The sequence below is a fragment of the Schistocerca gregaria genome, chromosome 5 (assembly GCF_023897955.1).
Source record: "Schistocerca gregaria isolate iqSchGreg1 chromosome 5, iqSchGreg1.2, whole genome shotgun sequence".
NCBI classification, from domain to species: Eukaryota; Metazoa; Arthropoda; class Insecta; order Orthoptera; family Acrididae; genus Schistocerca; species Schistocerca gregaria.
Window position 1 is genome coordinate 375,360,240 of NC_064924.1, and position 512,674 is coordinate 375,872,913.

The following is a 512,674-nucleotide window of genomic DNA, read 5'->3' on the forward strand; positions in this document are numbered from 1 at the left end:
TAGGTAGGAATGATCATCAAAATAAAATAAGAGAAATCAGAGCTCGAACAGAAAGGTTTAGGTGTTCGTTTTTCCCGCTCGCTGTTCGGGAGTGGAATAGTAGAGAGATAGTATGATTGTGGTTCGATGAACCCTCTGCCAAGCACTTAAATGTGAATTGCAGAGTAGTCATGTAGATGTAGATGTAGATGCATAAAGATGGCGAGTAATCCCCCTTACCTGCTTCTGAGCTCTTCACATGTTTCACCAACACTTAGAATATTGGTTTTGTGACCACAGACACATTTATATGTACAGTAAGAACTCTTTGTCACTATGACAATAAAGGCAGTTCAGCTTCAATGAACAATTCAGTCATAATTTAAAGAAAATTGTATTAGCAGTCAGGTGTGACAATGGTGCAGATTAAGCCAGTTACTTCCCCTCTGCAGGTCCTGGGGGTTAGAATAGGTCCGAGGTATTCCTGCCTGTTGTAAGAGGCCCTGTTGTTCCTGCACAACCTACTTCTGGAGCAACACTCCCCCCCCCCCCCCCCCTGTCCCCCCACTCATCGGGGACATCAGTCCCCTCTTCTCAGCCGGAGAACCGTAAGTCTTCTTTGGCTCCTCTTGCTAGGAAGGAATTCTTTTGGTCACTCCCTTCACAGGTTCCTACCAGTGGCAAAGATGACATCTGCAAGTGGGTGAAGCAATCATAGGTTGCTGGTCGTAGGGCTTCACGGTCCCCCTCAGTCCCTGAGACTGAATCAGTGAAGCCTTCCCAGCCGAAAAAACCGAAGGAGCAGCAAGAGAAACCTAAAAAGAAAAAGACCCCCAAGAACCAAGGCACTGCAGTGGCACCCACACCAACATTACCTACAAGCTCTGTGTCTGAGACTGAGATGGAAATTCTGCTGTCTGCTGGTGACGTAGATCTCACTGTGTCCTCAGACACAATGGATGTCGATCGCACAGTTACTCATCTGGTGGCAGCAGGTGAGCCTGAGGCATAGACTGCCTCGTTGAGTGTTTCCTGCCCTTCCAGTATCACAATGACGTAATACTCCAGTGGAATTGTGGCGGTTTTTTCCACCACCCCCTGAGCTGCTGCAACTGTTAAGCTTTACAAGTGCTTTCCGCATTGCCCTCCAGGAAACCTGTTTCCTGCAATGCGGAACCCTACCCTCCGTGGCTGTAAGGGATGTTGCAGGAATCGTAGCGACCATAATAGTGTCAGTTGGAGTTTGTGTCTATGTCCTGAACTCAGTATGTAGTGAACCTGTGCCCCTTCAAACCCCTCTTGAAGTTGTGGTAGTCAGCACAAGGATGATGCAGGAAATAACTGTCTGCAACGTATATCTTCCTTCAAATGGTGCAGTAACCCTGAATGTATTGGCTGTGGTGATTGATCAACTGCCTAAACCTTTCCTACTTTTGGGAGATTTTAATGTGCATAACCCCTTGTGGGGTGGCACCATGCTTGCAGGCCGAGGTATGGAAGTCGAAAATTTACTGTCACAACTCGACCTCAGCCTCTTAAATATAGGTGCCCCCACACATTTCAGTGTGGCGCATGGCACATACTCAACCATTGATCTCTTGGTTTTCAGTCCAGGCCTTCTCCCATCTGTCCACTGGAAAACACATGATGACCAGTGTGATAGTGACCACTTCCCCATCTCCCTGTCACTTCTCTGGTGTCATGCTAATGGATGCCTACCCAGATGGGCTTTAAACAAGCCAGACTGGGAACCCTGCACCTCTGCTGTCACCACTGAATTTCCCCCACACTGTGCCATTTATGTTGTCATTGAGCAGGTCACTACAACGATCATTTCTTCGGTGGAAAATGCGATCACTTGTTCTTTAGGGTGCCCGCCCCCCAGCGAAAGACAGTCACTTGGTAGTCGCTGAGGCAATTAAAGAGCGTTGGCAAGCTCTACAGCGACATAAGCAGCACCCCTCCCTAGAGCACCTAATAGCTTTTAAGCAGCTCTGTGCCCACATTTGCCAGGTTATAAAATGACAGAAACAGGAGTGTTCAGAGAGGTACATGTTGACCATTGGGTGCCATACGTCACCTTCCCAAGTATGGATGAAGATCGTATGTCTTTTTGGGTACCAGATTCCAACAGGTGTCCCTGACATTAACACCAATGACATGTTATCTACCGACACAAATGCAATTGTCGAGCACTTTGCTGAGCACTATGCTTGAGCCTCTGCATCGAAGAACTACTCCCCAGCCTTTCGCATCCTCAAATGGCACATGGAAAGGAAAGTCCTCTTGTTCACTACGCACCACAGTGAACCCTATAACACCCCATTTACAGAGTGGGAGCTTCTCAGTGTCCTTGGACACTGCCCCAACATAGCTCCTGGGCCGGATTGGATCCACTGTCAGATAATTAAAGGTATGTTGTCTGACTACAAGTGACATCTCCTTGCCATCTTCAACTGGATCTGGTGCAATGACATATTTCCTTCACAATGGTGGGAGGGCACCATCATACTGGTGCTCAAACCTGGTCAAAACTCGCTTGATTTTGATAGCTACTGGCCCATCAGCTTCACCAACTTTCTTTGTAAGCTGCTGGAACGTGTGGTGTGTTGGTGGTTGGGTTGGGTCCTGGAGTCGTGGCCTACTGGCTCCATGTCAGGGCAGCTTCTGCTAGGGCCCCTCTACCACTGATAATCTTGTGTCCCTCAAGTCTGCCATCCAACCAGCCTTTTCCAGATGCCAACATATGGTTGCCGTCTTTTTTGACTTACGTAAAACATACGACATGACCTGGCAACATCATATCCCTACCACATTGTATGAGTGGGGTCTCCAGGGCCCGCTCCCGAGTTTTATCCTAAACTTCTTGTGGATCTGCACTTTCCAAGTCCAGGTCAGAGCCTTCCATAGTTCCCCCAATATTAAGGAAAACTGCATTCCGCAGGGCTCCATATTGAGTGTTTCTCTATTTTTTGTGGCTATTAACTGTAGCGGCAACTGTAGAGCTGTCCGTCTCACCTTCTCTGTATGCAGACAACTTCTGCATTTCATACTGCTCCTCCAATACTGGTGTTGCTGAGCAGTGCCTACAGGGAACCATCCACAAGGTGCAGTCATGGGCTGTAGCCCACCACTTCCACTTTTCATCTGCGAAGTCGTGGTTGTGCATTTCTGTCGGTGTCACACCTTTCATCCAGAACCAGAACTTTACCTTAATGATGATCCACTCACTATAGGGGAGACATATCGATTCTTAAGATTGGTTTTCGACACCTGGTTGACTGACTACCTCTCCTTCGTCAGCTTAAGCGGAAGTGCTGTCAGCACCTCAATGCCCTCCGCCATGTGAGCAACACCAACTAGGGTGCAGACTGCTTTATGCTGTTGCAGCTCTACAGAGCCCTTGTTCAATCACGCCTTGCCTATGGGAGTGTGGTTTACAGTTTGGCAGTGACCTCAGTGTTGTATTTACTCAACCCAGTGCACCACTGTGGCGTTCGCCTAGTGACGGGAGCTTTTAGAACGAGTCCAGTGACCAGTGTCCTGGTCGAGGTCAGAGTCCCTTAATTGAAGGTTACAAGTGCACAACTGCTCGTCAGTTATGTTGCACATGTTCGTAGTTCTGCACATCCAAATTACCATCTCCTTTTCCCAACCACGGAAGTTCATCTCCTGTATCGGCGGCCCAGGCCAGGGCTTACGATTGTGGTTTGCTTGCAGTTACCATCTCTCATCGAGGTCCATTCATGTACACCTCCATGGTGTACACCTAGGTCTTCTGGACCTTTTGCATGGCCCTAAGGACTCTGTTAACCCTGTGTCTCTCTGCTACCACTTCTTCTTGATTCTCGACATGCACTGGGGCCATGAAGAGGTTTACACCAATGGCTCAATGGTTGATGGTCACGTAGGCCTTCCGCATGTTCATGGAGGACATATTGAACAGCACTCCTTGCCAGATGGCTGCAGTGTTTTCACTGCAGAGCTGGCAACCATATCTCGTGTTCTTGAGCACATCTGCTCATGCCCTGGCGAGTCATTTCTCCCGTGTACTGACTCCTTGAGCAGCCTACAAGCTATCGACCAGTGCTACCCTCACTATCCTTTGGTAATGTCCATTCAGGAGTACATCTATGCCCTGGAATGGTCCCGTTGTTCAGTGGTGTTTGTGTGGACCCCAGGACACATCGGAATCCCAGGCAATGAACTTACCGACAGGCTGGCCAAACAGGCTACGCAGAAACAACTTCTGGAGATGGACATCTCTGAAACTGTTCTGTCTTATGTCACAGGGTTTTTCAGCTTTGGGAGATGGAATGGCATAACAATATGCACAACAAACTGCGTGTGATTCAGGAAACTACGAATGTGTGGAAGCCTTCTATGTGGTCCTTTTGCAGGGAATCAGTTGTCCTCTGCTGGCTCCGCATTGGCCATACGTGGCTAATGCGTGGTTACCTCCTCCATCGCAAGGACCCACCTCGGTGTTGCTGTGGCTCACAAATGACAGTTGTCCACTTCTTGCTGGAGTGCCCACTTTTAGCCACTTTGCGGACTTTTAACCTTCCCAGCATCGTACCAATAGTGTTGGGTGACAATACTTCAACAGCTACTTTAGTTTTATGTTTTATTCACAAGGGTGGATTTTATCATTTAATCTAAGTTTTAGCACATGTCCTCCACCCTAGTGCTTTTACTGTGGAGGTTTTAATGTGTTGCAGAGTGGCTGGCTTTTCCTTTTCATTCTCATGGTCAGCCAGCCATGGTAATCTGCTCTCTTGTTTTGATCTATTCTACATGTTTCTTGCGTCTTTCTCTGGTTTTCTTGTCTGATTTTGTCCATTTTAGTGTTTGTTAACCTTCTGTCATTCTTGTGATTTGCTCCATTCTTCTAGCTGTTTTTTGTATGTCTCGATTATTTTACTCCTACCCTTGTGGAATTATTTTAATTGGAACAAGGGACCGATGACCTAGCTGTGCCCCCCCCCCCTTTCCCTCTTTTAAACCAACCAACCAACTAACCAGTTACTTCACGGGGCTTGAACGGGATACCAAATTTATTGGCTTTTATGGTTGTTAATGGTGAATGTACAAACTAGACCATGTTTGAATGTGGCATGCACCGTATAGACTTTAAATTGCTTCATAAATGAAATGTTCCAGTTGGTTGGCAGATGACAGATGATTGTCAAGGACTCTTGTAACTGATCACATGATATGCACTCCCCATCCCACAAACACAATCAAGCAAATGGGTGCCCTTGGTGGAGATCCTAGGCTTTCTAGCAATTTGAAAATGTTCTGTGTACAGCTTTTATAATTGTGAAACCTAGTGCAGAGAATGTGTATGGACTTTCCACTCCAGTTACAAAGCAAGGTTCTTCTGTCTTGACCTGTTTGTCACATTGTAATTACAGGGTTGGTAGAAAATTACTCTAATTATAACAGTTAATAAAGGAAAAACTAAAAATGTTAAAAAACATGCATTTATTACCTCAATAAAATGCAGTTGGAAGTTCAGTTTTATTAAGTTTTGAACATCAAATGCTGCAAGTGATGTCCAGTGTCAATATACAGCTGCAGCTGGCTTCTAAAGTTCAGCATCACCTTCTGGAGCATATTTTGTGGAATAATGCCTATTTCAAGGCATCATTGAAGAGTCATTGAACAACGTTTATAAACTTAAGTTTTGAGATAACTTCAAAGAAAGAAGTCACATGGACTTAAGTCAGGTGAGGGCGCAGGTCATGGAATGTCACCATATTGTGAGATCAGACAAAAAAATTTTCCTTAAAACACTCATCGGATGTGTAGCAGTGTGGGCCATGGCACCATCCTGCTGAAACCAGATGAGCCTCATATGCATTTGTTGATGTGATTCAAAAAAGTTTTGGATCATGTTCAAATACCGTTCACTATTAATGGTAACGGTATGGTTGTTCTCCAACAAAAAAAAAGGGGGGTGGGAGTGGTTTAATGATTTCCTTGGCACTGATTGTGCACCAAACTGTGGAGAGGTCTCTCATGAATTTCCCCGGGATTCACACAGTTCCAATAATGAATATCCTGTTTATTAAAACATCCAGAAATGTGCATGTGAACTTCATAACTGAAGAAAATGTGCACTTCTTGAGGGACTTTTTCAATCAAGTCTTCACAGGTTTGTCATTGATTTTGCTGGTCCTATTGTGACAGTTATAGAGCACTCACCATTTTATACAGATGTAATTGAATGTCTTTGTGGAAAGTTGGATGCACAGTATGACTATACAGTGCTAGCAATAGCACATGAACAGTCCTCTTTGCTCTCTATATTTTTTAATACTGCCACACTGATGAAAGTTCTCTACCCACAAAAGAACAGATTTATGATCGGGAAGACTGTTTCAAGGGGGGATTTGACAATGAGTAATCATAGTTATGCTGTACTGCAATTATAGATCGGTTTTTGGAAAAATTGGTTTCCACAGCAAAAGCACATTGTTTGTTCAACAGTGCCATATTTACAACTAACAGCAGTACCAACATAAACGTCCACTACTGCTGTGACATTGGAGTCCATTCCCACTATTCCCTTGCCCTGGCACACACAGAGAGCTATGGCAGAAGACATGGTGAACTAGGGATGACTGCCATCGATGCTTTGTGTTTGTCATCAGTTACTAAAAATGACTAGTCATTTAACCAAGGACAATATCATTTAGTTGGAGAACTGTGTACTAGAATGCAAGAAGCACTAACCCACAGATTGCTAAAAATGAGTTATTGAAATATTTAGATACTATTGTGCTATATTTATTATCCCAAAAAATATCAAAAATTATCCACTTATACTGTCAATATGCAAAAGAAATATGTTGGAATGTTTCTGAATCACAGTTTTGCAATGTGAAGGGAAACGAAGCCAAGTTGTACCATTATGTCAGCTTGGTTTATCCAATAGTGCACCCACTTGCAGGTCACGTGTTTGTGTTGACAACATGGCTGATAGCGAAAATTATTATGTGCCTAGCAGTTCTGAGAAATAATAGAAAAGTGCAAGAAATGAAGATAGCTACTCATAGAAGGAAAAGAAATGCAAAAAGTATAAAGAAACTTGGGGCTAGACTAACAAGGAGAGGTCCTCAGTTGGGGGATTGAGGTTTTTGAAGCCATTTATACAGTGATGATTTAGCTTATGGTCCTAGGTATCATAAATTGCAGCAATTCACCCTGGTGGGTTCTCATATCTGGGTAAACAAGGAAAAAAAATTTTTTTTTTGCTATTTCACATGCTCTACTGTAACTGGTTGTGTAGCATAATCATTGAGGTACAGTCCTGACATGCGAAAGCTTGTGGGTTCATTAATTGGTTTAAATGTAACTTTTCAATTTGTATTCCTGTTATCCTTTTTCTACATGGAATCTTTTTTCCTGTGATTTTAATATTTCATGTATTAATTGTGATTTAATTTCTTCCATTTTATCATCCAATGTTTTCATCCTTGTTATTGCATTATTTATTTCTGTTCTTCATTTTGCTTTGATTTAATTTTACTTACAATCCCTTCTTTTGTTTAAATCTTCGTTTGCATTATTTTGTCCACAATGCACTAATAAGTTATGTTTTAAATATTTGTCTGATATTTACCAGAAAAAAATACATCTTGAATAGAAAAACACTTTTTTGACACCATTGAGCAGAAACTATAGATAATTATTTCATCTTAAATTTTTCATTTGGTTCACCTTGCCAGGTCATTATTTCTTATCCATATATTTACAGTAGATAACTTTCATTTAGCTCATCCTGTCAGGATATTTAGTTTCTCACCACATTTTTAAAATAGTGTATCAGTCTTAGCCATCTCCACAGTGACTAGTCCTCGATGAAGATTGTGGTCTGCTTACAATTTTGGCTGGCGATGTAACGTCTTGCGCCATAACGCCCATCGCAGCAGTAAGCTAAATAAATTTTGCGGCAGTTTCTAACATTCTTCATGGTTTTGCCGAAAACTAAATTATTCATTAATTTATAAAAATCTTTTTGAAAACCACACATCACGAGAGCCCTCTCTTCATTGTTTACCTCAATGCTCTCCTTCAGTCAGCAATGCTGCTTGAATCAGATGCCGCAGTTGATTCTACCAAGCTCCGTCCCTAACTTGGGATATTCATGCAAGGTTTCTGTAGTGCATAATATTTTGGTGCTTATTCCCAAGTGTTCTCAACAGCTTAGGCATGTAAACATTTCGTGCAACTAGGCACTCTTAACACAGCGGCAAGTCAATGTGCGCCTCATGAAAACAGATGGGATATCCCAGTTCTTCCTAAAGACATATCTCTCGCCAGCATTCCTTCAATCTGATGAGTTCCTCTTCAGTTAGCCATCAAAACTGTCCAAATGGTAGAGTTTGTTGCATGGCACACCTGTAGAGGTTGTTTACACACAGGTAGAGAGTGTAACTTAAATGATCAGATGACATTCACTTTTCCTCACTCATTTACATTTCATTTTCCTTGATGTACCTGTGTGTGCACTGGCAAAACCTTTATGAATCTCATATTACAAGAGGAGCAGCATGTTAACACCAGTCAACAGTCTGATTCACACACATGTTCTTCTTAACATTATGTACGACTAAAGTTCTGGTGCTGTGGAATAGCATTGAGGATCCAGAGAGTGTGTTCCCAGGCATATACTCTGGAATTTCTTGAAAATGTCCATAAGTTGGTGTACATCTGTGTTCATGTGTAATCTAGTGCATTTTTTTTTAAATCAGGTATCCTGAAACCCTGCCAAACATTAACTGCATTCTTATACTCTGTATCTTTCATGGCAGTGTCTTTGCATTCACTGGAGAAGGCAGTGCCTTTACATTCACTGGAGAAGGCAGTCTCGGACAATGTGGTTTATTGGAATCTTTCCATAAAATCCTAATACTCATATGGAAAGACCCACTTCTTCATCACAAGCTGAAAATTTACATCATTGGGATATATGGCTCTGGTGATATGCATATCATCCTGCCACATCATCTCGGCACATTTCTGAATAGATGTATGTGTGAATCAAAGTGAATCCAGGAAGAGTGGATGTGTGGGAGTCTTTTGGAAAATGAAATGTACCTCTCAATGGCTCAATGGTGCCAGGAATGACACTGACTTTACAATCCTTCAAAAGGAAATCACACAAGTGGCCACTGAGAGAATGTTTGTGTCTATTAAATTGGGGATGTAGGGGAGGATAGCAATCTGCGCAATTGAGGAATCCATTTGTGCAGTGTATGTGATTAGACAATAGCTGGAGAACAGGTATAGAGAGAGCCCACTTCGGCATGCTGGTCCTGGGGATGAGTGGACGGCTGTTTAGATGGACAGATATGTGCTTTTGACATGCCACCGGCGGCACTCGGACACTCGCTTTGTAAGGTGCTATGGGATTAGTTGGAGCATTTAGTACTTGTTTTGGTGGTTATTGGATTAGGAACTGTAATATTGAAGGTCATGTCCTTAGCGGGAACGCTGTGTAATTGAGTAAGAGTGTTTACGTATTTGAAGATATGTTTCGTGATTGGTGATGTTAAGTTGATGGCGCAATTTAGCTACCACTATAAAAAAACAGCTGTCTGCTGCTGAAAGAAAGAAAAAAAGAAAGAAAGAAAGGGGTTACCTCACCTCCCAGACCTGATGGATGAGTTATTAGATAAGAGCAAGTGGTAGTTGTTGAATGATGCTGTGTGTTCGGATATTGGAGTCTCTAAATGGCAGTGCGAGATTTTTTTATGTAGAAATTTATGCACTCTATATAGTGATATTTGACCGCTAGTGACAAGAGTTAAGAGCAGAAAAATAGGTTCAAATCGAGCTCTGGCAGAATGTTGCAGCAATAGTAATAATATTTAATTCAAGTTAGAGGTGGTAAATATGGACCAGGCTTGGAATATTTGTGTGAGTGTCATATGTGCTTGATGCTCTGTATAAAAGTTTGACTCTTTAATTGCGTTTGGTATTTCAGGGTGTGTGTAAAATTAATTTTATTCTTGAAAGTGCAAGTAATATGAGTTGATTGGTGTTTAGACAGAGGCTAATTCGAAAAGAGGGGGTGAGAATGGTAAATTTATGGATGGACATGGTTTGTGGGGTGATATATGATCCTCAAGATAGGGTTGAGGACATTTGCCTGTGTTGATGGTGGGATGGGTGTGTGGTTAGGTGCGGTGGGAGGAGTAAATTAGATCTTATTTTTTTAAAAAAATATTGTAAAGTAAGAATAATATTGAGAAGGTTTTAAATGGCTGGTCACGCGACGAGACAAGAGCAGGGATATGTAGTTATGTTTAGTTAAATGGCTGTGTACTGTCATGTCAAGAGCAATGTGCAACGTGCTACTGTGTCATAGGAGGTAGAGACATGTGCTGCTGCTATGGTGTGTCTAGCATATGGAAGCTGGACTTTGGAATTATGCTACGATGATATAAAGTTGATTTTCACCCACGTTCGGTGGTTGCGGCTCGGGGTTGTGTTGGATCACGGTCCTGGACGGATGTCTGTGTGTGTGCTTTGACAGCTGATGAGTGCGTCGACCATGCCAACTCACGCTTGTGGAAGCCGAGCAGGAGCTGTGCGGAGTATGAAATCAGACGGATGCTTGACTTCACGATTCTGTGAACAGGGTGCGGAGGAGGGTACCTGCGAATGTCTGCTGAGTTACTTTGCGAGCGGATCTGCAGGCTCTGCTATGCGTTACTTACATAGTTTACGAGTACTGAGCATATCTACACATCAGTGTGAAGAATTTTTTAATAGCAGTTTGCTATTGTTTGTACTGAAATTATGATTGGGTGCGAGTCTGCGGGCTGTGCAACATGGCCCGGGGCACATCTGGGTGGGTGTTTTGTGATAGTGTGATAGATATACTGTATAGTTAAATAAATTTCTTGAAAAAATAGTGTGTTCTCAATCATTACATTCCCCTGCAGCGCAGATCAGAGTGATTGGTTTTCTGTCACCATCTCGGTTGCATGCAAGTAGTAAATGTTTTCGCAGCAGCATTAATCGTGTGTGTCAACAAGCTGTGGGCTATTCTGACAATAGACGTGATGTACACTGTGCTGTGCTTTATTTGGAGAGTTTAAGAGTACAGAGCTCATCTGCAGATATTGTGTACTGCATTATTTAAGAGCAGTTTGTTATTGTGTGGTGAAATTAGGAGTTGTTTACGTGTTTGTGGCCTATGTCAGATGACCACAGTCGGATCAGTGCGGTTGTTTTGTGACAAATATACTCCATGACTAAACAAAAGGGCTTGAAATAAATAGTGCAGCCCTTCCTTACTTCCCCGAACAGCACAGCGCAGTCTGAGCAGTTTTTGCTCAACAACGGCAATCTGGTCAGACTGTGAGTGAGTCGACAAATAACTGGACAAATTTATCTGTAGAGGAGTTACAGTTCTGGATTGGAATGAATATCTTGATGGGTGTGGTTATGTTGCCAAGTGTAGTGCACTACTGGAGTTTAGAACCTGCCCTATTCAGCCTTACATATCGAAACCTATGAGATGCAAAAGTTTCAAAAAGATATGTCCCAAAGAAATAAAGTACACTCCTTCCATCAGCCTATGCACTGAAATTATTTCCGAAAATTAGGAGTAGTTTGGCTATTTGGACATAAATGTTTTGCATTATTTATGAACGGTTCGCATATCTGTAGGCTGTGCCATGGGTTATTTTTAACTGTTTACAATTAGCAAGCGTGTGTCTAGAGCATTATAAAGGTGTTATGTAGGAGTGGTTTGCAGGTCTGTATGGTGTGGAACATGTTGATGTGATATATATACTCCATTCCTAAATAAAGTAAATTCGTTCCTCCATCCATGGCCCCAGTGCAGGGTGAGTCCTTTTACCCGAAATGCACAGGAAGAGGTTGAGTCCTGGTGGCTTAGTTTAGTGGTGATGAGCTTCGTTTGCAACAATTTTCTTAGGTTGGTGACGGAAGTGCAGGTGACCTTTCTTTACTGCCAGAATTCAAACTCGGCGCTGGTTGCTAGGAAGAGGTGGCGGTTTGGTCCTCGAAAAGTAGTTGAAATTATGTAGTTGAATACGTTTGCATACGTATATGAAATTGTAAATTGAGTTATTTAATATGATCAAAATTGAAATGGAATGAAGTACTTAGGTAATTGATAGGTTAGATGGGCGATGTGGGAGTTAGCATATTTACAGAAGACTATGTCCATCGCTTGTATGGAGGGTGTGTGATGTAAGCGGCGCAGCGAGTGTCCAGTTATAATGCGCGCGCGAGAGAGAGAGTCAGTTAGCGAGCATTCTCGTGGCAACCAAATGTGCTGTTATACAGTCATGGCGGATTCCACTGTCAAGCAAACTCTGGCGCAAAACGTATCCTATGTCTGGAACATGGTCGACAGGTTCCATCCTGTCCAGCGTTAAGCGCTCCGCAAAAACATGTTTACATAGGACTCCGCGGCACTGGCGGGGGAGCGCACACCGGCCCGGCGACCGCACCCCAGCCTCCCGGGAGCAGCCGCGGGTTAACGGTGATCAGGGCAGCCGCCTCTACAGGTGGCGATATGAACTAAGTCAGTCGGAGCATGGACCTCGTGCCAAGTGCACAGGTTGTTACCGCGATCTCGAGGATGTATAGTAAGTCAGTTGGGGTGCACCTGGATGAACGTAATACCTGAAATAAAGAGTCATTTTCCCACCTTGTGACTTAGCTTAGTACAAGTGACGCGATTTTAATAATGTAGCGGTGGAAGCATAAGTGAAAACGAAAATTCAAACTTCGTGGACTTAGGTTAGCGGATGTGGCCCAATTGGCCGATTTTCGGGCCATCTTTAATCACGCAATGGCGGTGGAGATATGAAATCACCCAATTGGGCATGTAAATGAGATAAATAATAATAATTATAAATAATTATGTGTGTCTGGGTGCTGATTTAGAAATACATGGCCAGATTCGACTGTCCATCAAAGCAGGTTGCAACTGGCCTATTGAGGGGTGTGACGTCAGGGCAGATTCCACTTGTGAGCAAACAACTTTGGCGACAAACGTGTGGCGGGGCGTTGCTTGTCCTACAAAACCACGTCGTGGATCGTGAACCTACCGACCGATGTTGACGCCGGCTGAGTGGCGCCTGTGACGTCAGTAGCGATTTGCTCGCTGGACCGGGGGCGCGCGTGGGCTGCCGCTGACCGGTGGGGCCGGGTGGTAGGTCCCTCTGCTGGCGACAGTGTGAACTAAACCATTTGGGCTCTGGAATTCGTGGTGTGACCATCCCGAAGATGTGTACTAAGTCAGTTGGAGCAGACTAGCAAGACCATAATACTTGAAATAAAGAGTCCTTTTCGCAATTTGTGACTGATGTTAGTACAAGTGGCGCGATTTTAATAATTTAGCAGTGAAAACATAAGTGACCACGAAAATGCAAATTTGGTGGATGTGGTCCAATTGGCTTTCTTCCCACCATCTTAAATGACGTCACAACGACGTCCTCGGATGGCTGAGATACGAACTAACACATAGTTGGACTCCAGACCTCATAGCGAACACAGTGGATGCTGCTGCAATCTCGAAGATGTGTACTAAGTATGTTGGAGAACAAGTGATCACCGTACTGTTTGAAATAAAGTCTTCAGTCCATTTCCCACCAATTCACAGGAGGTGACTTAGATTAGTGGAAGTGCAGTTTATTATTATTGTTATTACTATTATTATTATTTGACGCGATTATGATAGCTTACGAGTGAAACAGTAAGTGACCGTGAAAAAGTTCAAACTTAGTAGGATGAGGTGGCCTATTTCGTATGTGTGACTGATTATCGTGTTGGAATTTGAACTTGTGAGCGATTTTTTGTTATGGTTGTAACAGAAATGGCTTTCTTGCCGCCAGAATCAGGCGTATTGAATAAATAATAATAAATGATGGAACTTGGCGTGTTTTTCTGTTAGTGGAGGTAGACCAACAACAACAATAATAATAATAATAATAATAATAATAATAATAAATGATGATGATAATGTGAAGCCCGCCATTATCTTGTTGGAATTCAAATTTACCGCCATTTTTTCTCGAGGCTTAGATTACTAGATGTAACCCAATTGGTCTATTTTACCGCCAACATTCAAAATTCCCGTCATTTTTTATGGAGGTTAGTGGACATAGCACAACTGGGCTATTTTCCCGCCAAAAGCCGCCATATTGGATGACATAATGCACTGTTTCCAAGTCTACATGCCACCATTTTGGCTGACGTCATCGCCGCACTCTTGAATATATTTGGCAACAAGGGAAATTGGGGTGGCACTATCTTAGTCCCACTACTCAGGAGCAATGTCTTTTAGTCGTATACGCCTGCTTCAAGTGCCCCCTAGATTCTATTGCCTCCCATACTACCTTCGGAGAAAGGCAAGTACCATATGTGGCAGTGTATCAAGTTGTATGCTGGTATGACTTCAGTCACAACCGATTCAAATCATACATAAGGGATAATCCAGCGAGATTATGCTCGCTGAGCTCAAAAAACTTGCTTGGGTAACTGATGGGATTTGTTGCAACAAAATTCCCAAGACTGACTCTCAGGAAAACGATGTCTTGTGCGAGCAGGCAGTTGATTGTCATATTTGTGAGCATCGTTTGGGTAGAGACATGGAAATTTCATGTAATGAACACTGTAATCTAATAGTGAAACGCTGTGGTGCAGCTCATAATTTATGCAATTCAAAGTACCAACGGCCACGGCATGTACCTATATCTTGCCCGCCTGGCTAGCCGCCCGATCTCAAGCGCTGTTTCCTGAGAGGGAAGGTGTGTTGATCCCTGGCACAATGTGCCGGTTGGCCTGTGGATGGTTTTTAAAGCGGTTTTCCATGTACCCCAGCGAATGCAGGCTGGTTCCCCTTATTCTGCCTCAGTTACACTACTTCGACAATTGCTTCACAAACATTGTCTCCACATACGCGTACACCATAATTCCATGATTACTCTACCACACACTGAGCAAGGTGGCGCAGTGGTTAGCACACTGGACTCGCATTCGGGAGGACGGCGGTTCAATCCCGTCTACAGCCATCCTGATTTAGGTTTTCCATGATTTCCCTATATCGTTTCAGGCAAATGCCGGGATGGTTCCTTTGAAAGGGCACGGCCAATTTCCTTCCCTAACCTGAGCTTGCGCTCCGTCTCTAATGACCCCGTTGTCGACGGGACGTTAAATACTAACCACCACCACCACCACCACCACCACCACCACCACCACCACCACCACCACCACCACCACCACCACCACTACTCTACCACACAAATTATTTGGGGTACACTTGTCTGGTATGAGACCCTCCCGGCAGGGGGGGAGGGGGGGTGGGTTCCACTGGGAGCCGAACCGCATAATAAGCCTGGGTTCAGTGTGGGGTGGGTGGACTGCTGTGTCCTGTTGTGGGGTTGTGAACCAATGAGGGCTACTCTGGGATGAAGACACTCTGTTGTTTCTATGTCCCCAGTTTAACACAAAAAAAAAAACATTTTCTCGTTGTACACTTGCATGATTTCCTTTTGAAGGATTGTAAAGTCAGTGTCATTCCTGACACCATTGAGCCATTGAGAAATACATATCATTTTCCAAGAGAATCCCACACATCCATTTCCTGGATGCACACATACATCTCTCCAGAAACGTGATGAGATGATGTGACAGGATGATATGCATATCACCAGAGCCATATATCCCAATGATGTAAATTTTCAGATTGTGACGAAGAAGTGGGTCTTTCCATATGAGTATTAGGATTTTATGGAAAGATTCCAATAAACCACATTGTCCGAGACTGCCTTCTCCAGTGAATGTAAAGGCACTGCCATAAGAGATACAGAGTATAAGAATGCAGTGAATGTTTGGCAGGGTTTCAGGATACCTGATTTAAAAGAATGCACTAGATTACACATGAACACAGATGTACACCAACTTATTGACATTTTCGAGAAATTCCAGGGTATATGCCTGGGAACACACTCTCTGGATCCTCAATGCTATTCCACAGCACCAGAACTTTAGTCGTACGTAATGTTAAGAAGAACATGTGTGTGAATCAGACTGTTGACTGATGTTAACATGCTGCTCCTCTTGTAATATGAGATTCATAAAGGTTTTGCCAGTGCACACACAGGTACATCAAGGAAAATGAAATGTAAATGAGTGAGGAAAAGTGAATGTCATCTGATCATTTAAGTTACACTCTCTACCTGTGTGTAAACAACCTCTACAGGTGTGCCATGCAACAAACTCTACCATTTGGACAGTTTTGATGGCTAACTGAAGAGGAACTCATCAGATTGAAGGAATGCTGGCGAGAGATATGTCTTTAGGAAGAACTGGGATATCCCATCTGTTTTCATGAGGCGCACATTGACTTGCCGCTGTGTTAAGAGTGCCTAGTTGCACGAAATGTTTACATGCCTAAGCTGTTGAGAACACTTGGGAATAAGCACCAAAATATTATGCACTACAGAAACCTTGCATGAATATCCCAAGTTAGGGACGGAGCTTGGTAGAATCAACTGCGGCATCTGATTCAAGCAGCATTGCTGACTGAAGGAGAGCATTGAGGTAAACAATGAAGAGAGGGCTCTCGTGATGTGTGGTTTTCAAAAAGATTTTTATAAATTAATGAATAATTTAGTTTTCGGCAAAACCATGAAGAATGTTAGAAACTGCCGCAAAATTTATTTAGCTTACTGCTGCGATGGGCGTTATGGCGCAAGACGTTACATCGCCAGCCAAAATTGTAAGCAGACCACAATCTTCATCGAGGACTAGTCACTGTGGAGATGGCTAAGACTGATACACTATTTTAAAAATGTGGTGAGAAACTAAATATCCTGACAGGGTGAGCTAAATGAAAGTTATCTACTGAAAATAGATGGATAAGAAATAATGACCTGGCAAGGTGAACCAAATGAAAAAATCTATTATGTGGGGGACTATGTATCCTGCTGTTGATTCTACTAATGACTCAATGCAACGGTCGCTGGATGCCTGAGCATCAATGATTTGTACAAAATAGAGGAATATATCCTGTGATTAGAAACTGTCTGATATTTAGAAGATTATTTGCAGCACCGAATTGTTATAAGGAACAACGACCCTCACATAGAAGTACGGCTAGTGGTCTTGGTTAATGTTTTCAAGTGAATGGGATTAACTAACTACCGAATTTATATCAAGAGGAATCTGATTACTGCGTATCTATTCTACATAAATCCTCACACATGGAAAAAGCTAAACATGGTGAATATCTTCATTAAAACAACAACAAATACATGAAGGATTAAGTTAGCTCAGTTAATAGTACTACTTGTATAATGGGTCCGCGGGGTTCTGGGAAACACTGTCTAAAAGTGGCGTTGCTTCCAGAGACAGCGACTGAATCGACTTTAAATTATGTGGCAGAAATAATTACGTTACCTACCGCATTGAGGAGAGGTTAGACATGCACCAGAATAAGTGCGCAGGGCGATTTAATGAGCAAATTGTGGTAACCGAAGATTCAGTGTAACAAACGTTGAATCCATAATCATGAAAGAACTGAAATTAAAAACATTAAAAATCGTGAATACGGCTGCGAAACGACGTTAACTTGATCACAAGGTTCCTAAACTACACACAATGCCAATCTCATTTAAACACTCATCATTCTGTCTGCCGCCTCGCATCTCAAAGAAACACCATCTGCTCTCCATCGATTTGTGAACCAGAAAGCCGCTAGTCTCTACCAACCTCCAATGCTCTCTGTTCCGATCTCTGAAACCGAATATTCTCCCTGCTGCTCTCCCAAACCAAATTCCCTACACACTTTTTGTCTCTCCAACACTGACATCTCACCAAAAATTATTCTCCCAAAAATCCGCGTCGGCCCATCAAATCTCATTCTTATTTGATGACCTAGTGGAATAGAGAAAGTTTTTCACATGACTCCCCTCCTCCCGCCTTAACTCCTTGTAGGGCAGGCAAAACCGTAACTAACCACATACGTAGACGGTTTCAATGGGCAGTGGTCACTGTTGCTAAGCACATAGTATTTTCTCCCTTTACCGCTCAGGGGTCAGTAGCCTCTCTGCCAACCACGTAATTGTTGCCTAAAATGCCGCTAGATGGCAGTGGAGGTCTTCCGCGCGAATTTTTGCCGCGTATTCAGAACAATAGTAGATACTTCTTCATTGTTAGCACTGTTCTTGGAAGCGGTGTGCAGTATTCTCTGTAGCTCTTCTTTACACGACTATTTTTGGTAACTAATTGCTTATATTCTTGTGTTGAACATATATAAGTCTACGTGTAATGTAACTTTAAATTGAAACACAATTTTCCATGTTTTACAGACAAATTTCTGAGTGGTTAGTGCTGCTAACCACCGCCCTTCTGCCCCACCCAGTATATTTTCTTCGTCTCCATCGAATATGTCTAGCCGAAAAAGGAATAACTGAGGACGAGTGTTACCGAATTTTATTTGAAGAAATATCTTCTAGTGACAGCAGTGTTGGCAGTGATGGAAATGACCCCACATTCACGACAAGCTGTGCAAGTTCTAGTCTTGTGTGCAGTTGTGTGGTTCTAAATTTAACCAGTTGTGTTCACGGAAAGATTCACATTATTTTAATGGACATTTACTTTACATCATATGGTCTGTTCAAGGACCTAAAATCCAATTCTGTGTACGCTTGTGGAACAATAAATTCCTGAAGGAAAAATATACCAAAACTCAAGGAGGAAAAGGAATTGGAAAGAGGGGAAATCGATTACAAAATAAGCAATGATGGCATATTAATCTATAGATGGAAAGGTAGCAGAGCAGTCAACTTGATTTCAACATGTCATTCACCATCAGATGTGTTCACAGTAACTCGAAAAATGAAAGATGGAACAATAACCAATATCACTTATTCAATTGTATTGAAAGACTACAATTCCAGTATGAACTATGTGGATAATTTTGATCGACTAAAGTTAGACTATGCAATTGACAGAAAAAGGAAGATATGGTGGATGAGATTGTTTCTTCACTTTTTGGACTGCAGTGTGACAAACGCATTCATTATGAACAAAGAAATCGAAATGGAGCAATTCTCCAGTAAAGACTTCCGTCGAGAGGTGTACAAAATCTTGTTGGCTCCAAAAATAGTTTCAGTGGCAGCTAACTTTGCTTATGTATCCCAAAGTAGTATAGCAACCCAGATCAAATCACACAAACCATACGTAGAGGAAAGTATTCGCCACGAAAGCAGTAAACAACAACCAATTCACTCATCATATAGAAGATGTGCAATTTGCAGTTCAAAGAAAATGCCAGTGCGAACAGTGTGGATGTGTTGTGTGTGCAAAGTACCTTTGTATCTGAGAGCAGGCAAGAAGTGTTTCAAGAGATACCAAGAAAATTAAAAACTAGTTATTTCAAAGTTCAACCACCAAATATCGAATTTGTACACTGTAATGGAGTGGTGGTTACCTGTAGTGACCACATTTAATGTTAATGTTTTGTTGTTGTTTAAGTGAATTTTTACAAACTCAGTGTATAAAACATGTCAAGACAATAAAACAAATGTGTTACAAGTAAAAGAAATTTGAAATTAGCAAATAATTTTTCTTGCCCCACTAGGGTAAATTTTAGTGGTATTTACCTGCCCCTCAAAGAGTTAAGAGTCTCAGAAAGCTCCGTGCTACAAGGGGCGTTTGAAAAGTCCGTGCAAAGTCCGAGAGATGGCACCACCAGCGCATATAGAGGCCATGTTTAGTTAGTAGCATCTTTGGAAAAAATGCACACGAAGTTTCAGCCATATTGGTCTATTTATTTTTGTTTGGCATTCGTGTGAATCAAGGAAGTCGAGTGATCGTCAAAAAAAAGGGACTAAGGAGAATTTCGTGTGGTGATTAAACATTACTTTATGAAAGGCAAAACGCCTCAGGAGGCTAAAGAGAAGCTTGATACACATTACAGTGACTCTGCACCTTCGATTAGAACAGTTTATAAGTGGTTTCAAAATTTCTGAGTGGCCATATGGGCACAAGTGAGGCTGAACGTTCTGGACGCCCTGTGGAGGTTACGACCTCAGAAATCATTGATAAAATCCATGATATGGTGATGGATGACAGAAGAGTTAAGTTGCGTGAGATTGCTAGTGTTGTGGGCATCTCGAATGAATGGGTACATAATATTTTGCATAAACATTTGGACATAGGAATGCTATCCACAAGATGGGTTCCGAGATTGCTCACGCTTGACCAAAAACGGAATCGTGTGAAGTATTGCAAGGATGGTTGTTGGCAGCTGTTCAGAAAGAATCCGCAGGATTTTAAGCGTCGTTTCGTCACTGAGGATGAAACATGGATGCATTACTACCCTCCTGAGACCAAGCAACAATGGGTTACCAAGGGAGAATCTGCACCAAAAAGAAGGCGGAAACCAGTCCTTTGGCCGGATATGTTATGGCGATTGTCCTTTGGAATTCACAAGGGATAATCCTCTCAACTATCTGGAAAAAGGGTAAAACTATTACAGGTGCATATGATTCAGCGTTACTGGACCGTTTGAAAAACCGAGCTGCAAGAAAAACGCCGGGGATTGGACCGCAAAAAAGTTCTTTTCCATCACAACAGTGCACCAGCACACACCTCAGCAGCTGCGATCGCAAAATGAATGAAAATAGGATTCCAACTCGTTTCACATCCCCCTTATTCCCCAGACTTGGTTCCCTCAGACTACTATTTATTCACCAGTTTGAAGAAATGGCTGGCGGGACAAAGATTTTATTCAAATGAGGAGGTGATTGCAGCAACTAATAGCTATTTTGCATTCTTGGACAATTCCTATTGTCTGGAAGGGATCAACAAATTAGAACAGTGTTGGACGAAATGTATAAGTCTAAAAGGAGACTATGTCGAAAAATTAAAAAGGTTTACCCCAAACACATAAATAGTTTTTATTTTTGCACCGACATTTCAAAAGACCCTCGCATATTAGCGGCCAATGAGAGCTCTAGTCTTGGAGTTAACCCATGAGATACGGACAAATGTTTGTTTCTTCCTCTAGCATTCTGAATATTTTCGAAAGAGTCTTAACTCTTTCCATGCGTCTGGTAAACACTTTTGGCATCAGTGGGCCTATGCCTGTTAGGGGCTTAGCTTCATCATCAATTAGTGGACATTCAAATCTCAGGTGGCACTGGTATGTCAGTTGTGGACGTCATCCCCTTCAATCTTTAAGCTGTCTTTTCGAGACGGGTACCAGGGCGTCTGCAAGAGGCGTGTCTCCACTGTTAATAAGTGAAGCGTCTTCCCTGGTGCCTACCGCTTTGAATGAACCATGACCGGCTCTTGATAACTATTGATGCTTGCATTATTTCAAAAGATGCTAAAATCGTGACTCATCGGATTACACCACTCACCTTCAATTAGCTACTGGTTGAGTGTTACCTGTATTCGTTGAAACCGATTCATGTCGTTTCTGAAACCGTCTCTCATTGGGAAAGTGTGACAATCACCTCTGGTCCATGTCGATTAACATCTTTTGTTTTGGACCCTGGTTCTTGCACCACGTTACCTGGCTGCTAGTCATACACCACTCCTTGCTGATGTGCTGGACAGTCTGTATTGATGCACCAACGATGGCCACTTCACTCATAGTGTGGTCGTGGGGATGTCCAAACTTGATGGTTTTTTCCTGACGTTTTGTCACGTGTATACCGACCAGTTTTACTGCGCTGAATCCATATAACCAACTGACACTCACACATCACCTCGTTTTATGACTTACGTCCGTGGTAGAGGGTCACACAACCGCTTGGACCATGTCCTACACCATCTACAGCGTTCCAAAGTAAAAAATGTGCTCTTTGAAGGGGTGACTGATACTTTCTCCTTACTATACTGTGTTCGAGATTGTTTTTGGGTGACTATTTATCAGCAACACGCAGAGGTGCATAACAAAGTCACCACATTGCACAAGGAACACATGCGTAATATTACACTTTATTCCACCACTCAGTATACTCTACCAGAGAAAAAACACCACCCTCAACGACAAGGCTATTTTACTGACAAATTAGGTGACAGGTAGTTCATCATCGGAGGAGTATATACAAACCAATTCAGGCCACATGAAACACACATGTCGCAGTAAAGTGTGTCCAACAGTTGCATCAGTACATAGAGTATCTTCCGCTGGCAGCAACACAGGCGTGTATTTTCTCATGAAAACGATCATAAATGTGCCAAATAGCATCCTGCAATAGACTGTATTAAGCATCTTGCGCCTTTTGTTGTAATTCGGATATGGTTCTTGCAGGACATGGAGAACGAGAAAGTTCCCATATGTGCTCATTCAGCGAGAAATTTGGGGATCTTGCTGGCCAGAGCATTTATGTACACTACGAAGAGCATGTTGCGACGCAGCAGCCGTATGCGAACGTGCACTGTCCTATTGAAAGAGCACACCACCTTCCCGTCGAAGAATTGGCAGGAGCATGGGAGTACCAGTCTGTGCAGTATAGCGGGCTCTGTTTGCTCTACCCTGCGGCAACACCATATGTGAGATGTAACTAATGGCTCCCCACACTACGACATTTGGGATGGGACCTGTGTGTCGTGGATGAATGCACTCTGAAACAGGCAGCTCATCAAGTCGACTCCATACATGTGTACGTCCACCACTCTCATCACTAAAGACAGCAGAGCGCAATTCCACTCCCCTGTCAAGTCTTTCACGGCACCGCATTTGCTTGGCAGTGTCGTAAGGTCAGTGGTAGCCTGGCCAGAGGCACATCTGATCTTAATCATGCTATGTTCCCAGTGGCCCCTGGTGACACAACATGTGCTCGGACTTTGTACCTGGATAATATTCGGTCGGCCACTGTTGCGCGCACATTGCTTCGATCTTGACGCGTGTCTGTACTGCACGGACGTCCAGAATCTGGTCTACAGGTGTAGCAATGTTCCACAGACCGCTATTGAAAGCATTGGCATACCAATGATAGATTGTGCCCAACATGAGCAGCAACCCGTCGATACATCCACCCAGTTTCTCACTGCCCCACTGCTCAGATGGCTGAAGCTATGTAACAGAAGTACTTACTCATCGTTGTGCCATGGTTATAGCTTAGAATGAATATTGCAAAAACTGTTCACCTCTAACCTCAGCACAGTTACTCCTGCGGAGTCAAAACAGAGGGTGTACTGACAGTCTCCTGAGGGCCGTCTGAGGGTCGATGACCGTGACAAATGAATCACTGACACTAAAACCCCTCAGTATGCACGTCACTGAACTCAGTCCTTGACGGAGTTGAATTTTTTTCTGGCTGTGTATAATGATGGAAATGATGTTATTCACGTTTACATTTTAGATTTATTTGTGGTAGCAATTTCTTTAGATTGTATAAGGAAAGTTCACGAAAATGCATTTTCTGATGACATTAACGGATTTACAACGAATAAGAGTCCTGTTTTTATTGAAGACAGGTGGACACATTATGGGAACGAAATCGTAAGAATAAGTCAAGTTTTCATCTGCTGTAAAAGGGAACTCAGAGTTCACTGACATGAGATAATTTCAGTTAAACTTGGTACATAACACCTCTTGAAGCGTTACTTGAAGAAAGTCACCTCTTTCAAACATAAAAAATATTTCGAAGTGATTTTCTTGAATGAATGTACCCTCTTTTCTGAAGGAAATGTTTAATGTTGACTATGAAAAATGTAATGAAACGTGTACGAACTTTGAATTCAGATCAACGATACCAGAGAAATCGTCGTTTTGGCAGGTTGCATTATCGGAAGATAAGGAAAGTATAGGGGGTTCATTTTCTCTGGACGTTCATACCATTTCAGATACTACCTTTTGGATCAGACGCTAGTTCTGGTGTATTTATTCCACCCCTTCACACAGTTTTAGGCCCTGATTCTGTAGACAAAGTCGCAGTACAAGTTTATGATTTATTGATTGCTGCGTCTATATCGGAACAGCGTATTTTATTGTTGAAGAGAGTACTTATGAAATTTTCGAAATCAGATGTCACTGCTAACCTTGACAAATCAATATTTGCCAAGGAAGAAATAAAATTCTTAGAGAATGTGATGTCTTGTTCTGCTATTGCACCTGATCCAGACAAAATATGTTCCGTAAAAACTTTCCCCCTTCTACCACAAGAAAAGGATTTTTCGGCCTTGCATCATTTTTCAGGAAACTTGTTTCTAACCCTGCTGAGCAGTCAGGGACTATCAGATTTGTCGATGAAAACTGCCCCATGGTCATGTTCACAAAATGTCAGGAAGCTTTTGATAACATAAAGAAATCATTAGTAACTTCCAACGTTCTTCACCATTGCCGAGTGAGGTGGCGCAGTGGTTAGAACACTGTAGTCGGCTTCGGGAGGACGACAGTTCAATCCCGCGTCTGGCCATTCTGATATAGGTTTTCCGTGGATTCCCTACAATGCTTCAGCCAAATGCTCCTTCCCCATCCTTCCCTAATCTGAGCTTGTGCTCTGTCTCTAACGACCTCGTTGTCGACGGGACATTAAACACTGCCTCCTCCTCTTCCACTTCTCCATCCAGATATGAGTAAGGACTTTTGTACTGTGTCAGATGCATCCTGTTCAGGAGTCGGTTCATGTCTCTTTCAAGTAATAGAGAATGTTAGTAGAGAAAGATATATTGAGTGAAGAAGTATTTTCCTGAAATAAAGAAATCCGTCAAAGACAATTTATTTTGTAAATCTTGTATAAGTATATATGTTTGAATTAGTCTTTTTAATGTGGTAATGATTAATATTATTTAATGTAACATTCATGAAATTATACGGTAGGACAAGGTTGACAAAATATGACACATCAGCTGAAAGCTGAAAAATCTAATATTTAACTCTACGTTTTAATATATTATATGTTTACAAGAAGAATTACTAGTGATGTCAAGAAGTTGACTGAAAAAAGGAATACGAAACATATAAGTGTGGAGAAAATACGCTACTCGACCTTATCAAAAGCAGTATTATAGAGAAAATATTTATTTATGTCGTAAATAGTAACCTAGATTTTTAGTTTTTCTTACAAGACAAAAGAAGTTTCACAAAATCGAAGGGTTGGAACGTGTAACATGTCAAATGTTGACAATTTTCGTATTGTGCAAAGACGTAGTGGTATGCACTTTCCAAAATTAGTAGTCTTCTGGACGACAATGCATCGATTTATTTCTAGCTTTATGGTTTGGTCCGAGTAACTAACAAAAGCAAACTAATATTTAGCTTAGAGAAATATGATATTAAGTTTGCCAATTTTACTAATACGAGTTAGACATAAGACTGACTTGTTCCTTTTACTACAATTTCCTTGCGGTTATTTCTGTGTGCATGTGTATTCATGGTATCATAGACAAATGAGAGTCAAGCGTCACTTAAGCGAAGGTTGAGATCGTGATGGATACAACTTTTCATTTCTATTCAAGGCCGTTTGCGTCATTCGCTTTTGCTGACGTTTTGACATTTAGATTTTTGCATTTATTTCTGGTAGGGACCTTGTATGACGCTACTGGTGAATTTGCAGAACCTGGTGTCCTAACCTTTTCCATAAAAGTAATTCTAGGTCGCGCCAAGACTAGAGCGTCTGACTGAAATGTTCCACACTTAGTTCCCACATAGGAACACCGCCATCACTTTGTGTCAGAGGAAAGTAGTCTGTGAATAACACGTTTCGCCATTGTCGAAGTTGCCAGTTGACATGTACGGTAGAAAGGAAACTGACTTGCAGGATGTTGTCAAGCGCGAAACTCGAACAGGACGTCTTGGCCGCGAAGTCCTTTCTCGTAACCTGTCCATTACAGTCTTATTGGACACAGCGTCTTCAGTGGCGCTTCTGAGATCGTCTTACAGTGTTCTGGCGGTATGTGTGCGGTGCCGCAACGCAGAGGTAGCCAGTCATCGGTCTTCACGTGGGGTTGTAATGCATCGGCGACCTTGTCCAACTCGCTTTGTATACTGACCTGTCTCTCGGAGTCCACAACCTGTGGATGACACAGAAGAGGCATGAGCACCTATAGCATCATGACAGGAAGTCCATCCTTTTTGGAGCAAAAAGGCCGCTCTTGCAACTTACACTGCATTAGGATGTCGCATTATACGTACTTGATTGAATACAAAGTCCACAAGTGACAACTGCCATCTGTGTACATTATTAGAAAACACTAGGACACCGGTACACCGGTAACCATTTCCTTTTGAGGTGTCATCTAAAACTGTCGTGCATTACGCAGCTCATAGATGGCGGATGATTTGAACTGTTGAGGACACTGAAAGCGAAGATCTCAAGCCACGCAATAAAACCACAGGTACCGCCTGTATCAAAATAGATTTAACGTAAACATAAATAATTCTTGTTGCAATGACGGGAATGTTTCCCCAAGAGGCCAAAAATCTCAACGTGACTGCCAGTCTACACTATGTGATCAAAAGTATCCAGTCACCCCCAAAAAATACGTTTTTCATGTTAAGTACATTGTGTTGCCACCTACTGCCAGGTACTCCATATCAGTAGGTGAGATTTCCACACTCCTAAACTTCCCTAGGTCCACTGTTTCTGAAGTGATAGTGAAGTGGAAACGTGAAGGGATACGTACAGCACAAAAGCGTACAGGCCGACCTCGTTTGTTGACTGACAGAGACCACTGACAGTTGAAGAGGGTCGCAATGTTGAAACGTCCCCTTAGAAAAATTATACATAACTGTGCTTAAACTGACACACAATATTTTCTCTAGCGCAACGCAATCTGACTTTTAATAATCCCTACAAAAGAATGGCCCTGACTAACATTAACCTATACCTTTCACAAATCACTTACCTCACCAAAAATCTTCGTTACTCGAACTACTGCAATTCAGCGAGCGCCACTACTGCCAACTAAATAAAAGATTCAAACTACTGAAGGCACTAACTACTGATAGGCATAGTTAGCAAATGAAAGATTTTGATAAAGAACAAACAATGTATTTACCTTAGTAGTCATAATATATATAGCAGTTCATGACATCCAGTCTTACAAATTTCAAAACTCCGCCATCTCTCTTCCCGCGTCCACCACTGCTGGCGGCTCACCTCCAACTGCGCAACGCTACGCGCTGTTAACATCCAGCTGCCCAACACTACAATGGCAGACAACAATGCAAACCAGCCACAGACTGCACACAGCACAGCCAGTGATTTTCCTACAGAGCGCTACGTGGCGTTACCAATAAAAAAACCTAAACAGCCTACTTACAATGTTTAATAGACAGACATCTATCCAGACCATCATACAGTAATTACAAGTGGCATCAGGATCCACTGCAAAGTCTATGACAGTTAGGCGGAAGGTGAGAAAACTTGGATTTCATGGCCGAGCGGCCGCTCATACGCCACACATCACGCCGGTAAATGCCAAATGACGCCTCTCTTTGTGTAAGGGTCGTAAAAATTGGACGATTGAACGGTGGAAAAACCTTGTATGGAGTGACGAATCACGCTACATATTGTGGCGGTCCGATAGCAGGGTGTGGGTATGGCGAATGAACGTCATCTGCCAGCGTGTGTAGTGCCAACAGTAAAATTCGTAGGCGGTGGTGTTATGGTGTGGTTTTCATGGAGGGGACTTGCACTCGTTGTTTTGCATGGCACTATCACAGCACAGGCCTAAATTGATGTTTTGAGCACCTTCTTGCTTCCCACTGTTGACGATCAATTCGGGGATGGCGACTGCATCTTTCAACACCTGTTCATAGAGGACGGCGGGTAGTGGAGTGGTTACACGACAATAACATCCCTGTAATGGAGTGGCCTGCACGGAGTCCTCACCTGAATCCTGTAGAACACCTTTGGGATGTTTTGGAACGTCGACTTCGTGCAGGGCCTCACCGACCGACATCGATACCTCTCCTCAATGTAGCACTCCGTGAAGAATGCGCTGTCGTTCCCAAAGAAACCTTCCAGCACCTGACTGAATTTATGCCTGCGAGAGTGGAAGCTGTCATCAAGGCTAAGTGTGGGCCAATACCATACTGAATTTCAGCGTTGCCGATGTAGGGCGCCACGAACTTGTAAGTCATTTTTAGCCAGGTGTCCGGATACTTTTGATAACATAGTATATGTCAAAAAGTAAACAAAACTTTCACACTGGAAGTTTTTCCTTATAAAACATTGTGTAAAATATATATACTTATCTTGTGGTTTTATGGACTACTTCATGTTTGTTTCTTGCTACTAAATATCTTTTTCAGTGATGGTGAGCAGCTTAGAAAAATACTGCTCTTTCATTCGAATGAAACTACGAAAAGATTGTCCATCGTGATATCTATATGACAAAATAGATTGACGGCAAAAAAAAGAAAAATGGCACCACCGCGTTGTGCGACACAAGCGAAAGTTGGTAGACTTTTTTATACATCTGGAAGAGGATGTTTATCAAATGTCGCACCAGTCACTTAACAGTGGCGCTCGTAGCGCCACGATGGTTTGTTAAATAAGCTTTACTGCCGCCGTCGGAGGTTCGAGTCCTCCCTCTGGCATGTGTGTGTGTGTATGTGTGTGTTGTCCTTAGCGTTAGTTTAAGTTAGATTAAGTAATGTGTAAGTTTAGGGACCGATGACCTCAGCAGTTTGGTTCCATAAGACCTTACCATAAATTTAAGATTTGCTTTAAATGCACGTTGAAACGGTCGTGGGTGTTAATTGCCTTTGAGTTTGGACGCGATGAGTTGATGTTAGCTACAAACGCCATTACGGTGACAAAGACACCATTATCAACATATCACTGAGTTTGAATGAGGTCGTATAATAGGGCTACGAGAAGTTTTGCAGAAAAACTTGGCAAGCAGGTAGCCACTGTACATGTACTGTACTGTACTGTGAATGTACGGTCGCAAGAAGACAGGTCTCTGGAGAGCCACCTAGCATTACTGAAGGGAAGATCACTGTGTTAGGTGTATGATTTTGGCACATCGTACTGTATCTGCAGCAACAACTGGAGCAGCAGTTGGCACCACAGTGACACAACGAACTTACAAATCTGTTACTTCAAGCACAGCTCCAAGCCAGACGCCCTGCAGCGTACATTCTACTGGCCCCAAACCACCGCGATTTAAGACTTCAGTGGTGTCGAGCGAGAGCTCATCGGAGGATAGGTTAGAGGTCTGTCGAGTTTTCTGATGAAAGCTGGTTCTACTACGGTGCCAGTGATGGCAGTTTGTTGGTTCGAAAGAGGCCAGTCGAGGGCCTGCAAGCAACCTGTCTACATGCTAGACGCAATGGACGTACACTTGCAATTATTGTCCGGAGTGCGATTCCGTACGGCAGCAGGAGCACACATGTTGTTATCCCACACACACTGACTGCAAAATTGTACGTCAGCCTGGTGATTCGATCTGTCGTGCTGCCATTCATGAACATCATTCAAGAGCCTGTTTCCCAAAAGGATAACGCTCGCACACATGCCGCTTGTAACCCAACATGCTCCACAAAGTGTCGACATGATGCCTTGGCCTGCTCGATCACCAGATCTGTCTTCAGTCGAGCACATGTGGGAAAGCATCAGACGACAACTCCGGCGTCATCCACAAACAGCATGAACCGTCCCTCTATTGACCGATCAGGTGCAACAGATATGGACCTGCATCCCACAAACTGAGACCCGGCACCTGTACAACACAATGCATGCACATTTGCGTGCTTGCATTCAACATTCCGGCGTGTACACCGGTTATTATTAAGAGCATTTCACATTTGCAATGGCTTTGGTCGCGCTTACATTAACGTGTGCATTGCAATGTTAATCATTTAAATACACTCCTGGAAATGGAAAAAAGAACACATTGACACCGGTGTGTCAGACCCACCATACTTGCTCCGGACACTGCGAGAGGGCTGTACAAGCAATGGTCACACGCACGGCACAGCGGACACACCAGGAACCGCGGTGTTGGCCGTCGAATGGCGCTAGCTGCGCAGCATTTGTGCACCGCCGCCGTCAGTGTCAGCCAGTTTGCCGTGGCATACGGAGCTCCATCGCAGTCTTTAACACTGGTAGCATGCCGCGACAGCGTGGACGTGAACCGTATGTGCAGTTGACGGACTTTGAGCGAGGGCGTATAGTGGGCATGCGGGAGGCCGGGTGGACGTACCGCCGAATTGCAAAACACGTGGGGCGTGAGGTCTCCACGGTACATCGATGTTGTCGCCAGTGGTCGGCAGAAGGTGCACGTGCCCGTCGACCTGGGACCGGACCGCAGCGACGCACGGATGCACGCCAAGACCATAGGATCCTACGCAGTGCCGTAGGGGACCGCACCGCCACTTCCCAGCAAATTAGGGACACTGTTGCTCCTGGGGTATCGGCGAGGACCATTCGCAACCGTCTCCATGAAGCTGGGCTACGGTCCCGCACACCGTTAGGCCGTCTTCCGCTCACGCACCAACATCGTGCAGCCCGCCTCCAGTGGTGTCGCGACAGGCGTGAATGGAGGGACGAATGGAGACGTGTCGTCTTCAGCGATGAGAGTCGCTTCTGCCTTGGTGCCAATGATGGTCGTATGCGTGTTTGGCGCCGTGCAGGTGAGCGCCACAATCAGGACTGCATACTACCGAGGCACACAGGGCCAACACCCGGCATCATGGTGTGGGGAGCGATCTCCTACACTGGCCGTACACCTCTGGTGATCGTCGAGGTGACACTGAATAGTGCACGGTACATCCAAACCGTCATCGAACCCATCGTTCTACCATTCCTAGACCGGCAAGGGAACTTGCTGTTCCAACAGGACAATGCACGTCCGCATGTATCCCGTGCTACCCAACGTGCTCTAGAAAGTGTAAGTCAACTACCCTGGCCAGCAAGATCTCCGGATCTGTCCCCCATTGAGCATGTTTGGGACTGGATGAAGCGTCGTCTCACGCGGTCTGCACGTCCAGCACGAACGCTGGTCCAACTGAGGCGCCAGGTGGAAATGGCATGGCAAGCCGTTCCACAGGACTACATCCAGCATCTCTACGATCGTCTCCATGGGAGAATAGCAGCCTGCATTGCTGCGAAAGGTGGATATACACTGTACAAGTGCCGACATTGTGCATGCCCTGTTGCCTGTGTATATGTGCCTGTGGTTCTGTCAGTGTGATCATGTGATGTATCTGACCCCAGGAATGTGTCAATAAAGTTTCCCCTTCCTGGGACAATGAATTCACGGTGTTCTTATTTCAATTTCCAGGAGTGTATATTACCTAGACAAACGTATTCCCGAAATTTTATTACTCTGTATTAATTATTATTTGGTGTGGTGTTTTTTTCCGTCAGTTTATGTTACTTCAGAGTGAGGATAATCAATACAATGTGTAGATCCGCAACTGAGATTGGACAGTCTACTTTGACTATACTTAATTTAAAACCGAAAATGAGGTAGAGATGCAATTGAGTTAGCACAGCTTCATGCAGTCTTCATCTAACAGCAATACGCCCGCTCGGTTGACCGTGCGGTCTAACACGCGGCTTTCTGGGCGGGAAGGAGCGCTTGGTTCCCGGCACGAATCCGTCCGGCGGATTTGTGTCGAGGTCCAGTGAACCGGCCAGTCTTTGGACGGTTTTAAGGCGGTTTTCCATCTGCATCGGCGAATGTAGGCTGATTCCCCTCATTCCGCCTCAGTTACACTATGTCGGCGATTGCTGCACAAACAAGTTCTCCACGTACGTGTACACCACCGTTACTCTACCATGAAAACATAGGGGTTAGACTCGTCTGGTGTGAGACGTTCCCTGGGGGGTCCACCGGGGGCCGAACCGCACAATAACCCTGGGTTTGGTGTGGGGCGGCGAAGTGGTGAGGTAGACTGCGCTAGTCGTCGTGGGGTTGTGGACCACTGCAGGAGCGGCGGGGACGGAGCCTTTCCGTCGTTTCTAGGTCCCCAGTTAACAATATGTTGTGTACATAGTTCCGCGTAGTCAGCGCGTTCACAACTTTTCCAACAGAGCGCGCCCCACTAAGCACAACAGCGCAGGCGCAGCACTCGTCCGTCTCCGCACTACGAGATGGCGCTGTCTTAGAGATGGACCAAATTCTGCTTCCGCCGATCCGCGTATTAATATGTAACGCGCAGTGATACATGAACGCGCGAGGTATTATAACGAGTGTACAGACCTCCGATTAGTCAGTCTGCATTCGTCTGCACCAGTCTATAGTCAAGTTTCAGTCTGCGCCTAATAAGATTATCATATTCCTGTACATAGCCATGAAGAGAAATGTATAGACGCTTTGTCAAGTATCAGAGATATGTGAGAATAAGATTAACGTAGCAAGACCAAAGGAACTTCAGATTGTCAATTGTAAATAGCATGCAGAATCAAGTTAAGTAGTTTTTAGGCTTGTTGTTATTTTAATAAATGTGCGTGAAAATTAATCAAGTTCTGTTTAAAGTTGGTCACCGACAATCTGCTACTCTAAGCGTGCAAATGGCATTCCTATCGTCTGACCTAACGGCAGAAGATAAAACACGCCACAATAAGACCACGAGACATATTGCTGACACTCGCCTACTTCGTTAGAGCGACAAGTCAAATAATCTGATGGTGTGTGTACCGAAGGTCTTACAGTACGCACACCACACAATACAATACAATACCAGCAATATACTGCATCGAAAAGTTCATAATCATCTTCGCGATTTTCTCTGCTCTCCTTCGACAATCGCTGGAAGAGATACTGGAGCTATTTTACCCGCGGTAAAGAAACTAATTAGCGAGCCAAATGCAGCCGAGAACTGCTGCTGTAGAGCGCTGCTGTCACAGATCACGACGAGGAACATATTCTGTGAGACGTAGCAAGTCGTTTCCGAGTGTCCAATAACCACAATGGACGCCACGTCGTCCAGTGGGAGGACGGCTCCAGGCTTCGATGCCTACGTCAGGCTCTGACGCCTTCTCCGTCCGCCGCTGGAGCGTCCAGACGAAGCGCCGACCTGACCACCAACTCGCGGCGTGGCGTGGCGCTGGCGGCGCATGCGCAGGGCGCGTGTCCGCGCCGCCCCGGCCCGAAGGCCGGCATCAATTATGCAAAGGGCGGCGTCCACGCAGTCCCTAGTCCAGTTAGCGCGCTCCCTCGGCCAGGGCAGTCACTCAGCGGCCGGCGTCAGCGATCCAGCACTCAGTCTGCGCTACGAGATCCCCTGCCGGCAAGTTCAGCGTAGGTGCCGGGGGAGGTGGAATGTCGGCTCGGCTCCTGCAGCAGGTGCTACGTCGGCCGCCAGCATGAAGACGCGGGCGCCCTGAAGGCTGGCGCCTTGGCACCGGCTCTTCTGCTGGAGGCGTGCATGGCGTCATGGGCATCTGCCTCGACACAGGTGAGCGTCTGCCTAATAGAGGCCTGGTCGTCACACTGCGGCCCCAATCATGTGTTCGGGAGGCCCACGGTTCTTTGCCGTATTTTACGATAATATTCATTCTAGCAAGTGACAGCGAATCCAGGAAGTCACTTAATGTTAGGAGCTTCTTAAGAGTATTTTTCTTGCTTGCATGGAGACCGTACGAACTTCCCCTCGCCGATTTGTTTCGTATTTTCGAGAAAAACGAGTCTGAACAATTTACCCGCGCTTTTATGCTTCGTACAGTCGCTAGCAATCAAGGATTCCGCAACCAAGAGAATAAGAGCTAATTTCATAAGCGCGAGGCCTGCGGATCTAAACTCGCATTTGGTACTTCATTTCATCCCCACCTAATTCTGGCAAGAGATATGCGTACTGCGCCGCGAAATTGTGTGATGCCCGAGCACCGCTTACGAATGTAGCCCAAGTTTGTTTTACCACAGACACATTGATAAAACCGTGCACATGGAAAGATTCGGCGTTCGTTACAAGTGCCGTGTGATGCAATAATAATAGTTCCCCTTGTTTCTGTGATGAGTGTCATCCTGATTCATACAGCGCTCCGTAAGTAACACATTATACTTGTAGATAAAATACTATAAATAAAATGACTATACCGATTTAATTGAAAGTTCTTTGCATCTATTTTCCAATATTATTACTGAAAGTTATCTTATTAATAATAATAATAATATGATTGTTGTTATTCATTAAAAGTTTTTGTTTGTGGCAGTGTAAGCTATCTGTAACCTTACGCAAACTTTCAACATTGAATTTCGTAAATTTGAAGGTAAGAATTCGTCTGCGAGAATGTGTTGAAAAATTGGACTGCGAGAAAGTAAATTGAAAGTGCCCATCTGGTTTCCTGTCTGTTTAAACATTCGTAATTGACTAGGGGCAAGAATATTGTCTGAGTTCAACACTATGAATCACTAAACTTTTAAACTGATAAACTGGCCCTGGAAAAACTCGTTGTTCCCTATTTTAATTTTTTTAATTTTGGCTCATCTGTTCTCCAGTGGAAACGCCGTGGCACTGCTCATATTTTGACATGGAGTTTGGATGCGACAATGACTTGGGATAAATTATAACATCAAACGTAATTAGTTTTCTGAAAAATTATCTCTTTCTTTGCTTCGCAAACATTAATACACAAAAAATTACATTTCTTGAGTGGACAGACGTAAGTAGTGGTTCAGATGACTCTGAGCACTATGGGACTTAACATCGGAGGTCGCCAGTCCCCTAGTACTTAGAACTACTTAAACCTAACTAGCCTAAGGACAACACACACATCCATGCCCGAGGTAGGATTCGAACCTTCGACCGTAGCAGTCGCGCGGTTCCGGACTGAAGCGCCTAGAACCGCTCGACCACCGCGAGACGTAAGTAGTCTTTAACATCAAGCGAGGCTGCAACTCGTAGAAACGACATTAAATATTCAACAGTTATTCCTACCCCCAAATTCAGATTGAAAATTATGCATGACTGTTTATCTTTCCCTATATACAAGTCGCTGGATCTCTGAAAGAAGAATGCGTAACTACAAGCTGCCGCAATAAAGTACAAGATCTTAAATCTATTACCTTAAATTAAGTCCTCTTCTATTACTCATCAAAATAATCGTAATGAAATATTCGTCTCAAAATGCTTCACTCTCTTTCTTCACTTCAAATCATTAATCAGTAAATCAACACGCTCCACTTCCTCAGAATATAACTGCAACCGTACCACTCGGCCTGTGCTGTACTACTACTTATGACACACCACTGACACTACTGTCTCTCCTCATTTCATGTTTAACAGTACGCATCATCTCCAGCGCATGTTGCAAAGCATAGATGGTCCAAGGATGCCTCCAAGCGGCACAGCATCTCTGATGGCACTGCGCGCTTGTAATTTCAAACAGTACAATAGCGTTGCGGGTTTATGGCATCCAAATACTAGAGAAATGGCCAGAAACTATGTACAGTCCCTATCACTATGGGAACTATTTTCTCCTTTTTCAGGGTAAAGATCATGAAAATAAAAAATGGATCGTTCAATAATGAGTTTACACAGCCATAATATCTACGTGAGAAGCAAAAAAAAAAAAAAAAAAAAAGTGCAGGAAGGAATATTCGAGACCGGGACTTCGTACTCCTGTGACTAACCACTAAACAAGATCGGCTGCGGAGTCTTTGAGTACTAGCGACCATAAAAATAGAAAAATACGCGTAAATCTTTTAGCTCTGTTCTCCAGAAATTGGTTAAGAGTTGTGTCTTCCTCTTTGCATTCTCTGCCTCGGGATGACTGGGTCTTGTGTGATGTTCTTAGGTTAGTTCGATTTAAGTAGGGGACTGATGACCATAGATGTTAAGTCCCATAGTACTCAGAGCCATTTCAACCATTTGAAATCCTCCTGTTTGTATTATCGAGTGATTTCCTGTCAGGAAGATCGCAGTTCGTAGCAATAGACGGCAAATCATCGAGTAAAACTGAAGTGATATCAGGTGTTCCCCAGGGAAGCGTCCTGGGACCTCTGCTGTTCCTGATCTATATAAATGACCTGGGTGACAACCTGAGCAGTTCTCTTAGGTTGTTCGCAGATGATGCTGTAATTTACAGTCTAGTAAGGTCATCAGAAGACCAGTATCAGTTGCAAAGCGATTTAGAAAATATTGCTGTATGGTGTGGCAGGTGGCAGTTGACGCTAAATAACGAAAAGTGTGAGGTGATCCACATGAGTTCCAAAAGAAATCCGTTGGAATTCGATTACTCGATATATAGTACAATTCTCAAGGCTGTCAATTCAACTAAGTACCTGGGTGTAAAAATTACGAACAACTTCAGTTGGAAAGACCACAAAGGTAATACTGTGGGGACGGCGAGCCAAAGGTTGCGTTTCATAGGCAGGACACTTAGAAGATGCAACAAGTCCACTAAAGAGATAGCTTACACTACACTCGTTCGTCCTCTGTTAGAATATTGCTGCGCAGTGTGGGATCCTTGCCAGGTGGGATTGACGGAGGGCATCGAAAGGGTGCAAAAAATTACAGCTCGTTTTGTATTATCACGTAATAGGGGAGAGAGTGTGGCAGATATGATACGCGAGTTGGGATGGAAGTCATTAAAGCAAAGACGTTTTTCGTCGCGGCGAGATCTATTTACGAAATTTCAGTCACCAACTTTCTCTTCCGAGTGCGAAAATGTTTTGTTGATCCCAACATACATAGGGAGGAATGATCATCAAAATAAAGTAAGAGAAATCAGAGCTTGAACAGAAAGGTTTAGGAGTTCGTTTTTCCCGCGCGCTGTTCTGGAGTGGAATGGTAGGGAGGTAGTATGATTGTGGTTCGATGAACCCTCTGCCAAGCACTTGAATATGAATTGCAGAGTAATCATGTAGATGTAGATGTAGATGTAGTCGTGCTCTACAAGTCTTGTCAATTTGAATTAAATCGGCGAGGGAAAGTTTACGCGGTCCCCTTCTCAGTATAAAATAAAAAAAAGACAGAGTAATATTTTAAGATGCCCTTAATTTTAACTGACGTTGGTGAATTCGGCCGTGAGCTGAGCAGTTTCGCGCTAATGTTAGGTGCAGAGTGGAATGTAGTGTGGCCACTACGGGGTTAATAGAAGTGAGAGGGGGAGTTTTCTATTGCTTGTCTTCCAATGATAAGCCACGAGCGTGCGCCACTAGCACCGATCAGCTGCTATGGTATAAATGTCAGCGGAAGTAATATGAATTCATGAGTGTGTGCATTATAGAGACGGTCGGCTTCAAATGTGGTACACGTTCGTAGCAAGTAATATGAAACCAAATTAAGGCTGTTGTAGTACAATGCAATGAGCAAGAGAAATGTGACAATAAAATTTGCCATCGTGTCTCCTTTTGCAATGATTTATTAATTAACATACTAATTTATGTATGTTACCAATTAATAGCAAGATCGGTAAGGGAAGGTGTGGTAAAGCGGTCAGGACGGAAAATTGAACGTTGTATATTTTTTGTCATGAACAGCGCTGCTGCCTGGCGAGAAGTGGTCAGACTAGTTCTTATACTACATCGATATTGTTATTAGTGACGTCGACTGAGGAACTTTTTCCGTTTGCTTAAAAAAAAAATTTCCCATGTCTCTGGTGTAAGATACGTCATTTATGTTATTCTTGTTACCCCACTTGTATGAGAGTAATAATTTTTAGAGCCTCAATGTTCAAAAACGTCCTTCGGCCTACAAATGTGCCGGCCGGTGTGGCCGTGCGGCTCTAGGCGCTTCAGCCTGGAACCGCGTGACCGCTACGGTCGCAGGTTCGAATCCTGCCTCGGGCATGGATGTGTGTGATGTCCTTAGGTTAGTTAGGTTTAAGTAGTTCTAAGTTCTAGGGGACTGACGACCACAGATGTTAAGTGCCATAGTGCTCAGAGCCATTTGAACCATTTTTGAACCTACAAATGTAATTCATCGTTATGTGTTTCAGTCTGGTAGATTCTTCTGTGGATCACTAATGCCGACATGGCGTCCGATCGGGAAAAGTGACTACATTACTCACCGAGAAAACTGGCCAAGGTGTTCACCAAAAATATGAATTAGTTACTTCCAAAAAACACTCATAATACAACAGATAAAACTTACTTCTAAACCCTTTTATATACATAGCTATCATCTAAGATTCTTTCCCTTTGTGACAATTTTGCATTAATGAAGTTATATTACGTATAACCGTTCCTCGTCTGATATATTTGGCCCAATAAAAAAGTCCTATTGAAAACCGTCTGCTCCAGGTGCTTGGCATTGTTTGAAATACTATGGCGTGAAGATGCCTGGAAAACGTGCCCAGAAATTAGAAAAACGGGCATGGGATCTTGTTGCGATGGCACTAGCCACAGTAGTCGCTTCAGTACGGAAAGCTGGTCACTACATAATCATAAAAAAATGCTTGTAGTTAGAATGTATTCATTTTCCTTTTGCTTTAAAATGTTGGCTGTGATAGCTTACAATATGTAGATTCAAAATTTGTAAGTGGTAAGCTTCTATCAGTAACAACGATTTGGTGAAAACTGAATTTCCCCAGGGCTGGCCAACCTCTCCTCTTTCCGTTCTATGCGGACCGAGTTGTTGCCCTATGTTGCCAATATTGGCTCGTGAGCAACGACTACTGATCTACACTTAAGGTTTGCAGGTGAAAAAATGTGACCAAACAGCTACGACGATACAGGCAAAAAGTGTATCAATAACAAATTCTAAAATCTATTATGAAATGCTTATATTAATCTCAAGTCACAAACAAATCACTGAACATACAGCTCTAGTTCAGTCACTCATTCAGAAAACTGTTGAAACAGATAACATTCAACATTTCAGTGCCAATATTTTTATTTATTTTTTAGTGATACTATAACAGGAAATATAAACAGGCAAAAGAATGAAATTTGCACCGACCACCCCTTCTTTTGCGTCTCTCCTGCACCTGAGAGGTGGCTCCACAATAGTGACATGGGACACTTCCACGTTGCTCCATTTACAGCTAAAGTCTAATAACTACTAAGCTGAAACATTTTATTTTGCTACCAGTTACCAAGGGCGACCGTAGCTAGTAGCATGGGGGAGGGGGGGGGGGGGGGCGAGGGACCGTGGCATTCTACTAGCTATCAAGGAAAGGAAAAAATTTAGTATATTCAGGTCTTTTATTTCGAGAAACGAATTAAAAGTTAGTATGACACAGGTTTTTAACATGGTCGGATTTGAAAAAAAATTTAATGACTGTTTGCAAGTCGCCATTCGTGTTCCAAAAATACGTCCTACCCTCCAAATTATCGTAAGGGCGCCCTTGCCATTTACGATCACAAACGACCATCTCCAGGCACAGAATTCTTCACCTTAGCATCGCTTTGCGAAAACAATGATGACGTTGGAAATGAAAGTTATGTAGCGAATCATTTACTTTAAGGTCAAGATTTTATCCTCGAAAATAATATTTGTAATCAAACACTAGTTGCAATTAAGTCGTGACTGTGATTAATTTCTTCCTCATTACATAAGACAATTCTCAAACCAAATGTTTCTATAATCGCTAATGAACATTTTTCATCAGAGAAAGAGGATGAAAATTTACACATAGTACGGATTCGTAGCACTCAGTTCTTGTGAAACACAACACGAAGTAATGATTGCTGTCGACAGAGGATCTCAAGATGGTTCCATGCCGGCCGAAGTGGCTTTGCTGTTCTAGGCGCTACAGTCTGGAGCCGAGCGACCGCTACGGTCGCAGGTTCGAATCCTGCCCCGGGCATGGATGTGTGTGATGTCCTTAGGTTAGTTAGGTTTAATTAGCTCCACGTTCTAGGCGACTGATGACCTCAGAAGTTAAGTCGCATAGTGCTCAGAGCCATTTGAACAATTTCATGGTTCCATATTTCTCGATTTCCAGAAGGCTCTTGACATCGGTCCTCACAAGATACTTCTAATCAAATTGTCTGTGAAGTACCGTCTCTCTTGTGTGACTGAATTCGTGATTTCCTTTCAGAAAGATCACAGTTCGCAGTAACTGACAAGAAGTCATCGTTCTCCAGGCAAGCGTTATAGGCTCTCTGTTGCTTCTAATGTATTTACACGATTTTTGAGAAAATCTGAACAATCTTTTTAGGCTGTTTGCAGATGATGCTGTCGTTTACCATCTAGTAAAGTCATCAGAAGCTCAGTACGAAGTACAAAATCATTTTGATAATATATCTTATAGCATGAAAAGTGGCAACTGACCCTGAACAATTAGCAGTGTGATATCTTCCACACGAATACTAAAACAAATCCGTTAAATTTCGGTTATGCGAAAAATCATAGAAATTTAAAGGTTGTCGGTACAATTAAATGTATAGATTTTGTAATTATGTACAACTTGAATTGGAACTATCAACCAGAAAATGTTGGGGGGGGGGGGGCGGAGACGAAACTAAAGGATTGTAATTAACTGTAACATTTTGGTTGCATTACAAAAGTATAGATATTAATCAGTCAACCTGCATTTTTTTTTGTCAGATCACATACAAGATGCAACAAATTTACTAAAGAGATGCGTACACTACGATTGTCCGTCCTCTGCTGGAGTTTTGCTGCGCGGCATAGCATCCTTATTAGGTAGGGTTGATGGAGCACATCGCAAAAGTTTAAAGAAGTGCAGCCTGTTTTGTATTATTGAGAAATAACGGATACATCACGTGTTCCACCAGAGTACCAGGATTCTTAAAGCGTGCCGCCAGAGGAAAAGTTTGGGGACCCCTGATCAAGACGAAATAATTTTTTTTTCTTTGGGGTAGATTTGTACCAGGTGAGACACTTAATAAAGAGAGGCCACTCAAAATAAACTTCGAACGAGTAAATACATCGAGACTCTGTTTCCGCTAAGTTGCAGCGAACAGTGTGGCACAGTTTCTGACTCATGCAAGTAATTTTCATCATTTATAGCCCCCGAATTATGCACCAACTACATTCTTTCTTTCATGGTAATGAATCATTTTTTCGTGGCACAGGAAATAACCTATAAAAGGACTCCAAAGGGGTAACATTTGTGGAACTTGAACTTATAGTAACAAGAGAATGACGCCGCAAACTAGTGTCTCGCCGTCAGTAGAAATTATCCCCGAAGACATCTACCCTGATGCACCACAATTAAGCAAATACTTTAACTCCGATACGGTTCATGTATTTATTGCTATGGCTTTAGTATGGAGTGATCAAAGTGTTGACCTTGAGCACTGACCCACGCTGTAAAGCATTTCCAGAGAGATAATGCTGCACTTCGGATATCATCCGGGCTTATCGCAGCACAGGCCCATGTTACAGACCACTTAATATTCACGAAAGTCGTAAGCTTTTCCATGTAGACTTGTTTTAATTTACCGCGTGGATAAAAGTGCAGAGCTTTTAAGTCTGGCGAACGTGTGTTTCCCGAACGATTGACACAACTATCTCCAAGTATTTTGTTAACAAGGTCCATAATTATCTGTGCGGAATGGGAGGGACATTCATTTTGCTACTTAATGTCCAGTGGGATTTCTTCCAGTGATTCCGATAGCATATCTTCTTATGGTAGATAGAGTTCCATAAATACACTCCTGGAAATTGAAATAAGAACACCGTGAATTCATTGTCCGAGGAAGGGGAAACTTTATTGACACATTCCTGGGGTCAGATACATCACATGATCACACTGACAGAACCACAGGCACATAGACACAGGCAACAGAGCATGCACAATGTCGGCACTAGTACAGTGTATATCCACCTTTTGCAGCAATGCAGGCTGCTATTCTCCCATGGAGACGATCGTAGAGATGCTGGATGTAGTCCTGTGGAACGGCTTACCATGCCATTTCCACCTGGCGCCTCAGTTGGACCAGCGTTCGTGCTGGACGTGCAGACCGCGTGAGACGACGCTTCATCCAATCCCAAACATGCTCAATGGGGGACAGATCCGGAGATCTTGCTGGCCAGAGTAGTTGACTTACACTTTCTAGAGCACGTTGGGTGGCACGGGATACATGCGGACGTGCATTGTCCTGTTGGAACAGCAAGTTCCCTTGCCGGTCTAGGAATGGTAGAACGATGGGTCCGATGACGGTTTGGATGTACCATGCACTATTCAGTGTCCCCTCGACGATCACCAGAGGTGTACGGCCAGTGTAGGAGATCGCTTCCCACACCATGATGCCGGGTGTTGGCCCTGAGTGCCTCGGTAGTATGCAGTCCTGATTGTGGCGCTCACCTGCACGACGCCAAACACGCATACGACCATCATTGGCACCAAGGCAGAAGCGACTGTCATCGCTGAAGATGACACGTCTCCATTCGTCCCTCCATTCACGCCTGTCGCGACACCACTGGAGGCGGGCTGCACAATGTTGGGGCGTGAGCGGAAGACGGCCTAACGGTGTGCGGGACCGTAGCCCAGCTTCATGGAGACGGTTGCGAATGGTCCTCGCCGATACCTCAGGAGCAACAGTGTCCCTAATTTGCTGGGAAGTGGCGGTGCGGTCCCCTACGGCACTGCGTAGGATCCTACGGTCTTGGCGTGCATCCGTGCGTCGCTGCGGTCCGGTCCCAGGTCGACGGGCACGTGCACCTTCCGCCGACCACTGGCGACAACATCGATGTACTGTGGAGACCTCACGCCCCACGTGTTGAGCAATTAGACGGTACGTCCATCCGGTCTCCCGCATGCCCACTATACGCCCTCGCTCAAAGTCCGTCAACTGCACATACGGTTCACGTCCACGCTGTCGCGGCATGCTACCAGTGTTAAAGACTGCGATGGAGCTCCGTATGCCGCGGCAAACTGGCTGACACTGACGGCGGCGGTGCACAAATGCTGCGCAGCTGGCGCCATTCGACGGCTAACACCGTGGTTCCTGGTGTGTCCGCTGTGCCGTGCGTGTGATCATTGCTTGTACAGCCCTCTCGCAGTGTCCGGAGCAAGTATGGTGGGTCTGACACACCGGTGCCAATGTGTTCTTTTTTTCCATTTCCAGGAGTGTAGTTCGAAAGTCGTTCTGTAAACCCCCTGCCAAGCACTAAGATGTGTATTGCAGAGCAGCGACATAGATCTAGAGGAGGAGACAGTAATATAAACTACTTTGTTCAAATCAGTTCCAAAATGCTATCGGACCACGCACCTCAAGTTCTAAGAAATCTGACACAATCGTCCTGGAGAGTACTCCGGGTGGAAAATTGGCTTTAATTCCTGCTCTATTACCAGGGAGTCGCAGACGGCAGTGCGTGCTCGAGTCGGCCTATGACGTCCACAAATGGTTCAAATGGCTCTAAGCACTATGGGGCTTAACATCTGAGGTCACCAGTCCCGTAGATTTAGAACTACTTAAAACTAACTAACGTAAGGACATCACACACATCCATGCCCGAGGCAGGATTCGAACCTGCGACCGTAGCAGAAGCGCGGTTCCGGACTGAAGTGCCTAGAACCGCTCGGTCACAGCGGCCGGCTTGACGTCCATAATCACGAAGCACAGCCGACACTGTAAACACCTCTAAGACGATATGGTTGTTGTTCCCTTTGAATACTCAGCCATGTAGTCTGTACCCATTAAGAATTGAAAGTTGAATGGAGTGCTAATACGTTCGTTAATGTATAGCCTTTCACAACATGAGGTTTATATCAGTAATTAACCTAAGCATTCTATTGTGTATATACAGGAGTTACTGCACGCACTGCAACAGGTCATATCTGAAACTGTGAGCTACATGGGCAGAAGGGCGATTTTTCAGAAATAGTTCCACTTTATTTAGATACACACTCGACTATGTAAAAATAATTACACTTACCTGACATTATCAACAGGAGAGCGAATTCTGAATCTGAATAATGTAATTTTCTTTCTAGAGAATTCCATTCCTCCAGATCGAAATATCAGTAAATAAACTTCTCTAGTGAGAAGATTACATTGCTCAGAAATGATTACAGTTACAGTAAACAGTTAATCACAGCAACGAGACCATTATTGAATACGTAAATTCTCAATGTTTTTCGTCCTAGTCCGGAAATACAGTTTAGGAATACAGAACGTTTTTGAAGAACGTACGTTTCCTCTATGAAAATCAAGATAGACTTCAAAGACAAGAAATCCTTCGAAATTCATCTCGATCTGTTTGTCAATGATATTCAGAGTTTTCTCGAGTTGATGCCGTGTTCCTTGACTTTCGGAAGACTTTTGATATAATCCCAAACTGTTGTTTGATGAACAAAATACGAATCTATATAGTATCCGACCAGACTTTTTTTTTTTAAATTCCGGTCTTCCCTGGAGGTAGAGCTCAACGCGTTGCTTTTAACTGGAAGAAATCTGCAGATGTAAAGCTAATTTCGGAAATATCCCAAGAGAGTGTTACAGCGCCGTTGTTGTTTATCAAGCTTGTAAAAGATGTAGTGGACGCCGTGAAAAGCGCCACGAGGGTTATCACGGACGATGCTGTTGTCTGAAGGAGGAATGCAACTCCAGAAGGCTGTAACAGAATAACAGAAAATTCTACAGAGGATAGACGATTCGTGTAGCGACTGATGATTGGACCTAAACATAAATAAATGTAGCATATTGCGGATAAATAAACTAAGAAAATAATATTTGTAACCGAGCCACAAGATCATTTCTACCACTACATCATTTCTATCATTAATTTCTGTCTCATAAAGGACAATCCCCACCCCAAATGTTCCTATATTCAATAATGTACAGTGCTTGCCGGAAAAAAGATGAAATTGTACCAAGGAATCATTACCATGACGTATTTTTTCAATCTATTGCAGAATGCTATCGAACAAGTCATATTGCGTTCTAAGAAATCTGTTAGCTAGAGATCACTGCATACAGTAACCACGGTAAAATACCTAGGAGTAGCCATCCGGCTCGAGCTGAAGTGGAGTGACCACGAAAAGTAAATTGCAGGAAAAGCAATGACGGGTTGCGATCCATTGGTAGGATGTTAAGGAAATGTAATTCATCCACAAAAGTCAGGGCTTACTAAACACTTGTGACACCTATACTTGCTGATTAGTTTGGGAGCCTTACTAAGTAGGATTACTGGAAGAGACAGAGAAGATGCAACAGAGAACAGTACGTTTCGTCCAGGGGTTCGGTTAGTACGCGCAAGAGCGATTCAGGGAAGCTCAACAAATTTCGATGTCAGACGCCAAAAGAGAGGCATTGTGCATCACAGAGAATTTCCCTGTTGAAATTTCGAGGAACGTATTTTTCAAGAAGATCCGGGCAACATATTACTTCCCCCACATACGAGGTGCATTCAAGTTCTAAGGCCTCCGATTTTTTTTTCTCCGGACTGGAAAGAGATAGAAACATGCGCATTGTTTTAAAATGAGGCCGCGTTAATTGTCAATACGTCCCAGAGATGGCAGCACCGTACGGCAGATGGAATTTTACCACCAGCGGCGAGAATGAGAACTGTTTTAAATACTTAAAATGGCGACGATTTGCTTACTTGAACAGCGTGCAATCATTCGTTTTCTGAATTTGCGTGGTGTGGAACCAATTGAAATTCATCGACAGTTGAAGGAGACATGTGGTGATGGAGTTATGGATGTGTCGAAAGTGCGTTCGTGGGTTCGACAGTTTGATGAAGGCAGAACATCGTGTGACAACAAACCGAAACAACCTCGGGCTCGCACAAGCCGGTCTGACAACATGATCGGGAAAGTGGAGAGAATTGTTTGGGGGGGATCGCCGAATGACTGTTGAACAGATCGCCTCCAGAGTTGGCATTTCTGTGGGTTCTGTGCACACAATCCCGCATGACGACCTGAAAATGCGAAAAGTGTCATCCAGGTGGGTGTCACGAATGTTGACGGACGACCACACGGCTGCCCGTGTGGCATGTTGCCAAGCAATGTTGACGCGCAACGACAGCATGAATGGGACTTTCTTTTCGTCGGTTGTGACAATGGATGAGACGTGGATGCCATTTTTCAATCCAGAAACAAAGCGCCAGTCAGCTCAATGGAAGCACACAGATTCACCGCCACCAAAAAACTTTCGGGTAACCGCCAGTGCCGAAAAAATGATGGTGTCCATGTTCTGGGACAGCGAGGGCGTAATCCTTACCCATTGCGTTCCAAAGGGCACTATGGATTAACAGGTGCATCCTACGAAAATGTTTTGAAGAACAAATTCCTTCCTGCACTGCAACAAAAACGCCCGGAAAGGGCTGCGCGTGTGCTGTTTCACCAAGACAACGCACCCGCACATCGAGCTAACGTTACGCAAGTTTCTTCATGATAACAACTCTAAAGTGATTCCTCATGGTCCCTTCTCACCTGACCTGGCTCCTAGTGACTTTTGGCTTTTTCCAACAATGAAAGACACTCTGTGACCGCACATTCACGAGTCGTGCTGCTATTGCGTCAGCGATTTTTCAGTGGTCAAAACAGACTCCTAAAGAAGCCTCCGCCGCTACCATGGAATCATGGTATCAGCGTTGTGAAAAATGTGTACGTCTGCAGGGCGATTACTTCGAGAAATAACGCCAATTTCATCGATTTCGGGTGAGTAGTTAATTAGAAAACAAATCGGAGGCCTTAGAACTTGAATGCACCTCGTACTTCTCCCGAAATGATTACGACGAGAAAATCTCACAAATTAGAGCTCATACTAAATTTTACCGGTAGTCATTCCTTCCATCCGTCCTTTGCAGGGCGGACATAGAAGAGAGAGAGAGAGAGAGAGAGATAGTGATGCCAGAAGTACCCTCCACCGTACACCGTAAGGGCTTTGCGGAATATAGGTGTAGATGAAGCTTCAGAGGCCTTCTGTCAGTTAAGCACCATTCAATTTGTCAATATTACTCAAGTTCATTAATAATACAGGTAAAACTATCGTTAACGATTCATGATCACGAACACATTACCATTATAAGCGATAGTACTCTCGAAAAGTTAAAGAATCCACCACGCTTTTATAAAGCACTCTTACGCTTTGTCATAGTATTTAACAGACATCGCAACGTAGCTTAGCGTTGCGACCTCCATCCACACAATGTGTTTTGCATTTGTATCCGGCACTGCCTCGCCGCAGACCAAAACCAGTGCTACAAACTCATTTTCGACCACGTCCTTACACGACATGTGAAAAGTCCCTACGTTCATCTTGGAAGTCACTGCGAATGCAAAAGATTCTAGACTGACAAAAATAAAATAAAAAAGTTAATCACGCATTGAGTAGTAGTACTTCTTCTTTCTTAACAAATTTGTGCGCTGAATTGACACTGTTTTCAAACAAAATATTCATATTGTTATTTGGGAAGCTTGCTGCTGTTAGTGTTTTGGGCAGTTTTAGAATGGGCGAAAATGCTTTTATGAGTTAATCTATATGACCTGTTGTTGACAAGGATAGTGAGTGTTCAGCAAATGATTATGCCAGACTTATTGCATCAGCTGTGATGTTCTCTTCGAGCTTAAGGCTTGCGGTGCTTGTAGTTCGTTGATGCACCTACGATGAAAGCACTGATAGTTTATTGAATTGTGACACTAGACGTCTGTGCGAATCGCGATTTGTGTGTTTCGATAGTTTGCTTCTTCCAGCACACAAACTAATATCACATGCCTTGGAACGAGCACGATAACTTTTCTTGGTATCTGCAGTTAACCACCCTTTAAACTGTTTTCCTCTTGCCACACTTGCCTATATTTCAGATTTTGGCTTTTACTGTCCCTGTTTTTTAACACTCTTTTCTTTTTCGGTGCTGAAGCCATAATATAAAAAAAATTCTAATGCATAACCCCCACCCACCCCTCGTCCCCGCGCCCAAGAAAAGACACTTTAGAAGCTTATTTTAAACTACAGGAACTGAACGGATCTATGAGAGCTGTTTGTCCTTTATTTTCAACATGTGAACACACAACAAAGAAACATAATCGCCGCCGCGGAAGTTAACCCTCGAGCGAGGGTGCTTATGTAACAAGAGCGCTAGTCACAAGTAACACTGTTTTGTACGGTTCGACTATTGTTGTACAATTGCGAGTCCGTGCCTATTCCTTTATTAATTTTTCAGGTAGCGCATTAATAAGTTGTGTTGTCATACGTCAAAATGAGTAGCTTTTATATAAATTAAACTGCAAGTTAGGTGAGAAAAAATTTACGATCCCTGAAAGAAAATGACCCTGTTTCCGAGCTAGCACTGCAATCTCACAATGAGGCTGTTATCTACGATATAGTTAGTGTCCAAACAAGCGGTAGCCGGGTCTGATGCAATTGTACTGTTGAATGCTTCGAATGGATAATTCTTGTGGGGTAAAACTTTTATGCGTCAACGGTGACATGATGAAAGGTTTATTTTATAGCGATTTAGCGCAAATGATTTAAGTTTATATTATTGCTGTTTAATTAACCTTCGATTAATTTGTGATTTTGCTCATGCAATGTTGCCTTGGTAATATAAAGATAGCTACTCTTTACGTGTGTACAAAGCGCTCTGTACGCCCGATCGAGGCGAATGGAACTGTGGAAGTAACAATGGTGCAGAGATTATAATAGACGCTCTAACAGTTGCCTGCTGGCTGCTGGGCCCCTGGTTTCCGTCGTCGCATGTCGGCCCCTTTCGGAGAATGTTTCGTTAATTGTTTTCAGTTCACTAAAGTTGCTAGCGTCAGTATTTCTTCTAATCACTGCTACAAATAAGTACTATATTTGAAAATGATTGTCTCGCAATGCGCATTTCCAAATTTGTTGCTTCTGTTTGAAATTTGTACCTTAAGAGGCATCGTGCGCTATGCGACAAACACTCAGTATTTCCCCTATGGCGTACCCTCTCCAGGCAGCGATTAAAATAGTTTCCTTCTGCTCCTCGTTTCGTCCTGAGGCCCCTATACGTCAACTTTTCGTACGCATTGGTGACAGACGTATGCAATGCCTAACGTTTATACAATTTGGCAATTTTTTTAGTAATTTTTATTTCATGAAGAAAAGGTCGCTACTCCCTAATGTTCCGCAAAATTGTATTTATTTTCTCACGAGCCGCCTTTCGGCTCCTCAGGCCATCTTTAGGTGGCAGCTGCATCTCGCAAACACAGATAAATATGATGTGCGACTTCCACAGATATTATTTGTACAGAAAATACGTAAGTGACAAAGTGTTTACATAGGATACATAAGAATAACATAACAATAATTACGGTCGGCAACTTTTGTTAATCAATAGAACGAAAAACAAGTCGAAGTTGCAACTTGGACTGGTTTTTCGTTCTATTAAATGTTATACATATAACAAATATTATATGTATGTCCACATAAAAACTTTCTTTGTGTGCCTGAGCCGGACCCATCACGGACGAATGATCAGAAGCCAGTCATTTACACCACTGCGCATTGTCAGAATGGACATCTGACAGTGAAATCGAAGTCAGTCATGTAGAACGGAATACACCTTGAACTATAACTCCAAAATTACGAGGGAAGGTCGGAAAGTAGCGCACAATAAATGTATAACGAAATAGTTTAATAGGTAACAAAACAAAACAAAAAATCACAAATGATCTTACATCTGTTACCTAATTTTCTACATAGTCACCAACGTTCTCAACACATTTCTCTTATCGTGGTACCAGTTTCAATAACCTCTGTTCGTAGAAGTCCTTTTGGTTGGCATATAGCCATATGTGGACTGCTGATTTCACTTTCCATGTCATAAAACCTAGGCTGGTCAAGAATTCTTCAAGGGACCAAACAGATGAAATTCCGACGGTGCAAGGTCCGGACTGTGTGGTGAATGCTGGAGCACCTCTCGCCCAGAATTGGCGATTTTCTCATGAACAGGAGCAGCAACATGCTGTCGAGCATTATCATGAAGAGGTTTGACACCGTCAGCATTAATGTTGCGGTGCTTGTCACGAAGGGCGCTATACAAGTTTAATGTAGACTGCAGCATTCACAATGGGCCCGTGTTCTACGAAGTCCACCAATAACACACCGTGCATATCCTAGAACACTGTCACAATCACTTTCCTAGCTAACTGAGATATTTTGAATCTTTTTCGTACTGGGGGACCACCTTGTTTTCACTCAGTATAATCCTTTCGGGCGTGTAGTGGTACGCCCACGAATCATCACCAGGGACAATTCCTTTCAGAAGGTCACGATCTTCTGCTGCGTAAAGGGAAAAGTGATCCAAGATTGTCATCACTCACTAGCTCTTGCGGTTGTCTGTCAGGTTCTTAGCGAACACTAACTTAACAAAACTTCAGCGTCTTATGCACCATATCGTACATTTCAATATAGAAAATTGCTACGGTCCATTCAGTCGTCCGCATACATGCCACGCATGTGCCTCTGAATTTCACTCGGTTTATGCTCTTTGGCCCACAAATATCGAAATACACTTCGCTGTTTTTCACAAGTTGACGACAGAAACATACGCGCCGTGTTTGTATCGTAGTTCAGACTTCTCCCACTAGAGCTGTCATGAAAACAAAATACCCTCTATAGCGCAAACGTCAACCTACATCGTCGTGACATTTAAACATTCTGTCTGCAGTACTAGAGGAGAAAAAAATCATTGTGGGTTACTTTCCGATCCTACCTCGCAACTATGTCAACCAAAATTAAGTTATCGCACTTTTTCGCTTTCCGAGCAGAGCTGAACGTGCGGTGCCGAGAGAGGAGCACCATAACCGCCGTGGGAAGAGCAACAAGTGGCGAGTAGAGTTCTTGCAGTAATTTTTACTAAGACTGTTGATATTTTAAAAAAAGATATCGGGAATCCGATGTATCAATATTAAAAAATATCATTATCGACGCTCGATACATCAAAATAATTATCGATGTGTGGGCGGAGAAAATATAGATGTACTCAAAAAAAAGGACAAGTTCGGCTGCACTACGTACGACTGCCAGTTTTAGAGCTGTATATTTAAGTATTAGCAGCTTGCGTACCCTCCTTGTATTGAGTGAGTATGTATTAAATCAGGGACCTAGATACGAAGAAGAGGCTTCGTCCCGCCGTAGTCCTCAGTGCCCCCTCCTTACCCCCCCCCCCCCCCCCCCCCTCCCCCCACTCCCGGGAACCAGCTCGAATTCGGCGGGGTAGATGGATGGGAGACCGCCTTAAAAATCATCCACAGGCTGGCCGGCACACCGGATCTCGACACTGATCCGTCAGGCGGTTTCGTACCGAGGACCGGCACGCCTTCCTGCTCAGGAAGTGCGCGAATAGACGGGCGGGAGTTTATCCCCCTTAGAGAAAGAATTGAAAGGAAAACGATGCTCCTTCAACTGCAGGTAAAAAGCAAAATAAAAGGTGTCCGGTGGGTCCGTCGTTCGGTTTCGTTACTTAGCGGATTTGTCTGGAAAACTTCATGTCGACTTCCCTGCTTCTTTCATTTACACCAAAGTCAGCGACCTGGCAGCTGTAGTGTCAAAATTGCGTGGCGAAGTTGAACGTTGCAGTTCCTGTTGGTAGCGCCGAGCGGCGATTACGTCATTTCCCCTCACACGTTTGCGCCCACTGCAATGACCAGTCTTGTCATTTAGATATTTATTCATCAGTATGAGCAACTGTTTTTGAAGAATTCCGATGTGAAGAAATAGCACACTAGTTGTGTTAAAATTGTTTTTTTTTCACATCGGATATCAAGATATCGGACTTCCACTTTGTGGCATCTATAGTTGTTTTACACAGCCAGAGAGAAAGACAGGATGTGATGAAAGTTCAGAAAGTGGAAATTCCTTCACCTAGTGGAAGTAAAATTATGTTCTACTACTATTTCAAAAGAACAGCTTCACAAAATGCTTCAAATGGCTCTGAGCACTATGGGACTTAACTTCTGAGGTCATCAGTCCCCTAGAACGTAAAACTACTTAAACCTAACTAACCTAAGGACATCACACACATGCATGCCCAAGGCAGGATTCGCTCCTGTGACCGTAGCGGTCGCGCGGTTCGAGACTGTAGCACCTAGAACCGCTCGGCCACTCCGGCCTGCACAGCTCCACATATTTATCGAAAATTGGCGAAAAAAATTTAATATAAAATAAAAATATTGCGCTCGATACTGCTATTTCGAAATCGACATATCGTTGAAAAAATATCTCCAGTATGTGTCAATACTTTTGGGAAGAAGTATCGCTATTTTATCAACAGCCCTCCTTTTGACACTTGGTACCGAATGCTTGTTCTGGGTGTAGATGACGTGTGGGAGGAAGAGGTTTTCGTGAAAACGCATATGTACATCATCTTTCTTCACATATGCTTAGGGTTACCATACGTCCCGGTATATCGAGACCGTCACCATTATGAATCTTCTTGTTCCGACATCCCGATAAGATCCAATTTTTTCCCGATTTTGGAAAACACTTTTTCGAGCTTGGCTCAAGCACTGACGTAACGCCATCTGTTAGCGTAACATGTAAATGCAGACTCCGTTTTTTTACGTCAACAAGTTCATGTTGACAGATTCGTCTCACAGATGGCGTTGCATGTTATGTATCTTGTATCGACGATGCAAGCACCACCTAGATCTAGCGCAACCATTTCACACAATACCAGGCTTCTCCAGCAGTTCGGGGATGCAACTATTTAAGCAGCACCACGGACAGTTTCCATTTGAATAGCCATCTGATAAGACGAGTCTTTCTAAACGTGATACGAACATTAAGTGCATGTTAGTAATGTTTTTTATTGGAACAAGATGAAGTGTTTCAAAAATTTAGTGATTTTTGAAGTGTTTACTGGGGCTATTTGGGCATCAAGTGTGTAGTGACGTGTGCTTCGATGACTAAAGTGTTATTGTCGGCTGTTTGTATTAAATATATGTATTACATTAAATAATTTTTTAAAATCGTTGCTACACCCCCATCTCAGAGTGTCCCACCGCGGTGCCAGCTAGATATATCAGCCCTAAATTTGCTACATATTCATAGCACACCACAAAGGCAAAGAAACAAACGCACATCTGTCCAGTGTGCACTGATCTACTGTTCGCTAGAGGGCTGAAGAATGGTACATCGCATACGTTGTCTGAAGTTGCCAAAAGCCGAAACATTCCGAATTACGCTAGCAAGTTCCGAGCAGAACTATGGATTTCAGAGAACAAGAAACAGAGGCAGTGCGCACAACTATCGGTTTGCACAGGCGGGTGACGACTGACAATGTATTTCGCCGTTAGATAAAACCAATATACGTCTAATCTACAACAATATTTTATTAAGCAAATGAAATAAAAATGACGTAGATAAATTACTCAAAACTAAAATCAATGACGCCTGCTCGAGCATTTCTTCCACGGCTAGATGAACATTGAAAAATGATTAGGTCGAATGCAGGTGTAGGAGTGAACAGAAGTGCTGTGAAGCCCAAAAGAAGTTCAGTATCACAATAAAAGTATGCGTGAGGACGCATGGAAAATTATTAGTAAGGAAATGCAGATGCCAAAGGAAACTGGGTATTTTTTGTCTTTACGACTGGTTCGATTATTCGGTTCGAAATCACGTTATGACATTCCTGTAAAGTTATGACGGAATCTTGCACTGTCTCTAATGGCGTATTACGCATCAATCTGTTTCCACTTTGCAGTACGTAAACGGAAACGGCTGTAGTCGGCTATCGAGAAGGCGTGCTTCGCAAAAAGTTGCGACTACTATTTATGGTTGCTGAATAAAGCAATTTTCAAACCACTGTAATTTCCTGTAGCAAAAATTAACAGTTAAATCGTAAATAAATCTGTTGAAACGCAAACAATGTGACAAACGACGAAACTGGACAACATTACGTGCAGTATAGTATAGTTGCTTCGGCTCCAGAAAAAAATTTGATAGGTTTTTGTTTCGTATGATCTTAATATTAAATGTATTGACTACGGCTTCAACATCGTGAAAGAAAAGGTATTGAGAGGAAACTTAAAATAAGTTACAGACAAGACACAAAAAAAATTAATTTTGAGGAGCGTGGCAAGAAGAGGAGCAATGTAAATGGTGTTAATGACAGACCCAAAGAAACGAGTCAGTTGTCAGTTGATGGTTGGAGGTTGAAACCAAAGTTTTCAGGTATTCTGCGTATCCAGCTACTGATGCGATATACATAGGGATCGTGTCAACCTCTTCAGCATCAATTACAGGCCGAAGGTGGCGCATTCAAGCACCGAAACTGGTTTCAACAGAAATAAAGTCATAAGGACGGCTGTAGGCGCTTCATTTTCTCACCAAAGAAAAGGGGCTGGTGGGGGAAGGATAACACGTATTTTCCCACGTGTAAACGCCCCGTAATCACAATCATTCAAACGACAATGGCACGTGACGGGCAGCGCATATTTTGTTTGATCTGTATTTATTAATTATAGTGTGTTTTTCTCAGCTATACTGCTATAAGGTGTCAAGGTTGCTGTGTAGGAACTGTTAGGCCCTCATAACAATAGCATTTTTCTTTGTTTCTTTATCATAAATTTTTACTCCTCTGTAGAGGCTTAGTAATTTGGCGACCAATTCCAGCGCGGCGTTTGCCGTCTGCTTCACGATACCGTAGATAATTTGCAGTGCGACACCAGATTTTATGAATGATTTCTATTTCCAACTTATCCTTTTGGAACTATATTAAAATTTAAGATGTTTGACGCCCCAGAAGCCTGCCGCCCTCGGTGGAAGTATAGTTAACTCCCCAGCCCCCCCCCCCCCCCCTCTAGAGCCGGCTCTGAAAAGCCATTAACTAAGCAATAAAGTGTATATAATCAAAAATGTTCTTATCTTTTGTAGTCATTCAGCACGATTCCAGTGTTGAAATTCGATTATATACACTGAAACGGCAAAGAAAGTGGTATAGGCAAGCGAATTCAAATACAGAGATACGTAAACAGGCAGAATACGGCGCTGCGATCGGCAATGTCTGTAAAAGACAACAAGTGTCTGGCGTAGTTATTAGATCGGTTAGTGCTGTTACAATGGTCGGTTATCAAGATTTCACTGGTGTTTCGGTGGTGTTGCAGTCGGCGCACGAGCGATGGGACACAGCACTCCGGGGTAGCGATGAAGTGGGAATTTTCCAGTACGACCATCTAACGATTGTAGAGTGTATATCAGGAATCTGATAAAACTTCAAATCACCGACATCGCTGCGGCGGGTATCAGATGCGCAAACTGCTGCAAATTTCAATGTTGGTCCATCAGCAAGTATCAGCGTGCGAACCATTCACCTAAACATCATCGAAATGGGCTTTCGGAGCTGAAGGACCACTCGTGTACCCTTGATGACCGTACAACACAAAGCTTTACGCCGCGCCTGGGCCCATCAACACAGACATTGGACTGTTGATGACCGGTAACATGTTGCCTGGTCGGACGAGTCTCTTTTCAAATTGAATCCAGCGGATGGACGTGTACGGGTATGGAGACAACCTCATGAATCCATGGACCCTGCATGTCTGTAGGGGACTGTTGAAACTGGTGGACGTTCTCTAATAATGTGGGGCCTGTGCAGTTGGAGTGATATGGGACACCTGACACGTCTAGATACGACTCTGACAGGCGACGCGGATGTCAGCATTCTGTGTCATCACCTGCATCCGTTCATGACCATTGTGCATTCCGACTGACTCGGGCAATTCCAGCAGCACAGAATTGCTACACAGAGGCTCCAGGAACACTCTTCAGAATTCAAAAACTTCCCTGACCACCAGACTCCCCAGATATGAACATTACTGATCATATCTGAGAGCCTTGCAACGTGCTCTTCAGAAGAGATCTCCACCCGTCGTCCTCTTACGGATTTATGGCCAGCCCTGCAGGATTTATGGTGTCAGTTCCCTCCAGCACTACTTCAGACATTAGTCGAGACCATGACATGTCGTGTTGCTACACCTTTGTGTGTTAGCGGGGACCCTACACGATATTAGGCAGGTGTACCAGTTTCTTTGCCTCTTTAGCGTAATTCGTTCGCAGATTCTTGACATGCAAATTTAAGTTTGATTTCTGATCTCTTATACTGCAAAAATAATTTTGATCCAATATATTTCTGTCAAACAGAGTCCTTTTACTCTTGGAAATCAAACACCTTATTTGTTACACAAGAATCAGTCTGTTTTCCAGACTACATCCTCACGCTACGAATTCTAACTCACAACTGACGTAATAAAGCTTACCTCTGCCAAAGGCAGCAATAAAGTAAAACATAATGAAAAATAATAGATACAGCTCAAGTTATCTACTAAATACATTATGAATTCAACATAATAACTGGTAATACTCAAATTAAATATTTTATTTTAAAAAAACGAATTAGTTAATTCACGTTTCGATTTTTTAAATGAAAAATAGAACAATTACTATTCGATTGGAATTTATGATATTACCAAACCTACTTGGATTGACAGAACGACACCCAACACGAGATACGCAATAGCTCGCCTCTACAAAATATAATGAACTAACGGATACGGCCTCGAAAGCTTCTCAAAAATAATAATTGAAAAGATTTCAGATTGTTGTTCCACGTTTTGACGACTGCAATGCCCTGACAGGTACCCCTGATAACATTATTTTAAAAAATGTTCAAATGTGTGTGAAATCTTATGGGACTTAACCTGCTAAGGTCATCAGTCCCTAAGCTTACACACTACTTAACCTAAATTATCCTAAGGACAAACACACACACCCATGCCCGAGGAAGGACTCGAACCTCCGTCGGGATCAGCCGCACAGGATAACTTTATAAGACTCTGTGTATGACCTCTCTGTAAGTAGCACGTAGTCGCTGTCCTGGGTGTATCCCATTCACAATCGCCGAGATGCTCCTACAACAGACCAGTATTTCAGCAAGTCGATTACAGTTGCTGCTGATTCAGTGGTTTCCTGCGCCGTATGCGATCCCACTCCCTCCATAGCACGCATTTTAGACCACATGATATTGATGCCGTAGGGGAGCTGTAGCAACCTAGAAAATAAGTAAGTCACTTGTGTCAGTCCTTACCTGTATGTCAGTATTAACACCGATAACTAAAAATACGGATGTTTTTTTATTAGAATCTTAGACGATATGAGAATGAAACTGAATTTTAAAAGAGAGTCTTCAGCACGAAGGATAAATACAGGTACACTGAGGTGACAGAAATCATGGGAGGCCTCCTAATATCCTGCGTTTCAGTGCCGCATTCCCCTGTACACACACCACAGAATCGCGCGAAAAAGAAGGGATGAAAAAGCATAACTACGCTTTTTTTATTTTGGATCACTTTCAAATTTCGTCGAATTATTTTGAATGGTCCCTAACGGTTCCACTCTTTACCCAAAAGTAGAACTTGCGGTCACGCTTCACTCCAAAGGGGCAAGACCACGTTCAGTGATTTTGCAGCCCCATCATGTCCTTAGAAAAGCATTGAATCTTCCGGGGATTATTAGCAGTGGCAAAATTTGGGAACAACACCGTCCTACTGTACATTGCACTGAAAACTGTCATTTTCGAGCGCGACATGTGTGTAAACGAACAGCCCTAAGAAAAAGGTGGTTCCATTTACACCTTTCATGCCACCTCGTGAGGCCTTTCTAGTCCATTCTGAGCGGTGGTGTGACTGAAAAGCTTTTTCCGGCCACTTGTAAGAAACCCGCGTGATTTCAACGTTAGGCGTCTCTGTTCTGACCTCCATAGCAGAGGCTTCAAAAGAAGAGGTGAAATGTGGGTGAGAGGGGTTATCGTGACACGAACCAGGTGGCGTAGGCCGGAATCGTGCTGAAATTTGGTGCCAATGTGGCGCCATGAACCCACCTTACAGCTAACTGAACATCTGAGCTCTGGCCTTTTTCCGCATGTTTCAACACCTTGCTGTTTGGAACGTCGCCGAGCCAGAGGGTGACGTCGAAGGGTGCTACGCTTTTGCACCGTTACAAGGTTGTAGCGACCTTTAAGCCACATTTCAACCTTTTTCATCGCTGTGGGAGGGAATTAAGGGGTTTCAAAACAGTGACGCTTCAATTACGTTGCACAGTGTACATCTTATTGTTAGTAGAATCATGTTACGTGCAACAAATAGGAAAGGAACATTCTAAAATGTGTTTTCCATTTAAAATTCATCTGTAGCGTGTTAACTGCATTGTATCGTGACCTGGGGTAGTTTCACGTTACGATAAAGAGTAAATATTTAAGATACTCGTGTGCATATATTTCATTGCTCCACAGTCTTTTTATCAGACTTGGCAGAACTTTTTGTTCTACATCTACAACTATACTCTGCAAACCTCTGTGAAGTGCACGGCAGAAAGTAATTCTCATTAGAACAGGACAAGGGAGATGCGACCACATCTTGAAGAAGTGGGGCTATCGTAAAAGTGCTGCAAATGGATGTTAAGGGGAGGAGCAGACAATAAAACGTCTTGTAGAGACTTCCCACTCCACGTTTTTAAATATGGGCTGAAAGACTTGCACGAATTGTCAATAAGTACTGCGGTCTGGTTGTCAAATTTGAGCACAGACCTGTAAACACATTGTATATGTTCATCAGGGTGTTTCAGAATTACACCGACGTACTTCGAGCGGATGTAGAAGATATCTTGAGGAATAAAACGAGGATAGTAACCTGTGTCCAGAAATGTCATCCAACGACACTAAAGCAACGAATTTATAGGCGCCGGAACCTGTGTATGTATGTATATACAGGGTGATTCCGTGATGATGATCTTAATTTGAGGTAAGGAACCCTGCTCTGGAAATGAACGAGTAGAAAGCTATAAGCGAAAATGGTTCTGATACCTATGACAGCGGAAGGCATGTGCCGGTACTATTGATGCCACGAATGTGGGAAAGTAACTTTCAGAGGTGGTAGTATGGGCCAAAAAAAAAGTCTAGTAAGCATGGGCTCTAAAATAGTTATTTTACGAGCTATGAGCACTTGCTCGATAGAGGAGATGGGTTTCACAGTAGAGAAGATGAACAAGTGGTCAAAGCTCCTCAGGTAGGGATTTTAGAGCGCTTGTTACTGGACATTTTTTGTTTTTTTTGGACCGTACTTCCACCTCTAAAGTTGCCTACCCTACAATCTTAGCAACAACAGTGACGGTAAATGTACTCGTATTCCACTGTCAGAGGTATTAGAATTATTGTCGCTTACAACTTGCGACTAGTTCACTTCTGGACCAGGGTAGATAACATCAAATTAATTCATTTATCCTTCTTCACTATCCTTGAAAGCTTGTAACATCATCACAGTATAAACTAGACACTTGCCTAATATCGTATAGCGCCCCCGTGAACATCCAGAACCGCCGCAGCATGGTGTGCCATGCACACGACTAATATCTGAAGTAGTGCCGGAGGAAACTAACTTAAGGACATCACACACATCCATGGCCGAGGCAGGATTCGAACCTTCGACCGTAGCAGTCGCGCGGTTCCAGACTGAAACGTCTAGAACCGCTCGGACACTGCGGCCGGCACTTTCTACGTCCCCTCGATCTTATTTGGTGTAATTTTGAAGCACTCTGTGTATAAATTAAGCAATGGTATGTGGTAATGATCAAATTAGTAATAACAATCATAATTTCGGTTAAATTTTGGGTGGAGGTTCGGTGTCAAAAGAATATAGCACCAGACAGCAATTTGCTACTACATCCGCATACACTGTATTTGCTGTTATAGAGTTGTAATAATAGGTCTATTATTTTATTAAAAGTAAAACAAAAATACCGAAATTCTTACAGCGGCGTGTTTACAGTAAACGAGTTTTCTGAAAAATGAATGAGTTTTTTATGATAGATAACTTTAATTTGCAGTAAACAAACGAACTCAGAAACTGTATGCTTAACTTTGATTTGATTAACTTGTAATTTATTAAAACAATAACATATGGACACTGTAGAGCAGGGCCGGCCAGAAATTCTGCACGCGTGCGGTGCTCCTGCACATGTGTAACTTCCGGGTCACAGCGTGCACGCCGCGGCCGTGAGCGTTCACGTAGTGCATGTTTCTAAGCTTTATCCGCTTGCTGGGATACTCTGTACCGGCCCATTCTAGTGCTCTTTGCACAGCTTGCAAGCAAACCATGGGAAGGTATTTCGAGTATTAAACATTTAAAATACTGTCACAGTCTACTCATTGAGACGTCTACTTTTACGTTAACAGTTTAACCCAGTAAGACAAGTAATACAGTTAACAACCGTGGGTTTTTATTAAGGCAGCTTGACTGACGGCACGTAAATACGCATAATGTTTTTGATCTAGTATTTAAGAAAGAGAGCACTTAGCGACTTCCAACAAACCTGATTCATGATTTCAAATAATATTAAACTAATGCAAGGTTTCCTATAACTAATTCTCGGTGTCCTCAGTTACACTCACAAACTAAGAGTTCAAGAAGTATCAGTTACTTTGACGTACAGTAAAATCGAGTTGATGTGTCTCATCCATCGTCTTAAGGACATTTAATTTTGCATGCCGTTTTTCACTGTTGAGTACACTACACTCGTCTTTGTGATATGTATTGTAGTGTCTTTCAATTGAAAACTTACGCTGTTCGCCTTTTATTCGGCGGCACAGCAAACCCCGAGTTTTCGCGAACGGCTACAAAAAAGAATTGCAGTTCCCAGTCATTTTTAAACGACTGAGAACATAGATCTCCCGTCCTTTGCTTTTTCACAGTACCTGCCATTTCTCAGTACTTCTCTGTTACCAGGGGTAAACGAGACTGGGTATGTTGCGCTCTTGCTTGTATCACATAAACAGGGAAGTGGAGCCGCCGCCGTTATTTAAGACACATGTCTAATAACAGGTGTCGCTGTCGCACACGTGCGCAGCACTTCCGCACGTCTGCACACTGTGTAGCGTTTGGCCGGCCCTGCTACAGAGTCTTGTACTGTAAGCAAGCAAGGGATAGGATGTAGTTATGGGTGGCCAGTATCCTCCTTCTACCACACAAATGCACGCTTGGATTAATGCAGTTCTTTATTTACATGCACTGGATTCTTAACTTTAATAGAGTCCATGATTCAGATGGTTGAAATGGCTCTGAGCACTATGGGACTTAACAGCTGAGGTCATCAGTCCCCTAGAACTTAGAACTACGTAAACCTAGCTAACCTAAGGACATCACACACATCCATGCCCGAGGCAGAATTCGAACCTGAGGCTGCAGCGGTGTGGTCACTATGTACTGTCGTAGCCCGTGATGTGATCTGATCCCACACTGCAACAATTGACAAGTGCCAAACTGGTGTGTGAGTGAGTGAGGCAGTGCAGCCCTCCAGTCAGCGGCGACGGCCTAAATACTTGCTACTGAGAGGGCGTTGGTGGCCTGTTGCTTGTCGCTGTCTCTCTGGCCTCTCTCGTGATAGGAGCGCTTGATCCCCCCCCCCCCTCCTTTCGCCCCTGAAATGCCGCACTGTTGTTGTAGGGAAGTTGCGAACAACAACGAGGAGGGAGGCATGACGCTGGATGTAGAGATGAGCCGGGTGTCATGATCTTGGAGGACGGCATACTCCTGACCATCTCCGCGGCTTGTGAGGCGACTGGGACATCCTCCGGAAAACTGCTGCCAGGGCACACGTCGAGGCCTGATGGCGTGTCTTGGGGCGATGACGGGTCCAGATCCATAATGTCGGAGTGCGGGGACATTGGGGGCGAGGGCGCATTGTCCAACGGCTCCTCCTGGGGTGCCCTGGTGGCACCAGTGGGCGGCTGCGAAGGTCGCACAGTCCCATGAGATGGCGAATCTGGGGGAAGAAAAGCAGCAGAATTACGGGAATGACATGTACGAATTTGCTTTTGGTGGCGGCGCTGCAAACCATCGGAACATGCAATCAAGTTCCTGGACCACGCCTCTTTTCCCAGCGTCCACGGTTGCCATAAACCCCGAAAAGAAAAAGATCGCGCGGCACAAAGCGATACTTGCGGACCATTGGTGGTGTCAGACGCTGTGGTGAGTTTAGGAAGTGGAGCAGCGTCCGATGGCGGCGGCCATCCAGAAGTTCCGCCGGTGATGGTCCGTCTCGTGGGTGGGAGCGATATGAGGCGAGAAAGAGTTGCAGCGTCTGTTGCCGTGTGTGGGTGTTGCGAAGCTTGGCCATCTATTGTTTGAAAGTGCGTGTGAAGTGTTCTGCTTCTCCGTTGAACTGGGGATGAAACGGAGCAATTGTTGGATGACGAATGCCATTTCGTTCACAAAACTGTACAAAATCATGTGAAGTGAATTGTGGTCCGTTGTCCGACACAAGTACTTCTGGCAAACCTTCTATGTAAAATATGCAGGACAACTCTTGAATACCGAGAGAGGTGGAGCAGTGGTTAGCACACTGGACTCGCATTCGGTAGGACGACATTTCAGTCCCGCGTCCAGCCATCCTGATTTAGGTTTACCGTGATTTCCCTAAATCGCTTCAGGCAAATGCCGGGATGGTTCCTTTGAAAGGACAAGGCTGACTTCCTACCCCATGCTCCCCTAATCCGATGAGATGGATGACCTTGCTGTTTGGTCTCTTCCCCCAAATCAACCCAACGCTTGAATGGTATTACTTTACGTAGTGTGACTAAATACCATCACTATTTGGATGGTCGGAAGTTCTTTTTAGTGACCAGTGACAAGTATTTGCAGTCCTTGTTTCATCCGTCAAAGCCGGTTCCTACACGCTCTGCAAATGGGAACTTGCTAAAAGAGTCTACCACTATGAGCCAACGAGTGTTCCAAAATGATCCTACAAAGACTCTGTGCACTCGTTGCCATGGCGATTGAGTCTTAGGCCAAGCTGTGAAATGTCTATGGCTGAGTGTATTGGTTTTCCGCGCATGCGCGTCACTGTGATGTAATCTGTTCAATATGGGCTTCCATGCCCTGCCAAGTACAGTGTAGTCGCGCTAACTGTTTTGTGCGAACAATTCCCCAATGTCGTTGGTGGAGCAATCGCAACGCATCCTTTGGCAACACTTTGGGAATAAGCAATCGTGACTGTCCACTGTCATTTTGAATTAGAATTACACCCTCTTGAACTGAAAGGTTATGCGGACGTGCGAAATATCAGTGCAGTACTGAGTTCTGGATACCGTTCAGTGAGGCCAAGACATGCGAATGTAATGCAACTAAATCTGGGTCTGCTTCCGTGGCCTTTGCAATTTTTTTGTAGTGCAAGGGAAAAGATTCCAGCAATTGAGTCTTGCGCATCGATTTGGCAAAAAGATACAGCAGATGCATCAAAATCAGAGTCTGGGCCAATCGGAAGGCGAGATAGGGCGTCGACATTGCCATGCTTTGCCGTAGGTCTGTACACAATTTCATAATGATACTGCGAAAGCAACAAAGCCCATCGTTGCAATTTTTGAGCAATACGTGTGGGAACAGGTTTCGACGGATGAAACAAGGACTGCGAAGTCTTATGGCTGGTCACTAAAAAGAACTTGCGACCATACAAATAGTGACGGAATTTCGTCACACCATACACAATAGCGAGAGCCTCTTTTTCAATTTCTGTATAACTGCACTGAGTTTGAGTGAGCAACTTTGAGGCAAAAGCAATAGGTCTGTCTTGTGCACCAATTTTGTGAGAAAGCACAGCGGCGATTCCGTAGGAAGAAGTGTCGACTTGCAACACTAGTGGCTTGGCAGGGTCATGACTGCAGTTCAGACACACTGTGAGGAACATGCAAGTCGCAGATTGCAAGCAAATGGGATTGGAGGAGGTGCACACCCTGGCTGTTAATCACATGACCTAGGCACTGTAGTTCAGTTTGAAAAAAGTCACACTTTTCGTGACGACACTTGGGTCCTACTTCTGACAACACTCGGAAAAAGAATATGCAAGTTGACAATGTGTTCCTCTGGTGTATGACCTGAGACGACAATATCGTCAAGTTAGTTTGAACAAATTGGTACTTTTGCCGTCAGCTGTTCTAAGTAACGTTGAAAAATGGCGGATGCGGAAGCACTGCCGAAGGGCAAACGCAAATACTTGGATTGGGCTATGTGTGTATATACAAGAAACATTTTCTGTGGTTCTTCATCCAAAAGAATTTGCAAGAAGGCGTTACACAAATCTACCTTTGAAAAGTAATGTCCTGCACCAATCCTGTCCATGAGTTCCTTAGGCCGAGATAACGGATAAGTGTCAACTACTGTCTGTGGGTTGACTGTAGACTTGAAGCCAATACAAATGCGAATGCGACCAGAAGGCTTAGGCAACAAAACGAGAGCACTTTCCCATTGACTAGCTTAAGTGGGAGCAATTACACCACTATCTTGCGATTCTTTCAATTCACTGGCTGCTTTGCCTCTTAAAGCAATTAGAACGGGGCGGGTCCGGAAAAACTTAGTCTGTGCGTTGTCTTTCAGTGTAACACGCGCTACGAAGTTATTAGCTTTTCCCATTCCTTTTGAAAATAGTTCAGTAAATCTTTAAGCAAGCTTAGCTACATTGTCTTCTGGTGCCAGAGCAGACACTGAAACTACATTGTTTTGGATGCTAATTCCAAACAAATCAAAGGCATCTAAACCGAATATATTGTTACTGTCTCTTGATTTCAACACAGTAAAATTCGCTGTCCTAGTGTGAGATTCGTGTCAGACAAACTACATTGTCCAATTACTGGAATTTCCTGTCCGTTGTAAGCAGTGATGTGCTTGCTAGATTTAGAAAGGCGTGGTGAGCCTAACTGTTCGTACGTGACACGATTAAGCAAAGTTATTGAGGTACCTGTGTCTAACTGAAAATTCATACGATGGCCAGTAATTCGTAATGAGACAAATAGTTTGTTAGAATCTCGTTGCACAGCACTAGGGCGAGAAGGATGCACAACCTTAATATTACTTTTGTCACAGTCTGTTGTACGTTTTGAGAACGTAGCGTCCACTGCATGTGCACCACCTGTTATTTCTGGGAGCGGGCAAAATTGGCGTTTTGTGCCGTTGCAAATGAACTGATAGGACATGGCCTTTATTTCCACATGTGTAACACGTTGCGTTACGTGATACTGTTTTTTATGGCAAACAAAACATCTAGAGCAAGACTTCACTACATTCACAGGCCTGTTTACATGTCTACGTGGCTGTCCGCGTGGCTCTGTTCGCGCTCGTTGTTGCGGCTGCTTGGGGTGCTCGCGAGAAGGAACGACTCGACCCGACAAATCGGGGCCTGGTCAAGGTTATCGGCCGCTATGGCACCGGAATCATATTGCCCTAAGATCCGCAACACTTGGAGAAGCGAGGGATCAGAGTACTTTAAGATTTTTTCTCGTATTCTACTATCTGGGACATTGAATGTCTTTGCATCACGGATTATTAGATTACTGTGTAAAGTTGCCACAACTACACTTAAATTTACAATTCCTAGTCATTCCCGTTAATTCTGTGTACCTCTGGCGGTACGTCTGATCCAGCTTTTTCTTCAAGGGAAAGAACTCATATCTAGCTGCAGCTACTTGGACTTGCTGGTCATAATATTGAGTTAATGCAGTGATTGCTTGGTTGTAGCTGAATTCGTTGGGAGACGCACAACAGCGCAGGTGCAGCACTCATCCGTCTTCACACTACGAGATGGCGCTGCCATAGAGACGGACGAAATTCTGCTTCCGCCGATCTGTGTATTAATATGTGACAGAGCCAATGAGATTGCTGCTAACGTAGAACCTTTTCTCCTCGCGGATGACACTCACGCAGTGATATCTGAACGCACGAGGTATTATAACGAGTGTACAGACCTCCGATTAGTCAGTCTGCACCAGTCTGAATTAGTCTGTACCTAATAAGATTACCATATTCCTGTACATAGCCATGAAGATAAACGTATAGACACTTTGTCAAGTATCAGAGATATGTGAGAATAAGATTAACGTACCAAGACCAAAATAACTTCAGATTGTCAGTTTTAAATAGCATCCAGAACCAAGTTACGTAATGTTTATGCTTGTTGTTATTTTAATAAATGTGTGTGAAAATTAATTAAGTTCTGTTTAAAGTTGGTCAGCGTCAGCTACTCTAAGCGTGCAAGTGGCATTTCTATTGTCTGACCTAACGGCAGAAGATAAACACGCCACGATAAGACCACAAGACATATTGCTGACACTCGTCTACTTCGTTAGAGCGACAAGTCAAATAATCTGATGGTGTGTGTACCGAAGGTCTTACAGTACGCACACCACATAACCTGAACACTGGGGACCCCGCAATCCAAAGGATGTATTGTAACCTTACAGGACCTTGAACATGATGAACTTGACAATGAGCTTGGAATTGAGTCAGGTATTCAATCCATTCCTCTTCTGTGTCCTTAAATTACCTGAACGGTGGTTGGCAGCACTTGTTGAGCTGGTTGGTTGGTCGGTTGTGGTTGTACGGCCGACGCAGTTTGTGCAGCCAGTAGTTGTAGTACCATCGCCAGTAAGGCAGCAGTTTGTTGGCTCTGAAACTGAAGAACTTGTGTTAGATCCATCACATTGGCCGTCTGCGGCTGAGGCGCGTAGGCAAGGGGTGAATTGGACAGTGTAGCCACAGCTTACACGAATACGTCATATTAAAAAGCAAGCAAAGCCCCTGAAAAGAGAAATTTGATTAGTTCTGCTGGAATACATGCAAGAACACGACTGCAAATTTTCAAATAGAAACGCTTGAACATGGTAAGTCCTGCAAGCTAAAACACAAGAGGAGCGAGCAAAATCTTCGGTCAACTTGATTGTCTTCGATCGCCACTGCATTATCCCATCCTCATCGACACTGTTGAGTCTTGAACCATAAGGAAGCAAGAGACAGGATGTTGTTATGGATGGCCAGTATCTTCTTTCTACAACACAAATGCACACGTGGATTAATACGGTTCGCTGTTTACGTGAACCGGATACTTAAGCTTAATAGGGTCCATGCTTTGTGGTACAAGCTTTTCAGTAATAGTCCGCTTGCAGACGATATCGGTAATCTTGGTATTAAAAACTTTAGTCTCGCTGCTAGTCCCGATTCGGTCGCTATGTACTGTCGTAGCCTGCAACTGTCAGACGGCAAACTGGAGGGTGTGTGAGTCAGTGTCGCCCTTCGGCCAGCGGCCGCGGCCTAAATACATACTGACGATAGGGCGTTGGCAGCGTGTTCCTTGTCAGTGTGTCTTTGGCCTCTCTTGTGATAGACATGCTTGATTCAGCGCCTACTATTGATAAAAAAAAGTTCAAATGTATGTGAAATGTTATGGGACTTAAATGCTAAGGTCATCAGTCCCTAAACTTGCACACTACTTAACCTAGAGTATCCTAAGGACAGACAGACACACCCATGCCCGAGGGAGGATTCGTACCTCTGCCGGGACCAGCCGCACAATCCACGACTGCAGCGCCTAAGACCGCTCGGCTAATCCCGCGTGGCTACTATCGATCTTCGTGCTACATCTTTGCTGACTGGTGTGCTGCCGACGGATTACACAAACACAGACACCACAACTGAGGAGCCCTGTGTTCCAGCTCACAATTTCCATTCATCATATCATGAATTTAGGTAACAGGTGAGCCACATCCAGCCCGTGATTGGTTATAGTGCGCACAAAATGTCTTGGCCTCAAATTTGCAGTCGTTTGGGGAAGCGTGGGGATAGAAGCAATGGTGAGGGGTCGTTCAGAGCGCTGTAGCGGAGCAGTCGACCGCTGGAGGGGAAAATGCCATTCTAAACTGAAGCCTATGCTCACATTTTTGTAAATATTAAGTGGGGCCCCTCTATGCCCCCACTGGCACGGTGACCGTTCAAAAAGGTCTGCTGTCAGCTCTACTTTCGTTAGTATCTAAAAAGAATTCCGCTGAAAATGCAGTAATTCATTTTCGCCTGACTGTTAACCATTTGTAACTTTCAGAAAAGCGTCATGAGTGGCGAATTTTGAGTAAAACCTACACGTACCTTTGGTTTTCTATGTCAGAATTTTCTTATTTTGCCAAAACATGTTGTGCAGACACAACTGCGAGAGTGCTGAAACAGTGGTTTAATAAGTTTATTAAGTGAGCAACCGAGGAAAAGTAAAGTCAGTACCACATGAAAAAGCACGTCCTAGGTACAAAATAAACATGTTATATCTTTACTTACGTTGTTCCAAAACCGATAGCATTTCTCGTTTAAACAGCTATAAATGGCTCTTAAGAATAACATCCTTTCGCCGAAAATATCTGTAATTATTGGAATAACACTCTGGCTTTATCAGATCAATTTTCTCGAGATTGCTGACAGAATTTGGAGGAGAGAGACAGCGAAGCGTTCGAATTGCACTCCTTCCATGACGTATTTTCGGATCTTCGTCATTCTGTTGTTTGCATTATTTTAGTTTGGCTTGTGTGTAATACAACCGATATATGCTAAATTCAAGCGATTTCGACTTTTAAACTTTTTAAAATGAACAAAGAAATGATGGTTTAATTTATTTGGTGGTATATAAACAACTCATACCTATGTTAGCCATCGAAAGTATTTTTCGATCAATATTTAAAAAATACTTGCTAATAGTGTTTGTGGATATTAACACTAGATTTCTTTAAAAAATTACAATGATCTGCCTGTGACCAAAACTTGCGAAGTTTTTCCCCTTTTTTGATAACTGGAATTGCCTGTCTTACCTCGTATTTTATTTTTCTATTCTTTCTCCTATCCACAGTAGTTAAAAAAAAAAAAAGCTCAAATGTGTGTGAATTCCTAAGGGACCAAACTGCTAAGGTCATCGGTCCGTAGACTTACACACTACTTAAACTAACTTAACGCTAAGGACAACACTCACACCCATGCCCGAGGGAGGACTCGAACCTCCGGCAGGAGGGGCCAAACAATTAGCTACGTGGCGCCTCTAACCGCGCGACCACTCCGCGCGCGCTACGGTCGCAGGTTCGAATCCTGCCTCGGGCATGGATTTGTGTGATGTCCATAGGTTAGTTAGGTTTAAGTAGTTCTGAGTTCTAGGGGACTTATGACCTCAGATGTTAAGTTCCATAGTGCTCAGAGCCATTTGAACCATTTGAACTCCGCGCGGCCGCAGTAGTAAATAATCCTTGTCCATTGTGGACGTATTGCAACACTGCAACCGTTGAAACTGAAGGTTGTTTAGCTGCAGCCTGTTGGTTTTATAGGCGCTTATTTTTCCATGAAGACATTTCGAGATACCTTACATCTGTCTTTAGATGTTTACATTTATTTGTCTCGTGAACATTGTTTCTTTGTACAAAGCGTTGCAGAATTTTGGAACGGAAGTTTTTAAGATAGCTGTTTTAAAACATCGTAAGTAAAGAAGCAATGATCACGATTTCCAGTTTTTTATTCCTATTATTTACTATTATGAACGTATAACTCAATTAAAAATTGAAAAATTTTGATTCCCTCACTTTCAGGATACACGGAATAAAACCAATAAATCAATTAAGCAAATAAAAGAAAGCTTTTCTCGAAAAGTGATAAGTTGCTCACTGTTACAAAAAATCACTAGTATTCTATTGATCCTAATTATTTGAAACTCGGCTCAAATAAACACACATCAAAAAAAGTTTTGCATCACTTAAGTTCCCAGAACTCCTGAAAACAGACGTTGACTGTGGATACTGTATCACAGACACAATCCTTTTGAGTGTTCAGAGGTGTGACTAAACCCGCCCAAAGATGTAAACAACCAAGCATGAGCAGCACTTTTAGACGGAGGGGGACCGACAGCCAGTCATCCCACCAGGAAGGAGGTACACGGCTCGTGTTGTGTGTAGTTCAACCATGTCTACACAGTCAATGCCGCGGTTTGATCATGTCGGCATTGTTACTTTGTGCCAGGAAGGGCTCTCAACAAGGGAAGTGTCCAGAGGTCTTGGAGTGAACCAAACCGATGTTGTTCGAACACGGAGGAGATACGGAGAGACAGAAACTGTCTATGACATGCCTCGCTAAGGCCGCCCAAGGGTTACTACTGCAGTGGATGGCCGCTACTTACGGATTATGGCTCGGAGGAACCCTGACAGAAACGCCACCACGTTGAATAATGCTTTTCGTGCAGCCAAGGACATTATGTTACGACTCAAACTGTGCACAACAGAATGCATGATGCGCAACTTCACTCCCGTCGTCCATTCTTGCAACTACGACACCATGCAGCGCAGTACAGATGGGCCCAATACACGCCGAATGGACCGCTCAGGATTGGCATCACGTTCTCTTCACCGATGAGTGTCGCATGTGCCTTCAATCAGACAATCGTCGGAGACGTGTTGGAGGCAATCCGGTCAGGCTGAACGCCTTACGAACACTGTCCAGCGAGTGCACCAAAGTGGAGGTTTCCTGCTGTTTTGGGGTGGGATTATGTGGGGCCGACGTACGCCGTTGGAGGTTATGGAAGCTGCTGTAACTGCTGTACGATACGAGAATGCCATCCTCCGACCGATAGTGCAACCTTATCGGCAGCATACTGGCGAGGTATTCGTCTTCAAGGTCTCGCTGTATGGTGATACAGTATGCAATGTGTGGTTTTCATGAGCAGAAAAAAGGGCGGAAATGATGTTTATGTCGATCTCTATTCCAATTTTCTGAACAGGTTCCGGAACCGTCGGAACCGAGGTGATTCAAAACGTTTTTTGATGTGTGTGTAATGTTGTAATCGGGGATTATATAACTAATAACACGAATATTCGGAGTAAAGGGTGAAAACTGAGACTGAACAGCTCTCTTTTCCATGCTAAATTGTCCGTTTCCGAGGGCTACGAGCAGAGGCGAGTTTTCTAGACAAAGGCATCAGATCAGCTGCTTTTTATTTTTATTGTGACTATGAATAGTCTGTCAAATTTTAAGTTTTTGCCTTATATTACGTCAGAAGTTTACTGTGGCTTCACCCGTTTTTCATCTTTTAAAAGCAAAAGTGGCGTTGAACTTCAATGATACCGCACTTGGTAAAATACTTCCACACTAGGGATGATGTCATTCTGTTATACAACCGATGTTCGACGACAACAATGAGAAACTACCATAAGGCCAGACGAGCCACGTCTTGCATATTGCATGTACACGAGTACCATCCAATAGACCAAGCCACATGGTAACAGATACGTTATTGTCTCAGCAATTCTGTAGCAATCCTTATGCCGTGTGCTTGTTACTCTTTTCTGTCTTTATTGTCGTTAATTTACACTGATCGCTTTTCCGATTTTCTTTTGTAACGCAATATTTCAAAGCAGTGGGAGTTCTACAAATGACAGTTACTCGTTTTTTAGGAAAGATTTATTTAAAAATGAAAAATTTTAGCACTGTTGCTATGGCTAACCGATATTTCGGCTTTTTACCTAGTTATTATATCTACATCTACGTGATTACTCTGCTATTCACAATAAAGTGCCTGGCAGAGAGTTCAATGAACCACCTTCATGCTCTCTCTCTACCGTTCCACTCTCGAACGGCACGCGGGAAAAACGAGCACTTAAATTTTTCTGTGCGAGCCCTGATTTCTCATATTTTATCGTGACGATCATTTCTCCCTATGTAGTTGGGTGCCAACAGAATGTTTTCGCAATCGGAGGAGAAAACTGATGATTGAAATTTCATGAGAAGTTCCCGTCGCAACGAAAAACGCCTTTGTTTTAATGATTGCCACTCCATTTCACGTATCATGTCTGTGACACTATCTCCCCTATTTCGCAATAATACAAAACGAGCTGCCCCTCTTTGTGCTTTATCAATGTCATCCGTCAGTCCCACCTGATGCATATCCCACACCGCACAGCAGTACTCCAGAATAGGGCGAACAAGCGGAGTGTAAGCAGTCTCTTTGGTAGACCTGATGCACCTTCTAAGTGTTCTGCCAATGAATCGCAGTTTTTGTTTTGCTCTACTCATAATATTATCTATGTGATTGCTCCAATTTAGGTTATTTGTAATTGTAATCCCTAAATATTTAGTTGAATTTACAGCCCTCAGATTTGTGTGACTTATCGCGTAATCGAAATTTAGTTGATTTCTTTTAGTACTCATGTGAATAACTTCGCACTTTTCTTTATTCAGGGTCAATTGCCACTTTTAGCACCATACAGATATGTTATCTAAATCATTTTGCAAGTCGTTTTGATCATCTGATGACTTTACAAGATGGCAAATGACAGCATTATCTGCAAAAAATCTAGGACAGCTTCTCAGATTGTCTCTTACGTCGTTAATATAGATCAGGAATAATAGAGCGCCTATAACACTTCCTTGGGGAACGCCGGATATTACTTCTGTTTTACTCGATGACTTTCCGTCTATTACTACGAACTGTGACCTTTCTGACAGGAAAAAACACCTGTTGTAACTAAGACCACGCAAATACCGGAAAATACCGGTTGTATGAACTAAAATACCGGTATCGGTTTTAACCGGCCCGTTTTTGCCATCCCTACGTCACAGGCGCTACGGTTTTGACTTTATTCATTAAGAGCTCTGCAGTCACGTCACGCGACGAACTGGCCGGAAGTATGTGGATCAGGCCCGTATATCACCAAAGATTGCCCATGCCTGATCTAGGTCATAATCTCTACGTAGAATTTATACAGCACAGATTGACCTTGGATAGTCGACTGCAAAGCACGTGGAAAGTTGCTAATGCGCAGTTTCCTCTGCGCCCCTACAGCTATCGTTATAGAGAACCTTGCACGCAATTTCACTACTTACGTCCTGTAGTAGTTAGCACGTGTCTGATTTATCCAAAGTTTTATTTACAAGGCGCTCGAAAGCACGCGGGAATTATGCTAATATAAGTAATTAATACATTTGCTTTTATTTATGCATAGTGCCTCAATTTCCTGTGACTTACCGTTGCGACTGAATTACTGACATGAGTGACACACACAGTTGGAAAAAAAAAAAAAAAAAACATGAAATCTATATCGCATATACCATGACTGGTATATCTGAAATATTAGCATTTCATAATAGAGCCACGAAATTTCTTTAAAAAAGTACCTCAATCTGTCAAGCTTAAAAAAGGAATCTCAGAAAGACAGAATTGCAGAGACATGTGACGTGTTCCTACTTTCTAATCCACTCGATACCAGTCCACATTTTATGGTATCGACAGCTTTTAGCAGCTGTTATAATAAACGGTAAATCGTGTCGCTTGTTGTTTGACAGGAATAAATTTCCCAAAAGTGTGACGGCATATGAACCCCCTCCCCGCTCCAACCATTTGTGCCGCTGACGACAAAGGGAGAGTGAATACAACGAAAGGCTTAAAAGCTGACAAAAGGTCGCATTTTCGGAGAATTTCCGCTTATCGTGGCTGAAAGCGATGTTCTAATGCGTACTAGGCTGGCGCTGTCTTCTTGCATATTTATTGGGGCGTCTTTTTGTGTGTGTGGCTGACGTGATAGCGTTATACTATTTGCAAATGGTCCACTAGCCAGATTACTTCAAATAGTCTACATTCTCAACACCGAGTTCTTCGTCTGGAAGCTGCAGATTGCAAACTCACTGGCCTTTCAGTACAACAAGCTGCAGCAGTGTTTAAAATAAGTAGTATGGCCCTGCTAAATCTCTTCAGGCAAAGATAGGGTCGTTTCCCAAGGCAAGAGAGAGACATACGCATTCACGCCTTGTTTTGTTTGCGAAGGTAAGTATTTTTAAATTTTCGTAGATCTTGATGGCTCATTTTCGTGTTTGGTTTTTTAGTACATCTCTGCACTTTTCAGTTGAGAAACTCAAAAATATAATTTTGAACAAATTTTACTGCCCTCAAGGAACTTACTCCTCTGGTAGTTAAACCGTATACCTCGTAGACAACTCCAGTGTCAGTCTGTGGTAGCTCCATCTATAACTCTGGGTAAAATGTGCAGTCCACATACGAGTGTATACTCTGCGAATCACTATCACATGAGTAGCAGAGATTACTTAGCATTTAAAATACCGCTGTAACTGACTGTAATTAACTCTGTGTCAACCCAATGAAAATTTATTACGGAAGTCTAAAGAAATTATCACTGTGAAATCTCAAAATCTGAGTCTTAATAATCAGTTTGGAAAGTCAAAAGAATTCAGTCTTAGAAAAGTCCTACGCATAAAGCCTGAGACTAATTATGATGAGCATAGAGATGTTTTCTCCCTGTATTAACAGCACACGTAAATTTAAATCATCACCACCATCATATTTCTTTCAAGGGTTAGGCTGTTGACTGTTCCGAACTCATAAAAAAGATCACTCCCATATTTTTGTAGATCTTTCAATACCTCTTTTCCCATTCGGCTTGTAGTTCAGGATCTTCTGAGGAATTCTGTGACCTGGCATTCTCATGAGGTGCTATTTCCAATCTTTACGATATATTTGACTTTCTTCATTCATGCTGAATATATTTAATTTTGTTCTAAGATCTTCGTTCTAACCATATCTCTTCTTGGGCAGCCCTTCGTCATTCTTAGGAACCTCATCTGTGCTGTTTGAATTTTATTTTCTAGTTTTTCTCTTGAGTTACTACAGCTTTCGCTTTCGTAGGATAACACAGGAACTGCCTTTACTTTATAGAATTTCATGATGGTTTCCTTTTGTACTTTATGGCCCAATGTTCTGCTAACGGTACCACAGACAGCGTGGAATTTATGTATTTTATATTCAATACCGGGTTCAAAATCTAAACTGACAGCAAAGCCCAAATAAGAGATTTGAGACACTTGTTCTTAAACATAGGCATCATTATGTCCAGATCATGAATCCAGCAGAAGTAATGAATTATTTTCTGCAGCTGGTAGGAATACGTCTCGAAGAAAATGTTGCAAATTATTCTTTCCCATTTTTCAATGTTTTGATACGTCGATTACTAGTTTTTTGCAACTGAACAATCCATTTTTTTATTTTTGGTCGTAATTTGTCTTGCGTGTCTTGAAGACAGATGTACAGTTGCGGAAACAGTAAACCACTCATACTTACCACTGGCATTATCGTATATGAATGTGTCATTGCATTCATTGATTGGGCAACCGACTCCGTCGTTTTTTCACCCCAGAAAGATAAAGTGCGGTGCGCACGCACTTCTTTCACTGAACCTGACTGATCATCGTTGTAAACAGCAGTTGCGGGAATAACAGCAAGTTTCGTCTTTACATCAGCTACGAATTGCTCTATAGCATTGCCTGTCAGTGGCAGCTGCTCTAACGTTTACGTGATGTGAACTTGGTAATTTTCGCTTCCTATTCAGTACGATTTCTTGAGCCTGCGTAGTCACGTCGACGAAGTCTGGAAATTAGCAATGTTTATGTCAGATGCAATTCGGAGGGCCCAGTATTGTAGATCTCCATCCGTAACGGTGCATAGTCTCTCAGGAGCAGTTCTAAATCTTTCGAACAGTTTTTCATTCAGATGGTTTCGGGTTTCCGTTTGGCGCATATTTCTTACTTCATTTAATTCATTCTACCATTTGTGCAGTTCACGCTCCGAATTTACCGAACGAAAGCGCCTTTTCACACTGCGTGTAACTTCAAGCGTTTTTTCCCTCCTTCGTTTAACCAATATTTAACTGCCTTTTCTTTGTCGCTGAAAGCTGTTGCAGTACGTGTTTTTTTAGGGTTGGGAGGTATTCTTGTTCAGAACTGCTACTGGCACAACTGACGTCGACCGAACCAAAATTCATGGAATCGTCACAGTTATTTCCTATTTCAAACAATATGTCGATATTATTGGAATGAATGTCAAGAAAATCAACTAACAAATGACACATATGTATGTCCTCAGGAGAAGTAGACGATTTCGGCTGGAAACCACGTTCTTCATATTTCAACGTTGCTAAATTGGGAACGTTAATTGGATTCCACATTACTGTGGAACTGGAAGAATAAGAATGCCTTACGAAAGCACAATAAATATTAATTCAGCTTTATCTGTATTGCCAATACTTACCAATACTGCAAAAAGCTCCTGATAATTTGTAATAGATGTTACTTGAGTGGGTAATTCGAGAGAATAGTAACTGTGTACTGTAATGTCACAGAAACTATCAACGAACGGTAACCTGAAACGTTATTTACAGATTACGATAGTGTTGTGTCGTGTTTCGTGTTTACAAATGTACCGGCGACGTCGACTGTGTGTGTGTGTGTGTGTGTGTATGTGTGTGTGTGTGCAAGCGTGCGGCGTGCGCGCGCACCTAGTTGAGCATGCTACAGCGGCAGTCGGGTTGTATATTTCTACCGCCGCATGGCAGAATTTGGCAATTTTCAACTTTTTTTTACGTACTGTGCCTGTTAGCAGCTAAAATTTTTACAGTGCATTTCTTTCGTTGTCTTCTTCCTGTGTAAAAAATTGTATGGTTGGTTTCGACATGTCATATTGGACCATTCCCTTGTGAGAGCCATTCCACATTACATTACTTATTGTTAAGAAAAGAAACTTACAGCTACTTGAGGAGCGCAAGCACGACAAAGCCACATGTACATATGTGAGACGAGAAAACCGTAAATAGTCAAGGGAGAAATGTTATGTTATTTGTTGGAGAAATCTTTTCTTTGCTTTTATTTTCTTTATTTTAAACTGACGGTTATATATTGCTGCGAAGTAAATTTCATTACCAAATGTTGAGAAGCTACCTTCACAGCAGAAGCAACTTTCTATACTATTCCTTACGTTTATTTGTTGTGAATAGCATTCTTGCGCAACATTCAAGCCGGCCGCTTTGGCCGAGCGGTTCTAGGCTCTTCAGCCCGGAACCGCGCTGCTGCTACGGTCGCAGGCTCGAATCCTGCATCGGGCATGTGTGTGTGTGATGTCCTTAGGTTAGTTAGGTTTACGTAGTTCTAAGTTCTAGGGGACTGATGACCTCAGATTTTAAGTCCCATAGTACTCAGAGCCATTTGTACCATTTAACATGGGAAACTCTTGACCGCAGCCCCCTCAGGTTTAGTGGTAAGAGGGCCCAGTGGATAGCCCGCAAAAACTGAGCACAGATTTCAAAGAAACTTGTTCTACTTACTCAGTTACAGGGTGAGCCTATATCATCTAATGTGAATTTCACAAAGAACTGTGTTTTTCATTGTACACTGGACGAACTTCAGATAGCTGAATTTGAGCGTTTCTGGCAAAATACGGATTTCTGCTGATGCGAAGACGAATGCTGTAGGGCGTTTCAAATTTAATCTAATTAAGCAAGTTGGCCTCTGAGGCAACAAATAGTTCAGCAGTTGCTAGGTTCATTAACGATGGACTTAAGGTAGTATGGCCAGATAGCGTAACAGAATATGCTGTAATTTACCGTCTAGTAAGGTCATCCGAAGACCAGTATCAGTTGCAAAGCGACTTAGAAAAGATTGCTGTATGGTATGGCAGGTGGCAGTTGACGCTAAATAACGAAACGTGTCAGGTGATCCACATGAGTTTCAAAAGAAATCTGTTGGAATTCGATTACTCGATAAATAGTAAAATTCTCAAGGCTGTCACTTCAACTAAGTACCTAGGTGTTAAAATTACGAACAACTTCAGTTGGAAAGACCACATAGATAATATTGTGGGGAAGGCGAGCCAAAGGTTGCGTTTCATTGGCAGGACACTTAGAAGATGCAACAAGTCCACTAAAGAGACATCTTACACTACACTCGTTCGTCCTCTGTTAGAATATTGCTGCGCGGTGTGGGATCCTTACCAGGTGGGATTGACGGAGGACATCGAAAGGGTGCAAAAAAGGGCAGCTCGTTTTGTATTATCGCGTTATAGGGGAGAGAGTGTGGCAGATATGACACACGAGTTGGGATGGAAGTCATTAAAGCAAAGACGTTTTTCGTCGCGGCGAGATCTATTTACGAAATTTCAGTCACCAACTTTCTCTTCCGAATGCGAAAATATTTTGTTGATCATCAAAATAAAATAAGAGAAATCAGAGCTCGAACAGAAAGGTTTAGGTGTTCGTTTAACCCGCGCGCTGTTCGGGAATGGAATAGTAGAGTGCTAGTATGATTGTGGTTCGATGAACCCTCTGCCAAGCACTTAAATGTGAATTGCAGAGTAATCATGTACATGTAGAAGACAGGGTCGTACTGATGTACACGGATGCAGCTCCATACATCTGGGAAATTGATTAAGGTAGTTTAACCAAATTTAGTGCACTCTTAGTGCGTCCAACATGTAGAACTCATGCGATGCAACGAGTGACAGAGGCACTTACGACATCAGTTACGAGACGTAAATACACTGATATCAGCAACGAAGAAGGTTTTCTTGTTTCTTGAAATCTCCTCATCACGTACAATGCTACAAGCAGCAGATACCTCATGTATCTTTGGTTCCGCATCTAGTGATAACAAGGTGTGCTTGAAGTTGTGGTTTTCTACAGTAAGCACTTGCTGTGAAGCGACTGATGGAAAACTTTCCTTCTGATACTGCAGTGTCTGTGAATGAATCCTCGTCAGCATTTAACAGTTCCGAAGCGTTCAATTCAGTTTCATACATCTGCAAGTCACTTTAGTTGGCTTAGACTGTATCAAGAAACTGGAGACTTCAAGAATGCCTTTCCAGGAGGCTGTGGGACTAATGGAAGATGCAGTTCAGTAGGTCAATGCTGTACCGTGAAAAAGGGGGTGGTGTAGTTTCCAGTAAATTGCGATCTGTGCTGAATAAGAACCCTATACGCTCAAATCTTCTGATCTTGTCTCGCTTATTTAATGGTGAAATTGTAGAAACTACTGAGAATATTATTCCTAGCACAATCTCTCTGTATAAATATGTATGGTGGACGATCTTTCTCTGTTTATAAAAACATACTCGTATTGTCAGAAAGAAGACTATGCTTGGCAAAAGAAAATTTGGAAAAGTATATTATAATTAACTTTGCAACCCGTGTCAGTGTAACGTAAGTGCTTGAATAGGAGACGCTTGTACTTTCTATCAGAGGTGAAATGATTAAGAATTAACTTATCGCTTAGATAGGAACATCGTTTTACAGTGTGTTTAGAGGAAAATCCGCCTGGGAGGCGAATAGGAAATTTGAACATCCGCCTGTGGAGTGAATATCGCTTTTTTTCTGACATATATTATGCCGCTGTTGAATAATGGGATTCAACTGAAAATTTAAAATGAACGGGGGAATGTTGAAATTCGAAGATTTTTAATTTTTTATTCAGTTTCAGAAAGAAAATTCTTCACTTTAGACAAATTTTTGTCACCCTTGTACAATACTTTAGTTATATAGAAATAACGAACAGTCACTTCGGTAATCGTGAGATGAACTAACAGAGGGATGTGGAAAACGTGGTAAATCTGGAGAGTCGCATTCCGCGTTTATCGCAACCAGCACATTATTATTAGAATTGACATTGCCCCCTTTTTGACTTGGGTGATGGCAATCGGCTTTCATAGTAATACTTGCGTTTCTTCATGCAAAATATTCTGATCCAGTTAATTTTCGGATACGCCTGAGCCTGTGCCGTCTTCTACCGTTGACAGATCGTTTTCGTCAGGAACATATGAATCACGAGAGCTAACTTCAGAGCACATCTCCTGCATCATTTGCATAATTCGTCCGCCTCTGCAAGACACATTTGCAGGTATTTTTTCAGCCATTGCACTCTAAAAAGACAGCATGAGCCAAGAAACCAATATATGCTAGGACTTACTTGCTGAATGTAATTAAAGAAACGAGTAGCTACCTATCTTCAAAAACTAGGAAATAACAAAGAAACAATGGTGAAATGAATGTGTCATAATAAATCAAATCAAAACTGATACTGTATGAAGTTCACCCTATGTACAGAAAATACATTGTACTAGTGAAATTGTAATTTATAAAGAAGGAGAAACTCAAAAAACAATCTGAAAATACGCTTAAAAAGAGTAGTTGTTAGTTGTGATTTAACGAACAAAGTTACTCACTGCAAATCGCTCGAAGCAAACTCAGTAAAACATAAATTAAGATGGATGTAGTCAGGTAACTAAAAATGTCGTGTAAAGGAATTTAAACAGTAAGTTGGGCTATACGCCTGTAAGGCACAATAGTACGTGTTCAGCAACGTCAATCTATTAGGAGGGTGAACATTTACCCTTAGCTTGAATATCTGCTTGTAACGCGACGCGGGCCTGGAATGGAAGCAAGTTTTGTTGGGTAAACCGGCAAGACGAGGTACATGACTTTCGCTGTAATACGACTAAATACCAGATGAGATTCTTGTAGCCAGCCAGAACAGTAGGGCGGTTTTTAGTGCCTCTCAGATGGAAAGGCTTGTCAGACGGAGGTTCCCTTCTAAGCGTTATGTTTTCTAGCAAAAAAATAATATTTTGGATTTTACATATAATTGCTTCATTACATATTTAGTTAGATAATCCACCAATTTTGGTTACATACTTATGTACGTATTACTTCATTTGAAGTTACATAAAATCCTGGCTGTAATTATAGCCTTGGCGACCAGAGTGAAGAAAATAGAACAAGCCTCCGCCATGTTTTCGGAATTCACAAGAAGGGGTCGTGGCAAGTGACAGCGCCTGAGGAAATTACGAAATTGTAGCTGTTAGCCTTTATTAACAAGAAATTATCTCTAAGTATATCACACTAACACTTCGTAAAACAGTCTCATGACAGTGTCAGTAGTTTTCATTTGCATACTGTAACCTCAAATTGTCACTAACAGAGCGTTTACAAGTGAAAAATACGGCCCGTAAAATTTAGTTTAGGATCCATATTCACCTGTCTTAGTAAACCATTTTCAACAGAAAACTTTCGAAGAATACCAATCATTTCAGAGACGAAAGTTCTACTGAAAGATTACATTAATTTCGATTGTATGTATTATTCATTTCCCATTCAAAGAAAAAAATGTGTTACACTAAGGAAGGAGACACCACCCCACCAAGCAGGTATGTTACAATGTAAGCCACGTAGACAGTCGAATATGCAATGGAGTTTTTGGCTGCTCGTACGTTTATTAAAATAATAGCCAACACCCTATCTTTCTTACGAATCAGATTTCTCTGCTTAGATATAGGGCCAAATTTTTCAAAGTTATGTAGTAGACCCTCTTTCCATTTTTCGTAGTTTATTTTGATATACAGGGTGATTTCTTCCACCGTATACAAACCCTAGCGACTGATCGATGAGAGGATATAGAACAAAAAAGATCTAATGAACTTATGTCCGGAAATACATTGTTTCCACGCTAGAGACCATATATTCAATCATACATTGTTACAGAGACTGAGGTCTAATACGCCCTGTACTATCTACATCTACATCTCCATGACTACTCTGCAATTCACATTTAAGTGCTAGGCAGAGGGTTCATCGAACCACAATCATACTATCTCTCTACTATTCCACTCCCGAACAGCGAGCGGGAAAAACGAACACCTAAACCTTTCTGTTAGAGCTCTGATTTCTCTTATTTTATTTTGATGATCATTCCTACCTATGTAGGTTGGGCTCAACAAAATATTTTCGCATTCGGAAGAGAAAGTTGGTGACTGAAATTTCGTAAAAAGGTCTCGCCGCGACGAAAAACATCTATGCTGTAATGACTTCCATCCCAACTCGTGTATCATATCTGCCACACTCTCTCCCCTATAACTCGATAATACAAAACGAGCTGCCCTTCTTTGCACCCTCTCGATGTCCTCCGTCAATCGCACCTGGTAAGGATCCCACACCGCGCAGCTATATTCTAACAGAGGACGAACGAGTGTAGTGTAAGCTGTCTCTTTAGTGGACTTGTTGCATCTTCTAAGTGTCCTGCCAATGAAACGCAACCTTTGGCTCGCCTTCCCGACAATATTATCTATGTGGTCCTTCCAACTGAAGTTGTTCGTAATTTTAACACCCAGGTACTTAGTTGAATTGACAGCCTTGAGAATTGTACTATTTATCGAGTAATCGAATTCCAACGGATTTCTTTTGGAACTCATGTGGATCATCTCACACTTTTCGTTATTTAGCGTCAACTGCCACCTGACACGCCATACAGCAATCTTTTCTAAATCGCTTTGCAGCTGATACTGGTCTTCGGATGACCTTACTAGACGGTAAATTACAGCATCATCTGCGAACAGTCTAAGAGAACTGCTCAGATTGTCACCCTGGTCATTTATATAGATCAGGAACAGTAGAGGTCCCAGGACGCTTCCCTGGGGAACACCTGACATCACTTCAGTTTTACTCGATGATTTGCCGCCTATTACTACGAACTGCGACCTTCCTGACAGGAAGTCACGAATCCAGTCGCACAACTGAGACGATACCCCATAGCTCCGCAGCTTGATTAGAAGTCGCTTGTGAGGAACGGTGTCAAAAGCTTTCCGGAAATCTAGAAATACGGAATCAACTTGAGATCCCCTGTCGATAGCGGCCATTACTTCGTGCGAATAAAGAGCTAGCTGCGTTGCACAAGAGCGATGTTTTCTGAAGCCATGCTGATTACGTGTCAATAGATCGTTCCCTTCGAGGTGATTCATGATGTTTGAATACAGTATATGCTCCAAAACCCTACTGCAAACCGACGTCAATGATATAGGTCTGTAGTTAAATGGATTACTCCTACTACCCTTCTTGAACACTGGTGCGACCTGCGCAATTTTCCAATCTGCAGGTACAGATCTATCGGTGAGCGAGCGGTTGTATATGAGTGCTAAGTAGGGAGCTATAATATCAGCGTAATCTGAAAGGAACCTAATCGGTATACAATCTGGACCTGAAGACTTCCCCGTATCAAGCGATTTGAGTTGCTTCGCAACCCCTAAGGTATCTACTTCTAAGAAACTCATGCTAGCAGATGTTCGTGTTTCAAATTCTGGAATATTCCATTCGTCTTCCCTGGTGAAGGAATTTCGGAAAACTGCGTTCAATAGCTCCGCTTTAGCGGCACAATCGTCGATAACAGTACCATCGGCACTGCGCAGCGAAGGTATTGACTGCGTCTTGCCGCTTGTGTACTTTACATACGACCAGAATTTCTTCGGATTTTCTACCAAATTTCGAGCCAATGTTTCGTTGTGGAACCTATAAAAGGCATCTCGCATCGAAGTCCGTGCCAAATTTCGCGCGTCTGTAAATTTTAGCCCATCTTCAGGATTTCGCGTTCTTCTGAACTTCGCATGCTTTTTCCGTTGCCTCTGCAACAGCGTTCGGACCTTTTTTGTGTACCACGGGGGATCCGTTCCATCTCTTACCAATTTATGAGGTATGAATATCTCAATTGCTGTTGCTACTATATCTTTGAATTTGAGCCACATCTCGTCTACATTCGCATAGTCAGTTCGGAAGGAATGGAAATTGTCTTTTAGGAAGGCTTCTAGTGGCACTTTATCCGCTTTTTTAAATAAAATTATTTTGCGTTTGTTTCTGATGGTTTTGGAAGAAATGGTATTGAGCCTAGCTACAATGACCTTGTGATCACTAATTCCTGTATCAGTCATGATGCTCTCTATCAGCTCTGGATTGTTTGTGGCCAAGAGGTCAAGTGTGTTTTCTCAACCATTTACAATTCGCGTGGGTTCGTGGACTAACTGCTCGAAATAATTTTCGGAGAATGCATTTAGGACAATCTCGGAAGACGCTTTCTGCCTACCACCGATTTTGAACAAGTATTTTTGCCAAAATACCGAGGGTAGGTTGAAGTCCCCACCAACTATAACCGTATGAGTGCTGTATTTATTTGTTACGAGACTCAAGCTTTCTCTGAACTGTTCCGCAACTGTATCATCGGAGTCTGGGGGTCGGTAGAAGGAGCCAATTATTAACTTAATTCGGCTGTTAAGTATAACCTCCACCCACACCAATTCGCACGGAGTATCTACTTCAACTTCACTACAAGATAAACCACTACTGACAGACACAAACACTCCACCACCAATTCTGCCTAATCTATCTTTCCTGAACACCGTCTGAGACTTCGTAAAAATTTCTGCAGAACTTATTTCAGGCTTTAGCCAGCTTTCTGTACCTATAACGATATCAGCTTCTGTGCTTTCTATTAGGGCTTGAAGCTCAGGGACTTTTCCAGCGCAACTACAACAATTTACAACTAAAATTCCGACTGTTCCTTGATCCAAGCACGTCCTGTAATTGCCAAGCACCCTTTGACATTGCAGCCCATCCCGCACTTTCCCGAGGCCTTCTAACCTAAAAAACCGCCCAGTCCACGCCACACAGCCTCCGCTACCCGTGTAGCCGCCAGCTGAGTGTAGTGAACCCCTGACCTATTCAGCGGAACCCGAAACCCCACCACCCTATGGCGCAAGTCTAGGAATCTGCAGCCAATACGGTCGCAAAACCGTCTGAGCCTCTGATTCAGGCCCTCCACCCGGCTCTGCACCAAAGGTCCGCAGTCGGTTCTGTCAACGATGCTGCAGATGGTGAGCTCTGCCTTCATCTCGTAAGCAAGACCGGCAGCCTTCACCCAATCAGATAGCCGCTGGAATCCAGAGAGAATTTCCTCAGATCCAAAGCGACACACGTCATTAGTGCCGACATGTGCCACCACCTGCAGCTGGCTGCACCCTGTGCTCTTCATGGCATCCGGAAGGACCCTTTCCACATCAGGAATGACTCCTCCCGGAATGCACACGGAGTGCACACTGGATTTCTTCCCCTCCTTAGCCGCCGTATCCCTAAGGGGCCCCATTACGCGTCTAACATTGGAGCTCCCAACTACCAGTAAGCCCACCCTCTGCGATTGCCCGGACCTTGAAGGCTGAGAATGATCCTCTGAAACAGGGCAGGCGGCTGCATCTGGCTCAGCCAGAGACAGTGCCTGAAACCGGTTTGTCAGACGCACCGGGGAGGCTTTCTGATCAGCCTCTGGGGACGCCTTTCGCTGCCTGCCACGCCTTGGCACGACCTCCCAATCAACCACAGGCGAGGGCTCAGCCCCACTGCGGGCAGCAACCGGGGCAACCACAGCGGCGGACCGATCTGGGGACAGACGGGACGAGGTTGACATCCCCGTGATACCCGAGTCCGGCTCCCCACAGTGGTGCCCATTGGCAACAGCCTCAAGCTGCGCGACGGAAGTCAGCGCCGATTGCAGCTGTGAGCGAAGGGATGCCAAATCAGCCCTCATCCGAACACAGCAATCGCAGTCCCTGTCCATTCTAATCGATGTTTAACAACAGTTACCGAAACACGAGTCCGTGCCTAGATAACGCAAGCGGAACACGCAAAGAAGCTATGCAGCCGCAGTTACAGTATGTGTTGAAAATGGTTTGCATTTGACTCAACACATGCGCGTACGCGCCGTAGCATTTTGTGTCTCAGACGTTCACATCAGCCAGGCTGCATCCGAATAGTATCAAAGGCAGCATTAATACACTGCTCCGGTGTCTCTTATCTGGAATGGGCTCTGCATACACGATACTCTTGAGATGGCTCCATAACCAGAAATCGCACGGGTTGAGATCCGGTGTACTGTAGAGGAAGACAGAGATTGGAATGCATCGAGCAAATAATTGAGGACGTAGGTTGCAAGTGCTATTTTGAGATGAAATGGTTGTCACAAGAGAGGAATTCGCGGTGGGCCGCATGAAACCAGTCAGATTACTGGCGACTCAAGAAACGTTACTTGATTGACGGTTTTCCTCGTAATGTGCTATCAAAGTATCTTAGAACAGATTAGACGTACCTGTTGTTCCATAGATGCATAGAACTTGTTAAGTAACAAGAATAGATACAGAGGTTTTTTTAAAGAAATGAAGTTACGCTTGTGTAGCTGTCACGGATCCGAAGGGAAACGGTCCTCGTGGACATATTTTCATTTAAGAGGTAATAACAAGCTTTTCACAAAACATGTAAATTTACAAAAAAATGAGGTGCATATTTCAATTCTTATTCTATTGTAGTCACACATCACAAAACGGGAAGTCAGTTTAAAACACCACATTACTGCACTGAAGATGTGCAGAAATCAGATTTCGCGTGAAGTTCAAGTTACTTGATGTTATTACAGATGAATACATCTGAATCGGCTCTACTAAGAGAATCTTCAGTGGAGTAAAAAGGGCTGGCCACCAAAAAATCTTCTAGGTTCGTATGAAACTGAACTTTATTAGTAGTTAAATTTTTTATGGCTGCTGGCAAGTTATTGAAAATGTGTGTTCCTGTAAATGACTTTAAATCTTTGTAAAGTGTATTCTTATTTCTGGTATTGATTCTGTAAACTGAGCTGTTGATTTGAGCCTGCCGCTGTGACCGAGCGGTTCTAGGCGCTTCAGTCCGGAACCGCGCTGCTACTACGGTCGCAGGTTCGAATCCTACCTCGGACATGAGTGTGGATGACGTCCTTAGGTTAGTTAGGTTTAAGTTGTTCTAGGTCTAGGGTACTGATGATCTCCTTTGTTAAGTCCCATAGTGCTCAGAGCCATTTGAACCTTTTTTTTGTTGATTTGAATAAGAGAGATATTGTTCATGACAAATTTCGCTAACGAATAAGCGCATTTGGAAGCAGTAGGTAGTGTTCACAGTTCCCTGAACAGACAACTGCAGGACGTTATTGAGTTCATCCCTCAAGTAACACGTATTACACACTTTTGAAGTTGGAGAACATTACCTTGACTTTACGAGTTAACCGAAAGATGATACCATGTGACATTATGGAAAGGAAATTTGCGAAAACATGCTAATTTTCTTTAATTTTTATGTCATCTTCATCTGACACCATCCGAATTGCAAATAAAGATTTGTCTAACCGCTTCAATAGTTCCGGGTTATGCTGCCCCCAAATAAATTTATTATGAAGCTGGAAGTCCAAGAAATTAACAAGTTGTCAACTGCGTATATTGTGTCTTTTCAAAATTTAATGACAAAGAATCCGCTAGGAACCATTTATTCATGTCCATGAAAATTTCATTATCCGACCTTTCTAAAACTATATTATATTTACTGTTTTATGCATCGTTGGTATCATTTGAAAACAAAACTAAGTAGGTTGCAATGAGGATCACAACGTAGTCATTTTCCATTTTTTTTTTTTTTGACGTTCATCAGCGATCGTCTCGCTTCTCTACAAAATAAAGTGTGTATCTTGAACATGATTTAAACCTGTTTTTGTTGTAGAGCTTCTAAAGAACACTGGTTAGTTAGCGTGATCAATGGCGAAGTTCCCTTCATTCTGACTGTTTCCGGTGTCGTGAGCATAGTTTACCGCTTTTCCGCATTGTACGCTTGGGCGTTGGTGTAAATAATGTACGCCAGCGGAAATTGCTATGAGGTAATCAGCCTGTCTAGCTACCCGATCTACTCTTTCTACCTTTAAATGCCAGGGTGAAACTTCCACCTTGCTGACGTTCCACAGATGAGCGGTACCAGTAATACCGTTATTCTTAACCTTGACTTGTGGTTAACCGGACCGTATGTTGCACGATTGTCTATATATGCGGTATAAGAAATTATGTTATATTCTTAATGACTGAATAAGATACACTATTAGACAAAAAAAGTCGCACCACGAAATAATTAACCGAAAGGGAAGGAAATCGGTAGATGTGATGTACACTTCAGAGAAACCAATGATTACAGTTTGAGAATATCTTTGGGCTCTAAGGGTGCCTTCGATGACAACCAGAGGGGTCCTGCTATGAAAACAAATGGCGCCCCAGCCCATTATTCCGGTTTGTCGGGTCATGTCAGATCGGTATCCCACCGTTGTCCGAGGCCTCTCGAGACACATCTTCGCTGGACATTGAAGACAATTCTACTCCAGTCAATGAGATTCCAGGCCGAAGATGTGTCTGGAGGCGGCCTGGACAGTGGTGGGATACCAATATGACGATCGTTCGTCATATGGCCCAACAATCAGTAGAGATGGTCTCAGGTGCCATTTCTTTTCATAGAAAGACGTTTTGGTAGTCATCTGTGGCACCCTTGCAGCACAGCGGTACCGGGACATATTCAACGCCCAGTTTTGGGCGTAAGCCATCCTGGGTTTACATTTCAGCAACAAAATGCCCGTCCACACCCGCCGAAAGTTTTTGCTGCTTGTTGTATTCGTGTTTTTCAAACCCTACTTTGGCCAGCAAGGTCGCAGGATTTCTCACCAAATCAGAACCTTTAGAGCAAGTCGGCAGAGCACTCCAATCAGCTCGGGAGTTTGATGATCTGACGCTCCAGTTGGACATAATTTGGCACGATATCCTTCAGGAGGACATCCAACAACTCCATCAATCAATGCCAAGCCGAAAAACTACTTCCATAAGCACCAGAGATAGACCAGCGCATTATTGACCTGCTCATTTTGTGGCTCTTTTCCTCTTGAGTAACTGATCCATTATTTCTGAATTTATAATCATTTGTTTGCCCGTGCATGTACATCACATCTCAAATCTACCGATTTCTGTCCCATTCGCGGAATCCTTCGAGGTTTTTTCTTTTTTTATTCGTCTTATAGTGTAACATATGATATCGTCCGCAGGTGGGCACTGAGATGAACTCGAACGCGGATTTCCAGTTTTACGCAAGCAACCGCCTTAACGGTTTCACCTATCCGATCACGCTTTCCGTCCGACACCAATCCAGTTTGATGCAGCGAGCAATGAGCATGGTGGACATTGGGTGCCACGTAAGTAGTATGCGACAAGTTGGAAATATGGGTCGGACGGAAAGCGTGCTCAGATAGCCGACAGGCTAAGGCGGCCGCTCGCGTGAAATCTGTGTTCGAGTCCCGGTCTGGCAAGAGTTTTCACTTGTCGCCATCGAATTCATATCAACACCCACTTGCTGCTGATGTCATAATTTATTTCATTTCATCATTAAGAATATGACTAAATTTCTGATACCGCCTAAATAGACATTCGGGCTACATATGAGACGTTTACATAGTAGTCTCGGTTAAGAATAACGATATTACTAACACCACTCAAGCCCGCCCGGTTAGACTGCACGACTTTCAGGGCGGGAAGGAGCGCCTGGTTCCCGGCACGAATCCGCCCGGCGGATTTGTGTCGAGGTCCGGTGAACTGGCCAGTCTGTGGATGGTTTTTAGGCGGTTTTCCATCTGCCTCGGCGAATGCGGGCTGATTCCCCTTATTCCGCCTTAGTTACACTAGGCCGCCGATTGCTGCGCAAACAAGCTCTCCACGTACGCGTACACCACCATTACCATGCACGCATACGGGTTACACTCGTCTGGTGTGAGACGTTCCCTGGGGGGGTCCACCGGGGCCGAATCGCACAATAACCCTGCGTTCGGTGTGGGGCGGCGGAGGCGTGAAGTGGACTGCGGTAGCCGTCGTGGGGTTGTGGACCACTGCGGCTGCGGCGGGGACGGAGCCTCTCCGTCGTTTCTAGGTCCCCGGTTAACATACAATACAATACAACACCACTCAACTGTCGAATATCAGCAGGAAGTTTTCACGGAATCATGAAAGGTAGAAAAGTCGATCGGCTAGTTATATAGGTTGATTGCCTCATAGTAGTTTCCGTTGCTGTGCACTGTAAGTACGAACGCCTAAGTACACAACACGGAAGTAAGACAAACTATCTATGCTCACGACACCAGAAATAGTCAAATTTATCCAACAGGCTTTCGCGACAACTATGCTGTCTTTCTTCCAAGGATTCCCAGCTAAAGGAAGGAGGAGGGAAGATTGAGTTTAACATCCCGTCGACATGGAGGTCATTGGGAACGGAGTACAAGCTCGGATTGTGATACGAATGAGGAAGGAAATAGGCCGTGCCCTTTCGAGGAAACCATGCTGGTATTTGTCTGAAGCGATTTAGGTAAATGGCGGAAAATCTAATTCTGGAAGGCCAGACGCTGGTTTAAACCGTCGTCCTCCCGCATGTGAGTTCAGTGTGCAAACCACTGCATCACCTGGCTAGGTGATTCCCATTTAAGTGCCCAAAACATTTCTATTACACTTTTGTATGGGCTGCGGCATATCTGTGTTTTGCAATTTGGGCGGAAGTACAACAAAACCAATTACTTATTCTTAGTGTAACATATGGTTTTATTTAATCACTGCCTCTACCGGCTAATGGTCTTTATTTTGTTAAAGAAATCCCCACCTGGGAGCGTGTAGCAATGTTGTCTGTCAAGCAGTGTAAATGGCACTAAGTTCATGCACAAAAGAGATCTTATACAATTTACCGCTAATGTTATTCGAGGTGGCAAAATTTTTCTTTAAGCAAAATGAACAGATTTTACACACAATACCACACGCGCACAATACTAATGTATTCTTTCCTGTCAATAATATTTCATAAAAGATCTTACGAAATGATCAGACTTCATACATTAGCAGAGAACAATTTTTGTCATGTAAGATGCTGTTTGCACTATATTTAAAGATTATTCCTAATTTAAGTGGTGTTTATTACCTCTGAATGGTTTCTGGGCCACCAATAGACAATTATTCACGCAATAACTAACCATCAAGATTTATGTCTGTTTAAAAATTTAATTTAAAACTGCCGCTGCAATTTTCTCTAAGATGGCGGCTAACATAAGACAATCACTCATCTGGTTCAGGCACTGTTTTGCTATTAACAAATAATATTTATTAAATCTTTTCTATATCTTTACTATATGCATTTCACCAGTAAACCGCTTTGTAGATCAATAGCGCTAATGGCTGCGTTCCATTGTAGCTGAACGGAAAACTTAACATTTATATAGGACGAGAATCACATTAAAATAAAAATTCAAACACAGATATTGATTTCAATGACACAGAAATTCTATTTTTTTAGATATTACTTAACGACATAATACTGTTTTTACAGGCCTCAGTACTACAAGACATCAATCACGTCCGATCAGTACAACAGCTTGAACGAGGATGATTGTAGAAGGATCATAAATAACAAAAGGTGGAGATTTTCATTATCTTTTTCCATAGGTATTGTCTGATATACAGGTTTTTACAGAATATTAATTATGTCATTAACAATAATAATTTATTACTTTACTAACAATGCAGTCCTTTTTCTTAGTATCACGAGAATGTTCACTCAGATTCCACGCACAATAATGTAAATAATTTTCTGAATAAATATTTGCGTGGATGTTACAGGGCTAAACTATGACACAAGGTCTATCAACTTCCTAGACTATCTTTGACGTTCCGACTACTTCATTCTAGAAGATCAGTTTAATATAGGAAGATTGTTAATTGAGCAGAAACAGCTACAGCAACACATTTACTTTCACATAAAGGCGACCGAGAGTATTAATAAACTACTGAGGGCAAAAGTGGAAACGAAACTATATATATTCAATGAAATGGATTTCGTATCCAATCAATAAAGAACAGGTAACCCAGCTTTCACATTCCAGAATGAGATTTTCACTCTGCAGCGGAGTGTACGCTGATATGAAACTTCCTGGCAGATTAAAACTGTGTGCCGGACCGAGACTCGAACTCCGGCCCTTTGCCTTACGCGGTCAAGTGCTCTACCAACTGACCTACCCAAGCACGACTCACGGCACGTTCTCACAGCTTTACTTCTGCCAGTACCTCTTCTCCTACCTTCGCAACTTAACAGAAGCTCTCCTGCGAATATCAGCGCACACTCCGTTGCAGAGTGAAAATCTCGTTCTGGAAACATCCCTCAGGCTGTGGCTAAGCTATGTCTCCGCAATATCCTTTATTTCAGGAGTGCTAGTTCTGCAAGGTTTCGCAGGAGAGCTTCCGTTAAGTTTGGAAGGTAGGAGACGAGATACTGGCAGAAGTGAAGCTGTGAGGACGGGGCTTGGGTAGCTCAGTTGGTAGAGCACTTGCCCGCGAAGGGCAAAGGTCCCGAGTTCGAGTCTCGGTCGGGCACACAGTTTTAATCTGCCACGAAGTTTCATATAAGCTTTCGCATTCTTTACGAACTCTGCCCCAGCAATTGAAATAGTACTATATTTAAGTGATTGAGCACCCCTCAGCAATGTATAACTCTCTTACTAAATTTAATTTAGTTTGCTTTTACCTAAATAACAGAAAAACTGTCTCTATGTTTCCACATATAACTCTCTTACTAAATGTAGTTTAGTTTCTAAATAAAGTGTACTATGGGAGGGTAGTCCTGTTAATAGGAAAAGCTAATCAGTAGAGTTACCCTTTTTACAGGAATTGACAGTGTGTTGTGTCTAATGGATAAGTAAATCAGACTATTCAATTCTTTTCCTAAGATCTTACCCAGCGGTTACAAAGAAACGCAGTATGAATAGTGTTATTTTGAAGCTAGGACAACTCAGTTTCAAGCTCATGTAATGGTTTAAAATATGTACTAACAGTCGCCAGCCTATCCAGGTAATGAAACAGTGAAGTATTGGAAAAGCAGAAGTATGATTTATGCCTACTTTCTTGCTTCTGTTTAAGTTGCTTCTTCAAATAAATATCACTTCACGTAAACGATGTTGGTGAAGACACTGGTAATTTCTCTGTCCAGGAACTGGGTGTTGTGTTGCCTTCATCATCATCATCTCATCCAACGTGGTGGCAACATGAAGGGCATCCGGCCACCCCTAAAATGAACTATACCAAATGTGACCATAACCACGATGACCCTGCGACAATGCTGGACAAAGGCACAAGAAAAAAGAAGAAGATACAGAAAATATAGTATCAATATGCGAACATTTTAAAGCCAAAAATAATTTAAAAAATTAGATGAACCACAAACAGATAGTGTTATAAGTGGGCGATTTCCACTTAGTTACTCCTACAGTCACTCCATCACATTATTTTAATGTCGTACCATTTCGTCGATCGGATGGCTGTTCGCTGGTGGAGCGTGCTCTAGTTCTCCGTTGAACCCGAGCAATCTTTTGTTCTTTCTCAGTCCGTATACACATCAGGCCACTGATACTCTCCGTGTGTTTCATTCAATTTTGTTTCTCATGTCTCGATCCTTCTTTTGTACAGTCGTGTCCTTACCTCCAGTAAACCCTCCCGATAGGCTGCTTAGTAACTTGCAACGACAATATTCTTCGATTGCCGAAGATGTTCTCCTTCTTCGCAAAGTTTTGAAGATACCTGTCTTCCGTCGCGCCTTGCGAGCCATATGTGCCAACCTCTTCAGCTCAGGGCAGCACGTTCTCTGTTTCTTAGACTCATTCCAGTCTCTGTCGTCCTCTAGTTTTATCTCCTACAGTCCCCTCTAGTACCATGTAAGTTAGTTCCTTATGTCTCAACACGTGCACTATATCCGTCTCTTTTTCTTGTCGATGTTCTCGACATGTTCCTCCCCTTGACGATTCTGCAGAGAACCTTATTTCTTATCTTGTCAGTGCACCTAACTTCCAACATCCATCTTTAGCACTACTTCTCTTCCAGCATTCTCTTCGCTTCCAGTATTCCCGCAGTCCATGATTCACAACCATACATTGCTATTCTCCAAAGGTACATTCTCAGAAATTTCTCTGCTACGGTCGCAGGTTCGAATCCTGCCTCGGGCATGGCTGTGTGTGATGTCCTTAGGTTAGTTAGGTTTAAGTAGTTCTTAGTTCTAGGGGACTGATGACCACAGCAGTTGAGTCCCATAGTGCTCAGAGCCATTTGAACCATTTTGAATCAGAAATTTCTTCCTGTATTTAGTGACTGTGTTTGACAATGGTAGGTTTCTTTTGGCCAGAAATGCACTCCTTGTCTGTGGTTATCTGCTTTTTAGGTCAACCTAGCTTCGTCCGTCATTACCTATTTTGCGTCCAAGTTAACAGAATTTCTTAACTTTGTCTATTTCGTAACAACCAAGTTTGATGTTAAGTTTCTCGCTAATCCCGCTTCTGATACTCCTTGTTAGTCTCGTCCTTTTTTGGTTAGCTGTCAATGCGTAGAGTGTGCTCACTAGACCGTTCATTCCGTTCAACATAGGCCTTCTTCCTCACTTTGACAAATGCAATGTCATTGACTTACTCTCGATCAGAATATCAACCCCACTCTGCCTACTGCCGGTGAAATTCACTTTCCGCCGCTGCCTTGTTATATACACTGAAAACTGGTACACCTGCCTAATATCGTTTTGCATCCCCGTGAGCTCACTGATGTGCCGCAACACGACGTCGCAAGGACTCGACTAATACCTGGAGTTGTGCTGGTAGGAAATGACACCAAGAATCCTGGAGAGCTGTCCATAAATCCGTAAGAGTACTAGAGGGTGGAGATCACGTTGCAAGACATGCCAGATACGCTCAATAATGTTCATGTCTAGAGAGTTTGGCGGCTAGCAGAAGTGTTTAAACTCAGTAAAATGTTTCCGGAGCCAATCTGTAGCATTTCTGGACATGTGGGATGTCGTATTGTCCGGCTGGAATTGGCCAAGTCCGTCGGAATGCCTAATGGACATGAGTGGATGCAGGTGATTAGAGGGCATGCTTACCTACGTGTCGCCGGTCAGAGTCGTATGTAGACGTATCAGGTGTCACAGATCACTCCAACTGTACACGCCTCACACCATTACAGAGCCACCACCAGTTTGAACAGTACGCTGCTGACATGGATACATGGATTCATGAGGTTATCACCGTACCCGTAGACGTCCATCCGCTCGAAACAATTTGAAACGAGACTCGTCCGACCAGACAACATGTTTCCAGTCATTAACAGTCCAGTATCGGTGTTGATGGGCCCAGGCGAGGCGCAAAGCTTTATGTTGTGCAATCATCAAGGATACAAGAGTGAGCCTTTGGTTCCTAAAGGCCATATCGATGATGTTTCGTCGAATGGGTCGCACGCTGACGCTTTGTTTATGGCTCAGCATTAAAATCTGCAGCAATTTGCGGAAGGCTTGCACTTCTGTCATGCTGAACGATTCTCTTCAGTCGTCATTGGTCCCGTTCTTTCAGGATCTTTCTCCAACAGCACTGATGACGGAGATTTGATGTTTTACCGGATTCCTGATATTCACAGTACACTTGTGAAATGATCGTACGGGAAAATCCCACTTCATCACTACCTCGGAGATGCTGTATCCCATCGATCGTGTGCCGACTATAAGACCACTTTCAAACTCACTTAAATCTTGATAACCTGCCAATGTAGCAGCAGTAACCGATGAAACAACTGCACCAGACACTTGTTGTCTTGTACAAGCGTTGCCGACCGCAGCGTCGTATTCTACCTGTTAATATATCTTTGTATGTGAATACGCACGCCTATACTAGTTTCTTTGGCGCTTGAGTGTATTACTTCCTGGCTATCGGTTAAACAATACTTGAGCCTCCCAACTCGTAAAGCTGCTACCCAAACTCAGCTATAGCCTCAGCAAAGACTCCCAGCCCAGCTTATCCGTGACTATGTGACGATGCTCTTGAGGCCGGTGTTACCTACAAGAAGTACCCATTCTAATTCGTTGCCAGTTTTCACCGTTCGGAAAGAATATTAGAGTTTCACGTCCCGTCGACAGGGTGGTCGTTAGAGACGGAAAACAAACTGGGATAAGGAAAGGATGGGAAAGGAAATCGGTCGTGCCCTTTGAATGCAACATAGTGGCATTTGCCTTGAGTGAATTAGAGAAGTCACGAAAAATCTAAATCTGGACGGCCGGACGGGATTTGAACCGTCGTCCTCCCGAATGCGAGTCCTGTGAGCTAACCATTGCGCCACCTGTCGCAGTCGATTTGACTGTCTGTCTTTTCTTCGATGACTGTGACATCTGAAACATGTAATACCTCTAACTTTACTAGTACATTTTAATGTAAATGGAATAAACAACGCATAGAATTGTTTATTATAATTTCGAGTGTTAAATTTTTTTCTCTTATTTTCACATCTTCTGAACTTCGTATTTGTGTTTGGAACGTGTCGTTACTGATCTAAAAAGGTGCGAGAGCGGGAATTGAACCGAGATTTCCTCCTTTTTCCCAAGCTTTCGCTTTGGCACTTTTTTATAATTATTTTACCGAATGTCCACAACAGCAACAAATGTTTCTGGCGTGTATTGATGCAGTAACTGTTTACGAATTAGGCAACACTTTCCCAGATTAAGACCGAATCATACAGGTTTGCTCCTTTTTACAACTCTTCTGCCATGTATTTACTATGACCAGATTTACTACGTACACAAAATCAAGTATGCAAGAGAATAAGACTCAGGAATTGCCACACTATAAGCAAGAATTGTATTTTGAGTGTATCGTATATGTTTGCTCTCTATTGACATGGTTGTTTCTCGGTGACCCCTGTCTCCCATGCTGATCAAGATACCCAGAGTTTATGATTGTCTCCATAGCATCTCGTAAACTACAAGAACTCCGAAAATAACTTGTGAAATCATACTGGTCAGCAAGAGGTCGTTCCTGCCGCTACACACAATCTTTTACACACATTATGCCTTACCTGCTGATATTGAGAAACGACAAGTTACACGCAGGATGATTCTTTACTAAGGAATGTATCCTATTTAACTCAATGTAATCTCTTACGGCTAGAAAGTAAAAGATAATGAAACCGCCAGAAGGGGACAAAGCGTTGAATACAATTGCCTTGTCGCAGAAAGTGCAGGTCGGAGGTTTTCTAACTCTGTAAAGCAAGGTGGGCGGCGATCTATGACACATCTGGTGGCAGAATGCAATGCTGGTTCAGGCACAAGTGGTTCGGAGCACACCGTACACAGCACATTGTTGAACATGGGGCTCCGCAGCAGACAATCGCTACAAGTTCACATGTTGACGTAGCGGCATCGTCATACCTCAGTGGGTACGGGATCATCGATATTGTACCACTATGAACATCAACAAAAACAAAACGAGGATAATGGAATGTAGTCGGGTGATGCTGAAGGAATTAGATTAGGAAATGAGATACTTAAAGTAGTAAAGGAGTTTTGCTATTTGGGGAGCAAAATAACTGATGATGGTCGAAGTAGAGAGGATATAAAATGTAGACTGGCAATGGCAAGGAAAGCGTTTCTGAAGAAGAGAAATTTGTTAACATCGAGTATAGATTTAAGTGTGAGGAAGTCATTTCTGAAAGTATTTGTATGGAGTGTAGCCATGTATGGAAGTGAAACATGGACGATAAATAGATTGGACAAGAAGAGAATAGAAGCTTTCGAAATGTGGTGCTACAGAAGAATGCTGAAGATTAAATGGGTAGATCACATAACTAATGAGGAAGTATTGAATCGGATTGGGGAGAAGAGAAGTTTGTGGCACAACTTGACCAGAAGAAGGGATCGGTTAGTAGGACATGTCCTGAGGCATCAAGGGATCACCAATTTAGTATTGGAGGGCAGCGTAGAGGGTAAAAATCGTAGAGGGACACCAAGAGATGACTACACTAAGCAGATTCAGAAGGTCGTGGGTTGCAGTGGGTACTGGGAGATGAAGAAGCTTGCACAGGATAGAGTAGCATGGAGAGCTGCATCAAACCAGTCTCAGGACTGAAGACCACAACAACAACATCAGTGAAAACGTGTAACCAGGCCATCTTAATCACGTATCTTGCCGATGGCCATGGCCAAATACCTCGCCATCCAGGGGAATTACTGCACAAAACATGCTTCGCGTCACTGATTCAGGCCAGTTTGTATTGTGCTGTTGGGGACATTCCACTTGGATACGTCTGATAGGATCACACGGGGCGGTATCAGGCGGCAGCTACACGCCCACAGACCGGTGGGCAGCAGTTTACAGGAACTGTGTGAGCCGTGCGTAGCCTCTGGATACCTCCCAAGGGCTTGTGTGATCCTCACCTTGCAAACTCGCTGCTATGCTGCTTTCTGAAGGTGGACCAAAACGCTGTTAAGCAGGTGATGATGATGATGTTTGTTTTGTGGGGCTCTCAACTGCGTGGTCATCAGCGCCTGTAGAAAGTCCCAATTTTTTCACAGTCCGATCTAACCACTGTCACAAATGATGATGATGATGATGAAGTGATGAACTACACAAACACCTAGTCCACGGGCAGAGAAAAACTTCAACACGGGCGAGAATCGAACCAGGCAACCCGTGATCCAGGCCGGCCGCGGTCTGGAACCGGCCCGGTCTGGAACCGCGCGGCCGCTACGGTCGCAGGTTCGAATCCTCCCTCGGGCATGGATGTGTGTGACGTCCTGAGGTTAGTTAGGTTTAAGTAGTTCTACGTTCTAGGGGACTGATGACCACAGATGTTAAGTTCCATAGTGCTCAGAGCCATTTGAACCATTTGAACCTGTGATCCAGGGGCAGCAACGCTAGCCGCTAGATCACCCCGGACGTTAAGCAAGTGAACATAGTGCTTTGGCTCATCAGTGTATATCACATACATATGTGGAAGAGGTATATCTAACAAAATAAATAATAAAATTTCTCATACTATAAGATAAAATTTTTTAAAAGATAAACATGCTGAATATAAGGTGCAATCAAATAAAAACGAGACGAATGGAAGAAGTAAGAAAACTGTTTATTATTTCAAAAGTAATCACCATAACGTTAAAACATAAATGTTCCAGGGGAAAACGGTCACAATGCCCATATAGTACTAGGGACAGAAAGTTGGCTGAAACCAGACGTAAACAGTAATGAAATCCTAAACTCAGATTGAAACGTATGCCGCAGAGACAGGCTGGACAGTGAAGGGGGAGGCGTGTTGATAGCGATAAGAAGTGCAATAGTATCGAAGGAAATTGACGGAGATCCGAAATGTGAAATAATTTGGGTGAAGGTCACGGTTAAAGCAGGCTCAGACATGGTAATTGGATGTGTCTATAGGCCCCCTGGCTCAGCAGCTGTTGTGGCTGAGCACCTGAAGGATAATTTGGATAATATTTCGAGTAGATTTTCCCACCATGATATAGTTCTGGGTGGAGATTTTAATTTGCCGGATATAGACTGGGAGACTCAAATGTTCATAACGTGTGGCAGGGTCAAAGAATCCAGTGAAATTTTTTTAAGTGCTTTATCTGAAAACTACCTTGAGCAGTTAAACAGAGAACCGACTCGTGGCGATAACATATTAGACCTTCTGGTGACAAACAGACCCGAACTATTTGAAACAGTTAACGCAGAACAGGGAATAAGCGATCATAAAGCGGTTACTGCATCGAAGATTTCAGCCGTGAATAGAAATATTAAAAAAGGTAGGAAGGTATTTCTGTTTAGCAAAAGTGACAAAAAGCAGATTTCAGAATACTTGACAGCTCAACAGAAAAGTTTTGTCTCAAGTACAGATAGTGTTGAGGGTCAGAGGACAAAGTTGAAAACCATCGTACAATATGCGTTAGATGAGTAAGTGCCAAGCAAGATCGTACGAGATGGAAAAGAGCCACCGTGGTACGACAACCGAGTTAGAAAACTACTGCGGAAGCAAAGGGAACTTCACAGCAAACATAAACAGAGCTAAAGCCTTCGAAAGTGAAGTTCTATGTACTGACTTTGCAGAAAATCCTAGGAAATTTTGGTCTTATGTCAAAGCGGTAGGTGGATCAAAACAAAATATCCAGACACTCTGTGACCAAAATGGTACTGAAGCAGAGGATGACAGACTAAAGGCCGAAATACTAAATGTCTTTTTCCAAAGCTGTTTCACAGAGGAAGACTGCACTGTAGTTCTTTCTCTAGGCTGTCGCACAGGTGACAAAATGGAAGACATCGAAATAGACGACAGAGGGGTAGAGAAACAATTAAAATCGCTCAAAAGAGGAAAGGCCGCTGGAGCTGATGGGATACCAGTTCGATTTTAAACAGAGTACGCGAAGGAACTTGCCCCCCTTCATGCAGCGGTGTACAGTAGGTCTCTAGAAGAGAGTAGCGTTCCAAAGGATTGGAAAAGGCACAGGTCATCCCAGTTTTCAAGAAGGGACGTCGAACAGATGTGCAGAACTATAGACCTACGTCGATCAGTTGTAGAATTTTGGAACACGTATTATGTTCGACTATAATGACTTTTCTGGAGACTAGAAATCTACTCTGTAGGAATCAGCATGGGTTTCGAAAAAGACGGTCGTGTGAAACCCAGCTCGCGCTATTCGTCCACGAGACTCAGAGGGCTATAGACACGGGTTCACAGGTAGATGTCGTGTTTCTTGACTTCCGCAAGGCGTTCGATACAGTTCCCCACAGTCGTTTAATGAACAAAGTAAGAGCATATGGACTATCAGACCAGTTGTGTGATTGGATTGAAGAGTTACTAGACAACAGAACGCAGCATGTCATTCTCAGTGGAGAGAAGTCTTCCGACGTAAGAGTGATTTCAGGTGTGCCGCAGGGGAGTGTCATGGGACCGTTGCCATTCACAATATACATAAATGACCTTGTGAATGACATCGGAAGTTCACTGAGGCTTTTTGCAGATGATGCTGTGGTGTATCGACAGGTTGTAACAATGGAAAATTGTACTGAAATGCAGGAGGATCTGCAGCGAATTGACGCATGGTGAAGGGAATGGCAATTGAATCTCAATGTAGACAAGTGTAATGTGCTGCGAATACATAGAAATATAGAACAGTTATCATTTAGCTACAAAACAGAAGGTCAGAAACTGGAAGCAGTTAATTCCATAAATTATCTGGGAGTACGCATTAGGAGATCACTCCTAATGCGTACTCCCAGATAATTTATGGAAAGATCATATAAAGTTGATCATATAAAGTTGATCGTCGGTAAAGCAGATGCCAGACTGTGATTCATTGGAAGAATCCTAAGGAAATGCAATCCGAAAACAAAGGAAGTAGGTTACATTACGCTTGTTCGCCCACTGCTTGAATACTGCTCAGCAGTGTGGGATCCGTACCATATAGGGTTGATAGAAGAGATAGAGAAGATCCAACGGAGAGCAGGGCGCTTCGTTACAGGATCATTTAGTAATCGCGAAAGCGTTGCGGGGATGATAGATATACTCCAGTGGAAGACTCTGCAGGAGAGACACTCAGTAGCTCGGTACGGGCTTTTGTCAAAGTTTCGAGAACATACCTTCACCGAGGTGTCAAGCAGTATATTGCTCCCTCCTACGTATATCTCGCGAAGAGACCATCAGGATAAAATCAGAGAGATTAGAGCCCACACATAAGCATACCGACAATCCTTCTTTCTACGAACAATACGAGACTGGAATAGAAGGGAGAACCGATAGAGTTACCACCGTCAGGTGGCTTGCGGAGTATGGATGTAGATGTAGATGTAGACATTTATCTCACTGTGAGACAAGACGGTCAGTGTCTTCACTGAAAAACGTTTGCGGTTGTCTAGGAACCATGATTTTACCCAGCCACATGTCTCTTCATCCGAAGCAAATCGACGGCCAGGACGTGTAAGGACTTTCCAGCGGAACTTTTGCAGGGTGGTTCACACAATAACCACGCCAGTTCTGGGGAAGTCAGGAGGACATATTTCTTTGACTGCAAGAGTCCGCTGCTCATTGACTTTCTGGAACACAGCGCCACAGTTAACGCACAATGGTTCGTGGACACTTTTCAAGAAATGAAGCACGCTATCGGGTCCAAACGCCCAGGAATATTGACGGACGGTGTTATTCTGTTGCAGGGTAATATCTGCTCACATTTTTCGACCAGGCTCTAGAAGTTTCGCTGAGAAGCCCTTACACATCCTCTATAGAGTCCTGGCCTCTCCCAATGTGATTACCATGTTTTTGGAGCCGTGAAGAAAGACATTCATGGTCGATTTGCTTCGGACGAAGAGATGTACACCTAGGTGAAGGCATTGATCGTCTCGTCTCGCAGCAGGACAAACGTATAAAGACTTGTGGCGATTATTTTTAAAATAATAAAGAGCTACTTTACTTTCTTATTCTGGCTCATTTTGATTTAATCGCTTCTTGTATCTGATTGGTGCAACGAATGACAGATTTGCAGTCGATCGATGTCACTGTGACGTAACCTGCAGGAAGATACTAGGCTGAACAATGAAATATACACCGCCTGACAAAAAAAAAAAAAAAATGATGGGCCCAAAAGACATGTGCGTACGTCAGTGAAACTTTGTACATTGAGATACTATCGGCGGGTTTGGAAATGATGAGTGTTGCAATTCTCTGTGAAAGGCAGAACGATCAGCTAAGTGCATTTGTGGTTTTCGTATCTAGCTTTGCTACCAAGTCTGGTAGGCTATATAAGCGCTGTGAACAGACTCAAATGTTGCGTCATCACTGTGAAATACACGGAGAGGTGGCGTACTAGTGTGAGGCAGCACTGTCAGCACCTGGAAGAGTGTGGGGCATTCGGATGAGACAATGGCCCGATGAACGTGTGTGCAGGCATAATCGTCTTCAAGCTTTTGTTCGATCACGTCTGACCACCACAGCGGAGGATGGCCGTATTATTTAACAAACATGTCGTGACTCCTTAACAACTACTCCTGCCACAATAGGACAAGTAGAGGACATCCTGCACCAATCTGTATCATCTCGCACCATTGGTCGGAGACAAGCAGCCGCCGGAGTAGGGAATTACGGTCATATGTGTACACTGCCGTTAACACCACAACACAAACGGCATTTTTTTTGAATTGGTGCCCAGAGTGGGAAGAATGGGCTGTTGATGAATGGCATCACATTGTGATCAGTGATGAATCGCGGTTGTGCACTACTCCGTATGGCCATCGTCGGTGAGTATAGTAGCGAGTTGGCAAGAGGTATCATTCTTCGAATCTACAGCTGTATTACATCTGGCGTCATGGTGTGGGGTTCCACCGGGCGCCACTTCAGGTAGCGGCTGGTGGAGACTGAGGGAACTCTGACGTCAGAACTGTATGTTAGAGGCATCCCGCGTCCTCATGTTATCTCTCTTGACACTGTCCTGGTGTCCTGGTGTCATTTTTCAACAGAACAGTGATTTCCCCCCTATGCGATTGTCTCTACGAACAGTCCGAGTGATGTTGAGGTACTCCCGTGGCCAACGAGATCCCCAGATATCTCCCCGACAAAACGTCTGGAACCAACTGGTACGTGAACTCTGCCCTAGTTCCAATATCCGCGATGCCAAGGGAGCGTATGACCCTGGTTGTTTTTGCGCCGTACAACAAAACAAGCGATGTGAAGGACCAGTTACAATAGTTGTGGGCCACATTGTCTGAGGGGAGGACACAACGGCTTTATGACACTCTTCCTCACTGACTAAATGCATGCTTATAGGTCGGATGAAGTGCAATGTTATACTGATAAATCTGTTCGTGCTCTCAAGTCCGTTGTAAATTTGACTCTACATGGCAATCACTGAAGTGAATCACATAACGTCTCAGCTCTTGTTACCTCCTCCAGTTCTGGATGCTTCCCGAATCAGTCAAAGTAAATAGGTATGTTATGTATAAAAAAGGTGCTAATAAATGTGCCGCCCAACCACCACCTCGGAAGTCGTCGTATATTCCGAGAAAAGCGCCAAATACGTGGCACGAGTGATCATTGCCAAAATCATAGCCTCTCGTTTCATTCCCAGGTCGCCCCCTAGCTACCTCTGAAATTTCGGCATATTCCGGAAAAAGAGACAAACGAGTGGCACTGTGATGGATGTAGAACCACAGCGTACTCCGTAAAATTGCCATACATTTGGGACAGTAACGAATCCTTGCTCATTCCATTCCCTTCAAGCTTCAGACTGTCTATAAACTCTAAATCAACTATCGGTTGATCCGTACTGATCGAACTTACAGAAAACAAGTCAGACATTCACTTTCCAAGAACGTACAAAAAGCCTCAAAAGTTACCATCAAGTATACATCATCGTCTTGTCTTTGGAAAGGGGATAAATAGTACGATAATTACAATTGCATGAAATCTACAAAGGCTTAAATAAAATTAAATCCGACTAATACCCAGTCTAAGGCTGAAAAGAAAAAAATAAGTAGATGGAAACAAAATAAACATGACTGTTTTAATTTGCGTTCCACCACTGTTCGTTTTCGAAAATCCGCTCTTTGTGAAGTAAAAGCGCATCGTAAATTGATAAGCTGATTAGATCGTACATAATCCGTACCCAGTGAACGTGCCAACTTTCCTTCCATCCAGACGAATACCAGGGTTTAGCCGGGTACAGTGACTAATCATTCATTTAGTAACATAAATAATTCTAACAGAGAATTGTGGGATACTCAAGGAGGGGCAGTCGCACTGGATGCAGCTTCAGCGAACAAAACGATTGCAGTTGCAGTGGCAGCCCCCATCGGAAGGGACAGCTTCATCACATATAATTTCGAGCATCGAAAAACATTGACAGCGCTCAGCGGATAACAAGTATTAATACAAGCAGTTTAAACAGTTCCGTCTCTTATTTAAACAAGCATGATATTTATTTAGAAGCATTCTCTTAGGTAAAATTATACCACCATTTTTTTATATTTGCTTGATTCTTGTAGAATGCGTTTGTGTGAAGAGTTAGAATCAGATGTGAAGTGCAGTTGCTACATATAATATGAGAGCTGGTTATAAGTTAACGATAATAACGTAGCAAGCAACTATAAACTCGTTGATGACACGTGGTATTACATTTTAGCCAGCAGAAGCTATTTCATATTATTAAAATTTACATGTGTGAATGTTGTGTATTTGGATGGATTTTTGCATGCGAATTCCATTCTATGACAGAGTAAAGGTTACCAGTGGGAAGACTGTAGTATCAGCTTTAAAGAACTAGCAATGGTAGTAGTTGACTTTGTTAATGGGCAACACGAAATTAATAACGGATGTTCGTAACAATGATCACACAGTAAAATTTACTCAGTTCCCGGCAACTGAAATAACAGGTAAAGCGCCGTAAAAACATTTGAAAAGAAAAACTTGGCAAAACATCAACGCAAGCGTCGTCCGCCATCTTGTCAAATTTTCCGTCAATCACAATTTCTCTCAATTACGTTCTATGTCTGACAAAAGTGTCAGACTCCACCATACACTGTGAAGTATTAGGCAAGCACAGTAAAGTTTGACAAATTATTTGACCGTGTAGGAGATCACAGTTACCACTGAAATAACAGGTTTTCGGTTATACCGGTTCTTTTCAGCTCCAATTAACCCTGACTGTTAAAACCGTTCAGAACAACCGGATTCTGAAATATTTTCGGTTTTCTGCTGCTGTTACTTCCTGTAATAAAAGTAGACTTTGAATAAAGATTGAAAAATTCTAATGAAGGTGAAGAATAGGAGATTTTGATCGATATGAGGTTGTGCCCGAAATCGTTCTGTTTATCGCCAGCAAAGATTGCGCGGCGATGACGGGAGCGGAAGGTTACAATTTTGTAGCTTCACTGCATCGTCACTTTGTGATGAGAACCGTTTTTCATCCTGAAGCAACCGCAAAATGAAGGGCTGCGTTTTAACCCCAATTTTGCAGCGCTTCAATCAAATTATAGATTTATCAATCAAATGGAGCGTCTTCTCCAAGGAACATTGCGAACTTCCTCTCCTTACATGATGTCAAAAGTCTGTCGACCCTCCTGCAGTTTTTAATCTTTTAAAGCAAATGGAGCATTGAACTTAATTCCTACCGCACTTCATTAAATACTTCCAAACTAGGAATGATATCATTCTACAATACAAATGATGTTAGAGGACGACACACTGCAGACCACATCGGAGCATCTTTTGTCCACTGGACGTATGGACGTATAAGGATACCGTCTAATAGGCGACGCCGCAAGAAAAAAGTTAAATTACTGCCTGTGCATTGCTGTATCCATTCCAGTTGTACTGTTGCTTCTGGGTGGACTTGGGTTTAAAAAAATGTAAATTAAATATTACGACAAATTTTATAAATAATCGACAAGTACGCCAAAGAAGAAGAGATAGAACTACAATGGACATTTTATTCCATGGACTCTAGCGTTTCTATGCATGAGCTATCTTTCCTTTGTCATTCGCTTATCTTATCTGCTTGGATTCGGACCTAAGAGGACGTTCTTGTGTAAAGCTCATCTTGCTGTACCAGCTGATAATTTAAGCTGAATTTAAAACCCAAAAAAATATAATTGTTATTTTGTCTTCAAAAGAATTTGTGTATGTGGTCAATCTATTGTAAATCTGATACCTTTATTGTCTTTAGTAGATATGGGCCTTAACAAAGAATTTTCATTGTTAGGCGCCATCGTAGAAAAATCTTAAAAATTTCTTTTAGCTCATCTACGAGACGTGCCGTCGGTTAGGACAATTAACTTTATTCCAGATCCCACGAGACCGGAGGCAGCTACTAATAATTTAACAATTTTACTTACAGATTTTCTTTATATAACGAGATAACATCCCAGACAGAAGAGGTCTGGTCACAGGATTCCAGGATTTCATTTGTAGACGCTAATCTTGTTATCTTATACTGGGGAATCGAGACGAAACCACGATGTTTCGACAATTACGTAACTACCCTGAAAACTGAGCTAGTTTACTGAGTGCTTATACTCGTCGGGCTAAATTAAACAACGTATTATACTGTTAATAATATTCCTTTTATGCTGAGACATTGCATTAATGTGAATATCTTATTTGTGTAAGTCACGGCTCATATTTTATTTTATTACTTTACACTAATAGTCACAAAACAAATATAAAATTTATATTTTATTACATTACACATTCCTACGTCATTTGTTTGTTGCTAATTTTTAGCTGTAGGCGTGGTTATGAAAATAATGTTGATCGTTTTTCCGAATTCCTGTAATAAACCAATATTTCAAAGCTATGGAAATGGTATGAGTAAACAGTACTCGTTTTTTTAAAAAAATGCTTTTATTTAAACAATAAAAATTTTAGGACTGCTGCTGTGGCATGTTGATATGACGGTTATTTACCGAGTTATTAGTCAAAAATGAAGAAAAAAGGTGTGTTGTAACCGAGACCAAACAAATCCCGAGAAATACTATTTATTTTGTAAGGTGGCTATAATTTCGCACCTTACAAGCACTCATCCACGTTCTTTGCCGCGATCTGCAATGATATTAGGTATTATTTGATAGGTAGTACGTCGTATATATGAATATTTAAAGGAGACTGACATTGTCATGTACGTCTGTAAACAATTGTTAACGCTTACTGCATGAAAGGTGACGGAGTGTCTTTATTAATATTCTAGTAGAGGTTGGAACAACAGTGGAAATGAAACGGCAGACGAAACTCAAGTCCTGGGTAGAAGGCCCACACAGGTGTATTGGTCCTGCTTAAACACAGGAAGTAGGAAAATGAACGTCGTAGCACCTAAGCGCTGGGGCACAATAGAGTCGCGACCGGCCAGAGTGTAGCCGAATCGGAAGAATTATACTTCGGAAACTACGGAAATCTTGGAGGCAGGCGAGAGGAATGAAGAAGCGGCACCTCGGAAAGCATGCAAGCTGGGTTATTTCCAAAGATTTTTCTTAGAAGCGTACCATTGTACAAGTATAGGTTTTTCCTCACTAACTTTTCGCGCTGGATGACAAAAGACTAAAATATGGTTGGTCGGCGTTCGGAAGAATCTGCAGAGAGGGAAAATATTCCTTGGTTTCGGTAAGATGATTCGTTTTCGGAATTACGGTGGTGGGGAGCTGAGCCTTGCTGGGAGGCCAGCGGTGGAGAAAAAAATGGCTCTGAGCTCTATGGGACTTAATATCTGAGGTCATCAGTCCCCTAGAACTTAGAACTACTTAAACCTAACTAACCTAAGGACATCTCACACATCCATGCCCGAGGCAGGATTCAAACCTGCGACCGTAGCGGTCGCGTGGTTCCAGACTGAAGCGCCTAGAACTGCTCGGCAGCCAGTGGTGGAGAGACGAGATCTTCCGTTGTGAACGCCCATGTGTGACTGCAGCTCGACATCAGCTTTGTTGGTACAGACGGACTTACTGTCTTTGCTCTCAGGAGAGATAGAACTGTTAGGCACTGTACTGTTGCGAACCTATACGATTCTGGATTTCACCTCCGGGTTGGAAGTCGTCGTTGGGTACGCAGTGATCAGTATTTGAGAGCACTTCCTCTGCCTATACTTACATTGAGACGTTATCTGAACTCCGTCCTTGTGGCTGGGAGTTCGCGTTTGTCGTCTGTAGAACACAGATAGGAGAAGACAGTATTAGAGTATATTAGTCAGATGACCGTCTTCTGCAGTCCTAGTGTCTGAAAGAATTTATTTGTGGCTAGAGTTCTTCCATCGTCGCAGACGAGTACGAGAACCATCACTTCGACGCACCGGATGCAGTACATACCGTGATATCTCAAATTGCCTCGGCTTATTAGGGACATAAAAGCTTAACATCTGTGATCACGTGAGTTTATTCCCACTGAGGTTCCAGACCACCGTAGATCATCTTTCAAGTTGTGTTTTCCAGTGTTTGGTATGTGGATGATGTCATTCATTTCGCGTTATTGATATTAAATCGCGCAGTCACAATAAGGGGCAGAGATGGGCACTTGATTAGTAATTTTACTTAGGAAATATAAACTTTGTAATATAAAGGTTTTTTCTACAATAAATGTATAAGCAGGAACAACGTTTATCATTCATTTATGTTTAGAGTGTAATTTATAGAATTAAGAGATCCTAAGATCAGCTTCAGGGGGTAGTCAGACAGGGCCAAATCTTCATTTTAGCGTTTATTATCTTCCGTTGCCCACATTCATTTTACATCCGCCTGGAGTAGCATCTTGTAGTTTAAAACTAAAACATCGTTTTCGGTTTTTAACCGGTCGGTTTTTCCCAACCCTAGTATAAGGGCCTTTTGACATGGGTAAGCGCAGTGGGAGCAGGCTAACTACAGATGATAGTAGGCGACGTTACCACGGAATGGCCCGCGGTTTGAGGCGCCATGTCACGGAGGTTTGAGTCCGCCCTCGGACATGGGTGTGTGTATTGTTCTTAGGATACGTTAGTTTAAAGACTGTGTATGTCTAGGGACCGATAAACTCAGCAGTCGGGTCCCTTAGGAATTCAAAATTACACTACTGGCCATTAAAATTGCTACACCACGAAGATGACGTGCTACAGACGCGAAATTTAACCGACAGGAATAAGATGCTGTGATATGCAAATGATCAGCTTTTCAGAGCATTCACACAACGCTGGCGCCGATGGCGACACCTACAACTTGCTGACATGGGGAAATGTTCAAATGTGTGTGAAATCTTATGGGACTTAACTGGTAAGGTCATCAGTCCCTAAGCTTACACACTACTTAACCTAAATAATCCTAAGGACAAACACACACACCCATGCCTGAGGGAGGACTCGAACCTCCGCCGGGACCAGCCGCACAGTCCATGACTTCAGCGACTTTGCCCGCTCGGCTAATCCCGCGCGGCTGACATGGGGAAAGTTTCCAACCGATTTCTCATACACAAACAGCAGTTGACCGGCGTTACCTGGTGAAACGTTGTTGTGATGCCTCGTGTAAGGAGGACAAATGCGTATCATCACGTTTCCGACTTTGATAAAGGTCGGAATGTAGCCTATCGCGATTACTGTTTATCGTATAGCGACATTGCTGCTCGCGTTGGTCGAGATCCAATGAGTGTTAGCGGAATATTGAATGGGTGGGTTGAGGAGGCTAATACGGAACGCTGTGCTGGATCCCAATGGCCTCGTATCAGTAGCAGTCGAGATTAAGGGCCTTTCTGGATACAGAAAATGTTCGACTGCTGCCCTAGCCAGCACATTCTCCAGATCTGACACCGATTGAAAACGTCTGGTCAATGGTGACTGAGCAACTGGCTCGTTACAATACTCCAGTCACTACTCTTGATGAACTGTGGTATCGTGTTTAAGCTGCATGGGCAGCTGTACCTGCACACGCCATCCAAGCTCCGTTTGACTGAATGCCCAGGCGTATCAAGACCGTTATTACAGCCAGAGGTGGTTGTTCTGGGTAGTGATTTATCAGGATTTATGCACCCAAACTGCGTGAAAATGTAATCACATGTCAGTTCTAGTATATATGTTCAATGAGTACCCGTTTATCATCTGCTTTTCTTCTTGGTGTAGCAATTTTAATGGCTAGTAGTATATGAACATTTTTGAACGACGTTACCGTTCACTCAACGCCAAATTTCCATTCAGAGAATGCTTGAAGATGATACAGGGTGCTGCTTCGTTCCGTCTACGGTCGGCCTGAAAAGCCGCTGTGACGTCCGGTGTGACCTAGATTTAACTCGGAAACTGTTTTGTTTCCTCCGCGGTGAGTGGAGCCGCAGCCTACGGCAAGAAAAAAGGAATTAAAGTGAGATAGTGTTAATACTTTCGTCCTTCTTTACCTCCTCTGCATTACTGCAGATGACGTGTCACTAAGAACATTTTCACTGTGCATGCAGTACACGTGAGGTGCCTAGTTGTTTCCACTGCCCTGTGTGGAATACATAAGTTCTTGTACACTTCACTAACCTGCTGTCTTCATGATGATGATGTCCCCAGCGCGAAAAACAGCACGCTGGTCGTGGATTCTTTTTCTTGAGGCTGAAATTAACTTCGCAAGGAACTGCTGCTACGAATAAACTGTAACTCATTTGGGAAGCCACTCGCGTTTTTATTGATATAGACACGACAATCTATTCTTGATCACAACGTATTGAACATATCTGTCCACAGTCATTATATCTGGCTAAAATAACATGAAATACATCCTGCCACAGACAACATGTCTGCCTACTGGAACCGTCAGAACTGGAGAATAAAATTACGTGAATCAAATACTACTATTACAGACAACATGTCTGTACCTACCGATGGACGGAACTTTAGTAAATAATATTGCATGAAACAAATACTGCTATAACAGACAATATGTCTGTCTGACAAACTGCCTGTTGGCTTCTGTCTCGGGTTCTTCGCCCGACGTTCATCTGATGATTTTTCTGACGTTTCGCCAGAATTATATTAGAAGTGTAACAGAGCCCAACACTCGGCGAAGTAAGGAACCAGAAAAAGAAATGACGGGTACGGCCTTTCTGCCATACATTCCCAGAGTGACGGACAGAATCGGCCGTATATTGCGCAAACATGGCGTAAAGACGATTTTCAAACCGACAAGGAAGATCAAAGAGTGTCTTAGATCGGCGAAGGAGAAAAGAGACCCACTTGCAATGTCTGGAATATAAGGTATACCATGCACATGCGGAAAAGTTTATGTCGGAATGACTGGACGATCCATTAACACCAGGATCAAAGAGCATAAGCGACATTGCAGGTTGGGGCAGGTGGAGAAATCGGCCGTGGCAGAGCACGCACTGAATGAGACCGACCACGTAATAAAATTCGCCGATACGGAAGTTCTGGCTGTAGAGAAGCACTATCACACGCGCTTTTTCAGAGAAGCTGTATAAATACAAAAACACGCGAACAGTTTGAACAAGAAAGAGGAAAGCCTTAAGGTAAACGGATCCTGGCTTCCCGTACTCCAGCGAACTACCGTCACAGGTAGCAAGAGGAGAACCGCACCAGAAATGACCGCGGAGAAGCCCTCGGACGTTGCCGCGCCAGGGACATATAGTCTGCGCCCGCGAGCTCGGCTCCAGTTCACCACCGGCAATAGAGGGTGAAGCTTTGACAATGCCAGCCACTTGTGCTGGCGAAACGTCAGAAAAATCATCAGATGAACGTCGGCCGAAGAACCCGAGACAGGAGCCAATAGACAGTTTGTCAACAAGTGGCCACGAAAGCCTTAACAATTTTGTAATATGTCTGTCTACTGGAACTCCCAGAACTGGAGAGCCGGACTGCCCGAGACACTTCGCGCGCCAAGCCAGCAAGGCGTGATCTGAGTGCCATCGAAGTGCATCGGCAGTAATATCGTCAGTCTTTTGTTTTAGTAATACTTTGATTTTAATAATTTTGAAATGACTGACAGATAGCTGGCTGTTGAGAGATGTTTATTTAAATAAATGAAGTAATTTGGATGACAGGTTTAATTAATAATAGCGGCTAAAGTTTAACGTTTTGGGTGCCCTACCGCCGAACACAGCAGCCAATCACAGAGCAGCAGCATCATGCAGGCGGTCTTTCTCACGGGAATGGTACCGAATCTAACATCTGTCACCGGTAGCTCATCCCACATTGCGCCATCTCTATGCATCTTGTATCTCCACTGTCCTGGGAGTAGCTTCCTGGAGCCTAATGTGATGGCTGAATAAGCACAGCAGGCAATAAGCACAGCAGTCAATCACAGAGCAGCAGCATGATGCAGGTGGTCGTTCTCACGGGAATGGTACCGAATCTACGAGGTGCATTCAAGTACTAAGGCCTCCGACTTTTTTTTCTCAGAACTGGAAAGAGATAGAAACATGTGCATTGTTTTAAAATGAGGCCGCGTTCATTGTCAATACGTCCCAGAGATGGTAGCACCGTACGGCAGATGGAATTTTACCGCCAGCGGCGAAAATGAGAACTGTTTCAAATACTTAAAATGGCGACGTTTTCATTACTTGAACAGCGTGCAATCATTCGTTTTCTGAATTTGCGTGGCGTGAAACCAATTGAAATTCATCGACAGTTGAAGGAGACGTGGAAAGTGCGTTCGTGGGTGCGACAGTTTAGTGAAGGCAGAACATCGTGTGACAACAAACCGAAACAACCTCGGGCTCGCACAAGCCGGTCTGACGACATGAACGAGAAAGTGGAGAGAATTGTTTTGTGGGATCGCCGAATAACTATTGAACAGATCGCCTCCAGAGTTGTGATTTCCGTGGGTTCTGTGCACACAATCCTGCATGACGACCTGAAAATGCGGAAAGTGTCATCCAGGTGGGTGCCACGAATGCTGACGGACGACCACATGGCTGCCTGTGTGGCATGTTGCCAAGCAATGTTGACGGGCAACGACAGCATGAGTGGGACTTTCTTTTCGTCGGTTGTGACAATGGATCAGAAGTGGATGCCATTTTTCGATCCAGAAACAAAGCGCCAGTCAGCTCAATGGAAGCACACAGATTCACCGCCACCAAGAAAATTTCGGGTAACCGCCAGTGCTGAAAAAATAATGGTGTCCATGTTCTGGGACAGCGAGGACGTAATGCTTACCCATTGCGTTCCAAAGGGCACTACGGAGTAACAGGTGCATCCTACGAAAATGTTTTGAAGAACAAATTCCTTCCTGCACTGCAACAAAAACGCCCGGGAAGGGCTGTGCGTGTGCTGTTTCACCAAGACAACGCACCCGCACATCGAGCGAACGTTACGCAACAGTTTCTTGAAGTGATTCCTCATGGTCCCTTCTCAATTGACCTGGCTGCTAGTGACTTTTGGCTTTTTCCAACAATGAAAGACACTCTCTGTGACCGCACATTCACCAGCCGTGCTGCTATTGCCTCAGCGACTTTGCAGTGGTCAACACAGACTCCTAAAGAGGCCTTCGCCGCTGCCATGGAATCAGGGCGTTAGCGTTGTGAAAAATGTGTACGTCTGCAGGGTGATTACGTCGAGAAGTAACGCCAGTTTCATCGATGTCGGGTGAGTAGTTAATTAGAAAAAAAATTCGGAGGCCTTAGAACTTGAATGCAGCTCGTAACATCTGTCACCGGTAGCTCATCCCACATTGCGCCATCTCTATGCTTCTTGCATCTCCACTGTCCTGGGAGTAGCTTCCTGGGGCCTAATGTGATGGCTGAATAGGCCAGAAATATTAGAAGCGGCAGTGGCAGAGAGCGGCTACAGCCCCGGCGCCCCGGGCGTGTTGCAGAGCAGCAACGGAGCTCGTCGGCGCGGCAGGCGGAGGAGAGCGGGCGTGGTCCTCGGGAGGCGTGGACGTACGACGGCCCGCCTCGCACCCCGGAGCCCGAGGGGCGCGCCTCGCCGCTGCACAACGGCGCGCACGTCAAGTTTGAGGTGCCCAAGGTGCCCGTCATATTCGTCCTCGGTGAGTCCGCCTCTCTCACCTACTTCTACCTCTTTTAGAATTACCCTCTACTGTACTCGCAGGAGCAGGGGAAGGTCGAGCAGTATCGGACCCGTAATCTTTTACGAAATTCCAGTACATGGCCTGACAAATAATATGAAGCACCGTTTTTGGATGTCAGTGCACCTTACAGACGTTCATACCGGCAGCTGGGATGTACACTCATGCTCATAAATTGCAGAATGTAGTGCCACACAACGTAGCACTACACAAAACTGGCGCTAATAGCGTAGGTAGACAGAGAATACACACCACACGAATCTTTAAGTCCACGATATTGGTGATAAGTTGAGAAATCCGTCCCGAAATACACGTGCTACAAAACGCCACTAGTTCCGGCACATGTACCCCGACATCAATATGGGCTACGATCACCATGCACACGTACACAGGTGTACGTAGCAGTTACTTCTGTAAAATATCTCGGAGTATGCGTCCGGAACGATTTGAAGTCGAATGATCATATAAAATTAGTTGTTGGTAAGGCGGGTACCAGGTTGAGATCCATTGTGAGAGTCCTTAGAAAATGTAGTCCATCAACAAAGGACGTGGCTTGCAAAACACTCATTCGACCTATACTTGAGTATTGCTCATCGGCGTGGGATCCGTACCAGATCGGGTTGACGGAGGAGATAGAGAAGATCCAAAGAAGAGCGGCGCGTTTCGTCACACGGTTATTTGGTAACCGTGGGAACAGGAAAGGGAGGTAAAGACAGTGACACGTAAAGTGCCCTCCGCCACACACCGTTGTGTGGCTTGCGGAGTATAAATGTAGATGTAGATGTACACAGGCCGCACAATGGGTGAAATGTCCCCTTAGAAAAATTAAGGAATTGCTATGCTGGAAAACTCCTTACGTTATTTGATTTTCAAACAGCTGAGCAAAACTCAACGTACTCAGACATTACTCCCTGTACTTATTCTGATCAACACTAAACTGACACACAATATTTTTAGCGCAACGCAATCTGACTTTCAATAGTCCCTACAAAAGAATGGCCCTCACTAACAATAACCTATACCTTTCATGAATCACTTACAAAAATCTTCGTTATCGAACTACTGCAATACAGCGAGCGCCACTATTGCCAGCTAAATAAAAGATTCTAACTACTGAAGGCAATAACTACTGATAGGCATAGTCAGCAAATCAAAGATTTTGATAGAGAACAAACAATGTATTTACCTTAATAACGTTCAAAAGTCATAATATATATATAATCAGTTCATGACATCCAGTCTTATAAATTTACTCTTTCTGATGGGCACACGTCCAGATCGTCAGCTATCAAAATTCTGCCATCTCTCTCCCCACATCCACCACTGCTGGCGGCTCACCTCCAACTGCGGAGCGCTACGCGATGTTCACATCCAACTGCCCCACACTACAATAGCGAATATTCCAACAATGCTAACCAGCCACAGACTGCACACAGCACAGTCAGTGATTTTCATACGGAGCGCTGTTTGGCGTTACCAACATAAAAACCTAAACAGCCTACTTACACGGGTTGGCATACTCTGGATCAGGTGGTCGAGCAGCTGTTGGGGTATAGCCTCCCATTCTTGCACTAGTGCCTGTCACAGCTCCTGAAGTGTCCTAGAGGTTTGAAGACGTGCAGCGATACGTCGACCGAGAGCATCCCAGACGTGCTCGATGTGATTTAGGTCTGGAGAACAGGCAGACCACTCCATTCGCCTGATATCTTCTGTTTCAAGGTACTCCTCTACGATTGCAGCTCGATGGGGCTGTGCGTTATCATCCATCAGGAGGAAGGTGGGACCCACTGCACCCCTGAAAAGGCGGACACACTGGTGCAAAATGACGTCTCGGTACACCTGACCTGTTACAGTTCCTCTGTCAAAGACATGCAGGGGTGTATGTGCACCAATCATAACCCTACCCCACACTGTCAAACCACGACCTCCAAACTGTCCCTTTCAAGGACATTAAGGAGTTGGTATCTGGTTCCTAGTTCATACCAGATGAAGCCCCAGCCAGAATCACTGTTCAGACCATACCTGGACTCGTCCGTGAACATAACCTGGGACCACTGTTCCAATGACCATGTATTGTGTTCTTGACACCAGACTTTTCGGGCTCTTCTGTGACCAGGGGTCAGCGGAATGCACCTTGCAGGTCTCCGGGCGAATAAACCACGTCTGTTCAGTCATCTGTAGACTGTGTATCTGGAGACAACAGTTCCAGTGGCTGCGGTAAGGTCCCGAGCAAGGCTACCTGCAGTACTCCATGGCCGTCTGTGGGCACTGGTGGTGAGATATCGGTCTTCTCGTGGTGTTGTACACTGTGGACGCCCCGTACTGAAGCCCCTGGACACGTTTCCTGTCTACTGGAATCGTTGCCTTGATCTTGAGATCACACTTTCTGGCACACAGAGGGCCCGTGCTACGACCTGCTGTGTCTAACCAGCCTCCATTCATCCTAGTATTCTACCCCTCATAACATGAATATGTGTACTTTGAGCCATTTTCAACATACAGTCACCATTAGCACGTCTGAAAACGTCTACACACTTACTCGCTGCACCGTACTCTGACATGCACCAACACACCTCTGCGTATGTGGACTGATGCCAGCGCCACCGTGCGACGACCGCAGGTCAAATGCACCACATGGTCATACGCCGAGGTGATTTAAACCCGCAAACCGCCCACCAGAGCGTTGTTTCACCATGTGTCACCATTATCCTTAATTTATGAGCATGAGTGTAGTTTGCCTACTTGTTCCTTGCTGGTACCTGTTGTCCGCTGCAAACTCGCGAATTGAGCTGCCCTCAGACGTGCGTCCTCACGTCCTTACATAAAATCGTAGTTAATTTACCCGTTTTCGTTGTTGTGTCATTCAAGCGATACTTGGTTTTCAGTAGCTCTGCAAGTTTGTTCGCTTGATTTAAGAACTCGTCTTACTGAAAGGACAAACTTCAAACATTATCGTACAGTATTGTTTTCTGAATGTCCTCGGAAATAAATTTGTTGCTTTCTAAAACAGTTTTCACTTCCACCTTTTTGTATTTCCCGTAAAGCTTTGTCTGCCGTTTTACGGATTTTTTGGAACCAAATATTCCTCACTCGCTTCTCTGATTGTCATTGCGAGAAGTTCGACTTTTTCATACCGTTTCCTTCATGTTATTTTCATCCAATTTATGTTCTGTTCCAAGCTTCACTGTTGAAGAAATAAAGCATCAAAATTAAGTTTTTATACTGTCTGTTTTTCCCGGTACGGCCTGAAATTTCTTTGTCAGACGCACTATGATTGGCATTCTGACTGTTATTTCTTGGCCTACATATTGTTGCAGCCTACAGTACAGAAAATAATATTAGTTGTGCATCATCATATTTTAATATCAGTAGTATCTAAAAGCATAATAAAATGTTGTATTACTTAGTTGTAAACAAAACACAACACTCCGTAGCTCATACACAGATTAACTCACTTGGCGCAGATAACTTGCTTCCCCTCCGAAACGCACTGTTATTTTGAGTCAAGTTCATCATTAGTTCACACTGCAGTGTGCGATAGGTGCCGTTACTAACATTGTACTCTCCCTAGAAATATTTTCAATGAAATTGAAGGGCGCAGACTTTGATCTCACATAAACGTGGATACAGATAGAAAGGAAAATACTTAATAATATTGCATTTGCCTAGCAATCATTCTGGTGCAAGGCACAGAATCTACATAACGCATGAAAAAATAAAAATATAAACTGAGTAGGCTTTCACTTGTCATAAGGCAATGGAACTGTACAAACCAATTACTAATTTTCTTTTAAATACCTTGTCTCCCAACAGACAATTCAGCGTAACTGTCTGGTCAATGCCAAGATTGCATTATGCGTTACTGAAATGCGCTGCGGTGGAAGCAAAGCATGGAACACTTACTTCCACAACGTAGTCGTCGGTTTGTTGTATATCAGAACCTCTTGGTGGAATGAACACTGCGAATTAGCTCTGTAACTCCCACACTGATCTGCACTCGGTGTAGTGACATAGTACTAATTTCATTTTGGAGTGCATCTGTTTACAGTATTCAGGATTTGTAAAAATTTATTGGAAGCAACTCATAATGTGAAAAATGAATGAATAAATGAATAGGAAGGAAATTAATCATGTATTTATAAAAAATAATTACTGTTATATTTAGCCTCAACTGGTTTGATAAAAGTTGAGTGACGTACTTAACATGGCTTTAATTTTTGAAAATTGTGAAAGTCTATCACGTAATAAACTATATGCGCTACAAAATCGTTCGCAAAATAGAGCAAATGAATTTGTTTTTGGATGTAGACGAGATGTGGCTCAAATTCAAAGATATAGTAGCAACAGCAATTGAGAGATTCATACCTCATAAATTGGTAAGAGATGGAACTGATCCCCCGTGGTACACAAAAAAGGTCCGAACGCTGTTGCAGAGGCAACGGAAAAAGCATGCGAAGTTCAGAAGTACGAGAAATCCCGAAGATTGGATAAAATTTACAGACGCGCGAAATTTGGCACGTACTTCGATGCGAGATGCCTTTAATAGGTTCCACAACGAAACATTCTCTCGAAATTTGGTAGAAAATCCGAAGAAATTCTGGTCGTATGTAAAGTACACAAGCGGCAAGACGCAGTCAATACCTTCACTGCGCAGTGCCGATGGTACTGTTATCGACGACTGTGCCGCTAAAGCGGAGTTATTGAACGCAGTTTTCCGAAATTCCTTCACCAGGGAAGACGAATGGAATATTCCAGAATTTGAAACACGAACATCTGCTAGCATGAGTCTCTTAGAAGTAGATACCTTAGGGGTTGCGAAGCAACTCAAATCGCTTGATGCGGGCAAGTCTTCAGGTCCAGATTGTATACTGATTAGGTTCCTTTCAGATTACGCTGATACAATAGCTCACTACTTAGAGTACTCATATATAATCGCTCGCTCACCGATAGATCTGTACCTACAGATTGGAAAATTGCGCAGGTCGCACCAGTATTCAAGAAGGGTAGTAGGAGTAATCCATTTAACTACAGACCTATATCATTGACGTCGGTTTGCAGTAGGGTTTTGGAGCATATACTGCATTCAAACATTATGAATCACCTCGAAGGGAACGATCTATTGACATGTAATCAGCATGGCTTCAGAAAACATCGCTCTTGCGCAACGCAGCTAGCTCTTTATTCGCACGAAGTAATGGCCGCTATCAAGTTGATTCCGAAATTCTAGATTTCCGGAAAGCTTTTGACACCGTTCCTCAAAAGCGACTTCTAATCAAGCTGCGGGCCTATGGGGTATCGTCTCAGTTGTGCGGCTGGATTTATAATTTCCTGCCAGGAAGGTCGCAGTTCGAAGTAATAGACGGCAAATCATCGAGTAAAACTGAAGTGATATCAGGTGTTCCCCAGGGAAGCGTCCTGGGACCTCTACTGTTCCTGATCTATATAAATGACCTGGGTGACAATCTGAGCAGTTCTCTTAGGTTGTTCACAGATGATGCTGTAATTTACCGTCTAGTAAGGTCATCCGAAGACCAGTATCAGTTGCAAAGCGCTTTAGAAAAGATTGCTGTATGGTGTGGCAGGTGGCAGTTGACGCTAAATAACGAAAAGTGTGAGGTGATCCACATGAGTTCCAAAAGAAATCCGTTGGAATTCGATTACTCGATATATAGTACAATTCTCAAGGCAGTCAAATCAACTACGTACCTGGGTGTAAAAATTACGAACAACTTCAGTTGGTAAGACCACAAAGGTAATATTGTGGGGAAGGCGAGCCAAACGTTGCGTTTCATAGGCAGGACACTTAGAAGATGCAACAAGTCCACTAAAGAGACAACTTACACTACACTTGTTCGTCCTCTGTTAGAATATTGCTGCGCGGTGTGGGATCCTTACCAGGTGGGATTGATGGAGGACATCGAAAGGGTGCAGAAAAGGGCAGCTCGTTTTGTATTATCACGTAATAGGGGAGAGAGTGTGGCAGATATGATACGCGAGTTGGGATGGAAGTCATTACAGCAAAGACGTTTTTCGTCGCGGCGAGACCTTTTTACGAAATTTCAGTCACCAACTTTCTCTTCCGAATGCGAAAATATTTTGTTGAGCCCAACCTACATAGGTAGGAATGATCATCAAAATAAAATAAGAGAAATCAGAGCTCGAACAGAAAGGTTTAGGTGTTCGTTTTTCCCGCGCGCTGTTCGGGAGTGGAATAGTAGAGAGATAGTATGATTGTGGTTCGATGAACTCTCTGTCAAGCACTTAAATGTGAATTGCAGAGTAGTCATGTAGATGTAGATGTAGATGTAGGTACCCACTTTAAGAAAACACAATTTTGTGTTTTTACCCAAATATGTTTCGCTGAATATGCAGCACCACCAGTGATTTTCTTTCTATCAAACAACAAGTAAAATGGCCTTCACTATATGTACTTCGAGCTTTTAAGAAATTATTCACAAATAAAAAACAGACTAGATTTTTATATGTGTCTTGTTACTATATACTGTGGTTTCTATGGTTTCTGTGTTTAGCGTTCATTAGTTATTGTTTTACAGTTTGTCATCTACAGCCAGAGAGAACTTAATGAAAAAATTATTTGTATCAGAATTTACGGCTGGTATTTTCCATCCCGCAGCTTATATGTGGCTTCTTGCTATGTTAAAAGGTGATTCTGAAGTTGCAATACAAAACACTTCATTAACTGCTCAAATTCGCAACGGCGTTTGTCCCAAATACAACTTAACGAACGTTCGAGATCACTTGAAATAACAAACACACAGTTTAATGGCGTGGTTCCAGGTCTGCGGAAAGCGTCGTTCTGCATGGGTGTAGGGCGGCGTCTGTGAGGGATCGCGCTGTGTGGAGTAGCATGAGCAGGACAACAGTTCGAAGTAGAGCGGACGCCCTGGCTCGTCTCGGGATTTCCCTTCGATGGACTATGAGGGTAGCGGGCCCCTGGCTCGCAACTGCGAGAGCAAATGAACCGTAACTGAACTGGAAATGGAACTGCCTGCTGGAGGCTGCGCCTAGTCTTACGTGCCTAACAGGTGGAAGTACGTTTGTGTCCACATGATGTGGATAGTGCAATATTTTCGTAAATATCGGTGCCGAAAATTGACGTTGTACGACTAGATGTATTTCAGTATCATCTTCACGAGAAGCAATTTCTCGTTGGTTGTCAGTCAAATATGAACAAGTTTAAAGGCGCTTGATAAAGTTTTTAAATTGCGTATAGAAATAGAAGTCGCATAATATTTGCTGTAATAATAAAAATTAGCAAATAACCAAACAACATCAATAAAAGTTCATGTAAATACACTTGTCTTCATCATATTACATTTCAAATGTAACATGTACGAAATAATATGACAAGTTTTGGAAAAAAAAAATAAATAAAAAAGGGGGAGGACTCGATCCAGTGATCCACCGCTTACGGAGACGGAACGCTAAGCACGTGCCCGCCGCAATCGTGCTCAGGGTAGCAACGCACCGGCACATCATTGAAACGTAAAACTTCTCTAGCAATACTCTCGAAGTCACGTGAGTAGAAGCCACACTAATTGAAAATAATGTTGTCCTAATGGACTACTGAAAGTATACGAAGTTTGAGGTAAATCAGTGCTCCAAACATCGTGGCCTCCCCTTGTCAGATAAATAATAAAGATGTTGGAGTATTTTGTGTATAAAAGTCGGCTTTGTAGACATAACGAGGTCACGAGTGGAAAGGTTCCCTCGTTGCATTTGTCGGTCAGCCAAACGCCACACAGGACTGTTACGCCCTCCTTTCCCCCGTGTTGATATCCCGCATGTTGTATAGGCGCAGTAGAGTCATACATGCGAGCAGAAATCCTCGACAATCGTTCTTGGCTTCGACGTTCCTATTGTAAAGGCCACGATTTCTTCAGCGGACAGACAGGAACAAACATCATTTGCGCGTCTCCTGCGTCGGCGATGGCCGTGCTTATCTCCCCTTCTTTCTTGTAGAGTGACATACTTTCTATGTAACTATTCTTTCAAGAGCAATTTTCCCCGATACAAGATAAGATATTTTTTACATGTAACTATCAATATTTAATAAGTATATGGCATCAATTTGACTTTTACGTTGTCTTGCGACAGATATAAAATATATGTTACTCTCACCAGATGGAAAATATGAAATGTTGTAAGTCACTTTTAAAACATTATTTTGTAGTTTAAAGCTATTATTTTCGTCATGCGCTGTACAGTATCACGTGAATACGTAGATAAACAATTCCTTACTTACGTTGTATGACACTGTTAAATATTTTTTATTACCTGCGTCGTGAGGGTAATCTTCCAATACATGTAAGTCTCTGCATATTTATTGGCAGTAAAACAGTATTTGAACCGACATGTAGCCAATATGTAACCAACTCAATCCTTGCATGATTTTTTAAGACGGAGTTGTAGCCGTTATTTATTTTTTATTTTACTGACATACGCGACGTCTTTTTATGACATCACCTTGTGGGATTTCGTCAGAATGTTTACATCTCTGAACTTCCAGCAACGCTGGCCGAACTGTGACGGAGTAACACCAGAGCCGTCGAGAACATTGCACCAGGTCATTGGCTTCTTACTGACGTACCGAAGATTTCTACAATCTTGAGACAAATGGTTGTTTCGTATCAGACGTTTCTGACAATGATATGTGGGGTTGGGATCAAGATGGTTCACCATTGTTTACAACGATGAAAGGTGGCGTCATTGGTGAAGAGTTGATCAAATGAATGATAATTCAGAGAATATACGGGACTGTAACGCAGTTGTTGGAGACGTGGAAGACTTATCGAATCTGGGTGTCAGGAATGCACCTGCTCGATTTCCTCTAGAGTGATACGACAGCTAAATCGCTGGAACATATCGGATTACGACGGAGAGGTTGGTGTTCCCACAACGTGTTTTCACTATGCAGCGGAATGATTTGAAACTTTTTGGCGGATTAAAACTGAGTGCTTGACCGAGACTCGTACCCAAAATGTTTATCCTTAACGAGAAATGCTTTACCGATCCAGTCACGACTGACGACTCACCCTCTAAGCTCTACTTCCACCAATACTTTGGCCGAGCGGTTCTAGGCGCTTCAGTGTGGAAACGCGCGACCGTTATAGTCACAGGTTCGCACCCTGCCTCGGACATGGGGGTGTGTGCTGTTCCCATAGAGCTCAAAGCCATTTTTTCCAGCAATACTTCTTCCTACTTTTAGAAATTCTCCTGCGTACATTGCAGGACTAGTACTAATGGAAGAGAGGAAAGCACGCAGAAATCGCTTGACGAATGTTTCCTAAAAGAATTTTCACTTTGCACCGGAGTATTCGTTGGTTTGAAGTTTTCTGGCTCATTGATATTCTATGCAGACTGAGACTCGAATAAGAAGCCTCTGCCCTTCGCGGCAAATGCGCTACCGTGTGGTCTGTCCAGCCACGATTAACAACAGTCCCTCAGAGCTGTACTTCCGTCAGTACCAGCGTATTAGTTTTTAGAAACCAGGAGAGAAATACTGAGGGGAATAAAGCTGTGAAGGCAGATCGCGATTCTTGCCTGAATAGCTCAGCCGACAGACCATTTGCCCAAGAAAGGCAAAAGTTCTGGTTTAGAGACACTGTCCAGCAAACAGTTTTAATCTACTGGCAAGCTGATGTTGTCTGAGACGTGACAGGAGATATAAAGCGTGGCGACCGAAGATTAGAGTAGGCACAGGCAGTTTAGCCGGGGAACAGAAGTGGAAATTAGGCTGTGAGGATCTGATGATTAGATAATCCTTACAGGATATGAGTAAGGGTATACAGGGTTTGTATAAAAAGTAATAAGATTGATTTTTTGCTGACACGAGTGTACTTTGAAGCGCTCGCTCCCTTGGGGGGGGGGGGGGGGGTGTTATTGGTTGTGGGGGGTGTCTGGCCGAAATCGCGCTGCGTGCCAGTCCCTGCGGGCTCTTGTCTTGACAGAATCGTGCGTTTACTGGACACGTCGCAAAGTCGTCGGTCGAGGCGCACCATGCAGGAAACGATCGAGCAACGTCACGCCATCGCGTTTTGTGTGAGACTAGGAAAATCGGGTACCAAAACGTTAGATACGTGTCGGCAAGCCTACGGCAATGATTGCCTGTCATAGGCCCAGGTTTTCAGGTGGGTGAAGAGCCTTAAAGAGGGCCGGGGCAGTGTTGAGGACGAGCAAAACTGACGAAAACATCGACAGTGTGCGCGTTTTATTGAACACCGACCGTCGGATGAGTGTCAAGATGATAGCGGATGGCCTCAGACTTGAAAAAATGACAGTGTACAGCATCATCACTAAAGAATTGTCGGCGAGGAAGATCTGTGTCAAAATGGCCCTGAAGATCTTGTCTGACGTTCACAAGCAAGCACGCGTGGACGCCTGCCAAGACAATTTCCAGAGCCTTGAAGCTGATCTGGAGTTTTTAGATAACGCTATCACCGGAGACGAAACCTGGATGTATCAGTACGACCCAGAGACAAAGCGCATGAGTGCCGAATGACACATGGCAGCATGCGCACGTCCAAAAAACGGCTCGCATGAGCAGATCGAACGTGAAAGCCATGCTGACTATTTTTCTACGACAGGGGCGTGGTTCATCATGACTTTGTGCCTCAAGGCCAAACTGTCAGCGGTGCTTTTTATTGTGAAGTGCTCAAGAGACTGAAAGCCAGGGTCCATCGCGTGAGGCCAGCTATCACCGATGACCGGAAGCTGCATCATGACAACACGCTGAGTCACACCTACTTCATGGTGGCCAGCTACCTGGCCAAGAAAGGAATTCCAATGATTCCGCAGCCCCCCTACAGTTCCAATCTGGTCCTGACAGACTTTTTTTATTCCCTAAACTAAAAAATTCCGTGAAAGGACACCGTCATGGGACTCTGGAAGAGGTCCAAGCCGCCACGACGACAGATGTTGAGCTCATCCCAGACTCAGCGTTTGTGGCAGCATTTGAAGCGTGGAAATCTCGGATGCAGTGGGTTGTTGACTCTCAGGATCATACACTGATGAATACTAAGTGGTTGTAGGTATATCTACAGTAAATTTTGATTCACAAGCTCAGTCGTGTTACATTTTATACAAACCCTGTATTTAGGTGAGGGAGAATATTGGCTTCAGGGTTAGATGAATCGTCAGTGCCAAATAATTTGTTGCGATTTCTTTTGGATGGATATTGTGAGGAAGATGACATGTTAGTAAGATGTGGTTTAGTGCAGCAGGGTTTCTTAGCTGGACCTGAGTCAGTTGATGGTGGCAGATTAGGCTAATGCGGATGTAACGGCTGATCCTGGTGAGGCTGCTGCATATGCGTCTACTGCAGCTGTGGTTGGCGCAGTTGCGAGTGATGACAATGAGGCCGTTGTTTTGTTATGAGGTGATTGTACGAGGATCATTCAATAAGTAACGCAACGAATTTTTTTCTCGGCTAATTTCGATTGAAAAAATGCAGAAGTTGTTGTGTAGCATCGTGGAATATTCCAGCTTTAGTTCCTATTTGTAGCCTTAAAAATGGCGTCTATAACGAGGTGCCTTCCAAAAGACAACAGTTATTGAATTTACTTTGGCAGAGATCCAGAACATTGTAGATGTTCGTAGGCGCTTGCAGAATATCTACGGAGGTCTGGCAGAAACAAAAGCACAGTCAGTCGTTGAGCGAGGCGTCTGTCATCATCGCAACAAGGTCGCGCATATCTGTTCGGTCTTCCACGTGCTCGACGGTTGTATACAGCTGTGGATACTGCAGTGGTGCCAGTGATAGAGGTGTTTTTATAATCGTAAATATTACGGTAATAACTGGCCATGTTAGTACAGAACCCGCTGTGAAGCAATTTTGGCGAATCAAACGTAGTAATCGGATGCTTGCAACAGGCTGCTTCTACAGATCCTCTGCCTCAGAAACAGTAGTGGCGGAACATTCCAGGAAAAATCTGGAGAAGATGGGACAAAAATTTCTTGGTCATGGAGTACTATTAGGGGAGATTTTAATTTACCATCTCTAGAGAGACTCAAGTGATTAGGGTGGGTTGTAGCAACAGGGAATTATGAGAATTTGTTCTACATCCTTTATAAGAAAATTATCTTGATCAGTTAGAGAACCGACTTGTGAGGGGAAACATCTTAGATTTCCTGGTTGCAAACAGGTCGGAACTTCTCTACTCAGTGTAGACCAGCGAATCAGTGATCCTAAGGACGCTATAGCAACACTATAATTGTAAATACCAGTAGAAATATAGAAAGATATTTAGGATTACTAAGTGTTATAAGTGACAGATTTCATGATACCTGAAAATCCACTACCAAACATTCCTCTCTGAAGCTGAAAATGTTGAGTATAAATGGTCAAAGTTCAAGAATATTATACAACAGACCTTAGATTACATTGTGCCGAGAAAAGTTGTGAGGGACGGGAAAAACCATCCATGGTTAAGCAACCGCGTTAGAAAGCTTCACTGCAGATTTAAGCATACGCATAGACTTGTCGACATCCAAAACCTAAAGAAGCTAAAATTAGCCTAAAGGGAACCATGCGTGAAGCGTTCGAGCTAGAAAGTAAAATTCTATCTTTTGATTGGATGGAAAATTCCGAGAATTTTGGTCTTATGTTAAATCGGTAAACGGACCAAAGCCACTCAGAGACCTTAATGGCAACAAAGTGGAGGTTGGCAGAGATAAGGCAGAATTTTTCCAATTTTTTTTCTCTGAGAAGCGACGTACTGAGTTTCCTCCTACAAGTCGTCAGAACTCCTAAATGATACATACACACACTAAGGTGGCTTACGGAGTGTAGCTGTAGGTGTAGAAATATACGCAAATCAAAACAGAACTTTTTGTAGTCACTCAGTATTTTGCTTTAATTCTTCACAGTACACTCTAATGCATCGAAAATGTTCCTGTAAACAGTTCTCCAATCAATAAACGTTATTATCTTCAACTAGCAATCAGCCTGATAACCCAGGCATCTTCTCCTTGCGAAAGTTTAGGCGACTGTAATTTTTATTTGAAGGAAAGGAAATTTTGCAATATGAATAATTGTGCAACAGGATGGCATTTAAATAGTGAGGTTTGCAGAAGACACAGTCTTTTTGTTTGAATGTAAACAATACCCAAATAACTGTTAAACGCAATCGATGGATTGTGAGATTGTCTGGACCTTGTATCTGCACAGTGAGTGGACTAATGTGTGCAAACTTAGCTTACCACTTAGCTTGCAAATGGACAAAATATCTGAACTGTCTTCTCAAGCCCAGGGTGTTAAATGGACATTCTATATGAATATGGACCTGGCCCTGTAAGTCAGCTAATACAACGTGCAGATCGTAACAAAAATCATTAGAAATGTTGCTGTCACTTAACTAGAATCCATGAATTAATAAAAGTGGAAGTATGGGGTCTATTCTAGAAAGACAAATCAGCTATTCCATTTTTTATTCTATATATAATCTATCAACTGTGCTTGCAGGGGTCAAGTGATACACAACAATCATGTTTAATTACCTTCAACACTCAATAACAAAATATTTAAGTCTTGGACACATTAAAATAGTTCAAATGGCTCTGAGCACTATGGGACTTAACAGCTGAGGTCATCAGTCCCTTAGAACTTAGAACTAGTGAAACCTAACTAACCTAAGGACATCACACACATCCATGCCTGAGGCAGGATTCGAACCTGCAACCGTAGAAGTCGCGTGGTTCCAGACTGAAGTGCCTGGAACCGCTCGGCCACACCGACCGGCCTTGGACATATTGAATTGACTATTATTACAATCGTTATCTCTATATATGAAAAACGTTTTATCACAGGAAATAATGATTAAAATCTTGATTAGCTCATTTACATCTATGATGTCATAGATGGTCAATGCACTGAGATAGTGGAGAATAAATTTACTTTCTGGATCAATGAAAAGAATCTCATGTACCCATTGTGACAGTAGGTTAGTATCCTAGCTTTTCATATTCAATGGTCAAAGCGTACGCAAGTTGGAGTGAACAAAATCTCGACTCAACATTTACTGTGGCCTAATGAGCGATGGTACTTTACCAAGCAGTATCTGCAACAGCGGTGTCTCCGTGCTGGATCTGAAATGCTAATTCCCTACTCTGGCCTTTCCTGCGTTCCGTAGAACGTTAATCTCTCCCTACTCGAAATAATGGCTACTGCACACATGCTAAGGGTTGGAGTGATGTACACAATTTCTTTACCCACAAAAATTCCTGCAGGAATAATTAACTACATCTTTGCTATCTGTCACCACGATATGTGAAGGGTATCATCCACACTTCCGAAAGCAAAGCTCTGAACGCTCTCGCTATTTTCCACAAACTTGTGTGGTCCGCCGTGAGACAAGAGAGATATCTAGAAATTTTAGTTCTCAAAATGCTTTTATATAATGGGGATCTCCCCACCGTGTCACGTCTGCGTCGCCCAGTATGGCTTCAGCCAATCACCGTCTCTCTAGAGGTGAATTTTATTTTTATTTCCGGTTCGCAGCCTAGACCTGTTATAGCCATCCAGCCACTTACCCTCACTCCCAGCCATATTTACGTTAAATGGAATAATGGATTGTTCTGGCCTTACACCTTTCTGTGCTGAGGCTCGCCGTTCTCTTGTTAAGTGAGGTTTTCTGATGCCATTAACCACCTGCTCGGTTCGTCTCCAAAATACGTTTCACTTTAACTTATTTATTCATGCTCCTGTTCACATAGGTAGATATTGTTTTGTTAGTTTTCGGTACATGAGATTATTGCAGGTGCCTTTTGTTGATATAATATAATTATTATTTTCTGAGGATCTCATACTGTATCGTACTGTTGTTATAGATCAAGCTCATGTAAGATCCAAAAAATCTGGACGCCTTACAGACCCGTCTATGCAGAATCATACAAAATCCTTCTTAAAACGTCTACGAAATCCGACTTAGCAGAATTTGCATTGTACTCTCCCATGAGATAAACCAGTTGCCTTTGGCTTCTTTGTATACGCTTGATGTCAGTAGTTCCTCGAAATTGACGTGGAGCTCATACTGTTAGCAGTATTCCAGTACATACAGTGGAAATGTTTGACTAGAAATGCCCTTCCAGGAAAAGCATCATTTTCCTGAAGAAGCGAAGTCTTTCACTTGGTTTACCTACAATTGAATGTATGGGATAGTCCCATTTCAGATCACCATGTAGTTTTACCTCCAGTGACTGTAAGGGATGACCAGGAGTGGTCAATGCGACTGACTGCCATGCGAAGGACCTGTGTCCAATTCTGGTACTGCGAGAGACTTTTCCTTGGTGGGAGGACTGGAACGGGGTTCTCTCAACCTTCGAATGCCAATTTAGGTGCTACTTGACCCTGTAGCATCGTCTCCCTGTCACGAAAACTGACAATGGACGGGGGAGCGGCGTGCTGACGCTGCGTTGCTCCATGTCGCAGCTAATGACGCCGTAGTCTCAGACTGCAGGTGTGCCCTGTTGTTGTGAAGTCCTCGAAGTGCACACTTCAAAAACGAAGTCATGGAATCCAAATATTGGTGGCTCCAGTTATGCAAATATCCACATATCTGACTGTCTGTGGTAGTCGTCTAAATAAATAACTTCTCAAAATATATTGCTGTTTAGCAATTTTCCTTGGTAAATGTTGGACTGGCCACTGCCCACATCCACGACGGATCAACAGAGACAGTTATGTTAGTTTTATTAGTTTCGTATTATTCACCTATACACTAATGAGAAAGTGAAAATCAAAACTGGTAAACCAAAAAGTGATGGCTTCTGTATACATTTATGTAAGGCCTTTTTGGAAAATAGTGCATGGAGTTAAACCGTTCACTGGAATCAGTATCAGACAGCCCCTGGAGAAGATTGCGAGTCACGCAGTTGAAATATCGTGCAGGAAAGACGCGAATAACCGGCAGAAACCCGATTAATCAACATGACAACGCCTCGCCAGGAAAGCTTGAAGAATTACGTTTATTTTAGGCTTGATGATAGTAAAAGTTAGTTGTAAAAGCAAAGCCATTTAGTCACTAAATGCTCTCATTATGAAAGACTGGATGAGTATACACTACTGGCCATTAAAATTGCTACACCACGAAGATGACGTGCTATAGACGCGAAATTTAACCGACAGGAAGAAGATGCTGTGCTATGCAAATGATTTGCTTTTCAGAGCATTCACACAAGGTTGGCGCCGGTGGCGGCACCTACAACTTGCTGAGATGAGGAAAGTTTCCAACCGATTTCTCATACACAAACAGCAGTTGACCGGCGTTGCCTGATGAAACGTTGTTGTGATGCCTCGTGTAGGGAGGAGAAATGCGTACCATCACGTTTCCGACTTTGATAAAGGTCGGATCGTAGCCTATCGCGATTGCGGTTTATCGTATCGCTGCTTGCGTTGGTGGAGATCCAATGACTGTTAGCAGAATATGGAATCGGTGGGTTCAGGGGGGTAATACGTAACGCCGTGCTGGATCCTAACGGCCTCGTATCACTAGCAGTCGAGATGACAAGCATCTTATCCGCATGGCTGTTACGGATTGTGCAGCCACGTCTCGGTCCCTCAGTTAAGAGATGGGGACGTTTACAAGACAACAACCATCTGCACGAACAGTTCGACGACGTCTGCAGCAATATGGAACATCAGCTCGAAGACCACGCTGCATCACAGACAGAAGCGCCTTAGATGGTGTACTCAACGACGAACCTGGGTGCACGAATGGCAAAATGTCATTTTTTCGGATGAATCCAGGTTCTGTTTACAGCATCATGATGGTCGCATCCGTGTTTGGCGACATCACGATGAACGCACATTGGAAGCGTGTATTCATCATCGCCATACAGGCGTATCACCCGGCGTGATGGTATGGGGTGCCATTGGTTACACGTCTCGGTCACCTCTTGTTCGCATTGACGGCACTTTGATCTGTGGACGTTACATTTCAGATGTGTTACGACCCGTGGCTCTACCCATCATTCGATCCCTGCGAAACCATACATTTCAGCAGGATAATGCACGACCACATGGTTTAGGTCCTGTATGGGCTTTCACGGATGCAAAAAATGTTCAGCTGTTGCCCTGGCCAGCACATTCTCCAGATCTCTCACCAATTGAAAACGGCTGGTCAATGGTAGCCGAGCAACTGGCTGGTCACAATACGCCAGTCACTACTCTTGATGAACTGTGATATCGTGTTGAAACTGCATGGGCAGCTGTACCTGTACACGCCATCCAAGCTCTGTTTGACTCAATGCCCAGGTGGATCAAGGCCGTTATTACGGCCAGAGGTGGTTGTTCTGGATACTGATTTCTCAGGATCTATGCACCCAAATTGCGTGAAAATTTAATCACATGTTAGTTCTAGTATAACAAATTTGTCCAATGAATACCCGTTTATCACCTGCATTTCTTTTTGGTGTAGCAATTTTAATGGCCAGTAGTGTAGTTAGGGTAACATTGGTCGGCTGCGTCTTTGTTCTAAGTAACATGAATGGTGTTCTTAGCTATATCGTGGTTACTGAATTAGAAAATGAAATCCGCTTCTACCTGTTGGGCTCAGTTTTCATGTACGGCGCCCTACCTTAAAAGAAAAAAAAAAAAGCATTTAAAATGCTGTGTATCTGTTGCTTTGGTATTGCTTAATTAATTTGCTTTTACTTATTTTTTCGGGTGTAATTGTTGGAAAACCATTGATATATATGCAAGGAATTCCATACATGATCCTCAGTTCCGGCATTCACTGCCAGGACACGGAGGAGGCCGATGAGTCACGCTCACGCTGCGTCGTGTCGCGTTCGATCGCTGTGTCACGTTGTGTAGTGAAAGAACGCTGCTCCTGTGAAATTCGTTGCTGTTTGTTCGTGAACGTTTGTGTTTTGTGTGATTTCAGAGGAAAAAATGCTTCATACGTATACAAATAACCGAAATTATTTTTTTATATCTGTGGTAAGTTAACTCTGTAATAGCAAGGACAAAAACTTCAAAAACTTAATCTTCTTGAAAAAAAATGTTATGTGCTTTATTTTGGATGCAAGGTTGGCGACTAAGACAAAGAATGCCCTCCCCCCTCCCCCATATACACTATTCGACGTGTGTTGCACTCCTGACGGGCTGGTTAAGAATAACACGACTGACCTTTGGTTATCCCATGATTTGGATTTTTGGATTGTTTGGGGGAGGAGACCAGACTGCGAGGTCATCGGTCTCATCGGATTAGGGAAGGATGGGGAACCATCCCGGCGTTTACCTGGAGTGATTTAGGGAAATTTCGGAAAACCTAAATCAGGATGGCTGGACACGGGATTGAACTGTCGTCCTCTCGAATACGAGTCCATTGTGCTACCCACTGCACCACCTCGTTCGGTATGATTTAGAGGGAACCAGCGGATCACAAAGCAGACTGTTATTTCTGTGTGCCAAAAGTACCTGGAATCACCTCTAAAACAAGGAAAACTGTGAAATTTTTGCTAATTTATCATGTGCTTCAACACCTACAAGTCAAAGTGAAAAACTGACAGCATCAGTGCATTCCGAGAATGTGACGGTGAGTGAAGATGAATATGGAGACGAACGTCTAGAAGAAAGCGAAGGGTATACGGATGCCGACCCAACTTCACGCCCCTTATGAATCAAATGAACCACTTTCTTTTCTCCAGGAGATCTCAACGATTTTATTCGTCATTTAAATTTGTCGAAGCAACAGGTTGAGGTTCTAGTTTCACGATTGAAAGAAAGTGATCTTCTTCTTCCTGATACGAAAATGAGTGTTTATCGCGAACAACAAGCTATTTTATGAATATTTCTCCAAGGAAGGCGACTTGGGTTTTTGTAATGGCATCCAATCCGTTATGGACTCTTGGCCATGATTTCAGGTAAGCCATTGACGCTTGTTCATAGATTCTAGCAAACTTAGTCTGAAAGCGGCACTTCTTCACGATGAGTACAAATTTCCTTCCTTTCATGTTGCTCATGCAGGTAACATGAAGGAGACATACAAGAACTTTCCACTGCTGTTCACACATAGCCAACATGAGAAATACAAATGGTATATATGTGGGGAGGTTACTGCAATTCTCCTCGGTTTGCAGTCGGGTACACAAAGTACTGCTGCTTTGTGGTGGAGTAGGACAGCAGAGACAGGAAATTCCTCTATTCTAGGAAAAAATGGCCTGCTAGGAAAGAAGGTCAAAATCAGAGGCTCCGCCGGCTGGTGTGGCCGTGCGGTTCTAGGCGCTAAAGTCTGGAGCCGAGCGGCCGCTACGGTCGCAGGTTCGAATCCTGCCTCGGGCATGGATGTGTGTGATGTCCTTAGGTTAGTTAGGTTTAATTAGTTCTAAGTTCTAGGCTACTAATGACCTCAGAAGTTAAGTCGTATAGTGCTCAGAGCCATTTGAACCATTTGAACCAGAGGCTCAGACGACTCTGCCACACTATCGCATGCAAATTTCTCGACCTCTGTTACAGGGTGCAGAACTGTAGGGTTCCCCTTAATAGACCAGGCGTGCACTACACACAGGAAACGGCTACTAGGGTAGCGGAGTACGTGTGGCGTGCACATGGGACTTTTTTATGTTAGGTAACTCCTCCCTTGGGAGTAAAGGCTATTTTGACTGTTAAATCAGCCACAGTGACCTCAGAGAATCTTGTTCCTCGCAGTACAGAGATAGAAAAGATTAATATGATTTTAGTAAACTGCAGATGCATCCAAAGAAAGGTTCCAGTAATAGTATCGCTTACTGAAGGTTATAATGCACAGATAGTATTAGGAACAGAAAGCTGGTTGAAACCAGACGTCAATGGCAACGAAATCCTAAGTTCAGTTTAGAATGTTTATCGTAGGAATAGGTTAGTCCCCAATGGTGGCGGCATGTCTATTGCAGTAAAAAATTCGATAAAATCTAGCGAGGTTATCACGGATTCCGAATGTGAATTAATCTGGGTGAAATTGAGTGTCAAGGAACGGTAAAAAATGGTGATGGGATGCTTTTATAGACCACCTGGGTCAGCATCTGTAGTTGTAGGACGCTTCTGACAGAACTTGCAGAATATCATTAGTAATTATCCTGATCATGAAGGTGTAATAGGGGGTGACTTCAACTTGCCAGGTATAGATTGGAAGTGTTACGCCATCAAAACTGGTGCCAGAGACAGGGAATCGTGTGACATTGTTCTGGATGTCTTGTCCGAAAATTACCTTGAGCTGACAGTTAGAGATGGTGACACCGGTTCCCGTCAGATCACCGCAATTAAGCGCTGTCGGTCTTGGATTTGTGACCACCCGGTCTGCCGAGCGCTGTTGGTAAGTGGGGTGCACTCAGCCCTTGTGAGGCAAACCGAGGAGCTACTTGATTGAGAAGTAGCAGCTCCGGTCTCATAAACTTACTTACGGCCGGGAGAGCGGTGTGCTGACCACATGCCCCTCTCATATCCGCATCCAATGACGCCTGTGGGCTGAGGATGACACGGCGGCCGATAGGGACCATTGGGCCTTCATGGCCTGTTCGGACGGAGTTTAGTTTAGTTTAGATAGTTAGAGAACCTACACGTGAGGGTAACATCTTAGACCTCCTGGCACCAAACAGACCTGAACTTATCGAATCAGTTGACGTAGAGGAAGGTATCAGTGATCATAAGGCTGTGACAGCATCTACGACGACGGGTCCTACAACAAATCTGAAGAAAGGTAGTAAGATCTATTTGCTCAGCAGTGGTGACAGGATACCAACTTCAGAATATCTCAGCAGTCAGCATCAAATATTCGGTGGCGAGGACGAAGATTTAGAGAACAAATGGAAAAAAAATTCAAAGGCTTCGTTCAATATGCCCAAGACAATTATGTTCCGAGTAAGGTTTTAAGGGATGGGAAAGATCCACCACGGTTTAATAGTTGTGTTAGAAAAGCGCCGCGTAAACAAAGAGCACTTCATCTCAGATTCAAAAGTAAAAACCTAGCTGACAAACAAAAATTGAAGAAGCGAAAATGAGCGTGAGGGGAACAATGAGAGAAGTTTTCAAGGATTTTGAAAGTAAGACCTTGTCAACCGACCTGAGTAAAAACCCTAAGAGATTTTGGTTGTATGTAAAATCAGTAAGTGGGTCAAAATCATCTATTCATTCTCTCGTCAACCATACCGGCACCAAACGGATGATAACAGGGAGAAAGAAGAAATACTGAATTCGGTCTTCCGAAGTTGTCTCATCCCGGAAGATCGTAACACTGTCCCTTCTTTCAATCGTCGTACGAACATCGAAATGGCAGATACTGAGATAACCGATCGCGGAACTGAGAAGCAGCTAAAATCGCTTAGTACTGGAAAGGCTTCAAGACCGGATGAGATATCTATCAAGTTCTATGAAGACTATGCGAAAGAACTTGTTCCTATTCTGGCAGTAATTTATCGTTGATCGCTTGAGCAACGAAACGTACCTAACGACTGGAAAAAAAGCGCAGGTCATTCCCATTTTTAAGGAAGGCCGTAAGACAGATCTACACAATTATAAACCTACATCGTTGACGTCAATCTGTTGTAGAATTGTGGAACATGTTTTATGCCCAAGAATTATGACGTTTTTGGAAAATGAACAACTCCTTTATAAAATTCAGCATGGATTCTGCAAACAGAGATCCTGCGAAACTCAGCTCGCTCTGTTCGTCCATGAGATCCACAGCGCAGTGAACAACGGTGCTCAGGTTGATGCCGTGTTCCTTGATTTCAGTAACGCATTTGACACCGTCCCACATTGCCGTCTAATGAACAAAAAAATACGAGCTTATCTAGTATCGAAGTAGACTTGCGACTGGATTCAATACTTTCTCGCAATTAGAACTAAACACGTCCCTCTTAACGGAACTAAATCGAGAGATGTAAAGGTAATATCTGGAGTACCACAGGGGAGTGTGATAGGACCGTTGCTGTTTATATTATGTATAAATGATCTAGCAGAAAGCGTCGGGTGCTCTTTAAGGCTATTCGTAGATGATGCAGTTGTCTATACTAAAGTAGCAACGCCAGAAGATAGTAAGAATTTTCAGAACGATATGCAGAGAATTGATGAATGGTGTATATTCTGAGAGTTGATACTGAACGTAAATAAATGTAACATATTGCGCGTATATAGGAAAATAAATCCACTACTGTACAGCTACACTATTGAAGACAAACAGCTGGAGACAGCGTCTGCAGTAAAATATCTACCGGTAACCATCCAGAGCGACCTTAAGTGGAATGATCACATAAAACAGATAGTGGGAAAAGCAGATACCAGACTGAAATTCATCGAAAGAAACTTAAGGAAATGTAACTCATCCACGAAAGAAGTCGCTAATAAGGCGCTTGTTCGCCCGATTCTGGAGTATTGTTCATCTATCTGGGGTCCCTATCAGGTAGGACTGATAGAGGAGATAGAAAAGATGCAACGTAGAGCGGCGCGTTTTGTCACGGGATCGTTTAGCTGGCGAGAGAGCGTTACGGAGATGCTAAACAAACTCCACTGTCACACGTTAAAAGAGAGGCGTCCTGCATCACGGAGGGATTTACTATTGAAATTTCGGGCCAACGTTTTTGAGGAGGAGTTGGATGGCATGTTACTTCCTCCCTTATCCATCTCGCGTATTGATCGCGAGGAGAAAATTCGAGAAATTAGAGCCAATACAAAAGCTTACCGACAATAATTCTTCCTACGCACTATTCGCGAGTGGAACAGGGTTGGATCGATCAGGTAGTGGTACCGAAAGTACCCTCCGTCACACACCATTAGGTTTTCGGAGTATGATGTAGGTGTAGATGTCGTAAAGACTCCTCTTGTTGGCGCGAAAAAAGGGTATCTAGGTCCACTGCATATTAAATTGGGTCTCATGAAAACTTTGTGAAAGCTATATAGAAAGAACACCACATGGATTCAAGTATTTTTGACAATAGAACATCTGTAGTGCCACACACAAGGGAATTAGTGGCTGATGAACATTTCCATGATTTGTTGAGCGACGTTGAAAAAAAATGGCATGGCTGCCTTTCATACGTGTTTGTAAACACTTTTTTACACAACCATAAGGCACAAAACTATAGGTATATTGTACAAGAACTAGCGAGATCAAACCACCATACGGGACATACCATGTCACTTTAGATACATTTCTTGAACGGCCATTTGGACTTTTCCCGGATAACCTCGGTGCCGTTAGTGACGAACAAGCAGAACGCTCCCACCAGAACATTTCTCAAATGGAAGAGCGTTATTAAGGCAACTGGAGTGCTGCATTGTGGCCGACCATTGTTCGACCTTACGAAGAGATGTGCCTGAGGCAAAATATCGCAGGAAATCTGGACAAAAACATTGTTAGGTATGTTTCACTTTTATTTACTCTTACGTTTTTCATTTTTTGAATAACTGCTGAGACAGGTTTTTCTCGCCTTTTGCGAGAAACATGTAAGGCTATGATACATAAGCATGTACAGAAACCAGTATTACATGGAAACTGAGGCCAGCACAGAAAGTTTGAAATTAGATCTGCATTCAGGAATGAACTGTCTTCCAGAAACGGCGTGTTTTGTTTTCGTAACAGAATTTTTTGTAGACCAGTGTAATTTGTGTCCCCTTCTTAAGAAAACTATTTTTCAAATGGTTCAAATGGCTCTGAGCACTATGGGACTTAACATCTGAGGTCATCAGTCCTCTAGAACTTAGAAATACTTAAAACTAACTAACCTAAGGACATCACACACATCCATGCCCAAGGCAGGATTCGAAACTTATTTTCCACATATGTCAATGTTTATAATTCTTAAAATTCTTAAAATTCCCACACTCCACCATATTTATGGCATCATGGTTCAGGGCCATTGGTGACGACTTACGTGCACGTATCAAGCAAGGTCACTGATGACGGCATACATTCGACGTAAATGACCTCACATTATGTCACCAGGGGTATGTGGCTTGTGAAGCCACAAATGTAAACAAATGAAAACTTTGGGCTAGGTGCAGCAACAATTGGTAGCCCTACTGAAACTGGAACTTGGCGATTGTTTGATCCGTTTAGTATATGTACTGGCCACAAATTTTATAGGTCGTAATTGCCTCTAATTCAGTAGTTTGATACTTAGGCACAAATGAAGCCGTTTGTGCTTAAAAAACGGATCTTTGGGCATCCATACACCAAACAGGAGCGAGAGAAGTGATCCTGACCGTTAGAGGAAGACAATGTTAGTTTGCCAACGTAAGTGTGTGCAAACTAGCAGTGTTAGGTTGGTTCTGAAAAGTAGAACCTTCTTCGTACTCGACTGTTTTCTGCATAACCCGGGGAGTTAAGTTAACCCCCACAGTAAGACCTCTGACTCAATTCGTACGCGACTTCTTCTATAATTTAGACGCGATTCTATAACTGGCGCAGGCAGGCTCCAGACCACACTGTCGCTTCACTAAAGTGCCACGTGGAGTGCTACAGGCACCAGAAGGACGGCCTAGTACTACCAGTTAGTCAGAAACTCAATAGATGGTTTTGTTGCCTACTAGTTGCGGCAACCTGACAATTACGATGGCCACCCGTAATTGCAATCGCAGCCGGACTAACGACGTTTCCATGCTGCCATTAATGTAGTCTATCTCGTTCTACTGCCGTAAGCAGTGCAATTTTGTCTCCATTCATCAAGCGTTGTTTTCCCGTCCTCTAATTGTCGTCTTCGATCCAAGCAGTTTAGCCAACGATTTCAGCGCCTTTTTACCTTGCGTCAGCCTGTAACTGGGGTCTTTCATTTCCAAATTACACCCATTTATAATAGTCTGTTGTCGACTATTACTTCAGTTGAGTTGTGCTACCCTCTTCCGTTCTTAATACATCATCGCGCCAGATCTGCTCCCCAAAGCTCGTGTAGACAAGGTGGAATCAGCCTGCAGTAAGAAATTTGGATGCTTTAGATTCGATCAAGATAAAGAAGAAGGTGATGGGATTTGTAACTAACCCACATAGTTGCAAACGCGGTTCTGCCTTTTTACAGGTTTTATCTCGAAGCACGTTTAATGGAAACTTTCGTTGATTCATGGCTATGAGAACTTTTTTCTTGTTTCGAGGTAAGGAATCAGCCGCTGCCAAATTAAATTTGAGGCATTAGCTCTCATCACGGACAGAAATATTTCTGCTACACTCTCAATAAGCATATTTTTAGATTTAACTAGCCTAGTACCTTTCTGTATATTGCGCTTCTGAAACTATTTACTTTAGCCTGTAGAATGAAGTCTCCTGAAAAACTGGTTCACACTGAGATGACAAAGTCAAGGGATAGCGATATACACACATAGAAACGGAGTATAAAAGGACAGTGCATTGGCGGAACTGTCCTTTGTACTCAGGTGATTCTCGTGAGATTGTCTCCGAAGTGATTGTGGCCGCAGGACGGGAATTAGCAAGCTTTGAAAGCTGAGTGATAGTTGGAGCTAGACGCATGGGATATTCCATTTCTGAAATCATTAGGAAATTCAATATTTCCAGATCCACAGTGTCAAGTGCGTTCCGACAATACCAAATTAAATTTCAGGCATTACGTCTCACCACGGACAACGTAGTGGCCGACGGCCTTCACTTAACGACCGAGATCAGCTGCGTTTGCTTACAGTTGTCAGTGCTAACAGACAAGCAACACTGCGTCATATAAACGCAAAAATATATGTGGGAAGTACGAGGAACGTATCGTTTAGGACAGTGCGGCGAAATTTTGTGTTAATGGGCTATGGCTGCAGAAGATCGCCGCGAGTGCTTTTTCTAACAGCAGGATACGCCTGCAGCGTCTCTCCTGGGCTCGTGACCATGTCGGTTGGACCGTAGACGACTGGAAAACCCTGGATTAGGCAAATGAGGCCCTACTTCAGTTGGTAAGAGCTGATGGTAGGGTTCGAGTGTGGTGCAAACCCCAGGAAGCCATGGACCCAAGTTGTTTTCAAGGCACTGTGCAAGCTGGTGGTGGCTCCATAATGGTGTGGCCTGTGTTTACCTGGAACGGAATTGGTCTTCTCGTCCAGCTGAACCGATCATTGACTGGAATTAGTTATGTTCGGCTACATGGAGACGATTTGCGGCCATTCATGGACTTTATGTTTTCAAACAAATTTTTGTGGATGACATTGCGCCACGTCACCGGGCCACAGTTGTTTGGTATTGGTTTGAAGAACATTCTGGACAATTCGAGCGATAAATCCAACTGAATATTTCTGAGAAGTCAATTCGTGCACAAAATCCTGCCTCGGCAACATGTTCGCAGTTATGGCCGGCTGTAGAGGCAGCATGGCTCAATATTTCTGTAGCTGACTTCCAACGACATTTTGAATATCTGCTACATTGAGTTGCCGCACTACGCCGGACAAAGTAAGGTCCGACTCGATATTAGAAGGTGTCCCATGACTTTTGTCACAGCCACAGCGAAGGGAAGCACCTGTTGTGTAGAATTTTCAACGAGATGAGGCCAGTTGATTATCCTCGGGTATTCGGTCACTGCTTTCGCAGTAGAGACCTGCAATTAATCACTTCCTTATCGCTGGTTGGAGCGGCTCCTGTTGCACGCGCCAGCTGGTGTTGCGAACGGTCGATGCAGGAAGTCCCTGGCGCTGCTGCCGCGATAACGACTGCGGGCAGGCCGCGTCGGCGATGAGATCTCTACTGGCGGCCACTTCTTTCCCAAACAAGGAACGTCGTGAGGGCACAGTCGTTGTTAGTTCGGCAGCAAGCGTATTTCTGCGCGAAAGAAACGAGGTGCGGTGCTTCTATTTTTGAAACACTTCTAGTCGTCAGAATACGCTCTTAGAAGGTCGTTAGTATTTTTAAACTGTTTGTCGAGGCTGTAAGAGAAATGGACTTGGACATTCGGTTACATGGCGCCAGCCATGGATGTCCGCAGAAATTTTCCCAAGAGGGGGCAGGATTCAAAACTTGCCAGTCTCGATACTGATTTGGTGAGTCGTGCGCCAAGAACTGTATTTGACAAATATGACAAGAAATAAACAAAAGTCATTGTAGCTCAAAATACTGATAGGTATCTACTTAGCGTTTTTAAAGTATTAGGTTGGTGCTTAATGGGAGGTTTACTATCTTTTGCTTCAAAAAATCGATTTTTTAAATTGAATTTTTGGATTGATGAAAGTCTTTAGAATCTACCACTGAAACTGTTTTTCCGATTACGGAACACAAATGTTTGTTATTTGCGGTTGAACAGAAAAATACACCTGCCTGAAAGCGGCCTTTTTCACGCATCAGTTTTTGTCTTTCGGAGGACGAGTTATTGTACCGGTGCTTGGGAGGAAACACACAAAATTCAAATAAAAGTTTGAACGCGTGTGTTTGGAAGTTAGCCCCCATGTATTTTCATTCTGGTGCGAAGACTGGAGATTGCGACTTTCCTCGCAGTGAGCAGCTTCTACGATGGGTATTCAGCAGTTATGAAGACCATGACAACGATGGACGTCACCCGGAGACTCTGTTCGACGCAGTTCGCCAAGCATTCGGACGACCACCGGATCCAAGCGGCCGAAAGCCGCTTGTCGCTGGCCGTACGAGCGGCTCTCGAGCAGCGCAGGATGGCCCAGATCGAGCAGAACGCCCTCTGTGAGGAAGAGGAAGGACTAATTTATGGACCCGGAATAGCAGATCGAACGCACGTTGCGTAATATTAAATTTATATGTAGTCAAAACTTCAAACGTGTTTTTCTCGAAATGACCTTTTTTTTATTACGCGGTATGGTAACTTCAGATCTACTGAACCGATTTGTTTCCGACGAAGCCAACTAAATTATCTAGGAGCTGTACCACTTGGCCGACGAAGTAGAAAAATCGATGAAAAAATCCTATTTTTTTCAAATGGCCGCCATTTTGTTTTATGTAGTCCAAATAACTTAAGCGAGGTACAACTCCTAAAGAATCTTATATACTTCGCTAACGTTAACTCAGTTTTAATTTCAGACGAGCCGGCTGACCTGTGACATACCGCGTGCGGAGGTCTACATCGAAATTTTGTTTCGTTTCGACGGCACTTCCGCCTTTACTCTTCGACATTTCAAGTCGAAAGAATTCCAGTTTGTAGAGAAAATATCAATAAACATTTTGACCAAATTTGGCATTGATGTCTATAACACATCCCGAAAAAAATTCTTAAAGAACATGCTTTTTTCGGGCCAAAGATCTTCCCTTAAGTTCGTAGCAATTTACAAAAACTTTAATGAACACAACACAGATACATACCAGAGACTTTCGTCATGAATAATGTCTTGTCCTTCACTAAGTACAGCCGGTCGGTGTGACCGAGCGGTTCCAGGCGCTTCAGTCTGGAACCGCGGGACCGCTACGGTCGCAGGTTCGAATCCTGCCCCGGGCATGGATGTTTGTGATGTCCTTAAGTTAGTTAGGTTTAAGTAGTTCTAATTTCTAGGGGACTGATGACCTCAGATGTTAAGTCCCATAGTGCTCAGAGCCATTTGAACCATTGAACCACTAAGTACACCAGTATGCCAACTGGAATAACTTTTCGATCTCGCGGTTGTAGAAATAAAGTGGATTTTTGGCGAAGAACGCGTCAAGCCATTTTTGGAGTGTATTTGCATCCGGTAAGCAAGTTCCTTGATGGTTGCCGGACAGAGAGCGGAAAATGTGGAAATCTAAGGGTGCAAGGTCAGGAGAACAAGGTGGTGCGGAATGAAATCCCAACCCAACTCCTGTGAAGGTTGTTTTGTCAGTCTAGCAGAATCCGGGCAGGCGTTACCTTGGAGTTATATCACTTCAAGCGGTATTCCTGCTCGTTGTTCTAGGATTTTGTAACACGTCTCAATTGTTGACAATAAACGTCAGCAGTGATGGTTACTCCTCAGGGAATCAATTCGTAGTGGTGCACTGTTCGACCAGACGCGTAACATCACCTTTTGTGGGTGCGACCAGGCCTTTGTACGGGGACTTGCTGCTTTGTTCGAGTTGAACCATTCCTCTGTTTTCCTTATGTTAGCGTAAAGACACAAGTTCTCGTCACAAATAACGATAAAGGATAGGAATCGTCGGTATCGTTCACGAACCAATTGATGATGAGCAAGCAGAGATGCACATGTGGTCACCCGGTGTTTTTTTTTTAAATTTTGGCTTAGAGCATGCGGTACCCATACACTCGATCTTTGAAGTTGCCCCGCTGCATGAAAATGTCGCACGACGGTGGGATGGTCACTTTTCATCGCATTTGCCAGTTATCGAGTACAATGAAATGGATCATTGTGGATTAATGCTTTTAAACTATCTTCATCAAAGCCCGAACGTCTTGTTTGACGTGGAGAGTCACCAACGACAAAACGAGAAAACCATTTTCTTGCCGTGCTCTGACCAGTGACATTATCCTCATACACGTCGCAAATGTTTCTGGCTGTATCCGCTATTGTCGCCCCTCCACTGAACTCCAACAGAAGAATATGTTCCGATTTCTCGACTTAGCACTCCATTTTCTACTGTCCACAGCTTCACTCAGCATCTCCAATTGACAAAATCACAACATGTAAACTAAAACAGCAACAGTGTACTACACATAAAAAGTGACAGTCGATAAATGAAACCATAGCAACAGTATAAGCAACATGCAGAACAAAAACGCTACGAACTTGTGCACCAACCTAATGGAGTATGTTGGTACCCAAATAGAACCATATTTCAGTAGTATTATTAAAGTACATTTTTCTGCGTTATTAGGAATATGAATGCAAAGTACATTTTTCTGCGTTATTAGGAATATGGATGCGAATTTTTTCATTATAACATCTGAAATTACATTCCCAATGAGTTACGAAATAAAGCTAAAACATTAATAAAATAATTAATTCACTCTCCCATAATGTTAAGTTACAACTGAAAATTAAATATCTGAAACAGGAAAAAACCACGATGATTGACAAAACCTTGCTGAATATCGACAAAAAGGCAGAATTAATAGCACCCGAGGTAATTAAACAGGACAAACTTTTATGAAGTCTTATTCAATTTCGATGCCATCTACAACACCTTGTACGCTTATAAAACTTTACAGGTGGCCACATTTAATGGATTTACTACATTATTCTTATGAGAGTATTGATTGGCGTAGACGAAGCTCAACAAAGGTATAGTGTAGAGTAGGGCCAATGTACGACTACATGAATGTGGCAAAACCACCCAGAACCATCCCAATGTGCCCCGTCAAAACTACTTTTAACAGAACCACACCAAAGAAATCCTTGTCTCTTCACTTTACGACATTATTGTTTAGCTTGCCAAATGGAATGCAAAATTCGTATTTCTGTGATAGCATGTGGTGCTCTGTTGCACCCACAGATTGTAAGAAGTTTCCAGTACTGGAAAGCGTATTTTTCCGACCTCGAAATTTCACACAGTCCTCCCTTTATCTAGCGCAGAAAATAGGGTTTTCTTTTTTCGACTGATGTAATTGAAAACAAGTATAGACGTACACACCTACAGTACACTGGGTGGTTATAATTAAAGTGGAGCTACTCAGATATGTCTATTGTAGGCTGTACTCATCTAATGGCGGGGAAACTTGGTAGATATTGTAATGCGAGACCAATTTATACTGGAAAAAAATTAGTTCAAAGTTTATCAGCCTGGTTCAAATCTGGCGCTGTGGATGCAAGAGAGACGCATAGAAATGTTTCCACATGTAACGGATTAGGAACGGCACGTGAACGGAAAAGGTCAAACAAGTGAGAAAGGCAAATTGTTAATAATGTAATTAACTCCCTCTTACACATTTAGTTCCATATGAGCAATGGAGAAGTCGACGAGATGCTGCATCCGTAAAACGATGTGATGAACAGTTGCTCGCTTCAGTTCCGGCAGATTGTGAGCAACATACTCCTGTATACTGGACTTCAGACCAAGCGTGTCCCTGGCAAACGCGCTTTTTAGGTATCCTACAACAAAAAGCCACGTGGATTCAGATTAGGCTATCTTGCAGACCATGCATCTCGGAAACCTATAAAGATGGCACGTTCTTGGAAGGTTACATTAAAAATATCGATCACTGGGCGAGCGACATGACGTGTTAACCCATCCTACATGAAAAAAATGGTTTCCACACAGTTGCACTCTTCCAAAGCGGGAATCACACGTTATAAAAGAGTCTCGATAACGCGCAGAAATTGCAGTAAACCGGACAGGCTCCGTGGATGTGTTCTCTTTAGACAATAACGAACCGAGAATAAACGTGCTTGTGAATCCACGCCACACCGTCACATAGGGCGAGTGCTGTGGCTGTTCGTGCACAATGTGCGGTTTAAAAGTACCACATATTCGTCTGCTCTGTACATTCATTGCACCCTGTAGTGTAAAATGTGCACGTCACTGCATAGTCTACTAAGTGTACAAATGTCATCAACTTCGATTCGTGCCAGGAACCACCCCCACCTCCCACTCCCGCCCTCCACTGTTATGCCGGAGCCAAGGTAGCCCCTGAGGGCCGGCAAACCATATTACACCACAGAGGGTGGGATTGTGTATATCCAAGGCGTACCAAAAGCACCATGGTAAACACCCGCTGTTTACATACAAGGTAATGGAAACAGACATTCCGAGCACTACTTCCTGCCCGAGAGCTCGAGCCACGGCTTGCAGGAAGTATCACTACGCCAAAACCTGATTGGCTGGAGACAGTGCAGTTCACTTCGGATGCCGACTTAGTGGACTTCGACCGTTGAAGATTACGTCTTCGTCTCTGAATTGGACTTTGACTAGTGCGTGTGTATGTTACCACGAACCTTTGTGGTAATTTAGAAGTGAACATTTGTTTGCCTCAGTTAGGAGACTTTTACTGGCATCGTTATTGTTACCTTAATTTTTGTTGTTCATTCGTCTACCTTGTAAACGTATATAAATATACATAAATAAAAGTTGTGTTTGTGAAAAATAGCGAACTGTCAGTCACTACATCCGCCACCTTGTGAACGCCTATGGCGACAGCTCATCCCCGATCTGCGGGGACGGCGCTGGGTCGCTTCAAGTGTCTCTCCCGGCTGCTGAACCGACCGTTAACTTGAATCTAAATCTGCATAAATAATCCTCAAGCCACTGCACGGTGCGTGGCGGAGAGTACCCTGCACCACTACTAATTACTTTGTTTCCTGTGCCACCCGCAGACAGAGAGACGGAAAAACGACTACTATATACCTCCGTATGAGCCCTAATTTCTCGTATCTTATATTCGTGATCCTTACGCGAAATATATGTCGGGAGCTGTAAGACGTTCTATAGTCACCTTCATACGCCGGTTCTACAAATTTTCTCAATGGTGTTCCACGAAGAGAACGTCGCCCTCCCTCCAGGGGTTCCCATTTGAGTTCGCGAAGCATCTTCGTAACAATCATCTTGGTATTGAAGCTCTTTTTTCCGTGTTTGCTTTAACAATATATATGTTTTTGGATAGGGTCCGCCTTTAGCAAAACACAGTTTTGTTTTTTAACCCAAACATGTTTCACTGCAGTTGCAGCATCCTCAGTGGGCTTTTATTTTCCATCTGTTAAAGATAAAGAACGTTCTTTGTTGTTTTGTACACATGTAGCTATTAGTTTTTTTTATAAAAAATGTAATTATAGATATTTGAAAAAACACATAAATTATGAAAATCCATACCTTTTTACCACATGGTGTGGTTTTTCTGACGTCTTGTGTTTCTACAATGACCGACAGTTTGTCATCTGCAACCACTTATACCTTAAAGTAGATAAATTGTTTAAGCCAAAATTACGATTTGAAGAACTATGTTATTATTATGCCTGAAATTATTTAATTCTATGTGTTTGTGTGTGTGTGTGTGTGAGTGTCTATTTACATGGTGTTTCACTTACTCTTTTTTCGTCTTCATCTCTGTCAAACACTGAATATTGAGTTGCCACTGCCACTGTCACTGTCACTCACTGTTTCACTGTTTATCAGCTATAAAAACAAAACATGGCTGGCAGTGGAACAGCTGGAGGTGTAAAAACAAGATGGCTGACAGTGGAACAGTTGAAGGTGTTCCTGGCGGCTGTTTTGAACCTTTCAGAGGTGACTGAGATATTTTTACTTTATTATTATTTTTTTTAGTGTGTGTTTGTGTGTGTGTGTGTGTGTGTGTGTGTGTGTGTGTGTGTGTGTGTGTGTAAAACGGGGAGACAGAGAGAGAAAGAGAGGGAGAGAGAAAGGGAGGGAGAGAGAGATTTTAGGTGTCAGGATCTTTTTTTTTTTTTTTTTGGTGGTTGGGGGAGGGGGGTTAAGATCTCTATAGGTTGGTTTTGTCTGTTAATTCTTTGAGGGCAGAGAACAGAGTGCCATTGCAGAGAGCTGTGTATTCATTTATTATTTGTTTTCCTTCTACTATGGCTTTTTGTATCTGGTAATTTTCTTCGATTATCAGTTTCTGTGAGGGGCTGTTGCTGCATTTGAGAATTTTCAAATCCGTGTTGATGTTTGTTGGGCTATGTTTCTTGTCCATGAGGTGTTCAGCAAATGTGGAATGACAGCTGTTACTTTTTAATGCTCTTTTGTGTTCAGTATATCTGGTATTAAAGTTTCTGGTTGTCTGTCCTATATAAACAATACCGGATAATATATTGGTACCGTTATGTAGATGACATCATATGCCTTATAGATGAAACACCAAGTCGCATCCAACAACTCCACAGTGATATAAACAAAGTACACCCAAAAATAAAATTCACCATAGAAACAGAACATGACAAAAGGCTAAACTTCCTTGACCTCACAATATACAGACACAACAATCAACACCAATTCTCCATATTCAGGAAAGCGAGCACCACTAGCACAACCATTCACAAAGACTCTAATCATCCGATTACACACAAACTAGCCAGCTTCCAATACATGCTACACAGACTAAACAAAACCCCACTCACTGATAACAACTACAAGAATGAATTGCAGACAATCAGACAAATAGCAGTGGAGAATGGATATGACACAAACACTATAGATAAACTAAACCACAAAATTAAAGCAAAACTAAAAAGGACACCCAACATACAAAGTCAAAAACAAAAGCCTCAACCTACAAACACACATGAACAGGAAACACCCACAATGACAAACAGATGGTTCACTCTCACCTATAACAACAAAACAGTACACAGAATAGGCAACATACTCAAAAAACAAGGGATAAAAATAGCCTACAGGACAGACAACTCAACACAGAAAAAACTAAGGACAACCAACACAAGCACAGACAAACACAACACATCTGGTATTTACCAATTAACATGCCAGGATTGCAAAGCAGTTTATATAGGACAGACAACCAGAAACTTTAATACCAGATATACTGAACACAAAAGAGCATTAAAAAGTAACAGCTGTCATTCCACATTTGCTGAACACCTCATGGACAAGAAACATAGCCCAACAAACATCAACACGGATTTGAAAATTCTCAAATGCAGCAACAGCCCCTCACAGAAACTGATAATCGAAGAAAATTACCAGATACAAAAAGCCATAGTAGAAGGCAAACAAATAATAAATGAATACACAGCTCTCTGCAATGGCACTCTGTTCTCTGCCCTCAAAGAATTAACAGACAAAACCAACCTATAGAGATCTTAACCCCCCTCCCCCAACCACCAAAAAAAAAAAAAAAAAAAAGATCCTGACACCTAAAATCTCTCTCTCCCTCCCTTTCTCTCTCCCTCTCTTTCTCTCTCTGTCTCCCCCTTTTACACACACACACACACACACACACACACACACACACACACACACACAAACACACACTAAAAAAAAAATAATAAAAAAGTAAAAATATCTCAGTCACCTCTGAAAGGTTCAAAACAGCCGCCAGGAACACCTTCAACTGTTCCACTGTCAGCCATCTTGTTTTTACACCTCCAGCTGTTCCACTGCCAGCCATGTTTTGTTTTTATAGCTGATAAACAGTGAAACAGTGAGTGACAGTGACAGTGGCAGTGGCAACTCAATATTCAGTGTTTGACAGAGATGAAGACGAAAAAAGAGTAAGTGAAACACCATGTAAATAGACACTCACACACACACACACAAACACATAGAATTAAATAATTTCAGGCATAATAATAACATAGTTCTTCAAATCGTAATTTTGGCTTAAACAATTTATCTACTTTAAGGTATAAGTGGCTGCAGATGACAAACTGTCGGTCATTGTAGAAACACAAGACGTCAGAAAAACCACACCATGTGGTAAAAAGGTATGGATTTTCATAATTTATGTGTTTTTTCAAATATCTATAATTACATTTTTTATAAAAAAAACTAATAGCTACATGTGTACAAAACAACAAAGAACGTTCTTTATCTTTAACAGATGGAAAATAAAAGCCCACTGAGGACGCTGCAACTGCAGTGAAACATATTTGGGTTAAAAAACAAAACTGTGTTTTGCTATAGGCGGACCCTATCCAAAAACATATATATCTCCGTAACACTTTAGTAGCCAGTATCTGAGTTACTTCAATGACCTCCTTTAATACGATCTGGTGCGGATCCAAAACACTTGAGCAGACTCAAGAATAGGTCGTACTAGCATCCTATATGCGGTTTTCTTTTCCGATGGTCCACACTTTCCTCAAATTCTTCCAATAAAACGAAGTCGACCTTCCGCCTTCCCTACCAGAATCCTCACCTGCACGTTGCATTTTATATCGCTTTGCGTCTTTACGCCCAGACACTTAAACGACGTGACTGTGTCTAGCAGGTTACTATTTATGCTATATCCAAACATTATGGGCTTGGTTATGCTACTCACCCGCATTTACTTACAGTTTTCTACATTCATCACACCAACTAGAAATTTTGTCTAAGTCATCTTGTGTCATCCTACAGTCACTTAACTTCGACACCTTGCCGTGTACCACAGCATCATCAGCAAAGAACTATATTTTGCTGCCCGCCCTGCCCGCCAGATCGTTTATGTATAAAAAAAAAAAAATGACAGCGGTCCTGTCACACAACCCTGGGGCCTCCCGGCGTTACCCTTGTCTCTGATGAATACTCACCGTCGAGGACAACATACTAGGTTCTGTTACTTAAGAAGTCTGATCCACTCTCACATATCTGGGAACCTATTCGGTATGCTCATATCTTAGTTAACAATCTGCAATGGGGCACCGTGTCAAATGCTTTTCGGAAGTATAGAAATATGGGACCTGCCTGTTGCCCTTCATCCACAGTTCCCATTTTGTCACGAGCGATGCTTTCTGAAACCGTGCTGTTTCGTGCACGTAAGCTTTTCGGTCTCTAGGAAATGTATTATATTCGAAATCGGAATATGTTCTAGAATTCTGCAGCAACTGATGTTAAATATATTTGTCTGTAATTCTGGGGGTCCGTTATTTTATCCTTCTTATATACAGGAGACACCTGCACTTTTTTCCAGTCGCTTGAGACTTTGCGCTGGGGAGAGATTAGCAATGAGCGCTAGCTAAGCAACAGGCCAAACCGAATTGGGACTCCATCTGGACCTGGAGGCAACTCTTTTAGTTGTTTCTTTACCCCAGGGGTGTTTATTACTATGTCGGGCGCACGGGATTCTGTGCGATGGCCAAACGTCGGTATTTTTGTACGATTCTCCTGCATTACATCCTCTCCTCAGCGTCATCCGTTCAAATAACTGTTCCTACCGGTACTGGAATACATAACCCCCGTAAATCTTGGGGTTAATGTTAACACAACTGTCGTTTCTTTCCCTCCTCTCAAATAAGCAGCTTCTTACCTCCAGAGAAATTCTCCTGTCACCATGAAAGTTCTAGCGTCGGATTTCTCGTACTGCAGGTGTTTGACCCGAAAGCTGCCCAATGCATATAGTGCGACAGGCTAGAAAAAGTTAGGAAAATATTTAACCTAATTTATCTATACGGTATTCTTAAGCAAAATGAAAGTTGAAGCAAACTTTCTAGGTGCTTCAGTCTGGAACCGCGCGATCGTTACGGTTGCTGGTTCGAATCCTGCCTCGGGCGTGGATGTGTGTGTTGTCCTTAGGTTAGTTAGGTTTAAGTAGTTCTAAGTTCTAGGGGACTGATGACCTCAGATGTTAAGACCCATAGTGCTCACAGTCATTTGAACCATTTGAATCAAACTTTTCATTGTGGAAGTCACTAATATGCATTGCCAAATTATCATTCGAAATAGCCCTGTTACCCAGGTACCTCTCCTGGCTCCTGAACTGAGATGAAACTGAAAAGTCGGTCACATACGAGTGAGACTCGTACACCGAGGGTTTCGTGCATATTTCGTTATGGATATAGACAGTTCATCTGTTCAAGGAATCTCGAATCTCGATGACATTTGCCTGTTATCGGGACTGATACTGGTAATATATCGATCACAAGGATTCCAAGACTTTCGAGAATCTTTTAATTTCAAGTTTGACTTCGGATTACAAATGACAAATGAAATTTTTTTGTATGACATTTTTACAAATTCACAATTTTCGGGTTCTTTTTTCTTTATTTGTACACTGAAACCTTGTTTCTACCAAAATTTCTTGTTTCTAGACCAACGGAAAGCACCCTATGGGTTTTGATAAGAGAGTTTGCGAGTATCAAAGTATGTGACATAAATGGACACACCTTTTCATTACATTGACATAGAAACTTCAATTTTTTACACTATTAGGGGATTACAGATCTTAGTATGTGACAAATTTCGACTTTATACATCTACCAGTTCCTTAGACGAAGCGTTTTTAAAAGTTAGACAGACAGACAGTCCGACCGCCCCATAAGGGTTCAGTTTTTACCGACTGAGTTACGGAGACGTACAAGGTATTAAAGAGATAGACAAGTTAGCTTACTTCGTCCTGTAGCATGTTAAAACGGAGCGACAAGAAGGCAGCAGATAAAGTAACTACCATGTTTGCATGGTAAACAAGGAAAATTGTACATATTCCAAATGCTCTCGAGGGAAAACCTTACAGAGAGAGAAAAGGTGTTTTTATTTAGCCATGACAGCTCTAGAGATTAATTGCGAGGGACGCATGGACCGTAGCGCTTTCCATCTTGTCGGTAACAGGTATGTGGGCAGGTCGTAGTGTAGAGCCCAGGCGTTCGTGACCTCGTCTCTGGCGTCCGCGAATAAACTGGGACCATACTCCTGGATTTGAAATCGGAGATCACTTGTTTTTTCTTTGCTGTTCTCAATCTCCGCTCCTCTGTTATGCACGAGTGTCCGGACAATAGCCGATGCCGCTGGCAGCCTTTACATACGGCCACAATGTCTTGAGGATTTGCGAGAGATATTTCAGTAAAATACCGCTACGAGTGTGAAGACTTTACGAATTACCCTTACGCCAGGCAAACGCGTTTCATTCGGCGTTTCTCTATCTACAGTCTTATGCTTTGTTGTACAGCTGTCGTGAGCAGTCGCTGCTTCTTTAAAAGTTTCTTCAGAGACAGTATACTGCAGAGAGTCCCTCCAATCACGAACTGTTGTACGAGGTGCATAAACTATCAGTGCGGGGTCAACCAATTTTTTAAAATTAGAGCTACAGTCGTTTTAAGTACTCCAGTCCAGAGCAAAATATTTCAGTTTCTCCATGGAGGTATGACCCTAGTGTTTCTGCTCCTAGTTTGCTGAAGATATAAATCTTTTTACTAATCCTAGCTGGTCTTTGCACTGCAGTAATCTATCTTGCTGTAACTGGCTCATGATCACTGGTACCAGATGCAAGGACATGCTCAAAGAGGCCTGGTCTATTTTCTGCCACGAGATCTAAAATATTTATACCATCAGTTAGCCTCTGAACTACTTGTTCTAAGTAGCAGTGGGAGAAAGCACTTGCAATCATTTTGCGGGATGTCACGTCACGTGCACGAAGTGCAAAACCGTAATTACCCCAATCGATTCTTGATTGGTACTGCGTCTTGCTCAAACATTCTCACTTTCTGTTTCAATTTCTATCTCGATAGTTTTCAGTTTCTTATCTTTCGTAATAAATACACCGCGCCCAATTCACGTTAGTCTGTTCTTTCGATATTACAGATCGATTTATATCGAAACTATTTATGTAGTCGTCCAATGTTAAACCGCACTGTGTACATACCCTCAGATATTTAATGGATGATATTGATTCCAGTGATTGGGTAAATTATATGAGTCCATGGTGTCTGTTCCTTCGGACATGTCCGAAAGCATAGACACCATGCGAAATCTGCAGCTGGTTTCCTGTGGCCCGTCACGAATTCCTTTCCTGTGTCAGCCTTTTGATCTCAGAGTAGCACTTACAACCTACACCCTCAATTATTTGCTAGATGTTTTACAATCTGTGTTCTCCTGTATAGTTTTTACTCTGTACAGCTGTCTCTCGTACCTTAGAAGTTATTCCCTGACGCCTTAATACCTTTTATTATGCTGACCCTTCTTCTAGTCAGTGTATTGCACATGTTCCTTTCGTTGTCAATTTTATGGAGAAACTCTGTTCTTTTATTGTTCCCTCATGGTTCTTGTACGTTTATATATCACTTTGTCTTTCCATACAGATTACTGCTATTTTTCTCAGAATTTAGTGTATCTTGCACCATTTTACGTTCTCGAACGCTTTTTTCCAGGTCGACGAATCCTATGACTGCGTCTTGATTTTTATCCAATCTTGCTTCCATTATCAAGCGCAACGTCTGAATTGCTTCTGGTGCCTTTTACTTTCCTACAGCCAAACTGATCGTCATCCAGCAAATCGCCAATTTTCTTTTCCATTCTTTGTATATTATTCTATTTGATTTTAAGTCTTCGAATGCTCATTTAAATTCTCATTCCAGTACCGTATCACCTATCTCTTCCCTATCGATTCCTGTTTCTTCTTCTGTCACATCATCGCATAAATCCTCCCCCTCGCAAAGGCCTTCAGTGTACTCTTTCCACCTGTCCATTTTCTCCTCTGCATTCAACGGTGGAATTCCCCATGCAATCTCGCTGTTGGGACTGTAAGGTGGGGCTACTGGTAACTTGTCTAGTTGAGCCACGCCGTTCCATTCTTCAGTGTTCTAAAAATGGTTCGAATGGCTCTGAGCACTATGGGACTTAACATCTGAGGTCATCAGTCCCCTAGAACTTAGAACTACTTAAAACTAACTAACCTAAGGACATCACACACATCCATGCCCGAGGCAGGATTCGAACCTGCGACCGTAGCGGTCGCGCGGTTCCAGACTGACGCGCCTAGAACCGCTCGGCCACACAGGCCGAACTTCAGTGATCTAAATAACTATATAACAAAACCACAGGAAGAATGATTATCCTGTGACCTATAGCCTTATCAAAGTAATTTTATGTGTAAAACTTTCCTCTATGCCATGAAATCGAATGATTGATAACTGTAATGGTAAATACGCATCTGATAGCTCCTATTTTGAATTACGATGGGACACATACCAAAGTTCATTCTAGATAACTTTCGACTTTTGTTTTTCGTGTTGCTGAGCAGCCAATACGTCCGTCTGCCACATAAAATGGCCGGGTAAGATCTCCGACAATGTCGAAAGATTTTTTCTTTTCTGGAGGAGTGGAGAAGTCTACACTTTGTTATGTGAGAACATATGCCGAATTGCTTCAAGGAGAAGTTACGACACAGATTTCATAAATTGAGAGAGTGCTTTACGCTTAACTACTGCCTGCCAATGAAGCTTGAAGTAGTTTTCAGTCGTCGTCGCTCTGTACCTTGGCTGTTGCGGAGACAATTTTTTGTCATTTGTCACATATAACCATTATCAATTATCACTGAGCTATCAATACATTATTCCAGGCAACATTTAACATTATGGTCTGGAGAGTACAGTATCAAAGATGGCACGTCTCAGCCATATACCACCCGCTACGTTGTCGTCTTCCTAAGGGGCAGTGAAATGGACGGCCTCCAAATAACATGTCTGGGACCAAGTACTGCTTGGTGGGAAGTTAATATTTCAAACTCAAATTCCTTTTTCCGACGAGCAAGCTGTATTTCTCAGCGCAGCGCATAAGATGCGATAAAATTGCCAGTGGACTGTTGCATTATTGGTGAGCAGAGAACGAAATGGCAGTCACTCGATCTGATGCGACGTTTGCTATCTGACAACCCGTCATATCCTGCCTACAGGAAGGCTACCCCTGTCTCCGAGGACCGTTACGTCACCGCGAGTCACGCCATGTCATGTCACGTTCGACAGTGCCTCCTCAGCTGTAGGAAGTGGAAACGTGCAACTGATTCTCAAAGCAGGTTGAGAACTGATGAAAAATTCAGCGGAATCACTTTTCATCGTGGACAGCGCCTGAAGATCTTGTCAGGCGCTTTGTGGTGGAAGATATCCTTGTATTGATCGAGGCGCTCTTCCGATAACTTCTGACAAATAAACTATGACAATAATTCGTCAAGATTTCTGCATTTTTCGGTGAGTGACGGTATCTGATGCTATATATATATATATATATATATATATATATATATATATATATATATATATATATATATATATATATATTACTGTGAAAGTCACTCAAGGAAGATTGCAGCTTAAAGCTTCACGTATGTCAAGCAAAATCTGACAAGAAAGGGAAAGTAAACCTGATGTACAGCAGTGAGTTACCTCAAGTAATTTAGGAGATTGACAGAAATCTAAATATTCATCTAGAAATTTTAACCCGTTGCTTTCGATTATCAGTCCTTATTTAACCTCTGCACTACGTCACTTTCTTACTACAGAGATACAAGTGCATTTGTGAGACTGAACTGAAAGTGAAAAGGAAGAATCGACCTCAACGTCTTCAGAAAGAGTATGCAACGAAGAAGTTAATTAAGACAGAGCAGTGAAAGTAGTTTCTGTACGGCTAGAAAAGTTAATTTGTAGGTGGGCAAGCGGTACAGCAAATGGGTTGCGGCACTTATTCCAGGCGTGAAATTTTTATTTCAACGAAACAGGTACCGCCTCGGTGGTCAATTTCTCTGAGAGTAACCATGGCCCCAGCTTAGAAAAATAATTCGGCAATCATTAGAAATAGATGTACCCAGTGGTGACAGCGATCTCTGCGCAGCATGCGTAAAGCAAAGTATAGGGCTATAGATAGAGAGATGATGAATGAAATGCGTTTGGATGTCGAAGGGGCACTGCGTGAGGCCTTCAACGGTTACCAGAACACACTATTATCGAAACACAGGTTATATAGGATGATTTTTTCCACCTTGTACGAAATCTTAGGGGTTAATCGAAGAGAAGATACGGAACAGAAAAGGACTAATGAACTTATGTCCGCATATGTATGGTTTCAATGCTAGAGGCCATTTATTCAATCATATATTGTTACAGAGACTGCGGTCTAATACGCCCTGTGCCACGCAGTCACAATTACAGTATGTGTTGAAAATGGTTTCCATGTGCCTCAACGCATGCGTGTACGAGCCGTAGCATGTTCTGTCAAACACGTTCAAGCCAAGCTGCATCCGAACAGAGTCAAAGGCAGCATGAATACGCTGCTCCAGTGTCTCCACATCTGGAATGAGCTCTGCATACACAATACTTTTGAGATGGCTCCATAACTAGATATTGCACGGGATGAGATGCAGCGAACGAGCAGGCCATGCAACTGGACTCACTCGTCCGATCCATCGACCAGAAAAGACACGACTGAGATGCGTCCGGACGTTAAAGACGAAGTGGGCTGGAGCACCGTCATGTAGCAGTCATATAACCCTTCGAATAATGAACTGTACTTCTTCCAGCAGGGGAGGCAGAGTCACCAGCAAGAAACGCCGATAGTTGCGCCTGTTAGACGGCGTGAAGGAAGACTGGTCTCAAAATAAAGTCGGCAATTATTCCGGCCCACACATTCCGGTTACGCCGATCCTGATGATTTGCTATTGTCTTACCATGGAGGTTCTTCATGTCATCCCACAGATGACTGTAATGAAAGTTGAAGATACCACTCCTCTTAAAGGTGGCCTCATCAGTGAATACGATGGAAGACGCAAATCGTGTTATAGTGGTTGCCTGGTGAAGAAACCAGCGACAAAACTGCTCCCGATGTGGAAAGTCTGACACGAGTAACCCCTGCACACGCTGTAAGTGATAAGGGTAGTAACAGTCGTCATGGAGAATGTTCCAAACTGCTGTGTAGCTTACCCTGCACTGGCGGACCAACTACCTGGTACTGACACGGCGTTCGCCTTCCAGAGTGTCGATCACACTTTCCTCCAAGTCTGGTGTTCGAATATTGCGGGTACGTTCTTCATGATTTCCTGCTTCCTGTAATGACCCTGTCTCAGACAAACGGTGAAGTAGCAAACATCGAATGCTGTAGTGGTTGTCAGTGGAGGTAGGTCTGATACAACCTTGCTGCCCGCCACCCGTTGCCATTTGCCTTTCCGGAAGTAAATACCACGTCAGCAAGCTCTCGATTCGAATACGAACCCGTGGTGTACAACAATGTATCACATCTACTACAAGATGAGTCGGCAAGGGAAGTGAATCGGACCCAACATTACCAACTACTATTGCAGGAGAGGGCGCTAGGGCATGACGTACGAGGAACAGTACCACCCTCTAGGAGGAAACCATGGATACTGTAACGGTGGCTGCATGGTACAGCGCGTATTAGACCGCTGTCCTTGTAACAAAGTATGATTGAATAAATTATCTCTAGCACGGAAACCGTGCATTTCGTGCCATAAGTCCATTAGACCTTTTTTTTCCGTATCCTCTCATCGATCAATCCATAGAGTTTGTACACGGTGGACAAAATTCACACTGTAAAAGCCAAAGAAATTCTGGTCCCTTGTAAAGCTTGTCAGTGACATCAAGGTTGGTGTGCAGGCGCTCATGCAGGGCCGAAGAAATGAAATTGAGAGTGGTAAAGCAAAAGCAGGAACGCTGCATTCTCTATTCAAATGTTTCTTTACGTAGGAAATTCAAGTTAAATTCTCACAACTGTAAAGATAAGTGATTGAGAATCTACGGGACTACCTCGAACAGGCTGCACACACCATGGATCCTGAACCAAAAAATCTAGCGCAGATGGCCAGGGCACTGGGGCCGTCATGGCTTCAAATCCCTGTCATCAACTTCCATCACCTCAGTGACACGAACCTCCACGTCTCGCAGCGGTTGACACTGCAGAAGGTGGTTATTCAGGCCTTCAACAGGTGCTCACGTTAATATGACTGGACAGTGTACAGATAACAGTGCACTGTACGCGGATATCTTTTTAGGGTCAGTGGCGTCGCGAAGCAGCTGAAATCGCTAAAATTTAAATAGGTCCAGGGCCCGATGGAATCCCTGTTGGATTCCGTACATAATCTGTGGCTGCGTTAGCCTCTCTTTTAACCATAGTACACTACTGGCCATTAAAATTGCTACGCCAAGAAGAAATAAACGGGTATTCATTGGACACATATTTTATACTGGAACTGACATTTTCACGCAATTTGGGTGCATAGATCCTGAGAAATCAGTACCCAGAACAACCACCTCTGGCCGTAATAACGGACTTGATACACCTGGGCATTGAGTCAAACAGGGCTTGGATGGCGCGTACAGGTACAGCTGCCCATGCAGCTTCAACACGATACCACAGTTCATCAAGAATAGTGACTGGCGTATTGTCACGAGCCAGTTGCTCGGTCACCATTGACCAGACGTTTTCGGTTGGTGAGAGATCTGAAGAATGTGCTGGCCAGGGCAGCAGTTGAACATTTTATGTATCCAGAAAGGCCCGTACAGGACCTGCAACATGCGGTCATGCATTATCTTGCTGAAATGTAGGGTTTCGAATGAAGGGTAGAGCCACGAGTCGTAACACATCTAAAATGTAGCGTCCACTGTTCAAAGTGCCGTCAATGCGAACAAGAGGTGACTGAGATGTGTACCCAATGGCGCCCCATACCATCACGCCGGGTGATACGCCATTATGGCTATGACGAATACACGCTTCCAATGTTCGTTCACCGCTATGTCGCCACACACGGATGGGACCATCATGATGCTGTAAACAAAACCTGGATTCATCTGAAAAAATGACGTTTTGACATTCATTCACCCAGGTTCGCCCCTGAGGACACAATCGCAGGCGCTCCTGTCTGTGATGCAGCGTCAAGGATAACCGCAGCCATGGTCTCCGAGCTGATAGTCCATGCTGCTGCAAACGTCGTCGTACTGTTCGTGGAGATGGTTGTTCTTGCAAACGTCCCCATCTGTTCACTCAGGGATCGAGACGTGGTTGCACGATCCGTTACAACCATGCGGATAAGATGCCTGTCATCTCGATAGCTAGTGATACGGGGCCGTTGGGATCCAGCACGGCGTTCCGTATTACCCTCCTGAACCCACCGATTCCATATTCTGCTATCAGTCATTGGATCTCGACCAACGAGAGCAGCAATGTCGCGATACGATAAACCGCAATCGCGATAGGCTACAATCCGACCTTTATCAAAGTCGGAAACGTGATGGTACGCATTTCTCCTCCTTGCACGAGGCATCACAACAACGTTTCACCAGGCAACGCCGGTCAACTGCTGTTTGTGTATGAGAAATCGGTTGGAAACTTTCCTCATGTCAGAACGTTGTAGGTGTAGCCACCGGCTCCAACCTTGTGTGAATGCTCTGAAAAGCTAATCATTTGCATATCACAGCATCTTTTTCCTGTCGGTTAAATTTCGCGTCTGTAGTACGTCATATTCGTGGTTTAGCAATTTTAATGGCCAGTAGTGTATTTCGTCGAACCATCGATCAACAGACTTTGTTCGGCCGCGGTGTCCGAGCGGTTCTAGGCGCTTCAGTCCGGAGCCACGCGGCTGCTACGGTCGCATGTTCGAATCCTGCCTCGGGCATGGATGTGTGTGATGTCCTTAGGTTATTTAGGTTTTAGTAGTTCTAAGTCTAAGGGACTGATGACCTCAGATGTTAATTCCCATAGTGCTCAGAGAAATTTGAACCATTTGAACAAACTGTGACGAGTAGTTGGATGATGCCAACAGCATTGCCGCAGTGGTAACACCGGTTCGCGTCAGATCACCGAAGTGAAGCGTTGTTGGGCTGGGCTAGCACTTGGATGGGTGACCATCCGGTCTGCCGAGCGCTGTTGGCAAACGGGGTGCACTCAGCCCGTGTGAGGCAAACTGAGGAGCTACCTGATTGAGAACTAATGGCTCCGGTCTTCTAATCTGACATACGGCTGGGAGAGCGGTGTGTTGACCACATGCCCCTCCATATCCGCATCCAGTGACGCCTGTGGCTGACGGTGACACGGCGGCCGGTCGGTACCGTTGGGCCTTCTAAGGCCTGTTCGGATGACAGTACCGATCACACCAGTGTACAAGAAGAACAGCATAAATGATCCACGAAACTTCTGTACAATATCCTTGACATTCATCTCTTGTATAATCTTAGAACATATTCTGATCTCAAATATAATGTATCTCGAATAGAATGACCTCCATGCCAGTCATAAAGAATTTCGGAAATATGATCAATCGAATTCCAACTTATGCTACTCTTTGTTTTCATAACATGAAATCGTCAGGGAGTTAGATCTATGTTTTATTTCCTAACTTCCGAAAAGCTTTTGATTTTATCACAGCAACGCATGTTATCGAATCGACGTTAGAGTAGCGTATCAGCTTAAGATTTGTGACTGCATTGAAGACTGCTTCGCATAGAACACGCTGTATGTTACTTCGGATGGAAGCAACTTCGGGTGTGCTCCGGGAAAGTCTTTTGAGACCTTTGTAGCTCATGTTGGGTATTAATAACTAACATACAATGTTCATAGAAACCTCAGACTTTTCGCATATGCAGGTGGTATCCATAATGATAGCTTGTCTTTAAAAATACTGCACAGATATTGTCAGACCTTGATAAGACTTCATAGTGGTGCAAAGTTCGCTAACTTATTAGAATTGGAGACAGGAGACGAGATACAGGCGAAAATAAATCGTGAGTCCTGCGTGGATAGACCAGCCGGTAGAGCACCTACCCGCGAAAGGTAAGGTCATAGTTTCGAGTCCCTGTCTGTCACACAGTTTTATACTGTCAGGAAGTTTGAGAACTTGCTTTAAATTTTCAGAAATGTAAAAACTGTGCAATTGACAAAGCGTATAAATGTAGTATTGTATGACTTCAATATCAGTGAGCTGCATCTGGAATCGATTAGCTCATACAAATAGCCTTGAGTAACAATTTTCGGGGATATTAAAAGGACTGATTTCAGCTGCAGTTATAGCAGGTGACATTATTCGGTCATAAGTGGGAAATGGGAAAGTGCAACCAGTTTACGAAGGAAATTACAAAACACTCGTGTGATCTGTCCTAGGATATTGCTCACGTTTGTGGGACCCGTACCAAATAGTCCTAACAGGGAATATTTTACGTATACAAAGAAGAGCAGCACGCATGGTCACAGGTTCGTTTGACCCGTTGAGGAGCCAATCACGAGAGCTCTGCTTGGCAGTGCTTACTCCCCAATAGTCAAGTCCGGCCGTGTTGCCTTTCAGTAGTAGCACATTTCTCGGTTACTTTTGGGAATAATTTTAACGCCAACGTTAACATACCCTGTATCACTTTCGGATGTCTTTACGAAGGAATGTCATTGTTGTGGTCTTTAGCCTGAAGACTGCTTCTATAAAACTCTCTTCGCTAGTCTATTCCTGTTCAAGCCTCATTATTTCCTAACAACTACTGCAGCCTACATCCACGACAACGTTATTACTATATTCAAATGGTTCAAATGGTTCTGAGCACTAAGGGACTTAACATCTAAGGTCATCAGTCCCCTAGAACTTAGAACTACTTAAACCTAACCAACCTAAGGACATCACACACATCCATGCCCGAGGCAGGATTCGAACCTGCAACCGTAGAAGTCGCGCGGTTCCGGACTGAAGCGCCTAGAACCGCTTAGCCACCGTGGCCGGGCCTATATTCATCTTGCGATCTCCCTCTACAGTTTTTACTGTCACCCTTCCCTCCAATACTAAGTCGACGATTCCTTAATCTCTCATAATGTGTCCTGTCAACTTATCTCTTCATTTAGTCGAGTTGTGCTACAAATTTCTTTTCTCTCCAATTCGATTCAGGCCCTCCTTATTGTTTAAGCGATCAACCAATCTAATCTTGATAATTCTTCTGTATCACCACATTTGAAAGGTTTTGTTCTCTTTTTGTCTGAACTGCTTATCGTTCACGTTTCAGTTCCGCACAACACTACACTCAAGACAAATATCTTCAGAAAACATTTCCTAACAAAGTTGTCTTCGATTTTCACAAATTTCTATTTTTGCGAAATGCTTATCTCGCTATTGTCAGTTTCCAATTTATATCTTCGCTATTTCGGCAATCCTGAATTGTTTTGTTGCCCGTATAGCAAAACTCATGTACTACTTTTAGTGTTCCATCTCCTAGTATAATTTTCACCGCATCTCACCATTTAATCTGATGACATTCCGTTACTCTTATTTTACTTTTGCTGACAGTCATTTTATAAAATCCTTTCAAGACGCTATCCATTCCGTTGAACTGCCTTCTCCAAATCGTTTGCTGTCTTTGACAGACTTACAATGCCACATACAAACTTCAGAAATTTTATTTTAATTCTTTATTTTTGAAAATATTGCTGTAGAAATTATTTACAATTAATTATGAAACACTCTAGATCGTAAAGCACGTGTATTGAACAGTGACCGGTTTCGATCATCAGATGATTATCTCCAGTCCTTGTACCATACTGACGGACAATGGGTGTGAATGGAGCAGGAACAGCTGAATCACGACGCTACTGCACACCCATCGTCCATCAATATAGTTGAAGATCTGAAGGTGATCATGTGATGATCGAAACCGGTTACCGTTTAATAAACGTGCCTTGCGATCTAGGCTGTTTTATGATTAATTTCAAATCATAATTCCTTCTTTAAGTTTTTCTTTGGTTTCCTACACAGCTTACTCAGTATACAATTGCACAACATCTGGAATAGGCTACAACCATGTCCCATTTCTATCTCTACAGATGGTTCTCTCTCATATCCTTCGATTCTTACAGCTCTAGTCAGATTTGTGCACAAGCTTCACTCCCTGATGCGTTCAGAATTTCAAAGAATATATGCCAGTCAACATTTTCGAAAGCTTCTTCCAAATATATAAAAGCTATAAACGTAGATTTGCATTTCCTTAACCTATTTTCCAAGCTAAGTCGTGCGGTCGTTTTTGACCGAAGTGCTCCAGATTTTTCCGGAACCCAAACTGATTTTTCTCGAGGTTGGCCTTTACCAGTTTCTCCATTCTTCTCTAAATAATTCATGTCAATATTTTGCAACCATGACTTATTGAACGGACATTATTCACAGCTGTCAGCACCTGCTCTATTTGGAGTTGGACTTGTTGCTTAGGTATGATTTTAATAAGTTAGCCACTCCATGGGAAATGATCATCGCAAACTGGGAAGATGAACTTAATACATTCACACCCGCACACCATGAGCATAAAAATAAAACGTTGTCCTGGCTACAGTGAGCTCTATTGATTAACAGTTACACCATCAGCCAAATATATGAGGAGCATTCAACACATTTTTCTCGGCCAGTTTTGGTTGAAAAAATGCGGAATTTGCTGTGGGATGCCGACCAGTGTGGCCGAGCGGTTCTAGGCGCTTCAGTCTGGAATCGCGCGACCGCTACGGTCGCAGGTTCGAATCCTGCCTCGGGCATGGATGTGTGTGATGTCGTTAGGTTAGTTAGGCTTAAGTAGTTCTAAGTTCTAGGGGACTAATAACCTCAGATGTTGAGTCCCATAGTGCTCAGAGCCACTTTTTTTGTTGTGGGACATCGTAGAATATTCCCACTTCACCCCCCCTCCCCCAATTCCCATTTCACCCCCCCCCCCCCCCAATAGTTTCATAAGGTTCCGACAGCTGGCGGCTCTAGACGTAGCCTTCAAAATGGCATCTGTAACGGAGGTGCATTCCAAGCAAAGAGCTGTCATTGAGGTTTTTTTTTTTTTGCGCAAAACCAGAGCTTCACAGGTATTCATAGGCGTCTGCAGAATATCTACGGAGAACCGGGAGTGAACAAAAGCACGGTGAGTCGTTGGACGAGACGTCTGTCATCATTGTAGCTAGGCTCAATACCATTTCCTCCCAATCCATCAGAAACAAACGCAAAATAATTTTATTTAAAAAAGGGGATAAAGTGCCACTAGAAGCCTTCCTAAAAGATAATTTCCATTCCTTCCGAACTGACTATGCGAATGTAGACGAGATGTGGCTCAAATTCAAAGATATAGTAGCAACAGCAATTGAGATATTCATACTCATAAACTGGTAAGAGATGGAACGGATCCCCCGTGGTACACAAAAAAGGTCCGAACGCTGTTGCAGAGGCAACGGAAAAAGCATGCGAAGTTCAGAAGAAAGCGAAATCCCGAAGATGGGCTAAAATTTACAGACGCGCGAAATTTGGCACGTACTTCGATGCGAGATGCCTTTAAAAGGTTCCACAACGAAACATTGTCTCGAAATTTGGTAGAAAATCCGAAGAAATTCTGGTCGTATGTAAAGTACACAAGCGGCAAGACGCAGTCAATACCTTCACTGCGCAGTGCCGATGGTACTGTTATCGACGACTGTGCCGCTAAAGCGGAGTTATTGAACGCAGTTTTCCGAAATTCCTTCACCAGGGAAGACGAATGGAATATTCCAGAATTTGAAACACGAACATCTGCTAGCATGAGTCTCTTAGAAGTAGATACCTTAGGGGTTGCGAAGCAACTGAAATCGCTTGATACGGGCAAGTTTTAGGTCCAGATTGTATACCGATTAGGTTCCTTTCAGATTACGCTGATACTATAGCTCCCTACTTAGCACTCATATACAACCGCTCACTCACCGATAGATCTGTACCTACAGATTGGAAAATTGCTCAGGTCGCACCAGTATTCAAGAAGGGTAGTAGGAGTAATCCATTTAACTACAGACCTATATCATTGACGTCGGTTTGCAGTAGGGTTTTGGAGCATATACTGTATTCAAACATTATGAATCACCTCGAAGGGAACGATCTATTGACACATAATCAGCATGGCTTCAGAAAACATCGCTCTTGTGCAACGCAGCTAGCTCTTTATTCGCACGAAGTAATGGCCGCTATCGACAGGGGATCTCAAGTTGATTCCGTATTTCTAGATTTCCGGAAAGCTTTTGACACCGTTCCTCACAAGCGACTTCTAATCAAGCTGCGGAGCTATGGGGTATCGTCTCAGTTGTGCGACTGGATTCGTGATTTCCTGTCAGGAAGGTCGCAGTTCGTAGTAATAGACGGCAAATCATCGAGTAAAACTGAAGTGATATCAGGTGTTCCCCAGGGAAGCGTCCTGGGACCTCTACTGTTCCTGATCTATATAAATGACCTGGGTGACAATCTGAGCAGTTCTCTTAGGTTGTTCGCAGATGATGCTGTAATTTACCTTATAGTAAGGTCATCCGAAGACCAGTATCAGTTGCAAAGCGATTTAGAAAAGATTGCTGTATGGTGTGTCAGGTGGTAGTTGACGCTAAATAACGAAAAGTGTGAGATGATCCACATGAGTTCCAAAAGAAATCCGTTGGAATTCGATTACTCGATAAATAGTACAATTCTCAAGGCTGTCAATTCAACTAAGTACCTGGGTGTTAAAATTACGAACAACTTCAGTTGGAAGGACCACATAGATAATATTGTCGGGAAGGCGAGCCAAAGGTTGCGTTTCACATGCAGGACACTTAGAAGATGCAACAAGTCCACTAAAGAGACAGCTTACACTACACTCGTTCGTCCTCTGTTAGAATATTTCTGCGCGATGTGGGATCCTTACCAGGTGGGATTGACGGAGGACATAGAAAGGGTGCAAAAAAGGGCAGCTCGTTTTGTATTATCACGTTATAGGGGAGAGAGTGTGGCAGATATGATACACGAGTTGGGATGGAAGTCATTACAGCATAGACGTTTTTCGTCGCGGCGAGACCTTCTTACGAAATTTCAGTTACCAACTTTCTCTTCCGAATGCGAAAATATTTTGTTGAGCCCAACCTATATAGGTAGGAATGATCATCAAAATAAAATAAGAGAAAGCAGAGCTCGAACAGAAAGGCTTAGGTGTTCGTTTTTCCCGCTCGCTGTTCGGGAGTGGAATAGTAGAGAGATAGTATGATTGTGGTTCGATGAACCCTCTGCCAAGCACTTAAATGTGAATTGCAGAGTAGTCATGTAGATGTAGATGTAGATCGCAACAAGGTTGCGCAAACTGTCCGATCTCCAGCGTACCGGCCAGCCGCACACACCTGTGACTCCTGCAATGTCAGAACGTTCGGACACTCATTCGAAGTGATCTATCCATCATAAAGAAACACCTCGCTGCAGCAACACCTGTCTTCCGAAGTCTACCAGTAGAGTGGTACCATGCGGGCACACAGGCCCTCGCAGTAAGAAGGCGTAACATCGTCGCATTGAACGGAGATTTTGTTGAGTAAATGGGATTTTGTTGCTAAAAGAGTGGGGAATAATATGGTATAGTGGAATATTGAATAAAACCTACCTGCTTTGATAAAAAAGAGTATTGCATTACTTAGTGGTCACCCTCGTATTTTCCCTCTGTCTGTCTGTCTGTCTGTCTGTCTCTCTCTCTCTCATTTCTCTCTCTCTCTCTCTCTCTCTCTCTCTCTCTGCGCAGAACACGCGCCTCACCCGCCTTCATAGCTGAATTGATCTCTGGTATTTGATGAGCATCTCCGAGATTACTGAATTAGCCGTAGACAATACGAGCTACTCTTCTTTCTCCCTTCTTTATTAATCCTATCTGATAATAGTGCCTAATTGACTAACAATAAAAACTTCCAAATGTCTTGACCACACTTTTTATTATTTCCAAAATCACCTTATGCGTTATTTTCAAAGGCCCCCAGCAATGGAGTGTGAAGCTTTTCCAGCCGCAGGTTCTAGCAAAACATCAGAGAAATCGGCAAACAAAGGTCAGCCGAAGAACATAAGACAGAAGCCAACAGGCAACATGTCAACAAGCGGCCACTTAAATCTCAATAAGTTTGTTCATTTAAAATCATTCGGTAATTATCTAGTTGATGACGAAGTAATTGCATTCAGGCTAACAACTAAAGATTAAGAGCTATGACCGTCTAGTTCTTACCAATACCATATCCTGTACTCCACTTGAAGCGTTTGAAATTAAAATTATTACTAGACAATAGTTTCAACCCAATAATACTTCGCACTCCCGCTCGTCAGTTCCTTTACAAACTTAGAGAGACCTTCATTACGGCCTGCCGCACACACCTGTGACTCCTGCAGTGCTGGAACGTGCGGACACTCTTATTCGAGGTGATCGACCCATCACAAAGCAACACCTCGCTGCACAACTGCACGTCTCTGTTCGTTGTGCTGACACACTCGTCCACCATTTGGGGCACTCGAAGGTGTGTGCCCGATGGGTTCTTCGCAGCCTAATTGAAGACCATAAAGAACAATAAAGGACTATCTGTGTGGAACTGCTTACGTGTTACGAGGCTGATCATAAATTTTTTTTGTCGAACATCGCCACAGTCGACGACACATGGGTTCATCAATTTGAACCAGCAACAAAACAGAAATCCATGGAGTGATACCACAACACCTCTCACCGAGTGAGGTGGCGCAGTGGTTAGACACTGGACTCGCATTCGGGAGGACGACGGTTCAATCCCGCTCCCGCCATCTTGATTTAAGTTTTCCGCGATTTCCCTAAATCGCTCCAGGCAAATGCCGGGATGGTTCCTTTCCAAGAGCACGGGCGACTTCCATCCCCGTCCTTCTCTAATCCGATGAGATCTATGACCCCGCTGTCTGGTCTCCTTCCCCAACCAACCCAACCCCCACAACACCTCTTGTCCGAAGAAAAAGTTCAAAGTCACACCCTAAGCCGGTACATCTCGCAAGCCATTTTGTTATTATTATTGTTATTGCGTAAGAGCCGTTTAGGACTAAGCAAACTACTTAGAGATGGGCATTTGCCTTCCTTTGTGTCCACATTCTTACAGTCTCTTCCTTGGTCTTGTTTTCTCTCTTCAGGTTACGTTGTTCCAGTCGTTTTCTTTGGTTCTCTTCTTGGTCAGTGTAGTATTTGCTATTTTGGATCAGAAAATTTCACGGATTTGGACAACTTACGGAGTAGTTTATGCTGATTTCAGATCAGTTTTCATCTCGCCAACCCATTTCATCTTATGCATTTTAGCTTTGCTCCTATTGTCAAAAATCAAATATTTTTTGTAAGTCTGTATCGGTTCATTCTTTTAATATGTCCATAGAATCATAACCTGCGTTACGTCAATAAGGATATTCGTGCAAATTATTGTTTGATTTCCCAACTGCTTCTGAGTCAGTAATCTCCGTCTACAAATTTTGGATCTAGAATTTTTTTGCGATTTAAATATTTTCAGTGTCTGTTTTCTTGTTCAAAATAAGTCTTTCTGTTCCGTTGAGGAGTTCTGATTAAATTTAAATAGTTTCAGTGTCTGTTTTCTTGCTCAAAATAAGTGTTTCTGACCCACTGAAGAATTTTGGTTAAATTACTGCATTGCAATGTCTTAGTTTTATGTGCTTGGAGATACATTTCCCGTTGTAGATATTCTAGATAAGCCGGCATGCAGTTTTCGTCTTTTGCCATCGAATTTCGTTTGCTTTTGTTTCGATTCCATTTTTCTGCATGGTTTCAACAAGATATTTAAATTGGAGAACTTCTTAAATTTTGTCGTATTTCGCCTCTATGAATTTTGGAGCTACTTCATTGCAGGTTATGTACTCTGTCCGTTGAAAAAAAAAATGGAGTCATACCTTTTTTGCAGTTTCACTCAAGAGTTCAATTCGTTACTGGTCTGACGATATGCCACAAGTTAATATTGATAAATCATCCACAAATGCTAGGAAATCTATATATAATTTGCCTCTCCCTAAAGTGATTGGTTGGTCGATTTTGAAGAATGATTTCTGTTGGCGCCATTCTTGTATCACTTTATCAAGGGTATATTAGGAAAGTGATCGACACAGCCAATTTCCTTTTTTCACTCCCGTTTTGATTTCCATATGAACTGAGAATTAAGATGGTTCAAATGGCTCTAACCACTATGGGACTTAACATCTGAGTTCATCAATCCCCTAGACTTAGAACTACTTAAACCTAACATAAGGACATCACTCACATCCATGCCCGAGGCGGGATTCGTACCTGCGTTCGTAGCAGCAGCGCGGTTCCGGACTGAAGCGCCTAGAACTGCTCGGCCACAACGGCCGGCAACTGAGAATTCCCACGCAAATTAAATCTTGGACATTGTATCTGTCAGTGTCTGTTTTAAAATTGCAAATGTTTTCAGATCTAGACCTTATTATTATTATTACTTTTGGAAGAGTGATTCGCGGTCAACTGAATTGTAGGGTTTTTTGAGTTCTGCAAATGAGCAGAGTAAATTTTTGTTACTAAGTCTCTGATGTCAAAGCATTAGCTTTAGGTACAAGATTTGATCTGATCACGAACTGCCTGGTCTGAATCCTACCTAATACCCCGCAGTTCCTGGTTCAAATTGTTTCTGTGCTCTATCGAGAACACACAGAGATAGAATTTTTTTATGCAGCTGATATCAGTGAAATCCCTCTGTATTATTTACATCTTTTCTATCTTCTTTCCTGGTTAGCGGGTGATTTAACGTATTTTTCCAATCATGTGGAATGTGTTCTGTTTGCCAAATGCCATGCACAATTTTGATGATTTCTTTTATGATGTTAGAGCCTACTCATTTGAGGATTTCTGCTACGACTCCACTTCTACCCTAGCTCCATTGTTTTTGAGTCTTTGATGTCTAAAATTACAGGAAGTTCCTAATTCGAGTTCGGCCGCGGTTGCCAGCCGGTGTGGCGGAGCGGTTCGAGGCGCTTCAGTCTGGAACCGCGCGACCGCTACGGTCGCAGTTTCGAATCCTGCCTGGGGCATGGATTTGTGTGATGTCCTTAGGTTAGTTAGGTTTAAGTAGTTTTAAGTTCTATGGGACTGATGACCTCAGATGTTAAGTCCCATAGTGCTCAGAGCCATTTGAACCATTTGAACCATTTGCGGCCGCGGTGGCCGAGCGGTTCTAGGCGCTTCAGTCCGGAACCGCGCCACCGCTACAGTCGGAGGTTCGAATCCTGCCTCGGGCATGGATGTGTGTGATATCCTTAGGTTAGTTAGGTTTAAGTAGTTTTACGTTCTAGGGTCTGATGACTTCAGATGTTAGCCATGTGAACCATCCTAACTCGAGATATCTGAACTAATTCTCATCCAAAACCACTACCTAAGTCCTCACGGAAGTGGCACATCAGACTCTCCAGAGCTCAGCAACCCATCTGTGACAGCTAACCCTGTGAAAAGACCGTTTTGTCTTGCGTCCGTGCCCAGAGATCGAAAAACCTGAAGTGGGCGAACTGACCAACCAGTAAGACAAGTTTTTTTCGTGGTGCCAGGCGCCTCCTCCAATCAGAAAACTGGAGAGAAAACACTTACTCCCTGGTGATCAAAGTTTCCCATCGGTTTAACGTCTAAAGTACGAACAAACGTGTCCCTTCCGCGTGTGTTTGACGGAAGCTATCGTTAGGTCGCACAGATAACATTCCACCCGAGTGGCATCTCAAGCCAGTTTAGAAAATTAAACTCAGCTGCCTTCATCAGGCCTCTGGGGCAATGCTGAACTAAGTTGCATGGTTTTACAATTAGTCCCACATTCATTCAGTCCAGCGATCATCCATGTTTAGGAAAGTTGGTTACAGGTAGATGGTGTGCTGAATATATATTTGTAATAAAAACTCAAAATAAAACACGTTTTCGGTTCCAAGCATGATCTTCCTTATTAACATGCAAAAGTTTTGAGAAAACACAAGCAAAGAAAAGACACTCTGCAGAACTTGAGACAATCGCAAAATTTCCCACTAAAGGTGGTATGACTACCGGCTTTTAAGAGACATTCTAATCAACTTTCAAAATGGGAGGGCTAAGGTCAGAGAGGATTTGTGAGTGCATTTATACAGGGTGTTACAAAAAGGTACGGCCAAACTTTCAGGAAACGTTCCTCACACACAAAGAAAGAAAATATGTCATGTGGACATGTGTCCGGAAACGCTTACTTTCCATGTTAGAGCTCATTTTATTACTTCTCTTCAAATCACATTTATCATGAAATGGAAACACACAGCAACAGAACGTACCAGCGTGACTTTAAACACTTTGTTACAGGAAATGTTCAAAATGTCATCCGTTAGCGATGATGCATGCATCCACCCTCCGTCGCATGGAATCCCTGATGCGCTGATGCAGCCCTGGAGAATGGCGCATTGTATCACAGCCGTCCACAATACAAGCACGAAGAGTCTCTACATTTGGTACCGGGGTTGCGTAGACAAGAGCTTTCAAATGTCCCCATAAATGAAAGTCAAGAGGGTTGAGGTAAGGAGAGCGTGGAAGCCATGGAATTGGTCCGCCTCTACCAATCCATCGGTCACCGAATCTGTTGTTGAGAAGCGTACGAACACTTCGACTGAAATGTGCAGGAGCTCCATCGTGCATGAACCACATGTTGTGTCGTACTTGTAGAGGCACATGTTCGAGCAGCACAGGTAGAGTATCCAGAATGAAATCATGATAACGTGCTCCATTGAGCGTAGGTGGACGACGAAACTAAAATGAGGTCTAACATGGAAATTAAGCGTTTCCGAACACATGCCCACATAACATCTTTTCTTTATTTGTGTGTGACGAATGTTTCCTGAAAGTTTGATCATACCTTTTTGTAACACCCTGTATATACGAGGGGCGTTCAAGAAATAATGCAACATATTTTTTTCTCAGCAGTTTCGGTTGAAAAAATTCGGAATTTGTTGTGAAGCACCGTGGAATATTCTGGCTTCATCCGGTATAGTTTCTCGTAGTTCCGATAGATGGCCGCGCTACATGTAGCCTTCAAAATGGCGTTTGTAACGAAGGTGCTTTCTAACCAGAGTGCTGTCACTGAGTTTTGGCGGAAAAGCAGAGCGTCGTTGATATTTATAGGCGCTTGCAGCATGACTATAGAGATCTGGCGGTAAACAAAAACACGGCGCGTCATTGGGCAAGGCGTCTGTCATTATCGCAACAAGGTCCCGCATACCTGTCCGATTTCCCGTGTGTCAGCAGGCCTCACACAGCCTTCAATGCTGGAATGTGAGAACACACTAATTCGATGTGATCGAGGGTTCACAATAGAACACCTCGCTACTCCACTACTCAGCTGGATGTCAGGTCGTGATGTCCTCCATCATGGTGCAATGATCAGCTCTACTCCGCTACTCAGCTGGATGTCAGGTTGTGATGTCCTCCATCATGGTGCAATGATCAGCTCTGAAGTGTATTGTGTTACCCTCAGGGAATCGAAGAGACGACTTCATTGTGTTCGTTGCCACAAAAATACAGAGGAACTTCTCCCTCTCCATGACGTCGCAAGGCCTCACACGAGGCTGCGCACTCGACAGGAACTCACAGAACTTCATTCGACTGTTCTTCCTCATCCGCCCTACAGCACAGCCCGAATCTCACACGTTCCGACTTCCATATGTTTGACCCAAGGAAAAGTTGCAGTCCGCGGGAAGCAGTGGTTGGGTTCAAAAATGGCTCTAAGCACTATGGGACTTAACATCTGTGGTCATCAGTCCCCTACACTTAGAACTACTTAACTAACCTAACGACATCACACACATCCATGCCCGAGGCAGGATTCGAACCTGCGACTCTAGCAACAGCGCGGTTTCCGGACTTAAGCGCCTAGAACCGCTCGCCACATCGAGTGCTTGGGTGATGGTGAGGTTATCGATTTAGCAAGACGTTGGCTCTGACGTCGACTAGTGGAACGGTACGATGCGGGCATACAGGCCATTCCAGTAAGGTCGTGTAAGGTCGTCGAAATGAACGGAGACTGTGTTGAAAAATATGATTTTTTTGTCCAAAAGAGAAGAAAATAATGTGATTTGTTGGAATCCAGGATCAAACCATCCTGCTTTCAGAAAAAAATGTGTTGCATTACTTATTGAACGCCACTCGTAAATACAAGGGCTATTCGGAAAATAAGTTCCGATCGCTCGCGAAATGGAAACCACTGTGAATATCCAGTGAAGTTTTGCACAGATGTGTTGCGTAGTGTTTGTAGTATGTCCATGGATCGTGGCAAGTAGCTCTTTTCAAGTCTGAGCGCACAGTGAGCACGTAAAGATTCCTAGAAAATAGTGTCTCCCGCCAAGTATGAGGGCGTGGTGAGAGATTTCGCCTGATGTCGTGTAGCTAACGTAACATAGCTGCCACGTGTTTCGTTCTTCGTATTTATTCTCGGCCGCACTCTGCAGGGGCAGTGAATATGCTCCTGCGGCGTTTTCGATGGAAAGTGTTTGGTCACCCCCAACACGACCCGTAATTGTCAGGTCCTGAGTTTCATCTCTACTCCCATGAACCACTTGCTATGAAGACATCATTTGGACATATTAACGAACTGTAGACGTAGAGAATTTGCGGAAAGTACTGGCAGCTGTCTTCTTTGACGAGGGTATTGGATAGTTGGTACAATGCTACGACAAATGTCTAACTGGGAGCAGCGACTTTTTGTAAGATGTAGCTAACTATTGCCACTAAAACTGCTTTTATTTTCACTGATGTTTTCATTTCGTGACAGATCGGAACTTACCTTCAGAATAGCCCTCGTACATGGTCGGAGATGGCGTGAGAGTACATTACTGCTCTACGTCTGCTGTAGTCATCGTTACCTTTGGTGTGTGTGTGTGTGGGGGGGGGGGGGGGGGGTTGAAAATAGTCTGTCTAGAACTTAAGGGCGATCATTCACTATTCCACAATTGGTTATTTTATAGTGTAAAATATAGAAGCGTCTGTTCTATCATCGGTGAGTGCTGGCGGCAGGGCACTGAACTACAGACAGAGACGCAGCGGTTCTTCTGGGTTCTTGATGCTCTCTTTTGTCACCCTTTGCCGTCCACCTCGCAGCGGCATCGCACGCAGTAATACTTCCAGCCCCGCGACAGGCTGCGTGCTGAGTATCTGCCGCCACAGATCGCCTGGACTCATTTACATAGCCACCTGACCGGCGCGAGCTGCCACGTCCCGCCTGCTTTGTGCGCCGTGGCAGCCGTCAACTGTAGCAGCGCATGCTCGCTGGGGGTTCGCGATTGTAGGCGACTAGCGGCTGCTGGAGATTGAAAGCAAAGGTCACCGCGAATTAGTACGAAGGGGCTTACACGAACAGCAGACGTGAATCTGCATCTGTAATTGCTACTGCGAAGTGGACGCAAACATCAGCGACAGGTTTATCGCACAACTGCCCTGTCATATTTCTGGTTACTAAATGAAGATGGACTTAATCGCGGACTGAAGACTTCATTCGTTAAAATCCGAATCGGTTACTCTTTGATCCAATTCTCTCTTCTTGATTCATTCAGTTTTCGCATCAGATAATTAAGTCAAGTAGCTTAACAGAGGAAAGACGACTGAGATATTATACGATTCTACGAGGGTCACTCCAAAAGAAATGCACTCTATTTTTGTAAAAATGTAGTTTTCATACTGCATGTGTGAAAGTTTTACAGTGTGTGGATACATCCTTCCTGCTTGTTTTCAAACTTAGTTGAACCCGTTCCCGTGAGTGGCGCCGTCACAGCATGTCTTCAAGATGGCTGCTACACTTGACGTTCGTCAGAAGCAGCTGACATAGAATTCCTGTGCTGTGAAAACGAGACAGTGGGAAACATCCTCAAGAGGTTGAAAAAGGTGTATGGAGATGCTGCTGTCGATCACAGTACAGTTAGTCGGTGGGGAAGCAGGTTACGTGATGAAAGCGGGCACGGCAATATTGAGGATTGTCTTCGCAGCGGCAGGCCTCGTACTGCACACACTCCAGACAATGTGCAGAAAGTTAACGAATTGGTGACTGCTGACAGACGCAATATAATAAACGAACTGTCACGCTTCGTTGGGATAGGGGAAGGAAGTGTTTGCAGAATACTGAAAGTATTGGCGTTAAGAAATGTTTGTGCTAGGTGGGTTCCCAGGATGTTGACAGTAGCTCACAAAGAAACAAGAAAAACGGTATACAGCGAAGTTCTGGAACAGTACGAGAATGATGGGGATGAATTGTGACAGGTGATGAAACATGGCTCCATCATTTTTTACCACAGACGAAGAGGCAATCAATGGAGTGGCATCACACAAATTTACACAAGAAAAAAAATCAAAACCACACCTTCTGCTGGATAAGTTATGGATACGGTGTTTTTCGATTCCGAAGGACTCTTGCTTGTGGACATCATGCCAAGTGGAACCACCATAAATTCTGATGCATATGTGACGACACTGAAGAAAATTCAAGCTCGACTGAGTAGTGTTCGATCACATCGGCAAAAGCAGGATGTTTTGCTGTTAGACAACAATGCAAGACCACAAGCTAGTCAAAAAGCCATGGAAGCGATCACAACACTCGGATGGACAACACTGAAACACTGGCCTTACAGTCCTGACCTGGTTCCATGTGACTATCATCTCTTTGGGAAACTGAAAGACTCTTCGTGGAACAAGGTTTGAAGATGATGACTCCCTCGTGCACGCTGCCAAACAGTGGCTCCAACAGGTCGGTCCAGAATTTTACCGTGCGGGTGCACAGGTGCTGGTTCCAAGATGGCGTAAGGCAGTTGGGCTGGCTGGAAAGTATGTGAAGAAATGAAAATATTATTCCTAAAATACATATGTACACGCTATAAAACTTTCAAGCATGTAGAATAAAAGATGGATTTAAAAAGTAGTGTGCATTTGGAGTGACCCTCGTAAATAGTCTGTGGGAACGAACTTACTTGCTCCACTTGGAGCAGTTCCCAGAACACCGAACCGACTACATAAAATTGTACGTTATTCTCATTTTCAAAAAGGGTTTTCGAACGTACACTGATTCTGTGTGCCATAGGTTCGACATGTACTTGATAGGTTTTCAGAGGTTTGTGGCACTAGATGCCTGCGAACAGGTCACACACTTCCCGTAATTTACGGGCAATTTATTTGTGGGCATGGAGTTGGCGCCCAATAGCGCCCAAGTTGGGTTTCATCGGACTCAAATAAGTCGAACTTGATGGCCAAGATGTCAACGTGAGTTCACTATCATGCTCCTCGAACCATTGCAGTACGATTCTGCCCTTGTGACGCTCACAGTTATCCTGCTTTGAGATGCCGTCTCTGTTGGGAAAGATGTCAAGCGTAAGGGGTTACAGGTGGTCCCTAAGGACATTTTCATGATGTCTTCGATTCCACCGTAGGCCTCATGGGAGCTCAGGTGAATATCCTCTACAACATAATACTGCTCCAACCGGCCGGAATCCGTGGCGCGCTGCATGTTTTGAAGAGCCGTTCACCTGGGTGACAGCGTATCTAGACACGACCATCGACCTTGTCTGACAAGAATCGGGATTCATGTGACCAGGAGATACGATTCCATTGGTCCGCGGCCCAATCCTGATGAACCCGTGCCGTCTCTGTAATCATAACCGACGATTTTGTTGGGTCACCGTGGGAACACGTAGATGTCCTCCGTTACGGGACACCATGTTCAACACAATACGCTGAACAGTGTGCTCCAGAACACTTCTGCCAGCACCAGCACTATTAGAGAGCGGGCAAGCCTCCGATCCCTATGTTTTGTGATGAGGTATGGACGTCCAACTTTTGTCTCGTCCTCTTCGTTTCAGCATTCTTCAGCCACTTCCCGTAGCTGTTCACGACAGTAGCACGCGAGCAGCCGACCAGCCTGACTGTTTCAGAGACGCACGATCCCAGACACTGGGCCACAACAATCGGCTTTGTCAGAATGTCGGCGGATTTCTGCATTTGCTCTACGTATCGTCGCTAGAATGATTCCCCATTTGTCTCTGATCGCCCATATACTTCTCTTGGCACGTCACGTACCCTCATCGCCACCGGGTAGCATACGAACTCGCGGTGGGCAGCGGTCACATTGTTTTGGCTCATCAGTGCATGCAATTTAATTATAGGACTGTATAGCTGACATCCACCTATTATAGAATTACGGAAAACGTTTTATGCACATGTGTTACGACATTTTTGGAAGACGATAGCCTAACCCTAGGAATCAGCATGGACTCCCCACACAACGCTCTAATGGATTTCGACTCGCTTTCTTTCTGTATGAGAACCAGAGGACAGTAGATCAATGGCATCCAGGCTGATTCTGTATTCCTTGACGTGCGAAAGGCGTTCGATATAGTTTCGCACTGTCGCCAACGAACAAAATAAGAGCTAGGAAATATCGATCGAGGTTTATGACTAGATTTGGGAGTTTCTAGCAGATATTAACCAATATGTCGTTCTTATCGGGACAAAACCGTTAAATGCAGTAAGATTAAGAGGGGAAAACAATAGTGATTGCTAATTTAACAATACTTCCAGTATTTGGTCTTTACTATGCGGCTGGTCCCGGCGGAGTCTCGAGTCCTCCCTCGGGCATGTGTTTGTGTGTGTGTGTGTGTGTGTGTGTGTGTGTGTGTGTGTGTGTGTGTTTGTCCTTAGGATAATTTAGGTTAAGTAGTATGTAAGCTTAGGCACTAATGACCTTAGCAGTTAAGTCCCATAAGATTTCACATACATTTGAACATTTGGTCTTTTATCGTGGGAACTACCAAAGCAAAATTTGAAAAGTTTGTTGCGTGCTTCTTGGGTCTTATCCCATTACTGACCGTTAGATAGCAAAATAATCTGTTAAATTTGATCAATGAACGGACAGTTTGTGGACAAACAGGGAGCTATTGTCTATTATTATGCTTCGAAATCTGAAATAGTAATGTCAAGTCCACATGAAAGAACATAAAGAATAACGTAGAATAACGTGGAATGTATTTCTGTGACTGAAGTTCGTCTCACCACTATTACAGTTATTTGAATTGGTATAACCAAGTTTTGGATGGTCAACAATGCTAGAAATCCTAGTTTGCTGTTGAACGTTCTTGGGATTTTTCTCGTTTGGCACATTGTTGCTCCTTAGATTCGTAGCGTAAGTGCCACTTTTTACAACGACTTTATAAGGAAGATGTAGTAAACGTTCGAAATAGCCAAGCCATGCATGGCACGTTACACCATCGAATTTCAAAATATTCTCTTTTGTATAACTGTAAAAACCTTTAGACGTACTGTCATCTAGATAAAAACGCTGCGCTGATGTAGTGAGTTATACATTTTTGGCCTTTGCCTGGAGCGATTTAGGGAAATCACGGAAAACCTAAATCATGATGGCCGGAGACGGGATTGAGCCGTCGTCCTCCCGAATGCGAGTCCAGTGTCTAACCACTGCGCCACCTCGCTCGGTGAATCGAGCTGCCGTCCTCCTGTTTACAAGCCCGGTGTTGTTACCACTGAACCACCTCACTCCATTATCATCATTGTTAACGTAGTAATATACAAATAAAAGTTTTACCGTCTAAAAACATCTTGTACGACCCAAGTGACATTATTTGTTTTCAAATGCATTTGATTTTTTACAGTTTTTTGTGCATTTTACGCGTAAATTATAGTTTGATCGGACGACTAACTCTTGGTGAGGAAAGACTAGAATTTTACCAAACGTCGGTTGTATTTCCTTTTTTTGAATCTCTTTCTGAACAGTGTAAATGCACGATAGAAGTACCAAATATGATTCATAGGTAAATTATTGCTTCTGAATATAGGGCTAAGGTCTCTCCACATCCCGACTGAAGGATAAGATTCATTTCACACAAAGTATGGAACGAATGGGATTGTAAAACTTTTTTCTGTGGTTTGGATAAATTTCCGGTTGTTTTATTTCATGGATGACCTATTGTACCGCCACTAAAGTTTAACTTATTCCTTAATTGAAAGTGCTCTGTCAACCTAGTATAGTTTACTCGTGCGCCCTTTCAGTTGCTTGCTGCTATTTCGCTACCTTTGCTGGAATACTTGGGATTACATCTGCGATTACTTTTGCAACACCCAATTCGCAGCAGCTCGTTACCTCATCTCTGCTCCATATGCCAGTTCTTCCGTATATGTTGCTTCCAAATTTGTTTTACTTTCCTGTATTTAGAGTATTCACTTCTAGAATGGGGGTCCGATTTAGGGCAACCAATTGATTCAGTCTTAATTTTTCCTCAAAAATCATTTCCTTGAAACTACTTGCCACATTTCTTTAGTTCTTTACAGTATTTTTGGAAATGTTTACTTGTGTCTGAAGTCATGAAATTTGCACAATTATGCATCTAAAAATGTCAATTTTTCAGAATGACTTACCCTGTGTTACTTTTTGCAACTTCAGGGATTACTTCTCTTCGCATATAAAATACAGGGTGAGCACAAGGTCATGCCCTGGTTATAAAAATTTATAAAAGTTGACCGTTTGACATAATAGGTTACATTTGATGCCGTTACATAGGTTAGTGTTACTAGTTTTTTTAAGACCACGTTAGTAAACCTCAACGTGGGCTCACTTGGTAGCTCGGAGAATGTCGAGGCGGTATTCCAGTTCCCACCAGGTGTTTCGTAAAATGTGATCAGTCACACTACCCACAGCAGCGTGTATCCTAGCCTTCAGTTCGTCGACGTCAGCAACTGGTGTGACGAAGACTCTGTCCTTAATATAGCCCCAGAAAAAAAGTCAAGGGGCGTAATGTCTGGAGAGCGGGTTGGCCAGGGTGTTGGACCCTTCCTTCCAGTCCACCGATCCGGACATTACTCCTCTCTCCAGACATCACGCCCCTTGACTTTTTTGTGGGGCTATATCAAGGACAGAGTCTTCGTCACACCAGTTGCTGACGTCGACGAACTAAAGGCTAGGATACACGCTGCTGTGGGTACTGTGACAGAACACATGTTACGAAACATCTGATGGGAACTGGAATACCGCCTCGATATTCTCCGAGCTACAAAGTGAGCACACGTTGAGGTTTACTAACATAAGTGGTCTTAAAAAATTGTTGTTATTGTTGAGGTCTTCAGTCCTGAGACTGTTTCATGCAGCTCTCCATGCTACTCTATCCTGTGCAAGCTTCTTCATCTCCCAGTACCTACTGCAACCTACGTCCTTCTCAATCTGCTTAGTGTATTCATCTCTTGGTCTCCCTCTACGATTTTTACCCTCCACGCTGCTCTCCAATGCTAAATTGGTGATCCCCTGATGCCTCAGAACATGTCCTACCAACCGATCACTTCTTCTGGTCAAGTTGTGCCACAAACTTCTCTTCTCCCCGATCCTATTCAGTGCTTCCTCATTAGTTATGTGGTCCACCCATCCAATCTTCAGCATTGTTCTGTAGCACCACATTTCGAAAGCTTCTATTCTCTTCTTGTCCAAACTATTTATCGTCCATGTTTCACTTCCATACATGGCTACACTCCATACAAATACTTTCAGAAATGACTTCCTGACACTTAAATCTATACTCGATGTTAACAAATTTCTCTTCTTCAGAAACGCTTTCCTTGCCATTGCCAGTCTACATTATATGTCCTCTCTACTTCGACCATTATCAGTTACTTTGCTCCCCAAATAGCAAAATTCCTTTACTACTTTAAGTGTCTCATTTCCTAATCTAATTCCCTCAGCATCATTCGACTTAATTCGACTACATTCCATTATCCTCGTTTTGCTTTTGTTGATGTTCATCTTATATCCTCCTTTCAAGACACTGTCCATTCTGTTCAACTGCTCTTCCAAGTCCTTTGCTGTCTCTGGCACAATTACAATGTAATCGGCCAACCTCAAAATTTTTATTTCTTCTCATGTATTTTAATTCCAACACCGAACTTTTCTTTTGTTTCCTTTACTGCCTGCTCAATATACAGATTGAATAACATCGGGGATAGGCTGCAACGCTGTCTCACTCCCTTCCCAACCACTGCTTCCCTTTCATGTCCCTCGACTCTTATAACTGCCATCTGGTTTCTGTACAAATTGTAAACAGCCTTTCGCTCCCTGTATTTTACCCCTGCCACCTTCAGAATTTGAAAGAGAGTATTCCAGTCAACGTTGTCAAAAGCTTTCTATAAGTATACAAATGCTAGAAACGTAGGTTTGCTCTTCCTTAATCTAGCTTCTAAGATAAGTCATAGGGTCAGTATTGCCTCACGTGTGAAACGTCCCCTTAGAAAAATTTAAACAGAACTGTGCTTAAACCGACACACAATATTTTTAGCGCAACGCAATCTGACTTCCAAAAATCCCTACGAAAGAATGCCCCTGACTATCATTAACCTATACGTTTCACAAATCACTTACCTCACAAAAATCTTCGTTACTCAAGCTACTGCAGTACCGCGAGGGCCACTGCTGCCAGCTAAATAAAAGATTCAAACTACTGAAGTCACTAACTACTGATAGGCATAGTTAGCAAATTAAAGATTTTAATAGAGAACACACAATGTATTTACCTTAACAGTCATAATATATATATCAGTTCGTGACACCAATTCTTACAAATTTCAAAACTCCGCCGTCTCTCTCCCCACGTCCACCACTGCTGGCGGCTCACCTCCAACTGCGCAACGCTACGCGCTGTTAGCATCCAGCTGCCGCTGCCCAACACTACAATGGCAGACAACAATGCAAACCAGCCACATACTGCACACGGCACAGCCAGTGATTTTTCATACAGAGCGTTACGTGGTGTTGGCGTTACCAATAAAAATACTTAAACAACCTACTTACACGTGTTCCAACATTTCTACGGAATCCAAACTGATCTTCCTCGAGGTCGGCTTCTGTAAAGAATTCGCGTTAGTATTTTGCAGCTGTGACTCATTAAACTGAAGTCTGAGGGAATTTCGCCTGTCTCATACATCTTGCTCACCAGATGGTAGAGTTTTGTCAGGACTGGCTCTCACAAGGCTGTCAGTAGTTCCAATGGAATGTTGTCCAGGGGCCTTGTTTCGACTCAGGTCTTTCAGTGCTCTGTCAAACTCTTCACGCAGTATCGTATCTCCCATTTTATCTTCATCTACATCCTCTTCCATTTCCATAATATTGTCCCCAAGTACATCGCCCTTGTATAGTCCTTCTATATACTCCTTCCACCTTTCTGCTTTCCCTTCTTTGCTTAGAACTGGGTTTCCATCTGAGCTCTTGATGTTCATACAAGTGGTTCTCTTATCTCCAAAGGTCTCTTTAATTTTCCTGTAGGCAGTATCTATCTTACCCCTAGTGAGATAAGCCTCTACATCCTTACATTTGTCCTCTAGCCATCCCTGCTTAGCCATTTTGCACTTCCTGTCGATCTCATTTTTGAGACGTTTGTATTCCTTTTTGCCTGCTTCATTTACTGCATTTTTATATTTTCTCCTTTCATTAATTGAATTCAATATTTCTTCTGTTACCCAAGGATTTCTACTAGCCCTCGTCTTTTTACCTACTTGATCCTCTGCTGCCTTCACTACTTCATCCCTCAAAGCTACCCATTCTTCTTCTACTGTATTTCTTTCCCTCATTCCTGTCAATTGATCTCCCTGAAACTCTGTACGACCTGTGGTTCTTTCAGTTTACCCAGGCCCCATCTCCTTAAATTCCCAGCTTTTTGCAGTTTCTTCAGTTTTAATCTACAGGTCATATCCAATAGATTGTGTCAGAGACCACATTTGCCCCTGGAAATGTCTTACAATTTAAAACCTGGTTCGTAAATCTTTGTGTTACCATTATATAATCTATCTGAAACCTGTCAGTGTCTCCAGGCTACTTCCATGTATACAGCCTTCTTTTATGATTCTTGAACCAAATGTTAGCTATGATTAAGTTGTGCTCTGTGCAGAATTCTACCAGGCGGCTTCCTCTTTCATTTCTTTGCCCCAGTCCATATTCACCTACTACGTTTCCTTCTCTCCCTTTTCCTACTACCGAATTCCAGTCACCCATGACTATTAAGTTTTCGTAACCCTTCACTATCTGAATAATTTCTTTTATTTGATCATACATTTCATCAATTTCTTCGTCATCTGCAGAGCTAGTTGGCATATAAACTTGTACTACTGTAGTAGGTGTGGGCTTCGTATCTATCTTGGCCACAATAATGCGTTCACTATGGTGTTTGTAGTAGCTTACCCGCATTCCTATTTTCCTATTCATTATTAAACCTACTCCTGCATTACCCCTATTTGATTTTGTGTTTATATCCTGTAGTCACCTGACCAGAGGTCTTGTTCCTCCTGCCACCGAACTTCACTAATTCCCACTATATCTAACATTCACCTATCCATTTCCATTTTTAAATTTTCTAATCTACCTGCCCGATTAAGGGATCTGACATTCCACGCTCCGATTCGTAGAACGCCAGTTTTCTTTCTCCTGATAACGACATCCTCTTGAGTAGTCCCCGCCCTTAGATCGGAATGGGGAACTATTTTACCTCCGGAATATTTTACCCAAGAGGACGCCATCATCATTTAATCATACAGTAAAGCTGCATGCCCTCGGGAAAAATTATGGCTGTAGTTTCCCCTTGCTTTCAGCCTTTCGGAGGACCAGCACAGCAAGGCCGTTTTGGTTATTGTTACAAGGCCAGATCAGTCAATCATCCAGACTGTTGCCCTTGCAACTACTGAAAAGGCTGCTGCCCCTCTTCAGGAACCACACGTTTGTCCGGCCTCTCAACAGATACCCCTCCGTTGTGGTTGCACCTACGGTACGGCTATCTGTATCGCTGAGGCACGCAACCCTCCCCACCAACGGCAAGGTCCATGGTTGATGGGAAGGGCCTTAAGAAACAAAACAAAAAAAAAACAAAGAAAAACTAGTAACACTAATCTATGAAACGGAATCAAATGTAAATTATTATGTCAAACGGTTATTCTGTAATAAATTGTTATAATCAGGACAGGACTTTCTGCTCACCTTGTATATCTACATCTACATCTATTCGCCGTAAGCTACGTATTTGTTTGCTGCTGCTGTTAAAGGCCTTGAGGGATTGATCCAGTACTGTCACCTTTATGATAGATTTTTGCTGTTCTGTTCCTGAAGAAACATGCCTATGGTGCACCATACCTCAAGTAGTTTCCACTTCGCACCTTATTTGAGATGTAGCGGTGAATTTGTTAAACATACGTTTGAAATCACGGAAGCCAATACGGAGCAACAGCTACGAGGCCGTGAAAAGTAACGTCTCTGAATTTTTACGGGAAGATGCATAATGCTTTTTAAATAAAATATAAGTGAACAATCGAACACACTGCAAGGGTTCAGTTCCCCAAGAGCAGATTGGATTAAACTCAATCACATCCGAAACGGCCACACAAGACGATGTGTAAACAGGGACTTGCGAACAGTGCAAGTTGTGATGTGGATCCCCTGAGCAGAATCTAAATCGTATGATAAAGGTTCACCTTGCAAGAAAATGTGATAGATAAGCTGAGAACTTTACAGAAGTCACTTCTCACGTTATCGGGACATCGGTGTATAGTCAATCGTTAGTCCCGCGAGGCACTTGTTTTAATGCTGTGTGTTGCTTATGTGATACCTACGACATCCATAGCTTTCTTAAATGTTTCAGACATTTGTATTCTTGTTTTTTATTGTTTTTTACGGGGTGTTCAAAAAGTCTCTCAGCAGTTCCGTAAGATTGTTAGCCGCACGTGCCATATGATTGAACGCCTGTCTGGGTTTTCAACGGAGCAATAAACGCATAACGACACTGCAGTGATACTCTGTACCCATTCATAGGAGAACTTGTGTTAAGTGAAATACTGAACGGTTATTTTCAACATGATGGTGCAACCGCGCATACAGCTCGCGTTTCAATGCCACTGCTTGCTGATGTTTTTGGTGATCGCATAATTTCACAGGGATTTTGGCCTCCACGATGGCATGACCTAACACCATCTGAGTTTTTCTTCTGGAGTGCAGCGAAAGCAACTGTCTATAAAAACTGTCCAAAATCCATCGGTGAAATGAAAACTGCAATATCCTCTTTCACTACTTCTGTTACAGAAGAAATGTGACAGCTTGTGTTTGGAAACATGATTAGACGAACTCAATTGTGTATTAAACAACAGGGGAACACTTTGAACATTTAATGTGAAAATTTGTAGTAACTTGTATTTCACAGAGTTTCACTGCGGCATATTCACTGCGGCATACGGCCATACGGCACTGCGGAGAGACTTTTCGAACACCCCGTATTTCGTATGTGCTGATGCTATGTGCCACAATATAAATAAATAAACCGTAAGGTGTGTGGCGGACGGTACTAGCGGTACCACAATTTGTTCCCCCTGTAATTGTTCCGGTTGCAAATGGCGGGTAGGAAGAATGGTTCTCGGTAAACCTCTCTAATTGTTCCAGTTTCTCGGATTTGTTCATTGTCATTTCGCGAGACGCGTGTGGGAGAAAGTAAAATAATACCTGATTCTTCCCGGGACGAACTCTCTCGGAATTCCAGTGGCAAACCTCTTCATGATGCTCAACATCTCTCTTGCACTGGCTGCCACTGGAGTTTGTTGAGGTTCTCCGTAATGCTCTCCCATCGACTAAACGACTCCGTGACTGAAGGCAATGGTTTTCGTTGGACCTTCGGCCTCTTCTACTAATCCTACTTGCTAACGATCTCAGACTGATGAACATTCCACTTTAGGTCGCTCTGGTTGGTTACTCCTAGATGATTTGGGGTGGTTACTGTTTCTAGCGATCTGTCGCCAAATCTTTATTTCGCACTGAAATAAAGAAAACAGAAACGGTTAAGATTAATATTCCTGAATTATGAAGTAATTTTGTTACGTACATTTATTATTGTTGGTGTTGTGGTCTTCAGTCCAGAGACTGGTTTGATGCAGCTCTCCATGCTACTCTATCCTGTGCAAGCTTCTTCATCTTCCAGTACCTACTGCAACCTGCATCCTTCTGAATCTGTTTAGTGTATTCATCTCTTGGTCTCCCTCTACGATTTTTTCCCTCCACGCTGCCCTCCAATACTAAATTGGTGATCCCTTGATGCCTCAGAATATGCCCTACCAACCGATCCCTTCTAGTCAATTTGTGCCACAGATTTCTCTCTCTCCAATTCTATTCAATACATCCTCATTAGTTATGTGATCTACCCATCTGATCTTCAGCATTCTTCTGTAGCACCACATTTCGGAAGCTTCTATCCTATTCTTGCACAAACTATTTATCGTCCATGTTGCTACACTTTCCTTGCCATTACCAGTCTACATTTTATATCTTTTCTGCTTCGACCATCATCAGTTATTTTTCTCCCCAAATAGCAAAACTCCTTTACCACTTTAAGTGTCTCATTTTCTAATCTAATATTCTCAGCATCACCCGATTTAATTCCACTACATTCCATTATCCTCGTTTTGCTTTTGTTAATGTTCATCTTATATTCTTCTTTCAAGACACTGTCCATTCCGTTCAACAGCTCTTCCAAGTCCTCTGCTGTCTCTGATAGAATTATAATGTAATCTTCGAACCTCAAAATTTTTATTTCTTCTCATGGATTTTAATTCCAACACCGAACTTTTTCTTTGTTTCCTTTACTGCCTGCTCAATATACAGATTGAATAACATGGGGGGATAGGCTGCAACGCAGTCTCACTCCCTTCCCAACCACTGCTTCCCTTTCATGCTCCTCGACTCTTATAACTGCCATCTGGCTCCTGTACAAATTGTAAATAGCCTTTCGCTCCCTGTATTTTACCCCTGCCACCTTCAGAATTTAAAAGAGAGTATTCCAGTCAACATTGTCAACAGCTTTTTCTAATTCAACAAATGCCAGAAACGTAGGTTAGCCTTTCTTTGATCTATTTTCTAAGATAAGTTGTAGGATCAGTATTGCCTCACGTGTTCCAACATTTCTACGGAATTTGTCAAAAATGATTTGTCCTTATTAGTCAAGTTTCAGATCTGTGTTAAATTTTATGTTTTGAACAGCAATCTGTCAGACAGCTGCATCTACTTTAGCAGCCGAAAATTATCGTGCATCTTATCTTTTACTCTTCGTACACTGACGGAAAAAAATCGCAATGCTAATAAATAAATACATTTTTCCAGAAAACACACGTAACTGATTAGCATTGTACCATCACAAGATAATGTAACCGCGAGATAAGCCATTGCAAATGTAACTTGTTGCTACATTAATAAGCCGAGTAACCTTCAGAAAATTGAATGCAAACGTGTATGCATTGTGTTGTACAGGTGCCGGCTGTCTGTTTGTGGGATGGAGCTCCATGCTTGTTGCACTTGTCCGTCAATGCAAGGATGGTTAAAGCTGTTCGTCGATGACGCTAGAACTGTCGTCCTGTGATGTCTCATATGTGCTCGGTTGGAGACAGATCTGGTGATGAAGCACGCCAAGGCAACGTATCGACATTCTGCAGAGCATGTTGGGTTACAACAGCGGTTCGTGTGCAAACATTATCCTGTTAGAAAACACCCACTGGAATGCTGTTCATAAATAGCATCAAAACGGGTTCAGTCGCCAGATTGACGAATATATTAATAGCCAGGAGGTGAGGGATAACCAAGAGAGAGCTCGTGCTGTCATACGAAGTCGCATCCCAGACCATGACTGGACGTGTAGGTACAGTGTCCTTGCACACAGACAGGTTGGTTGCAGGTCCTCAACTGGTCTCCTCCTGTTTTTATGTACGTAATGATTGAATCTAAATATTACGAATAAACTTTGTGTGTATAATAACAGTCAACTTAAAGCAATTAAAATAATATTTTTGGGTTTGTGACCGCATTCGGACTTGTTGTAAGTGACCTTCTTCAGGGCCTTCTTCACCCTGAAGAAGGTCACTCGCAACAGTGACCGAAACGTCGGTAGTTTTACATATTGACAATGTGGTCATAAACCAAGAAAAATTTTATTGACTGTGACAATTGCCGCGGAAGCCCACGTTTCGATTTTAACAACTTAAATGTTCATGCATCAACTTGCTGACAAGAATAATTTACAGAAGACTAGAAACGACAATTGAGAATCTGTTAGGCGAGCATCTGTTGAACGCTACGACAGATAAATGTGCGAGACAGGTAGTTCTGACTATGCGATTGACGATGGAAACAAGACTTAATGAAAAATTAAGACACTTTCGTAGGATTTATTGACGTGGAAACAGCTTTCGACAGTGCAAAATGATGCAAGATGTTCGAAACTCCGTGAAATATACGAGTAACCTATAGGGAAAGACAGGTAATGTACAATATGTTCAAGAACCAGGAAGGAACAGTAAGTATGAAAGACAAAGAACGAAGTGCTCGGATTAAAAAAGATGTAAGATAGAGATTTGGTCTTCCGCCCCCACCGTTCATTCTGTACATCGAAGAAGTAATGATGGAAATAAAATAAAGATTCAAGGATGTAAATCAAACTCAGGGTGAAAGCATAACAATGAATAGGTTCGCTGATAACATTCCTGTTGTCAGTGAAGTTGAAGGAGAGTTACTGGACATGTAGAGTGCAATGAACTGCCTAATGACTGCAAACTGCAGATCGGGAGTAAACTGAAAAAAGATGAAAACAATGAGGAGTAGCAGAAGCGAAATTAGCGCCATACTTAACATCAAACGTGGGGACAACGAGGTAAACAAAGTTAAGGTACTCTGCTACATTGGAAACAAAGTAGCCCATAACAGGCGAAATAAGGAAGTCGTAAAAAAGCACTCCAGAAAAGGCAAAGAGAGCATTCCTAGCCAAAAGAAGTCTACTAGTCTCAAATATCAGAGTACTTTTATCAAATATCCACTTTAATCTGAGGGAGAAGTTTCTGAGAATGTATATTTCGAGCATACTTCGTGTGACTGAAATCTAGTGGCTTCTTGTGGGAAAACCGCAAAAGAGACTCGAAGCGTATGAGATGTGCTGCTATAGAAGGAGTTTCAAAATTAGATACCCTGCAGATTTGGCGAAGAAAGGAACACATGGAAAACTGGAAAGAACAAGGGACAAGGTGATAGGACATAGATTAAGATATCAGTGAATATCTTCCATGGTACTACAGGAAGCTGTAGAGGATAAAAACTGTGGGGGAAGACAGAAATTTGAATCCATCCGACGAATAACTGAGCACATAAGGTTCAGTGCTACTCTGAGATGAACTAGTTGGTACGAAAGAGGAATTCGTGCCGTGTCGCATCGAACCATTCAGACGATTGATGACAAAAAAAGTAATTCGTTTTTAGATTTCCATTAGACTTTTGCTACAGCTTACAAAAGGTCACCAAGACAAACCGTGCCCTTCTCTACACTGTTAAAATAGGATTCGGGTAATCAATTCAATTTTCTGATTTACTGTTCTTCTATTGAGACCTGAAGTAATGACAACTAGTTGAGTTTGTGATGCATATAATACAGGGATAAACACCATTCTGAAAGTTCAACTACTGCCAACGGAAAGAAGAGTCTGGAAACCCAAATACGAATGATAGTTGACACAGAATGCTGTGTGTCTCCTCTAACAATGTGCAAATGTATCGTTCGCCTCGCATTGTTCGTGCGTGTCGCTTCAGGTAAGGCAGTATGTCCGGCTCTTTGTGTTTGACTGACATCGATTCAGCCGGCTCTAAACAGCAGAGTGAAGGACAGCTCGTGACCTGCCACAGTTATCGACGATCCGATGGTCAGCACAGCAAGAGCGAACGCACCTGCAACGACTCACATGCACGTCCTCGGGACCAGGCACTAGCGGGTGCGTGAGTCACGTGACCACCTCTCGCGGGAAGCATGGTGCGTCATTAGCACACGTAGTGACCCAGTTATTCTCTGGCGAAACCCCCACACAAATTGTTAGCTCTGTCCCCTTTTTGATAACGAGTGGATCCTGCATCACCTCTTATGTACCAGTGATACCAGACAACAGGGCTGTGATAAAGTATGAGTTGGCGTTCTTGCAGCATGGTCAGCCACGCTGTGTGCAGTATGCCCAGAGTTATTCAGTAGGCAGCTGATAAGAGTGCCTGCTTGGATTGAGGCGGGTAAGAAGTCCTTCCCCTCGCTCTTTCCCGCCCATCTTGTGCCCACGATCCGTGTTGTTGACTAGTTAAAAAGTACTGACCTACCAGTAGGCTCCGTTGTCAGCCTAGTTGTATATCGTTGTACACCGTTTATGGTTTTCCTACTTCTTTAATTTTCTTATACATTCGCTGATTCAAAGTATCCCGACATTCCTATTTAGTGCGGAAGTGACCGCTAGATGTCACGAGAGGCAAACCCGCCAGTGGCAGCTATTGAGGAGCAGTAGGTAAATTGGCACTACACCAATATTTTTATCTTGCCATACTTTAAAAAAGTGTATTAATCTTAAAAGTGTATTCTGGCTTTTAATCCACGTGTATTTCCATATTTTGTACTGTGCGGAGCACATTTACAGCAGCAAGTGCGTGTTTCTGATCAGAGGAAGTGAAGAAGCCTTTGTGTCTCGCAGTTCAACCTCATGGTCGGATCCACAGGCCTAGCATAACTATGTGGTTGTTATAGCAATGGTGTCGTCACCAAAACCTGTTGGTCAGAATAACCGAAGAGGCCTCCTGGCAAGTCTTTCGCCGCCTGCCACACCTCGACCATGTCAAGTTCATTGTGGGCAGTACGAATTTTCTAAGTGTACTTCCCATAAATTGCAATCTTTCGTTTGCTTCGCTCACAACATTATCTATGCGACCATTACAGTTTAAGTTATTTGTAACTGTAATCTTAATTGTGTAGTTGAGTTTACAGCCTATAGATTTGAGTGATTTTTGGTGTGACTGAAATCTAGTGGCTTCCTTTCAGTCCTTATGTGGATGACTTCACACTTTTAATTATTTAAAGTCAGTTGCCACTTTTTGCACCATACAGATATCCTAAATCATTTTGAAATTCGTTTTGACCATCTGATGTTTTTACAAGACGGTAAATAACATCATCATCTGGAAATAACATGAGCGGACTGCTCAGATTGTCTCCTAAATCGTTTATGTAGATGAGGAACAGCAGAGGACCCATAACACTACCTTGGGGAATGCCAGATGTAGCTTCTATTATACTCGATGACTTTCTGTGGCATTTCTGACAGGAAATCACAAATACAGTCACACAATTGAGACGATACTCCATAGGTACGCAACTTAATTAGAAATTGCTTGCGAGGAACGGTATCGAAATCTTCTGGAGCTCAAATCAAAATCAAATTTTCATCAGACCTAATCACAGTCAGCATACATTTCAGCATATTTTTCGAAAACCAGTACTGTAACCTAAGAAATGCTAATCAAAGAGTAAAATATAGAATCTTTGTTTACAAAATACACTCCTGGAAATTGAAATAAGAACACCGTGAATTCATTGTCCCAGGAAGGGGAAACTTTATTGACACATTCCTGGGGTCAGATACATCACATGATCACACTGACAGAACCACAGGCACATAGACACAGGCAACAGAGCATGCACAATGTCGGCACTAGTACAGTGTATATAAACCTTTCGCAGCAATGTAGGCTGCTATTCTCCCATGGAGACGATCGTAGAGATGCTGGATGTAGTCCTGTGGAACGGCTTGCCATGCCATTTCCACCTGACGCCTCAGTTGGACCAGCGTTGGTCCTGGACGTGCAGACCGCGTGAGACGACGCTTCATCCAGTCCCAAACATGCTCAATGGGGGACAGATCCGGAGATCTTGCTGGCCAGGGTAGTTGACTTACACCTTCTAGAGCACGTTGGGTGGCAAGGGATACATGCGGACGTGCATTGTCCTGTTGGAACAGCAAGTTCCCTTGCCGGTCTAGGAATGGTAGAACGATGGGTTCTATGACGGTTTGGATGTACCGTGCACTATTCAGTGTCCCCTCGACGATCACCAGAGGTGTACGGCCAGTGTAGGAGAACGCTCCCCACACCATGATGCCGGGTGTTGGCCCTGTGTGCCTCGGTCGTATGCAGTCCTGATTGTGGCGCTCACCTGCACGGCGCCAAACACGCATACGACCATCATTGGCACCAAGGCAGAAGCGACTCTCATCGCTGAAGACGACACGTCTCCATTCGTCCCTCCATTCACGCCTGTCGCGACACCACTGGAGGCGGGCTGCACGATGTTGGTGCGTGAGCGGAAGACGGTCTAACGGTGTGCGGGACCGTAGCCCAGCTTCATGGAGACGGTTACGAATGGTCCTCGCTGATACCCCAGGAGCAACAGTGTCCCTAATTTGCTGGGAAGTGGCGGTGCGGTCCCCTACGGCACTGCTTAGGATCCTACGGTCTTGGCGTGCATCCGTGCGTCGCTGCGGTCCAGTCCCAGGTCGACGGGCACGTGCACCTTCCGCCGACCACTGGCGACAACATCGATGTACTGTGGAGACCTCACGCCCCACGTGTTGAGCAATTCGGCGGTACGTCCACCCGGCCTCCAGCATGCCCACTATACGCCCTCGCTCAAAGTCCGTCAACTGCACATACGGTTCACGTCCACGCTGTCGCGGCATGCTACCAGTGTTAAAGACTGCGATGGAGCTCCGTATGCCACGGCAAACTGGCTGACACTGACGGCGGCGGTGCACAAATGCTGCGCAGCTAGCGCCATTCGTCGGCCAACACCGCGGTTCCTGGTGTGTCCGCTGTGCCGTGCGTGTGATCTTTGCTTGTACAGCCCTCTCGCAGTGTCCGGAGCAAGTATGGTGGGTCTGACACACCGGTGTCAATGTGTTCTTTTTTCCATTTCCAGGAGTGTAACATAATTTAATGCTATGGAAAGAAGAAAAAATCGATAATATCATATTAGGCTTTAAAAAGTAGTGAGAAACTATGTAACAAAACAATGATAAACGCTTATTAATTGCAGATGACTTACTGAAAGGCAATAATTGTAGCTGTGCTGCAAACGCCAGATAGGCTTGTGAACACCAGTATGTAATAGTAAAGTATATATTTAATCTTCATGTTAGTATTTATGCAATACTTATCTAATGTAAATATTATTATCTCAAAAAGCTGATAATTTCATAACCGATAAATTCGTAGTATGTTTTTCAACAGATAATAAATAAAACCCACTGAAGATGGAGAATCTTCTCGAAACACGCATGGGAGTAAAATAAGAAACATCAGGCAGAACCACATTTCCGTCTGACTTATTAGGAAAAAAGTGCGGACACGGGAAGAACTTCGCCGGCCGATGTAGCCACGCGGTTCTAGGCGCTACAGTCTGGAACGGCACGGCCGCTACATCCTGCCTCCGGCATGGATGTGTGTGTTGTCCTTAGGTTAGTTAGGTTTAAGTAGTTCTAAGCTCTAGGGGACTGATGAACTCAGAAATTAAGTTCCATAGTGCTCAGAGCCATTTGAACCATTTGAAGGAAAGACCTTCTACCACAAAATGATTACAATAAAGAGCTGGTTGTGTATCACAAAAACGACATTTTCTGTATTCATGTTGGCTATTTGTCAATAAATCATTTTCTACGAGGTTAGTCATAATGTTCGAACACACTATATGTTTCAAAGTCTTACTGCAAATCGGCATTAGTGATAAGGATCTGTAATTTAGCGGAAATTTCATTTTTCATATCTTCGGTACTGGTGTGACTTTTGCAACTTTCCAGTCTTTGGGTACGGTTCTTTCTACGAGCGAGCGGTTATGTATAATCACTAAGTATGAAGCTATTGCATCAGCATACTCTGAAAGGAATCTCACTTGTACACAATCTGGATTGGAGGCCTTGCCTGTCTTAAGTATTTTAAGCTGCTTCGCTACGAAGAGGATATCTTGTTCCAAGTTACTCATGTTGGCAGCTGTTCTTGATTCGAATAATGGAATATTTACTTCGTCGTATTTTGAGAAGGAATTTCGGAAAACCGTTTTTACGAACTCTGCTTTAGTGGCACCGTCATCAATAACATCGCCAGTGTCACCGCACAGTGAAGGTATAGATTGCGTCCTGCCACTGGTGTACTTTACATACAACCAGAATCTCTTTGGGTTTTCTGATAGATTTCGAGACAGAATTTCGTAGTGAAAACTGTTAAAAGCATTTCACATTGAAGTTCACACTAAATTTTGTGCTTCTGTAAAACTTCGCCAATCTCGGGGATTTTGCGTTCCTTTAAATGTGACATAGTTTTTTCGTTGCCTCTGCAACAGTGTTCTGACAAGTTTGATGTACCATGGGAAATCAAAACCATCTCTTAATAATTTATTTGGTATATATCTCTCAGCTACAGTCGATACTATTTCTTTGATTTTAAACACATCTGGTCTCCGCTTTCATGGTCAGATTGGAAGGAGTGGAGACTGTCTTTTAGGACGGCATCAAGTGAATTTTTATCTGCTTTTTTAAAAAATACATGTATTTTGCGTTTATTTTTGGTATGGTTGGATGTTATGTTATTCAGTCTATCTGCAACAACCGTGTGGTCACTGATCCTTGTATCTGTCATGAACCCCCCTATTAGGTCGCGGTTGGTGTTGCTAAGAGGTCAAGTATGTTTTCGTAACCATTTAAAGGAAAAGCAGAAGTGCTTAACTTCTGTTTCAGATTTCCCGTTACAAAGGAAAACACAGGAGTATTGTCCCAATTTACTCGTAATTCTTGCACTAGTGAAAAGTTGACTGAAACAGATATTAGTATCAATGGCGTTGAGAAAGAGCTGAAATCATGAAAACTGAACAAATTGCCAGGGCAGATGGAAAGTCTGTCAGATTCATACTGAATTTATGGCTGAGGCAGCCGTTCTTTTAATTGTAATGTCTCGTAGATCCCTCGAACAAAAAACTGTGCCCAGTAGGTGGAAGAAAGCACATGTCACACCCGTCTACAAGAAGGGAACAGAAGTGAGCCACAAAACCACCGTCCAGTATCTTATACATCCATTTCTTGTAGGATCTTGGAACATATTCTGCGCTGAAAGCTAATTGGGTATTTCGAACATATAGACTTCCTCCATGCCAACCAACATAGATTCCGACAACATCGGTCATGTGAAATCCAGCTGGCAATGGTCTCACGTGAAATACTGAAAGCCATGGGTCAAGACAGCCAGTTCGATGCAGTATTTCTCGATCTCCGAAAACCATATGATTCAGTAACCCATCTACGCTTATTATCAAAGTACGATCGTGTGGGGTATATGCGAAATTTGTGTCTGGATTTTCGTAGGGAGGGTGCAGCAAGTTATCTAGAATGGAGTGTGCACCAGGGAAGTGTGTTAGCGCCCTTTCTGTTTTTTTCGTGTGCTAATGACCTAGCAGACAATTTTAATAGGAAACCCATAATTTTGACAGATTATGTAGTTATCTGTAATGAAGTACTGTCTGAAAGAAGCTGTAAAAGTATACAGTTAGACCTTGATAAGATTTCAAAGTGCTGCAATGATTTCGTTAAATGTTCAGTAATTTTAACTTGGACACTTCACAAACAGAAAAAAAGTTGTATCCTATGAATATAACATCAGTGAATCACAGCTGGAATCGATGAACTCAGACAAGTACCTGAAGGTTAACACTTAATAGTGACCTGAGAAGGAATGACCACATAAGCTTGGTTGTGGGTAAAGCTGGTATCAGACTTCAGTTTATTGTTAGAACGCTAAGGAAATGCTAAGGAAATTGCTTACAAATCACTAGTGTGACCCACCCTACAATATTGCTCAAATGTGTGGGACCCGTACCAGATAGGACTAACAGAGGATATTGTATGTATGCAGAGAAGGGCAGCGCGAATGTTCACAGGTTTGTTTGATCTGCAGGAAAGAGTAACAGAGATGCTGAAGAAAACGAATTGGTAGACACTTGAATATAGACCCAAACTGTCCCGAGAAAGCGTACTTACAAAGTTTCGAGAACTGGCTTTAAATGATGATTCTGAGAACATACTAAAACTACTATGTACCACTCCCACAGGGAGTGCGCACGGAGACATTTAAGCGATCTGAAATGAAAATTAAAACACCTACAGCCGTCGCTCTTGTAAGTAATTTATTTACGCAGCCAATTTCAGTGTTTCATTACACCATTTTTAAGCTCCTTGGCCAAAGTAAAGAGGGGGAGTCCAATTTCCTGTGCAGTCATAAGAGATGCCAATATTAAGTAACCGGTAAGCCAGTATTAAGTAACCGGTGTCATCAGATCCCTGGTTTACACGACACTATCCCTTCACTCATTTACCGACGAGTGTCTGGACAACGTTCAGTTCATTCAGTTGACTGTCATCTTTGTACGTTCTATTCTAAGTGTTGTACTCGCAATCGTCGGTTGGTGAGGCAAAGGGGTACTGTCGTGTAAACCAGAGATCTACGGATACCGGTTACTTTAAAATGGCTCCTCTTATGATTGTACCCGACATTGGATTCCTCCCAATTTACGTTTGTCAAGAGGCCTGAGGACACAGTAATGGAACACCGAAATTGGTTGCGTAAATAAATTAAGTGCAAATGAGACGGCAGCAAGTATCTTAATTTCATTGTAACCACGAATTATAAGGATGGACACTTAAAGACCTAAGCAATAACTCTTCCTGCTATTCGCAAGTGAATGGAACGGAATAGCCCTAATAACTAGTACAATGGGACGTAATTTATGAAGTGCACTCCGCAGTCATTTGTGGAGTGTGGAAGCACACATGTGATCAAAAGTAATTTATTTACATCCACAAAAACATACGTTTTTCATATTAGATGCATTGTGCTGTCACCTACTGCCAGGTACTCCATATCAGCTACCTCAGTAATCATTAAACATCGTGAGAGAGCAGAATGGGGCGCTCCGCGTAACTCACCGACTTCGAACGTGGTCAGGTGATTGGGTGTCACTTGCGTCATAAGTCTGTACGCGCGATTTCCACGTTCCTGAACACTCCTAGGTCCACTGATGTGATAGTGAAGTGGAAACGTGAAGGGACACGTATAGCACAAAAGCGAACAGGCCGACCTCGTCTGTTGACTGGCAGAGACCGCCGACAGTTGAAGAGGGTCGTAATGTGTAATAGCAGACATCTATCCACACCATCACACAGGCATTCCAAACTGCATCACGATCCACTGCAAGTACTATCACAGTTAGGAAGGAAGTAAGGAAACGGGGATTTCAAGTTGGAGCGGCTGCTCATAAGCCACAAATCACGCAGGTAAATGTCAAAAGACCTCTCACTTGGTGTAAGGAGCGTAAACATTGGACGATTGAACAGTGGAAAAACGTATGGAGTGACGAATCACGGTACACAATGTGGCGATCCGATGGCTGGGTGTGGGTACGGCGAATGCCCGATGAACGTCTCTGCCAGCGTGTGTAGTGCCAGCAGTAAAATTCGGAGGCGGTGGTGTTATGGTGAGGTCGGGTTTTTCATGGAGGGAGCTTGCACCCCTTGTTTTTTTTTGCTTGGCACTATCATAGCACAGGCCTACATTGCTTCTTGCTTCTCACTGTTGAACAGCAATTCGGGGATGGCGATTGCATCTTTCAGCTCAGTCGAGCACCTGCTCATAAAGCACGGCCTGCGGTGGATTGGTTACACGACAATAACATCCTGTAATGGACTAGCCTGCACAGAGTCCTGACCCGAATCCTATAGAACACCTATGGGATGTTTTGGAACGCCGACATCGTGGCAGGCCTCACCGACCGATATCGATACCTCTCCTCAGTGCAGCACTCCTTGAAGAATGGGCTGTCATTTCTCAAGAAACTTTCCAGCACCTGACTGAACATATGCCTGCGAGAGTGGAAGCTGTCGTCAAGGGTAAGGGTGGGCCAACGCCATATTGAATTGCAGCATTACCGATGGAGAGCGCCCCGAACTCTTAAGTTATTTTCAGCCAGATGTCCCTATAGTTTTGATCACACATTGTAGATGTTGACGTACATCTTCATGACGTGTGTGATGTGGACACTCCCGTCACTGAAAGTAACAGCTGTGTTCACGGGGCTGCACGAATTATTTGGTTGTGTGACGAAAACCAAGTAACCTATGGCACCTCGGCTGACTCGGTTAATTACGTAATTTTAATCCCTTAGAAAATACCTGCGCCAGTTTGGAACAGCAGGTGAAACTTAGCAATCAGCATCCCCGCAATTTGGTAGCTGTATGGGCTCTAATCGTGAGTGAGCTGATGTATCTTACTTAGCGAATTAATGCCATTATCAAGGCTACACGTTTTAGCGTGATTTCTCCTGAAGTTGACAAATTTTTGTGCTGCGTTATTACATATTTAAAAGATTCAACGATTTGCTACGTCGTGAAACCAGAATCCCTGTCGAGCTGCTCCAGCAAGCGGTAGGGAATACGATACAGCTCGTTTAGTGAACGCGTGACGTGTCTTTTTGCTGCGTAATATACCCTGGTAACGGGAAAATCTATACAAGGCGCTCGATAAATACGCGACCTGTTTGTTCGCCAAGTAATATATCCAGGCAACGGCAAAATGTGTACATGCGTGACAGAAACGCGTGCCGTATGTTGGATACATGTAACACGGAGTCGTCCGATACTTTTTTGATCGCTAATTACGCTTTTTACGTATTGGAGCCTATCCAAATCCCTTGCGTCTAATTGGTGTGTAGTAAGTATAATTGTGGATGAATTCTGGCCTACGGTTACTGTTTAACTCTTTGTTTCCCTCTCTTGCGCGTCCATTTGATTAGGAGATTTAATATAGCGCAGTGGAAGTCAGCACTAAAATACAAGCCATTCAGATGCAATGTCTGTATCAGTCTTGTATCGCTCACGGCCACAGTCGTTAGTTGTGTTAGTTTTCCCTTTGCTTCAACTCTAAAAGTATTATCTTACGGATATATTAAACGAAGTAATACTACATAATGTCTGTAGCGGAATGAAATTCTTAAGCGACATGTATGAAGAAATGGCAACATGTTCTTTCATCTGGAAGCTTCGGAGTACCTGCTATAGTTTTGACTGACTTAATTGTTGCTTTTTTATGAAACATCGTGACAGTACGATCATTCAACAGAATCTATAACACATTATACTCGTTCTAGTGTTAGACTGTTAAAGGCGCAGGTGGAAATGGACAAACAATTAAAACAAGCAGTATTAATTGTTGTTACAGCCTGTGGTTTCAGTAGTGAAATTCCGTGCATTTCCAGAGCTCTGGCGTTGCTCTGAAAACCAGTGTCAAATTTGTGGAGTGAATCACTCGCTGTGCGGTGCAGGTGATGAAAGTGCTGTTTTGGAACTTCTTGACTGTTTTAAAATTTCTCACATTTAACATAATTAGAGACAATTTGCAGCGTGCTGTCTGTGAGGTCCTGCGCAGTTTCATTGTCGTACTTACGTTTCTCGACGTGCAGATTCGTCAGTGGTATACACCACCCAGCGACTTATTTGTTATTGATACTGAAAAACGATACTGATACGCTAAAATTATTAATCCTTACGAAAAAGTATCGGCAATAGTATAATCCGAAATTAATGAAAGTGTATACGTACTATGATAAATATAACAGCTCATTTTGTTGTTACTTTATTGATAAATCCAAGACTCACTCCTGCCTCATCGTAGTCCATTATGGTGTGAAAAATGTACATTGTTCAATGTAGCGAAATATGTGAATTGAGGCTGAAACAGACAATGGGTTTCTCCTCGAATCAATTGAAGCCGGAGCCGTCAGTTCATAGTTTTTTAGAGGAGAGTTGTTTGACAAATCGTCATTTTTATCCATGGAGCAACTGCCTAAATTACGCCTGTTCGCCTTTTTTTTCGTATGTTAAACTATCACAAGGGTATTGTTGTCCTATAGGTTTACAATTCTTCTAAATTGCCGACTAATTTGACAGTAAATTTTCTTCAACATTTTGTGTTAAAGTACGCAAATGCGCCAGCATTTAACCTGGATGTTGTTCCGTGGAATCTTCGTGATGGAAAATAGTTGTATCGCCATTATATGGTTGGAAAGACTGAGATGGTGATGTGACTCATGAAAACCGGACATGCGACAGTGATCAGATTTTAATTCCAAAAAGCTCTTTATTGTTTCAAGGAGTGAGGGCATGCGACATCCTATTGTTGGACCTTCCTCTGGATTGGACTAAGAAACGTCACACAAGATATGTGACTGACTCGAAGACATACGAGCTTGAAGAACTTAGTTCGATATACGAGGGTTGGAACTTTAATAATGGCAACTATTTATTTACAGCTCGTACAAAATATATACGTATTTCAAAGTTTTACTGACTTTCAGAGTAGTCACCAGCATTGTGCAGAACCCGTTGCCAGCGATGTGGAAATCGCAGGATACTCTTAGCAGTGCCAGTTGTGTTGACAGTTCGAGCGGCGAATTTGTAGCAGTTCTGAAGCGAATGCCGTGAAGTGTTTCCTTCAGTGTAGAAATCGAGTTGAACTTACGACGGCTTAAGGCAGGGGAGTGCAGTAGATGGTATAGCACTTAGCAGCCCCATCAGTCAAACAAATCAGTAACAGCTTGCACTGTACGTGCTTGAGCACTGTCCTGCAAAATGATGGTCAGGTCCTGCAGAAAGTGTCATCACTTCTGTCTCTAAGCTGGTCGTAGATTGTGTTCAAAAAATGAACAGCATAGAGGCAGAAGTGATGACACTCTCTGCAGGACCTGACCATCATTTTTCAGGACAATGCTCAAGGACGTACAGTGCAAGCAGTTACTGATTTGTTTGACTGATGGGGCTGCTAAGTACTATACCATCTACTGCACTCCCCTGACTTAAGCCGTCGTAAGTTCAACTCGATTTCTAAACTGAAGGAAACACTTCACGGCATTCGATTCGGAACTGCTACAAATTCGTCAGGGAATATACCGCGCCGCCCGATCTGTCAACACAACTGGCACTGCTAAGAGTATCCTACGACTACCACATCGCTGGCAGCCTGTTATGCACAATGCTTTTGGCTACTTTCAAGGTGAGTAAAACTTTGAAACAAGTATCTTTTTTTTGTACGAGCTTTAAATAAATAGTTGCCACTATTTAAGTTCCAACCCTCGTATAAGTTATTGCGGTGCCTCTGTTGTTCTGGAAATGCTGTTCAAAGTATCGTCGGACATGTACACAGATCAGAAGGAACAGGCACTGCGCGACTAAAGCCGTTTTGAAGTACATGAAATGTATTCGTAGTTGCGAATATGGAAAGCATCAGCTGTGTAATGCAAATGACGACAATGAAATTTTTTGCCGAATCGGGACTCTAACGCGGGTTTCCTGCCTATCGCGAGCGGTTGCCTTACCATTGTGCTATCTGATCACGACTCACGGCCACATACATTCTTCCATATGTCGTGAACCATGTATCAATAACCTGCACTCGTACATTCATTAGGTATATTCCCGTACAAGGGAGGCATTTTAATTGAAAGTCGCTTGCCCGGAGAAGGCGGATAAATACAATATCGCAGTGTCTTTATTGGTCAGAAACACGATTCAAAGCGCCCTCTGATGTAGACGCAAGTCCGTAGGAACGGGCAATTGCGATGACTACAGGCGTCGTGGAATACATGAAATGTCGTCGCAGTTCCGGATGTGGACAACCATTTCGTAAGAGCTGTAATCGCCACAGTTCCTGTTCCTTCGGACACACACTCATGTCCGACGGAACTTTACGTCGTATTTCTGAACAACACAGGCAATGCAGTATCGTATTTATCCGCCTACAGTGGGCAAGCGGCTGTCAATTGAAATGTCTCTCCGCCGCCCGTGATGGCCGAGCGGTTCTACGAGCTACAGTCTGGAACCGCACGACCGCTACGGTCGCGGGTTCGAATGCTGCCTCGGGCATGGGTGTGTGTGACATCCTTAGGTTCGTTACGTTTAAGTAGTTCTAAGTTCTGGGCGACTGATGACCTCAGGTGTGAAGTCCCATAGTGCTCAGAGCCATTTGAGCCAAAATGTCCTGTACGGGAACATACATAATAGATGTACGAGTATAGATTGGTGACACATGGTTGACGACATATCGGAGTTTGCGTGTGGTAGTGAGTCGTGCTCGGATAGCCTAACTGTAAGGCGACCGCTCGCGAGGAGCGGGAAATCCGGATTTGACGCCCGGACCGGCATAAATTTTCATTGTCGTCTTTCCATTATACAGTTGGTGGTTGTCCATATTGGCAACTGCGAATACATTTCATGTATTAGTTCGACGTATTTGACGACAAATCTTCAAAAGAAGAAATGTAACGTAGGGTGCAGTCTAAGAGTGCAACACAACCAGTAACGTTCTCATCTTGTTAGTGGTTCATTAGGGGTTCATTACTATTCGCTAGTGCACTTGAGCAGATGTAATTTCGATGGATTGCTCACGCGCTGCCTGTGATATGGAATATCTATGCTTCAATAGAATCGCAGGTCAGAGCAGTGTTTAGTAGCTCGCAGAGAGCAGTCGTGTTTAGTAGCTCGCACAGAGCACTTGAGCTACGGAGTTCGGACAAGGCAGTGCAGCGGTTGACTTGGTTGGGCCGGTCGTGCAGAACGATGGCGGTGTCTCAGCGATGTGCTATAAGATAAAAGAAAAAAAAATATTGTTCTTTGTTGCCGCGCGCATATGTTAATTGCCATAACTGATTTAACCACAATTGTAATATTAAAGTCCCATGTAACTCCTTGCAGAAATGTTTCAATAATAACTTTTGTTCTGAAGAAAACTATAACCAGTCGTTTATCTGAGTTTAAACATTTTACGAATTTTTCGTATGCATACTCATGTTGATTAAGCAAAGAAAATCAGTTTTTTTCCTACAAATGAAACTATAGTGGCCAGCATTGCACTGGGCTGTGCCAAAAAAAATTCTTACAGGAGGAGATATATAGATAACGTTATCCGGCGACATCATTGTGCGGTAAGAACTTTTCAGTTTATTCAGGATGATTTCACAGGGACATGACGCAGCGCTGCTGACGTCAAAACTTATTAACCTCGACATGCAGTCAATCTTTAATGGAAGGTCACATTAAAACCTGAAATCTTGTTATTGGAAAGAAATTTTTCTATTAGGAACTTAAACGATAATTTTCTGTTGGGAGGTTACGCTTAATGTGAATATTATAATTACTTTTCTGTTGGGAGGTTACAAACTAACGTACACTCCTGGAAATTGAAATAAGAACACCGTGAATTCATTGTCCCAGGAAGGGGAAACTTTATTGACACATTCCTGGGGTCAGATACATCACATGATCACACTCACAGAACCACAGGCACATAGACACAGGCAACAGAGCATGCACAATGTCGTCACTAGTACAGAGTATATCCACCTTTCGCAGCAATGCAGGCTGCTATTCTCCCATGGAGACGATCGTAGAGATGCTGTATGTAGTCCTGTGGAACGGCTTGCCATGCCATTTCCACCTGGCGCCTCAGTTGGACCAGCGTTCGTGCTGGACGTGCAGACCGCGTGAGACGACGCTTCATCCAGTACCAAACATGCTCAATGGGGGACCGATCCGGAGATCTTGCTGGCCAGGGTAGTTGACTTACACCTACTAGAGCACGTTGGGTGGCACGGGATACATGCAGACGTGCATTGTCCTGTTGGAACAGCAAGTTCCCTTGCCGGTCTAGGAATGGTAGAACGATGGGTTCGATGACGGTTTGGATGTACCGTGCACTATTCAGTGTCCCCTCGACGATCACCAGAGGTGTACGACCAGTGTAGGAGATCGCTCCCCACACCATGATGCCGGGTGTTGGCCCTGTGTGCCTCAGTCGTATGCAGTCCTGATTGTGGCGCTGACCTGCACGGCGCCAAACACGCATACGACCATCATTGGCACCAAGGCAGAAGCGACTGTCATCGCTGAAGACGACACGTCTCCATTCGTCCCTCCATTCACGCCTGTCGCGACACCACTGGAGGCGGGCTGCACGATGTTGGGGCGTGAGCGGAAGACGGCCTAACGGTGTGCGGGACCGTAGCCCAGCTTCATGTAGACGGTTGCGAATGGTCCTCGCCAATACCCCAGGAGCAACAGTGTCCCTAATTTGCTGGGAAGTGGCGGTGCGGTCCCCTACGGCACTGCGTAGGATCCTACGGTCTTGGCGTGCATCCGTGCGTCGCTGCGGTCCGGTCCCAGGTCGACGGGCACGTGCACCTTCCGCCGACCACTGGCGACAACATTGATGTACTGTGGAGACCTCACGCTCCACGTGTTGAGCAATTCGGCGGTACGTCCACCCGGCCTCCCGCATGCCCACTATACGCCCTCGCTCAAAGTCCGTCAACTGCACATACGGTTCACGTCCACGCTGTCGCGGCATGCTACCAGTGTTAAAGACTGCGATGGAGCTCCGTATGCCACGGCAAACTGGCTGACACTGACGGCGGCGGTGCACAAATGCTGCGCAGCTAGCGCCATTCGACGGCCAACACCCCGGTTCCTGGTGTGTCCGCTGTGCCGTGCGTGTGATCATTGCTTGTACAGCCCTCTCGCAGTGTCCGGAGCAAGTATGGTGGGTCTGACACACCGGTGTCAATGTGTTCTTTTTTTCCATTTCCAGGAGTGTAGAACGAGTCGACCAGCTACCCAAATGGAGAAACGCAATGAGGCTCCTTTTAACCTCTGTCAGGTGCTGATAACAATGTCTCACATGTTATATTTCCTACCAGTCCTGTAAATAACACTAACGATGAACACAACTGAAGTACTCTGATGCCCTTCTACCTGTCGCAGAGAGATGCTGTTGTGATCATACGCATACCCGCGGATAGAGTATATGTGTACCAAATTACACAGACCTCCGATATTGTCTTATTTCACTGCGACAGTACAGAACAGGTGATTTGTCTACTTATTCTAACGCGCTTGCAACTAGTTTAACTACGTGACGGCGCGTATTACGAATCGAAACTTGGAAATGTGCTCCATAGGCAGAAATGTGTCATTTTTCTATACGTCTCGTTCTTCTCGCGCAGATTATATACATAGCCTCGGGGTCGACTTCAGTCCGCCACGAGCGTGGGAGGATTCCACTTTGACAATGGCATCAAATCGCGCTGGCGAAACGTCAGAAAGACTGTCAAGTAAACGTAGGCAGACAAACCGGAGTCAGAAGCCAAAAGGCAACATTGGTTTTAACTGAATTTTCCGAAGCTAAATTAACATTCTAAAAACAGCGAAAGGGAGAGAAGTGTTATACTCAGCAACTAGCTGAGTATGGTGTACTACTTGAAACGTTACTTGCTTCCACAGGAGTTGACGATAAACGCTCGTGCAGAGTGTGTAATGCAGTGAAGAAGAAGTGTTATTTGCATACAGATGAACAATCGGTATGTTAGATTTAAATTTACTATCATTTTATTTATTTCAAAGCGCTCAGGGTCATAGAGCCTGTTATCAGATGCTGGTGAAGTAGCGCTCGACTCGACTCGAATACTAGTACTGAATGTGCTTTTATCACTATTAAAGGCTGGAAAAAAATCACAAGAGGTTTTCCGGAGTTCAGTTTCCAACTTCTCAATCACCGAGGTGAAGCTATAATTATCATACGTGATTCACATTCAAAAAGAGTGGAGCTCAAATCTCCGTCCGGCAATCATGCAATCATGATCTGTGCTTTCAGCTCTTTCTGAAAATCGATTAAGGTCGCTTCTGTGCTTGTTCCTCCGAGATGGTCAGTGCCTTCTCCTTCACCTGTTTATTGGAAAATGTGCTTCGTCTCTAACGACCTCATCGTCGACGGGACGTTGGAGCCTAAATCTTATTGGTCTTTTTTTACTTCTGCTGACTTCTACGCATTGTTTCATGGAACGAAAGTATGTATCAATTTTCTACATCTAGATCTACATCTAGATCTACGAGGGTCAGTCAATTACTATCCGCAGTTTAGTTATATTTTTGTTTATTTTGGTAGTACTGTCGTTTTACGTTGATGACGCGTGCTTTGTTTATTTCTTTGCAATTTTCAAGCTGCTAGGATAGTTTCGTTATCGCTTCCGTGCTGTCAATCGTGGCTGCTCCGCTATGTATTTGCACCAAAGAAGAACAACGTTCAGTGATCTTTTTTGTGCTCTGAAGGCGTGTCAGGGGCCGAAATTCATCGAAGACTTTCGGTACAGTACGGCAACAGTATTTTGCCACAACGGAGTGCCTACGAATGGATTGAAAAATTCCGAAATGGTCGCACAAGTGTTACGCACGATGAAGGAGCCGGACGACAGTTTACCGCCACAAATGAAGAAACCATTGAGCGTTCACGTGAAATGATTCTCTTAGACAGACGATTGACTATTGACGAAGTGGCACATCGTCTGCAAATTAGTCACAGTTCTGCCTACGAAATCATCCGCAGCAGGCTTGGGTTTCATAAAGTTTGTGCAAGATGGGTCGCAAAACAACTCACGCAGTTGCATAAACAAATGCGCTTGGACTGCAAAAACATTTGGGTCGCTATGGTAACGAAGGGGACATTATTGGTGACGAAACATGGATCTATCATTACGAGTAGGAGAGTAAACGGCAGTGTATGGAATGGAAACATCCAAATTCCTCGTGCAAGAAAAAGTTCCAGACCCAACCGTGCGCAGGAAAACTGATGCTTACGGGTTTTTGGGACGCACAAGCCCCAGTACTGAAACATTATGGGGAGAGGGGCACAACAATAAACAGTGTACATTACAGTGAGATGCTTACTGCCACGCTAAAGCCTGCAATTCGTAGCAAACGGCGAGGATTGCTGTCAAAAGGTGTTGTGTTGTTGCACGACAACTCCCGTCCGCATACTGCTGCCCACACTGCTGAAACGCTCCAAAACTCAAATTTGAAGTACTGGATCATCCTCCATGTTGTCCCGATCTTGTCCCTTCTGATTATCACTTGTTTGGTTCACTCAAACAGGCATTAAGGGGCCGTCGATTTGCCTCGGACGAAGCAGTGAAAGAAGCGGTGCATTCCTGGCTCGCAGCTCAGCCGAGAACCTTCTTTAATGAGGGCATCAGGGAGCTTGTACAACGATGGACCAAATGCGTTGAAACGCAGGAGACGATGTCAAAAATGATGTTCTTGTAAGTTTCCTATTTGATTACAATAAAATGTTATAACTACTCTGCGGATAATAATTGAATTACCCTCGTATAATCACAAGCTATACAGCATTGAGTAAAGATGGTTACAGTACTTGTATGCCACTATTGTTTCTTCACTCGTACTTTCCAGGAATAAGCACGAGGATAACGAGTGTTCAAATGGCTCTGAGCACTATGGGACTTAACATCTATGGTCATCAGTCCACTAGAACGTAGAACTACTTAAACCTAACTAACCTAAGGACATCACACACATTCATGCCCGAGGCAGGATTCGAACCTGCGACCGTAGCAGTCGCGCGGTTCCGGACTGAGCGCCTAGAACCGCTCGGCCACAGCGGCTGAGTGTTCCTAAGCTTCCACAATGAAAACGAATTTCTCTGATGTCCTAGTCGATTCACGAGAAATGTGTGGAGAACGTAATACATTAATGGTAAACAGTAAAAGACATAGATATTTGCAGGATATTTGTCTGTCGGAATAGTGGCGCACAGTATATATACAATAGTATCGGATCCAGTATACTAATGAATACAATCAAATGCTATCACATTTGGTGTTAGGAGTACATTATACAACAAGACGTCAAGGACTCAGGTGGTAGAGGCTGGAACTCCGTATAAACGCAGTCGGTTCTGTGCGGTGTTAGTGTGTGTTTACGTGTCTTTCCTGCTGATACGAAAGAGACACTATTAATGACAGTCGTATTGTGCATATTAACCACGATTGTAACACAGCCACGCGGAAAACGGTTCTCATGTGATGAAATCCCAAAAATTTGTACGTAGAAGGAAATGGAGCTCTAATAGTCAAATCGCGAGAAGTTGAACGCTTCAAGTACAGTGATTTCTATTTTCGTTAGATTCGGCTGTACAGAACGGAAAATAGGGGCAAAGTAGAGAATTATCTCAGTCATCGAAACGGTTACTTTTGCGCAAAGCAATGGTCACAAACCGCTATGCTTCTCGGCTTGTTGCTGATTTACTGTTGCTGATAACTACCAGATGTGTACGACAAATTTTGACAAATGAAAACATCATGCATTCAAGAAACCAGTCCGCAAAATTGCGCTAAGACCCAAACATAAATATACTAGATCGGAATTTGCTGAGAAACATATGTCATGCACTTGAGAATGGGATAAAGCGATCTTCAGTGATGAGAAGTTTAATTTAGATGGTCCGGATGGACTTCAATACGACTGGCATTTTCTGAAAACAGAGCAGCAGGTAAGAATGAGCAGAAACCTTGTTGCTAGAAGGGTGATGATTTGGGCAGCATTCTACAGTAAATCACGCATTCACTGCCGGCCGCGGTGGTCACGTGGTTCTAGGCGCTTCAGTCTGGAACCGCCCGACCGCTACGGTCGCAGGTCCGAATCCTGCCTCGGGCATGGATGTGTGTGATGTCCTTAGGTTAGTTAGGTTTAAGTAGTTGTAAGTTCTAGGGGACTGATGACCTCAGATGTTAAGTCCCATAGTGCTTAGAGCCAATTGAACGCATTTTCTCGGGTGAACACTAGAATGAGCTCTGTTATGTACACTGAGATGTTAGAACAGAGACAGATTGGATTAGAATGTATGAGGACCTAGGGGACGCATCTGTGCAGGTTACTGAAAGAGAGAGAGAGAGAGAGAGAGAGAGAGAGAGAGAGAGAAATTGTTTGGTTAGAGACATTCATGTTCAAACGTTGTACTCATCCGCAGTAGAGACGTTTAAAGTATTCAGTTGTCTGGCGGGCTGGGCGACTTTAAGGTACATGCGATCACCAATTGTTCACGGCTTCTCATTGTCCCAGTAAAGGAGTATGGAAAGTACAGAGTCCTTGAGAATGATCTTTACAGCTTTGATGACATGTACGAGGATTTCAGAAATGGAGAGAAATAGAAACGTGCGGTTTGCGGCATAATGTTCATACACACCCAAGTTTCTTGTGACCCCTTGACATATTTCAGCGTGTTAAGGTGAGCGTATTTTCTACACCAAAATTCGGGCCACATTATACGATTCTGATATTGCAAAAGAAAATCATAATAAAATGTATTTAATGTAAACTATCGCTTCACTTTATTGCAAAAAGTACATTAATTTATGTCTTATTAGTACTTTTTAAGATGGAGTGCGAGCAGATATGCAGTATTTATATGTACTGCAAATTTCCTTCGGCATGTACATATTCTTCAACAGCGTATAAAAATATTCATGTGAAGTTTCATCATAATTCACTCTCGTCACTAACATTGGCTTTGTCGTTTCTACAAGAAACTTTGTTTTCTCACTGCTCCACACATTACTCATTTGGGAAAATACCTTTCAGTACCAGCATACCGATACAGGAGAAATGAACATCTGATCGTTTCATAATTGTTAAATTAGGAACAAATAGGTGTCCCAAAGTACTTTTGAAAAAATTTGAGACAGAGCTAGAAAAATTGCGATTGTCAGTCCATGTTCAGCCTAACGTGTCGTCGTTGACGTGTGCTTCTGCTGCTGCTGCTGTGATGCGAGCTCACAGTTCCTGCATGTTGCGCCCAAAGAAAAAAAAAAGTGGGGTTCCGCAGGAGTTGGGTATTAGATCTGTGGTGTGTACCAACCATGCCGCAAACTGCACCTTCTGCCTATTCCCATTTCTAAAACATACGGGATCAAAGCTGTAAAGAACATTTTGGAACGTCCTGTATGGGTACAGGAGAGCGTCTAAACGCGCTGCCGCTGGGTTTTTTAATATATGAAAACGAAGAAACTACCTATGGGTCGGTCCTCAAGTAATGAATTTTAACTAAGATTTATTACAGTTTATGTATTTACCGTCAATAGAATTTTCCCAGACGCTGAAAACTTGGACGTACTACAGACCTGGTCAGCTTAATGGTGCCGTTAAGGACATATAAAGAAAAAAAGGAACCTTGCCTCGTTTTAGCTACAATTTGCATTCCGTTTTATAGAAAATGTGTAATGATGTCCACAAATAAAAAATCATTTGAATCTAGCCCATAAACACTTATTCAGCAATTTATTAGTGTCGAAGGTAAATATTTTGTACATAAAATTATGTCACAGGCCACATGCGTACAAATTACACCCATGGGCACAACGCTGTTTGCGTACCACAGTCTATAAACAGTAGCTTGTGTAGTATTATACGGGTATGAATAAGCACTACCCAGATTCATAAATTAGTACGTCAATTTCACAGTTAAGCTTATCTCAATGGGGCATTGTAAACAGTCTGTAGCAGTGTAACCACTTTCACACCCTTCTAGCATCCTGGGAGCAACAATTGTACTTCGCCTGCCCTCTACGAGGGGCGTTTGAAAAGTCCGTGCAAAAATAAAAACTACTTACGTGTTTGGAGTAAACCTTTCTTATTTTTCAGCAGAGTCTCCTTTTAGACTTATACACTTCGTCCAACGCTGTTCTAATTGGTTGATCCCTTCCGAAAAATAGGAATTGTCCAAGTCTGCAAAATAGCTATTACTTGTTGCAATCACCTCCTCGTTTGAATAAGATCTTCGTCCCACCAGTCATTTGTTCAAATTGGGGAACAAATAGTAGTCCAAGGGAACCAAGTCTGTAGAATAGGGTGGATGTGAAACGAGTTGGAATCCTATTTGCATTAATTTTGCGACCACAACTGCTAATGTGTGTGCTGGTGCAGTGTCGTGATGGAAAAGGACTTTTTTGCGGTCCAATAGCTGGCGTTTTTCTTGCAGCTCGGTTTTCAAACGGTCCAATAACGATGAATAATATGCACCTGTAATAGTTTTACGCTTTTCCAGATAGTCGATGAGGATTATCCCTTGCGAATCTCAAAAGACTGTCGCCATAACCTTTCCGGCCGAAGGAATGGTCTTCGCCTGTTTTGGTGCACATTCTCCCATGGCAACCCATCGTTTAGATTGTTCTTTGGTCTCAGGAGTATAGTAATGTATCCATGTTTCATTCACAGTGACGAAACGATGCTTAACGTCCTGCGGATTCTTCCTGAACAGCTGCAAACTATCCTTGGAACACTTCACACGATTCCGTTTATGGTCGAGCGTGAGCAATCGCGGAACCCATCTTGCGGATAGCTTTCTCATGTCCAAATCTTTATGCAAAATATTTTGTATCCGTTTATTCGAGATGCCTACAGCACTAGCAACCTCATGCACCTTAACTCTTCTGTCATCTATCACCATATAATGGATTATATCAATGATTTCTGGAGTCGTAACCTCTACAGGGCGTCCAGAACGTTCAGCATCACTTGTGCCCATAAGGCCACTCTGAAAATTTTGAAACCACTTACAAACTGTTCTAATCGAAGGTGCAGAGTCACCGTAATGTTTATCAAGCTTCTATTTAGTCTCCTGAGGCGTTTTCCCTCTCAAACAGTAATTTTAATCACTACACGAAATTCTGTTTAGTCCATTTTTTGACAATCACTCGACTTCCTTGATTCACACGAACGGCAAACACAAAGAAATCGACCAATATGGCTGAAACTTGGTGTTTGTTCTTTCCAAAGATGCTACGAACTAAACATATCTCGATACATGCCTGTGGTGCCATCTCTCTGACTTTGCACGGACTTTTAAAACGCCCCTCGTAGTGCATTCAATTCTTGGCGGAAACAAAAGATCGTTTTGGTGCTGTTAAATCATTATTGTTGCCTGCGCCTGTCGTCAGTAATACTGTTGTTGCGACGTTTGCTGTAGCTTTTAGTTCAGTTATTCGTCCGTGTTTATTGATAGTATGTTCACGTTGTAGTGAATGAGCTTTGTGTTTGCTGTCTGGACCAAACTGCCGAAACGCTGAGATTCTTGGGAATTTTACACAAACACTGAAAGGGACATTTCGATCTGTACGATCTATAAAAAGGAAATACATTTTCACGGTTCATCCAGTAATCTAATGGATCACTTAAAAAGGAAGTACCATCAGTTCTCAAGCATTGCGACTCTTGGTAATTTGTCAGGAGATACAACAGGCAGTCAACCAGCCCCATTCGCTGCTGGCACCATGCCTCCCTCTTCTATCTCTGGCTCCACGATGTGCGCCGCCAGTTCCTCTGTTGGCACTGAGTTATAAACCAACCCTCTATCGTCCAAACACTGTAGCCCCAAGAGCACCGAGGAAAATACCAAGGCAGGTAACGAGTTTTAGAGCCGTCAAGGTAAACGAACTATTTAGTAGCAAAATTAAAGAGATTCAGAACCATCTCGTTGATACTATAGCAGAGTATTACCTTCAATTTTTGTTGTTGTTGTTGATAATACCAAATTTATGGAACTAATTAAGACACTAAAAAGCAGCTTTTTTTTCTTCCAGGAAGACCCTGACAAAAAGACTGTTAAACGATCATTGTTTCGAAAAAAAGATGGATATTGGCAATATATAGGCTCAAACCAAATATGTCGCACAGACTACGGAAATGTGGACCAGAATAAATACAGATGGGTTTTTGACAGTGACAGCACACCTTGTTGAGCAGCACAAGGTGCAATCTGCTGTTCTAGCCACTGTGCACATCGCTGATCGGCACGGTTCTGGAAACATTACCGAAAGCATTAAAAAAATTGTATACGAATGGGGAATAGGTGACAGTGTTTTCTCTTGTTACTAATACCGCTAGGGTTAAGGTGGATGTAGCAAGGAAAAATGAATGTTGTTCATTTGCGATGCGCTGTTCACACAGTTTATTTAGTGGTGTCGGATGCGTTCAACCATCCTGAATTACCAACACTAAGCTCCTTGAGACAGAAATGTCGCAAAATCATCGGGTTTTTCAAAAGTAGTACAGTAGCCACTGCGGAACTTGGTGACTGACAAGTTCGGCTGAAACTGACAGTTCGGCTGAACAAAAAACAGGTAAAACTGAAACAGGAACTGCCCAGCAGATGGAACTCTACGTGTCATATTATGCAGTGTGCAGTGCTGGCCAAAGACGCCCTCAAAATGACCTTCCCATATGTCAACTGTGAAGTTTTGTCGGCAAATGAGTGGAGCATGTGGGAGGACTGCCCTCATCTACTGGAGCCTCTGTTCGAGTTAACAGGAGAACTGTCTGAGGAACAGTTCACAATAGCTCCACTGTAGTTCCGTTAGTTCAAGGACAGAGACAAACCCATCGACTAATGTAGGTACCGCTTTGAGAAAATAATCTACTGGAGGCAGTGTTGAAATGGATGACGCTTTATGTAGAAGACAGCACCGGAATTCGTCAAAAAGCTGCTGTTTTGGATCCTCGGTTCAAAAACTGTGGTTTTACAGCAGCTGAAAGTGCTGAAAACGTTGTGAGTGAGCTGATAGTGGAGCTTAGCCAAACTACAGTTGATAGTTTGGTGACTCAAGTACAAGATCGTGAAACACATGTTAAAAAGACTATAGTGAAACCAAAAATGAATCAGCATCAGCGGAACGTACAAATGTGCAGGAGGACATGTGGCTCTACTTGTCAAAACAGCTTCTAGAAATAAATGATGAACCTGATCCACTAAGGTTTGGAAGAAACACCATGGATCCTAGCCATCGTTGTAAGAAAAATGTTCAAATGTGTGTGAAATCTTATGGGACTTAACTGCCAAGGTCATCAGTCCCTAAGCTTACACACTACTTAACCTAAATTATCCTAAGGACAAACACACACCCATTCCCGAGGGAGGACTCGAACCTCCGCCGGGACCAGCCGCACAGTCCCTGACTGCTGCGCCTTGGACCGCTCGGCTAATCCCGCGCGGCCCCATCGTTGTATGGCGCTACCTGAAGGTATTTGGGCATGCTGGCCATTTAGACCTCCTCAGAGCGAGTTTTTTCGAAGACCGTACACGTTTGCACAGAAAAGAGGAACCGACTGAAATCGAAGAACATGGACAAGATGGTGTCTTTAAATGATAATCTAAAGTACGTTGTTAAATAAACAATCTGCTGCACCACCATCTGACAGCTATGGTTTGGTTAAAATTGTTAAGATTTCTATTGTACCTGAAATGTATTTAAATAATATGTTACGCTTTCAGTAAAAATCAATGCACGCTTATGCTTTTTGTGTTTTATGAAATCAACCAGAAATACATAAAAATCCGATGTTGCAAAATTATAACCTTCCCCTAAGGCGGGAATTGTGCTCATAGTAACACTGAGCAAGTATGCTCACAGCTGATTAGAACAAGGGTACAAGATTTTATAATGTAGCTGAATTGAGTAATTTTAAGGTATTATTTTTAAAATCTTTCTGTTCGCTGTGTGCCATACTTGGGAACGTGAGATCCATCTCAGTTTGATTACCGTCACTTCGAGTCGGTTTTACCAGCCATTCTAAGTGTGGTTTTCAATTAAGTTTCTCCGTACTCGTCTAGGCGAATGCTGGGCTGGTTAACCATTTCAGCCTCATTTACACAAACGCTTACAACACGAAAAACATATCTACATACTAACACTATTAGACTACGCAACCACATTTCAGCACACATAAGACTGTCGGGTTACCTACCTGGTTTGCATCGTCAAGATTAGTGTGTTTCGATTGTTGAAAGAAGTTGCAAAGCTTGAAATGTATAACTTTTTTGTACCGTTTAAATGGAAACAAATAATATTGCAAGTGTTTCTAATGTACCAATAAGCTTGATGAAAACAAAGGAGCCTTAGCTATTATATAAATAGAAGTTCATATGAATCAGAGTTATACATCTGAATGGGACAAATCATGTGACTGAGTAAGACTTGATCCTCAAGATAAGTTGAAAGCTATATACAGTATCTGCAAGGATGATTCATATTATGATCCTATATTAATTAAAAAAATTCAAAGGAAACTAACAAATGATGAAAAATATTTTTGCGAGAAAATGCTTCCTACAAGTGCCATAGATGCTTAAAATGCAACCGATCGAGTCACCAATAAAAAAAAGTATCGTGTGAGGTTAATGTTCAGGTCACCTCGACACTTACAGGAACAGGAATTGTCGATGGTGGGTGCTAACCGGCGGGAAGAGAGAGTGAGATAGAGCTTCAATAAATTCAAATTAAAAATAATGAAGCAATAGCTTTTTAATATAACACGTTTTTAAAACGAACGAAAGCGTATTACATAATTTCTGCTAGCCCAATACATATTCCTAACACCATACAGGTAGTCCTGAAAAAAATGTGCTTGTGAATTTTAACAACTATGACAATACTTGCAAAATTTTAAAAGAAAAAGGTGGGACGCATGCGATAAGTAATTGGTGCATGAATAGTTCACCTAAGTCGCAAACTGCGTTATTGCACTTTAAATGATATGAAATGTGTGATTTTTCTCAGCGACAGCTACTCTCTACACTTCTTACTGTTAACTATTGCTTGCCCCCACGTTTTACGTTTTCAGCTTTACGTGTATTGCCATAGCTACCAAAAATTCTCAAGTACAAATTTTTAGAACTCTCTGTATGGCATTGGAAATATTTATGGGGATAGGAGAGATTATTAAGTACTTTTAGTCCATTTAAAAACGTATTATATGAAAGAGGTTTTACTTAAACAGTTATTTACTATTTTTTAGTCTTGTGTTCGTGTGGAATTTTCCAGCTGATTTTAAACGTTTTGATGAGATTACAAGAGAGGCTTGTGGTTAATTTCAGGTTTATTTCTGTTTCTCTTCAATCAATATGTTTCTCCCTCCTAGGTATATCTCGCGAAAAGGTCACGAATCTAAAAATCAGAGAGAATGACGTGGAAGATTAACAGCAATCGTTCGTAACTGCGAAATATTCCCGACTGGAACAGGGAAATTGTGAAAAAGCAGTGGTACAGTAAGTACTTTTCGCCACCCACCAGACAAGAAAGAGAATTAATACGCACTGTCATGCAAGACTTTGTCTTATGGAGGAGTTAGTTCAAAAACCAATTACCAAATTCGTACCGAACAGATAGACAGACCGGAAAACATAGTTCCCTCCGCCACACAGCTGGCTAGAAAGGTAGTTAATACTGCAGTGTCATCCATTTTTAAGCTATGTTGAAAGTTTCAAGTCTCTGGCCTAACTGGAAGTATGTTCAAAATAAACTGCAAAATTTGGACCAAACAAACAGACAAGAAACCGACCTAATTAAAGTGTTCAAAAGTGATGGTTCATTTATCATACACAACTTTATACTGCAGCAATGGATATTAAACTTTTAAAACCGTCCAAAAATTGATGTTTGATGTCAGAAGTATGACAATGCATATTTAAGTGCTTAAATACAGGCATTTTGAAAATATTTTCGGAACTACACTACTTATTCTCATCTCCTTGAAAAGATAGTTTGCCTCTAAAAACGTTTTGAACCGTAGTAATGGTTCATTTATAACCGAAAAGGCTGAAAAAGTATGTAAATAAAATCACTCAAACCCGGTGTTTGAGTGAAACCATTTGTATAACAGCCACAACTCTGTCAGTATCTGCTTTCAGTATTTACCTGTGGCGACGGTCCACCTACAGGAGCCGGAAGACTTTACTCAGTAGCACCATTTCTCTGAAAAGCACGGGAAAAAGGCTCTTTCATTAGTGTATACGACAAACTGTGGACAATGTTCCGCCATCCAGGGACACCAGTGCAGTCCTGAAGAAGATCCCATCATGGGGATCGAAACGTCGAGGAATGAAGAAGTTTTAACAGGAATGTGACGCAGCCTGAGGACCCATAAGATTATATCATCAACGTATCTTATTACTGATGTCATTGTCACCAGCTCCTGGTCCTGTGGTTAGCTTTGCTGTCTCTCGAGCGCGAGGTTCTGCGTTTGATTCCCGGCCTGCTCTGGGTTTTTCTTCCCTCTGGAATGTGTGTGTGTGTTCAACATTATTTCTTCACAATCGACGCCCAACTAGCCGAAATGAAGTCTCATAAATATACCTGCAGCAGGTAGCCGAACATCCTGGTACGACTACTTGTCAATAATGCCATACGCACGTTTCATTCCAATGACATCATTTCAACCTGAATTTTTATCTTACTCCCGGCCCTTTCTTTTATTTCCGTCATTGAGCCTTAGATGAATAGACTGAACAGTAGGGGCGACAGAGTACATCTCTGTCTTATATCTTTTCTAATCCGAGCACTTCGTTCCTGGTGTTCCGTTCTTCAAAATGGGTCAACTGGCTCTGAGCACTATGGGACTCAACATCTGTGGTCATAAGTCCCCTAGAACTTAGAACTACTTAAACCTAAATAACATAAGGACATTACACACATCCATGCCCGAGGCAGGATTTGAACCAGCGACCGTAGCAGTCGCGCGGTTCCGGACTGAGCGCCTAGAACCGCGAGACCACCGCGACCGGCTGTTCCGTTCTTACTTCCCTCTGTTGGGGCTTATAATGTTGTATATTACTCGTCTTCTCCTATAGTATTTACCGATTTTCCTGAGAAATCTTGCACCATTTCACACTATCGAATGCATTTCATACTTCGTCAAAGTCTTTGAACATGTCATTATTTTTCTGAAGTCTTGCTTCCAGTATCAAGACCAACGTCAGCACTGCCACTCTGGTGATTTTACCTCTCCTAAAACCAAAATGATCATCATCTGACAAGTCTTCAAAATCTGTTTCTCATTCTTCCATTCATTTGCAGGTATACACTGAGGTGACAAAGTCATGGGTTAGGGATATGCACATATGCAGATGGCGATAGTACAGCGTACACAAGGTATAAAAGGGCAATACATTGTCGGAGCTGTCATTTGTACGCAGATGATTCCTGTAAAAAGGTTTCCTACTTGATTATGGCCGCACGACGGGAATCAACAGACTCTGAACGCGGAATGATTGTTGGAACTAGATGCATGGAACGTTCTGTTTCGGGAGTCGTTAGGGAATTCTGTATTCCCAGATTCATTGTGTCAAGGGTGTGCCGAGTATACCGAATTTCAGACATTGCCTCTCACCACGAACAACGCAGTGGCCGATGACCTTCACTTAACGACCGTGAGCAGCGGCGTGTATGCGGAGTTGTCAGTGCTAACAGACAAGCAACACTGCATGAAATAACAGTATAAATCAATGTGGAACGCACGACCAACGTATCTGTTAGGACAGTGCCGCCAAGTCTGACGTTAATGGGCTATGGCAGCAGGAGATAGCCGCGAGTGCCTTTGCTAACAGTACGACATCGCCTGCAGCACCTCTCCTGCGCTCGACACCATATCCTTTGGACACTAGACGACTTGAAAACTGTACCCTGGTTAGAAGATTTCCAACTTCAATTGGTAAGAGCTGATGGCAAGGTTCGAGTGTGGCACAGAACCGCGAAGCCGTGGCCCGAAGTTGTCAACAAGCCACGGTGCAAGCTGATGGTGTCTCTGTAACCGTGTGGAATGTGTTTACAGGGAATGGACCGGGTCCACTGGTCCAACTGCAACAATCATTGACTGTAAATTGTTATATTCGGCTACTTGGAGACTGTTTGGAGTCATTCATGGACTTTATTGTTCCCAGACAACAATGGAATTTTTATGGATGGCAGTGCACCATATTACGGGGCCACAGTTGTTCACGATTGCCAACAAGCACAATGTCCTTGATTTATTTATTTATTTATTGTTCCGTGGGACCACATTGAGGAGAAGTCTCCATGGCCATGGAACGAGTCAATACGTAAAATTATAACACGATTGTAGAAACAGATAAAATGAAATATAAGAAATATATTCAGTTGTAGATTGTACAAACAGATAAAATGAAATATAAGAAACATATTCAGGCGACAAGTCGTTAGTTTAAATAAAGAAAATCAAGAATGTAACACTGGAATTTGCTTAATTTTTTAGCACTTCCAAGAGCTCCTCGATAGAATAGAAGGAGTGAGCCATGAGGAAACTCTTTAGTTTAGACTTAAAAGTGTTTGGGCTACTGCTAAGATTTTTGAGTTGTTGTGGTAGCTTATTGAAAATGGATGCAGCAAAATACTGCACTCCTTTCTGCACAAGAGTCAAGGAAGTGCATTCCACATGCAGATTTGATTTCTGCATAGTATTAACTAAGTGAAAGCTGCTAACTCTTGGGAATAAGCTAATATTGCTAACAACAAACGACATTAAAGAAAATATATACTGTGAGGGCAATGTCAAAATTTCCAGACTATTGGATAGGGGTCAACAAGAGGTTTTCGAACTTACACCACACATAGCTCGAACAGCCCGTTTTTGAGCCAAAAATACCCTTTTTGAATCAGAAGAATTACCCCAAAAAATAATACCATATGACATAAGCGTATGAAAATATGCGAAGTAGACTACTTTTCGTGTTGAAATGTCACTTATTTCAGATACTGTTCTAATGGTAAATAAAGCGGCATTTAGTTTCTGAACAAGATCCTGAACATGGGCTTTCCACAACAGCTTACTATCTATCCGAACGCCTAGGAACTTGAACTGTTACGTCTCGCTTATAATATGCCCATTCTGTTTGATTAAAATGTCAGTTCTTGTTGAATTGTGAGTTAGAAACTGTAAAAACTGAGTCTTACTGTGATTTAGCATCAAATTATTTTCCACAAGCCACGAACTTATTTCATGAACTACATTATTTGATAATGTTTCAATATTACACACAAGATCCTTCACTACCAACCTGGTGTCATCAGCAAACAGAAATATGTTTGAATCACCTGTAATACTGGAAGGCATATCATTTATATAAATAAGAAACAGCAGTGGCCCCAGCACCGACCCTTGGCAAACTCCCCACTTAACAGTGCCCCATTGGGACGGAACATCACTAGCACTCTCAATATTGCGGAGAATTACCTTCTGCTTTCTGTTCCTAAAGTAAGAGGCGAACCAATTGTAAGCTACTCCCCTTACTCCATAATGGTCCAACTTCTGCAGTAATATTTTGTGGTCAACACAGTCAAAAGCCTTCGTTAGACCAAAGAAAACACCTGACGTTCGCAACATTTTATTTAATCCGTCCAAAACCTCACAGATAAAAGAGAATATAGCATTTTCAGTTGTTAAGCCATTTCTAAAACCAAACTTTACATTTGACAGCAAATTATGTGAATTTAAATGCTCCAGTAACCTTGTATATACAAAATTCTCGATAACTTTAGCAAACACCGATGGCATAGAAATGGGTCTATAATTGTCAATATTATCCCTGTCTCCCTTTCTGTAAAGTGGCTTCACTACCGAGTACTTTAATCGGTCAGGAAACCGACCACTCCTAAAGGAAAAGTTAGAGATATGGCTAAGTACTGGGCTAACATACATGGAACAATACTTCAGTATTCTGCTAGATACCCCGTCATATCCATGAGAGTTCTTGGTCTTTAGTGATTTAATTATTAACTCAATCTCCTCCTTGTCAGTATCATGGAGGAGCATTTCAGGTAACAGTCTCGGAACACTTTTTTCTACGAGCGCTATATGATTCTCTGTTGGGACTAGGTTTCTATTTAGTTCACCTGCTATATTCAGAAAGTGATAATTAGATACTGTACATATATGCGACTTATCAGTAACACGAACATTCCGACTACGCACTGATTCTACATCCTCTACCTGTCTCTGCAGACCAGCCACTTCCTTTACGACTGACCATATGGTTTTAATTTTATCCTGAGACTTAGCTATTCTATCTGCATACCACATACTTTTTGCCTTTCTAGTAACTTTTTTAAGCACCTTACAATACTGTTTGTAACGGGCTGCTGCATTTAGATTGTGACTGTTTCTAACGTTTTGATATAATTGCCACTTTGTTCTACAAGATATTCTTATCCCTCTAGTCAGCCACCCAGGCTGCCTGTCTGTGCTAGTACCCTGTTTTGAACGTTCTAACGGAAAGCAATTTTCAAAGAGCATGAGAAAAGTCTTGAGAAAAGCATTATATTTATCGTCTACTGTATCAGCGCTATACACATCTTGCCACTCTTGTTCCTTGAAGAGGTTTACAAATTGTCTCTACAGCAACTGAATCTGCTTTCCTAAACAGCTGATGACTATATTTAACACGTGATGCAGCACAAAAATCTTTTATAGTTAAAATTTGTGCATCATGATCTGAAAGGCAATTCACCTTTTTGCTAATAGAATGCCCTTTTAGTAATGAGGAATGAACAAAAATATTGTCTATGGTTGTTCTACTGTTCCCTTGCACTCTCGTTGGAAAACATACGGTTTGCATAAGATTATATGAATTAAGGAGTTCTACCAGCATCCTTTTCCTTGCACAATCACTTATACGATTAATATTAAAGTCACCACATATAACTAACTTTTTGTATTTCCTATGAAGTGAACCAAGAACCTCCTCTAGCTTTAGCAAAAATGTTGTGAACTCAGAGTCTGGGGATCTATAAATAACAACAGTAAGAAGTTTAGCTCCACTAAATTTAACCACACCTGCACAACATTCAATCACCTTTTCAGTGCAGTACTTTGATGCATCAATTGACTCAAATGGGATACCGTTTTTCACATACATGGCTACTCCCCCACACCGCAAAGAGCTCCTAGAAAAGCTGCCAGCCAACCTGTAGCCTGGTAAAGGAAGCCTCTGAATTATCTCCTTATTTAAGAAGTGTTCAGATACACCAATAATTTCAGAGTCAACATCTATAAGCAGTTCACCGACTTTATCTCTAATACCCTGTATATTTTGATGAAATATACTAATTCCCTCATTAATCGGATACCTAAGCTTTGTCGAAAGTGGTTTCTTTGTTAGAGAGACTTCCCTTAAGCAGGAATACGTATCAGCTGACTTCAATCTAAAAAAGGTACAGCTCTAAGACTCACAACTACCGGAATTTTCCCATGAGTGATCCCACCACCCCCACCTATGCTGTCACCTATAAGCTTTGCCAACCTCCCCTTTCCATACCTGTTGAGGTGCAGGCCATATTTGTGTGAGTTTTCTGTTGATGTGTATAAATGTGGCTGTAATGTGTTTCTTGTTCTGTATGCAATGTATAATTGTTTTTCTTGCCTATGATGACTTTTCTGGAAAACTAACAACTCGTATGTTGGAACCAACATGGTTTCCAAAGCACTGATCGTGTGAAACCCAGCTTTCTCTGTTCGTTAAGAGATGCAGAAGGCAACAGATAATGGAGTTCAGGTTTGTCCCTTGTTTCTTGACTTCCAGAAAGCGAAGATTCCTGATATTATTATTGAATCAAGAGGGTACTTCGCCTGTTACACTGCAGAAACAGGATCCACTTGTTGGCACAGAGTAGTTTTAACTAGCTGAAGAAACTGCTAACCAACTTTCAGAACTTAGAAAATTACTGACGAATACGAATTAAAAAAATGAGAAATATTTCCTGATAAACAACTTAGCGAGAAATACTGAAGATTGTGTCCACTGCGTCCTTGATTTTGTCGCTTCTGTGTGAACACTGGGTTTGCAGCAGAGGTCATTACGCACAATATAATGGCCATCCGTTTCAAAGGTACTCTCTACATGCTGTAGTTGCAGTGAGGTGCACTTAACTATTATACGACGCTCGCACTTCGCTAGCAACGTGGTAATGAACAAGTAGTCAAAGTACCTTCCCATTTGCGAGACAATAATATAATACGACTCGAGCTTTGACTTTTTCGAAGGACTGTGCAAGTACACAGCAAGAGCGCTTATTTTAGTAATACGTATAAACTGTTGGCCATTAAAATCGCACTCCATGAAGGCAACATACAATAGGCGTCAAATTGACATGAAACATACTAATGTTTGGTTAAGCAATTTCAACTTAATCGCACAAAGTAGTAGGAATAACGTTGTCTAAGTTATGTAAATAAGGAAACATCATTATGTAAATAATGGTCTCATATCAGGCACAACTAGTGCCATTGCTTGGCGCTTGCAATCAGCTGTTCATATCGACGTTAGATTAGTGGGCGGCCCGCTGTCGCAGGCATCACGCTGCATGGAACAGTTATTGTTTACTATTGTGCGATATGCCTGTTCACCGCAAGCTTATCCACAACGGGTTTTTTCCATTATTTGGTGAGTGTGACTGTCTAACAACTCCCGGTTAGGTTCTTTGAGTCCACAGGTACAGAAAGTCCGTTCTAGTAGCTATCTGTTTTAGAAGGAATTGTTATAAAAAATTATTCACTTTTTCAGGCTTCCCATTTCTCATTTGACTAGTGCAGCTTACGCTGTTTAAGGCAAGTTCTTTTCGTAAGGTACTTAAGGGGAATTTGTATACCATCGTGGTCAAAACTTTGTGTGTAGTTCCTACATGATTGTTAATTTAGAGAAATACTAAAGATGCACCACTAGCGCGAAACTCCTTTTCGTATGAAAATTAGATATCTGTTGCTGAACCGGGCCGAAAATGGAGTGAAGAAACCTGTTTGAAAGATTATGCAGATGGTTTGTCATTCAGTAATGTTGTTTGCGAGGAAGAGTGACATATGCCAACGTATACAGGAATTCAACATTGGCTGTGTAGTGACTGCGGTTTATTGTTACGTGGTATTATTGTTCGCGTTGGTCGGCATACCACCACTGTCATGCCAAGTGGTATCGGTGGGCTCAGGGCGAGCCATACGCAATGCAGCATCACGATGGTCCGAGGGGACTAGCGCATCAGAGGGCAGACGTATTGGTTGCCTCTCCATGTTCGGTCTCACGGCCACATCTGGAAACAGGCTGGTTTCGGCAGGAAAAGTATTCATACGGATTCTGTGACGACGTCTGGAGCACTACTGACTGCAGTCACGGTGACTGTTACATGAATGATTGGGATGTAAGGGACGGAAACGAAACGGGTTGGGGTTGGTAAAGAGTTAGGAAGGAAACAATTCCAGCTGCTATGTTTCACCTGATTTCATGCAACCCCACATAGTGTACCTGTCATGCATTTCCTTCTTCATGACAGTTCTCGGCTGCACTTTGCAGGGGCAATGAGGACGTCGCTGCAGCGTTTTCGACGGAAAATGTTTGATCACTCGCCATAGAGTCAGGACGTGGCTCCGTTTGATGTTCGTTTTCTTTCAGATGAACCGCTGGCTATGAAGACAAACCCTCTGGCACAGACAATGAACTGCAGATCAGCGTAGAGAAGTGGTGAAAAGCACAGGCGGCTGTTGTTGCGTTGTTTTTGGGGGAGGAGACCAGACAGCGAGGTCATCGGTCTCATCGGATCAGGGAAGGACGGGGAAGGAAGTCGGCCGTGCCCTTTCAAAGGAACCATCCCGGCGTTTGCCTGGAGTGATTTAGGGAAATCATGGAAAACCTAAATCAGGATGGAACGAAGCGGGATTGAATCGCTCTCCTCCCGAATGCGAGTCCACAGGCGGCTGCCTCCTATGACGAGAGTATTCGGAAGTTGCTACAACGCTACGATAGATGTCTAAGACGGGGCGGCGATTATGAAGAGAAGTAGCTGGAAGGCGTAGCGAACTTTTGCAAATAAAACGTTTTTGATTTTCACAGTGGTTTCAGTTTCTCAACTGATCGGACATTACTTTCTGAATAGCCTCCGTATACCTGTTATCCTAGCTGTTTGACTTGATGCTCAAAGACATGGGGCAGCCATGTCTACTAAATTTCTCTCCCTGCATACCCTGAATCACATACAAATTTACTAAGTTAAATCTGGTTGTTTACTATTCTTCCTAATGTTGCAATTTCATTAGCAGCAGTGTACTTTACCAAACACGGTGAAGACTTTTTCGCTCTATTGCATATAATGAAGAATTTCTTTCGAAATTATCTTTTTACATCTATATCACTACTCCGCAATCCACTTCTGGTCCTCTTTCCCTGCTCCATTTGCGAATAGCGCGTGGTAAGAATGACTGCCGGTAAATCTCTGTATTAGCCCTAATTTCTCGGTTTGTTTCGTTGTGGTAAATTCACTAGACGTATGCGGGAGGAAGCAATATATTATCCCACTCTTCCCGGAACGTACTCTCCGAATTTCGATAGGAAACCTCTTCGTGATGTACAACGCCTCTCTTGTCGCGTCTGCGACTCGGCTTTTTTAAGCAGCTCTTTACAATAGCTATGCGTTGAACACAGAAATTGAATTACTGTTTGGCAAGAAGTTAATGCTAATTAATATTAATTGCCATAGCATTTGTCTTCCAAAAATAATATAAGCTACATTTGTCACGATATAGAACTTACATCAAATAACGGTGACGATAAATTAACAGTTGCTAGGCCAGTGATAGTATACACGGAAAACCGATCTCAGAGTTAACTCATATGATTTCAGGAAAAGAGCCAGCCTTAAAAACATTATCCTCATTATCCTATTTGACTGCAGATACAATTTTTCGGACTAGGTTTTCTGTTTTGTAGCCGCCACTGGCACATTAGCGTAGTACGTAAAATGCATAAAAGAAAATTAACACGTTCAGTTTTCAATGTTATTCACAGTACTATGACAGTAAAAATGCAAAAGAAACAAGACTGACATTAAATTGGTATAGAAGTCACATAAATGATCAGCGCTCATAGGCGTTCTACATAATGTCTGTCAGAAATATTATACTAACTTCAGGGGCGATTTCTTCATGTTAAAAAACAATAATTAAAGTCCCTGTACATATATCCCAAAATCCGCCTGTTTCGTGATATCAGTGAAAGAACATTTAGAAATTATTCGTCTCATCAACGCACAACAAAGTTTAAAAATGTCCTCTGCCCGCTTCTGAACTCATACACTCGTCATATCGTGAACTTCCTCATATTTTCAGTACCCAGGACGCTGTTCAGGTGTTTTTCAGGCTTCCAAGGGACACTGACGTTGTATTAGAAACGTCTGCTACGCGAAACAAATTGTCGAAGTGGACTCACCGAATATTAGCGAAAGTTATGAGGCCCGAGGGACTTAAACGCCATGAAAATGATTGTACCCACCTCATTTCTCTCATGTGGTTACCTTGTTGCATATGAAGGATATGAAAAAGAAGAAAATGTTCTGCTTACTTGTCGCATCAAACCTGGGTGAAACGTCGATCTTTCGACGAAATCCTCCATCGTCTTCGTCAGGAACAGCTGAATGTCGTGGCTGTTGTCGTGGTGACCATTTATAGCTCACAGACGGCTTGCGATCACTCAAAGTACGCCTTCATTATGTCAAGCTTTGTCCATGTCTGCACCGGTAGGGCCGGCGCTGTCGTAGGTACATAGACAATCCAACGCGTTACTCGCGCGTGTTCTGAAAGCTATAGTCGCTGAAGTTGTTCTCTCACATTCTAATTTCTGTTGGTTCTTTAATAACAGAATCTCAGTATGTAGAAGCTTGGGGCAAAATTTTCGTTTCATCAGACATTCTTCTGAGTTTCTTTGTGAGATTGTGATCAGCAACTGCTGATTTTTCAAGTTTTCTATTTTTAATTTACCTCTAGCATACTGCACAGCGGTCAGTAACGGTACGGATAGACTGACCAGTGTAGCTACTTCAAACCTCACAAGGAGCCTTGCAAATTTCTGGGCCTCTGAGAGCTACACTGTCGTTAAGCGGGCGCACCATCTCCTGTATCTCTGTGTGCGGTTGGAAAATAGGTCTACATGCCTCTTCTTCTCAGGATCATGCCTATTTTGCTAGATGTCGACAAGGGATCTCAGATCGATTCCATATTCTTAGACTTCCCGAAGGCTTTTGATACCGTTCCTCACAAGCGACGCTTGATCAAATTGCGTGCATATGGAGTATCGTCTCAGATGTGTGATTGGATTCGTGATTACCTCTCATAGAGGTCACATTTCGCAGTGATAGACGGTAAATCATTGAGTAGAACAAAAGTGATATCTGGCGTTCCGCAAGGTAGTGTCATGGGCCCTCTGCTGTTCCTGATTTACATAAATGAACTAGGTGATAATCTGAGCAGCCCCCTTAGATTGTTTACAGATGACGCTGTAATTTACCGTCTAGTAAAATCATCAGACGATCAATTCCAATTACAAAATGATCTAGAGAGAATTTCTGTATGGTGCGAAAAGTGGCAATTGGCACTAAACAAAAAGAAAAGTGCGAGGTCATCCACATGGGTACTAAAAGAAAGACGATAAATTTAGGGTATACGATAAATCGCACATATCTAAGGGCTGTCAATTTGACTAAATGCCTATACATTACAATTACGAGCAACTTAAATTGGAAAGACCACATAGATAATATTGTGGGGAAGGCGAAACAAAGACTGCGCTTTGTTGGCAGAACACTTAGAAGATGCGACAAAAACCGCTAGAGAGAGAGCCTACATTGCACTTGTCCGTCCTCTGCTGGAATATTTCTGCGCGGTATGGGATCCTTACCAGGTAGGATTGACGGAGGACATCGAAAAAGTGCAAAGAAGGGCAGCTCGTTTCGTGTTATCGCGCAATAGGGATGAGAGTGTCACTGCTATGATATGCGAGTTGGGGTGGCAGTCACTGAACCAAAGGCGGTTTTCTTTGAGGCGAGATCTATTTACGAAATTTCAATCACCAACTTTCTCTTCCGAATGCAAAAAATATTTTGTTGACACCCCCCTACGTAGGGTGAAATTGTAATCATCATAAAATAAGGGAAATCAGAGGTCGAACGGAAAGATTTAGGTGTTCCTTTTTCCCACGCTCCATGGTGAGAAGTAGTACAAAAATGGTTCGATGAACCCTTTGCCAGCTACTTAAGTGTGAATTGCAGAGTACCCGTGTAGATGTAGATGTAGTATCGCAGAAAGGAAGAAGTACAAGCGGCAGATCATCACGTGACTGTTCAACATTTCGCCGGCCAGAGTGGCCGAGCGGTTCTAGGAGCTACAGTCTGGAACCGCGCGACCGCTACGGTCGCAGGCTCGAATCCTGCCTTGGGCATGGATTTGTGTGATGTCCTTAGGTTAGTTAGGTTTAAGTAGATCTAAGTTCTAGGGGACTGATGACCTCAGAAGTTAAGTCGCATAGTGCTCAGAGCAATTTCTTTTGTTCAGCATTTCGAGTTTTCGTTTCTTGGAGATGGCCAATTTTATATCTTGAACACCATAGCCATTCTTTGTGGAACATGTTTTGTACATGATTAATTTCGGGATCTGGGTAGTCTTTGCCATAAAGTGTTGTATCTCAATGTATGAACGTTTTTAAAACAGTCCTCTTCTGGACAGAGTACGCTGAGACAATACAAAGAAATGAACTGAACTGTTTACGTTCCTAAGAGAGCCCTGGCATCATTGCAGCCACGCACACAATCTTTGGCAGCATGACGTAATCATGACGTACGCCGACCAATCACAAGCCTTCTACATACTATCAATGTTCAACACAGCATCAACCACGAAGGCCAGTTGTTCGTGACGAAGACGACGAAGGATTTCGCCAAAAGCTCGAGGCTTTGACCAGGTGTGATGTGGCAAGTAAACTGAGAATGTTTTATACGGGGATGTCATCGCAAGAAAAGTGAGTCTCATGTGACTGACATGTGATGCAGCTCCATCATGCATAAATTATAATCTTACACATATTTGCAGGGTCGCATCCCGTAACAAGTTTAGAAGAGTGTTTTCATACAGTACTTGGAGATCAGACGCACGGCGTGCTGAAAGAACATACTGACCTACCAGACAGCCACCTGCCATAACAGTGCATACATTGACCTTACACGGCTGTCTAATGTCTAATGTGAATTGTACCATAAAACCCAGCGTCCTTCCACAGATATTAAGTGTATAGTTTTGCTATGTCATCTCCCACAAATATCGACTCGTCTGTAGAAAAAGCAGAATGTACAAACAACATTTTTCAGTTTGTAAAATGGACCATCAGCACTTCTTTCCCGGTCCGTTTAGCAAGCATAGGACACTAGACACGGCGAAAATAGAGTGGAAATATGAACTGCTTGTGAAGTATTCCCCAGTGTGCCAGCAAGAGGCGTATTAATGCTACCTAGCCTCACTAAGCCAGCCTGCAGAATGCTTCCATTATGATCAGGTGTTAGAGCAAATCTGTGCCTTCCTTGATCTACCATTTCCCATGCTATGGGTCCTGTCAGCAATGCGACGATAACAATAGCGTAGACTGGATGACTTGGCTCTCTTAACGATCAGTTCTATTCGTGCGGCCGCATTACTGTTACAAAGATGAAACGACCAAATTATAAATAAATCATAAACATTTATCTGTCCCTAAAATCTGTGAAACCATCTGTCACGAAATATCGAATCCTGCTCTCATGTTCTTCGGTTGACGGCTTTACAAGTGTTCTCAGCTTAGACCATGTCTCTGCTTCGATTCGAAAATCGGTAGAAAGCTAGCAGTGATTTATTTATCCGGTCACTTACATACCTAAACAGTCAGACCGTGGAAACTATACGGGCTGAAATAGAATCCGGGGGCCTTTGATCTCTGAACGTCAAAGCGACAGTAACTACGCACAGTCACGAAATTTACAGAACGGGCTGGTCTCTTGTTTTCCTCTTCGATTGAATACGGAATTGCGGGTGATGCAGGAGAAAGGACCAGTTCCGAAGGTCAGTGACAAAGGAGACACATAGCGAAGGTGTGGGCAGAAACTGATAACGCAATTCTACAAATTTCAAAAAGGTCAGCGTTGTTGGCGGAATAGAATACAATTTTTTTTATAAAACACCAAAAAACTGCTATACAACTTTATTTATCTGCAGAGGTTCCGACTATTTCGTCATCACAAGTTTAAACTGGTATGTCCCACACGTAAAATACTTGAAAATGTGTTATAAATGTTGTCAATGCAGCATAATATATTTTAAGATACTGGACATGCGGTACACATCATTTTATACTTTAATGTCTGCCACATGGCAGCGAAAGAGCCGGAACTACATGCAGCAAAATAAAATTGTGTAGTGGCTTTTTGGTGGTACATATAATAACCTTTATGAAATACGTGGAAGAACATGGTTTCTTTATGTTTAATGCTTTAGAGAACCTGAAAATGAAGCTTAAATTTATTGATTGAATATTTAGGGTATAAATCTTACAAGAAAACCTAAAAATAACGAATACTTTAAGTGGGTCTCTCTCTGGCCCGTCTATGGTACTATGTTCATTTTCACCGTCCAAAAAGTATCGCTTAATACGGCAACCCTCCGTTCTCTCACGTTCAGTTGCTCTAGATTTTAAATATCCTTGTGCAAACGCTTACCACGTTAAGACAAAAATTGTAAATGGTCAGCACGTAATCATATTTATGTGTGAATGCGAAATAACTCGTCCGTATCATTACGATTATCGTACAAAAGATTCATGGAACATAAAACTAACTAACAAACAAAATAATTACTTAACCAAGCACTCACAACAGCATCACAGTTTAGCAGGATTAAATCCAGGTGTGATTAGAAGCAGAGCATTTATAGTGGGATCTATTGTGTTTTTTTCCTACATCTCGACTCCTTTATTTATAGACAGAACCTTACAGAATTAACCGTCGTTAGTATAATCGAGTGGCTGCCTCAAAATTATCGACAGTTTCGATGGCATACTATTACTTTTTCGTTTATCCATATATTGGGGAAGGACGAACACACAATACGGGATAAATGTAGTGTACCCTTTTTTTTATCTTGGACCCTTATCTTACAGCCAAAAGCCAAGAAATGGCGCGTGCCATTTTTAATAGAAGGCATTAACTGAACACTTTCTGAAAGCAAATGTCTACTCACCGAAAATTTAGCGGAAGTTATCAGCAGCATTAAGACTTTTTTGCGAAGCGTAAAAGCATCACTGCTTTATCACAACAGTTCTTAAAAACGGAAACCTTTAGCTCAAAATCACTAATCACTTGCTTGAACACGTGTAGAGGATGTAACCGATCTAGTCATGGTGCTATGCTGTGAGGTTTCGTGAAGCCCGATATTTAGTGAAATAAAAGTAGGCCTAATTATAGGCAATGATTGTGAATCGAAAATTTGACCTAATGTGCAAATTTTAGTGTCGGTTTGGAATTCAGTGGTGCCAAGTTAACTATGTGTAACTTATTTCATGACATAACCTGTTGTGTGTTGAACATCGTTATCGTTCAAATTCCATGTAAGTTTTAACAACTACAAAAAACAGAAGAAAGTATTGAGACATCTTCCTAAAGCAGTTTCAAAGCACACTGGGGAAGCTTAACAGTATTCCGCTCAAATGAGTCCCTTCTACATCTTGGCAGCCAAAAAGTTAATGAAGGGGACAATGGAACATCGTGTTTATATCTTTTAGAAAGATTCGACTTAGATATCAATTTAATTCTGTATTTTGCTATGTTCAGCAGTATTCTGTATAATGAAATAATTTCTCCGTGTTCTTTGACCACACATTGAGGTTCTAATTAAAAAGCAGTCACTAGGTACATTGGCAGAGAATGAGAAAAGAAGAAGTTTCCTTGAACCTTCTATGGTGTAACTCTGTTTTCTATATGACTGAATTGAAATTTAGTATCTTAGCTTGGTTTTTTAGGTGGAAGAACAGTGATCGATAATTTCGAGGAGTGAAATTTGTTGGTCTCACTTTTTTTAAATGCTTTTTAATGCTTACTGTCTCTGACGTTAGTACGAGTATGTGAAAAATTCGCAAGCCTCTCTGCGTTACGGACTTACAACACGTTTACAACAAGCGTGATTCAACTGACCAGGCAACACGTTACCATTGATCCATGGTCCAAAGTAAAAGATCCCGTGCACACGATGTCGTTGGGTCAACACAGAACCATGTAGGGGTCGTCTGCTCCGAAGCCCCACGTTCAGCAGTGTGCAATGTGTAGTACACTGTGTGCTCCGAAACACTTGTACATACACCAGCATTGTACCCTTTCGTCAGGGCTGACACAGATCGCCGACTATCGTGCTTTACAGAGCGTGCAGCCCTTCCTTCCATGTTCTGTTACAAGATGTGGGCGTTCTACACCTTGTCACATACTCGTGATTACACCGTTTTTCAAGCACGTCCCATAGATTCTCAGGACAGTAGTACGCCATTTCCGAGATGCTAGGTCCGAGACGCTAGGCTGTGACAAAGTGCCGTTTGTCAAAGCAGCTTACGCCAGTGGGTTTCCTCATTTGCGTCCCGCGTCGTTGCTACAATGGTTCCGTATTAGTCTCTGATCCAGTTTCAAGAGGTGTGGGAAAAGTAACTGACAACACTGCGAGCGATCTGGCAACTCTGTGTTGTTCGTTAGAGCTGTGTGTTCATCCCCACCAGATTCTCAGTCCGAGTTTCAGGTATGTATAGCGATCACAAGATTTTTTAGAGCGCCATCAGTAAGTTGTGGTTTTCCTGTGTGGTACCAAAACGGAACTGGGGAATTTAGAGCAACGTTATGCAACCACGTTTTGTGTAAAATTTGGGGAATCCGTGAGTGTGACCTTTGAAAAGCTGAAACTAGCCTGTGGGGAACATTCCTTATCAAAGGTACAACTTTTTCGGTGGCACAAATCAATTTGGGAAGGCCGAAAACTTGTTGAAGATGAACCTTGCTCAGGGAGGCCTTCAACTTCAAAATCCGATGAAAATGTCGAACCTGTGCATGCTCTTGTGAGTAAGGACGGTGCGTGACCTGTTAAACTCTCACTGTACATCAAAGTTTGAACAAACGTTTGCACATGCGAACGTTTTGTGCCGAAATGGTGCCGAAAAACCTTACAAGTGAGTAGAAGGACTCTCGAAGAAACGTGTGCGTCGATGTTCTTGAGAGGATTGCCAGTAAACACGAATGGTTCAGTCATGTGATCACAAGTGATGAGTTCTAGATTTTTGAGTATGATCCTGAGACGGCAAAGCGGCAAAGTTAGGGACTGCACACTGAGACATCTCTTTGACCGAAAGAACCTCGAATAAGAAATGCTGATTTACTGTTTCGGCAGTTCCTCCAGGACAAACTGTGAACCAAGTGATTTACAAAGATGTCCTAGAAAGGCTCAGGAAGAGAGAGACCGGACATTGCGTAATTACAACGCCCCATTTCTCATGGCCACTTCCATCATGAAATTTTTGACATCAAGAGGCATTCACGTTGTTCTACAGCCCTTATATGCACCTGATCTCAGTCCTTGTGAATTTCATCTTTTCCAGAAACTGAAAAAAGTCTTAAAAGGACGTAATTTTGCGACTCTGAAGAACATTCAGAAGAATGTAACAGACATGTTAAAGGCAGCTGAATCCTTTCGGCGCTGCTGCCAAGACTCAAAACAACGACAGGAACCGAAAGGAACTGCTTTGAAGGGGACCATAATCTTGTTCATAAACAATAAAAAGTTTGGTAGATAAAAAATCAGTCTCATTACTTTTCTCACACACCTCGCTTGCACTTTCTCTACAGAGTAACGAGCCCACCACGCGTCATTCAATCTCAGTCTCGTGACCAATCGAGCTGGCGAACACTGGAATCACATTTGGGAGGATGTCGGTTCATGTCCACTTCCGACCACCCTGTTTTAGGTTTTCCGTTATTTCCCGAAATTGCTCCAGGCAAATGCCGGGATGGTACCTTTGATGGGGCACGCCCAGTTTCTTCTCTTTCCTTGAAACTGTCCGATGTTGTTTTCCATCTCTATGTGTAGGTTAGGTAAGCTCAACAGCGAGGTTATCAGCGCTACATCTCTAATGACCTCGATATCGACAAGACATTAAACCCAAATATTCTTCCCTACATTCATTCAATCTTGCGATGGTCATCGGTCATAATTTTTGGCTCTTCAGTGTACTTCAGCAGACATTTATTCACTCTCCAATGAACATGAAGCAGACGTGCAGTGCAAAGCGATCCACTTTTCCCATTTGTTACAATGGAAAGAAATATGCAGGTTTCACGGTTCTCTTTCAGTCAGCCTCTTATGCATAGCCTCTTGACAACTGTCAAAGTTATTATAAAATAAAATTTCATAATTGTAAAAGTTCAGAAATAACTGCTCCGGTTATAGTTAAATAACTACAGTAGTTCCATCAACGTCAAAGGAGCAAACTTATGCAATAGTGACAGCACCTAAGCGACATCATACGGCCATCAGAACCTCGTGATGTAACCTGACGATGGCCATAACATCGAAATAGGCCTATTGTAATAGAAAATGTAATCGAACAAAGCAGCGTCTTGGTCTCATAGCATTACACATAATGTCCTTATGTGACGCATACCACTCAGAGGAACCACATGTTCACAGACTTGTTAAATGGCTAAGCAGTTGTTCACATTTAATATCTTTTACTTATTTAACATCTACCTATTCAGCGCTCAGTTAAAATAGGCGAGATATGAAACAATTTTAAGCTGGGCAATTACTTAACTCATTAAAGAAAACATTACCAATTTTGCACAATTGTCTAGCAAATTAATGAACTTAATTGAGTTCCCTTTGCTGAAACATCCTTGCAGTAGAAAACTGTACGAACATTTCACTCGCACATAAATGAATGCACCACAAACTCTTAGCTGCAACATACTACTTAAAAAAGTAATTCACAGAAATGACGCAGGTGCCAGTAACATTTAATATAATTTAAATGTATATGGATCGGTGTGGCCTGTATTGACCTCTATACTTGCCAGTTTCAAATTTATTGTAACAAACCGATAATACCGATTTAAAGTACCCGTTAAATATGTTTAACGGGCATAGGTGGGCTGCAATCAGGGGTCAGAATATCTACGCGAGGAAAGGGCGGTAATGACAGTTGCCGCCCGGCTGGATATTTACTGTACAGATGACCTTTAAAAATCACTAAAAATGCAATAGAGTCTACAAATAACTAGGCGATGAACCGTAATATGAGAACACAAACGAAAGAGGGCTTAGACAGAGAGCACATGAAAACATTGCATGCGCACAAATGGCCTGCTTGCACTTATTATGTAACTCAACATGAGAAAGCGTATCCGGAGGCTCGCTGCTTAATCAGAGTACAGTCATCTTTCAATCTGCAATTCAGTATTTAGCAGCACATGTTACAATTCCCATGTGGTATACTGCTATTAACAGAGACAGAAGCCTACCATTCTACGAGCTTTCAGTCACTGCCCGCAAACACGGATATACTTCTTCCTAACTTCTGCTGCTAAGCGGATCCATTACACTCCGTTGCTCACATTACGACTGACACTTCAACCACCAAAGTCACAGCAATCACAGGCGGCTCCCCTAGCTGACCGCCAATAACCGGATGGGAGAGGGTCGAACCCAGATTTTGCACACAGCGTGCTTTTGACGAATACCATGAAGGAATGTCTCGAATTTTTCTTTCATAACTGTCACACAGCTATCACTGACAGTCAGTGTATTCCTTGGACGCTTGCCTTAAGGTGACTTTTGATTTAACACGGGATATTAGTCCATAGCATGCCGATGGAATATGTCTGGCGATAACGTTCCTTCCGTTGCCTGTCAGATGCCTGCTTTGGAAACTTTTTCATTAACAGTATGAACCGATTATCTCCGTGTAGACAGTAACTACATACACACACACACACACACACACACACACACACACACACACACACACACAGACTGATCGGAATTTTATTACGCCTTAGTGCCATTATCAGTTCATTTCTGGCGCTAGCATGCCTATTTCAGTTGCCAAGAGTGATGTGACGCAGGTTAGCTGGGGAGGGGAGTGGTAAGGTACTGGTTAGTGGTCGATAAATAGCAACTGCATAGTATAAACAATATTTATTAAACAATAAAAAATTTCTCTTATCAAGACAATCACACTAACCCGTGGATTCAATTCTAAATTACAATAGGGGCAGACCATTGACCTTGAAGTCCATCAAAGACTACAATACATGAATATTCCAAAGTTCAGACTCGACGTGTGTCATGTTAAATAAAACGGGAAATTTACCCCAACATCATAAGAAGCTAGAATTTAACGAAACGTGACGTATGTCACCATGGAGAAAGACACGACTGTGCTTAGACTGAATCAAAGATATAATATATATTGCTTAGACCTGATACTAGAAAAAAACAGAAAATTACTAAACATAATGAAAATATATAAAACAGCTTAAACCTGACGTCTGTCATTTTTAATTAAACATAAGTCAACTTGACAGAATCCAAAGATATAACATAGCGTAGACGTCATGTCATCTCAAGATTTAGTAGACACAATTCCCTTCATTAAAACAATCCCAAATTATACACTAGCTGGACGCAAGGTGCGGCAGCCTTAAAGGAAGCAACTATTCTGTTCCTTAAACAATTTACATCCGTACCAGGTGTGGAAAATCGTAACACAGACAGTGCTTCAATACAATGGAATAAGAAATGTTTAACAGCCAAGGCTAGCTATGAAACACGCGGAATCCAAAGTCGCGCCAAGTATAACCGTGCAATACAAGACAAACATAACAGTAATCTATGAAAATAGTATGAGACAGGCGAAATACCTTCAGACTTCAAGAAGAATATAATAATTCCAATTCCAAAGAAAGCAAGTGTTGACAGATGTGAATATTACCGAACTATCAGTTTAATAAGTCACAGCTGCAATTTAATAACGCGAATTCTTTACAGACGAATGGAAAAAACTGGTTGAAGCCGACCTCGGGGAAGATCAGTTTGGATTCCATAGAAATATTGGAACAAGTGAGGCAATACTGACCCTCCGACTTACCTTAGAAGATAGATTCAGGAAAGGCAAACCTACGTTTCTAGTATTTAAAGAAAGCTTTTGACAGTGTTGACTGGAATACTCTCTTTCAAATTCTGAAGATGGCAGGGGTAATATACAGGGCGCGAAAGGCTATTTACAATTTGTACAGAAACCAGATAACAGTTATTTATAACAGTTATTTATAATTGTTATCGGGTTTCTGTACAAAATGTAAATAGCCTTTCTCGCCCTGTATATTACCCCTGCCACCTTCAGAATTTGAAAGAGAGCATTCCAGTCAACACTGTAAAAAGCTTTCTTTAAATACTTGAAACGTAGGTTTGCCTTTCCTGAACCTATCTTCTAAGGTAAGTCGGAGGGCATGAAAGGGAAGCAGTGGTTGGGAAGGGAATGAGGCAGGGTTGTAGCCTATCCCAGATGTTATTCAATCTGTATATTGAGCAAACAGTAAAGGAAACAAAAGAAAAATTCGGAGTGGGTATTAAAATCCATGGAGAAGAAATAAAAACTTTGAGGTTCACCGATGACATCATAATTCTGTCAGAACAGCAAACGACTTGGAAGAGCAGTTGAAAGAAATGGACAGTGTCTTGAAAGGAGGATATAAGATGAACATCAACAAAAGCAAAACGAGGATAATGGAATGTAGTCGAATTAAATCCGGTGATGCTGAGGGTATTACATTAGGAAATGAGACACTTAAAGTAGTAAAGGAGTTTTGCTATTTGGGGAGCCAAATAACTGATGATGGTCGACGTAGAGAGGATATAGACTGGCAATGGCAAGGAAAGTGTTTCTGAAGAAGAGAAATTTGTAAACTTCGAGTATAGATTTAAGTGTCAGGAAGTCGTTTCTGAAAGTATGTGTGTGGAGTGTAGCCATGTATGGAAGTGAAACATGGACGATAAATAGTTTGGACAAGAAGAGAAAAGAGGCTTTCAAAATGTGGTGCTACAGAGGAATGCTGAATATTAGATAGGTAGATCACATAACTAATGAAGAGGTACTGAATAGAATGGGGCAGAAGAGAAATTGCACAACTTGACTAGAACACGGGATCGGTTGGTAGGACATGTTCTGAGGCATCAAAGAATTACCAGTTTGTATTGGAGGGCAGCGTGGAGGATAAAAATCGTAGATGGAGACCAAGAGATGAATGCACTAAGCAGATTCAGAAGGATGTAGGTTGAAGTAGGTACTGGGAGATGAAGAAGCTTGCACAGGATAGAGTAGCATGAAGAGCTGCATCAAACCAGTCTCTGGACTGAAGACCACAACAACAACAACAACAACGTGAAAATTTTACAGTAACCACCACTCCGCTCTGGAGCCCTAACAGTAGAGGCTTAATATCAATTACTTCAGTGGTGTAAACAAAAGACCGGTAACAGATTATGATTAAGGTGTAGCTTTAAAACTGTGGCGATAACAACGCTTACTGTTGAGGTTATATTTTAGTTAGTCTTAAAACAAGTACTAAAATCTCAAGATAATTGTATTCAAAGTAATGATATTAGTCACTGGGTGAACTAGACACGACCCACAACAAGCACTTTAATTATAGTCATCAATACCAGCGACGAGACAACACGTCGCTGTACAATGCAGAATAATTCACTGTACACAAATGTAAACTGTGTAAGGAGGCTCTTTAGGTTTTTACATTGGTAACGCCACGTAGCGCTCTGTATGAAAATCACTGACTGTGCTGTGTGCAGTCTGTGGCTGATTGGCATTGTTGGAATATTCCTATTGTAGTGTCGGGCAGTTGGATGTGAACAGCGCGTAGCGTTGAGCAGTTGTAGGTGAGCCGCCAGCAGTGGTGGATGTGGGGACAGAGTTTTGAGAGCGGACGACCTGGGTGTGTGTCCGTCAGAAAGAGGAAATTTGTAAGAGTGGGGCAGGTTTTCGTCGTCTGATGTTACTCTTGCACGATGCACCAATGTTTGTAATACTGTGCGCTTCTGTGCTGGATGATGATGGCTGGTGGCGTGCAGGTACAAGTATGTGTGGATGGGTTTTCTGTAGACGCTGTGGCCGAGGCACCCATTTCGTTTACGGTGGACAAGGACGTCGAGGAACTGAGCCACCTACGCAAGGTTTTGAGGAATAACGGCAACAGCGCCCATCAAGTGAAAGAAGTGATTTCTGGGAAATATCAGAATAAGACCATCGAGGAAGAGCAGGAAACGAAACTTGCTTTGCTGCCATTCTGTGGCTCTGTGTCGGGCAAGATACGCCGCCTGTAGAAAAGACACAAGATCAAATCCATCTTCAGGCCTCCGACGAAAATCCGTCAATTACTGAGACCAGTGAAAGATGCAGTAGGTCTCAGAACACCTGGAGTTTACGAAATACCTTGTGAGTGTGGCCAGAAGTACATCGGACAAACAGTGCGCCCTGTAGAACAACGCAGGAAAGAACATGAGAGGTATTATCGCCTATGCTATCCAGAGAAATCTGCGTCAGCTGAGCATGCGTTAGAAAACGGTCACCACATAAAATTTGACAATACGTCTGTCATGGCTCGCAGTATCGGCTTCTGGGACAGTTTAATAAAGGAAGCTATTGAAATAAAAATTACCGCAAACACCCTGAATAAGGGCGGTGGCTTGCTGCACATCGCTGCGTGGAATCCAGCGATCGCGCGGCTGAAGAGGGCACATCGAACGCCGACTCAAAACATGTCACAGGCACCAGTGACGTCACAGCCGGCAGCTAGCGTATGTAAGGACGGACCAACGACCCACTGGCAGTCATAACACTTGACAATGGCCAAGGAGTGCTCGGACGAAAGCTCGTGTAGTTTTAAGCAATTGACGCGTTTTGAAACCCGAGAACATTTTATTCAATGCTATCGCCGCGAGACTCCGCATTCAAGCTTTGTGTTTGTCAATAAAGTAACTGTCATTAAGAAATATTGCCCTTTTATTAATGGTTCAAGCTTATTACCGGATTCAGGCATTGTGATTTACATTTACTGTTGTTTTCTCAAATCGTTTCTGACGAATGTCCAAATGCCTTCCAACATTAATATATACCCATCTCATTTCCCAATCTCAGTTCAATATTAGCAATTTCAAATTAACATTTAGACAGAAACATTATATGGTCTTTTGTGTACATAGGTCCAAAGACGCAGCGAATTTCTTCAAGGACGCCATTTTACTGTATATCCTTTTATCTTTGAAGTGAACATGCTTTTGCTATTAGCTAATTTTTCCCCCCTTGGGCATTTTCAAGTTACCTTTATGACAATGAAAAACTGTAGCCACGTAGTATCTTATTTTCCGCACGTTTGTGTGGCTGTGTCCTTAAACAGGTTTCTTGCAGGGCGACGGCTATTGAACTATACGAAAAAAATCGTAATTTAGTTACAAACTACGGAGTGCACACACTTTATTTAACATGTAAACGTCATTACAGATATCTGGACTTAGGTTATGACTTGTTCGATATGCCTGCCGTCAGAGGCAATAATGTGGCTAGTCGAAGAGCGAAATTCTGCATGACCCGCTGAAGTGTCGGAACATAGGTGCTGTCGACGACCTCCTGAATGGCTGTTCTCAGCTCAGCAGGGATTCTGGGGTTATTGCTGTACATCTTGTCTTTAATATAGCTCCACAAAAACGAGTCGTTTGTGTTCAGATCTGGAGAATATGGCGGCCAATCAGGCCCATGCCAGTGGCCTCTGAGTACTCAAGAGCTAGAATGCGGTACGCAAAGTGCTCCTCCAGGACATCAAACACTCTCTTGGTTCTATGGGGTCTAATTCCGTCTTGCATGAACCACATGTTGTCGAAATCAGGGTCACTTTGGATAATGGGGCTGAAACCATCTTACAAAACCTTCACATGCTGTTCGGTAGTCACCGTGCCGTCAAGGAATATCGCACCGATTATTCCGTGACTGGACACTGCACACCACACACTGAGCCGTTGAGGGTGAAGAGACTTCTCGACCGTGAAATGCGGATTACCAGTCCCCCAAATGCGTCAATTTTGCCTATTGACGAGCCCATACTAATGAAAGTGGGCTAAACAAACCATGCGCACACCAATTCTTGTCATTTCCCGCGACCAACCTTGCAGGTTGAACGTCCAAATGCAAACCGTTCAGAAGTTATGATGATTTTATTTCGTATTGTTGAATAATTATCATACTGTATGATCACAGTGACCCCTTGGTACACGTCTGTCATCTTTCATTAGTAATCAAAACATCATGTGTCCCGGTTTTGAACCCAGTCACTACCTAAATTCTGAATAAAAATCATCAGCAGTAGTAGCCAAAGTCTTCCGGCATAAGTACTCATCCTTGCTCTGCCAACGGCCTTGTAAATGAGGGCGGAGGAACGAGCCGAATTTTGTTCAAAGGTGTGTGAAATCTTATGGGACTAACTCCTAAGGTCATCAGTCCCTAAGCTTATACACTACTTAACCTAAATTATCCTAAGGACAAACATACACACCCGTGCCCGACGGAGGACTCTAACCTCCGCCGGGACCAGCCGCACAGAATTTTTTTCTTGGGATGGAAACCAAAAAGGCGAAGAATCAGCAATGATCAACGTCATGAGGATGCAGAAAGCAATGGAAACCAATGCATAATACATGCCGACGTCGCAACTAGAAGATGGGCGTAGGAAGTATGTGAGGATACTGAACCGGTAATTCAGTATTTAAAGGGAGATCTAATAATCACGAGGAATTGGGACGCGGTTGCTGGAGAAGAAATAGAAGAAAGGATTGCGGGAAAATACGGGCTACGCAGTAGGAATGAGAGAGGAGGACACCTAAATGAGCTCTGAAATAAATTTCAGATGTCAATAGCGAATATTGTGTTCACGAATAACAAGAGGAGGAGTTATACTTGGAAAAGACCCGGAGAAACGGGAAGTTCCAAACGGATTACTTCACTGTCAGACAGGTTCCGAAATCGGTTGCTGGATTCTACGGCGTACCCAGGAGCGGATATAGACTCAGATCATAATTTAGTAGTGATGAAGAGTAGAATGAAGTTTAAGAGAATCGAAGGGAAGAATCAGTGTGGAAGGAGGTGAGTCTGTGAAGTACTCATGAATGAGGGGGCGCGTTCGTGGTTCACTAAGGATGTTGATACTGAGATGAAGAATATCAAAGTAGGCAGGTCAGTTCAAGGGGAATGGACGTCTCCGGAAACGGCAGTCAGGTATGTTGGACAGTCAAACGTACTTTAGGTACGAGGAAGGAAACTATGAAGAAACCACACATAACAAAAGAAATACTTCAATTGATGGCGAAAGCCGGAAATACGAAGATGTTCAGGAAAAGATAAGAATACAGCAATATAAATCCGTGCTGGGAGGCGTAATGGCTGCAGGAACAATGTAAAGAAATAGGAAAAGAAATACCCGTCGGAAGGACTGATCCAGCATACAGAAAAGTCGAAGCAATCTTCGGTGACGTTAAAAGCAAGGCGGGGAATATTAAGAGTGCATTGGAAATTACTCTGTTAAACATAGTGGAAAGAGCGCGTACGTTGGACGAATGCACTGGAGGCCTGTATGAGGGAGAGAACTTATAACTTGATGGAAGAAGAAACAAGAAACTGTGGTCGATAAGAAAGACGTAGGGGATCCAGTATTAGTCAGAATTTAAAAGAAGTCTGGGAGATATGAGATCATATAAAGCAGAAGGGATAGATAACATTCCATAGGAATTTCTAAAATCACGACTATTCAAGCTGGTGTGGAGCACCTATGAGACTGGCGAAGTACCATCAGAATTTCGGAAAAATTACATCAATTCAGTTCCGAAGAGATACTTGCGAAAGCTTTTGCACAATCAGTGTAACAGCTCATTCATCCAAGCTGCTGACAAGAATAATATACGGAAATATGGAAAACAATACTGAGGATTCGTAAGATAGCGATCAGTTTGGCTTTAGGAAAGGTAAAGGAACCAAAGAGGCAGTCCTGACGTTCCGCTTAATAATGGAAGCAAGAGTGAAGAGAAATCCGGATACACTCATAGGATTTGTTGAACCAGGAAAAGCATTCGGCAATGTGAAATGGTGCAAGGTGATGGAAGTTCTGATAAAAATAGGAGTAAGCTACGGGGAAAGACGGGTGCTGTATGAGACGTACAAAAACCAAGAGGGAACGATAAGATTCGAAGACCAAGAACGAAGTGTCCGGATTAAAAAGGGTGTCAGACAGAGATGCATCTTTCGCCCCTACTGTTCAATCTATACATAGAAGAAGCAGGCAATAAAAGAAAGGTTGACTAGTGGGATTAAAAATCAGCGTGAAAGAATGTCAATAAGATTTGATGATGTCATTACTGTCCTCAGTGAAAATGAAGAAGAATTGCAGGCTTTATAGAATAGAATGAACAATCTAATGAGCACAGAATATGAGTTGATAGTAAACCGGGAAAAGACGAAAGTAATGAGAAGCAGCAGAAATGTGAATAGCGAGAAACGTCACATCAAAACTGGTGCTGACGAAGTAGGTGAAGTAAGGAATATTGTGCTGTCTTGTAAGCATAATAAACTATGACGGCCGAAGCAAGGAGGATACAAAAACGCACTAGCACAGGCAAAGAGTGTATTCCAGGCCGAGAGGAACCTACCGGTATCAAACACAGACCTTAATTTGAGGAAGAAAGTTCCGAGAATGTACGTCTGGAGCACAGCATTGTACTATAGTGAATTATGGACAATCAGAAAACATTAACTGGAGAGAATCGAAGTCTTTCAGATATGGTGTTGCAGAAGTGTGTTGAAAATCAGGTGAATTATACTGTAAGAAATGAGAAGGTTCTTGACAGAATCGGCGAAGAAAGAACATATAGGAACACTGACAAGGTGGAGGAACAGGGTGATAGGATGTATTAAGGCATCATAGAATAAATTCCACGGTACTAGAGAAGCTGTGGAGGGTAACATCTATAGTGTGATACAGAGATTGTAATACATTCAGCAAATACTTGAGGGCATAGGTTATACGTTCTACTCTGAGATGAAAAGCTGACAACAGGATAGAAATTAGTGGCTGGCCGTGTCAAACCAGTCAGAAAACTGACGACTCAGGGAAGGCAAAAAAAAAAAAAAAAAAAAAAAAAAAAAAAAAATAGTGGTTCATGCATAACTGTTACATTTGTGAATTCCACATGTGAAATGAGAAAATACAACCCTGATATGAGTTTTGTTACTATGCCATCTCACACCACATAAAAATACTTCAGTTCCACATCTGAAATAAAACTACAGATGACGTGGCAAGATCTTACAATCAATTAAAGTGCACCTTCTCGTAACAAGACGTCTCCTTGCTACAAGCTTATGCGGTTTCTGTGTACCAATGCGTACAGCTTTAATTAATTCACGATTATACATCCATGATACAAACCTTAAGTTCACAAAATCGGAACGAGTGGCTTAAAGGGAGGGAGCAAACTTGATAGCGGAAGAATAATACAATAAAGTCTGCAAGTCGTCGTAAAGCCGTTATCAGCACAGCAATGAATGGTCTATAATCCTCGGTCGAATCCAGCAGGAGGCCGGCCACTTTCCATTAGCGCATCACGAGGATGATGTAAAGGTCTTCCCTCTGCAAACGATATGTCTATGCAGCCCCAGGTCGCTGCTTATAAAGGCATTTCGGCCGCTAGATGGCAGCCCAGATGAATCGTTAGAAGCGCCGCCAAACCTGAATTGCGTTGCACCGCAACCTCTTGGACTCGATAACGTTATATCGTCTCTGGTGGATCGACGTCGTTATCGAGACGAGGTACGAGTGGCGTATCAGAATGTGATGCTATTAGTGAACTGGAGTTGGTTTGTAATAAAAGACAGAGCGAAGTCAGTGGGACCCGTACTAGCGCTCTCTTTTCTACAAGTGTTGTAGCAGTACACCAGTTGCACTAATATCCTCTGTTATCTGCTTAATAATTTATAATTGACAGTTAAGGGAGCCTCATAATCTTCTGATGAGTCAAAGAAAATGTGATTAAGTAACAAATATTAATTTAAAACGTGCGGATGGCTGCTTTAGGAGGAATATCCGAATGAATATCATGAGCACACACATGCTAACGCGATCTTCGATGGGCAAAGAGCGATTTCTTAGAATCTTGGGTCTGTTCCTAATCCTCTTCTGACTCCTTTTCTAAAACACACACACACACACACACACACACACACACACACACACACACACACACATGCACGCACGCACGCACGCAAGCAACACTAAACATCTACAAGACACTTCACTCATTTGGTGCTTTGATTTGTGACGCGCTTCATCGTTGCTGACGATGTGTGTACAGTGAGTGTATCATGTGTTGTGGTGTTGCAGGCGGCCCTGGCAGCGGTAAGGTGACGCACTGTGACACGCTGATGCAGGAGAAGCGCGGCATCACTCACATCAACATGACGGACCTGCTGCAGCAGTACGCCATTGGTAACGGTGAGACGCACGCGGCCTAGCTCTACACTACTGCAACGTCCCCTCCCCCTGCACCGTGTCCGTGTTACAGACCTGCCACAGCAGCACGCCATTGGTAACGGTGAGACGCACGCGGCCTAGCTCTACTCTACTGTAACGTCCCCTCCCCCTGCACCGTGTCCGTGTTACAGACCTGCCACAGCAGCACGCCATCGGTAACGGTGAGACGCACGCGGCCTAGCTCTACTCTACTGTAACGTCCCCTCCCCCTGCACCGTGTCCGTGTTACAGACCTGCCACAGCAGCACGCCATTGGTAACGGTGAGACACACGCGGCCTAGCTCTACTCTACTGTAACGTCCCCTCCCCCTGCACCGTGTCCGTGTTACAGACCTGCCACAGCAGCACGCCATTGGTAACGGTGAGACGCACGCGGCCTAGCTCTACACTACTGTAACGTCCCCTCCCCCTGCACCGTGTCCGTGTTACAGACCTGCCACAGCAGCACGTCATTGGTAACGGTGAGACACACGCGGCCTAGCTCTACTCTACTGTAACGTCCCCTCCCCCTGCACTGTGTCCGTGTTACAGACCTGCCACAGCAGCACGCCATCGGTAACGGTGAGACGCACGCGGCCTAGCTCTACTCTACTGTAACGTCCCCTCCCCCTGCACCGTGTCCGTGTTACAGACCTGCCACAGCAGCACGCCATCGGTAACGGTGAGACGCACGCGGCCTAGCTCTACTCTACTGTAACGTCCCCTCCCCCTGCACCGTGTCCGTGTTACAGACCTGCCACAGCAGCACGCCATTGATAAAGGTGAGACACCTGTTGCTTAGCCCTACTCTATTGCACGTCTCCCTCTGTAACGCCCTCTACACTGGTTACGGATGTATTACTGGTGTATTTCAATGAGAGTAGTGAGACATATTTGCCCTAGTCCTACTATACAACGTCCGTGCTCTGTAACATGCCTTGCCTGTGTTACAGACTTACCACAAGTGTAAGACCATGATTACAGGATTACGTGCCTTAGCCCTACCACACTACATCCCTGTCTCTCTAGCGTCGCTTGCAATATGTTACAGACATGCTACAGCTGTACGCCATCGGTAATGGTGAGACACACGCAGCCTGTCCGTATTATAATTCTGCCACGTCTCTGTAGTGCTCTCTGTACTGGTTACGGACCTATTACAGAACTATGACATCGGTTATAGGGAGACACACGCAGGCTAGCCTTACTCTACTACACCCCTACTTCTATAACAACCCCTGCACTGTTACGGACATGCTGCAGCATATACCGTTGGAAACGGTGTGACGTACGTGACATAGTACTGTTCTACGCTATATCGCTATAACTTCCCGAACATCACGTTACAAGCCTGTTACAGCCATACTCAGTTGGTAACGACGAAATGCACATGGCTTAGGCATAATCTACTGATGCTTTGTTTCCCTAGCATCCACTGCGCTGTGTTACGGAACTAGTATAGCAGGTTGGTATGGTAACTGTAAGACACACGTATCCTAGGCCTCCTACAGAGCACCCATCTCTTTGCAACGTCCGCTGCACTGTGGTATAGACCTGCTACAGCACTGGTAATGATGAGACACATATACATTAGCCATAATGTACTGCACCTCTGTGTCTGTAACATTGCCTGAAGTGTGTTACAGACCTGATACTGCAGTAGGCCATTGTTAACGGTGCGACGCACATGGCCTACTCCCATTGTGCTGTACTCTTGCCTCTGTAAAGTCCTCAGCAATGCGTTATGTTGCAGCCGTAAGATGTGACATAACCCTACTCCATTTTCCCTGTCTCTGTAATGTCCTCTCATTGTGTTACATATCTAATACAGCAATACGTCACTGCTAATGGTAAGACTGCACCCTGCCTGTGTTGCGTGTCCTGCGCTTTTTATGGTCCTGCCACAGCAGCACGCCACTGGTATCAGTGAGAGACACACAGCTAAGCCCTATCAACTACACCTCTGTCTCTAAAACTTACCCATACTGTGTTGCGGGCTCAAAAACTGATGTAACACAGCGAAGGATGGATTCTACAAAGTGTTGGGGTCGTTCTGGGGAGATAATATTGCCTAAATTTTTCAGTGTTATCTACAATTGTTCTTGTGCAGTTGAGGCTGAGCTTATCAAGCATGTATAGGTATTGTCACCATCTAATAAATGCTTGACTGGGTTAAGATCGAGTGACATGCGAGATCAAACTGTAGTCGTGAATTTACATGAGTGTTCGTGAAAAGACGTGTGTACTGCAGCAACATGTCACATTATTCTATTGAAACATGGCCTCTCCATAGGGGAACTCTAATGCTAGAAAAGGATGCAGGTAGTCTGGAAGGATGTTCACATCTGTGAATGGTCCTTCCAGCGAGACATTGGGGCCTTATTATGACCGTGTTAACACAGCCCAGTCCCTAAATGAGCCATCTTCTAAGTGGGTGTATCTTGTTGGCATACAGAATCTATATGCCACACTCTTACATACTTATCAGCTCGATACAATTGAAAATGTTTTAAATCGAACTATGTTACACAGCGCCCCCAACCATGATCCAGTGAAGATGTTCGCGGGACATGCCATACGTTGAGTTATGCGTCGAGGTCTCAACGAGTCGGGTGTTGACTACAGAAGCATATGTGGTGCATTTGTCTCCGTACAGTCCTGCTAGAAATGAGTTCCTCACGCACCACATTAAAATCGATGGCGATGTGACTCAAAATGAAACAATGCCTGCCCCGTGTAGCTCTGTGGAATCGACGTGACTTCTGTTCTCCTGTACGGTATTTCATAAGTGTGGAAACATTTATTCTGCAGTAATGGAGCTGGGTTCTAGACACAGTTGACCTCGGAAATCGGAATGCCTGTGTAATCTTCAATATGCTATGACTCATATCACTTGCCTCGATCGTCCTTCTACGTAATCAGTTATTTCGCGACATGCTGCCATTTTCTATAAGTTGACAACAGTTGTTCTTCTGCTTCCCCTTTATTGGTTCAGCATACCGTTGTCCATATGCAGCAAGAAAGAAGTGAGGAGTTTATTTCGTGTTCTGTAGTCTGAAAGGATTGAAGCCGCGGAGATAATGCGCGGAAAGCAGCTGCAATATGGTGACACCTGTCTCAATGAGCGAAAAAAATTACGAGCCGGAAGATTGCTTTAAAAGTTTATCTGTATCTTTGGTGAGGAACTTTCAGGTTGGCCATTCACTCTGAAAACGGACAGGAAGATCGATACGGCTGAGCAAATGATTTGCAGTGATGAGAACGCCAGAAATGATGATTTTACGCACTAGATGAACATCATCTATGGTTCAGTATTTGCAATCGTCCATGGATCTCTAAACTATCGCAAAGTTTGTGCTCGTTTGGTACCACGTCAACTGACAGCCGCAAACAGTAACGTCTGGAAATGTCGAAATCGCATTTAGGGGATTTCTAAGAGGAATATTAGGACTTTCTCAGCTGCATAGTAATTGTTGATGAGACGTAGGTCCATCACTTCGAATCACAAAGTAAGCGGCGGAATACTCGGAATACCATGAGGAAACAACAATCCTCGCCTACAGCAGCAAAGTTCAAAAGCCAAGCTTCTGCAAGAGAGTTGACGTGAGGAGAGTTTTGAGACATGAAATATCCGTTATTGATTTATTACCCTCCTAAATGTCAAATAATGAAGAGTGATAGCTACTGCGAAGCACTGCGAGATATGAAGCCCATGATCAAAATGAAGAGGGGAGATGTGATTCTACTTAATGAGAAGCTCGCTCTTATGCAGATGGGAATGGAATCCAGTACATTCAGAATCGAGGTTCTGAGCTGCCTGAGCACTCAGCGTATAGTTCTGAACGACCATAACTAATTTTCGCCGTTTCGATCTGGTGAAAAACAACAGCTTAATGAATCGAAATTGTGATCGGATGACGAAGTTGTGGCGGCGCTGCACGCCAGAAAGCTTGTTGCAGGACAGAATTAATTTGTGCTCGTTAGGAACTACGCCGAATGATGGCCAAACACAAAGGACACCCTTTGGAGAAGTCGAAATCACATTCAGGGCGTCTCTCTATCCTTGAGAAATATGCAAGGTGTACCAGTTGTTGCGACAACTTTCGAGGGATTGCAGAAGGTATCTGGAGGAACAAATCGAAGATAGGAGCCCGTGTCCGGTAACGTCATCTAACAACGCTACAGGCGCCGACCGCTGCTCACTAGGCAACCCCTTCGGCAGGCTGACGGACAACAGGAAGGATTTCTCGCAAGCTTGTTTGTTTTTCAGGGATCGTGAGTGATTGTCACGATCGCCAGTGGAAAAAATGGGGCTAGCTGCTGTGTAGAGGGGCCTAGTCTCTTTGAATGCAATGCTCTATTGCCTCGGTGGATTTCGGACATGGGTTACCATCTGCAGTTTGTCTTCCTCCTAGAACCCTTTAAAATATCCAGTAGATTTCGATATACAGGAGAAAAATGAACTGTAAATAGAAATCTGTATCCAAAAGCATCATCTATTAACGCAACAGAGCGTCGCATTCCTAGGCGTCAATGCCTGTCTAAAAACTAAACTCCTTCCGAACAGGACATGAAGGCCCAAAGGTACCGACTAGCGGCCATGTCATCCTCAGCCCACAGGCGTCACTGGATGCGGATATAGAGGGGCATGTGGTCAGCACACCGCGCTCCCGGCCATATGTCAGTTTCCGAGACCAGAGCCGCTACTTCTCAGTCAAGTAGCTCCTGAGTTTGCCTCACAAGGACTGAGCGCACCCCGCTTGCCAACAGCGCTCGGCAGACCGGATGGTCACCCATCCAAGAACCCAGCCCGAACCCAGCCCGACAGCATTTAACTTCTGTGATCTGACGGAACCAGTGTTACCACTGCGGCAAGGTCATTGGCACAATGCCTGTCTACGCAGCAGGTAGCTCCATCTTTGCCACTGGCGATCGTGGCAATCAGTCGCGATCACTGAATAACAAACAACAAAGAGATACATTCCGCCTACGGTCCATGAGCGTACAAAGTCACACTCGCTGTCTAAGGAGTGGCCTAGCGACAGGGGCGACCGGACCCGGGTTCCTGTCCTTGATTTGTTCCTCAAGACACCCCCTACAACCCCTCAAACTGTGTCGCAACATTTCTGGGCCACTCTGTGTAGCTCAATTGGTGGAGCAACTACACAGATTTTGAAGGAAACTATATAGAGAAATGATGTTATTTGCAACGTACTTTTCCCAATGAATAGTTTCTTTTTAAAAATCCTGTGATCTACAGCGATAACTAAGCAATTTTACAATTACATTATGGACTGGTCATTAAACGTAAATACAATCTAAATCACTAGATCCTTGTATACGAAAATAAAGTCCTTAGCAAAGTAAACGAAGCAGAAGTGACTGACACTTGAAGTTCCAGAAGCTCACTGTCTACTAAAGGATGCAATCAAATACACATGATGTTCAAAAATATTCAAATGTGTGTGAATTCCTAAGGGACCAAACTGATGATGTAATCGGTCCTTAAACTTACACACTACTTAAACTAACTTAACGCTAAGGACAACACTCACACCCATGCCCGAGGGAGGACTCGAACCTGCGGCGGGAGGGGCCGCACAATTAGTGACGTGGCGAGATGCACTTGATCTGACGCGAACAAGTTCCACCAGCGCTCCTTATGACCTAGGCCACTGCACTCCGGATACACAGAGAAATGTTTACGTATGATAACCTGTGGTGCAGCGCTGCTGATGAGGTCCTCCTGTGGAAGTAGAGCAGGGCGAGACGACGTGTTCGGCAGAGCCCAACAGAACGGGATCATATCGTAAACAGAGCGCAGCAGTTGTGACAGTGAGAAGCAGCTGCCACAGCGCAGCGTAGCTGACTAAATGGCTCCCCGAACAGAACCCACTTTCGCTGGCTTTACGGCCGTTTATATTGCATGTTTTGTACTTTTCAGCCGACCGATTTACGTGGCAGCAGTCACGTGGTCCTTCACGCCACTTGTGGCGGAGCTTCTAAACCTACAATATCCAAGATCCCTGCAATCGTTGTGCCTTTGTGCCTCGATGGCGAAGAAAAAGATCAAGAGGTGCATAGAGGTTCAAGGAGATTATATAGATAAATCATGTTACTTGCAATGTTGCTTTCCTAACTGAAAGTTTCTTTTAAAGAAATTGACTTTACTTTTCGACTGTCTCCGTTTCATGTCCGACTTTTTGAACTGCCATGGTCACTGTGTAAGTTGTAGATAACACTATGCTCCGTGTGTTTTATGCCTGCTACCTTCGCATTTTCAGTGAGCATATGCCAGTAAAATCTGTCAAAGCGACTGCCAATATATTCGCATCAACCACGAAGGTTAGAATATAGGGAGACGCCCATACGCCAAAATAGTGAAGCCTGCTTGGTGAGTCTTGGTAAAGTGTTCGTACTGTAGTGCTGCCCTTCGATATCATTTAAAACAGGAGTAAAACGTTGGCCTGTGTTGCCGCGATGTACACCATGTACGACGAGTTAGAATTAGCGTTCAAGAAATAAGCTTGCAAATGTCTCATGGTGAGTATTCATCCACGGAAGTATCTCAGAACTGACTGTCAAGTCAACGCAAACGCATTAAAGGTAAAAAGGGAAGTTAAACACAAGGAGAACAGTCTTCTAAGACTCCCCAAAATGGTTGACATGCTTCACCGGCGTCTGTACTAGGTGTAGATAACACCATTCCCCCTTTACTTTAACAAAAATGGCTCTGAGCACTATGGGACTAAACATTTGAGGTCATCAGTCCCCTAGAACTTAGAACTACTTAAACCTAACTAACCTAAGAACATCACACACATCAATGCCCGCGGCAGGATTCGAACCTGCGACCGTAGCGGTCGCGCGGTTCCACACTGTAGCGCCTAGAACCGCTCGGGCACTCCGGCCGGCCTTGGCATCTCTAAGTGGACATCAAGAACTTGTCCTCTCTGGAATCAGTAAGGTCCGGAATGATGACATGATGGTAGCTCAACACAGCCAACAAGATGATGCACTGGTTGGTCAGATCAATTCTAGAGACATTACTGATTATAGGCAAAAGAAAAGACCATTATAATTAGATATAGGTTAGTCAGAAGATAAGCTCATCTGGTGTTTTTACCAAAGACATCATATTATTCTGATCACAGTAGTTTGAGGTTTGTAGCGAATATTAAATAAACTTAAATTTTTTTAGTTGCCCAATTTTCAGATTTTTGAGATGGAAAGTAGATTCATGCTTGGGCAAGGTGACTAACGCAGTGCAGCCCATTACGGAAAAAAGACAGGGCAGTAGCGATAGGAGACCCAAAGTGAACATCAGTTGCGAACTTTACATCGCATTCTATAGTCTGTGAATGCATATACCACTCATAATTGTTTGTTTACGTCCTCTGAAGATGATTAAAATACTCATGTCAGGACGGAAAAAATTTGAATTATTTTAACGAACTAATGGTGCTTTACAACCAATGAGTACATTCAGTGTATGAAGACATACAGACCATAAACATGCTTGTATCCACGGTTGAAAGGGACTGGTGTACAGGTAAGATGGTGTTTCTGGCAGAGGTGAACAGCGCAGAAGAGGATTATAATTAAGTTATGACAGTGAGCAGTGACGAGTATAAAGAATTCCCTGAAATAATACGCAATGGAAACTCAAGAAGTAAAGGCAAGTTTTTAAGAACAAACTTTTTATTGGTAAGTAACATTGCAAATAACGTGATTTCTCTACACAGTTTTCTTTAGTTTCTGCGTACAGTCTGTTAAGTAAGAGCATGCTCAGCATTACACACAGATGGCAAAATATACCGCAGTAGGTCTTTCACAGCCCACTGGAGGGTACATTCGTTCTTCATGCAATGTCCATAAAGCATTAGTTTACTTTGACTTCTTAACTGATATTTGCACGTGTTTACCGACAATTTAAACACACAGATGATGTTACAATTTTATAAAAGATGTGTGACGCTGACTGCCAAATGTTGGTTTATCGACAAAAGTGAATACTGGTTACTGTACGAGGACAATTATCGGAAACCGCAGAAGGGTTTGCAGCGACAGAAGAAAGGAGAAAGATGTGCAGATACTGGACTAGCCCCAAAGTCGCCTGACGCTAATTCTGTTGTAAATGTATGTTCTTATATCGAAAAGAAGCTGCTCAACTGTATGTGCACTTCATCTAAGTGAGACTTTTTTGTTTCAATCGGACACTACGTAAACATGGTTTAATCTAAGGACGTGGCAGAGTGTCAAAGAGACATTCGTGTTTGGCCGTGCCCTTGACCATGAAGTGTGTGAAGCTGCTGGATTTGCTGTTAACTTCGATGTCGACGAAAACGCTATCGAAATAGAAAAAAAAAAGATTTGCTGGTGTTTCGCGTTGGACTATATACAAGCAATGGTGTAAGAAACGCTTCGACAGAACTGTGGGCGGAAGAAGTCCTGAACGAGAGCGACAGGAGATGCGTTTCACGGCTTGTGAATCAAAATAGTTTTCAAACGTGACAGAAACTGCCGCAGGCAGTGAATGAATGTCCATCGCAATATTTTAGCGAAAGCACGTTGCGTCGAAAACTGCATGTAACCCATATTTGGAGTTTGTAACCTCGCAAGATGCCGTTGCTTACGCAGGCACATAAAGACGACAACAACAAAGTTTATCGGGTTGGGAGACTGTGAGACAGGTTTTCAGAACACTCCCCCATCCTACTACATCTCGACTAGCCTGCAAAATCACATCACCGCATAGAAAATCTGTGGGTAAAACGCTGACACCAACATCCCAGGAATTTGGTGAACTTGACCGATCAGTTCCTCAGAGAGTGGCTGAAACTGGATGCGACGTACCTGTACAATCTTGTGGGCTCACTTTCTTCCCGAATCCAGGCGGCTGTCAATCACGGGGACTGAATTACACGGTATTAATTGATGCTTTGTAATGATTTCTCCAGCGGCAACTAATTTTTTGTCCGGTGAGCTTATATAAATGGCTGTATACATTGTTTTTGTATTAAGCTGCAACATCACCCGAGCGAGGTAGCGCAGCGGTTAGCACACTGTACTCGTATTCGGGAGGACGACTGTTCAAACCCACGTCCGGTCATCATGATATAGGTTATCCGTGATTTTCCTAAAACGCTTCGGGCAAATGTCGTGATAGTTCCTTTGAAAGGGAACGGTCAACTTCCTTCTCTAATCCGATAGGACCGATGACCTCGTTGTTTGGTCACCTCCCCTGAGTCAAACAACCAGCCAACCAATATCATGACATATGTAATACCCTTGTAAGAACGACCCATTGCTAGATAAAACCATTACTGCTACTACTACCTCTTTTAAAGTACCTCGGTACAAGAAAGGCAACTGGATCTGATGAGGTTCCTGAGTGATAGTACATAGATTGTGCGGAAGAACTTGCTCCCATTCTGTCAGCAGTTTGTAGTAGGTCACCACAGCAATAAAGCGTCCCAAGGGACTGGAAAAGTCACAAATTATTCCAGTTTTCAAGAAGGGTCGCGGACAGACGTGCATAGTTGTAGATCTACCCCTTCAGTCCACTTAGTTTCTAACTGGACGGAGAAAAAAAAAATAGAGAAAATTGAAGAGGTGATTTTAATGGCTTAGATGTTCTAGATAGTCTTCATTTACTGGAGTGAAATACATAGAACGGCCAAATAACCATCTGAAACTGTCACAAAAATCCTTCTTTGAGATGTTCAACTCGTGCGTTACATTCGCACATTCTTCGGTCTCGGCGAACCATCAGTGGCCCATTCTGCACTTTGTGGCCTTGTGGTTGTTTAGTATTGATAACGCCAAGTCTTATCACTCGTTATGACATTTTTCAGAGAAACATTATCCGCGTTTTTTCATTTCAATCAAGTCGCTCCAGGCATCCCTGCATCGTGTTTTTTGTGCAGGAATCAATGTATGCCGAACGAACTTGGCACACACTTCTCTCTTCTTCAAAACATTTAGGGGAATATTGGAGACTTTATTTAGAAAAGTTAATTTCATTGCTCGACTGACTCACTACAACCCACGTGCATTTTTTAACACTGCCTGCATATAAGTCAATGCTGTTGTTCACAGTTGTTAGTTCAAACTGCCAACGTAGTTACTGCACTGACATCGCTCATACGCCTGGACTACAATCAGTGTCGGAGCTTTTTGGACAGATGCTGTATACCTTTGACATTAGTCTGATGTAGAACTATGGAAAACGTTTCATTCTCACGGGGTATGACGTCTTTGAAGACCGAAAATCTCTGCAGTTAGAATCAATACAGATTCCACAAACGGCGATCTTGTGAATTCAGAGCGCTCTTTTTGGGATGAGGTCCAGAGGGCAGTACTTTATGCACAACATAACTTGGCTCTCTTCAGGGAGTAAAGTTGCAGATAGAAGTTTCCTGCCCGTTGCCAATATTATCTGCAGAAGAATACAACACGATTAACATTGCAGTAAGTACCGTGAATGCGATGCCGATTACGCTGCGAGAAAAACGGAACTTGATTCCTCTGCTACACCTCTCGTCACTCCTGCCCCCCTTCCCCTCCACTCCCTCACAACAGCCAGTAAGCTAGGCGCAGATCGCGTGCTTTCTCTCGCAGCATGGTCTGCAAAAGCGACAAGTTATGAGGTACGTTAGACAAAGTTGTATGTCGCGCTTCCGCCTTCCGGATGGCGTTCGACACAGTTTCTCAATGTAATGTTCGACACAGTTCCTCAGTATTACCCAGCGAACAAAAAAACAAAAAATGTCTTATATAACACTGGATGGATATTATGAATTGCTTCTGGAATTACTAGCACTCAACACAGCGTTTCTAACGAGGTGAAATCATCAAGTGTAAGAATAACGCTAGGGAGAAGATATCGTTACTGCTCACGATGTATACTGACTGATTATATTAAAACTGTAGCTACTCACAAAGGTTCAGTGTGGGCTATAATTCTCGTGTGGAAGCGAAACTTGGTAGATATTCTAACGTGTTAAGGTACAACCGACTGATACTAGAAAAAAAATGGGTTCCAGTTTTGACCACTAGGTGCCAGCCTGGCGCTGTGAATGGAAGAAAGACGTATATAAATGTTTTCATTTGTAATGGAGTAGCAACGAGTTGTGCATAGAAGAGGTAAGACAATGTTGATTTTATTGTTGACTACCACTTATACAAGTTGTTCAATGTGAGCATCGGAGACAACGATGAGATGCTGAATCTGTAAAACGACGTGATCACCAGCTGCTCACAGGAGTTCCAGGGGAGCTGAGCAACGTGTTGCTCTGTACGGGCCTTCAGATCAGGTGAGCTAGCAGGCCAAGCACCTGGAAATTCTTTGGAGATTATGTGTTCCTGGAAGGTTAAGTTAAGCAGATCTTTCACTGAGCGAGCGGCATGAGGTATTGCCACATCTTGCATGAAAACAGTGGTTTCTACGCTGTTGCGTCCTTCCAAAACAGGTATCACATGTACAAGGAGGTTCGACAGCTTGCAGACATTGTGGTAGACCTGACCGGCCCTCTGGGTGTATTCTCTACAAAGAAGGAAGAACCGAGAGTAAAAGTGCTTGTGAATCCACACAACTCCTTGTGCAAAACACGCTGTTTAACAGTAGCCTAAAATTCCGTAGTTTTCTATATTCACTGCACCTTGTAGTGTAAAATGTGTCCCGTCACCCCATAGAATATTGCCCGATCACATGACATCAAATTTTAGCCATGCCACAAACTGAAGAGAAAATTCAGAACGTTGCTACGGATCATGAGATTTCAGTTGCTGCACCGTCTGGATCTTCTACTGGTACCAGTGTAAAATAGACGACAAAACTTCCCGTAGTGCTGACCATGGGGTGGACAATTCTCGTGACATTATACGAGCACTAGCAATAGCCTGGTCACTTGCTCTGTAGTCACTTACAGCGACAGCAGTTTCGTGCACCGGGATAGGATGCCTTCCTCTTCAAGGTGTAGTAATGTTTTCATTTGTAATGGATTCACAAGCACTTTTACTCACCCTATTTAGTGACATCTCTCAGTCCAGTCAGTCGCAGATAATGTCTCAATGTTGCACTGTAATTGCTGCCTTTCACATAAGACAGTTTTACTAACAACGCACCGCTCTCTTCTCGAAAGCCACACTTTTCATTCACTTTATGGTTTGTCAAATGGCAGTGTGGAAGTCACATCGTCATACAAACAGAGTAGAGCGCCAGATTTGCACCTGGTGCTCACAGCGGCGGTTTTCCAGCGTGAACCGGTTCCTCATTAACGTTTAGTGGTTCAAATGGCTCTGAGCACTATGGTGCTTAACATCTGTGATCATCAGTGCCCTAGAACTTAGAACTACTTAAACCTAACTACCCTAAGGACATCACACACATCCATGCCCGAGGCAGGATTCGAACCTGCGCCCGTAGCGGTCACGCGGTTCCAGACTGTAGCGCCTAAGGCCACAACGGCAGGCTCATTAACGTTTAGCATGTCTAGCAAGTTTCGCTGTCATGAGATACTTACAATCCACACAAAGCCTTCGTGAATAGCTGCACTTTAATTATAACCACCCGGTACATAAATGTCCGAATCATACTTTCGACGCCTGCTTGCACAGCTCACTGTATGCGGAACACAACATATTCTCGCTATATGTGTCTGGTAAGGACGTGTGTGTTTACACCAATGAGTGACACGAAACTAAGAGTACGTAAAGTAGCTGGCTGCCTATCGCGTAGTAAGCGGCAACAAGGCCGTTCTGTTGCCAGGTCGCCAGAGCAGAGTCGATTTCCCAATAAACTCGCTTCATCAAGGGACACTGAACTGTAGCTTGCCTTCCTTGTCGTTAGTGCTTTAGTACTCGAAACTTTCTAGTAAACGACATGCCACGTTAATTAATTAAATTGTTCCTACTTCCTTGCAAAAACACAAATCTTATTTTATTAGTCAAGCATGTTTCTCCACAGTTGTAGCATTTTCAGTGGGTTTTTCTCACATAGCTCCTTTTATTATATAATGTGTACCATTTGGCTATCGAATGAAGTCCGTCACAAGTCTATTTTAATACGGTATGTCGTCTGCTACAAGAAATGTTAAAGCAATGTCTTTAGTAAATTTTTTGCGTAGAATAAGCTATATTCTAGAAAATGAAATAATAATAAAAATAAATAGTAAATATCAATCCGGACGTTGCCTCAACATCTTTCAGTTGTAGACGACATGATGTATTAATGTAGACTTGTGACGTCTTTTGTTTGACAGCCACAGCGCACATATACTGTAACAAAAGAAACTATAGAAGGAATACCCTCTGATGATGTCACAACTATTGCGAAACCAGTTTAACTGGTGAAACAAATCTGTGTTTTGGAAAGAAGGCAGACTACGGAAATATATGTAAACCACATGTTGAGAAATCGGGATCGTATGGTGGATGTGTATTAGCTTCCCAGCGAAACTTCTGCAGCGTAGTCGAAACTGCTTTGCCAGCAGTTGTACGGGCCATGCGATCTTTATATTTTTGGAAACCTTACGAAAGACATTCGTGGTCGTTAGATTAGCTTCGGACGAAGAAGTGCTTGATTGGGTACAATCTTGGTTCACCTGAAGGGATTGATCGTCTTGTCTTACAGTGGGAAAAATGTATTAACAGTTGTAGTGATTACATTTGTATTAATAAAAAGTTTATTTACTTTATTCCAGTTGTCTCGTTTTCAGTTGACTGCCCCTTATATTTTCTGCTAGCACGGGAACTAAGATTAAATTCCATTATGGCAGAGGTAAAATGTGTTAAAGAGATCGTGTCTTGTTGACAGATGAAACTGGATACAAAGGAAAGTGCAAAATATTTTATGTAAACAGCCCTGCACGGCTTCAAGGTATTTGTTGAGTGCATAAAATCGTGCCATTTGTACAAAGTCATTTTTATTTCATTAGTATTTAAATACACTACATTGCAAGATAGTGCACATTGACAAGACGAATACGCTGCTCGGTACAGCAATCTCCATCTTTAAAAATATCCTCGTGGTAGAGTTCAGGTCGGAATCCTATGCCGAAGAAATTATTAGCCAGTTGCTAAGAAAAGCATCATGAATCACTTGCCCCTGATTGCCGCTGTGGTCGAGCGGTTCTAGGCGCTTCAGTCCGGGTCGACGCAGCTGCTACGGTCACAGGTTCGAATCCTGCCTCGGGCATGGATGTGTGTGATGTCCTTGGGTTAGTTAGATTTAAGTAGTTCTCAGTTCTAGGGGACTGATGACATCGAATTTTAAGTCCCATAGTGCTCAGCGCCATTTTTTTCTTGATAGTCGTCACTGCACACTGCTATAGCTTAATCATGATCCTCTACTGCCCTGTTCACCTCGGCCAGAAACACCATCTTACCTGCACACCAGTCACTCTCAAACGTGGATCCACAAATGTTTGTGTACTCATTTCCTGAAAAGCACCGTTAGTGCGTTAAAATAATTCAAGTTTTCCCTGTCCTGAGATGAGTATCTTTATCACCTTCAGAGGACGTAAACAAACAATTATGAGTGGTCTGTGTATTCACAGGCTATGGAAGGCGATATACAGTTCGCAAGTAATGTTCACTTTGGGTCTCCTATCGTTACTGCCCTGTCTTTTTTCCGTAATGCGCTGCACTGCATTAGTCACCTTGCCCAAGCATGAATCTACTTTCCATCTCAAAAATCTGAAAACTGGGCAACTAAAAAAATTTTAGTTTATTTAATATTCGCTACAAACCTCAAACTACTGTGATCAGAATAATATGATGTCTTTGGTAAAAACACCAGATGAGCTTATCTTCTGACTAACCTATATCTAATTATAATGGTCTTTTGTTTTACCTATGATCAATAATATCTCTAGAATAGATCTGACCAATCAATGCATCTGCGATTGTTGTTGGTTGTATTGATATACCATCATGTCATCATGCCGGACCTTACCGATTCCAGAGAGGACAAGATCTTGATGCCCACTTAGAGGTGCCAAGGTGTTAAAATAAAGGGGGGATGGTGGGATGGTGTTATCTATACCAAGTACAGACGCCAGTGAAGCTTGTCCGCCATCTTGGGGAGCCTTAGAAGACTGTTCCCCCTTTAAAGTCTCGTGTTAAACTTACCCTTTTACCTTGTGATGTGTGTGATGTCCTTGTGTTAGTTAGATTTAAGTAGTTATAAGTTATAGGGGACTGATGATCTCAGATGTTAAGTCCCATAGTGCTTAGAGCCATTTGAACCATTTCTTTGCTGCTGATGGTTGTTAGAGACCAGAAAAGTTGTTAATTAGAGGGGACCGATCTGATGAATATGTAGTGTGAGGAAGCGGTTCCCAACCGAGGTCAACAATCGTATCTGTGATGATTCTGGCCGTACACGGGCGTGCATGATCGTGGGTTTGCAACATAGGTTTTCCCAGTGTTTCGCTTTCGATAGCAACAGCGTGTCGTCTTAGCCGTCAAATATCCGCAGCATTTAAACGTTTCATGGCAGCAGTCCATGATTAAGAATGACTGGTTCCAACAAAGGCACAACACAAATATTTGAGAGCGTGCACTGTCCTTTGCACGGGGTGTTGCTTTTTCCGATTGACTGAGCCACTCTGCCGTCTGCTTCAAGTTCACATACAGGCTCCATTTCTCGCCACCTTAACAATGTTCCTAAGGAATGACTAGTGTCTACGGCAAGCCAAAAGGGTCTTTTACAAGCGTTCTGCTTTGTCGGAGAAGACCAGTTTCACAACGATTGTCTGCACCCCGTGTCTACACTATTTAGTTCACATTTACACCTTACAGCCACAATGCAGCTTTCGCACAGTTCTGAATAAGTAGTTCGAGAGTGCAGAATTTTTTATAGCCATGTTGAATTTAATTAAATTTGCTTGTAAAATAGTTATTATGTCTGGGGCTGTTACTTCGGAAATTATAGAAAGAAAAAGAAGAGTACTGACAATATGGACAAAAGCGTTAGTTCTAAAACATGTAACGCTTTCACATTTTAATATTGAGAATTAGAACCAGTTTAACTGCGTAGGACGAGGACGCATTCTTTGTGTCGTTGCAGTATATCACATCGTGGTCAGGCACATTGCGAAAAGCTTGTAACGATTTGTAGGATAATTTGTGCTGAAAAATAATTAAGAAACAAATTCGATACGTTGCGCCGTTTCCGATTTACTTCGCACTGAAGTTAGGCAATTAGGCCGTTGCACGAGCAAATTCCAGCTGCCCGCCAGGTACAATTAGCGTCAGTTGTTCTCATAGCGTTGATGATAGCGCAAGAGAGTTCTCGCCGGCCGCTGTGGCCGAGTGGTTCTGACGCTTCAGTCTGGAACCGCGCGACCGCTTTGGTCGCAGGTTCGAATCCCGCCTCGGGCATGGATGTGTGATGTCCTTAGGTTCGTTAGCTTTAAGTAGTTGTAAGTTCTAGGAGACTGATGACCTCAGATGTTAAGTCCCATAGTGCTCAGAGCCATTTGAACCATTTTAGAGAGAATGCTCAGCCCGTAGCTCGATCTTTACTACCGTCCCACGTCCAATTTTTGTATCGCTCTCTTGTTCAGTTTAAGGAAACCGAACGAACAAAACGTTTGGCGACTCCGTCTGTGGTGAGCCGCTTGAATTTGACGCACGAAGCCGTCTGATTGTCTAACTTCAGTACTAATTAGCACGGAAACGGCGCAAAGTATCGAATTTTTTTATTAACAATTATTTCTCGCCACAACCTATCCTCCAACACCCTTACAAGCTTTCAACCTTTTTCTGATCGCACTGGACTCGCATTCGTGAGGTGGACGGTTCAAACCCGCGTCCGGCCATCCTGATTCAAGTTTTCCGTGATTTCCATCAATCGCTTCAGGCAAATGCCGGGATGGTCCCTTGGAAAGGGCAAGGCCGACTTCCTTCTCCATTCTTCCATAATCCGATGGGACTGATCGCCTCTCTGTTTGGTTCCTTCCCCCGAACCAACCAACCAATCATCTGACCGCACTGTATAACCTTTGTGTCCAACCCTGCGAGCTGCATGCATTCCAAAGCAAGTATCAATGCGAGCCAAGAAGTAAGAGTCTGTCACAGGATCTGTAAAAAAAAAAAAAAAAAAAAAAAAAAATCGTTGCTATAAAGTTAGGCGGCCAGGGTGGCCGAGCGGTTCTAGGCGCCACAGTCTGGAACCGCGGGACCGCTACGTTCGCAGGTTCGAATCCTGCCTCGGGCATGGATGTGTGTGACGTCCTTAAGTTATTTAGGCTTAAGTAGTTCTAAGTTCTAGGGGACTAATGACCACAGCAGTTGAGTCCCATAGTGCTCAGAGCCATTTTTTCCCATAGTGCTCAGAGCCATTTGAATCATTTGATATAAAGGTGTGATAAAATGAATTTTTTAATTGGAACTCTTAGGACATCTCCACCATAACTGCGTCCGGCCCTTTCTCTCCTTCTGTCTCTCTCTCTCCCGGTGTGTGGCTCTGTTCTCTTTGTGTTTTAGTGTTAAGTATATTATGTATGGTCCAAAAATACTCGTCTTCCTCCAGTGTGGCCCAGGGAAGCTAAAAGGTTGGACACAACTGCTGTAAAGAGAAATAACACTGCAATGAGCAAATCTTTAACTGTTTACAAAAGACTTGTAATGACAATGAGGTACTTGACAACTGGTACAAGCTACACTGATCCGATCTTCTCTACTGTTTTATCAGCTTAATCATTGAGCCACGTCATTCCGAAAACATATCGGGCCTTAAAATTACGTTGTACTTAAGCACGGCGTCCGGTTTGCAAGTCTGGTATGTGTCAGTTCATGCGCCACCAGACTTGGCATCATTGATTTTCTTCAGATCGTTATTAATTTACTTTTTTTACAGAACGTGCTAAAAATTTATATATTTATGAGCCTTTTCCCCAGTTCTAGGTGCATAATTGATGTGAGACAGTTGCTTTTAATAATGAAAGCTTTTATGTCGAATGATGTCCCTCTTTTAATTTAGTCTTCGCTTCGACCGTCGTATCTAGTTTTACAGCACAAACAATAGCATTTCAAGCTCCTTCCATCTATTATTCAGTAATGAGAATGGTTGCCGTATTCCTTGTGCTTTCCTTAAATTACTTAAGGCAAAAGCTTGGGCGATATAATTTAAAACTACACGACCAGTTTCCGCGACTAGTAGCATAACCTGAAAAAAATGACAATGATTTTAAGAGCTACCCGTAAATTCAAACGTATTTTATTGAAACTTCCCGAACACAATGCTTGAGGCAAAGGTAGTTCAACAGCTTGCCAAGCAAATAGATTCACTGAAAGTGTTTATCCCTCCGAAACTGAGCTCTTCATAAAGGAAAACAACGCAACTCTTCCTTTCATTTACTTGAGTCAAGTCGCCTTCAAGCCGACGCCTTCATTTGCTAAATGAGTACTTACCTTAATAGGTTTTCTGGTGTCCTTGTTGTGTGTTCTTTGCGCGTACTGTAAACCACTCACAGAGACCTGCATGCTCCAGTAATTAGAGCCCCATAAAAATTAATTAAAATTATTCTGTGTTAATATCTCGTCAATGTATACAATACTTGAAATGCTAAAACAATCAACACACGTATTCAGCACACCGCTATCAAAAATGTGGGTTTTGTATTTCTTGCAGATCAAGTAAAATATTTTAGCCAGATGACATTAGACGAATGTCGGGCCAGTTGATGTAGTGGCAAAGCGCTTGCCTGGAAACCTCGAGGTTGCAGGGTCGAATCTCGGCAACACTGTAAAAATTTTGTGTGCACGGGCATGGGCCTTCACCTCTCCACGATGTGAAGAGTCGCCACAAACAGCTCTTGCCTTGAATTCCACGTTCAACTGTAGGTCCCCTTTCCCCCGTTGGATAACTATGGTAGACTAGCGAAACGCAAGTAGACGAAATGGCGTCCAATTGAAAACCTTCCGCTCGCCCATTGCGCCACACAAAATAATGATAATAACAATAATAATAACAATGATAATAATAGTAATTATTGTTATTATTATTATACAGATATTAAGTTAAATACTTTCTTTTCTCCAGAACTTACAGTTTACTGTGTATTTCGATGCAGAGAGCACAAACGCCTCTGATCATTTTACCGTGTCGACACGTGAGAAGAAAAGTCCCCAGTGCGGAGGTTCATGTGAGTTAATTGCATCAAACTAGCGTCAAATTTCACCAAACTTCTTGCCCAACGTCACCGTGGACGTGTCACACGGTGGGAAGGGCGTGACGCCAACATTTCGCACCTTTTTTGACGTCTGGACTCTGCTGTGGAGGTCAGAATCACGACACCCAGTGTTGAAACCACGCGGTGTTCTTATGGTTGGCCGAGGAAAACGTAACAGACGCAACGCCTCTCAGAATCGACACGAAAAGGCCTCAGGAGGTGCCATAAATGGCGTCAATGTAAGCACCCCTTCCCCTGGAGTGTTGATTCCTACACATATCGCGGTCGAAAATAACAATTCGTAGTTCGACGAGCAACAGGAAGAAGCTCTTGACAACCACTGACACTGCTGACACTTCGGGCGTTTCATCCCTTCTCTGAGGACATTGTTGGGTTACACCCCCACTGAAGGCGGTCGCACCCGTTTAGACTGCAGCGCGGTCGGAATTTTTATTCTCGTGTACAAGTTGGGACCAGTAGGGACCGTTCAAAACCGTAGAACGAAATCTGAATGTGATCCGAAGCAGCAAAGCATACTTATGGTTTTTTAACCCTCTTATTTTGCGCACTGCTGTAGCGTGAAGAAAACGGCAAAGCGTGACTTTAAGACCCCTCAGTTCGGCAACAACCTCGGTGCCACCCATGCAACTTTGTTGAGAACGTTAAAAATGTACCTGTCAGCAATTCTGGCGCCAGTTCAGGCTCCGCGCTTCTATTACGTCTGACGGTAAGCAAATCCTTAGATATCCCTTGGGTACGTTTTCCCTGCCTTCAAGCGCTAGAACAGCCACCGGGATAAATTAGTGTCAAAGTTCCCGACGGGTACATTTGTAACGTGCGCAGCTAAGTTGGGTCGGTGGCACAAAGAGTGTTGCCCAACTGTGGCGGGGGTGAGGGGTCTCAGAGGGACGATTTTCGTTTTTATTCTCGTACATACTTACGTTTCATTTCCGCGGGGGAATCAAAGCCCCAGGGAAATGGGTGGTTTCATTGGCGCCCTTTATGCCACTCCCTGAGGCTTTTCGTTTGAAATGCTTTCCTCGGCTAACCACAATAAAACCCTGTTTCAAAGCTGGCAGTCGCGGTTCTGACTTCCATCGCAGACGTCAAAAAAAGGGGTGAAATGCTGATAAGAGGAACTGTGACGACCTTCCCATCGTGTGACATGTCCACGGTAGCGTTGGGCAGAAGTTTGGTGAAATTTGATGCCGATTTGACATAATTAACCCACCTTAACCTCACATAAACTTCCGCAGTGTGACCGTTTCTTCTCATACGTCGACACCTTGGTGTTTGAGGCGTGGTCAAATCCGAGGGTGACGTCGCAGGGTGCCACGCTTTTGTACCACTAGAGAGGGGTTGTTGGCACCTCTGAACTAAATTTCAAACTTACGCGTCGCAATGAGAGGCAATAAGAGGTTTCGAAAAAGGTATCCTTTAATTTTGTTGTGACGTGTAGTAGCTCAAACAACCTTCTGGTGGGGCTAGAAAGGTGGGCATCGGCCCACGGATCTCCGTTGCGAATCATTGTCCTGAAGACACAGACATCAGTGGAGAAACTTGCCATGAAGACACCTGCAGCTGTTACTGCCAGTGCAGCCCGGGGACGGAGTGAACTAGCGCGGCAAACGTTCCTGGTTGCTGTTATGGCCATGCCAACTGCTGGAAGGCCTGTGATAACCTGCCCCAGCTGCTATTGACGACGCGAGTACAAATATCCGGCAGTAGACTGGGTGTGGCCGGCAGCATCTTCCAGTGGCGGACGGCCAGTGGCTCGATGGCTAGGAGGGCCTCTCTTCAACCCTCAACCAATCAGTATTGTGGCTGGACTCCCCAGCAGGCGGTTCTGTCAGGAAGAAAGTGGAGCGGTAGCGACCTCACGGTGAAAGCCGGTACTGCGATGGACACGAACCCAGTGACTCACCGATTCGAACCCATGACCAGCCTAGCTGGACGGCCAGTATTTATACACGCCAAGGCGGGTTTGCAGAGGTGATGCTGCCACAAATGTCATGTACGACGCGTGTTTCTTTCAGTAAGTGGTTTGACACTGACAGACGGCCGATGATGCCCAGTGGGTGCTGTAGCGTAATGCTGCGCCAGCATATTGCGGCAAGTGGCATTTCTTTGTAATACATCCTTCTTGCCTAGGCTGGCGCAATTACACCTATCTCAAAGATTTCAAACTTCACAGAAGCTGTCTTGAATTTTTCCAGATTCACATTTTATATTGCATGTGCAGATGTCAGTAGCACTCAATAAGCCCAGGCAGTACTGCAGAACGCATTGCAGGGAGTAATACTTCAGTTCCTGCGCTTGCTGAAGCAGCTGCTGGACCACCTGGCTTTGCCAGTAGGCGGTGGGGTGACGTACTGTGGCTAGCTGTGAGAAAGACAGCTACATCGGCGCGCGATACACAGGGAAACCACAGTCATTCTGGCGCAAACGAGTGGTCTTTTTAAATAAATGTTTATTAACAAAAGCCACTTTTTCTACTATATATACTGGGAGAAGCCTTCGGGTCATAAGCACTTTCTTACAACAGTACTGCAATGCAAGAAAGCAGTCGTTTCAGTAAACAGATGAACAATGTTTGAGGTAACGAAGTTGCACGAACAGCTACGATATTCCACGATTATAAGTACGAGATCCAGACTGTACGCTATAGTCACGAGTTGCCGAAAGGAACCTTCCGAACTAGTCCTGCCTGTTGTGTTTTCGTAAATAAACACATCATAAGGGCAGCCACGAAACATTGTTTCCAGTAATATAGCTTGCCGCATAATCGCTTAGAAATTACAGGATATTATAGAATTGCTTTTTCCAGAGTATCCGATAGCGCTAGTACTGATTTTGCGAGGGACATCAACTACGAGAGCTCTATAGTAAAATAGGTAGGAGGAAATCATAGGCGACGATTCACTAAGATAATTCAAGGACGCGTTGTCTAAATTTCAGATGGAGATGCACGACCACTGATGCTGTACGCCTCTTATGCCATCTTCTACGGACTCACTAACTAAACTGAGACACTTCAGGAAGTTTAGTAAAGCGGGGACATCTTACAGACTATAATCCGTGAAATATACGATGTCATGCATAAACGGCTAAGCCACAGACTTGGGGATTATTTGTAGAATGGATCTTAACAATCTGCAACAGTGTGTGTGCACACTCCACTTCAGAGGGAAAGACTCATTCTAGTTCTATGGTACTTAACCTTAGGTGGATGTTTGAATTTGAACCCTGTATGCTCTTACAGTTGCTTGCAGTGTGTTAGTTTATAAAGTTAGCTTTCTACTATCCTCATGTCAACTGTAATGACCAATAATAATGATTTTGCCCAGTCATTTGAATTCTGATTTACACCGTTGTTCCCCGTTGACTGCGCAGACATGAAGGACTTCGGCCACCTGTCGAGCAAGACGGTGACGGAGGTGCTGATGCTGGAGATGAAGATGGCGCCCGCCGCCAAGACTTACCTGGTGTCCGGATACCCCAGGAGCATGCGCGACGTCGTCGAGTACACCGAGAAGGTAAGACCGCAGCTCGTGCCTTTACTGGTCATGTTTCTACCAGCCCTGGATGCTCGAGGGCTGTGTGCTTCTCTGTGGGTACACAAAGCTATCAGCACTATTGTGGTGAAGCTAGCAATGTAGATTACGGACCGGTGGTGAATTACAGATACAAAACAGCTCACTTAATTAGTTAACGTGATAGGACTGAAATAAGTGCACTTAGACTGTTAAGCTTCTACAGTCATTGCTCTGTCAACAGGACTCAATCACAGACAAGAAATATCGAAATATACAAGAAAATGAAGGCGAGAGAGAGCGAGAGAGAGAGAGAGAGAGAGAGAGAGAGAGAGAGAGAGAGAGAGAGAGAGGGAGAGAGAGAGAGAGAGAGAGAGAGAGAGAGAGAATCTGTCAAGTGGTGATACGATGGCAGCAGAACGTTTAAATGCATGGTTTAGTTACGGTCTTGCTTTCGAGCTGTCATCGTAATATTTATTAATCGAGCTGCCGCCAACAGCAAGAAGGAACGTGCTTAAACAATTTTCTCATCTTCCTTAAACTTCAGAGGCTTCACTACTGAGGAACACTATTACTACATGGTATCCAAACGTTAGTCTATGTGGTCTGGAGGCTAACTGCACAAAAGTATCCGCACATCCCTATATAATGCGCAATTGGTCACTAGATGTCACGAGAGGCACACCCGCCAGTATAAAAGGATGATGGTACCATCTTGTTGTTAGTAGAGAAGCAATAACAACAGAGTGGGTCAGCCAGGAGGTCTCAGTCAAACGTGGACTAGTCATTGAATGTCACTTGAGTAACAATGCCGTCAGGGACATTTCTACCCTTCTGAAACTGCGCACATCGACTGTTGATGTGTTTATGAAGTGGAAACACGAAACCACCCACAGCTAAAATAAGATGAGGCACACCGCATGTGCTGATGGACAGGGCAGTCGAACTATTTGGAGCTTGTTGTAAAAAGTAGTTTGAAATAAGTGAAAGGAATGACTCATGCTACCAGCTGCCCAGCTATGACAGTCACTGTAGGAAATTCAAAACAATAGAGTACAACGGTAGAGCAGTCCCTCATAAGCCACATATTTTTGTACTCGATGCTAAATGACGCGTGAGGTGGTGTAGAGTGCGAAACGAGAGATTTGGAATTGTGAATCACGATCTCCCCTGTGGCAATGCGATGGAAAGGTTTGGGTCAGACGAGTATCTGGAGCACGTTACCTGTCATCATGTTTAGTGCCAGCAGTGAAGTACGGAGGCAGTACTGTTACGGCATGAGAGTTTTTCTCGGTGTTCACAAAACCATCAATGCGGAAGGATGTGAACACTTTTTACAGCATCGTGTACTGCTTACAGCAGAGGTGCTTACAGCATACGAACAGTTCTGAGACGATGTTTGGTTGTATCAGCATGACAATGCACCCTGTCATAAAATAGAATCTGTGAAGAAATAGTTTGTGGACAACAACATTCCTGAAATGGACTGGCCTGCCCAGTCCTGACCCGAACCCTATGGAACACCTGCATTCAACATCACTATTTTCTCTTGTTTCGACTGTTGAGGAAGAATGGGCTGCCATTCATTCACAGACAATCAGGCACCTCAGTGAGTGTGTCTCCGACAGAGTTCAAGCCTTCATAAAGGCCAGAATGCTCACATTGTTCAAGATCCAACAAAGATGATTGAGGGATTCCAATTTCCGCCCTGACACACATCAGGATGGGCCAAGGGAGATGTGATCAAACGTTGAAGAAATTGGTTTACTGTACATCTGCTGAGGTGGCTCCGGAATGGAGGAGCAAATACATTGTTAGATATGCGCGCAAATGGATAAACATCTGAACTGTCTTCTCAAGCCCATGGTGTTAAACAGATATTCTATATAAATATGAATCTGGTTCTGTAAGGCAGCTAATATTAGGTGTGGATCGTAAAAAATTAATTAGAAATGCTGCTGTCTTGTAACTAGAATTAATAAAAGTGGAAGTTTCGATCTATTCTTGAAAGACAAAACAGCTGTTCCCTTTTTCATTCTACATATAATTTATCAACTGTGCTTTCAGCCGTCAAGTGATACATAAGAATCATATTTAATTACTTTCAACACTCAGTAACAAAATATTTAACTCTTGGACAATGACTTGGCAATTATTAAATCGTTATCTCTACAAATGAAAATGTTATCACAGGCAAGAATGATCAAAAATCTTCATTTCTTAAATTTACTTCTACCATATCATAGCTGGTCAATGCACTGAGTTGGTGGAGAATAAATTTACCTTTTAAAACCAATGAAAAAACTCTCATGTACTAAATGTGAGGGTAAGATAGTATCCTAGCTTTTGATATTCAATGGTCAAAGCGTAAGCAGGTGGGAGTGGCCAAAATCTCGACTGTACATTTACTGTGGCCTAATGCGCGATGATGCTTCACCAATCGGGATCTGCAACGGCATTGTCTCCATGCTGGATCTGAAACGCTAATTCCCTACTCTGGCCTTGATTTCCCTAGTCGAAATAATGGCTATTGCACACTCGCTAAGCGTTGGAGCGACTTGCACGATTTCATTCCCCACAAAAATTCCTGCAGGAATAATTAACTACCTCTTTGCTATCTGTCGCCACGATATATGAAGCATATTGTCCACACTTTGCGGATGCAAAGCTCTCAACATCCTCTCTATTTTCCGCACACTTGTGCGGTCCGCCGCGAGACGAGAGAGATCTAGAAATTTTTAGTTCTCAAAATGCTTTTATATAATGGAGATCTCCTCACCATGTCACGTTTGCGCCGCCCAGTATGGCTTCAGCCAACCACCGCCACATTAGAGGGGAATTTTTATTTTTCTTGACAGGTCGCCGCTAGCCCTGTTAAAGCCGTGCACCCACTTACCTCGTTCCCTTCCATATTTACGTTATAAGGAATAACGTATTGCTCCTGCGTTATCCATTTCTGCGCTGATGATCAGCATTCTCTTGTTAAGTGTGGTTGTCCAATGCCATTAACCACCTGCTCGGTTCGTCTCCAAAATGCGTTTCACTTTAACTTATTTACGCATGCCCCTGTCCTTATATTGGTAGATATTGTTTTGTTAGTTTTCGGTACATTAGATTACTGCAATTACTTTTTATTGATAATATTGTTTTCTGAGGATCTCATACTGTACCATACTGTCGTTATGGACTGAGCTCGTGTAAGGTCCATAAAATCCGGACACCTTACAAGATCACATTATTAAGGAGTGTCCACTTCGAGCATCTGATGGTGATCTGAGGACTCTATATGAAGTGACTACGAGTGTTCTGGATTGGTTGCAAGTGTGGGTCTTTAATGTCCACTAAAAGGTGTCCGCATAAATTTGATCAGATGCTGTAATGCGGAAACGCGTAATGGCCTTTCCAAAGCATTCCAAATAGTGAGGCCCACTGCTCACCTTCAGTGCGATTTAAAACCTCTACTTCCAAAGAAAACAGTCAGTAGACCGAAGTTACATTAATTTTTATGGCTACCCTAACTGTGTCTCATGCAGTACTTCTGGAAGGAATATTCTGTGACGTTAAGTTGCCAAACACTGGCGTTTCCTAATGACCAACTCCACATTTGAGGTTTATATCTGCTCTTGAGTTCATTCAAGTTTATATAAAGGTTTGTTTTTAACCGAAATCGCCATCTTAGAGATAATTATTAACTTTTTAATGCAAGTACTTATCTACTTTTGTATCATTATTATCTATTTAGAATCTCTCTTTGGCCCTCGTTTCTGACGTAAGACTGATACGCAAATTTTCATACTCATTAATTACTGAAGTTTCTGAATAAGTACTTAGAATTAAGTGTTTCGGTTGTTGAGCTAAGTAATTAGTAAATTTTCTCAATTTATACCATCCCTTGAGAGTGTGGCATTACATCTGCCAGGTCAACGTCGAGCTCTATGCATCCACCCTTCTTTAAAGTTAAGAAACAATATTAAATGTAGTTTTTGTCGCTTCTATAAAAATAGATTTTTCGTGTGGAAATAAATCTTGCAAAATTAGAGTACAATTCATTGCAAATACTTAAATCAACCACATCGTTATCATAATACGTATTACATATGAGCATCGTAACTTAAATAGTGGCAACTATTTACTCACAACCGATACAAAAGAGTTACATGTATGCACCTGTTACTGTCCTTCGAAGTAGTCACCAGCGTTGTGTAGAACCTGTTGCCAGCGATGTGGAAGGCGTAATATCCCTTTAGCAGAGCCTGTTCTGTTGATGGCGCGAGTAGAGCGGTCTACTGCCTGTCGAATCTCTGGAACAGTTCTGAAGCGAATACCACGAAACGGTTCCTTCATCTTCAGAACCAAACCAAGTCACAAGGACATAAGTCTGGGGAGTATGGTGGATGGTACAGTACTTCCCAGTCCCATCGACCGAACAGAGCAGCCACAGCGTGAGCTGTATGCGCCCGCGTATTGTGCAAAATGATGGGTGGTTTGCGCAGAAAGTGTAGCCGCTTCTTTAGCAAATCTCGTCGCAGGTGATGCTCCAAAAACGAACAGTAACACTGTGCATTGACGGTCTGCAATGGAGGAACGTAATGCGTTAGGATAACACCATCACAGTCGTACACGAGAATCACCATAACTGTTACCATACTGGGGCTCTGACGCACTTTCGACTTTCGCGGCGATCCATAATGACGCCATTCCTTGGATTGGCATTTCAGTTTTAGCTCGTACGATGTGGCCCATGTCTCATCAAGTGTTACGATACGGCGTAAGAAACCCTCTCCTTCACGTCCATGCACTAGAAGTGTGTCTGAGCAGCGTCGGAACGTATACATTTCTGCATTTCCGTCATGTCATGCGGAATCCATCCTGATGCAATTTTTCGCATGCCCAGGCGACCCTTCAGGATGCGAAGTACAGTCGTGTGCGCTAATCCATTTTCGATCCATTTTCTTGGGCGAGCTCATGAATCGTATGGCGTCGATCACTGTCCACTAACGCGGCAACATGCACTTCTTCAGAGCCGCTAGGACGACCTGCCCGATGCATGTCTGCCACAGTTTGCCGACCTTCGTTGAAGGCTTTTACCCAATGTGCCACTGTTCTGTACGCCAATGCCGATTTCCCGCACGCCTCTTCAAGACCTTGATGACACTGTCGTGCTGTACGACCTCTGGCACATTCAATCTTGATCCAACTCCGTTCTTTCTGTTTCGAAAACATAGTGACACCGTTACGTTAGACCGCTCGCTCACACGTGACTGTGTTTCCCTCGATTGTGCGCTCGCCGGTGACGCGGGACAGACGAGTCCATTTGCTCGGAGGTAAGGTAGGTATGTCAACAACGTGTGCTATCAACGACAGTAGTAGATTCCATTGCATAGTGTCTCCACAGCAGTGTTGCCACTATTTCAGTTCGAACCTACGTGTATGGCTATATTCAGTATCACTTGCTTCTAATTTTAAGCTTTTGGGTGATAGGCTGTACATACTATAACAAACAAATTTGGAATTCATAAGAAGGTATCAGTGAATTGATTTATAGTGCAAATATTACCTTTCTCTTTGGCTCCCTAAAGTCATCTTTAGTGCATTTTCCTCCTTTTATAATCATCTGCATTCAAATGCTTTGACGTTCCTGGGCTCCTGTATTTCCCAGTATTAATTAAATATAGCATCTTGTGCTTGCTCGTCATTTATGTTAGACCAAAGATAAAATACTTTGTCAAAATTTTGTTATATTGACTTCGCAGCACTTTGATTTCTTCTGTAAGCTGAGATTACAGCGTGTAACTTTTTTTTGTTATAAAGGGGCCCCTCTTCTCCACTCGTAGCTCTACCTTGCGCTCTCCAAACGTGGCGAGCTTCAACGCTTTAGTTAAATTTAAACGTAATGGTTGTGTCAAAACAAAAGGTGATTCATAATTTTCTCATCTTTACAGCAATAAAGAACGTAATCAGTAAATAAATGGCATTAAATCAAATAGTAAATCTTTCTCAGTGTCCACATAATGTGACGAGAATTCCTGTTTGAGACCTGAAACGTTTATGGTGTATAGCAAGAACAAATAGTGTATTTCTTCATAATGAAAATTAATTTACGAATATCTTGACGTAAAGTTCTTGTTAAAGCAAAATATCGGAACGAAGCACAAACACAATTGGCAGCAGATGGTCGAGTTGACAGCCCGTCTTAAGAGTTTTGAAGCCTGCGTCGTTACTTGGCTGTCAGATGGAAAAATGAAATATTCACTGGTCGCTGTAAAAAAGTAATAATCATTATCTAAGCATTTCGTTGAAACCGTTCTTCTGTGGAAAACAAATTAGTCGTCTTCTGAATCAAATCTTCAGACGAAAAAGTTAAATTAAAAAAAAAAGTAAACTGGCATCAGATATTCTCGCTGATACCCAAAGTAAATGTTCACCTCCAGAGTTTACATCCTGTTTGGGACTAAAATGTATCTTAAATAAAGGAAATTTAAATATAGATGGGTAACGAACGTTTTAATTCTACCCTTCCCGAATTTGAATGAGTCGCGCGGTTTTTGTAGCTATTTGTCTATTCGTAATTCTTGCTGCAAGCCACTAATACCAGTACTTTATTACATAAGTATTTTCAACGTTAATGGTCCACGTACAACACTGTGTAGGCAAAAATTGCATAATTTGAGAAGCAAGGGAACCGAAACGTTAGCAAGAAGATATGCCACAAGAAGAGTAGCGTGGCACGAATCCCGACCTCCGAGAATCATCTCGCCTTCAAGCAACTACGCTACGGAGTTAGTCGGCGAGAAACGCAAAACTAGGTCACGCCCACTCGTTAACTGAGGATAGTCACTGGCATTCTGTCTTGTGGAAAAATCTACGAGGCCAGGAATAGGCAAACCTCAATCTGCAACTCATCCTGTTGAGGACGTAAATGAGTATTTCGCCACGCCTTCATATCTGCTTTACCAAAGCACAAGGACGAAAACCATCGAATACCTTTCAGTGTCTGTGGTCGGTACAAACGAAATTTTTTTCTGTAGCCGGTAAGTCTTAACACAGTCAGGAAGTCAGTTACGGGAATTCGTTCTGCAGCTGCAGGACACGACAATATGATGACACAAATGTTCAGTTTCCATGTCGAGCCGTTACTGTCTATTATAATGTATGTTTTTAACTATTCTTTGACCTCCAGCTTGTTCCTATTGGCCAGCGAAAAGGGACTCTACCCATAAAAGAATCTGTCAAAGAGCCTGCTGACTACAGGTCCATTTGTACTTTACCAGCATTATTCAAGACTTTAGAGTACATATTTTGCGATCAGCTTACCGGTTACGCAACAGCAAATAACTTTTCGGATGAATACCAATGTGGTTGCCGAAAAAATCACAGCCTGACGATTTCTCTTATAAAAGTGACTGACGAACTGAAACAAGCTATGGGCCAACAAGAGGCGATTATTATATGCTTTACGGATTTCAGCAAAGCTTTCGATACTGTCGACTTTGATATTCTTCATGAGAAACTCAAAAGTCAGAAATTTTCCTCAGCTACTATACAATGGTACCACTCATATCTTAACAGTAAGTAATGATAGGAGCAAAGAAGTCACAATGGAAGAATGGAGAATCACGTGCCCCACAAGAATCAGTATTGGGGCCCCTACTTTTGTCATTGTATGTTAACGATGTATCGATTATTATCGCCCATTGCAAACATCATTCATACGCTGGTGACCTTCACTTATACTTAAGTGGAAGCCCAACAAATCTGCACAGGCATCCATAACGTAAATGCTGACTTATTTGCTTTATCAGAATGGGCACAGAATATAGACTTGAAACTTAACCCAGCTGAAACGATAGCAACCTTCGTCGCTCACAAAAGACTTATTACAACTCAATTCGGAGAATCTCTCCCAACCTTAATCCTATACAGCACAGAAATGGCCTTTCCTACTTCAGCAAAGAATTTGGGGATTAATCTGGACCATCGTATAGAATGGGCTGAACACACAACTGCAGTCTGTATCACTTCATTTGCTGCAGAAGTATAAAAGAGTATTACCTCTCGAGCTTAAAAAGAAGCCTGTAGAGTCATTATTATTCCCTATCCTTGATTATGGTGATCTCATAAATAAGAGAGCTGACATCCGCTTTGATTGGCGATGAATGCTTGTGTGCGATACATTTGTGGTATGCATTATTTAGACCGTACCACTCCTGCCTTCGAACATTTATCATGGCTACGTGCCGATAAACACAATGTTTATCATTCCCTGTGTTTGTTGTATCGTCTTCGCGATCACTACACTCCTTCCTATTCATCTTCAACCAGTACGCTTCTATCTGCATACATAACAGAAATACTCGGTCTTAACAAATTAAAATCCTCCCTGTACCACTACACAACACTGTCATGTTCTCTAAATCATTTCCTGTGTCCAGAATCCGACTATGGAACCATCTTCCTCAAAGTATTAAAGAAATTAAAATGATTTCAAACTTCAAGAGACGGCTAATGGCTCACCTTCTCTCACAACAGCTGTCTCTTCTTGCAGCTCATCCTCATCAACCCTCCGCCTCCCATCACATTTCCCTTTCGTTCTCTACAGAGTTCTCTATTGAAATTCTCTTCCTTCCTAGCAGCCACTGTCACTTTCATTTCAGTCCTTTCCTCTTTCATTGGCTCTTCGCTTCCTCTGACACTAAACAAGACTTGAAAAGTAATCAACATCATGAATAAAGTCTCCATTATTTTATCGTTATTATTATTATTATTATTATTATTATTATTGATAATTATTATTTTTAATATCAGTGCAAATTATTATTATTGTGCTTGTTATGCAATATTTTTCTATGTTGTTCCTGGTCAGATGTAAGAAAGGGCCTAAAAGTCCTAATCTCGTCAGGCTAAATAAGCAATAATTAAATAAATAAGTAAGTAAATAAAATCGTAGAGGCTTATCTAATTGTGACAATGGGCGAAAACAATGTCTTGCATCTGTGAGTGGATGATTCTGGAACGTCTCGTTCCCTACAGCCTTCTTGTGTTAATAAAAACTCATTTTTGCAATATTTTTTTTTCCTAGCCAGTATTAGCAGAAAGCCCGTGTTCCGCGACATCTAATGAACGGAAGTCCGTATTCAGCGGCATCTAATTAATACTAATAAAATATATATCTGACAGCTTTTGTCTATTCATATTTTAACATTATTACAACAGTAATTGATTGAAAATTGCTCGCTGCTGCAGATCAGTCGTAAGCATTGCCACAGATACTATTCTGTGAACTTAATACAAGCTTATAAAAGAAGATGTGGTATTCAGCTATCTTGTTTTTTAAGTTTTTTGTCAAACATGCAACGATAAGTATACCTTTTTGGATAATTGTCAAACGGAGAAAAGAGTGACAATCGTATTTTCGAGACATAGAAGCGTTTTGATACAGGAGTTTCGTCGTAGCTATATGACGCAAGTGAAATATTGATTCGCCACCATCCGGGAAAGTTATCGTTGCTCATGATGTTTCGAGGTGTATCTTCACTCATCCTGCTTCGTGTGCGTGTCTCGTGTTTGCCCTAGTCTTAAACTTGCATGATCGATATCTGCTCGGTGGTACAGTTTCCGTTAGTCGATAGCGGCAGTTAGCAAGGATCCCAACGCTTCCGCTAGGCAGGTAGCGTTCACAAAAAACGCCGATGCCCGTGGCCATTAGCGACATACTGATGAATCAACTACTCATCACCGTAGATTTGTATCTAGGTTTTACGAATTGAGGAAAATGTATGTGTGCTGCTGAAAAAAAGTCAGTTCATGTTTTCCACTGCAATCGCTGGTGAATTCTTAGCAGATAGCATTCCTTATTCCACAGCATTCAAGATAACGTTACCGAAATTTGTGGCTCTCTTAGTTCAATATTACCTGTATAAGAATGTAAAAAGTATCAATTGCCACATTAAAATTTCGTAGATGAAATAATTTTAGTGCTACTAACACAATGAGAAAAATGTTGCAACTAAATCTTTTGTTAAAGAGCATTAAAAACGAAAATTCAAATGTCAGTAACTAGAGATTCACTTTCCTTCAGGAAAAGATCAGCTTGTACAGAATTTTGGGAACTTCAAGGTTATGAGACAATTTCGTAAAAATGTACACTTTATTTCTTTTACAGTACAGAAACAGTTCGAATGTAGTTAATGAAAGTATAGAATAAATTTCTTTATTTCCGTCTATGATCACAAAATGTTAGGTCCACACACTATAGCTAGCAATGACCATCTTCAAACTACTGAAGCCGGTAGTCGAAGGACCTAACATTTTGAGACAGAACCTAACATTTTGGGATCATATACGGAAATAGAGAAATTTATTCTACATTTTCTGGATCACTGTTCGATTCGAGACCATCTCGCAGCTTGTGAAAGTTAATGTAAGTTGTAACACATGTAACACTGAATAATTATATCACACAGAGTGTAGTTAAAAGGAACAGACAGTCTCAGTGTTGTTACTTTACGTGTTAGACGAGAAAAGGGAATGAATCGTTAGTAGCTAAATTCAGCTCCAGTATGTAATACAGCACTCGACTATAAGTGCTGAAAATGAAATCAGATGGACCTGTTCCTATTACCAACAATGACCTAATTCTCGGTGAACATTGATGTCAAGTCTTGCGTTTCGGTGATTTTTTACGTTAATTAACATCATATAATTTATATAATTTCAATTTAGATTAATTAGATCACTGCTTAATAACTTTGGCGTAGCTAACGGAGGGAATGAGCCTTTAAACTAGTGCATGTTGAAGAAGTGCGTGATGACTACTTAGACAAGGTGTTTTAAGAGAGAAATAGAAAGATAATAATTCTCTCTTAAAACACCTTGTCTAAGTAGTCATCACACACTTCTTCAACAAGCACTAGTTTAAAGGCTCATTCCTCCGTTAGCTATGCCCAAGTTATTAAGCAGTGATCTAATTAATCTAAATAACGGTTCCACTAACTAGAAACAAAACACACCATGTATTCTACGGAGATACTAAGCTTAATTGCAATTTGCCAACCTAATTGTATCTATCTGGCAAATCCATCCCGTGCAAAATTTCGTACAAATACTTAGGAGATATTGCGTTTAACATTTGCCAAAAAATGACTTCAGAACCTTTGTTTGGCGCCATACTACAACAAGTGAATTTTAAGTTTGCTCTAGTTCTTCCTTTGGGCTCACATGAACAATTTAATTTGTGGGACAGTGGGCAGTAAAAGGCCGAAGACATCCGAATTTGACAACAGAAAGGGGATTACATATAATCATGTTGTGTGTTTTAATGTTTTATAACAGTTCTGATGTTGTAGAACTGTTGAGGCCCTAGCGAGAGACACATCTAAATGATTTAGGGAACGTTTGAGCATTGACCTCAAAATTATTTCCTATAGAAGAATGTGATATAATTTTATTTCGACAAGAAATTTGTTGGACACTGCATGGGGAGCCATCGGATATGACTTAAGGTCACGCCAGGTGGTTCAAATGGCTCTGAGCACTATGGGGCTTAACATCTGCGGTCATCAGCCCCCTAGAACTTAGAACTACTTAAACCTACCTAACCTGAGGACATCACACACATCCATGCCCGAGGCAAGATTCGAACCTGCGACCGTAGCGGTCACGCGGTTCCAGACTGAAACGCCTAGAACCGCTTAGCCACACCGGCCGGCCCAGCTGGTGATTCAGGGAATACTGACGGCACAACAGAATGTCACCAACATCCCGCGCCCTCATGTGTTAGCTCTCATGCTGCACTGTCGTGGTGCATTTTGCAATAGGAAAATATTCATCCACATATGACACTTGTCTCTATGAACTATCTGCGCGATCTTGAGGTACTACTGTGACCTGCAAGATCCTCACACCTGTAGGCAAGAGAATATCTGTGGGACCAGCTAAGACGCTAAATGCGTCCTAGTGCCAGCATCCTGAACATCAAGGACCAGTTGCAACATTTTTGGAACACCTCGCCCCAACCGAATCAGTGCATGTATCCATACCAAAAGGTGCGCCTATTAATGCCAAATTCTTTTTAAATTTGAGTAGATTTTCTAATCACTGAAATAACATCACATATCTCTCAACCCCTGGACCTTCATGCTGTATCCTCCTTCCCTTCTGGGAGCTTCAATTTTTTTGTCATTCATTGTCTCTTGTGTTAGTCACCCTGACAGAACTAGGCATCTCTCACTCGAAGTCTTTGCATAACGCTAAATTAAAAAAATTTGACTCAGTGCTAATTCTAAATCTGGTATGCACGTCATGGTGTGATACGAGACGACGGAGAAATTGTCAATCAGTAGTCTATCCCAAGGTCAGTGACATTCCCCTTATCTAACTACTTTTACATTACAGTTTTACACTGAAATCGCTGTGTAATCGCTCATGCTACTAGATTCAAACGAAGCAGTCGATGTGAATGACTGCGATTTTCTTTCTGCGAGAAGCATAACACATTTTTTGCATAATGGTTCCTGTGCAGACGTTACTGCTTAACGTATAGACCACGATAATTGAATGGCAAACCAAAGTGAGAAATTCGCTTCTGTTTCCTTTCCCTTAATCAACTGACCAACGCTACTCCGTGAGGTTGGCCGAGGCAGTGCTTTCTCGGATGGTCGGTTTCCTGGCGACTCCAGTAAACAGCTGTCGAAGTAAGCGGCGGCGAGTGAATGGGCCACAGACCTGCATTATTCAGCGGCTTCCGGCCGCGCGAACCTCCCACTGCGCCACCTCCACCCCTCACTCCGCACCCCTAACCCTACGCGCCCAGACAAATCGCAGCCAGTCGGTGGAGAGGGAACCAGGGCATTGCACAAGGGAAGCAATTTACATCTTTTCTCTGCACTATACCCCAATACACTACGAGCTTTATTTCTGTTAATCGCCACCGCTATTTTACGTATAATGTGTTAAAGTACAGGGCGCTTCATAAAAATTCACCGATGTCACAAGACTTTATCTTCCACATAAATAAAGAAAGAAACGTGTTGTTCATTTCAGCTCATGGATGGAAACTAAATGTTTATTTTGGGACCAAGTTATAAGTTTCCCGTTCGTATGGGTGGGGATCTTCGTGGCACGCCCACTCTCTACGTCATTACGTGGAGTCGAGATGGACATAACACGATAACAAAAGGCGTTGCGCTCTCGATTTATGCAAGTGAAAATCAAATGCATCTGAGCGACAAGATTTTCGTTTCGTCGAATGTGCGGCACTGTACTTCCTAAAGCGCAAAACACTCGACTATGGCAGGAGAAGTTTCAAGACCCTAACTGTTTATGTCTAGGGAAACCGACAGGTTATTCCCCAGTGCTCATCCAATACATAGAAGACATTCAACGTAATTTTACACTTAGACCACAAAACCCTATGCTTCGGGCCATTGGAGAGTTAGCATTTCTTCAATTGTCTGTTTCGCGTACGTTTGTATTTCAAACCATACATGTTTCATTTTAGATTAGGCTTTACCGTGACTGTTGCCATTAAAATAAACCACTAGTTTACTGTTACCAGTCACCGTTTTATTTATTTTCACGACGCGTTTCAAAGGTTTAAACCTCCATCATCGGGTAGATTTACATTAGTTAGTATGACATTTGTGTGTGTGTTGTGTTAGGATTTTTTGGAGAAACTTGTGGCACTGTCTAGTGGAGAAACAAGACATTATTTCAGAACATGGTTTTGGGTTTCTTCTGACAAAAATTAAACTGATATCTAACGGTAAACATAGAATAAGTAAAATAGAATAAGTAAAATGGAATAAAATATACAAACACCAAATAAAACAACCTGAATCCATCTTAAATGACAAAAATGACACTATTAGAATAGTATCATCTCTGTTTTCAGTAACTGCCTACATCATTAAAATACACACACACACACACACACACACACACACATACACACACACACACACACACACACACACACACACACACACCTTTAATATTTGCCATAAATATTGACAGCCGCCAAGAGTACAAGAGATTGATCTCATTTACAGATAATTCATCACACCAACAGCTTGTACCCTTTGTCAGCTTGAAACTATAGGTACATCAACTACTGGCAGAAATTGTATATCTATCTGCATATTTTAAAGCATTAACCAATGTATTACCCCAACCTTTAGGCAGCTAATGTATGTAACTTGTAATCGTAAGACCCCTTGCCATGTATAGTTTGCTCTTATACAATCGCTCTTTCCACCCTCTCTCTCTCTCTCTCTCTCTCTCTCTCTCTCTCACACACACACACACACACACACACACACACACACACAAACACACACACACACACACACTTCCTCTCCCTCTTTCTCTCCTTCTGCCTCCAACCTGCCACATCTGTCTATTAATCCCAATCAAATATTGTCGTTTATGTATAATTTTACTGCTGTAGCCAATATGATTAGTTTACTCAGATTCTGTAACATTTCGCCTGACTGTCATCAACAAGTATGAAGTTTAAGCCATTTTAATATTTCACCTGATTTTATAAACGAGTATGAAGTTTAGTCTGTTTTAACTTGTCAAAATCGGATTTATGTGCCACCTGAAATACACACATGTATTCGACACCTCAAAACAAATCCTTTAAATAACTATTCTGTAATAATGTTGTTACAATGCATATTCTCTGTACTTTGCGATTATGTCTTCTCTTCTGCTACACGAACCTTGCACCCAACAGATTCCAGACGCCATATTTGTTTACAAGTATGACCGTATACATGTGATGTGTTACAACAGCGAAAGGAACCTCTGACCACTGGAGGTATTCTACTTTACTTATTCTATGTTTACCGTTAGATATCAGTTTAATTTTTGTCAGAAGAAACCCAAAACCATGTTCTGAAATAGTGTCTTGTTTCTCCACTAGACAGTGCCACAAGTTCCTCCAAAAAATCCTAACACAACACACACACAAATGTCATACTAACTAATATAAATCCACCCGATGATGGAGGTCTAAACCTTTGAAACGCGTCGTGGAAGTAAATAAGACGGTGACTGGTATCAGTAAATTTGTGGTTTCATTTAATACAATATTCAGTTACTACACGCCGTTCATAACTGTTATGAAGAACAACGTGTAGAGTTTTGTGTACACGTTCTGGACGGGGAAATGGTAGGTAATTTCTTTTCACATCTATTGCTCAGCGGTAAGTCTGCTTTCCATTTAAATGAAAAATCGCGAGAATATGGGAAACACAGCGACCGTATGCAATGGCCGAGCACGGAGATCCTCACCTAAGCCTCATGTGTCTAGTGCCGTTTCTCGACGGAAGATTTATGTTATGTATGTTCTGTTTTGCGGAAAGGAATCACCTACCTGGATAAGTTGGCATGCTGGCTCTTTCCACAATTGCGAGAACATTCCGGAAATCTCGTTTCTCAATAGGACGGAGTACCACCGCAGTGACACCTCATGAAAGAGCATTCTTTAACTTTGAGCTGCCACGAAGTGAAGTATATTGCGCTGCACCATTGGCTTCCAAAGAGCATCTGATCTGACGGTACGTGATTTCCTTTTTCTGTGGGGCTTTGTGAAAGACTGCACCTGCGTGCCTTCCTTTTTGTTGAACTGGGATGCCCCATGTCAGGGACGAGTTAGACGCGACACATCGCGTCTGGACGTTTTTAAGCTGGAGGGTACACTGAATATTTGTGAAGCATAAACAAAAACTTCGATGCTAAACGAAAACAATACACCAACGTTGTAGGTGAATGCATAAAACTGTATTTCTTTTGAAAATAAAAATTTCTTCGCCCTATTCGCAAATTACAATTCACCCCAAATTTTTGCTTTCTTTAAGGTCTTTTGAAATCGGATGTATATTTTCGAAACACTCAGTACTTATCAAATTTAGCCCGCCCAGTTGGCTGTGCGGTCTAACGCACGGCTTTCCGGACTGGGAAGGAGCGCCTGGTCCCCGGCACGAATCTGCCCGGCGGACATGTGTCGAAGTTCGGTGAGCCGACCAGCCTGTGAATGGTTTTTAGGCGGTCTTCCATCTGCCTCGTCGAATGCGGGCTGGTTCCCCTTATTCCGCCTCAGCTACACTATGTCGGCGATTGCTGCGCAAACAAGTTCTCCACGTACATGTACGCCGTCGTAACTCTACTACGCAAACATAGGGTTCACACTCGTTTGGTGTGAGAGGTTCCCTGGGTGAGTCCACCTGGGGCCGAACCGTAGAATAACCCTGAAAGAGTGGTTCAGTGTGCGGCGGCGGAGGGGTGAAATGGACTGCGGTAGTCGTCGTGGGGTTGTGGACCATTGCTGCTGCGGCAGGGACGGAGCCTCTCCTTCGTTTCTAGACCCGCGATTAACCTACAATACAATATAGTACAAAACCTGTCAAATTTGATAGCAACATATTTATTACCGTCTACGTGAGTCTGTAAGTAGGCTGTTTAGGTTTTTTTATTGGTAACGCCGCCTACACGTAGCGCTCTGTATAAAAATCACTGGCTGTGCCGTGTGCAGTCTGTGGCTGGTTTGCATTGTTGTCTGCCATTGTAGTGTTGGGCAGCGGCAGCTGGATGCTAACAGCGCGTAACGTTGCGCAGTTGGAGGTGAGCCGCCAGCAGTGGTGGACGTGGGGAGAGAGATGGCGGAGTTTTGAAATTTGTAAGAATTGGTGTCATGAACTGATATATATATATATATATATATATATATATATATATATATATATATATATATATATATATATAGGTAAATACATTGTTTGTTCTCTATTAAAATTTTTCATTTGCTAACTGTGCCTATCAGTAGTTGGTGCCTTCCGTAGTTTGAATCTTTTATTTAGCTGGCAGTAGTGGTGCTCGCTGTATTGCAGTAGTTCGAGTAACGAAGATTTTTGTGAGGTAAGTGATTTGTGAAAGGTATAGGTTAATGTTAGTCAGGGCCATTCTTTTGTAGGGATTATTGAAAGTCAGATTGCGTTGCGCTAAAAATATTTAAGCACAGTCTTGTACAATTTTTCTAAGGGGACGTTTCAAGTCTACTCCAAACAGGTTTTGGGTGAACTACGGCTGCGCATCCCAACAGCACTGAAAGCAGATACATTCTTGAAAAAGAGCTGTTGCGAATTTGACTAAGGTCTCTATGTCCGTCGTACATCCGACGGAGGACACACTGTACATTTGAGAAAGATAAATGAAAACATTGATTCTAAACGTGATTGTTAAAAGGGCCTCCTCGTTTTAAGTGTAGTCATACAAAAATACGTAAAGTAGAACTATTCTTTTGGAAAATACTCCACGTTTACATTTTCTTTCATGTGAACATGCAGCCTTGTGAAGTCAGATGATTCTTTCTGAAGTACTCTATATTTTACGTCTACCTACAAAATAGACTACCTATTTAAAGTGAGGGACTGTTCCGGAGGTTATTTTTTGGGAATTGTCAGACATTGCGCTAGCGTTAGCAAAGTACAAATAAATATTAGAAAATTGTAGACCTGGACATGAGAAAGACTCGTGAATGAAGAGTGGCTTCTAAGCGCGAGCACGGCAGTGCAGCCGCTCCTGCACCGTTCCGTGCCGAACGACACGTGGCCCTTGCCCCGCGCCGTAACGTGCGACGTCACTGCTATTCAGGGATCGCCCTTTGCGCGGCGGCTCACGTACCTCGCAGCCTCGTTACAGGGTTGACGTTTCGCCCACATAACGATGAACGCTGGTGCAGCCTCATGTCTCGTTATCGTACGTCGTGTCGTAAGCTACAACAACGACTGACATCTATTCACTAGTCATGTATTGTAGATTAACGACGACGGCAGTTAACAGGTAACTCTAGAGCGTAAGCATATAAAAAAAGTAATATAACAAAAATGAATGAAATTGTTCCGTTGAGTTAATAATAATCACCGCCATTGTATCTGCATTGTGCTTTGGAATCTATCTCGCTTTCTCGTTGATCCCTCCACTTCACTGGAGAGCGTAAGACTCTTTGCTATTCGTCGGTTGGTGTAGTCTACCTGTGTCGACTGCCAAAGACAAGAACTTCTGGGTTGTTTGGCTGCATCATGTTCTTCTTCGATAGTGACGTTTCGACCCATCTGCTGGGGTCTTCTTCAGGACCCTGTTGGTGAATCCGGTTGGATAAACACTCGAGTTTGAAGAGGGACAGCAGCGCAAGCCTGTAGACTTGTAGGTGTCGATTTTTTGGTGGCAGTGTACTATTACAGAGCGTTACCAGTTCAGATCCGGTTCAACTGTCTCGGTGGACAAGTGACAGGAAACTCAAAGCAACGGCTGAATAACAGCCGAACATAGCACTTTGAAGGTGTGGCGGTGGAACTTAAAGTTCCGTGCCACCCTCCGACAGTGGAAGCACGGAGGAGGGGTGCAGTAATGCGCTAACTCTATGGTGAAGGAAAAAAATTGCCTTGGCGAGAACTGCTAGTGAATGTACGAAACGGAGAGAAAAACGTGGTCTTATTGAGCCTATCGTCAGTCACAGCTCGAATCCGAGTCCTCCAGCGCCGTGGACCTGTGGTGCCGATGATGAAATCTTCTCTGGCTTCCATCCGGGTAGCTGCGTCGAAAATCCGCGACGTTTCGATGAGTGCCATTCTCTTCATCTTCTGGCGATGATGAGAATGACACATCGAAACGTCGCGGATTTTCGACGCAGCTACCCAGATGGAAGCCTTAGAAGTTTTCATTAGCAGTATACACCGTGAAAGACAACATTCACATTGTGGTGCCGATGTTTTGTAGTCCAGCGACCGCCCACGGAGGGCGTCCACTTTACTGTATAGTTGACGAGCCTTACCTCGAATTGTTGTCTTGAAAAGGGCCGTATTTGTCTCCTCATGCAGAGTGACAATCCAGGTGCGTGGAAGGGCGTAAAGATTCCACCTGAGAACTTTACCCTATAGGCGGTGGAGCGTCAGCATCCGGGACTTACTAATCGTGTCCCACGCAGAAGAACCATATGTTAGTGAGGGTAGGACAACGCAGTGATACAGCCGGAGCTTGGTATCTAAATTCTGCTCTCGGCTGGAGAAGAGCGGGTACAAGGCCTTTGTCAACTTTAACCCTTTATGGGTGATGTATTCTGCGAGGCGGTGGAAGAAAAGTTTCTTATCCAGGTGTCGACCGTCCTTTGTTCAGTTACGTATGGAAAGAACCTAAAGGAATAGCGAGCTCGTACACAGTCGGTAGTCGTGTGACAAGCCTGAAGAAAAGATTGAGTTTTAAGTTCAATAAATAATGCAACACGTTTCCTTCTCAGCCAGTTTCAGTAGACAAACAGCAGAATTTGTTGTGGAACATCGTGGAATATTCCTGTTTCGACCCTCTAGTTTCGTTGAAGTTCTGATAGGTGGCGGCGCTATGCTTAGCATTCAAAATGGCGTCCGTAACGGAGGTGCGTTCCAAGCCCAGAGCTGTAATCGAGCTTCTGTTGGCGGAAAATCAGAGCGTCGCAGATATTCACAAGTGCATGCAGAACGTCTATGGAGACCTCACAATGAACGAAAGCACGATGAGCCGTTGGGCGAGGCCTCTGTCCTCGTCGCCCGAGATGCTGCGTCGGCCGCACTCAACTGTGACTCTCGCAACACTACTCTCAGGAAATCGAAGAAAAGTCTTCAGCGTGTTCGTCGCCACAAAAATGCAAACGAACTTCTCCTTCTCCATGACAACGGAAGGCATCACATAAGTCTGCGCATCCGCGACGAGCTCTCCAATTTTTTTTTGGATTGTTCTTCCCCATCCATCCTAAAGCCAGACTCCAGCACTTTCCGACTTCCATCTCTTTGGCCCAATAAGGATGCACTCCGCGAGAAGCGATACGTGGATGATGGGAAGGTTACTGATGCAGCAAGACGTGGACTCCGACGCCGACCAGTAGACTGGTACCAAGCGGGCGTACAGGCCTTCCTAGTGGGTTGGCGTAAAAGCGTCGCATTGAGCGGAGATTATGTTGAAAAATAGGGATTTGTAGCCAGAAGTGTGGGGAATTATATGGTCTATTGAAATCCTGAAAAAAAACCAACCTGCTTTCAGGAAAAAATGCGTTGCTCTTCCCCATCCATCCTCTCCGAGCAGCACAAGCTCCTAAGGAGTGCTCTGTATGCATGATTGTAATACTCTCAGCAACTACATATTTACACACTTCTTTCTTTTCACGTTAAACAATGATTAACGAACTAGATATTAGTTCAGCTCAGTGGCATACTATTTTAAATGAGTATTTACTGGGTATGAATTAGTGGTCAGCTTGGCTTCTGCTTTAAAATAGCTTCATTTGACTGAAATAACATTTATCTTCCTCTTTTAACATTGTAATCAACAAGCAGCTAAATTTGTAACTTGGTAGCTGTAGTCTTCTGATTATTTGGGTTCTGTTGTAACCGGACATAAGTAACTGCCGTAACGTGTTCAATAATTAATTTTTATCACCTGTAGTTACACATATTTTAATGCAGATTTGTTCGTGATGAAGCGATCAGCCTCGGTCTCCATAGCTTCGTCACAAAAAAGTACAGACCTACACAGAGCACTGGAGGAGCGTAATTCAAGTTCCCGTGCGAACATACACACTCATTTTTCTAAATGTCATCCGGCATAAACGATGTTTTTCGAAAGCCTACACCTCTGTTAAGTAAAGTACTGTAATAGTAACGTATTTTTCACCAGTAGCACAACGTGTTTCGGTAATGTATTCCCAATTTCAAATGAAAGGATGTTTTGGTTCACATAAGTATAGCACTTAATATCTGTTATGAGTCTATTTCTGTGCAGTGATCTTTTTATGGTCTTCAGGCATTGTGTCTCCTTTAGTACTCAGAAATTCGTTATTTTGTTGTGGTTTTCTCAAATTCCTCGGGATGGACTTGGAACGCTGTTTGATTCGTCTATAATGTCCTCGGAAATACGCTGCTAGTAGAAAAGAGAGGATTGTCGCATATACAGACAGGAAATATTGTAATTTTATGTTCCACTTGCACTGTGTATTTATGTTGCGTACCGAAAAGTAGCAGCTGCTGCATAATATTATAATTCTACTTTCAACTGTTCTTTTCTGCTTATGATGAATGTATGACATTACCTTTATGGTAATTGGAATACAGTAATTTTCCGTAAGCCATTGCAAGACGTTTGTCAACATTACAATTTTTATTTGATATATGTACCAAGAACGGTACATAATCGTGGATGCTAAATAAATTAGATTGATCTTTTACCGAGGCATTGCGGAGCTATTTCTTTTTGTTGAATTTCTAGTAGAAGATTTTGCACTGTCATTACGATTACGTTTAGGATCTTTTACAATTGTTCCACTGATATTAAGCTCAAAGCCATATCCAGCTATACCCTTACCAGGAACCCTACCAATTTCTTTAGTCATTTTAAGTCAACGTTAGCGACTTACATGTAGCAATAGTATTTTTCTCGTCGAATTTATATTCAAAGGAAACTGATCCACGTCAATTTCATTTAGTGTAGTAACTATAATACGCGCTGATTCACTTATGTCTGTTACTTGTAGCTGGGGGCTTTCATCTTCAGCGGTATCAAAAATGGTTCAAATGGCTCTGAGCACTATGGTCATCTATGGTCATCAGTCCCACATTCAACAAACTTAGAACTTAGAAATTGACGTGGATCAGTTTCCTTTGAATATAAATTCGACGAGTAGTTTACTAACTGTGTCATTCACAGACGACATCCGCACTACGTGGCGGAAGCATAACAGAATTATGCTTGTAAAACTGCATCTACGTTAAGCAAGACGCGAAACAAATGAGAAATAAATAGCAACATATTTCGTAGCTATCCAGTTACAGAGAGCATCGATTATCTGAACAGCGATTACCTGAAACAACAGCTGATGTTTCGCTGGGCAGGTAGGATCGTGCCGTAGTGACTTTTGCAGTAGCGGGTAAACAATAACGTCTTGTTCTTAATGTTTTCAGTAAACCTAAAATAATAAACCAGTTGACATGTGCTATTGGGTCCGGATTAGCTCGGAAATATGGCGTGGGAAATGCAAAAATATCGGACGTTAACACTTCAGAGTGCTAACATCGAAGATAAAGTAATATTACAGGTATGGCAATCTAAGTGTTAAAAAAAACAGTGCTGCCATTACAAACTATATGAGTCTACTTCCCCGTAAAGATGGAAGCTCGCACAGAAAAACGATAAAAATGGCAGTAAACCACCAGGTAGCTACTGAGCAAGGCTTCTTCCTGCAGATGAATTGCTGCATCTGAAGGGCCACCAATCAAACGATTTCTGTCCGAACTTGCAGAACCGATTAACGAATCTTCAGCATTTGGAACATGGGATCAGGAAAATATCCAAGACTGTCTCGAAAGCCATGTTGATAATCCCGGCTATGATGTACTGACGCACAATGTAATAACTACAAGTGCCATCAGCTACCAAGATCTCTGTGACGATGAACAGGAATATAGCGACGACAACGGTGCTAAAAAAGGGACCATCCAGTGAGAAATTTTTGACTACCTTGAAGCGGTCATGATGTGGTAAGAACAAGAAAAAATGTGGTGCTACCAATTACTGTCTGGAATAAAAACAAGTCTCAACTCTGAAGGGAAAAGAGAGATTTGGGCTTATTTTCCTGCTTTAATGGTCTTTTTCAACTTTTCAATCTAAGCTACACTCCTGGAAATGGAAAAAAGAACACATTGACACCGGTGTGTCAGACCCACCAGATTTTTTTTTTTCCTATAGGATGGGGCCCCTCCACGCCCGCACCAACGTGGTGACCAAACCAAAAGTTCTACTGTCACCTCCGTATAACATGTTAGTTTTTAGAATCAAGAGTCACAGGATGCAGGCTGTGATGTTATCCATGCGTCTGGGTAAGATTACTCATTTACATGGTCCATCAGGAGATAGAAGTGGTCGAAAGCGATTGAAGGGTAGCGGTTTTTAAGGGCAGAGGGAAAAAAGTGCCAAGGCAAGCGCCAAGGGAAAAAAAACCTCTGCGATAGTAGGACGGGTAGTAAGGGCAGTAGCGGATTACTAGCTGCGACAGCGCATGCAAGGTGTGGTTATGTTAGTGCGAGGTATCGTGCATCGTTACCGTTGTCGTTGCTGGCGTTCGTTCCAGGATCTGCTGCTGCTGCGTCCCTGAAACATGACATTGTCATCATATATTAGTGGGCGATCGGTCATAGATCAGCTCACAGTGTGGGGGGTGTGTGTGGCTGATTTGCGTGCTGTGTGCAGTACGGTTTCCCTGCGGTTGCCGGTATTTCGGCGGGTTAATCATCTGGGGTTGCCAGTAGTAGCTGAGTTGCAGGGGCTCGCCAGTACTGTCATGTTAGCGTGCTATGGACCATAGATGTTTAGTTTCGTGCTAATAGTGTTTTTGGTCTATTATGTTTCCATCTATGGTTGTGGTCGTAGTTACCCAGAGAAAGAATAAACGGGTTACGCGACTGTCTCGTGTTCCTGTATAGTCGTGTGGAGAGTTTTTGGAATACCTGCAGGATAGTATCTAGCCGATATTCCCGGTGAAGGTCCACGGTGCGCGTGTAGCGCGGAGCGTTGCTTATGATTCTGAGTACTTTGTTCTGTATGAGCCCACACGTGTGGGCGCAGCGTATCCCCAGACGGGAGCAGCATACGTCATCAGAGGTCTGATAAGTGTGGTGTACATGGACCTGAACACCCTCCTATTCAGTGTGCTACGCCTGTTAAGCATAGGGTAGAGTTGTTTGAGCCTCGCGTTTGCTTTGTTGGTCACGTGTTGGATGTGGTCCCCCCAGAGTAGTTTCCGGTCCAGCCAGACACCGAGGTATTTGACCTTCTCTCGGAAACGTATTGGGCGTGCGTGTAGTGTTATTTGATTGCAGTGTTGATGTTTGCGCAGTTGTTTCGGTCTTCTGGTGAACAGAACGGCTTCGCACTTGTCGACGTTTACTCTGACACGCCACTTCACCAACCAGGGCTCTGCCGTTCTGAGTGCGGTCTGTAGTCGTGAGTTAATGTTAGACGGCTTCCAATCTTGCGCTAGGATGGCAGTGTCATCCGCGTAGATTGCCATCGTCGTGTTATGTGTATCTGGGAGGTCGTTAATGTAGAGGTTAAACAGTAAGGGCCCTAGGATGCTTCCTTGGGGTACCCCTGCCTGTATACCGTGTCGTGTTGATTGTTTGCCCTGCACGTCAGTGTTGAAACTCCTGTCCGTGAGATAGACCCACCAGAGGGGGCTGTGCAAGCAATGATCACACGCACGGCACAGCGGACACACCAGGAACCGCGGTGTTGGCCGTCGAATGGCGCTAGCAGCGCAGCATTTGTGCACCGCCGCCGTCAGTGTCAGCGAGTTTGCCGTGGCATACGGAGCTCCATCGCAGTCTTTAACACTGGTAGCATGCCGCGACAGCGTGGACGTAAACCGTATGTGCAGTTGACGGACTTTGAGCGAGGGCATATAGTGGGCATGCGGGAGGCCGGATGGACGTACCGCCGAATTGCTCAACACGTGGGGCGTGACGTCTCCACAGTACATCGATGTTGTCGCCAGTGGTCGGCGGAAGGTGCACGTGCCCGTCGACCTGGGACCGGACCGCAGCGACGCACGGATGCACGCCAAGACCATAGGATCCTACGCAGTGCCGTAGGGGACCGCACTGACACTTCCCAGCAAATTAGGGACACTGTTGCTCCTGGGGTATCGGTGAGGACCATTCGCAACCGTCTCCATGAAACTGGGCTACGGTCCCGCACACCGTTAGGCCGTCTTCCGCTCACGCCCCAACATCGTGCAGCCCGCCTCCAGTGGTGTCGCGACAGGCGTGAATGGAGGGACGAATGGAGACGTGTCGTCTTCAGCGATGAGAGTCGCTTCTGCCTTGGTGCCAATGATGGTCGTATGAGTGTTTGGCACCGTGCAGGTGAGCGCCACAATCAGGACTGCATACGACCGAGGCACACAGGGCCAACACCCGGCATCATGGTGTGGGGAGCGATCTCCTACACTGGCCGTACACCTCTGGTGATCGTCGAGGGGACACTGAATAGTGCACGGTACATCCAAACTGTCATCGAACCCATCGTTCTACCATTCCTAGACCGGCAATGGAACTTGTGTTCCAACAGGACAATGCACGTCCGCATGTATCCCGTGCCACCCAACGCGCTCTAGAAGGTGTAAGTCAACTATCCTGGCCAGCAAGATCTCCGGATCTGTCCCCCATTGAGCATCTTTGGGACTGGATGAAGCATCGTCTCACGCGGTCTGCACGTCCAGCACGAACGCTGGTCCAACTGAGGCGCCAGGTGGAAATGGCATGGCAAGCCGTTCCACAGGACTACATCCAGCATCTCTACGATCGTCTCCATGGGAGAATAGCAGCCTGCATTGCTGCGAAAGGTGGATATACAATGTACTAGTGCCGACAATGTGCATGCTCTGTTGCCTGTGTCTATGTGCCTGTGGTTCTGTCTGTGTGATCATGTGATGTATCTGACCCCAGGAATGTATCAATAAAGTTTCCCCTTCCTGGGACAATGAATTCACGGTATTCTTATTTCAATTTCCAAGAGTGTATATAGTCAACACTCCATATTGTTTGTAAGAGGTATATTACAGAAAATATATTTATGGTGGTGTGTTTATTCAGCGTTTTATCTTCATATGACCACCATCGCAATATTTTTCCGTAAATTGTCTATTTACGGTATCCAAAAAATCATTTATCCAAACATCTTCTCGTTTACAGTTATTTAAGATAATAGACGGTCCATTGTAAACAAAAAACTCTCAGTAAAACAGATGAACAGCAGTACCATAAAAAAAGGGAAGCGTTCTAAGAAGCTACAGACTCGCCACAGTGTACACAGATAGCTGACGAACAAACACAAGTAGTTTCCTATACGTCCTTGCCATGGGAATATGGAGGGCGTTTCTTATTTTTCACAATGCAAGGTCAATAAATTCTAGTAATGTTTGCAATACCGCGCTAAGCATGGCAAATTTCTGCACATATGCAAAAGTAATTTCCTATAAGCCATTCACGACAATACATAACTGAACTGCTGGATAATTAATAGTCGAGTACAATATATACTCTCCGTTTGCGATGCAATTAGCAGGGATAGCAACTGTTGATCAAGACAGCAACTCCTTAGCATGGTTTTACACTCTGCATAAAAATATCCTCTTCCGTATTCATGAAATCTGCATTGGGAGCAGAATATATGCCTTAGCGTGAGGGCGAGACTAGCCATGACAGGGATGTTTATCTGCAAGTGTTTCGTGTCGAGAGCGGATTTTGTTTTGGTTACACGCTATATTTTTTATCTTTGCCGCAGCGCTGCCCTATCTGCAAGAACAGCTGAACCAAAGACATTCGATAGTCCATGCAGTGCAGTAGGGTATGATAAATACACTAAAAAGTATGCATACAATATTCGTTAATCTCTTTGCTGAAATACTGCAAGACATAGCTGAATCTATAAAGACTAAATACCTTCGGATTATTAGAAACCATAAGTTCGTTTCACTGAAATAACGAATAACATTTTCAGTTACGTTACACGTTAAAAAAATTCCGGTTTCGTCTGATTTTTCGGAAGCGTCTTTGTGTTTAAGACTGTACGTCACTGTCATACGGTTCTGACAACGTTGCATTTATTATCTTTTACTGTTCTTTCCTCAGACATCGGAAGTTCACTGAGGCTTTTTGCGGATGATGCTGTAGTATATCGAGAGGTTGTAACAATGTAAAATTGTACTGAAATGCAGGAGGATCTGCAGCGAATTGACGCATGGTGCAGGGAATGGCAATTGAATCTCAATGTAGACAAGTATAATGTGCTGCGAATAAATAGAAAGAAAGATCCCTTATCATTTAGCTACAATATAGCAGGTCAGCAACTGGAAGCAGTTAATTCCATAAATTATCTGGGAGTACGCATTAGGGGTGATTTAAAATGGAATGATCATATAAAGTTGGTCGTCGGTAAAGCAGATGCCAGACTGAGATTCATTGGACGAATCCTAAGGAAATGCAATCCGAAAACAAATGAAGTAGGTTACAGTACACTTGTTCGTCCACTGCTTGAATACTGCTCACCAGTTTGGGATCCTGTACCAGATAGGGTTGATAGATGAGATAGAGAAGATCCAACGGAGAGCAGCGTGCTTCGTTACAGGATCATTTAGTAATCGCGAAAGTGTTACGGAGATTGTAGATATACTCCAGTGGAAGACTCTGGAGGAGAGACGCTCAGTAGCTCGGTTCGGGTTTTGTTGAAGTTTTGAGAACATACCTTCACCGAGGAATCAAGCAGTATACTGCTCCCTCCTACGTATATCTCGCGAACAGACCGTGATGATAAAATCAGAGAGATTAGAGCCCACACAGAGGCATACCGGCAATCTTTCTTTCCACGAACAATACGAGACTGGAATAGAAGGGAGAACCTATAGAGGTACTTAAGGTACCCTCCGCCACTCACTGTCAGGTGGCTTGCGGAGTATGGATGTAGATGTAGATGTTGATAGTCGAACATCTTCCGTAACGAAGTAACTCTGGTCTTGCGTTTTCTTGTTGAAAGCCAATGTCACGGAGACATCGAAGACAAGAGGCAGCCTCTGGCCATAACACTTCCGAAATGTAATGGCCACTGTCCACATTACCAGCGACGTACATTAGAGGTGATCGTATTGTGGGCCCCTTGTCAGCATGCCTTACTCCTCTTTCGTGTCAAGGCAAGCCGCAGTAATGTTGGTCATGCTGACAGTCTTTGTTACTCTAGACACTACACACTGTCACTCTGTCCATGTGAATGGCTTGCTGCTAACAAGTCCATTCCAGACTTACACGATATAAGCATACGACCCTGCACAGCTGAACGAACAATATGCAGGGGTTAGACAAAAATATGGAAACACCGCGAGAAAAGCATGCTTGAACATAAATGCTGGTACTACCAGCCTGCAGGTTGCGCGCTATTCTATTGGACCACGACAGGCACCTGTGCGATGTCCTCAATACGTTGCAAGTGTCTGTCGCGATCATAAGTGTTCTGTGTAGCTGTGAGTGCATTATTTCGGCGCGTGGGGAAATTCGAACACTGGAAAATTATTGGGTACCTAATGGTGCGTTCTTCCTTAACCGATGCAGTTGAAGAGTTTGGTGTTTCAAGAGACATAACACCGTAGATTTATGCCATGTACAGGGAAAGCCGAAAAACATCATCCGCTAATTGACAACGCTGACAAAAGTGTCTGTTGAGTGGTCGTGAAAGACGATAATTGAAAACTGTGAAGGAAAATAAGGGGACAATAGCTCCAGAAGTTACTGCAGACCTGAATGTCGCATTCACGAACCCTGTCAGCGCCAAAACAACACGAAGAGAGCTTCATAAGTAGGGAACTGCAGGGAAAGGTGGAACTCAAAAACCACTGATCATTTATACAGGGCAACGTATAGCTGAAACCATAAAACCTGGACCAACGGAGGAGATTCATTTGGTCGAATGAGTCTTGTGGCACACTGTTTCCACCTTGTGGCCGAGTTTACGTCCCAAGAGTGAAACGTGGCGGGGGTTTGGTGATGATTTGGACAATCAGATTGTGGTGTCCCATCGGCCCCATGGTTACTCTGCAAGCGCATTACAGCCAGGAATATGTGGTCATTTTAGCTGATCAGGTCCATCCAATGGTACTATGATTGTTGCCCAGGGATAATGCATTCTTCCAAGACGAGGCACCTGGCCCCACAGATCGCTTCGTCTAGGACTGGTTTTGTGAGCACGAGGATGAATTATTGCGTCTCTCCTAGCCACTAAAGTCACCAGACCTCAGTATTATTGAGTCTTTGTGGTCTGCTTGGAGAGAAGTGTGCGTAATAGCTGTTCATCTATGTCATCGTTACTGTACTCGGCGCTAATTTTCAGGAATAATGATACATGATTGTCATGAAAACCATACAGGACCTGTATGTATCCACTTCGAGACAATTTGGAAGATGTTTTGAATACCAGAACTTTTCCTACACCATATTAGGCATGGTAATGTTTTCTGTTTTTTATGTTTCCATATATTTGTGCAACCCCTGTAATCCCCACTGTACCATTTATTACGGATTCTCCCTGTTTCGTTCGTGTATGGAACGTGAGAAGAATGATTGTTTCACCCCCTGTGTGCGAGCAGTGAGTAGTCTGATCTTCGCATACCTATAGGGTCGATACTTAGTGGGTTGTAGTATATTACTAGACTCTTTACTTTAAGTTGGTTCTTGAAACGTTGTGAGCTGGCTTATATCTTCAAGGGACTGCAACTTAAGTTTTTCAGCACCTTCTTGTATGCGTTCAATTTATACTCCCATTCCTTTTTGATACAGGCCCTAGACAGTTGAGCAATATTCTGGGATGGATCACATAAATGTTTTATAAGAAATCTCTTTATTGCTCCTCCCAATATCCTATTAGTGAAGTACCTGTACTGCTTTTTTGTCAGCACTTCGTTATAGATTACTGTATCGCCTACGAAAAGTCTGAAATTACTATTAACATGGGCTGAAAGGTCAATAAATATAGAACCTGAGCAATAATGGTCACGACGAACTTCTCTAGGGCACATCTGAACTGTCTTCTGTTTCTGTCGTTGTATAACAACAGGGTAATAGTAGATCAGTATTTAAATAATGTAAATGACCGAGTAATCAAATGTTGACCTAGCCTTGCTATAACGCAATGAATGCCAACCGGTTTCCTGTACTGTATTAAGCATAGCATTGTGTTGTTTTCCGTGTTTCAAAATTTTTCTCAGTCCCTATTCTGTCGACTTGGGCTCTAGGTGCACAAAGCAGCTAGGATCATGCATAGCGTTAAATTGATCCTCCAGAGCGCATCGATTCCATGTCCGCATGAATGTTGTAGGATTCCGACAAACGAGAGATGCAATTTCACATAATGATAAACCGCAGTCTCAATAAGCCACACTTCTACCATTGTTGAATTCCAACACGTTCTGGTATATATTTCTCGTTTTTTATATGAGGCATAACGTGACCTTTTCACATACAGCCATCATTCAAATTCGATTTTTGAATTAGAATCTAGAATACGTTGCCCCTAACTGTTGCAATTTTAATGGCAGATAATAGACTAGAAGACAGTGATATTCATGGAGGAATAATGGCAGGTAGATGCAGTGTGGGAATAACTGACAAAAAATCTGGTATCAGGTCATCATGTGCCCTGAGGAACGCCCAAAGCTGATGTGTCCGCTTGATAGAGGTTGGGGAAAGTGAGGAGGAGGAGGTTTATAAAATAAAAAACCAGCACTACGACACTGTCGGCAAGACCTCTTAGAAATAATGCTGTTGACATTAGGCAAATAGATCGAAGCAATAAACACGCCTTCAAATACCGGTACAAGGAAAATACACACATCAAAAAAAGTTTTGCATCACCCCGGTTCCTAGAACTCCTGAAGACAGACATTGACTGTGGATATTGTATCACACACAGTCCCTTTGACTGTTCAGAGATGTCACTAAACCCGCCCAAAGATGTAAACAACCACGCATGAGCAGCGCCAATTAGACGGGGATCAGACAGCTGATCAGTTCCAGTCATTCCACCAGGAAGGAGGTAACGCCTCGTGTTGTCTGTAGTTCAGCCATGCCTAGACGGTCAATACCTCGGTTCGATCGCGTCCGCATTGTTACTTTGTGCCAACAAGGGCTCTCAACAAGCGAAATGTCCAGGCGTCTCGGAGTGATCATGGAGATACAGAGAAACGGAACTGTAGATGACATGCCTCGCTCAGGCCGCCCAGGGGCTACCTACAGATAATGGCTCTGGGGAAGCCTGACAGCAACGCCACCATGTTGAATAATGCTTTTCGTGCAGCCACTGGAGGTCGTGTTACAACTCAAATTGTTTGCAATAGGCTGCATGATGCGCAACTTCACTCCCGACGTCCATGCCGACCATTGCAACCACGACACGGCCCAACAACATGCCGAATGGACCGCTCAGGATTGGCATCACGTTCTCTTCACCGATGAGTGTCGCATATGCCTTCAACAATGCAATCGTCGGAGAGGCAACCCGGTCAAGCTGAACGCCTTAGACACACTGTCCAGCAAGTGCAGCGAGGTGGAGGTTCCCTGCTGTTTTCAGGTGGCATTATGTGGGGCCGACGTACGCCGCTGGTGGTCATGGAAGGCTCTGTAACGGCTGTACGATATGCGAATGCCATCCTACGACCGATAGGGCAACCATATCGGCAGCATATTGGCGAGGCATTCGTCTTCATGGACGACAATTTGTACCCCCATCGTGCACATCTTGTGAATGACTTCCTTCAGGATAAAGATATCGCTCGACTAGAGTGGCCAGCATGTTCTCCAGACATGACCCGTATCGAACATGCCTGGGATAGACTGAAAAGGGCTGTTTATGAACGACGTGACCCACCAACCACTCTGAGGGATCTACGCCGAATGGTCGTTGAGGAGTGGGACAATGTGGACCAACAGTGCCTTGATGAACTTGTGGATAGTATGCCACAACGAATAGAGACATGCATTACTGCAAGAGGGGGTGCTACTGTGTATTAGAGGAACAGGTGTGTACAGCAATCTGGGCCACCACCACCGAAGGTCTCCCTGTATGGTGGTACAACATGCAATGTGTGGTTTTCATGAGCAATGAAAAGAGCAGAAATGATGTTTATGTTGATCTCTATTCCAATTTTCTGTACAGGTTCCGGAAATCTTGGAACCGAGGTGATGCAAAACCTTTTTTGATGTATGTATGTCTGCCATCTGAAAAATACAGGGATAAAAGGGGGAAGCGGAGAATGCATCCATAGCCGTGCATTCAGTTACAGGGCTATAAAAAGTAAGAGAGCATCTTCTTGCATATCTGTTATTCTGGAAGTCTCGGTTGGCAGTCAAATGACCAGACTCCCGCATCTTTGGAAGAGCTGAATTTTGCTTGATTGAAAGAACAAAGCAAATTTTGCGTCTTTTTTATGCAATAACCACCCTGAATATTGTCATCTGACACGCGAATGCTTGTTCTATGGCGCTCCATAAGGCATGAATAGCCAAACAATAAAATGATATTATGACGTATCAACGCTGGTGATAGATCTTGCTCAATATTGTTACAGTGACAGTGAGATTAAGTATGCTGATTCCATTTTTCTACCTTGAAGGTATCGCTATTCATTTAATACAAAGAACAGACAATGCTTCGACATCCAAGCTACCTTCAGATATTTCTACGGTAGGTAAGAAGAAAAAGAACTTCCGCGTGGTCGTCAGTCACATGACAAGCATGTCAGCAGGGTCTGAGGTTTCAGTATCAGCGCCTGCGCTCTATACACTCCCGCAGCGCAAGCTCAGTGTACCTGCTTGGCGCACATAGTGGATTTCTACACTGTACCAGTTTCTTTCAGCGGACGGTAGTTGGAGGAGGATGAGGTTCCACAGAATAAATTACATAATATCCTCCGACAATATTTTTACCTCCAAACACTAATCATTCATACATTTGTAACACTTATCGTGGTCGCAGAATTGCTTCTTTTTCATCTTCTTCCCAACAAACATCAGGCCAGCCTGATCTTTTCCGACTTCATAGGATTTTTCCCATGACTTCATTGGTCTTCTCACACTTACTCTTCTGACTGGGTTTCATCTGCTTGTTACTAGTCGTAGGCTTATACTTTCAAGATAGTCTTTCGATTGTTTTATGTTGTTGTGCTTTATCATCCTGGCTATATATTTCCAATCTTCATTCCTAAATCGATCTGGTTTAAAAAATCTATTTACAAACCCCAGAAATTTCACTTCCGCTGCCTGAACGCAAGTTTTATCTCTCATTATCCATGAATCACTTTCATAAAGCAGCTTGGGGTCAGCCATTACATTATAGAACTTGAGCTTGGTGTTCTTTAGAGATTAGTTTTTTGATGTTCTTCTTACGACACCACATATCGTTTGGATCTTATGTAATTTAATATCTATATCTCTGTTTTCATCAAAAGATATATTATATCCAACGTAGCTTAAGTTAGACACTTATTTAATTAGCTTTTATTTATCGTTAATTTGGCTCTTAGGGGATTTCTTCGTATGAAAGATACAATACGTCTTACCTATTTATTGTGCCTTTGGTGCTATATTGCACATCTTAATTGGCCTAAGACAGAAACTGGCTAGTAATTTAATTTATGTGAATAGTGTACTACAGGAACAAAACTGACAGCCTAAGGTAGTTAAAATGTCTCCATCGTTAAGACGATATACCCGTAGTATATGTCTATATACACTGTCGAGCACCTTTTCAAAAGAACGAACGAGATACATACTGACGCGCCAAAACATTATGACTATCTACGTAATAGATTGTTTGTTCGTCACCGGAACGAAATACATCACTGATTCTTCGTATCAGTTATCCTGAAGTTTGTCGTTAGTTTGTGCAGGTATATGGCATTAGATGTCTACGCAAAGAACATGTAATTCACGTAAATAACTGACCGCTGATTTTCGTACGCAGTGATGGCGCCCGATAGCGACCCAGATGGATCCCATACAATTTACATCAGTCGAAACTGGTCGCCGAGACATCAACGTGAGTTCACAATAATCCTCCTGAAACCATTGCACCGCGGTTCTGGCTCCGAGCCACGGACAAATATAGAGCTCAAAGATGACATCGCCTTCGGGGAAGACATCAAGAATGAAGGGATGCAGGTGGTTTGCAGCTTTTAGCGTTTCTTCGATGCAAGCGCAGGAGAATGTCTCCATACCATAATACTGCACCCACCAGCCTGTGTCCTTGGCGCGCTGCACGTTTACAGCCGCCGTTCACGCCGACGACGGCGCTCGTGGGGGCGACCACCGACCTAGTCTAGCAAAAATGTGATTTACTCGAAGAGCCGACGCGTTTCCATTGATCGACTGTCGAATGCGATGGTCCTTTGCCGTGTGAACACGCAGGGACGGTCTGCTGTGGAGCTCCATGTTCAACATGGTGTGCTCCGAAACACTTGTACGTGCACCAGCATTGTACTCTTTCGGCATAGGTGCAACAGTACAACATACGTCCTACTTTACACAGCTCACAGGCGTCCGAATCCAACGTTCTGCGAAGAGTCGAGGACGTCCAATTATTTAGCGTTTATCACTGTCCTACTATCTCTTTCCGTAGCTCCTTACGGCAGTAGCACGTGAACATTCGACCAGCTTCGCCGTTTTCGAGATAGTCGTTGAGAGGCCCTGTGTAATAATAATCTGCGCTTTGTTAAAATCGCTTTTCTCAATGTATTTCCCCATTTGCGGCCCATTTCACCTCTAGGGAGATCCCACGTTCGTGTCTGCTCTACTTTTGTTGCTGCATCACGTACCTGCAACGCCACCAGGCGGCATCCATTGTCGCGGAGGGCAGTGATAATAATGTTTTGGCTCGTCAATGTATGTCGGAATGTTTTATTCCAACACTTCTCCAATATTCTGTTTATTGTTTGTACATTATCTGAGCAAGCTCTTTCTTTCCTAAACCCATTTCGAACTTCAGGAACTAGGCCTTTGCTATTCGTTGCAAACGAGCATTAAGTATCTTAGCTTATATTTTGTATCCTGTGTTAAATGATACCTGTTCCTCTGTAATTTTTTGCGGTGGATCTATCTTCTTTCTTGAAGATTGATACTATATTTGCTACTTTCCACTGCTCCGGTACCCTGTTTCCAAACCAGCACATATTCATCAAATGCAGAAATCGATATTTGAGTAGCATTCTTCCGTATTTTAGTAGTTCCGTATTAATTCCTTCTAAAGGGGGTCTTTCTGTTTTATTGTTTTCCTTAATGCTTCTTAAACTCCTCTGTAGTTATGTTTCATAGGTCTGTTTTCGATCATCTTATCTTCTTCTATACCCTGAGTTTCACTGCACCAAGTATTTTTATTGTGTTTCACCCAGTGCTGAATTTGTACTATAACCCTATTCACAATATCTCTCTTCGTCTTATTCAGGTTACCCACCAATGTACTAGAGAAGTCCATACGTACAAGCACCTAATTCGTTATTTGGGTGACAAACCTATTCCACCTTTTCCTATGAACATTTCTTGTTATTCCTCTTGCTTTGTTTCGTTGTTACCTTTATTTTTTGCTTGTTCTTCTGAGGCAATTTCTGTTAAATTCGAAAAGGCTTTTTGTTTTTCCCTTAATGCTTCTTTTTATTCTGTATTCCATATTCTTAAGCCTGTCTCATTGTTATTTGTTCTACTTTTGCCCAATACTTCTGTAGCTGTTCTTATAAGGCACTGTTTGATGTTTTTCCATTCTATATCTATGTCTTCTACTGTTGGCGTTTCTAATCTTTAATTAGCCAGTTGTCTTTGATAAAGATGTCTTATACCATAATGCTGTAGTAGTCATGTCTTAAACTTCTCATTATCTTTCTCACATTTTTCCTCTATATTTTGTTTCTCTTTCACCTTACCCAAAGAATCATTCTACTAACAAGCAGAGAATGGCCAGAGTTAAATATTATATTAGTAATCTTGGTCCTCTCCAATTATATTTGTGTATCACTCTCTTTTTTTTAGGGAAAAATGTATTTGTGATCTCTAAATCTTGTCCCTTCTCCATATTTTTCTACCACATTTTCAATTTCCATATCCCTATTCTTGCATTCTTGTACCAGAATTAAATGTTCTGTTTTATTCGTTTGGTCTATTTAGGCCTGCAGTGTATGGTAGAACTCCTCTGTGTCTTCTTCACTTTCTTTATCCGGGACATATAGTCCAATCGACTACTTCTATATAAAATATTAACAAGCTTGCACACTATTTCAACAAAGACAGACTATTATCATCGACACTCCTGAATTCTCGTTTTCTAAAGGTCGTCTCTCTTAAGAGTCGTCAGGCACATTTTCTCATGTCTTATGGCAAATGTTTGCAATTTGCTTTTTGTAATATGTAGCGAGTGTCAGCCCAAACAAATACTGCTCCTCAAGTCTTTCATGCGACGCTTTCCGTCAACAGCGGGCGTTGCATTAAAGAGATGGTGAGCAGTATTTGGGCCGACTCCAGCTACACATTGCATAAACCAAGTTGCAGATATTTGCTTAAACTCCAGAGAAAATGCGCCTGACTCGTGGGAAAGATTTTCTGTATTTTATTAAAAATGTTTCATTCGGAAAAGGAACACTGTGTATAATTCTGAGATAAGTCTGATGTGTTGTGTTAGCTACGTCTACTAGATGATAACTAGAAATGATAGTTCACACTACTGTCCACGTCGTCATTTCAAAAACACAGAAAAGTGCCTGGACCAAGTTAAATTGTTTGGTGCGTATTGAGTGCCTATCATATAGTTTGTATTGGTTTGGACAGCGGATTTACAAACAGAGGGATATGTAGTACAGTAAGCTGCAGCAAGAACAACACGTATAATTTCACTCAGTGATAAAGAGTAAGTGTCTCCAAGAGCTTATTAATCCCAGGAGGATAAAAATATTAATTTCAAGAGAATAAAAAAGTATAGTTAGTTTATTAGTCAAGAAGCCAAGCAATCTACAACCAGCCTCCAAAAAAAAAAAAAAAAAAAAAAAAAAAAGCAAAATATTATGTGGCAGCATAAGACAATGCACGAACTTGAAGTCTGGTATGATATCTGGAACTAGCCAACCAATCCACTGGTCATATACATCTTTTTATCAGAAGAACAACAAAAAGTTTTTTATTGTGGTAGATTTGCTATGTGGCATTATTTGTTGTTTTTTCTGTCTAAAATTGAATATTTTTGTCGCCCCTTGTGGCCTTGGCATCCGCTTCCTATTTGTATTCTTTTTACCACTGTGATAACGAATTTCCGTGACTTCTACTATATAAGAGTCTATGCTCTTTTTACCACGCCTCTTAAACAGGTTTCAATTTTCTGCTCCAACACGTTTGGTTCTGCTGTACTTCAGAGTAACGGTATGCCCGGACTGAGATTCGGTTATCTTTGACAGGCGAGGTACTTAGTTAAAGTCTGTGAGGGGGACCATCCCGAAAGATAGATTAAAATATATTTTTCAGTCTGTATTAGAAAATTTCAATTGTTAGGGAGCATTTGGAGTATTTTCATCACTGATTTAAATAAACTTTTTAGAAGTGTTAATATCGTGAGACATTTTTCAAACAGGTATTTGCTAGTCTTAAGGCTGCGCCTTAAAATGACGATTTACTCCATTTAGTAGTGGTTTATGAGGCGTAAGTAACAATGTATCTGAACCTTCACTCTCGAATCACCGTCTTTGTATTTATGCTTTGATAGTCAGTAATCGACGTCTGACTTTGCTTTGATAGTGTCAAAGACATTCTGTTGTTTCTGGCACTGGCTATTATATCCACTGTAGCAAAGGCATGCTAAGTTTGGAAATGTTTCCCTAAGTACACTAGAAAAGCGCAATAGGTCACTAGCTAGTGATGGTTTCATGAACGATTATACGAAATAAGAGCGCGAAACATGTGGCCTTACTTTCAGTTGCTGACTCCTTTCTTGCTTGTTAACGGGTTTTCATTGTGAAAGTGCCTTATCTAGAGGTTTTTTGTGCATTCTGACGTATTTCGCAACGTGTCCGTTAAACATAATTCCCAAAAATATATATTTATATATTTTCAGGCATAATGGAAGGGGATAAAATGTTGGTAGGACTCTCTGGCACTCGAGAATTTGACCACACTCGTAACTATTTCACCACCTTCCCCAGTATGGAAATCACGAATCTCGACTGAGCTTGAATGACGACTTGTAAATGCATTCAGACCTAGTAATTGATGTTATAAACGGAACGTCTGTGCGTCACCTTTAGACGTTGCGAGCGGTCAACACCTGTCTGCTGTAAGGTCAATGCTGACGCCGAGGTGGCCGTATGTTCCGTTGAAAAACAGCTGCATTATTCTCCGCTGACTGAGGGAAATTTGTGAAAAATGGAAAATCACACGGAAAAAACGTTGAAGTTTAGTAGTTATATATATATATTTTTGTCTTTAAGCATACACAACTGTACAAGAAGTTCGTAGGTGCTGCACAGGGACTGCACAGAATATCCATGTCCAGCGGGACGTAAAATTCTACCAGTGCTACCAAAGGAGAGGGAAAATGTAAAGTTCTGCGTCACGGGAATCTATCATCACAGGTTCGACGCCTCTAGGACTGTCACCGAGGGACTGTGAAAAAAATGTGGGGTTTTATAAACTAGCATCCGTCGTCCACACCTTCCCTTGATATGGGGACAAACGGCTAATGTCATGTGATTACCAAGAGCAGCATGAAATTACCCGAAGCGTGCTCGTCTCCCTAAATATGTCGCCGCGAGGGAGGGTTCCTTGCCATTTTTTGTATAAATAGTATTAATACCTGCCACCTGTACCGCATTTGGCGGGAGTTGGGCTGAATGTTGTTACTTGTCCTTTGCCGGAGCGGGTTAGTACCAAGCCTAGAAGACTGCCTGTTTGTGAGTCCTTACGAGGGGAGTGGATTCAACAGGCCAGATACATCTGTGTCAAAGGACACCTTGATGTCAATATTACATCCCTCGAATGGCGGTCTTCTTCATTGAATGAAGGAGTCTTTCCCAGCACTGTCAAATACGGAAGTCATTTCTGTTGCATCCTATATGAAAGAAATCCCATTATTGGTTGCGGCGCTAGAGCCCCGGATACCAGCATGATGCTACACTTTTTTTTAATCACTGGGAATTACAATGTCATGGCGGATAGTTTTTGTTAAAAACCATTCAAAATGAAAGATAGCACAAAATATTTTTTATTCAAGACAACCGGTTTCAACAGTCTTAGCTGTCATCTTCAGGTCTTAAATATGTTTGGTAGTAAAACATGTTCATTTTATGCTGAACATCATGTACAAATGAGCATGTTTTGCTATTAAAAATGTTTAAGACCTCAACATGACAGCAAAGACTGTTGAAACCGGTTGTCTTGAATAAAAAACATTTTTTGCGATCTTAGCTTTTGAATGGTTTTTAACATTAAAACAGATCGCCCTTATAGCTCTCATAATGAGCAAATTCAACGGACAATTTTTGATGGGTATCCAGTCCAGTACTATAAATTTTAGGTGGAAGCCTGAAAGAGAAACCGAAGGAACAGATATCGATGCTTGTTGCTTACCTGCCGGTAGTTCTACTAATGATCAAAGTATAAAGCAATTCACTCATTGATCACTCCACATCTGAGTACTCTAGTGGTCGGAATTTTCTTCGGTTTCCGTAATGCCTTACGTAACGATATAAATGTTACAAAATGTAGTATCAGCAACTCGCTGACATCACTCGTCGGAGAATACTATGTTCCTGCAATGCCGCATAATTACTTAACGGTCTCTAGAATTAACAAAAAACCTTGTGAAAATGAGTATTGAATGTGTTCATTATTCGTAATAATTATCTTTCAAAGTATCAAACGAAAAGAGCAAAATTATTCGAGAACTGATAGAACACGATGTTCTGAATAGGTTAAATGTGGATATAGTGCTTTCTTTATATACACTGAAGTGATTAGAGTCGTAGGAGGCCTCCTAATATCGTGTCGGACCTCCTTTTGCCCGTCGAATGCAGCGCCTCGACGTGACAAATCTGAAGCGCTCAATTACACAAGTTTACGTATGCAATGAAGGGAATGTAGAAAACTACGAACGCCGTCTGCTGGACGAAAACTATGAAAACAAGTACTCCAAACTGGCATTTCACGTGAGTCATAGCCCAATGCAAATCTGTAATGCAATCATCTGTGTGACATGCTTATAATTATGTATTATTTATGTTTTAGGACAACTAATCAGTAAAAAATGCGCTACATGTTGTAATGAAAGCATGAAAGCCGTCTGACGATGAATTGTAATGATTCGGAACCGGTAACGATACCTTTTGAATAAAGGAACTTAAAATAAATTTGTGGCTAGTTGCTGTCTCAACACCACCAATATTTGGCAGGTAAATAATGTTGTTGTTGTTGTGGTCTTCAGTCCTGAGACTGGTTTGATGCAGCTCTCCATGCTACTCTATTCTGTGCAAGCTTCTTCATCTCCCAATGCTTACTGCAGCCTACATCCTTCTGAATCTGTTTAGTGTATTCATCTCTTGGTCTCCCTCTACGATTTATACCCTCCACGCTGCCCTTCAATACTAAATTGGTGATCCCTTGATGCCTCAGAACATGTTCTACCAACCGATCCCTTCTTCTGGTCAAGTTGTGCCACAAACTTCTCTTCTCCCCAATCCTATTCAATACTTCCTCATTAGTTACGTGATCTACCCATCTAATCTTCAGCATTCTTCTGTAGCACCACATTTCAAAGGCTTATATTCTCTTCTTGTCCAAACTATTTATCATCCATGTTTCACTTCCATACATGGTTACACTCCATACAAATACTTTCAGTAACGACTTCCTGACATTTAAATCTATACTCGATGTTAACAAACTTTTCTTCTTTAGAAACGCTTTCCTTGCTATTGTCAGTCTATATTTTTATCCTCTCTACTTCGACCATCATCAGTTACTTACTCGATGTTAACAAACTTTTCTTCTTTAGAAACGCTTTCCTTGCTATTGTCAGTCTATATTTTTATCCTCTCTACTTCGACCATCATCAGTTACTTTGCTCCCCAAATAGCAAAACTCCTTTACTACTTTAAGTGTCTCATTTCCTAATCTAATTCCATCAGCATCGCCCGACTTAATTCAACTACATTCCATTATCCTTGTTTTGCTTTTGTTGATGTTCATCTTATATCTTCCCTTCAAGACACTGTTCATTCCGTTCAACTGCTTTTACAAGTCGTTTGCCGTCTCTGATAGAATTACATTGTCATCGGCGAACCTCAAAGTTTTTATTTCTTCTCCATGGATTTTAATACCTATTCCGAATTTTTCTTTTGTTTTCTTTACTGCTTCCTCAATATACAGATTGAATAACATCGGGGAGAGGTTACAACCCTGTCTCATCCCTTCCCAACCACTACTTCCCTTTCATGTCCCTCGACTCTTATAACTGCCATATGGTTTCTGTAGAAATTGTAAATAGCCTTTCGCGCCCTGTATTTTACCCCTGCCACCTTCAGAATTTGAAAGAGATTATACCAGTCAACATTGTCAGAAGCTTTCTCCAAGTCTACAAATACTAGAAGCGTAGGTTTGCCTTTCCTTAATCTAGCTTCTAAGATAGGGTCAGTATTGCCTCACATGTTCCCATATTTCTACGGAATCCAAACTGATCTTCCCCGATGTCGGCTTGTACCAGATTTTCCATTCGTCTGTACAGAATTCGCTTTAGTATTTTGCAGCCGTGAGTTATTAAACTGATAGTTCTGTAAATAATAGCTATCTTATACGCCCGCCTAATCCGAATCAACGTGGAGGGAAAAAGGAGGATTTCCTTTGATGGCCTACTGTACTCGTTGAAAAGTACAGTTAAGATAAAAAAGCACAATACTGAAGAAAGCGTTAAAGGAGCGTCTGTGACGACTGTTGTTTCCGACATAACGGGACATTCCAAACAAAGGCTATAAAAGAAAAACCAGTATGCTTTTCGTTGGAATGTGCTTTGAAAAGAGACGATGGACTGACTATACACAGGTGGGGTGCCGCGGCGACAGGTTAGGAGTGCGGAGAGTGGCGGACGGAGACTTATCGATAGTCGATAGTCATAACAAATAACCTCGTCATGGAAACAACGGCGGGTCGCGCTACAGCGCGCTGGAGGGCTCTAATTACTGCGTGGCGTGCGGCCTGCACTCATTTCCCGGTAATACTATTAGCTCTGAAACATTCACGCTGACCACCGGCTGACGCCTGCCGCTGGGTTGGGGCGGCATCGGAATTCACCCTTAGCCCCATACTTGTGTCCTGGAGGGCAGTTAGTGGTAACCAACCACCGCGGTGTCCTACTTATACACTAGCCGTGTGACCGAGATTGCTAAATTATATGAATACGGAGCCAATCGATCTAGATAGCTGTGGTGACACCGTTTTTCCTATCAATTATGGGTGGACAGGTAACGATGTACAGACCACGATCACTGGAGTACGAGCTGAATTAGATATCATTGTTACTCGCAGTTTCTCATGCGCCAAGCTGTTTCCATGGTTAATCGCTCTGAGATGTTGGGCCGCACACGTTCTGTGGTATCTCTTACGTAGTAGCTGTGAACAACCCAGGCGCACGTATGTGGTGCGCTGATACCAGAAATGTGCTGCAGAGGTAAACAGACGACAATCTTCAAAACCAAGGTGAGAAATTTTGCCGATAGGAATTAGCAGAAACCGGGGATGATGTTAGCTCCGACAATCGGCAGGTAGGACCGGCCCGAACCTCAGGACTGATGGGATCGGTTCGGGAGTGGAGGGAAATAGTTTGTTCCTTCTCCGTTTCACCAGATATAATGTGCCGTCATCCCCAGTTTTAACGAAGCATAGATGTCTAAGATTTTAATAATAATTATACACTGAACAGCCGGCCGCGGTGGTCTCGCGGTTCTAGGCGCGCAGTCCGGAACCGTGCGACTGCTACGGTCGCAGGTTCGAATCCTGCCTCGGGCATGGATGTGTGTGATGTCCTTAGGTTAGTAAGGTTTAAGTAGTTCTAAGTTCTAGGGGACTGATGACCACAGCAGTTGAGTCCCATAGTGCTCAGAGCCATTTGAACCATATACACTGAACAGCGAAAACATTATGATCACTGGCCACTGTACGTGACCCTGTAACAAAAGTATGTAAGCGGAGCAGACATGACAGGGGATCAGCCTATTGAAAATATGGGATGCAAATGGGGAAATCAATTGAAATAAGCGACTACTGACAAAGGGCAGGTTATTATTACGCAGAGCCTGTGAACGAGTATCTCGAAAATGGTGAAGCTGGCCGAATGTTCACGAGGTACTGTCTTGAGCATCTACGGAAAGAGGTAGGACAGTGAAACTACTACTAGGCGCTAAACGGTTGGAGTCCAAGAATCTTCAGAGAACGAGGGGCTCGGAGGCTTCACTGATCTGTAAAATAGTTGCAAAAAAAGAAAAGCTGAAAGAAAGAAAGAAAGAAAAGTGCTTCCGCATGACTTTACTCTGCATGCTAAAGTGGTACAGCAGAATACCGTTTATTTGCTTTCTATGCGTGGACGTATTTAATTTATTTAATTGATTCAAAAAATGGTTCAAATGGCTCTGAGCACTATGGGACTGAACATCTGAGGTCATCAGTCCCCTAGAACTTCGAACTACGTAAACCTAACTAACCTAAGGACATCACACACATTCATGCCCGAGGCAGGATTCGAACCTGAGACCGTAGCGGTCGCGCGGTTCCAGACTGAAGCGCCTAGAACCGCTCGGCCACACCAGCCGGCTAATTGAATCGAAATACAAACTGGTTCATAGATGTGGAATCACATTTCTAAAACAAAAGCAAGAGGATAAACAGAAATTTAAAGTCAAGTTGTACAAGCTGGGAGAGAGGAAAAAACTGTGAGGCTATACTACCAACGTGTCATCATTTTGGTGGAAACCGCCATTTTGGCTACAACTTCTATAGTTCCGATGAAAAGAGATCCATGTGATTTATCAAACCGAAAATGACACGAGGAAAAAAATGGTGTTTTTCGTTTGAGCGTAGCTTTATTTATCCTCGAATTATGTCATAGTTCGTACAGAAAGAGCCAAATGCCAGTGATAAAACATAAAGACTACAAGATGTGCTTGACGTGTTGTCCGGAATGTTGTAAGGTTATTGGTAACCGCTTCAACCGTCACTCATGGACGTTAACCAATGTTGATACCGGAATCCGTGGATGAGAGTCAACAATCCGCTCCCTGAGGCGTGCAACGTTTGTGATCTTCACCGCATACTCAGTTGCCTTCACGAGTTCCCACAGATAGCAATCTAATGTACTTGAATCATAGGAATGAGGCGGCCACACCATATCTCTACGACCCGTCCATCTCCGAGGAATCTAGGTACCGTATACACGTCGTCAGCTATCGCGTAGTGAGATGGTGAGCCATCGTGTTGGAAATAGGAAATGTCCCGTTTTAAGACAACGATGACAGCAGTACGTCTTAGTCTAACAATGTAGATAACGGGCTGATTTTTCTGTACCCTGAATGAAGAAGGATTCGTCATAACAAGAGCCCCATATTCAACACCAAACCGTGACTTTCGATGCAACAACAGCCCTCAGTGGATCCATTCAATGAGTGTTAATATCCGTGTTTATTCACCTCTCGGTTCACATAGAAGAAAGCTACATCCGTAAATAATGCGTCATAAGGGGAAGGTCGGTTCTCGTCCAGCTTGCACATCGACCATTCTGCAAAGCGAACTCTACGATCTAGGTGGTCCTCGCTGCAGCATTCCATTTTGTAGGGGCGTCATCCGTGTGTAACAAAAATCCTCCTTAATGATGTATGGTTGAACCTAGTTTCCTGCAAGATCCGTCGATCTTTGCTGGTCAAGTTACAGTGTTAGGTGGAGATTTTAACGCACCAGCAATAAGCTGGTAGGCTCAAGTGATTAGGACGGGTAGGAGAGAGAGAGAGAGAGAGAATCAAATGAAACTGTTTTAAGCTCTTTATCCGAAAATTACCTTGAGAATTTAATCAGAGAACCGGCTTGTGAAGATAGTATCTCAGACCTGGTTGTGATAAACAGACCCGAATTTTTCGATTCAGTTAGCTTAGAATAAGGAATCAGTGATCATGAGGCCATTACGGCATCACTGAATACCGCTGTAAATGGAGGTAGGAACATCTCTGTTTAGAAGAGCGACAAGAGACAAATTTCAGACTACCTGACGGCTCAACTCGAAAATTTCATCTCCAGCACTGACAACGTTGAGCATCAACGGACGAAGATCAGTAGCCTCGGACAATACTCCTCTATCAAGTATGAGCCGATTAAAATTGTGAGGGTCAGGAAAGATCCACCGTGGTTCGACAACCCTGTTAAGATGTTACGAAAGCAGAGATAGCTTTATTGCAAATTTAAACGTAGCCAAAGCCTCACAGACCAACAGGAACTTCGAGAAGCCAACATTAGCGTAAGGAGGGCTGTTCGTGACCGGTCCGTAAAATTCAAACCTAAAATTCTATCTATCGGACTGACAGATAATCTAAAGAGTTTTTGTTTGATGTTAAATCAGTAAACGATCGAAGCCATCTGTTCAGACAATTGTCACCATAATGGTACTGAAACACAGAAGAGGCCAAAATACTATACGTCTTTTTCCATAACTGTTTCACAGAGGATGATCTCACCGCACTTCCTCTTTTAAACCATCTCGCGAACGAGAAAATGACAGGCATCAAAATAAGTGACAATGAGATTGTAAAGCAACAGAAATCTCTCAACAGAGGAAAGGTTATTGAACCTGAAAGGATATCAGTTCGATTCTACACAGAGTGTGCGAAAGAACGTGCCTCTTTTCTAGCAGCAGTGTATCGTAGTTTTGCAGAGGAGCGAAGCATTCCTAATGATTGGAAAAACGCACAGGGCACTCCCGTTTTAACCCTTTGTTGCCTGACGGTACTTAAAAGTACCAGTAAGTTTTGACTCTCATTATTTTCTCGTGGTACAGTTTCGTGATCTGAGAGCCTGTCGGTACGTAACAGTAGCTCTGCTCTACTGTTTCATAGATGTTATTGTGCAATACATAGACCTCTCTGGCGGTCAGAGCTTGAATTTGTTTTCCGCGCACTGCTGTGAAAACAGAACATTGTATGTGCTTGTTTCCATGGTGTTACCTGAATTTGTGCGCAATTTATTGAAACTTCCGTTGAGTTTTCCATTGTACGTACTTACCTTCTTTGTTTTTTTATAACAGTTTGAAGCATTACGCTACAAGTGAATGAGATAAAGTGGAAAATATAAGGCTGACTTATTAGTACCGTCAGGTCATGCGTACACTTTATTGTAGCAACAATGCGTTACCTCTCACTAGTTGTTCTGTCCACTTTTTCTCACACAGAAATCCGTAAATACATTTGCCTGTGGAACAATTAGAACAAACAGGAAAGGGTGCCAGGGAATTTACGTAAAGAAAAATGTCTAAATCAAATCACAGAGAGTCATCTTTAGACCTAACAGTATTTCAATGGAAGGAAATAAAGTAGTGTATTTTGCGTCAAACTTCCATGCACTGAACAGAGCGTAGTGACAAGAAAACAGAAAGATGGAACTAGTATGACTATACTATGTCCAGTTGTTGTATGTGATTGCAATAAAAACATGGGTGGTGTGGATCATGCACACAGATTACGTTCAACTTACGGTCTTGACAAGCGATCAAGGAAATGGTGGCACCGTCTCTTCTGGGGAGCAATAGAGATTGATTTTGTCAATGCTTACGTCATTTTCAGTTATCTACATGGGGCACTGGCACTGCTGGAATTCAGGCGTGCTGTGGCACTAGGGCTAATGAATGAACAGCAAGTGCCAAACCTTAAAAAATAGAAACTCTGGTAAAGATGAAATAATTCTCCCAAAGAGAAGGAAGGATAACTTTTCTGTTCCGAAGGATTTACGTCTTGGCAACCGAAGAAACCATTTTGTAGTGTTTACTTGTAAAATAGGACGATGCGAATTGTGTGCGAAAAATAAAATTCAGTCGAGACCACATTCACAATGTAGTACATGTAAAGTGTATTTGTGCTGCAATAAGAAAAAGAACTGTTTCCTACAATTTCATGAGGTATCACTAAATATGTGATGTGTATATACTGTCAAAAATGTATAGCTAAGTTACTATGTATTGTGAAGTTGCTCTAGAATAAATTTATGCAAAATTAAAAAAAAATTCAGAAGTATCATATTTCTGTTAATTAATTTTTTAATGTAAAAATAACATTTATGTGGAATAAAGTAAAAGTTATAAAAATTGGAGCATTTTTCTGCGCATGTTGTGATTCTGTCCACGGAGTCTGACGGTACTTCTGAGTAACAGGAGAGAAAAACGTTATGAAAAATAAAATAAAATTTTACAAAAAATCCTACCGTCATTTGAGGCCATAATAGCATAAATTCTGAAAAGAAAATGTTAAAAAGTAAATTTTTTCTTATGTCAGGAAAGAAAGGGTTAAATATAGGTCAAGCAACAGAGGCACAAAAATATTGGTCTGTATCCCTGACCGGTCAATTGCTGTGTTTTGGAACATGTTTTATGCTCGCGTATTATGACTTTATTGAAGACCGCAAATCTCCTCTGCACGAATCGACATGGGCTCCAGAAACAACGATTGTGTGAAACGCAGTCCGCTCTGTTCATCTACGAGATCCAGAAAGCAGTAGATACGGGGCACAGGTAGATGCCGTGTTCCTTCCGGAAGACGTTCGATACAGTTCCGCACTGCCGCGAAATGAACAAAATATGAGCGTACGGAATCTCGGACCAACTCTGTGATTGGATTGAAAAGTTTCTGACAAACAGAACACAGCAAGTCTCTCTGAACGGATAGAAGTCTTCAGGCATAAAAGTGACTTCGGGTGTATCCCAAGGGAATGTTATAAGACTATTGCTTTTCACAATATAAACAAACCACCTAGTAGATAACGTAGGAATTTCCATTAGACTTCTCGTGGCTGTTGCTGTTGAATAAAGAGAACTCGTAACTCTAGAAAATTGTAGCGAAATGCTGAAAGACCTGCAGGGAGTGGCAACCGACCCTCAGTATAGCGAAGAGTAACATATTGGGAATACAAAGACAGAAATAGCCTTTATTTTATGAATTTACGATTGCAGAACGATCACTGAAATCAGTTACTTCCACAAAAGATACGGGAGTACGGGTACTGAGCGATCTGAAGTTGAACGACTACATAGAAGTAATCGTGAGTAAGGCAGGTGCCCGTCAGAGCCATGGGAAGGTTCCCCAGGAAATGTAATCCATCAACAAGGGAAGTAGCTTACAAAACACTGTTCGACGAATACTTGAGTACTGCTCGTCAGTGTGAGATCTGTACCATTTAGGATTGATAGCAGAAATACAGAAGATCCAAAGAAGTGCAGCAATTTTGGTTACAGGTTCATTAAGTGACTACGAAAGCACCACGGAGATGTTCAGCAAACTCCAGTGGCACGCTCTGTGAGAGAGGCTTTCTCCAGCATGGAATGGTCTACTGTTAAAGTGCCGAGAGTGTATGTTCCTAGAAGAGTTAACCAGTGTACTGCTTCCTCATTCGTATATCCCGCGGATAGACCAGAAAGATAAAATAAGTGAGATTCGAGCCCACACGCAGGCTTCCTTACAGTCAATCTTCCCGTGAATCATACACGACACTAACAGGAAAAGGCGAACTGTCGGCGCTACACAGAGTACCCTCCGCCACGCGCCTTAAGGTGGCTTGCTAGCTATAGATGTAGATGTAGATGCAGATGTAGAGTACTGCGTTTTGGACTCTTACTGAACGATACCAGAACAATGATTGATATTACTTCATCCATAGCCGTTTTCGATCGTTCAGCATTCGATTTGTCTACGACAGAGCCATTTTCCCGGAATTTCGCTACAAGTTTCACTTTGAGTAATGGGTAGACTGTACTGCTTCCTCATTCGTATATCCCGCGGATAGACCAGGAAGATAAAATAAGTGAGATTCGAGCCCACACGCAGGCTTCCTTACAGTCAATGCTGCGATAAGAAGAGTGCTCCTGTCTTCTGATTTTGTCAACGCCATCACTTTTCACGTTACCTGTAGGGAAGAAAAATGTCATACGTCGAGAATGAATAAAATGCACAGATGAAAGGTATGATTTTCTTTCTCGTGTTATTCTCTGTCAGTGTGTCACATGACCACTTTCTTACGAATTTCTCCCAAGATGGCCGATATGTTGGGAACGTAGCCTTCTCGGGTTCCCCCCCCCCCCTCCCCCCCATCCCACCCCACCCCTCTCCCCTTTTATATCTCGTACTACTCGGCTTAAAATTTTTGTTTACCCACCTGCTATTGTTTCAGAAGGATGTGCAAGCTTCTACCATATTATCCTCTCGCTGGGTGTTATTTTGGTTTACGTCCTGACGTGTTAGCTACGTAGAAAACGAACTCACAAACTTTGTCGGTGGGATCCTGTCCCTTCATCTTGTCGGTGTTTTTCACATATTCCTTTCCTTGCGGATTCTGCGGAGAACCACCTCATTTCTCACCTTCTCAGTCCACCCAACTTTCAACATTCCTCGATAGCACCACATTTCAAATGCTTTGAATCTTTTCTGTTCTGGTTCCCCCACAGTCCTCGTTTCACTACCATACAGTGCTGTGACCCAAACGTACATTCTCAGAAATTTCTTCCTCAAGCTATAGCCTATGTTTGATACTAGCAGACTTCTCTTGGCCAGGATTCCCTTTTTGTCAGTGCTAGTGTACTTTTCACGTCCTCCTTGCACCGTCCGTCATGGGTTATTTTGCAGCCTAGGTAGCAGAATCCCTAAACTTCATCTAATTCATGATTTCCAGTTCTGTTGTTAAATTTCTCGCCATTCTCATTTCTGCTTGTTTCGTTACTTCGTCTTTCTCCGATTTACTCTCAACCCACATTCTGTACTAATTCAAGTGTTCATTCCATTCAAGAGATCATGTAACTCTTCTTCATTTCAACTGAGGTTAGCAATGTCATCAGCGAATCTGGTTATTGATACTGTTTCACCTTTAACTTTAATCCAATTCTTGAATCTTTCTCTTATTGCCGTCATTGCTTCTTCGACTTACAGACTGAATACTGCATCCCTGTGTTACACCATTTTTAATCCGAGCAGTTCGTTCTCGGTCTTCTAGTCCTACAGCTCCCTCTTGGTTCTTGTACATCCTGCATGTTACGCGTCTTTTCCTGTAGCTTACACCTATATTTCTCATAATTTCGTGCATCTTTCTTCACTGCACATTACCGCACACTTTTTCTAGATCGACGAATCCTATGAGAGCACCTGATTCTTCTTCAATCTTGCTACCATTATCAAGCGGAAAGTCAGAACTACTTCTCGCGCCTAAAGGCAAACTGATCAGCTGACAAATCCTGTTTTCTTTTCCATTCTTCTGCATTTGATTCCTGTCAGCAGCTTGGATGCATGAGATATTAAGGTGATTGTACGACAGCTTTCGCACCTATCTAGCCATTACTATCTTTGGAGTTGTGTGGAGGACATTTACCCGAAAGTCTGATGGTACGTCGTCAGTTCGTAGATTAGAATGTTATCTAGTCCTTCTGCTTTATATGAACTAAAGTCTTCCAGATCTCTTTCGGTTTCTGAGTGATACCGTATCCCCTATGTGCGCCCTATCGACTCCGGTTTCTTTTTCTATCATGTCATCAGAAAAATCCTCTCTCACACAGTCCTTCAATGTACCATTTCGACTACCGCTAGTAATTGACTGCTTAATCAAGTGAAATGAGGGTAAAAATATTCCGATATACATTGGGTGACAGTTTCAGAGAAAGCTGGCCCCCTAATACAATTAGTGCGTGGTGTAAATGTAACAAATTATGTACGCAAACCATCCTCGAGATTCACTCTGTCTGTTAATGAAAACCGTATCGAAATTCCTGTAGTAGCTCCTGAAAGTTGAACGCACAGAGTAAGAGTTAGAATATGTACTGTAAGTAGAAAGATGGAGAAATAGAAATGAAGAAGGAAAGAGATTGCTGGAATTCTGCAAGAGAAATGGTTGTGACAGGTAGTTCATGGTTTCGGAAGCTGGAGAGCTACAAAGTCACACGTTACAACAGAAATCTAGCACATAAATCTTTGTTGGATAACATGCCCTATGACTAGGAAACAAAGACGAATATAATGGTTATAAAGGTACTTCCACACGAGGCATTGGCTAGTCGCCACTGGTCACTAGTTATGAGCATCAGAATCATGAAGGAATGGAAGAAGATAGAGAACCAGGAAAGAAGAATTAGAGTATGGAAACTGAAGGAAAAGAGAGCCAGGGAGGGATACCGGGAGATTTTATGGAAAAGGTAATCAAATGATGAATCGAAAACAGGAGAAGAGGAATGGGGACAATTTAAAAGTGGTAGTGTGGATGGAGTACTTTCAGCACTTGCTACATCCGAACGGACTTAGAGATAAGGATAATAGGCTGAAGGAGGTAGAAGTAAAGTTGGAGGGGTAGGGGGTAGGGAAGCACCTGACATGCAAATAAATGCAAATGACACTGGACAAGATGAAAGGAGGAAAGGCACCAGGTGTGGATGAAGGAAGTGTCGAAATGGTGAAGGCAGCGGCAGACCTTGAAAAAGAAATGAAAAAAAGACTGCAGAAGAGATGAAGAGGGCACTAATTGTCCTCATATTCAAGAAAGGGAGTAGAGAGAATTGTAGAAACTACAAGGGAGTCACACTGATACTACACTGTGCCAAGGTATATGAAAAGATCCTGGAAAGCCTAACAAGGGTCGAGAACAAATTGAGAGAGGAACAGCATGGTTTCAGACGTGGGAGATCATCTGTTGACCTCATACTTGCAGTGAGGCAGCTCCAGGAGCACCACATTGAATTTGGGGAAGACCTTGTGATGGCCTTTTTCGATATAGAAAAGGCATTTCATAGCGCCTGTAGAAGAAAGGTCTGGGAAGCACTAGAAAAAAAGGAGCGGAAAAACTCACAACAAGCACGGTGGAGGAGACATACTGTGGAAGACTGAGTAGTGTGAAAGTGGGAAATGAAATGGCTTACTGGTTCCAGCAAACAAGTTGTGTCAAGCAGGGCAGTGTATTGTCAGCTCTCCTCTTCTGTGTGGTCTTGAATGAGACAGTGAATAAATTGACAGACCGAATTGGTGAAGGCAAACTCAGTGGTGTTTACATATGACTGATGATCTGGAGAAATAGGGAGGACGAGAGCCAGGGACAGCAGGATGCTTGGGAAGAAACTGCGAGACAGTATGGAATGAAAGTTAATGTAAGCAAATGTGAGATCCTGGTTACATCTAGAAAGAAAGATTGACTAATTAACAGAATAAGAATTGGAAGTGGCCAGTTGAGGAAGGTGGAAGTACATCGGAAGTTTGTTAGAGAAAAATGGAAGAAATTAGGAAGAGGTCAGGTAACGTGACAGACAGGCAGAAGCATTTCTGCATAGTGTTAGGAGCCTAATTTGGTACAAAGAGGTCCCACACAAAAGCAAAGAGGTAATGTATAGAAATTACTATATCCATCTGAAACATTGGTAATAAATGCGAGAGATGTAATTAGATTACGGGCAGGCATGAAAAATGAACTTCACCAGAAGTAGGACAGCAGTAACAAGAAGAGATAGGATGAGGAAAAAGCGAAAGAGGAACACTTGCAGGGCAGGATAGAAACATGTAGGGCTAACATGGTATTTCACTTACAGAGAATTAAAAGGTACGCGATGCCCAAGGAGATGCGTGAAATGGAGATGCAGAGGAAACGACCAAGAGGAAACGACCAAGAGGAAACGACCAAGAGAAAGACCAAGGGATTGGTGACTGAAAAATGTGGAGGAGTGTGTTGAAAGAAAGAGTCGAGAACTGGGCCAGACTGAACACAGGTAGATGGTGCGAAAAGAGGACTAGATGGCGAGGGTTACGTTCCAAGTAGACCCAGCCAGGTGCTGCAAACTGTTCAAGATGATGCGTTCCTGAGATTAGCCTTCACATACAGAGAGAAAAACGCGGCGAGGGACTTTATGGTATATCTAGATTGCTCTGAATGTCCAAACTCTCTCGTTTCCTCCAAACACAATAAGTCTCCTTTTTCATTTAAACCTCACGCATACTTCTCTTTGTCAGACAGTTGCGTAATACTTGGGATACACTATGTTTAACACCGGCCGACTCATTTATGTTGTAGCTTCGCCGTGCGAGTAAAAGGTTGCAGAATACAGCTTTTAAGAAAGTTTGAAACGAAATCCAGTCTCTATTTTATTAACCCCAAGAATTTAAATAAAAAAGTTTTTTTTAATAAATTATCCATTATTCCATCACTATACGATGTGTCTTCGAAGTATTATCACTCTGTCTTCCGGAATTTCGGCTGAGAACTTTGCAGGCACCTCATCTATTACCAATACCAATGGTTGCAAGGTTCTCAAGAGAAATATCGAAAATGCACGCCTCAAAAATGATACAATCCCAAAGCATTCTTACTTTAACAAAGTTAAAAATTGTGGTATAGTACATTTTATGTAGCCGGATAGAGCACTAGACTCCCGCCTTAGAGATCGTGGTTTCGATCCCGGATGGGGGAGGGGATTTTTCCTTTTTCCAGTCCCTGGAGGACGGCCCCAGGTCTGCTCTGCCTATTATAACACGAGTGCTGGGGGTTTTTGCTGGGGGTAAAAGGCGGCAGGGTCGATGGCCCCCAACCCTCGCCCTCGTAGTGCCGCGGCGTAGAATGGCTGCACTCTAGCTGTCGCCAGGCCAATGGCGCGGTCACGGACTTACGCCACAAGCTTTCACCACATTTTATGTAACAGGCACTTCAGTATAATCTCGTTACCTCTTGCGGAGAACTGGACCAGAACAAATTTCTCGGGTCTGCAGCCAAGAGGACTCGACAAAAAGGAGCGTCGTTTGTGAACTGTGTCACTCTCACCATCTACGTATGAATGTTAGCACAATTAGCAGAGAAATGAATTATCAGCCAGTCTCCCTCTTAGACATTGACGTTCTGTTTGCGGAGTGAACTTGCAGTCGTTAAAAGAAGAAGCAAAAAGAAAATTTAACGCTTCACTAGGACTAAGCATGCCATATGAATAACAGACGAAGCTCTTCGTGACGGTTATCGTAAGTTTACTGTAGTATCCAGCTGGTAAATATTTACTCATAACTACGTTTCTTGAAGAGACGTCACAGGTAACAGAGTTCACTGGATTCATTTTAGAAACTAATCTTCTCAATGGAAATCTTATGCAGCTATTCCACCAGGACAAGGAGAAAATTGGCAAAGTAGGGAAATGATTTTCATATAACTAAAGTTTGGTTTTATTTTCTTTGTTAATGTTGAGATATCAAGCTGCGTCAGGTCAGTATGAGGAATATATTTGTTTATATGGCTTATCGTATATTTCTCATGTCAACATCACTTTTTCTCAACACATACTAATCGTACAGGGATGAATCACATGTAGTTAGAAAGGTTTTCTTAACTGGCTTCTGACGTTGCATATAGATTTTGCATCATGGATACCCAGCTCTATATGTACATTTTACGAAGCTAACTTATCAATTACGAGTGAGAGACTGCATATTCATATTATCTTATTGCAAATACCATTTTGTTTGTTTAAAGTATTTATTAACTGAATAATTTGTCTACGGCATTGTCATAGACAACAGCCGTGACTACTGCGGTAGTCCATTATATCTTCCAGTTCTACAAGTTGACTTTTCTGAACGTACATATTTCCTGAAACGACAAACATATTTGTCATTGTCGCATTGAATTGTGATTTACCTGTTCTACGGTCTAACGCGCTTACTTGAAGTACGAAGTGCAATTAAAATCTGAAAATACAGTTAAAGGTTATTGTGGTCTTAGTCATATACCAGGTATGAAGCGACCATTGCGTTGTAACCCACACATTTCGCATTTGCTTACTTCTTTGTATTTTATATGTTTATTTCTTGTTAATATTCCCTTGAGCAGTAGCTAAATGCAAATATTACGGTCAATTACAAGCAACAATGCATGGAAACACACATACAAGTATGTATAATAAATTCATGATTATTATTTCACGCCGTTCGGTTCATTTTTAAAGATGTTTCCTCTTCATTCGACAACTACTCATATCCCAAGACTACACATATCCCAAATACTGTCATTACTTAAAACAAGAAAGTTTCGCACGGGTCCACTGATGTTGTTTTTCGTACAAATGGATATAATACACTCCTGGAAATTGAAATAAGAACACCGTGAATTCATTGACCCAGGAAGGGGAAACTTTATTGACACATTCCTGGGGTCAGATACATCACATGATCACACTGACAGAACCACAGGCACATAGACACAGGCAACAGAGCATGCACAATGTCGGCACTATTACAGTGTATATCCACCTTTCGCAGCAATGCAGGCTGCTATTCTCCCATGGAGACGATCGTAGAGATGCTGGATGTAGTCCTGTGGAACGGCTTGCCATGCCATTTCCACCTGGCGCCTCAGTTGGACCAGCGTTCGTGCTGGACGTGCAGACCGCGTGAGACGACGCTTCATCCAGTCCCAAACATGCTCAATGGGGGACAGATCCGGAGATCTTGCTGGCCAGGGTAGTTGACTTACACCTTCTAGAGCACGTTGGGTGGCACGAGATACACGCGGACGTGCATTGTCCTGTTGGAACAGCAAGTTCCCTTGCCGGTATAGAAATGGTAGAACGATGGGTTCGATGACGGTTTGGATGTACCGTGCACTATTCAGTGTCCCCTCGACGATCACCAGAGGTGTACGGCCAGTGTAGGAGATCGCTCCCCACACCATGATGCCGGGTGTTGGCCCTGTGTGCCTCGGTCGTATGCAGTCCTGATTGTGGAGCTCACCTGCACGGCGCCAAACACGCATACGACCATCATTGGCACCAAGGCAGAAGCGACTCTCATCGCTGACGACGACACGTCTCCATTCGCCCTCCATTCACGCCTGTCGCGACACCACTGGAGACGGGCTGCACGATGTTGGGGCGTGAGCGGAAGACGGCCTAACGGTGTGCGGGACCGTAGCCCAGCTTCATGGAGACGGTTGCGAATGGTCCTCGCCTATACCCCAGGAGCAACATTGTCCCTAATTTGCTGGGAAGTGGCGGTGCGGTCCCCTGCGGCACTGCGTAGGATCCTACGGTCTTGGCGTGCATCCGTGCGTCGCTGCGGTCCGGTCCCAGGTCGACGGGCACGTGCACCTTCCGCCGACCACTGGCGACAACATCGATGTACTGTGGAGACCTCACGCCCCACGTGTTGAGCAATTTGGCGGTACGTCCACCCGGCCTCCCGCATGCCCACTATACGCCCTCGCTCAAAGTCCGTCAACTGCACATACGGTTCACGTCCACGCTGTCGCGGCATGCTACCAGTGTTAAAGACTGCGATGGAGCTCCGTATGCCACGGCAAACTGGCTGACACTGACGGCGGCGGTGCACAAATGCTGCGCAGCTAGCGCCATTCGACGGCCAACACCGCGGTTCCTGGTGTGTCCGCTGTGCCGTGCGTGTGATCATTGCTTGTACAGCCCTCTCGCAGTGTCCGGAGCAAGTATGGTGGGTCTGACACACCGGTGTCAATGTGTTCTTTTTTCCATTTCCAGGAGTGTATTTCGGTCACTTTGCCGTCGGCGAATATTCTGCTAAAATTCGCGATGATTTCTAAGGAGTTCGGTTCTTCCTTTTCAACAGGTAAGAAATAGGTAACTGATTCCTAATATGAGTGTTTTTCTCTTCAAAATGATCCATGTGGGAACGTGCCAACTGCAACTACAGACGAAAAAATAAGAATATTACAGTATAGTATAGGACACTCGGCGATTCAAAGTGTAGTTAACGGCGGATATCATCAACTCATCTCCGGAAAGACTGCAGTACGTCTTACACGAAGAAATAATTATGAGGAAGATATGTACTCCCATCATTAGAAGATCACTCGACAAAAGGAAAAAAGAAATTCTGAGTAATGTTGGGACCATTGTAAAAGGAGTTCAGCTGAACTTTTGCACCGATTTGTGGAATGGATATATATGGGTCAACTACTTCACACCAGAAACGAAACAGAAATCACAGCGGCGACTAAAATAATGGTGATATTATCAGTATGAGCTGCCAAAAGAGTCACGGCCGGTAACCTAGATTAGACTGTGGATCAACTCGATGGAAAACCATGCGTAAAGAGACGCAGATTTCTAAAGAGAACGCCAGGTTTGGTCAAGTCATTACGACAGCCTACAAACATGCTTTGGCAGTGGAGAAACTGACAGATTGAAAGTACTAACTGTTGCAATATTCACCCTTTCACCCACATTTGCCAGTCTTTAATTGCCACCTCTTCACTCCACTAAAGAAATTTATGGTTACAAAACGTCTAAGGTCCAACGACGAGGTTATGGTAAATATAGACGGTTATTTTACTACACTTCCTTAATCGCATTTCAGCTATGGATTTTACTTGCTGAAAAAACCTTGGACGAAGTACATTGATCTACAAAAAAGACTACATTGAAAAACAAGTGCTTTTTTATTTGAAAAATATAAGCTTTTATTGCCAAGCCGGAACTTTCCTCCATGCTCTTCTAGTGGTAAAGAATGTCGTGACTAGTGATGATGGTAGTAGCTTTTGTCAGTTAGTACACTTCTGAAACGGAAATCTGTGAATGCGATGGTTGCCATCTACAAGGTGAATCACTTAAAGCATTCACTACAGATATTTCGATAAAGTAAGAAGCTATTGGTATCCGGATTCCATAGATTGGAAAGGCAGGAAGCGGCCCGCCTTTACATTCCATATGCAGAGTGTTATGATTTTCAAATGTCTATTTATTTACGAAAGGTACAAATATTTCATTGCAGCAGTGCCCATTGTCATTATCACAATCAAAATAGACTAAATTAGAATGTCAGTGGTGACTGTTGTAGGGGTCTAGTGGAAGTAATCGACGAGATATCTTAGTTTTAACGTTTTAAATACCGACAGTTGTAGTAACACAACGAATGTGACTTCACATGGGTGCTTACGTGCAGCACTGCACAGATTAATTTAATACGTCTCCGGCAGTGATGTTTTATTAAACGCTGTTACGTTGTCTAGGCCAAACAAAAGACAAACAAAAGTGAATACAGTAATCCAGTGCAGTGTCACAAGCAAAGAACCAATGTACCCTCAAAGCTTGCGCTCAAAATGACCATCATCATTGTCAATACAACTTTGCAGTCTGCCGTGAAACTATTCCTATACGCCATTTCATATCATATGTATTGTTTGAAGATGTGGACGTCTATTAGGATATTTTTCGGCGTAAAGGGTACACGAACGATGGGCGCACTTCTTACATGCATCATAAACCATGAGCAAATCCGGGTTTTTCGCAGTGGGGAAATGCCATCCTCCAAGCACTTTCTAGTACGTGCACCATCTCACAATAAGCGAAGGGACCGTCGCAATGCAATCGCAGAATACACATAACACAATGATAACAAATATAACTTCGTCACCTAGCATTTAAGAAACGGGGTGTAACAAACAGCTGTCGGTGTTAACGATGTTCACAGTACGATAACTTGTAAACTACCGATGCTAGCTTCCCACAACAAACACCACTGACATTCTGATTTACGCTAGTTTTAGGAATTTAGTGTCAGCTGGCATTGCTCCACTTAAAAAATTGTAATGGTTGTAAAAAATGCACTTTAGTCATCTCAAAATCTGTGGGTTTGCTGCAAATACGCGCCCTTGCCTAAAATTCAGTTCTTGTGAAAACCGCGTATCGATAGTGCCTTCTATGTCCAGAATATATGCGATGTAGGTTATAGGCGATTCACCCTGTATAGGCCTACTGATTAACTATACCTTAGTGATGAACGCCATCTGTAGTAGTTAATTATGCCTTATGAGGACGTGTCTGTTGTATCGTGCATCAGATGCACAAGTAGCAGAATGTGTAGCGATTTGTGCTTCCGCGTGTCCAGATCCAAATCGTGAACGGCGTGATCCTGGTGAGCTGGCGGCAGAAGGTGCTGGAGCGCCAGATCGAGTACGGCGCCAAGCTGGGCCACGTGGTGCTCAGTCTGGCGCGCATGGAGCTCAACAACTTCTACAAGCACGTCATGCCCGTCGCCGACTACTTCGACCAGCGCGGCATGCTCTACGCGGTGAGTACCCGGCCACACTTAACTACAAGTCCTCCGCTATTTAATGATACCATTTCAGCACTTGCGATGTTCTCAGCTCGTGATTTAGCGCTTAAAGTAACTGCTTTTAGGTCGCGGGGTCTCGGGTTCGATTCTCGGTAGACGCAGAGTTGGACGATTGTGTTGTATTAAACATTTCATCTCTGTCGAGACGGCGCAAGTTGTCCATCTGGCATCAAACAGAAAGACGCACCAGACTGCCGAACAGTCTAAATGGGGTCTCGCACCCAATAATTCCATGCAGTCATTTCATTTCAGTGCCTGCGGAGAGAGTTATGCGTGTAGCTAAAACGTCTTATTACCATAAACGCTGGATAAAAACAACACCATAATAAGGTAGGTGCTATAATCGAGTGCAATTTTCCACACAGCCAAAGTTCGAAAATGTGGGCTGGGCAGGAACGCTGGGTTACACATTTAGTTATTTTTCAGGTACTTCGGATGCGATATCATCATTGAATTTTTTCCATGAGTTCTACTAATAAATAAAAAATAAATTGAAAACTGACATTTCCAGTCAATTTCATGAACGCTTCCCTTAGAAGAAATGCTTCATTTACTAATTGTACTCTTTTGCACATCATTAGCGTGTGTATCTAGTATACTACATCTACAAAAGTTGCACTTCTGCAATTTCGGCATTCATTTCGATTTCCTTTTTTGGAGAAGTTATGACAATGGCATATTTCCATTCTCCTGTTATTTTTAATTTGAATAGCATATTCAATAGAAATACAGTATTCTAGGTCCTCCCTTGTTTGTTTTCGTTGTTTTGTTTTGAAATGTGCTTCGTCGTGTTCTTGAGCTATAAATAACTTCTGTTATTTCGTTAGCTTCGACCTCTTATTTATGTATACTTTCATAGCTCCACAGAGTTTTATAGTTTGTTATCTGTTCCTTTACTGATATGCTGTTTATATTCCCAGTATCCATTTCTGCTTTGTTAACGCAAATAAATAAATATTGAAAATAAATGCAGAAGATCCTCAAATCGGTGAATGAACGTACTCGTTAGCAACAGCAGTATGATGTACTAGTAGGTGATTTTTATCTTGCGACGTGTCTGCATTGTGCAACACATGTAAGGATCACGAAGAGTTAAAAGAGACGGGTACGCAGTTGGGACAGGTCATATTAGAAGCACGTGAGTTTACGTCACGCGAACGTCGTATTCTCAGGTGAAACAGAGGACGTTGGCCCCGAACTGTGGCACGCGACGCACACGACGCGAGACCGCAGAGATTAATCTGTTTGCTGCGAATTTAAAATGTCGGCGTATTCAAAACATTTAATCACAGATATTCGTTCAAGAATAAAAGCGTCTCCTTACATCAACAGCACTGTCAGTGTCTCATTCTATCCATATCACGACGAAAAGGTGTGAAATTTATTTTCGTGATCCGTTAGATTAAACCGAACAATCAAAACACTATACCTGACAAAATTAGTGAACATCCAGAAGAGAAGGAAACGATGTGAAACTTCATAGGTTGAGGGAGTAAGTGATGTTATTTCAGTGATTACAATGTCGAGTAAAATTTTCAAAGAACTTGACAATACGAACCCACTTTTGACGTTGTATCCTGTCTTACCTGGTTACTGCACTGTTTCGGATGGGGAGGGTGTCATAAAGCTGTTGTATCCTATCCTGAGGTAAGCGGGCTTACAGCTGTTGTAAATGGTAGTTGATATCCTGGAAACCGGCACAAAGTTCTGCATCTACATATATACTCCGCTAACCACCAATCGGTGTGTGGCGGAGGGCACTATTCGCACCAAAGTCATATTCCCTCCCCCCCCCCCCCCCCCCCCCCAATGCCTCATCTGCTCCACTCGCGGATCGCGCGAGGCGAGAAACGGCTGACTGTACGCTTCAGAACGCCCGAGCAGGTCCCACACATGCTCTATCAGGAATAGATCTGAGAATTTTTCTGGCCGTGTGAGTATCCCAACGTTCCATGTGTGGACAAGCACTATCCTGCTGAAAAATGACACCACGATAATGTCGCATGAGAGGTAACACATGAGGATGCAGGATAGCCATGGCATGCACCTGCATCTCCAGAGTTTACTCGATCACTAAGCTACGACCTGAAGTTACACCTCAGTGCGTCCTATGGCGTGAGGCGAGGAGTAGTACTGCTGCACCTCTCCGAAAATTGGAAGAATGGGACGTTTCCCGACGTTGCTGGCTTACTCGCCGACGATGATCATCCAGGGTAGTGCAGAACGACGATCATCGCTGAACACAATCCGACGCCATTCACCAGCAGTCCACGCTTTCCGCTCACGACGCCACTCTAAGCGCAGCTGTTTGTGTTGTGCTGTTATCTTCAACCTATGCATGAAACGGTAAATCCCTAGAAGCCTCAGAGCAATGGTTCGGAATGACACAGAATGTTTCAGGAAGTCCATTACTCGCTATCGAATGGCAGGTGGAGACGTGAAAGGGTTTCGATGTGCTTGGTGGACAGTACGGCGATCTATCCTTGTCATGATCAGACTTGATCGACCAGAATCTTGACGATGAGTAAGCCTGCCGCCACGTTCCCATACAGGCGAACATTGGCCACTGTCACATCCGAATACCCCACAAATCCGGAATTTTCACAATTCTACCAGCTGGCCAAATGAGAGCAACAATGAAGCCCAATTTTGATTTCTCATGCTATTGATTGCATACGAAATAATAGGGGTATCCATTTAAAAATACACTTGTTTGTGTTGAAGATTTTATTTGTTTACGTTTTAAAATTGTGCATAGTAATTGGTTTCCTAAGCTTCTGCCGTACGTTCATGTTGGTGAAGACCGTTTTTGAATATGTATTGTTGTTCCAGAGATATTTGACGTGGCAGAGTTAGGTGAGGCACCTTGTATAGTGTAACACTTCTGGCAACAATACTAAACATGAACAACCCTATTGCTCTCTGACAGTCACAGATAATAGTGACTCTAGTCATTTACATACCGTCCGATTCTGTGTATGTGTACGAAATGACATCCACATCCGCTAGTGTCTGCTGTGTGCAAATTTTTTGTCAGGCGGTGTAGGATATGAATGTAATAGCAAGTAGGCGTCCGTACACTGTCTCGTAGTACAGAAACATAGAATGACAAGAAATCATCAACAGAATTCTCACAAATATTCTTAGAAGACGTCCGAATCATTGAAATCTAGCGTACAACTTCGGTCGTGGGAGTATGATGTGACGTTTAAAGCGACCGCTATCGTGTTATACCAGAGTGCAAGACTGTCTCCCAACGTTCCGTGTGTCTCAATTGCAACGTACATGGAAGCGATCCCTACATTAGCATTAACAGACCGGACATTTTTATAGTAATGTATACGGTGAAAACATTGTTTTGCATTACAAATTTCTGAGTAAGTTATTAACAACTTTTAAGCTATTTAGTCGACGGCCAAAATAGGTTATGTGTGTAAAAAAAAATACCTATTGCTAGTGGTTAAATTTCATTTTTAATTAACAAATGGAATCGGCGTAAATTTGCTTCCAAGGCTGGCGTTTGATATTTGCTAGTACAGTGTACCTTTTCTGGTGTTGCTTTCGTAAGTCTGACACTGAGGTACTACGTGGTGCTAAATTTTGTTATCGTGTAGTAAGGTGTCAGGCAAATCCAACACCTTAGATGGAAACCCTGTAGTATGTCACATTGCTCCGAATAAATCGTGACATTAAATTAACCAAAGTAATACCAGTAACGAGTGAGCAAATGGAATACCACAGACTAACACAAGAATGCCTAAATGCATTTCGTACCTTCCCACCGTGAGACCGACGCAGTTCTGAGGGGAGAAACGAGAACAGAAGCCGAGAGCAGAACAGTGTTAAGCTGGAAGGCCCTACGATAAGGGACGGACTGGACACCCACGTCGCCAGCCTACCTCTAAGACTACCACCCGCAGGTTTTAGCGTGAGACTTTTCGCGTCTCTGTTCCTTCAAGGACCACCCCCCAGCCCATGTTAAAAGCTAGAGCCCTCCAGAAGAACAGTATAGATCTTACGATAACGCTAAAAGGACCACACCAGCTGCAGGTTTTAGCGTGAGACTTTTTAGCGTCTCTGTTACGTTGCAAACTTTAAAAACATTGCCCCACCACGAAAAGTATAACGTTTCTCATTGGATAGACAGAATTATTGTAGGCGGAGCTTAAGATTAACATTGAGACCCTGATTGGTCAGATGAAAACACAGCCAGATAGTTTTTTTAAACTAACTTCGGTAAATTGTAGGAAGGAGAAGTTAGTAGACAGTTAATTCCGAAACGGCGAGCTGGATGGTTGCTGCGCCGGCCGCTGCCGCCCTGACGCTGCCTAGCCTACCGACAAGGTAATGAACGCACGCGATGCCGCGTTTTGAGCGCATATGGCTTCACTCAGAACTGCAGAAGTCTCATCTGTTACACCCCTTTTTGCGTAATTCTAGTGTCGATCGTAAATTAAATCTCGTGGTGTTCACATTTGCCACTTGAAGTAAAAATCTGAAACGCGATGATTTTTCTGTTATATAGTCATTGAGAAGCCACATCAGCCACTGTAATTTACGACAAGTTAGATAAGTAATTAAAGATAATTGACGGTCACTGTAGACCATTTTAACAGTTTTTCTCTTTTGTGAAACTTAATTTAAACGTAGATTATAGATGTGGTATGGCATAGGTTATCCTTCGATCCATTGTAGAACTTGGAAACCTATTCAGGGAATTCGTTCACATTTTTTGTTGAACGCAGTTGGTTTTTACCGTCCTGTGTTAAAACATTTCCTTTTATCAATAGTGCAATTTATAAAGGATGTTTTGTGAGTAGAATAAAATTTCCAATGGTAAACGTAACTGCTTTTTCGACGTTATTTTACCAGCTAACTAAAAATAGGAAAGCCTTGAACCCCTTCCACTAAATTTAGTTAGTATTAAGATTCTTTTACAGGGAGTGCAGTGGAGCTGACGCTGAGATCATTAAGTATTTGGTTATATCATCGCTAGTCTCACTGAACTCTTCTGAATTCTACATGTCATGTGAGGTCTGGCGTCTCCTTACCAGCAACAGGTCCCAGGTTCAAACTAGTTAATTCCCTACAAAACACGCTCAGAGCGTCGTTGCGCGAAAGTGGTAGGGAGACACGATATAGAACAAACAGACACCACCATTAACGTGTACAGGCTATGTACAGGCTATGTTCGTTACCACTGTCTGCAGTAGACATAACATCTATTCTTAACTTAATGTTATGCAAGCCGCCAACTGATCTATATTGCAGGGCAGTACTTTTGAATGTCGGAATAAATCTCTGCGATCGAGCATCCACCTTATTGTCTCATACTAACTTCAGTGTTTTCTGCGGGAAAGATGCACAGATTTAAAATTTGCAGTGTAATGAGGTTCAGTGCCTCGGTTGGCTTTCAAAACAATTTGAATCCTACTCGCTGTAGGTCATATAGATAATAATGGGGGGGTCACTAGAATTTTATAGCATTCATTGTACGTAATACCTTCAGAGCTTTATTTTCACACAAACATAGAACCAATGTTGGACGTTCCTATTGTGTTAATGATATTATCGTCGTGGAAAGATGCAGAAACCCCACAATTTTTCAAAATCGGAAGACAACAATTTGTATCGGACAGTTTCCTCCGTATTCTCCATATCTAACCGCATCTATTTGCTGGGATAGTAAACTCAATGAACCATAGGTTTCCGTAGATCATTAGTTCAGAAAATTGGAAATTTGTGGTAAGTTCCTGTGGGACCAAACTGCTGAGGTAATCGGTCCCTAGGCTTACACACTACTTAATCTAACTTAAAATAACTTACGCTAAGGAACACACACACACACACACACACACACACACACACACACACACACACATGCCCGTGGGAGGACACGAACCTCCGATGGGGGCAGCCGTGCGAACCGTGGCAAGGCGCCCTGAACCACGCGCCTACCCCTGGCAACAGTACTTCAGGTTCTGTGCTCCTTTGAATCACTGAACTCTTCTATCTTTTCTCACCTTATTTAGAAAAATCTAGGCATTAGTACCAGTACATTGATGTTTTATTTACGCATCTAAAGTCGCAGTGGCTTCTTTGTAATTGTCCTCTCTAGACGCCTGTTGAACATTTTTATTACAAATAACATTGTCTTGAATGACTTTCAGTCTCTATAAACAAGTCCAGGTTTCATATCATTATTGTTTTTAGCAAATGAGGCTTAAATGAATGAGTAGTCTTAATGTTCTAATGACAGTGGACATAATAGCTCCAGATAAACGTGCCAGATTTTCATTTGTAATCGCAGATTTACCAACTATGCTGGTATCCCAAACTTTTCCAGCGCTGAAACCCTGCGGAGCCTGATTCGAAGGCAAATTGAAGCCGGAACCTTTGCCTTTAGCGGGTAAATGCTCTACTGACTGAGTAATTAATATCAGACTCACGGTCCGCTCTCGCAGCTCTGATTCTGACAGAACCTCTCTCGTACTTCCGTGAAGTTTCAAAAGCAGGAAGTAAAGCTGTGAAGGGGGGTCCTGAATCGGACATTAAATGCTCAGTCGGTAGGGCATTTTCGTACGAAATGCAAAGGTCCTATGCTAGGATCGCTGTCCGGCGTGTGTTTATAATTTGCAAAAAGTTTCAGGTCAGCACATACTTCACTGCAGATTGAAAATTAATTATGCAATTTATTAATTTATAGAAAGTAATTAAATTGAAAGTTTCACTGGAGATCCACCGTCAAGAATTGCCGCATTTGTCGCGTTAAATCGAATATTCTACTTCCTGTTGGGCACTGTGGTCCAGAGCTATAAATGGAGTGTTTGGCAACCGAGAGGTCCAGGGATCGAATCCCGTGGGGCCGTGGAAATATTCAGTCTGTCGTTAATCTAGCCTTCGCAGCTCACCGAAGTGAAGAGTCCCCAGGAACAACACGTTGTTCAGTTTTTGGTTTCCTCGGTCGGATAACTAAGGTAGATTAGCCACACGCAAGTCGCTGAGGTGGCGTCCAACTAAAAGACCTGCAACAGGCAATCGAGTCACGCGGCAGAGGGATTTTACTAACTGCAACCGGAAACAAACGCAGACAGGGCGTGGCGCTATCGAACCGAGAAAGAACTGAGGAAACAGAGGCGAATATAACGATGGACAAAATGCTGCAATTGAATAGCTCACCTGGCCAAGAATTAAGCACGGACTAATTTCCAAGAGAACTGTCTATTTAACTTTATCTGAGCTTCGACTGTGTATTGATTACTATAAATGGCAGTCACTTATGTGTAATGAGTGTATCATAAGTCGTCCAAGTGCTACGGTAAGATAAACTGTAATTTCCGCTTTGACATTTGAATGGCCAGATAGGAGAAAGTGTCACTTGAAAAATTTAGTTGCATTCCAGCGACAGTCTTTCGCCCAGGAGTCCTGCTGAACGGCGCAGGTTGGCTCCTCCGTTTCCCTGGATGTCATATATTATTCACAGCCGTAACTTTTCATTGACGTGGACAAATCTCAGGGTGTAAGTAGCAGCCTGTCACGCAACGCTCAACTTCGTATTTTGTCGTTGCCTTTCTCAGAACTATCGATCATACATATCGAAGCGATGCTACAGGAATTGAATTTAATCGTTCTGAAAGACCACCACCGCACTGGACGGCAGAGCCGTAGCGAGATGCTTCTCCGCCTCCGCCAAAACTGATTCAGCTGTGGTCTGCCTCAAACTGGCTTCCTGCAATTTTCTCTACGCAGTTTATGCAAGCTTTATAAATCTGTAAGAACATTTAATAACAACTAATCACCACTGAAAATATTGTATAAACTTACTAAAAAATTGGAAGTGAAATAAATTATATGTTATTGTTTACGGCAGCTACTGAAAAATGGTTTTGATATGATGGTGTAATAAAGGACAGATTATATTTTATCTTCATAAATTGTTAATAGTGCTTAGATTATTAATTAGAAATTAAAGAAAAGTGACTGTAAATAACTATAAGAAAATATTACTTTCCAGGAATGACGTTTCAGTATAATTTTACTTTGTATTTGCTTGATTTGAGCCAGACAAGCTCATTGATTACGTGATTGATGCCAATTTTTCCAGCTGTGTCATTCTCTGTCGACGAGATGGCTAATTTTAAGACCAAACAACTCCCCTAATGTTACTAATTAGGCAAAAAAGACATTTCTTGACTTATTTTGTATTTGAACAGCAGATCGTAGCAACGAACTTGTTGGGGGGGAGGGCGGGAAGCGGGGAAGCGGTGAAGGGGGGAAGGGGGAAGGGGGGGAGGGAGCAAAAATACTGTGCCAGTAAATTACACAACACCTCCACCTTTCTGCTTGCCTCTCCACCGTCCCGCTTCGACCAAATTAGCATATTTGATTCAGCAGCCGTTCGCTGGTCTTTGAGATCCTTCAATTTCGTTGCGAAGCAGTATTAATAACATAACTGATGAACATGTGCTAGATGTTTGCCGGAACTTACACCAAGCAAACCATACATAAATCATGTAAGGGACAGAAGCTTTTTCGGTAGCAGAAATTATTCTTTTATGAAGCTACTCGGACAAAATGACAATGTGACAACCGAATGCACTTATAGTTGCGGACCAACGGAAGGGCTTCTTTTCGTAGGCATAAGTCAACAGACTGTTGTAAGCTGTTGTTGGTATGACGTTTGAAAAATGGCAGGCGGTTTCTCGGCCAACAAGAAGAGAGTTAGTGCTGATTTCTCTCCAACAGGCATCGAAACTCACGGCCGCCGTGGTCGATGAATTTCTTAGAGAAACCCCAAGTTCCGTCCCCATCTGTAGAACGCATTTGAAGGAGGCTGTAGTTTCTATGAGTGTTCAGTTCATAGTCTGGCTCGCTACTGAGTGCGTTAAAATTGCAATTTCATCTGCTCCTGCGCAGTGGCGTGACACACGTTTTCAAAACTCGCGCATAATTGATTTTTGTCGCTCGCTGCCTATAAAATTTCAGTGTTTAGTTGTCCTTTTCATTCTATCTTTCCTTCTTCTTTTATGGTCCTCCAGAGACGACGTGCCTATACATATTTTCACTTTTTTCTCTTCATGGACAACTTCATACCTATTCTCTTTCCGCTTCTACCTCGGAATCCGAATTAAAGCACAGTTGAGAATTCTGGAGCTCATTATCGAAATGCTATCCTGAGGTACATATGTGGAGCTCGACACATAAAACAGATGATATAAGCTGCTGTTTCTGGCGTATGTATCTCGAATAATCAATTTATAATGGCAGTAAACGAAATGTTCTAAAAACCTCAGACTAATTTTTATTTGTAAACCGCTTCCTTTTAACCAGGAGTTCCCAAACTTTTTTCGTCGCACCCCCATTCTGAAACATATACACTACTGGCCATTAAAATTATTACACCACTAAGATGACGTGCTACAAACGCGAAATTTAACCGATAGGAAGAAGATGCTGTGATATGCAAATGATTAGCTTTTCAGAGCATTCACGTAAGGTTGACGCCGGTGGCGCCACCTACAACGTACTGACATGAGGAAAGTTTCCAACCGATTTCTCATACACAAACAACAGTTGACCGGCGTTGGCTGGTGAAACGTTATTGTGATGCCTCGTGTCAGGAGGAGAAATGCGTACCATCACGTTTCCGACTTTGATAAAGGTCGGATTGTAGCCTAATGCGATTGCAGTTTATCGTATCGCGACATTGCTGCTCGCGTTGGTCGAGATCCAATGACTGTTAGCAGAATATGGAATCGGTGGCTTCAGGAGAGTAATGAGGAACGCCGTGCTGGATCCCAACGGCCTCGTATCACTAGCAGTCGAGAAGACAGGCATCTTATCCGCATGGCTGTAACGGATCGTGCAGCCACGTCTCGATCCCTGAGTCAACAGATGGGGACGTTTCCAAGACAACAACCATCTGCATGAACAGTTCGACGACGTTTGCAGCAGCATGGACTAGCTCGGAGACCATGGTTGCGGTTACCCTTGACGCTGCATCACAGACAGGAGCGCCTGCGATGGTGTACTCAACGACGAATCTGGGTGCAAAAATGACAAACCGTCATTTTTTCGGATGAATCCAGGTTCTGTTTACAGCATCATGATAGTCGCATCCGTGTGTGGTGACATCGCGGTGAACGCACATTAGAAGCGTGTATTCGTCTTCGGCATACTGGCGTATCACCCGGCGTGATGGTATGGGGTGCCATTTGTTACACGTCTCGGTCACCTCTTGTTCCGCATTGACGGCACTCTGAACAGTGGACGTTACATTTCAGACGTGTTACGACCCGTGGTGTACCCTTCATTCGATCCCTGCGAAACCCTAGATTTCAGCAGGATAATGCACGATCGCATCTTGCAGGCCCTGTATGGATACAGAAAGTGTTCGACTGCTGCCCTGGCCACCACATTCTCCAGATTTCTCATCAATTGAAAACTGGGTCGTCACAATACGCCAGTCACTACTATTGATGAACTGTGGTATCGTGTTGAAGCTGCATGGGCAGCTGTACCTGTATACACCATCCAAGCTCTGTTTGACTCAATGCCCAGGCGTATCAAGGCCGTTATTATGGCCAGAGGTGGTTGTTCTGGGTACTGATTTCTCAGGATCTCTGCACCCAAATTGCGTGAAAATGTAATTACATGTCAGTTCTAGTATAACATATTTGTCCAATGAATACCCGTTCAACATTTGCATTTCTTCTTGGTGTAGCAATTGAATGGCCAATAGTGTATCATTTTGCCGCCCTCCTCCTCCCCTCTGCTTCATTTCCCCTCCGCACTTCACACACTAGCACAAAAACGGCCCAAGGTATGTATTTCCTTCTAATTATTGCAACTAGCAGTTACAAGAATAGCAATAATAACAATTATTCGAGGACATGAGAGTTAAACATTCTTTTAAAATTATCATACGTTTGTATTAATCGAAGGTGGTGAAAGTGAATAATTACATCTAGTTTATAAATAATCAAGGCCGAGTTTGCAGTCGTCGGAACTGATCAAGCATGTGTTCTTGACTATGTACATATTTCTTTAAAAATTTGTTCACTGAAGGAAGCACGTCCAGTGTTGGTCGGAACTTTGAAACTGCATCTTGCAGAGCTCCTTCCAGCTGCTGTCGAGGCCAATGTGGAAAATGTTGACTCACACAAGTAAGTTGATGCGAAGGGTAATAACACGTCCACTGTTCGTCTTGCTAAATTACGATATTCATTTTAAGTCTTTGCCGAAAAATTTTCAAGAGGCTCGATTTAAAGTGTGCTATCACTTGAGAGTTCTATTAGCTCTCCCTATTCCACCGTCGACAAGTGGTCTGTTATGGTCTCATCAAACCGATTGTGAATCCAGTCATATTCAGACGGAGGTTCTGGAAATTTATTCTTGAATTGTTGTCTAAGGTTACAGAGATGGATTCCGCCAATTTTACTAATTGTAGCTATAAGGGGCAAGAAACGAGCCGAAGGCATAGTTACAGAAACCAGTAGCTATATGTTAGAAGTATTGACCCTGGCTGTTGAGACACTTGTCACACTGTGACACAAGGCGGTGAATGGCTAACTCATAAAATTCTCCCGGCTGCGATGTTAACGAGTTCCGCGCGTACAGTTGGACGTCGTCGCCAGAGGTGAATCGTTTGTCCCTCAGAACCTTTTTAAGGGGACCAAAAATGGCGTACTAACAGGACAGAGGTCCGGACTACATGGAGGGTGGCCGAGAACCACCCATTTGAATTTATGCAGGAGTGCTGCGACTAAATTGGCCGTATGAGGCTTCGAAATTGTCGTGGAGCAGAATGACCGCAAGGTCGAGGCTGTCTGGTCGTTTTGTTTGGATCGTTTGGCGAAGGGTGGTCAAGGTTTGGGAGTAACGCTGGGCATTCACTGTTGCCCCTTGCTGCAGGAGGTGAATCAGAAGGGGACCATTTTTGGTCCCCTTAAAAAGGCTCTGAGGGGCAAACGATTCACCTCGGACGACGACGTCCAACTGTAGAGGGGGAACTGGTTAAAATCGCAGCCCCTGGAATTTTATGAGACAGCCATTCACCGCCTTGTGTCACAGTGTGACAAGTGTCTTAACAGCCAGGGTCAATACTTCTGACATACAGCTATTGGTTTTTGTAATTATGCGTCCGGCTCGTTTCTTTCGAACGCCCCTTATACATGCATCTCATTTATCTTCACGAAATCAATCAGAAAAGAAAACACCTCGCAGTTATCCGTCTCCCTCTGGGTTTTGCAAATCCCAAGTTTTCTCTTAAACGCAAATACTTTCTCACTTAGAAAGATGATATTTCGGCTCGAAGTGAAACGCTAAGATGTTAAGATCGGTGAGTTTCTCAGAGAATTCGTCCAAGTAGCATAATATTAGAAGCCATTTTTCATTCAGAAACAGAGCCACGAATGTATAGGACTGCTGTCCAGTAGTAAAATACTGAGTTCATTCTTCAGCTCCATAATAGGACGAGGAGTTTTACCACGAGACAACCAAAGAACCTCCGTATGCAGAAGCATCTCATGAGTAGAACCGATCTCTTCGGACAGAATAGAAAGTAGCCTACTGTTTAAAGCCCGTACTTTCACAAAATATACAACACTGCCTACATCGTTCAGCACTTTATTGACCTCCGGTTGCACTGCTCTAGAAGTCAATGCCTCGGTGTGTATCATGCAAAGTGTGAATATTACAGGAGGAGAAACAGCACACACTCTTGCTATAAACCCCCTCTTAGTTCCAGTAAATGCTGCTGTCCTGTCGGTACATACACCAATACAATTTTTCTGTGACAGATCGTTATCAGAAAAATGGGGTTCAGAAGAAAGAGAATATCTTGGCCTGTAGTCCTCCCTTCCAGAGATTTACAAACTCGAGAGCTCTCGTGTATTTAATTTTCATAACAGTAGGATACAAAAACATGAATCTGGAAATGTTTTTAGGTACCAATATTGCCATCAATTTGCTGGATCAGGTTTGGACTATTATGAGGACGAGATAGCAATTGATCGGTCATCATCTCAGAGTGGTATCAACTTCAGACTCTCGCCAAATCTTTCTCCATGCATGATTTTGCATGTTTTGTCGGCTACAAGAAGAATTAATTTATCACCAATAATGTGTGGTCATTTGGATTTTGCAATTATGTAGGATACCTCTAGAGATGCCCTTAGGGCTTTCTTAGAAAGTGAGGAATCTGACAAAGCTTAATGTCAATCAACTTGACGTTTCAGTTTTGCATGTAGAACTAAAGTGCTGGTTGTAACAGAGGAAGATGCGAAAGAAGAGTGTATTTTGATTAAATTCGAATATGTTTCTGTATTAGAAGTGCATACTTTCCAAGGAGAAGATACACTAGGTAAATCACTTCCATGGGATCTCTTGTTGCCTCTGCGAATCAGCCACTTACACATGGTAATGACGGAACTTACATCACTTTTTTAAAAAAAAAATTCTTTTAAATAGTTCTACTGAATACGCAGTAGAATTAAAGGTCTACGAAACCCATCACTATCCTTGAACGGACTCCGAAACTGGTTGTCACATTGTCAAACGGCCTATTGTCATGTTGTTAATTGTTGGGTAAGTATCTAACCCTTCGACTGATCGGCCACACACCGTCAGGTGGCTTGTGGAGTATGGATGTAGATGTAGATCGGTGACGGTGGCTGTGTGATGAAAAATTACTCGCGACTTTTCTCAGCTTTCCTGCTGACAGGATCTGCTGGTCAGTTCTTGTGCAATAAGAGAGCAAATTAACGATGGGAGAGCTTCCTTGGTTCGTGGAAATGAAGTTCTGATGCTAGAAATAGTTGATCACTGGAAGTATTTTTCTTACGTAATATGAAAAACAAATATTTCTATAAAAGCTGACGCCCGCCCTCCCCTCTATTACTCTCTGCGCCACTCCTCCCCCCAGGACGGAGCGCCCTTCGCTTTGAGACGATTTTAAACCGATGTCTGTTGTTATTGGAGAAAAGTGATTATTGAACCGATGGTCAAGGAGCTAACTTCAGTTTATTACTAAATTATATTGCTAAATTTATTCGCTGGCTGCGAATTATTTGACATCATTTGTAATTGGTACAGACGTACGATCTATTAGAGACATATGAAAATTTGTGCCCGACCGGGAATGGAACCCGGAATTACCGCTTATCGCGAGCAGTTGCTCTAACCACTTTTTTTTATGTGTTTTTCTTTGGGCTTACTCCTATCACAGTACAAAAATTGGCAAATGCACGAATGATTACCCATATTCGACCTATTTAGTCCTCGCCGAGTGAACTAACATGCCACCGACTTAGTGGACTATTTCGCCGGCCGGAGTGGCCGTGCGGTTCTAGGCGCTACAGTCTGGAACCAGCGACCGTACGGTCGCAGGTTCGAATTAGTTCTACGTTCTAGGCGACTGATGACCTCAGAAGTTAAGTCGCATAGTGCTCAGAGCCATTTGACCCATTTTAGTTGACCAATTCGTTAATCTTTCGCGTGAGGGCAGTGAAAGAAAGAAAACTTTTGTCAGTCTTATAGAAAAGCTAATTACAATTCCATTAAGCTTTACCCCTTAAAATACAGCCGTTATTTAGTAAGAAGGCCAGAAAAAAAATTAAAAGCCAATTTTATGCCGATAAAATTAAAAAAAAATTGAGGTACCTAAAATTTATGCAAATGTCAGTTTTACAATTTTTAAATGCAGCACAAAACTGATGGCCTAATAGCTCAATGAATTATGGCTGAAAACAGTCTAACATGTTGTAAGCGAACATGGAAGTAAGCAAACGATCGTTCACCCAATTCGACTATGTATGCACGCTCCCCGGACCGATTCAAACCTCTACATACCACATCGTCTGGTCTCCCTTCTGGTCTCAACGTTACTAGGTTCCCGCAGTATGGAGAAAGAGGCAACGATGGCTTCAACATTATTGTGATCGTCATTTTTCCCATCTAGGTACTTTTACGGAGTTTGTTTTTACAATATGTGTTCCCTCAGAAGTGCATGTAAAAATATGCACTGTGCAAAATTATATGTCTATACATCATATTCACTAAGAAAGCTAAGAGACAGGAGGTACAGTTTTGCAGTAATTTCTACAACAATAATGTCCATCTTATTGAAATTATGCAGTCGTAATCACAACATTATGACCGCTGCCCACCCCGAAGTTTAGTGCCGCGTTGCGAACACGTGACGTGGTAAGAAATTTTATAAGTGGGGCAGCAACGAACAATCAATCATTCTAGCGACGCAAATAGGAAAATCTGCTGACACAGGCGACTGTTACAAAGAACAGACGGTTATGGCTGGTCAACTAGGAAAGAGCATTTCCGAAACGGCGAAGCTGGTCGTCGGTTCGCATGATTTTGTTGTGAGCGTCTATGGAAAGTTACTCAACCACTAGTAGGTGACAAGATATTGGACATCACAGAATGTAGAGGTCGGACTCTTACCCGCTCATAGGTAGCGATGTATCGGAGATATAACGGTAACCTACAATGCTGGTTCCAGCAAAAATGTTTCGGAGCACACTGTCCAGCGTACGTTTTTGAACATGGGGCTTCATGTGAGAACACTCTGTGTGTCCCCATATTGGCCCACTTTCTATTATTTAACGAAGGGTTTCTTGCGTCAGTGCAGAATTATTTGACATTATACTTCAGGTCAGCACAGTTTTGAAAAATACGTTAGCTTGCTGGTTTTAATGTCCCGTCTTGATGATCACTGTTATTATAAAGCAGATGCCTCTAGAAGATATCTTTAATTTCAGTTCTTATCATTATGTACTCACAAGAACTTGAATGCTCTACTGTACTGAACGGTTCTTGATGATAAGCGATAATGATTTACTTGTTGGCTCCCTTTTTCCTATAAAGGATAAAATATACTGTATTTTCCAAGCCGATAACAGATCCTTTCGCGGAAAGTCAGTAAGAAGTAGTTTTCTCTCCTAGAGCTTCATCGTTTCGCTTAAACTGAATTCCTTCTGTAGGCTTTTCGATATACAGGTCTTAATTTCAGTTAAACTCTTTCCGAAAAAAGGTGAAACACAAGATTCAAAACATACTGTAAAAACGTAACTTCCCTAACAGAATTTCATTTATCACGCATTCTCTTCGGGTCAGCCACAGACGGAGGAAACTGCTGACGTTTAGTAAACCGAAAAGAAGGTTACGTAATCAGTAGTATGTAACCAGTTACATAGTGGTATCGCCCCCCGAATTCCATACTGCAAATATCCAAGTATTTCATTACTGCAAACTGAATCACAAAAAACTAGTAGCTCTCAGTTGCCAAGCGTGTTGCTGTGTTTCTCATAGGAGGGTGAAACATTGGTATTTTGATACTTTTGATGAATATAATACCCCAATTGAAAAATGTAGAGTTTAGTGACGAGTCAGGCTAGATCTTGGAATTCAAAAAAGGTATCTACACGTTAGAAGAGATTCCAATTGGGGGTTGTGTCCTACGACATACAGGAAAAATATCTTTCTTTCTGTGATTGTTGTGAAAAGTCAAAATTTTACATCTGAAAAATTGCTTAGTCTACAGGATGTGCGCTGTTGTATTAATGCAGAGACGAATCACGCAGTGAACGACTTTCCCTGACAAACAACGAATGCACGCACAACCATACGATGGTATTAGGATTACAAGATCAGGTAGTTGGTGCAACTGGTTTCCAATACTTTTGTGCTCTTCAGATGTCACAGAACACGAAAGCGAACTTCTCAGCAGTCTGTCACGCTAACTATCACTTTTCACTGATTAGACAAAAGTCATGGAATAATTCCTAATATCGTGTGGAACCTGCTTTTGCCCGGCGTATTGTAGCAACTCGACCTGACATGTATTTCAACAAGTCGTTGGAAGCCCACGTCAGAAATAATGAATCATGCTGCCTCTATAGCCGTCCTTGCGAAAGTGTTGCTGGCACAGAATTTTCTGCACGATCTGATCTCTCGATTATGCGCCTTAAATGTTCGACGAGATCCATGTCCAGCGATATGGTTGGCTAAATCGTTCGCTCGAATTGTCCAGGTTTTTCTTTAAACCAGTTGAACAATTCTGGCCCGGTGACATGACATCGTTATTTGGGAACATGAAGTCCATGAATGGCTGCAAACGGTCTCAGAGTAGCCGAACATAATGATTCCCAGTCAATTATCGGTTCAGTTGGACGACAGGACCCGATCCACTGCATGTAAACACAGCCAATACCATCTCGGAGCCACACAACAGTAGCTTTCACAGTGCTTTGTTGACAAATTTGGTCGATGAATTTGTAGTGTCCCCACCACACTCGAACAAACGGGACTCATATGACCCGGCTACGGATCTCCAGTCGTCTCGGGCTCAACCAGTATGATCACGATCCAAGTAGAGAAGCTGCAGGCGATGTCGTCTGCTGCCATAGCCGATTAACTCCGAATTTTGCTTCACTGCCTTATTGGATACGTTCCTCGTATGTCCCATACTGATTTCTGCTGTTATTTCAAGCAGTGTTGCTTTTCTGTTAGCAATGACAATTATACGCAAATGCCGCTGCTCTCGGTCGTTAAGTGAAGGTGGTAGCCCACTTCGTTGTCCGTGGCGAGAGGTGACGCCTGAAGTTTGGTATTCTCGGCTCACTCTTGACGCTGTGGAGCTCGGAATATTGAATTCCCAAACGATTTTCGAAATGGAGTGCCCCATGCGTCTAGCTGCAGCTATCATTACTCATTCAGAGTTTAATAATTCCCGTCGAGCGGCCATATCTTTTCACATGAATCACCTGAGTACCACCAATGCACTGGCCTTTTATACCTTGCATAAGCGATTCTACCGTCATCTGCATGTGTGCACATCGCTATCCCATGACTTTTGTCACCTCAATGTATTTCTGTATCACTGAAGCAATGACAATAAGTGATGTGGGAATGTTGGCACAGTATGAGTAATTTCTTCCAGTTAGTTCAAATGGTTCAAATGGCTCGGAGCACTATGGGACTTAACATCTGTGGTCATCAGTGCCCTAGAACTTAGAACTACTTAAACCTAACTAACCTACGGACATCACACACATCGATGCCCGAGGCAGGATTCGAACCTGCGACCGTAACAGTCGCGCGGTTCCGGACTGAGCGCCTAGAACCGCTAGACCGCCGCGGCCGGCTTCCAGTTAGTAACGAAAAGCGTATCCAAACCATTTTAAGTATTTCAGTATTATTTCATATGTACTGAACTGATTTCTTCGAATTACTGGCTATGCAAAATAACAACTGCCCTCACACGCGTGAAAAATTAAATCGGAGGAAAAACCTAGGATTTACCAGAACATCGTGAATGAATTTTTTATATGCAAAAGTGCCGCATCTGAGTACAGAAAATCAGTTTTTTTCGGTCCAGTTTTAGCCCCCTTTTAAACGTGACTAAACGAAAAGAATATCAGTAAGCAGCAAAAGATATGCTAATCACACAGGAAATCGCAATAAATTCTGTTACACTTTCTGATTCGACTATTTTAATAATTAATCAACAGTTACTCGACAGCGTTATGTTTTGGATGTGTTGAACTGGCGAAGGATCACTCTCAAGTCTTTCTTCCTGTTAATGAAGAACAAAACTGTCAGAGCGTAGTGGTCCTTTCATACCAAACAACAGTGTAGCTCTCTTGAGAGTTCCAAAGGGTGAATCAGAATTCCACTGACGGACTTTCAGAGGCTGTAGTATAGACCAAAACAAGAAAAAGGGTCCTGTTAACATGGGCTTTAAAATGCTTACCTTACATACCTTAAGAGCTGTGAACTATTGTTCATGAGGAGTGTGTTTTATAGGCGAGAAGATAAGTGTTTTGCTCTTAAGGCATACATTTTAGAACCGAAGTTTACTCGACACTTTTTCCATCCTGTGTATACTGGACAGTAACTGAAATAAGAAGGGAAAAAAAAGGTACATAAATTAGAAGGATACAACACGAAACACTTGAGTTTTTGCGACGACACCACCATCTCACTGAGTTCTGTGGCCGCCTCTCAGCAGCAGGGTCACTGTAGAACATGAGAAGCGTCGGAGGCCCACTGCTGCTTTTTAAGTGTCCTTAGCCCGGGCCCTCCGAGACTTGCAAGGTCATCAGTTCTGAAGTATTCTCGATGACGCACTTCAGCGCCGCCTTGATATCCACTTTGCAGCCTCGACTATGCAGAAGGCCTCAGGAGTCTACGGTCCGCAACTATCACTGGAAGGCCAACGGGAGACATAGACTCAGTAGGGGCGTATCTGTGATACAGTGGTGAAACTCTTAAGAAAAACGCTTACAAGACGCTAGTGCGACAAGTTCCAGGATACTGCGCTAGTGTGAACAACATTTATCAAAGAGAGATGACAACAGGGATCGGCGGAATTAAGGGACAGCCTGTTAGTAACAGATCGTTATAGCCTATACGAAGGTTTATCGGAGATGCTCAGACTACTTAAATGGTAGGTATGCCATCGTTATTTGTGCAGAACTCTTGGGGATAGAGATACTGGACGTAGTCTGTGCAACAACTCTGCTGCCTAGATTGCTGATAGTACGGTAAAGACGAGTACGTAGGAATGCAGGAAAATTAGTAACACTAGCACCAAGTTTCACGGGTGCAATTTGATTTTCCGAAGTGATAAATAAAGCTTTATGACCACTCGTCGACAGAGGCTGGACGAAAACGTAGAAATACGGCGAAAAATGCACGCTTGTAAATAATACAGATGCTGTAGAAGTTTGTAGGTAGCGCTGTTATATTTGACAACACAAACGGCACCAGTACAATGTCCCTAGTACTTTGCGGGTGTCAGTCGTGGTCAGAACAGCGTTCTGAGTAATTGAGGCATTGAGATCAAAAAGAGAATATGTCACTCAATTGATGGTCTGAGATATGTTGAAAAAACTGTATAATTCTGTATAGCGTTATTCCCAAACCTTATAGTTAGCCCCAAAGACTCGGGAGGAAGAATGCAATGTTATACCAACAATCTGTAATCATAGTATGAAGCCAACTAATAGAAAATGGTAATAGAAAAAGACTACCACATCCCCTTTTTGGTTTAAACAACAGTCATTGTACTGAAATATTGACTTAAAGCGGCAGAGTCTCTCCACTCGGCGTTTTGATATGCCATGGACTGCAATAATTAAGCTTTCTTGCATACCATAGCTTCCTTGAAACCAACTTTAACCTGCAGATACAAGTAAATTAGAATCATAAAACAAAAATCTACATAATCGTCATTCTGTAACCCTATTAAATATATGCCTTTACTATTTGCCTTAAAGATTTTACAAAACGTGGATCAAAGATGTACATAATTCGGGAACGAAATGGTTAATAAAATAATATTACAGTTCTAATGCCAGTTACCTTATAGTAATACTTTGCTGTCCTTTCACGACTGGTAATGGAATTTGGGCATCGCCTCCTTGCTTTTGGAAAGAAGGGAATAATGTGAGCACTCAAGTACCCATCCTGTCCATCTTTGTTGGGCATATTGTTGAATTCTGTTAACAATAGTTCCTTCTAAGCAAATGAGAACTTCTCTAAAGATGTACGCCGGTATCTGTATACAGATATTAGCGTATTATTAACCTATATACTCGGCGAATAATATGTTTTTACCGATTTCCTGTATTACAACCAAAACATAAATTTCAACTTTGCGTCCATGAAAGGAATTTATATACACATTTTAGTACAATGTTTCTACACGACTTGCCTCTGCTACAGAATATTACATTATGTACAGAGAACTCAAACAATGAACATTGTATGACTATTTACCTGCAATCTGCATCTGTTTCTCTCCTAGGAACAATGTTCTCTCTCTAGTTGGCTTGCTCCAAACTCTTGCCTTCTTTTGTTTAATCACATTCCTCTTCCAGAGTTCTGGGCGTCTTTTCTTTCTTTTAAATTCATGTAAATCGTCGTCGGACTCGTCTGACGGTTCCGTCACCGAAGCCATTTGGAAATCTCAAAGCTAATTACTGCAAACCGCTACAGTGCTGCCCTCGCGCCTCACGTTCTTTCGTGTAATATAGGGACTTACCTCTGTGATAAGTCCTCTTTCTGCACGAAACTTAATTTCAACACTGATTTTGACAGGGAAAAATCGCTGAACAAGTCCCATTTTAGAACCAAAAAATTCAGAATCGTGTGAAAATACCAACTATAGTAATAACTCATATATCCCCAAAAATGATGACAAGTCCGTTTCTGATCCCAACGCCTCAATTGTTAGTCGGAGGTAATTGATCTCGAAGGTGGGCAAATTGCTGGAGCTCGTATGGAGGGTGCTGCGGTAACTATGGTAGGCGAAGTCAAGTCGAAGAGTCATACCACATACAGGAAAAGCGGAGAATCATCACCCACTGAGTTACAAGGCGTACGAAAATGTGTGGTGCGCGGTTGTGACAGACGGTCATATGCAGAAAAATAGAGGCACGACAGCAGCGAAAGTCACTGCAGAATTGAATGTCGCACTCGCGTACCCTGTCAGCAACAAACCAACACGAATGGAGCTCCACAGGCAGGGCGTTGCAGGGCAAACTGGAATTCCAAAACCAGTCATCAGTTATGCACATGACCGTTACAGGAAAACGTGGCGCCGAAGCCATAAAACATGGACTGTGGAGCAATGGAAGAAAGTCATTTGGTTGAATGAGTCTCGGTTCACACCATTTCCAAGTTCTGGCCGCTTTTTCGTCCCAATAGTGAATTATGGCGGGGGTTCGGTGACGATTTGAGCAGCCATATCAATGGAATGGGCCCCACCGTCACGCTGCAAGGTCGATTCACTACCAAGGATTATGTGACGATGCTGACTTATCAGGTCCATCCCACGGTATAATGTTTCGTCCCCAATGGTGATGTCTTCCGAGACGATAGGACCCATGTTCGCAAAGTTCGTATCGTCCTGGACTGGTTTTGTGAGCACTAGGGTGAATTAGTGAAATTCTCCTGACAACCACAGTCACCAGATCTCAATATTATTGAGTCGTCGTGGTCTGCTTTGGAGAGAAGGGTGTGTGATACCTATCTATCTACCTTGACCATCGTTACCTGAACTTGCCACTATTTTGGGAGAATAATGACATACACTACTGGCTATTAAAATTGCTACACCAAGAAGAAATGCAGATGATAAACGGGTATTCACTGGACAAATATATTATACTAGAACTGACAAGTGATTTTACACTTTCACGCAGTTTGGGTGCATAGATCCTGAGAAATCAGTATCCAGAACAACCACCTCTGGCCGTAATAACGACCTTGATACGCCTGGGCATTGAGTCAAACAGAGCTTGGATGGCGTGTAAAGGTACAGCTGCCCATGCATCTTCAACACGATGCCACAGTTCATCAAGAGTAGTGACTGGCGTATTGTGACGAGCCAATTGCTCCGCCACCATTGACCAGACGTTTTCAATTGGTGAGAGATCTCGAGAATGTGGTGGCCAGGGCAGCAGTCGAACATATTCTGTATCCAGAAAGGCCCGTACAGGACCTGCAACGTGCGGTCGTGCGTTATCCTGCTGAAATGTAAGGTTTCGCAGGGATCGAATGAAGGGTACACCAAGGGTCGTAACACGTCTGAAATGTAACGTCCACTGTTCAGAGTGCGGTCAATGCGAACAAGAGGTGACCGAGACGTGTAACCAATGGCACCCCATACCATCGCGCCTGGTAATACGTCAGTATGGCGATGACGAATACACGCTTCCAACGTACGTTCACCACGATGGCGCCAAACACAGATGCAACCATCGTGATGCTGTAAACAGAACGTGGATTCATCTGAAAAAATGACGTTTTGCCATTCGTGCACCCAGGTTAGTCGTTGAGTACACCATCGCAGGTGCATCTGTCTGTGATGCAGCGTCAAGGGTAACCGCAGCCATGGTCTCCGAGCTGATATTCCATGCTGCTGCAAACGTCGTCGAACTGTTCGTGCAGATGGTAGTTGTCTTGCAAACGTCCCCATCGGTTGACTCATGGATGGAGACGTGGGTGCACGATTCGTTACAGCCACGCGTGTAAGATGCCTGTCATCTCGATTGCTAATGAAACGAGGCCGTTGGGATCCAGCATGGCGTTCCGTATTACCTTCGAATCCATATTCTGCTAACAGTCGCTGGATCTCGATCAAAGCGAGCAGCAATTCCGCGATGCGACAAACGACAATCGCGATAGGCTACAATCTGACCTTCATCAAAGTCGGAAACGTGATGGTACGCATTTCTCCTCCTTACACGATGTATCACAATAACGTTTCACCAGCCAACGCCGGTCAACTGCTGTTTGTGTATGAGAAATCGGTTGGAAACTTTCCTCATGTCAGCACGTTTTAGGTGTCGCCACCAGCGCCAACCTTGTGTGAATGCACTGAAAAGCTTATCATTTGCATATCACAGCAACTTCTTCCTGTCGGTTAAATTACGCGTCTGTAGCACGTCATCTTCGTGGTGTAGCAATTTTAATTGCCAGTAGTGTATGATTCCCTTGAAAACTTTGCGAGACCTGTATATATCGCTGCTTCGTTCATGGGAACGAACTCAGAGAAGTCAAACCTCCCCCAACAGCCTGGTCGACTTCCTCCCGGCCGTCTCGCCATTAGGAAGTAATGTTAGCTCGGTTACTGCCGCTTTAGTCACCGCCACTTGTTGAGTGGCGACACTGCACCCAGCTGTTCTTTCTGGAGCCAGCCATTAAAAGTCAGACATTTCCTGATCCTCTGCCCCTATTTTAGCCACTTACGTCTCAGGGTCGGGCTGCCGCCCGCTTTGCCAGACATTTTAGCTGATGACGTGCGAGCTGTGGCTCACGTTTTAAGTTTTTTTAAAGCAGTAATATGACAAAAGAGATTTGATTTCTACCTGGTGACTACGGTGTCTTGTCTATGTCTTTTAGTCACTCTCCCGTAACGTCTTGAAATTTTAGATTTGTTTATTCTTCCTTTCTGTATTGGACCTAGAAACGGTTTTGCACCCTTGCGGTCCCAGCATTCTATGATTCTATACTGGTCACTTATGATCTTAGATGTTTTGCGCCCTAAACACCCCTCCCCCCCCCCAAAAAAAAAAAAATCCGAGTCGACTGGATGCTTTAATGAATGTCAACGGGATTTATACACCGCACTACGTATGCTAAAGTGTTTTGTTTTTGGTTTTTCCATATGTTTATCCAATCCCTGTATGTAGGACGTGGTAAACGCAATATGATTAAGAGAATAAATACTACCGTACATTTGACAAGCAAAATGAACCCTCAGAATATTTTGTGCAGGTTGAGACGGGAGGAACTGGAAAAGTTTTTCACAAATGTTTCGATCGTTTTAAAATATCACTAAACAAGAGAAGATTTTTTTCGCTGCACATCTTGGTATGTAACACTCTTTCTAAGACAACAGGAAATGGCTGCTCATTAATATCCAAACTACTTGTTCTATTACCCAGCGTTCTTGAAATATGAGACCTTGAGGATCACTGTATGAAGGCAAATGACACATAGGCAATAGTTTTACTAGTTCATTTGTAACTATATGGAGAACTAATGAATATAGGTTTACGAAATATGCAGTCACTTGTACGGAATTTTGTTCTTAATTTGAGTGTGTCTGGTTAGAACGTCTTGAGTCTGGACGTGCATTTGTGCTGAACGTCTGGCATTTCACGCTCAAGCGTTCAGCAATCGTCAACCAACTCCATCGTCCAGGAGAACTAACGAGAATATTCTTCGTGTTCATCGCCGGCTGAATCTAGGTTCTAGGGGAAAAAGCAAAGACGCCAGTCGACCAGATGAAACTTGAGCGACACGTTATAACACAACTCTCTGTACGCTCTAATACCACCTGTACAGTATTCACATAATCAGCAGATGGTTGCCACAGACAATATCACTTACGCATGTCTTTCAGTGTTCAGTTACCTTTGGAACCCTGTTCTACAGCTATCGAAAAGCATCTGAATCTATGTCTCTTGCTTTTACAATATTGTTCACGAATCTCAGCTTTATTTGATGTCACGCTCACAAAGATCATTTTCACATGCTGCCTTCCTTCTACCTTGCCGTTTCTGATCGAACAGTCCCTCTTTATGTGCGGTGCTTTCTATCCGTGCAGTCCCGCTCGCGGATAAAGCAACAGTACTGGATGTGCCTTGTCTGCATTCCCATGAGAGTAGTGATTACTTTCAACTAACCGCAGGTATGCCATTTGTACTCACAAGCTGCGACCTGCTTTCGTATGTCTTCTTCCGGTAGTTACACATGTTTGTTTTTGTTGCGTCATAACACTGCGTCATAACAGTGGGCGTGTTTCAATGCTGTATTCCACCCTGAGGCTTGATATACGATGCGTGTTTAAAAATTTAGTAGTTTCGCTTGTTGCATTATTCTGATTCGTCTGACTTTTCGCTGTTATGTTCGTAAACATGTCTGAAACGTATCTGTGCACTGGTATCCATATGGGCTACTTAGTTTGTCGTCAGTCGTCAACAGAATTACGTATATTTGCTTACGAGTGTGGGTTATTGATTTGTTTTAAAAATGTATCAGGGAATTTGCTTAAAATTTTGGTATAAAATGGAGTAAAATGTGACGAACAAATGAATAATTAGAGATTAAAATTATGAAGAAATTAAATTGGAACGTAGGTAATGTTGTGGGGAAAGCAAACCAAAGACTGCAGTTCATTGGCATAGCACTTAGAAAATGTTACATGTCTACTACAGAGACTGATAACACTACGCTCGTCCGCCCTGTTCTGGAGTGTTGCGTTGCGGCGAGGGACCCGCATCAATAGGATTGACGGAAGACAGCAAAAAAAGTTCATAGAAGAGCAGCTCGATTTGTATTATTGTGAAATAAGGGACAGTGTGCCACGGATATGATACACGAACTGGGGTGGCAGTCATTAAAACAAAGGCGTCTTTCGTTGTGAGAGGACCTTCTCGTGAAGTTTCAATCACCAACTGTAAGCACTTAAACCAAAATTACCAAGATGGCATGTGTGCTTGTAAGTCTGTGAAGTGCATCCATTACCAGGTAATGAGGGAATATGACGTCTACTTTGTATGTGTGAAGAAAAATGTGATAATTACAAATTGTAAAACGTAATATCATAGTTGTGCTTGAAGATTACAAGTTGTCGAAGTTAGCAAATCGCACTATTAAAAAGAATCGTTTACATTACAGGCTGCTATGGATCATGTGTTCTTTTATTAAATATTTAAAAGCTTTGGATCCACATAGAAACAAATTTTAAAGCTCGAATCATTTGGTCACTGAACAAGCCGTTTCTGTTAACATAAATAATACCTTTAAGGCAGGAAACCTTATTTCAAATGAGGTATCTCATCTGATCCTAAGAATGAAACGGAGTTAGGTAATTAATTCTTAATTTTCTAACGAGGATACAAGGAAATTACTTGCTGCCTCTGCAAAGATTTGACAGAGAAAGATAAGTGAGTAGTGGAAAAACAATTCAGTGTAAAACATTAGGTTAAAAAACAAGATAACGTAGAAGACGGGTAGCCTCTCAGCCTCGACTTATTTAACATTTATTGGTGCTTCGGAATCATTGGAGAATAGTTTTTTTATTCCTTTCAGTTTAAATATCGTTTTTTCAGAAAAAAGACAATTTTTGTCAAATACTATTATATTTCTTTGCTTCGAATCGTGTTGTAATAGCATCACGAGGGTGTACTCCAGTTCAAATGACAGGCCGACTGATTCACAAATATTTAATGTGAATAAAATAAGTAAAATTCTCTAGAAACAGGAAACGGTAAAAAATAAGTACTATCAAAAACCAGTAAGGGTTCTCTAATTGTAATAGACGCGCTACGGATATTTGTTGTCAAACGATGATGAGTACGATTTCATTTGGTTATGCCACATAAGTTTGAATCCAAATAGTATACAGTTTAACGTCGCGTTTTAAACAAGGCATCTATAAAGACGAATTATCCCAGAGAGATTACTCTTGACCCTTGCAAGAATCAACATTCAGTTTTACTGTGAAAAATCATTTTTTGACGCAACAGCCACACGTCATTTTATTAAATCTTTCAATTTTGGTCAAGCAATAAATCACCCTCAAGATAAAAAAAAAACATTAATTAGAGGACATGTATGCCTGACATTTTCAGGGAAGGGGAGAGTAAGTTCAAGTAATTTGATGAAAATATAAAATTTTTTCCCAAAATCTTTTAAATGACTATATCAAGTGCATGTAAAACAATATGATGACCAGACTAGTGTCAGTCGTGAGTGCAACCATCCTCAGGTCATGCTAGTTTGAAACGCAGGTTGGATAAAGACTGGATATAACAGTAATCGTGCAGTAACTTGTATAAGAGGCAGGTTAAATAAGAAATTCAGAGGGAACAGCAACAACAACCAGCGTCTAATACGAGCATCATCTGAGGATGGTTGCATTGAAAGCTGGAAGTAATCTAGTCGCCATATTTTAATTTTTACATTTATATATTATTTGGGCAACCTAAAGTATTATTATATTTTAACATAATTATTTGTACCTAGGTCAACGTTGTACATTAGCTACGCCAAAATTATGGACTTCTCATTGAATAACTTCTCTCGGTGGGAATAGAGGTGCTGAATTTACAAAAGTAAAAATGACACTGATCAACAGACGGTTTCTTTATTGAAATCAAAGACTTTTACGACACCTAATAAAGATGCGTACCGTTCCGAATTTGTATATTCTATTGTGTGAGCGTGTTTTCCACGTCATGCACAAGTAAAACACTTGTAAATTAGCCGCGGTTGATTCGAAATCTGTAGTGTAGTTAAAACTACAATATAACTGGAAACTCAAGCGTTTGATGTGAATAAATACGCGGTCAACACTTACCGAAGAACTTCGAGAAGTGGCATCTCAGTCATTCCCTCATGAGCGAGATGTTTATCAAAATAAAGGAAGCATCCGAACAAATGTGACTGGTACATTACTGAACTATGTCCAGCTTGTAACATAAATGGAATCTTCATAAACAAATCGCCCAAGGCTTCCAGAGAAGTGCACCCTCCATGTAATCTAATATAGGCGGTGGCGATTGGCGAGAGACGCTAGCCAGGATCTGAGATGCGTGATTCATATCTTTTACAGCTCTTCGTGTCAATTTGTCTCATCGTTTGCTTTACCGACCACTAAGAATAATTTTTTGTCCATTTGTACTCTTCGCTGATGATGTTTTGATGCTGTCATTGTTGTTCATGACACACGTGGACCCTTGGAATTTTTCTGTTGGGTTACTCTAGTTACCAGCACTTGAACAGTATGTTCTGGTTACAAATCGAAGAGGTCTTCTGTTTTGTCACACTTTAGTATGTAAAATTAGACTGTGAGGTAATGAAGCATCATGTACTGTACAGAAAACTAATTTTCCCCTCTACAAACAAGAACTATTAGTGTTAATACGTCATAAATAATATGCGTAACAGAAGCAGTTTTATTATTTTGATAATGATTTTTTTTGAAAACATTCAATATTTTCAAAGGCTTAAGAAAAAGAATTCAAACTAGTTTTCATTTGAGTTATGTAGGATAGAAAAAACAGGAGAGAATCAATTTCACGTCGAAGTGTGGAAAACGAAACACTCTCTTAAAACAAAGTAAGGAATCCAAGAAACATTTATGCTTCATAAGGGAGAAATTAGAACGTTAAGGCATTGTGATGATAAAGAAAGCCGTCGACAATGTAAACAGGTGTATCACTTTGTAAACTTGAAGAGTCTGTTCCCTGATGAAGGTCTCTGAAACATAACCGTAACAGTGGTTGTTTTTAGTACTTTAAGCATTGTATGCTATGATGCCATGTTACATGGATAATAATTTTAATGAAGTTGATATAACATGGTTTGAAACGCTGACGGATACAGGCTTCGGTTATAGTGGAGTCGTTTTCAACACTCGCAAATAACGCGTGCCAATAAAGAGAGCAGGAAATTTATTACGACAAGTGCTCATCTACCAAATGAAGGCGTCGGGGCGAAGGTGACTTTCAGGCTGAAGTAAATGAAAGAAAACGTCATAACAGTAAAGGTTGCCTGCTCATTTTGACGGAAGAGCCATCTACACGAGTTTTGGAAGAATAACCACTGTCGCTGACTCTATATCGTTGAGAAGATATTGAACTATCCATATTTCTTTAGCATATTATTTGGAAACTTTCAATAAAATAAGTTTGAAGTTACCAGCAGGTCTAGAAAAAAGCACTCTCATTTCCTAACTTATGCCACTAGCCGGTTGTCAATATGGAGCCACTGGCAGAAGGTTTAATAAAGTAGAGGAAGAAGATTGGACCTTAACGTGCCGTCGACGACGAGGTTATTAAAGGTGAAGTTGAATATAAACTCTTGAAAGGCAGTCGGTCATGTTCTTTACAAACTCCTGACATTTGACTTGTTATTTATATCAGTCAAGTGAAGATGAAATTAAAGCGGAACCTCCTTGATTCATTCCTCATTAGAAATAGCTGTCTCATGTCAAATATTGACCTAGATGAGGAAAAAATGTAGAATTCTATATATTTGGTACAATTACTGTGTAGAAGTAAAGTGTGAAGGGTCAGAAAAAGTGAGGAGATATATATTGAAGAATGTAGACAGAGGACGCTATAGTATTGTCTAAGAATCTCCTCCGACATTGAGAAATTCTGAGAGCCTTCCAAATGATCAATCAAATAAACACAGTGCTGATCACTCTTTGATTGTTTTTACTGTTTTCTGTCATACAGGTACGTCTTACACAGTGCACCTTGTTTACTAAATAATTAAGATTACTGAAACAGAGGTAAGCTATAGTGCAGTATCTTCTCACAAAGCGAGCGAAATATCGATAGAGAATTGACTAGGGACTCGATTCTGCTCTGGCATCCTGGCAAAAGGGTGACTCTGCAGACATTTGCTTCACAACAGACAGAACTACATACTCTAGTTTCCTCGCATATGATTTAGACACACAGGTCCTTACCGGTGACACCTAATGAGAACATATTGCGTTCCACTTATGCAAGATGTGTGCAAGGACTCAAAAAACAGATCTAACAACGTAAAACTTGAGTCTCTACCCACGTACTAACTTTCAAAAATGGTTCAAATGGCTCTGAGCACTATGGGACTTAACTGCTGTGGTCATTAGTCCCCTAGAACTTAGAACTACTTAAACCTAACTAATCTAAGGACATCACACACATCCATGCCAGAGGCAGGATTCGAACCTGCGACCGTAGCAGTCGCATGGTTCCGGACTGCGCGGCTAGAACCGCGAGACCACAGTGGCGGGCTACTAAACTTTCAAATAACTTACGGGAATGCAGAAGGGTGACATCGACTATCGCCGATATTTCGACTAGTGAACACCTTGTCATTTCCAGGAAACAAATCCAATGAGAGAACACTTTGTAAGAACATCTACATCTACATCTACATCCGTACTCCGCAAGCCACCTGACGGTGTGTGGCGGAGGGTACCCTGAGTACCTCTATCGGTTCTCCCTTCTATTCCAGTCTCGTATTGTACGTGGAAAGAAGGATTGTCGGTATGCTTCTGTGTGGGCTCTAATCTCTCTGATTTTATCCTCATGGTCTCTTCGCGAGATATACGTAGGAGGGAGCAATATACTGCTTGACTCTTCGGTGAAGGTATGTTCTCGAAACTTTAACAAAAGCCCGTACCGAGCTACTGAGCGTCTCTCCTGCAGAGTCTTCCACTGGAGTTTATCTATCATCTCCGTAACGCTTTCGCAATTACTAAATGATCCTGTAACGAAGCGCGCTGCTCTCCGTTGGATCTTCTCTATCTCTTCTATCAACCCTACCTGGTGCGGATCCCACACTGCTGAGCAGTATTCAAGCATTGAGCCAACAAGCGTACTGTAACCTACTTCCTTTGTTGTCGGATTGCATTTCCTTAGGATTCTTCCAATGAATCTCAGTCTGGCATCTGCTTTACCGACGATCAACTTTATATGATCATTCCATTTTAAATCACTCCTAATGCGTACTCCCAGATAATTTATGGAATTAACTGCTTCCAGTTGCTGACCTGCTATTTTGTAGCTAAATGATAAGGGACCTATCTTTCTATGTATTCGCATCACATTACACTTCGCTACATTGAGATTCAATTGCCATTCCGTGCACCATGCGTCAATTCGCTGCAGATCCTCCTGCATTTCAGTACAATTTTCCATTGTTGCAACCTCTCGATACACCACAGCATCATCTGCAAAAAGCCTCAGTGAACTTCCGATGTCATCCACCAGGTCATTTATGTATATTGTGAATAGCAACGGTCCTATGACACTCCCCTGCGGCACACCTGAAATCACTCTTACTTCGGAAGACTTCTCTCCATTGAGAATGACGTGCTGCGTTCTGTTATCTAGGAACTCCTCAATCCAATCACACAATTGATCTGATAGTCCGTATGCTCTTACTTTGTTCATTAAACGACTGTGGGGAACTGTGTCAAACGCCTTGCGGAAGTCAAGAAACACGGCATCTACCTGTGAACCCGTGTGTAAGGCCCTCTGAGTCTCGTGGACGAGTAGCGCGCGCTGGGTTTCACACGATCGTCTTTTTCGACACCCATGCTGATTCCTACAGAGTAGATTTCTAGTCTCCAGAAAAGACATTATACTCGAACATAATACGTGTTCCAAAATTCTACGGTTAACGAAACTGAACCCATTGAGAACAACAATACGGCATATGCAGAAAGATCACACACACACACACACACACACACACACACACACACACACACACACTGAAAACAACCACCACAATCATACAACCAAAGATGACCAACGTGAGAAGTTATCCTGTTTCGTTCACAGTCAATGAACATGGCAGCAAAATAGGCGTTGTTGATCTCATGAACGAAAAACGCAAGATGTCTTTCCCAAGGTCACTTAAATATTTCTTGCATTACTGTTCTTAATTTCATTTTTTGCTTCATTCAACTTCTTTTTGTCAACAAGACTAAAATCTTTGATGACGCTCACTTGGCTTTAGTAGCGACTTGCACCACATTGAGTGATACCTCAGTCGAAGCCGTTTGACAAAAAAATGCTTGTGTGCCAATCTGTTTTAGCGTCTCCATAGCCAAGGACCAACTTGTACAATATTGTTTCCTAGCCAGTATATGACTCGCCTCTTGTACTGCGACTTCCCAGAACTCTCTTTACCATGCCGGTTTTCTTCTTTCCTTTAAAAACCGAGCTTCTCGTCCAGGCCATGAATACCCAAGGGATGTCTAACGGCCACCTTGTCTTCCTCTGCCTCGCGGCATCATGCATATGCGATATGGTGAGACAGGTGGTCAGCACACCGCTCTTCCTGCCATTTTGTAGACTTTCCAGACTGTGGAACGCTACTGCTGGGTCAAGTAGCTCCTCAGTTGGCTTCACGGGGCTGAGTGCACCTTGAACCAGTCTTCCTACCAAGGAAAAAGCCCTTGGCAATACCGAGAATCAAACCCGGGTCTTCCGCATGGTAGCCATCTACGCTGACCGCTCAGCTACGGGGGTGGACTCCTTTCCTTTACTACTTATAATTTAGTTGTAGATTTTTTTTCATGTAAATAACACTCATCTATGTATTATATTGTGTGAAATCTTATGGGACTTAACTGCTAAGGTCATGAGTCCCTAAGCCTACACACTACTTAACCTAAATTATCCTAAGGACAAACACACACACACACACCCATGCACGAGGAAGGACTCGAACCTCCGTCGGGACCAGCCGCACAGTCCATGACTGCAACGCCTTAGACCGCTCGGCTAATCCTGCGCGGCATGTATTATATTACTTGTATCACTAATAACAGTCGTTGACTCTGTTACCACTAAGGTCGATACAGCACTACAAGGAAATTTTCCCATAAGAACTATGCCGTAACTGACCGTAACGTTCAGACTGTAAAATTTTCTTTAAATGACGCCATTTTACGATTTTACTTGTAACTGTTTTTATTGTATTATTGTGATTTCGTCTTATAAGCCACGTCAAGCATATGTAATGGTGGAACTTCATAGCAGATTAAAACTGTGCCGGAACAAAACTCGATCTAAGGGCCTTTTCCTTTTTCGACAAGTACTCTACCGACTGAGCTACCCTTTTTAAATATCGTCTTCGTCGGCGCTGTCACATAGGCCATAATTTCCCGAAATCTCCTTCGTAGAGAAATAAAATTCGACGCGAGGCACTGACACAATTTGTTTTCATATATTCTTTAAATTGTATCACCAACTAATGCAGTAAACTGAGGTGAAATAAATAACAGACTGCCACTTCCAATGACTGAAAAGAGTGAAAATAATGACGCCTTCGATGATGCTGGCACTTAGGCCATAATTTTCTGAATTACCACTCCTAGGAATAATAAAATTCGACTCTAGGCACCGTTACATGTTCTTTTGCAAAATTTTGGGGTAATTTCCTGTGGGACCAAACAACTGAGGTCATCGGTCCCTAGGCTTACACACTACTTAATTTAACTTAAACTAACTTACGCTAAGGACAACACACACACCCGTGCCCGAGGGAGGACTCGAACCTTCGACTGGGGGAGCCGCGCGAACCGTGACAACGTGGCCCAGACAACGCAGCTACCTCACGCGGCTGTCACATGTTTGTTTCCACATATGTCTTAAATTGTAAAACCAAATTGAAGTAAAAAATTAAAGTAAAATAAATAATAGATTGCCACTTCCAACGGCGAGAGGTCTTTCTATGACATAACTAAAAACATAATAACGGAAAAATTAACAAATATTCGCTCAAAACATTTCCTCAGCTTAAGATATAAGGAACTGAATGCTGTAAAGAAGCTTTTTGTAAATGAAACAAAATTCGTCGCCGGACGAGTTTTGCCGCATTAGAAAACTTTTCCTTTTAGTATCAATGTAAGAGAGATTCCCGAGTAATAACAGGACAGAAAATAATAAGTATTCCGATTCCAAAAAGCAAAACTGTACTCCTTATTGTACCACATAAGGTACCAGATAAAAAGTTTCGAAACCAATCGTGACATTTGTTATTCTTCTGTAGCTTACAATGCTATTCTGTAATATAAAACATGCACTCCTCTAGATTCGACTTTTTGTTTGTTAACACTCGAATGACAATCTGTTTCATAAGCCACGAATAACTGTTATTCGTTCCCCACGTGTACCATTACCAGTCAGGTTGTAAAGCTTCAGTTATTGGTTTATGACTTTCTGAGGTCCTGTTTACAACTGCTAATTTCTTCTTAGTCTACTTCCTAATTTTAATTTCATTTTCACATAGGATCATTTGTGCTACAGTTTCTACAAACTGGCATTTGTCGCATTAAGATGGTCTCAATTTGATTTTGTATAATCACTCTGCTGTGGGTATGGTTTCCTCAATAACTCTAGTTGGTAGAGTTTTCTTATTGACTTTTTCTAAATATCCTTTTAGTGTTTCGCAGGATATTTTATCTCAGTTGGGTTGTGAGGATGATTCGTGGTAATAAAATCATAGACAACTCTGGTGTAGGTTAACGCCGAAGGAAGTTTTACATAGATCCAGTCTATATAGTACTTTAGGACTAAACTAGGCTGACATCTATATGTGCTACATTAACGGGAGCGTTGTTGTCCCTAGGATCTAACGAGACGAATAAAAGCTTCGTAATGCCTGCCTTGGTATTGTGTATTAGTTTGAAAGCAGGAGTTAGAAACAGTGCGTCACATTCAGATATAACGTCTTTAATCTCTAATCCACTGTTATGTCTGTGCAAAGTAAGTGTGTGGAAGGATACTTCGAAGATTTTTTTCCACACACATAACAAAACGTCCCAGCTAGTATTTTTCTAAAGATAACATGGGGTGTAGGTAAGAGTGCTGTGACATATTTGGCTATATATATATATATATATATATATATATATATATATATATATATGTGTGTGTGTGTGTGTGTTTAAAAATGGCCTCTCTGTAAACGGTCTACGGATGGCACGTTATGTTCTTTCAGCAAGGCTCTGATGACATTAAGTTTCCGCTCCGAATTGTTCGCAGCCATAAGTTCGGGATTCGCTCTTAAACAGAATCCTAATTGGAGCCTCTCTTCAGTAACATCTATCCAGTGTGCACCTATTGCACTACTGTAAGAACCAAGATTCATTATTCTCGATTTTTGAAGGTTCGGTTTTGCGCCACGGGATCGCGAGTGTTGGGGTACCACACGTCGCACTTCATCGACCTCACTATTCGAACTTACATTAACGCTTATAATAGCGTAACCGTGACAGACTGTCTCGATACTGAAGACATGCTATCCTCTCAGTTTCTGGTGCAGTGTAGAAACAATTATTCCACTGCGTTCGGATCTAATGTCATAGACAGAGGGCATCCTTGGCTTATTGATTGTTGAACTGGAAGTGCTTCAGGCACTAGTCTACTGATTTTAATCCGTAGAAAAATACCTCTTGTACATTTATGTACGATGTTTATGAAGTGATCCTTTAAGCCTATATTCTGCATGGTGCGGACTAAGAAGCCATGATTTGCCCTGTCAAAGGCTTTATCAAAGTCTAAAAACACTAAGAAAAGCCTATTGACACTTATCCAAGTGAGGTGTATGATGTGACTGTATTCACATAAAGCATCTAACACTGATCTTCTCATTATTGCACCCGTTTGGTAAAGGCATATGAAATTTTTCAGGAGTGGCTCATTCTGCTATTTCAGAATATGAGTGAGCATTTTAACGTCAGCGTTGATTAGGATGAGTCTTCTTGTTGCTCGCTTTTGTAGGATTGAGTACAATTACTCCGTCCGTGAACTGTGGAGGCAACGCTTGGTTATTTAATAACTCATTATACATACCTGTGAGTTCATCTCCTGTTATATCCCAACTTCTCACACAAAATTCGACCCGAAGGCCATCAGGATCACCTGACATTTTCCTCAGCGTCGTTTATTATCGGTACGGTAGCACGTGTCACGACCCGTCGCCATAGCTTTACTTCCACCATTACCTCATATCAGTCGTATCAGCGCACACTCAGGTGCAGAATAACTGTGGCTAAGCCATGTCTCCGCAGTATCCTTTCTTTCAGGAGTGGTAGCCCAGCAAGTTTCGCAGGACAACTTCTGTGAAATTTGAAGGTAGGAGAAGCAATACTGCCGGAAGAAAATCGGTATGGACGGGTCCTGAGTCGAGCTAGGGTAGCTCAGTCAGTAGAGCACTTACACGTGGAAGGCAAAGGTCGCGAGTTCTAGTCTCGGTCTGGCAGAAAGTTTCATATCTGCCAGGAGGTTTCATATCAGCGCACACTCCGCTGCAGAATAAAAATTCATTCTGAGTCCGTAAAGATATAATACAACATAAATATTAGACGTCATATTGTTAATGATAGATTAGAAATATCAAAGTCTTTGAAGGGCCGTTCCATCCTTGAAAGCACAACACTCACTGGCTTTCTTCAGTGACAGGAGAAGCGTGGTGCGTAGATTTGTGTTACTGACATGGACTGACATTAACTTGCAGGTAAACAGCACAAATCTTCGTGTCGTGTTAATTGTATCATTGATAACAGTCCCTGCTCTGTTACCACGAAGTATGACACAACGCTAGAAGGACGTTATTATTTTTAACCTGCTAATGTCGCATCAAAAATTTACGTTGCATTATACGAGTACCTTTGTAGAACCTTGGAAGTGGTACAAATGTCGAAGTTACTATACTACAATGAAAAAGGTTGTAAGCAGAAGCGGGAAACAATGTACTTTAAATAATTTAACAGTGCTAGTTGTTTCTGTTTCAGTTATTAATACTGCTGCTCATTAAAATTGTTGTACCAGGAAGGATAAAAATAACGAAAATTTACTTGTTGTGCTTGCAAGCTAACTATCAGGACTTTAATAAAAATGGCAAGGTACTGTTAATCAGAACACAGGGAGAAGTTGTGATCTAAATGACAATATTTATTTATCCTTAACATCACAAGACAACAAAAATGACTAAAGAAACGTCACACAAACATTTTTATATGACAAACGCTTTTACTAACATGGGGCCTATGGTGAACAAAGTGATCAGCTGGGGATCGGCACACGACACTAACCAGAGCACTAATCGCTTTATCTGACTTCATACACGTGAATCAGGGTTATGGCACAAAAACTACGCCACCATCAAGCATCTTGAGACTGTGTGGTTCGAAAGAACAGGGTGCTGAGAAACATACATTGGAGCCCTACGCCGTAGCAGCGAATACTTTACCCTCCTGCTGGTCAGGCCTGCACACCACGATGTGTTCGGTGACTAAAGTCATAGACAGTCGCACTCTGTTATTAATGGCGCACGCCCGAAAAATGCAAGTACGCGGTCTCGCATTCGGTTAGTTCAGAACGCTGGTACTTCCCTACGAGCCTCTGGAAGCTCGATGGATTCCAGTGTGCGGGTGGACCAGTTTGCTGGTCTGCCAAACCAATTTGACTCCGTAAGACTACTATGCATGACGGAATGTATCAAATGTTTAGACGGCCGACTCAAAACAAATAAGTACAGACATGCAAGACTCGTTGTGTGCGTGATGCAAGAAGCAGTACCTCTGATGGTTCAGATGGTGACTGGCACAGGCTCAAAGTGGCACACTAGCAAAGGTCACAAGTCTCACCATTTAGGTAGAGACCTGCAGTTCTTTACTAGCGAAGCGCCAGTACACGAGTGATCTTCTCTCTCTGTCTTCTTTCCTCTGCACCACGGTAGCAAAAGCCCATTTACATCTCAGACTTCCCCCACTTTAGCACAATCCAATCACGAGCTGGAGCGCAGCATTAGAAGTTCGGAGAGCGCCCCTTGCTCTGAATACACCGATTTGACCAATCAGAGACTTTGAAGTTAATTGCGAGAAAAGGAAAAAGGATTCAGCTTCGCAGCCTCTTTCCCACGCTTTTACGCTGTCTTTTGCTAACAAAATGACCAGGATGGAACCACAATCCTCCATAAAAAGCTTGTTATCTTCCCTGTTGCATCCATTTCGAAATTTTGCAAAGAACGGCCACAAACTTACTAAAAACATCGTGCTTTCACAAGTATGTTTTGTAACAGAGTCTGGACGTCTGGGCGCCAGTGAGCTGTCCCCGGAAATTCGCAGAACGCTCACAGTTGTCTCGTCAGCTTCGTGCCTAAGAAGGGCCCATCCTCTGCTTTACTGATGGTCTACAATGCGCTGGCCATTGCAGCGGCGACTTCTCGGCGCTAGTCAGTCTACCTGGACGCGGATGCCGACCAACCGGCCTCTGCAGAATGAGACCGCGGAACTCGGCCGTCCGGAAATGTTTCCATCCAGGTTCCACAGAAAAAACGCGCTTCCCTCGGCCCTCAGTCGCCGTATGCTTTAACTGCAGTCGTTTAAGTCGGCACCCTATTCCTCTGAACGCAGGTAAAGCGTATCGCTATTCCTTCACTAGCACAGAAGCAAGAGCATTAACCACTGTCCACCATTTCATCATGATGTGTGCAGTCAGATCGTAATGAAGATCACCTTCCCTAAGAACGTGAAGTGGCATGACACCGAATCAGAAGTGAGGGTGCCCTACAATCTCTCATGCTTTTACAGCACAGTAGAAAGAATCCCTGATTAAATTTGTAGGTGACTTTGGGTGTGCAGGATGCAAAATATAATACGGAGAGCTGCCTCCTCTGGGACTCTGACCTGGATGAGTGCCGAGTTGAACTGAGCTTGGATGACAGATACGAATATGTCGCTCCATGCTGCTTTCTACTCTCTATGTCAGAGTTCATCAATCTTAGTGACTAGCGAACGCTGGCTTGCCAATCTCTCGGAAACCAATCACCAGACGTATCAGAACGTGCTGGCCAGGACAAAGTAGGTCACCTTCTGTATCGAGAAAGCTCAAGACATGCGGCATTGCTTTGTCTTGTCGGAAAATAGCGTTTCAGAAAGCTCGAAGGTAGGCACAACCAATGGCATTAACACATAAGAAATGCAACGGATGCTGTACTTACTACAAGTTGATTGTACTGTATGTCCAAGGGCATAAAAAACCATCAAAACAGGTGCTGGGCCCGTGTGACAATGGTGGGTGAAATCTGGAAACTAGTGTTCTTCTCACAGCTTCCAACACGAACACCTCCAAAGCGATGCTGTACATAGAACCAGGGCTCGTCTGAAAACACGATGTGGTGCTGTGGTGCTACTCCTGCATGCAGTTTTTGTCGTTGGGGGCACACAGTCTGTGCTGCGCCAGCTGTCGTAGCACCATTCACGACGGTACTTGTCTTGCCGCAGACAAGCCCATTGCCCACTCAAAGAATGTGACGTGGCTGTATGGTCCTGCATGGGCGATCGAATAATGTGTCCGTCCTCTCGACTGCTAGTCGCGTCGAGCCGTTGGACCTCCAGTCTGGTCCCTTTGATCCCACAAACCAACCAACTGTTGGACGTCCTGAAGCCGTCTAGTCCATATTGGGCCGACACTGTGACAACAAACGTGAATAACTGTATCGCAGGACGTTGAACCGCAATCTCATTAGTCCATGGTGCTACTGCTGTCGAATTGCTAACCGTGCTGCTAATGGTTCCTCGTTCTTGCACGAGACACAACACGATCTTCTCACAAACACACAACATTCAAAGGCGACTTGTGGATGAGAAACCTGCTACGTGATCTTTCCTGATATGCAGAATATAATACCTACTTTTTGCTGTTACGCTGAACTATTAATCATTTGCGTACCTAGAGCCTCTTTCGCCGCACGTACAGTGTGTTAGAACTTCAATGTTGAGCGTACCTAGTTCAACGTGCCGCCGAACGCTCAGAAACGATGCGACTTGGGCATACGGTACGTGTGACTCAACGTGATATACCGCGCTCCAGCGGCAGTTGTCGGCTGTATCGGGTTCGCAAATCATACTGTTTACGTTATGGACAGACGTAAAATTCCTAACTTAGCTCTGTTAAAAGCACATTTCCTCCCTCGTCCATATGCTAGTCTAAAGACATTGCCTACACTACCATTGTTCGTTCTCTGCTAGAGTATTGCTGTGTTGTCCTCACCAGGTAGGACTGGCAGAGGACATCGAAAAAGTTCAGACAAGGGTAGCTCGTTTCGTATTACCGCTAAATAGGGAAGAGAGTGTCACGGATGTGATAAGCGACTTCGGACGGCAATTGTTAGAAAAAAAAGGCGTTTTCTCATTGCTGCGAGATCTTTTCACCAAATTTCAGTCGTCATTTTTCTCCACTGAATATAAAAAAAAAAAAATGTCGTCGCCAACCTGCATCGGGAGAAACGATCATCACAATAAAATAAGAGAAATCAGACCTCGTACAGAAAGATTTGAGTGATCTTTCCTACGCGCTGTGTGAGAGAGTAAAACGGTAGAGAAATGCTCTGAAGGTGGTTCGGAGAGTCCTCTGGCGGACACTTATGTGTGAGCTGCAGAGTAATCATGTAGATGTATTCATCTTACTGTCGTTTTCGAATTGTTGTGTACATAGTTCCGCATAGTCAGCGCGTACACAACTCTCCCACTAGAGCGCGCCCCGCTAAGCACAACAGCGCAGGCGCAGCGCTCGTCCGTCTCCGCACTACGAGATGGCGCTGCCTTAGAGACGGACCAAATTCTCCTTCCGCCGATCCGCGTATTAATATGTAACGCAGCCAATGAGATTGCTGCTAACGTAGAACCTTTTCTCCTCGTGGATCACACTCGCGCAGTGATACCTGAACGCTCGAGGTATTATAACGAGTGTGCAGACCTCCGATTAGTCAGTCTGCATTAGTCTGTAGTCAAGTTTCAGTCTGCGCCTAATAAGATTATCATATTCTTGTACATAGCCATGAAGAGAAATATATAGACACTTTGTCAAGTATCAGATATAGGTGAGAATAAGATTAACGTACCAAGACCAAAGGAACTTCAGATTGTCAATTGTAAATATCATCCAGAACCAAGTTAAGTAATTTTTATGCTTGTTATTATTTTAATAGATGTGTGTGAAAATTAATCAAGTTCTGTTTAAAGTTGGTCACCGTCAATCTGCTACTCTAAGCGTGCAAGTGGCATTTCTATCGTCTGACCTAACGGCAGAAGATAAACACGCCGCAATAAGACCACGAGACATTTTGCTAACACTCGCCTACTTCATTAGAGCGACAAGTCAAATAATCTGATGGTGTGTGTACCGAAGGTCTTACAGTACGCACACCACACGAATTATTCAAGACAAATGCGCAAAAGTGACCCTCAAACGCGTTTTTCTTTTATAACTCGAAAACCGTGGCCTCCAGCAGCGAAAATATATCCCAATTTAACTATATTAGCCAGCCGGGTGGCCGAGCGGTTCTAGGCGCTACAGTCTGGAAACGCGCGACCACTACGGTCGCAGGTTCGAATCCTGCCTTGGGCATGGATGTGTGTGCGCCCTTAGGTTAGTTAGGTTTAAGTAGTTCAAAGTTCTAGGGGACTGATGACTACAACAGTTAAGTCCCATAATGCTCAGACCCATATGAGCCATTTAACTATATTAAATTATATACGAAAAAGTGCTGTTTACTTTTTCTGTAGTAGCAGTTTGTACGTAATGAGCGAGAGACTATGAAAACCTTGCGCATGTTTTTTGAAAGGGTTTAGGGTTGCATAAAACTCATGGGTGGGGTAGCTGAATCACGCTGTATATTCCAAATTGTGAGAATAATAATGGGAAGGCGAAAATACAATCACAGACGAGAAATTAGCACAGAAGAGGAAAAGAAATATGTCACTGCCTAGCCGCGGCACTGAATGAATGAGACAAAACCTACCATTGGCATTTCGATCGTGAATACGGCACAGTAAAGTGCTCTTCACGTGAAGGCCTCGCTGTATACGAAATACCGAACGGCCCAGAAGCCTGGATAACGACAGACCTGGAGGTTGTAATGAGCGGCTCTAGGACCGAAGCTCGCCGAACAGACGGATGTGTGTCGGGAGATTTGTGCCAAGGGCGGGGGTCGCGTGGCCGCCAGCCGCTGCGCGCCCCATCACTCACCGGGCCGGCCGGGACAAGCACGGCTCGGGCTGTTCGATTATTCAGCAGCGCCGCGGCACAGCGCAGCCCGGGAAAACGCCCTCTCGGAGGACATCTGTCCCTCCTTACGTAACGACTCTTACATAATTTTGACGTCACGCAATTTACAGCACCTTCTTAGGAAATAAGCGACTGGAAGGGGTAGGCTCTAGGAAAACCTCGTTCTACTTCTTACAGATGGCCCAATTCACTTCACAACTAGTCGTCCATCAGTTTCTGTTTCTTTTTTTTCCTCAGAAGTGACCAGTCCTTTTAATGCCCTTTTCATTGCATTCTATCCTCTTCGTCACCGTCCACTGTGGCTAAAGTATCCTCACACTCATATGTAGAACGAGGAATTGACAACTAGATGTAGCGACAGGCGGAACCGCCAATATAAAAGGGGATGGGTAGCGTTCTGGTGTTAGCAGCGAAGCAGTAACAGCACCCTGGGTCGGTCAGGGGATCTCAGTGGCTCTAAGCACTATGGAACTTAACATTTGAGGTCAACAGTCCCCTAGACTTAGAACTACTTAAACCTAACTAAACTAAGGACATCACACGTATCCATGCCCGAGTCAAGATTCGAACCGCTCGGCCACAGCTGCCAGCGGGGAGCTGAGTGACTTCGAGCGTATACTAACCATTGTACGTCACCTGAGTAACAAATTCATCGGGGACATTTAAGCCCTTCGCAGCTATTCGACTGTTTGTGATGTGAGTATCAAGTGGGCATGCGAAGGAACAACCAGAGTAAAACCTAGACCAGGCAAATCTCAGGTACTGACCGACAGCGTTGCGGAGACTGGCTGTAAGAAGAAAAAAAAAAAAAAATCTGCCTCTCTCATGACTTCCAGTTCGGAGAAGATGATTGTATCAGCATGATAACTCATCTTCTCATAAAACAGCACCAATAGGCGATAGTTTGATGACAGCGACATTCCTGAAATGGACTGGCCTGCCCAGAGTCCCGAACTGATGCCAGTGACAGCTTCGGGATGTTTTACGACGTCGCTTTTGTGACTAACGTTAGTGACATTGTTTCCTGTCTTGAAGAAGAATGAACTGCCATTTTCCTGTAGACATGCAGACACCTCACTGAAAGATATGAGCTCCATATTAATGTCCACTGCTAAATGTCCGGATAGTTTTGATCATATAATGTATTTCAGTTCGTAACTTATTTAAGACTTGCGTTAAGCGCAGTGTCGTGGTGCGTGACAATTATTGAACTATATGAAATAAAATCCTCATAACTTCTGAACGGTTTTGGCCGCGCGGGGTAGCCGCGCAATCTGAGGCGTCTTGTCACGGTCCATGCGGTTCGGGCATGGGTGTGTGTGTGTGTGTGTGTGTGTGTGCGTGTGTGTGTCGACCATAGCGTAAGTTAGTTTAAACTAGATTAAGTAATGTGTAGCCCGACCGGTCTAGCTTACGGCTTTCCGGAGTGGGAAGGAGCGCCTGGTCCCTGGCACGAATCCGCGCAGCTGACTTGTATCGAGGTCCGGCGAGCCAGTCTGTGGATGGTTTTTAGGCCGTTTTCCATCTGCCTCGGCGAATACGGGTTGGTTCCCCTTATTCTGCCTCAGCTACACTATGTCGGCGATTGCTGCGCAAACAAGTTCTCCACGTACACGTACACCGCCATTACTCTACCAAACAAATGCAGGGATTACACTCGTCTGGTGTGAGACGTTCCCTTGGCGGTCCACCAGGGGCCGAACCGCACACTAACACTGGGTTCAGTGTGGGGCGGAGGAGGGGTGAAGTGGACTGCGGTAGTCGTCGTGGGATTGTGGACCACTGCGGCTGCTGCGGGGACGGAGCCTCTCCGTCGTTTCTAGGTCCCCGGTTAACATACAACAAGTAGTGTTTAATCTTAGGAACCGATGACCTCCGCAGTTGGGTCCCATAAGACCTTACCACAAATTTCCAATTTTTTTCCTGAATGGTTTGCGTTAGGAGTTAAAACTGCACAGTTAGCCGCGGGCCATGCTGGGAATTAGTATGCCCATGCATGGTTTGGTATAGCGACAAATCCCACTTTCATTTCGGTAGATTTGTCAATAAACAAAATTGGCGCATTTGGGGGACTGGGAATCCGCATTTCGCTATAGAGAAGTCACTTCGATCTCGACGGGTGACTGTGTGATTTGCAATGTCCAGCCACGGAATAATCAGTGCGATGTTCCTTGATGGCACGGTGATTATCGAACGGTACGTGAAGGTTTTGGAAGATGATTTCAATCCCATTATCAAAAGTGGCCCTGAATTCGACAGGATGCGGTTCATGCAAGACGGAATTTGATCTCAGCGAAGCAGGAGAGTATTTCAATCCCATTATCCAAAGTGGCCCTGAATTCGACAGGATGTGATTCATGCAAGACGGAATTAGACCTCATCGAAGCAGGAGAGTGTTTGATGTCCTGGAGGAACACTTTGGGGACCGCATTCTGGCTCTGGGGTGCCCAAAGTCCACTGGCATGGTCCTCAATTGGCCGCCATATTATGCGGATCTGAAGACATGTGACCCCTTTTTTGTACGGCTATATTATAGACAAGGTGGGCATCAATAAACCCAAAACCACTGCTGAGCTAAATACAGCCATTCAGGAGGTCATCGACAGCATCGATGTTCCAACACTTCAGCGGGTCATGCGGAATTTTGCTATTCGTCTACGCCACATCATCGCCAATGATGGCAGGCAAATCGAACATGTCATAACCTAAATCCAAATATCTGTAGTGACGTTTACATGTTGAATAAAGTGTGCGCACGCTGTAGTTTGAACTAATTTACGTTTTTTCACATAGTTCAATAACTGTCACCCTGTACAAAGGCTGTTTCAAAAATATTCATCCAAACTTAAGAGACCGTAAATTCTACATGAATGAAACTAGAAACGGAGGGTCAAACACAACTTACGCATAGGACTATACAGTTTACATATTCAAAAGAATCCTCCAATTTTACAAGGGTGTATGGTTTAAATGTGTGTACTTAGAACCTTGGGATTTTTACATTTGCGTTTGGGGTTCAAGTTTTCATTTACCTTTCACAAATATTTAATGTGTCGTCCACCGGTCGCACAACAAACATCGAGAAGATACTTTAAGAGCATGTCTGGAGCTGTTGCAGTCACCGCTCTCGTTGTGCAACAACGCAGTTCATCCCCAGCTGTAGGAAACGAAGGCACAGAGACAGAGTCTTCCACACACGTGCCCACAAAAAAATACCACATATCGAGAGGTATGGGTGACCTTTAGACCAAAAATATGCCCCTTACCGCTCACAGATAACGCTCACTGTTACAAAATGCTCTTGCATGCAAGTGTCAGCGCAGTGGTGCTCCAATCTGTTGAAATATGAAATTTTCGTCATAGTTTCGTAAATGTTGAAAGGGCCTGGTGTCCAACATGTACAGGTACGCGTTTCCTGTAATCGTACTTCTCGCTGAAAAGAACAGAGGCTAAATACTTCCTCGGGAAACGGAGTAAAACCCATGAAGCCTTAGAGTATGTATCTCGTGCTCGACAACGTTGTTTGACGGTTGTGTTCTCCAAATTCTTACGCTGTAACATATTGCAGCACTTTTACCCCATCGAAAGCAAGCCACGTCGCAGCTCATTCACAAAAGGTGGATTCCAATGCGTAGTGTTCCCACCGTATAGAATGTGACCTTTCATTACCAGATAGTGAACGAGCTTCAGTTTTGCCTGCTTAGCCTCCATATTCTTCCATACAAGTTAATTTAAAATTCATATTTGCGTTTTCACTGTTTCGTATCACTGCAACCATATGTAGCTGGCTGGATTTTACTGTGAATATACGATAGTCACCGCCCTCCCTGTACACTCCAAAGCTCGAAGAGCCAAAAGTGTCAGAATCTCCTTTGTTTCGTGACAGAAGAGCACTTTCAAAATCTCATGTTGCAGTCACTTCGTAGTTAAGATACAACTTCATAATATTTCCTTTGCAGTAAACAAACAAATAATTAATCTCCATCTACATCAGTACTCCTCATGTGACCTTAAGAGTGTGAGGCGAAGGGTACTTCTCGTGCACTGTCACTCTACCCCTTTCTTGTTCCAGTCCCGAAAGGTCCGCGGGAAGAACGATTGTTGGTAAGTTTCCGTGTAAGATCTAATCTCTCTAATTTTACCTGTGATGTGTTCTCCAGATACACTTGGCGTCTAGCATGAAAGTACAGCATGAAGAGAGCCCCCTACCACAGTAGGTATTTGCTGTTACGAAGTGATTTAGTTGGTCGCAGAAATTAACAGCCTCGTCAGAGGGTCTAGACAACAGAGCAACACAGATTAGCAACAATTTACTGTAATTAGCACATCAAAGAGCTCACTATAGCGACACAACGGCGAAATACGCTAAGAAATTGGAGTGACTTACAATCACGCGACTTAGGTACCCTAACAAGTTGTTGTCCGAAACTCACAAAATGGACTACCAGCATACCAGGTTCTTGGCATAGATATCTAAATACTGGGACAACGTCAGTAGAGAGGCTGTCGAAATTCCTACCAGGGATGGACTCATCAACCGAGATTGCGGCTGTAGCCTCAGCAAGGCATGGGAACCAGCATTGAGTCTAATTAAAAAGACGCTCAACAAACAAAACGAACGGGCGACCTGGGTGGACGAGGCAATTACACCAACGCCACCACAGACACCGACGCCAGCGTCTGAGCGACAGCGGACGCGTGGCCGCGGGCGCGGACTGTGGATAGAACGCCTCGCAGGCGGAGGGGATTTAAGACGGCTGCCCGCCCTCAGGAGCTCAGTGTCAGGACAGCTGCTCGCTACCGTCCGCAAAGAAGCTCAGAGATGGCGCACCGTGCTGAATGCGACGCTGAAGCGAAGGGTATGGTGGATCGCCGATCGGCAGAGCTTGCTCTGTCGATGGCTCCATCCGGGCCCTCAGCCGAAATGGACCGGCTGTGTGACCCGGAAGGCGAGGTGGCTGATTTCCTGGGAGTAGATGACGAACGCAGAGTGGCGAATCGCCGCCCGGCGGAGCTTACTCCGTCGGCGGCCCCATCCGACCCTCTGCTTACGACGGACCGGCCAATGAAGATCCAGGGGGAAGAAGGAAGGGAGGTGAGACGGCGTTATGCGACCAATACCTCGGCGAAGGGCGCAAGTAGCGGGGGAAGTCGCCGCCCGGCTATACCGTCCGCTACATACGACGTCTCGCTCCGGAAAGACGACGGAAGATGAGGACGTAAAAGCACGAGACAACGCTGATGGGGCAACAGTTGTGCGACTTCGACCTCGGTCGAGGAAGCTACACTACTGGCCATTAAAACTGCTACACCACGAAGATGACGTGCTACAGACGCGAAATTTAACCGACAGGCAGAAGATGCTCTGATATGCAAATGATTAGCTTTTCAGAGCATTCACACAAGGTTTGCGCCGGTGCTGACATGAGGAAAGTTTCCAACCGATTTCTCATACACAAACAGCAGTTGACCGACGTTTCCTGGTGAAAAGTTGTTGTGATGCCTCGTGTAAGGAGGACAAATGCGGACCTTCACGTTTCCGACTTTGATAAAGGTCGGATTGAAGCCTATCACGATTGCGGTTTATCGTATCGCGACATTACTGCTCGCGTTGGTCGAGATCCAATGACTGTTAGAATATGGAATCAGTGGGTTCAGGAGGGTAATGCGGAATGCCGTGCTGGATTCCAACGGCCTCGTATCACTAGCAGTCGAGATGACTTGCATCTTATCCGCATGGCTGTAACGCATCGTGCAGCCACGTCTCGATCCCTGAGTCAACAGATGGGGACGTTTCCAAGACAACAACCATCTGCATGAACAGTTCGACGACGTTTGCAGCAGCATGGACTATCAGCTCGGAGACCATGGCTGCGGTTACCCTTGACGCTGCATCACAGACAGGAGCGCCTGCGATGGTGTACTCAACGACGAACCTGGGTGCAAAAATGACAAACCGCCTTTTTTTCGGATGAATCCAGGTTCTGTTTACAGCATCATGATGGTAGCATCCGTGTGTGGTGACATCGCGGTGAACGCACATTAGAAGCGTGTATTCGTCTTCGGCATACTGGCGTATCACCCGGCGTGATGGTATGGGGTGCCATTTGTTACACGTCTCGGTCACCTCTTGTTCGCATTGACGGCACTTTGAACAGTCGACGTTACACTTCAGATGTTTTGCGACCCGTGGCTCTACCTTTCATTCGATTCCTGCGAAACCCTACATTTCAGCAGGATAAATGCACGACCGCATGTTGCAGGTCCTGTACGGGCCTTTCTGGATACAGAAAATATTAGACTGCTGCCCTGGCGTGCACATTCTCCAGATCTCTCACCAATTGAAAACGTCTGGTCCATGGTGGCGGAGCAATTGGCTCGTCACAATACGCCAGTCACTACTCTTGATCGTGTTGAACCAGCATTTGCAGCTGTACCTGTGCACGCCATCCAAGCTCTGTTTGACTCAATGTCCAGGCGTATCAAGGCCGTTATTACGGCCAGAGGTAGTTGTTGTGGGTACTGATTTCTCAGGATCTATGTACCCAAATTGCGTGAAAATGTAATCACATGTCAGTTCTAGTATAATATATTTGTCCAATTAATACCTGTTTATCATCTGCATGCCTTCTTGGTGTAGCAATTTTAATGGCCAGTAGTGTAGTTGCGGGTTGAGTCGCCGACCGGGGCGTAACGCATTACAGACGGCCACATCCTTTCCGCAACCTACAGCAATTCGTCCCCAGGCAGGGAACAAGAAGAAGCAAAAGCGCACCATTACTATTGCAGGAGGCGTGCCCTCATAGGCAGTAACGCGCGCACTGGACGTGGGAGGACCAAAGGACGCCACTGCCAAGATCAAGACATCCGAAGGTGTAGCATCGCCCACTGAAGACCCAGTCTCCTGACCTGAAGTCGGGATATGAAAGCAGATAAAAGACATCTTCGCGGACACCGTTCAACGGACGGCCCAGTTCATTCTGAGGAACGGCGGAGAGGAAGTTGAATACACGGAGGACATGGAGGTGGAGGAAAGTCGCAGTAACACCCGGCGGAACGAGGCCGGGAAGCTACCGGAAATTTGCGACTAACGCCGCTCCCACCATCGCACCTACGCTGCAAACACGAAGAAAGACGTCGTCGAAAGGGTGCAAAGCCCCTAAGACGACCACTGACGCGGATGTGTTTCATATACCCAAACGCAAGAAGATTGGAAGAGCTGTACAAATGCCCACTGCTGTATGCATGATCGTCAAAAACCGGTTTGCTGGTCTCGAAGGGAAGAAGGAGGAGACAGCAGACCAGCAGCAGAGAAGCAAGGGGCCCCGCCGCCACCCATCGTGGTGAAATGGCTGGGCTATTTTAAAGAAGCAGAAGAGGCGATCCTCGTGGTCAGTAAGAACAACTTTAGTGCGAAGACAGCAAAGTCACGATATGCACAAAATCGTGACGCGAACCGCGGAAGACTACAAAAGCGTTACTGACCTCATTGACAGCCGTAGTCTAAACTGGTTCACTTAATCGTCGGAACTTACAAAGCCGCTCAAAGTAGTCTTCCGACGCCTGCTCTTTACTATGGACCCCCAGTGCCTCAAGGAGCTTCTTGAGGTCAAGGGGTACACCATAAGGACAGTATTCCGGATGAAGTCGCCGAAAGACAACCCACACACACCGCTCTTCCTGATCTTCCAGCGTAGGAGGATCTTTCAAGAAACGAGAGTGAGAAGCGTCAGCGGGTCCACAGGTGAAAACCTGAAAAGGCGGAGAGGCCACTTCAACGCTTCAACAGCCAGGAAATCGGCCACCTGGCAAAATACTGCAGAATGTCCCCACGCTGCGTAAAGAGTGCTGGGGAGCACCTGAGCCGAGAAATGTCCGTTCCCGATCGAGAAGACGCCCACGTGCTGCAACTGCAATGAAGAACACGTCGCCAGCTTCCCCGGTTGCAAAGCCTTCAAAAAAGCAGCTGCAAAATGGTGGCAGCACCAGCGAGGAGTGTTCAGGCGGGAAGAAACTACGCTACTACAGCAGCAGCTGCGACCGCGGCAATGGGTTCAACGGAAACGCCTGCAAGACGGCACAGCAACACGCCGAGCAGGCGCGGCAGGCGGAGTAGCCTATCCGCGCAGCGGAAGGCGTTCCCCGACAGCCACGAGAGATGCACGAGCCGCCGAGCAGGGCCGGCCGGACGCGTGGGCGCGGAGGAGGGAGTCCGCCACCTACGCCCGCCCCACCACCTCCGACCATTGTAACCACTGAGGCCGCAGAACTACGAGAGATGCTGCGGGAGTTCAAACAGCTGCTACTCTAGCTATCGCGTATGATCGTGTCTGCACTGATTGGGCCAACCAGGCCAACACCCATCATGCCTAATCACATCATAGGTCTCACCGTCTGCGTATGAAACGCAAACATCATAAGGCAGCAGGAGGGCGAGTTTAGGCAGTTTTTTCGCGACGAGGCCGTGGACGTGTGCCTCGTGTGTGGGACATGGCTAAAGCCCGGCGTAAACGCGAGGGAACCTAACTACAGGTGCTATCGCGACGATAGACCAACAGCGGGCGGTGGAACTGCGGTCTACGACACCATCAAATCCAGCTACCAGAGCTGACGCAACTAGAAGCAACAGGCGTCGCAGTCAGCACCTCAGTGGGTCAAGTGAACTTCATCACCGCGTACCGGAAGCCTAGAGGACTCCTACGACAACAGGACTTCGAGACGCAGTTGTCAGTGCGTGACAACATCTTCAACGGCGGCGACTTCAACGGCAAGCACCCGGTTAAGAACTCCAGCGTCACCACAACCAGCGGCAGGAGGCTTCTTAAGGGAGGCACTTATAATGTGCGATAGTGTTGGGGCCTTACGACCCTACACACTATCCCAAGATTGGCCGCCCGGATGTCCTGGACATCGCGATCATCAAAGGGGTGACCAACGACGCAGTCGCAACGACACATGTGGTGCTGTCCTCAGTTCACCTGCCAGCGATCTTCGATCTGAGCACGGACGGGGCCGCACCACCTGAAGGATGCAAGACCTACTTCAACACCAACTTCCGGGTGCGCCTGGCAGAGACACTCGCCGCCGTGCCGGATCCTGATGTTGATGGCGTGGACACCACACTCGCAGCGTTCTCGCATCTCGCGATCAGAGCGGCTGATGCAGCAACGCAGCACAGACGTTAGATGCCGCGGGATTTTTCCCGCCAGCTACCGCCGGACTTCCTGCAGATGATGCGGGAGAAGATCCATCTGTTCCGAGAGCGGCACGTCACCCGCCAGGCAGCGACGAAAAATCGGATCAACCGAATGCACCGCGCCGTACAATACGGAGCCGCGGAACGCAGGAACAGGGACTGGGCTAGGAGAATAGCGACCCTGAACATCGCAGACGGCACTGCCTGGCAAGCAACCCAGCAGTTCCTTCGCAGCAGGCTACACGTCGGACACCACGCAGTGGCCGAGTCTTACGCCAAAGCTGGAGTACTGACCGATACCGTCGCGGCCAACTTCACGCTAGTTGAAGAAGATGTAGATAACGACCACATCCGAATGGTGGAAGATAGGCTCCGTGTATACCTCGTAGAAGAAGACCCCGAGGACTCTATCGAACCCACAACGGCAGAAGAGGTTCAACGACAGCTACCTTGACCTGCGCAAAGCGGGTGGGTGCGAAAACGTCGGAGCGCAATCCTGAAGGAGGTCCACCAAGAGGCTGTGAAACTGCTCACGAAGATATTGAAGATAATCAACGCCATCCTTCCGCCCTCTCCCCCCCCCCCCTCTCCCCCGGCACCTGGAGACATGCGGAGGTGGTGGCGATCTCTAAGGCTCTAAGGCTGGTGAGGACAACAGGCTGGCGCAAAATACCGGCCTATCAGCCTGCTACCTACAGTCTCAAAGATGTTTGAGCGAATATGTGTCAGGAGACTGCATCGTCACGTCAGAGAAGAAGGCATGCTACCCCATGATCAGTTCGGCTTCTGGAGGGGGCACAAGACAACACACCAACTGCTGCGACTAGTGGGGGCTCTGAAGAGGAGGGAGTACCTTGTGGCGGTACTCCTAGACGTCTCCCCCGTCTTCAACAGCGTGTGGCACGATGAAATAGTCTACAAGTTACTAGTACAGGGAGTTATGGTGTCACAAGCCTGATCCACACCTACCTGTGCGGGACGTACCTTCCACGTGAACGTAGATAGACGGGAACTCAAGAGCACGCGAAATAGCCGCCGGAGTCCCACAGGGCTCAGTATTGGGACCCCTCTTGTATACCTTATTCACGGCAGACATGCCGCGAACGCAACGGGTGCAGACGGGGCTGTATGCCGATGATACAGCCCTGTACAGCAAGGGCATCAACCCACATCTGACGCGAGGAAGATTAAAAATAGCCTGCAACGAACTGGGAGCTTGGGCCACCAAGTGGCGGCTCTTCAATGCGACGAAGGGCCAGGCTGTGATCTTCACGAAGCAACGTATACCTGAAGCTCTGACACCAATCCGCATCATGGGAGGCCCCAACCCATGGACGAACACCGACCGCTACCTGGGCCTCACACTGGATCGGCGACTTACGTGGGAGACGCCGAATTACGGGGTAAGGCGCGTGGCAGAATGCGCCTCCTATACCCCTTCCTCAATCCCACGACACACTGTCTCCACACTGCGTAAAGACGCTGTATACGGCCCGTGCTGGAATACGCCACCGTGGTGTGGGAGAATGCCGCCGAGACGCACATCAGCAGTCTCCAGAAGATCCAGAACAGGTGCCTGAGACTGGCACTACATCTCCAGGGTGATTTCAGCACGTCCGAACTACATCGGCTAACGTGCGTGCCTATGCTGAAGGACCGCTTCAAGCAGTCGGCGAGACACTTCTATGCCTACTCGACAAGATCCACAAACCCTCTCATCAGGAATCTGGGAAACCAGATTCACTGTTGAGAGACAACAAGATGGCAGGATTTGGCACGAGAGTAGCAACGCTGCTTAGGCAGCACGAGGAAGGAAAAAGAATCGTGTCAAACCAAAAGAAACAAACCAAGACGCGATGAACGGAAAATCAAACAAGAGAAAGAAGAAGGAAAAGCAGCTAGACCTGCTAGCCCTACAACCTAACGAAGCTGCAGCTTCGAGATGACAAAAAGTAAGCAAATCAGTTCTTCAGCACACGTGACCATGGCCACATGTCTGATCACCGAAATATTGTGCCCGTTGGACACACCCGTGGACTGTTTGAACGCGTTCAAGCTATTTATCCACCGTTCTACTCTCGAACGGCGCACCGGACAAACGAACACTTAAATCTTTCCGTGCGAGCTCTGATGTCTCTTATTTTTATTATGATCATCATTTTTGCCTATGTAGATGGACGCCAACCAAATAATTTCGCAATCGCAAGAGGAAGATGTTGACGGAAATTACGTGACAAGATCCTGCTGCAACGAAAAACGCCTTCTTTTAATGATTTCCACACAAATTCGCGTTTCGGGTCCGTGGCACTCTCTCCCCTATTTCGTGATAATACAGAACGAAGTGCCCTTCTTTGATCTTTTTCAGCGTCCTCCATCAGCCGCATCTCAAATGGATCCCACACCGCACAGCAATACTGCGGAAGAGGACGGACAAGTGTGGTGTAAGCAGTCTCTTTAGTAGGACCTGTTGCCCTTCCTAAGTGTTCTGGCAATCAGTCACAGCCCTTGGTTTGCATTACGCACAACATTATTATGTGGTCGTTCCAGTCTAAGTTATTAGTAATTGTAATCCCTAACAAGGAAACCTCCCCATCGCACCCCCCCTCAGATTTAGTTATAATTTGGCACAGTGGATAGGCCTTGAAAAACTGAACAGAGATGAATCGAGAAAACAGGAAGAAGTTGTGCGGAACTATGAAAAAAATAACCAAAATATACAAACTGAGTAGTCCATGCGCAAGATAGGCAACATCAAGTAGAGTCTGAGCTGAGGAGCACAGTGGTCCACTGGTTAGCGTAAGCAGCTGCGGGCCGAGAGGACCTTGGTTCAAGTCTTCCCACGAGTACAAAGTTTAATTTATTTCATTTAATTTATGACCATCACATCCACAAGAAAACCTAAATCGGGCAAGGTAGAAGGATCTTTTTCCACAGTCACCAAGTGTACAAGTTAGGTGGGTCGACAACATATTCCTGTCATGTGACGCACATGCCGTCACCAGTGTCGTATAGAGTATATAAGACGTGTTTTCCTGTGGAGGAATCGGTTGACCTATGACCTTGCGATCAAATGTTTTCTGTTCCCATTGGAGAGGCACGTCCTTTCGTCTACTAATCGCACGGTTTTGCGGTGCGGTCGGAAAACACAGACACTAAACTTATTACAGTGAACTGAGATGTCAATGAACGAACGGGCAGATCATAACTTTGCGAAAATAAAGAAAGTAAACTTTTCACTCGAGGGAAGGCTTGAACCAAGGACCTCTCGTTCCGCAGCTGCTCACGCTAACCACGGGAACATGGCGCTCCTGAGCTCACACTATCCTTGATGTTGCCTATCTTGCGCATGGACTACTCAGTTTGTATATTTTGCTTATTTTTTTCATAGTTCTACATAACTTCTTGCTGTTTTCTCTACTCATCTGTGTTCAGTTTGTCAAGGCCTATCCACTGTGCCAACTTATAACTATATCTGAGGGGGGTGCGATGGGGAGGTTCCCTTGTAAGTATTAAAAACTGACTTCAGCATCACATGGATTTTTGCCTTATCGAATAAAAATATTTTTATACTGCCACAGATAAAAAATCACTGAGTATTTGGTGCTCCTTCCCCTCCGCCCCTGTCCTTGAGCGATGCCCGCCTGACCCCTTCGCAAACCCTGCAGGCCGCGTCACCCAGCAGAGCTCCGCCAGCAACGCAGCGGTCACGTGACGCTCCAAAAACAGCTGCGATTGGCTAACGCCGGGCTCTTACCACTCGACTCACTGAAACGTCCATCACAAAATAATTTTAGCAGTGTAATCTGCCGTGCGGATTCGATACTTGTCTGGTTCACTTTCTTCTCTCGCAAGCTCGGGCGTTGTGCTATACGAGCAGAAAATTCAGTACATCCCGTGAAAGTAACATGCCTTTTGGTACATGGTGGTTAGGCAGTGTGGTAAATCCAAAGTTTTAAAAATTCTGTTTATGTTAGTCTAATGAGAAGGGAAGAAGGCAGCACAGAAAGAAACTACGTTGTGTTAGCAAATTAGGTAAAGCTCTGCTGCTCAGCTATCGCTAAAAAAGATGATGGTCCGTCAATGAACGGTATCCCACCTTCTGTCAGTTTCGCGCTGTAACAACCAGCAGTGGGCCGTAACGCTTCGTGTAACAAAAATCTTAGCTATCACAACATTATGAATGTGTGGAAACTGGTTGTGTACCTTTGGGAAGTAAATATGAGTAATCTCATTTCTAATAGGATGTAAAACTATCCATGTATCTCGTGCAAGAATGAGTTTCACTTATTTAATCCAAAAGGTATCACACAAAAACCCTATCAATTTTAGTATCACCGATGATTACCGGTCTCCCTTATGCAGTTAAAACTTATATATTTAAACGAGTGGGTCTGTACATAAATTGCAGAATGACTGGGAAGATGAAACTACTACGTTATTTGATTCTGAAACAGCTGAGTAAAACTGAACGTACTGAGTCAACACTGACCCTCAATATTGTAGCGCAACGCAATCTGACGGCTCAAAAAAAAAAAAATTACAACCGAACTTCAAATGGCCCTGACTAAAAGAAATCTTAACAATAATCTCTACATTTCATTAAGCACTTACCTCACAAAAACCTTCATTACGTGAACTACTGCAATACAGCGAGCGTTAATACTGCCAGCTAAATAACAGATTCCAACTGCTAAAGCCACTAACTACTAATAGGCATGTGGTTATCGAAGGAAAGATTTCGTTGTAAACCAAATAATGTAATTTTTACCTTAATAATGTGATATCCAGTTCAAACACGAATATAAATCGTCATTGACATCTAGTACAAAGGTATATAATCATGAATAATATTCAATCTCCAAGTCGTACATGTACAGATCGTTAGCCTACGCCAACACTTCAGACCTCTACCCTCCATCAGTGCTAACTTCTCACATCTGACCTCCATCACCTGTTGAGGTGTGTAACAGTCCGTCATTGGCCAAAACCAGTCTCACTTGTTGCAAGGCTAATGTTTTCAGGTGACGCAGGCGCATGTAGTTACTGCCGACTTTGACATCACGAATACAAACGAGCTGAGTTTTTCCTCGTCATTCTCGATGTCATCAATTGTACCTCCCCTTTAGAGTGCTCTGTTTGGTTGTCAACATACATACATCATCCACGTTTCTCACCCGGTCACACTGGTTATAAGCAGAGTACAGCTTAAAAAACGCAAACGGTTCATCGTGACTGATATCATCACGGGATATGACTCTGTGAGTGCAATGTGTGGTTGGACATTATCTACATCTCCACACTCCCGGTAAGGCAGAAAAGGGATCAAGGCCGGTGAGCTGTTGATGTATTTTTAGATTTCGTTGGAAACACGCGATATCTTTTGAATGTCATCTTCCAAACACTTCTTCCGTAAGATGCATGCGATCAGCAAAGAGCGCACGTTTACGACAGTGAAACTAAGTCACACAAAAACTTTCTACTGGCTGAATTATTCTGAAGCGCATAGTGGAACGTGATTTTTGTATGATGAAAAGAATATGTAAAACGAAATTAAAGAAAATCGGGTGGGATTTCGTAACTGTTAACAATATGACGGTGCTCTGTGTCAGTCCTCAAGCAAAACTGAAGAACTAGTATCCAAACGGACTACGTACTGTAATTTTTAATTTTCTATGCACGTTTGATATATACGGTTAAAGTAAAACTAGTTTTGTGCAATACCTACTCAGAAGTAAAATTAATTTGGTGATTGGAACTCGTGAATTTCTGTATCTGAGGAACTTGGCGTACGTGTGATCAAACTGGGGAACGAGTTGCTATCCGTTTAGCGACGTACGTACTGCCAGGCACTTGACAAAGGCAGTGTATAAAAACACCTGTGTTACGGAGAACATCAATAGGGTAACCAACACGAAGTTTTGGTGGCCTGTACGCAAAAACGACTTAATGCAAAGGTGACAGTGGCGACAGACTCTCTGACAGTGGCGACAGGTTCAACGAGAATCACTAACACAAAAAATGCAAGAAACTTTGGTCGTATTTAACACAGGTTAACTGTCACAGATTAACTTTTCATTCGGTTCTCGGTGCTTCTTATGCAAAAGAAGGTAATGCTACAGCAAACAACAAGCAATGGGGATGGTAAAAAGCTTGTTAACTGCAGTTAATCTAACTGGTCGCCTTTTTTTTTTTTTACATAAACTGCAGTTAAGCATGTTACAACTGAGGCTTATATTTCTTTGGTCAGGAACATGCAACAAACGCATTCATGTGCAGAAAACACATATATTATGAGATAACGATAGAGAACTCATTATGTGATCTCATCACATAAAAACGTACGCCCCTAAGAACTGTAGTACGCAGAGCTCGTTCACTGAAATATTGGAAAAAATCCTTATGCAAGATTTAAATAGAATCTAAAAGTAAAATAAACAATGCCTACGCAACTAAAATAACTGGAAAATTTTCCACGCAGGTATGCAGAAGAAAAAAAAATGTACAGGAAATTATCAGAAAACACAGGTATCTACTAATCTCGTATCTAGGCCTCGTTATAAGACAAAAATAAGATGACTTGGTTCAGAAGAATCAAGACAACTGTCGGATTACCCAAATACAAAGTCCTACCTACTGTATCGTAAAAACGTGCAGAAGCTACCACTCCGGTTTCCGGAGCATATGAATACATTCAGCTAAAATCCGATGTATGTCAATGAATATTTGTTTGTTCGCCTCCTAAGCATTCCTACACCATTAATCCGATTGCGATGATAGTTTGGTGCGTTGTTGTGCGCACGCCCGCAAATAGATGTAGTAAGAATGAATTGTCAGTGCTGAGCAACTTTCCGAACAAAACGCTTACCTTTCAGGAAAAGCTGCCTCCAAACTGAACACATACAGCCGCTCCGCAAAAGTCGTAGATACCATAACCGCGAGCGTCCGTCGACGCTGCCGCTGACAGAATTCCGCGCAGTTATTCAGAGACCCTCTCTCTAACCGTCACTTTAAACTGGCCAAAATAAGCGGAGCTGTGCCGCCGCAGCCTTATATGGCAGTCGTGTCTAGCCCTCTGTTACCACGGAAACGTCATACCAATAGCAACAACGTATTCCTTCGAACTTCTTCTGTTTCGAGAACGACTGTGATTTGAATAATACAAACGGTGCCGTAATCCGTCGTGAGTTACAACAGACTTAATTAGAAGATCACGCTCAGATCAGAGGTGACACGGGATTTTGGATCATCCGTTTCTTGGTACACGGGCTGCTCCATAAAGGAGTGACACGGTGACGGGGTAAAGGTGAGTTTTTTCAGATCTCTTTGGTGGGAGACAGTACAGTATGACTCGGACGTTAGGTTAAGGAGGTAGACGTAGAGAAAATAGGAGAAATGAGACCCTGTGTTGGCTTGCTGGGGTGCTTTTTATTGATTCTTCACATGTTTGCAACGAACATGCCGAAGAGCATAGACGCTAATGGTTCAAATGGCTCTGAGCACTATGGGACTTAACTCCTGAGGTCATCAGTCCCCTAGAACTTAGAACTACTTAAACCTAACTAACCTAAGGACATCACACACATCCATGCCCGAGGCAGGATTCGAACCTGCGAACGTAGCGGTCGCGTGGTTCCAGACTGTAGCGCCTAGAACAGCTAGGCCACATAGACGCTAGTTTTTATGAGAACATAGATGAGGCTTACTAGATTCTCCAGTCAGTTACTAGAAGAAATGGCCCATAAATTAGTTAACAATCGAGTGTACACAGTAATGCGTGGAACTACAGACCACGAACCATGGAAGTACCAGATGCTACTTTTCTAATCGAACCCTTTAGTCTCAAGTACTCGTCACAGTATAGGTGACATACATACATAGGTGAAAAAAGTTGCTGTAGAAACCAAAATCCCTTCTCCAGAGGCACATACGGGCAAGTTTTGCAAGTCCTTCTTAGTGTACAAGCTTAACTGAGTATAATAATCAATCACATAGTATCTGCTGCAGGCTCGTTCATCTGAGGCTGGCTGAACTGTCCTTGTGTGGGACTCTTCTGCTCGCGGGAACCCTTCTCGATCCCGAACTCAGCTTTGCTTGGAGTTTGAGGGCCTCTATATAAGGCACTTGAGATTGTTTGCTTACAGATAAAACCTGATTGCCTCGCATTTTACCTCCAATTCGCAATCCTTGAATGTGAAATCAGCTGTTTCTCAAAGCCTGTGACCCCTTAATGGACTGACGAAAGCGGCTTGCCCTATAACTCTCTAAGTTAAAAGGCCTACTGTTAGACGATTTATCTTCTTTTCTTTCTCCCTGGGAACCCTTCATGATTCATTCATTACAACAGTGAGGGGAAGGAGGGCTTTCTCATTTCTCAACCGTGTGCTTAGTATCCGTTACAGTGCCTCATTTTATTTGTAACTAGCTACACATACAAAAAGCAAACACATTTACACATTTTATATACAAAAAATGAGTCACGTCTATACCCCATTTGACTGAAATTGCTCCAGTCGTTCATGGGTTATGCTTTTGTGCCAACTCTTTTTATCCATACCATAAACCATAGAAATGCTAAGAATATCTTTAGCGTCACAGTAACTTTTCCCGCATGTACCGATAGAAATTTTGGAATAAATTGCTGCAGTTGTCCCAGACGCATGTTGATACGTCAATGCATTTGCTAGCTCCATCCCTCACACTCACACTCTTAGGGGTGCAAGTGTATCGTTACTGTGAGCAATGAGGCAAACGACCCCAAAAAATTTTGATTCGATACAAACGTCCCACGTTATCGATTATTTTTATTTCTCACGGTTTCTCACACCCAGCTCTAGGGGTTGTAGTATTCCCACACTAGGTATGAACTAGTAGCTGTACAAATGTTGTACGATCACGAATGAGACAGCTGGGAAATTTATTGGTTTTTACATAAGATGAAAAGACCAAAAATAATGAATACTCCAAAGCACTTGAATAAAAAATTTCGAATTTTATTTCATCAACAAAAAATCATTGTCTTACATATATTTTGTACGTGTAAATAGCCCGCTTTGTACACATTTACCTACTTAGAGAGAAAAAGAGGCACTGCAACGCATGACGGCTGGTTACAGCTATCTTGTCTCGTGACGCACTTTGAAGGATTTATGCTAATGGGATGTAAATCGGTAGATGTGCTGTACAAACAAATGATTACTATTTTAGGAAAATTGGATGATTTAATAAGGAAAAAGAGCTTCAAATGTTGAGAGCCAATAACGCGTTGGTCTACCTATGGCCCATATGGAAGCAGCTATTCGGCTTGACGTTGACTAACAGGATTGTTGGATGCCCTCCTGAGAGATATAGTGCCAGATTCTGTAAGAACCACGCGTTAGAACGTCAAAATGCTGATAAAAGTTGAAAGGTCTTGCCCGTAATGTACTGGTCATCGACGCTCAGTTCGAAGCGGGACTCATAACTGAAGACAATTCTGCACCAGTCAATGAGGTTCTAGGCCGAAGAAGAAGTGTCTGTAGACGCCACAGAGAGCGATGGGTGACCCACCTCACAGTCGACTGAGGTACGGCTTGACAATTAGTGGCGATGGGCTGAGGAGTCACTTCATCCGCGCCACCCTTGCAACACAGCGGTACGTCCACGATATTCCACACCTCGTTTTGTTGCCATTCGTGGCAAACTATCCTGGGCTTATATTTCAGCAAGACAATGTCCGCCGCACACGGCGAGAATTTCCAGCGCTTGTCTTCGTGCTCGCCAAACTCTGCCTTGGCCAACAAGGTCGCCGAATCTCTCGCCAACAAAAAACGATTGGGGCATTATCGGCAGGGTCGTCCAATTAGATCTGTATTTTGACGATTTAACACGCCAGTTGGACATCCAACAACTCTATCAGTCAATGTCAAGCCGGATAACTGTTTGCATAAAAGCTAGACGTGGGCAACGTGTTATTAACATGCTCACTTTGTGAAGCTCTTCCTCTTAAAACAATCACCCATTTGTTCTAATCTCTAATGATTTTTTGTTTGTACATGTAAATTATATTTACCGAGTTTCCTCCCGGTCGGATAATTTCTTCATGGTGAGGCTTTCTCTCTCTCTCTCTCTCTCTCTCTCTCTCTTCTCCGTAGAGTGTATATCGCAAATCGTAAAGCAGTTTCCAGTTCCGATTTCTTGAGCATATGGAAATGAAAGTTTGGCGTCATTGGCCGGGAGGCCCCTTGCGGGGCAGTTCCGGCCGCCTTGGTGCAGGTCTTATTACATTCGACGCCACATTGGACGACCTGCGCGTCTGATGGGGATGAAATGATGATGTAGATAACACAACATCCCGTGCATGAGCGAAGAAAATCCCCGACGCAGCCGGGAATCGAACCCGGGCTCGCAGGACGGCAATCCATCACGCTGGCCATTCAGCTATCGGGACTGACCCTTAAGCATATGAATGCATTACTTGTGAAAAGCTGGCGTTGCACAGCATACGCTCGACTCAGGCGGTTTGTTAACGACAGACATAACCATCTGAGGTAGTGCATACTCATACCAATGCTACGAACATAGATCTCCCTAAAGAAATAGAAATATACCACCATAAAGCAAAAAGTCACGATTTATTGCTAAATGGTATAGCTGATTTAGTTAGCCATATTTATTTAAAAAAATATTATACCTGTGTTGACGTGTAATATAATGAGATAATGTAGCTATAGTACAAGTGTCAACAGTAGATTAAATCTTGAACCGAATAAGAAGCTACATATGTTGTTAACTTTTATTGTAAGAGACCCGTGAATATTTAGATCTAAACATAAACATGTGCGCATAAAGAAATGTTCCGCTGAGAAGTACACTTCTCACACTAAACGCCAACCTAATACCAGCTCTACGTACAGCCACTGACGGGTCATTCAATGCCGATCGGCCGCCGTGTCATCCGCTGCCAGTGGCGTCATTCGGACGCGTCACAGAGGGGCGAGGGCCGCTCTCTCGGCCATTGGCAGCTTTGCAGATCTTGCAGCGCCTAATTCACACTGAAGTAACTCATGAGTTGGTATCATGAGGCTGAGTGGACGCCACTCGCGTCATCGCGCCGAGGAGAAAACCCCTGCCAGCACGGGGAATCTCAACTCCGGTCCTGCGCATAGCAGTCAGGTGCCGACATAAACATGTCTCTTGAAATTTCAAGCCAGTCGCTTAATACCGGCTTTAGAAGCACCACTATCGAGATGCAGTTCAAGTTTTGCTTTAAATACAAGTTTTAACTGTCGTGCGTGTTAGTTACCTTTGAGACTGGACGTGGCGAGTTGAAGGTAGTCAGGAATGCCTTTAAGGCGACAAATACACCATTATCAACACCTCACAGAGTTTGAATGCTCGTATAATAGGGTTACGAGAAGCCGGATTTTCCTTCCGCGGCATTGCAGAAAGACTTGGCAGGAATGTAACCACTGTACAAGATTTATGGCAGCGGTAGTCACGATAATGTGAGGTCCCTGGAAGATCGTGCTCCGGACTGGATCTGTAGCAACAATCTGAGGAGCAGTTGGCACCACAGTGACACAACCAACTGTTACAAATCGGTTACTGCAAGGACAGCTCCGAGGCAGATCTTTAGCGCTCAGTCCACTGATCCCAAACCACTGCCCTTAGCGACATCAGTGATGTAAAGCGAGAGCTCTTCTCATGAAACTAGTTCTTCCTCAGTGCCAGTGATGGTCGTGTGTTGGTCAGGAGTAGTCCAGTTGAGGGACTGCAACCAACGTGTCTGCGCGCTAGACACACTGGACGTACACATGGAGTTACGGTCTGGGGGTGCGATTTCGCACAACAGGAGCACTCTGTTGGTTGTCCCGCGCACTCTGGCAGCAAATCGTACCTCAGTCTGGTGATTCGACCTGCTGTGTCGCCATTCATTCACCGCATTTCCAGTAGAATAACGCTCGCCCGTATACCACTGTGTAACCCAACATGGTCGACCTGTTGCTTTGTTCTGGCCGCCACATATGGGACACTATCGGACGACGGCTCCAGCGTCACCCACAACCCAAATCAACCGTTACTGTACTGACGACAGTGCAACAGGCGTGGAACTCCATCTCGCAAATTGATAACCAGCACCTGTACAACGCAATTCATGCACGTCTGCATGCATATATTCAACATTTTGGCGGTTACATCGGTTATTACTGCGCCATCATTTCACATTTGCACTCTCTTATCTCGCGCTTACATAATGAAATGTTAACCACTTACATATGTTACATAGACTAGTCTACTCCCGAAATTTCATTACTCTGTGTTAATTGTTTCTTGGTATTGCGATTTTTTCCGTTACTGTGTATCAAACAAAGGTATTGTCGCTGTTGGTTGGTAACTTAACCCCTTGGAACATGTTGTTATTTGAACAAATACGAAACGGCTTCTATGAATAGTGACAACCTCTTAAATTAACCTAGAAATGTTATGGAGCAGTAGTTGCTACAGCATCAATGTCGAACGAGTTTAACTGTTACTACAAGAGGCGATGATCCTAGACATTGTTATAGATTGTGCTACATGACAAAAGGGTAATAAAACGAAGTAATATTGTTTTGTACTGTCAATATTCGAAACTGTGAGTTCCAATTTTGTAACTGAGGGACTTCAATATTTGAAAAGTATAAGGGAGGCGTTTTCGTATTAAGCGACATTGTCAGGTTTATTTAGTAATGAAGCGTTTTCTCTTTGTAAACATCCAGTAGCCCCGTCTGATAGCCCCAAAATTAATAAACTAAAATACGTTTAGAAGAACCTTTAACGTACCAGCGATATAAAATATCTGACAGACAGCAAAGCTAATCTTGAAATCTGAAAAAGTTTCTCCCTGACAATTCTGTTTCGTAGAAGAATTTCTATCTTTCTAATGTGTGAAAGGTGTTGGGTGCCGAGCGAGGTGGCTCAGTGGTTTGCACACTGGACTCGCATTCGTAAGGACGACGGTTCAATCCCGCGTCTGGCCATCCTGATTTGGGTTTTCCGTGATTTCCCTAAATCGTTCCAGGCAAAAGCCGGGATGGTTCCTTTGAAAGGGCAGGGCCGGCTTCCTTCCCCATCCTTCCGTAATCCTATGAGACCGATGACTTCGCTGTTTGGTCTCTTCCCCCCCAAACAGCCCAACCCCAAAGGTGGTGGGTAGGAATCACAAACTCACATCAGCATAAAAAACCTTGCAAATGGTCAGCATGTGGCCATATTACAAACTATCAACAGATGTCCGTACGATCGTGTTCTGCACGGAAGATGGCATTCAGGCAAAAGGACAACAACGCCAGCGAAAACTTCAGGGCAGAAATCAAAAGGATTTGTCGGGTAGTCAAATTGGTTCAAATGGCTCTGAGCACTATGGGACTTAACTGCTGAGGTCATCAGTCTACTAGAACTTAGAACTACTTAAACATAAATAACCTGAGGACATCACTCACATCCATGCCCGAGGCAGGATTCGAACCTGCGACCGTAGCGGTCGCTCGGTTCCAGACTGCAGCGCCTAGAACCGCTCGGCTGTCGGGTAGTCCCACATCCACAATCGCTATGTATAGTCACAGACGGCGTAGTACAGCGCAGAGAAGACGCCTGCCTAACTCTGCAGTGAAGAGGCTTAGTAAGAATGGAAGCAGGACAGTCGCTAACTGATGTGGCCCGATAGCTTAAAGTGAATCGTTCTGTTGTTTCTCTGATGTGACGACAGTTAATAGAGACCGATACTGTATCCCAAAGACCAGAGCAGGACCGACCAGGTGTGACATCAGAAAGAGAAACCATTATTTGTCTGTAAGGGTACAACGGTACCGTCTTAGTACTGCACGGCAACTGGCATCTGATCTCGCAGCATCCATTGAACGTGTTGTATCGAGGCAAACTTTGTGCAGAAGGCTTCGGGATAGTGGTCTTCACTGTCGTAGAGTTGCTGTTTGTGGACCTCTGCCGTCTCTTCACAGAAGTGAACGTCTAGAGAGGAATCGTCAACATGTCACCTGGAAGGTCGAGCAGTAGTCCAATGTTATTCTCACAGATGGGTCCCTATTTGGTCTGGAGAGTGATTCTCGACGAATTCGCATCTGAAGGGAACGTGGAATACGATTTCGGGATGCAAACATCGTGAAAAGAGATCGATATCGAGGAGGATCCCTAAAGGTGTACGCAGGGATTATGCTGACCACTCGAACAGCTCTTCATGAAAGCGCACGGGTGAATCGGTAAGGCTTAACTGCTGTCAGGTATCGCGAAGAGATCTTGGGACCTCATGTGCGGTTGTTGCAAGAGGTACTGTGGGCCCAGACATTGTACTGATGGACCTCATAGAGTACGGGTGCTTGATGTTTTCTTGGAAACGGAAGATACTGCACGCATGGCGTGGCCTGCTCGCTCTTCTGACTTGAAACCCATAGAGCATGTCTGGGATACACTGCGGAGACGGGTTGCATCACGTCAACATCCACCAAACGCTCCCCACGACTTGCGATCAGCTCTGCAAGAAGAATGGGCGTTATTGCCTCAACATGAGATTGTGATACCATTCATTACATGTGCCGTCGTTGTAAGGCCTCTGTTGCTGCCAGAGGTGGCCACACATCACACTGAGCGGATTAATCAGTTGTCGGAATGGAAAAACGATGAACATTTTTGTCTACCGTTGTACCGGGTGATCAAAAAGTCAGTATAAACTTGAAAACTAAATAAATCACGGAATAATGTAGATAGAGAGGTACAAATTGACACACATGCTTGGAATGACATGGGGTTTTATTAGAAACAAAAAAAACAAAAGTTCTAAAAATTTCCGACAGATGGCGCTTCATCTGATCAGAATAGCAATTATTAGCATAACAATGAACGACAAAGCAAAGACAATGTTCTTTACAGGAAATGCTCAATATGTGCACCATCATTCCTCAACAATAGCTGTAGTCGAGGAATAATGTTGTGAACAGCACCGTAAGGCATGTCCGGAGTTATGGTGAGGCATTGGCGTCGGATGTTGTCTTTCAGCATCCCTAGAGATGTCGGTCGCTCACGATACACTTGCGACTTCACGTAAAACCAAAGCCAATGATCGCACGGACTGAGGTCTGGGAACCTGGGAGGCCAAGCATGACGAAAGTGGCGGGTAAACACACGATCATCACCAAACGACGTGCGCAAGAGGTCATTCACGCGTATAGCAATATGAGATGGTGCGCCATCCTGCATAAACATCTTATGTTCCAGCAGGCGTTTATCAGCCAGGCTGGGGATGATGCGATTCTGTAACATATCGGCGTACCTCTCACCCGTCACGGTAGCAGTTACAAAACCAGAATCACGCATTTTCTCGAAGAAAAAAGGCCCGATAACGGTAGATGTGGAAAATCCAACCCATACCGTGAATTTCTCGTCATGGAATGGAGTTTTCACGACAGTTCTAGGATTTTAGGTAGCCCAAATTCTGCAGTTGTGGGCATTGACAGACCCTCGGAGCGTGGAATGAGCTTCGTCGGTCCACAACATGTTACTCAACCAATCGTCATCTTCCGCCATCTTTTTAAACGCCCACACCGAAATGCCCTCCGCTTCACTAAATGGCCAGGTAACAGTTCATGATGCCGATGGATTTTGTACGGATAGATCGGTGGGTACGCCTCAGTGCCAACCAAACAGTAGTGTATGGAATGCTGTGCGACGTGCGACTGCACGAGCGCTGACTTCCCCGAGCGTAGACGAACCCGCTACAGTCTCCATTTCTTCCTGAACTGTCACAGCAGCATTACGCCTTCTGCTCGGTCGGCCACTGCGTGGTCTATCGTGTAAACAACCCGTGGTTTCGAACTTCGAAATCATTCTCGCCACAGCTGCATTTGCCACAGCTGCATTTGTCAACGGACCTTTACCCGTTCGAATCCCCTTCCTATGACGATAGGATCGTAACGCTGAACTAGCACATTCCCCTTTCTTATAATATAGCTTCACTAAAAGCGGCTTTTCAGGTAACGTTAATATGCTGCAACTGCTGGCGCATCCGATTCTCTATCTCAGTACAGCTCGTTTTATACACGATTGTCATGCGCAGTCAATGACGTTTAGCTCTCCAGCGCCATCTGTCGTACATTTTGTGAACTTTTTTTTGTTCTAATAAAATTCCATGTCAATTTTTACCTCCCTATCTACATTATTCCGTGGTATATTAAGTTTTCAAATTTATACTGACTTTTTGATCACCCAGTACATGTTGCAGTTGTTTACGTTCTTTGTTCTTTACGTTGTTTTTACTTTATTGTCAACTGTTTGTGCTGTTTTGTGGAAAAATAATCGCAACTTCGCAAAATTTATCTTTCTAGCTTTAATTTTGGACACCAGTATAGCTAGATCGCTTTATCATTCGTTTTCTAAACGAAGGGGAATATTTTCAGTATATAAACAGTGAGGTCATGCCACTTATGTACCCATAATAAGTTTAAAAAGGGGTAGGAGACTTTCAAAGAGTTGAAGAAGACATAGTCTTATGAGAGCAAATTAATCTCAAACAGTCCTTACCTCAGTAGAAGAGACCTGTAGGAAAATGGTGGAAAGACTGATTCGATACCTGACCAGGTGTCTTTTGTTCACTTGTGTCAGCCGTGTAGTCGTTTCAGATGGAAATAGGTTACATACAGAGTGTTACAAAAAGGTACGGCCAAACTTTCAGGAAACATTCCTGACACACAAATAAAGAAAAGATGTTATGTGGACATGTGTCCGGAAACGCTTAATTTCTATGTTAGAGCTCATTTTAGTGTCGTCAGTATGTACTGTACTTCCTCGATTCACCGCCAGTTGGCCCAGTTGAAGGAAGGTAATGTTGACTTCAGTGCTTGTGTTGGCATGCGACTCATTGCTCTACAGTACTAGCATCAAGCACATCAGTACGTTGCACAACAGGTTAGTGTTCATCAAGAACGTGGTTTTGCAGTTAGTGCAATGCTTACAAATGCGTAGTTGGCAGATGCCCATTTGATGTGTGCATTAGCACGGGGCAATAGCCGTGGCCCGGTATGTTTGTAGCGAGACAGATTTCCAGAACGAAGGTGTCCCGACAGGAAGACGTTCGAAGCAACTGATCGGCGTCTTAGGGAGCACGGAACATTCCAGCCTATGACTCGCGACTGGGGAAGACCTAGAACGACGAGGCAATTCTTCGTGCAGTTGACGATAACCCTAATCAAATGGCTCTGAGCACTATGGGACTCAACTGCTGTGGTCATTAGTGCCCTAGAACTTAGAACTACTTAAACCTAACTAACCTAAGGACACCACACACATCCATGCCCGAGGCAGGATTCGAACCTGCGACCGTGGCAGTCGCACGGTTCCGGACTGCGCGCCTAGAACCGCGAGACCACCGCGGCCGGCGATAACCCTAATGTCAGCGTCAGAGAAGTTGCTGCTGTACAAGGTAACGTTGACCACGTCACTGTATGGAGAGTGCTACGGGAGAAACAGTTGTTTCCGTACCATGTACAGCGTGTGCAGGCACTATCAGCAGCTGATTGGCCTCCACGGGTACACTTCTGCGAATTGTTCATCCAACAATGTTCCAATCCTCATTTCAGTGCAAATGTTCTCTTTACGGATGAGACTTCATTCCAAAGTGATCAAATTGTAAATTTTCTCAATCAATATGTGTGGGCTGACGAGAATCCGCACGCAATTGTGCAATCACGTCATCAACACAGATTTTTTTGTAACACCCTGTGTGTGAAGTACATGGTCCTTAAGTTTGATGCATTTAAGAGTGAGAGAGAGGCTGCGAGCCGCCCCACAGGTATGCTGAGACCGTTTATTGGCAGCTGCGAGGGGCGACTGCACAGTGGGCGATGGCATGCGGCAGGCCGGGAGCTGCGAGCCACGCCACGCCATGCTAGTACCGGCAGCACGCGAACACAGCACCGGTGGCGGCTGCGCGTGGCTTCGCATCGCGTCGCGTGAGGCCGCCCCCGTGATAACGTCGCCACTCACACAGCGTCCGCAGACCACCCCCCCCCCCCCCCCCCCCCCGAACACAGCCGACCAGCTATCGCATGCGACGGCTCTCAGTCTACCTGCTTCGCGAAACAGGGATCCTTAAATAGAAGCGTATTACCAAAAGATGACACAATTTTCTCCACGTGCCCGACAAACTGTTATTTCAACGACGTTAGTGAATCCCCGAAACGAGCCCGTCATGTTTCGCCACTGCTATTTCCTGTTGGCTCTGCAAAGAATAAAGAGGATGTATCACAGTAAACGGCTCTGTAGCGTCGCTTCGTAAGACTGCTGCCACATTTCATTCTTACCTCGTGTGTGCTAGAATGTGAGTAAATGGATGTTTTCGTGTAGCTTTTCCGAAATGTTTTGTGTTTTTTTAAATTCTTTATTTCCAAATCTTAATAATTATACAATTTTAACCCACTACCTTACATGATTAGTGGTCCCAGGTAGTCATAAAATGGTTACAATTGCAGCTAATCTAAGTTATATTTAAGTAACTAGTTAGTATCTAAGCTTCAGGATAAGTGCAATGGGCAAGTTAGATGATTTAAGTAATTAAATGTGAATTAGTTAATCTAACTATTGACTAGTTACTAATGCCTACGGCGTTACATATGTGTCAGCTAAAAGTATAAACCTACTTATAGAGCCTTGCTCATTGAGCTAAACCCAATGAGCGTGCCCCCTGACACTGGGCAGGCCAGGATGTTGATCGCTGCAGGTTCCTAGAAATAGTACCTAAAACTAAGTCCTTCAACTAAACCTATCCTAAAGTCAAGTTCCGTGCATTGTCCATGATCGGTGAAACTCATTCTGGTTGAAACTTTGAGGAACTGGCGATATTCCTTCATAGCCATGGTCACCCTCATCAGTGCCAGAATTGTCCTGGCAGAGCTCTGCTACCGGCTGACACATTGGGATCGGCACTTCCTCGAGTGAGGAACCGGGCGGTTTGCAGAAACCAAATCAGGACAAGTCCCATTTCTGTGGTTGTTTCGCTTGATAGCTGTGATACTTATGACGTAGAAATAAGTCTTCAAACCATCAGTATGCCGGATTTTAAACTTTTTTTCAGCTGTCGTAAATGTCTTCCTCAAGTAGTAACAAATTTTATTCTGATCACCATGCCTAACACCAAAATATCTGCCGGCCGCGGTGGCCGTGCGGTTCTAGGCGCTTCAGTCCGGAACCGCGGGACTGCTACGGTCGCAGGTTCGAATCCTGCCTCGGGCATGGATGTGCGTGATGTCCTTAGGTTAGTTAGGTTTAAGTAGTTCTAAGTTCAAGGGGACTGATGACCTAAGATGTTAAGTCCCATAGTGCTCAGAGCCATTTGAACCATTTTTTTAACCAAAATATCCGAGATAAGTTCCCTTTACACATCCAGTAACAGCGTTTTTTTGTTTTTTTTTTTCCAACGAGTATTCTCCGCAGAGTAATACAACACATAGGGATGATTTACTCAACTTATTGTACTTGAACTCGTTTTGCTTGTTTTCAGCAACACAAATATACCGTTATACAACACAATACTTTTTAAGTTAACTTCATAGCAACTCTTTCCTGAACACAAATATCTGGCGAGGCCAACTTCGCCCTACCTTGTACGGCGGTACCTCACAAACTAGCCGCAACTCTACCGCTAAAGATCACTTAAGCTATCAGATGCTTATTTCATATGGTGAATTCTCTTGGAACTAACTGGACAGCAGACTGACACTAGGGCAAGTATACAGCAACCAATCCTTGCACATCTCATTTAGAACTGTATAAAATACAGTTAGGACTCCACATGTCATGTATAATTTTACATTACAAATTGTCCGTTAGATTCCCCTTAGGTGAGTGGTCAGCTGACTGCTACGCAGTGGGCTCGGATTCGATTCCCGGTCGGATCGGAGATTTTCTCCGCAAGGGTACTGGGTGTTGTGTTGTCCTCATCATCATTTCATCAGCATCGACACGCAAGTCGCCCAATGTGGCGTCAACTGAAAAGACTTGCATCTCGGCAGCAGAACTTCTCGGGGTGGGAACTCCCGGTCATCAATGCCATACGATCATTTGATTCAGTCTCCATCCGAACAACCCGCGGAACGCCCAGCGGTATCGACCGACCGCCGTGTCATCCACATTCGATAGGCATTCACTGGCTACTGATAAGGCTGTAAGAAAAACACAAAAGTTTAAGTAAACACGGATCCGCAAAAGGAATGTTTACGAGATAACTTCGAATGAGTCCTTACGAGCCGCCACTGACCTCAGCATCAAATATTGTCCTAGTTAGTACATATGTATTTGAAAAGTAGTTGAGATGCAACTGACTTTGGCTGGAAATAGTGAATAATTACATTTCCTAAATTAAGATTTACAGCCTCTAGCCAGCGGGGCAGCGTCCTTAGTCCGCCTTACTTGCCGTTTTGTCTCGCAGGTGTCTCCTCCAGTCGGGGTGCCCTTGTTTCAAGGCGTCAGGCACTCCACTTTCACCCTCTTTCGTTAGCTGCGTTCTATATGTTGTAAATTTTCCATTGACCTCGACGTGGACCTGTGTGTAGAATTTGATGGCAGAGTTGCTGTCTAGTCGCAGAGGCGTTTTCGTCACCACCAGCTGACCTGACAAGAGATGGAGTCTTTATCACCCCTTGGCCCTCATTAAATATAAAACTGACTACATCTGTTTCGAGATACGGCTCAGAGATGTGGACAATACGAAAACAACAAGAAACTTGTATACAGGCTACTGGAAAAAAATTAAGAGATGCACAAATATGTCGCAGTTTGAGGGCTCAGATAAGGAATGAAGACATCACAACTGAGTTGCTAATTTATTCAGTTAACGAATAAATAGGTCTAGAATACATTAATAAGATACCAGAAAAAAGACTGGCAAAACAAGCATTTAATTACAAACCTTGGTCGAGCCTGTTGTGCTAGCGGTAAAGTGCGGGAGAGATCGTGGGATCGAATACTGGTCGGATGACGCGACTTTCATAGTCCCTTTAGCCTAGCTATCACCTCTCAAGGACGTAGATGTTTTTGTTGTGGTCTTCAGTCCTGAGACTGGTTTGATGCAGCTCTCCATGCTACTCTATCCTGTGCAAGCTTCTTCGTCTCCCAGTACCAACTGCAACCTACATCCTTCTGAATCTGCTTAGTGTATTCCTCTCTTGGTCTCCCTGTGCGATTATTACCTTCCACGCTGCCCTCCAATACTAAATTGGTGATCCCTTGATGCCTCAGAACATGTCCTACCAACCGATCTCTTCTTCTGGTCACGTTGTGCCACAAACTTCTCTTCTCCCCAATCCTATTCAATACTTCCTCATTAGGTATGTAATCTACCCATCTAATCTTCAGCATTCTTCTGTAGCACCACATTTCGAAACCTTCTATTCTTCTCTTGTCTAAACTATTTATCGTCCATGTTTCACTTGCATACATGGATACACTCCATACAAATACTTTCAGATATGACTTCCTGATACTTAAATCTATACTCGATGTTAACAAATTTCTCTTCTTCAGAAACGCTTTCCTTGTCATTGCCAGTCTACATTTTATATCCTCTCTACTTCGGCCATCATAAGTTATGTTGCTCCCCAAATACCAAAACTCCTTTACTACTTTAAGTGTCTCATTTCCTAATCTAATTCCCTCAGCATCACCGGACTTAATTCGACTACATTCCATTAATCTCGTTTTGCTTTTGTTGATGTCCATCTTATATCCTCCTTTCAAGACACGGTCAATTCCATTCAACTGCTCTTCCAAGTCCTTTTCTGTCTCTGACAGAATTACAATGTCATCGGCGAACCTCAAAGCTTTTATTTCTTCTCCATGGATTTTAATACCTATTCCGAATTTTTCTTTTGTTTCCTTTACTGCTTGCTCAATATACAGATTGAATAACATCGGGGAGAGGCTACTACCCTGTCTTACTCCCTTCCCAACCACTGCCTCCCTTTCATGTCCGTCGACAAGGATGTGGATATCCGCCAGAAACTAGATGTGGTTGGGAACCTACTTTAAACTGTAGATTTCCTTTCCCCAGTTGGATAAATGGGCTATATTAGGGACACACAAATTACCAAAGTGGACTCCAATTGAAAGACTTGCACCTGGCCATTGATTCACATGAAATTAATTAACTATGAACCATAAGGAAGGAAGATTCGAGAAGACCATGGAAGAAATGTCTAGAATGACATGAAGCGGGGGAGGGGAGGGGGGGGGGGGGGAGGGGAGGGTTACTACTCCTTAAAGTGAACAAGTAGTATTTGTGTTGTTCACTATGAACGGGCCAACAAGGCTGTGTCATGAATAGCCCAAGCATTTTTTGTGTAACCTATCAGTTACGCCGTTATTCAAAGCGTGGAGTACTCCGTTACTATACTGAGCGAACGAGTGAGGTTCATCGGTAAATATGTTGCTTGATTGGCCAACTTTTCTCTTTTATTTCCGTGTTTTCGTGATTGTGATACATTTTGGACAGTTGTGTAGCTTTCATGCTGCACCATGGACTCGGATAACTGCACCGCTTTTCATAATGGTCATCCGTGTGTCATCCATTGGCAGTGTCCATACTAGCTCTGTACCTTCGCACTGTATCAGTATGTTAATGTTTCACAAAATGCAAACAAATAACGCTCGGAAGTCTGTGCACTGCTAATTTGTTAATGAAAGTTAATCAATCGTCAGTTATATTTGGAGATAAGTGCCATGATGAAAGACACCCACACACAGGTATATGCTAACACATCCTCCAACTCACCAGCCCAGGCGGTCTATTCCCATACTTCTCACCACGTTGACAATCTGCTATCACTTCAGAAGGATAGGCTACCTTTGCGTTTTAACCTATTCCTACCGAAGACTTACAACTGGGAAATGTTTACATTCGTATTTGTTAAGGAAGACTCGTTGTCTTATTTCCTTCGCGTTATGAAGAGATGATCGTCATTCGTGCAGTACAGATGGTTCATGACAGCAAACATACAGTGAGCCTTTTTGACAGTCACATTCTTAATTCAACTGGCAAATGGCACAGTCAGAAAAGAAGAAAAAACAACTCATTACACGCAACAATCTGTACCGCAAATATTCAGTCACTTCCATGTCATTCAAACTTCTTCCAGCAAAACCAGAAAAATAATTAATCCTCTTAAAATTCAAAAGTTAGTGCATGTCATTCAAATAACCATGTGTCACGTTTTGATGAAGCACACTGGTCTGACTATGTGTCTACCCTAGCATCATTTTCACTTCGCCACTGAGCTCTATTTTTTTTAGCAAATTTTTCGTGAACTGGCATGCCACAAATTTTGTGGCATGTGTGTGTGTGTGTGTGTGTGTGTGTGTGTGTGTGTGTGTGTGTGTGTGTGTGTGTGTGTGTATAAGAAATTTTAGTACAATTCTAGTATAGGTACTGGAACCTTAACCCATTTTAACCACACCAATCTCTCTGACAACTTTTGGTAACTACGTCCTTATTTATCGTAACTCTCCGATAGCGAGCTGGTAATTTCTTAGAGACCCACACATGGTCATATACATCGAAACCTGTCATCTTATAACTGTCATGCGTCACCCTTGCCAGCAAATAAAGTGCTTTTTTAATTTTAAACCTAAAAGCACACAATAATATGCCACTCGTGCTGCTGGCCCTCAGATACATGCGTACACTGCACTATGGCTGCAGCCATCAGTGCCTGCTACTGTGTGCTCCACATTTATTTTTTTACTAACTGACAAACCAAGCATTTCCCGGATATTCATTTCGCCAATTTTCTTGCAGAAACGAAACCGAAAAGTGAACAGTGTTTGTTGTCTGATATACCGGTCAGTTTCTGTACGTTGGATGCAGCTGCTTTGCTTGTGTACAGCCCGATTTTGTAAATGTCTCTATGGCAACGCCTCTTCATAGCTCTATAGGTGACGACTGTTTTCGCCTACAACCGTCTGCGTTTCACAATTGAAAGCTATCAAAAGCGCTCTCAGGTGTCAGGGATTTCTTTGACTCGAAAGTAGGATTACCTTAGTAGTAAAGAGTAAATTATTAAAACTTTATGAATGACGCATCAATTTTCCACACACTTCAGTGTTTATTACGACATATTTCTTGAGCTATGTGATGTACGACAATGTATTTGTGTGGGAACATAAAGCGGAATTGTGGACAGTATCTGCGAAAAATGCACAATGCGGTAGTTCTGCGTACTTGTCAGTGTTTATGACGTTCTATCTCACGAACTGTGTGTGGTTCCAAATATAATTTTGTAGGTGCATATAGCGGCATCTGAGGATACTCTCTGTGATATTTATTGCGAATAGAGTTAATAGTACAGAAATAATAAATTTAAACGTCTTGCTCACTGAGGCAGTTTTCGCGCATCTCATTGTTTATAACTCAGATCTTCTGAACTATGATAGATAGGTGGCTCTGACCCCCACAGTCATTGTTCTCTGACAGCAAGGGATTTGTGTGCCAAGTTTGGTTGAAATCAGTCTAGTGGTTTAGGAGATTATGTGACACACACACACACACACACACACACACACACACACACACACACACACACACAGACACACACATCTTACTGTTGAACAGTCCGTCCCTTTTCATCAACATTATAGAACATGAAAATGTAAAGCATCCTTGAGGCTAAACTGTGTATGTATATTAATTTAATATTGAACTTCACGCAAGTAGAGTACAGTCGAAGAACAATCATAAACAAAAGAAAAAGGAAAAAAAAATATGTTCTAAGTCGGGAGTCATAGGAACATAGCCCAGAGGCAACAAAGCTTTAAATTGACAACACTTTATTACAGTATTTTACAATAATTAAAAAGCTGCAAACAAAAACGTTATTAATTACAAAGCTGTTACACAACGGGCACAACACGTTCCAGGTTCTATATTATGCCAACAGCGACCGTGTGCAGTATCTTGAACAGTCTGGTTACAGGTTTCTGCGGATATCTTCTAAAACAAGAAATGAGCATACATATACGAAGAAAAACCATAATTTTAAAAGCCTAAAATCCACCCCGAGCTCGGGAATTCTAATACATTATTACAGCAATTATTATCATTAAAGAGTATTTTCACTAACAAGAAAATCTTTAAAAACCCAAATTTTAAATAAAAGATGCAGGGCGTCAGTAAAGGCGCCGCTAAGATTACTCAGCATTTAATTTACTTGTAAGAAATGAAACTCTAGCAGTAGCCGTCCAATAGCAAAATAATATGCGGACGGTTATCGACATAAGCAATTACGCCAATGATGGAAATTTCGAGTGATTAAGTAAGAATGTGTTTCAGTAAGCTCAGCAGCGCTTAAGATAACTCAATAATATTTAAACTACACAACAACTTTAAGACAACTTTATCAGGACAAATAATTATAAAACTTCTATCTTTCGAAGGGAGCCAACACATCGGCTGATAAAGATAACATACAATATTCTAATAAAACTAATAAAAGTCAATGCTGCTATGGACAGTGCGAAACCCGCTAAAACAGTTAAGGCACGAGCAATGAACAAAGTTTTACAGACTTGCAAATGGTCACCAATATCATGCCAATGTCCAGTTCACTTTGTTCAATCAGATGGAGTAACTTTCCATCAGCCGTAGCGCCTTTCAAATGTGGCACCAATAAAGGCGATTAGGATCCACGGCATTCCACATTCGCGAGCCACACAATGCCGCTGCCCGGTACTATTACCATAGCCGACTCAGCCTGGTGCATCGTGGGGCGTCCTTCATGCCAAGCGCCGTATCTCCATGCAAGCCCGTACGCGACAAGGTTAATAACACTTCACGCCACTGCTCGATCTGCTGTCGACCACAACTATTAGAGTACACTCCGGCACCACGCCACCTAGTGCCTGCCGTAAATTCACAGCACAGGAAGTCGCTCTGTGTGTAAAAAGGCACATTCACCTTCCCGTACCCTAGCTGTTGGGCGCTCGACGCCCGCCACCTTGCGGCAAGCGATACATCGCAGACCGAGAGCAATAGTCTCTGATATCGGTTACGGACTGTCTCACTGTGTTGGAATTGCTGGTTCCTCTGTACGTCTTGCACTATGTCGAACATAATGTCATGTCCAGCAATAACTCGTTGTCTCCAGGCCGCACAGTGATTGATCGGAATACATGTTTTACTAAGAACCACTGATTTTTCTCGTTCTTATCAGGCACACTTGAGCCAACATCCCTTCGTTGTTTCATTCAGGACCAAGTTATCGTAGAGCTAAAGGGCACCGTTCTCGTTCCCTCGGAATGTCTAATCGCCTTTCTTGTCTTTAGTGTGCTGTCTGTAAACTACAGTTACGCCATGTTTATGTGAGTCAGCATCGGTTAGTGCGGCTGGTCCCGGCGGAGGTTCGAGTCCTCCCTCGGGCATGGGTGTGAGTATTTGTCCTTAGTGGTCCCAGAACGGGGCTCACAACCGGAACCACACGTCACTGTTAAGCAATAATGAAGGACTGGGTCCCTTACTTCGATTGCACATATACCATTAAGGTCAATCCAACACATTTATTTCAAATAACATAGATAAAGTTACATTTGAATCTGTCTGAGATTAAACAGGAATGAAAAAACAATTTCAATATCAGCTGATTTAGTGCATGAAGCGCGAGTTAAGCCAATAACCACATAAACTAAACAATTCTCCGTAGTTCAAAGAAAGAGAAAAACAAAATTGAATCAATACACCCCCACTGACAAATATCCAAAAAACCTTACAATACTACTCAAAAGAATACACTGAAGTGGGGAGCAGTCATTCACCCGACAGAACACTTCAAAATGAGTTCAATAACACAGCTGCGTGCCCCAGAAAACTGCAAGACATTAAATACACTTTACATACAATTAACATTACGCCACTTCTGTTTGAACTCCAGTGTCCCAAACAAACAGGCGCTTATTCTTTCCCCTTTCTATGCGGAGGCTGAGCCAGAAACACAGATTGCCACAAAACTCAGTTTTGCTGTGAAATCTTACAGGACACCCGGAAGCAGTTACAGACTGAAACGTCCCCTTTGAAAAATTGTACACGACTGTGCTTAAACTGAAACACAATATTTTTGGCGCAACGCAATCTGACTTCCAAAAATCCCTACGAAAGAATGGCCCTGACTAACATTAACCCATACGTTTCACAAATCACTTACCTCACAAAAATCTTCGTTACTCAAGCTACTGCAATACAGCGAGCGCCACTACTGCCAGCTAAATAAAAGATTCAAACTACTGAAGGCACTAACTACTGATAGGCATAGTTAGCAAATGAAAGATTTTAATAGAGAACAAACAATGTATTTATCTCACTAGTCATAATATATATAGCAGTTTATGACACCAATTCTTACAAATTTCAAAACTCCGCCATCTCTCTCCCCACGTCCACCACTGCTGGCGGCTCACCTCCAACTGCGCAACGCTACGCGCTGTTAGCATCCAGCTGCTGCTGCCCAACACTACAATGGCGAGTATTACAACAATGCCAACCAGCCACAGACTGCACACGGCACAGCCAGTGATTTTCATACAGAGCGCTACGTGGCGGCGGCGTTACCAATAAAAAAACCTAAACAGCCTACTTACAAGACAAGGGGTCGGCACCCACCAATAACACAGGCTAAGAGTCAGGTTGGGAGCACATCCTACGAGAAGTTGTTCACACTATGCTCACCAGAAACTGTAGACATTCCGGCCGAACATCCGCTTGCGGTGGCTGCCAGAAGGACGAAGCAAGCAACAGGCCCACGCCGTGCTTCTCACACGGGCACCTCAATTTGTACAAACATCTAGGCCAACACCAACTCTTGACTCCCCTATCACTGCGAGGCTTGGCACAGTTTATGTTAGAATGCCTTCCAGGCAACCAGTAACTGCCGCAGGAGTTTCAGGATTAGCAAACAGCCCCAGCGTAACAGGCACCACACGTGTGCTTACGCCCAAGCCACCACTCCGCCAGTCTCACCGGCCGCCCCAAACCGACTGCCTCTCGCCGTCAGGGGGCGCCCCAGCCGAAAACGCAAAGGTGCCCATGCCCGGGGACGCGCCAAAGATAACAAGCCGATCGCTGATGATCGACCAGCGATCTGCTCACTTAGAATAATTTAGGTTACTTAGTGTGTAAGCTCAGGGACTGATGATCTTAGCAGTTAAGTCCCATAAGATTTCACACACATTTGAACAGCATCAGTTATAAGATCTCTTTCACTCCACAGGTGAACGGGGAGCGGGAGCCGGCGCTGGTGTACCGCGACTTCCGGGCGGCGGCGCTCCGGCTATTGGGCGTGCACGACACGACCGCCCCCGCCGCCCCCGTGCCGCCCGCGACGCCCGGCCTCCTGAACGGCGGCGCCACCGTCGCACCCGCGCCCGCCCCCGCACCTGCCCAGAACAACCACATCCGCAACGGAGGCCCGCCAGCTGCCGTGGCCAACAAGATGGCCGTGAACAAGATCGCGGCCTCGAAGGCGGTGCTGGCGCAGCCGATGCTTGCCGCGCAGACCAACTCGACGCCTCCCGCCGCCCCCGTCACGCCGCCGGCCGTGGAAGCGGTGCCCGTGTACCGTGCGCCTGCCAAGGGCTTCCCGCCGGTCATCTGGGTCATAGGTCAGTGTCTGCACCACACATCACAGTCTATGATCAGGCTTGGCACTTTCCTAGCTCCTTTACTTCCACGTCAGTTTCCATTTTAGAACAATTTATAATCCATTAATTGTAAAGGGTGAATGCACCTTCACCATGAAAAATCCAAAGTATTACCATATTCTTGCGATAGTGCAAATATGACTGGTATATTGAAAGAAAAAATCGCAACACCAAAAAATAATTAATTTAGAGAAATGAGATTTCGGAAACTTATTTAAGTGATCCACATTGCAAGATCATAGGCTGATGTAAGCGAGAGATACACCATTGCAAACGTGGAACGTTAGTACATTAATAACTCGTGTAAATGCCAGAATATTTAATGCAAATATGCAAACGTGCATCCATTGTGTCGTATAGATGCCGGATGTCAGTTGGTAGGAAGGAGTACCATGCCTTTCGCACTTGGTCAATCCATACAACGGCAGTTCTACATCTACATCTAGAACTACATGGTTACTCTGTAATTCACACTTAAGTGTCTGGCAGAGGTTCATCGAACCAATTTCATACTACTTCCCTACCATTACACTCTCGAATGGCGTGTGGGGAAAAAGGAACATTTAAATCTTTCCGTTAGAGCTCTGATTTCTCTTATTTTATTATGATGATCATTTCTCCCTGCGCATTCGGAAGAGAAAGTTGGTGATTGAAATCGTAAATAGATCTCGCCGCAAAGAAACCCGCCTTTCTTTCAGTGACTGCCACCCCAAGTCGCGTATCATATCAGTGACACTCTCACCCCTACTGTGCGAAAACACGAAACGAGCTGCCCTCCTTCGCACTTTTTCGATGTCCTCCGTCAATCCTACCTGATAAATATCTCACACCGCGCAGCAATATTCCAACAGAGATCAGACAAGTGTAATGTAGACTGTCTCTTTAGTGGGTTTGTCGTATCTTCTAAATGTTCTGCCAACAAAGCGCAGTCTTTGTTTCGTCTCCCTCACAATATTATCTATGTGGTCTTTCCAATTTAAGTTGCTCGTAATTGTAATTCCTAGGTATTTAGTCGGATTGACAGCCCTTAGATTAGCGCTATTTATCGTATACCCAAAATTTATCGGATTTCTTTTAGTACCCATGTGGATGACCTCGCACTTTTCTTTGTTTAGTGCCAATTGCCACTTTCCACACCATACAGAAATTCTCTTTAGATGATTTTGTAATTGATTGTCTGATGATTTTACGTGACGGTAAATTACATCGTCATCTGAAAAAAATCTAAGGGGGCTGCTCAGATTATCACCTAGATCATTTATGTAAATTAGGAACAGCAGAGGGCCTATGACACTACCTTGCGGAACGCCAGATATCACTTCTGATCTACTCTATGATTTACCGTCTATCACTACGAACTGTGACCTCTCTGAGAGGAAATTACGAATCCAGTAACACAACTTAGACGATACTCCATATTCACGCAATTTTATTTATAGTCGCTTGTAAGGAACGGTATCAAAAGCCTTCTGGAAATCTAGGAGTATGAATCGATCTGAGATCCCTTGTCGACACTACTCATTAGTTAATTGGAATAAAGAGCTAGTTGTGTTGCACAAGAAGGATATTTTCTGAATCCGTGTTGGTTATGTATCAATAAGTCATTTTCTTCCAGGTGATTCATAATGTTTGGCTACAGTATATGCTCCAAAATCCTACTCCAAATTGAGGTCAGTGAAATGGGTCTGTAATTCAATGGGTTACTCCTAATTCCTTTTTTGAATACTGGTGTAACCTGTGCTACTTTCTAGTCGTTAGGAACAGACCTTTCGTCAAATGAGCGGTTGTATATGATTGCTAAGAAAGGTGCTATTGCGTCTGCATACTCTGAAAGGAACCTGATCGGTATACCATCTGGACCGAAAGACTTGCCTTTCTTAAGTGATTTGAGTTGTTTCGCAACACCTAAGGTGTCTACTTTTATATCACTCATGCTAACAGCTGTTCTGGCTTCGAATTCTGGAATATTTACTTCGTCTTCTTTCGTGAAGGAATTACGGAAAACTGTATTTAATAACTCTGCTTTAGTGGCCCCATGATCGGTAATATTTCCATCGCTATCGTGCAATGACGGTATTGACTGTTTTTTCCGACTGGTGTACTTTACATACCATCAGAATCTCTTTGGGTTTTCTACCATATTTTGAGACAATGTTTCATTGTGAAAACTATTGAAAGCATCTCGCATTGACGTCCGCACTAAATTTCGAGCTTCCGCGAAACTTAGCCAGTCTTGGGGATTTTGCGTTCTTCTGAATTTGGCATGCTTTTTTTCGTTACTCCTGCCACAAAGTTCTGACGTGTTTTGTGTAACATGGTGGATCAGTCCCGTCTCTTATTAACGTTTGTGGTATGAATCTATCTATTGCTGGTGATACTGTATCTTTGAATTTGAGCCATATCTTGTCTACACTTACAGCATTAACTTGTAAGGAATGGAGACTCTCTCTTAGGACGGCATCAAGCGAATTTTTATCTCCTGTTTTAAGTAGATATATTTTGCGTCTATTTTTAGTGGTTTTAGTTGATATGGTTTTGAGCGTCACTACAATGACCTTGTGTTCACTAATCCCTGTATCCGTCATGGCGCTCTCTATTAGATCAAGATTATTTGTAGCTAAGAGGTCAAGTGTGTTTTCGCAACCATTTACGATTCGTGTGGCTCATGAACTAATTGTTCAAAGTAATTCTCCGAGAAAGCATTTAGTACAATTTCGGAAGATGTTTTCTGTCTACCACTGGTTTTGAACATATATTTTCGCCAACAAATCGAGGGTAGATTAAAGTCTCTACCAATTATAACTGTATGAGTGGGGTACTAATTTTTAATGAGATTCAAGTTTTCTTTGGACCGTTCAGCTATTATATCAGTCGGGTGGTCTGTAGAAGGATCCAATCATTATTTTGGTACGGCTGTTGAGTATAACCTCTACCCATAGTAATTCTCTGGCTGTGAACTAGTTGTGGACGAAGGTGGAGTTGTCGTCCGATGATGTCCCCTATGTGCTCGGTTGGAAACAGATCCGGTGATCGATTATGCCAGTTTAACATATCGAGTTCCTGTAAAGCTTGTTGGGTTACAGCAGCGGAATGTGGGCGAGCGCTGCACTAACAACCCCTGAAATGCTGTTCATGAATGGCAGAACAACAGGTTGAATGAGAATGACGAACAAATTTGCAGTCAGGGTTCGTGGGATAATCACGAAAGAGCTCCCACTGTCATACGAAATCGCACCGCAGACCATAAATCCAGGTGTAGCTGCAGTGTGTCTAGCACGCAGACAGGTTCGTGGCAGGCAATCTTTCAAACCAACAATATGTCCTCAGTGGCATCGAGGCAGAACCAGCTTTCTTTAGAAAACACAACAGACCTCTACCCTGCCCTCCACTGAGCTCTCGCTTGACGCCACTGAAGTCGCAAATGGCAGCGGTCTGGGGCCAGTGGAAGTTACGGGCCGTCTGGCCCAGTGATTTCCTTTGAAGCAACGGATTTTTAACAGTTATTTGTGTCGCTGTGAGGCCAACTGCTTCTCACATTGCTGTTACAGATATAGTACGATGCGCCAGAGCTCTACGCCGAACACGATGGTCTTCCCTTTCGGTAGTGCCACGTGGCCGTTCGGAGCCCGGTCTTCTCGCGACTGTACAGTCCCGTGATCACGGCTTCAAGCAGTCATGTACAGTGGCTACGTTTCTCCAAGTCCTTCTGCAGTATCGCAGAAGAATCATCCAGCTTCAAGTAGCCCTATTAAACGACCTCGTTCAAACTTTGCGAGGTACTGATAATTGTGTTTTTTCCTCCTTAAAGGCATTCTTGAGTAAAATCAACTCCCCTCGTCCAACCTCTACGGCGGCTGACGCTCAAGACTTGTGTTTAAAGCAAAGGTTATCTGCATCATCATAGTGGCGTCACCAGCGCCACCCTTATGCGACATCTTCTTTCAGATGCAGAAACACGACTACAAACTTTCGTTTACGTCGCACAACTCCTTCCTAGTGTTACGACTTTTTTTGCGTCACTGTAGATATCAATCTGAGTGGTGTTGATAAACAGCTGAAATCGATAAAACTGAACACAGGTACTGCGCCTGATTGAATCTATATCACATTAGCCGAACTGTTTGGTGCTTCTACAGGCTCCGTATCGAAGATCTATACAGTACAAAGCAAAGCGGAAAAAATTAATCCACTATCACGATATGCACAAAAGTGTATGGTGTGTGAGCGTGACAGACTGTCATTGAAGAGGATTGTGATGAAAAATAAAAGGACTTCAGCTGAAAAAGTCACTACACAATTGAATTTCGCACTCACTAATCCTGTCAGCAGTACAACAACACGAGGGTACCTCCGTAAGCAGTGAAATGCAGGACGAGATGGAATTCAACCAATTACCTGCGATGCAAATGCCCATAAGAGGAAAACGTGGTGCCGAATCCATGAAACTTGGACTATGGAGCAATAGGAGAAGCTCATTTCTTCGGATGAGTCTTGTTTCACACTGTTTCAGACTTCTGGCAGAGTTTACGTCCCAAGAGTGAAACACGGCGCGGATTCGGTGATGATCTTCGCAGCCATACCGTCGTATTCCATAGGACCCTTGTCTTCTCTGCAAGGTAACATTACTGCCACGGATTACGTGATTATTTTGGCTGATCAGGTCTATCCCATGGTACAATGTTTCTTCCCAAGTTGCGTTGCAAGAGGCCAAGACGACAGGGCACCTTTCCACGTAGCTCGAATCGTCCAGTACTAGTTTTGTGTGTGAATTACTAAGGGACCAAACTGCTGCGGCCATCGGTCCCTAGACTTACACACTACATAAACTATCTTACTCTAAGGACAACACACACAAACCCAAGCCCTAGGGAGGACTCGAACCTCCGGCTCGAGAGGCCGCGCAGTCGTGAGATGGCGCCTCTAACCGCGCGGACACTCGCGCGCGGCGCAGTGGTTTTGTGAGGGTGAGTTTCAATTGTCGCATCTCCACTGATCTCACCAGATCTCATTGTTACGGAACCTTTTCGGTATACTTTGGAGAGAGGGGCGCCTGCCCGCTACCCACCTACATCATCGTTACTTGAACTTACCATATTCTGCAGGATGAATGGTGTAAGTTCCCTTGAAAACTACACATGACCTACACTACTGGCCATTAAAATTGCTACACCAAGAAGAAATGCAGATGATAAATGGATATTCATTGGACAAATATATTATACGAGAACTGATATGTGGTTACATTTTTACACATTTTGGGTGCATAGATCCTGTGAAATCAGTACCCAGAACAACCACCTCTGGCCATAATAACGGCAATGATACGCCTAGGCATTGAGTCAGAGCTTGGATGGCGTGCACAGGTACAGCTGCTCATGCAGCTTCAACACGATACCATAGTTCGTCAAGAGAAGTGACTGGCGTATTGTGACGAGTCAGTTGCTCGGCCACCATTGACCAGACGTTTTCAATTGGTGAGAGATCTGGAGAATGTGCTGGTCAGGGCAGCAGTCGAACATGTTCTGTATCCAGAAAGGCCCGTACAGGACCTGCAACATGCGGTCGTGCATTATTCTGCTGAAATGTAGGATTTCGCAGAAATCGAATGAACGGTAGAGCCACGGGTCGTAACTCATCTGAAATTTAACGTCCACTGTTCAAAGTGCCGTCAATACGAACAAGAGATGACGGAGACGTGTAACCAATAGCATCACATACCATCACGCCAGGTGACACACCAGAATGGCGTTGACGAATACAGCTTTCAATGTGCGTTCACCGCGATGTCACCAAACACGGATGCGACCATGATGATCCTATAAACAGAACCTGCATTCATCCGAAAAAATGACGTTTACCCATTCGAGCACAAGGGTACGTCACAAAGTACACCATCGCAGGCGCTCCTGACTGTGATGCAGCGTAAAGGGTAACCGCAGACATGGTCTCCGAACTGATAGCCCATGCTGCTGGAAACGCCGTCGAACTGTTCGTGCAGATGATTGTTGTCTTGCAAACGTCCCCATCTGTTGACTCAGGGATCGAGACGTGCCTGCACGACCCGTTACAGCCACGCGGATGAGATGTCTGTCATCTCGACTGCTAGTGATACGCGGCCGTTGGGATCCAGCACGGGGTTCCGTATTACCCTCCTGTACCTACCGATTACATATTCTGCTAACAGTTATTGGATCTCGACCTACGCGAGCAGCAGTGTCGCAATACGGTAAACTGCAGTCGCGATAGGCTACAATCCGACCTTTATCAAAGTCGGAAACGTGATGGTACGCATTTCTCCTCCTTCCACAAGGCATCACAAGAACGTTTCACCAGGCAACGCGGGTCAACTGCTGTTTGTGTATGAGAAATCGGTTGGAAACTTTCCTTATGTCAGCACGTTGTAGGTGTCGCCACACGCGCCAAACTTGTGTGAATGCTCTGTAAAGCTAATCATTTGCATATCACAGTATCTTCTTCCTGCCGGTTAAATGTTGCCTCTGCAGCACGTCATCTTTGTGGTGTAGCAATTTTAATGGCCAGTAGTGTATATTTATCCAATTCCAGACCACTGGAAGCTGATTTGAATGACAAAGCTCTTCCTACACCTTATTAGGCACGGTAATGTGATGTGTTATTCGAGTTTCCGTATTTTTGTCTACCGCCTGTATATTGTCAATCTCAGGTTCCCTGGCTAACGGAAAGGTCGTCGCTAAGGCAAAGAAATAGCCATTGAGAGCGACTCTTGGAATCTCAATAATGTTGAAACTGCTTGCCGAACATCGACTCGAAACCAATCCTTTGTATTTCGCGGTAGCTGTTTTACCAATTGAGCTATCTAGGCACAGCGCACTACTCATTTTCTCAGCTTCAAGTTAGAACTGAAGCTTGGATTTCGATTCCTGGATAGATCGTTCGTCAGGTGCATTGACTGCGGAAGCAAAGCTCCGGATTTGAATCCTGTGCAAACGTACTGCTCAATTGCTGTATTCCAAAGGAACCATCTTTATAATCCTTTCATTACTTTCCCCTGTACATTGTTTAACGCAAGAATTTTGGGGATCGTGACGAGGCACCATCTAGAATAGTTTTATCTTAATTATCCTTTATCTTCATTAACCTAAGCGATATAGATATGTCGTGTTTTTACAACAATTTCGCCATTGGCAGTAACAGAAGGTAGCAGTGTGGAAATAACGGTTTATTGCTGTATTTGCATAATTTATTACGAAACGCTTGAGTTCATGGAATGTAGTGTACGTTGGCGTTGCCAAACGACGATTCAGATCTTACGCCAAAATCTATTTAGTCAGGGATAATATCATCATGCAGGTGTGTGTACAAACAATGACCACACTTCCGCAGTGTTGAATACAATACTCGAGGTCAACATTTAGCTTTTTGATTGTACGGTTCTTCGTGCGGTTGGAGGTCTGAAAATAATACACGTAAAACAAGACCTCACGCTACGTTTATTGAACTCTGTCACGGACTGTTGTTCTACAGTCTTCTGACAGAGGCAGCATTTATTCCTCTTTCCTCATAACTTACAGAACTATTCAACCCCTCATCACTGTTTTATGTGCAGTTATGTAACTCGTTTTCTTAAACAGCTGTTTTTAGTATCTCAGTTATTATCCACAACTCTTTCAAGAAAGAAACAATTTCAATGTGTTTGAGGGAACATTACATTTTCTCACCTAATTCACCTAATGACATAAACACATCTGATCTACTCTAAGGTAATTACGGAGGAAGAATTGGTTTTGTTGCTCCATAACCTTCCTCAGCGACAGTAAAAGTCGCTCAAACTTTTATGAGAGTGGAACTCTGAGGAGAGGCTATTGTTTTCTAGAAGCCACTAGCAACGAATTTCTATTGCAGTTGTAACATTGTTACAATGCCATTTTCATTACAATGTCCAACATGCATTTTTTTAAGTCATCAGTCATCTGACTAAGAATGGGAAAAACCGATCGGTCAAAATTGATATCTCTAGTATAACCGAGTTTTTCGATATCTTTTCGGTCTCGGTTGTAGCAGGATTTTTTATTAACGACCAAATAAAAAATCGAAATATCAATTAGCAATAGCAGCAGTGCTAAAGTTTTTCGTTTTGAAATAAATCTTTTAAAAAATGTTTAATTTTTATTCGTAAAATTTACATCGTTTTGAAATATAGCGTTATTGTAAGAAATTAGAAGAGACAATCAATGACATTTTAATAACAACGGCGACAGAAACGAGCAACGAACGCATGGTATCAGATTTGGTACAGCACTGCTGAGATGATAATGTCGTTGTTGCTGTGTGTCGTGGCTTAAGACACGCATGTACGCGCAGTGTGGAAGGTCTGTCCCCACCTGTTCTATACGCTAGATTCTCACTGTCGTCGCCGATCATCCGTTGTATTGTAACGTGGCACCAACCCTAGTCTAGATATATTTTTACGAAATGACTTTCAATGAAGTAGAATGTTTAATTTTCTTTAAAAGATTAAATATTTTTTGTACGATTTCTGTGAAGTAATAAAAGGGGAAGTAAATTATGGTAACAGTAATAAATTAGAAACTTAACATTTCCTTCATAGTATGCAAAATAACAGGAAGTAGCTCATCTGCTTCCTGTGTCTACGTAATATGCCTTTATCTGCTTGTAGTCGATGAAGACGGACAAACTAACACGAAAAACAGAGTACATCAACCTAAGGTTTTATGCTTTAGCACTGGTTATACGTAATGCCCAAACAGTGGTATGTTTTCTTAGCAGCCGGCCGCGGTGGCCTTGCGGTTCTGGCGCTGCAGTCCGGAACCGCGGGACTGCTACGGTCGCAGGTTCGAATCCTGCCTCGGGCATGGATGTTTGTGATGTCCTTAGGTTAGTTAGGTTTAAGTAGTTCTAAGTTATAGGGGACTTATGACCTAAGATGTTGAGTCCCATAGTGCTCAGAGCCATTTGAACCATTTCTTAGTAGAGTTCCAAAAAGTTAGAAACAATATGAGAATATTTTGTAGTATCCAACCACTCATCAATTTCCGAGAAAAGGAGCGAACGGCAGATGGGCTAACTTTTCTATTGTTTGCTTCTTCAGTGTAATATTTTAATTCTACGTATCTTGAACCTGAAGGAGTCAAAATTCTTCAGTCTTCGTTAGTTTTCTGCGTTTATTATATAGAGAATAATAGAAATAAAAAACGGAAACTCGATTATTTCATAAACCGGTTATTTTGAACGATTTTAACAGTCATGGTAATCTGGCGTGGGGGAAAACCGATATAAGTGAAAACCGGTTGTTTCAGCGATAACCGTATTCCTTAGCGCTGAGTAGACTCGACTGCGTTCACGGAGAGCGTGCGCGCTCTGGAAGCGAAAATCTTGTCCAGGGCTGACTGAGGCGAAAGTACACAGTTGTTTTTACTGTTTTGTATGCAACACGTAGACAACGGAATTTCAGTTGTAGCAAAATTACTCTTAGCAATGGCCATGTCCCCGTACAAATAATTACATCATTATTGTTTCTGTTAGGTTGTATTTACTTGAAAGTTTTTACTGATGTTTACAGATTATCGAAGGCTGATTACACTGTAATCAAGTTGGCTGACATGCACCTTTGTCGTTGATGTCGGAGGACATGCAATATTTCCCCCAGCCGTTGCATCCTGGGCCAGTACTGTGGCCGCCATGTTGTCCCATCCTCACTCCTATTGATTTATTTTTGTGGAAGGGAGTAAGACATTTGGTGGTCGAGACGCCTATTCACGCCCCGTAACAGCTGGTTGCTCGTTTGGCTGCAGCTTCAGTTATTATTCGTGAAGCACCTGCCTGTTTTGAGTGTGTTAGACAAACATTAGCACGCAGATGTCTTTTGTGCGTTAATGTAAATGGACGACGTTTTCAGTAACATCTCTAAGACAATTTTCGTCACATAACAGTGTGATCACTGTCTCTGAACATCACAAGCATCAAAATCTTCACGTACCCCTATCGAGGAAAAGGCGTACCTGTCACATTTCTGTCACTTCAGTTAAGTGTTTCGTCTTATCTTCTCTAAACAATCTAAAATTATGTAGGCGTAATTTTTTTGTATTTTATATAATTTTGTGCTTTACTAATGTAACAGTTGTTCTGCAGGATAAAAATATTTGGAATTATGCTAATATGGAGAATTTTAAGTAAAATATAAGACATTAACATGCTTTCAGTATTTAGTAGACTTTACAAAACTTAAATGTTACAGTAAAAGAAACTATGTAAAATTAACTGTGATCTCAGAAAAGACTTATGGGTCCAGCAATAAATTCCAGTATAATGAGTTCCATTTTTTTAAAAATTCAGCTACCGAAACAAGTTTAGTATTGTTTCGTCATGGTACTAATGTTTATGATTCGTCAACCATTTCGGCTGTGAGATTATATCCAATGCATGCGCTTTGAGTTGCATCATATCCTTGGTGAGATTTAAGATTGACAGAATTTGTCACATTAGTGAAACAAAATCAAATGTGTTAATGTTAATCTACACATTATTAGTGGAAACTATTGAGATTGTACCTGCCTCCGTAACCGAGGTCGGTAATGCACGCTTGTGCTCGATTCGGAGGTATGCCGGTTTGCATCTTAGTTGTAGTATTTGGCCGGCAAGGTGCAACGGCGCTATTGTTATTGTTCACTCTACAGAAATGTCCACTCGCCTTGTTAGAAGCAATTCAGTGTTGCTCGACTGCACAAGCTGCACTAGAACCAGGAGTACTAATTGAATACACAGGTTGCATTAAAGATATTCGGTTTCAACTTAACTGAGCTTTTAAATGATAGGTTGTTTTCGAGTGAAAACTTCAGTACTTTGTTACTCGTTTGATACAAAAACCCCGCCAAGCCCGTTCTAATCTTAAGTTACAGCTCCAACACCTACACGGAATCACTGCAATCGTAATAGTCAGCTCATGGTATCTAACCGAACCAGTTGCCAAAACGATTACAAAACGGTAATAATCAGCTCATGGAATCTATACGAATCAGTTACCAAAAAGATAACAAAACGGATTGTCTGTGGCAGAATGCTCGCTCAAATATTACACAACTCGATCCTTTCGAACGTTCGGTCCCCGCCCCGACTTGCACAGTACGCCACGCGGATTTTAGTTTGTTCAAAAGTCACAGTCTGCATATGAAAATCGGGATTTCACGTGTTCGTATTTCTCATACGTTCGAGCTCATTTTGCGGCGTTTCACGGTCAAGTTTTGCTCATTGATCCACAAAATTGTCACATCTATTCAGATCTCCTAGTGTACCCATCCAGATATGTTGACGGCTGAGCTCTGGAATTTTGTTAGACCTCACAAAGCAATTCTTTAGCCCACAAAGTACGCGAGGACATACTGTGCTCTGATTGGCTGATATGCATAACAGCCAATCCGATATTAATATTAAACCGTGCAATCCCGCGTGTTTTATATCTGACCAAGCAAAACTCAATAACTTTTATTACTAGTTTATTAAATGAACCAATTTAGAAAATCCATAAATATCAGATAACAGCCTCTATAATAAAAACGGCATTATCGTAATGTGTTTCTGGTTTTCCCAGTACAGTAAACTGGCTAGCTGCACTTCACAAATTTCCCGTGAGTATGATCCACACTATCTGTAAAGCCACAGTTCTCACGCCAACTGTACTCAGTTAATAGACATACTACTTGAAATTGCTGCTGGATCAGAGTGCATATCTGTCAAGCTAAAACAATGTCTCATTGTCTATACTTATGTGCTCGCTACCATACGACTTACACAGGCGCGACATAAGGCGCTACGACTCGAAGGGTAGAAGCGGCGGTGGTGTAACGTTCCTGATGACCACTCTTCGCCCCGAAGTTCTGGATTTCATAGCCGGCCTTTCACATTGTTAAGCTTGGAGGCCCCCTTGGTGATATTCAAGAAGAGTAGGCTATGTGCCGGCACAGAGTTTCACCCTCTCCCCTTTTTTGCACCCTTAAAAACTAAAAACCAAAACACTACACTGTACAGACACTAATGTCAGGCACCTGCACGACATAGATACACACTTGACACTTCATGACTTGTCGGAAGAAGGCAATAGTAAAACCCCTCATCAGGGCGTTGCCTAGAACGACGATGCAGGAAGGCAGGATTGCTGCGTCTGCCGCCCTACACTCCCTCCCTGAGCATGGGACTACTATGACTTTGATTAAGATTACGAAATATGTTGGTTTTGTCATCAAATACCACCCGTATTACTAACCCACTTTTTTTCGACTATTCTTTTTGTCTCGTTGGGGTGGTTGGGTTGTTTTGGGGAAGGAGACCAGACAGCGAGGTCATCGCTCTCATCGGATTAGGGAAGGGCGGGAAAGGAAGTCGGCCGTGCCCTTTGAATGGAACCATCCCGGCATTTGCCTGGAGCGATTTAGGGAAAGCACGGATAACCTAAATCAGGATGGCCAGACGCGGGATTGAACAGTCGTCGTCCCGAATGCGAGTCCAGTGTCTAACCACTGCGCCACATCGCCCGGTTTTTTGTCTCATGAGATTGTAAAAACTGTCTTAGCGATGTGGTGTAGTGCCGTTGAGTAATCTACCAGAGTTAGTGGGCAGCTTCCACTCAACGTCTTCAGCAAGCTCCGTCACTGACGTCTTGATATCTTAATAATTATTTAAATAAATTTTCTTAACGTAACACATTTTTAAAAGAGACTGGAGTACAAAAAGTTTCTCCTCCTCCCATACGGATTCCTAAAATCCTGAATATGTAAGCTTGTGAATTTTCAATAGCTGAGGCGCCTTGCCACGGTTCGCGCGGCGCCCCCTGCCGGAAGTTCGAGTCCTCCCTCGGGCATGTGTGACTGTTTTGTCCTTAGCGTAAGTCAATTTAAATTAGAGTAACTACTGTGTAAGCCTAGGGACCGATGACCTTAGCAGTTTGGTCCCATAGGAACTTACCACCAATTTAATAGCGATGAAAATGCCTGCAAAATCTGAAACGAAAAACATGTGCCACATGCAGCGGTTAATGGTGCCTTACCATTACAGTAGGTCACCATTAGAGTAGCTGTCGTCGAGAAAAACCACACTAACAGGTCATCTCATCTGTAGTGCAATAAAACTGTTAGTGACTTAAGTGAAGTATTCATGCATCAGCTACCTGTTTCGTGCGCCTCCCGTCTTTCGTCTGGAATTTTAACAAGCATTGTCACAGCTAATAACACTCACAAGCACTTTTTTTCCAACTCGATTGAGGATGCATGGACGCGAACACTCCGGCCGAGGTGGTCCTACAGGTTCTAGACAGGGTTTAAAACCGGAAAGTTTGCTGGCCTGGAAAGTATGGCAAACTCATCCTGGTGCTCTTAGAACCACGAACATATGCTAGGCGCTGAGTGACACGTTGCATTGTACTGCTGGTAGATGACATCGTGCCGAGGAAAAATACACTGCACGTAACTGCGGACATGGTCCCCAAGAATGGTCGCATACTTGTTGATCCATTGTGTCTCTCAGAATGACGAGATGACTCAGGGACTGCCACGATAACATTCCCAGACCATAACGCTCCCTCCTCTGGCCTAGAACCTTCGGACGAATGTTGCAGGGTGTTTCCTTTCATGCGTTTCACGCAGTAGCCCTAGACCCCAACGGCCATCCTTCTGATGAAGCATAAAACGTGATTCATCTAAAACGGCCACCTGTCGCCACTCAGTGGACTTCCAGTTGGAACACTGGAGTGCAAATTCCAGCCATCGTCGCCGGTGAACAGCAGTCAGCATGGGGGCATGAACCAGGCTCCTGCTGCGGAGGTCCATATGAAGCAACGTTCGCTGAAGAGACACCGTTGGTAGCCCATTGATTCATCTGGGTGGTCAGTTGCTCAACAGTTGCATGTCTGTTCACCGGTACCCATCTCTGCAGCCGTGGTTCACCCCTGTCACCTATGGCTCGTGGCGCACCACGTTTACCTTGGCGCCGGTTTAGGACAGCACCATTTTGCCTTGCACGGTGTAATTTAACCACGGCGGCTCTCGAACACTTAACTGACTTAGCCATTTCGGAAATTCTTCCACCCTTGGCTCGATGATGATGATGATCATCGTCATCATCATCATCATGCCCTTTCGGATCTCAGTTAAATCACTCTGTTTCTGCATTATATCAATGAGTGCAATGTTTTCCGCGTCCCTCCGGCACGCTTTACATACCCTCCACTGCTAATGCGGCCACGTGCCGACTGTGAGTGGTTATTGCACGTTAACCACGAACGTAGGAGTTGGTCAGATTAATTTGACTGGACCGCGTATGTACTCCGCAAGTCACTGTTCAGTGCATGGCAAAGGGAACATCGTACCAACGTTATCGATTTTACAATGAAATGAATACCCTTAGCTGCATACAGGCATTGATATAAGTCAACGAGGACAGTTGAAAATGTGTGCCCCGACCTAGACTCGAACCCGGGATCTCCTGCTTACATGGCAGACGCTCTATCCATCTGAGCCACCGAGGACACAGAGGGTAGTGTGACTGCAGGGACTTATCTCTTGCACGCCTCCCGTGAGACCCACATTCGCAAGTTATTTCCCGCGCTATATTCATAGTGCCCTTGCCCATCAACTCATTACTCGCGGCATGTCTGAAAGAACAGATACCATCTTCATATATATACTATCGATTTTCATTAATATTTCATTCGCACATTGGGCGATCCCTATGCGAGATATACTGTAGTGGCAGCACAACGTTAGCACAGTCTGTGTCACATAGCTTCTCGAAAATTTCCCTGACAGGGTTGAACGAAAACTACGTCGCCTTTCCTACAACGATTCCCACTTAAGTTCCACAAGTATTTGTGTTACATTTCCCGTGGACTGTACCTACCTATTACCATCCTATCACTGGAACAATACTCCAAAGTTGGTCGCACTAGTTTGTTGTATGCGATTTACTTTGCAGATGCATTGCTTTTTCCCAGGACTGTTCGAGCAAATATCAATCTTCCATTCGCCGTCGCTAATACTGATTTCACGTTATCGTCGCATCACATAAAGCTTCTTAGAATTACCCTTAAATACTTCAATGATATGACGTGCTCAACATTTTCACCAGTAACCTTATAATCATATAATATTGTTTTTTTTCTCTCTTTGTGATAGATATTATCTTATATTTATATCCACTTTTATGCAGACGTGCGATTCATCGCACCAACTACATATTTTGCCCACGCCGTTTCTCCAATTCCTTAAGTTCTTCCAACGTTGATACTTTGCTGCACACAAAAGCATTTTTAACGAATAGGCTTATGTTGCTATAGGCTATTTTGAAAGTATTAGTTGTTCTATTACGCTTTCTTGGAGAACACGTGCCATTGCTTTAGTTTCTGTTGAACATTCGCCGTATAGTGCAGTGTACTGGATTCTCTTAATCAAATATTCTTCGAGTCAGTTACGTTTCTGCGAAGATGCTTCGTATGATCACATCTTGGTTATCCTTCAGGTATGTTTTCTGAGTATTTTGATACATTTAAGTCATTGTCTTCAGTGGCTAGTTACAGAGATATTGCATATCGTCTGATTTATTACAGCCATTTATCTGTACTGCGCTTAAAATATCTACACTACAGCACAAATGTAGACGATATGGGTTGCCTGTCTTGTGTGGAAACAAACCTCCTACATTCTCTCATGGTCTTCGCTATCAACAACAGTGATGCCAGTTTTACTGTTCGATCTCGAGCCTGCACTGCTCGGTTCTGTCTCAAGTCGCTGTTTTCAGCAGTGTTAAGTGTACGTTAGTAGCAGCTTTAGACTCTTCTGTGATCACAGTGGTCGACATTTTGGACAGCCCGGCCGCTGTGGCCGAGAGGTTCTAGGCGCTTCAGTCCGGAACCGCGCTGCTGCTACTGTCGCAGGTTCGAATCCTGCCTCGGGCATAGATGTGTGTGATATCCTTAAGTTAGTTAGGTTTAAGTAGTCCTAGGGGACTGATGACCTCAGATGTAAAGTCCCATTGTGCTCAGAGCCATTCGAACTATTTTTTTGACGCACCACTTGTTTCTCATAATGGAGGGCGAATAAACAAGAAATCAATCATTTTGTTAGCATTGGAATAAATTTGTAGGTTTTTCGTCTGAAGCGTGAACTGCAGCGTGAAACTTATTCCAGATATCACTCCTCCGCTAATGAAACATAACTGCAATTGTATACTCTATATGAATTAATTTACGCTTGACACTCTCCATAGTCTCACTAAACACACCTTCGTTAAAGGCAATCTCTAAACATTCATGGTGGTGTCTGTTTGTTCTATATCGTGTCTCCCTACCACTTTCGCGCAACGACGCTCTGAGCGTGTTTTTTAGTTTGAACCTGGGACCTGTTGCTGGTAAGGAGACGCCAGACCACACATGACATGTAGAATTCAGAAGAGTTCAGTGAGACTAACGATGATATAACCAAATACATAATGATCTCAGCGTCAGCTCCACTGCACTGTAAAAGAATCTTAATACTAACTAAATTTAGTGGAAAGGGTTCAAGGCTTTCCTATTTTTAGTAGGCTGGTAAAATAACGTCGAAACAGCAGTTAAATTTACCAATGGAAATTTTATTCTACTCACAAAACATCGTTTATAAATTGCACTATTGATAAAAGGAAATGTTTTAATACAGGATGGTAAAAACCAACTGCGTTCAACAAAAATGTGAACGAATATTCCCTGAATGTGTTTCCAAGTTCTACAATCGATCGAAGGATGACCTATGCCATATCACATCTATAATCTTGGTTTAAATTAAGTTTCACAAAAGAGAAAACTATCAAAATGGTCTACAGTGACCCTCAATTATCTTTAATTACTTATCTAACTTGTCGTAAAGTACAGTGGCTGATGTGGCTTCTCAATAACTATATAAAAGAAAAATCATCGTGTTTCAGATCTTTTCTTCAAGTGGCAAATGTGAACACCATGAGATTTAATTAACGATCAACACTAGTATTACGCAAAAAGAAAGGGGTGTAACAGATGAGACTTCTGCAGTTCTGAGTGAAGCCTTATGCGCTCAAAAATGCGGCATCGCGTGCGTTCATTACCTTTTCGGTGTTTAAGCAGCGTCATCCAGCTCGCCGTCTCGGAACCCACTCTTTCCTAACTTCTCCTTACTACAATTTACCGAAGTTGGTTTAAAAAAACTATCTGGCTATGTTTTCATCTGACCAGTCAGGGTCTCAATGTTAACCTTAAGCTCCGCCTACAAAAATTCTGTCTATCCAATGAGAAAAGTTATACTTTTCATGGTGGGGCAATGTTTTTAAAGTTTGCAACGTAACAGAGACGCTAAAAAGTCTCACGCTAAAACCTGCAGCTGGTGTGGTCCTTTTAGCGTTATCGTGAGATCTATACTGTTCTTCTGGAGGGCTCTATCTTTTAACATGGGGTGGAGGATTGTCCTAATGTAACAGACACGCGAAAAAGTCTCACGCTAAAACTTGCGGGTGGTAGTGGCCCTTTTTGTGTTGTCGTAAGATCTATACTGCTTTTCTGGAGGGCTCTAGCTATTAACATGGGCTGGGGGTCGTCCTTGACGTACCTGAGACGCGAAACAGTCTCACGCTAAAAAGTGCGGGTTGTGTAGTCGTACAGGTAGTCTCGCGGCGTGGGTGCCCAGCCCCTCCCTTATCGTAGGGCCTTCTAGCTTAAAACGGTTCTGCTCTCGGCTTCTGTCCTCGTTTCTCCCCTCAGAATTGCGTCGGCCTCACGGTGGGAAGGTACGACATGCATTTAGGCATTCTTGTGTTAGTCTGTGGTATTCCATTTGCTCACTCGTTACTCGTATTTCTTTGGTTAATTTAATGTCACGATTTATTCGGAGCTATGTGACATACTAGTAGATTTGCTTATTATGTCAGGGTTTTCATGGAAGGTGTTGGATTTGCCTGACACCTTACAAATCTGATCCAGACAATCGGTTATTTCGCTTTGTTAGTGCAACTTTACGGAAGCAACATCGTATAATCATCTTCCGTACTAATAATAAGTCAAGACTAGCCTTCAGTATTGTACGTTTCAAGAAGAGAGAACGAGCCTATTACCTTCACAAGCTGGGACGTGGTCGCGAATTGAAAAGTGACCCGAGTTTAGAATAAATTTCCTTTACTATACGTCTATGGTCACAAATTTTTTGTGGATAGACTACTGGTTTCGGTCTATAACGACTATCTTCAGATCTGTTTCGCAAAAACATGTTCTAATATACTGTAATCATAGTGGCATCGTCAAATGGTAGACACAAAATAAGCCACAGCATCGTCTAATGTATATGGTTCAAAATAGTTCAAATGGCTCTGAGCACTATGGGACTTAACTCCTAAGGTCATGAGTCCCCTAGAACTTATAATTACTTAAACTTAACTAAGCTAAGGACATCACACACATCCACGCGCGAGGCAGGATTCGAACCTGCGACCGTAGCGGCCGCGCGTTTCCAGAGTGCAGCGCCTAGAACCGCTCGGCCACTCCGGCCGGCTCAAATATATATTGATAATAGTATATAGAAGAGTCACATTTTCAGCAGCAGTCCTACTCGCTCCGTTTCTGACAAGGTGACTCTGGTATAGACGATTATTTATATATATTTGACGATGCTGTCGCTAATTTTGTGTCTACTATTTGACGATGCTACTATGGTTACAGTATATTAGAACATGTTTTCATGAAACAGATCTCAAGATGGTCATTATAGACCGAGGTGGTGGTGGTTGTTGGGAAGTTTAAGGGGGACTAAACAGCTAAGGTCATCAGTCCCCCATTCCAAAAACAGGCGAAACAAAATTTACGGAACAGGTAAAACCCCAAGGGTGGGGGAGACGACCCTCCCCCCAGTCACTGAAAGAACACCAATGTGGCAGCGAACACTAGAGACAAGGAGAGTACAGACGAACACTGGACAGAAAGAAACGGAAGAAAAGAAGAGGGCCGGAGACTGGTTGACTGACCATGGGAACAAAAATTGGGAAAGAGTCAACCATCCGAATACACACATTAAAATCTGCAACCAATGAGACACTCGAGGACAAGATACACAGAAAGGGAAAGGGACAGGTCCCCCCTAAATGGAACCATAAAAAGGACTACCACGAATAAAATTTAAAACGTCGTCAGCCATGGAGGCATCGTCGCATAAAAGCAAAGGCAACGTGCCCGGGAGATTAAAAGTCTGCCGGAGGGTGCGCAGGCGGGGACACTCCAACAAAATGTGGGCGACCGTCAACCGGGACCCACACTGACACAGGGGGGGATCCTCCTGACGCAAAAGATGTCCGTGCGTCAGGTAGGTATGGCCGATGTGGAGCCGACACAGGATGACAGAGTCCCTGCGAGAAGCCCGCAGGGAGGACCGCCACACATCGGTCGTCTCCTTAACAGCCCGCAGTTTATTCGGCGAAGTCAGGCTACGCCACTCGTCACGCCACATCTGAAGCACCTTACGGCGCAACGCCAGCTGCAAATCACGAGCCGGGAGGCCGATCGCCAAAGTGGGGGCGTCGACCGCCCCTTTGGCCAGCCTGTCGACACGTTCATTCCCCGGGATGCCAACGTGACCTGGCGTCCAAACAAAGACCACCGAACGACCAGAGCGGGTAATGGCAAAAACAGACTCCTGAATAAAGGATACCAGAGGAGAAGAGGTATAGCAGCGGTCGATAGCCTGGAGACTGCTCAGGGAGTCACTGCAGATGACGATGGACGTACCTGAGCAGGAACGCATATGCTCAAGAGCGCGCAATATGGCCACCAGCTCTGCAGTAAAAATACTGCAGCCAGCTGGTAAGGAGCGCTGTTCAACATGGGCATCGTGAGCAAAAGAGTAGGCAGGACGACCATCCACCAGGGAACCATCAGTGTAGACAGGCTCACAGCCTGAAAATGAGGCGAGGAGCGCAAGAAAACGGTGACGGAGGGCCATGCGGAACCGAGTCCTTGGGTTCCCGTGCCAAGTCCAGGCGGACGGACGGACGGGTCATACATCAGGGAGGCGCGGGTGCACAGGCCCGGAAGGGCGGCAGAAGAGGGAACGACCCCAGTTCCGACAGCAGGGACTGGACGCGGACAGCAATGGAAAGCCCAGACCTAGGTCGCCGGTCGGGCAGAGGGAGGACCCTGGCAGGGAAAAGCAGGCGATGATTGGGATGGCCCGGTGAGCAATGCACGTGGACAGCATAGTCGGCGAGCAGTCGGTGGCGGCGAATCCGCAGCGGGGGAACCCCAGCTTCCACCAGCAGATTATCCACGGGGCTCGTACGGAAAATGCCAGTTGCAAGCTGAACCCCACAATGGCGTATGGGGTCAACAACGTCAACACTGAGGGTGATGCAGACCCATAGGCCAGGCTCCCATAATCAAGCCTGGACTGCACAAGGGCTCTGTACAATCGCAACAGCGTGCTGCGATCTGCACCCCAAGATGCATGGCTCAGGCAGCGGAGGGCGTTGAGGTGCCGCCAGCACTTTTGCTTCAGCTGAGTAATATGAGGAACCCATGTGAGCCGGGCATCAAAGACGAGTCCTAAGAAGCGGCTAGTGTTCACCACTTCAAGTAGGTGACCGTCGAGGTAAAGTTCCGGATGAGGGTGGACCGTCCGACGCCTGCAGAAGTGCATAACTCGAGTCTTGGCCGCAGATAACTGAAATCTATGAGTCAGAGACCATGATGCCGCCTTGCGAACGGCTGCTTGCAGCCTGCGTTCGGCGACTCCTGTAGTCGTTGAGCTGAATGAGATGCAGAAGTCGTCGGCATACAAAGAAGCAGACACCGACGACTCCACGGCTGCAGCCAGACCATTAATGGCCACTAGAAATAAGGAAACGCTCAACACCGAGGCCTGCGGGACCCCATTTTCCTGTATATAAGATGAACTAGAGGCGGCACCGACTTGCACCCGGAAAGAGCGGCGCAATAAAAAGTTTTGAAGAAAAGCTGGGAGCTGACCACGAAGATCCCACTCGCGCAACGTAGCAAGGATGTGATGCCTCCATGTTGTGTCATATGCCTTCCGCAGATCAAAAAATACAGCAACGAGATGCTGACGGCGGGAAAAGGTCGTACGGATAGCAGTTTCCAGCCGCACCAAATTGTTCGCAGCACACCGGCCCTGAGGGAAGCCACCCTGGGATGGAGCGAGGAGACCGCGCGACTCAAGGACCCAACTCAAACGCCGCCCCACCATACGTTCGAGCAATTTGCACATAACGTTGGTGAGGGTAATGGGACGATAGCTGTCCACCGCCAGAGGGTCCGTACCGGGCTTCAAGATGGGGACGATAACACCCTCTCGCCATTGCGGCGGTAGCACGCCCTCGCTCCAAATGCGGTTAAAGATGGTGAGGATGTGTCTCTGGCAGTCCCCGGAGAGATGCTTCAGCATCTGTGCGTGGATGCAGTCCGGTCCTGGCGCTGTATCAGGGCAATCGGTGAAGGCAGCGAGGAATTCCCTCTCGCTGAAAGGAGCATTGTATTTTTCAGAATGACGTGTGTGGAATGATAACGGCGTCCGCTCGGCGCGCTCCTTTAGAGAGCGAAAGGCAGGAGGGTAAGTTGCAGTCGCAGAGCTCGTAGCAAAGTGCGTGGCAAGGTGGTCAGCAATGGTGGCAGCGTCCGTGCAGACAGCGCCGTCCAGGGAGATTCCAGGGACACCCATAGGGGTCTGGTATCCATAAATCCGCCGGATGCGGGACCACACGAGCGACGGGGAGACACGGGAGCCCAAGGATGAAACGTACTTCTCCCAGCACTCCTGCTTACCCCGTGCAATAAGACGACGGGCCAAGGCACGGAGCTTCTTAAAGGCGATGAGGGTCTCCAGAGACGGGTGCCGCTCATGACGCTGGAGAGCCCGCCTACGGTCGCGAATAGTCTCAGAAATCTCTGGTGACCACCAGGGGACAGCCTTCCTCCGAGGGAGTCAAGAAGAGCGGGGGATGGCAGTCTCGGCCGCAGAAATAATTGACGAGGTCAAGACACGGACCACCTCGTCAATGTCACCCTGTGGGGGAGAAGCAATGGTGGCAGCGGAAGTAAAAGCCGGCCAGTCAGCCCTGTTGAGAGCCTAGCGGGGCAGGCGCCCAGAAGAATGATACTGGGGAAGTGACAAATAGATGGGAAAATGGTCACTACCACACAGGTCAGGATGCACTCTCCAGTGAAGGGATGGGACAAGTTCGGGGCTGCAAAGAGAGAGATCGATGGCCGAGAACGAGCCATGCGCCACACTGAAATGCATGGGAGCACCGGTGTTCAAGAGGCTAAGATCGAGCTGAGCCAACACATGCTCCACAGCACGACCGCGGTCATCGGAGACAGTCCCACCCCATAGAGGGTTGTGGGCATTGAAATCGCCCAGAAGCAGCAATGGCGGCGGGAGTTGAGCCAGCAGCGCAGCCAAGACATGTCGGGGGAGCTGCCCATACGGAGGAACGTAAACAAAGCAAACAATAATAGCCGGCGAGAGCTCAATCCTGACAGCGACTGCCTCTAAAGGCGTCAGAAGGGGTACTGGCGAGCTACAGACAGAGTGGTGAACAAAGAGGCAAACACCACCTGAAGCTCGTTGACAGTCAGCGCGGTTCTTATAGTATCCCCGATAACCGCGAAGGGCAGGGGTCCGCATTGCTGGAAACCAAGTTTCCTGAAGAGCAATGCAGAGAACAGGGGAAACACTCAGAAGCATCCGGAGCTCAGGCAGGTGGCGGAAATAACCGCCGCAATTCCACTGGAGAATGGAAGCAGGAAGGGACTGGGAGGGCGTGAAGGCGACTAAGAGGCAGACGGCGCCGCAGAGTCAACGGCCGCCACTGGGCGAGAGTCAGCTGTGTCCATAGGAGAGGCCACCGAGGGTTCCGTGAGGGCGAGATCCGCGGCAGAGGCGAGGATCTCCACCTCATCCCCAGAGCCAGAACTATTGACAGCAGGCGGTACTGAAACTGCCGGAGCGTCCTTCTTCTTGGACACGTTCCGTTCCTTCTTCTCGCGTCTGTCCTTTCGCTTAGAGGGCTGGGAGAGTTTCTCTGAAGGAGCGTCGTAGGCTGACGACGATGCAGAAGCCCTATGACCAGCAGGTGGAGGAACCTTCAGCCACTGGCTGACATCCAGCGGGGTAGCAGAAGAAACGGAAGAAGGGAGGGCCCCAAGGGACCCCTTCCGCAAGAGAGGAGCCGGCAGAGACTACGCCGGCGGAGAAGGAGGGGGAGGGGGAGGGATCGAGCCCCCTGGTTTTGGAGCAGATGTCACTCCCGAAGCATGTGCGGAGGGAGTGACAGAAGGGGGTTTGCCCCCAACTGCTAAGGGGGCAACAGAGGAAGGCTTGCCCCCAGACACGAGGGGGGCAGACAGAGATGTACGGCCCCAAGGGCCCACTAAAGGCGGCACAGATGAGGCGACAACTGCCGCCCGCGAGGGCGACGATAACGTGGCTGCAGCATAAGAAGTTTGAAGAGGGACAGGATGCAACCTTTCAAATTTCAGTTTTGCCTCGCGATAAGTAAGCCGGTCCAGGGTCTTAAATTCCATAATCTTCCGCTCCTTATGAGGAACGGGGCAGTCTGGCGAGCATGGAGAGTGGTGTTCCCCCCAGTTGACACAGACAGGCGGAGGCGCACATGGAGAATCGGGATGAGAGGGGCGTCCGCAATCTCGACATGTGGCGCTGGATGGGCAACGGGAGGACATATGCCCAAACTTCCAGCACTGGAAGCACCGCATTGGGGGAGGGATGTATGGCTTGATGTCACAACGGTAAACCATTACCTTGACCTTCTCAGGCAATACAGCACCCTCGAAGGCCAAGATAAAGGCACCGGTGGCCACCCTGTTGGTCTTGGGTCCTCTGTGCACACGACGGACAAAATGCACACCACGTCGTTCCAAGTCAGCTCTCAGCTCGTCATCTGACTGTAACAAGAGGTCGCGATGGTAAATAAACCCCTGGACCATATTTAAGCTACTGTGGGGAGTGACGGTAACAGGGACGTCTCCCAGCTTATCACACAAGAGCAACGCCCGTGACTGGGCTGGGGAGGACGTCTTGAGGAGGATGGACCCATTCCTCATTTTAGACAACCCCGCCACTTCCCCAAACTTATCCTCCAGGTGTTCCACAAAAAACATAGGCTTTGTCGAAAGAAAGGAGTCACCATCAGTCCTGCTGCAGACAAGGTATTGTGGTACATAAGGCTCCTGCTTGGCACTAGATCTGCGTCCCTCCCACGGCGCAGCCAACGAGGGGAACGACTGAGGATCATGTTGTGCAGCATCGAATTCAATTCTGCCTCGCTTAGAGACGCTGGTGGCAGTGCGACCAGCAGCTTGGTGAGATTTATTGCGCTTCATTGCGCCACATCCGCCCAGATGCCACCTACTCCGAACGAGGGCTCTCCCTAAGGGCGCCACCCAGCCAAAGCAACGGGTACCTGGCTGATATCCCATTGCGCGGAGTCCCCGTGCCCCAGACAAGATGGGCACATACTCCTTGGCATGCATGGGGAGGAAACAGCTCTGGCACATGTAGTGCGATCCCTGCGTGGTCAGGGGGCTACCACCAAGTGGGTACATGACGACCCCACCACAACGGACTGGCTACCGTGCTGGATTTTAGGTGTTGAAAGGGTCCACAGTTGTCGTGGGCGCTAAGAAGGGGATTGCGCACAAGACGAGGAGGCAACCCAGAAGACATGGGGTGTAAATCCCTCCACACGACAACAGATAGCATGCAAGATAAAGGTGCATGATGGACCAATAGAAAAACACCACGTAAGGCGTCGTTCCCCAAATGGCACGCACTAACAACGGAAATTTTGACAATGGCAGGTCAAACCCAAGAGGGGACCATCACATAAGGCCGAAACTTTGGAGACTCCTTTTAGTCGCCTCTTACGACAGGCAGGAATACCGTGGGCCTATTCTTACCCCCGAACCCGCAGGGGAATTATAGACCGAAACCGGTAGTCTGACGACTAAAAATTTGTGACCACAGACGTATAGTAAAGGAAATTTATTATAGAGTCTCTAAGTATGTAGCGACGGCGCCGCCTAAATTTTCAGACTCGTCATACTCGTGGAACTACAGTGTGGATAACTGAAGCCCGTTAGTACTGACGGAACAGTGACTTGACTTACGAAGTATGCAACCCGCTACACCGGACTCCTACTCACTCCGTTTCTGACCTCTAGCTGCAGCACATTCCACCTAACTCAGCCTCCTAATTAATTCGGTACCCCTTGCGAATAGATAAGGAGCTGGTTCTTTCCATAGATCACAGTGGGCGCGAAGTTAGTTTAAATTCCAGAGGTGAGTTAATGTTACTTGCTGTGTAGGCCAGGAGAAGCTCTTTATAAACTGTCGTTTGAGGGTGACCGTAAACAACGGGCATAATGTGAACGACCATAAAAAAAAAAAAACAAAGTTAACTGCGATAGCAAACTGAAGAAACCATAACTATATGTCTAGTGAACCACCAGAGACTGCGGGTTCCTTACACTCAAATAAGGCGTACTACTTGAACGAATTCGAGAAAATCACCTAAAGTTTTTTTTTCTGAAAATACGTGCCTGTCGTGATTTCCGAAATCTCTTATACCCGCAACCGGCAGGAACCGAGAACTGCTGTGCACTTGGACGCTTACGATCTACATACGCACGTTCCAAGGACGAGGGACAGGCTTGGGAAGCTCAAGTCAAACGTCGATAAATAAAGGTGTAAATAACGCTATTCATTAACGCAATGATTTACAATATGCCAGACTGGGAGGGTAATGTGCGGTTAATCTTCGGATGTGATTTCAACATTACAAGTTGAAGGATGATATTTTCCACACAGACATGGAAAACATAAACTGAAACGGTATCTAATACACCGAATGAATGCAATTTTCGTGAATACACATGTAATCTTCAGAGTTTCGAAGGAAAAAGAAAAACATTGACATTTTGCTCAAATGGCTCTAAGCACTATGTGACTTAAAATCTGAGGTCATCAGTCGCCTACACTTAGAACTACTTAAACCTAACTAACCTAAGGACATCACACACATCCATGCCCATGGCAGGATTCGAACCTGCAACCGTAGCAGCAGCGCTGTTCCGGACTGAAGCGCCTACTACCGCTCGCGCACAGCGGTCGGCTGACATTTTGGAAAATTTCTCTTTTTTCCGATAATATGGATGCAAACCATGCGTAACACAACACTGTCGTAAATGTTGTCGCTGAAAATTGACCACGTACGGTTGAATGTATTTTAATAGCATTTCCAAGAGAAGAAATTTCTTGGTCGTTATCAATCAAATACGAAGAACCGAAGGCGCTTCATAAGGTTTTTAATGTGCATACAGGAATAACAAGCAGCGTAATACTTGCTGTAAAAACTGGCGGGGTGCGAATAGGACTCTTGGAATGAGGGTGCCATACAAACTTAATTATCTATACAGGCAGTTCATTCATTCCGGAGAATCAGATTCTCGAGCATTTTTCCTGTTACCGGCATTGATACTGGCAAGATATCCGCCCCAAGGATTTTAAGATTTTCGACAGTGTTTTAATTTCAATAATATAAACGTCACATAAAACCATGCCGGAGACAGGCAATTTATTACAGTAATCAGTAGTTCTCCATACAAGCTGATTGAGTCAGAATGATAAAAGTCTAACATCAGACCAATCTGTTTTACACAGACTTGTTTTACATAGAACTTGAAACGTCGTACCTAAGTGCAGCAATCGCTCCTTCATATCTGACGAAGGATACACTGGGGAACAAGCCATATGAGGAATAAAACCATTCCTTGCTTGATGTTTGACTTTTACCATTGCGATTCAGTCAGCCTGCATGCAGAAATACTAACTGTTTTAATTATAAGTATTCGTCAGGTGAAAGCTAACAAAAGAAATGTGATAGAATTACGAATTAGGAATTTACGGACTTTTTTTCCTTTTCTTGTACTGTGAAACCTTGCTTCTTGCCAAATTTCATGGTTCTAGGTCAACGGGAAGGAACCTATAAATTTTGATGAGGGAGTTTGCGAATATCAAAATATGTGACATAAATGGCCGTATCGTTTGGCTGCATTACCTTAGAAGCTTACAGTTACTACCCCGCAAGGGCCTATAGATTTTTGTATGTGACATAAATTACAACTTGATCGTTTGCCAATTTCTGAGAAATAGTTGTTTCGACAGACATACAACGGACTACAATGTGTTGCTGTAAGGGTTCCGTTTTTTACCAAAGAGATTCGGAACCCTAATTTTAGCAAACAACCAAATAACGTTGAGAATTGAATGTAATTTCATGCAAATACACATGTCTTTTGATCATATTACCTTTCAAAGGTTATACAGAGTCTGATTCAAAAGTTTCAAGACTTTACTCAGAACTAGAAATTTATTGGAAAATTAAGTACAGCGTATAAAATTCTTCACAATATGACCCTTCAGCATCAACATAGCGCTGCCAGCGCGTCTTCCACTGCTCGTAGCCCTTCTGGAAGGCCTCGGGCGTCATGCTGTCAAGGGCTCTCGTTCAGCCTGCTGGATGGCATGGATGGAGTCGAACCGCTTCCCTGTTAGGCCTATCTTGATTCGGGTGAAGAGGAAAAAGTCACTTGGAGTCAAGTCGGGGCTGTAGGGTGGCCTCGGCAGTGTTGTCACGTTGAATTTGACCAAAACTTCGGCGGCGGCGCCCGACGTGTGAGCGGGCACGTTGTCGTGATGGAGAATCCAATCGCCCTTGATCGCCGGGCGGACGCGGCGAACTCGATCGCTCAACTCGACGGTCATTGTTTAAAAGTTCCCGCACTCTCTCCACATTTTGATCCGTTCAGCTTGGTGATGGCCTCCGAGAGCGGTCGTCGACTTCAACATTCCCGCGGCCATCTTTGAAACTTTGTGCCTCATGGAAACCATTGTAAGCGACATGGCCTCTTCTCTAAAGGGCTTTTGAATCATACCGAGGGTCTCCGTGGCAGTTTTGTTTAGTTGCACGCAAAACTTAATCGCATAACGCTGCTCCAAGTGCTGCTCCATTTTCGCCTCTCCCATTTTTTCTACCGAGGTCAATGACACGCACTCACGCTGCAAGCGATGCGCGCTATCCAGGGTTCCGGAGGCAACTGCCGAAGCTTCAAAATGTTCAAATGTGTGTGAAATCTTATGGGACTCAACTGCTAAGGTAATCAGTCCCTAAGCTTACACACTACTTAACCTAAATTATCCTAAGGACAAATACACACACCCATGCCCAATGGAGGATTCGAACCCCCGCGTGGACCAGCCGCACAGTCCATGACTGGAGCGCCCTAGACCGCTGCGGCTTCAGTTCGCTACCTGAGGCCCCCCACTATTTCACCGACCTGGCGGAACCGGTCCGCGCGCTCCCCTACTCAGAAATGAATCAGTCTTGAAACTTGTGAATCACAAGTTGTATGTATGAAATTATGTGAATACTGCTGAAAACATATAAAGTAAAAGAGAAACATGAGCGAGATTAGACCAGGGATCCACCAATTACGGAGCTTGAACGCTAACCACGTGACGGCCGCCAACTCTTGATCAAGGTCGCGACTCACTGGTATTTCAATGACACCTAAAGTTATTCTTCGATTTTCTCGAAACCGTGTAAGTAGTAAGGTGTACTACTTGCACATTATGTTGCTCTAATGGACTGTTAGAAGTGTGCCAAGTTTGAAGTAAATCAAATCCGTGATATGAACCTAGTTGCCTCTCCCTATCCGAAAATATTCCTTCATCTACGTGACTACTCTGCTGTTCACAATAAAGTGCCTGGCAGAGGGTTCAATGAACCACCTTAACGCTGTCTCTCTACCGTTCCACTCTCGAACGGCACTCGGGAAAAACGAGCACTTAAATTTTTCTCTGCGAACCCTGATATCTCTTATTTCATCGTGATGATCATTTCTCCCTATGTATTTGGGTGCCAACAGAATGTTTTTGCAATCGCCGGAGAAAACTGGTGACTGAAATTTAATGAGAAGATCCCTCCGCAACGAAAAACACCTTTGTTTTAATGATTGCCACTCCAATTCACGTATCATGTCTGTGACACTATTGCCCCTATTTCGCGCTATTACAAAACGAGCTGCCCTTCTTAGTACTTTTTCGATCTCACCCGTCAGTCCCACCTGATACGGATCCCACACCGCACAGCAGTACTCCAGAATAGAGCGGACAATCGTAGCGTAAGCAGTCTCTTTGGTAGACTGTTGCACCTTCTAACAAGGGAACCTCCCCAACGCACCCCTCTCAGATATATTTATAAGTTGGCACAGTGGATAGGCCTTGAAAAACTGAACACAGATGGGTCGAGAAAACAGGAAGAAGTTGTGTGGAACTATGAAAAAAATAAGCAAAATATACAAACTGAGTAGTCCATGCGCAAGGTAGGCAACATCAAGGATGGTGTGAGCTTAGGAGTGCCGTGATCGCGTGGTTAGCGTGAGCAGCTCCGCAACGAGAGGTCCTTGGGTCAAGTCGTCCCTCGAGTGAAAACTTTACTTTCTTTATTTTCGCCAAGTTATGATCTGTCCGTTCGTTCATTGACGTCTCTGTCCACTGTAATAAGTTTAGTGTCTGTGTTTTGCGACCGCATCGCAAAACCGTGCGATTAATAAACGAAATGACGTGCCTCTCCAATGGGAACCGAAAACATTTGATCGCAAGGTGATAGGTCAAACGATTCCTCCACAGGAAAACACGTCTGATATATTCTATGCGACACTGGTGACGGCATATGCGTCACATGACAGGAATACGTTGACGACCCACCTAACTTGTAGACTTGGCAAATGGGTAAAAAGATTCCTCTACCTTGCCCGATTTAGGTTTTCTTGTGGATGTGATAATCATAAATTAAATAAAATAAACTAATCTTCTCGTTCAAGGGAAGACTTGAACCAGGGACCTCTCGTTGCGCAGCTGCTCACGCTAACCACGGGACCACGGCACTCCTGAGCTCAGACTCTCCTTGATGTTGCCTATCTTGCGCATGGACTACTCGGTTTATATATTTTGCTATTTTTTTCATAGTTCCATACAACTTCTTCCTGTTTTCTCGAATGATCTGTTTTCAGTTTTTCAAGGCCTATCCACTGTGCCAACTTATAACTAAATCTGAGGGGGTGCGATGGGGAGGTACCCTGTGCCAACTTACAACTAAATCTGAGGGGGTGCGATGGGGAGGTACCCTTGTACGTGTGCTGCCAATGAACACCTACAAAACATTTTGTCGTTGAAATTTCGGTTCATTCTGTGTACTGGAGTTGTTTTTCCTGCCTTTATTGTGTCCGTGTGTTTAGTTCTAGTGTGTGTGTGTGGTGCTGTGCAGGCGGTCCGGGCAGCAACAAGGCGGCGCTGTGCGACAAGGTGGTGCGCGCGGCGGCGGGCTGGGCGCACTGCAGCGTGGGGAGGCTGCTGCGGGCGGCGGCAGAGGCTCCGGGCAACAGGAACGCAGAGGACGCTCCGCAGCTGCGGCAGGCCATCGCCGCGGGCGACATGGCGCCGCAGGTACGCCGCCGGCTCTCATCTACCATCTAAAATAACGCGCTACGCACGCTATCTCATAAAAAGTACACGACTGGCCATTAAAATTCCTACACCACGAAGATGACGTGCTACAGACGAGAAGTTTAACCGACAGGGAGAAGATGCTGTGATATGCGAATGATTACCTTTTCAGAGCATTCACACAAGGTTGGTGCCGTTGGCGACACCTACAACGTGCTGACATGAGGAAAGTTTCCAACCGATTTCTCATACACAAACAGCAGTTGACCGGCGTTGCCTACTGAAACGTTGTTGTGATGCCTCGTGTGAGGAGAAGAAATGCGTACCATCACGTTTCCGACTATGATAAAGGTCAGATTGTAGCCTATGGCGATTGCGGTTTATCGTATCGTGACATTTCTGCTCGCGTTGGTCGAGATCCGATGACAGTTAGCAGAATATGGAATCGGTGGGTTCAGGAGGGTAATACGGAACGCCGTGTTGGATCCCAACGGCCTCGTATCACTAGCAGTCGAGATGACATTCATCTTATCAGTGTGGCTGTAACCGATCGTGCAGCCACGTTTCGATCCCTGAGTCAACAGATGGGGACGTTTGCAAGACAACCACCATCTGCACGAACAGTTCGACGACGTTTGCAGCAGCATGGCTCCGGTGACCCTGGACGCTGCGTCACAGACAGGAGCGCATGCGATGGTGTACTCAACGACGAACCTGGGTGCACGATGGCAAAACGTCATTTTTTCGGATCAGTCCAGGTTCTGTTTATAGCATCATGATGGTCGCATCCGTGTATGGCGACATCGCGATGAACGCACATTAGAAGCGTGTATTCGTTATCGCCTTACTGGCGTATCACCAGGCGTAAAGGTATGGGGTGCTATTGGTTACACGTATCGCCCACCTCTTGTTCGCATTGACGGCACTCTGAACAGTGGACGTTACATTTAAGATGTGTTACGACCCGTGGCTCTACCCTTCATTCGATCCCTGCGAAACCCTACATTTCAGCAGGACAATGCACTACCGCAAGTTTCAGGTCCTGTAAGGGCCTTTCTGGATACAGAAAATGTTCGCCTGCTGCCCTGGCCAGCACATTCTCCACATCTCTCACCAACTGAAAACGTCTGGTCAATGGTGGCCGAGCAACTGGCTCGTCACAATACGCCAGTCAATACTCTTCATGAACTGTGGTATCTTCTTGAAGGTGCATGGGCAACTGTATCTGTACACGCCATCCAAGCTCTGTTTGACTCAATGCCCAGGCGTATCAAGGCGGTTATTACGGCCAGAGGTGGTTGTTGTAGGTACTGATTTCTCAGGATCTATGCACCCAAATTGCGTGAAAATGTAATCATATGTCAGTTCTAAGTATAACATATTTGTCCAATGTGTACCCGTTTATCATCTGCATTTTTTGTTGATGTAGAAATTTTAATGGCCAGTAATGTATGAGGACAGTCCTAAGTAATGCGGAATTGTCCAGTAGGTGTCAGAAGAGGCGGTTGAGCCAGTGTAAAAGGATACAGCGTGGAGGAGTGGGGATACTGTGTTATCGTCAGAGAAGCGGTAACTGCAAATGCTTCTGTCAGGAGAGCCAGTGAGATCGAAATTGGACCAGTCGTTGGATGTAACCTGGTCACTTATACAGGGAAATGCAAGATACCATACAATTTTATTGCAGCGCCTTACGGAACACTTTATATGATGGCGATGATAAAATACGGGAACTGAGGACACCCAAACAGAAAATATTCGAATTTGAGACGTACTGAAAGGCAGTATTGTTAGGTCCACAAACTATATATGAGGAAACTGTAGTCTCCACTATTTAGCAAGCGAACAAAGAAGAATAAAGGGAAGAATTTTAGGAAACATAACAAATAGCGAACAAACAACGACGCGGAAGTCACCAAACTTTCTGGCATTAAGAAACCATTTCAACGAGCAAAACAGTTATCACCAAATTGACGACAAGAAAATCGCTAAGTTCTTAAACAGTTGTGAACGGAATGTAGGCAACAAAAGTAGAACTTCGTTGATGGAACTTGCGACGGAAGACGAATTGGAAATCACTAATTTGTCACGAAACAGAGATCCGAGATTTGATGGGCACCCATATGAATTTTGCACTAAATATTAGCATATCATAGGCGAAGTGACTACAGATAAGACGGAAAACAAGCTATATACGGCTACAGTTCCAGGAATAATAGCACTTGCACCGAAAAGTCCAACAGCGAGTACAACACCCGCTTACTGTCTTGTTACATTACTTACCACAGATTACAAGATAACAGCAAAATTTCTCTCAGTGAGAATACAGAGAGTACTGCGAGGCATTATTGAACCAGGCGTGACATGTAGCGTGCCGGTAGAAAAATCCTCAATGGAATCCCCCGGACTTTGATGTAATAGGTTTCACTAGTTTTATTTCCGCCGCTCCTTGTGATTCTCGTCTTTCTTCGGTGTACCCTCAGCCCATATTCTGCGTAATTTAGGTGGTTCATATCATTTAGTATGTCCCGTAATTCTTCTTCACTTTCACTGACTGCAAATATCATCGGCGAATATTAGCAATGATATCACCTTGAATTTTAATACCACTCCTGAATCTTTTCTTTGCATTATTCCTTCATGGATGTGATTGCATGTTAAGGGCTCTTCTTTTTAATTTATTGACCTTCGCAATTTGCTCATACAGCCAGCTCAACAGTGGAAGTGTTATACTGTAGTTTTCCTTCACAGTTCAAAGTATACACTAGTTTAAATCGTACCCGGGTTAACAAAGCTTAACAAAGGATAGGTTCCGTCATAAAACCAAATTTACATACACAATATACCTCAGTAAACTTTAAGATCCGGTTGTAAATACACCAATGAGCGGAAACATTATGACCACCTGCTTAATAACTTGTTTGTCCGTCTTTGGAACGAAATATATCACTAATTCAACGTATGAAGGATCCGACAGTTTGTTGGTAGGTTTGTGCATGTATGTGGAACTAGATGTCTATGCACAAACCATGTAATCCGCGTAAATAACGGGCCGCTGATTTGCGTACGTGGTAAAGGCGCCCGATAGCGATCCAGATAGGTTCCATAGGATTTACATCAGGGGTATCTGGTCACAGATATATCTGCGTAAGTTCACTATAATGCTTATCAAACTACTGTAGTACGGTTCTGGCTCCGAGGCACGGACAATTCTACTGCTGAAAGATTACATCGCTGTGGGGAAAGATATCAGGCATGAAGGTATGCAGGTGGTTCGCAGCTGTCATCGTGTCTTCGATTACTACCACATACCACATGCAAGCGAAGGAGAATGTTACCCATAGCGCCGCACGGAATTAACCGAGCGGTCTCGGGCGCTGCAGTCATGGACTGTGCGGCTGGTCCCGGCGGAGGTTAGAATCCTCCTTCGGGCATGGGTGTCTGTGTATTTGTCCTTAGGATAATTTAGGTTAAGTAGTGTGTAAGCTTAGGGATTGATGACCTTAGCAGTTAAGTCTCATATAATTTTACACACACTTTTGTTCCCCATAGCGTAATGCAACTCGCACAAGCCTGCGTATGTGTCGCGGTGCACGTTTCGAGTCGCTGTTCTCCTGGATGACGGCGTTTGTGGAGACGACCGTAGAGGTAGTGTAGCAAAAATGTGACTCACTTGAAGAGCCGACAAGATTCCATTGAACGACGGTCGAATCCCGATGATCCTGTGCCCACTCCAATCGTAACTGACGATGTCATTGGGTCAACATGTGAACACGTAGGGCTGATCTGCTGCGGAGATCCATGTTCAGCAATGTACGATGAACTGTGTGCTCCGAAACACTTGTGCGTGCACCAGCGCTGCGCCCTTTCGGTAGAAATGCTGCAGATGAGCATCTATCCTACTTTACAGAGCTGATAACCATCCAAACCCCACACTTTGTGAAGAGTCGTGGACGTCCAACCAGTATTCGCTAGGGTGATACCCCACGCGTGTCTTCTACGCTTACATACTTTTGCTACCTCGTCGCGTGCCCGCAAAGCCGCCAGATAGTATCCAACGTCGCGGTGGACAGTGGTCAAAACGTTTAGGCTTTTCAGTGTAGACAGTGCGCGCTACATGGTTAGTGTGCGACAAGTAGAGAACCTGGGTTGGATGGAAAGCGTGCTCGGATAGCCGAAACCGTTAAGAGGAACGTTCGCGTAAAGTGAGGCTCCGCGTTAAAGTCCTGGCCGCCAAAAATTTTTCTTGTCGCTATTGGATTTATTTCAATGACTGATTGCGGCTAAGGTCTGAATTTCTCTTACATCATAATGTTAATTACCTTGTTTCCTGTTGGTATATTGTTTAGTGGTCGCATATGCACTGAAAAATTACGCTTTCAAGGTAGGTTTGACTCGACTCTTCATAGGCGAAGAAAGAACATCTGGAACAATTTTATTACACGCTGCTGGTGGTAATACATTAGCGCTGCGATAGCTGAGTGTGTTTCCGGTACTTCGTTTACGGCAGCGAGAACAAAGATTCGTGTTCCGGACTGCAGGCAGGAGGATTAGCATAAAGCGGAAGGGTAGCGCTTTTACATGTAAAACGTGAGGACGTCGGCGCCAGGAGTAGTGGGAGGGGCCCGATATAGCGCAGGAAGCCTGTGCCGCATGCTAAAGTGAGCCATAGCCACGTCACGGGATGGCTGCAGCCTAATGCACACGGAGTCAGAGTTCACAAACGGCACTACGCTGCGTACCTGGTAGTTCGGTTTCATTTTAGATTAGGTTCGAGAAGGCCGTGCGCAGAATAGCTGTTGAGGAGTGGGGGGATCTCTGTGTTCGTTTACGAACAAAAGGTAAATAGTTCTTGATTTATCCCGGACCAATACCCATTTGCATAGCCGTGTAGCTACGTTACAGTAAATAAAGCAACATGTGAACGACGAACTGGAGCAGGTGCCCGCGCATATCACGCCAATCGATTAAGTCCTTTTGCAACAGATGTTAATTGGACTCAAATTAATGCTCAGTAACGATTTCTTCTGCATCGGTCCGACTATACGGGCAAAAACGCCTTTTTCTAGGAGACTTCTGAAATGTACCACTTCTATACTTCAAACTTGTACGCTACGGTCGCAGGTTTTTAATCAAAATTCTTTATCCGCTGTCACCAGGCAGTGGTTTAAAGACGAGGTAAATGCAGCACATAAAATTCGTTCTTACGTGAACTGAATGCGGGGAAACGGTTGAAACCGATTCAGATAAATAAAAAGTGCACCCTTATGATAAAACTGAACTCCAGAATTATTGAGCCGTGTTATCATTGGTGATGAAAGTTGTTTTTTTCAGTACGATCCAGAGACAAAGGCCAAAGTTCGCAATGGTGCTCAAATGGATCACCCAGGCAATAAAGAGCTCGCATGTCACATTCAAATGTGAAATGTATGCTTTTGTGCTTCTTTGATTCCAAGGGAATTGTTCATAAAGAGTGGGTGCCTCCTGGACAAACAGTTAACCATTATTACTACAGAGAAATTTTAGAAAGACTTTGTAAAAGAGATCTTCGTGTCCGTGCCAACATTGCTGACAATTGGATTCTGCATCACGCTAATGCTCTGTCAGTACAGCAATTTTTAACCTCAAAACAAATTTCAGTACTACCACAGGCACCTTATTCACCAGATTTTCGCTCCGTGCGACTTTTTTCTATTTCCAAGAGTCAAAACGGAAGTCAAGGGACACGATTTTCAAACAGCACAGAATGTCCAAAAAGCTGAGACGAGGGTCTTGGAGGATATTATAGAAGATGAGTTCCAGAAATGTTTCCATCAATGGCAGAAGCTCTGGAAAAGGTGTGTGCAATCAGAAGGGAACTACTTTGAAGAAGACAATACTAAACTTGACTAAAACGGTTAGCAACATATGTTTTTCACGTCAGTCTCATTACTTAATTGTCGCGCCTCGTATACCCAACACTACCTCCTCCGGTCTTCACTGCTGGCGCTACACGTGATGGCATGCAATTCCATGGGATTGCCACAGGGTATAGCGTGATTCGTCACTCCAAATCAGTCGGTTCCAGTTATCTACTGTCCAGTACTCTGTCCTCTACTCTGTAAACCACCTAAAGCGTCGCTTGGCATTGACTGCAGAGGTGTGTGGCGTATGAGAAGCTGTTGACCATCGTACTCTTTTCTTTTTGACACTCTGAGCACAGTCATTGAGCTAGCTGGACTGCCGGTAGCGCTTTGCGACTCACGAGTGATTCCTGACGCTGATTCCGTGCGAGTTTTTACAGCGATCTTCCGCAACGCTCGACGATCCCTGTCTGTAAGTACATGATTTCTGCCTGGCCTTGGTTCAGCAGCGGTTGTTTCTTGGCGTTACCCCTTACAACCGTATCACCAAATTAGACTTGGGCAGCTTTACAGGAGTTTAACTGTCCCCGATGGATGTATTACTCAGGTGACATCCAATGACTAGTCCATGTTTGAAGCCACTAAGCTCTCATGACCAACCCATTCTGCTGTTACTGTACGAGGGACGTTTGAAAAGTACGTGCAAAGCCCACGAGATGGCACCACCGGCGCGTATCAAGATCATGTTTAGTTAATAGCATCTTTGGAAAGAACGCACACCAAGTTTCAGCTATATTGCTCTATTTATTTGTGTTTGGAATTTGTGTGACTCAAGGAAGTCGAGTGATTGTCAAAAAATGGACGAAAAAGAATTTCATGTCGTGATCAAACATTGCTTTATGAAAGGTAAAACGCCTCAGGAGACTAAAGAGAAGCTTGATAAACATTACGGAGACTCTGCACCTTCGATTAGAACAGACTGTAAGTGGTTTCAAAATTTTCGGCGTGGCTATATGGGCACAAGTGAAGCCGAACGTTCTGGACGCCCTGTGGAAGTTACGACTCCAGAAATCATTGATAAAAACCGTGATATGGCGGTGGATGACAGAAGAGTTAAGGTGCGTGAGATTGTTAGTGCTGTGGGCATCTCGAATAAACGGGTACATAATATTTTGCATAAATATTTGGACATGAGAAAGCTAATCGCAAGATGGGTTCCGCTATTGCTCAAGTTTGACCAAAAAGGGAATCGTGTGAAGTGTTGCAAGAATGGTTTTCAGCTGTTTAGGAAGAATCCGCAGTACTTCAAGCGTCATTTCGTCACTGTGGATGAAACATGTATTCATTACTGTACTCCTGAGACCAAACAACACTCTAAACGATGGGTTACCAAAGGAGAATCTGCATCAAAAAAGGCGAAGACCATTCCTTTGGCCGGAAAGGTTATGGCGACTGTTTTTCAGGATTCGCAAGGGTCAGATCGTAAATCAAACCTTTTATTTGGAAGTCTTAAGAAGATTGCGCAACACTGCTCGTCAAAAAAGACACGATTTGTCGCAGACAGGAGACTGGTTCTTCCACCACGACAACACACCTGCACACACAGCCATCTCTGTTACGTAGTTTTTTGGTTAAAAATGGCATAGTTCCGCTGCCTCACGTACCTTAGTCGCGTGACATGGCTCCGAGCGAGTTTTCTTATTTCCACGCGTGGAAAGGGGCATGAAAAGAAACCGATTTGATAACATTGAAGAAGTCGAGAAAAAAGCGAGGGAGGATCTGTCAGCCATTTCTAAAGAGGACTACAAAAAATATTCCGAACAGTTCAAGCAGCGGTGGGACACATGTATTAGTTGTAATGAGAGTATTTTGAAGGGGATAAGGTTGTTATGTAAACAATTTAAAATAATTAAGGTTTTAAAAAATAATTAAGGTTTTTTGGGTTCTCTCTCGTACAAATCGCATATGGTCTTACCTACTGAAGCGGTGTGCTGCTAGATGGCTGCTGCTCTCGTGTGATATTCGAGTGGCTCGTAAAACTTCGAGCTTCGACTTATTGGAAAAGCTTTATAAGAGCATCTAAGTCTGTGTTGCAGTCGTGCCGCAGGTGAGCACAATCAATAACACTTTGTGAGAAAAATCACCATATATGTCAATTTTTTGGGGTAAACATATGTGAATGGCGTGATGCATTAAGTCGCAACAGTGGAGATTTCGGTGAGTGAACGACTGCACAAGGTACCATTTCATGCACATCGAATACCTGGCTTTTCCCCTTTCATGTCACGAAATGTGTAAGCCGCCAACTGATTAAACATGCAAATACCCGGAAAACCATGATTTAGACAAAGGGGCCGCAGAACGTTATACTGTATGACGGAAGATCACAAATTCACCATTGTAGATAGCGACTATGGTTTCTAGCAGGTAACCGTGCTATTGTTCTGCGTCGCGCTATTGATTCCCGCTTTCTCTTACATCTGTCATAGCCAACAGCTCTGTCGCAATAAGGAAATCGATATGTGACACCATGACAACGCATTTCCGTCAACAAGACGCTAGCGGCGCGGCGTGCGAAAATCGCCTCAGTCACGCCATAATTTTGCTTCGGTGCAGAAAGGTCTACGTCATACTTTCAAAAGCATTTCTTGTGGTCATTTATATGTGTCGAACCCAGCTGCGCAGTTCGGCTGTCTCTTCGCCTACGATCTAATAGGTAGATATTGCTGAAGCAATGTTTTCATTTTGTTTATCGCGAATGAGTAAGAGCTTGAGCGATCCTGTGCAATGTCCATCACCTGTGCTGTATACTTCACGCGATGGCCCTCTGCCTTCTCGAACAACTTCTGAATTCAAGTCAATTTGTGTAATTAATTTCCTTCTAAATGCTTCCTGCCGAGCACCTGCACTGCCATCTGTTGGGTTCACCCGACATTTGCTAATGTCTGACACAGCAATTATCGAACGGACTCATTCATAATGAGTTCCGCTTTCTTGACAGCTTCAGTTTTCCTTTCCTCCTTTTTTTTCAGGCTACTTTACAAAAGTTCATGAAGTAAGATCAGAATCTACAGTCGTATGACCAAATGCGCATTGTAATGTTAACAATCTTTTTCTGTTCCCTATGACCAGCCGTTCTTTTACACGCTTTGTACTACTGTATCACTGGAGTAAACATTCGGCCAATTTACTAATTGATGTGTCATCAGCAGTATTTCTGTCTCCTTTGAATTACAATTCAAAAATTAATTAGTGTACAAATCAATCTTATGTTTAAAAAATTTCGTTATCTCACGATTACGGATGTGTATTACTACCTCAATATGAACGCAATAAACTTTCTGAATAATGTATGGTATCATCTACGACTCTCTTGCTGCTGACATGAGACAAACTTTATAAATTAACATTAGCTACTTATCTTTAGATGATTTTTAAGTCAGAAGACTCGTCATATGTACCTATATTTACATAAAAAATAAATATGTGTTGACGAAACAACTTTAGCGAAACACTTGTTTTTGCTCGTCACTATTTGTCTTACGTATTTGTGTTACATTGTACTATCTCTTTATTCTTCTTAACTGCATAGTTTGTTAAGTCCGCTGTATCGTACAAGACGTGCAACAACATGAATGGGAAGCAGATGGGTGTGTAATAAATATTGCAACAAAGCGTTTTATCCACACAGTATTTAGAGTACTTTTAACGTGAAAAGTACCATAAAAAACAACAAAATTGCAGATGAGAAACTATATAAATACACCACCTGTGCGTGAATAACCAAAGTACTGTTAAGTAGAATAAAGAGAAACCAACTGCTAATGGCATAAGATCACCCAAAGAGATATGGAAAACAATGAATTGCAAAAAATTGTGTTTTGCTGAAGATGGAATCCTCTAAGTACTATATATTTAACATATAACTAGTAAAAGGCCGATGTTAACCGTATTTCACTATTAAGATAGACTTTATTTCACTTTTGAAGTTAGTATTTATGTTGTTGCACACACTTTTTGCATTTTCAGTTTCATCACTGAATTACATTTTTTTCTTGTAAGTGATACATGTGAATAGTAAATACATTATTGTTTTGACCAGCTACATTATGTGCTATTAAAAGTCTGCTTAGGATAAACGGCATAATATGTCATAAATATGTTAATACTCGTTTGTTTTACAATGGTAAATCAACGAAAATAGAGAAATTAGGAGAGATTCATAAACTTAAGGGGTTTAGCTGAACTGAGGAAAATGTGTTACGCCTCTTTAACAGTGACAGACAACTCCAAAAGTTCTGTCTACCTTCAAAATCAGTGACCGATGGCCCTAGCAGTCTGTTCCCTTCAATCCCACGAACCAACCAACCGACATTGGAAATCGTTTGAGATGTTCTCTGTTGGAAGGTGTCTGATTCGTACAGTAAAAAGAATTGCAATATCACGTCTTATTAACCTGACATCCAGCAAAGCACTAATATGTGTGTCAAGAATAATAACAGAATGCCATTTCAGCCAAGGAAGTTGAAGACACATTACATGTCGAATACTTTTATAGCAAGTGGAACAATATTTCGTACTGAAGTCAATGGCTCCGCGTACTCACATATGGGCAGTTTGCTTGCAGAGGCCTCGTTTGCGGACTCGCGTTTACTCTGACGCTTTCGACTCTGTTGTACTGTATTTTCATACGTTTCAGTTGTCGCTATTAATTATGACGCGCCCTACATATTGGCGGCCTGCAACAGTGAAATGTACACTCTGAAACATAAAAACGTGGTACCACACAGGAATTATCCGAATGGGATAGAAATCGGTAGATCTGATGTGCATATACAGACAAATAAATGATTATAATTTCGGAAAAATTGGATCATTTATTCAAGAGAAAGAGCTTCACAAATTGAGCAAATCAATAAGACGTTGACCATAGAATGAAGGCTTTCACGGCAGGTGTTGTCATCACTTCACATTTCCGGACTGAGATGCCGTGGTCCATACATAAGACTCTCCCCTGACGTTTCGCCTTCCACTGCGGAAGGCATCCTCCGAGGACAATCGGCGAACTGCAACGAGAGCACTCCTTTATTTTCTTTATTGTTATTTCACTCCTTACACAAGGTGGGCTGGCAGCGGCAACAGCACGTCGCTCTATAGCCACATGTAGTACAAGAGAAACAATGGAGCCACAGCCTGAACATAATATAACGGGGGACAAAAAACAGTAGACACAGTAACGAAAAAACACGAAGCCGTTCACACGCGAAGAAAACCAAAGAAACTGTTAGCACTGTGTGTTTGTGCTTCAGTGTTTTCGCCGCCCACGCTCCATTGTTCACGTGTGTCATCTCCATCATCAGTGTTCGTGTACAGTGCTAACAGTTTCTTTGATTTTCTTCGCGTGTGAACGGCTTCGAGTTTTTTCGTTACTGTGTCTACTGTTTTTTGTCCCCCGTTATGTTATGTTCATTCTGTGTCTCCATTGTTTTCTCCTGTACTACCTGTGGCTAAAGAACGGTGTACTGTTGGCGCTGCCATCCCACCTTGTGTAAGGTGTGAAATAACAATAAAGAAAAATAAAAGAGTGCTCTCGTTGCAGTTTGCCGATTGTCCGCGGAGGATGCCTTCCGCAGTTGAAGGCGAAACGTCAGGGGAGAGAGTCTTATGTATGGACCACGGCATCTCAGCCCGAAATGTTAAGTGATGAATAAGACGTTGGATCACCACAGATCCTTATGCAAGCAGTTACTTCGCTTGGCATTGATTGACGGTTCTTGGATAATCTCCAGAGGAATGTCGTCGGAAATTCTATCCGACTAGTGCGTTAGATCGTCAAAATCTCTACATCGTTGGTGGGCCCTGCCCATAATGCTTCAAACATACTCAGCTCGGGAGAGATTCGGTGACCTTGCTGGCCTAGGTAGGGTTTGGCAAGCACAAATACAAGCAGTAAAAGCTCTCGCTGCGTGTGGCGGACATTATCTTGCTGCAGTGTAAAACCAGGATGGCTTCCCACGAAGGACAACAAAGCGAGGCGTAGAATATTGTCGACGTTTAGCTGTCCTGTAAATGTGCCACGGATAACAACCAAAGGGGTTCTATGAAAGAAAATGGCACCACACCAATCACCATCAGGTTCGTATTCCACCGCTGTCCAGGACGTCACTAGAGATGTCTTCGGCGTGGAATCTCAGTGACTGGAGCAGTCTTGAGTGATCAACCTCGCTTCGAATCGAGTGAAGACGTGTCTGGAGACACCCCGGACAGCAGTTCGATACCAGTCTCAGTGTCGCAGCTATACGTCCCGACAACCAAGAGTGATGGTATGCCGCGCCATTTCTTGTGATAGCAGGATCCGTCTGATCGCCACCCGCGGCATCCTTAATGCATAACGGTATGTCGACGGTATTCTATGCCCCGTTTCGTTGTCCTTTATGGCAAGCCATCCTGGGTTTGCATTTCAGTGAGATAAATCCCGCTTGCACCGAGTGAGAGTTTCTACTGCTTGTCTTAGTGCTTGCCGAACCTTACTTTGGTCCCCAGCTGAGTACGTATGGAGCATTATGGGCAGAGGTCTCCAGTCATTCCGGGATTTTGAGGATCGAAGGCACCAGTCGGACAGAATTTGGCATGATACCCCTCGGGTGGACATCCAACAACTCTTTATATAAATGGCACTGTGCACTATGGGACTTAACATCTGAGGTCATCAGTCCCCTAGAACGTAGAACTACTTAAACCTAACTAACCTAAGGACATCACACACATCCATGCCCGAGGCAGGATTCGAACCTGCGACCGTAGCGGTCGAGCGGTTCCTGACTGAAGCGTCTACTACCGCGCTGCCACTAGGCTAGCAACAACTCTATCAACCAATGCCATGCCGACTAACCGCTGGAATAAGGGCCAGAAGCCGGCCGCTGGTGGCCGAGCGGCTCTGGCGCTACAGTCTGGAACCGCGCGACCGCTACGGTCGCAGGTTCGAATCCTGCCTCGGGCATGAATGTGTGTGTTGTCCTTAGGTTAGTTACGTTTAAGTAGTTCTAAGTTCTAGGGGACTTATGACCTCAGCAGTAGAGTCCCATAGTGCTCAGAGCCATTTGAACCGTTTAAGGACCAGAAGTGCAGATCAACGCGTTATTGATTTGCTCAATTTGTGGAACTTCTTCTCTAGAATAAATGCTCCACTTTTTCTGAAATTATAATTATTTGTTTGTCTGCACGTGTGCATCACATCTAACGATTTCCATTCCATTCGTACAATTCCTTTGCGGAGCGTCATTATTTGTTTTTTTTTGTTTTAGAGTGTATCATAGTTTCACAAAGTTGTAGAGGTACCAGGTGGTGTGCTCGCGGCCTCTAATCACAGCTGTGTGGTTTCAGATGTACGTGCTGCAGCTGGTCGAGTCCCAGATGAGGACGCACATGAGCGCACAGGGCATCATCATGGACGGCTTCCCCCGGGACATGAAGCAAGTGCACGAGTTTGAAAGCAAGGTAAGACTTACGGATTCTGGGGCCGCACATCGGCATCCGTATTTTTCTCAGTGTGAGTGAACCATTGCGAAAAATTAAACTTTCTGACGGACTAAAGTTATTTACAGTACCTGAAGTCGAACATGGACCTCTACCTTTTCTTGGTCATGTTCTTACCGATTTTTTTAAAATTTCATCATCTATAAAAATATAAAGAGTAAGACAAAATTAGGTCTTTTTAAAGGATTAATTAGAGTAAATGTTAATTTAAATCAAATTGAAATTTTAGCAATGATATTTATTTCGCCTCTTCGCATTGTTCTGTTTCATTAGACGTGTAATTACTTTAAATGGAAACCGTCATCTTAAGGTTCAAATGGTTCAAATGGCCCTGAACACTATGGGACTCAACTGCTGTGGTCATCGGTCCCCTAGAACTTAGTACTATTTAAACCTAACTAATCTAAGGACATCACAGACATCCATGCCCGAGGCAGGATTCGAGCCTGCGACCGTAGCCGTCGCACGGTTCCGGACTGCGCGCCTAGAACCGCGAGACCACCGCGGCCGGCTCATCTTAAGGATTAAATAACGTAATGCGTAAATAGTTCTGCGATGTTTGTAGCAGAGTTGACTGATGATTTGGCAGTGTTTTATCAAGAGATGTCTCAAAAGGCTTTGCATGTGTGGGTTGGCGGCAGTGAGTAAAAAACATACAGGGTGATTCAGCTGCCCCTACCGATGTCATTTCGTGTAGACATCTATGTTATATCTGGCCTTTGAAAACCACGTACAAGATTTTCATATTCTCTCACTCGTTACAAACAAGCCATTAGTCCTACATAAAAAGTGAACACTAACTTTTCGTAGGAAAATTAAATTTTCCACTGGGATACATACATTGTCGCTGGATGCCACTATTTTAGAGTTATTCGAGAGAAACGCGTGACATTCAAACGTCCTGCCACCCCAGACTCATCCGTCGGCTGTATTTCTAGTATTTAATTCGGCTACTCCCTCCTACCACTGCATAAAAACTTTCGATTACACTCTATTCCCAATGTTGGACCTTTTTAGTGTCTATTGATTGAGCTATTGCGACACCAGCACAGTCACATATTTAGCTAACATTATTAGTCGAAACGTGCCCGTGAGGGTAATGAACGAAAAACATATTTTGTAAATGTTACGCTAAAACTTATTACATTAACAATCCGATCCGAAGTTTTCCATACAAGAACATTTGTTTCGTAGTAAGAAGGCCTGACGATACGACGACGCAAGTGTTTATTTTATGCTGATAAAATTCACAAAAGTACTAGGCAAAATTTACATAAATGTCAATTTTACAATTTGTAAGTGCTCAACTAAGTCGCTAGCGTAACAAGATCAGTCAATAAAGACCATAAAAGGTCGAATGTGGGAACTAATTCCTGTAGTCGCTAATGCTTACGCAGTGATAGAAGGTAGTCCCACGAAAAACATAACAGAAATCCTGACCTGCGGGAGCTGAATGTGGGAGTGAGAGTGCGTTTGAATCTCACTTTTGTACTCTTTTCTTGAATAACTCCAAAAATACGGCTTCTACTAAGTAAATTAAATTTCTTACAAAAAGGTCCTTTTCATTTATTTTCTGAATGACTAATAGTTTGCAGGTAGCGAGAGCGAGTATATGAAAATCTCACGCGTGGTTTTTGAAGGCTAGATATAATATCACGGGGCAGGTAAAACGACACTGATGCGGGCAGCTAAATCACCTCGAATAATATGCCTGACAAACCACATGCAGCTGCTATGCTTTGTCTACGGATATGCCGTCAGCTCGTTTTTTAATATGCAAGATTTCAATCGTATGTGGTGGTGTTTGATTCATGAGCGCAATTTTCTTCCTTGTCCAGTTCCATATGATTTTCCAGGTTTCAGCAGTCTACTTTTGACACAATAAGTCGTTAGTTGTTGCAAATTGTTTCCAGTGTTTCTCCTTCATGAAGATAGTAACTACTCCTACATCACACAACCGAGTTCAGAAATTTGTTTTGCTATGCATCTACACACTTCAAAATTGTACCACCACACAGCGAGACCTTCAGAGGTGATGGTCCAGATTGCTGTACACACCGGTACCTCTAATACCCAGTAGCACGTCATCTTGCATTGATGCATGCCTCTATTCATCATGGCATACTATCCACAAGTTGGTCCAGATTGTCCCACCCCTCAGCGGCGATTCGTCGTAGAACCCCCAGAGGGGTTGGTGGATCACGTCGTCCATAAACAGCCCTTTTCAATCCATCCCAGGCATGTTCTATGGGGTTCATGTCTGGAGAACATGCTGGCCACTCTAGTCGAGCGATGTCTTTATCTTGATGGAAGTCATTCACAAGATGTGCACGATGGGGCCGCGAATTGTCGTCCATGAAGACGAATTCCTCGCCAATATGCTGCCGAAATGGTTGTACTGTCGGTCGGAGGATGCCATTGATATATCGTACAGCCGTTACGGCGTCCTCCATGACCACCAGCGGCCTACGTCGGCCCCACATAATGTACCCTAAAACAGCATCGAACCTCCACCTTGCTGCACTCGCTGGACAGTGACAGTACGTCTAAGGCGTTCAACCTGAGCGGGTTGTCTCCAAACACGTCTCCGACGATTGTCTGGTTGAAGGTATATGCGATACTCATCGGTGAAGACAACGTGATTCCTATCCTGAGCTGTCCATTCGGGTGTTGGGTCCATCTGTGCCGCGCTGCATGGTGTCGTGGTTGCAAAGGTGAACCTCGCCATGGATTTCGGGAGTGAAGTTGCACATCATGTAGCCTATTGCGCATAGTTTGAGTCGTAACACGATGTTCTTTGGCTGGACGAAAAGCATTATTCAACATAGTGACTTTGCTGTCAGGGTTCCTCCAAGTCATAATCCGTAGGTAGCGGTCATCCACTGCACTAGTAGCCCTTGGGCGGCCTGAGCGAGGCATGTCATCGACGGTTCCTGCCTCTCTGTATCTCCTCCATGTTACACCCGAGACGCCTGGACACTTTTTTTGTTGAGAGCCCTTCGTGGCACAAAGTAACAAAGCGGACACGATCGAACCTCGGTATTAACCGTCCATGGATGTTTGAACTACAGACAACACGAGCCGTGTACCTCTTTCCTGGTGGAATGACAGGAACTGTTGGACGCTGCTCATACTTGCTTGTTTACATCTTTGGACGGGTTTAGTGATGTCTCTCAACAGCCAATGGAACTGTGTCTGTGATACAATATCCACAGTCAACGTCTACCTTTAGGAATTCTGGGGACCGGGGTGATGCAAAATATTGTTTGATGTGTGTACATGTACATCTCCATACATACTCCACAACCCACCACATGGTACGTGGCGGACTGTATACTGTACCACTAGCAGTCTTTTTGCTCCATTCGCAAATAGAGCAAGGGAAAAACGGCGGTCTATATGCCTCCGTACTCCGATCTTGTCTTCATGGTCCTTATGCGAAATGCACGTTGGTGGAAATCGATCCGTTCCGCAGTCAGCCTCAAATGCCAGTTCTCTAAATTTTCTCGGAAGTGCTCCTCTAAAAGAACGTCGCCTTCCATCCAGTGACTCCCATCTGAGTTCCCGAAGCATCTGTGTAATACGTGCCTGCTGATAGAACCTACCTGTTACAAATGTAGCAACCCCCCCCCCCCCCCTCTGAATTGCTTAGATGTCTTCATTTAATCCGACGTGGTGCGGATCCCAAAGGCTCGAACAGCACTCAAAAGTGGGTCGCACTAGTGTTCTATATGCGGTCTCATTTGCAGATGACTCACACTTTCCTAAAATTCTCCCAATGAACCGGAATCGACCATTCGCTACTACAGTACTGACATGAGCATTCCAGTTCATACTTTTTTGTAACCATACGCCTGGATATTTAATCGACGTGACTGTGTCAAGCAGAAAACTACTAATACTGTATTTGAACAGATGAATTTGTTTTTCCTACTCATCTGCATTAACTTAATGCCATTTGTCATCATCACTGGAACTAGAAATTTCGTCGTAGTCATCTTGTATCCATCTACATTCACTCAACGGCGATACGTTTCCATACATCACAGCATCAGCAGCAAAGATATTTTTACTCTGTAAACTTTACGCAATTTTGTGCTAACGTGTGACAAAATTATTGAAGTAATGAAGTAATGAACCATGGACCTTGCCGTTGGTGTGGAGGCTTGCGTGCTTCAGCGATACAGAACGCCGTACCGTAGGTGCAACCACAACGGAGGGGTATCTGTTGAGAGGCCAGACAAACGTGTGGTTCCTGAAGAGGGGCAGCAGCCTTTTCAGTAGTTGCAGAGGATACAGTCTGGATGATTGACTGATCTGGCCTTTAACACTAACCAAAACGGCCTTGATGTGCTGGTTCTGCGAACGGCTGAAAGCAAGGGGAAACTATAGCCGTAATTTTTCCCGAGGGCATGCAGCTTTACTGTATGGATAAACGATGATGGCATCCTCTAGGGTAAAATATTCCGGAGGTAAAATAGTCCCCCATTCGGATCTCCGGGCGGGGACTACTCAGGAGGACGTCGTTATCAGGAGATAGAAAACTGGCGTTCTACGGATTGGAGCGTGGAATTTCAGATCCCTTAATCGGGCAGGTAGGTTAGAAAATTTAAAAAGGGAAATGGATAGGTTAAAGTTAGATATAGTGGGAATTAGTGAAGTTCGGTGGCAGGACGAACAAGACTTTTGGATGGTGAATACAGGGTTATAAATACAAAATCAAATAGGGGTAATGCAGGAGTAGGTTTAATAATGAATTAAAAAATAGGAGTGCGGGTAAGCTACTACCAACAGCATAGCGAACGCATTATTGTGGCCAAGATAGACACGAAGCCCATGCCTACTACAGTAGTACAAGTTTATATGCCAACTAGCTCTGCAGATGACGAAGAAATTGATGAAATGTGTGATGAGATAAAAGAAATTATTCAGATAGTGAAGGGTGACGAAAATTTAATAGTTATGGATGACTGGAATTCGAGAGTAGGAAAAGGGAGAGAAGGAAACATAGTGGGTGAATATGGATTGGGGCTAAGAAATGAAAGAGGAAGCCGTGTGGTAGAATTTTGCACAGAACATAACTTATTCATAGCTAACACTTGGTTCAAGAATCATAAAAGAAGGTTGTATACACGGAAGAATCCTGGAGATACTAAAATGTATCAGATAGGATATATAATGGTAAGACAGAGATTTAGGAACCAGGTTTTAAATTGTAAGACATTTCCAGGGGCAGATCTATTGGTTATGACCTGTAGATTAAAACTGAAGAAACTGCAAAAGGGTGGGAATTTAAGGTGCTGGGACTTGGATAAACTGACTAAATCAGAGGTTGTACAGACTTTCAGAGAGAGCATAAGGAAACAATTGACAGGAATGGGGGAAAGAAGTACAGTAGAAGAAGAATGGGTAGCTTAGAGGGATGAGGTAGTGAAGGCAGCAGAGGATCAAGTGGGTAAAAAAAAGACGAGGGCTAGTGGAAATCCTTTGGTAACAGAAGAGATATTGAATTTAATTGATGAAAGGAGAAAATATAAAAAGGCAGTAAATGAAGCAGGCAAAAAGGAATACAAACGTCTCAAAAATGGGATCGACAGGAAGTGCAAAATGGCTAAGCAGGGATGGCTAGAGGACAAATGTAATGATGTAGAGGCTTATCTCACTAGAGGTAAGATAGATACTGCCTACAGGAAAATTAAAGAGACCTTTGGAGAAAAGAGGACCACTTGTATGAATATTAAGAGCTCAGATGGAAACCCAGTTCTAACCAAAGAAGGGAAAGCAGAAAGGTGGAAGGAGTATATAGAGGGTCTATACAAGGGTGACGTACTCGAGGACAATATTATGGAAATGGAAGAGGATGTAGATGACGATGAAATGAGAGATACAATACTGGGTGAAGAGTTTGACAGAGTACTGAAAGACCTGAGTCGAAACAAGGCCCCGGGAGTAGACAACATTCCATTGGAACTACTGACGGCCTTGGGACAGCCAGTCGTGACAAAACTCTACCATCTGGTGTGCAAGATGTATGACACAGGTGAAATAACCTCAGACTTCAAGAAGAATATAATAATTCCAATCGCAAAGAAAGCAGGTGCTGACAGATGTGAAAATTACCGAACTATCAGTTTAATAAGTCACAGCTGCAACATACTAACGCGAATTCTTTACAGACGAATTTAAAAACTGGTAGAAGCCGACATCGGGGAAGATCAGTTTGAATTCCGCAGAAATGTTGGAACACGTGAGGCAATACTGACCCTACGCCTTATCTTAGAAGAAAGATTAAGGAAAGGCAAACCTACGTTTCTAGCATTTGAAGACTTAGAGAAATCTTTTGACAATGTTGACTGGAATACTCTCTTTCAAATTCTAAAGGTGGTAGGGGTAAAATACAGAGAGCGAAAGGCTATTTACAATTTGTGCAGAAACCAGATGGCAGTTATTAGAGTCGAGGGGCATGAAAAGGAAGCAGTGGTTGTGAAGGGAGCCAGACAGGGTTGTAGACTGTCCCCGATGTTATTCTATCTGTATATTGAGCAAGCAGTAAAGGAAACAAAAAAAATTCGGAGTAGGTATTAAAGAAGAAGAAATAAAAACGTTGAGGTTCGCCGATGACATTGTAATTCTGTCAGAGACAGCAAAGGACTTGGAAGAGCAGTTGAATGGAATGGACAGTGTCTTGAAAGGAGGGTATAAGATGAACATCAACAAAAGAAAAACGAGGATAATGGAATGTGGTCGAATTAAGTCGGGTGATGCTGAGGGAATTAGATTAGGAAATGAGACACTTAAAGTAGTAAAGGAGTTTTGCTATTTGGGGAGCAAAGTAATTAAGGATGGTCGAAGTAGAGAGGATATAAAATGTAGACTGGCAATGGCAAGGAAAGCCTTTCTGAAGAGAGAAATTTGTTAACATCGAATATAGATTTAAGTGTCAGGAAGGCGTTTCTGAAAGTATTTGTATGGAGTCTGGCCATGCATGGGAGCGAAACATGGACGATAACTAGTTTGGACAAGAAGAGAATAGAAGCTTTCGAAATGTGGTGCTACAGAAGAATGCTGAAGATTAGATGGGTAGATCACATAACTAATGAGAAGGTATTGAATAGAATTGGGGAGAAGATGAGTTTGCGGCACAACTAGACAAGAAGAAAGAACCGGTTGGTAGGACATGTTCTGAGGCATCAGGGGACCCCAAATTTAGCATTGGAGGGCAGCGTGGAAGGTAAAAATCGTAGAGCGAGACCAAGAGATGAATACACTAAGCAGATTCAGACGGATGTAGGCCGCCGTAGGTACTGGGAGATGAAGAAGCTTGCACAGGATAGAGTAGCATGGAGAGCTGCATCAAGCCAGTCTCAGGTCTGAAGACAACAACAACAACAATGAGTATACGTAAGGTAAATTTAGGCACGCAAGACAGATGCCTTTTACTGTGTCACGAATGCAAACAGCTCATGGTATGCGGCATGAGACAAACATACTTCCTGACTTACAAGTGCCGGTCTCGTTCATGTCTGTAGATTTGGAGGAAATAGTTTAGGAGTTGTAAGCTGAGTGTCGATAGTAGTCCAGTTTTCCTGTGCAGCGTTACTACCTAATGAATTTGGAGGTAAGGGCATCAACAGGAATATGTAAACACCTTACTTAGTCCATTGCAAGCTATTGTCAGTTTTTAGAGATATATTGCCAAACTAGGAAATGCTCCAGATGAGCAGTTTATTTCCACAAGCCACGGTTGTCGTGTAGTCATAATGTTGTGTATCTATTAGTCAGAGGAAGCTACAGAATGCTACAGTTGTTGAGAAAAAATACACGGGAAAACGCACGAAGATTGTAGACAAAAGGTAATACTATCTCAGAGCAAAAACAATGGCACATACTTATCAAAGAACTACAAACATACGCTATAAAATAATTATTGGTTGCTGCTTTCGAGACAACGTCTCCACAGCAGCCAAATGAATGTATTGAATGTCAACCATCAGAGAGAGAGAGATAGTTAATTGCAGCTAATTATCTACTTACTGTGATTGTTACTTATTCATAAAAAATCAGTGCTGAATAGTAAGAAATGATCAAACAGAAGATCTGTTGCGTCTTACGTCGTTTATTATCTTCTTACCAATATGACATTTCATGCTATGTTTGATTATATCGCTACATTTGTACCACAACAATTATTGTTCATTATCTTCAATATTGTATGGTTATATTTTGTGAAAGGCGTATATCATCATCACGTTAAATAGCTAAGAATAATAGGAAGTCTCTATTGCATTCCTGAAACTATTTCCCAATGCAAATCGCAAAAATCACAGTTCCTAGTTAAGTTCTGTACTTAGAAAGAGAGTTTTCCAGTCTTAACGCAAGTTTTCTCAAGTTAATGCTGACTTGTGCAAGAGATACAATGTGCGTACTAACACGCAGAATACAGATGGGGGCTTACGTCTGGAAAACCTACAGTTTAACTTTGAGTTTAATGTTTGAGGTTATAGTCATAGTACCGAAATTTTTCCATTCGTGTTAAATATATTTTCGACTACTCGAGTTATATAATTCTATACTTCCAACATATTATCAATGGAACAGAGGCCAATGTAGTACTAAAAAAGTTTCACTCATTCTGAGAAATCTTTCACGGTGTGGTATTTTCGTCGTGCTCTTCAGTCTTGACGCAGCTCTCGGCATTATCCTGTACAATTAAACCTCTTCGACTCTGCACAACTATTGCTTACAGTAGTCAAGCCTTTGTCTCCCACTAACACTTGTAGCCCCTCTCCCGCTCCCCAACATTTCCTTCTGTTCACGCTCAATTTTAAAATTAGGCAGTTGCAATGCTTAAAATTGTTAAGGCTTTCGTAGCCATCTGTTGACAAACTACCTATTGCCTTCTGTTTCGCGTTCTTCGGCCGACGTTTGTTTCTTGATCCTTCTGACGTTTCGCTGGCACGAGAGGCTGGCAATGTCATAGCTTCACCCTCCACTGCTGATAGTAGACTGCAATCGACCTCAGATTACATGGAGCTGGCGCGTCAACGTCCAAAGGCTTTTCCGTGGTCTTTTTCGCTGCGGTTCTACCCCTGCTAGCTGCATCGATCGTTCGCTGTAGCACGGAATTCGGGATCCGTTCACCATCATGTTTTCTTCTTCCTTGTTGAAGCTGTTGTCATGTCTGTGTATTTCTGTAGCTTCTCTGAACAAGCGGGAGTGATGCTTTTTCTCTACAGCAAGCAATTCGGTGCAGGCGGATTTTACTATGTAGTCGGTCTGTAACAGCCTGTGCTTCACTACGGCCAATTTCTCTACCTGCCGTTTATTTTCGGTGACTCTAGTGTTGATCGATCGTATAGTCATTCCAAAACAGACTTTTCCGCATGTACATGGTATGCTGTGTACTCCCGACGTGCAAGTGGGTCCCTTTTCTCCTTTGCCGATGTGAGACACTCTTTGATCTTCTTTCTCGGTTTATAAATAGTCTTTACGCCGTGTTTGCGCAATATACGACAAGTTCCGTCCGTCGCTCTGGGAATGTATGTCAGAAAGGCATGCGTCACTTTGCCGGGCGTTTGATCCTGTGACACTACTTATGTTATTGGTTGAGTTCCCATTGCTCCTCAGAACGTGCTCCTCAGCACGTTTTTCAGATGCTGCATCTAGCGTTAGACGTGTTGCCACTCAGACGAGAGAAGTGTGGTACGAATTAAATACTGTCTGTGAGAATAAGATACATTTACTTAACTTTTCCAAGTTCCATTTTATTGAAATTAGACTAGAAAATGTCCAGATTATCAGTTCACTAACAGTTTGAACTTGATATCTCTTGCACATGAAAGCGTAGAAATAAGTTCGATTTCCAAAGAAAATATTCGGCTTAGTATGCTACAGGTTTCTTACCTTTCTGTAATACAGTGTAAGTACAAAACGTGACATATTTACCATCCACAGAGCTCACAGTGAGAAACAAGAGGAGGTTAGCAAGTTGCCCATAATGGTATTAGAAGAGAACGGAGATTATAAGATGTGAAACTTGAGTCGTACAGAGTTTGGAAAAAGATGTGAGTGATGAAGGAAAAGTGTGCTCAGGATAACGGAGATTGAAATGAGTAATGGAGAGTAATAGTGGGGTGGGAAAGTAATAGTGAGACTCGCATGTAATAGTGAGTTGCAGAAGGAATTTTGGCTTGCCGGGGTGGCCGAGCGGTTCTAAGCGCTACAGTCTGGAACCGCGTGATCGCTACGCTCGCACGTTCGAATTCTGCCTCGGGCATGGATGTGTGTTATGTCCTTAGGTTAGTTAGGTTTAAGTAGTTCTAAGTTCTAGGGGACTGATGACCTCAGACGTTAAGTCGAATAGTGCTCAGAGCCAGAAGGAATATTGGACTCTGGAAGGAAGAATGTGCTGTGGAAGAAATAATGAGGTGTGGAAGGAGTAGCGAGGTGAAGAATTAACTGTGGGTTGTGGAAGGAATAGCGGGGAGTCGAAAGAATAATGGGGTGTGAAAGGAACAGTAAGGTATGTAATGGTTAGTGTAGTTTAGGAGGAATAGTGAGTTGTGGAAGGAAGAGTTGGGTGTGGGTATAGATGTGATGTGTAGGAATGGGTACTGTGGAAGGAATAATGAGATGTGGAAGAAATAATGTGGAGTGTGAAAGGTATAGTGTGGTGGAACGAATAGTGGAGTGTGGAATGAGTACTGGAGTAGTGGTGTGGATGGAAGAGTTGGGTGTGGGTATGGAAGGAATAACAGGAAGTGGAAAGAATGAATATTGTAGAAGGAATTATGACATGTGAAGACAGTGTGTGGTTGCTTTCGGTTGCAGAAAGAACATGGTGTGGATGGTTTGGGATGTGGAGGAATCTGGTTACAGTGGGAATGGGAGAAGGGGAGGGCACGGGTTCCAGAGGATATTTAATGTACGGAGTAAGGTTTTTGAGGAGAAAGGCAGTTGGAATCTGAGGAACAGTACACAGGATGAATTTAAGTCGTGTGTCGATGTTAGAGGGGCCGGCCGGTGTGGCCGAGTGGTTCTAGGAGCTTCTGTCTGGAACCGCAAGACCACTACGGTCGCAGGTTCGAATCCTGCCTCGGGCATGGATGTGTGTGATGTCCTTAGGTTAGTTAGGTTTAAGTAGTTCTAAGTTGTAGGGGACTAATGAGCTCAGATGTTAAGTCCCATAGTGCTCTGAGCCATTTTGATTCTAGAGGCGTGCTCTGGTTCTAGGCATTAAACAGTGTACTGCTTTAAAATGTTATGAACCAGTTATCAATAGAAGAATTCCTATTTCTAGTTCAACCAGCAACCTGAGTTGGTGCTGCTGGACTGCTCAAAGCTGCAGCTGGGCCGCGGCCGGCTGGACGATAGCGTGGCGGCCTTCCGGCGCCGCCTCGAGCTGTTCCGGGAGCATACGCTGCCCGTGCTCAAGACGCTGGACTCGGAGGGCCGGCTGGCCATCGTGGACGGCGACACGGACACCCCGCCGGTGCAGCAGGAGTTCCACAGCCTGCTGATGGCCAAGGTGGAGGCGCTGCGCCGCACCGGCGGCATGATCGTGCCGCAGCTGCAGCCGCAGCAGCAGACCCTGCTCACAGACCTAGAGGCGCAGCCCGAGATCAACTCCGTCAGCCGCATCGTCCACCAGCAGCAACAGCAGCAGCAGCTCCAGCAGACCCAGCTGCCGCACCAGCCCCACTACCAACCGCACGCTAACGGGGTCGTCAGACCCTCCAGGGACACCATCCGCGACATGTATGCCCACGTGGAGAACTACAACGGAGATGTACACCTGTGAAACACTCTGCGCAGTAGTCGATCAGCAGCTTCTGGTCCCCAGAGAACCTCCAATGCTGTTCACCCTCACAAGACAATGCTGTCGCCAGATGCTTCAGAAGCACCATTCGCAGCATCAGAACTAACATCGAATCTGGTACACTGATCTTTCAAGACGGGGGAAGAGTGATTTTTATCTGTGATTAATGTTATTTGGACTACTGTGCAGGGCATAAAATGTGATACGCAGCATTCGTTGGATCATTTGTGAGTTTTACACTACGGATGTGAACTCCACTGGCGCCATACGATAGTGTCACCGACTATGGATTGTTCTGGAACTGGACTCACTAGAAGAGACAGTTCTCTTCAAATTCTGACGAATAAGCTCAATGTTTCACATGCAACAACCTGTTTACGTCGAAAGTACAGCTGGTGTCAATGCTTTTCCTAGGCTCTCTCGTGGTAGCTACGTAATACGTCCACACATTTCGAGAATTCTGACAGTAATTGATTGATGTTGGGTGGACTGTTCACTTGTATCATATTTTAACAAGAGTGGCAACATCAAAAGTCACATCTTGTGATCATTGACATTCGGAATGTCGTACGGTGAACTAGCTCTAGTTCAGGCACTAGAGCTCCTCAGTCTCCACAGATAGCATCCAGAAACAAATACGTAGAAGCACGACAGACGTCACTTTATTAGCCAAAATCTAAATGGAATCACCAGACCCTATACAATGTGATCGGGCTGATTCAGATTTCATATTTGATACAGTAAAAGTTCTTTATTGTGAAGTGATAATACAAGAATAACAATAATCTTCTACTTAAGTAATGGGCTACTAAAATGAATATTTGTATCGGTTGTCTCCAAAATAAAGCGCACAATACGAATGGATCAATACTTCTGCTTAATCCAGGTATCTCGTCGTAGCTTTACTAAATTTTTTCTACGATATTTGTTTCCGACTATTCCTAAGGGTTTAGCGTCCAACAATGATTAAAGTCTTAATTCAGGGGCAAACTTCAGCCTTGAAAGTTTGTGAAATCTTTGTGGAAATAGCAATGATACTCGTCCTTGCGATTTTCTGTATTTATTGCATAAATTCAGTGAGATATGTTGTCTCTGCACAGAGAAGGGAATTTGTATTAACTTGTAAGATACTCACCTGTAACATTATTAATTGTGAGTGAGATGCAGCCATTGATAACTGATAACCCAGGTTTTCAAGTGCCTTCAGTAGCATGAAGTCTCTACCTCAATAGTGTCAGTGAATGGAAAAATAGTTCATAATAAGTCAAAATTTTTGCAAATAAATTATACATCCCATATGAAACTCGTCACAACGCGAAAGCATGACCTGAAACTTACTAGAAATTAATCGAAATAGGATTGCTTGATTCAAGTTCTACAGCGACAAATTGTTTCTGTGCAAGTAGATTACTACTATCAAGTGAACCTAACGGCCATACAGAAACAACAAATCAAAATCAAATGGATATACTCATTGATGAGTCTCTGCGAGTCCTTACCAGAGACTCAGGAATGTGAACTGATACTGTCGGTGATGATTTTTGCTTACGTTTTTGTGTAATAGTTATATAAGCAATGCGATACTTAAGTGGATCGGACAGCTGTAGCTTTCATTAAATGACAAATAAAATGATGATGGTGCTGAATGAGAGACTGAAAGAGTTCTAATAGTAATACAAATGTATTACTGGTGGTGCTGAATGAGACATTGAAAGAGTGTTAGCACGTGAGATCGTCTTGAGCGTTAACTTTAATTTCAGGGGAAATATACGCTAAATTTGACTCGTGTCTGCGGTTGGACAGTAGTGAAGTTTAAGTATTTCTTTTTCTCATTACAAATAAGTAATAATTTTTTCTGTGTGTTCACTTTCTCAGATATTTACAAATGTGTTTGTATTTGTTTGGCTTAAGTCTTACACTTCTGTGTGCTCACATTGAAAAGTAGTTGACGACACAGATCAAAATATCTCCTTCCCTCCGTCTGCTCAAGAACGACCTCCCGCGAAACCTAGAGCGTGCGCCGCTCTCACAAGTCATTCATCGATGATCCCAGGCGAGATCTCGTTACTTCCGAGCACAACGCACAAAATGCATCTTTATTCCCATGTATAACGGTCTGAAGCTGGAAAACTATCACACCTGACTTTTCAGTGTGAAGCTTTGAGACGGTACACTATGCTGTTTGGGAATGATGTTCAGCAATATCATCACAGAATCCAGCGACCTCCCAAGGACCTGTAATGAGGTTTTAAAAGTAGGTATTGAATGACTTGTTATAGGCTGCTAGATCTGAAATATATCCCTAAAACATCAGCTTGAAGCACGATTGTAAAAATTTAAATGTGTATTTTAATTAAAGAAAAATATGTTAGTGTGCTGTACAAATGGGATCACAGGAAATATACGTGACAGGGGTACACCAGAATGAGTGGTTTTATAATAGTTATTACTTTAATATTTTATAATTTGTACAAATATCGGACAAAATAAAAGCAATGTTTCCTCTATTTTGCAACATAGATGTAAAGTGTTACAATAAAAATCAAATAACAGCTTGGTTTCCATTTTACTTATTCCTTCTTCCTTGCGCTGGCAACGTGAAATCCATTACACCAGCTTCGTTTGTATATGTTACCTTAATATGTAGTTTTGTGGCCATGTGTATTTGAGTGCTTAGAAGCGAACTTAACAATGCTGCCACCTGTATGTCAGCACAGCTTCATTGAACGTAACGTAAGAACATAGGATCTCTACGACACAATAATAGACACACTATAATGTTGCTCATGTTACTTAGCTACGGCAGAAATTGTGAGCGATTGAAAATTATTATTACAAGCTGGTTGTCAATATTTTTGCGATAAATTGCAATATATAGCGATTGCGTTGTTCATCCCTGGTAAAAGAAAAACCCCACGTAGCTTTATTTGTGACATCGAAAGACAAAATAAGAGAACAACTAAATATGAAACAAAATAAACAAAGCTACCTCTACATCTGTCTTGTACAATCTATACTAACCATCTGATCAGCAGAGAATCAACTGTCAGAGTAACAAATCGAAATTTGTTTGTATGTGGCTAACAAACATTAGGAACATTATCTGCCTAAAGTATGATTAAACTGTTGCAAGTAAGGAATAAATACACCGTCCCTCAAAATTACAATACGAGACTGAATCACATCAATTAAAACTTCAAGATCGAAAACATAAACAAAAATCAACTGTAGAAGTCATACACATAAATATAGGTGAAATAAAACATATTAAAAAAAATATTGTAATTATACTTCGTGAAAGAGAGGAATCAGTGTCTCTGCTATCCGGTTATAATAGAAATCAGAAATGTTCTGTTTATGGCACAATTATTATTCTTTGGAGGTTGACGTGACTGTCTCTATAGATCGAAAGAAATCAAATGCCTCAGTTTTCGTCACAGTGATTAATCAAACACCATGCACTATTTGAAGAAGTCTTCCAATAAGAATTCACTACCTACCTCACTTCAACACATGATCTACCGCCCCTTAGCATACTATTACTTTCGCTTTTTGTCATCTGCCGCCATGCATCAGAAAAGAATAATTAATTGGAAAACGGCAACACAAACAGTAAAATACACCAAAACAGCGTTATTTATTTGCAGAACTATTGATTTCGTATCATAGACGAGCGCAGAAGACTAACTGTCCTGTGTGTACTTTGTTGACCCGATGTGAAACACCCAACACGATCACTGTCTATTATATCGACTCAATGTCTTCATGTTACGCTCAGTCTCGTACACGACAGACCACAGTGGGCGCCGTGCTATCGCTGCTCAGCTAATTATATATTACTGCATCTGCTCTAGAACGGAGTGCGGCAGTTCTCACACCTTTACTCACCAGCAATGAAATTTTCAAAGATTTTTGTTTTAAGGGCAGTAGGCCGTTGTCCAAGGTATATTTCTCTGCGTAGCGTTTCCTTTTACAATGTTGGAACATCATCAGAGGCTATTCAGATTCAGCAAGTACAAACACAAACAAGCTCCGTAAGACACGTCGGTGCGACTGCTAGATTTGAGGCACAGGCCTGATGACGTTACGAACCAGTCACTGCGTGAATACATTCGGCTTGCTGAGCTTGTTTGAGTGTGTAACTGCTTTCGAATATGAGTAACTTCTGATGATGTCTTAGCCGTTGGAAGAAGAAAACTTTCGCCTTTGACCGTGGCACAAACAGATATCACCAAGGGTGCAAATACGCTTGAGAAAGCCTGCCTCTGTGTGAATAGAATCTTTGTTAGAACTATTATTTTCGTAACATAGGCACACTGAAGCTCATCTGAAAGTAACAGAAATACAAGTGTTTTCTGAAAATTTTATTCGCAACTGTACCCTATACCTGATACGCACACCGTGCCACTTTGCTACAACATGCCATACCTTAAACGACACTTTTTGTGAATATTTTTAAAGCGATGTGTCCTTTAAACTGCATACTTTTGTAATATGCAAGGACAAATACGAAATCCACCAAAAACTGCATTTTAGTTTCGCAAGCATTGAAATCGAGATTGCACTGGGCAATTGGCTTTGGTCAGCCAGTCAGAGCAGAGGAGACGTGGTCTTATTAGCCAACCACAGCAGAGTTCGAACACCTGATAGAAGATCTTGTCCGCCAGTCTCAGCATCACTGCTTCGTAGCATAAACACACAAACGCAGCGAAAAACATTAAAACTGAAGTACTAATAAAACAGAAACTGTTAAAGTTGCAAAGTAGAATACAATTAATGTAGTAACAAGGCCCCAAGGAGCAGACAACAGTCCGTTAGAACTACTGGAAGCCTTGGGAGTACCAGCCATTACAACACTCCTCCACCTTGTGAGCGAGGTGTACGAGACCGACAAAATACCCTCAGACTTCAAGAAGAACATAATAATTCCAGTGCCAAACAAAGCAGGTCCTGACACATGTGAAAATTACTGAACTATCAGTTTAATTAGTCATGGTTGAAAAATAATAACACTAATTCTTTACAGAAGAATGAAAAACTTGTATAGAAGTCGACCTCGGAAAAGATCATTTTGGATTTCGGAGAAATGTAGAAACACGCGAAGCAATACTGACCCTACAACGTCTCTTAGAAGATAGGTTAAGGAAAGGCAACCCTACGTGTGTAGCATCTGTAGACTCAGAGAAAGCTTTTGACAATATTGATTGGAATACATTATTTGAGATTCTGAGGATAGCAGGGGTAAAATATAGGGAGTGAAAGGCTATTTATAAATTGTACAGAAACCAGACAGCAGTTGTAATAGTCGAAGGGTGGTTGGCAAGCAGTGGTTGAGAAGAGTGTGAAGGAGGGATGTAGCTTATTGCCGATGTTGTTCAATCTGTACAGTTAACAAGCAATCACTGAAACAACAGAAAAATTTGGAATAGGAATCAAAGTTCAGAGAGAAGAAATAAAAGCTGCGAGCTTTGCCTATGACATTGAAAAATCTTTGTATTGCTGCATGCTGGCAGTTTATAGGTGTTTCACTCTAAAATAACCATATTTTTGAGGAGAAGCAACTTTAATCTCAACTTGAAACCACTTATCTGTCGACATTTTATTTCCAAGGGTAGACCGTCAACAATTTTTACAATTGTGTATTTCTTCACTGTCTGTGCCGAAGATAGACAATGATCATTTCTCCTTCTTGTGAATGTCTCTGTTACTCTCAAACACAGATAGATAGATAATAACAAATTTCTTTACTGTTATGACCACAACAAACGTAAACAGTGGAAGATGCGTATGCAATAGAACAGGACTATTTCTGAAAGGTGAATATTGTGGGGATATTTTATAACCTGAAATGTGAATAGGACAGAAAAACTTAACGTACAACATTTAACACTGAGTTATGAGGCTATCAAGTTTATACACATATAAATTTTACAATATGTAGAAGATTTCAAACATGGTTCATGACAAAGCCACATGGAGTCGCGGGGTTTAATCTGTTAAATCATAACATGAGACTTGCAGAGCACTTCTCGGATTTGCCGTCGTATAATATTGCGAAAGTCCCAGAACATTTCTTCGAAGCAACTGTTCCACGTCTTCTAGAGATGTGTTCGGAACAGATTCGCCTGGAATGCTTGAAAAGTTCTATTTGGTGACACTTGTTTATCTTTTTCTTAATTTATGTAATTAAACGTCTGTGTATATGAGTATATTTGAACCAAACATTGAAATATCTTTAGCAGCTTAACTTTACAGTTAAGGAGATTCCTCTTGTTGCAATATTTTATAGAAGTCTTGTAAATGTTGGAAATGAACACTCAGATTCTTGAGCTGAATGTTACACTGTAGGTGTGCCAGCTTAAGCTTGTATTGGCGGGGTACATCAACAGCCAACGGCGAGAACGTCCTGGTAGATAAACCACAATTAGTCATGCGATGTCTTGGTTCTTCTTTAAAAGTTCTTCATTTAGTGCTGCAACTACTGAAACACAGTCGGTCATGTCTCTTCCAAACTGGTTTCCATGAGATTTGGAAATTGGAGAATATCCCAGAAATAGCAGTAATTTGATTTCTGCACTGGTATAACTTTTATTGGAAAGCATCAGTCGTGACTTCCTTATCTGTACTCAGATTATCCGCTTATACTGATAAGTTTAAAAAACTGAAATATTTAATTATGTTGGACATAAAGCGGGAGTAAGAAACTCACGGGGGGAAAAAAAGCTTGACTGTTCAAGCTTCTCTACTTCATTGGCAAGGTATACCTAGAAAGGTGCATGTTAAATGACCTCTTTCGAATTCTGTCACATTATTCCTTTATCTCACAGGGCTGTCTTTGCAGATATTTTATAAAGATGGTTTCAGTAACCAACATCGATTACAGACAATTATAATCTTTAGGGTGTCTCCATCTGCGATGTTTGCTGAAACTTTGGTCAAGCGTTCCCTGGAAACTGGCCAGTCTGCGCTTAGGCAATTTGGAAGCAGGCTGGCTAAATGCTTTGCAAATATATTTGTTCTATTGTTTCGCAAGGACGGGTAGTTGGTGTTAAATGTGGTTGTCGCGAGATTTTAATTCTTTCTTATATTGATTCATTTAATACTATATTCTGAGATTTTGCTTATATGGAGTGGTATACAGCATGGCCAGAATCAAACTTTCGCAACTTGAGCCAGTGTAGACGAAAAACTATTTATCGTGTGGGTAGCCATCTTTAGAGGGCTGATGATCAGACTGTGCGCTGCAGGATTTGCGTCGCTTGTAGTATTAGTGTCATGACTTGCCGGGTTAGCCGCCGGTACTGTTACGGCGACAGAGGAGGGACTCGTAGCCCAAGGGCATGGCAGCGTGAACGGCACACGTTACTTTGATCTCCTTCGCCAACATGAGATGTCTCGCTTACGCTAGACAGGTGCTTCGGACTCACCTGTTTTGATGCAGGATGGAGCTCATTCTCACATCTCTCGAGTTCACTCGGTTACTTCGTAATACTTGTGGAGGAAACAAAATCATTGGCCGATCGTTCCTAACTGCGTGGCCACAGAGATTATTGCATTTGAATCCGTGTGATTTCTGGCTGTGGGCTTACGTAACGGGCAGAGTTTGTCTACGAGACATGTTGGAGGCTGAAGATGAGCACAGCGAGGAAGGTAGCCAACATGCCATCTGAGATGTTTCGGGTAGCATTACAGCAGTTTCTAGTGCGGTTCCAGACTGTCGTGGATGTATAAGATCATCCGCTGAGCAACGTTTGCAGCCTGGAACTTAAATATGGAACGCCATTAACAAATGTTAACGTCTCACGTGAAAATTACACTGAAAACGAAAGAAACTGATACATCTGTCTAATATCGTGTAGCGCCCCCGAGAGCACGCAGAAGTGCCGCAACACGATTTGTCATGGACTCGTCTAATGTTTTAAGTATGAATCCTGCAGGGCTGTCCATAAATCCGTAAAAGTACGAGGCGGTGGAGATCTCTTCTGAATAGCACGTTGGAAGGCATCCCAGATAAGCTCAATAATGTTCATGTCTGGGGAGCCCATATGGATGATGTTTCGTTGAATGGTTCACACGCTGGCACTTGTTGATGGCCCAGCATTGGAGTCTGCAGAAATTTGCGAAAGAGTTGCACTACTGTCACGTTGAACGATTCTCGTCAGTCGTCGATGGCCTCGTTCTTGCGCGACCTTTTTCCGACCGCGCGATGTCGGAGATTTGATGTTTTACCAGATTCCTGATATTCACGGTACACTCGTGAAATGATCGTACGGGAAAGTCCCCACTTCATCACTACTTCGGGGATACTATGTCAAATGGCTCGTTCCCCGACTAAAAGACCACGTTCGAACTTAAATCTTGATAGCCTGCCATTGTAATAGCAGCAACCGATCTAACAACCGAGTCAGACACTTGTTGTCATATAGGCACCGTATTCTGCCTGTTTACATATTGCATTTGGATATGCATGCCTATACCAGATTTTTTGGCGCTTAAGTTTAGGTAGTGAAGGGAGACGAAAATTAAATAGTCATGGGTGACTGGAATTCGGTAGTAGGAAAAGGGAGAGAAGGAAACGTAGTAGCTGAATATGGAATGGGGCAAAGAAATGAAAGAGGAAGGCGCCTGGTAGAATTTTGCACAGAGCACAACTTAATCGTAGGTAACACTTGGTTCAAGAATCATAAAAGAAGGCTGTATACATGGAAGAAGCCTGGAGATACTGACAGGTTTCAGATAGATTATATAATGGTACGACAGAGATTTAGGAACCAGGTTTTAAATTGTAAGACATTTCCAGGGGCAGATGTGGACTCTGACCACAATCTGTTGGTTATGACCTGTAGAGTAAAACTGAAGAAACTGCAAAAGGTGGGAATTTAAAGCGATGGGATCTGGATAAACTAAAAGAACCAGAGGTTGTACGGAGTTTCAAGGAGAGCATAAGGGAGCAATTGACAGGAATGGGGGAAAGAAATACAATGGAAGAAGAATGGGTAGCTTTGAGGCATGAAGTAGTGAAGGCAGCAGAGGATCAAGTAGGTAAAAAGACGAGGGATAGTAGAAATCCTTGGGTAACAGAAGAAATATTGAATTTAATTGATGACAGGAGAAAATATAAAAATGCAGTAAATGAAGCAGGCAAAAAGGAATACAAACGTCTCAAAAATGACATCGACAGGAAGTGCAAAATGGCTAAGCAGGGATGGCTAGAAGACAAATGTAAGGATGTAGAGGCTTATCTCACTACGGGTAAGATAGATACTGCCTACAGGAAAATTAAAGAGACCTTTGGAGAAAAGATGACCACTTGTATGAATATTAAGAGCTCAGATGGAAACCCAGTTCTAACCAAAGAAGGGAAAGCAGAAAGGTGGAAGGAGTATATAGAGGGTCTATACAAGGACGATGTACTTGAGAACAATATTATGGAAATGGAAGAGGATGTAGATGAAGATAAAATGGGAGATACGATACTGCGTGAAGAGTTTGACAGAGCACTTAAAGACCTGAGTCGAAACAAGGTCCCTGGAGTAGACAACATTCCATTGGAACTACCGACGGCCTTGGGAGAGCCATTCGTGACAAAACTCTACCATCTGGTGAGCAAGATGTATGAGACAGGCGAAATACCCTCAGACTTCAAGAAGAATACAATAATTCCAATCCCAAAGAAAGCAGGTGTTGACAGATGTGAAAATTACCGAACTATCAGTTTAATAAGTCACAGCTGCAAAATACTAACGCGAGTTCTTTACAGACGAATGGAAAAACTAGCAGAAGCCGACCTCGTGGAAGATCAGTTTGGATTCCGTAGAAATGTTGGAACTCGTGAGGCAATACTGACCCTACGACTTATCTTGGAAGCTAGATTAAGGAAGGGCAAACCTACGTTTCTAGCATTTGTAGACTTAGAGAAAGCTTTTGACAATGTTGACTGGAATACTCTCTTTCAAATTCTGAAGGTGGCACGGGTAAAATACAGGAAGCGAAAGGCTATTTACAATTTGTACAGAAACCAAATGGCATTTATAAGAGTCGAGGGACATGAAAGGGAAGCAGTGGTTGGGAAGGGAGTGAGACAGGGCTGTAGTCTATCCCCGATGTTATTTAATCTCTATATTGAGCAAGCAATGAAAGAAACAAAAGAAAAATTCGGAGTAGGTATTAAAGTCCATGGAGAAGAAATAAAAACTTTGAGGTTCGCCGATGACATCGTAATTCTGTCAGAGACAGCAAAGGACTTGAAAGAGCAGTTGAACGGAATGGATAGTGTCTTGAAAGGAGGATATAAGATGACCATCAAGAAAAGCAAAACGAGGATAATGGAATGTAGTCGAATTAAGTCGGGTGATGCTGAGGGAATTAGATTAGGAAGTGACACACTTAAAGTAGTAAAGGAGTTTTGCTATTTGGGGAGAAAAATAACAGATGATGGTCGAAGTAGAGAGGATATAAAATGTAGACTGTCAATGGCAAGGAATGCGTTTCTGAAGAAGAGAAACTTGTTAACATCGAGTATAGATTTAAGTGTCAGGAAAACATTTCTGAAAGTATTTGTATGGAGTGTAGCCATGTATGGAAGTGAATCATGGACGATAAATAGTTTGGACAAGAAGAGAATAGAAGCTTTCGAAATGTGGTGCTACAGAAGAATGCTGAAGATTATATGGGTAGATCACATAACTAATGAGAAGGTATTGAATAGAATTGGGGAGAAGAGGAGTTTGTGGCACAACTTGACCAGAAGAAGGCATCGGTTGGTAGGACATGTTCTGAGGCATCAAGGGATAACCAATTTAGTATTGGAGGGCAGCGTGGAGGGTAAAAATCGTAGAGGGAGAGCAAGAGATGACTACACTAAGCAGATTCAGAAGGATGTAGGTTGCAGTAGGTACTGGGAGATGAAGAAGCTTGCACAGGATACGAGTAGAGTAGCATGGAGAGCTGCATCAAACCAGTTTCAGGACTGAAGACCACAACAACAACAACAAGTTTAGAACGTGCTTCTTTCATGGTTTATTCGTTATTTCCCTTCCTCATGTCGTTACCACAAACTTTCATCTTCCTATAATCACTCGTCTTTCATGCTGGCCTTCTCAAGTGGTGAAAGTTTATTTATAGCCACCCTGTGCTGTAAAATCACTCGAAAGATGGTCATAGTCTACATCTAGGTCTGAAATGGTTTCGTTCTCCTTAACTTGCAATGAACTACGAGAGTGATGATGTATTCCCCCCCCCCCCCTCCCCCATGAATCTTGTCGTTGGTGGGGAGGCTTGTGTACCTCAGCGTTACAGATAGCCGTACCGTAGGTTCAACCACAACGGAGGGGTGTCTGGTGAGAGGCCAGACAAACGTGTGGTTCCTGAAGAGGGGCAGCAGCTTTTCAATAGTTGCAGGGGTGACAGTCTGGATGATTGACTGATCGGGCCTTGTAACACTAACCAAAACGGCCTTGCTGTGCTGGTACTGCGAACGGCTGAAAGCAAGGGGAAACTATAGCCGTAATCTTTCCTAAGATCATGCAGCTGTACTGTATGATTAATTGATGATGGCGTCCTCTTGGGTAAAATGTTCCAGAGGTTTTCGTCCCCCATTCGGATCCCCCGGGCGGGGACTACTCAAGGAGGACGTCGTTATCAGGAGAAAGAAAACTGGCGTTCTACCGATCGGAGGATGGAATGTCAGATCCCTTACTCGGGCAGGTAGGTTAGAAAATTTGAAAAGGAAATTGATAGGTTGAAGTTAGATATAGTGGGAATTAGCGAAATTCGGTGGCAGGAGGAACAAGACGTTTGGCCAGGTGAATACAGGTACATAAATACAAAATCAAATAGGGGTAATGCAAACAATGCATATTCAAACCTTTCGATACGGAAGATCATTTAACTGAGTTTCAGTGGCAATGCTAGCAGTTATTGTGATAATAATAGTGATAATTATTATAATAATAATTTCGTATGGCCTTAGTGGCTTGGTGGAAGTCTCTCCATTGGACACCATTCTCCACCATCCCATAAAGGTGGTTTTCGACAGACTAGCTGCCCCGTACACATTTTTCATTCTTACGTGGATGACTAGCAGTGTTTGTCCTCCGGCAGTCAAGAAAAGAATAACAGCATGTTGGTCCTGTATGATTGCGTTTCGTTATAACGTCGCCATTGTTCACCTTTCTGCATTTACCGCACAGACACTGGAAAGACACGAATGCCAAACTAATCTCTTGGCAGCATGTCGGTGCTTATACACCCGCATCGGAGTCGCACTACACTACATATAAGCTACAGCAACTACCTCAAAAGGAAACATTTTGATCGCCTTTCATGCAATCGGGGATAGGAGACCTACAGTTCAACGTGAAATCCAAATCATGTGACGTTACATGGTTGAGAGGTGAGGGCTAAGTTAAAACACAGACTGAAAAATCAGTCGGCCGACTTGGATTCGTCTCTGCGACCTCTCAGTTTGCCGGAAGTCGCTCTATCGCTGGTCTACCAGGCCTTATGGTATGGGGTCTACATCGCACGGCACAGTTTGGAACAGTCTGTAAGTTTCGCTAGTTGCCTGACCGTCTAAATTAAACCGGAATACTGCTCCATCACCTTGTAGATAGGAAGTACGCTTGAATGTTGTTCTTTCGCTAACACAGGGATGAAGTAATGACTAAAGGATTGCTAGCTCTCACTGTCAGCAACCAACACTAGAAGTACTGCCCCCATACTCGCTGCTGTTCTTCCAGAGTAAACCAGATTCTAATAAACGCCTTCGCTGAACATTTACATGGATAAGACCCTTTCGCCCTTGCAATTAACAGATGGCCTAAGTTCACTCACATACACACTGTCACACATACACAAACAGATACAAATATAAAATTACAACAGTATTTATATGTAATTATTTAAGGAGATACGTTATGTCACGATTTAGACGCAGTTGCTGTTTCATTGAAGTTGCTAGTGTGAAATTTATTATGCAAAATTAGTGATGTTTAACCTATTACCAGTTTTTTGAATCTACTGGACAATCTGTACGACAGTTTACCAGGACTATGACGCATTTCTTGCAATTTTTTTCCATTTCGTATACAGTGACCGTAGTTTCTGATATTCAGATTACTTCTTTTTTCTCTAAAGTGTTCAGTGAAATGAGACAGTCTTCATTATTATTCCAGTTTTTAATTTAAATTATTGCTAAAGCAGGTATTAATTATTAAAAACTGGACCATAGTTAGAAACCTACGCTCCGGCTATGCTCCATTCCACGTATCTTATGGCCACTTATAGTTACAGTTCTTTATCCGCTCATTTCAGGAGGAACTGACAGAAAGACATTATTTATAGCATTTTTATTTTATAATTTATGAAGTTTAAGTACTAATATATAGTAAAATAAGGGGTACAGTTGTTCGTTTGCCCCATACACCTTAAAGTTCTTTTACGGAATGTAATTCGTTTATTGTACACCTTAATTTGCAGTTGAATTTTGCAGATTACATCAAATTCTTTGCACATAAGATTCCTATCATTAGGCCAAATCAACATTATATGCTACTTACCACGCAACTCGTTTCAGCCCTAGTCCTGCACATTTAGTTTCTCTACCCAGCCAGACTTCATCCTCATATCTGACAATGACAAAAATCTTTAATTTTAGAAATATAGCTGCCTTGTGAAAATTTCCGTTAAACGTTAGTCTACTGTGTCTGGGGCATAAGGGTGATATGGTCTACCATCTATTCTGTTTTGATGCTAATTTTTTGTAATTTCCTGATTTAGGTTTTCCGTGATATCACGAAATTTCTTCAGGAAAATGCTGGGATGGTCCCTTTGAAAGGGCACAGCCAATTTCCTTCCTCATCCGTCCCTAATCCGATGGAACCGATGACTTCGCTGTTTGGTCTACTCCCCCACATCAATCAATCAACCCTCGTTATTTGCTTTAGTACAACTTGCAGTCCTATTAAAAACCTATTTAATCTCAGGTATTTAGAAACCATACCAGCAAAGTACAACAATTTAAAATGAACACCAAGTAGTTTAAAATTTGGGACCATAGTTACATCTCAAGTTTACATTTCTTATAAAATACTATGTAATACAAATATAAGAAAAAAATTGTGACAGAGCATTGCTAATAATGAGAAATAAGAATAATACACAGAATTAATTAAATTTCCTTATCTGTTTGTGATCTCACACAAAAACTTTTCAACAAAATGAAAACCAGTCACTCCTTAAACATTCAACTGTTTCCATGTAAACCGATATAGTAATTTGGCAGTATTATAGAGTGCAATACCTATGGGACTTCAAAATGCAACACAGAATAATGTAGGCAAAAATTGTACAGGTCTAAAGTACAATGTAACTCGAGACTGACTGCCTGGACCATAGTTTCGTGACCAGACCACAGTCATGAGAAATTATAGTACATAAAGAGTGCTAACGAGACAGAATCTGTAATTTGAAAGGGCTGTTCCAGGATTACTATTGCTGTGTGTGCATTCGGATGTGCTGGGTGGTGCTATTGTTAATGTGTATTGACGCATATACCACAGTTAAACTAATCTTCATAAAAACAAGGTTACATCACCAAGAAATGAGAATTGTAAATTGTATTAGGGAGTTTAACACATTTCAGATGGCATTTTATATGTGACTGGCTGAGTTGATTCACAAACTATGTAGTTTTCGATTACAACACTGGATGCCTGTACGATAATGTATTTGACTTGCATGGCGTCAAGTTATTTTAACTCTCACTTTCCAAATAACGTTTTCTCTGATCCTCATATATATATTGATGAAGAGACACTGTCTTATTCATGGTTCACGAGTCCGCTGTAACTCAGTCTCTCTCCTTTTTAGCCAAAATAAAGCTATTATCTACCTCGCACCTCACACATTATCTACCTCGCAAACACTCTATGTTAATGGACCAAATAGTTGTGTTTTTGTGACAAAAACTGCTCGCAGTTCTCGTTCTCCTGATGTCTTGAAATCTTTGTCTTCCTATAGTTTTTGTACAGACCTTCTTGCTAAATCTTCGGCTTTTGTGTCTTATTTCCTGTATCTTCCCTCTTGAATCTTCTCCGTTGAGAATTTCAAATCTCGGTGTCTCTTCTTAAAATCTGACGATTCACCGCAACAATGAAACCATAGTAGGCTTCTGGCAACTTCTTAATTCTTCTCTGAACTCAAGAAAAAGAAAAAAACTTTCTTCTAATGTCTCAATATTTCAGTTTTCGTCTCCACAGTACACCATAGAACTATTACGACAAAGAAAATTACTTCCTTCAAAAAAATTACACTCGTTCTCCACTAACAATCTTCTTTATATACCCAGTCCGCCTTTACATCTCAGCCATTTGTTTTCAGTTGTCCCATTCATCACGATAAAAACTAAAAAGATAATATTTTATCCTACTGAGTCAAAGCACTTTCTAGTACATTGGCATTACACAAAAATTACATAAAATATGACAAACATACATTTATATTACTTTTTCTTCATCGTCAACTGTAAGGTGATTGCAATTTCATGCTTATTGCTATTGAATTTCGTACACTAAGCCTGATATATTTGTGTTGTGATACCAATGTAAGCGTGCACTGCTCGTGTTAATTTCTTTTCTCATATTGAAGATACGTTACTTGGGGCGTTACTGGGTTGTTATAAGGAATAGATTTTTCATACCGGAGCAAGCTGTGTTTACTTGGGAAAATTTAAGCCATTTTCGTAAGAACGTAAATATTCTGGAAAAGAGCTCGTACTGCGCGCAGAGTGGTGGGGATGGAACAAAACCGGGATAGTTTGATGTGGGTATTGTACTTCTCTATCGGTGCCCGTCTAAAAACTTGGTTTTCCCCCTCAGCTCTCTGTAGCACTTTCCTTTACGGGGTAGAGCTACAATAGGCATGAGTATAGCCGGACGGCACGTGAACGCGGAGACTGGTCGAAAAGAATGTGAATTCCATCTGAATAGTACAGAACATGAATACAGAACGACACGGAACACAATATTCAGCATTAAGTAATTGCTAAACCTGACAATGTTTGATGGCCACATAACATGCGCTACAAATCATTGGGCAATCTCTTAATTACTATGAAGAGATAGTGGATGTGACAGTGTGGGGATCGGAAGTACAGGGCGCCTATCAGTTAACTTTGCAACTTTACACCATAATAACTTCGAAACTATAACAGGTAGTAACACGTGTAAGGTGACCCATAAAGTTTTCTTTGCTCAATTACACGTCAAGGTGTGTGCTCCTGAGCGTATTAATAACGTCCTCTCATTGTTCGATCTCCCCCTGTAGTCACCAAGACCACGACGGCGACATGTTCAAATGTTTTGCAGATGCATATCTTCAAATCCTGTAGTTATGTATGAAACCTTGGTTCGATGGGTCTCATCCTTAATGAAATCCCAAATGAAGAGGCTTGGTGGTATGAGGTCAGGTGATATCGCAACAATCGAATCAGGCCATTTCGCTCAATCCATCTATGCGGAAAGTTGTCAGTGATTTATTGACGGGACCGGTAAAATGGTGCCGCATAATCCCGGGATGTCACGTCAATTAAGGCACATCAGACTCTTGTAACATGGCCATCTAAACACCACTATTGACGGTAAACCGGCTGAGAAATAACGGAACAGTTATATAGTTGTGAATGTCAGCCCTACAGATGGACTTAAGGACAGGTTTTTTTCCATTTCACCTGTAACATGAGGACACCCACATGCGAACGTTGCGATACCTTCGTAAAACGTTACATTCCTATACTCATGAAAAGTTCATACATCGCAGAAAGAAATCATTAAAAACAAGAGTCATTATTTGCTTCAATCGTGGCTAGCATGTGCTCTGCAAATTCTTCGTACTGAAGTTCGCCAATCGACTTTTGTGCCTGAATCTTAAAGACATAAAGTGGTTACGTCTTACGCAAGATTTTAAATTTTTGTCGGCCTGCAGCGTGGTAGATGTCTTGCAAGGACATTATATGTATAGTAAGCCAAAACGCTGCTGTCTTTGGCGTACTCTGCATATAATGTTCTTATGAAAGGGGCTGTGCTGTGCTGGTTATAAAATTTCCAACTCTATGGAAGCCTTACGCACTGACTTTCTACATCTATATTTATACTCCGCAAGCCACCCAACGGTGTGTGGCGGAGGGCACTTTACTTGCCACTGTCATTACCTCCCTTTTCTGTTCCAGTCGCGTATGGTTCGCGGGAAGAACGACTGTCTGAAAAGCTCCGTGCGCGCTCGAATCTCTCTAATTTTACATTCGTGATCTCCTCTGGAGGTATAATTAGGGGGAAGCAATATATTCGACACCTCATCTAGAAACGCACCCTCTCGAAACCTGGCGAGCAAGCTACACCGCGATGCAGAGCGCCTCTCTTGCAGAGTCTGCCACTTGAGTTTGCTAAACATCTCTGTAACGCTATCACGGTTACCAAATAACCCTGCGACGAAACGAGCCGCTCTTCTTTGGATTTTCTCTATCTCCTCCGTCAACCCGATCTGGTACGGATCCCACACTGACGACCAGTACTCAAGTATAGGTCGAACGAGTGTTTTGTAAGCCACCTCCTTTGTTGATGGACTACATTTTCTAAGCACTCTCCCAATGAATCTCAACCTAGTACCCGCCTTACGAACAATTAATTTTATATGATCATTCCACTTCAAATCGTTCCGCACGAATACTCCCAGATATTTTACAGAAGTAACTGCTACCAGAGTTTGTTCCGCTATCATATAATCATACAATAAAGGATCCTTCTTTCTATGTATTCGCAATACATTACATTTGTCTATGTTAAGGGTCAGTTGCCACTCCCTGCACCAAGTGCCTATCCGCTGCAGATTTCCTGCATTTCGCTTCAATTTTCTAATGTTGCAACTTCTATCTATTCTACAGCATCATCCGCAAAAAGCCGCATGGAACTTCCGACACTATCTACTAGGTCATTTATATATATTGTGAAAAGCAATGGTCCCGTAACACTCCCCTGTGGCACTCCAGAGGTTACCTTAACGTCTGTAGACGTCTCTCCATTGATAAAAACATGCTTTGTTCTGTTTGCTAAAAACTCTTCAATCCAGCCACACAACTGGTCTGATAATCCGTTGGCTCTTACTTTGTTTATCAGGCGACAGTGCGGAACTGTATCGAACGCCTTCGGGAAGTCAAGAAAAATAGGATCTACCTGGGAGCCTGTATCTAATATTTTCTGGGTCTCATGAACAAATAAAGTGAGTTGGGTCTCACACGATCGCTGCTTCCGGAATCCACATTGATTCCTACAGAGTAGATTCTGGGTTTCCAAAAACGACAATATACTCGAGCAAAAAACATGTTCTAAAATTCTACAAAAGATCGACGTCAGAGATATAGGTCTCTAGTTTTGCGCATCTGCTCGACGACCCTTCTTGAAGACTGGGACTACCTGTGCTCTTTTCCAATCATTTGGAACCTTCCGTTCCTCTAGAGACTTGCGGTACACGGCTGTTAGAAGGGGGGCAAGTTCTTTCGCGTACTCTGTGTAAAATCGAATTGGTATTCCGTCAGGTCCAGTGGACTTTTCTCTGTTGAGTGAATCCAGTTGCTTTTCTATTCCTTGGACAGTTATTTCGATGTCAACCATTTTTTCGTTTGTGCGAGGATTTAGAGAAGGAACTGCAGTGCGGTCTTCCTCTGTGAAACAGCTTTGGAACAAGGTGTTTAGTATTTCAGCTTTACGCGTGTCATCCTCTGTTTCAATGCCATCATCATCCCGGAGTGTCTGGATATGCTGTTTCGAGCCACTTACTGATTTACCGTAAGATCAGAACTTCCTAGGATTTTCTGTCAAGTCGGTACATAGAATGTTACTTTCGAATTCACTGAACCTTCACGCATAGCCCTCCTTACGCTAACTTCGACATCGTTTAGCTTCTGTTTGTCCGAGAGGTTTTGGTTGCGTTTAAACTTGGAGTGAAGCTCTCTTTGCTTCCGCAGTAGTTTCCTAAATTTGTTGTTGAACCACGGTGGGTTTTTCCCGTCCCTCACAGTTTTACTAGGCACGTACCTATCTAAAACGCATTTTACAATTCCCTTAAACTTTTTCCATAAACACTCAACATTGTCAGTGTCGGAACAGAAATTTTCGTTTTGATCTGTTAGGTAGTCTGAAATCTGCCTTCTATTATTCTGGCTAAACAGATAAACCTTCCTCCCTTTTTTATATTCCTATTAACTTCCATATTCAGGGATGCTGCAACGGCCTTATGATCACTGGTTCCCTGTTCTGCAATTACAGAGCCGAAAAGTTCGGGTCTGTTTGTTATCAGTAGGTCTAAGATGTTATCTCCACGAGTCGGTTGTCGGACTCCTAGCAAATGTGTGCCGCCCCGTCACCCCATTCCATATTTCATTCGAATGTCTCGTTGTACTCGGGTATCAGACTTCACCCCTATGAACCAGGCTAAACACTGAACTTTCTCCTATGGCATCAACATTTTTGTCAAACATGCATCATCTGAAAAAAGAAACTTTGTGATTTACCTTGTCAGATGTTGTAAACCGTTTGTTATTATCAAGTGTAGTTCTACAGTCTAAAGTGTAACTGATGGATAACTTGTGTAGTGTCTTATCATAAATACATTTCTTAAGCACCGAGTACTCGTTCTTCGATTATGCTGGTGTTGAAATCTGATAACGTAGTTGAAGTGGAAACGAAGACTGGTCGACGCAACTGTGGAGGACAACCAGGAGCAGCTTCAAAATGAGGTACTGCAGTACCATGGCACTACTTCTCTGTGAGCGAAGGTTTCTATAGAACGAAGATCATTTTATATTTCATTTAAGAGTAAGTTAATTTGTATTTCGCGGCCACTGCAACACATGAGCGCTCTTAAGTCATTGTGACGACAGGATGCTTTCTACGTTTCCAGGAGCCCTCCCGGTCGTCACTTAAGCACAAGCACAGTGACTAAAATTTTGATATTCTGCCTGGAGAAGCAGTTGAAGCTCTGAGTTTGCCTCCATCAGGGCAGCGTCTCCAATGCTGCCCTGATGGAGGCAACCTCAGAGCTGCATCTGACTATGTAACCTTTCCGTCCGTCAGTGAAATGATCACGCATTCATTGTGATTCAAGCCTTTTGTGGATTTACATTAATGTTGCTTATTGCGAAATATCAAAGTTTATCGATCAGCTCATCTCGCAACTCAATCGCTGTAGCAATTTTTGGTGTGGATCTGTTGTCTGTTCTGCAGTTATTCAGATGTTTACTTTTACCTACAAAAAGAGCGTGAGTGAATTATCGTTATGAATTATTAGATCATTGAGCTGTTGTATAACCCATTTTTATGTTACCGTCTGAAGACATGCTAGAAGTGAAGGACGTCGATTGTCACACATCTGACTTAATGATAAATAATATACGTAAAATGTTGGCAAGTGATTTTTGAGTAGAAGCTACTGTTATCTTTATTGTTGTTGTAACTCCAGTTGTTCATGAGTTTATAAAGAAAATCATTTGTTGATGTTAGCAGTGAGACATGGGTAAATGCGCTTTCTCTTTAATAATGGTTATTTGTAACGTAATTTATATTTTGAAACTTCCCGCCAGATTAATGGCGGGTGCTGCACGGGGATTTGAACTCAGGCTCCTGCTTTTCGTGCGCAGTGCTTTACTGACTGAGCTATCCAAACAAAACTCACGAAGCTCCCTCTCAGCTTTATTTCTGTCAGTACCTTCATCCTACCTTCCAAAATTTGGCAAGTGTATTTGTTTTCATTCATGTGGATGTTTGCATGGACTTTTATTTCTAGCTTCTGCCTCTTTAATTTTGACGTATTTGGTGTACATATTGGAGATAGCGAGAACGTTAAAAGTAATCATGTGAATTTTTAGTGTCCTTCAAAGGACTCAAGAGTAGTTTCCCGTGGTGGTTAAGTCAAGTTCCTATGGGACCAAGCTGCTGAGATCATCGGTCCCTAGGCTTACACACTACTTAATTTAACTTAAGCTAACTTTCGCTAAGGACAACAAACACACCCATGCCCGAGAGAGGAGTCGAACCTCCGACGGGTGTAGCCGCGCGAACCGTGGCAAGGCGCCCTGGAGCGCACGGCTACCCCGCGCGCCTGTGCAGTTTCCCGTATTCCATAACTCTATTTTTCCCACTCTTCCATACAGGTAATGATATAAAAACTGTATGACAAAAAATACTACGCCGTACTTCAATAATTTTACAGGTATACCTTATCAAAATTGCCAAGCTGGGGTGTAGTTCTACGGAAGGCAAAACTGCAATATGTATGAGCTTATAACTCAATTACCAAACAATTTACACCATGTGAGACACAATTAAATACTCGTTTGACTAGTTTCCATCAACATATCACGAGTACTGATGTTTGCTGAAACGGAAATGAGGCTAGGGGATTATAAATACCATATCTTCGCACACAATTGAAATTGTCTGAAAATTCTGCGTGATTGTCATTGTCTTCTACGTCGGCTTCGTACATTATTGCCATTAGCTGAAGAATTAACGTGATTGTCATATGAATGTAGATCGGATTCGTACATGATGGACACTGCCTGAAAAATTATCGTATGTTTGTAGGTATGTAGCAATGTTTTACTAACTAATGATGCTCTTATTGGATGTTGCTGTATAGTGAATGGTTTATATGGTCTGCTGTCCCGTTGACAAGGTCTAGGTACGAATGGCTAGCTCAGATTCGACTTGTAATGGTACTGTCGAACTGAAAAGGGGATTTTTCCCTTAAGAGTCAAAGGCGCGAAGTTGTCTGTACCCTCGTCATCTATAAACGAGTAAAGGTATTTTTAACTGATGTCGTGTTAAAGGGAATAGTTAAAAAAATATACTCTTCCGTCTCATACTTCTTCACATGATGATATATGATAGTAGGAATATTTGTTTGTGTCGTATTATTTGCTTGAGGTAATCCTTGGGCGGCTTGCGGTGGTTGGAGTTTACCAGCAGACGCCTTCAGGTCATAAAAAGCAAGTCAAGGAGCTTCCTGCACCGCACGGAGAGATTAGGAGAAGCCTCGGAGTGGGCAGGGTTAAGCTTCTTCAAAGAAGATATTATCCATCATAATACAATTGAGACAACTTGTGAACAATATCTGCGAATCATTTTAGTATTAAGAATATTACCATACTAAAAACATATGTATGTACAGTCGTGCTCAAAAGTATCCGAACGACCTGAATTGCATTTCGCCTGATTCCGATGCAACCCACATAGCGCAGCTGTCTAGCAGGTCCTCTAATCGCTCCTTGGTACAGTCGTTTGACTATTGAAAATGGCTCCAACAAGTTACCACTGGAAAACTTGGCTCTGTATCGCAATAATTCAAGATGTAAAGTAATACCACCATACTACAAATATCAGGAAACACCTTATCACAGATAAGACTGTCTTTAAGGCTTGTAAGCTCACATTTATTGCAATAAATGACATACCTGAAATGTTACCACTCTCATTACTACGTCAGATAGGTAATGCACGTAGTAAGTTCGTCGTATTCATGATTTCCTCTTCAAAGTAACATACCGTTCTTGTTATTTAACACAAAACGACATTAAAAACTGAAGTTATTCACGAGCAGCTAGTTGAAAATATGTATGAACTTCAAATGACACGACGAACCGTCTCGTTCTGCATTTTGATTCAGACCCACGTCATGTAGACTAAGATTTCGTGACTGACGGAAACTAACAGTCATTCCTGACTAGGCTTGCAGATAGTGATATACCTCGATTTTAGACAGTATCAGTTAGTAAATATCAACTTTAAATTACATAACGTAAACATTTTTTCCGGACGCGAATTCCTACCCAGCATCTATTGTCCCTGTTAACGAATTACGAGAGATGTTAAATATTGCTTCTTCACAAGTAACTTACTTGAAATACCGTGATGTAAAGCTTTGTGTTGGACAGGGTTCAAATAGGTTCAAATGGCTCTGAGCACTATGCGACTTAACATCTGTGGGCATCAGTCCCCTAGAACTTAGAACTAATTAAACCTAACTAACCTAAGGATATCACACATTTCCATGCCCGAGGCAGGATTCGAACCTGCGACCGTAGCAGTCGCGCGGTTCCGGACTGAGCGCCTAGAACCACGAGACCACCGCGGCCGGCTTGGACAGGGACTCGAACCCAGAAAATAATCGGATTGTTATCGAAGCACAATCAACTGTGACATATCGGACTGTCTCGGCAGTAGCTAAATGTTTTAACTGAAATGACGAGACGAAACACTAATTTTTTCCTCCCCAGGACTCCAACCCGGAACCTATCGCTGTTATATATTAGAGAAAACGAACGTTAAATATGGGTTTGCTACACCACCAGCGACACGTGAGCATGTTTGAACTAGAAGTAATATGACGAAGAGTTCAATGCTGACTGGGAATCGAACCCCACTCATACCGTTGTTGACTACACACAAAGAGACGTCAGCTACAGAATTTCACTCCACCAGCAGCTCGGAATAACATCCTTGGACTTAGAGTGATCTCTCAAATAGTTCTGTGTCTCACTAGGAGTCGAAAACGTCAGATATCGTTAGTGTTGACAACGAATGAAAATGCATTAAAAATCAAAATTATTATCATCCATCAGCAGATAGGTGTTCTCATGATAGAGCTTGATAATACATAATGAAAACTTTAGTGCCGGGCCAGCATTCGAACCCATTCACGCGCAATATGTGGAGATGTTGAGGAATCTGCAGTTTTGAACAAACAACAAATTGTAGTCGAGCTGTATTGTCACGAAGGGATCAAATTCCGCGTTAAGGGCGGTCTGAGTTGCATTCCAAGTTCAGAACCAGGTTTATCGAGATACAGAAGCTCAAATAAAAGATGGAATAAGGGTCCTCTGACCCTACATAGCGTTTGTTTCGTCACTATAAATAAATAAATAACTAGTATAAGAAAGGTTACTGGTGACAGAGTTACCACATTTCGCCTTCCTGACTTTATTGTAGTGCAACCTAGCAACTACTTGGTAGAGAAGGAATATCATGTTTAATGTGGATTTCAGACCACAGTGCCCTTATACCTTCTTCACTTGGCGTAGCCAGAAGAGAATAGAATGTGTCTCTCCCTATTAAAATTCATGGGCAGAAATTTGGAATCGAACCCAGTCCCTCATCGTAGCGACCTATGATCAATCGAACAGACCACCAAACCACCTTCTGTATGATTAATTTTTCTTTCATAAGACCTATGCGGCACACTCGATGAGAATTATGACACACAGGCTCCCTGTAGTGGTTTGCAGCATGTTCAGTACATCCATTTACTTGGCTGACAGAATCGCTGCCTCGGCTACCCAGTGCATACATTCGACCCTATTTTGTAGTCACCGAAATAAAATCATGTAACTGCCACCTACACACAACTGCCAACAGTGTAGGACTCCGATTCCTGATCCAGTACAAAAATATTCATAATTTCATTTCAAGCCCTATCATGTGCACACCGACGTGCCAGTGAAAATTAACTTGTATTTTTAATGTCTGTTCATGTTTTGCCACCAAATTCTGGTCAAACACGCACACATCTTATTGTTGGTGAGTAAGCAATTGATACTTAAGCTATATTCGTGGACGATAAAGAAGAACGATAGGAGTGCGGTTCGATTGTCGCTCAGGCACAAAGCTTTGCCTTATTTTAGATTCAAACACCTAGCAGCTGGTAAGAAAAACCGATACGTAATATGCAGAACGAGACGGTTCGTCGTGTCATTTGAAGTTCATACATATTTTCAACTAGCTGCTCGTGAATAACTTCAGTTTTTAATGTCGATTTGTGTTAAATAACAAGAACGGTATGTTACTTTGAAGAGGAAATCATGAATACGACGAACTTACTACGTGCATTGCCTATCTGACGTAGTAATGAGAGTGGTAACATTTCAGGTATGTCATTTATTGCAATAAATGTGAGCTTACAAACCTTAAAGACAGTCTTATCTGTGATAAGGTGTTTCCTGATATTTGTAGTATGGTGGTATTACTTTACATCTTGAATTATTGCGATACAGAGCCAAGTTTTCCAGTGGTGACTTGTTGGAGCCATTTTCAATAGTCAAACGACTGTACCAAGGAGCGATTAGAGGATCTGCTAGACAGCTGCGCTATGAGGGTTGCATCGGAATTAGGCGAAATGCAATTCAGGTCGTTCGGATACTTTTGAGCACGACTGTACATGGTCATGTTATGAACGTTCATAGTTAGACAATCCAGTGGAAACTTATTTATAAAGTGGAAACGGAAATGAAGGGGAAGAAAATGCAAATAGCTAATACTGAAATGAAAATCTACATCAGAACAATTTTGCCACCCACAGTGCTGTCAGACTAGGAAAGTTGAGGGCACCACAGACCCTTCTCTCTGAGGAACTATTGAGGCATCGGCCTTGCGGTACGGTTAAACAGGCCAACAAGAGCGAGAAATAACCGTCTGCCTGACTCGGTTTTACACTGTCTGGGTCGAACCCAACACAGAGTCACGCGCTTCGCTACCCTCAACCGTGACAAGGAAGGAAGAAAGATCAGGGTTTGGCGTCCAGTCAGCGACGAGGTCACTAAAGACGAAGTATAAACTCTCATTGACGAAGCACGGAGAAGGAAATTCGCCGTGTGCTTTTCGAAGAAATCATTCCGGTATTTGAGTTTAGATAACTAGGGAAACAATGGAGAACCTAAATCTAGATTACTGGTCTGGGATTTGAACTGCTATCCTCTCGCACACAAGTACACTGCCCCAATTACTATGCCCTGACGCGCGTATATGCGGTGGCGCTAGACTCGGAGGTAAGCCAGTTTTAATTCTGCTAGTGAATGAATTTTCACTGCCAGCATTTAGGCGGCAAGGGCAGACGAGGTAATAGTGTAAGTTCCTGACTACCAGTTTCCGCATGAAAGTCCGGGATTAAATTTCAGACATCCCCATGGTTACATGAAGTGTGGTCGTGTGACACAGAAAGCTATCAGGCATAGCGCATGAAATTCACTAGCAAAGAGCATGAAATAATGATCATGAGATTGTAACACCGAAAATGCAGGTAAAATACCTTCTGAACCATCCAAAATTTTTCGTAGTTTAATATCCGTTGACAGTTTTTACAGTATTTATAATTCGGACTATGTAACATTTATTACATAAATTAAATTTAATGTATAATGAATATAATAGTGTATTTATCTGTGAATGTACATAACTGATAGCAAATGTGGTAAAATAAATGCCGTGTGGCTAGGGCCTCCCGTCGAGTAGACCGTTCGCCTGTTGAAAGTCTTCCGAGTTGACGCCACTTAGGCGACTTGCGCGTCGATGGGGATGAAATGATGATGATTAGGACAACACACCACCCAGTCCATGAGCGGAGAAAATCTCCGACCCAGCCGGGAATCGAACGCGGGCCGTTATGTATGACATTTTGTCACTCTGACAACTCAGCTACCAGGGGCGGACAGTAAATGAGGTGTAAATATTGTAATTTGCTGGGTAATAGCCAATGGAACTTTATTTAAATGTATCTGTAGCAACGACGAAATTTCAGTAGGTGCGCTGTAGTTTATCTGTGCGTATAGAGAGTCATTGTCACGCTGCTAGCAGAGAGGAAGCGGAACAGCTTTTCACATGAAAGAGTACGTAGGTGTTCGTTGGGTGCTTCCACAGACGCGGTGTGCAGCTATGATTGTGCCAGTGCAGGAGCACCTAATTCGTTAACCTTCGATTATTGAGACCACGGTAGGAGTGAACAGGCGGAGGAAGCTGCAATTCCAAGTATTGCCTGTCCCGTGGCTCTGGAGACGACTCGGGGTTGTCATTCAGCAGCAGAAGCAGCAACAGCAGCAACAGCAGCAGCTCAGCATTGTCGTCGGCTACATTGTTCGTCGTCCGCACAGCTACAACATCGTAAGACTGTTCACTAATATTGTACAGACTTACCCAGTTTCAATTCTTTCACAAACTTTAATAATTTTCTTCAATAATAAACTGCAATAGTTAAAACTCTTAGGTCACCTGCGTTGTCATTGTCCCCAGACACTATTACCAATAGCGTCCCTTTCCTTTCTCTGCAGCCTCTAAGTGTCGTAAAAACATGAAAATTAACTCCTTACTGCCAGTTTTCTTTGTTTGATAATGACCAGTTTCAGACCAAATTTTGCTGCCTCAGTAACTGGCTCTGAGCACTATGGGACTTAACGTCTATGGTCATCAGTCCCATAGAACTTAAAACTACTTAAACCTAACTAACCTAAAGACATCACACAATACCCAGCCATCACGAGGCAGAAAAAATCCCTCACCTCGCCGGGAATCGAACCGGGGAACCCAAGCGTGGGAAGAAAGAACGCTACCGCACGACCACGACATGAGAGCCCTCAGTAACTGTTTATTCTTGTATTGCACAACAGAGGCTTAACTAATTTGCAATATCGAGTTTTAATTTCGCTCACTTAAAGTAACGTAAAATTTCATTACCAAAGCTAATAACTAAAGATACAGCACAAATTATGAGTGTGCAATTTCTTTTATTCTGTATTTAGCTTAGCGAGAGATTTCTGCCGGTTTAATACGTACCTTATTGCTGTGTTACAAGCGAATCAGTTGCTCATTTGCTTAAAGTAAATTAAATTCAGTATTTAAATAATTAAAACCAAATTGCTTCCCTTTTTCTAAATTTTCATTACGTAATGCTGAGGTTACTGAAAGTCATTTTTACATAACAAAGTTCAGTTACAGTCAGTCATCCATTTAACAAAGAACTTCATTTAACTTTACTTTCAAAATTCAGTATCACACAATAAGTAACTGTGAACTCAATGCTTTCTGATTCATTTATTTTCTTGTGAAGTGTTGTGTTACGGAAAAGCGTGACAGCCTTCTGTTGCAAAGGCAGTGATAGCCATTTCCTTTCTTAAGATTCTGTTTATTCATTGCCCTAGTGGGCTAGCGGCTGTCTAATTACCCAACATATCGACCTATCGACGAAAGAAGGATGTGCAGACATGTCTAGAGAAAGACAGCACCTGTATTGTATTGTATCGTATTGTATGGAACTGGGGACCTACAAATGACGGAGAGGTTTCGTCCCCGCCGTAGTCCTCAGTGGTACACAAACCCACAACAGGTACAGCAGTCCACTCAACCCACCGCCGCACCGCACCGAACCGAACCCAGGGTTCATGTGTCGTTCAGTCCCCCGGTGGACCTCTCCCCCCCCCCCCCCCCCCCCCCCTGAACGTCACACCCGTAAACCCAATGTTCGCGTGGTACAGTAATTGTGGTGAACGCGTATGTGGAGATAGTGTTTGCACAGCAATCGCCGACATAGTGTAATTGGGGCGGAGTAAGAGGATCCAGCCAGCATTCGCCGAGGCAGATGGAAAACCGCCTTAAAAACCATCGACACTAATCCGCCGGCACTCCTTCCCGCCCAGAAAGCAGTACGTAAGACCGGACGGCTAACCGGGCGGGCTACGACAGCAATACATCTATATAAATCACACAGCAACGAAATAAAACGGAAATGCAGGGAAGCCAAGGTAAAGTGGTCCTAAGAAAAATGTGAAGAAATTTAAAAAGCGATGTTCGTTGGAGGACAAATTCAGCATATGGAAAGGTCAAAACAGCCTTCAGTGAAATTAAAAGAAAGGTGTCGAGATTAAGGTGGTGTTTAGAATGGCTCTGATGTGAGGTCTGAGTGGGGCACGGTCAATGGGGGGCATGGGGGGGGGGGGGGGGAGGGGGGGAGGCGCCCCAGTTATCAGTGCTGCGGCCACTCCTGTTCCCTGTTTATATAAATGATATTCACTCTAGTATTACAGGTAATACTAAAATATTTCTGTTCGCTGATGACACTAGCTTGGTAGTGAAGGATGTTGTGTGCAACATTAGCTCTGTTTCAAATAGTGCAATTCATGACATAACTTCATGGCTTGTAGAAAATAAACTAACGTTAAATCACAGCAAGACTCAGCTTTTGCAGTTTCTAAAACACAATTCAACAAAACCAGACGTTTTAATTTCACAAAATGGGCATATGATTAGTGAAACAGAACAGTTAAAATTTCTAGGCGTTCAGATAGTAAACTGTCGTGGGAAGCCCTCATTGAGGATCTTGTTCAAAGACTTAATGCTGCCATTTTACTATTCGAACAGTATCTGAAGTAAGTGATAGTTCGGCACGAAAAGTAGTCTGCCTTGCTTATTTTCATTCCCTTATGTCGTATGGTATTATATTTTGGGGTGAAAGTTATGTGAATAAATTAAAATATGAACTGAAGTACTCTGTTTATGATTGTTCGCCTGAGCTGTAGTAATAGTAAAATTGTCATAATGGAACTTGTACTGTCGTAATCTGAAAGCAAAGCTGCACTGTAAGAGTAATTAACTGCCCTAATGAAAAGGGAAGTCATTCATACTGTAAAAGTTACTATTTGACTGCAAGAACCTGAATAATTAACTTGGGCATGAAACGTGGAATAATTGGCTTTGCAAAATTTGATCACAAAAACTGTCTCTGAATAACATAAGCCGGCCCTGACTGAATAAATCAAACAATCAAAACATTTTCCCCTTACCTCTGATCTGCGCAGATCTGGATAACGCGGTGCAGTACTGCTCTGTCTTGCAAGCTGCTAAAGCTGCAAAGCTACATAGAGAAACTCGAGCGGTGCGATGAGTTCTCTGTTAACTGGAAATGAAATTGTTTTTTGAACAGACTTGATAAGATTTTCCATTTAAGAATAGTAAGAGAAAAGTTGGAAAGAAAATCAAATATGAGCAAAAATGACAACACTATGTTTTATCGTGTATTGAGAAAAAGTGCTCAAGGAAGATTATAAATTTAATGAACTTCTCAACATCGAAACAATACTATTTCCTATCTCTGAAATCTAACTACTTTCAGTGCAATAACCAAGTTAGTTCGATGGCGCAGCAATAGTGAAAGAAAAATAACATCATTATTATATTTATGTGACATTCCATTAGATTTCTTCCATCACAAATCTGTTTCATAATCATGTTGATTGAATAAAATGATAAAATATTAAACTTGAATCATAATATTTCCATAGCTCCCTCACTAACTTTGCTTAATATTATCAGCCTAACTCTAACACAGCTGAACTTCGACAGCTCTGTCCACCAAACTTAAACATTGTCTGCTCCCATGCGCCCTCGCGCAGCTGAAAGATGTTAGCTTAACATCTGCGATACAGCTTGCAACATCGCTGCTCGGTCACAGTCGAAGATACCAAAAATTCTGATACCAAAATTATACATGACACCTATCAGGGATAACTCTTCCCATTCTCAAAGGATGTGTTTGGCTCAGAAATGGGCAGTTCGGGCAATAAGTGGTGTAAGTTCGCGAACCTCTTGTCGACCCATGTTCACTAGTTTGGGTGTTCTGACACTGACCTCGGCTCGTGGTCTCGCGGTCGCGTTCGCGCTTCCCGAGTCCCGTGTTCGATTCCCGGCGGGGTCAGGGATTTTCACTTGCCTCGAGATGACTGGATGCCAGTGTTGTCCTCATTATTTCATCATCATTCATGAAAGTGGCGAGATGGGGATGATATCCGCGCAGTTGAGTGCCCCACAAACCAAATATCATCTCAATATATACACTCCTAGAAATTGAAATGAATTCATTGTCCCAGGAAGGGGAAACTTTATTGACACATTCCTGGGGTCAGATACATCACATGATCACACTGACAGAACCACAGGCACATAGACACAGGCAACAGAGCATGCACAATGTCGGCACTAGTACAGTGTATATCCACATTTCGCAGCAATGCAGGCTGCTATTCTCCCATGGAGACGATCGTAGAGATGCTGGATGTAGTCCTGTGGAACGGCTTGCCATGCCATTTTCACCTGGCGCCTCAGGTGGACCAGCGTTCGTGCTGGACGTGCAGACCACGTGAGACGACGCTTCATCCAGTCCCAAACATGCTCAATGGGGGACAGATCCAGAGATCTTGCTGGCCAGGGTAGTTGACTTACACCTTCTAGAGCACGTTGGGTGGCACGGGATACATGCGGACGTGCATTGTTCTGTTGGAACAGCAAGTTCCCTTGCCGGTCTAAGAATGGTAGAACGATGGGTACGATGACGGTTTGGATGTACCGTGCACTATTCAGTGTCCCCTCGACGATCACCAGAGGTGTACGGCCAGTGTAGGAGATCGCTCCCCACACCATGATGCCGAGTGTTGGCCCTGTGTGCCTCGGTCGTATGCAGTCCTGATTGGGGCGCTCACCTGCACGGCGCCAAACACGCATACGACCATCATTGGCACAAAGGCAGAAGCGACTCTCATCGCTGAAGACGACACGTCTCCATTCGTCCCTCCATTCACGCCTGTCGCGACACCACTGGAGGCGGGCTGCACGATGTTGGGGCGTGAGCGGAAGACGGCCTAACGGTGTGCGGGACCGTAGCCCAGCTTCATGGAGACGGTTGCGAATGGTCCTCGCCGATACCCCAGGAGCAACAGTGTCCCTAATTTGCTGGGAAGTGGCGGTGCGGTCCCCTACGGTACTGCGTAGGATCCTACGGTCTTGGCGTGCATCCGTGCGTCGCTGCGGTCCGGTCCCAGGTCGACGGGCACGTGCACCTTCCGCCGACCACTGGCGACAACATCGATGTACTGTGGAGACCTCACGCCCCACGTGTTGAGCAATTCGGCGGTACGTCCACCCGGCCTCCCGCATGCCCACTATACGCCCTCGCTCAAAGTCCGTCAACTGCACATACGGTTCACGTCCACGCTGTCGCGGCATGCTACCAGTGTTAAAGACTGCGATGGAGCTCCGTATGCCACGGCAAACTGGCTGACACTGACGGCGGCGGTGCACAAATACTGCGCAGCTAGCGCCATTCGACGACCAACTCCGTGGTTCCTGGTGTGTCTGCTGTGCCGTGCGTGTGATCATTGCTTGTACAGCCCTCTCGCAGTGTCCGGAGCAAGTATGGTGGGTCTGACACAGCGGTGTCAATGTGTTCTTTTTCCATTTCCAGGAGTGTATATTCGTGTCGTCGTAACTGCCGTCTGTTTCACGTCTGCTATGCAGCAAACTACCTTAATTTAAGTATTAACGGTATTTTTCTTACTTGTCACTTCTTCTTCCGTGTGTTTTTGCTTTTAGGAAGCTTTAATTGTCGAGTGCTAGTAATAGTGTTCCATAGATTTCGTGTTTGTTTTGAATACAGTCCAGAGACAGGTAGTGCTATTTTCATTGTTTTCTACAAGAAGTGGCTAGCAACCACAGTTTAGTCGACAATCAGCTGCCTTTAGTGAATTAGCAGTCTAGTTAAAAGTTGATTAACTCTCTGCAGTAAATTGATTTCTTAGGATGTGTGACTGCTGCGTACGGACGCAGGGACGCAGGAGTAGCTGGCCACTGCTCGCGAACAGCTGAACATGTTGATGGCCGCAGTCAGCCGTCTTCAGGCTGCTGCCTCGGAGTGTAGCGGCAGTGGGGAGTATGGTGCGTCGCATGGTACACCCCAGGTGTTACATGCTTCACCCACTGTCCCTGCTGTCGAGACATCTTCGCGGGTACCGGGCGCGGTTGGGCCACCCTCTCCCCAAGGGGAGTAGCGGGTTCAGCGGCGTTCGCGGCGCACGAGGCGGAGGGTCAATGTGGAGGCTGGCCGTGTGGCATCGCCCGCTCTGCCTGTGAGTGGACATGTGGCTGCTCCTTCAGCAAGGTCCGAGCAGGCACACGGGGGGAGGAGGCCCTGCCGGCGGTGATAGAGAGCACTGGGTCACCCGACTGCAAATTGTTGCTCATGTCGGCACCAATGACTCCTGCCATCTGGGTTCAGAGGTCATCCTCAGTTCGTACAGACGGTTGGCGGAATTGGTGAAGGCGGAAAGCCTCGCTCGCGGGGTGGAATCAGAGCTAACTATTTGTAGTATCGTTCCCAGAACCGATCGCGGTCCTCTGGTTTGGAGCCGAGTGGAAGGCTTACACCAGCGGCTGAGACGATTCTGTGGAGATCTGGGGTGCAAATTTCTCGACCTCCGCTATCGGGTGGAGAAATGTAGGGTCCCCCTGAATAGGTCAGGCGTGCACTACACGGCGGAGGCGACTACAAGGGTAGCGGAGTACGTGTGGAGTGCATATGGGTTTTTTTTAGGTTAGAGAATTCCCTCCCTTGCCCGACATGAAGCCTCCTGAGACGCTGCAAGGTAGGAGTAGGCAAAATGCAACAGGGAATAACAATATTAGTGTGCTAATAGCAAACTGCAGGAGCGTCTATAGAAAGGTCCCAGAACTGCTCTCATTAATAAACGTTCACAACGCCCATATAGTACTAGGGACATAAAGTTGGCTGAAACCAGAAGTAAACAGTAATGAGACAGGCTGGACAGTGAAGTGGGAGGCGTGTTTATAGCGATAAGAAGGGCAATAGTATCGAAAGAAATTGACGGAGATCCGAAATGTGAAATAATTTGGGCGAAGGTCACGGTTAAAGCAGGCCCAGACATGGTAATTGGATGTCTCTATAGGCCCCCTCGCTCAGCAACTGTTGTGGCTCAGCACCTGAAGGATAATTTGGAAAATATTTCGAGTGGATTTCCCCACCATGTTATAGTTCTGGGTGGAGATTTTAATTTGCTGGATGTGGACTGGGAGACTCAAACGTTCATAACAGGTGGCAGGGACAAAGAATCCAGTGAAATTTTTTTAAGTGCTTTATCTGAAAACTACCTTGAGCAGTTAAACAGAGAACCGACTCGTGGCGATTAAATAGAAATATTGAAAAAGGTAGAAAGATTTTTCTGTTTAGCAAAAGTGACAAAAAAAGCAGATTACAGACTACCTGACGGCTCAACACAAGAGTTTTGTCTCAAGTACAGATAGTGTTGATGGTCAGTGGACAAATTTTTAATTTTATTTAATGTGTGCGAAATTTTATGGGACGTAACTGTTAAGGCCATCGGTCCCTAAGCTTACACACTACTTAACCTAAATTATCCTAAGGACAAACACACACACCCATGCCCGATGGAGGACTCGAACCTCCTCCGGGACCAGCCGCAAAGTCTGTGACTGCAGCGCCCCAGACCGCTCGGCTAATCCCGCGCGGCTCAGTGGACAAAGTTCAAAACCATCGTACAATATGCGTTAGATGAGTATGTGCCAAGCAAGATCGTAAGAGATGGAAAAGAGCCACCGTGGTACAACAATCGAGTTAGAAAACTGCTGCGGAAGCAAAGGGAACTTCACAGCAAACATAAACATAGCCAAAGCCTTGCAGACAAACAAAAATTACGCGAAGCGAAATGTAGTGTGAGGAGGGCTATGCGAGAGGTGTTCAATGAATTCGAAAGTGAAGTTCTATGTACTGACTTGGCAGAAATTTTGGTCGTATGTCAAAGCGGTAGGTGGATCAAAACAAAATGTCCAGACACTCTGTGACCAAAATAATACTGAAACAGAGGATGACAGACTAAAGACCGGAATACTAAATGTCTTTTTCCAAAGTGTTTCACAGAGGAAGACTGCACTGTAATTCCTTCTCTAGATTGTCGCACAGATGACAAAATGGTAGATATCGAAATAGACGACAGAGGGATAGAGAAACAATTAAAATCGCTCAAAAGGGGAATGGCCGCTGGACCTGATGGGATACCAGTTCGATTTTACACAGAGTACGCGAAGGAACTTGTCCCCCTTCTTGCAGCGGTGTATCGTAGGTCTCTAGAAGAGCGTAGCGTTCCGAAGGATTGGAAAGGGCACAGGTCATCCCCGTTTTGAAGAAGGGACATCGAACAGATGTGCAGAACTATAGACCTATATCTCTAACGTCCATCAGTTGTAGAATTTTGGAACACGTCTTATGTTCGAGTAGAATAACTTTTCTGGAGACTAGAAATCTACTCTGTAGGAATCAGCAAGGGTTTCGACAAACACGGTCGTGTGAAACCCAGCTCACGCTATTCGTCCACGAGACTCAGAGGGCCATAGACACGGGTTCACAGGTAGATGCCGTGTTTCTTGACTTCCGCAAGGCGTTCGATACAGTTCCCTACTGTCTTTTAATGAACAAAGTAAGAGCATATGGACTATCAGACCAATTGTATGATTAGATTGAGGAGTTCCTAGATAACAGAACCCAGCATGTCATTCTCAATGGAGAGAAGTCTTCCGAAGTAAGAGTGATTTTAGGTGAGCTACAAGGGAGTGTCGTAGGACCGTTGCTATTCACAATATACATAAATGACCTTGTGGATGACATCGGAAGTGCACTAAGGCTTTTTGCAGATGATGCTGTGGTGTATCGAGAGGTTGAAATGCAGGAGGATCTGCAGCGAATTGACGCATGGTGCAGGGAATGGCAATTCAATCTCAATGTAGACAAGTGTTATGTGCTGCGAATACATAGAAAGATAGATTCCTTATCATTTAGCTACAAAATAGCAGGTCAGCAACTGGAAGCAGTTAATTCCATAAATTATCTGGGAGTACGCATTAGGAGTGAATTAAAATGGAATGATCATATAAAGTTGATCGTCAGTAAAGCAGATGCCAGACAGATTCATTGGTGGAATCCTAAGGAAATGCAATCCGAAAACAAAGGAAGTGGGTTACAGTACGCTTGTTAGCCCACTGCTTGAATACTGTTCGGCAGTGTGGGATCCGTACCAGATAGGGTTGATATAAGAGAAAGAGAAGATCCAACGGAGAGCAACGCGCTTCGTAGATTAGATTAGACTAGATTAATACTTGTTCCATATATCATGAATACGACACTTCGTAATGATGTGGAACTTGTCAGGTTAATGAAAGATGTCTGTACAAGGTATTACATTACACAAAATATTGAATGACACTAATGCTTAAGTTAGTTCTTTTTCCTTCCCTTAATTTATATCTAAAAATTCAGCCAATGAGTAGAAGGAGTTGTCATCTAGAAATTCTTTTAATTTATTTTTAAATGTTGGTTGACTATCTGTCAGGCTTTTGATGCTGTTTGGTAGGTGACCAAAGACTTTTGTGGCAGCACAATTTACCCCCTTCTGTGCCAAAGTCAGATTTAACCCTGCATAGTGAAGATCATCCTTTCTCCTGGTGTTATAGCTATGCACACTGCTATTACTTTCGAACTGGGCTGGATTATTAACAACAAATTTCATAAGTGAATATACATACTGTGAGGTTACTGTGAGGATCCCAACAGGATCATTCAGTAAAAGCGAAAGCGTTACGGAGATAATAGATAAACTCCAGTGGAAGTCTCTGCAGGAGAGAAGCTCAGTAGCTCGGTACGGGCTTTTGTTAAAGTTTCGAGAACATACCTTCACCGAAGAGTCAAGCTGTATATTGCTCCCTCCTACGTATATCTCGCGAAGAGACCATGAGGGTAAAATCAGAGAGATTAGAGCCCACACAGAAGCATACCGACAGTCCTTCTTTCCACGAACAATACGAGATTGGAATAGAAGGGGGAACCGATAGAGGTACTCAAAGTACACACCGTCAGGTGGCTTGCGGCGTATGGATGTAGATGTAGATGTAGATTCTTTATTGTCGTTTCTTGTTAACAATATCAGCTTATTCCCAGGAATTAGCAGCTTTCACTCAGTTAGTATTAGTCAGAATATGGGATGGCCGAGCGGTGGTAGGCGCTACAGTCCGGAACCGGTCGACCACCATGGTCGCAGGTTCAAATCCTGCCTCGGGCATGGATGTGTGTAATGTCATTAGGTTAGTTAGGTTTAAGTAGTTCTAAGTTCTAGGGGACTGATGACCTCAGAAGTTAAGTCCCATAGTGCTCAGAGCCATTTGAACCATTTTGGAAGAGTTTCCGCATATGTTACTCCTTGCATTCTGTGGAGGGTCCCTTGAAAATTTAAGCTGATTCCTGTGTTATATTGTTGACTGCGTTTACATAAACTTATGGTTTGTCATTTTGGGTTCATAAACATTTTATCTGATACTGTTTTTATGTTGTTTCATGTACGGACATGTTCCATGACCTTGTAGATTTGCTTCTGAGTTTGGTCCTATGGAATTGGTTGTTGAATGACAAGTTGACTGTGCATAGATGGGAAGAATCATAATGATGACCACTACGAGGGGGAGGAACTCTCTTGTATAACAGAAGAAGAAATGGCAGGGCATCCAGTGTTTCCGTCAGTTTGATAGAGTTGTGAAAGACTTACAGACAAATAAGGCAGAACGCATAGATAATATTCCTTATGAAACTTTAAAGTCACTAGAGGAAGTGGCAACCAAGTCATCATCAAGTTGGTGAGTAGAATCTATGAGCCTGGAGACTTTAGGAAAAATATTTTTACATCAACACGAAGAAAGCAAGGGCAGGTAAGTGTGAGAACTATGTCACCATTAGTTTAATAGCCCATGCATCCGAGTTGCTGACAAGAATAAGATACAGAAAAATGGAAAAGATAAATAGGGTCTGTTAGATGACGATCATTTTGGCTTTACGGTAGGAAAATGCTTCAGAGAGGAGCATCTGGCATTGCGCTTGATAACGGAAGCAAGACCCATTAACAATCGAAACACCTTCACAAGATTTGTTTGATAGTTTAAAATGGAGTAAAATTCACAAAGAGTGTAAGACTGGTCAACCTGTACAAAGAAGTAGCAATGACGGAAATAAATCATGAATTTAGGAGTGGGATTAAACTTCGCAGTAAAAGAATATGAGTGATGTGATTCGTTCGTGACATTGCTATCCTCAGTGAAAACAAGAAACAGTGTTATACGTCATACTGAATGGAACGAGCAGTCTGATGAGCATCAAATATGGACTTAAATTAAACAGTAAACTAAGAAGCAGTAGCAGAAATGAGGTTAGTGACAAACGTAACATCAAAATTGGTGACCGAAAAGTAAACGAAGCAAAGGGTCTGTTTCCTTCGAAACTAAACAACCCGTAAGGAATGAACCAAAGAGGACATACAAAGCAGACTAGCACAGGCAAAAAGGAATTAATGGCCAAGAGTATTCTGCCAGTATCAGATATTGGCTTTAATTTGAGGAAGACATGTATCTGTATGTACGACTGTACTACAGGATTGTATGGAAACGAATCATGGGCTGTGGGAAAAACGGAGAAGAGACTCTATGCGTTTGAGATGTAGTGCTATAGAAAGGTGTTGAATATTAGGTGGACTGGTGAGAAAAGGATTGGTGAGTTTCTCTGCAGAATCGATGAAGAAAGGAACATGTGGGAAACATTCACAATAAGACGATGCAAGATGACAGACTATGTGTTCAGAAATCAAGGAGTAACTTCCATGATAGAAGAGGGAACTATATAGCGCAAAAAATTGTAGAGGAAGGCAGACATCGGAATACACACAACAAATAATTGAGGACGGCGTGTGCATGCGCTGCTCTGAGATAAAGAGGTTGACGAAAGATAGGAATTGGTGGCGGGCCACATAAAACGAGTAAGAAGACTGGCGACTTGAATAAAATTAAAAATAAAGCCAAACAGTGCCGAAGGCTGACTGCATTTGTGTGTTATTGTGGATTTCGTAACACAGGTACAGGGTTACTGTCGAGGATAAATACGATTACTGATAGGGAAAAAGTAGCGGAAAAATGCCCCTATAGGAGCACAAAAATGTCTAATAGGTTCCTCTTTAAAAGACTGACAAAAAAGTGGGGAACCATCAGCCTCAGTCCTGATTCCGCCTTCCTCACCAAAAATTTTGGCAAGTGAACATACTCGCGATCTTTTAACGTAGGATATTCTAAATGCTTTTATTCAGTCTCTCTTTGAAGTTAAGCTTTCATACTCCCCATCACTTGTCTATAAGTGTATCTCTTCCACTGACTCCTATTTCTAATATTGATTTGGGTATAACCTACTGCTACTGTATCAGTTCTTACCCTCCCTCCTTTTGTCTTTCTTTCCCACTGCCACCATCATACCTCAACAGCTCAAAAATTCTGGGGGGGGGCATTTACTTTTTCCCCTACACCCAAGCGTTTAAAATTTCCGTCCAAAACGTGTCCTCCCCTATCCCTAGGTGTTAAAGCTCGACGGTCGGAGTGGTTCCAGACTCCCCACCCTCAACCCCATGTACAGTGTCCACTCACCTGTATTTTTCATTTCCTTTGTCTCCTCTCTCTTTTGCTCCCATTGTTTACACAACTACTTCACGTTGGCTTCCCTGCACTTCCGTTTTATTTCATTCCTACGTGATTTATATTGCTGTGTTGCTGTCTTTCCCTAAACATCTCTGTACTTCCTTCTTTCGTCGATCCGTCGAAGGATATTTTCCATTAAGCCGTCGTCCGCCATTGTAGTTGCCCAAAACGTTACCTTCAGGTGTTTTCATTCACTCCAGAACAGGAATCATGGAACACACTGAGTTCACGCACACAGTCAGGTAAAATTTCTGAACAGAAATACCACATCGTTTAATACACTTCATCATGTCCTTTGTTGGGAAGTTTTTCGTAATGTGTATAAAATACATACTGCCCATATGAAACTGAACGAATATTGAACGAATAAAATGGAAGCTGCCTGCAATAATATACTTTGTTGGTTGAAATAATATGAAGCAGAAGATTCTTCTCGTACGGTAATCCATTCACGGTAATTCATTCACCACAGATTTTCTGGGCTTCAAACACACGGAACGTTTAATCTCGTAAAATTTGTGTGCTTTAATCTTACGTAGTTCATTTTAAATAGTCAGATGTTGTTTCTGCTTATTCATAGTTTGCATCTGAGTTGCATGTTTTCGTTGTTTATCTGTAATTAAAGATCAGAGCAGTTGGTAACCCCAAAACTTATGATGTAGTTAGTCACAAAAATCAGTCGATGCTGTTCGTATGACTTAGGGTTTGGAGGATTTTTCTCTGAATATATAGGGTGTAACGACCAAATTTTAAGTGACTATTGTAAGTGTAACGTTTGCTATCATGCATGTGATTTCCGGCCCCTCAGTGACTGTATACTCGTATGTTGATGCACTTCAGATGCAGTATCTCCTTTAAGTTTGTTTGGTATAGTGTTTGTTCTTCTCTGATCTTCTCATGTGATTTACATGCAGTAACTAATGCTTTTTTTTAACAACAGTAAGACGTCTGTTAGTGATGCCACCCAGGGATGAGACTTACCTGAACATCACGTATCTGTTCATCTCTATCAACACGCACCATACAGACATAGAAAAAATCGTGACATGCGGCTTCGCCTGGATTTTTCTTTGATCTTCTTCGCACCACACGATTTAGACTGATAAGTCCAGTCAGGTGATTGTGTCACAGGAAGCCAGTTGAATTCCTTCGTTAATCTATTCCTTTCTAAAGGCTAAATGGAACAGCCTGAAAACATCTCAGTCGTAATCACAATCGCCACACCTAACGTTACTCATTACTCATAACGTTTCTAGCTAATCAGAAATAAGCCGCAAAACTTTTCGTTTCCTTCTACTGCTATTCCTCACAAGATTGTAGTGTCCATCTTCATTTTCCGACATTTATGATACGTTCTTAACCTTCACATTAGCTGAGATGCCGGCACGGTAGCTCAGCGCGTTCGGTCAGGGAGGTGCTGGCCCTCTGTAATAAAAAAAACGGAGTAAAGGAATCAACGATCAGCTTGAACGGATGTCATAATGACATCCGCTCAGCCGAAACGCAACGAACATTACCGAAAAAAAAGTGGTCAGCGGGAAAGGATGTCAATCTTAAGGGCCCGGGTTCGATTCCCGGCCGGGGCTGAAGATTTTTCTCCGCTCAGGGATTGGGTGTTGTGCAGTCCTAATCATCATCATTTCATCCCCATCGACGGGCAAGTCGCCGAAGTGGCATCAAATCTAAAGACGTGCACCCGGCGAATGGTCTACCCGACAGGAGGCCCTAGTCACACGACATTTACATTGTACCTTCACCTTCACGTATAACTTTAAGCTCAATCTCCGTAAGACTAACACATGAGTGTTTCTGCTCAACTTACCGAGAAATAATCTTTCTCCAGCCTACTTTGGATGCACAATGTGGCGCAATTTGATATCAATGTTTCCCTTATTACCAAACAGTTCAACAGTTCGAGCTTTATTTACATTGTATGAACGAGTGGCAAGTGTTGTTGGAAAGCCAGTAACATGAAGCTATAGCATTGTAAGATGAAACATAAAAGGACAAGAAAAGAGCTCTAAATAGCAAATGAATCTCCATAATACTCCCTCGGCACCGAGTAAACCTTGATCGTTTTTCTTAAGTGCATCAAAACTTTAGACATATTTTTGAGTACCTTGATCGTTACTACAAAGGACAAACCTTGCCACATAGTAGTACTTCCTTTCCTCTATAAGATGGAATTATGAGCTAAACTTTGAAATTTCATGGATCTTGCTCTTTATTGCCACGTACCCATCATATATACAGAATATGTCTTATTATGCACACTTATGTTCATAACTGTGTCTGACAAGTACATTGTACTAAGTTTGATCTTCTATCTGATGGATGAATGAATAAATGAAAACGGTAACTGCGTGGCAATTTGGTATCAGTAATGGCTTATCACAAAGCCTGGTGTACGCTTAAGTACTTTGAAAACCCGAAAATGAAATTCAAAAGTAGAATCAAGCAGGCTGTTCCTGAAAAACTGGCGCTGAGAGGTCCTGGCAAGAAACATTCTGGGAAATGAAACAAATAGGCTACTGCTAAAAAGATAAAATAATTTAATGTGAAAACCAATGTGAAACTACATGCTATTAATTAAATATTTATTGAAATATATTTGAAATATCTGTTTAAGAAATATGTACATATTATTGAGGTTAGGCTGTCACTAATAAAAAATTAATTACATATTTGTTGAAGCAAAATGTCCATTTTACAGGGTCTAGGTTATTGAGCCGATTCCTTTATCTACAGCGAGGTCTTTTGCATTAAGTAATATAGGACGTATTAGTTTAAATAATCATTAATATCATCAGAACTGCCTACTGGTGGCATTTATTGAAATGCAAATTGTTAGAAAACGCTTTCAAAAATGAATGTTTGATTTTTTGCTATTATTGGTCACTTTCTAAGTAAGTTTTTGAAAATGAGAAGATGTGTATATTACAATGACAACAACGCTATGATGGCCTAACAAACAGGAACAGCATGGAGGTATACTTTGCTGACATCCACAAGTCATGATATCATGCCTTGCTTACTTCTTTCCTCATTTCACACATTTATGAGCTAACAAAGAAAACGTACTTAAGTTTTTTCCGAATGTGTACATTAAACATGTTGTGCATGCGAAGTGAAATCTGAAAATACAGCGAATACGAATCAGTACCAGTAAGCAAGCAAGCATTGTTCTCGGAATTCTGGCTTCATCAGCTGTCGACGCAAATTCAGTAAAGGACGATTTAAATGGATTACGAAAGCGCCCTTTTAACTTCACATATTTCTTTTCTTTGTTATTTGCAATGTATGAACAAAAAGAAAGTTTCATTTAAGAGGGTAAATGCCTCTGGATCAGATATTAACTTAAGAACAGGAATCCGTTTGAAAATGTCTTCCTGACACTAAGTTATTAGTGCAAGCACTGTAATATTTACTATTTAGAACAAGTGTCGCGAACACACAGCAGAAATCCCGAACAAATACCTGTCGTACACAATCTCCATGTAAGCAACAATCTGCTTATATTCTGGGACATCAAACATGGCAGCGATGGCTTTAAAACGTAAGTCTGTAGCGCTGTTTCCCCTCATTTCTACCTCCATGATTATAATGAAGAAAATAACAAAACTATTTTACATTCAGTTCTTGGTTGGACTGTGGGAGATGAAAGTTCGAAGACAAGACTTTGATTAAATTAATCTGAATTGGCACTGGTTGAAAATACTTAAGGTTACCCTGGGACTCAAGAAGTGCAATACCTTTAATTATCTGCGGGCAATCTAAGTTCCTTGAGTTACAGTAGTTGAAAATTTGTGATTTTTAGTTTTGCGTTTACTAAAGCGGCATCATGCTACTACTGATCATTGATTGAAAGTCTGTATTGTTGTTTTGAGTGACATAAATTATGTGATTTTGAGGTACAGTAATTATTCCACAGAATTACTAGAATCTCCATGTGTGTAAAACTTTTATCGGTTGTGAGCAGTCACGATCTTTAACATGCAACTCACCTAGATAAGAAGGGGCTATATATAACTGTTAACCACTGCGCATTCTCAGGGAATTTGTTTAGACCTCTTCAATTGGTGCTGCACCTGAATCAGGTTTTAGAATCTTTGAACCCCAAGTGAGAAAGTGAGATGATGACTTACTAATACGTGCTGTAACATTCGCCTACCGACAGACTAAGGCAGACAGCCATGAAATTCACGCAGTCTTTCTTTTTCCTCTTTCCCTCTACAACTACGAACCCCCTTACTCCCGTAACTCTGTCTTCTGTTCCTCCCCCTGTTACTGTGTATCGAGTAACCCTGATTATTAGATTATTATCTTCTTTTACGCCATGAAATACCCATTCTATATCCACGTTTACTTTCTCTGTTTCGTCATACACTACTGGCAATTAAAATTGCTACACCAAGAAGAAATGCAGATTATAAACGGGTATTCATTGGACAAATATATTATACTAGAACTGACATATGATTACATTTTCACGCAATTTGGGTACACAGATCCTGAGAAATCAGTACCCACAACAACCACCTCTGGCCGTAATAACGGCCTTGATCGCCTGGTCATTGAGTCAAACAGAGCTTGGATGGCGTGTACAGGTACAGCTGCCCAAGCAGCTTCAACACGATACCACAATTCATCAAGAGTACTGACTGGCGTATTGTGACGAGCCAGTTGCTCGGCCACTATTGACCAGACTTTTTCAAGTGGTGAGAGACTGGAGAATGTGCGGCCAGGGCAGCAGTCGAACATTTTCTGTATCCAGAAAGGCCCGTACAGGACCTGCAACATGCGGTCGTGCATTATCCTGCTGAAAGGTAGGGTTTCGCAGGGATCGAATAAAGGGTAGAGCCATGGGCAGTAACACATCTGAAATGTAACGTCCACTGTTCAAAGTGCCGTCAGTGCAGACAAGAGGTGACCGAGACGTGTAACCAATGGCACCCCATATCATCACGCCGGATGATGCGCCAGTATGGCGGTGACGAATACACGCTTCCAATGTGCGTTCACCACGATGTCGCCAAACACGGACGCGACCATCATGATGCTGTAAACAGTCCCTGGATTCATCCGAAAAAATTACGTATTGCCATTCGTGCACCAGGTTCGTCGTTGAGTACACCATCTCAGACGCTCCTGTCTGTGATGCAGCGTCAAGGGTAACCGCAGCCATAGTCTCCGAGCTGATAGTCCATGTTGTTGCAAACGCCGTCGAACTGTTCGTGCAGATGATTGTTGTCTTGCAAACGTCCCCATCTGTTGACTCAGGGATCGAGACGTGGCGCCATGCGGATAAAATGCCTGTCATCTTGACTGCTAATGATAGGAGGCCGTTGGGATCGAGCACGGCGTTCCGTATTACTCTCCTGAACCCACCGATTCCATATCTTGCTAACAGTCATTGCATCTCGACCAACGCGAGCAGCAATGTCGCGATACGATAAACCGCAATCTCGATAGGCTACAATCCGACCTTTATCAAAGTCGGAAACGTGATGGTACGCATTTCTCCTCCTTACAGGAAGAATCATAACAATGGTTCACCAGGCAACGCCGGTCAACTGCTGTTTGTGTATGAGAAATCGGTTGGAAACTTTCCTCATGTCAGCACGTTGTAGGTGTCGCCACTTGTACCAACTTTGTGTGAAAGTTCTGAAAAGCTAATCATTTGCACATCACAGCATCTTCTTTTTGTTGGTTAAATTTCGCGTCTGTAGCACGTCATCTTCGTGGTGTAGCAATTTTAATGGCCAGTAGTGTATTCTGCTTGGGGCGTCGGCATATATACTTAACTACTGTTGTCGTTGGTTTGCAGTCGATTCCGATCAGAACAATACTATCACTGAACTGTTCCTATTTTCCAACTCTCAGCCCCACTCCCCTATTCAAAACGAATGATACTTCTGTTGTACCGTTTTCTGCTGCTGTTGATATTACCCTGAATTTGACGGACCAGAGATCCCTATACTGGGTTCATTTCATTTCTCTAACGCTTTCTGTATATATATTGAACATTTGCATTTCAGATTTTATACTTACTCATCATATTAATATTTCAAAAATGTGTGTTCCGTCTTTTAAAGTACCAAGTTGTTATAATTAAAGTGTAGCCACTCACAGAGGTCCAGTGTGGGCTGTAATTATCGTATGGTAACGAAACTTGGTAAATATTCTAATCCGTTAATGTGGAACCTATTCACGCTGTATTGCCCACCAGGAGGAACTCTGGCGCTGTGAACGCAAGAAAGACGTACAGAAATATTTCCATATGTAATGGATTAGGAACAGGACGTGGTCAGAATAGGTCAAACAAGTGAAAAAGGCATAATATTGATTTTATTATTAACAGCTACTTACACAGTTTGCTCAGTATGAGCACCGAAGACATCGAAGAGATGCTGCATCCGTAAACCGACGTAATCAATAGCTGCTCGCAGCAATTCCAGTGGAATCTGAACAACATGTTCCTTTGTACTGAACTTCAGTTCAGGTAGCGACTGAATGTGTTCTGGTAACATCGTTCTTTTAGATATCCTCAGAGCCAAAAGTCACTTGTATTCAGATCAGGTGATCTTGCAGGCAATGCATCTGGAAATCTTCTGGAGATAACACGTTTGTGGAAGGTTGCATTAAGCAGATCTCCCACTGGGCGAGCGACATGAGGTGTTACCCCATGTTGCACGAAAACAGTGGTTTCCACACAGTTGCGCTCTTCCTAAGCAGGAAACACATACTGTACAAGGAGACCTCGATAACGTGCAGACATGACGGTGCACCTGATCGACCCTCTGAGTACATTCTCTTTAAAGAAGAACAGAGCTAGGATAAAGATGCTTGTGAATCCACTCGATACAGTCACATGTGCGAGTGCGATGGCTCTTCGAGGACAATACGCGGTTTAATAGTACCCCAAAATCGGCAGTTCTGTGTATTTACTGCACCCTGTATTGTAAAATGTGCTTCGTCACTCCATAGAATATTGACCAGCCATATGTCATCTGCTTTGATTCATGCCAGAAACTGAAGAGGAAATTCAGAACGTTGCTGCGGATCATGAAGTTTCACTTCCTGCACTATCTGGTTTGTGTACTGGCACCACTCATACGATAGTAGTTGGTGGTGACTAATTTACCCTCGATATGTTGGCGAAAATACATGTTCTGTTCCGCAAGTACGCATAAAATATCATTCGAAATTGTGCTAAACACATTCTCTGAAAATTATTTAGAGCAGTTAGTTCAAGAGTCCACGCGAATAGTAAACGGTTGTGAAAACACACTTGACCTCTTAGCCACAAATAATTCTGTTAGTAACGAGCATCTAAACCGATTCAGGGATTAGTGAACACAGGGTTGTCGTAGCGAGATTGAATATTCTAATCCCCAAATCCTCCAAAAATAAGCGAAAAATATACCTATTCCAAAAAAGCAGATAAAAATTTACATGACGCCTTCCTGTGAGACAATCTCCACTCATTTCAAATTAATAATATAAGTGTAGACCAGATGTGGCTTAAATTCAAAGAAATAGTATCTGCAGCAACTGAGAGATTTATACCAAATAAATTAACAAATGACGGAGCTGATCCTCCTTGGTACACAAAAAGGGTTAAAACACTTCAATGCGAGATGCTTATAACAGTTTCCACAACGAAAATTTGTCTCGAAACCCTGCAGAAAATCCAAAGAGATTCTGGTCGTATGTGAAGTATGTTAGCGCAAGAAACAATCAATACCTTCTCTGCGCGATAGCAATGGAGATACTATCGAAGACAGTGCTGCCAAAGCAGAGTTACTAAACACAGCCTTCAGAAATGCCTTCGCAAAAGAAGACGAAGTAAATATTCCAGAATTCGAATTGAGAAGAGCTGCCACCATGAGTAACGGAGAAGTAAATATCCACGGAGTAGTGAATCACGTAAATCACTTAATAAAAGCAAGTCTTCTGGTCCAGACTGTGTACCAATTAGGTTCCTTTCGTAGTATGCTGATGCCTTAGCTCCATGCTTAACAATTATATACGACAGTTTGCTCGACGAAAGATCCGTACCCAAAGACTGGAAAGTTGCACAGGTCACACCAATATTCAAGAAAGGTAGTAGGATTAATCCACTAAATTACAGGTCCAGATCGTTAACGTCGATATGCAGCTGGATTTTGGAACATATATTGTGTTCGAACATTATCAATTACCTCGAAGAAAATGGTATATTGACACACAGTCAACATGGGTTTAGAAAACATCGTTCCTGTGAAACACAACTAGCTCTTTATTCACATGAAGTGTTGAGTGCTATTGACAAGCGATTTTAGATCGATTTCGTATTTCTGGGTTTGCGGAAGGCTTTTGACACGGTACCACACAAGCGGCTCGTAGTGAAATTACGTGCTTATGGAATATCGTCTCAGTTATGTGACTGGATTTGTAATTTCCTGTCAGAGAGGTCACAGTTCGTAGTAACTGACGGAAAGTCATCGAGTAAAACAGCGGTGATTTCTGGCGTTCCTCAAGATGTGTTATAGGCCCTTTGCTGTTCCTTATCTATATAAACGATTTGGGAGACAATCTGAGCAGCCGTCTTCGGTTGTTTGCAGGCGACTTCGGTTGTTTGCAGGCGACTAATAAAGTCATCAGAAGATCAAAACAAACTGCAAAACTATTTAGAAAAAATAACCGAATGGTGCGAAAAGTGGCAGTTGACCCTAAATAACGATAAGTGAGTGCTAAAAGGAACTCATAAAACTTCGGTTACACGATAAATCAGTCTAATCTCAAGGCCGTAAGCTCAGCTATATACTTAGGTATTACAATTGCGAAAAACTTAAATTGGAAGTAACACATAGAAAATGTTGTGGGGAAGGCTAACCAAATAGTGCGTTTTATTGGCAGGGCACTTAGAAAATGTAACAGACCTACTGAGTAGACTGCCTACACTACGCTTGTCCATCCTGTCCATCCTCTTTTAAAATACTTACCAAATATGACTGGCGGAGTACATCGAGAAAGTGCAAAGAAAGGCAGCACGTTTTGTATTATAGCGAAATATGGGAGAGAATGCAGAGAAATGATACAGGATTTGGGCTGGACATCATTAAAAGAAAGGCATTTTTCGTTACTATGGAATCTTCCCACGAAATTCTAATCACCAACTTTCTCCTCCGAATGCGAAAATATTTTGTTGACACTGACCTACATAGGGAGGAACGATCACCACGATAAAATAAGGGAAATCAGAGCTCGTACTGAAAGAGATTGGAATAATAGATAATTGTGAAGATGGTTCGATGAACCCTCTGCCACCACTTAAATGTGATTTGCAGAGTATCCATGTACTTGTAGATGTATAAATGGACTGCAGAACTTTCTGTATTGTTGACCATGGGAGGAAAATTCTCATGACACCGCACGAGCACTAACACTAGTCTAGGCACGTGGCCAGTTACAGCATCAGCAACTTCGTCTTTAAGTTCCACCGAGGTGGGAAGACTTCCTCTTCCAGGTGCCACACCAAGCTCACCCATGTTTCCGAATTCCATAACCATGTTCTTTAAACCGTTTAATGACATCGGGCCACTCCTCAGACCTTTCAGTCTGCGATACTCTCTCAATGGAGCATTGCAATTGCTGCCGTTTAAATAAAACGGTTTCACTAAGAGCGTACGGTCTCCCTCCTCGATAGTCATACTGTTCACTCACGTTATGGCCTGTCAAATGACGGCGTGGCTGTCATACTGTTATAAACTAAGTGTACGGCGCCAGATTTGCACCCAGAGGCCAAAATTGGAGCTAATTTTTTTTCAGCGTAAATTGGTGCAGCAGTAATGCATTAGCATACTACTAAATTTCGGTGGCTTACGATGATTGCAACCCACACTAGAGCTGCGTGAGTAGCTCGCTGCAAAGCACTTATAACCAGCACAAAAAGTTCCTCACTATACTGTGTGCATCGTAAGAATAAACTTGAAGTAAACACTACACCGTGTATTCTTTCACATTTCTTGGAATCTCGCTGGATTTCGTTACACGTGGAGCTGAAGCTAAGCGGTCTCGAGTACACTCAATACGTTTAATGCTGTGCGTTAGGCGCACACCGACTGAGCGATGTCACGGAACAACAGTTCCACCGGTCCATTTAACATGGACGGCACGGGTCAACCAGCTGTGCCAGCTAACCTGCAGTGTTGTGAGTAGCTGCAATTAAGACATAAAAAGAGAGGAACACAGAAAAACATAGCTTCAAACTTCTTTAATTTCTGAACAAAATGAGATAATATTCAGCAAAATTCTAGCAGTATCGCATGCTTCTTAAAGAACCAGACAGAAAGCATAAGATGCTCTCTTTCTTAGCCAAAATAGTATTGTAATTAAAAATAAAAATGTGAATTCCTAAGCGAAACAAAGGGTAATTTTCTATGTAAGCTATAGTTCAAATGGCTCTAAGCAATATGGGACTTAACATCTGAGGTCATCAGTACCCTAGACTTAGAACTAATTAAACCTAACTAACCTAAGGACGTCACACGCATCCATGCCGAGGCAGGATTCGAACCTGCGACCGGGGTAGCAGCGCGGTTCCGGAGTGAAGTGCCTAGAACCACTCGGCCACAGTGGCTGGAGTAAGCTATGTGTGACTCAAAAGCGTATTTCAGGGATTCCATTAAATATCGAGCCACAGTCAGTCGTCTGGTAATTACGAACTCCTTACTTATCCGAATTCGAGAATTACATTTCACGGCGCTATTGGACTGTCATCTGCTACATTTACAAAGTGTCACCCAATAATGGAACAACGAATCAATCCAAGAGCCTCATATTCCCATTTTACGACGTGCCGTTCTGCGTACGGCAGAGACGTGAAACAAAGGTCCGTGCATTAGTTCCACATCGTCTGCCATCTTAAATGTCATGTTACTTCTCGCGATAACTCCCTTAACTTGTCCCCATATCAGTTCTGGTGAGTTCTTGTTGTAGTGATATGGTGCCAACTGCAAAACTGTAGCATTTGTATGGTGTGATCGATGCCGTGAAAATTATTGGTTCCCATGTTTGTACGACGCTTGTGACCCTGGCTCGTGCAAATTCTCATCTCTAGTATAAAAAATAGGCAGCGTCCATATAAGGAGTATATGATTTTTTAATTTTTTCCTAAAAATTTTATATGTTTAATTGGACTGATTTAAACAATCTTCGACAAACAAAAATTTATACTTGCAATGAAAACTGGGGTTTTGCGTGCAGCGTGTAATTAGAAACAAGAATATATGCATTTTTCATAAAGTATGACCATCAGATAAGTGTTAACAAGGGAAACTCCCCATTGCAACCCCCTCAGATTTAGTGGTAAGATGACCCGCCAAAAACTGAACACAGATCAAGCATGAAAGCAGGAACAAGGTGTACTGAACCGTAGAAAAGAAGCAAAATAGAAAGAGTGAGAGGTCCAAGAAAAACATGTGCAACATCGAGCGACTTTCAATCATGGTGGAGTCGTGGCCATTTGGTCACGGTGTTTGAAGACGACGAGC

General features: G+C 43.3%; 1 protein-coding gene and 1 pseudogene across 3 annotated transcripts; both read left to right on the plus strand.

Annotated features, from left to right (window-relative positions):
- The first annotated feature begins 33,071 nt into the window (after positions 1-33,071).
- Positions 33,072-464,471, plus strand: LOC126272536 (uncharacterized). 3 transcript variants are annotated; one of them, XM_049975451.1, is made up of 9 exons: positions 33,101-33,361; positions 113,196-113,372; positions 244,323-244,433; positions 267,029-267,171; positions 325,898-326,080; positions 405,718-406,108; positions 436,541-436,719; positions 449,943-450,056; positions 461,395-464,471. In XM_049975451.1, exons 1-9 carry the CDS (start codon positions 33,340-33,342, stop codon positions 461,893-461,895), a joined length of 1,821 nt encoding a protein of 606 aa, XP_049831408.1. In that variant the 5' UTR covers positions 33,101-33,339; the 3' UTR covers positions 461,896-464,471. The 3 variants fall into 3 exon arrangements, with proteins under 3 accessions (XP_049831410.1, XP_049831408.1, XP_049831409.1); XM_049975452.1 differs by having other exon boundaries at positions 244,323-244,427; XM_049975453.1 differs by lacking the exon at positions 113,196-113,372 and having other exon boundaries at positions 33,072-33,361; positions 244,323-244,427.
- LOC126274451 (5S ribosomal RNA) lies at positions 159,385-159,502 on the plus strand (annotated as a pseudogene).
- Positions 464,472-512,674: the final 48,203 nt, after the last annotated feature.

Excerpts from the sequence above, each read along its gene's own strand:
- LOC126272536 (XM_049975451.1), top strand. The coding sequence starts at position 33,340 with ATGGGCATCTGCCTCGACACAG. Across the intron at positions 326,081-405,717 it reads AGCGCGGCATGCTCTACGCG|GTGAACGGGGAGCGGGAGCC; the intron begins GTGAGTACCCGG and ends TTCACTCCACAG. Across the intron at positions 436,720-449,942 it reads CGGGCGACATGGCGCCGCAG|ATGTACGTGCTGCAGCTGGT; the intron begins GTACGCCGCCGG and ends GTGTGGTTTCAG.